The sequence below is a fragment of the Paroedura picta genome, chromosome 13 (genome assembly GCF_049243985.1).
Source record: "Paroedura picta isolate Pp20150507F chromosome 13, Ppicta_v3.0, whole genome shotgun sequence".
Taxonomy (NCBI): Eukaryota; Metazoa; Chordata; class Lepidosauria; order Squamata; family Gekkonidae; genus Paroedura; species Paroedura picta.
This window is the reverse complement of record NC_135381.1, coordinates 16,556,849-17,036,187: the sequence shown is the minus strand read 5'-3', so window position 1 is coordinate 17,036,187 and position 479,339 is coordinate 16,556,849. Positions and strand designations below refer to the sequence as shown.

General features: G+C 43.7%; 15 protein-coding genes and 2 long non-coding RNA genes across 72 annotated transcripts; 7 read left to right on the top strand and 10 right to left on the bottom strand.

Annotated features, from left to right (window-relative positions):
• Positions 1–1,017: 1,017 nt before the first annotated feature.
• DEPDC5 (DEP domain containing 5, GATOR1 subcomplex subunit) lies at positions 1,018–56,128 on the bottom strand. Of its 8 annotated transcripts, none has more exons than XM_077307835.1 (43): positions 55,996–56,128; positions 51,775–51,894; positions 51,257–51,344; positions 50,233–50,279; positions 48,490–48,575; positions 47,745–47,828; positions 47,269–47,318; positions 46,223–46,292; positions 44,787–44,865; positions 43,972–44,033; positions 43,592–43,661; positions 42,896–42,968; positions 41,999–42,102; positions 41,081–41,155; positions 39,358–39,492; positions 38,448–38,509; positions 36,831–36,904; positions 35,725–35,794; positions 35,294–35,330; positions 34,173–34,293; positions 33,211–33,431; positions 30,751–30,954; positions 30,065–30,200; positions 29,099–29,190; positions 28,117–28,182; positions 23,051–23,234; positions 21,974–22,134; positions 21,134–21,251; positions 20,694–20,861; positions 20,006–20,225; positions 18,477–18,610; positions 17,382–17,487; positions 15,310–15,372; positions 13,280–13,431; positions 12,579–12,656; positions 12,129–12,261; positions 11,237–11,345; positions 10,494–10,718; positions 8,859–9,028; positions 5,974–6,145; positions 3,884–3,944; positions 2,595–2,677; positions 1,018–1,646 (listed from the first exon to the last, which is right to left on the bottom strand). In XM_077307835.1, the coding sequence occupies exons 2-43, from the start codon at positions 51,830–51,832 to the stop codon at positions 1,354–1,356; spliced, it is 4,794 nt and encodes a 1,597-aa protein (XP_077163950.1). In that variant the 5' UTR covers positions 51,833–51,894; positions 55,996–56,128; the 3' UTR covers positions 1,018–1,353. The 8 variants fall into 8 exon arrangements, with proteins under 8 accessions (XP_077163950.1, XP_077163949.1, XP_077163951.1 ...); XM_077307834.1 differs by lacking the exon at positions 55,996–56,128 and adding an exon at positions 53,748–53,877; XM_077307836.1 differs by lacking the exon at positions 55,996–56,128 and adding an exon at positions 53,748–53,877 and having other exon boundaries at positions 23,051–23,207.
• LOC143822555 (uncharacterized) lies at positions 9,805–10,481 on the bottom strand. The gene is made up of 2 exons (XR_013226187.1): positions 10,358–10,481; positions 9,805–10,224 (listed from the first exon to the last, which is right to left on the bottom strand). It is a non-coding gene; the product is annotated as an uncharacterized LOC143822555 (long non-coding RNA).
• PRR14L (proline rich 14 like) lies at positions 53,895–77,892 on the top strand. Of its 4 annotated transcripts, XM_077307832.1 has the most exons (11): positions 53,895–54,139; positions 56,035–56,140; positions 57,937–58,038; positions 58,874–59,326; positions 60,394–60,478; positions 61,400–66,689; positions 69,795–69,863; positions 70,449–70,605; positions 71,193–71,299; positions 73,142–73,213; positions 74,421–77,892. In XM_077307832.1, exons 4-11 carry the CDS (start codon positions 58,919–58,921, stop codon positions 74,701–74,703), a joined length of 6,471 nt encoding a protein of 2,156 aa, XP_077163947.1. In that variant the 5' UTR covers positions 53,895–54,139; positions 56,035–56,140; positions 57,937–58,038; positions 58,874–58,918; the 3' UTR covers positions 74,704–77,892. The 4 variants fall into 4 exon arrangements, with proteins under 4 accessions (XP_077163947.1, XP_077163944.1, XP_077163948.1 ...); XM_077307829.1 differs by lacking the exon at positions 57,937–58,038; XM_077307833.1 differs by lacking the exon at positions 57,937–58,038 and having other exon boundaries at positions 53,896–54,139; positions 58,874–59,263.
• Positions 77,893–78,755: 863 nt separating this feature from the next.
• LOC143822551 (lactotransferrin-like) lies at positions 78,756–109,867 on the bottom strand. 8 transcript variants are annotated; one of them, XM_077307855.1, is made up of 19 exons: positions 109,742–109,867; positions 105,406–105,472; positions 104,516–104,662; positions 103,618–103,781; positions 100,832–100,931; positions 99,582–99,758; positions 98,431–98,593; positions 98,272–98,336; positions 97,709–97,866; positions 90,957–91,143; positions 90,700–90,848; positions 88,734–88,824; positions 87,356–87,415; positions 86,571–86,753; positions 86,096–86,252; positions 84,842–84,924; positions 82,205–82,389; positions 81,476–81,653; positions 78,756–79,813 (listed from the first exon to the last, which is right to left on the bottom strand). In XM_077307855.1, the coding sequence occupies exons 3-19, from the start codon at positions 104,571–104,573 to the stop codon at positions 79,761–79,763; spliced, it is 2,211 nt and encodes a 736-aa protein (XP_077163970.1). In that variant the 5' UTR covers positions 104,574–104,662; positions 105,406–105,472; positions 109,742–109,867; the 3' UTR covers positions 78,756–79,760. The 8 variants fall into 8 exon arrangements, 7 of the variants coding, with proteins under 7 accessions (XP_077163970.1, XP_077163973.1, XP_077163969.1 ...); XM_077307858.1 differs by lacking the exon at positions 109,742–109,867 and adding an exon at positions 107,212–107,271; XM_077307854.1 differs by lacking the exon at positions 109,742–109,867 and adding an exon at positions 107,006–107,022.
• On the top strand, positions 107,179–161,219 carry PISD (phosphatidylserine decarboxylase). 4 transcript variants are annotated; one of them, XM_077307862.1, is made up of 8 exons: positions 107,179–107,323; positions 115,746–115,840; positions 119,900–120,075; positions 151,787–152,023; positions 154,434–154,572; positions 157,047–157,193; positions 158,679–158,839; positions 160,391–161,219. In XM_077307862.1, the coding sequence occupies exons 1-8, from the start codon at positions 107,256–107,258 to the stop codon at positions 160,613–160,615; spliced, it is 1,248 nt and encodes a 415-aa protein (XP_077163977.1). In that variant the 5' UTR covers positions 107,179–107,255; the 3' UTR covers positions 160,616–161,219. The 4 variants fall into 4 exon arrangements, with proteins under 4 accessions (XP_077163977.1, XP_077163976.1, XP_077163978.1 ...); XM_077307861.1 differs by lacking the exons at positions 107,179–107,323; positions 115,746–115,840; positions 119,900–120,075 and adding exons at positions 128,218–128,476; positions 140,672–141,073; positions 143,152–143,317; XM_077307863.1 differs by lacking the exons at positions 107,179–107,323; positions 115,746–115,840; positions 119,900–120,075 and adding exons at positions 129,161–129,402; positions 140,672–140,879; positions 143,152–143,317.
• A 623-nt stretch (positions 161,220–161,842) lies between these two features.
• LOC143822549 (protein SFI1 homolog) lies at positions 161,843–189,677 on the bottom strand. Of its 6 annotated transcripts, none has more exons than XM_077307848.1 (23): positions 189,655–189,677; positions 187,378–187,470; positions 185,944–186,041; positions 185,369–185,435; positions 184,238–184,527; positions 181,499–181,580; positions 180,037–180,215; positions 179,193–179,268; positions 178,571–178,666; positions 177,282–177,358; positions 176,986–177,088; positions 176,579–176,675; positions 175,954–176,114; positions 173,575–173,649; positions 172,832–172,906; positions 170,661–170,846; positions 169,389–169,648; positions 168,414–168,509; positions 166,947–167,193; positions 166,078–166,225; positions 165,726–165,849; positions 164,585–164,687; positions 161,843–163,017 (listed from the first exon to the last, which is right to left on the bottom strand). In XM_077307848.1, exons 2-23 carry the CDS (start codon positions 187,435–187,437, stop codon positions 162,904–162,906), a joined length of 2,814 nt encoding a protein of 937 aa, XP_077163963.1. In that variant the 5' UTR covers positions 187,438–187,470; positions 189,655–189,677; the 3' UTR covers positions 161,843–162,903. The 6 variants fall into 6 exon arrangements, with proteins under 6 accessions (XP_077163963.1, XP_077163957.1, XP_077163958.1 ...); XM_077307842.1 differs by lacking the exon at positions 189,655–189,677 and adding an exon at positions 188,459–189,030; XM_077307843.1 differs by lacking the exon at positions 189,655–189,677 and adding an exon at positions 188,459–189,028 and having other exon boundaries at positions 170,670–170,846.
• LOC143822553 (protein SFI1 homolog) lies at positions 189,149–205,197 on the bottom strand. 4 transcript variants are annotated; one of them, XM_077307867.1, is made up of 10 exons: positions 204,983–205,197; positions 199,974–200,081; positions 198,681–198,842; positions 197,289–197,360; positions 195,328–195,438; positions 193,945–194,039; positions 192,095–192,212; positions 190,935–191,037; positions 190,151–190,307; positions 189,149–189,874 (listed from the first exon to the last, which is right to left on the bottom strand). In XM_077307867.1, the coding sequence occupies exons 2-10, from the start codon at positions 199,994–199,996 to the stop codon at positions 189,669–189,671; spliced, it is 1,047 nt and encodes a 348-aa protein (XP_077163982.1). In that variant the 5' UTR covers positions 199,997–200,081; positions 204,983–205,197; the 3' UTR covers positions 189,149–189,668. The 4 variants fall into 4 exon arrangements, with proteins under 4 accessions (XP_077163982.1, XP_077163981.1, XP_077163980.1 ...); XM_077307866.1 differs by lacking the exon at positions 204,983–205,197 and adding an exon at positions 202,372–202,623; XM_077307865.1 differs by lacking the exon at positions 204,983–205,197 and adding an exon at positions 202,098–202,360.
• Positions 205,198–205,352: 155 nt separating this feature from the next.
• On the top strand, positions 205,353–235,454 carry EIF4ENIF1 (eukaryotic translation initiation factor 4E nuclear import factor 1). 4 transcript variants are annotated; one of them, XM_077307850.1, is made up of 19 exons: positions 205,353–205,519; positions 207,473–207,598; positions 208,256–208,329; positions 210,765–210,892; positions 216,140–216,435; positions 217,503–217,704; positions 218,213–218,388; positions 219,495–219,630; positions 219,859–220,038; positions 222,748–222,962; positions 225,394–225,465; positions 226,263–226,443; positions 226,757–226,836; positions 227,879–228,018; positions 229,734–229,821; positions 230,718–230,847; positions 231,568–231,912; positions 233,598–233,762; positions 234,643–235,454. In XM_077307850.1, exons 2-19 carry the CDS (start codon positions 207,500–207,502, stop codon positions 234,867–234,869), a joined length of 2,934 nt encoding a protein of 977 aa, XP_077163965.1. In that variant the 5' UTR covers positions 205,353–205,519; positions 207,473–207,499; the 3' UTR covers positions 234,870–235,454. The 4 variants fall into 4 exon arrangements, with proteins under 4 accessions (XP_077163965.1, XP_077163964.1, XP_077163966.1 ...); XM_077307849.1 differs by having other exon boundaries at positions 205,372–205,608; XM_077307851.1 differs by lacking the exon at positions 219,859–220,038 and having other exon boundaries at positions 205,372–205,608.
• Positions 235,455–241,330: 5,876 nt separating this feature from the next.
• On the bottom strand, positions 241,331–248,606 carry DRG1 (developmentally regulated GTP binding protein 1). The gene is made up of 9 exons (XM_077308044.1): positions 248,438–248,606; positions 247,298–247,421; positions 246,239–246,414; positions 245,514–245,583; positions 244,567–244,736; positions 244,227–244,357; positions 243,471–243,638; positions 242,176–242,298; positions 241,331–241,583 (listed from the first exon to the last, which is right to left on the bottom strand). The coding sequence occupies exons 1-9, from the start codon at positions 248,477–248,479 to the stop codon at positions 241,484–241,486; spliced, it is 1,104 nt and encodes a 367-aa protein (XP_077164159.1). The 5' UTR covers positions 248,480–248,606; the 3' UTR covers positions 241,331–241,483.
• Positions 248,607–257,424: 8,818 nt separating this feature from the next.
• PATZ1 (POZ/BTB and AT hook containing zinc finger 1) lies at positions 257,425–296,692 on the top strand. Of its 7 annotated transcripts, none has more exons than XM_077308065.1 (6): positions 257,427–259,677; positions 265,927–265,990; positions 273,971–274,042; positions 280,312–280,483; positions 292,035–292,172; positions 295,041–296,692. In XM_077308065.1, the coding sequence occupies exons 1-6, from the start codon at positions 258,326–258,328 to the stop codon at positions 295,454–295,456; spliced, it is 2,214 nt and encodes a 737-aa protein (XP_077164180.1). In that variant the 5' UTR covers positions 257,427–258,325; the 3' UTR covers positions 295,457–296,692. The 7 variants fall into 7 exon arrangements, with proteins under 7 accessions (XP_077164184.1, XP_077164180.1, XP_077164182.1 ...); XM_077308064.1 differs by having other exon boundaries at positions 257,428–259,677; positions 273,974–274,042; positions 295,038–296,692; XM_077308063.1 differs by having other exon boundaries at positions 257,429–259,677; positions 295,038–296,692.
• A 5,210-nt stretch (positions 296,693–301,902) lies between these two features.
• Positions 301,903–309,078, top strand: PIK3IP1 (phosphoinositide-3-kinase interacting protein 1). Its single transcript, XM_077308070.1, has 4 exons — positions 301,903–302,175; positions 303,805–303,990; positions 304,591–304,669; positions 307,418–309,078. Exons 1-4 carry the CDS (start codon positions 302,103–302,105, stop codon positions 307,623–307,625), a joined length of 546 nt encoding a protein of 181 aa, XP_077164185.1. The 5' UTR covers positions 301,903–302,102; the 3' UTR covers positions 307,626–309,078.
• Positions 309,079–310,957: 1,879 nt separating this feature from the next.
• On the bottom strand, positions 310,958–350,982 carry LIMK2 (LIM domain kinase 2). 2 transcript variants are annotated; one of them, XM_077307803.1, is made up of 16 exons: positions 350,720–350,982; positions 344,440–344,539; positions 332,513–332,648; positions 331,627–331,736; positions 329,977–330,165; positions 328,670–328,775; positions 327,614–327,810; positions 325,964–326,150; positions 321,678–321,764; positions 321,064–321,195; positions 320,427–320,483; positions 318,603–318,668; positions 316,767–316,941; positions 316,117–316,172; positions 314,971–315,128; positions 310,958–313,297 (listed from the first exon to the last, which is right to left on the bottom strand). In XM_077307803.1, the coding sequence occupies exons 1-16, from the start codon at positions 350,769–350,771 to the stop codon at positions 313,141–313,143; spliced, it is 1,965 nt and encodes a 654-aa protein (XP_077163918.1). In that variant the 5' UTR covers positions 350,772–350,982; the 3' UTR covers positions 310,958–313,140. The 2 variants fall into 2 exon arrangements, with proteins under 2 accessions (XP_077163918.1, XP_077163919.1); XM_077307804.1 differs by lacking the exons at positions 344,440–344,539; positions 350,720–350,982 and adding an exon at positions 337,432–337,765.
• Positions 350,983–352,882: 1,900 nt separating this feature from the next.
• Positions 352,883–382,723, bottom strand: RNF185 (ring finger protein 185). Of its 7 annotated transcripts, none has more exons than XM_077309434.1 (7): positions 382,496–382,723; positions 369,173–369,375; positions 364,455–364,473; positions 362,862–362,974; positions 361,045–361,099; positions 356,921–357,038; positions 352,883–355,602 (listed from the first exon to the last, which is right to left on the bottom strand). In XM_077309434.1, exons 2-7 carry the CDS (start codon positions 369,343–369,345, stop codon positions 355,505–355,507), a joined length of 576 nt encoding a protein of 191 aa, XP_077165549.1. In that variant the 5' UTR covers positions 369,346–369,375; positions 382,496–382,723; the 3' UTR covers positions 352,883–355,504. The 7 variants fall into 7 exon arrangements, with proteins under 7 accessions (XP_077165549.1, XP_077165544.1, XP_077165546.1 ...); XM_077309429.1 differs by lacking the exon at positions 382,496–382,723 and adding an exon at positions 382,150–382,170; XM_077309431.1 differs by lacking the exon at positions 382,496–382,723 and adding an exon at positions 376,306–376,465.
• Positions 382,160–390,240, top strand: C13H12orf43 (chromosome 13 C12orf43 homolog). Its single transcript, XM_077309428.1, has 6 exons — positions 382,160–382,352; positions 384,153–384,198; positions 384,562–384,660; positions 385,336–385,409; positions 386,732–386,825; positions 389,336–390,240. The coding sequence occupies exons 1-6, from the start codon at positions 382,229–382,231 to the stop codon at positions 389,712–389,714; spliced, it is 816 nt and encodes a 271-aa protein (XP_077165543.1). The 5' UTR covers positions 382,160–382,228; the 3' UTR covers positions 389,715–390,240.
• A 983-nt stretch (positions 390,241–391,223) lies between these two features.
• HNF1A (HNF1 homeobox A) lies at positions 391,224–413,390 on the bottom strand. Its single transcript, XM_077307742.1, has 10 exons — positions 413,065–413,390; positions 403,594–403,793; positions 401,577–401,763; positions 399,522–399,760; positions 398,515–398,714; positions 397,572–397,773; positions 397,167–397,358; positions 396,152–396,273; positions 394,140–394,281; positions 391,224–392,964 (listed from the first exon to the last, which is right to left on the bottom strand). Exons 1-10 carry the CDS (start codon positions 413,388–413,390, stop codon positions 392,840–392,842), a joined length of 1,935 nt encoding a protein of 644 aa, XP_077163857.1. The 3' UTR covers positions 391,224–392,839.
• On the top strand, positions 407,741–473,283 carry SPPL3 (signal peptide peptidase like 3). Of its 10 annotated transcripts, none has more exons than XM_077307754.1 (14): positions 407,741–408,106; positions 417,514–417,565; positions 421,076–421,134; positions 422,404–422,948; positions 456,701–456,778; positions 459,409–459,497; positions 460,517–460,636; positions 461,871–461,949; positions 463,545–463,657; positions 467,048–467,154; positions 468,116–468,279; positions 468,563–468,762; positions 470,794–470,903; positions 471,832–473,283. In XM_077307754.1, the coding sequence occupies exons 6-14, from the start codon at positions 459,419–459,421 to the stop codon at positions 471,901–471,903; spliced, it is 1,044 nt and encodes a 347-aa protein (XP_077163869.1). In that variant the 5' UTR covers positions 407,741–408,106; positions 417,514–417,565; positions 421,076–421,134; positions 422,404–422,948; positions 456,701–456,778; positions 459,409–459,418; the 3' UTR covers positions 471,904–473,283. The 10 variants fall into 10 exon arrangements, with proteins under 10 accessions (XP_077163869.1, XP_077163866.1, XP_077163862.1 ...); XM_077307751.1 differs by having other exon boundaries at positions 422,401–422,948; XM_077307753.1 differs by lacking the exon at positions 407,741–408,106 and adding an exon at positions 408,144–411,450.
• Positions 446,612–470,912, bottom strand: LOC143822518 (uncharacterized). 3 transcript variants are annotated; one of them, XR_013226177.1, is made up of 7 exons: positions 470,777–470,912; positions 469,999–470,128; positions 467,477–469,895; positions 462,129–462,286; positions 453,836–453,940; positions 453,496–453,635; positions 446,612–447,688 (listed from the first exon to the last, which is right to left on the bottom strand). It is a non-coding gene; the product is annotated as an uncharacterized LOC143822518 (long non-coding RNA). The 3 variants fall into 3 exon arrangements; XR_013226178.1 differs by lacking the exon at positions 453,836–453,940; XR_013226179.1 differs by lacking the exons at positions 446,612–447,688; positions 453,496–453,635; positions 453,836–453,940; positions 462,129–462,286 and adding an exon at positions 466,193–466,365.
• Positions 473,284–479,339: the final 6,056 nt, after the last annotated feature.

The window sequence follows — 479,339 nt, the reverse complement described above, 5'->3', positions numbered from 1 at the left end:
TCAGCCTCACCTGCCTCACAAGGTGTCTGTTGTGGTGAGAGGAAAGAGAAGGCGATTGGAAGCCTCTTTGAGACTCCTAGTAGAGAAAAGTGGCATATAAGAACCAATTCTTCTTCGAAAGAAGGAGCAGACAGGTACACCTCCCTCTCTCTCACTCACACGCACAGAAAGAGAGACAGCAGCTGTAGTTCAGTTAATGCCAACAATGCTGGTGATAATGCTATTTCCCCACTGTCCAGACACAAAAATGAACATTGACACATTTAAATGGTGCAATTTCAAGCTCTGGTGGTTTATGAATCTTTAAAGATTTTAGACATCCACAGAATGTATTTGGGGTTCTCTGCATTTACCAGCAAATGTCAACATTCACAAAATTTCAATTGTACACATCTACAGCTGTCAAATAAATGGGTATTGAATATTAAAAAATATTGTAAGGGGCTATTAGGATGCCCTGCACTGTGAACTGTAAGTAACTAGTGAACTGCTTATTTTAATGCCACTCCCCAGTCTTGAAACTTAGAAGTATTTTTTTCATCTTTTTTTGGTGGGGCGGAAATCTGAGAGACATGCTTGTACATCAACTATTGGGGGAATTTTTTTTTGTACTTCCTGGCTGGAGCAACGAGTATGCATTGCTCCAGGCACTTTACTAAAGAAAAATAAAGCCCCATTGCCGGGAGGAGAGGGAAGTGGGAGGACACTTAACACGGAGGTCTCGCTACTTTGTTTGCTTTGGTTATGGCACAGCCATTTTTTGAGTGACTGCTGGTTGCTGTCCTGCTGCTCTCGCTACAAAGCTGGGGGAATTCAGTTTTCAGGATTCCCCAGCTAGTGCTTTAAATTGGAAAATGTAGCTGCCAGTTTTCTGCTGGGAAGCTGGATGCAGACGACGTTGTTTGGAACGGCAAAAATATGGCGTCTGCAAAAGGTAAGTGAATCACTATATTTTATGGGTGCACAATGGCCCCCAGTTACCACATATATAACTTTATTAATGAAACAGAAACCATATTTTATTTTGTATATTTTTATGTTGTGTATTTACATGTACAGAATGAATAGTATCTTACATATGCACACAAAACCATGAACACAGTAGAGGGTTGGAAAGTTTTTAACTCATGATTTAGTTTCCTTCTAGCCCAGTCTGATGCTTTTCTCCTTCTCTCCATTTGATGAGGAGTAATGTCAAGAAAGGAGCCTGTCTATGTATCATCTGTGATAGACACCAGCTCTACTGGTCACAGCATCTTGATATCACTTATTTCCAATACCCTGATCAGGCTTTTCAAGATGCTCTCCGATTTTTCACTACTCTTGATCCTAATTCAATTTTACTTCTGTTGTTCAGGGTGCACTTGCATGCATCTTCTCTAGGCAGCTTGTCCAAAAGGAGACAAGCCGGTTGTCCTTGTTTCCGCAGAATTCTGTGAAATCCTTCAGCAGGCGATCGGCAAATTTCTCATCCCCTGTCGCGCTGGACCTCCACGTCTTTGTCAGCATGGTATTGTAGGCCCAGTTGTAGCCAATGTGCTCTTCACAGAAGACGTTTTGATTGGTAGAGCTTGTAGAATTGCGCCGTCGTCTCTGCTGTCCGGAGAACTTCCTCTTGGAGTATGGCAATTGAAGAAACACAGTCCCTGAATGACATGGAACAAGGTTTTAATGAGCGAGTCATCTCACACTGCAGTTTAATTATGAATTTTGTTACAATTTAATAGGAAAAGAAAGGGAACATGCTTGCTAAGGTCTGTTCTTGATTTCCTGCAAAGCTTAACTTTGCAGAGGAGTTGAATTTCACCAGAGTTCTAATGTTACCCAGCAGTGCACTTCTGCACTATGTTGCTTGCTTCTCCTTAGTGCTGATTTACCCCCCGAAGCACAACAACAATAAATCTCCTTGCAATCTTTTGAATGAAACAGATCTGGCACAGTGAGTGAAGTCCACAGGAAACAGAGGGAAGTGGTTAAAATATAGCAGCCTTAGACATAGCCAAGGTGCTTCATTATCTGAACGTTGACATTATCAGAAACATTGGGGCATATACCCTCCAGAAGTTCAGGAAAAGAAGAGGGGGGAGGTGAGGAGAACAGTTGTGGGGAAAATGGCTGAAAGCTCTGCCTTAACTAAGGCCTTCACCATCTTTGGCCTTCCTCCTGATGGGGAACATAGTGGTAGCAACATAGATCTCTTACCTGGACCATAAAAGCATTGGCATTAGGCATGTACCAGTTTCACTCCTTCAGGTGACTCAGAGCCCAAAATGCACCAGCCCATATGGATACTAAGTTTCTACTGGCTGTTTACCAGTTCCTATTTGACTACCATATTTCCTGCCTCTTAGGTGTGCTTTTATCCTCCCCAGATAGAACGGGAGCGGTTAATACCACTCCCTAGGTGAAATTACTCAGACCAGTAGCCTATCTTAAATCCATCCCTCAAAATAGCAACATTATTGCTCTGTAACTAGCAGCTTGATTACTCTGCTTCCCTTGCTGCAGCTGCCTACCAGATGTGTCAGAGATTGGAGTAAGCCAGCTGTTCCCTAAACACAAAGCCACAAACAAACAAAAAAAAGCATGCTCACCAGTGACATGAATATATTGGGGCTTGTTTTCAGCAGGGAAGTTGAATGCCGAAGCAGAATATTTATCTTGTACAAATCCAAATCTACAGAGAGCAAAATATTTCAGAAGAATCAGAGGATCATGAGAACCCTAAAAGTTTTTCTTTTTTTTAAAGCAACAAAACAGACGATACATGGCTGAGCAAGATCATATATTTTAGGCATAGGAGTGCCCAAAGGCTGGCCAGAGAAAGGAATCTTTTAATTACAGGGAGAAAGCTGCTGACACTCAAAGGAAGACTGCTGCAATCCTCTCCATATGGGACTGCCCGTGAAGACTGGTCAAATATTTCAGCTGGTACAAAATGTATGGGTAACACTGCTGCCTGGCATAAGTTATAAGCATTTTAGGAAGTCCTAAACTGGCAACTTCTTTGCTTCTGGGCACTACTGAAATGCTGGTTATTATATTTAAAGTCCAGCATAACCCATAGTCAGATTACTTGGAAGACTGCCTGCTTCCACACACACCTGCCCACTTACTATGATAATTCTTCAGAGGCCCTTCTCTTTGTGCCCACACCCACTGAAGTCAGATGGGTTGTTACTACAGATAAGGCCTTTCTTTGTTGTTGCACTTCTGTTGGGTGAAAAGCCTATTACATTTTCAGCAACAGTTTTGTTTATTTAGGCTTATGTTAAGCTTGTTTTTTCTTTGGGGGGGAATGTCCATCTATTTTATTACCCTCTAAATTTTTAGACTGCGGTTGTTTACAGACTACCCATTATTTTCATTGGTACTGGTTAACACCGCTCTTTTAACAGGTTGTTTCTACAATGTATTATTAATGCTAGTAACTTCTGCTTTGATAATCTTCCTGGGTAATGCAAAGCTGCTCTGAAAACTAGCCAACTGAGTACGTGGGCCAAAAATAATTCAAATAAAGAGATGTTGTGGGACTGCTGTGGTTGGTCACCTGTCAGTCCACCTCCAGCTTGCTGTTCAGCTGTGGATCAATTATAAAACTGCTATGGATCAATTATAAAACAGAAGCTGAACCTGGTTTGGTCCCTCTTCTGAGGCAAAGATCAATTATCCCAAACACACCATTATGAGGAAGTCAGATAAATTGTCATCCAGGACACTGATTACGAATTGCTTTGAAAACAGCTCCCAGTTCCATCCCAAGATGTACTGTATAGCCTACTTCCTACGTGTTCTCACCATCCCTGAATTTTGAAGCAGTATCTCTAGATGTCTTCCCACCCCTCCCAGGGCTAAGTGGGTACTCCTCTCTGATTCTGCTTACCTGTATGCTATTGACTCCTGGAGAAGGTGCATTCGATCCCAGTAAGTCTCTGGTTCAAAGCCTGAAAGAGAATAATCAGGTGAAAGGAACATTTCCTAAACGGACTACATTTATTATTTTCTATTGTCATGTGATGGTGGTGTGAACAGAGTTGCATGTCTTTGTTATGAAGGCCTACTTGTAGCTGGCTCTACGTCCTTAGCCCATTCTGCTTTCCCACTCTGGCTTTGTCACGTCTTTCCCTGCTTGGCTCAGCCCCAGTGCAATTGGAGCTCACAGTCTGCATAGTCCTGCACAACATTCTGGGATTCCTGCTTAAGAGTGTTGCATAGGTACAATCGAACAGCAATACCAATTAAAGGAACCATTTACTGAATCCTTTTAATTACATATCCCTTGAAAAGAGCTTTCCCTGTGTACTTGTTGTGAGGAAATTTCATGATACCAAAAGAGCATCTTTGCAAAGTATGAAGCAGCTTCCACAGAAAAAGATGGCAATTCCCTTCTCATAATCTTGTGAGCTTGAAGGGTAACCTTAGCAACAGAGAATCCTATCTTAGAAGCATGGCAAACAGAATCCTGGACTGGAAGAAGGGATGAGGACAGCTGAATGCGACATACAACCAAATAGAAGCCAAAAGAAAAATCACAGGGGATGCCAGCTGGATTTTTAAAATGTTAACAAATTGTGGCAAGAAGGATATTGGTTTACACTGCTTACTGTGCACCTCAAAAATATTCTAGTGTAGCCCTACAGGGGAAAATCTACTGCATTTCAGCATCAGCTGTGATCAAATGAACTAACCATGCCCAATATAGAGCTGCAGCAGAATAACCCCATCTTAAGGGAGTTTCCCTGCACTGGGCTTGCTTGTTTCAGTTGGGAGATGTATCTGGATCAGTGACAGAGATAGTGCAGCCAAATAAATTTTACTTTTGCCTAGTGTAAAACGTAGGACTTTATGGCTGTAAGAGTAAACTGGGCATACAATTTTAATTCAGACAACAAAGGAAGAGGTACAGAGAAATGACACAACATTCCACCAGTTAAATCTGTGTAAAGCTTAGATGTCACTGCCGCCGCCTCAGCCCCTGATCCACTTGCTTTCCTGATGGCGCCCCTGACTTCTTGCCGCCCACTGGGGGGCGCTGCCAGCAGCAGCTGTGCAGTGCCACGCCAAGGGGGAGCCCCAGCCATGGCAGCTGCCGGAGAGCACCAAAGGTGAGCCAGTGGCAGAGTGGCAGGGCAGCCCCTGAGGCAGCAGCCAGGGAGGAGGATGAGGAGGAGCATTGGCCCGGTACTGACTGATCCACGGACCGGTACTGGTCCCCGGACTGGGGGTTGGGGACCGCTGCTCTAAAGTAGCATAATTTTAAGTTCTATTTTATGATCTGTTTTAAATTGCATTACATTAAATGACCATATTCTTTTGGTCTTTTATGTATTGACTTCATATAACTTGATCTAAACGACTGTAATAAAGTTTGATTGACTGATTGATTGATTGATTGAATGAAGCATGACCCACCCCCACACCCCACCTTTCTTACATTTAGGACAAACTGGTGAAGGTTGCCGGAAGGGCCGGTGGTTGTTTAATTGAAGATGTCTTCCAATCAGATCACAGGAGACAGGTTGGTTTCCAGAACTAACCTGACATTATATAAGCTTCTGGTCATGGCAAGTGATAAGGGACTGTTATTTCACCTGGGATGGTGTCAGAATGAAGCTGAAGAGGACCAACTTCTCATTAAGGTCAATAAATTGGGGAACTGGCCCAGTCCACACAGAACTTCCCACAGAACAGGGTCTTCCTTTGGAGAGAAATTCTACCAGAATGTCTAATCTTTGGCTTCCTCCCATTTTTCAAATCTGTGTCCAACTTCTCTGACAAAAGTCACTCCCTTACCGACTTGCTTTTTAATGCTTCCAATGGATAGGCAGTACATGTTTCTAATCTTTGCTTCTTCAGCACTGTGGCTGGCAACTCGTCTCTTTCAAACAATTCCAATTCTAGATTCTTCAGGACAGACGTACGCAGATGCAGGAGTGCCAACAAGATGCTCGACATCAAGGACAAGAACCTTACCGTCAAAGAGGTGCTCAGTGCCCTCCTTCAGCAAGGAGCTGATGTTGAGTGGGATGAACAGTTGTGCTCGAAGAGGGTCCCCATACAAGTAACTGGGCAGTGCAAATGGACCTTCCAGAACTGGAACCAGTAGGAAACCACAGGACGTGGCTTTGCGATGCCAGCCCTGAACCTGTGCAGAGATGGAGAAGATGAGCTATGGCCACACGGTGGGGTGGGGGGGAAAGAACACAAAAGGCAAAACTGGCTGAAGTCTGCATCATACTCTACTCATTAAATGAGGCGGCCTAGGCAGGCAATGCTCTCTCACTGAACAGCACAAAGCTGCCATGGAGATGGGGAAGAACAGCAGCCATGGCTGAGTCAGCAGATGGCTTGGGAGAAGATGAGAGCTGAATAGTTCAGGCTGGGAATAGGAGTGAAGAGGTTCCCTTTAATAATCTCTTCCCCATTTTCCCTGATCAGTACTTTCTTTTCAGCACAGGTGAAGCTTCTCTTCTTTCCAGAAGCAAATGCTGCTAGTAGATCCATAAGACTTCTGCAAACCGTTTCAACAGCAACAACTATTGCTCTTTATTTGAATTGTTACAGATTTTAATTGCAACCTACTTTGGTAGCCAACATGCCTGAATAAGGGCTGGGCTTAATAACTGCATCTAATCAATAAACAGGATTAAGGCATTTTTGACCAAGTCCTTCACGGCCCTGATCCCTTATATCTGCAAGACTGTCACTGGGCCACAACAGCTTCACTCATCCTTCAGACCCCATTCTGCAAATGGTAAAGATCAGCCACTGCGCTTGCATGGGATTTCTCTGTTGCGCCCCCACTTTAGGGAATGGCCTGCCTGAGGAAACCAAGGCTCACAAACTTCTGTCATTCTGCAAATTATACAAAACAGAATTGTTCAGGAGGGCGTTTTATATAGATGATAGGGTTATATTATAATAGGAAGTGAATGGGACTATGGACTACTTTAGGTTGCTTAGGGCTGATCCTGCGTTGAGCAGGGGGTTGGACTAGATGGCCTGTATGGCCCCTTCCAACTCTATGATTCTATGATTCTATGACTACGACTGTGCATGGTAAGAATGTGATTCTGTTTTCAGGAGGAATTATCTTGCTCTCTCTGCCTTGTTCCCTACTTATGTAATTCTATTTTCTGCCCTGTTTAATGTATCATGTCTAACATTTATGCTTTGTTTCAGATTTCTGCAATCCAACTCCTACTGAAATGCTTATTTGATGTCTCATCCTATTGATTGCATCGACTTACACGGTGTACTTTGCCTTGCGTCTCAGGGAAAAGGAGGCTATAAATAAATAATGCAAATAAATAACACTTCAAACTACTCTACAAGAGGGAAAGAAATCTAAAATGTCCTGCTTCGTGCGCTGAAAAGAGACACGCAGGTCTTTCTATCTATAACTAACCTGGATCTGCAGCTGATTTTAAGAAAAGGGATTTACTCAGAAAGATCAATTAAACAAGGCTACTAAGAGGGTACCCTTCCCTACCAATGGCAAAGGCTTTAATCAGCAAAGAACAACATGAAAACTAATAACCAAACTCTGGAAATCTGACCTTGGAGTCACCCAAAGCCAAGTGATGCAACGATAGCAGAGAAAGTACTGCTTCTCTACCATTTCACTGCCATCTAGACCTGGCCCTGGATTTGCTCACCCTGTATGAGCTGTACATGGCTACATCAGCCTGGCCAGGACATACCCCGAAACAAACAGGGCATGCAGACAGACTTTGGGTTAAATAACATAGTTTAGTAGCTGGGTAACTCCACCAAGGATGGTCCCAAGCCTGTCTGCAAAAGGAGAAGTCACACTGCCGAGGTAACCAGAACTGGGAAACCAGGGAGACCAGGCAAGAAATTCAAATAAATGAAATAAGTTCTGTATTAAAACCATGGAGCTGGGCTCCTACATAGGGACACCAGGTCCTGTCTAAAGCTCCAAGGAGTCTAGATTCTCAGAACATTACGGGATCCAATCAAAGCAATCCATCTCAAAATAATTAAAGAAATAAAATTGGTCTGCCACCATTGCATGAAACGCTGCACCACAACAGAATGTACCTTCAATGGACAATGTTCTAACTACGGCACCAGTTGAGTCACTTTCTTATGCTTCCTTTCCCAAAACGCTAAATCCAACACGTGACCCTTTTCATGTGTTTGGCTCCTGAGAACTGGGGTTAAGCTCATCATTGCCAGTGGTAGCCATAAACATCCTGATCTGGACCCCGCAAAGGAAGCCCCCAGATGAATATTGAAATCCCTCAAAAACTATTACACTGTGAGCATCCAAGACCAGGTTAGAAACTGCCTCTGCCAGCTTGGATGGGACATTCACTGAGATCGTTAGGAGATCGTTTTCTAGCAGAACAGTCAACATCTGGAACCGAACACAAATTGTACATAATAAACAATGGCAGGAATTTGCACCAAGAAGCCAACTTACAGAGAACAGTAACCCCTTGCCTGTACCCCCCCCAAGGGTATAATTTGAGACAGAATGACTTTGTCAGAATCATCCCAAGTTTTCATTACGGATGCAACAAGCCCTAAACAGTTCCCTCTCTTTTCTCCAGCAGAACACTCTCCCCAGCATCATACCCTTTCCTGCCCTGATTCCTCCTCCTTTCCATACCATTCATGCTCCCAGGCAGTCTAAATGGGTCTACCCCTTTCCCCCTGGCCTGCTGCACTCCCCCATCGTTACTACAGGTCACGTGAGATGCAAGATGAAACTCCCATATGCTGAAAATAAATCCCAGCCAAGCAAAAAGAAACAACAATGCTGTATCTCCAACCGATACCTGCCCCACAATGAAATACTTCTCAGACGCGCATCCCTGTTGAAATCTCACCATCTCAAAGAGAACTGCAGCTGTGACAGCCATCCAGTGCAGTTTGATCTCAAAGGCGGCGTTGGGGGAGAAACTGCCATGATAGTAGCAGCTGCACCACTCCAGTCGGTCCGTCCGGTTGTTGATGTCCACATCCAGTGTCACCGTCCGCTGTTCGGGCACTGTGGCAGCTGCCGTAGGCCAGGGAACCAGCACAAATAGGGTAAACGGGAAAGAAAAACTGCCTGGAAATTTACTGGCTACATGTGAGATCAAGGCAAGAATCTGCTAGCTTGAATATGCATTATTATAATAATGAATTCTCAATCCAAAGTAATCAGCAACCAAAGTAATCAGCAAATAAAAATTTAGCTAAAAGGGGAGGTAGTGTTAGAGCTAGATTGCTGCATATGAGTCTGACTGTAGCTAAATTGAACAAGGATTAAGAATATTTTTAAAAGGTATGAACGTGGAAGAACTTATCAACCACCTTCTTACCTGGTCTTGTTCACTCTGAGACAAGTCAATTAAATTCTGCTTTAGCTGCCTGCAGGTGTCTGTTTTCCAGGCACTGCAATCAGTTTTCTTTCATAAGATAGGAGTTGGCCTAACTTATGAAAGGAAACTACATTTTCCTAGTATGAAAAACTGCTTGCTCTCAGGAACAAGCTGAAGAACTTCTCCTGCCAGACTAACATTGGAGGCGGAGCAGATGCTGGGTTTCTTCTTGCTTGGCTCCCAAGACATTAAAGGCTTCCAGTCCTGGGGAGAGCGGACTGGAGTGTTTAGCATCCAAGTCGCCACCATTTATAGACACCAACAGGGATTGAGAATAGGGAGAAGCAGATGAAGATATAAATGTTGTATTGTAGAAATGTTGTGAATGCCTCTGAAAAATCTCTGGTCAAAACACTATACAATCAGATACTGTTGCTACAGAGATTTTTTTTTTTTTTTGCACACACCCTCTCCCAATTGCTAGGGGAGAAAAAAGGACAGGACAGGACAGGGAACAAGTTTCCCTTCTTCTGCAGAAATAAATGTCTGTGTTGCAAGACAACCACCTTCCCTGTGAAACCTGTCAGATTCCACTTGCTGGGCAGAGAGACGGCCTCATGAAAACCATGCTGGGGACAATCCCCACAAAATCTGCCATACGTTAAATCCACCAAAATAAAGAAATAAATTAAACATATTTAATGAAGATTTTAATCCAATGTGATTTTCACTGGGACTGAGGAATAATCAATTATTTTTCAGATGGCTGTTAAATTTGAGTCCAATTTCTCTATACACATTACAGAACATTCCTCTAAGCAGCAGAGGAGAAGGGAACAACCCAGGCACCAATAGGACTGCGGACTGATGTAGGACAGGGGTAGTCACCCTGTGGTCCTCTAGATGTTCATGGACCACAATTCCCATGAGCCCCTGCCAGCAAATGCTGGCAGGGGCTCATGGGAATTGTAGCCCATGAACATCTGGAGGACCACAGGTTGACTACCCCTGATGTAGGACACCTATTTAACTCTCCTCTCCTTCTTAGGCATATACAACGACAGCTCTGGGACATTTGTTTCTACGGGACTGGAGAAACCCATGCAGCCTCGGGCTCCTGCGAGCCTCCCTTCCACACACCCTCTCCGAGGCAGTTACCTAACAGTGCAGCTGCCTGGCTCCGCCCTCCGAAACTGCGGCTGAAGGAGCTGTGTCTGCTGGCATATGAGGCTGGGCGGCTGGGCAGCCAAGGGAGAAGGAAGGCTGGGATTTCTGAGTGCAAGTGTTCCTCAGTTACAAAAGCCACCTCAAACCATTTCCGCTGGAAAGCAGAGAAATCGTCCATTGCTGCCGTGTGCCACATGGTGGGCTGCTGCATTCCCACTGCAGAGACAGGACAAAAACAGAGAGAATGAAGCCCCTTGGAAGCACAAGTGGGAACTTTTTAGATATGTGAGGAATAGAGGTAAGGAGTTAACTACTATGGTCGCTCAGGACTTTTGGAAGATACGTCAGATGACACCTCCCCTCCTCCCGACTAAGGGACACAACCAAGAAGGATGTTCTTCTGTCAAACCTTGCCGTGTTCACCCTTGAAACAAACGGGAGCTGAACCTCAAACTGATACTGTGTTTTTGTGTAGTTGCTCTTTTTTTCAGTGCGTTTGCTGTGCTTCCTTCCCATTTGCCATTTGAAAAATTTCTGATGGAGGAGCTCATGAAATAAGGCTCACACATCTGGTAGATGGGGGTGGGTGGGTGGGTCATGATATAGAATGTAGCCCCTTCCTGGGCAGAGCCTCCATTTGAGCCTTGAGCTACAAATTGCAAAGGGAGCGTCCCAGAAAAAGGAGGTTGAATCCAAGTTCCTATTTATGTGTCTTTGGGTGCTCAGAGTCTGACCTCGTTCAGGTTCCTTGTCTGCTACAATCTTGTAGAAGTAAAACCCATAGATGAAGGTCCGCAGGGCCTCTCCAGAGGCATGTGTGATCAGTTGCTCATCCAGCATTTTCTAAAAAGAATTAAAGAATAAAAAGAGGTGGCATCATTTAAATAGAACAAGTGAGGACAGCATTCAACTTTTTTCCCCCAAGTGATGGTTAAATTGTCTGTGAAGAACCATTTACCCTACTTTCTTGCTAGATACAAGTCAGTTCCCTATATTTTGTCACACAACAACATGATTAAGTAACTGAATGCAGGAGGAACAATGCAGACAGGAGCAGCTCTGAGTTCTCTGTAGCCCCTAAGATGACATCTACCCCACCTATGGAGTCCTTAAGTCAGGGGTAGTCAAACTGTGGCCCTCCAGATGTCCATGGACTACAATTCCCAGAAGCCCCTGCCAGCATTCGCTGGCAGGGGCTTCTGGGAATTGTGGTCCATGGACATCTGGAGGGTCGCAGTTTGACTACCCCTGCCTTAAGTACTGTGTCCTGGAGATGCTGTTATGGGAAAGGCAAAAACTGAGTCCAATCTTTCTGTACATCCTACAGAATATTTCTCTAAGCAGCAGAGAAGGGAACAACCCAGGCACAAATAGGGCTGCGAATTGATGTAGGGTACCTATCTAACTCTCCTCTCCTTCTTAGGCATATACGACAACAGCTGATGGTGGCCTGGCACTCACCAGCAGGGATCTCTCCGTACAAACCTGCCCATCGGAACAATGTGCTTGTTAATGAACATGCTTGTCATTTGTAATGTAGGTGAGCATTCTGGCTGATGCTGGGACAAACTGCTTTAAGCAACAGCTACAGATGCAGACTTTCTTCTTGATGGACATAAAGATCACCTGCATGATGTCGATGGCCATGGCCTGAGTCTGCACCCCTTCCACTGTGTTCACCAGCCAGTGGACTGCCTCGGCACTGATGAAGCTATATGGCGAGAGACCTTTTTGTTCTGACAGCAGCTGGATCCCAGTGCTAAGGACCAGGAAGACAACGGACGGGTTAGTACAGACTTCAAAAACTCTCCCCTGTCCCCAAAAGAAGAATCCCCCCAATGTTCTTCCAGTCTCCCTGAATGAACAGGTTGTGCCAGATGCACCTAAACTCCAAGTCTTGCAAACTTCTCCAAATTTGGCAAGAAGCCAAAGAATGGTGTGCTAAGAGAAGCCTTGGTATTGCTTCTGAAAATGGAAAAAATTGCCATCTGCTGTACTCTGTTCCAGAAAAGGGACTGTTCAAGAGGCAAAGGAGGTGAGAGAGAGAGACAGAGACAGAGAGAATGCAGCACTCACGTGGGGTGTTTCATGGCTTCAAGGATCTCTATCAAAGTAGACGATGATGTTAGAGAGCCTGCATAAAACTGCTGAGAGCTGCAAAGTTAAAATAAAAATTATTTGCTGCAGGTTTGCTTAATTTTGGGGAAATGTTTCTTGCCCTTCAGTATATATTCAGTATAAATAATAGATTAACATCTTCTTAGCTCATCTATTCAAAAGTCAGAACTGTCTCCCTTCCCTGAGAAATGCATTTTCCATTCCCCCAGAACAGAAGATAGCAAAATCCTGAGTGGATCCATAGAAAGGGAGGGCTGCAGGCAGAGCCTTGAAACAGAGCCCTTCCTAACCCATCAAACTCCTGTAGCCCAATATTATTTATTTACTTCTTTTATACCCCGCCATTCCCTCCAAGCAGGACCACAAGTGGCTTACATCATTCTCCTTTCCTCCAATTTACTCTTGCGACAACCTTGTGAGGTTGGTTAGGCTAACAAAATGTGACTGGCCCATGGTCACTCAGCAAGTTTCCATGGCAAGAGTGGGGATTTGATCCAGATTCTATCATGCTTCTGCTCCCGCTACGGTGGTTTAGCAAACGCTGGCAGGGGCTCATGAGAATTGTAGTCCATGAACATCTGGAGGACCACAGGTTGACTTCCCCTGGTTTAGACATTGCCGCAAGACAGGAACAGCACGGTTCTCCCTCCTTCTTGTACCTGTTCTCAATGGAACCGGATGCAGAGGATCCCTGGTCTCCTATATTCTGAGAGCTGGCAAAGGCTTGAGTGTTGCTCCGGTCTGTGGACTGTCCTGAGTTGATCAACATGCTGCCTTCCAGGACTGGAGGAGCAGTCTGATCAATGGAGACCTTGAGGAGGCAAGACATTAATGCTGCCATGCAATTCATTACGATTTCCCCATCACCTCTAACTCACAGACTGACCTGGGAGTACATGTTATTACAGGCACCTATGTCCAAAGGTTAGCCGCCTAATCTGGTTTTATACCGAAAGTGTAGTTAACATGAGGGGGCTCGGAAATTTTCTGTGGATCCCTCATTCTCTGGGGGCACCTAACAGTTCCTTGGAAAAGAGGTGCTGACAGTTAAAGTAACTTATGGTTGTAGTCTAGACCATGGGTAGTCAACCTGTGGTCCTCCAGATGTTCATGGACTACAATTCCCATGAGCCCCTGCCAGCGTTTGCTGGAGGACCACAGGTTGCGGGAGGACCACAGGTTGACCCGTGGCTCATGGGAATTGTAGTCCATGAACATCTGGAGGACCACAGGTTGACTACCCCTGGTCTAGACCAGAGGTCACCAGCCTTGTTGAACCTAAGGAAAATTTTGGAATTGTGAAACAGGCAGTAACCTTCACCACAAAATGGCTGCTGGGGGGGGGGAGGGGGTTGGGCCCAATCACAAAACTTTTGGATGTTCACAAAATGGTAGTAAGTTCTAAGCCAAGCACTGCCTGTAGACAGAAATATAATTCCTATTAGGGTCTTCTGAAGCACCTCCTACTCTGGTGAAGCAGAAGAAAACAAGGATTTCCTCTTTGAGGATGAGATGCTTTGGGGAAGTGGGTGCCAGGAAACACACTGGCAGGTGCCATGGTGCCAACAGGCAATGCAGTGGGGATCACTGCTTCACACATCCCCTCGGACAGGGACCAGAGTACACCATGCAATCAGCATAGAGCATTTGCACAGCAGAAGCGTGGATTGCCTTGGAGAGCAAGGTAGTGTATGTGTGACTCTGCATATCCATGAGCCATTTGTATTTCATCAAAGCCAAGCCTGGAAAAACTCCAATTGCAAAATCACCACCAAACGGTCTCTTTGCTTTTAAGACACACACATTTCTCTTAAATGTTTTCAAAGCAACCACTGACAGTTTGACATCAACCTTCTCTTTCCCTGTCCGGCTCTGCCACTTCTATGATATATCACACAACGGCTTCCTCCCATATTGTGCAATGTTCTGTAGGAGACTCAGAAGCTGCAGCAGACGGAACAATAAAAGAAGCCTCCTGAAAAGAACATGAGCCCCTAAAGCCTCCGCATGAAAAAGAGACAGGTTGCAGTTGCCAGCTCCCATCCACCATCGGCAGCACATTATGTTGAAGCTTTGTGAGAGGAGGCGCGGAGGAGGGAAGGAACCAAGCCCAGCAGCTGCTCATGGGAATTGTAGTCCATGGACATCTGGAGGGCCGCAGTTTGACGACCCCTGGTGTAAACAAACAGCTACAGTATCGTAGTTTAATTTGATCTAACCAAAGTTAAAGAGATAAGATATAATCAAAATGATTACAGTGTGCCAAAATCCTACAAAATATCTGAATTACTTTGTACTTATTGGCCAGAACAGCAGAAGATAGAAGCAGTATTTTTTTTTTCTTACTAGGCAACTCTGTAAAATCCTGCCTGCCTGACTTAGCTGCAGGGCCAAAGATTTTTTCCTTTAAAAGATGGAAGGCAAACATTCATAAAACAGTCTTCATAGAATTAACTCACAATCAGACCTCAGAAAGTTGTTTCAGACTTTTAAACTCATTTTATGGCTTTGCCAGGCATAAAACAAAATTCTAGTGGCACCTTGAAGACTAACAATATTTATTTCAGCATGCATTTCTGTGAGTCAAAGTTCACTTCTTCAGATGCTGTAAAGAGGAAAATGCTATGGCAATTATTTTAAGGATTTTTATACAGGAGGGGAAAAGACATACCCTGATCTAAAAACTGACCTGAGGATGGAAGGCAGATGCTGTGCGTGGGCTTCGAACAAAATCCATAAAGAAGGTCCCATCCTGAAGGCATTGCAGGAAGCAGCAGCAGCAGGAACAAGAGGATAAAAGACACAAAGTTGTGCAGATCTGCTACCGCAAGGAAGGAGGAAGGACACAAGATACCCAAGACAGGGATTTCGATCCAAACAAGGCCCCCAGAATACAAAGTGCCTGTAACCACTGCCCTTCTGTTGGAGAGCTGCAAATAGAGAGCTTAAGGTTGTGCACCAAGAAAGGCAGAATTAGGCAAGAAATTATGAACAGAAGGGCACATTTTTGTCATGCCTCTTATTCTGCATGATTTATTATTGATTGCTAGGCACAGGAAGGACAAGAACATTGCTCCAACCCTACTGAAAAACCTCGTTGGCTACTTCTCTCCAACTTCTCCGAATGACAATGTCTTAATTCATTTGGCTTCGCTGTACTGGCAAAAACATTATTGTCAATTGTCTCAAGAAGCCTAACAAGTTAGTAGGCAAAGTCAAACTATTTTCAAAAAGCAAAGTATATTTCATAGGTGAGAATCTTGGGAAACCACGTTCGGTGCCCACTTCCACATTCTATTCTCACAGAATCATAGCCATGACCACAAAGTACATCCCAGGCCAAGATCTACTAGGAGCAATGTGAAGCCCTTCATGTTAAGAAAGCTGCATAGTGGCAGAGAGCCCTGCAAAACACCAGGACGAGGAATAGCTGTTCAAAGGCCAGAAAGCAGCTGCAGGAGTAAGGGAGCAAAACATCGCCATTTTGTTCAAACAGGCACAATAAGAATGAGAGATAGAATTCCTTTCCTGGGCTGTTATTTTTACATTGCTTTTGCTGTGTTTAAGGGAGCAATCTGTAATAGGCCTATTCAGAATCCTTCTTACTCAGAGAAATTTACTCCTAAGGAAAGTGTATTCATTCATTCATTCATTCATTCATTCATTCATTCGATTTCTATACCGTCCTCCCATATGGCTCAGGGCTGCACTATTCTTCTCTTAGAAGGCTTATGAACTTATATGAAAATGCCTTATGCTGAGACATGCTGTTGGTCGATTAAGGTTAGCCATGTCTACTCAGGCTGGCAATGACTCCCCAAGTTCCCAGATCAAGGTTCTTCACAGCACCTACCCACCTGATCTTTTTAATGAGACGCCATGTCATCAAATCTGGGACCCTCTACTCTCTAAGCACATATTCTGCCATGTAGCCACAGCCCCTTATTTATGTTCAAGACAACTTTGTGAGAGTCAAGTCTGTCTGATTTCCAGACCGGGAGCAGCTGGTGAGTCCTGTGTCTCAACCCCACATCCTAACAGCAGTCCAACTACTGGTATCCAAAACAAAGACCGTTGGCGATCTAATCGCTTGATGGGACAATGGAGCTTCCTGAGGTTTCCATTTCATTTATTCGTCACATGTCTCATTTCTTTCCTGGTGCAGCACCAAAGCGAACTGCAAAGTGTGTCAGTTGAGTACAGGGCTGCATAACATTAGGGGCTAAAACTGTGCACCGGACAGTTCCACGGTTTAAGTTGCTCATCTGCCACAAACTCAGATGCAGATTTTGTATTCCTGTACGTTTTTTATGTTTGTGGGCTGCCTTGAGCCCCCACTGTATCAGGAGCAAAGATGGGGCATACGGTCTTTAAATACACCAGTGCTGTATCAGTCTTTTTGGGCAACCTGAACTGGAAAAACACTGAGATGACTAAGCACAGAAGATGACAGGAGCTGCTACAGTCACAATGAACAGGCCACATGAAGGCTAAATAGTCCTGCAAACATTTTCCTAAAAGCCTGGCAAGATGGGTTCTCATTTATAAATTACTGCTCTTCTTGTTTCATCAGGAACGGTGCTGAGCCAGAATTCCAACGGCCCTGAAGTGTGGCGAACAAAACGGACAACACCCTGTCATGCCTGTTAGTGACGTCAGAAATATTCTGGAATGTTTATTTTATGGGTCCATGTTAGTCACATGCACCAGACCAACTATCTGTACCCTCCTCCCTCCCTCTTTAAGTGGTCCAGTAAGTACCTTGCGTGGGCTGTCCACATAGGTGGGTGTAATTGCAACACTGCCACTCTCTGATGGTTGGACACAGCCTTTTCCAGCTGCAGCTGCTGTCTGTTCCCCCAGAGTCCTGGAAAACAAGGGATGGGCAGGTCAGAACATAAAGACAGTCCTCTTTCTGGATCAGGGATGAACAAAACCCCTCATGTTAACCTACAATGTGAGCCTGCTGTTCGCATGTGAATTCCAATTACTGAATGATAAATGTGCAATACTGAATAATAAATGAAGTACATGAAGAATGGGCTCTAGAGGGCAAATGTGGAAAAAGTACGGAACACACAGACTCCAGAGCTTAACTGAAACAAATTAAGCCATTTATTAAAGCACTGTAAGAAAGAAAATATTACAAACAAAAATGAAGAGTAAAAAGGAACCAGAAGTACAACGGAGGGATGAACTGAACATACTGCTAGCACAGAAAGTGAAAAAAAGAACAGAAGCAGTAAAATAATAAATTCAAATGGCTATATGTTAATGAAATCTACAACAATGCAGCCTTCAGCTGCCTTACAAATGCACTCCTGCCCACTCTAAGTTAAAGCAAAGTTCCCTAATGAATTATTGGCTGCCTATAAAGCCACAGTTATCTATTCAGAGGTCCAGGACTCAGGATGATTCCAGAGTTGGGAAGCTGAGATGGGAATTCAAAGACTAGCAGCAGGAAAAACAAACCTTTCTGGAGTCAAAATATGACCCCTTTTACCTGAATGACCTTGTTCATACACTGCGTCTTTGTTTCTGTGAAATGATTCTTTAGAAGATCTGCACGGCGGCATCCCAAAGTTATTTCAACCGCTGGGAAAAACTAAGACCTAGCACAAATATGATATACTGCATTGTATACAAGTAAAAATAAATTAAACTCACAAGACAGAAATCAAATGGATGCAACCACAAAACACGATTGCTGAAAAGAACAATTACACGGTTTTCCCCAAAGGAATGCCATGGAACATGGAACAGAGAATAGGAAATATCAAGGAGAAACCTCTGCAGAGTTCATTTTCGTGTTTAAAAATAAAGCAGGTGTCACTGTCCTCGATTTATCCGACTCACTTCTGACTCGCTTCCATCTCCAAGAGAGCTGAAAGTGCAGAGGTCCCCTTCTTGCCCACAGGAGGAGGCCCAGATGGTTCCAGCGAATGAGTGGACAGTGGACCGACCATTTGTAAGCCTTTCACTGCATTTTTCTAACGGGAAAAAGGAGAGGAGAGGGGCAGAGCAATGAAATATTTAAGCAGCTAGCTCTTCATCAGGACAATATTTATTGATTTACCTGAATTATAAACCAGCTTTCTCATGCCTTCTCCAAAACACACACAAAAACACACCCCTAGGAATTGTAGGTGCTTTACACCAGTGGTCCCCAACCTTTCTGAGGCTGGGGACCGGCAGGGCATCGGGCCGCACCTGCGGGCCACGCCCGTGCATCGGGCCACGCCCGCACAGGCCGCGCATGCGCGATGTGCGGCCCGGCCCTGATTCCCTCTCCCCACCCTCCCGCAGTAAGAAGCTTCCCGGGCCGCAAGCTTGCGGCCTGGGAAGTTTTTTACTGCGGGGGGGCGGGGAGAGGGAGCCGCGGCCCGGCACCAGGCCGCAGCCCGCAGGTTGGGGACCACTGCTTTACACAAAGGTTTTCTAGTTTTGCCATTGATAGTGCATCTCTCTTCTCAGGCCCTGAACTCTAGTTCTCAGGTTTTCTTGGGAAGAATTATCAATTAAACAGGTAGCAAAGCTTCCAAAAGGAGGTGCATTTCTCTATTGCCACATCCCTGATAAAGAACAGTTTGGGCATGAAATAAACTGGAATGTATTTGCCAGGTGTATACTGCTACTGTCCTCCCAAGTAGTTTATGGTATGCCATAAATAATTCCATAAGCTCTCATCTGACATTAATCGGGGCCATGCACAGATTCTTCAGCTTCAGGAGTCAAACTTTATCATGAGGCTTATAAGCATTTTCTGCTTCATTATGATTTTAAAGAAAGACTTCCAGGATATGTATGAATCGTTGCGTGCTACGTTGGTGTTCATGGTGCCAGCTTCCTTTGTGACTTCCAGCCTTATATGCACAACAAAGGTGGTATGAATAACCAAGAGTAAGTTTACATGTTTTTATTCTAGCATAAATGTATATTATTGTTGTTTGATTCATTGCCTGCCACTCTCAGACACACCAGCTCATGGGAGGTTAACATTCAACATTTAAAACCCCCATTAAAATCCCCATAAAATTACAAAAATACAGACTGGCGCTCACTCTGTCACATGTAAGTATGGTTTGGTCAAAGGGAGGAAATAAGACAGACACGCATAGCACAGGAACAGCTATCAGAGAACCAGGGTTGGGTGGAGCTATTTGTAAAGGGTATAAGGTAAAGGTATCCCCTGTGCAAGCACCGGGTCATGTCTGACCCTTGGGGTGACGCCCTCTAGCGTTTTCATGGCAGACTCAATACAGGGTGGTTTGCCAGTGCTTTCCCCATTGTAAAGGGTATAGCCAGTGGCAAATCTGACGTTGTCCTGCATAACACGTGAAATGGCGCTGAAATTCACATAGCTTTGTCCAAAACGACTGGCTCACCCGGATCATCCTGTCTGACCGGTGACGCCTGCGAATACGGTTCAGTCCCTCCACGAAGCGGATGAAGCCATCCAAGAGCTGCCACTCCTCCTCGTCTGAGTGAGGCTTACCACCATACACATCACAATGTGCTTCGCCCTCCGTAATGCGCTTTGTGGCACTGACGCAGGCTGGCAGCAGAAGGAAGCGTGTACGCCAGAATTTCAGCGACTCAATGAGACTGCACAGAATTAAAAACAGAAGGACTAAGAAGGAAATGCATCAAGAAGAACACTTTATACCCTATACAATTTTAATGAGCACCTAATGGCTAAACACGAGCTTCTCCCAAGGTATTCAAATGCAATAACAAGGGGGAAAAAACAATGGCAAACAGGTGAACACCCTGACTAGCTCATAGAACATTATACTAGCTTGCTGGTTTAAAACTAAGAAACCATTTCTATAAACAAATGGATAAGCCTTAATTAAAGGCTGGAGTATCTGCTAAATAAGCTGGGATTTCAGATTTGAGTTTAGCAAAAAGGGATAAAGCTTGTTATCAGCAGCATCACCCAACACTACATTTTTTCTGTATTCAGTGGTTTTCCTATTGCCTTTCAAACAGCCACAAGCTCCTCAACTATTTATTAAGGACAATCTGCAGACATGCATGGAAAAACAGTGGGGGCACAGGACAGATGCCTACCTGAAGTCCTCTGAACCTGCAGAGCAGATATACTGGTCCAAGTAATTCCACTTATATTCTTCCAACCTCTCATGGGAGAACTCCACCCAACAGGAGACAAACTCTGAGTCAGAGTGGGAAGGGCACAAACTATAGGTGTAGTTGATCTGAGCAGATTCATATGGATACCTGAAAAGATCAGAATAAATTCTTGCCACTCTGGTAACTTTTTAATGTAAACTCGAAAATATATATGGGGTACTGTGGTTCCATCATCTAAGGTTCCTACTTCCTCTATATGCAAGAGAGAACGAAGCAGAGCTCTTTTAAACCCAAATTACTCCCACTCACTGATGGGTTTCTGCTGCTTCTCTATGGAATATAAAGCCATGAATCCCATGGGAAGGAGGATCAGTTCACAAGTGCTTGGAGAACAACCATTCCCCATGATGGATACTCACTTTGGTAGATAGCGAGTGACTGTAATGATTTTGTCCTTCAGGATCACTTTATGGAAGGTCCGGCCCATGCTCAGCCAGTACTGATCTTCCTCCTCGGGTCGATTTCGTGAGACAAGTCCTAGATGTGGACCACAGAGAGAAAGTGAGAGAGAGAGAGAAAAGAGAGAGAAAATATACCTATCTTCTGAGTCTGCCCAACAAAACTCCACCATATTCCCAACCAGTGAAGAATTTAAGAAGATATGGATTTTAATCCTCCCCTAAGCATCTTCTCTGAACTTGTTGGCAAGATCCTCAGTTTTTGCTAAACACCCTGAAGCAAGGGGACTGTGGCATAACAGGTGGGCGTTGGACAGATGAGTCTGATCCACAGGACACAAACCACCTGTCAGTCCTCCTACATAAGCCCCTCTGAAACTAGTTCCCAAAGAGCACATTGCACACTCAGTGCAACATCAGTACTGGGCCTCAGGATGTTTAAGGTATAACCTGCCTGTGTGATGATAGCAGCCACTACTTATCTCTAAAAGTTGGCCTAGTCTAAGCATGCAGTAGCAGGAGGGGACAGAATGGACTACAGAAATTAAGCAGGGGATGCCATTGTTAAATACATTAATAAATTTTAAAAAATACAGCAAGAAGAAATCTTGGTTTGGCTTTCTGCTGGCAGGAAAGGTTTGTTTCAACTCGTGGAGAATTCCAAAACACAGTCCCTCAGCCACATTCGGAAGTTCCGTAGCCCCTTCTAGCACCTCACTGTTCCTAGGCTGGAGAATGGAAATCAGCTCATGTTCCTTTCTGATCAAAGGGCGGGAGAACAAGGAAGGCAAAGTTGCTCACCCCTGCTGTACAAAGGGCTGCTGCTGAGAGGGGGCTGGACAGCTGCAGCTGGCTTCTGGGGCTTGCTTTGCACAATCAGTTGGTAACCCTGCATCAGACGCTGGCAGATGAATTCCTCAAATACCTGGTGGGCTGTCATCTGAACACCTTCCTCATCCCTCCTGCGTGGAAGAGATTCATCACAGGGGACCAGGCAATTAATCGTCTTGTTCTTGCACACAATAATCTAAAAGATGCTGCTGTAAAATCTGGATTGGGACAATCCTGCCTCCCCCAATTAAAAGCTGGACATGAAGCTGCTATGATCTTATGACTTAAGCATATGCAGAAGCATAATGCTTGTGAGCACCCCATATGTTTGTATGCCATTAAGTTGCAGCTGATTTATGGTGACCCCATAGGGTTCCAAGTTAAGAGCTGTTCAGAGGTGAGCCATTGACTGCTTCTGTGTAGCAACTTTTGACTTCCTGGATGGATTCCCATCCAAGTAACAACCATGGCTGACCCTGCTTGGCTTCCATAGATTAGGCTTGCTGGGGCCATCCAAGTCAGGGAACTCCCCCACAAAAGACCTGCCAAGAACAGGCATCGAAATTTCAGGCAGTGCCAAGCCAACTGTATGGTGGCTGCAGCACCAGCTCCCGACTTAGTTCACTACCTGTCCCAAAGATGGTTGGAACAGGATTTCAAATCCACACTCAATCGTGCAGGTGACCTAGAAGACCATAAATGTTTAAATGGAACAACTTGCAAACTAATACACTTAGATGAAATGCACGTATCTTTTTATATGCCACTTCTCAAAGTATATACAAGCATTAATAATAACCAAGTAGTATAAATTATAAAACTATTGTAAAAAAAAAAAAAGAAAAGAGCACTGACATCTTAATTGTTTTTAAGGGCTGAGAGAACACACATGGAGAGAGCAATCCTCAACTGACTGCTGCTGCTCTCTGCTCATAACACTTCCCGCCTCTCCAGCTCTAGAGACTTTAACTCTGACCTGGATGCCCCAAGAGGCAGGGCAGCTTTAATGGCATTGGCACACACCCCACCGGGCAAGGAGGCACATACCTGTCTAGGTCAGCCTCGGGGAGGAGGTCATAACAACCTTCGGTGTAGTCATTCTGTAGACTCTGACGATCTGGGAAGTAATCGGTGGTGAGGGGGAGGCATGCTGGAGTGGTGAGAGACTTCCAGTCCACCCCGACTGTACAACAGAAGCCTGGCACTACAGGGGGAGCAGACAGTGTCAGAACTGCCTCGTTTCGTCATATGGAGGAAGGCAATCGGGGCATCAATGGGGGGCAAGGATAGGAGCAAGAATCGGAAAGAGAAAAAGAGGAGGAAGGTGCCACAGAAGCAAGTGGGAGAGCATGAAAAGATGCACGTTGGGTGGGTGGGGCGATGAAAATCATCAAGGGGAGGGAGGGAGGGAGGGAGGGAGGGAGGGAAAGAAAGACAGAGATTGTTAAACAATGCAGCGCCCATGCCAATTCACTCCCATCATGCAACTGGGACTCAAAAGTTAATGAATTGTCTGTTGATTATATAACTCAAGCCAATACAGCTGCAGCAGAATTAACACCATTATTAAGCATACCAAGGAAAACAAAAACACAAGACAACACCAATATTTCAAGCCCAGACCAGAGAATTAAGACCGGGCCCTCCTCCTGAATGAGTGCCAGAGACACAGGGGAAGGGAGCAGACAACAAAAAAGGACCACATTTGGCAGGAGGGCACAGTGGCAACAGAGGAAAGAAACAGGGACATTGTTCAAGTTGTCAAAAAAAATAGCAGAAGAAGGGCAGAAATGAACAGAGAAATTAAAAGAAGTTCTTACCTGGTGAACTTCTAAATTCTTATGTTCATTTTCACTGCTTTCTAGGACCAGAAGGCAGGGCAAGGCAACTTTGTTTAGGAGGAGAGACCTCCCACAAGCTCCCAGACTTCAATGAAGCCCATGAACTAAACCTGAGTTATAACTATGTAAAGAAAAATTGAATATGAAAATAATCAGGGAACACCTTGTAGAGACGAGACAGAGCTCTCTCACAACGAAGCATCTGGCCTGCTCACACACTGAAATCATATTGAGAAAACAAGGTAACTCTCAGGAATTGAGCCAGTATGGTTGAATAAACTCTCATCAAAGAGAGGAGGCTCAGAAAGTGAGGGCTTACTTTTCTGTACCTGTAGACAGGTTTGTTTTTGTTTATAAAGCTAGAGCGCAATATATCCCTAGAGGGTAGAAAAAGCACTTCCTGCTGTCACCCAAATCCCCTGGCACCTGTCAACCATTCTTGGTTTAGAAACCCTCCATCCAAAGGTTGCCCGCACAGAGGTAAAAGTATTGTTTGTTTAGTGGTGAGCGAAGGAAAACTGTCCTTCATGGGGAAATGGAAGGCCACCGTCTTGTCCTTTCTCCACCAGCATTGCCTCCACAAGACTTCTGGCCCAAGAAAGTGACAGCAGTAAGGTTTGCTTTAGAACCTGGATCCACTGCTCAGTTGTTAACTCACAAGGAGCAACTTGTTTGTAGATCAGAGGCTGAGGAGCTAGATTCCATTTGCACAGCATCTAGCAAGGCAACTGCTAGGTAGGCAGCTTACTGAACAGTTTCTTTAAAGTGTCCTTTGCTGATCCCTGGGTGGTCTTTAGAAGAGATCAGATTGTTCAGCTGCACAAAAGGCCACTTTGATAAAGACAAGGGAAGATGGCGGAAGCATACGTAGCCACTGCTGACTCAAATCTCCTGAGTGCTCCTGTAGCGTTTGGGAAAAACAGCCTAACTTTTCCCAGGAGGGAAATGCTGAGAAAGTGCTCATCTTAGCCTGTGTACCCTCAAGCTCACACTTTTGACTCAAATGACGGCAGAAATGCAGGCACTGTGCAGGCACCTGCAGCCACTGGAGAGCATATCTTGTATTCCTCTCCTCATTGCCTTTCAGGTTTGCAATCTGTAAGGCTTTAAAGACCCTTCTCCCTTCTATACCTTGACTTGAGAGAAGACTGGAAGCTTGAAGAGAGTGCCCTCTTCCGAGGCAAAGTTGCCTTGTCCCATTTTTGGTCCCAGAAGGCTGGATGTATCCCAAACAAGAATAAACTCTTATCCTCAAGGAGGGAGAGGAAAAACAGAATCTTGCAAAAACGGTCCCTGTTTTGGTTAAGCCTTGTTTCTGAACACTGTAACAGGACTTTCAAACACATGTTCTGAGGCAGAGTCCCCATGTCACGTTGGTGTTCCAGGACATCAGGCTCCTATGGCTGCAATCTACTTTGACCTAGGCCACATTTTCCTTATGAGCTTTCTAAGATATTTCAGCAGTGAGGGCAAGAGAAAAGATCTGGTCTCCTTTAACAATCATGAGAGAAATGAGCAATGCTGGTTTCCTCTTCAGAAAGGAAACTTATTTATAGTTCTTCGATCTGTATTGATTTCTGGAGAGATATACCTGAAGTACAGGGAACACACATAGGATAGCCTTTAGTCATGCTGAAAGAGTATAATTCAAGGGGCAAAAGAGTCTCTGCTTCAAAAGGGGCAATTCTGTCTTTTTGCCTTTCCAAATTATGCATGACAGGCAAATCCCCATATGTGGAGAACAGTTGAAGAACTAAGTAAAAAAAAATGACAAGAAGTGATGCTCTATAGCTAATTGATAAACTACAATTTAATAAATTAGTAAGTCCAGATAATATATGCCTGAGAATTAAAAAAAACATACACGTGAAATTGTTGTTCTTCTAACAGTACAAATTTTCACTAAAATAAATTATCAGAGAAACTGAAGATAACTGATCTAAAGTTTTTTTTTAAAGGAGCCAGAGAAGAAGGGCAACAATAAATTACAAGGGCTAGTTTTAACCTTCTTCCAACTAAACAAGAAGACATTACTGAAGCTACAGTTATTGAAATATATATGCCTTCCAAATGAAGAAGCAGAATGGCTTCTGCTTCATCAGCTATTCAGAATTATCTAAGAGTGTCAAGAAACTTCTAAATATGGAAATCCAGTAGGCATTTATATATAGAGTTCCCATAAGCCTTCGTTAAAATTTCTCATCCAAGCTCCTGAGCATACTTATAAATTATGGGTTAAAAGAATGAGTCTTCTTGGGGACGTGTAAAACAGCAGGAAACAAAGAGTAGTAATAAACGGACAGTTCCTTTTCCAACTATTCTTCAACTAGGCCCTGCTTTTGTCCTTAGGCTCCATTTCTTAAGTTGTGACATAAGGTAAAGCTAAAGGTATCCCCTGTGCAAGCACCAGGTCATGTCTGACCCTTAGGGTGACGCCTTCTAGCGTTTTCTTGGCAGACTCAATACGGGGTGGTTTGCCAGTGCCTTCCCCAGTCATTACCGCTTACCCCCCAGCAAGCTGGGTACTCATTTTACCGACCTCGGAAGGATGGAAGGCTGAGTCAACCTTGAGCCGGCTGCTGGGATTGAACTCCCAGCCTCATGGGCAGAGCTTCAGACTGCATGCCTGCTGCCTTACCACTCTGAGCCACAAGAGGCTCTATGTTGTGACATAGTTAGTAGGTTATAGTGGGGCCACGGTAAAACTGTTTGCCAAAGTTAAGGCGAATGTAGAAAAATGGGGCAACAGGGACAAGACTCCATACAGAGAAACCCAAAGCTGACACAGAATGGAGGAAACTGCTGAGGCCATAGGTGCTTCCTTAGCTTTTTGCAGACACTTCTTCACAATCATGAGGCCCTTGCTTCTCTTAGCAGCTTCATACTAGGAATGTCAACCAATTAAAGACATCTTAGCCAATGAATTGAGATTTACAAGATCCATATTTTTGAATGGTTTTAATTGTTCAAGTTAGTGTTAATTAACTAACTGCCCAAATCTGCCTCAATGGGCATATTGCTTGGGGAAACAGCATGCACTGACCTTAGGAGATGCATGTTTGGAGCAGACACCATGTAAAAGGCATTCTGTCCTGAATGAAGGAGAAATGCCTCTTTTGAGATGGCTGTCTGTCCTCTGTGGTTTCAACTAATACTTACTTTTTAAAAACTCAGCTTTTTGAAAAAGCCTGTTCCTAAATGGCTTCCTTTGAAACTCACTATGAGTTCCTCCACATCCACACTACTGTTGATTTAAATCAACCCTCAGTCCTAGGCTATCTTAAAACCTGCATACAATATGCCTGCATTTTCATTGGCAACTGCTGACCTTTTCAGAAAGGGGAGGGGCTTTGTAAGGCAGAACTTAGCAAAGGGTTGTCCACAGATACAACAGTAGTAGCCTCTGGAGGATCACGAAGATTCACAAGCATCCACGTTTCTGGTTTCATTCGCCCTACACGCTTTCCTTCTTTTTAATTACACTTCTTTCTTCCTTCCTTTCCCCATGGACTTCCTTTGTTTCTTTTCACTCCCCTTTTGCATTTTTTTTTTTGCAAAGGGAGGAGGAAGGTAGTATTTTGTGTTTAGTTCCACCTCCTCCAAAATCCATGTTGGGTTGGTGCTTACTACCGCTTCTCAAGATTCCAAAGGTGCCTACAGGTTCAAAAAGGATGAGGACCCCCCTTCAACTACAATATACCTTATCAATTTTTTTTAATTTAAAGAATATAGTCTGATTTTTGCCTCCCCTTTTCCCTGCATCCTCTACAAATTCAGAACACAGTTTTTGAAAAGACAGAACCAAGTCAAGCACCTACTCTAACTCTTCATATGAACATTTTCTACTAACAAGAGCATTTAGTTAAATGGAGCTATTGGCATCAATTACTGAAGTACTGAAACTAGAAAAAGCACTTTAATGCATTAGGGGATTGTGTATATTCTGCAATTTTATGCTTTCTGGGAACCAAATAGCACTTCATTTTTAAAGGCAGTGGGTTCCACTTTGGCTACCATTGCTTACTCCCAGACAAACATTGCAGACAGGCAGAAATTTGTTGGCGGATATCCTTAACCCTTCTCATGGAACTGTATCAAATTGACTTTTACATAGGAAGCAGATATATAACATTAAAAATTGCCATCCCTGGGAGGAAGAAAGGAGACTTTTTACCCCTCAGCTCCTGAACATCTGACTTGATCTTTCATCTCCCTTTCCCCCTCATCTACACAAACCAACCTCCTCCTTGATCCCACCACCACTGTGCTTACTCGGATCAGCAGCATTAGGAACTGTGTCTTCCATAGAATCCTTGTTCTGGTTTCTAACACTCATTCCTGTAAGAAGTGGAAACAGACTTTTACTTTAAGGGAAGCAACAAGATCTTTCATGCCAACTTTAAAAAAGCCTTTTAGAATGGACGTTTTTGGATAACTTTATTGCATCAGAAGGCGTCTAACCACTGACAGGGCTCTCACCTAAGGAAAGGAACACTTCGGTGCCCAAAGGAGAAAATTCCCACAGTCTTCCCCAGTGATGAAACTGGAGCATGCAATCAATGGGAATGTGAATACTGGTGTAAAAATAGATATTGTAATATTTTATATCATAATATTATTTATTTGTTTGTTTGTTTGTTGAATTTATTTATTGAATTTATTTATTGAAATTATTTATTGAATTTCCCCTTGGGCTCACGGCAGTTTACAAAATAAATAAATTACAATAAAATCCCATATTTTATCCCAATAAAATCCCTCGATAAAACTATTAAAACCAATTAATATCAATTATTGTCTATAAAACAACGTTCAACGTCCTGCTTGACAGGCAGATTACAGATCTCGAATATATACTCTTGTCGCCCCATTGTCATGAATTGGAAATGTGCAAAAGAAGAATCTGACTGCATTAGGTACCATTTTCTAAAACCAAAGGTCAAATTTTTACAGAACAGCCAAAATGATTCACTTGGAGTCTGGAAACCGAGGAAGGAGCCCAGGCATAGTTTCACTTTGCAATCAACAATCCTAATACAATTTGCAATTAAATCTGGGATGCCCAAGAAAATCTCACTATCGGTACATGAAAGAGACCATAGAACCACCAAAAAAGTACAACTATCTACTATTGTAACATGCCAGAAGAAGCTTTCATATTTTGTGGATGAGGCCAGATCAGTTTGGAAAGAGACAGCCATCTTCACATACTCTGACAGTATTTCCCCTGCACCCGTGTTCCAGGTCGTGTTACCATTGCTGCTGATCAACTGGTTGGAATAATCTTCCATTCCACTGAAGCTCAGGAAAGAGTTGCTGTCATCTGGATGCCGAGAAACTACGTGCCTGGAGGGGAGGAAAGGAAGCCGTTACTAAGTGGCTTAAGGAAGACAGAACATTCTTCTGCCACAAGGGCTCTTAGCTCAAAGCAATAAAATAGAATACTGAGGCAGAAGCTCTTGCCAAGTATATGAAGAAAGAAGGAAATAATTTACTGGAAATGGCTTTCACAGTTAAAGAGCAGCTTCTAATGATCTGATCATGGGCTTTGCAAGGTTCACTCTGAGTATTTTCTCATTGCCGCAGCAGGATCCAGAATATGAGGCACAGAGCTTAGAGTGCCAGATGATGATGGAGACTTGAGTTCAAATCTCCACTCAGCCTTGATATTCAAGATCAATCATGAAGCTTCATCAGCTGTTTTACACTCAGCCTAACCCACTCAAAGAGTTGTTGTCAGGATAAAAGGAGGGGAGAAGCATGTACCTGCTCTGCAGAGGAGAGGCAAAATTAAAATATATAACCATGATTGCTCTTTTAATGGACCCTCAAGGATCGCAAGGTACTAACAAGAACTTCAGTGAGTGCCAATCTTTACAGAGGGGTAGTCAAACTGCAGCCCTCGAGATGTCCATGGACTACAATTCCCATGAGCCCCTGCCAGCATCCACGGTAGTCCATGGACATCTGCTGTAGTCCATGGACATCTGGAGGGCTGCAGTTTGACTACCCCTGCTTTACAGTATCAAAAGTCTAAGCCTATCGAGCAAACAATAAGTGGCTAGAAGAAACTCTGGAGTTTGTTTAGATTGTGATGTAGGAGATGGAGTCCCACACTCTTGCTGCTATGGGCAATAGGAGTTTCAGTGTGGGGTTTTTTTTGTTGTTGTTACGGTGAAATTAGGAAAACGTTCTGCATATTCCTTTTGGGTGGCTTCACCTTCCAGCTGCCTCGTGATAGGCTAGTTCCAACAGCTCAGCTGAAGAGTGGGTCCAATCTCTCTGCCCGCTGCCCTGCATCTCCGCCATGTTCTGTCGAGTCTGGTGATGAATCTGGATGGCTTCTCCAGAGGGACCTGCCCAATCACAAATTTTCATCATCCTTCACCCTTTCCCTCCTGCTCTCTCAGGTTGCTTCCCCCAATCACTGAGAAGACCCTCCCACACTAATTGTTGCATCGTAGCAGAGCTTTCAACCTGGCATTTTAGTATGATCTCAAGCTAAAAGCATGTAGGAGGTGCCGTGGTGCGCACTGCCTCCGCATATCAAACTCCCTACTGCTTCTGTCCAACATGCCACTACTAGACATTTCACATGAAGGTACACATCAAGCTTTTCCACTATCTTTCTGACCAAAATACTGTATCAGTCCCCTTTCCAGCATTTTTCCCTCACTCTTCTTCCCTCCTCATCAGCTAAAAATTATTCATTTGAACCATTGAACTCAAGATTACTTGGATGTTCCTTGCTAATTTCTTATATTAGTTTCTTCTAGCAGGACATTAGCATGGCTGCTTCACAATCCTATCTCAAGATTCCTTAGGGGAAATCTGATGAGAAATTATAGCTATGATATACTGAGAATCCTGGAGTCATCTGAAGACAAGAAAAAGCGAAGTTCTTACCCATAGGAAATGTATGCATCCAGCGCCTTCGATTGGATGTGAGCTTCATGGGCATGCGAGATGGGGCAAAGGGGTTTATGAGCGCCCGCTGTGGTGCATATCCGCCGGGACGGATGTGCAACATGGATTCAGCACTGCCAACATGGAACCTGCCAGGAGCACTGGAGTCACGTTGTTGAGCCTCCAGCATATTCTCCAGGGCATCTGTAATACAAAGCCGTGTGCTAACAGAAGATCCTTTAGGTGCACACAGATGCCACCAAGTCATGAGATAAAGGCAGAGAATTGTCTCAGGCATTAGCACGAAATTTATTTAGTTATCTACAAAGTATCACCCTGCTTTTCTGCTCATATCAGGGTCACCAAGGTGGCTAACAGATTCAAAACATGCATAATTAAAACACGTATTTAAAACCATTAGAACAATAACAACAAAAAATGAAACCAAGGCTAAAATAGGCATACCAAAACATAAGAACAATTATGACATTCCTTTCATTATTCCTTAGAGACAAAACAAAACAAAACACTCTAGCCTCACATTAATCAGAAGCTGGGAATCTGCCAGGTGAATTTTCTCCTCCAGCATCACAACCCATACCAAGGAGACAAATGGTCTGTCAAACACTGAAGCTTAAAATATAAATTCTTAGCACCCAAGCAAAAGATGGCAACTACAATGGCTATTAATGATAATTTTCATAAAGCACATTTAAGAACCTCATAGTCTTTTGTGCACGTTGTCCTCTGAACAATCCTGTAAGGACACCAGTAGTAACACAATAAAGAGCCTCGTCCACTGTAAAAATTAATAGGTTTGCTGAAGCATAAAGTTTCATGAGCCATGAAAAGGACAGGACATCATAACACATTAAGAAACCAATGGAGGATCATTTCAACTTCCTTGGGTATTCTATTATTACTTTAAATGTTGCAATACTTCAGCAAGTGAGTTTCAAAACTTGGCAGTTGTGAAACTCTGTTAAATTGGGATTCACATACATATTCAACACTATTAGGTTTGGGCTTCAAAGGGACAATGGATGGCTAACAGAAAGTAAGAGCCCTCCTTCCTGGTTTTAGTACAGTATTCACCTTGTCCTGCCCACTGATCAACAGTCTGAAGACTTTATTACCCCCTCTCACTGGACTCTTAGTATTTTTCTGAATCTTGTTTTCATCTGTAACATTACATAACATATCTGTGCCTTTGGAACGCTGGACTTCTGATCTCTCCATCTATCAGCATCCTTGCTTGTTTTTTTTGGGGGGGGGTTGGGTTTTTTGTGTGTTTTTTGGTACCCTTCTATATGTTTTTGTTCAATTAATTCAACTCTTCGTGGATCTTTCAAAATGAGCTCTGATCCACAAATGCTTCTGTACCAACATACTGGTGAAATCTGAAGGTGTCAACTTTTTGCTACAAGACTAAATAGAGTTATAACCTTAAAAGTCCACTGACTTCAGTGGACTCACAAGAGCATAGCAGCACTTAGGATTTCAGTGTGGTTTTGGATGCAGCAGACTCACATGGCTACCCTTTGGGTATTTGTCACAGTACTAAAACAGGCAAAAGAGCTAAGGCTGAGAAAAACATCCTGGACTAAGGCCCAATCCTCTGTTCCCAGAAGGTCCTCAAAAATATTTTTAAAAAGATTAACCGCAAAAGGCCATAAGAGAAACTATAAACACAGACCACTGAGGGATTCCCTGACAAAGCTGACTGCTTCAAGCAATAAACAGGGCAGGGAAGTTGGACAACAACAGTATTTAGAGATACTCAAAAGCGGGCAACGATACTGGTTATAAAGGGTAATTTGTAAAGAGCTGAGATAATGACTATATTGGCATCACAATACTTCTGTGGGGGGACACCATACAACATACTAAAAAGGTAAAGATAAAGGTATCCCCTGTGCAAGCACTGGGCCTTGTCTGACCCTTGGGGTGACGCCCTCCAGCGTTTTCATGGCAGACTCAATACAGGGTGGTTTGCCAGTGCCTTCCCCAGTCATTACCATTTACCCCCCCCCAGCAAGCTGGGTACTCATTTTACCGACCTCAGAAGGATGGAAGGCTGAGTCAACCTTGAGCCGGCTGTTGGGATTGAACTCCCAGCCCCCATGGGCAGAGCTTTCAGAGTGCATGTCTGCTACCTTACCACTCTGCGCCTCTATACAACGAACTGCAACAGGTCAAAAACTGAGAAGAAAGCCTATAATAAATGCAATTGCTGAGGGTGGTTTTTAAGGTGACCGTCAAAAGCGCAGGGAAGAGAATTGTCAAAGCAGGTGAGTGCAGAAGGAGGAAGAGAACACATGAAGAGCAACCCAGCTTACTGAGGCTATACAGCAGGAATAGAATGCCTCTTAGCACGTACAGGGTTCACAAATCACTCCCTGGAAACTCAACAGGCACCACTGCTATTGCTATCCCCACCCACCCCCACCTCAGTCTGACCTCGGGTGCTGGTGTAGCCCAAGGAGCTGCTGACTTCATACTGGTGCAGGTGAGGCCGTGGGATCATCAGGATGTTGGAAATCTTGCCCAGGGAGCTGTCATCAGAAGCCTGGCTCCTCACTTCTTCTGGGGGCAGGGGGCGGCTCTGAAGGGAAGGGCTGGACGAGACATCAAAGGAGCTGGAGCTTTTTCGGGTACGGCTCTCCCTCTCTCGGACAGATCTATAGGAGCACCAGCAGACAGAGGCTTACAGAGTGGTCTTGTGCCAAGAACCCCTTCTCAAATGGAAACAAAGACAGCTGCATTCCACTGCCCAGTTTCCCATGATAAAGGTACTCCATTAACCTGGGTCATATAAAGGTCATATAAGGTTGGCTAATCTGATCTGCAAAATGACTTCCAGAGACCAGATCCCCCTTCACGGAAAGGCTTCCTAGAACTTCTACCAGACATGCTGTTCCCATGAAGATCAAAAAGTTCCACTTGCTGATAATTAAAGAACAAACAATGCACTCTGCTAGTGTATTTTGAATGAACCCATGTGAATGAGTTAACAAATATAACATCCAACAGGGATCATGATCCAGTAGTTTGTGTGCATTGGTAGCCTTATCTGAAGTTCTATCAAGGCAGAGAAGGTTGTACCATACAGTATCTAGGCATCTGGAAGGCTAGAGAGGTGCCCAGCAGCCTCCTGAAACTAAGCTTTCTAGCCTTCATAGTTATAAAGAAAAGCAAGAGCCTCATGAACCCCACCATCCTTCTTGCCCATCATCCCAATTGCATTCTGCCCTCTTCCCCCCCCCCCCCCCATGGCTAATTTCGGCATGTGGAAGCATGCAAACAGGGTTAAGCTTGATATAAATATACTCACTGCCTTGCAAAAGCTACTCAGCATGGATGCCTGGGGGAACAAACCTGTCTCACAATGCCTGGCTTATTTCCTACACAAATTTGCTTACCTGAAGGTAGTACAACGCTGGGCTCTGGATGGGCCAGGGAGGCGGAAAACTTGAGCATCATAACCATCATAATCCACTTGAATGGGGAGAGCATTTTCTGTGTCTTTAGGTGCTCCTAAAGCTGGAAGAAAATGCCATGGAGCCTTTTATATTTGAGACCCAATCTCAAGATTGAAACTAAATTAGACATTTCCAGCTCTCACCTGCCACCAAACACTCAATTTGATGGCCAGGCCTCCCTTGCCCATGGACCTTCTGGTGGCCTTCAACCATAGGTGGCAGCTGCCTTGTGGGGGGGGGGGAGTGCTGGTGATTTCCAGTTATATTGGTTGTTGGGTGGCCTAGGGAATCCATCACAAGCATGGCCTTGTGCCAATTGTGGCTGTTCCACCATCAGATGGTCTTTTGACATTTTGCCTGAGGCAGATGCTGCCACATGAGGGTAGTGCAGCTTGCCATCAATCTTTGGTTTGATCCCCTGGTGACTTTAGTCAGAGGTGGCCGCTGCCACACTGACATCTCCTGCTTATTGGGTATTAGTTGGCCCGGGCCCTGCTATGTACATGGCCTTGGATATGGGCCACTGTCCTTCTCTTCTGCAGCTGGAGACGTTGGTTCAGCTTGTCTTCCCAGTCCCCTTCTATGGTGGCTCGGGGGCAGAGGGGAGCTCACAATGCTCAGATGCTTTGCATATTTACCCTGGGGCCTAGACTCAACACACTGAGGGCAGGAACAGGTTGGGGAAAGTGTTTATTCCCCTTCCAGGCAATGTGGGGCCATCTGACCAACGCTGCACAGCTGGCTCACCAATTAACCCATGTGGGTTTTCCTCTGCACCTCCCCCCAAGGTTGTGGGGTCCTGCAACAAAGACACAACAACTCTGAGCTTACCAGCTGTTGGCCTTTATAAAGTTTGTATCTCTGGTGCCTGACATTATGTTTTATGGCACACATGGCCTGGCCTGACAAAGTCTGTTCTGGCCCTCCTAGCAAATGAGTTTGACACCTCTGACCTACAGGGTCAGCTGCAACTTGATGGTACTTTCTACCATCACAAAACAATATCAACCCCTTCCCTCCCCCTGAGCCAGCAGAGTTAAAGATGTGGGATGATTACTCACAAGAATCCTTGCTGCTTTTCACCTTTTCAGTCTGTGGCTGGAATCGAACACAAAAATAGTGGCAAAAGAGAAAAGGCAACAAATTAATGTCAGATTGTTCCACAAACCATTATTCCATTGTGAATGACTGCATCAAGGGATCCAGCATGAATGACTTTGACAAATCATCCAGGAGTCCAGCTAGGACAGTTACAAATGGATGGGTTCTTATTAATTGAATGATGTTTTGATTACTCTAGTTTTATGAAGAAGCAGTACCCAAATAGCACAAACTATACCTATAATAATAAATAAATAAAAACTAATCCTTCTAGGATCCTTCATACCAAGTCTGAAGCAATAAAGCTGTCCATGATGACTACATGACTAAGGACAGATGAGGAGGGGCACAGAGGGAATTCAAGGAAAAGACTCTTCAGCAGGCAACTTACTTTCCTGGCTGCCAGTTTGATCCGTGGAGTGAAGCTGTTACACTGGAGTTGGCTTTTGGAGGTGTAGAAACTAAAAAGGAAGGAGGAATAAAAGCAAGACAGTATCTTTTAAAAGGAGGGCCTTCCATGGGTAGGTAGAAAAGCAGCATCTATCTAAAACCAAAGGTCATGGACTGAATTTGAAAGTGGGAGTATTTTGAGGAAGACTTCTAGTAGATGTTTAGAAGAGGAGTTGGTTCTCATATGCCACTTTTCTCTACCAGAAGGAGTCTCAAAGCGGCCTCCAATCGCCTTCCCTTCCTCTCCCCACAACAGATGCCCTGTGAGGGAGGTGAGGATGAGAGAGCCCGGATATTACTGTAGAAGAAAAAAAGTTGGTTCTTATATGCCACTTTTCTCTACCAGAAGGAGTCTCAAAAACCGTTTATGCACTGGGAACTTCACTGCCCCAGTTCCCATGCAGGAGCACAAATTGGGGGTGGATTAAGTGCACCAGGACAAATGCTTCCCCGTGTGGATGCAGGAAGAGGTGGGGCAACCTGCCACAACTAAAACTCCAGCATGCAGCCTGGCATGAAACCTCCAGTCCATAAACGGTCAAAGAAGCTACAATCGCCTTCCCTTTCCTCTGCCCACAGCAGACACCCTGTGAGGTAGGTGATGCTGAGAGAGCCCTGATATCACTGCTCAGTCAGAACAGCTGTATCAGTGCTGTGGCAAGCCCAAGGTCACCCAGCTGACTGCATGTGGGGGGGCAGGGAAGCAAACCCGTTTCACCAGATTAGAAGTTTGTGCTCCTATCCACTACACCAAGGTGGCTCAGAGAGCTGAGCTGTTCATTTTTTACTATCCCACAGTATTTCTGGAGGGCAAATATAAAAGAACTCCAACCTCAAACAGATTGTGCACCTGCCCACTAAGGGAGGTGGACACAACTGAACCCATAATGACAAGTCGTAGAGAATACCGCAAGGATTCTCCAGAGAGGGTTTTAACTCATTTTGTATGTTAGCAGCAAAGCTGAAAGGTGTATGCAAAATAAATCCCCAAATGAAGTATTTAATGCAAAGGCTTCAATTGCAACTATTTTCACTTTGCATCTGTACCTGTGATTTATCCAGTGTGGTATGTTATAGTCATCCCCCAAGCGAGAATCTCCAGGACTGCAGCGATTGTGCAGCTAAGGAAAAATGGAAAAGGGTGTAACTGTAAACAACAAGGCTGTGTTTTGGGAATGTATAGGTTATGTCTTAAAAGTGGGGCAATCTGGTGCCAAGCACCAAACTCAGAAACCTGAAGTAATGGCTAAGAGACTAAGCTATTCTCATTTTTAATATTATGGTCATTCACCAGCAAGAGACTAAGCTAAGAATCATGAGCTTCATTTCTGCAGTGAACTGACATGGCACACTCATTACAACCCTGGAGCTCCCATTTGCAAAATAGATATAATAATACAGGGCTGCTCTAAAGATTACAATGAGATTACAAATGTGAAGTAATATGAACACTCCATATGAATTTCAGATGCTATCTAGTCCTGTTGTTGTTGTTAGTTGCCAAGTTGTGTCCGACCCATCACAGCCATACATTGCAACTGGATACATAAAAAGTATCCTGGCTGCCAGGAAGGTGAGGGAGGCTGGCTGAGTGAGTTCCGCCAGAGCATGTGGTATTCCTTGCTTTCCTGGCTGCTGGGGAGGTCAGGGAGGATGGCTGGACGCATTCTGCGGTGCCACCCTAACCTCATTTTAAAATGCGTCTTGCACTTGTTAATAATAATCCTTAGATTCTCAAGTAGGGATGGGCACAAACCAAACTGCAAAGAAAAAATTATTACAAATTTTATTTTGTGATTCACGAACAGAAGCTCATGACAGCTCAAGCATCATTAACTTTTAAAGCAGTTTGTGGTGGTTTATGGAAAGAAAGCTGGGAGTCTTCTGGAGATATATACAACTTTAACGTTAATTATGAAGAAACTGAAATTTGTGCATGATTTTCTATGCCTTGGCTCCATCAAAAAACCAAAACTGAGACTGCGCCCAAGAAGTCCGAAGGAGATTGAAACTGGGGAAGGCTGTCATAAAGGAGCCAGAAAAGATGCTTCAGTGTAAAGATCTCTCGCTGGCAAACAAGATCAAGTTAATTCATGCCACAGTATTATTCCCCATTACTATGTATAGCTGTGAAAGTTGGATAATAAAGGAAGCTGATAGGAAGGAAGTAGATTCCTTTGAAAGGTGGGATTGGAAGAGAGTTTTACAGGTACCGTGGACTGCCAAAAAAACAGCTAAGTCCTAGACCAACTCAAGGCTGAACTCTCCGTAGAAGTTAAAATGGCTAAACTGAAGCTACTGCACTTTGCTCACATTATGAGAAAACAAGAGTCACTGGAAAAGACAATAACGATAGGAAAAGTTGAAAGTAGCAAGAAAAGAAGAAGCCCCAACATGAGATGGACTGACTCAGTTTGCAATACCTGCGAATGGCTGCCAAGGATAGGACATTTTGGAGAATGTTAATTCATACGGTCGACACAAATTGGAAGTGACTTAATGGTATTTCACCTGCGCATGCATACACACACACAGATGCAGATACTGGACTGGGACAAGGAGGTACCAAAAATACAAAGCCCTGTACTGAGCTTTGGCTGGTGAGTGTTTAAGGTAGATGTGAAGGTGGGCAGTGGGGAAGAGAACCAGAAAAATGTACCTTACCTTAAAGAGTGGCACAGCATGGAGTGGCTGTTCTCCCATGCATACCAGATCTACTCCAATTCCTACAAACAGCAGGAGGGTGGAAGACAAGTATTATCCACATGCAGTTCGGTTGCTAATTCTAGTTGCTTATTCTGATCCAGAATCCACAGAACATGCAGGACTTTGCAGAATACCCAGCATTTTTGTTCTAACAACTTAGAAACTATTAAATGCCAAAAACTGTAGGAGAGAATTTGAAGGAAAAAAATTGTTAGCTTATACAGTTAACAAAAAAAATGTTAACTTGTACAGTTTACTTCCATACACATAAGAATTTGAGTCATGTGTTATGTCTGAGAAATAGTCCTCAACACAGGCATGTCTGTGTGATTTCTAACTCTTTATTGGGATGTCATAGAGTCATGCTACTTAGGTTCTCTATGAAATTCCTTCCACCCACAAGATCTTGGAGAAGTCACAGAATCACAGAATCATAGAGTTGGAAGGGGCCATACAGGCCATCTAGTCCAACCCCCTGCTCAACGCAGGATCAGCCCTAAGCATCCTAAAGCATCCAAGAAAAGTGTGTATCCAACCTTTGCCTGAAGACTGCCAGTGAGGGGGAGCTCACCACCTCCTTAGGCAGCCTATTCCACTGCTGAACTACTCCGACTGTGGAAAATTTTTTCCTGCTATCTAGTCTATATCGTCGTAGTTTAAACCCATTACTGCGTGTCCTTTCCTCTGCAGGCAAGGATGCGCAGTCTTTACTTCTGTACTTTTGATAGTTGGGAAAAGCAGCAGCAGATGCTGGCTGTATCTCAGTCCAGTACAATGGGAGAGACAGGTAGAGAATAAGCAAAGTCTTAAAACATGTGAACTGGTCTTAGGTTCTGATTTACATAACACTGTTGCACAACCACCCTACCATTGTCTATCATGCGCTGCTTGGTCAAGATCATGAGGAGTCGGTCCACTTCAAAGACTGCCACTCCAGGCGTGATGACAACAGACATCTGCCCAGTTCGGTCAAAATTTCGGTTTATGTAATGTTTGTCAAAAACTATTTTAAAACAGAACAAAAGAACACACTGTTTTCAGAGATTGACTTTTGTTCAAAACAAGTATGGAAACAGTGCAATTACTCTAGTTTTAATGGATGATCATTTCCCCCAATAAGGCCTGCCACACTTATTTGTCTGCTTGATAAAATATTTACAATATAAAAGGAACTATATTACTGATAGCAGTTCCACATTCTGATCTACCCTCCACATTGTCTATTAATTGGATCTTACTGGTAGTGTTCCATATTCTTTTATACAATGCTGCTATTGCTGGAGCTCTTTTGTGCCACTGAGACCCATTCCAGGTAAATGTAATTGCCATCTCAGTTGCCGCAGAGGCATGCAATTTTTCCACTCTTAAAGCATGTGGAATGTAGGACTGAGAGATGACAACTGGTATGTCAGAAAGAGGCTTCATTATTCTGCTCAGAACATGAGATAGACAACTGGCTCACTGTAGTTTGTCTTTTTAAAACATTTCCTCAATGTAGCTGTATTCTGGGTAACCCAGGGGGTTCTCTGAAGTTCCCTGAAGACAAAAATCAGTAATGGTGGTCAGGCGTCACTGAAAGATGCTGGCACCACTTCTTGGCTTTTAGTTGTGATGTTCAGGAGCCAACTTAAGCTAACATAGGGCAAAAGGTGTGGCCAGAACCCCTCAACCACCAAGTGTGTGTACCCACACATGCAGCCAGCTGGGTGACCTTGAGCTCACCATGCCTTTGATAAAACTGTTCTGACCGGGCAGTGATATCAGGGCTCTCTCAGCCTCACCCACCCCACAGGGTGTCTGTTGTGGGGAGAGGAAAGGCGATTGGAAGCCCCTTTGAGACTCCTTCTGTAGAGCTGTTCTGACCGAGCAGTGATATCAGGGTTCTCTCAGCCTCACCCACCTCACAAGGTGTCTGTTGTGAGGAGAGGAAAGGGAAGGCGATTGGAAGCCACTTTGAGACTCCTTCTGGTATAGCTGTTCTGACTGAGCAAGAATATCTGGGCTCTCTCAGCTTCACCTACCTCACAGGGTGTCTGTTGTGGAGAGAGGAAAGGGGAGGCGACTGTAAGCCACTTTGAGCCTCCTTCGGGTAGAGAAAATCAGCATATAAGAACCAACTCTTTTTCTTCTACTAGAACATGCCTTCAAATTCTGTGTGCAATACAGAAGGTTTCGATGGCAAGTGTGGTACAGCCAGAGTATTGGTCAGTGCAAGACTAATTCCAGGATGATAAAGGTTCAAAACCTCAAATTGTGATATGGCTTCCTAAGAGATCTTGGGCCCAGTCATTATTTCTAAACCTAATCGACCCAACAGGGTTGTTATGAGGAGGGGAAAACTTTGTGCAAGAGGAAAATATAACACACATGCTTATGGGGCTCCTCAGCAGATAAATCAACACAATAGGACGATAGGAACACTTGAAAACTACTGAACTTTTTCATAAATTGGAGGTACGAGAATTCTCTCAAGTCTAACCTGTTATAAAAACAGACAACATACTGAGCAGGAAAGAAACTGTTGTAGGAGAATACAGCAAAGCAGGAATAGTCCCCTATGCTGCTGTATGTCATTTGGCCCCATTGCTTACCATTGAAAGAGATATTTATGGCCTCCAAATAATTTCCTTGAGCAGAGGTAGAATTATAGCCTGGAGGAAAGCCCTCTGGATGTTAATTACAAAGAAAGAGAAAGTTAACTATAACATTAAAATGCAAGAGTCTTCTGTTAGCATTGATCACTTCCACAAGAGATCATACATATCCCAAGACATTAAAACAAATTTTAATAAGTCACAATACAGTTTGAGCTGCGGCAAACTCTTCATCAAGCAGAGACAGAAACTGCACAGGAACTCACTAGCTCCATTGGCATGCAACCTTTCCCAATGAAACAATAAAATCAGAGTCCAGTAGCACCTTTAAGACCAACAAAGATTTATTCAAGGCATGAGCCTTGATACTTGAAAGCTCATGCCTTGAATAAACCTTTGTTGGTCTTAAAGGTGCTACTGGACACTGATTTTATTGTGCTACTTAAGACCAACACAGCTACCCATTTGAATCTAACCTTTCCCAATGTCAACAAGCACAAAACCCAGGAAGAAGTCCACTCTGTTTTCAGACAGAGATCTTACACCAAAGGGGGGGGGGGGAAGGCAATGATTCTGCTTTGGGAGGCTTTCAAAAGCAAAAGTGAGAAGATGTGACTCCTTCCAGTTGGGAAGTGGTATAAAACTCTCAAGTTGATTCAGCAGAGCTAATAGTAGATGGGCAGCCGTCTCCTTTCTGCAAGAACTGTGCTGACCCATGGAAGTTCTAAATATGTTGCAGACTAACCTGGCTGTGTATATTGTACACTGCCAAACATGCCTCTCCATTGGCACGCCTTGGAAACACATTGTTCGAAAGGCTTGCTGCTTAAGAGCAGAAAGAGAACTGAAGCACTGCTAAATAACACCTGATTTAATTATACTTCTACAGATTTTATAATGATAAAGCAGCCCTACCTGCCTGCTCTAACCGCACCAGGACAGGGTATTGAATGAAGAGTTTTTTAATGGTTACAAGCAATGATGTCCATTCCTCTCGTCTTTCATTCTGAACCACCACCCTGTTAAAAAAAAATGGCATACCTGGGTAACCCAGAAATGAAAACAGCATAGACCTTTACAGAGAAAAGGATGAGGAGGAAAGCCAGGGAAGCTGCAGCTATCACAAAACACTGTAAGAGGCAGCAATGATTTATACAAATATTGTTCCACTGGTAAAGCATTTAATAAGCAATCCAGTTGTCAAGACTTTAAAATATGGCAGCAGACAGAACAACCAGCTATCTCTTCTAGCATATGTCTCATGTTTTTAGACAGAAGCAATTCTCTAGCCCTGATGTTTATTAAATAGATGTTGACAATTTGCTAGCATTTCTACTGAATTTCAAAATCAAAAGGAATAGAAGTAGATCTTTCTGTAAGAGGATTTTTGTTCCTCATTTGGGCATCTAGCCATAGGCCTGGTGCCCAATCATTAATGCCTTCCCTCTAAACCACTCCCTGCAATACTCCAAAATTCTGCAAAATTATCACATTTCTATACAAAACTAAACTAATTTAATTTAATTTGCATAATCCAGATTTGTTTGTGCTTCTGCAGAATCACCAGTCCCAGTATACTTTAAAGGAAGGTGTGTCAGTTAATCCTTGTATACATTTAGACTGGATTTAAGAGTTTTAATTAGAGGAGGTTTTAATCCAGAATCCTGAGGACTAGAAAAGTGTTCATTTAAAACATTCATATCATTCTGTGGCAACTATTAGGTTCTGTACAGATTCCTGAATCCATAATTATATATGCATGGGGTGGGAAGCATGATTCCAGGGAAGACAGAAGAAACACATACAACCTACTTGTAAAAGTCTTCATAGAATCTTCCTTCATGATCCTCCCGAATTGAAGAACGCTGTGCCTCTGGAAAATCATCTAAAAAGAACAAAATCAAGACTTAAAAGAGCTCCTGTGCCCTCCAAAGCATGCAAACTTCTCCGTACAGCAAAGGTTGAGGCAACCTCTCCCTTTTCAAGCTCACAATTTCGCTATAGTGCTTTAAATTTTTAGTGGGTAGGTATTTAAGTGTCTTGTCGAGCACAAGCCTTGCACTGACAAGACAGACAGAATCACTCTTTCAAACGCTTGCTCACCTTTCTTCATTCTGGTACTTTCTTTCTAGAGCTTGCATTATCAGTGCAAGGGGATAGGGAATATCTTGATTTCACATGGCATGCTATGATAAAGGGAAGAACAGGGGGGACCGACTGGCATGCCTGTCAACTGGGTGTCTGAAGAGAAGGCTTTGTTGGGGAAGTTTAGTATCATCATGTAGTGTCTGGAAGAACAACAGAATAATTTTTTGTACTCCCTCACTCGTCTACTACCAGTTCACAGCATGAAATCCAAGATCACTGTCTTCCCCAAGTAATACAGAAAGGCAGCAAGAGAGAGTCAACATTAAGTCTATGAAATGCTCGGTATGGTAGATAAATTAAGCACAAATTTTAAATTAAGCACAAAGCTTACAAGGGGGGGCAGTGTTTGTGAGTACTTACTTATGGACTTGGCATCATAGAATGTTCTAGAAAAGAGAACTACTGTCACTTCATGGCTGCAGTTCTTCTCCTGCCCAACAGGAAGGAAAGCCAATCAGCCAGTGAACGTTGTGCAGTACTATGCCAATCTTCATATACAGCAGACACACATGCACACACACACAAAAACCTATTGACACAATTGGCTGTTTCCATTTAATGCACTTAAATGGAATTTTTCTCAACCTTCTCAGGTTCTCAACTCTATTCCAAGTTGGGTTTTTCCTCCCCTTTTTGTATGTTGGTAGGCTCACCGAGAAGCCATGCTCTACACAAAATGGCGCACAAGACACCCATACAAAGAAATGCCATGCTGTTTATTCAGTCATACACAAAGTTACCTTCCATTTGGTGAAGAGATCAGCAAGGAAGCCATTCACTGCTTTCTCAAAGTAAAGGTCCCCTGGAAAGGAAGGAATAGCAAAGAGGGACAACATGGGGTTTCTGTGATAGGAAGCTAACTTTCCAGGTTTGTTCCACAGGAGAAGGCACATAACTTAGCAGGACAGAGTTTAAGCTATAGGCTGACAAGCAAGGTAGGCACACAGAGTTTAAACAAAGAGGAGCTCTAAGCCCAGAAAGTTACCAGTAGGTGGCAAAACTGGGGCATGATGGTGTCAAGTCAACCATTTCCCTTATAACAGGAAAAATGAAAGGATTCCAGGACATCTATGTAGAAGCAATTATGTTATTTTTAGGACACGTACACCACCTTTTTGAAGAAGATCACTTAAGAAGGCTAATAATCTCCTCCCCATTATAAGCAAAAAAAAAAACCCTCCTCATCAATCCCTTCCTTTATATCAATGATACTCAGTGGCTGAAGAGTCAGATGTGCCTCTTCTGAGCACTGTTCCCCATCTGCCCCACATTTCAGGAAAGTGGGCAATACCCTTGCCCAGTAGGGCTTGTGTTTAGCAGGTGGTACCAACCAGACAATAGCCACTGCTAGAGAAATGGGCCAGCTGCATGAATCCTGGGATGCAGATCACATACTTAGAAATAAATGTGGCTCCGTGGGTTGATGATAGCTGTGAATGCAGCTCTATGTAAACTGCTCTAGATTATGAAAAGGTAGACTGTTGGTTTGCTTTACCAATCATGCAAGACAATACTAAAAAAGAGCAATGATGGGCAGTTGTTCCCTAATTCATACCATAGATGTCAAAATCCCACATTTCAGAGCTCATCTGGATTAAGATGTAAACCATGGCAGAGGTTGAACGGAATACCACCTGCAAAACAAAAACCCACCATTACAAGCTGGAAGGCAGGAACGGGAGGGGTCAGATCCTAATATTAGTTAGGATATCATCAGCTGATTCAGGATTGTTATTCTGAATCAGCCATCCTTGTTCACACAGGAAAGAGATTCTTAAGGAAGATACTTCAGCTAACTATGGTTACTGCATGCTAGCAACGAATCCATTGCTAGCATGTACCCACCCATACCAAGATAACAACTTGTCAAGATTTAATGGTGACGTGAAGCGTGTCAGGCAAGAATTCATCCTTCATGGTACTGCCCAGCTCAGACTGTAGGAGAATGTGTTTGGGAGGCCAGGCACCTCCTTGAATCAATAGGCTGTGGTAGGACAACCTGAACCCTCTCAAAGTTTCCCAATCAGGCTCAATTGCTATTCTCTGCTCTCAGAGCATCTACTCTTGTTGACTACAGACCACCACTCCTTGCCTTCCACTGCACAGGATCGGGGCCCAACACAACTGCATGATGACTTACATGAATAATGACTGCATATTCTTAATACAGTCTAGAAGGGCAGCAAATAAAGAAGAAATGGCTTGAAATTACACGTGTCAGGTGACTCCATGAAATAATTGAATAATCAGAACATACATATATTCTAATTAGATAGCAATAGACAACTCTATGAAGTGGGCTAGAATGAGAAAAGTTGGCCTAGTGTCACCAGAGCTGGGCTGAGGTAGGGATGCCAGGACACAGCCTGGCACTCTCATGAATTTTAGGAGGTAGTGCAAAGCACAGAAAGGATTCTGCAAAACATGTCACTGTCACTTCCTAGAGAAACCTCAGATGTAATGTCTGCCGAAATTCTGGGAAGTTTTGGAAGAAGTCAAGGTCTGAACTCACACCCATGGTTTCACCCAGAGGTAATGACAGCATGCTGTACAATATCTTTTCTGTACTCCCAATTTTGCCCATCAATTACGCAAAGGCAGATGGGATGACCCCAAAGAAGGCAAATGGTAAACCTACTGGGCAGAGATTTGGAGAGCCTTACATTCATATCCTGTGGTTTCCAAGCTACAACTTGGAAAATCCAATAATTTTCCAAAGGTCTACTGGGAGCTCCTCAATGAGAAGATGAGTAATGGCAGACAAACTTCTCCTGAGGACTTCCTTATCCTGCCAGCACTCAGGTCTAGCAGGACACTGGTGAGACTCAATAGGTCTAGTTGGCATTTTATTTTCAGATTCCTCTGCTATATGCAGATATTCCATAGTAAAGAGGTGGACAGGGAGAAAGATCTCTGCTGAAGCTCTTAATGGGTAGCAATTCAAAGGCCAAAAATTCGTGTTTGAAAATGAGAGAGAGGTTTTTCTTTTACCCGGGTGTCTTCGGTGATGTAGCCACATGTGACCTTCTCACTTTTAACCCACAGTTCACCTGCCTGAGCCCTAGGAAGGACATCAAGGAAAATAATTTGAAACACATGCAAATGTTATTTAGGATAGGCCAAAAAACTAGAATTCTGCTGGGTCACATGGAGGACAATGTAAACAGATCTAAGATGTGCCCAAAGTATATTTTAAGGGTGTGTGTGTAAAATGCTTGTCAGCATATCTCAAACCCTCTCTCAAAAGCATAATTCATTCATTCATTCATTCATTCTTGCTTTTTTAATGTTTTTGTTTTAACAGTACATTTCAGTAAGAGACAAAGTAGCTTCCATAAATAAATGGCTGTGTTTAGCTCTGGTTAATCATACTTCCTCTATGGCCCTAGACCAGTGATATTGACACTGTGGCTCTGCTCAGCCTATGTTCCCCCTATGCTGCACCTGCCCCATGGTTCAGGAAAGTGGGCAAGGGCCTTGATTGATAGAACTTACGACTGGTAGTTGGTTCCCACCTGAAACAGTCATTACTGGAGGAATTAGTAACATCTGAGCCTTCCTGTGGCTCAAGTCTCATGCCAGATATGAACCTTTCAGCTCAGGGTAATGGTAAATGTGGTTCTGCATGAGTTATGGAGTGAGTACCATTGTCCTAGACCCAATGAAACTCCCCCCAGACCTTACTCCACCTCAGGCTGCCAGTGGACTCTCAGTAGATCCTGGGTAGTGATTTCAGAGTTGCCATTAGGTGACACTTTAAAGCAGGGGTAGTTCGCTGGCATTTGCTGGCAGGGGCTCATGGGAATTGTAGTCCATGGACATCTGGAGGGCCGCAGTTTAACTACCCCTGCTTTAAAGGAAAGGTCTCTTCCTTCCATTCCTTCAGCAGAAGCACAGCTCTGGGCAGCTGACTAGTGGCAAAGCTAGTCACATATTATTTCCATAAAGGTAAACATATAAAAATTGGACATACTTTTACCTACAAAGTTCTTAATCTTAACAATACATAAGGACGGATGTTGTGGCTGGATACTTACCGAATGCCTGCAAATTCCACTTTCTGAGTAACATAAGCACATGTACCAACCTATAGAATATTCCATTTAAAAGACAAAAAAGGGGGAACAGTTAACACTTAAAGCAGTGAGAATCTGCAGGAGACTGGATCTTCTGACTTCAGCCTAAGCAGTTCAGATAAAGGAAGACATTTTCTACCTTCATGGCTAAATTTGAGGAAAATCTAACAATTTTTGTGGAAAGTCCAGAAACCAAGGCTTCCAGAAGGTAGATCCCAATCACAGTATAGAATGGCTCCTTCTATATGTGCCACTTAACCCAGTTCCTTTTTTGTAAAATTTCAAAATTTTAAAACTTCCTCAATGCCACATGAACGAACATATATTTTTCAAAATGTTGCTCGACTGCTAATTAAGATTTCCTGCAGAGAACTAAATAAACTCTCTGCTGTCCAACAGCAAGAAAAAATAAGGACCATTAGAAACAATGCACTCACCAAGCTCTTCTTTAGCCGCCACATATCCCCACGCCCAATGTATTGATCCTTAAATGTCAGCTCTACCAAATCAAGGGTCACATCCTAAACAGGGTGGGAAAGGGAAGAATGGTTTATGGGTGATTGCGTCGATGCAGAAAGTGCTTGTATTTGTTTCTTGCAGAAATCATTAATGCACACCCTAGACATCCACCAGCAAAAACAAACTTTGGTTTTATCTTTATTATCTAAAATTCCCTTTCAGAAGAAAACTTAAGAGATAAAGAGTGTACAAGTACAATTTGCATTTTAATCTTGCAAAAATGTTGTTTATTTCAGGTTAGAAGCAACAACCTTTACTTTCTTCAGCTGTTTTTACACTGAAGGAGATTTTTGCCAGCTTCTATAATGTAGCTAAATAATCTGATAAAAAAGAAATCAGAAGAAAATGAATATTGCCTCCTTTGATCCACTTGTCTAGGCCTTATGTCAGTGCTCACATCCCCTAGGAAAAGCCGGATATGTGGCATACCATTTAGGGAGCAATTCTAAGCAGGTCTGCTCAAGGTAAACCTCTTTTATTCAATGGGTTTTGCTACCAAGAACGCATCCTTAGGACTACATCCTGAAAGGAGTATAATTGCTGGCCTAAAGCAGAAGAAATTTTTGCAAACACCCTCAACACTAAAAAAATAAACAGGAAGAAATTATTTTCTCATCTTAGCAGTGGGCCCCCAATGAAAACTTTTCCAGCTGACATAAATACCTTTGGATCAACAACGTTCACATGGACATCCTGGTAGGGTCGTAGTCGGAACACCTGAGCAACAGTTTGATCAACACTTATAGTTTCTGCGAAAGTGGAGGAAAAAAGTTAATAAGGAAGGTGGTCATTCCCAATGGAGATTGTGGCAATTCTCTGGCAAAGGTCTGGTCAGAACTATTGATCTAGACAAGCTGCCATGGTGATAACATAGCTAATGAGTTTTAATGAGGTTTTATTCTGATTAGCTGCCACAAGATGGTCACGGGAATGGCAGGATTGAAGCTGAATTATAAAATTAAAAAATATTATTAATTGACAGACCAACTATATTTATCAGCTACCTCACTACAATAAAAGATCTAAGGCGGTGCAGAAAAGAAGCAGAAATGACAAGTTATCAATTAAAAGTCAGTCCCCACAAACCATATTGCAACATCTAAATTCATTATTTATTCGATTTTTATACTGCCTTCCTGGTGGCCTGGTTCAGGTTGGGGTACAATAACACACACACATACAGTTATATAATTAAAATTATGATTTAAATTTAAAATGAGTTGCAATTTAGGACAGTTAAAACAATTAACGGCATTCTAATATAAAAAGTGAGCCTCAGCAGCAATTTCCAGAACCCTTTCTGAATTTCACTTAAGTCAGACTGTAATCTGGATGTCTTATTACAGATAGTGGATGTCAGATGGAAAAACAGATAGGTGGGATGCACTAGGTGTTAATGTATCACTGCCCCAACCAGAAGCCTGGTGGAAGAACTTTGTCTTACAGCCCCTGTGGAATTGTGTTAACTCTGGCAGGGCCCAGATGTATTCCAGGATCCAGGTACAGGCAAGGATGGAAAATGTCCTGGCCCATGTTGGGGCCAGACGTATCTCACTGCGGCCAGGGACCACCAGTTGGTTAGTGTTAGCAGAGCACAATGCTCTTTGGGGGTTTAGATATAAAGGCAGTCTTTCAGATACACAGGACCCAGACTGTGAATGGCCTTTTGGGTAAGAACCAGTACCATAAACTTGATCCGGAATTCAACTGGGAACCAGTGCAACTGTTGGAACACAGGTCGAATGTGTGCCTTTCAGGGTGTTCTTGTGACAACCCTGGCTGACACATGTTGTTTCAGGAGCAGTGATAAATGTAAGCCCACATACAGTGAGTTACAGTAATCCAGTCTAGAGGTAACTGTCACATGGATAATTGTGGGTAGGTGTTCCAGGGTCAAGTAGGACGCTAGTAGTTTGGCTCAGCAGAGATGGAAGAATGCTAGCAGCATTAATCTTGAGAACCTGCACCTCCATAGATAAGGAGGCATCAAAGATCACACCCAGATTTCTGGCTGAGGTAAGAACAGACAATTGAACCTCATCCACATCTTCACTTGGTCCTTTCCTTCCCAGCCACAGGACCTCTGTCTTTGAATGGCTAAATTTCAGGCAACTCTGCTTGAGCCACCCCATCACTGCTTGCATACATCTGGTAAAGTTGTCTGGGTGTGTCTCCAAGCGGAGACATTTCAACATACTTAGTATTTCAACAAAATACTGAATATATCTAACGGGAAAGCATTTAACTGAATCTGGGCAGAAAAGAAGCTAGGAGAAGGTCTGTACATCATCAGAAGACTCATTAGCAGTGTGTCTGATAAAGGGTATCAAATTGATTGCTGCTGTTGATCTCACTATCTCTGCTACCAATCCATAAATTTTTAGAAAGCCAACAGCAGGCTCCTACCTTTCTGTAAATCCTCTTTTAGAGACTTGACTTGAAGAAGCAGAGGGCTGGAATGATAGAGAAGGAAGAGCTCAATAGTCACATTAATCATGCTCATATGGCATACACAGAAAGTATTAAAATTGTTAAGAAGCACAAGAAAAGTGTTAAAGCATTACTTTCTCCCTGAAAGGGTCACACATATATGCTTTTCAAAAACCACACTGTGTGACAAGTTACCGGGGGGGGGGGGGCACGACAATAAGCAGCAATTATGTCAAAGGCAGAACCTTTTCTTTTAACCCCTAAATGAGAAGTAGCACATTCCAGGGGCAGTCAACCATTGGTCCTCTAGGGCTAATGGGAATTGTAGTCCATGAACATCTGGAGGACCAGAGGTTGACTACCCCTGGCATATTCTATCATCACACAGCACAATGTGACACTCAGGAATTTTTTCCCCTGCCTACCCGCCCACTCGCCAAGCAGAAACCTGCAGTGCCTTTGTGAAATAGGTCATGATTCAAATTTCTGCCCTCTAGTTGGCTCTCAGGATTTGGAGATATGGTCCAATCCTACATGAGACTAACATGTCAAATGAGAAAAATATTCAAGTCAGAGTAGTTTAGCAGTGGAATCGACTGCCTAAGGAGGTAGTGAGCTCCCCCTCAATGGCAGTCTTCAAGCAGTGGCTGGACAGATACTAATCAAGGATGCTTTAAGTTGATCCTACATTAAGCAGGGAGTTGGACTAGATGGCCTGTATAGCCCCTTCCAACTCTATGATTCTATGACTCCCTCCAGGAGGTTACAAAAAATATTATCTTTTCGGTGTGTGTATAGTCCAGCTGACCAATCCAATGCAAACATGGCCAATGGGCCTACATTATCAGGCTGTTTTTCTGCCATTTCGTAAGGGCCAAAGCCAATATATCAGCCTGCCTGATTTTTTTTTAGTTACCTGTAAGATAACAGAGATATTTTTATCATGTGCTTGGGTTGAAAATCTTTAAAGAGATATTAGTCAAAGCATAATTGGATTCACCTGTATTCATCGTTCGGGTGTGCAATTTCCACAATATCTCCCAACTTGATCTGAAGGAACACTTTGGGATTAACCACAAGCTCATCATCTGAAAGGCAAATTTAATATGTGAGAGAAATATTTACTCTGCAGGATCTGCAATATTTTGAATTTCAGAGTAATTCTTGTGACAGCTTCATACTGTTTTAACAAAAGGAAAATTTCTATCTTGGCTACTGCAAAGATATACCTTTAAAGAAAAAGGCTGGAAGTACCTTTTTAGCAAGTAGAGAAAAAAGATAAATTCAAAGATCATCCAGCACAACAGTTGAGAGAGAGTTCCTGGTTAAAATATAGAAATATAATAAATATAAATAAACTCTTGTTTCAGTCCTGAACTCAGAACAATACAACTTTGTACAATTTTTTTCTTAAACCTGAAGTGCTTTGTTCCTAGAATTACAACAGTAGGGTTCTAGTTATAAGGCTATTTACTAACAACAGCCATTTTTGCCACATCCATCTCCATATCTACTAACCGCTATTTCCAAAGCCCTTCTTGTGTATTACAAGCTTGTAGACTTTGTTGGTTCTCATCTTGAATCTTGTTTTTTTCAGCTGCTAAAAATCAAATGAATAGCCAACATTTTGTTCTTTTGCTGTAGGAAAAAAGCACAAGAAAAAAATGAGACACCTCCACAGTTAAAACACATTTTCCATTCAGTGTTATAGAATAAAAAGTCAATTTTCTCAAAGTCATGCCTTGTCTCAGACATATATATCATCATCATCTGTAACATAAATAAGCTCGACTGGGGTAGTAGGAGGAGTTGGGCCTACCTGACTGGCTGTCCACCCAATGAACAGCCAATCAGATAGGCTGTTCCGCCCTTAGTCACCTCCCACTCCAACTTTTACATCGAAGAAGTGCCAGCCTACTCTACTGGACTGACTGCAAAAGGTAAGCCAGCCATCGGGTGGGACTGGGACTGCACGTCTAGGTCGGAGGAGGATGGGAATCCCCGCCAATGCTTGCCCGTCCTCATTCCAAGCAACCTCACTGCAGCCTTGCCATGCCTTGGGGGGGGGGGGTCTGCCGGGGTGGGGGAAGTATTTTTTTTACAATGAGCTTTTCTGCTAATATATACCTAATAATTACATTCTACATTTCATTTTCAATCCTTGAAGCTGGGTAAGGATTTTGACTGGTGAAGTTTGATGGGTAGGGAAGAGGAATGTGCTTCCCAAAAAGTTATTTTCTGGCATGCTTCTAAGATAATATTTAGGCAATGTTTTAAACACTCTATTTTTACTATCTGTTTTGAAAGCCAGCATGATATAGTGGTTACTGTGTCAAAGAAAGATTTGACCTCTACCACAAAGCTCACTACTGACCATGCTCCCTCAGCCTCCCAGGATTGTTCTGAGAATAAAATGCAGAAAAGAAATGCAGAAATGTATGCTGAGCTGAATTCCTTGAAGGAAAGGCAAGATTTTTTTTAAGCTATTTATTTGTTTAGGATACTTCTATACCACTTCTTCAGAGTCCTGATACAATTAAAACCACTTCACAATATGAAAAATAAACCAATAGACACAAACAGAAGAAAACTATAAAGCAGACAGGTAGATAAAGACCATATGATGTTGTACTAGGCATGGATTATTTATTTATTGGATTTCTATGCCACCCTCCCATTAGAAACTCTGATAGGGTCAAGTAGACCCAGGCAGCACGGTAGACCACCAGCATGTTTTAAATATTCAAGCTACATTTTATAACGTTGAAACTACTGGACTCATTCATTCATTGGATTTCTATACTGCCCTCCCATGAGGCTCAGGGCTGTTTACACAAAACGCCAAGGGTATACATTGTAATCATAATAACAAGTCATAACAGTGGGTTCCAAAATTGAACAAGATATTATAATAGATCATATTATAACAACATCTTCTAATATGAACCCATAGGGGGGTCAGTTAAGGTTCAGGTCATGGAGGGGGGGGCGTGTCTGGGGGACCCGATGTTGCTGCACCAGCCTGCCTCAACTAAATGCCTGGTGGAGGAGTTCCCTTTTACCAGCTAATTCGGGTTAAAATTTCTGCTTAGTCATAAAGTTCATCACCTTTCACAGCTGTAAAGGGTGAGGGGGGAGATTCCTCACCTCGCTACCAACTTTCTGGAGGAAGGGGACATGCCTAAGAGGCGACAGCAAGTGTTTGCTGTCCTTCCGCACTCATGCTCACAGTGATACAAGTGGGCAGTCGCTTCCCGCATCCCTAATCCTGGGATGACACACAGCGGAGGCCTGACAATAAATACCCGCCCAAGGCCCAAACGGCAGCCTTTAGGGCGCCAGCAGATTGCAAGGGGGAAAGGAGGTAATTAGTTGGCTCGTGAACGCTCAACGGGCAGGGGAGAAATTTCAAAATCCGAGGAGGGGGCACGCTTTGTGACCGACGTAGGACAAGGGAAAGGCACTCTGTACACCCGCAGGGGCACGCTCACCCTATCCAGGCAAAGTTTCTCCTGGTTGCCGCGAACACGCCTCCATAGAATCAGTCAGACACGCCTCCCTAGTTGACTTCCTCATCCGGGCCTCGCCGTCGGAAGCCCAGGCGCGTCGGTCAATCGTGGGTCCGCCCACCCCGTCGCCATGGAAACCAGAACCCGAACCGAGGCGAGCCTCCCCGGGGCAGCGCGTTTGACTGGCGTGAGGGAGGTCTGCAAGTTCTGCCTGGGGCTCGGACGAAAGCGATTCAGCTCACAGAGGACCTGGGGCCATGTTCAGCTTCTCTTGCAGCCCGTAAACTGATGCGCCCAGTCTCCCAGCATCGCCGGGCTATTGCCAGGATACATTAAAAGAGAGCTATTGTATGCCACGATGAGGATAGATTCAGGTGGGTAGCCGTGTTGGTCTGAAGCAGCAGAAGCAGAATGACGTTTGAGTCTAGGGGCACCTTTAAGACCAGCAAGGTTTTATTCAGGGTATATAAGCTTTCTTGTACAAGCGCATTTCTTTACTGTATCACAGGTGTGGTTGTGCACGAAAGCTTATATGCCTTGAATAAAACTTGGTGTTAAAGGTAGATTAAAATGAGTAGCCGTGTTGGTCTGAAGTAGCACGATAAAATCAGAGTCCAGTAGCACCTTTAAGACCAACCAAGATTTATTCAAGGCATGAGCTTTCGAGTGCAAGCAGCCTTTGTCAGACTATGATCTTCTTACGTGGTCTTAAAGGTGTCACTGGACTCGAATTGTGATCTATTGTATATCAATTAGAGAAAGGGTGAGATTAAAATGCTTCCCCAGACCTTGTGCTGGTGTTTTCCCCTTCTTTTCTGTACTGAACTTTTACCCACTTTTCCTTCAGAGAAGTCAGAGTTCATCAGTCTTGCTGTCATTTTCACAACAACCCTATGAGGTAGGTTAGGTTGAAGGTGACTGGCTCAAAGTCATTCAGCTTACTGTGTCCATTAAGCGGTCACATTGCAACCCAATGAGGTAATGACCTTCAAAATATCACACATTTGAACACAGGGCTCCTAAGCCTTAACACAGTAATTTGCTATGTCTAGGTTGGCTCCCACATACTTGATTTGAACAGCTATTTAATACATTTTGCTGTCCTTTCTGAAAGAGGAAAGAGAGAGAGTGGCTGATCACCCAGCTTCTTGGCAGAGTGGGGATTTAAACCCAGGCATCCCACAGCACAATCATCGACTCATTGCATTGTTTACATTGGGCTATCATTTACATTGTTAGCAGAGCAGAGAGCCATAGCTAAGCTTGATTTTAAAATTATTCTATCAGGTACAGAGATTGTGCAATTATTCATATATTAGGCATTTTGTTTAACTCAGGATTTCATCTTTACATGTAGCATGCTGTAGCCTGTGTGAGGATTGCACTAATGTGTTCACGCATAGCAGTACATAATTGCACAGGTATGACCTGCCCTTACATGTCAACTTAAATCAGGACCCAGGCATCTCAGCCTCATTCAAACTGTACTGGAGTCTGTGTAAAGCAGCTACATGGTCTTTGATATATATTTTGATCTTGGCCTTTCTTGCAGGAGCCAAGGTGGCATAGTTGGTCCTCCCTTCCCCCATTTCACCTTGACTACAATTCTGTGAAATACTCTAGACAAAAAATGTCTGCCCTAAAGTCACCCAGTAGAGTTGAATTTATTTACTAGCGAAACAGAGTTGTAAAAAAAACCCCTTATAAGTCTTTTTGGTTTGTGTATTTGGGAGAGGAGGGAATAACACCATGGGGCATCTTATCTCACATTTGACATACGTTTTGGCCTCATGAGCCCTGCCTATCTCCCAGCAACATTCACAGCAGACGCTGATTAGAGCCCGGATCTCCCTTGCCCTATTCCAGCAGTCCAACCACAGCTCTATTCCTGCTCCACTCTGGTTTATGACATTTTTCCATGTGCTCTCTCTCTCCCCCTGCTATCAAGGGAGAGTTGACGTTCCACCTCCTCCTGCTCTTTCCACAACGGCGAAAGCGTCTGCCATTAATCACTACCTTAACATTTTTATATCCCCCTATATTTTTGTGAATGACAACTGAACCCAAAGGGCAGATTTTGTTATTCTAGCAAAGAACCATCACGCTGTTTATTAATTGGCTACTAATTATCGCCTGATATACATAGTGAGTTTCATTTCCGTGTTTGAGGAACTGTGCCTGCACACGAAAGCTCACGTCTCGAATAAAACTTGGTGGGCCTGAAACGTACCGGTGACTCGCATTTTGTTCTCCTCTCTATGATGTACAGGTGATCCCCGGATGAGGAAGTGAGGCGACCATAGAGAAGAACTGTCAAGAGCGGCTTGATGGCGGCGGCGGCAGCAGCAGCAGCGGAGGCCCGGCGGTTCGCTAAGGTAAAAAAGCAACTAAGGCATGTCCACGGAAGGCCCCTTCTCTCGCGCCCAGCGCTCTCCCGTTTCTAGGCGCCCCGGGCGGAGAACTATCTGGCAGGGGGAGGGAGCCTGGCTACCCCTCCAGCCCCACCCTGAGAAACTGCCTTGGGGAGGGAGGGAAGGAGGGAGCGAGATCGGCAGCATCTTCCTGTTCGGAACTGGATGCGCGCGCCTGGCTTGCCCGGGGGGGGGGGGGCTGCTCTGAAATCCGCCTCCGTTAGCAAACCGAGCCCCTCTGATCACCCCCCCCCCAATGGGGATAATGCTTTCTGATCCCGCTCGGGCTTTGGCGAGTCTCCGGCTGGAGAAGGAAGGATTGCAAAGGGTCTGGTGAGGGATGCCAGGGACGGGCCTTCTGACATCTTAAATAAGAGGGTTTTTTTTATATGCCGCTTTTCTCTACGAGGCTTCCCATCACTTTCCCTTATGATCTCCCCACAGCAGACACCCTGTGAAGTAGGTGAGGCCGAGCGAGCCCTGATATTACTGCTTGGTCGGAACAGCTCTATCAGTGCTGTTCGAAAGCCCAAGGTCACCCAGCTGGCTGCATGTGGGGGAGCAGAGAATCGAACCTGGCTTGGCGCTCCTAACCACTACACAAAGCTGGTTGTGGGGGCACAAGCTGTACAGATTCAGAGCCTTGGTGAGGCTGAGAGAGCTTTGACAGGACTGCTGGGTCAAAACAGCACTATCAGGGGCTGTGACAACCTGAAGATCACCTAGTTGGCTGCGTGTGGAGGGCTGGGGAATCAAAACTGGCTCGCTAGACTAGACTAGAAGCCGCTGCTGTTAACCACTGCACCAAGCTGGTTGCAGGGGCTGGTACATGGGGACACAAGCTGTGCAGACCCAGAGCATTGAAATGAACCCAGAGAACCCATGCAGCTGCTGAAGAACTACTGCCTGGGCCCTGGTTTGTTACCTTCCCCATCCCCTTTTTAAGGGAAAGTATCCTGAGATGGGAGGGGGCGGGAAGGAGAGAAGGCTCATGAACTGAACTGGAAGGCAAACTGAACTGGATGTAATATTCTCGAAGGAAGCATGGAGTCAGTGTGTGGGGGTGGTCTTGATAGCCTATTTAAGATGTTCTGGTGGTGAGAGCTGAAGGTGCAATATACTAAACTTCACTGTGTATCTCTGAACTTTCCTACTCCTTTCAGTGATAAAATGATTTGTGTCCTTATATCATGTATTTGATTTGATATTTAGTCAAAAATGTTAGTCAAAAATCTGCACAATGGATAACTGCTGATTTGCAGAAACATGAAAAAAATGCAGTGGGAATTGGAGGCTAAAAAAACAACAACCCCCTCTCCACATACACAGAACCCATAATAGTGATGTTTACGTGTACACAGATGTCACATTTAAAGAATTTCACAGGTTGCCTGACCACCGCTACAAAAAAACAAGTGATAGGAGAGGGAAGTGAGGGAAAGTAATACTGATTGATCAGAAGGAGGGAAGACCACTTGGTGATCAGAATCGAGAAGGAAGCAGAGATAGTGTAAGTGAAGGTGGCTGGGTAAGTCAAGCCAAAGTTAGAGGGGAGAAAGTGGAGACTTGAGAGGGAGATCCTCCACCATGAATCCTTACAGTTCCCTCTCTTAATAGTATTTAATGTCTTTGGATCCAGTTTGTTTTCTAAGGATAATGTATGGGAGGACATCCTATTTTATCCTATGAAGTATATGAGGCTGACAGTGCAAGACCCATGGCCATTAAGTGAATTTTAAACCCAGGTTTTCTTAATCCAGGTTTATTGCCACAGTGACTGATCTGATGTGCATGGCTTCTCAATGTGACCTGAGTGGGGAATGCTGTGCTTGCTGAAGCTCTTGCAGATTTTTGGATCAGAGGTCTGAACAATTTTGCCCAAGTCCTTCTGTCTTTCCCAATTCTCTGTTGTCACAAGAGAGATAACTGAGTTGAGCTAAGTGAGCGAGAACTTGGGTAGGTCAGCAAGGAGGAAATAATAGGCAGGGGATAACAGAGATTGATTTTAGTAGTATGTCCAGAGAGGAAAGGATAAGTAGTGTCTATCTTAATAGTTCTCTGAGTGATCTTAGGCTAGTTGCTCTTTCTCAGCTTACTTTCCTGGAATATTGTTTGAATACAGTGGAGAATAAAGTCTTGAATAGACTGGAAACTATTCAAAACTATTAGGAAAATCTTGGGATTGCCTCAGAGAACACAGGCTGCTTTGCTAAGTTCTGAGGTCGGTATGATGTCTTTTGCTGCAAGGGCACGTCTAAAACATATTATATATATAAAACTAGCAAATTTACCTTCAACCCATTTAGTTAAGCTCAGTTTTCAATAATACTCAGAAAGGATTTGTTAGCGCAATTTGTTATCTTCCATCATATGTCCCTTATGCTTTACCATCACTTGACACAATCAAATCATGCGAGTTCGATAAAACCCAGGCCTGAGTCCAGGAGAAGGATGCTGCGTGTGATCATGAGTTGGCACAAAAATCAAAATTTTCAGTATGGTACCCATAAGGCTGCAATTATAAACTTGTTTACTTGGCAGTGGATGGGGCTCCTTGCAGCAAGGGCAGGGTAAAAATGGGACCAATTTAATAAAAGCTTTGACTGCTGGCAGAAATGGGAGCATTCAAGGTGTTTTTTTTTCCTTACCTTGTATGTTTCTTAATAATCAGATATTGACAAACTGTTTTGGTTTCAGGTGAATTCTAAAAGGTGAATCCAGCTGTCCTGATGCTCTCTTCTGATGGTAGCATTCCTGGAAAAAAAGCACCATTTTGACACTCTAAATTCCTCCATGTCTGCTGTGGTACAAGAACTGTATGCTGAGTTGCCGGTTGCTCTTTCTGCTGAACGTACTGCTTTGTCTGATCCAAAGATTGTACTAGATGCACACCCTAAAGCATCGGCATTTGTGCTGTCATGTAGTAGTGATTTGCCATCTGAGCACCAAAGAAGTTATGGGTTGAAAATCTGCTCCCAGGATTCTGATGAAAGGCTGGATTGTGCAGGCAAGATATCTTGCCCTGAAACAATGGAACTAATTGCCAAAGAGCCTACAGAAGCTGGAGATCTTGCAGAAGATGCTGAGGTACAATGCAGGAGTTTACTGAACAGAGATTCTCTTTGTAGAAAGCGAAGAGAAAGTGCCAAGGTAGCAAAAGGTATAAGGGATGTTGTTGAGGGAGGTGTTGTGCAGTGTTCTCTAACTCAGCAGGAAAACTGTTGTTCCAAATGGGTAAGAGTCAGAAAAACATCCCATCATATAGGGATCAGCTAAAATGAGAATATCCACACCTGCCTGCCACACCTCTGAAAATCACATTTTACCAGAAGTGACATCACCCAGATACTCCCACTGGCTGTGATGTCACCAGAGCACTCCCACAGCACAGGAAGTGACAGTTTTTTTCAGTAAACAGAACCATACCTGCACTCTGGGCTGGCTACCAGTTTGCTGTTCTTCACCAAAGGAAGCCTGCACTGGGAACCTGCAAAAACAGGGCTGGAGCTGGCCTGTGCCACTCCATTCCTCCCCCACCCCCACCCCAAGTTAAGTTAAAATGAGAGCACTTACCTCTCTGGACTCCAGATTCAGCCACCTGATAATTTTTTTAAAAAATTAAAAATATATATTAAGAATTAATTAATTCCCACTCAGTTGGCAAAACCCAGAACTGTTGCGAAACCCCACTTTCTTTGTTGAAACAGAAAAGAAATGAGCTAATTTTCCCCCTGCCAATTTATTCAAAGCAAGTTGGATTTGTGCGCGTTTCCTGATTTCGACTAGGACAACAATATGTTTCTAACTCACTGAGAAAGAAATTGGTGGGCCCTTGTGGTTGCAACTGCAGATCTGTGTAACATGGAGTTTGGTCTCAATGTCTACGCTGGGAATGGGTTTTGATATAGAATTTCAGTGTATTAATGCTTGCATACACAATGTGTTTAAGACAGGAATGAACATCGAAAATATCTGTGGTAAACTGCATTATGGACACCTCTTTCTTTGATGCAGAGATTCACCTTCGTTTTACAAGCGAATGGTTGCAATGGAATAATTTATATGTTTCAGAAATTACATAGCATGTCAATGTATTATGGCCTGCAGGCTGGACTTGAGATTAGGTGTATTTGCTGCTTGGAAAATTCTGATTATTTCACCCTCTGAAGTGGAGATGCTGCATCTATAATGCCATGTGTTGTATGCTTATATTTCAGACACAGTCTCATCTTAACCAAGAGGAAAAAGAATTTATTTCAAGGTCTCTCTGTGCTGAAATAGCAGGCTTGCTGCAGAATTTAGGTATGTCTGTGTGGTCGGATGTATTATCCAGAACAGCCCACTTTACCCATGTTATCAAGCATTAACGTTGGTTAGAATTTTGCAAGAAGGAACTGAAGGACTGGGGGGGGGGTACATATTCTTTACTAACATCTAAGTGCCCTGACTGCATATACATCTTATAAAATGTTATAAGCTCATCTATTTTTATTAAGTGATACAGCATACCTAGGAGCCTCTTGTGGCGCAGAGTGGTAAGGCAGCCATCTGAAAGCTTTGCCCATGAGGCTGGGAGTTCGATCCCAGCAGCCGGCTCAAGGTTGACTCAGCCTTCCATCCTTCCAAGGTCGGTAAAATGAGTACCCAGCTTGCTGGGGGGTAAAACGGTAATGACTGGGGAAGGCACTGGCAAACCACCCTGTATTGAGTCTGCCATGAAAACGCTGGAGGGCGTCACCCCAAGGGTCAGACATGACTCGGTGCTTGCACAGGGGAGACCTTTACCTTTACAGCATACCTGCTGTAATTTGACTTAGATATATGGGCAAGATAATGCCTGGGCAAATCTAGTTGTTAATGAAGGATGTTTCCCTTCAATTTTTCCATCTTTTGCCTTGTTTGTGTGCTATTTGGTTTCTTGATTTAGCAAGAAAAAACTCAAGCTGCTTGTGGAATGCATATATCTGAGCTATAAGTTTACCGTTCTGAGAAGTCTTATCAGTAGACAACAAACTTTTTGTTTTGTTCATCCATTTCTTGATTCCCAAGCTCATTGAAGTTCATCTCCACTGCTGCCTTTTCACATGCCTGTTTTTAAGTGTCTGCCAGAACTCTAGAACCTGATCAGAGCTCTTGTACTAACACAGATCACATTTCTGTGTCTAGGAATGTGGTAATCCATTACAGCATTTCCCCCCCCCCCTTTCTCTTTCTTTTGTGCAGATGAAAGCCCAGCAAATATGCAGGTGACAACTGAAAATCTGCCAAACTCCATGAAAGAAGCACAAGGTATGAAGGCTGATGGGACTAGGCTGTTTACAGAGAGCAATTCCAGAGTGAGTACAGGTGTTCCACCAGAGAGCAATGAGTGCTCAAATGTAGACAATGTCATGGCTAAGGTTGAGGTTTCAGAAACCAGCACCTTATTCTCTCACAAGCCTGTAAATGTTATGGACAATGCCACCTCAGAAGAACATCTGCAAAAAGAGAATGAACGTCAAGAGTCGACAGCCTGTACAGCCTTATCAGCAACTATAGGGCCCTGTGCCCTTTCTGACTCGGAGGCTGTTGATGCAATCCTTAATGACAATCTGCCTTTCCAGCTGAATGAAAAGAACTTTCATAATAATGTATCTGTTCCAGTATTGGAAAGCTTGGTTGCTGATGATGATCAGCTATCAGCTACGAATTTGGAAGCCTCCAGTCTTCACTTTAAAAGTTGCTTGGAATCTGGAAGTGTGCTTTGGGAAGAGAACATGAAGATCTCTGAAGTTATCTGTGGAATGCAGGAGCATTGCCCTCCTGGCAAGGAGAACAACTTGAAAAGCAACAGTGGTACTGAAACAATCGAACTCCTGGAAGAATGGGCCCCTGACATAAATATGAAGAAGATTGCATCACCTGTCCGGAGCAGTGACAACCTGTCTAGTGACGATGAACAAGAGATGGGTATTTGCATAGATCATTCCTATAGTAATATTTGTAAGGAAAATTTTGACTGTCAGGCATCCGAAGAGCATTTAGAAAACGACACAAGACCAGTCTTTTCAGAAACTGACAACACACAAAAAGAGGCAGATCAGCTATGTGCCTTTCTCAGTGATGGATGTATGTCCACAAAGGTGGAAGGAAAGAATCCTTTTTTATTGGAAATCAGCAAGGTCTACAGGCAAGAAACCTCTTGTGGCTATCAGAGCAGTTCCGTAGAAAGTGTTAATTCAGCTCCCTCCTCCCAGGACTCCTCATGTGATGACACTACATTGTGCCAAAAACGTTTACCAAAAATAGAATCCAGCAGCGGTACAAAGGAAGGAATCTTGAACAGTGCTTCAGCTACACATCTGCACATTACCAGTGCTACTTCTACAATAGACACTGACCTGGTTGTTGATGAAGAAAATAATGAAAGAAGTCAAGTCTCTGGCGAGCATTCATTTACCCATGTGACTTTAAGTAGCGCTGAGTTCCTAGATAGCCTTCCTGGAGAAGGATTCGCTGCACCCTGTGCAAAATTGCAGTCAGGAAGCACTGACTGTGAACTTCATCACAGGAGGAAGTTACCTTCAGAAAATCATAAATGTGGTAATTGCATCTTGCCAAGTGTGCCATGTATGCTGAATGATGAAGAGAAAAGAGCAACTAATGTAGCAGCCACAACAAATACTGAAGAAGTCAATGGACAGGAAATGAGCTGTGCTTTTGTGCCTATCAGGATACCTGGCCTTCTTGAGGAGTATGGTGTTAAGGGCTGTGACTCTCCTCCTAATGAAAGAAGCTTTGGCCCTTTGGATGGAACTGATGTCAGCTTATATTCTGTTTGTTCTATGGGTGTGTCTAGCCGTGGTCTCTCTCTTGCTAACTCCTTAGAGTCCAGTGCAGAAGCTGAGAAGCAGAGGGCTGATGATGGTGGTGGTGTAAATGCCAAAGAAATTCTGAATGTTAACATTCGCGTTTATCCTCCAGATACCAACCTAAAACAAGAACTGATTAAGGCTTCACTGGAGGTGAATAACAGAGTGAAAATGATGGAAAGAGTAAAAGTATACAAAAATGATCTTGGAAACAACATGAATGAAAAATCAACCAGTGGCAGTGGTTTGGATACAATTCGTTGTCCCCTTAAATCTCACCACTTTGCAAAAAAAGAGAGCCAGGAAGAACTAGAGAAATACCAAACTCACCCTTCCTCCTTTTCAGATGTTTCCAGTCTGATTTCTGACCACCTGGATTGCACAAAGCAGCAGAACTGGCCCATCATGGATAAAAATCCAAGTCGGCGTCGAATAAGCGATCAGGCCCTTGTGTGTCAAGATTATCATGTAAATAGCCTAGATACTTTTAATCGGGAAAACGTAACACCCCAAGAAATGAGAGTCCTCGCATGCCAGCGGTACAATTTAATTATGTCCAAAAAACAAATGGAAGATAATACAGTTCAGACTGTGAACCATTCACTTGAAGAGGCTCAAAGATCTGTCATCTATAGTCAAGATGAGTTTATATGTCCTAAAAGAGACAAAGATTTAATTCCACAGACTCATCCAGTGCTCTTAATAAAAAATGGGTTTCAAGGGACATTTCAACCAAGCATGCAAGGTAGTAGGTCATTCTCTAAAAAAACATTAGTATTAATTAGTAATCCATTGAAAGTAGGGTTAATAGAATTAAACCACGCTGGAATCTTTTTAGAATGTTTAGGACGTGCTTTTGAACGACTGAAGCCAAGTAGATTCATTCATAAACGGGGTCCTCATAAAACAACTGAATTCTGTTCTGTCCTGCAGTCAGTCAGGAGGAGATCTTTGAAAATGCGAAATAAATGCTTCCTAAAGTTCAGAAGTAAGCCTAAGTTACTTCCAGATCACATTTCTTTTCTTCTCAACTCAATGTTTACAACAGCTGGTGGTCAAAGAACTGTGGAGGGTGTTTGTTCAAAATTTTTCAAGGACAGTTTTATATGTATATCTTTAGGAGCGCAGCGTACTCGGAATTTAACAGCCTGTTTTCTTAGAAACAATGAATCATCGACTTCACTGTCTCTGAATGTTTTTGACCCTTCTGCAGCAGCAGCAGCAGCATTGGAAAGAAAAGCAGATGATCACATCCGCCTAAAGTTTTCAAAGGATGGTAAATTATGCTGTTCTATCAAAGGCGTTGTATGTGTGGACTCTTCTCCTGGAAGCAAAGAGATATGTGCAAGTGCAGTGCATAGCATGCCAGGCATTGAAGTAATAGGAGAGATTCTATCCATAGCGTCCTGTGTTCCTGAACCCTCAAAGAAAATCAAGCGGTCCTCTGACAATAACCAGAGTGAGTGTTGTTTAATAACTGAGAAAACGAAGATACCAATTCATTTGCTCAGTAACAGTTCTTCTGGAACTCTTTTGGACTTATTTTGTGTTGCGAAAGAAGATATCATAATTCCTTTCAAGTCTGAAATACACATAAGGCCTCCTTTTGACCCACTCGAATGCATTTCAGAGCTTAGTTTGAATGAAGGACACACATATGCCAAAGAACCCTCCAAAACAGCAGTTGTCAAACGGGATGCTTTGCTACTTAAAGATGTATTTCCATCTGTAACACCAAGAATCCTTTGCAGCACTGTGCCTTGCCCTTCTTTAAGTGACAGTCTGTTTGAAGCCTTGGCCAAATGGTTCAGTAGTAAAGAGAGAAATTTTCAGAGCCTAGAGAAGTTGGCCAGAGACCAAAGGAAGCCATTAGATTATTTGGTCAGTATAGGCAATGAAGTTCCTATTAACAAAAGAACTTCTGAAACAGGAAAATCTCCAGCATTTATGAAGAGAACTGTACAAGAGGAGATGGAGCAAAGTTCAGCTGTTCCCAGTACTTTCTCTGATGCAGTCAGTCATCAGTGGGGGGCAAAAGATAAGGGGGAGGCAGAGAACCTCCTCAGGCAGAGATCTATCGGAATTGAGTACCCTATAGCCAGCTCTTCTAATAAGGTAGTGACATATAATGCTGGGAAGCATAAAGATCCTACATGGACTCTGATGGTGGGCAATATTGTTGAAGACAGTGAGGACAAACATCCTTCTAGCACTTTAAGGGACTTGAAAAGGCTAAAGAAATCCAAAGACTTAATTGGGTTGGAATATATGGTGGCCAAAGGCTTTGAGGCCCAAAGTCCCAGCCTTTGCTTCAGGAACCGTAGTCAGCAGTCAACCAATACTGATATTCACGTTGCTCCACTCTTTTGCATGTTGCGACAAGCTTTCGGCTTTTGGCATGGTAGAAACCAAGTAACCTTTGAAAGCGCACATAAGATAAGGCAGTCCCTTCCATTATGCAGACTATCTGGGAACATATGTAAGAAGAATCGCATGCAAGGCCATTTCAAGGTTAGAAGGAAAAGGAACCAGATTAAGAGTTCTACTTTCCTAAAACATCTTTTAGAGATTGTTCCTAAGCATAATTGTAAGCTTATCAACTCTGTACATTTAGCCATTGAACCAACTGTCATGGAAAACAAAGTAGCTGTGATACGGGACCAAACACCAAAGCAAAGAGCCAATCTAACCAGCTTGCTAGACGTTTCTGGGGCTAGTGAACATACCAAAGACCCAGCTGTCTTGGAGAGGCTGTCTGCATTAGCCAGTAATTTGTTGGTCCCTTCAACAAACCCTCAGAAGTTCAAGCTGTCAGTGAATTCTACAGACCTTTTCTCCTTAACTGAAAAGAACAGCCAACTCAGAAGAAAGAAGCTACTGGACGTTTTTTCCTGGGTTAACGTGAAGTTAAATTCTCGGTGGGCTAAGGGCAACAAGTACTCTGCCAAGATGTTTAACTCTCAGTCCTTGGCACTTAATCCTGTGCAATCAACAAATTCTTCTGTCTTGGAACCAAGCAATGGAATTCCCCTCGCATTCTGTACTCCTAAATTCCCACTTGCTTTTAATATACAAATGTGTTCCAGTTCCTTGAGGAGCACTGTAGGGATTATGTCCTTGCACAGTGTCACTAATAGGGTGGCTTTGGGAGAGCCAGAAACTTTGCAGCCTGCAAAATGGACCTTTTCTTTCCTCCTGTCTCAAAGCAGCTTGGGTCAATCTCCAGTCCACGAAGGTTCATGTGTTCCTACTGAGTCCTGCACTGCATCAGCATCTCTCCATGCAGCAAAGGATAGTAGAAGATATGCTGTAGCTAAGAAGAGTTCAGGCTGCTCCATGTTTGGCCTGCAGACGGTACTAGCACTGTCTTCCCCTGGATGTTATAGGTTCTGGACAAGAGAAAGAAATCTAACCAGTCAAATCCCAACTGTCCAAAGGCTGACTGTGCTGCAATTTGCCCAGGGATTGAAAGGGTTAAAATGTTCCTCTTCTGTATCAGCTGACCTCTTCTCTTCCTTGCCCTATTTGCTGGGTAGGGTACTGTCCATATGGAGCCAGCATGGTCCTTCCACCTGTCCCTCCGAATTCACTCCTCTCCATTCCAATCACTGCAAGTGGCAGCCTGTCACTACCGCAACCACAAGTCTGGGCCTCGGGAACAGGTAAAACCCCATCCACCTTATTTCTGAAAATCAATCTGTGCAATTGTGTGCTGTCTCTTGGGAGGGAGAGGGAAAAGAGCTAGGTATTAAAGGAACAGGCTTGTGTTCCATCCTGTTTACCTTGTGTGTACTTCCTGCTGGATAAACTTCACACACAGAGATGGCTCCCTGCAGAACTCTGCTTTCTGGCAGCAGGTGTAGACTTAGGCTTTGTTGCTTTAATTTTTGACCAAACACTAACTCTGTTTTTCTCCCTCCCGGCCCTATATAACACATCTCGCGCCAGAATATTTATTGCGGAAAGGTGAGCTACCTCACTAATGCTTTTCAGAATCTGGCTGCGGAACTACAGGATTTTTGAGGTAGGAAAGATTTTGGAGATCTGAGCCACCGGGAGCATCTCTTGACCTTGCAAAATGGATTCTGAACCACAAGAATTGTGTTGCCCGGTTTTAGAACCACTCTGCTTTGTATAATGACAGCTGAGGTTTCAACACCCCCAGCTTTTAAGTATCTGATAAAGGGAGCTTTTGACTTCAAAAGCTTATACTCTCAAAACTTTATTGGTCTTTAAGGTACCTCTAGGTTTAAATTTTGCTATTATCCTCTGGGCCAACCTACCTGCAACTTTGAGCAAGATAATTTTTTGTTCTTGGTGGATTTATAAGATGTTGTTCTCTGGGCATCATCCAAGTTGTAGCTCAGCAAGGAGTTTTTGCCTGAAAGAGAACTGAAGGTGAGAGAAAGCTTAAATAGTGCATTCTCTTATGCTAAATACTGGAAAGGAAAGTTCTAGATCTTTCTAGTTCTTGAGGTGGAGGGTGACTGAACTTAAGTAGGATTTTTGCCCCTCTCCTCTAACAGCTTAAATAACTTGTTTTCTCTTTTATGGGTTTGTTACTTCTCTCAAATTGAGATACGATTTTCTGGAATATATATAAGTCTTTAATGTCGCATTTGTTATGACTATAATGAAAGAAGCTGATAAAGCGACCAGCTGTTTTTCCTAGAGCTGTTTCTTCCAGAATATCTATTGCACCTGACGTAGCTGCAATTTTATTCCAGCCAAACAAAACAAAGATTTGAAAGCTAATAAAAGTCTAAAATTACATTGTTTCTATGAGTGCTTTAAAAATTGCATTAGCTCAACATATATAAACATAAAACTGCCTTATATGGAACTGGAATACTGGTCCATCTAATCCAGAATTGTTCGCTGGGACTGGCAGTGGCTCTCCAAAGTCTTGGACAAAGAACCACCTGGGAGCTTCTGAACAGAAAGCTGGAGCTCTGCCAGTGAACTATGGATCTTCCCACAATTATTCAATCCTTTATGGTGATGAGGTGCTAGACTGCACTGTAAACCAATAAAGCACACATGAAACAAACTTCAAAATACATTTTAACTGTAACATCCTGTTTTAGAACACCCAAGCAATATTATAAAGAAATGTGTATAGGCTGGACTCTTCCTTTCAGGCAGTTTCTTCTGTGTCGTCATCTCTTCCACTCCAAACTTCCAAGGCTGTATATAGGCGGGAATCCTATTTTTTCAATGGGAGGCCGTCAAGATTTTGGTTTGGGAAACATCACTTCTGATGAGCAAATAATACTAGTCGGAAACCTCCTTCTTGACTTCTAGTGAAGTCAGTGGGCAGAGTGTTGCCTGAAATTTCTGTAAAGCCCACATAATTTTAGCAGCTTAGTTAGAAAAGCATTCTAATCACTCTTGAATGCTGAGAGGAGACCAACTGTCCTGTTTTATTTTATTGTGTGTCTCAAGCACGTTTTCTAGTAGCTGTGTGGAAGCTTAAGCCAAGGAAAGTTCCGTAGCCTTCTGCTTCTAATATATATTCAAGCGAGCTATGATTAAACTCTTGGGAAAGGAGCAAAGGATTCCAACCACAAGTGTCATTCTACGGTCACTCTTAAAAATTGACAAAGGAATAGAAGAATATTTGTCCAAATATATAATCTAAGGACCCCTTAGACGAAGTTGAGTGTCCCACCTCCCTCTGCATTCATTTGTACTGTGTAACATTTAAATAACTGTAGATTTGCAGGCGTGATGCTAATTCCCAAGGGTGGAGAGAATGGTCTGTTTTATATGTATTGCTCATTATAAGCACATAAGCTCAGATGCCGGCCCTACTGGATAGAAGGCCAGATGCTTAGATTATATATGAATAAAAAAGCTTTCTGATGGCCCGTTGACTAGACCTCAAAGACTTCTTCGATTTGTTTGCTTAATTCTGTGTTGCCTAGCTGATTCCTTGGCTGGGCAGGCTGTGCTAGTATGACTGTTACAATGTCATTTAGGTGTGAATCTCCATCTTCTTGTGATAAAGTTTCATTTGGAACAGATTGTGCGCTCTCCCAAAAGCAGCTCTGTTGGCATTAGGTTTTGTTGCTTGGCTCCTGCCTTTTGGCATCTCCAGCAGCTAATGATCACAAATGGGCCCCAGTCGGATGGCAGTAATTAAAATGCTGGCTTGTTTGGCCATCCTGTATGCCACTGATCAGAGTTTGAGCCCAGAGCTTTGAAAAGGGGGAAAATATTATTGTTTATTCTACAACTAAACCTCTTCTGGTTTCAGGCATTAGGAACTCTGGTCTGAACATGAGAATGGCTTGATCTTTACAGCTGCTTCCAACAAGCAGCTGATTGTCTAGTCTAGTGTTTTTTTTTTTTTTACAAGAGTTCTTCAGTTTATGTGGAGCAGTAAATAACAGCCTCTTAAGATGGGCCCTGCTCTTTCTTTGTGCAACCGGGCATGGATATAAAGAATGTTTGCAGTTTTCATCCACTAGAAAGCCTTCGGAAAGATTGAGAGGGAAGGAAGAGAGGTGGAAGTAGAAGAGCTGTGCAGTTCGTCAGTGTGGAAGGGTTGGAAACACCTATTGCTGCTAGACTTCCTAAGTTTAATTGTTTGGGCACTTTAAATTTGCCAGTTTTTTTAATAAAAGGGAAGCAAATATTTAAACCATTACTGGTAGGCCTGACTGTTCAAGAAATGTGGGGTACAGAGATGGGATCCCTCCTTTTGTACTGTATAGTTCTAACTTCTGCTTTTGTTTGTGGTTTCTTTTTCTTCTGTGCACCAGCTCTGCCATGTTGCCTCATGTGCCTGACCAGGCTGTTGACGTTCCCAGGATTGTGTGTGATGAGTTGAGGTAAATGCAATCATTGAGATTCTCCCACTTTGGATGCCCTTTCTCCTTGCCCATTAAGCCCCTTACACTAAACTTGAGGTAGCCCTAGGAGTGCTAGTGTTCTGTATGGGGCTGACTTCTCTCTTCCTCCGTCCTGCTGTCTGCCCAACCTTTGAAGAAGAAGAGTTGGTTTTTATATGCTGCTTTTCTCTATCAGAAGGAATCTCAAAGTGGCTTACAATCACCTTCCCTTTCCTCTCCTGACAACAGACACCCTGTGAGGTGGATGAAGCTGAGAGAGCCCTTCTTGATTAGAACAGCTCTATCAGTGCGTCATGAGCCCAAGGTCTCTTGTCACTGCTTGGCTTCCGCTCCACTGCCTTCCCTTTCTTACACCCCTCATCTATGCCCTTAGCTCAGTTGTGTTCCATTACACTGCTTGGTCTGTCATCTAACTTCACCTCCAGTCCTGGTGCCTGCATCTCATATCGCTACTGCTTTTGGTCCTGCTACTTGAACCATCAGGACCATGCCTTGATGCTGTTTCCACAGCTGCTTTATTGATGAGTGCCATTAATCAGCACTTTTTAAACCCTCCCCATCTAGGTTGGAACCATACTTCTCTGCATCCTTACCAACATCTTGCTCAATTCCAGAACCTGAGCACTCTCTTCTTGGAGACTTGGCATCTGAATTTCAGGTCCGGTCTTTAGATGATGTTTCTGTTCCTGCATTACCCACAAGTGGTGCTCAGCTGGAAAAAGTAAGTTTTTTTGCAAACAGGTGGGTAGCCCAGAGAGGTTACATAAGTTGGTAGCGTGAGGAGTGATTACTTTTACTTGGAGGCACACAACTTTACATGAAAAGTGAGGGAAGATTTTAGTGGGTACAGGAGTCAGTGCAAAATGGCATAAAACAGAACCACAGCTCTGCCCCACTCCCCAAATAATTTGCAGTGGAGAAGGCGGGGATTAGATGGTTTATGTAAGCTAGTCTCTTTCCTGCCATCCCCCCCCCAATTATTGGTTGTTTGTAATGACTAAGAGAATATATGTGAAGATCTTTGAATGCATAGAAAATGTCTCATGTAAGTACCAAGTAGTCTTACCATTGAGTACAGGGGCTGGTGTGATGGGTTTAGCCCTAGCTCAGATTCTACCTTGGCCATAAAACTTGCTTGAGCAAAGATTTTTGTGGCAGGGAGATCAAATTGGATAGTCTTGTGTATGTTATCCAGAGCATACTTGGGTGAGATAAAGATGTAATATGTGACTCTCCAGTTGTTCTATTTGCTTAAGGATTCTGCTGTTTCAGGGTCTGTTGTAGTTATATATCCCTCTTTTTCACAAGGCAAAATTGGAGAAGAGGCCAAAGAAGGTGTCTCAGATTCGGATTCGGAAGACTGTTCCTAAACCAGACCCCAACCTCACCCCCATGGGACTTCCTAGGCCAAAGAGGTAATGCATAATGTCTTGTGAGACATCTTGCTGATTTTAGACATATGCAAATATACTGAAGGCATTTGAAAGAGTACCAGGTCAGGGCTTGTGCTGAAGAACAGGAATAGAGCTAAGGCGAGACTCTCATGGTACTTTTAACAATATGCTTTAGTTTTTCACTTCACCCAAATCCAGGGTTTTAATTGTCATGAAATTCTGCTGTACTAATGGAAGCAAAGATTTGTTGGATCCTCTAAAGTCCATCCGCAGGGCTTAATGAGCAAAACTTTTCCACAGCCCATTAAGATTCTTGAATTTCTGTTTCTGGGGATCAGATACGTTCTTGAACAGCTCAGGGGCCAAAGTTGGAGTTGGCATTGGTGAGAATCCCCTTGTCCCTTCATTTCTTGGGTTTAAACTAAAAGTACAAAGATATAGGTTAGATATCAGGAAAAAAATTTTTCACAGTCAGAGTAGTTCAGCAGTGGAATAGGATGCCCAAGGAGGTGGTGAGCTCCCCCTCACTGGCAGTCTTCAAGCTAAGGTTGGATACACACTTTTCTTGGATGCTTTAGGATGCTTTGGGCTGATCCTGCGTTGAGCAGGGGGTTGGACTAGATGGCCTGTATGGCCCCTTCCAACTCTATGATTCTGTGATTCTGTGAGGACCCTTATAAGTGCTCCTCTGTATTAATCAGATTGAAGTCTGCCTGTATTTGCATGCATGTTCTTTCTGTCTTCAGAGATGACTCATAGACTAAGGCAGCCCTGAGTCGCCTGTACAGTGGCCATCCTTTCTTGAGGTAGAGCACAAGCATTTCTTTGCACCGCTGGTCAAGCTTACCTGTCAGGTTTAGCTTTTTCTGTTTTCACCAAATCCTTCCAGGAAATAAGTGACTAAATATGTTGGATGAAACCTTGGCTAAGCTTCGTCAGCACTCCCAGCATTGTGCTGCTTGTCCCTAGGGGAAACATGAAGAGTTAGCTTTAAAACCCTGATGACCGTAATCAACATAAGTCTGTCTGAGGGAGGATCCAAGGAAGCCCCTGTCTCTCCTCCTTTATCAGGCATGGAAACTGAAAGCTGATGCTCATGTGGCAACCCCTGGCTCTTCTATAGGTTAGACTCCACAGCCCATTCTCAATTAGGGACTGAGGCCAAAAGCTTTCTATTTCAGTGTTATGTGGTTAGGAAATTCGGAATGGCTTTTTTTTTGGGGGGGGGGGTCAGAAGAAGGTATAATGGGGTGCTGCTTATCCTTGAAACCTCCAGAATCAAAAAGCAGGGCTTTGGTGTCTATCACAGTCTATCTTCAGTGTCTATCTTCAGTGCAGTTTCAATAGCCATCAATTTAACCTGCTCAAAAAAGGTGCTATTCTTGGGGCCCATGAAAATACCAACTGATGAAAGGGAGATAACAAGTACTGAGCTTTGTGTTCCTTTAGCTGTTGTAGGGACCCTTCTCCTGCTGCTGTTCCGGTAGCTGAAGGCACTGGATCTTATTTATTTATTATTTGGAGTAAAAACATTCCCTAGTCCTCCTGACTGAATTAAATAGTCAATGAGAGGAAAATTTCAGTTAGTTGAATTGCTTGAGACCTCTGACCTATCAGTGGAGGCATGTCAAAAATGGAATGGTTACAATATTTTCCCTTCAGCTGAGGTCTGAAGCCTTTTACTGGAGGATGAGAGAAGTTGCTTGTTGCTACATATTCTTCTCCACATGAACTATCTCTGCATGAGATTTCCTTAGCAGGCCTTTGATCCATCAAAGTAGGCTTCAACCTGTGTTTGAATTATTGTTTGTGAGACAAGAGCAATGGATGGTCTTAAGTCTCTTGCTTTTTTTTTTCTTTCAGGTTAAAGAAGAAAGAATTCAGCTTAGAAGAAATATACACCAACAAGAACTACAAATCACCTCCTGCAACCAGGTGGGACAGACTGAGTAGTTGCACAGTGTAGCAATATTAGCTGGCTATATCAAGAATCGACATAGCACGGCCTGAATAAGCTGTCCGCTATACGTGTGCAGTAGTTAAGGTTGTTGCATTAACTGTGTAAGAGAAAATAATGCTAGTTTTCAGGTTGAAATGGAGCATCAGTGCCTAGGCTCACTTTTTACAACAACAACCTTTATTGGCATAAAAATTAGGCTCACTTGTTTGCATCCTCTTTCCCTCTGCTGTCTCCCGTTTCAACTTAGATTGGACTGTATCTTGTAGGATACAGGTCCTTAATCTATGCTTTTTGGAGCAAAGCACTGAGAGATTTCATCTTAGGTACCTTGGTACCAGCAAGAACATCCAGAAGATGACCATGATACTACTGATATGTTGGTGCCTGATTTTGTCTTCCCCAAGGCAGTCAGTTCTGGCTTTTCTCCATTCATTGGCACAGGAAGTGCTTCAGCATCGCCATTGTGTCTGCAGGAAGCCTTGCTGTCTCCATCATTTGACTGAATAGACTGAAACCTCTCATCATTTTATGATTAGTCACAGTATGCTATGACAGCCATTTTGTGGTACTGTCATTCAGTGTTCTCAAAATTATGAAAGTGCCTACAGGTTTAGTAAGGTTGTGGACCCCTGTCCCAAGGACTGGATAATGGATGAAAGTCTTTCTCTCTCTTTTTAAGTGGTTTTTGGCTTGGAAGTTGGAGGGATGAAGGGAACTGCTTGCCAAGATCTCAGATAATGCGTACCGCTAATACTTAACATTTGTATAGCATCAGTTTCGAAGTGCTTCACATATCAGTTGCTCCAATAATCCTCTCAACAACCCTGTAAATTAGGGCTGAGAGAGTGTGGCCTTACTTAGGGTCACTTAGTATGTGCCATGATGAGGTTTGGTCTGGTGACCTCCCAGATCACACTTGTTTTCTCAGCTGTTCTGCTAAAACCACCTTAGAATTCTAGAGCAGCCAATATTTAGTGCAGGGGTGGGCAAACTGTGGCCCTCCAGATGTCCATGGACTACAGTTCCCATGGCAGGGGCTCATGGGAATTGTAGTCCATGGACATCTGGAGGGCCACAGTTCACCCATCCTTATTTAGTGTGTCATCAGATCATTTTCTCTAAAATCACAGGACTGCTTATGATGATTCTTTGGTCCTTAAGAGTCCTTTGCATTATTCTCAGGTGCCTAGAAACTATCTTTGAGGAGCCAAAGGAGAAAAATGGATGCTTGATCTCTGTCAGCCACCAGAAGAGAAAGCGGATTTTGGAGTTTCAGGACTTCACCATTCCCCGGAAGAGAAAAGCTCGCAGCAGGGTCAAAGTGATGGGCAGTTTCACTCGGGCACAAAAAGCAGCCTTGGAGGGAAGAGAACTTGATGCCCTTCTGATTCAGAAACTAACAGACCTGGAAACTTTTTTCGCCATGGAGGAGGAGCAGGAGCAAGGGCATGCGCTGGGGAGTTGAGGATGAGCCATCAGCTGAAAATGGCTTAAGTGGTCTGATGTGATTGGAAAGACTCTTCTCCCATACCATCTGCTCAGCCCTGATGCTCACGATTAGCTGTGGGTTATGGACTTCGAGGTGCTTATATAGGGTTTTTCTTTTCTTTAATTGTTGGATCAGAGCCTCTAATTTCTGGTAGTGCATTCAGGTGACTAGAAATTATTGTTGATAACTTGTGGTTTAAAAAAAAAAATCAAAATCAGTGGGGCGTATTTAAGGCTGAACCAATGTATCCTCAAGCACGGTAGGATTCCAGTGATTTCTGAACTGTGGACATTTGTTTGCATCCGCTGCTTTTCTCCATAGTGACTCCTCTAAAAGGCTGAGACTGCAGCGTAGGGAACACGGATGCACAGGCACCTCTTGTTGAAGAAAAGCGCACACAAAAACGTGTGACATTTCCGTCCTTTTGCCCCAGTGGTGAGGGGCAGCAGGGACCGACCTGTGAGACCCAGAGTTTAGCAAGTTGCACTTTGTCTTTTGTTTGCTGCCTGAGGGTGCCTCATAATATGTGATATGTCATACATATTTTTAATCATGTATTACTGGGGTGCAGCAGTACAGATTTCAGGTCCACTCTGAGATTAGCTGTTTTTAATTTTTCTTCCAGATCTGAAGACAAGCAAGGAACATCTGGTAGCCTCAGTCTTGTTCTGGACTGTTTCTTGTTTGTAGATTTGGACTTGGGTGGTTAGCACTGGTAAGCTCCAGGATGGAAGATTCTAGTTTTTATTTAAGATTTAAGAAAGCTGAAGAGACCTCAGAAATGTATGTCTCTCTACCGCACTCATCTCCTTTCTGTGGTTAACTTGAAGAGTCCAGAACTGGAATGTTACCTAACTGGTTGGTCTCTTGATTATGGCTAGCCATGGCTAGCAATCTACTTGTCCATTATCTGACGCCATGCTTGAAAAACCGTAAACTTTCTTCCCTAAAGGGAATGCTGCTGCCCTCTTGCAGATTCTGTTAAGGTTCTCATATCTGACCATGTCACATTGTGAACAGCTGTGATCAGGTACCTTCTGTCTGCAGTGCCTATACATACAATTTGAGCCAGGCTTAATCGCTGACATGCTCAAAGATTGTCTCCCACTTTTGCATCTCAGATTTTGCACTTTGTGCCTCCGTACCCCATGGATACCTTCTTGTTACCTCTTGAATATATAAATCCAGTATCCAGTTTATAAGTCAGTTTATCTGAAGCCATGCTAGAAAAGGCTTAGCCCTTTTCCCCTAAAAGGACTGCCGATGCCCTCTTGGGATTAAAATGATGCACCATCTTCTCTTTCCTCTGTCATTCCTGTATTTAAGAGCAAGCAAGTAGCTGAAATATCAACCAATGTAGCCTGTGGAATCCTGGGCCTTAAAGCTGCAAGAAGTGGACGGGCAGTTAACGCCACACTGTGCCTGAAATGCTAAATGGATTTCTGCTCTATAGTCATCTGCATGGATACTTTGAAAATTTCATCCCCCAGTGATCAGTAGAATAACTTAGAATAATTATTTTACCAGCCAGTTTGTGACAAGATGCATTTGCTACTGCATGCAAATCAATGGGCTCTTAAAGGCTACCAAGTAATAGTTCATCATGGGTCAAGACTCCCCAGAATAGTTTTAAGCTTAATACTTTGGGAGCACTGATTGGAAATCATTGTTAGTAATTATTGTTTTAAAACTCTTTTTTGTCCCATAATGGGATTTTATAACACACTGGTGGAAAGCTAGGGTTGGGTGGTTCGGCGCCCGAAGCGCCCAATCCTAGTGGAAACTTTGTGAGGTTCTGTTGTGAAAATATGTAGCTGAACTGATGTTGTTAGAGCCAGGCAGGGAGAATGCCCTAGGCACGATTCTGCTTTCCACTGTGAGTTTTTAAAATGTTGGTTATTTTTCATAGTGTGCTCTCTTTGAAATTGTATTTTATAAAGCTGCAACAGGGAAACACTATGACTATTTTCAGCTTTGTTTTGCTGTCCAGAAACAGTGCTGAAGATTTTCTACACTGGGGTAGGATTGGTGGCAATTCCACCAATGGTGAGTCTTTGCCATTGCCGTGTTAAAAGGATTTCTCCTTTCCCTGGCTGCTTCATGGCTCTAAAACCTTTTGTTGGGTATGTGTGCTCAAAGTCCCCACAGCTTGTATTTTGGGATACTGAAGCTCCCTGTACTCCAAAGAGAAATTGAGGATATTCCCTTTGAAGGCTATCTTTTGAGGGAGCCCTTCAGAATTGTGGCTGATGCAAAGGGAAGAAGAAAAGGATTAGTTGGGTGATTATTTTGGTGTTCAGTTCAGTCATAAGTGGAGGAGGGAATTGAACCAGCACAACAGACAGAAAATTCTCCCTCGGGAAAGCCTCTCAGTAAAACATGGTATCATTCTTAGTGATAAGAACACGAAACAGGGGCTGTAGTCCAGATGGGAAGGGTTACGTGTGGGTCTGTCCAAAACTCAGAACAACCTTTTTATCTCTTGCCAGCAGAATTCATGCTGTGGGGCTCACTGGATCTCTCATCAGCAGAGGCCATGAGCATTTCATGGTTATCATATCAAGCGGTTTTGGTTTATGTTGGATTAAGAGCCGTGTGATGAAGCTTCAGCCACTTTGTAGTTGATGATCTAAGAACAGCTTGTGATAAATGCTTTTTTGAGTCCTTCATGTTAAGAAATAGTGAACTGAAATGTTGACACTTATCCTGTATCATGACATTATCATGTTTTTAAAGATATCAGTAGGCTTCAGATTTTAAATTTCACTTTTCTATGTGCTTAATTTTTTTAAAATCAAGCATACATCAAAAGTAATTCTGTGTTTAACTGTTGTCTGTGTTATGTACCAGCATGTGCACACATAATGCAGAAAGAAAACATGGGGTTGGCAGTTGGCCGGAATGCTATTTAGCCTCCCAGTTGCTATCCCAGACACATGGGTTGGGTTTTGAGTGAGCGGGGAGTCTGGTCATAGCACACACATGCCCCTTTTCCTATAATGCTGTTCAGAGTAAAGCTGGCTGTTAGCTTGAGAGGGATAATGAACAGTTTAGTCAATGCTCCGCTAGCCCTAAATTTCAGTGCAGGGAGACGTGTATTTCTCTTTCTCGTCTCATGCTGTGTTTGGGGTACATTCCGAGAATATTATAAACTGTTGTTTTGTATCCTTCGTATCCTTTGTATCCTTTGTTGCTGAAAAAAAATAGTCCTGAGGGAAAAATACTTTCCCCGATTCATGAAGACAGTTTCAAGATGGACTCGGTCCTTAAAATGTAGAGGAGGAGATATCTGGGCTGTGAAGTAGGCCTGGTTCTGTAACATAAGAGGATAATCAGGCCAATTTCTCCCCCAATCCTTGTTTTCCTCAGCACTTTCTGGCTTCTGAACAGCTGGTGCGCAATGAGGGTCACGAAAACAATCCACCCTCACAGTTCTTTTCTGGAAAAGCAAATGATTTCAGCCAAACACCGGGGAAAGGCACGTTGGAGAGGGTTTGGAGTAAGCGATGTGGTGAGAAACATGGTCACTATGAGGGACTGGATTTATTTCTTATTGGCGTGACATCTCCCTTTGAGGTTTTCCTCTGGATGGCTGGTGCTTGATGGGGATTGTGAAAACAATCCACGCTTGCAGTTTTTTCTGGAAAAGCAAACTTCAGCCAAACAACAGGAAAGAATGTTAACCATACTGGACTCCCTAGGTGACATTGTTGGAACAGACAGGGTACAGTGCTAGTGCAAGAAATTTACAAGACATGGGCCACGGGGAGGGTTGAAGACGTGAGTTTTGTGGTGGGTTCCAGAGAGATATTGGGTAGGTTGGGCTTCTTGGTGGCATGGGTGGTTTGGTGGGATCGTGCTCAAACATGTTTTGTTCCAGTGACATAATTAAGCATTTTACTTTGGAAAGGGTCATCCTAGCTGTAGCAGCAGTTGGAATAGACTCTCCAAGCTAATGATGTCTGAATATAGTATCATTATCTAAGTACAGAACAAGAAAGAGCAAAAAACAAACAAACTTGTGGAGCCAAGATTTAAAAATGCAATTTATTTATGTACTACAGAAGCTTTGGCATACCTGGGTCTACCTCATCAGCTATACCTGATACAATGGCCTCCAGCTGATTAAAACTTGTGCCTTAATAGATTTGGTGGAAGAAGAACTGTCTTTTGATACACTGCTTTTCACTACCTGAAGGAGTCTCAAAGCAACTCACAATCTCCCTCCTTTCTTTTCCTGACAGCAGACATCCTTTTAGGTGGGCAAGGCTGGATCAACTCTGTGGCTATCCAAATGTCACCCAGCTGGCTGCCTGTGGAGGAGTGGGGAATCAAACGCTGCTCCAGATTAGAGGCCATTGCTCTTAACACATACATCAAGTGGAGGTGGCAGGTTACAGTGGATGAGCGTTAGGGTTGTGAGTGTCCTGCATAGTGCAGGGGGTTGGCCTAGATGACCCATGAAGTCCCTTCCAACTCTATTATTCTACACACTTGATCTCATCCAAAAGGCCAAGAATTATTGTATTATTCTAAGTTGGCTTGTTTTAAGAGCCACAAGAGTCTTTTCATTCTAACTGTGGCAAGCTAACAGGACTATCTCTGGAATATGTGGTAGAAATGTTCCATTTGAGAGTCTTTACTCAGCACTGGATATAGTAGAATATAGGTAAGTTCCTGTGACCTAATATATCTTAATGATCAGTGAAGAATACCCATATATTCTAGCAGAAGGAGATATGATGACATTTCTTCCTTAATTTATGCACATAAGATGGTAAATGGCATGTTTCTTTGGCAGAACATGATGTACTCTCAGATTGCTTGCAAATACTTTTGTTAATTGATACAATTTTATTCCCTGGGCAAGTCACCTCATTTCCGTCAGGCAAAAAGTGGCCCATTTTGTATTTTTGAAAACATGAAAGTATCAAGTTACTCTAGGCCAGAAGTCCTCATGTAAATTAATGTAGTAGGCCTTACATTGCATTCCTAGTTCAGTGAGTCTAATCCAAGGAGTTGTCAGGAGATATTCAGTGTGGGGCTGCATAGGTACAAGTATCTTGTTTGCAGATGTCAAGGATGTCTGAAAACCAAAAGCGGATTATTTTAATTAATGATGCTACCAATTGCTCAAAGGTGAGTGCTATGATTCCCCCAAAGTACAGGAAAAAAATGTGAAAAAGTACACTTTGTCAGAGCTTCATTTAGGAAAAAAACAAGTTCTGTGAAGATACACAGATATTTGAAGGTATACAGATGCATCACAACAAAGGATCCAAATATATTCATATATCTTTTAAAAACAGTTAATTAGAAGAAGTCAACACTGAAAAAAGGGCCTTACTGATTTTTCCCCCTCTTTAAGTTGCAAATACATTTAGAAATGAAATTCAAAAAGGCTTCAACAGTTATATCAAATGTTTCTATCAATGCGTAAAAGTTTTTTGACAGCTTAAAAACTAAAATTTACTGTGGCATAAGTCTTAGCTCACTTTGTTAGATGCATGAAACTCAGGCACTCAGGTGGCAGAGAAAAATACGTACTCAAGGTTACAAATGGGGAAAAAAGGCAGAGAGGCCAGACAGCCCCATTTCCTAGGACAAAGATGCATTACATAATATTTCAGGGTAAACAAGAAAACAAAGCTCCCTTTAGCAGCAAACAAATCAGTCAGGTATGAAACATTGCCAACAATAAATTAGCAAAATAGAATAAGTCTGAATAGTACACATGAATGATTAGAATTAACTACTCCTAAAAAGGTAAAGGTAAAGGTATCCCCTGTGCAAGCACCGGGTCTTGTCTGACCCTTGGGGTGACACCCTCCAGCGTTTTCACGACAGACTCAATATGGGGTGGTTTGCCAGTGCCTTCCCCAGTCATTACCCTTTACCCCCCATCAAGCTGGGTACTCATTTTCCCATCTCGGGAGGATGGAAGGCTGAGTCAACCTTGAGCCGGCTGCTGGGATGAACTCCCAGCCTCAAGGGCAGAGCTTTCAACCTGCATGTCTGCTGCCTTACCACTCTGTGCCACAAGAGTCTCAAGTCCCTGCTAAAACAGTCAGGTATTTTCTTGGTCACTATCTGCTAGGATGTTTTCTTGCATAAGAGCTGCACATCAAGGAACTGGAAGGGCCAAGTGGCTAGGCAACTCCTGGATTTTTGGCAGCGGCTGCTACTACCTCCCACTCATCCTATAATACTAACACTGTATATTGAGATCCTCTGCTGGATTCTACATTGTAGGATTCTGCTTTAAACTTCGGCTGAAATAGCTGAGGATGGAATTTAAATTTTTTTGTTATTTAGCCGTTATGAGGATGAGCAGTATGACATGAAAGCAAAATTACTCCAGTGGATGGAATTATACAAAAAGGGATGTCTTCCAGTCATTTCCTTTTAAGAACACCGGGAAATTCTAGGATAAAAATACTTTCAGCAATCCTGCATTTTCTTAAACCAAAGTTGTTGGTTTTTTTTATCCTAGAATTAACCTCTGGCTTCAGGTGGTGCTAAAGATTCCCTACAGCATTTTGCCTATGGGACTTCCTGGCTTTCACTACAATACACTGGCTCTGAATAGCCTGGGTCAGCTGGAGGGTGCCAATCTAGGTTGCCAGGCCGGATTAGTTGAGCCTATGTCCATGGGAGTACACTGCTTTTCTCAGGTCAGTTACAATCTGTTCACAGTTAACCGATTAACAGTCCAGCCTGCTGTTTCTTTCAGAGCAGCCCCGCTTACCTGTAGATGTACAGTTGAAAACAGCTTCTACAAGCTGAAAGAAGGAAGTTCCAAGAATTGCCTCATAATCCAGGTGGATTGTGGGAACAAGATAATGAGTGGCATCTTTAAAGAGCAAGTCACTTTCTCCATACTGTTGTGACTGAAAGAGTTGAAATGTAGACCCCGGGCTTGGTTCCTAAAAGGAAATGAACAGAATTATGGTTTCAGCCTGGAGAGCTGACTCTTTTCTTAGCTCCCTCCCCCATACCTCTTAGTTGGACTTTTCAACATTGTTCAGATTCTTATTTAGCCTTCTGTGTAAATATATTCAAAAGACTGGCTCACTCAGGTTGAATGAGAGACAACCATCTCAAAAGGCAGATCTAAGGTATCATTAAGTCCAAGATAGTAAGTAGAAAACTGATTTTCTTGGGCCTTATCTGCTAGGAAGTTTTCTTGCATAAGAACTGCACAACAAAAAACTGGAAGGGCCCAACTGGCTAGGCAACTCCTTGATTTTTGGCAGTGGTTGCTACTACCTCCTACTCATCTAATATTGCTGTGGTGTATGCTGGAAAAATTACTATCTTTCATAAATCATGTTCATTTTAGTGGTGTCTGCACCATTTCTAGTCATTCGTGATCCCAGGTGAACTAGGGTAGGAGACATCAGTTTGATTCTTCCATCTCACATATTCTCAACCTCAAAACTCCTAAATCCCCAAAAGATTTGACTTCCAAACTGACCTGTGACTGCTGCAGGAAATTGTTGACCTTAGTAAAAGCCACTGAGCGTGTCACCACTATGTTAGGAGGAACAGGTCCCAGATTGCAGGCCTTCCAGTCCTCTATTGCAGCACGATGTCCATCCAGGCACAAGAGCTCAAAGTCACCCGGAGTGTTTCCTGTCCCCCAGCCTGAGCTCTCCAAGTCTGCAAAGGAATGGAAGTGAAGTTGTTACTAATTAGAGCTGGTTGTTATACCAGTCCATGTTGTAAACCGGATCCAAAGATCTGACATTGGCACTACAGATCCTAACAACTTGGCAATACTGGTATACACACCCAGATGTTTTATGTATGCCATTGGATATTTTACTATTTTAAATATATGAGCTCCAATAAAATGTTTCGATTTTTATAATTCCTTTAATCCCTAACCATTTTGGTTCTCGCCATTTTTCAGGTTGGGTTTTTTGATTCCCTTTATTGTACCTGTTACTAGAAAACTTATACAAATAAATCAAATGCCGGTTCTAGGACTGTATGAACCTGGAAAAAGCAGTTTGGTTCAGTTTGTGGTGTGCCGGTTCACAAACCACAAAATTCTAGACACTAAATCAACCCGTTCATTTTGTGAAGGTCGTGACATGGTAGAATGACACATACACACACACCAAAGTGCTAGAAAAGCCAAACTCACAGGGAATCTTTAGCTGATTCTCATACCTGTCCTTCAAGATTGGATTGGATTTATGGGGTCCAAGTTATTTCTCCCTAAAGAAGATGCCCCCAGGAAAGTGCTTTCTGGGGAAATGACAGGTACAGGTTCAGGAGTACACAGAATAGATCCCGTGGAAGCTAGAGATCTCTGCCTGCCCTCCTAGTCTGGTGAAGATGGGATTTATGAGATCTGAGGTATGGCCCCCCACAGAAAATGCCTCCAGTAACGTGCTTTAAAGAAATGACAGGTGGTGGTTCAGGTGTGCATACAACAGAGCCTGTGCAAGTTAGAGACATCAAAGTCAAAGGGGCCTTCCCTCAGATGCTCCTCTACATGCTCGCCCATGTTTCACCCCCACCATTGCTTTGAAGTTTGGTAAACATTTAGACTGTGCACAGACAAGTCTGCCTGGAAACTTATCCATTCATGAACCGCTTGAAAGTTCATGGAAAGTCTGTGCCCGTTGACCTGCCACAAACTTCACTTTGTGATCTGGCCCCTTTGTGCCCATCCCTAGTCAGTTCATTGTAAATGGCAAATCTGAGAATACTAAACATTTTTATCACAATATGTCCTTTGTGAAGGAACTTGCAAATGCAGAAGAGGGTTGATAAGGTTATAGTGATGTTACCACTCTAAAATTCTCTTTGCTCTGCATCTGTAATTGAATTGTTTGTGAGTATCCCTAACCCCCCAGAAGGTATTTACTCCACTGGCCATAAGATATTATACATTAGGCCAGGTAGTGTACTTAAGAAGCCCAATGTGCTTATGTTTTTGTTTCTCTTTGCCTTTGATTAGACCAGAGTCCCTTGGCACTTCAATTAGTCTTGTGCTTATTCCATATGCCTTCTTTGTTTTTAATCTAAATATATGCTGTTTTTTCCACCTGAAATAGAGTGCTACTATGCTTCCTAGAAAGGAGCTTCTTGTGGCGCAGAGTGGTAAGGCAGCAGACATGCAGTCTGAAGCTCTGCCCATGAGGCTGGGAGTTCGATCCCAGCAGCCAGCTCAAGGTTGACTCAGCCTTCCATCCTTCCAAGGTCGGTAAAATGAGTACCCAGCTTGCTGTGGGGTAAACGGTAATGATTGGGGAAGGCACTGGCAAACCACCCCGTATTGAGTCTGCCATGAAAACGCTAGAGGGCATCACCCCAAGGGTCAGGCATGACCCAGTGCTTGCACAGGGGATACCTTTACCTTTTATGCTTCCTAGAGTAACCAGACACACCTCTAAACCACTTAGGAACAATACCTCAAAGAAGGAAAGGGCTAACTTTTCTCAAAAGCTTTCTTTTTGTTCGTGAGCTGTTTTGCAAGTCCTCAGCTGTCAAAGGCTTGGCAGCCAATCACAAGGAATCCAGTAGCATCTTCTCAAAAAACAATCCACTGGTTGTGGCAGCAAAGTCCTTCTCTTTATTCCCACCCTGGGGTCTCCCAGCATTTTCCACCAAGGACGCTCCCCTTTGGGTCATCACAGTTGAGGGAATAATTCTGTAGCAATGTACCTCCTCTCAACTCTGCTGTAGAAGTTAAAAGAACTCTACTGGCACAGAGGTATAGATTGGGCAGGTTTACACCAGACTGATGACATTGCTGGAACAGACTAACCAGACTTGAAAACATTGTTTAAAAATTCCCTGCAGTGTAGTTTTAGCTGTTACGGAAAAGACAGATTTAAAATGGCCATGTAGTTTGTTATCTTGATCCTTATTTTTTAAAGTTATATGTATATACCCTTTTGTAAATTGTAACTGTTCCTCTTTCCTCAGTACCTTTACTGGCTGCAGTAAAAAGCTGGACAAGCTGGGCCGAGGAATACAAGAACTTTGCTGATTTGCAGGAAGCAAACAAAACAAACTTTGAGAACTTGTGAGGAAAATCTTGTTTGGGGAAGAAATTTTACAAATTATAAATATTATGAACAAAAGAGCACCTTACACTCAATATTTTGAAGCAGATTATGATGTTCCAAGAAAGCCACATCACCAAAGTTTCTCCCACTGTAGTCGCCAAGGAGACATCTAGAAGAAGACCAAATAGTTTCAAGATAGGAAAAGTTAGTCTCATTAAACCAACTGTATCACAAGCAACTGAAGACCCAATGTTTTTAGAAGAAGAAGAGTTGGTTCTTATATGCCGCTTTTCTCTACTCGCAGGTGTCTCATAGTGGCTTACAGTCACCTTCTTTTTCCTCTCCCCACAGCAGACACCCTGTGAGGTGGGTGAGGCTGAGAGAGCCCTGATATCACTGCTCAGTCAGAACAGCTTTATCAGTGCTGTAGCAAGCCCAAGGTCACCCAGCTGGCTGCATGTGGGGGAGCGCAGAATCGAACGCGGCATGCCAGATTAGAAGTCCACACTCCTAACCACTATACCAAGCTAGTGAGGTGATAAACTTTATTTGGGTCAGCATATCTAAACGAGCGCTTAGATCACTGAGACCACATATGATGGGGCTTTGGGTGATATGACAGTAATGTCCAAGGTTTGAAAATAGATTTTTTTGCAAAGTTCCAGACAATAAATAGAACAGTCCTCTTAAAACTTCCAGGTGTACGTTGCAGCAGATGACCAACATTTTATTACATAAATGCTGAAAGCCGTATTACTATAGGTTTGATTCAGCTCAAGGAATCTACTACAGTGAGGAGAAAGTAAACTGATAATCATAAAAAGCAATGCATTCATTGTAACCTAAGTTACATCAACAATCAGAAATTTACTGAACTAGAAATTTAATTCGCTAATATCTATGCTATGCCCTATCATAGCCCTATGATATGCCCTAGGATACAAACTTCTCATATTTCATGTAGTGACCCCTAAATTTTTAACACTTAACAGTAAATGTCAGTATTCACGATATCCAATGCTCAGAAGATGCATCTGTATCAGGAACCTGCATGTCTCTCCGGTGGAAGACATGCAAATGTTGATTTCTCTGACTTAATGATATTATGAAGACATAGGAGCAGGGAGAAGACTTCCATGTCATGTTCTTCTGCAACAGACATTTGAGGCTTCTCCCAGCCACAATTTTAATTAATTGTTTTTGTCCCTTTGTGGGTATTTTGTCGCCTGGAAGCTTCCACAACAATTTTAATATATATGTTGGATACAACCAATCTTTCAGTTGGCAAAACGGCTGCTAATATTAAAGACTAGTCCTTTCTTTCCAAACAATCTGCTTACCTGAGAGCGCCCATGTTTCCATAGTAGCGTTCGTTATGATTGGCAACACACCTGGCCAATCCCTTGCCTCCTTCCATCTCCTTTTGTCCAATGCAGACTTTGCAAAGGTTCCCATTGGCTCCTGGCATGCAACTCTTCCAAAAGTAATTCTGGTAAGCTTTGGAGAAGGAGTACCTGATATTATCCAGTGGAATAATAACAAACACTCTATTGAACTGGAAGGGGCTTCAAGATCAAACACCATGAAGATTAATACCAATCCCCTTAACCTGCGGCTTGCAGAGACTGTAGGGTTAAGATCACAGTTGAATCAAGAGCCAGGGTACAAGCTAGCAAACTATCCTGGATTAGGTATGTATTTGCTGTATTTTGATACTTTAAGCATTCCATATATACTTGATACAATCTTATCTCTGGATTTGCATGTTAACAATAACCCCAAGAGGCTCCCAAGGATTTTTGTGGATATTCTCACCAGAGCTGATGTTGCAGCTGAGGAACTCATTCTCTAGTGCCCCCACGGTGTACTGAGAAAGCAGCAGCCATCCTCCTGGACTGTAGACATGGCTGTGGCAGGAGCGCCTTCCCTCCAGATTGTGAATATTTATGTGTTTGTCATTCGTCTTTGCTAAGGCAACTGTGTAGATAGGCGGCAGTGTTGTATGACAACAGCAACCAGTTAGAAATGACTGTGGCACAGCAAGAGGAACTGGGAATTAAAAATGCCCCAGTGTTCACAGTGAACCAAGCCAGCCTTGACAAGCAAAGCACAGATGGTGGATTTCGGATGCCACTGAGATGTGTACAAGTCAGACAGCTATGACCCACAGGGCACCAACCCACCTAGAAGCTCAAAAGCCCCAACTAAATGAATTCATTAGCTTCTGAGCAGCTCCTATTCATTCCATGAGGTGGGTGCCAGATAACTTCCTGATTGTGCCCCATGCTAATTTGTGGCAGAGTCGGGGCTTTTTCTGTGGTACTCATGGTGCTGGCACATTACAGCATGGGTGCTCCTCCAAGTACTAAGATTAAAATTGGGGGAAACCAGTGCAACCTTACAAATGAATATTAGCACATTTACAAAATAATTTCTTAGCAAAAAAAGTACTGGGTAGAATGGAACTTCTGACCTTTTAAAAAGGGATATTTCCTTAATCCTCATCTTGCCTGGAGATTTGCAGAACTGAAGAAAAACAACTTTTTAAAGGTAAGTGTATTAGCTGTAGTAGTTCTCTCTACTCAGGCCCTTCCACTTACCTGTAAGGGGAGTGAGTGTCTCTTGTCCCTCTTCTCTTCTAGCTTCTGAGCATTCCTGCCCTATGTAACAGAGAAATTATGTAGAAGTGACGCTGGGAACCTAACTACACAATACATTTCTCCCAGAGACAACCTGTGGGGCCAGGTCAACTGAGTAGTCTGGGAGTTTTGTGCTCCTCATCCATGAGTGGGCCTAATTCAGATTGGTCCACACAAGTTGGAGAGAAGGATCTTAGGATATGACATTTTCCTAACCTAAACATAAAGCCCATCAGCTCACATTAAGTTGATGGGATTGAAAAAATAGCTGTTCCTTAGTTGGGAAAATGGCACATAAGAAAAGAGATTCCCTCTCCCTGCATGCTATAGTTGTAATCTAAATTTGGCCCATATACAACTTGGAAGCATGGAACATATTTATCAACTGAACTACGAACATACTTGGGAGAAATTTTTCTTTTTCTTTTTTACCCAAAAAAACTGAAGGCAGGAGAGGACATAGGATGGGGATGCCTTAGCAGCTGAACATCAAACCTCACCTTTAGCCCACTGAAGAAAGATGGTGTGACAAGGCAAACTAATTGCATCAGGTCATCCACAAGAATTATCTCAAACATGACAATACCAGATTCTTGTTATGGGGGAGTTCCATATCAACTTGCTTTAGAAGCCAGAATCTAATGGCGCAGTTTGGAATTCCGCATATAAAGCATACTAGATGGGCAGGCACAGGAAGGAAATTTAAGGCTATTCCCACTCTGACTAATGATAAAGTCACTGTGATCTCTAGAAGTATTTGCAGCAACAAGTCCAAGAAGACAGCTACACTGAAAGGCACTATGAGCTGCTTATTCAAGCATGCTTGTCATTCAATGGCTGGCAACTTCACGTGATTATCTACATGAGTGACTGATAAATCATATATGTAACAGCACAGGGTTACTGCAATACCAACCTCAAATACAGTTCATAATGTTGTAACACTGAGTCTAGCACAACCAAATGATACACCCACTGTCTCATGCCAACAAGATTTTCAGGATATAAGCTTTATATCTGTTATTCCTTACATGTCTCAAGCCTGTAGTGAACTCTCTTCTCAGCAGGAAGGTGAATACACATTCAACCACCATGCATAGGGTTAAGTATTTTGCGTGCCATTCCATGGCTGTGTTCTTGGCTTTTTGTGGAGACCAAGCATAGTTCAATGGATGATAGACAGGAATTTCAGGCAGCAAAGGTATTCTAAGCACAGCCTGAGGCATGGCAGAAGACGTCCTACGCTAGACCCTGGCAGCAGTTTTAATGAGGGTAATTTTGAACATGGCACTAAGCTCCCCATTTCCACAAATTGCATGAATAAGAGTAGCAAGCTCACCATAGCACTCTGCAGCAACAGGAACTAGTGCACACTTCTTGGCAAAATAGGCATGTGTGGCATCCAGGGTAACAGCATCTGCCCCATTGTTCTGTAACATAAGAAAGGCCTGTTTGGTGGGTTGCAGACTGCCTCCTTAAGAAAGTCAAGACTTCCTAGGAGTATTTGAGATGTTGCCTCCATCAACTGGCTTGGAACTAAGTATTTTCAACCCCTTTTCCCTTGTTTCCTATCCTTAGAGACCTAGCTTCAATTCCATCTCATCATTACAAAATCATTTCATACATTATATCAGTTTATATATTAATTTGCTTTCTTTCTTCTTCCCTTCATATCTTCTTTTCCCTTTGCATCATTTGAAATAAATCATAAACAGATCAGAATTATTGCCACCTTGGATGCTGTGGCAGAAAGCAATTATATCAAACAGATAATAACTTTGGGAGATGCCTACTGTTTTTAGGCCAAATCCAAGGGGCAGAACTTTGTCTTTAAAAGCCTCATGGTGCTATCATAAGTAGAGTTAGACACTCTTCTAAATCAGCTGAAGTTAAGCTTAGAGAGGTGTAGTGGTGAGCTTAGAGAGGTAATCTGGTGAGCCGGATTTGATTCTCCGATCCTCCATATGCAGCTAGGTAGGCGATCTTGGGGTCATCACAGCACGGATAAAGCTGTTCTGACCCAGCAGTCCCGGCAAAGCTCTCTCAACCTTACCTTCCTCACAGGGGTCTCTGTTGTGGGGAGAGGAAGAGAAGGCGATTGTAAGCCATTTTGAAACTCCTTCAGGCAGTGAAAAGCTTCATGGACATCATCTTGACTTTTGATAACAGCAATCAGTTTAAATTCTGCCTCAACATAATTCAGAATGTGGCTGTCATGTGCCCATGTCAATCTCTGCTAGTTTTCCAGGGCTGGAGGTGGAATCTTCCACCCCATCCCTCCCTTTCTGGTTCTTTCCTGTTTGTGCTTAGTTATGCCTGTTCAAGGAGAGCGGTATCCCTGTGTTCCGCTTTGAAATGCTAAACAACTCTTGTAGTGGCTAGCTGTAGAAGACTAGTTGGGGAGATGACCCAGCCTAGCTGGCGTCAGTTTTCATACCTCTTGAGTTCAAATGCTTTCTCTTGAGAACCTTGTTTCCTGCGTAGATCTTAGGGGGCTGAATTCAACCCCATATATACTACTGTAGGTGCTTCGTTAAATTGTCATTGTCAGTTTCCCTGCTGTGATGTTCCTTCACTGGAACCTGCTCCTGTATGTTTTCTTCTAATAAACCAAGTTTGATGAAGTATCCAAAGTCATGGAACTTTGTTCTGCTGGGCCAGAACGTGAACCTCTGGATGTGTTTCCTGTGAGTCATTACAATGGCTGGATAGAGGAATGAAATGAAATGTCTGAAGTCTTTTTTAATATTAAATGTCCTGCATAAGTATTTAATCATCAGACCTTGTTCCTCTGTGGAAGCTTTTCAGATGCTTACCTATATAATAAGAGGAATCCACCCTGAGTTCTCAAAGAAAGGGCAGAATATACATCCCAGAATAAATGAATAAATAAAATCGCCTGCAGTAAACAGATTTTTTTCATTTCATTATAGCCTGTTTAAACAGATCCGGTTGATTTCAGAAGCACTACAAAAACATATCATAGATCACAGAAAGATAAAGCAGTGATCATTGGATCCATTGTACTATCTTAAGTTCTCTTGAAAAAATGTAATGCAATTTTTTTTCCTCAAGTCACTGCTGACTTGGTGACTCCATAGGTTTACAAGGCAAGAGATGTTCAAAAATGGTTTGCATTGCCTGCCTCCATATCACAACCCTGGTGTTCCTTGGAGGCCTCCAGTGCAAATACTAATCAGGACTACCCCTGCTTAGCTTCTAAGATCTGACAAGATTGGCTAGCCTGGTCTAGCTAAGTCGTAACACAGACGCACAATTCCATTCTACAGATGATATGTGGTCACCTTGATCAGTTCAATACAGTTGATCATAGAGTCTGCTTGGACACAAACCAGAGGTTCTGACTGGACATTCAGAGCCCACTCCTCACACTTCTGAAGCTCAGCACTACTAATGCAGCACCAGCGCACCAGACTGTTGGACAGGGAACTACCTGAAGTAGTGAAAAGAAGGAAGAACAAGCTGCGTCATTCATTTATTGATCTATGATCTTTTAGGTTTTTCTCTGTTCCATTTCCCATGGGGGAGAGAGAATACTCACCTTCATGTCCCAAGCCCTGAAGGAGAGTAACATAATCCAAGCCAAGAACATGACTGAGTTCAGCTTCCTCTTCAACTACCTGCAAGTACTGGGTTGCATCATGGAATAGTAGGTTCTTTCCACTGAACGGTGCAGAAGTGAACAGCTCAAATCTGTTCTTTTCTTTTCCCTTCTTTCCAAATAGGTTCTAAAGGCAATAAACAAATTTACTGGCTACAACTCACACTGCTTAGCAGAGGCATCAACTGAAATGAGAGGAGCTGGCAGTTGCCTTACTCAGATTTGCAGTGCCATTAAGGGAAAGAGTGCCCAGTTGGCTTTGGAACTGGAGAGTCATCCTTAGGCACATTATCAGACAAAAAGTAGAACATTGCCTCTCGCCTAGAAGTCTCACCACATCTGCAAACACCCACAGAACCCCAGGAATAGAAATAGCAGCATATCAGATGGCATATCACATATGTTGCAGTCTACACCCTCACACACAACAATAACATGCTGGAAGACTACAAAGCTAGATAGAAAAACATTCAGTTACCAACTGCAAGCTGCTGGTACTGCACCTTTTCCTGATCTGCTCCTTGCATCCTGCCTCAAGGTATCTTGATGGACATTTCCACAATTTGGATTCTGCTCCTGGCCCTATTGGACAGCTATTTTGCCTTGCCAGTAGATGGGAAATCTAGCCATACATTCACATACATATGAAACTGCCCTACTACATTACATCTAAATCATTATTATGCGCACAGCAGCTTCCCAGAGCCTTAGATAGAGATCTTTCACATCACTTGATAAGCAGGTATTGTAATTGGAAACTTCTGCAGGCAAAACAGGTGTTTGCCAGTGAGCTATGGCCTACATGCACCATCCCCAAAATGGGATAGATTATTTAGTAGCTGAAAAGTAGGCAACCAAGCTCAGGCAATTCACCTTACTAGCTGAGTTGTTGCTCTCCAGGAAACTTTTTTCAATAGGGACCATAACCTTAGGTTCATATAAGGAGAAGTCTATCAGCACTGACAAACAATGCACTGCTAACGTCAAGTCCACTTCGAGAACAAGATTTTTTGGGATATATATATTTTTAGGAGTTAATACTTTCTACATCAGATATCTCCTGAAAATACATAGATCCTAAAGCTTGTTATTTATTTATCTACGAGGGGCAAAGCCCATTGCGATCAGGAATACAGTGGGCGCTAGATTGGGGGTGGTAGTGGAAGAACTCTGCGGATGGCTTCTCCCTCCCCCAGGACTTGGAAAGGCTGCAGGCTGGAGCCCCCTGAGCAGGGAACTCACTGACAGGAGCAGCTCTCACGCAGCAGGGATCTGCAGCCTCTGAGCCTAGGAGGGAAGTGGAAGGAGGAAGAGGAGGGGGTGTTAAGAGCTGAGTGACACTTAAGCCATGAGACCAGCTCCTCCTCCAAGCCCTTACAAGAAATATTAAGTGGAACAGATAATTCTTTTTCTTGGCTATTGCTCCTGGGCCTGCCAGCTCACGGTGGTTTATGACAGACATTAAAAATACAATAAAATATAAAAACTGAACCCAAAACCGTCCCCCCACACCAGTCCTCACCACTTCAACCCTACCGCACCCGGGACTGCCATATCTCCAGCGAGACTAGACACAGAGATATCTTTATTACAGTCATAGACCAGCAAAGTCAAAATTAGCAATTTTGAAGTTACAAAAGGTAAAATAGCCAAATACATGGATTTACTCATAAAATAACAATATATAAACCAGCTTAGACCATAGATCTGCTACAATATAATTTAAAACTGGTTGGAAATACAGGGAATCCTTCTAGTCAGAGCTCTCTGGGTCACTGAAGTTTTAGTCAACTTCCACCGACTTTTCATGGCTGCAGCACAGAACCTGGCAACACTATACGTGATAGAACAGTTTGTGTCTGTGAGGAGCAGGGAGGTATAAAATTGTCCTGAACGCCCTGGGACTCTATGTAACCATGGTGTAATAAAAACGGAACGTATATCATTATAAAACTGACAATGAAGAAGGATATGTTCCGTTGTTTCTATTTGACCAGAAACCACAGCAGCCCTTCCTTTCACCATAAGGAATGTTCTTGTATCTCCCTTCAAGTACAGCTGAGGAAAGGGCACTGCAGCGAGCTAAAGTCAAGTCCCTCCAGTGACTAGGTACCTCAAGATTTGCTAAATAAGCCAAGGGAGCTGTGACATACCTATTGTTTTCACTAACAATGAAGGCAGAGCTATTTGCTAACCAGCAAGACTATTCCAGTTGAACACTTGGAGGAAGGGAAATATCTTCTTCTTCCTCCTGGCCTCCTGTTGGAAGAGCTCCATCCTGCAGACCCTGTGGAACTTTGACAGCTCTGTCAGAGTCCTCAGCTCTCCCAGGAGTGCATTCCACCAGACAGGGTGGTCGAGGCCTGGCAAACATTCCATGGACCAGGGATCACTAGCCTATTAGCAGTTGCAGAGCATAAGGGGAACAGGGGGTTAGGGAGTATGGGGAACAGGGGGTTAGGAAGTCCCTCAAGTACACTGGGCCCCAGACAGCAGATGGCTTTGTTAGTCCTTAAGGTGTTACTGAACTAAAATGTATCTGTTTTACCACAGAACACCACAGCTACCCTCAGAAGCTATATACGACGCTTCAGTATTTGAGATGATTACTGGAAATCTTTTACTTTCAAAGTAGTGACACTGGCCCGTGAAAATATGATCCCAGAAGAAAGGCTGATTGCTTCAGCTTTGCCTCACACTCTATTTACGGCAAAGTAACTCACAGGGAAGGGAAGAGGTGGACGGAAAAGGAACTTACTGTGAAGAATCCTTTTCACTGGTGGATAAAGGGTGTCCTCTATATCAGAGATACTCAACGTGTGGTCCTCCAGATGTCCATGGACTACAATTCCCATGAGCCCCTGCCAGCAATTGCTGGGAATTGTAGTCCATGGACATCTGGAAGACCACACGTTGACTACCCCTGCTCTATATGGCTTGATATTCCAACTGAGCTGCTGTATTATCTCTGCTGTAGAATTAAGTCCCTCTGAGTTATCATGAAGTTGCACAGTTGAGACATAAGGTTAACCACAAAAAACCAATCATAGGCCAGACAAAAACCATAGAACCATTAGTCACTTGCATAGCAGCATAATTACATAAAATCTGAGAATGTAGCAACATCTTTCCTTTCCTAATAAGAAACCAGGAAGATTCTAATGCTCTGCGCATTAATTATCTTTCCAATCTGCTAGATTAATTATAATGTAACAAGAACACATTTAGAGTCCGGTGGCACCTTTAAGACCAACAAAGTTTTATCCAAGTTAAGAGCTTTCGTGTGCAAGCACACTTCCTCAGATACAATGTAATGAAAGCTCATTCCTTGAATAAAACTTTGTTGGTCTTAAAGGTGCCACTGGACTCTAAATTTGTTCTGCTGCTTCAGACTAACATGGCTGCCCAACTGAATCTATAATGTATCTAGGCAACTCTTTGCTGTGTTACTAGAAGCCAGTGAGTGTTGAAGCACTTCAGGGTCATCTGGATAGCCTTTGGTTACTGCTAAAAGGCAGGCCAGATAAGAAAATTGACTAAATACAGGTAAATACTGCTCTCCAGTGAGCCATTAACTGTTGACTCAAGTTCCTCAATGTGGGAGAAAGCTCGCATCACAGGTTGCCCCAGAAATTGCTTCTGAGGTATTTATGTTTCTCATATGTGGTAGATAAATTGGTAGTTTGCATCAATTGTGTCAGACCAAATAAAAGGTATTAAATTGCTTAAAAATTGTTTTGGACCGATGCAACCAGAAGTTATGAAGCTCCAAGTCATTTAAGGGAAAGCGTGAAGTCTGCTTATGTTTCTGGAAGGTTTTTTGGGGGGGGGAGGGGGAGATAAACTGCCTAGATGCAAAAGGCCCCAATACCCCACAGTATCTCACCAAATAAATTCAGCTATAACTAAGAACTCATCCCCATGATGAGGAAACAAATAGCTTTCCTGATACATAGGAGACATCTGCCCTCAAAGGGAGACATGCATCAATCATACCATTGTTGTTGTTGTAGTTGTTGTTATTTTTATATACCACCCAATGGCAGTTGCCTTATGTAAAGTTGGATTACTTTCTCAAAATATGTCTGTGTGTGTCAGAGGTATGGGTGGAGCTAACACTGTTTTCTAGCCTCAAAAGGAGAAGCAGTTTAAAATGGCTAATCAACATTCCAGAATTAGAAGAGAAAGCCCCTTAGCGTGGGAGAAATGCCTCAATATACAGTTCCTTCCCTGACATTTTGCTGTCCTCCCTTACCAGCTTTGTCTCTTCAGAGATAACACCTGTGCTAATGGTATCTCTTAGGTTTCGGTTAGGTGTGAGATTAAAATAATTTCCTCTTCTGAGGAAACCTGCTATACCTGATGGCAAATGGAAGGCATATCCTTCTCTTTTTTGTGCCAGGTTTGCCCTTGGCTTTCAGGGAATTATCATAAGTATAATCAAAATAATAATTACTTCAGATAATGTCTTTTCCCCTCAAAATAAATTTTTACCAAATACTTGAAGGCAAAAAAAATAGAAGTTGGGGTAAAGAAAAACCCCAGTCTGTAATGAAGGTGTGCAGAAGTAGACTCACTGCTGAATTCTGTTGTGCTAAATATGTTCTGAAACTAAAGAGGAATGGAACACACCATTCTCTGTCAGACCAGTTTGGCTTAGGCTTCTTGTCTACTATTTTGCATTTTAAGAATAGAAGAATGTTTTGAAAGGGAGAAGCCAGTGAGTGAAGAACAGCTTTTTAGTTTGTTTTTAGTTTAACAACACAAGAGGCTAAAAGTTGTTGCATGTGAGCTGCTGAGGAGGAGACTACCGTGAAGTACGGAGAAATAAACCTTAAGTCTTGTGTAAAGTACCCAAAATGTACTTAATTATAAGAAATGGCTCTATATCGAAAGAGCAAAGGAGAAGACTAGGACTTCGTAAAGTTGTGACATGACAGTGATGGGATTTTATTTCCATAAATTATTTTATAAGCCACAAAGTAAATAGGCAGGATTGTTGGAAGATTCATAGTTACTGTATGAGAAATGTTGCAGGGAATCCTCAAAGAAATGTAACAGAAAGTCACATTGGTCCAGAGCTAAATCCAAACAGGAAAGTCATGTAATACCTTTTATTGACACAAAGCGAAATTACACTAAACAGAGTGATAGGTTTAAACTTTTCCTGAGCTCAAAAGCTTGCACACACTGCTGAGTGTCATTTTGCTGGTGGAAAGTGCCGTCTACCTGCAGCAGACTTAGGACAACCCCACAGGGTTTTCAGAACAACCCTATTTTTTTTGAGATGGTAGCAATGTTGTAATTCTCTCCTTACCTCAGTCCTCCACATAGTCTCCGTACTAGTCAATTTCCAACTCTGAGGCAGAGTGTTCCTCAGTGGCAGGATGACAACCTGGAGCAGCTTATACCTAGAGCAGGGTTTATGCAGCAGCTCAGTTGGAATAACAAGCCCTGACAGTTGGAGCAGATGGAACTGACAACTCACAGAAAACAGCATCCTCCACCAATGGAGTAGTGCAAAATAGTGGGATGTGTATGGAACATGAGTTGTGGAGGTCACTTGGCTTTCTCTGCCTCCTCTTTTTTCCATTCTGCTGTTTCATACAGGTCTCCACTTTTAAAATCTTGCTCTTAAGAATCTTTAATTAGCTTGAAGAATCCCTAAGTTATATGCTGTGACTCACTTTCTCACAATACTGAGAACTTATTCACACCTGTTATTTCAGTACCTCTTTTGTAAACATGTAACTCATGTCAAGAGATGCCTAGAAGTAGACTTGACTGCAACAACAAAACCTATGCAAAGGAAGGAGAAAATGGATGGGCTGTGGAATACCCAGATGTGCTAATTCACTGTACTTTCAGAGAAAAGTGCTGCTGTTTCTTCAAGCAGAGTCGTCTGAAGCTCAACCCTGCAAAGACGGAGGTCCTGTGGCTCGGTAGGAAGGGACTATGTAAGGAAGTGTGTCTGTCCACCCTGGACGGTGTGCAGCTCTCAGTGACTCACTCCATCAGGAACCTGGGTGTGATCCTGGATGCTTCCCTGCCAATAGAAGCCCAGGTCACAAAGGTAGCGTGCCTGGCATTTTGCCACCTCTGCCAAGCTACTAGAGCCCTACTTGGTCCCAGAACACCTAGCCACAGTGATCCATGCGATGGTCACCTCTAGACTGGACTTCTGCAACTTGCCCTACGCAGGCCTACCTTTATCCTTGATCTGGAAACTACAACTGGTACAGAACACCACGGCCAGGCTTCTCACTAAAACATCATGGAGAACCCACATTGGTGGGGGGTGTCTTTCAAAGACCATTCTTATGAACGGGCTTTGCAGCTAGTAAATAAATAATTGGATGTCTTTTTTTCATATAGTAGATACATATAAGCCAAAATCTGGAGAAGACAAGACTATTCCTACACTAGCCCACTTTGAACTGCATAGTCAAATGTTACCAGGTGGAAAAAAATTACATTCACACACATACATAACTACTAGATCAGTGAAGGAATTGACACTTTTTTCCCTGCCATTTATGATTAGTGTAGGAAGTTTTTTAGATATGTGAAGAAGAAGAATTCCCAATTCAGCTGCACTTCATGTGAATTCAGCCTTAGGCAGGAACCCAAGAGTTCTCCTCATGCCCGTGTATCAGTATTTGCAGGTACTCAGTATATTGCCCAAAAAGTACCTGGATCAAAGTGAGAAATTTTCTGGTGATCTTCTGGAAATTATGGCGAGTAACAATAGCATGTCCTGGCCCATGGCCCAAGTTGCAGGTGGCATAGGCATTCAAATGTGCTGTGGACCCGTCAGGACACAGAAGCTCATATTCTTCTTGTTCCGACTCTTTAAAAAATAGAGACAAAACACAGGAATTCAGAGAAGCTGAGCAAACAGGCTACAACAGAGAAGGTTTTTTCAATGCTGTTGCTCATATTGGAACCCACAGACAGCCACTGGGGAATGTTCAGCAGTCTGCAAAGATAGGCAACTTGCCTGTTCGTTTTGGGCAATAAGGAAGGGGCACCACTCTACCTTTTTCAAGGATATCACTAAGCAAAGGCTTCTTTACTCACCCTGGCTTGCAGACCACAGCGCAGTCATTTTCAGGTATCTTTGGGCATTGGGGTAGGACAGTCAATGCCAAAAGGTTGTACTGATCTAATATTTGGGGGACTGCTTCACAATCTTATCAGGCAAGGATTATTGCTCAACGTGGAAAAGTCACAGACAGTGAGCGTCTCAGTTTACCTGTCACATTCCTTATTGTTAGGTGATCCAGGAAAGCCACATCTGCTACCCCACTCTTCAAACATCTGCATACAGATTTAGAAAGTATTAGCATAAAGAACACTGCTTCATCCCCTCTATTATCATCAAACAGCAGTGCAAGAACAAGTTCAAGGCCACCTGAAGGCTCCTTCTGAAGCATAGAAGGGCTCATCACCACTGGACTCACAGAAGTGGTTCTTCTCCCGGATGTAAGACTTCTGCCCTTGACAGAGAGCGCAAAGCTGCGGGGTGGTAACTCCAATGCCGGGGATGCAGCTGGCATTGAAATAACCACTGATCACTGAAGAAATAGAAGGATAAACAAATACAAAAGAACACAATGTCATAAAGCAAGGAAACAAAATGCTAAAAACCACCACATTAGTGTCTTCATAGTCACATATTAATAACTCTTAGTAAGGACATTGTTTCTAACAAGTATCTAAGATTATTATAAGTATTTTTATACAATAAGTAGTGTGTGTAGTCTGTATTTTATGTATTACACAATAATTTCATCATCTTTGGGATTTACTTTCAGCTGATGAAGAAAACCACTAAAACAGGACTAGTAGGGGATTCCTATTAAATGTTTGTATATATGTGAAAATAACTGTAAAAGCTATATCATATTTAATTTTTTAGAAATAAACAGAAGTTATGTAGCACACCTTAAAGATTAAAAACTCCATTCCTCCCCCCCCCCTGCCCCAGGAAGCACTGTCAGGGCCTGCCAAGGCCGTGCCTGGAGCTGCTTGGTGAGGCAGGAGTGCTGGCAGGGGCTCCCTCCCTCCTTCCCCCCACCACACCCCCCAGACCCTCAACCCTCCCTCCCAGCTCCTGCTTACTGGGCTGTCACTTCTTCCACATGGAAGATGATGGAGGGGGATGTGGCCTGGGCAGGACATTCTTCCTGATTGGCCATTTGTTGGATGGATACCGATCAGGGATGGGATAGCTGGGACAGCCTACATGATTGGTGGTTAGGCAATGATTCCCAACTCCTCTCAGCATCCTCTTACCTTTTTATTTATATGTTTAGATCAGATAGTAGGCATCTCATCAAAGTTAAGGATTTTTATGTCCTGTTGTTTCTAATGCTATATACTTAAATCTTCCTCACTTGAACCAGTAGGTTTTTAAAATGTTTCACTGGGGCTGGATTATACCTCATTTGGACAAAGAACTTTTAATGTGATACTTAGATTTTATGCATGTTCCCTTTTCCTTAAGTTCCAGTAGGCAAGCCCATGAGCCTGCAGAATTCTGATCTCTCACTGCTCACTTACCATGGCTTAGGGGCTGATTTTCATCCCACATCAGGTAATTTCTAGTTAGAAGGAAGCCCAGAGGGATATTCCAACCCGAAGTCCACCTGGCTCCATTATGGCAACTACGGGTACCTTTTAGCTTCTGAATATTCAGTTTTCCTTGTCTGGCAACAGCTACAGCAAACATGCAGTTGCCTAGAGATGTGGAAAGTAGAGATGCAGAAACTTCCTTAATAAATACTGATAGAGCTTCTCTGTGTGAATAGAACAAGTTGAACAGGCAAAGAAAAAAACATTATTATAATTCAGAACTGTCTTAGTATTTTCTATACCAAAGGCATAAAGAAATGGAAATACTTATTTATTCAACTGATATTAATTAGTACTAGTGAGCCAAGAGGTCCAGCCATATAAGAAGCCTAGCATCTGTCCCTGGCATTTCTGGGAAACAGGATCTGCTATACTTTTTCTTTGATGCCTCTACAAATTTTAATTGTAAAGATAGCATTTCAGAGTGAGGACGTTCATGATGATAGAAATAAAGGTATATTATACAATCTTCCTCAAATGTATGCTGGTGCTATTGTACTCCAAAACTTCATAGCATTTAGTGTGCTGCCCTTGCCACTTTTAAGGCTGAAGTAGTCGCTCAACTATTATATGCAGATCCAATTTGACCTGAAACAGTTAATGAAGAGTTGGAGAACCGATTGCTAAAATTTTTGAGATCACATTCCAGGATCCCCAAATTTGTGTTGGGAGTTGTATTACAGGCCAAATCCAGCCTGAAATCCCTCAGAACTCAAGATTAGCTCTCAGATATGGAAGCTCAAAACTTTAAGAGCTACTCCCTCTAAGAGACTGCAGTAACTGGGGAGAGAAAGCTTATGCTGCCTCTGGGAGATACAGCTGGACTCCAAACTACACTATCCCAAGATTCTCGATATGATCTCCCCACTGAGACATCAAAGAACTTTTCAACATAGTTAATGAATTAATTGAGAAGCTCAATTATTTAAGTACTGATCTAAGGTGTAGACATACATACTATTCAGCTGCGGTTGTGACAAAAGCCTTCAGACATGTCCATGATTGTCCATGCACAAGACATGTTCATTTACCCTCTCATTTCTCTTCCATGTGCTATAAACCCATCACATGTTCAGACAAGGCATTGTACTGATTTCCAGGCTTGGCTCAGTGGATTTTTAAAGTACCCATTGTTCTGAAAAGATACTGGTAACACCCATGTGATAATGATAACTGACCTTCCACATAGACTTCCTTTGCCACCACAGTCAGACCATAAAGCTTTACAGCAGAATAAACATCGCCGGCATCCAAAGAGACAGCATCTGCTTTATTCACCTTAATTTTTTTTAAGGGGGAAAGAAGAAAGCTATTTAAAGCAGCACTTGAATATTTTCAAGTCAAGTTCTTCAAGCTTGATAGGCTCCTCTGACCAACGTCTGGAATTTCTGGCTAATTCCACTTCCGATCACAACAGATTTTAATCTGAGGAGTGAGGCCTGACTAATATGCATTAGCACTTTATGTCTGTAATCTGTTGTGCATGAAGTGTGAAATCATCTTCAGTAATAATTGTCTTCCCAAAAACAGAACCAGGTCCTCCTGTAACAGCTATTTTGTATGCACAGTCACTCAAATAATGGTTGAATGTTTACACTCTGCATTCAGCCTTACACTGGCATTAATCCCAGTCTTTTGGCGGCTGCTGCTAGCTATTTGATAACTAAATTTCGCATCGTTCATAGCTTGAAAATAGCAGCCTTCTTCCTATGCAAAAAATGTAGGAAATTATTTATTCAATTTAATTAATTAAAAGAATTATTAGGTGCCTTTCTCCCTTATGGAACTTGGGGAAGTTACAATATTAATAAAACACATAAAGTAGATTCATACAAACATAAAACCAAGACATGCACCAGCAACACAGGCCTGTGCTACTTTTTAAGAGTATAAGGCTTCTAAATTCTTCACAGAAAGAGACCTAGAGTTGCCAGTTTCTAATCTGGTAGTTTATAGCAGTGGTCCCCAACCTTTTTATCACTGGGGACCACTCAACGCCGGGGACCACTCAACGCCTTTTACTGAGGCCCGGTGGGGGGGTAGTTTGCTCCTCTACTCTCAACCACTGCCCTAGCGCTCTCTGATCGCTATGGTAATGTTTAAACATCCCTTCAAAATAAGATACAGACACGCCACAACAATGAAGTGTGTTGTAAAGGGCTGGGGGGGATGAAGTAAAGGGCCAGGGGGGGGGGGAGAAGGCATCCTTCGGGGCTCACCTCCAATTAGTCGAAGGACCACATGTGGATCACTAGTTTATAGGCATGCTAAATATTAACTGCAGCAGTAGCGTGAAACATGTAAGGGGCAAGGGACATAGCGACCTCAATACAATTATGAATATTTAGTCACATTATTTTAGTTTTAATTGAGGGATCTGGGGGAAAAGCACAATTATACACTTTTAGAGAGTAAACATTATATGGGTTGTCTGCAAAGGTTAGGAAGGCTTCCACTCTCTGGGCTTTCCACATGTTATGCATAACTGAATGATTCAAGAAGGCTTTTTCTACACAGGCAATGGGTAACACTGTACAAAATTAATTATTCTCAAAGTTATTTGAATTATATGGGACTGTGCTCTGTACTACTATATCGTTTACCATAATCTGGATCCTTTTATGTAATTCTGCATAATTTAATGTGTCGTGTTCCCTTCTGTTTTTCAGATTTCTATTGGTTCTACAACACCAATCCTATTTCACTGTTAATTTAATATCCTATCTGTTGATTGACTTATTCTGTTAATCCACCTTGAGCTTCAGTGAGAAAGACAGAATATAAATAAACAAATAAATAAGTCCCATTTTATTCAATTGGGCTTACTCACAGGAAAGTGTTTTTTTAGGATTACAGCTGTAGTATTCCACATAGCAATCTACATTTCTAAAACAAGCTTGACAAGTAACAGCACCCTGCTCTTGGCTTCAGGTACATTTTTCTTTTTAAATCTGAAGACAAGCCTACTTGAAGCTTATTTAAAAGAAGCAGGCAATTTTTTTCTTTGAAAACAAAACAAAATACAAAGTTCTTGTACAGCTCCTAGTTTATTCAGTGGAAGTTGTGCAAGACAACCTTCCTGTAGCTTGTGCCCTCTGGCTAAAATAATCTCTCTGCCACTTTACTGATAAACAAAGTCTGCTGCCTGATGTCCCTACCTCACAGAAAATCTGAAAGGAAAGCCTCCACTTGATGTGGGGAAAATACCTAATAAAATAAGGACAGAGGCCAAATGAGAGGCCTTGGTAGACCTACTATAGCAGTAGGCCATTTACTAAGAAATGGGTTACTACAGGGTGAGTGCACATGTCAACACATTGTAAGTATATCCTTCTTTAAGTCTATTGTGCTAATCCAACTAGCCCAGAGAGCAAGAAGATCTGGTGTATAAGCTCCAAATGTTTATCACACACTGGCACAGGGAGAAGTTGAGCCAGTAAACAAATCAGGCAGCAGCCAGTATACTTGAATCCCCCAGAGCAGTGGTTCTTAACCTGGGGGTCGGGACCCCTTTGGGGGTCAAATGACCCTTTCACAGGGGTTGCAGCAGGGCAAACAGCTTGGCTGGGGGGGCACCATCTACACAACAGCCTTGTACGGTAGATTGAGATAGAGCGTTCATCTGTCTGGAGCAGCAGAAAAGAGCAAGATTGGCATGGTGGGACAAGAGGCAGAACTGAACTAGAAACCCCGGGGAAAAGCCCATCTTATATACAATCATGAGTAATGGATCTTCACACCATTGGTCAGTTTCAGTTTAATTTCTGTGAAAGAACACTTGCATAATTTTATGGCTGGGGGGGGGGGGGTCACCACAACATGAGGAACTGTATTAAAGGGCAGCGGCATTAGGAAGGCTGAGAACCACTGCCCCAGAGAATAATTTCTCTCCTTAAAGTATGCTCTACAAAATGGGTAGGATTTATGATGGGGAATAAAGTCTTAACATTTTCCAAGAAATTACCCTTATCTTTTCAATGCAATCATGGGTGTTATGAGCTCTGATGCAGGAAACTCTGGCAAAGGAACTGATTGTGGCAGGAGGCAACACATTCAGAAGCACTTTGGAAAGCTCTGCACACTTCCTCTGCTCCAAGTCAGAAAGGGTACACCATCGGAATTTCTTCCCTGCAAGAACAGAGAGCAGCATTTACTGCAAGTTGGTGAAGAATCTTCAAGTGGTTGGGGGGTGAGCAATGAAGAAAAAAACAAGACTTATCCAGATGATCACCGAATGTGTCTCCCAAACACATGCAACAAACTACTGTAATGCAACAAACTAATGAGAATGCAAATTCTCATTAAGAAATGACTACGCAGAGAATGATATTGCTGCTTGTTCCTCTGAACCATACATTATTATTTGAGAAATCAGTATCCCTCACTCGGCTCTGGTGCCATGTTTGTCTTCAAATAAAAATTGACCTTTTCTGTAAAGCCTTTAACATGAGACCTCTTATCTTCACTCTTGACTGAAATACTGTTTCAAATACATATTTATTATAACAACCTTTGTTCCTGTCTCTCTACTATGATTCTTGATTCTTTCATTCCTTCCCTCTGTCTCTTGCTAACTTGGCATTCTGTCTATTTTCCTCCAAGGTATTTGGAAATGTATAAACTTTCTGTGGCAGGGATGTGGCAAAGCACATTGTACATATAATATAAATAACAAAGTTAGATGATAATTTCAGCGCTGGGGAAGGGTGTTGCCTTAATGTAGCATTGTTTAGAAAAAGTAATCAGAAGGTTCACGGAGCTTTGCTGAGGGGAGAGGAGGTATGGTTGCTGATGTTCTCTTCTTAATAAACAGCACAATTAATAGGTTGCATAATCTATTCAGCATTACAGGCTATCCTTACCTGTAGACAGAAGAGTGATAGTGGTCAGAACAAGCATGGTGGCCATCACTGTTGTCATGATTGCTGATGTGCAACATAAAGCTGTCTCTTATCTACGTAGAAACCTTCCCTTGGCTTCATATCAGGATTCCAGAACCATGAGTGAAACTATGGGAAGAAAACAAGAGGCTAGGCACTGCCTCCTAATCCATGGAGGAAGGACAGAAAAGGAATGGCAAGAGTTCAGCTGCAAGAAACAACTAAACGAAAATGATAGGCGGGGTAAGGGGCCCCATTCCTGGGGACAGATGGAAAACATTAGGAATGTTTTGTCACAATCAGGCCTTGGCTGAATACTCAGAGTCTGTCTGCAACTGGAACATAACTGAATGGGAGACAACCCCATTTTAAACTATCATCACGGGATTTATACATTCCATATCCACATGGGCTGTTTAAGACAGAATTCTGTGGAACTTCAAAAGATCTGTGTTCTCTGTTTCCACACTAGAGGTTTTGTGCTGGGCTGCAGGCTGGAGTTTGAGCCAGGGCAGATTGCTCCACCTCTTCCTGCTCCCACATGGGGAAGCATTTGGCCCAGTGTACCTTGTCCACCACGGATTTGTGCTCCAGCATGGGAACTGGGACAGCAAAGTTTCCAGTGCAGAAACTGTACGAAACCTCACTATATTAGATTGTATACCTTCATTACTTGCACAGCAATTTGCATCCACTCCTATTATTACCTGATTTCTATGAACCTGAAAAAAGATGGAACAGAGCTGCCACAAGACATTTGAGTGTTTGAGGTAGAAAGTATATATCCCATCTAATTTAAAAATAAATTAAATAGCTGATAGCTGAGGCCTCTTAACTGATAGCTGATTAAAATATGAAACAGAACACCTCACCCAAGTGAATGTAATTCCTCTTTAGGGTTGATCCTACTATGACATTGGGTTGGGATTAGTCAGCATCCTGTCAAGTAATCAAAGAGGGAAAATATATAACTGCAATAACATAATAGTTAAGCCTCTACATTAACAAATCTGTTCATCTTTAAGGTACCATAAGAGTGTCATCTTGGCCACAGCTACCCCCTTAGAATTTAAAGTAAGTTTGTTTTCTTTCAAACAACACTGAGATGTGATAACCTTTCCATCTTCTCACATGCTAAGGTGTAGAAGTCCTTGAGAAGCAAGTTTTCCCAGATAGCTCTCTGCTAATTAAGTGGATTACAATCACCAACCAATGATTATAAAATCGCATTAATCATCAAATACAGGGTGGGGATTGTTGACCTAAACTGGCACAATGGGACATTGCAACACCTTCATAACACAATGTAGACTACATGCTGAAATATCAAATTTCCACTAAGTACCAAATAAACTGCTGAAAATGGCACAGAAAACTCTTCAGGTTACATTGGATTATTTGATCTAAAGTTATCGGGGTTCATCTGGTAGATGGGTAAAATCAAAACATGTCTTTGAGAATGGCTTCAGACATTCTGCCTGGTACAAAGGGAGCAGAATATGCAAAGCTCCTCTGCATCTTTGCAATGTTCAAATGAAGATCATCCAATATACAAGGACAATGCCCCCACAAGCCACTTACTATTTAGTGATACCCCAGAAGCTCTATAATACAATAAGGATTATTAAAGAGTTGGTGGCCAGCACAGTTGTTGAAGAATGGCCTGAATGTGGGACTTCCTGGCCGCATAATATGGGCACCCACCCACTACTTTTTCAGAATCCCTAAACTACCCACAAGATGTTAAAGTTTTCTACCAGAAGGCTAGTTCCTGAAGATGAAACTTAAATACTTTGGCCACCTCATGAGAAGGAAGGACTCCCTGGAGAAGAACCTAATGCTGGGAACGATTGAGGGCAAAAGAAGAAGGGGACGACAGAGAATGAGGTGGCTGGATGGAAGTCACTGATGCAGTCGGTGCAAAATTAAATGGACTCCGGGAAATGATAGAGGACAGAAAGGCCTGGAGGATCATTGTCCATGGGCTCGCGATGGGTCGGACACGACTTCGCACCTAACAACAAAGTTTTCTATTTCACCATTAAGAATTCAGCAAATATTTCAAATGACTTTGCCAGGACTTAGTGAGCCTAAAAGTCGATCTGTCATCTCTCAGATTGATTTGCAGCATTATAGGATGTTTAACCCTATACAAAATCTCAGTCAAGGGTTGGTACCATCTCTTTTCAGAAAAAGTGCGTAAGATTTTCCTCATGTTCCTCTGAGGAATGTGGAATGTACCCTGAACAGAAGGTAGAGTGAAATATGCTTGAGAACAGAATGGCTGAAATCTAAAAAAAAACAAAACCACCAGACCTTGACTTTTTGTCTTTTTTTATCGAGTAAGGGAAGAACTTTGAATCTCGTTCACTATGTTTAGCATGCTCTGGTCCTGCTTGCGTCAGAATGGTCGCTCTTAATAAAACTACCTTTGTTAACAACCCCCCCGTCCCCCCCCCAAAAAAAACCCACCCAGGCCGCGGGGCTTCAACAACCTCTTCTCCCCCCCCCCCCCCCCCCCGTGCAAAGCGCAGCCGAAGGCGGAGGCCGGTCTGAGAGGAGGTCGCTCAAATTGCTCCCGCCTCATTCTCGCCATGGGTCCGCCCGCTTTCTCTAAGAAAAGCCGGGAGGTAGGAGGAGGAGGTGGCGGCGGCGGCGGCGTGGTGTGGAGAGCGAACCAAGTAGCGGCGACGGGGGACTTAGCAGGAGCGAGAGCACCAAGATGGCGGCGGGGTTGTCCCTGAAGCTGCTGCTGCGCGGGGGGGTCGCGCTGCGGACGAGCGGCGGCAGGTACCACAACCCCTCCTTCAGTTGGGGGGGGGGGGAGAGAGGAGGAGGAAGGAGGCTGGGCCTGGGCCTGCTCCCGCCCGGCAGTGTAAGGAGGGGGGGAAACGGGGCGGAGACGTCTCTGGTGCTGGAGAGGGCAGCGAGTCTACCGCTAGCGAGGAGGAGGAGGTCGCCCTTTTGCCCTCAGGGATGTCTGCGTCCTTGCTGGGTCAGCCGTTGTCCCAGCACGGGGTCCCGGGGGGCGGGCCGGGGCTGAGCTCTGGCCTGACCCCCTAGCCATCGCCACAACTTCGGCTCAGCCCTTGCCCAGTGGAGAGGAGCCGTCGAGGGAGGAATTTCGCCCCCTTCTGAGATAGAAGCCTGGGGGGAAAGCAGGGAAGGGGCTCACGGTGTTGTGGTTGAATAAAATCAGAGTCCAGGGGCACCTTTAAGACAACAAAGATGTATTCAGGGCGTGAGCTTTCGAGTGCAAGCACTCTTCCTCGGACTATGATCTCCTTACATGACAGGGAATACATAGCAAAAATCAGTTCTGTTACATCAGTAGACTGTGTCACACAACCAAATACAGCCAAGGATAATTTGTGGTTCTGGTGTTTGTGGTTGGATAACTTTATTTTCCATTCCTGCTCCCATCTCTCAGTGCGTTGACAGCCTGAGGCATCCTTAAGTGGGAACCCCGTTGAACTTGGAGGATCTTCACGTATGAGTTCACGGCATAGGGTTTTTAAGAATAGAGGTTTGAGGTCTGTAGCACCTTAGAGACCAACAGGAATTTCAGGGTAAAATAGAAACCTGCCTAAGGACTCAAATCTCAGCTTCAACTGTATCTGACAAAAGAGACTTTGAAAAGTTTACACCCTGGTGTCTAAGGTGCTACTGGACTCTTTAAGTGGTCCAGTGCAGACCAATAAGGCTGAACATGCCTTCAAGCATAGGTTTGTTACTATAAGTGGCTGTATTTGTCTTTTGCAGCAAAATAGCACAGTGAATGTAAGCTCCGAGGTGTATAAACTTCATGGTGGAATACATTTTGTGAGTCATTAAGGTACCTACTGGACTCCTTTTTGATTCCACTTTTTAATACATTTTTATCTAGCCCTTTATGGTTCTCACTTTATTCTCAATATAACCTTGTGAGTTAGTTTAAATTAGGGGTCCAGTGGCACCTTAAAGACTAACACAGTTTTATTCCAGCATAAGTTTTTGTGGAATGGAATCAACTTCAGATGCTGAGTTGCCTTGAATAAAATTGTTAGTCTTTAAGGAAGGTGTCATAAGACTTTTAATTTCTGCAACAGACTAAGTAGTCTATAATTATTGCATATGAAGTAAGTGAGGGTTAGGTTGAGTGTGTGTGACTGGCCCATGATCACCAGGTTAGCTTCAAAGCAGAATGTGCATTTGAACCAGGACTTCTAAACCCTCCAGGGGTAGCCAAATTGTGGCTCTCAAGATGAGAGCCACAGTTTGGCCAACCCTGTGTCCAACACTGTAATGTTTCACTAGCTCTTGCTAACCAAGTCCGGAAACTGTGATCATTAGTTAAACAGAAATTTGAATGACCTAGTCAGAAATAGAGAGATTTGCTATTTGTAAGCACTTTTTATCACAGGGCAAACATATTTAAGGGGCAAAATTCCATTGCAGATATTTCACTGAGTAACTGCAGTGGAGTGTGAGGTTAGAAGTAAGGTCCCTGAACCACAAAAGTGTGACCTTTGGAATAAATAAAGTAGAATATAATAATAATAAAACATGTCAATCTTAATTCACAGGTATACATAACACTCAGTGAGATGAGTGAACCATAAATAAGCTTTCAGCTTTTCCAGGGCCTGTAAGACAGAGCTCTTCCACCAGGTCTATGGTTGAGGCCAGTGCGGAGAGATCTGTGGGCCCTCCAAAGGAAGGTATTCCACCACATTTTAACAGTGGTGGCCAGCAGTCCTCCCCTAGTCCCCAGTGGGGGTAGGTGGGAAACAAAACAGATATTGGAGTGGTTTGCTGCCATACTTGTTGGACTCTGTATTTCTGTTAATTGCTTTAATTTTAGCAGGGTTTTTAGGGGATTTTGTATTTTTATTTTTATCTTGTAACCCGCCATGAGCTGGCTTTGCCAAGAACGGCAGGAAATAAATAATAATTATTATTATTATGAATACAATTGATCAGTGAGATAAGAGGTTATATACAATAAGCTCAAATAGCAACAGGAGAATGATGTTCTAAGCCAGTGGTTCTCAACCACTCTAACTCCGTGACCCCAACTGGGATGGCAGTGGGGTTGGTGCGTGTGAGTGTGTGGGTGTGTACGCGTGCGCACAGGCACATAACAGGCAGAGTGGCATGGAGGCGGCCATCGCCATGGCTCCTCTGCTGCCACCTGCCTCCACTCGCTACCATCCCTGGCTCGCCTACCTCGAGGTGACAGCGGCTGGAAGTGGCAGTGGGCAGCGTCAGGCGATGGCCGCAGGTAGCGGTGGTGGACGGTGGAAGGCGGCAGCGACAGAGCCATGGTAATGGCTGCCTCTACACCGCCCCATCTGTTGTGCGCCTGTGATGAAGGGATGTATTGTGACATCTTTCTGCTATAAATTGTATTATATACTATACAATGTATGTATAACTCTGGTTGTACATAACCATAACAAAAAATTAACCTCTATCTCCAGCGTATTTCGCATAAATCCCCAATTTCTCGTAACTCCATTATTGCTATAAAATGCTTTGTTTGCATATTGCAGGCAGTATAGAAAGTATCTTGTTAAGAAATGAATTCATATACCACCACTAATTTCATTTGTTTTTGTGTCATACAACATATAAGAAAATATATGTCATACACCATATAAGAAAATATTCTGTTGGAGAATTATATGCTTTGTGCTTCTGCTGAGTTTTGTTGAGAGGCTTCAATAAAAGGCTTCAATAAAATTATTGATGATAGGTGCCACAGTAATAATTCTAGGCGCTATATAATCATTCTAGGCGCCTAGGAATTGACAAGTATAGGCTCATACTGAACCAGTCATGGCAAAAAAGTACCATACCCAAATGCAAGAAATTGCTACAGTGGATCCAGCAGGGCATTTTTCTTGGAACAAAGAAAATGCCCTCAGCATGCAACTTTTGCAGTTCCCCCTTCCCATAGCAGCTGTGATGAGGTATCTGATGAAGGGGGCATTTACTCCAGAAGCTTACACCTGATCTCTAAGGTGTTTTTGGATGAAAATCTGGTTCTTGATTATAATTTCTTACATCTCAGCAAAAAGTTCCATTTTGACATGTTTAGAATGATGGCAGCAGTGATGGTGAGTGAGTTTCTGCATCTTTGCGGGTATGCAAAAACTCACACCTTGCACTCTGAAGTCAAGTCACTGAGGGTAGAATAGTAAGGCTGGAAATTTGACCTGAATAGCCCTCTCTCACTTCACTCTCCTGTTAATTCGTTTCTCTTAATAGCACAGAATGCTGAACTCTGAAAAACTCCCCCCACCCCCAAACATGCACTGCAGTCAGGTCAGTGAGTTGATGCAGATAGACTCTGAATGGTTATATGTTTAGTTGGTTTCATGTACTCCCCACAGCATTACATGTAAACTGCCCTGAGCCGTATGGGAGGATAGCATAAAAATCTAAGAAATAAACAAATAAATAAATATGGGGCAGAGAGACTAAACTTAATCATTGTGTGCCTCCCGTGAACTCTTTTATCTCTGGTGACTGGTAACAGAGGGGATCAGGTTTTCAGTGGCTGTTTTTCGACATCCTTAAACTCTATTGAATTACTGTCAGTGCAGAATTATAAACTCCCCTGGCCTTCCTTTCACATCTTAGGAACAACTTGGAGGACGTAGAACTATGGTCAGCCACGTACTCAGAAGGACTGGTAGGTTATGTCTACTACCATGCCTTCTACCAAAAGCAGAATAAAAATTCTGCCCTTTGCAAAGACACATTGTTGACATGGAATATATAAAAGACAAAGTGTTTCTGAATTTTTATTTTATTTGTGCTTACTACAACTCTTCATTAGTATAGCTTGTTATAATTCCAGCTTCATGACAAGATACTGAAGTCAAAATACTGCAGTCATGAATGAGGTGTGCCCAACTTCAGTACCATTTGCAGAATTACACTTGTCAAGTTATTCAGAATATGATGTCAATCATTCCCCTTTTTTTGTATTTGTAAATTGACCCTAGACTCATACCAGTCTGGTTTCCATCCTGGCCACAGGTTAGAGACTGTGCTGGTTGCCCTAGTAGATGATGGCACTCCCATATGGGGTTAGGCAGGGAGCGATTCTCTCCCCCAACACCTCTCTACATCTATATGCACCCTCTAGCCCAGCTGGTCACCAATATGCATATGACACCCAACTCTATCTTCTGCTGGACGGCCGGCCAGACTCCCTCCCAGATACATTTGGCAGTTGTTTAGAAGCACTGGCTGGATGGCTCAGGCAGAGTTGCCTGTAACTCAACCCCTCCAAAATGGAGGTGAGGTCCTGTTGTTGGGTGGGAAGGGGCAGGAGCAGGCAGCGCGTCTCCCGTGCCTGGATGGGGTGCAATTGACACTTGCATCAGTGGCCAGGAACTTGGGCATGATCCTTGATGCTTCCCTTTCGATGGAGGCTCAGGTTATGAATGTAGCTCGGTCTGGTCCCAGCCTGGTGGAACAAGCTCATGGAAGTATTGAGGGCCCTGATGGAGCTATCAACGTTCTGCAGGGCCTGCAAGACAGAGCTCTTCCACCAGGCATTTGGTTGAGGCTGGAGGAGAAACCGGGGTTGTGTCAACTGCCGAGCTTAGATGGATGGCAAGTACATATGATAGCCTGTATACAACATCGTATGCCACTTTGTTGGTGGGATATGGGTAGTAGGGGGAGTTATGAGGAGGTATTTTGATTTTTGCCCACTATCTTGTTGCTTTTGTATTGTTTTATTGTTAATACTAGTAAGCAAGCCTGCTGCAGGGAAATGCAGCGGGCGCTAGGACTCACTGGCGGCGGGCTGGTCGGCGGCGTTGTCGGTGGTGGCGGCGGGAGCAGGCTTTTTTAGGCAGCAGACAGGCAGGATCCCTCGGGCGCAGCAGGCAGGCAGGACCCCTCGCCGCGTCAGTCCGCCAGGCAGGGAACCCCCGGCAGCCGCACTTCGCGCGACTGCCGGGGGCTCCCTGGGGCGTCAGGCCAGGAGCAACTGTGAGCCGCGCGCAGCGCGGCTTGCAGTTGCTCAGGCTGGGAATCGGAGGGACCAATCGGCAGGCGCTTCGATTGTCTGTCGTGAGGAAAGGTCCAACCCGGACCCTTCCTCATCACGGACAAAGCCCACCTCAAGGGGGCTTAACGAATTATTTAGTCCGTGGCGCCCATGGCGCCACGGGCTGTTTAAAGAAAGATATTAGGGGGGAATGTGTTGGTTTTATTGTTTATTGTACTGGGGCTTCCAGGCCCATTTTATTCTGTAAGCTGCCCTAAGCCAACTTGTTGGGAGGGGTGGGATATAATCCAAGATGTCTGTGCTCAGAGCCAAATTAAAGGTTATTTTGGTTCCATGAGGGATGATTTTCTAGAAACTCTTACTTACAGACGTCAGTCCAGTGGACCTTTAAATATAGGTTTGATCATGTGGGGATCATTTACTTTCTCAATGGGTGCCCATATTTCATACCAAAAGATGCTTCCAGAAATCATAGCAACAAGTTGTCAAAGCAGTGTCCCAGTGCAGAAGTGCTTAGAGAATAGGTCATTAGTGTTGAGAGGTCAGAAGCCTTCAAATCTAATTTCTATTGGTCAGGAATAGAAACATATAAATATTGGAATAAAAGTAATTATTCGAATTGTTAATCACTTGGTAGTTGTAAAACAAAAGCAGACAAATTACATGTGATTTATACCCAAATTAGTTGGGCTGTAACAGGGTTAGTCTAGGTCCAGGGCACTGATGGTACTCATCTTGTGGTTGAAATCAGACTTTATTGTCACTGTGACTGGAGCAGAAGAATCACAGATGGGATGCTGTCATGTTTAGCTTGTCCATCATGGTCATCAGGCTGCCAAAATGATAATGTGGCCTGCCATATGACATGCAGGAATCCAAATGATTTACCCCTCCCCCCCTGCAGCCTTCAACTCCAAACTAAAAGTAAAGTGTAAGAACTGTGAGAAAACCAGAACAATAATTAATTGAAATCAAACCAATATTGTATTTGTTGCCAAGTGACTCTCATAAATTGCAGAAGGGAAATTGTTCAAATAGGATTAGACATGGAGTCCATAGACATCAGTACCAACTGGGAATGCCTATCTGCCTTGCTATTCGCTTGATAGTTGCGTATGTTGTTGTTGTTAGGTGCGAAGTCATGTCCGACCCATCGTGACCCCATGGACAATGATCCTCCAGGCCTTATAGTTGCATATAGGTGGCCTAAATCACCAAAATTGTTTCACAAACAATGAACTGATCAAAATTTTTGACAAACATTCATTTGTGAGCCACTGTGTGCCCATGCCTAAATACAGCTCCCCCTTCTTGTCATAATGAAGAAAATTCTTTTGATAGTCATTTGCAGACTAGCTAATTCTTGAATACCTTCTTTTTGTCATACTATAGTATGACTAAGTGGCTAGGTGTAGAGCAGGGTATATGGATCTGATTTAGCTCACAGTGACCCCCATTTATAAAGTTAGTTGGATGCAATTTGGGAAATCTGGCAAGGCAAAATTAAACGTTAATTCTTTCCATTATTATTAGTTTCACCTGTAACTAGAAGCTCATTTTGCTTCATCTTTGAAGCAAAAATAAGGTAGGGAAGTTGACCAAGTGGTCAAAATGCAGAACAAGAGGGTGTTCCACTTGGTCTTGGCAGTTTTCCCCTTTAGGGTTTTTTTTTCCGCTTGAGAGTTGATGGGTTTAAAATGGAAATGAACTCTGCTCCTAAGTTCAAGAGGGAAGGGACTTAAAAGGTTGGGGTGTCAGGTGTTCCTGTTGGTACTTCATTCATGCTAAATTTGTCCCTAGTAAGAAACAAGGTGGCAGTGAGACCTTGGAAAATCTGTAGTCTGCGAAAACAAGAGAAGCCAGTTGTTTTTTTTTTCCTTTTGCAAACCTGGATTAAAAATACTTGACTAACAAAATTGTTAAAATTGGTTTAAAATAACAGAATGCAACTCTAATTCTGCCTGCCAAGTAGATTAAATTAGATTGCAAAAACATTTTTAAAAAGTAAACTTCAATAGATGATGCCTGAAGCCCCAGGCGGGGCCGTTCAGCTCATTAAGGAAGGTTGCACTTAAGCAAGGCTAAAATGGTGTTTCCTTGTGGGTGCAACTTGTGCATTGAGCCTACCCATCACCTTGCCTTTGGTTCCTGTCCTGTCCTTGCTTCACCAAAGCTCTGCTCAACTGACTCCCAGTTTCCTGACTCTTGGACTACGGTTTTGGTATTTTGGCTCTGACTTGGCTTTTGAACTCTGTTTCCCCAGTTCCTGACCTTGGCTTGCTGTAAGACCATTCCTCTTGGCTCACCTCTGGATTCAGACTTGCCTTGTTAGCGCTAAGATCCGAACTGGACTTTGACTTTGCTATTTGGCTGACAACTGGGGCTTGGCTTACTAACCAAGGGACTTCCATTGGGTGTGGCCGGCTTGGACAGCACACTATTATTGTTTTAGGTTACAAGTTGAAATTCGAAGTACTATCTGTCTGTTCTTTGGCAGCCTCTGCCCCAGACCACCCTTTTCCTGAGTTAACCGAACATCTTTTAGTTCTTATAGCTAAAGGGGCTGTGGAGTTGATTGCCAAGATTGTGTAAAGCCCCCTGCAAAATTCTAGTTTTGAACTTTTATGTTGGAATCTCCCTTTTAGTCCTTTTTACTGGAGAATGGTGATTTCTTATTTGCATTATCTTCCCACTGCTTTCTCAATATTGCCATTTAAACGGTAATGACTGGGGAAGGCACTGGCAAACCACCCCGTATTGAGTCTGCCATGAAAATACTAGAGGGTGTCAACCCAAGGGTCAGACATGACCCAGTGCTTGCACAGGGGATACCTTTACTTTTACCTTACTGTAAGGTTTGTTTCCATTTGTTCTTTTATGTAGAGACTGTTGCAGAGATTGACTAGTTTGTCCTATGTAAAGAGAAGGAGGGCATTGCGGACATGTTAACAACATAAATTAAAGTGGAGGATGAGCTAATAGATGAACCAAGGATGTTATAGGTGCTGGTGTTGGGCCTGTAAATGTTTTGCTTGAGTGTATATGGAGATCGATTTGGCATCTGGTTTGTTGGAGGATCTGGTCCCTGGCTCTCTTAATTGATCATAATTTGCATCTGAGTATTTTCAGTTATATCTATATGTTTGTGCAGATGTAGGTCCATATTTTTATGTATATTTCTTATTTTATATTTACCAGTGCTATTTGCAACAGTTGTTTCCTGAAGCAAGAGACCCATCCTGTGAAGACATTGTTACTCTGGAAGAAGCCACTTTCCCCCTTCTTCCATGCTGGTAAGATTCTTGATATATTTTTAATGAAATGTTTTCATTGAGAAGGTTGCAGTTGACCCTTAAGTAAACTAATTCCATTTCGTAGCTAGAATGAGAATGGGTGTTGTGTAGAGACTGCAGATTAGACAGAGTCTAGTTAGAAGGCTTAACGGGTGGTCAGCGGTGGGGGAAGAGCTCCATTTTGCAGGCCCTGCAGAACTGCGATAGGTCAGGCAGGCCCGTAATCACGTTGGGATTATAAGATTGCCTTGTATGCTTTCTACATAACCAGAGTCCACCAGTTCTTAACATGCTTAGATAATGTCTTCCTAAATCAGTTGCTATAACTAGAATAACTGGAGGACTGACTGCTCTTTTAATGTAAAGAATTCTAAAATTTTATGGATGTGATGTTGAAGTAGTTTATCCAAACAGAACTACATGTGCTAGGTAGGTAGGTGCTGCATCTCTCACTCATATAAAGATAGCTACAAAGCTCCATAGTTTAGGCTCCATAAACAATGGATGGTCCTTTTTATTAGGACCACCCAACAACTTATTTATCTGTTTATCTCAAGGCCAGTAGACCTTGTCTGAGGCACCAGAATTAAAAGAAGAGAGATGGAATTTATCTAACTCTGTCTTGCATTTAATGGGTGTTTTTCATTTCACAAGCTATTACAGGGACACTGATGCCTCTTTGTATCCAGCAGATGGCAGCAGGACAGTGTAAAATCTAAACTATGGGAGATGACAAATGATTAGACTAGCAAAAATCCAAAAAGTGCCTTAGACTAGCGAGCCCCAACCTGTGGGCCACGAACCACATGTGGTCCGTCGACTAATTGGAGGTGGGCCGCGAAGGATGCCTTCTCCCCCCCCCCCCGGCCCTTTACTTCATCCTCCCCGGCCCTTTACAACACACTTCGGGTGTCACTGTCTCCCATCACTCCCAGATGGGACTATCTCGTTGCAGAGAAACAAGCTCAGGGTTCCCATTGATTTGTCATTGTCATGAGTTAAAATTTCCATGAAAATAAAATGTTCCTTATGTTCATTGTTGTGGCGTGTCTGTATCTTATTTTGAAGGGATGTTTAAACATTACCATAGCGACCAGAGTCAGAGAGCATTAGGGCAGTGGTTGAGAGTAGAGGAGTAAACTACCCCCCCCCCCACCGGGCCTCAGTAAAACTGTCAAGCATTGAGTGGTCCCCGGTGATAAAAAGGTTGGGGACCACTGCCTTAGACAATTTGTTTCTGATATCACATTTCAAAATGAGGAATCTATGTGAGATCATTTTTGCATTAATGAATGAGACCCTTAAAAATTAATTTGAAGTTCAGTTCAATGTGTCACAAAATGGCATAAGTCAGATTGTTCTTAAGGAAACTCTTGCAATTCTGAAGATAATCCAATTTGCATATACCCCACATCAATATGAATATAAAGGAACTCGGGCATGATAGAAAGAAAAATACTGTAAAATTATTCCAAACATAGGGCTTCAGAATGCAATGTTGTTCTAAATGTTCTGTTCTGCTATTTTGGGGTTTTTGTATATTTGAAAGCCAAATAATATCCTTTTATTTATTAGAGACAGCTGCAGTCTTCATTATGGAATGCATCTGCAAGTCCCTTTTGCCCCTAGTTAATAGTACTGGCATCTGGGGTACCATTCATGCAGCATACAAATCACCTGACATCTGCAAAATACATTTTCATAGCAGTGACAAGATGTGGTTGTTCAAAAATATTTATTTATTTATTAGATTTTTATACTGCCCTCCCATACGGCTCACGGCAGTTCACATAAAACATTGCAGGGGTAATACATAGAACAGTCATAAATAATATATTAACAATCTAACAGGGGCTTAAATAAATTATAATTTAGACAAGCCCCCGGGGAGGCCAGGCTGCTTCAGGTCATGGAGAGGGTGTTTGAGGGGGGACCAGCAGATGTTGTTGGGTCGGTTGGATTCAAGCAAATGCCTGGTGGAGGAGCTTCCTTTTGCAGGCCCTGCGGAATTGTAGGAGTTCAGGCAGGGCCCTCATCTCTTCAGGAAGCTCGTTCCACCAGGTGGGGGCCAGGACAGAAAAAGCTTTGGCCCTTGTTGAGGACCGCTGTGTTTCTTTGGGGCCAGGAATCACCAGCTGGTTGGTGGTGGTGGAGCATTTTGCTCATTTGAGGGTGTAGACAGAGAGGTGGTCTCTCAGGTACAGCCCGTGTATGGCCTTGAAGGTAAGAACCAAAACATTAAGTCTGATCTGGAATTCAATTGGGAGCCAGCTGAGTTGTTGGAGTGCAGGCCGGATGTAATCTCCATGGTGTATTAGTGAGAATCCTGGCCACAGCATTCTGTGCCAGTTGTAGTTTCCGGATTAAGGATAAGGGTAGGCCTATGTAGAGCAAGTTGCAGAAGTCCAGTTTAGAGGTGACCATTACATGGATCACAGTGGCTAGGTGTTCTGGTGCCAAGTAGGATGCTAGTAGCTTGGCTTGGTGTAGGAGAGCATCCTGCTGCGCTACTCTCATGATCTGTGCCTCCATGGAGATCATGAAGGCGTATGAGAATGCAGTGAAAGTGGTGAAACAAGACTTGACCTACCTGCCACGATTGATATGGTTTGTGAACTGGAAGGTCCGTGGCCGTCGCTGTCATTAGTGTTTGATGGCTTCAGACGGCTCTCATTCAATAATATGGACAAGTTGCTGGGGTCAGTGAGAGTGACCACGTGCCCCCTGGATCCCTGTCCATCTTGGTTGCTCAAGTCGGGCAGCCAGCGGAACAAACAGTTTCGTAGGGCCTGCAAAAGGGAGCTCTTCCACCAGGCATTTGGTTGAGGACAAACGAAAATAAGCATCTACTGGGGCCCCGAACCTTCCTCCCTTGAACCCATGTAACAGATCTGACCAACCATGAGTCTGTTAGATTGTTCACTATGTTAGAATGTTATTTTCTCTGTTCACTGAGTTTGATGTATTGTTCTGTTTACATTCTGTGTGAACCACCCTAGGGGAGGGCAGTATACTAATAGAATTAACAAATAAATACTTTTGAGATCAGGAGGTACCACAGGCGAATCACAACATCTGTATCTACAGAAATGACTGCAGCGTATTCACAAACCTCTTTCACTTTTCACATAGCCTGGTGGTAGTGGGGAAGCCATGGTGGCGTAGCAGTTAGAGCTTTGGACCAGTCACATACTTTCAGCATAACCTACCTCACAGGGTTGTTATGAGGATAAAAAGAAGAAAAGAATGATGCAGCTGCTTTGGTCTCACTGTACAGAAAGGAGGAGTATATATGTAGTAAATGAAAGCTGAAAAGGGAGGCAAATAAAAGGTGGGTTGGCAAACAATTGAGAAGGCAGGAAAAGGGGACAGGATATGAAGAGACAGAGGAAGTATTGTAGGGCAGGGATTTAAGGGAAAGTGATTTGTTCCTTTGCTACTCTTTAAGGGTTCTCTGCTGTGCAGGTTACAAGTCTGACCCAGCAGCTGGCACCACAGAACTGTGCCATAGTTTTTCTAGGTGGAGGTTGCTGGGGTGGGGAGAGCTGAATAGAGAGGGGAGATAAAGATAGTTTGGCTGTTGGGTGAGAAGGAAGCAGGAAAAGAGAGAAGGTTATGAGGGCTTTGAGGGAAGAGAAAGGTGAAATACTGAGTGAAAGAGAAATAAACAGTTCCCAGTTTTATCTTAAAAGTCATCATTCCAAAATAGTTCATACACTGTTGAGGGACTATAGAGATTTGGAAAGGACTGACAATGTAAAAATAAGTTTATTCAGATGTGGCAGAGTTCCATATGTATGGCATTTGTGTGATATCTTCCAAAGGGCATTTATTAGAGGGTAAATTGTTCTGAGTTGTGTTTTTAGGTGTGCATTATATATTGTTTTTAACTTGCTGGATGCTTGTGATCTTTGTCCTTGTAGCTTTTGCTGCTTTGTCAGGCACTTTTGAATTTTCAAAGATAAGGCGGGGTATAAATAATTAAAATTACAACATGAGCTTCCTTTTCTCTGCTGCCTGCCTGCTTTTTCCCTAAAGATCTGGCTTCTTTTCTTGCAGGTCAGCGGCAACTCCATACTGCGCCAATAAGAGGAATATTGCGGTTGCGTCCACTGCATCTTTTAGTGGCTACAGGTGGAGGTTATGCAGGATACAGGCAATATGAGAAGTATAAGGAGAAGCAGGTAGAAAAATTGGGTCAAGTGGTACCACCCAAGATTGCAAGTGATTGGGAGGTAAGTAGTTGAAGCTTTATACCATATTCTTGTGCTTCACACTTATCTTATTCTTAACAGAGAAACCAAGATGAAGAGTGTTGTGATGCAGTGGCTAGAGTATCGGGTAAAACCGTGTTACAATCCCCATTTGATTTTCATTAAGCCTTGAGTAAGCTACTGTGTCCTGGCCAAGCTTCCTTTGCAGGGGTTGTGAGGGTCGAGCACCTCTCTGAGCTCCTTGAAGGACAGGACACCTTATTGAGTCTTCCGTTTGCTCCTTTGATGCACACCTCATGCCTTGCTTGCCTTGTTCTTATAGTTTCCCCTGCCTTTATCCTGTGTTTCTTTAAAAAGGTAGAGTAGAAAGAATTTCAGCCATTTTTTCTGGGCTAATGTAAGTAATGAAGAAAAATGTAAGGTCTAGCACATAATTTTCCAGTATTATTGAAGCAAATGTAGATGTTGTATTTGGCACTTTATAAACTCTCCTGGAATATCGGTGGTGAGCTATGTAGGACAGTGCAATATCTTATCTGATATAACACATGTTGGTGAATAAAAGGGAATTTAAGAAGCTTGGTGTTGCCTTAGCTTCAGTTGCTTGCATTACTTAAAGAACCACTGCTTTTTTGTGACAAGCAGTAAAAGATTAGTTTGAGCTCTGGACAGTAGCTTCAGGGATGCCATGCCAATAAAAGAAAAAAAATAAGACATATGATTTACCCAAAGTTTCTCTCATTTGCTATGATTCTATTGGCTGGATTCTAATTGCGGCTACGGTAGCTTAAGCTTTAAACGCCAATGAACTATTACATTATTATTTAAAATAATGGCTGCCAAGTTAGAAATAGATTTGGAAAAAGTTTGAGAAGTAGACTTGGAAAACTTTGTTTTTCATCTATCTGCAAAAAATGCATTAGAAGGAGGCTCCATAACAACTTGATTGTTCTTTTAATTAGAATTTGGCATCTCTGACTTGTACATTTGCAATGTTTTTCCTGTGTGGTTTTCCATATTCCAGGTTAAGAGCCGCTGAAAGTTCCCTTTTTAAATTAAAATTATGAGATGAGACTAACAGCATAGTTGGTGTGAGAAATATAGCTGTGTGTTACAAGGGCAAAAGTGGATCAGTGGATAAAACAAGCCCTCAGATAAACACCCCTCTAAGTTCAAGGACCAGCTCTTTTGTGAGGGGGTCCTTGCCTGTACATTGACACTTACCTTGTCATGTTTGTATGGATTGGGAGGCTTCAAAAAAAGGAGGAGGCTATCCTGTTCTTTCAAATTTCAGGGTCCTTTTACCTCTCTGATATACTTAATTTTAAAAAAGGCACAGGCTTACAACATACCTCAAAAAAACTTTATTCAGAAGTTAAAGAGAATGCTAGAGCATGCAAGGAAAACCCATAGCAGTCAGTCAGGCAAAAAAAGAAAAAAGGGGGGGAGGGGGAAATACATAACAAAGAGACCACTCCTCTGTTGCAATAAAAAAAAACTTACTCTCTAAAAGGGAATAGGCACACAGGCAGGCTGCATTCCTGGCTCCTACGGAGATGGCCTTGAGTCTGCTGGATTCTGGGAAGCTGACACCGCTGGTAAAAAAGATGGGAGTCCTGATGCTATGGAAGGGATTTCCTTTTCTAACACCCGCCTAATAGGCATCAGATGCGGGTACTGATCTTTACCTTCATCACCACCAGAAGTTTTTCTGTACAGGTGCCACCAATCAGCCTGAAAGAGCCCATCTTGCCAGGGATGGAATCCTTGCATAACTTTCAGATGCCACAATGCCCACTGCAGCCACTGTCAAGCCCTAAAGGAAGTTGTCAACTTCCTTGCAATGTTCAGTTTTGCTTTGATTAGATTATTTTCAGGAAACAATTTTTCCATTAGTCCCCTCATGGCTTTCTAATTTGTTTGAAGATAATTAATTGCTGATAGCTGATCTCAGAAGGCATCGTTATAGGGATGGGCACAAATTTGGAAAACCTGGTTCAGGTTCTTGAACCCAAACCCAGTTGTTCTACTGAACTGAACTAGTTTGGGAAGTTCAGAATGTAGGGGCAGCCCCCCCCCCCCTAGATACTCCAAAATCCTAGAGCATCTTCAGCTGACTCTCTTCTATCTGGCTACCAAGTGTATGGGGGGGGGGGGTCAGACTTATGGACACCCAAACAAGGTGTCCCAGGAAAGTGCATTTTGGGGAGATGTCAGGCACAGGATGTCAAGTCCTCCTGCATGCCTTACAGATTATGTAAGTTCAGGAGTTTATGGAATGGGCTCTGTGCTAGCTAGAGGCATCCAACTCATGCTGTACCTCCCTAGGATGCCCTTCTATATGCCCTGACTTGGGGTGTCCAAGTTTCAAAGAAGGCGCATCCAGGAAATGCTTTCTGAGCTAATTATGTCATGTGTGGGTTCTGGACCATGGAATGGACAGGGCAGACCCTACGCGACCTAGTAGAGGGAAAGCAAACTTGCAGCAGACCACTCTGGGATGAACACCTCTCTCTCTCCCATCCATCACTGTTATGGATGGATGTGCCCCTGTAGCAAGCAGCACCTTCACAGCAGAATGAGAGATAGGATGGCTGTAGTTGCCATGCCAGCAGGAAGGGTGAAAGGGGTTGGCCAGGACCCAGGGAATAAAGGTAAGGGCAAAAAGTAGAGCTACTGGGCACTGAAATAAGCACCATGTGTTGATGTGCTGCTCTGGAAACCCCAAGCTATTGCAGCACCCCACACCTGTGGATGTAATTGCTTGTGCTACTACAAGCACCACATCTCTTATATGTACCACATGTTCTTGCCAGAAGACTGGGGATGGCTGTGGCCGGGAGTTGCAAGCGGAGATGACTTGGAGTCAGTGCCCAAAAGGAGTAAAGGAATGAAGAGGGAAAGAAAGGAAAACAAAAAACACCCAAATTCCAAGTCAAGTCATTGAGGAAAGAGTCTGGCCATGCGGAAGTGGCAATCACCTTGACAGCAGGGTCAACCACAGTGCCGACACACACACACACTCTTCCTACACTTATATAGCTTTGAGTCCCATTGTGAAGAATGGGAACTCTTGTTATTGGCATACAGGAGTGCCTGTCAACCTTTGTGTTTCCAAGACTGGAAGATACCACCTGCTGTTGTCTAGCATTTTCATGCCAGAGTTTCTGAGTGATTCTCTTTTTCTGAGCTGCCTCAAATCATGCCCGAAAGCTTGGAGATTTCTTTGGAGACCACATATGTGCTGAACATCACCTCCTGAGCCCTGTTCTAGCCAGAATTTGGCATGAGTTTTGCCTATCCTTCCATCATTATGAATATAAGAGGTGATTAATGTTTTTTTAATTTGCTAAAAACAGATTAATTTGATGCATGGGATAGACATTTCACATAGGGACAGGTGATGCAAGGTCTGAGCTTTTCAAAGATCATTTCCACACCAGGGCCACTGACTGTGTACAAAGTACGAGAGATATCAGAGAAATGGTAGCTTTTCCTCCAGATAGGGCAGCATTCTTGCCACATTGATGTACATAAGAAAACCTTGACCAAAGAGTATACTTGTGTACACATTATATGACCTCTTGTCTTGAGCTATGTCTTGTCTTGAGTTTTGGAAGGGGAGATGGCAAACTGCTGGGCCTCTTAAGCTTTTATCCCCTTGTCTTCTCCGACATTTTTTCCCCTGTGTATGTTGCCTGTTTAGATGAATAACAGCTTCCAATTTACAAATGAGTACCATTTTGACTTTGTCTCCCAAAATAGCCATGACCTTAGATAATCATGATGCTTTTGCTTAAGGTACAGAGTAATCCTAAGTGTCAGCTAGTGCCTGTGTAATATCAAGTAAGGTGTACTTGGGATCCTGTGTACTACCAAGAGAGAACCTGGAAGAGACGTAAATATCCTTTTAAACAAAAGGGAGAACAGCAACAAACAGCAGTCCATGGGGATACTGCTGGTACTCATCAAAATGTATGATAGTGTGGCATGCACCATAGATACATTAGCCGTGTGTGGAAGGTGTCTATGGAATCTTTCCTTGACATCACCCTTTCCTTGTAACAACACATTTTATAACCTGGCAGACATATCATAGCACCCTCATTAGTATATTAAGATAATATTAGGATAATATCAGCTCTATAATGGATAAACTCCAGGGATACTTGCAAATGGGGCTTTGTACCACATACAAACAGACCTGCAAACCATCCTTTTTTGACAGGGAGACATACAAGGACGGGTGCGAATCAACAGTTATCTCCACAACTCACATGGTGGGGTGGAGAAAACATGGCTTCCTTGGTCAAAGGTTCAAGTCCTGCTGGAAAAAAAAACCTGTGAGGGAAGAATTGCTTTTTCTTTTCTCTTTCTTTTTTGCAAAGGAGGGGGAAGGGAGATGCTAGAACAAAGAGCAGTAGAAGACACATATATGTACAGATATTCATTCCCCAAATAGCTCAGTGGGGAAAGGCAAAGAGATAGGAATGAGGAAATGAGAGTTTTAGTCTCACCATGATGTTAACCATGTTGATGTCAACACTTTGCATTTCACCATTTGTAAGAGATGTGTACTCACTGAGATTAAGCTCACCCATCCTCTTTTGGGAGCTACAGGGGAACTCTTTGCAGATTCTATTTGTGCTGTGCCTCATTGCCATAATCTAATCCAGTAAGACAAAAGAGCTTGTGAATGACTGGCAGCAGTAGCAGTGACTGGTGTAGATATCCAGAAACTTATCCAGAATGATTTTGCATTCTGTGCTCTTTGCTATCTTTACCATAGTATCTGGGAAGTTCACTGGCATATACATTTTGTGGCCTCCCTTTCTGCATAGTGCATATTTTCTCTGTGCCCTCTGTATGAGAGAGGCTGCTGATTATAGTCAAAACACAGATAACACATGTTTCATTAGGAGGCGAAGAGAGATGTTTGCAGTTGTCAAATTTTGAGGCAGTGTACCATAGAGTTTATCAGTGGATTTAATCAAAAGTGCCTCACAGTCCAAAGCATCATTTGCACTACTTAATTTATATCGGGCTGGTGACTACAATATCCCTTCTTCTGTGTGAGAAGAATCGTAAGTAACACATGTCCTTTCTTCTCCCCACGAAAGACACTCTGTGAGGTAGGTGGAGTTAAGAGAGCTCTAACAGAACTGCTCTGATAATAGATCTAAAAGAACTGGTACTAGCCCAGGGTCACCCAACTGGCTGGGTGTAGGGCGAGTGGGTTATCAAACTCGGCTCTCCAGCTTGGAGATTGCATCTCTTAACCACTACAGCACGCTGGTTCACAACTTTGTTTTTAATTTAGATTGCTATATCTATTTGTAATTTATCCTCTACCCTCTATTGATAAATCAACAAAGCATACATGTACTTTCTTACACAACTGCTAGGGATAATCAGCTGAGAAGAATTACAATTTTAATGTTACCAAGCTTGCCCATTATTGTATCCACAGCAACATCCATTAATTATTAACATTATATGAAACAGTCTTTAGAAACAGATGTTCTGCAGGAAAATAAAGCCCTGGAAGACTTTGTTTCCTACTCCATATTGTTGAAGTCCTGAGAAACCTTGTAACGAAGAGTAGTTCACTGCTGTTCTCTGGGTTTTTTTTTTCTCCTGCTATGTTTTCATGTACATGTAGACTAAAAATAATATTGTGTAGTAGGGTTCAGAGTGGCTGACTAGACTAGCCTAGGTGAAGGAACAGCGTATATCCAAGAGGACTCAATGAACTTTGGAGATGCACCAGTTCAAAGTGACATCTGATACTGAGTGTGTGGTGTCCAGCATGCCGCTCCAGCTTAGCATAGGTCACCACATTAATAGAGGTATTCATTATGTCACAGACTGTATTTGGGCACCTGGCAGATCTCTGAGAAACACCAAATCCTTAGCAGCTTCAGCTTCATAGACCTGATTGGCTGATCCTCAGTCATCAGCTGAGGATAGCAGCATAATGTTGATGAATAATCTAGTCTGATGAAATAGCATTCTCAGCAAAGGAGGCACACAGAGTCCAGTTATACACACTGTGATATAATAACTTATCATGGGAGATCTTGATTCACAGATCTCGACAGCTCCAAAAAATAATCAATGGAAAACACCGGGGGGAAACTCCAAAATCCTAGTACATTGCCTATGCAGTCTATGAAATCTGATATTTCAGCCCATTTGGCATGCCTGTGTCTTGAATGGAGCCATGCTGATCTGGTTCCTCAGCTGCTTCTGAAGTATAGTTAAAATTGTTGAAGCATTTATTCATTTTATACAGAAGGAGGTGTGCTCTGGCCTGAAGGGGTTTTATTAAAGAATATTCTAAATTACATAGCTCCCTAATGCTGGCAGTTTGTTTTTTTTAATGAACAAATACTTCAGTGAGTAGGCTAAGATACTGTGTAGGCTAAGAATGTAAGCTTGTGACTCTTTACCTGGTTTATTCAAGAATTTGGAGCATAACCTGTAAAGGAGCTATTTCAAATGATGTGTTTGTAAGTGAAGCATAATAATTTCATTATAACAGCTAGCCACTGTACAGAATTTGGCTTTGATTAGTAGAAACAGGCTACATAAAAGAAATCAGTAAAATTCAGGAAATAAATTGAAATGTTCAGACCTGCTTTAAATGTTGGCTACAGTTATTCTATATGAGCCACATGTCTTTGACTTTGCACTTTGAGTCATATTTTGAACAAGCAGCTACTTGGCCTGATGGGAAGTATGTAAATCTTTTCTTTGGATGAAGAGCAACAAAGGTTTAAAATATAGTCAGCTCCTCTAAGACAAGATATTGGAAAAGACTTGTCATTTGTAATCTGGTATCTGCTTTTAAATCCGCTGTTTGCACAATAATGAGAACTAGAAGCACAAAATGCTGTAATTATGTAATGTGAGACTAAAAAATTCACTGACTGTTTTATGTATCTAAAATAATTTCATTGGTGGCTTGCATAAAATAGTATTAAAAAACCCGAAGCAGCTACCACATTAGTCCAACCTTCTTTGGAATAAATGGAGTTTGTACACCATCAGGAAGTGTGCATGCATACAAAAGCTTACACCTTCAATAAAACGTTGCTGGTCTTAAAGGTGCAACTGGGTTCCAACATTGTTCATCAGGAATACTGTGAGGGAAGAACAATCATGGACATTCTCAGGCATACAATTCTACAGCCTCAAGTTGCAGCAGATGCCCTGCTACTTACTCTTGGTATTAGCATGGCAAAGGAATGTGAAGCATGATATTTCCTGGAATGCAGATCTCATCAGGGTTCACTTTCTAGATGGCTAAATGTTAGTCTGAGACGTATGGGAGGGCGGTATAAAAATGAAATAAATAAATAAACGGGAAGTGGCAGAGAGCTGATGTGGAGGATTGTGGAAGATCACAATTTAGAAGGTTCCATTTTTAAATACCCCTAAAACTTATTGCACATATAAAAACCAGCATAGCAAGCAAAGGGGAACCATGCAAGTTTAATTTTGCATTCAGTTTTTCATTGGAAGGACCATTCAAAGATGAAATTCATAGTTTGTTGCCCAAAGTGGTATGATCCATTCTTCATTTCCACCTCAAAATTTCTGCCATAGACTTTTACAGTACAAGAGATTGCGTTATCACAAGATTACCACATTTATTATAGTAGAAGCTTTTACAAACTAGAGTATAAGGTGCTACTGGACTCCAATCTAAACCAATAAGATCGCTGACAGTTGTAAAACTAGAGTTTCAGGGTATAAGCTTTTGAGAGTCAAAGTACATGAGCAGAAAAGGAAATCTTGGAGTCTTTTCATTCCAATCAGAAGGCCGGAGGGATGTTGTAAGGAATGTTTGTAAAGGATGCAAAGATACAACACATTTTGTAATCAGCTTGATTGGAGCAGAGGGGAAATGCTTGGGAACAGAAAATTAACTTCTTTGTGAAAGAAGAACCCTACATCCCTATATCATAGCAAGTCTCTTAAAAGAATGAGATCTTATTATCAGCAAACAGATACTGCCAAATCTGCATCTTCGGGTGAGGAATGGAGAGACTTGTGAGCTGCTGCTTTAAATATATCTATTGGAAATATAGGGGTTAAGTTGAGGAGGAGGAGTGTGCAAGGTAGATTTCTGGAAAGTGGAAACTTTTTCTTCTGTTCTGAAGTAAGGATTGCTGCAGTCCAGCTGAGCAGGGAAACTTTTTAGGAAGAAGGAGGGGGCTCTCCCTCCCCTCCTTCAAGGGCTTATAAAAGCGCTCTGGATAACATCATGTCTGCAGTTGGAGATGTGCCTGGGCTTGACCGAAGGGGAGCAGGCAGTGAGGAGCTGATAAGGCTGGCTGGGCATCCAGGCTGAGACTGGATTCAAGAATTGCAAGAGCCAACAAAGTTATCAACCTAGGGGAATCTCTGGAGACAGGTATCTAAATATATTAGAATTTAGATCCTTTACATTTCTACTTTCTTGATACTGTCTTTCTGGAGTAGAACTCAATGTGTGTCTCTTTTGAGTCTTCTTTTATGGAGGAAGGGCAGGTCAGAAATACAATAACAAACACATCTTTTTAACCCGTCTTCCCTGAAGGCTGAAGGCAGGTAGCAACAGATAAATGCAATATATAGGGTGGATGCAGTATGTGCCCTTACAATGTTGTGGCCAAGCTATGAGTACTTAATCAAAATGGTCTGGGAAATGTTTCGTCACGTGCCATAATTTTCTTTGTTGGCTGTTAAATGATAACTGGTTCTATTGTTCAGGAAACAGAAAATGCTACCCCTGTTTGAACTCGTATATATAAAATGTATTTGAATATCCAAATTCATCTCCCAGGCTGAACAGTGTGTCATTCATGCTGTTATAAAGCAAGCTTCGTTTCTCAAAGTTCTTTCTGAGCAGCCCATGCTGATATGTCCGGAAGTTAGTTCTTCCATAGATGACTCATCAGCTCTCCTCAGCCTCCTGCCCGGATTCTGGTATCTTGTGATGCTGGCAGGCAGTCTGATAGAAGTGAGAGTGTTGCTATGGGGCTCCTGCCCCCTCCTTCGTTTCTTTTTCCTGTCTTGCCCCCTCCTCTTAAGGAAGCATTGTACTATCTAGCATCTAGGTAAAGGCAAGGTCTTTATTACTTGAGGCTAGAACGTCCTTAAGAGTTGTCATCTGAAGTCAGCATAGTTGAAACATGAGCTGGAAAGGGGCAGTCTCTGCTTTGTGGCCGCTTTCTTAAAACTAAGTACTGACTGGAACTAGTGTGCTCAGGCTGTAATTCAAGGAGTGGTGAATGTGTTTCATAGAATTGCCCTTCTGGATCTTACTTGGGTCACTATCATCATAATCATCAACATCAGGTGAAATGCAGATAATTAGTGAAGTACAGTCTTCCTGTTGAGACCAATCAGTCTCTGTTTCAATTGCTACATTATGTTTCAATTGCTATACTTCTACAGTATGTAATGTGGGCATTTTGAGAAGGAAGCAAAGTTTAATGCAGAAAATATAGTCTGTCTGTATTGAATAGGGGTTATAGAAGTAAACTGTAATGATTTATATGTCATTTGGAAGAATTGCAACAAAGGATCTTTTAAAACAAAACTGCTTTTGTTTTGATTCTGTAATGCCTGCTATGTGGGGGTTTGAATAGCTATGAGCGTTGGAAGGTGAGGAGCTGTTGAATGTGAATTGCCCTGGGCCTTAAATTGCCTGTCTGCAAGCAAAGATGGGATTTGTGGGGAAATTATCTCTTTGCTTGTTCTTCAAGAAACCGTAATTTTAATTTGCTTTCTACAATACTGATCAGAGAGAAGTATGTATTGAAAATTCAGTATGCTGATTTTGCTATTAGAATAAACTGTGCACATGGATATGCTCACATAGCTGTTTAATGTTGGGTGCTTTGTACTATGTGGGGAGGTAATGATTTCTCACATACCCATGTGGAAATAATTTTTGCATAGTTAGAAATACAAACAGCTAAAGTGCCAGAAATAATATTTGGAAATTCAAGTGATGGCATGAAAATATAATGCAGTGTTTATATCACTGATGAATGTTTAAAGGAAGATATTTTAAAAACATCTCCCTCGAACTGTGTTCAGCTATCACAAATTATAGACAAATCTTGACAACCCTGAATTTTTTTTTGTCACACCTCCTTCTCTTCTTGCTGTTAAATACTAACTCTGGTTGTCTTTGACATACATGTAGGACCTCTGATTAACTGGAATTGATTTTCCCCGGCCTCACTAACCAAGGTTCTAAACCTAGATTAAACTTTAGTTCAAAATCCTTGAGGAAAGGGCTAACTCCAGTGGCTTCATTTATACATTTATATGTGGCTTCATTTATACATTGTGTTTAACAATATTTTTTTGCGTAAGAAGGAAGAGACATGTGTACAAGCCCAATAATAATCTGAATTGATGCATTTCTTTTTCACCTGCAGTTACATGAGCCCTCATAGTTTTCAAAGGTATGGCAATAATTGAACCTCCCTATGACTAGTTTTGGAATCAAAATTTATAAAAATTTATAGAATTTTCTTTAAACCTATTTTGAAGCCACATTAGAAGTGATTTTGTGATATTGTATGAGTGAAAAATTAAACTGCTTATGTATGGAAATACTTTGGAGATGATCTGTAAACGGGATCCTAGAGTCGTCTTAGCCCCCCCCCTTTTATCTGTACCAAGTAATTGCTCTTATATTTGTGAAGAGCCCATATGGGAGGAGCGGTGTACAGGGCACGTCAAGATGTCCAGACTCTGCTTCCAGCCCCACGGGCCAATCTGGGTATGCCCAGATTTGGCTGGCCCCTGGAGCGCCCACCCCCAGAAGCCAGCCGTGAGGTGCTCACGCAGCCTTGCGGCTTGACACTGCCAACCTGCCAAGGAGGCTGCTCCTGCAGCACCCTGGCCCACCTGCAGCTTGAACCGCCTGCCAGCGTACACAGCAGGCTGGCTGGCTATGCAGCCGTTGGCCCACCTGCCATACTTGGGATGACCAAGTATGGCGGCAGCTGCACCGTCGGGGGGGGGCACTGGCCACCAGCACGCACAGCAGGCTGTCCGGCTGCGCAGCCATTGGCCCAGCCGCCAGTAGGATGACCAGGTATGGTGGCACTGTCACCTTTGGGGGGGGCTCACCCCTAGCGCACATTGCATTCCTGGGTGCAATGGGCTTTTGGGCTAGTATATATATACAAATATACAAATACTTTTATTATTTGTATAATCCCGGACATAGGAGGCTCGTGGCGGTTTATGGTTAAAACAATACCCCCATATAAACAACAAAGATAACAATCCTCATGGTGGACAAATTAAACTGTTTCCCTGTTTGATCTTTTAAAATTGTGTAGTATATCAGATTCATTGTATCTTTTCTGACTGTGATTCACTCCCAGAATCATTAATTCTTGCAGACTGATAATTCAGAATCTTCCAATAACTACAGGTTGGTTGTCCTGCCATATTAATAGTGATGGATTTTGGTAGTATTTGAACTTTATCCCCCCCCCCCGGATAAGGATACCTAACTTATTACTGAAATCTAGGTGCTTTCTACCTTGCATTCTGTGTGCAAATCAGAATTTCCTTTTTCTGTGATGAATTTATAACACATTTTCCAGCTAATTTGTATGGCTTCATGTGGCCTTTAGAAACATAAGAAACAGCATGTGTATGAAGTATCATGTCTGTTCACAGTGCATTCTTTAGTAAGGCAAATAAGATTATTTTCCCTGTCTTGTTTGGCTTTATTTCTCTCAGTAAAGTATGGCTACATTTTCTCCTTAAATGAACAGATTTCTAAATTGAGATAAAGGAAATTGTGGGAAACCATTGCTGTCAGAGGAAAACAGAAGATTGTCTAAATGCAGGGAGTGCAATTTTCTGCAAGAGCCAAAATCGCTTTTGGTCGTATACTTGTCATATTTTCACAGTGTTGTTTCAGAAAGCTCATGAGCTCTCCAGCAATCTTTCAGCAAGTCTTCGAGTGTTGAGGATTCCTAAAGAGCTCGTGAGAAAAATCTGTGAGGAAAGCTAGAAGGTGGTATACAACAAGTTAAAACACAAACATATCTAATATCTAAGTATGCCCCCCAACCCATTACAAAACCTTCAAGGGGAACATAAAATGCTGAGATGAATCCTGGTGAACACCCCATGTCTGCAGAAAAAAAGCAGTATTTTTTCATAGTACATCATTGGTGAGAGAACCTCAGGTGGTGTTTGGGTTACCTAAAATGATTCCCAACAAAGGAAATGCATATGAGGAAAGCAGGAATAAGGAAAGGAATGTGAAGGGGAGAAACCACAAGGTCCGTGGAGGGAAAGTAGAGTGACTGCAGGGAAGACTGAGTGAGAGACTGGGCAAGGGGAAGGGGAGAAAGATTAGGAGATTGAGTGATCCGGTGTGGAGAAAGCGGAGATAGTGCAGAAGAATATAGGGGGAAAGAAACTGGAATAAGATAATGGAAGCAGGAGACACCAGGGAAGGAAACAGAATTTTCTCTCCTATGCATGTCACCCTCTTGTCAATATAGAGCAGGGGTAGCCAAACTGCGGCCCTCCAGATGTCCATGGACTACAAATCTCATGCATTCACTGGCAGGGGCTCATGGGAATTGTAGTGCATGGGCATCTGGAGGGCCGCAGTTTGACTACCCCTGATTAGAGTAACAAAACTGTCTAAAAAGCACAGAGAAATAAACTTCAGGAGATGCTACATATATCTTCAGAGGAAAAGAAAGCACTTTAAATTAATGCTTATGCTCCAAGCATGTGATGGAGTGGGTTCTGACTAATGGAAGCTTAGAACAAAATTAATATGGTAATCTTTAAGGTGCAGCAACACTAATTTGTTTATAACTGCAGCAGACAGACATGGATACTGCTCTGGCATTAATGCTTATGGACTCATTCTATGAAATAGCTGATAAAATAGTAAACAGGCATTTGACTGTATGATTGAGATGCAGATTGAGAATCTGATGTAGTTCAGTTCTCCTTTCAAAGAAATTACCTGTTAATACAAACCGGGTATAAGGGAGAAGATGCCTAACCTAACTCTGTCCTTGATGTGCCAGATTCTTGGAGAGTAAGCCTGTTGCAAATTTATCAAGCATATTCCTATCATGTCTAATAACTAGTGTTTTGTTCCAGACTGCTGTAATTGTGGTTCTGTCCCATTGTTTATCAGATGTCTAATTTTGTTGTTGCGTTGATTTGTACCTTGTAATCTGCATTGAGTGAGACAGACTACAAAGTAATAATACATTTACATTTGCTTTCTCTTTCTTCTCCCCACAAGAGACACCCTGTGAGGGAGGTCAGGCTGAGAGAGCCCTGATATTACTGCTTGGTCAGAACAGCTTTGGTGTAGTGGTTAGGAGTGCAGACTTCTAACCTGGCGAGCCGGGTTTGACTCTCCGCTCCCCCACATGCAGCCAGCTGGGTAACCTTCCTCCTCCTCCTCCGATTAGAAACTGCCAATCTTAACCACTTCACCAAGCTGGCTCAAACAGAAAGAAACAACCCCTCATTCTAAAACAACAAGTTTGGTCCTAGTTCTAAATTTATAATCACCGCAATTAGTTCATGTCAGTGCTATTATTGCCAGTTTCATTTCTCTTTTCAGTTTCAAAGGCACAGTCTGAAAGGATGTGAATGGTCATGATTCAGCTTCTTATATTTTCCTTTTGAGTACAAGAAGGAGATGGCAGATGCTGTTCCTAAGAGCATGAGGTAGTTTTAGTGGTCACTCTTGCTCAGTAAGTTACTCTTGGCTCACGACTGGGCATGTCAGCGTACTCTGAGGGAGTCATTACACGCTTGGCTAAATCTCAATTCAGAATGAAACAGCAGCATAGTAGTTAACTAACTCCAGCCAGTCACACTTTAGCAATATTGGATCAACTGCACTGGTTAGTGGTTTGATTCTGGATTCAGGTTAGCAGCCTGTTAAGTGTTGGGACTCGCTTACTCGAAAGATCACCACTTCCAATATCAGCCTGGTGCAGATCCACTGAGGCCTTCTTTCAGTTTCTGGTCTGTACAGGAGCAAAGATAGCTTCAGCTGTTGCAGTTCTGTAGCAGCTCCAACTATAAAACAATGTGAGGTTGCTTTTTGCAGTTAAGGGAAAAGTGCAAGGCAGAGCTTTTTAGAAGATCCTCTGACAGAACTTTGGCTTCCCCTCCCACATATCTGGTGGTTTAATTCCTTGCTGTATATTGAATTTTTTTAATGACTAGAAATGGCTTTGAGCTTTTGAGGAAAATTAGTATAGAACTAATAAACTGCTGGTGATCCAGTGCTTTAAGTGGGACGGGGTGGGAGAACAGACTGATTATCAGAAACTGATGTTCTCTGAGTGGCCATCTGTGCATTACATTTAATGGTTCTGCACTGCACTATTTGAACATTCTGCAACTCTTGCCTGGGTGCTGGCATTCATGCTCTTTTTCTCAAAGGGGGTCCCCCCCTCCCCCCCCTTTGAGCATGTCTGAAAAGGCAGGGCAAGCTTCTACCTGGAGTTTTTTTTAATCTCTGTTGGAACCTCCCATATAAATTCCTAAGACAACAGCAGCAGGGAAGAGGATTGTGTGACTGCACAGATGGCTCCTCAAAAGAACGTCATTAGCAGGTAAACAACATGCTTTTGTTCTCTGTGATCTCTATTCAAATATACAGATGGGGGACTGGCAAACTGACAAAAACTGAAAGCAGACAATGCTATCCTTAATGGTCATAACATTTAGCATGCATCAGATCATGATCTAATGTTAATAGAGACTGGGGAATTAGATCACACCTTGGAAAAGGCAGACAAAGTAGCCGTGCTCCAAGTGCAAACAGCCACTCTGTTGAAGTAGAAGGCTAACATGTGTAAAGTACGCGGCCTTATCATTTTTGGGATTCAGAAACTCAACTGATAGAACAGTTAATGTTGTGCAGCACAGAACTATTCTAGGGAGAAAAGATGCATCCAAACAAAGGACTGCATTGTCCCAGTAAAGAGATTTGATACATTGGGAAACATATTACATAAACTTGCTGAGCTTTTTTGCAGTAGAGATATATTACAAGTAACCAGAGATTCAAAAAGTTTAGGCATTAGCTCAGAAAAGATTGTGATTAAGGTAGGCGCACTTTCCAGGGGCCAAACTACAGCTCCAGGAATTTGCATCTAAGTCTCTCAGTTCTTGCTTATACCCAGAATTAAACTTTGTTGGTCTTGGAAGTGTCATCGTACTCAAACTGAATTCTCACATTTGTTTGTAAACTCTTTTATGTGTTTGCTAAATTATTGCCATTCACAGATCTTATCAACTGCCTGAACCCAATCTTGGTTATAATCACCAGGTTACATGCATCATGACTTTAATGAGCCCTTCCAGGCAACTAATCCCCTTTCTTATATGTAATGGTTGAGGAAATCCTGTTTCACTGCCTCTGAAGATAGTTTGCCCATGAAAGCTTATATCTTGAATAAAACTTCATGAGTCTTAAAGGAACCAGTGGACTCACACTTCTCTTCTGCTGCTTCAGACCAATATGGCTATCCAACTGAAGGCACTCAATTGTCACTCAAGAGGAGGCTTAGCAAATTTGCATTTGAATTGCCCTACCTGAGTGACCAGAGATGAGACTTTGGCCCCACTGAATGAGAAGTACTGTTTGAGCTTATCTATTGCATAGAAAGTTAGTTTGCATCCCATTTTTTTTGAAATTCTGATTGTATTATCTAAACTAGAAACTCTGGACAACAAACCAATTCACCCTAGTCTTTATTACTTCTTTTGGGGGGAGCAGCACATGGTCACCCATTAAGGCCACTCAAAATAATTTGTATATGAATAGCCATACCTGAGCAAGCAGAGGCGTGACCTAACCATCTCCAGATGACTTTGTCCCACTGAAGAGAAGAAACCTTCAGGAAGACCAATGTTTCATTCCCTCCCCACCCCAGTCAGTAAAAAAAACAGTGTAATTAGAAAACCTTGAAAGGTGGTTGATTTAAAATATATTTGCTCACGAACTTTGGGTAGCCTTGATTATACAAAACAGGTCCTTGGTTTGCTCACTCTGTATTCTACTTTTTGAAAAATGTTGTTTTAAAAGGCATGATTGTTGTGCTCTAGGATGAAGTAGGTTTATGCTTAAAATGTATTTCAACACAAAGTATAACAAATTGTTAATCCCTGACTCTCATGTCTGCAAATATCAAATCTTAGTATTTTTTTGCAATCCTCAGGGAAAAGCTTGGGATCATAATGCATTGAGGAATAATTAAATAGGGTCACTGCACTTGATGCTTATGTGACCTGATAGTGCATAGTGGAATTGCAAATTAGCTGCCTGTTATTAGACAATAATCCCCCCTCTGGGGGTTTGTATTTAGATAGTTGCTGCTCTCTTTATTCTCTTAATTTGAATTCTTCGTGGATTCTGGGAGAAGCTTCCTAAGATAAGCCTCTTAATAAAACTGTTGTTCGCACATGTATCTAGTTAGTGATTCCAATAAGAAGAGCTCTGTAGGGCAATGCTTGAGCTCAGAAGAGAAATCCAGACATGAAACTACCATCTTAGGTGTCTGGAGATGGCGTTATTGTCTTCTGAGTTGTTCCATGTGCTCTGCTTTAGAACAGAGACAGCTTTGTCACAGGCAGTGAATTTTGAACACTATTAAGAGCAGCAGAGTAGAAGATACCACTAATCTTTTAGGCATAGTCAAGTGGAAAGTTCTCTTGCATAAACCCCAATCATTCATATCCTGCCTTTCATCTCTATGGAATATACATGGTGGTATATATACAGTAATAAAGATGCAAAACTGTATTACCATAGCTGTTGAACCAGCACAAAGCAATAAAAGGTATTTTCTGCAGCCAAGGACAGTACAAAATTCCAGGAGCATTCACACACTGCAATCTTATCCTTTGTGACGGAAAGACAATCCCATCCTGAACAAGTTATATACTTTTTCCTGAATCATCCTTTACTCCCAATCTTAGACTAATTTACCAGTTGGCTTGCTTGTACCCACCTCTTCATGGATTCCAGTCAGTGGGTTTAGAGTTTCTTCTGAATCCATGGAATTTGTTAGAAAGGTGAGAAAACTAGGTACTGCCAGCATATTGTAATTCTTATTCAGATCTCTGGGTGACTTGTCCCAGTAGTTTCAAGTAGCATGGGATACAAGATGGAATCATGTTTGATAGAAAAAATTTCAGTGCTATATTTTTCTGTGGGAAAAAAAAAATTCTACTTCAGTGGGGGAAGTCATCCAAGGCTGGTTAGGTCATACCTCCGTTTGCTCAGGTAAGGCTATTTAAATTAAAATGAATCTGTTGGCCTTATCTGGGTGACTGAGGTCTGGCCTGTCCAGTTTTTGGATAGCCCTTTCTCTCTATGCTGGAAGAGTGATTTCTCTCTGGGCTTTTCTTCATGGAAGGCAAATGTGGAGGAGGTTTCTGAAGAGAAGGCTAGAAGAAAAAGTGCTGAATAAATTCTTTGAGTGTGGGAACCTCTGCATGTCAGGAATGCAATGGAAAGAACATCAGACTGGGAGCCATTCTTCAAGCTTCTCTGGATCTGGCCTTCTCCACTAAGGGCTTGAAAGATCAGCCTGTTTTTCTTATGAGCCTGGTGTGAAAGAAGTCTTCCATGATTTAGTGAAGAATGATTGCAAACTTTGGATAAAACTACATGAAATGAGTATATCAATGTATATTGTATTCCCCTGTTCTTCCGTTCTCATGTAAAATGTGGGTTGGGGATCTGTTTTTAATAGAAAATTAGGTCTGGTGTTGAGGAGAGTTAAACTGTGCCCCTTCTCCTTAGCTTGTGGCACTCTATTGCCTGAAGCATTTCCCCCCTCCCTTTCCATATCAGACCTGGATTAAGAGAAAATACTTAAAACAACGAAGGATAGTGAGATAAGGAGGATACCTTTAAGTTTCTGCTAAAAATAGACCAATCCTTTCCCTATATTACATATGAATGGGAGATCACTTGCATTAATATGGGGCTTCTTCTGTCATGTCTGGCACCCTAAAGGTCCATCTGCAGACATTCCTAATGAACTGGCAGGAACTTCTCCTGCATTACCACAGACAAACAGTAGAGCTCAGTCATTCCTGGTTCAGCAAACTGTGCAGCCCAGTACCCAGCAGGGGTAATCAAACCGGCTTTCCAGATGTCCATGGACTACAATTCCCATGAACCCCTGCCAGTGCTGGCAGGGGCTCATGGAAATTGTAGTCCATGGACATCTGGAGGTCCGCAGTTTGACTACCCCTGCCTAGTGCTTCAGGCCCTAGTCAATATAAATTGTTCTGTGTAAATGTTCTAAAATGTTTTATGTAAACTGCCCAGAGCCGTAGGGAAGGGCAGTATAAAAATCTAAATTAAATAAATAAAAATAAACAAAATAATAGGGTGCCATAGGTTGCAGCTCATTACCAGGACGTTAAAAATAGATCTGATGAGACATACTATCACCAGTTATTTCATATCCACTGGGCTGTGCAATCTCTCAATCCTGGGCTTCGTTGGGATTGGGGACTCTGGTATATGTTTGTGTGTATATGTGATTTTGCTGATAGTTACTAATAAAACCATGTTTTTTTTAAATCAGTGCATTTGAAACAGCTTTATAGATTACTTTCCTTTGTTTAGTCTGATTCTCTTCTTTGGGTCTTTAAAACCACAGAAGAGAGAAGATGTTTGGGCTGTCCAAAGATTATGTGATGATATATTTACAAAAACTGTCCAGGTTGGAGGGGGAGGTGTGAACAGATATAGGCACAGCATATTCTATTATCTTAATACAGAATTAATATAAAGACTAAGTTTTGAATAATTGTTAGAATAATTCACTAAGAACTCATACTATGCAAGCCCCATTGAAATGAATGCTTCTGCACGATTATGGAACGACCTACCCAGAGAGGTGCGCCTGGGCCCTTCCATTTAAATCAAGTTTTGTTTTTGAAGATCTGCATTTGTTTAAGTTTACTGAGTTATAATTTTACATTTTTATATGTTTTATTTATTTTGTAAGCCGCTTTATGCTCCGTAAGGAAGAACGGCACATAATAAATGTTTTAAATTGATGACTGAATAAAAATCATTTCACTTCAGCATGGCTGTGCAGGAACAAGTGGGGTTCAATCAGTTTGAAAATGAGGAGGAGGGCATTTATGTGGAAGTAAGGTTCACTGCATGAGCCTCTTGTGGCGCAGAGTGGTAAGGCAGCCGACATGCTGTCTGAAGCTCTGACCATGAGGCTGGGAGTTCGAGCCCAGCAGCCGGCTCAAGGTTGACTCAGCCTTCCATCCTTGCGAGGTCGGTAAAATGAGTACCCAGCTTGCTGGGGGGTAAACGGTAATGACTGGGGAAGGCACTGGCAAGGCCACCCTGTATTGCCATGAAAACGCTAGAGGGCATCACCCCAAGGGTCAGACATGACTCTGTGCTTGCACGGGGGGTACCTTTACCTAAGGTTCACTGAGAGTGGGGTCCATTCACGTAGACATGCTGCATGAGTTTCTGGAGTTAGAACTATAGATAACCATAGAAAGCTTAGATTCTTTTACTAATTATTTTAAAAAGGTTTTGCTGAGAGAATTTAATTCCAGTCCAGTGTACTGTGTCCCATCCTTTCTTTCCAAAATAAGAAAGCACTTTAATATTGCTGGCCCTTGGGGCACCGCTAATTAAGCCAAGCTGCTTTTCCTAGGTCTTCGTCATCAAATACTCGTGCTTCACATTGGCTTACTGCTAGCTTCATAATGAGGACAAACATGAGCAGGTTTATTTTTTTTCTGCCTTGTGTCCTCTTCAATTGTACTCTCCTCTGTCTGTTACTATCTTGGTCCTGTGAACAGGAGAGCTTGAAGATTACCTGGACAAAGGATTTAATCTGCAGCCTTTCAAGAAGGAGAGGAAAAGCCTCCATGCTTTTGTGTTGCAAAATCGGTTCAGTATCAGTATTCTTAGAGATATTAATAACATATTGATCTTTTGCTTTCTCAGTCAATTTCTTAAACAGCTGCATGATCTGATTCTGAAATATATTTGCAGTCTCTTTTTGTTCCTAGCTATTCAGCAAACATCAGCTGGATGCCACAGGCTAGGACGCCACAGGCTTGTTGTCCACGGTGGGAAATGGGTTCCTTCCCCTTGTAGTACATGCATTAGCTGAGTAGTGTGGGAAGGAAATGCCTCTCTGGCTTAAGTGCTGCATGCAGACCAGATTGCACAGCAGCCCAGGGCTGATGGCGCTGTCGTTACTGCAGTGCAGAGTTGAAGCCGGGAATTACCTCGCTCCCTCCTTTCCTCCCTCCCTCCTTCCTTCCCTCCTCCCTCCCCTCTCAGCCTCGCTTGCATTCTGCCTGGCTCTTGGGCGAGATGTGCGAAGCTAAGGGGCTGAGTTTCTGACAATAGCACATCAGTACCCAGCAGCTCAAGATTCATTGGAGGGCCCCAGCTTTGATGGCAGCCCCTGGCTGAAGTGGTGCCACACAAAGCAGGGCTTGTGTGTGGGAAATGCTTGGTTTTTGTCTCTGCAGAAGGATGCTGAGCTATGACACAATGCCTGTTTGTTTGCAATAGCTGAGACCGTCATAAAGAGGGCAAGAGACAGGGGCAAGTCGGAGGAAAAGCCAGCGGGGGAAACTGGGAACGGTGACAACGCATCTTTCCTCTTTTGCCGGAGAGAGTGAGGGAAGGGAGGCAGACAAGAAGAGAGAGACTGAGACTTACAACCGACGATGTGTCAGTCAAACACCCTGCAGGGACCAGAGCTTCATTCAGGGAAATGGTGAGATGCTGCAAAGCTTTATCTAACCCTCCTCCCTCTTGCTGCAACCTCCACAAAGTTAAAATTCATGCCCGGAGGCTGCGTTCAGGGAATGGTGGCAGCGGCAGCTGTGCCGGGGAGCAGCACCCGCAGCTGGAAAATCCAGGCCCACCTGGCTCTGCTGGGGGCATCCCAAATAGGAGAGCCCGTTTCAGGTACTGTCTAGCCTATATTTTGCTTTGCAAAAATGTGGCAGCGGGAGGGGAGGGTAAAATGGGAGGGAAGGGTAAAATGGGCAGGAAGAAAGGCAGCTGTCTGCAAAGCCTTTGTTTGGCCTAATTACTGTAAAGCTCTTTATATACTTGACTCAGAAATGAGGAGGGGGAGTGTTGTATTATAGCCAAGAAGCCTTTTCTCGTTTGAATCTTATTTCAGCAGTGGGGAAAGAAGCAGGAGGTATTCTTAAGCAATAAAGCTATGCAGTGGGAAGCAAGGATGCTTTACAGCAAGCTGCCAGGCTGCAGCTTTATACGGATTGGCCCGTGATTGTCTGCAGTGAAAGGGGGGAGATGGAGACAAGAGTGGTACCGTGTCCTCTGAGCTTTTGGCAATGCCCTCTGCCAGTGGGGTTTGGCAGCAAGAAGAAGGTGAACTGTATGCCAGAGCTTCTGTTTAATACCAGTTTTTACTCTCTGCCCAAATCTTGCAGAACTATGTTGACTGTTCTGAAATATGGTTGTACAAATGAGTTGAGGCTTCAGGGGCTTCCTTATTTTTAAATATATATATGTGCCTTAGCTTCCATTCTACACCCATATCTGTATCAGAATGTGTTGGCAAAAGCTTCCCTAAGGTTCCTTTGCTCTTTCCTTGGAAGGAAGTGAGGAGATGGCTTCTACCAAATAAGTTATTTCTTTTTTGGGTTGGGTGATTCTTCCACAAGCAGAGCCACTCACCAACCATGTGCTGGCCAGAAACAACATTTCCAAGTGGGATCAAAGGGATTAAATGAAGTATTTTGGTCATGGACAGGTAGAGGTTTGTTTGTTTCTGGCTCCATAATGCTGATAATCAAACTGAAAATGTAGAGAAAAATTTGTCCCATAGAATAGAATAGAACAGAACTGGAATTTTTTTCTATTGCCATTTTCTTTTGTTTTAAGGAGCATGAGGTTAATCTATGTTCAGGCTCATAGCAAGGTATATGTTATTCCAAAACCTGCTACAGAGGCCTAAGGGAATGGAGTTGTCTTCTGGTGCATAGCAGCAGATGAGGTAATTTTAGGTGAGGGTCTTTCAGTCTCTCTGAATTGACCTTGATTTAGGATAGTTTCATTGCCTGGTAGTCATACATCATTGTTTTACGTCTGTGACTTATTATTGGGCTGCCTCTTTAGAGGGACATGCATTTTTGCTGCTGATGTTAATTATTTCGAAACATTATTTTCTGACGTTAATTTGTTAGCTGCTTTGGTGACCTTGTGAGGGCCGAAAGGCAGGATATAAATTTTGTGAAACAAATAAAAACAAAGGACAACTCAGTTGCTGCCTATTGAAAGCAAAGAAGTGTGTCAAACCTTTGGGTTTCTAGGAAGGTAGCAGTAGGATCCATTCCGGATCCACCTCAGTGCCTGATACAGCTTGGTTGCCTCCAGCTAAGTAGTTTTCTGGCATTATCAACTTCTGTAATCTATTCTGAGGATCAAAAAGAAAGTCTTCTCTTATTGTGTAGCCTTGGTTAGTGAGTTGTTGTCTCCAAGGTCTACAAATTGTCAAATAAGCAACAGAGGGTGGTGGTAGATTATTTAATTCCATTCTACCAAAAATATCTCTAGGGCCCTTGAAAGGCCATCACCTATATATATGAATAAGAACTTGTATCACCCTTACTTCCAAATCCCCTTTTACTGCAGACAAGTTCATGACCTCGTGATCTGTACTTTAAGAGGTTTCCTCCTGTTATTCTGAACCCGTTCTTGCTTACTGGTCTGTGGAATGCGAGAGAAGGCTTTCTTGAGTGGTTCTTAAAAATACATTGTGGACTATATAGACTTGTTCATGGTAAAGATGGTCTTGGTCCTGTTGAAAATAACAATAGCCTCCAGAGTTATGTGGCTTTTGTTTTGTGCCATGTCTAGTACTCACTTGTTTATGGTGTACACTAGCCTATTATTTGGGATGACAGCATAAGAATCAACTAGACCACAGATATAATTCAGATTGACCAAGCTGGTGATGCTTGAACTAGAGTTGGCTGACCATCTTGTGTGTGTATATGTATGTGATCCTACAGGTTGCAATTTCCCCAGCTGGCCCTGAGGCGGAGATTGGGCCAGCTGACCTGTATGTCTAGGCCTGCTCTGAAACTCCGTTCTTGGCCTCTGACTATTCTCTATTATCTTCTGCCTTTTGGTGCTCTTAAACCCTTGACCAGAGTGGGATGGAGGCCTATGAGCAGGGTAAGTGATTGAAGGTTTGTACTGGACTTTGTGATACCTTATTGTGAAGAAGGAGGGTGGCTGTTAGCTAAGGGGGGGGGGGAAACTGAAGCAGAACTGGTGTGTGAGAGATATAGAAGACAGGAAGAGGTTGTCCCTCTTCCCCAATATTTTGTGTGTTTCTGTCTGTAGCAAAGCTTCTTTGGCTGAGAAATTTTTCTTCCAGGGACAGGCAAGGTTTTAGTAGTGGAGAGTTTCACACGTTAGCTTCCACAGAGGGAATGGTGCATGGATTCAGATACCAGGGAGAACAAGCATCTGTAGAAGTCTGCTGTAGTTGTGTCTATATAAAAGTTATGCCTGAAAGACATATGTTAAAGCTTCCCAAACGCCAAAGCACTCAGCAAGGATGGTTGCCTTGACCTGTGAGCTCTGCAGTTGAATTCCAGCCATGTATGAATGTGGGAAGAAATCCCCATCCTCCTCCATACAAGAAATGCAGCTTGGCATTCCTGAGACTCCGTTCTGCATTACACTAAAGAACACAATCAACTTGAAAAGCAGTAGGCTTGTTTAAAAAAAAAATCTGTCAATGTTTGAGTCATCCTGGCTTGTGATGTTGTTTTGAATAGATTTTTGTAGGGCCAAAGACCTTTGAGGCAGGAGATGTACCATTGTCACTATCTATCTTTCTCCCTTTTCTTCATTGTAGACAAGGACTATAATGTGAATAGTGTGTGTGTGTGTGGGGGGGATAACTAGCTTGATCTTCACAATGCCCCAAGGCTGTTTGTTTTTATACAATGTCTCCTTTTTTTAAAAGTGTGCTTTCTTTGTTCCATCAAGTGACCAGCAAGAATACTGTCAGACAGAAATGAAACAGAGGATTTGATTGGGTGTGTCAGCTCCCCCCCCCCCAGGGTGGTACATGTGAAATTCTTTAATTGTATCATCATAATCATATTGCAAAGAAGAAGAATCATATTGAGAGAATTTCTGTCTCCATCTTCTTCCTTGCCCTTCAATAGTGCTGTCGTCTTTTCTTGGTTGACTGCATTTAGATCCTTTTTTTCCTTTTAGAATCTATAGAAGGTGCTATTTTAGTTGCTCTTGCCTCGATTTTTCAGAAATTGTGGAACACCACAATAAATATCATATCTCACTAGAGCATGTTCACTGCTGAGCAGAATGAAACTTTCACGGTCCTTTGGGTATATCTGTTTTCCTTGCATGCAACACTTTACTACACAGCACATTGAGTTTCTAAACAGAACTATAAAGGAAAGATGTTTTGCTTTTTGAAAATCAGTTTGCAAACAGTTCTTTGCACACTTGCAGCATATCAATTACTAAATGACATGCTTTGCTTTACAGTCCTGTATGTGACTTTTGATAAATGAAAGAACAGCTGCCCATCATTTGCAATTGATAAAGCAGAAGCTTAGCTGAAAAGAGAAGGTGATGCATAAAGTACTTAAAATAAGCTGAAGAACTGAGTTTTTGAGAAACTTGGATGTTTCTCCCTACCGTCTTATTTGATTGCAGCCCTTAAAGTGTATGCTGCGTTTGTTCACTCTTAGTATTAGATTTTTTTAAATTTAGAAGTAATTTTCTCTATTTGTATTTTTTAAAATCATATTTAAGAGAAAAATTCTAAATCCAGAAAGAATTGAGTGTCTTGTGCCTGGGAAGTAAACATATACTGCACCATAACCCCAGTTTTTTTTTTTTTACTCTGAGCTGGTCTTGAGGGCTAGGATGAACATCTTCCTGCTCAGGAAACTTTCCTGCAGGTTTAAAAATTTATTTGTCTCTGTGTCTGTTTATTTATTTATTTGAAATTCTAGACTGCCCTCTTCGCTGAAGCAGACTCAGCAGTTTTAAATACCTTTATATTTATTTACTTTACAAAGAGTCTCTTTCTTTGTCACTCACACACAATCTTTTAATTAGTTGAGCACCCCTCTTTCTTTGTTTCTCACAATGGGTGTGATTTTTCTAAGTAACCAAACAACATCCTTGTGGGGGGGAAAGCTTGTGGTCACAGTCCCATGGAGTCCCATGGAGTACTTTAGAGTACCATTGAACAAGTTTTGTTTGTTGTCAGTCCCTGCCATGCTTAAAGGCACTGAGAACCTCTTGCTGTATCAGTTAATCCAGCCGCTCCAATTTATTTATTTAAAATATTTATAACATGCCGTGCTCGCTTCAGTAGCACATACACTAAAATATAACATGCCTTTCCACTATAGACCATCATGGCTTACAATGTAACCACAAGACAAACAACACAAAATGTTAGTCGTATTGGTCTGAAGTAGCACAATAAAATCAGAGTCCAGTGGCACCTTTAAGACCAACAAACATTTATTCAAGGCATGAGCTTTCGAGCGCAAGCACCCTTCATCAAACTATGACAGGGAATAATGTCCATTATGTTCTTCTTACAAATCATGCAAGAAGATCATAGTCTGACGAAGGGTGCTTGCACTCAAAAGCTCACGCCTTGAATAAATCTTTGTTGGTCTTAAAGGTCCTACTGGACAATGATTTTATAACACAAAATGTATAAAACTGCAATATTGAAATTTACAAAGGAAGCAGCATCAGATTAATTGCCTGCCAGATAGACCTAGCTACTTAAAACTGAGCTTTAAAAACCTAGCCCACATGAGGCACCCTGCTAGTTTTACAGGCTTTATGAAAGACCATCTCTGTTTGGTTCTTTGCAAACTCTCTCTTGTTATCTGTTTCATAACAGAGGGATAGTTGGGTGAAAAGTCCTGGGGAACTGGCAGAGGTAGAACATGCCACAGAATTGGGGAAGGGGAGAGGAAAAACTTCATCAAGGAACACAATCAGAGTGCAAGCTACTGCAAGGAGTTACCAAATGGTTTGATGCAAGGAGATGCAGTCCAGATATTTGTTTAAATATCTGCTTTTCTCCCCACTGGGGATTCAAAAGTGGCTTACAAAAAAAGTCCTACAAATAAGACCAATAACCAGCAACAATATGGATTTGCACATGAGCATCTTGGGGACAGATTTCACCCCACATCTCAGCCAGAAAGGTAGGATTAAGCATGCTTCTCTAATTGACTCAGACAGGACACACCAGGCTTTTTCAGAGATTGCCATGGTAAAGCTGCTCAGAGCTCTGACCATCACCTTCTAGTCTATGGGAAAGGATACTGAAGAGGTGGACAGTTTTGTTGTCACCTTTATTGAGTTCAATTTCATCACAATGACAACTTGGTAGAACATTGCATCACTTTCATGACAAATTGCTTGTCGTTCTGGTCCAGGTTGGCTGTTGAAGGGGCATTGTCTTTCTAGACTCCTAACTTACATTCTCAGCCTTTCTGCAGCTTAGATTCTCAGTTTCTTGGGTACAGATTTTAATAGACTAGTCAACACGGTGAGCAAAGTTTCCTTCAGAACATCAGAAGTAACTCTGATGTTTCCATTTGGATGGAGGATGGTGCCCAGGATATTCTGGTTGTGGCATCTCTCCAGGTCTATTTGTCCATCTCTTTACAACAACCATAAGTTCATTAAGAGCTTTGTTACTGTCAAGAGTAGCTCTTACTATTCACTTTTGTATTGATGTTTAAGATGCCATAAGATTTCTTTTTATTTTTTGGTGTAAGGTAGCTACTCCTCTGGAATGAAAGTCTGGAGCAACTCTTCCCTCTCTCAAACACACCTTCCCAGGATCGAACTATTACTTTAGAATACAAAATTTTAAATGCTACCTCCTTTTCTGCTCTGCAGATACTGATTCTCTGAATGGTGAACTGCATCATCAGAAATATTTAGGCACGTTCCTAGGGCCAGGAATTTGTCACTCCTCCTTGTTGAGATTCACAGTGTTCTCTTCAAGAGCATTTGATACAGTCACGCTGCTCTCAACCAATGCATGAGGTATTGTTTCCCTCAAGGACAAAGTCAACAACAAGAACTGTTCCCCTCATCAGTTCCAGTAACAAAGGTAACATCTACAACCCCACACCAATTATAGGCCTTCAGAGGTTTTGCCAAGCCATATAGTTGGGTACAGTTTACTCTTCAGTGAATGAAGATCTTTGACTCTATGTTGAGCCAGATATGAGGATGGCTGTCTTGAGGCACAACTGCCAAGTGGCCTATTGACCTTCCCTAGCCCTACCAGTGCTCTTGGAGCTTTTTAAAGGCATGCATAGGGAAATACTTTCCCCGCTTACTGTACTGTACTGAAACATTCCAAGGAAAGAGATGCTAACACACAAATTAGATCCCAGTGAGTAACTTGACATTATTTAGCTGTTTTACTTTCCTACTGCATTATTCTGTGTCCCTTCCATTACCATTGGCCAGGTGACAATATTTTCTGTGGAAACATTTTGTTTCCTTTACCACCCTCTGCCCAAAATAAAAACTAATTAGCTTATATATTTTAAACTGTTGCGCCTTTACCTAATAAAGCAGCAAATGAATACTGAATGCCAGAATGCTGATATAGGACTAAAGGCAATAATAGGCTAGTCTGTTCTGTGCTGATATTTCTGGCTTCTCTCAGCTTTCTTTAGTTTCAGATCGCATAAAGAGGGTTTGTCATTTGAAAGAATTCGTCAGTAGCAAAACCGATCACACTTTTGAGAGCCTCAAAAAAGGTCTATTCTCTGTTTTTGTCTCTTGGAATTTCTTGATTGGCAAGCCAGCTTTGGTACTGTTGTTCCCAACTGCAGTGTTCTTCAAGTTCTGAGTAAAAAACTCTTGTTCTTACACAGCCTCAATCTTTTCAAGGCTAAGTGTTTTTTGACAAGGTGAAAAAATCTTGGGTTCTAAATGGAGTCTTTGAATTGCCCCTTATTTACCTTCTCCCAATAGGAGTGACCATACTAGTTAACCCTTCTGTCATCTGGGGTCCTATTATTGGTACTTCACAGAAACAAAACCAGAGTCCTTGAGTTGCCATGCCTAAGCATACCTTCCATATCATAAATGGACTCTGTTTAATCCTTGTTAATCCTGGGCAGCGATTGCCCTTTCAGTCTAAGATAGGCAGCACACTGCAACCTGTGTTGTTTTAGACTTTTAGCAGCAGCTGTGTTCATTTACTGTTTGATTATATTAGGATATATTAGGATGTGACCTCTTCTATTTTGGATTCTACAGACTCCAGAGACTTCCATTTAAACTATTGAATATTCTGTAGAACTATATTCTCTTAATTTATTGGGAGAAATTAGTTCTCTTAACTATCAATTGCTGGCCACTGTTCTCCCAGATTTATCTCGCTGGGGTTGTGGAGCCCACTCCAAATCTCTTTCTGTGACTGTGCCATTACCCCTCCCCCCCTTATGGAGGAGGTATGCACAGGAGGGTCTTCTACATATTTTGTCCACAGTGCAATTGTTATGCTGTTGAGAATCAGTTCGTTCTGCCCCATCCAGAAGGGAGTCCTGCTAGGAACATGGACCATTTTCTGCCTTGGCAAGGGGCAGATCCATTACTGACATGCAGAGTACGCTTTCTGAATTTGTTACATGTTGTGCGTTAGATGTGTGCTTGAGAGCTTATAAAGCTTTGGACAGAGCAGTTCTATATAACCTGTTTTACTCAGAACATCAGAACTCACCTCTAGATAAATCAGTTAACTGATCAACTGTATGTTGCACTACATGGATACCAAGAAGATGAAATATAGGTTGTATCATCATACATTTATCCTAGAAGATGGGACTTTCCACTGACAGCCCTCAGTGAGGTTAGTCTATCTTTGTTAGCAAACTGAGTCCCCAAATGTAAGGCAGCTACTCATCAGCAACAGACTTGCCTGCTCAGGATACAGAGACTATGGAGAACAAGCCCCAAACTGTGGCTCTTCAGATTTCTATGGACTACAATTATACCGTCAGTGGCTCATCCTCTGATACAATGGAGGTTTCCATACACTGGCAGTGCTCTTTTCCCATTTATATTGGCTCTGAATAGGACTGTGAAAGAAGACAAAAGAACATCATACAGTAAAAATGGAAGCATCTAAACTTTTTCTGGACATTCAACAGCAAATATTAAGGATTCTATATTTCAGCCTCCCAAAAGGTTTCCAAGGGTGATCTTAGCATGAAGCTCCTGATTTTACAGTATGTAGCTTCAGCTCAATAAAGAATAGAGATGACTAGCTCTGTAGAGAAAATATTTCTACACTTTCATTTGCCACTTCATCTTGCCATTCTGATTGTCTTCCAGTCTTGCTATTTGACCTTGTTTCTGTTGGTGTTCTGCAGTGTCATATAACCCATGTGTGGCTTGAAGTCTTCTGGCCTCTTTTTTGAAATAAACCTCTTAGCATTCTGTTTACAGCCTTGTGTTTATACATTTGCCAGGTAATGTAACATTTTAGGCATTTGACAAAGTAAGCTGTGATTCAGAAAACCTCTACCACAGTAAATTTGTTGGTTTTCAAGGTGACAGAAAACACTTTGTAGTTTCAGTTACAAGTGAGAAACCTGTATTTTTCTCCTTGTAGGTGATACTTTGCATTATCTGTATTTGATATAGTTCTAGCGTATCATAGTCTTTCAAATAAATTCAAAGAGGTGAATAGTGCATAACATTTTGTACTAGTCCTCATGACATTTCTGTCACTGGTGTGAATAAGAACCAGCTTGCATTCAGGTTAGTAAAGTTCTTCCTCTTGGTTTCCGGGAAGACATTCTTATTTGGCTCAGGCATTTGCCTGTTTGCAGACCTAATTGTGTGCTTTGTAGTGATCTTTCAAAGTGGTTCCCGGTTGGGTACCATATTTTTTATTAATCCATCTTGAAAAAACTCCAGATGCAGGGCTAGTTGCATATAAAAGGGTGCTGATCCTTTCCTCCCTCCCATTTCCAGGGCCCTTCTTAAAAGGAACTCTTCTGTCTGTGCCCCTCTAACTTGCTTCTGGGCATGGTTTCTAGAACTTTGCTCTGCAAGAAGGGACTGAAATTGGGATTATATTTTGCATGTGAATTTGGAATGGATCTGATAGACTCAAAATCCTTGTCAAAGGGGATAAAGCTGGGTTTCCAGAATTTGTTCTTGGTAAACCCCTCCTGATTTGTGAAGTCTGGCTTTTTGCTAAAGGCTTAGAAAAAGGTTTTGATTTGTTTCAGTGATTGGCTGTTTCAAAGTTTTCCGTATTCTTTTCCTGGAAACTTCTTTTATGTTCTATGCCCCCGAAAAGGAATGTCAAGGCTCAAGGATTAACCCCAGGGGATTTAAAGGAATTAGCTACAGCAGTTTCATCAGGCCTTGCTGACTACAGATTATCCCACAGTTCTTTAACTTGTTCCCACCCTGTTCTGACCTACATTTCATCCTGCTTCATCTTAGTAGTTCTGCTATAGCATAACCCTGTAGAATAGAGGATGACATTTTTCTTGCTATTTTTTTATGTTGTAGTGACACTGACTGAAGACAGCAGTTAATGTAAAATGCTTTGGTTGGAAATATATTTGAGAGTCTAATCCCCAGTGTATGGCATTTTAGCACTAACTTTTGGCAAATGTGCAAGAGAATTCTTTGGAGCCTCAACGATTGGGGATGTTGCATTAAATTCTTTGAGTTTAGCAGTGAGTGAGGCAGGATTGTTCAATTAGAGATGGGACTGCACTTCCCACTGGCAATACTCTGCAATATAATATGCATAATTTATGTGTTTCCATTAGCATGGGTTGTGATAGCTTGAGAGGGAAAGGCTTCCAATTAAACAGAAGGCTAGTCATCTAGTAGGCTGTGACTACCTTGTTGGCTTCTGCACATTTGAGTATGGTGATCTATTGTTATGGACAAACCTGAAAAGCACCACTTTTGTTCATTTACATTTTCTTTTAAAATAATTTGCCAAATATCTTAGCCATAGCTTTCAGGACTCTGCATTGGGTGGGTGAGTAGGAATCTCTTAACTGTAACGAACAAGATATTCTGTTCTGCATGTATTCCTACAAGTTGCAGATTAATTTCCTTTGCTAAAGTCAATCTAATTGAGGTTATAACATGCTCTCACAAACTGTTCTTGCTGATTGTTCCAAGCAGGAACACAGGTTGTTCCACAGAAAGGCAAGCCCATCGCTAAATACTGAAATGTCAGCAGGGAACATAAGCTTGGTCTTGTAGAATGGAATTTCTGCTCACTGCTTTCATTTGTTGGAATGTTTTTATACAATGAGCAGAAAAATGAGTCTTTAAGAAGTTTCATTGTTATAGCAAAAGAGCAAAGACTGTCAACTCAATCAAATGCCTCATGCTATAATCACCATTAATGTCAATGCTTTTCTATCCAGCTTTCCCACCCCTGCATATTAGTGGAGGGAGCCAGGGTGGGAGGTGAAACAATATTTTTTTTTAAGTGGTTTTTGATCCCTTGCATTTAAAAGCCATTGGTAATTATACTAGTTGCTCAGTTTTCATTTTGGTAGGGAGGTGGTTGTGCAATAGCTCCCATTTTCCCTCCCCTCTCTCTAGGTTTCCCTATACAAATCTGTGCCAACACGACTACTCTCACGAGCCTGGGGACGCTTGAACAGTGTAGAACTGCCCAACTGGCTCCGGAAACCTGTCCTTAGTCTCTACATCTGGACATTTGGTGTCAACATGAAGGAGGCAGCTGTGGAAGATCTTCATCACTACCGAAACCTTAGTGAATTTTTCCGACGGAAGCTGAAGCCACAGGCCCGGCCTGTTTGTGGTATCCATAGTGTGGTAAGTTGAGTGGAATGATAATTGTTTGTTGGTAATGAAAATAATATAATAAACTTTATTTTTGTTGCCCACCCTTCCTGAATAGCTCAGGGGGTAGAATTAAGATTTTTGGAGAGACAGATCTTCCCTCCATTTCAGCAGTGAGATCAGCCTTTTCTGTTTGGGGTTAACCATACGCTGGATGGAATAGCTGTGTCTTACAGGCCCAGCAGAACTGGTTAAAGTCCACAGGACCCTAATCACTTTGGGCAGAGCATTCCACCAGGCCGGGGCCAAGAACGAGAAGGCCCTGGCCGAGGACAACCTCACCTCTTTTGGGCTGAGGATCCTAAGCATTGGGTCAGATGATCTAAACCAGGGGTAGTCAAACTGCGGCCCTCCAGATGTCCATGGACTACAATTCCCAGGAGCCCCCTGCCAGCATTCGCTGGCAGGGGCTCCTGGGAATTGTAGTCCATGGACATCTGGAGGGCCGCAGTTTGACTACCCCTGATCTAAACGCTCTTTAGCTGCTGTATTGGAAAAGGCAGTCCCATAGATACACTGGTCCCAGACCATCTAGGGCTTTAAAGTACCAAAGCCTGGAGCTTGATCTGTCTCTAATCTGGAGCCAATGCAGTTTCTTTGTAGAAGCAGGCTTGATGAGATTGGTGCTGCAGATTTCCTACTCTTTGTTACTAATGTTGTATGTCCTCTTTCATGGAGTACATGAAGATACTGTCCCTGTCACGAACAGTTCAAAATCTAAATCTTAAGATGAGGAAGGGAACAACAGGAGAAGTGAACAGTGGAGAAGGACAAAGACAACTATGTATGAAATCCAGTTACTCTTTTGTAGGCTTAGTTTCAGTAGATAATGGGCACTAAGAAGCCTGCAGCAAAGGCTTCGTGGAGAAACTGTATTTGAAAGAGAAGCTTGAGGGAAGTGAGGGAGATGCCTTCATGTAAAAGTACTTAGCATAAAGGGAGCAGCATAGAAGAAAGAGCAGAGTTGTTTGATGATGGATGAGACCTTAAGATAGCAGAGGGATGGTTGAGATGCAAGAATTAAGGTCATGGGCAGGGATATATGTGAGCCTATAGATAAGGGTGGGTGTGGCCAAGGATGGTTCTGAAGATGAGAGCAGTGAATGATTTTGACAGCAGAGAGAAGTGTAGAGGCTGAGATTGAGGTGCATTTGTGGAAGACCAGGAGAAAGGAGATGGAGGTAGTTAAGGAGAGGGATAACCAGAGCTGATTTTTCATTCAGTTGGTAGAAAGGATTTTGTAATTTTGTAATAGACAGTTTTGTTGTGTTATAAAGGGAGGAGCCATAGGACTTGGCAGCAGACTGAATATATGAAGCAAAAGAGAGAGAAGGATCAAAGCTAAAGTCAAGGCTCCATGCTTGTTCTACATTGTGTTGGATGACGATGTTGTCAGTGAACCTGGAGCATCCATAAGGAGAGTAAGTAATGGGATGAAAGAAGAGAAATTCCATCTTGGACTTACTGAGTTTGAGACTTCCAGGCAGAAATATCAGACAGTTAACTGGATATGTGGAATTAGATGGAGAAAGTACAAGGATAGAGAAGTAGCGCTGGGTGTCATTATATAGGTGGTATTGTATTGCTTTGATGGGGTTACCCAAGGGCAGTGTGTCAAGAGAGAACAGAAGACAACCAAGGACAGATCTGTGGGGAGCAACAGCAGAGTGAAGTCAAGCTTCTGGGTCCAAGGGATTATCATCATGGATATTAAAATAATCTAGGAGCCAGGTGTTGTCAGAAGGTGAGTCAGTCCAAAGTTGAGGTTAAGAGAAACCTGGAAGGTGATACATGATTGCAATAAGATCGAGATGTACAGAATCTGCAGGTTAAGAAGCAGAAGCATGTGGGTATAGGTGAAGGCTTGAACTGTCAGAATTTGGAGAGCTGGGTGTCAGTAAGCGCAAATAGTTGGAGAGAGTTAAAGATCTCAGAGGATGGTTGCTTTCTGGATGATTTCAGAGGAGGAGAAGGAAAGCAGCTGGGAGAGTCTTCACACAGGGATGAGATTCAGAGAGAGAACAGGTGATAGACGTCAAAAGAGGAACAGGCAAATGGACTGACCTCATAAAAAGCCACTACCTCCTTCTGCTCACTTGGTAAATTAGGGCATAACTCCACTTAAACGACTATATTTTGCTCATTTATTTCTTAGGAGGGGAATATTTTGGGATTGGAGAAGAAACTGGCATGTGATTTCTGTCCTCCAGTAAGAATGAATGAAAGGTCCTTCCTGGGTCTTGGGTTTGTATCCTCTCTTGCCCAAGAGATTATAAGAAAATGTATGTGTGGCACTAGGATGGAGTAGAAAAGAATACCAGTGAATTGTTTCCTGCTATGAAAAATAGTACCATGAAGATTTCTGTTTGTTTTCTCCTTGTAGATCAGTCCATCTGATGGCAAGATCCTCAGTTTTGGACAAGTGAAGAACTGTGAAGTTGAGCAAGTGAAAGGCATCACTTACTCCCTGGAGTCATTTCTGGGCCCACATGCCAATACTGAGAATGCTAACGTCAAGCCAGGTAAATTACTCAAATAAATTCAGATGTCTTGTTTGGCTAGCTGTGTTGTATACAGAATAGTGCACCTTTCCTCTTCAGCTCCAGGTTTTCTTCTTTCTGGCCACAGAACTTGGGTATAATTCTTTTGAATTTCTTTCTTCAATGCTTCATTAGAGTTAGAGTTAACTGTGAATAATGGGAAAAAAGGGTTCCTTTTGCCTCTAACTGCTGTTCATCGAGTGGTCTTCTGTGTAGTCACACTTGGGATCTGCATCTTCACAGAGCCTGCCATGGAGAAGGAGCTATTAAACAAATTCTGGAAGCCCCTAAGAGTGCTCACCCCTTCCATCTTTCCTGACCAAAGTCACATAATGTGGGAGGGGTTAGCACTGTCCCCTCAGTTCTCCTTTTGGCTGCCAGAACAGGTAAGGCAATCTATCTCCAGTGGCCCACAGTGGGTAAGAAGGGAGGGGTTGTGTGACTGCACAGAAGACCATTTGATGAACAAAGGTTATAGGTAAGTGCAACCCTGTTTTAATCTTCATGGTTTCTGTTAGAAGAAACTAACCCCCAATAAACTTAAGAAGAAAAAAGTAATAGAAGAAATCTACAAGCAAAAGAAACATCAAAGAAAGGTAGACCTATTAGTCACAGCCAGGTACTGCGGAGACTCGTCCATCCCATCTCCAGCTCGCTGCCACCACATGGACCTTCTAGATCAAGCCTGTGAAGAGCCCCCCGGTACATTCCCAACTTGGGGGCGCCCAGGATGTGCCCTGCTGCCACCCCCCCTTGCCACCGTCCCACTCGCCTTATTGCTGCCTGAGATGCCTCAGCCCGCCGAATCCCTGCTGCAGACCAGGGGGGCCCCATCACCTGGATCCCCAGCCTGTCAGCACTGTATGGAGCTCCGTCCTTTATCACCTCTAAATGGGAACGATAAACAGGCTGATGCCCAACTTCTTCTTTCTCCCTTAGCAGTGGGCTAGGTGCAAGCCTAGACAGGGCATATTCCTCATCCAGTTAGGCACCACCGGGGCACTGAAGTCACCGAGGTGACTGTTGGCCATAAATCAAACACTTGGGCTTTCTCTCCTTTTCCCAGATACTTTCCATACAAACTGCTTTTACCTCCCTCGATTTCTGGGGTGGTTTTGCAGCAAGGTTAAGGTATTGTCAAGGTCTTTTGTCATAACAGAGGTGACAGACTTAAAGCTCTCCATTTGGGGCCATTTCCGCTTCCTTCCTTCCATTTATATATTTAAACAAGACCCTGCTCTACAACAGTGGCCAATGATATCAGATTTCTGAGTCGTTCTCCTCTCCTGAATCTAAGGTAAAAAATTCTCTTCAGCTTCCTGAATAGTCCTCTCTCCGGCAACAGAAAAATAACTGAGGGGAGAGTGCTAATCTCTCCCACGTTGCGTGACTTTGGGTGGGAAAGTCACCCTCCATGAGGGTAGGAGTGAGCACTCTTGGGAGCTTCTAGAATTCTTTTATATATATAGCTTGCTAGTTCCTTCTCCATGGCAGGCTCTATGAAGATGCAGATCCCAGATGTGAATGCACAGAAACACCAAAGATGAATTAACTGGCTCTCCACAAGCCCGTCTTCAAATCTTTTAGAATACAGGAACTGTGACCAGCATGCTGTTCCTCTGTGTATGAGATGAGATAACATTGAGTAGTAACGAGGTCACACAGCCTTAGGCAGGGACCAGACAATCCCCAGTGTGTACCATCTCCATGGAAACTAAAAGTCAAGGCTATTAACGTGGGTATGCGTGTGTGGTTTCTGTGGGGGGGAAGTATACTTGACGCTGTAGGAATTTTGGCTTTAATAGTATGAACTGCAGAAGGCTGTTTTATAAGCCTGGATGGTGGAGCCACACAATCTGTAACTCCTGCCTGTTTTTAAAATTGGGATAGTCCCTTATATTCTCAAGAATTTACAGTTCTTAATGCAACTCACTCTCAGATAACAGTGCCTAGAATTGTAAACTTCTCTAATCTCTGCTTCTCAGTCTTTATACTTTCTCAAGGTGGGATTTACCCATATGTTAATACTAACATTTTATTAAATAGAGCTGTGTATCTAACAGTTGTACATATCTCGATGATTGACCTACACAGAGCAGGATACTTCACATTTTCTGGCTGTCAAAATGTGCCTTTGAGAAGGACCAGGCTTCTGCGAAAATTTCTCAGCTGAAGTTTTGTGCTGATTCATTACTGCCTGCCTTTAAATGGGAGCTGTTTTGTGAAAGTAGTGCAAATTCTTGACATTGGAGACTTTCAGATAGTGAACTGTCTTTTTTGCGTTATTCTACACATTTGCAGTGGTTATACTGATGTGACATCAGAGAATCACTCTTTGTGTTTTTAAAATACCCACCACAAGCACCAAGCTTTACTGGAGGTCTGTGCTTCTAAGCCTCTCTTCTGGAAGTTGTGTTGAAATCCTTGAAAGCAAATGTTTTCTTGCTGTCTTCCAGCCTCCTGTCCCGACTCCTTCCAAAAGCAGCTGGTCACACAAGAAAACAACGAACTCTATCACTGTGTGATTTACCTGGCACCTGGAGATTACCACTGTTTCCACTCCCCTACGGACTGGACAGTATCTCATCGGCGACACTTCCCAGGTAGGCGTCATTTGCAAGCCAGTATGTCATTAAGAGAGTCTTTGGGGGCACTATAAAAAGTGTAGTAAAGACTCCTGCTTTATCACGTGGCTATCCCAAGTGTTGAATTGCTTGGAGAATGCTAAGGCTTCCCTGAATCTTGGAGACAAAGGTATTGCATGTGATGCAAAGGAGCTCTCCCAAAATATCTGGGTGACTCCAAAGCATCCAAAGTCTCCCCCTCTTCCTGCATTTAGAAGTGATGCTGTTAAGGAAGATCTTACCCCTGTAGCTTGTCACACATTGAACAACTTAGCTGCTTCTCATGCAACTTAGTACACCAGTGATGCGTATCTCCTGCATGCTGATGTATGTATAGCAGCCCAGTTTAAATGCTTCAGTGGGCATATGAAAGATCACAAGGGTGAGTTCTTGTGCCACTTTTAAACCAGGCTTGAATCCTGCCCGTTGCTGCCTTATTACAGCTTTGGCTTTGTCTCGAACCTTATTGGGACAAAGTCAATTACAACCTTGTTTGCCAGCTCTATACTCTTTTGGGAGTCAGGTGGGGATGCTAATCACACACTTTTTAGAGCTGAGTTCCCAAGTAGTTTATTTCCCTGGAAAGGAAAAACAGATGTGTTGGATTTTGAAACCGTATTTAGGCACAGGTGTTCCATCTGATTGGTATGCCAGCTGACATGGCTTGGGTAGGTATGTCTAAAGTAGACTCTGCCAGGGTGACCACCTCTGTTTTTTCACCAAATCAGAATGATTTGCTTGTAGGCTCACTGTGGAAGGGTGCCTAACCCATACTTGCCATCTTCCTCATTGCTTTCCACCATCCCAGAGACCACAAGGTGCTTCAGGCTACATCTTTGAAGGTTTATGCACATGGGAGGGGGGCAAAGGCCTCTCCTACTGCACCTGGTCTGACTGGGGCATCTCTTGCCTTTCACTTTCTTCTCATATTTCAAGGTGGCTTTGAACCCATGTGATTTCTAGCAGTTGTTTTAAGTTTTTTTTTGTTTCAGGAAGATAAGGGTGGGAGATACGGAAATGGCTGTTAAAGCCAAGCATCGTAGCACTTGCTAAAAATTGCCTTTAAGGCATAAAACAATGAAATGCTGTAACTATACATATTTCTTTCACCTGTTCTGAACATGGTGGAGGGAAGGCTAGACTAAAAGACACTGCAACTTCTGTCTCTCGTGCGGAACTGTCCATTGCTAGAAATAACACCAGCGTTCGTTGCTCCCAGCAAACTGGTTTGCTGTAGAATGACCTAGAATACAATAAATGCATCCCTCCCCCAAAAGAACTTGATGCCATTAGAGAATGTAACACGTTGATTTTCTCATTTTCCTTTTACTGCTGTTGATCTTGTCCTGCGGTGATCCTAACGACGCATCTTGTTTTGTCTCATGAATCTTTCTCGATCCTGTGTCCGCATACTTGCAATAGTTGGGTGAGTGAGCTTTCCCCCTTCTCTCCTTGTTCACGTAGGCTCCCTGATGTCTGTGAATCCTGGGGTTGCTCGCTGGATCAAGGAACTCTTCTGCCATAACGAACGAGTTGTCCTCAGTGGTTGCTGGAAACATGGCTTTTTTTCTTTGACAGCAGTCGGAGCGCAAAACGTTGGGTCTATCCGCATCTATTTTGACGGAGTGAGTAGAAGTCTTGTCTTAAGGGGAAGCAATGGCAGAGTTATGAGGGAGGTGCAGTGTCTGCCTCAAAATTCAGAGTAGAACAGTTATTTTAACAAAAGGTGAAAGAAGGCAAAGCTGCTGAATGCTCTTGTCAGTTTCCAAAGTGGGTTCAAGGCTTTTTTTTAAGTTATTTTTGAGTCAGAGCCATTCTTTGTTGTGTAGAAGAGGCCACAGTTTAGCAATATATGCATGTAGGTCCATAAAACCTCCAGGTAAACAAATCTTTGATAATAGGGCTGGGAGAGACCTTTACCTGAGACTTTGGAGTGGAACTGTCAGTCACAGTAGACAGCACTGGGGTAGCACAGGAACATTAAAAAAATGTTTGGGGACCTTAGCTCATCCAGATGTGGAGGACTTTATGAGTACATAGGGCAGGGGTAGTCAAACTGCGGCCCTCCAGATGTCCATGGACTACAATTCCCACGAGCCCCTGCCAGCGAATGCTGGCAGGGGCTCGTGGGAATTGTAGTCCATGGACATCTGGAGGGCCGCAGTTTGACTACCCCTGACATAGGGTGTGCACCAAACGGGTACCTAGGTTTCATACCACATTTTAAGACAGACTTCTTCTTCAATGGTGCTCCTGTATCATGACAATACGTATGTGTCAAAATCTCAGAATGTTACAGAATTATAAATAAATCCATTACACGAAAAACATACCTTTCCAACTCGAGTAATGCTACAATGGTAGTAATCAAACCTACAAATATCACCTAAGTAAAAATGCTCCAAAAAATTCAAAAGGATTTTTTCAAAAAACAAAACAAAAACACTCACCTTATCACATCACATTGGCAACAAGCTCAAATTTTCCCAAAGAGCCACATCACCATTCTAATGAACAATAAGGTGAGTGTTTTTTGGAAAAAAAATCCTTTTGAAGGAGTCTGTCCTAAAACGTGGTATGAATCCTAGGCGATCATTGTACAAGATATGACTTTCGTAAAATACATATATATATATATATCTCCCTTGGACACAACTTTATTAAATTTTTTATACTGAATAGCCGCATTTAATCCTCCTTTCGGCTTTCATTTTCTTCGGATAGACAGTCTCTCTTTGGCTTCATATGAGTACAAGCACTGACGCATTCAGTTATCTTTTCTTTAAAAAACCCAGCTCCTGTAGAAACTCCTGCTTGTTGCTGTTAATGCCACAAGGTTAATCCAAGTATCCACTTTCCTTCCTGGGGTAAAATTAATGAAACAGCTGCCTATTATTTTAGTAGTGGAGGGGTTGGGTAGAAATGGCTTGGCCATGAGTTTTGCTCACAAGTAACCACTTCCCTTGCAGCCCATGGCCAGCTGCTGCAGAAGTTGGCTCTTTTTCTTTAGCTTACAAAAGACTAAGCTGGCAGATTGACTAGTGGGGTGAATGGTGAGGAAAGTTAATCACAAAAAAGGTTAACTGCCTTAAGCAGACAGGGCATAATGGCAAGTTTTCTCCCTCCTTGAATAAGGAGGGTGCTAAGTGACATCCCTTTCTGTTCTTTGTGTGCAGGACCTGCGTACAAACAGCCCCCGATACAGCAAAGGCTCCTACAATGACTTCAGCTTTGTAACCAACAACAATAAAGAAGGCATCCCCATGAGAAAGGGAGAACATTTAGGAGAGTTCAACCTGGGATCAACCATCGTCTTGATTTTTGAGGCACCGAAGGACTTTATTTTCTACCTGAAGCCTGGCCAGAAAATCCGCTTTGGAGAGGCCCTGGGATCTCTTTAGAGCCTCCACTGCCAGGGGGGATTTTATATGCAATAGGGACTCAATTTTAAAAAGGAAAAGTTTCTCTAAGGTGGGAGTATTGCTCAGCAGGACCTGAGTGAGGACACTTGTTCTTAAACTGGGAGTGCACAAGTGCATACCCACTATGAGAGCTGCATACATATCAGGGATCGTGGCCTTTAAGAATGTTGACCAGGGTGGCTTTTCTTCTTCCCTGTGCCTGCAGTAACAATAGTTTCTCCCTTTATACTCCTTTATGCAGCCCACTTTTGCACAGATCCTCGAGGGCTGTGTTGAGCCAATATAAATTCTGCAGTCAGAGGGAGGAGAGGAAGCGGAGAGATTCCTCCTTTAAAGGGACACTAGCAGATTGACCTATGTGCCATATTGTTTTATTTGATAAACTTGCTTTCCAAATTCTCTTCATACAAGTCTGCTTCATTGTCAATTACAAAAATGTCCTATGCCAGCAGAATAAGTGAATTATCAAACATTCAAACACCATTATACTTATGTTTTTTTTTAAGTTAAATCTGTTACTCTCCCTTTAAAGCAGAAGTTTGCACTGTATTTTAAACCTCAAACACTGTGTCCACATTCCTTATTTGACTTGACTGTGTTTGTTTGATTTGTAGGCCTGTTTGATTTGTAGTTGTAGCTCACCCCAAACATAATATTTTGGCTTACTCTTCTGGGCCTTAAGTTTTCTGTTCTGTATGGGAGATTGAAATATTACAAACTACCCAGATTTAATTTCTATGTGCACAGCCAGTGGAAATCCTTTTGCTGCTGAAAGAAAGCACAGCCAGTTGCTATGACTGGGGGAAGGGAATAGGCAAACAGTGACAGTCGGCAAATATGCAGAAATCAAATAGTAATAGGATAGACTTTTTAAAAATTGAATCTTCTGAGTAATCCAATTCTTGTATACATTTGACTTTTCCCCACTCTTTGCTGAACTTGCTAATATTGATGTAGCTTTCTGCAGAAATTTGAATTTCCCCACGCAAGATCAGATATCAAGAATTCTGTTATGAAGCTTCATTGGGCAAGCATCTCAGAATTAATGCTCAGAAGGGGCTCCACTCTTTAACATCAAGCCTGTTTCTGGAAGGAGGCTCGTAGCAACTGGTGCCAAAAGGACAGGGAAAGAGAAGGGATTCCTTTATTTAGAATATACTGTGTGTTTAAATGAATTGTTTTTAATCCAAGAAACAAGCGGACATAAACATCAGGAGTGCCGAGTTTATTTAGCTTTAAATTGTGTCTTCCCTTTAAAAACACCTCTTGTGTATGTTTATCTTAAGCCTTATGTGTATTCTTGCCAGCACACACTCACACCCTAAACACGTGTGTTAAAAGAAAGCAACAGTCTTCTTTTAATATAAAAGGAGTATCCGGAAGAGAAAGCTAAGCCCCCTTCCCACACACCTAAGATACAGAGACGAAGGTGCCTGCTGTAGAAAAGAGTAGGTCTGGTTTTGATGACGTGTCTGCGTGTGTCCTGCTTGAGGCATGAATGCTTCTACTGATCCCCATCTTCCTCGTGGTGGGACTGACGTAGGGCAGAGACTTCATGATGCCTGGCCTGCTTCTCTATACAGGCCTTTAAAAAGCAGTTTCCTGCTCGTTTCTTCAACAGCAAGTCATCCTCTTCACCCTCTTTTAACCCTAGAATGTCATGATAGCTGACAGCTCCTGTATTAGTACATCACTCAAGAGGCAAAGCCAATTAAACAGGGACAGTTATAAAGCAGCTGACAACACACCACAGGCACCAGAGGGGTGGGCTTGTTCCAGCCAGTGGGGGAACAACCTGCTCTCCATGTGGCTTTGAGTCCTAATGTCTTATTCCTCACCCTGTCTAGCTGGATTGGACTGAACTCAAGGATGTTCTGCCTGTTCTGTTCAACGGGATTCTACTGGATGACCATTCGGTGCTGAACTAGGTCATGTGGCAGCCAGGGCTGAAATGGTCACATTGATCCTAAATAAGTGGGAATGAGTTTCTTGGTGATGCTGTGAATTTCTCCTACATGGAGAATCCATTTGATTTTCAACTGTATCAGTAGCACAGTATTTTTGTATGTCAAAATGTACAACTTATGGACATTAACTCATTAATTGCAAACATTTTTAAATAAAACAAATGACTTGCCCAGCTTGACTTATTAAAAAGACGAAGCACCTGGCCTTTTCACAGAGACACCAGTCCTTGCAAGAATTGATGGAGCTAGCAGACTGTCTCTGTCAAGGTTAGCTGTCCCATGGCACAAGCCACTTAGCTGTTAAGAGCAGCTGTTAAGAGCAGCTTGGATGTCCTGGATGCGTGTGCTGTAGGTCTGCATCTCTTCTCGCTCTTCCGCAAGTTTGCTTCTCAGGAACTGGATCTGTACTTTCAGCTGCAGAGAAACCAGAATGCAGAGCATTAGCAGTTGTATGACGGAGAGAAGTGGAAATCTCTGCCTCTGCGAAATAACTTTCAACCTCTTGCAGAGAACACTTATAAGTTAAAATAATACAATGTCTGATTCAGACATATCAGGAGTTAACACCACAGTCTCAAGCAGCTTTTGTAACAAGGCCTTCCAATAAGCTGCAAGAAAGGACGCTAACATACTAGGAACTCTTGTGTGCCATCTGCTCATAAATAAACTGGATTTCCCCCCCCCCTTCTTGTCCCCTTTTGCTACCTGTACTTCTGAAGGACAAATATAAAATTGAACCAAATGCAATAGGAGAGCTTGGATACAGAAACACTTCCTTTAAAAGAATTAATAAATGTACAGGCCTTTTCTTGACATGGGGGTAAAACATCTGCTGCCACCCGAATCATACACAAGTATTAGTCATCATCTCCAGCAGCGCACTGCAGTGCGGTAATTTGGATTGATGGAACAAATAAGCAAGGTCAGAAGACTGAATGTTACCAGATTTGAAATAAAACACCAAATGTGCCAAAAACCAAGCAGAATAAAGTATGGGTGTTTCACAGCAAAGAGACGGGCAAGAGGATTGTGCAGAATGTTAATATCCCTGAGCCCTGATCACAAAATGCCCCACTCAAGGCTTCTCTGCCTTCTCATTTAACACATTTATCATTATTACCCCCAGAGGCTACAAATGTCATTTAAAAAAATCAAGGCTGGTGAACTGCAGAAGCAGAAAAAAATATATATTCTTGAGTGTTTGTCTCACAATTGGTTGTGTGTCTGTTTTGAGACACAAGTCACACTTTTGATTAGCTTCCCTCCTCAGACCTAACTGTTTTTGTTTCCAATTAGGGCAGCCAAACTCCTACTAAAGTCCTGCAACAGATTTTTCCTGCAACAGATTTCAATATCCTAGCATCAACTTTTGCGGATCAGGTGCAGCGAATGGCTTCTCACTAGGCATGCCTTTTAATATACAAAGTTAATTCTACTGCCTTCAGTTCATGGATCCTTAAACCTGTATTTATTTTTAATCAATTCCTGTTTGTCTGCATAATGAAAATTTGCTGCATTCCATCTGAAGGAAGTGGGCTCTAGTCACAAAAGACTGCTGGAGTAGAATTTTGTCAGCCTTTAAAGATAGATCAATCCTGACTGCTCTTTAGAAGGCCAGATCCTGAAGATGAAACTCAAATACTTTGGCCACCTCATGAGAAGGAAGGACTCCCTAGAGAAGAGCCTAATGCTGGGAGCGATCGAGGGCAAAAGAAGAAGGGGACGACAGAGAATGAGGTGGCTGGATGGAGTCACTGAAGCAGTAGGAGCAAACTTAAATGGACTCCGGGGAATGGTAGAGGACAGGAAGGCCTGGAGGATCATTGTCCATGGGGTCGCGATGGGTCGGACACGACTTCGCACATAACAACAACAACAACAAAAGATAGCAGGTTCCATATTTGTTTTCTGTTCATTTTTTTGTCTCCTTTCACTGTTCTAATGTTCAAACCTAGCATACTTTCACACAGGCAATTTTTACCTGATCCAACTCTCCTTTTACTTGCTGCACAGATGCTTGCTCCTCAGTCCCCGTACTCATTTTTAGCCACTTGAGCAAAATGCGTTGCCTTCTCTGACATGATCTGAAAGAAAAAGAATTCCCAGTATTCCCTGTTTAGCTCTGTAGCAGCTGACAACCAAGAAGGCTAATTTTGTTGCTTCCCAATCAGGTCACTGCAAATTTGCAATAGTACAGTTTGTTTAGGGTGCTCAGACCTTCACAAATGTTTTCTTCACAGAATTACAGTGCAGGTCACTAATATTTCCATATAACAGATGGAAACTGAAGCTGGGAGATTACTGAGTCAGCCGTGGCCATCCTCAGAAAATTCACAAAATTCACCCCTCTCCAAAAAGAAACCCCAATCTTTTCTGCTTCATCCAATGGTGTATTAGCATCTGAAAACAATGAAGCCATTCCACCTCTTTTTCCTCTCAGCTCTAACTACATTCTAAATATTTATTTAATAAGTGGAGTGTACTGACAGAACGGGCCCATGCTTTTCCTTTAAGCGCTGGTACTCATATATAAGGTTGCACTGCTGCCACCAATTCCCCCCCCCCTCAAGACTTGGAAGAGCCACCCACAAAAAGTGCCAGAAACTTCACTGCTGACTGCAACATATAATCCCAGTTTGATGAGGAAATTGGAAATCACGCCCTTCCACTCTAGTCAGTACTTATTCTCCCAGGTCTTTGACCAAACTACAGCAAACAAAGAAAAATAAGTAACAGTAGACTCTTCTTTAATAAATAGCTGGGAACCTCTATGCAGAATAAGGGCGGAATAGCCGCAGTGCTTGCTGGGAGAGGATGACCTGTCACAGCAGCTCTCAGGCTGTAGGAGGTACATATGACAGTCACTGGCATGCAGCTCCTCACTGAGAGCAGCTGTGACCGTTCTGGCCAATTATACTAGTGGCTGGTGGTTGCTGCATGCTCATTGGGCCTGGAACCTGACTACAAGTTATAACTGGTGTCTGATGGGCAAAGATGCCATTGCTGAAGGACGACCACATCAGTGAAGCAGTCCAAAGAGAATCATAGAATCCCAATAAGATAGCCCCTAACAGTTGTGACAATTATGTCTAAGGCAAAGGAAAAGGTACATCACTACACACTTCAGTTCCTGCTGACTGCTGTGATAGCGTTGCATTTTCTGCCCAATCCGTCGGACCTCGGCCTCCAGCTGCTTATGAACTTCTGTCTGTCGTGTAGAACTGCCCATCTGATTTTCTTGTTGGCCTTCAAAACCAAGACAGGTTTACATCATTCCTGCAGCTTAGCTTCCAGATTCTGTACTGAATTCCATGTCAGGATGCAGGCTATTTCCCCCCTCTGCTTCATATCCTTTCCGCCAAGCGAATGCCTCCCCTCCTGACGCACAGATGATCGCTACATAGTTCAGAAGCCCCAATGTATGCTGACAAGACAAAGAATTTTGCTCCTTTGGCCAGCATGCCTAAGAGTTACCTGTCCTTCCATAAAGGGAGGAAGCGCCGTTGTTTTTGACAAAGTCTGCTGGCAAGAGCAGGTCTTCTCTTTGGCCTACCACCTTCTCCTTCCAGGGGACTGCAACTGGAAGGCTTGTAGAGTGAAAGCTCAAAGATTTCTCTTCACCCTGGAAAGGAGAGGAAAAAAGAACACGGAAATACTTAGCTAAAAGAAGATGTGCTTTGTGTTTTCCATTTGAACGAGTTATAAAGCTTGCAAAGCTAGTAGGTGGAGTTTTATGTATGTTAGCATCCAATTAGATTTTAAGACAAACTTTTTTACATGCAGAAAATCCACAAGCAGATTACTTTTTAAAAAACAAAAGAGAAAATTCCATGGGTGGTGGTGGTGGTGGGATGTACTGGTGCCATGGCATGGGGCACAGAGGATTCAACCATTCGCTGATGCACCATTTCCCAAAACGTCCTCTCTTCCTGGGCCAGCAATTAGCACTGGTAGGGAAAGGAAAGCTAGATGTTTGTCTTGTTTCCTTGCTAAGACTAGCACAGGGGGACAGCAGATTTCCATTTATTTATTTATTTAAATTTCTGGACCGCCCCTATCAAATCTGTCATCTCGGAGTGGTTTACAACATTCATAAAATACAATTAAAATTTAGAAAACGGTATGAGGAGGCAACAATTAACACCTTCCCCCTCGCCATGTGTTGCATGGCTTATTCCCCAGTTCCTTAAAAAAAAAAGGTTAAAAAAAATACATCAAAACATCATTTGACCTGCAGAAGGCCACTGTGCCAACTCTGCTTTTTAGAAGTGGCCAATTCTTTGGGCTTAGCAATGAGGTCAACTGCCCTTCATACGACCACTATCTTCTGCATGGAAACTCACCGTTTTCTCTCCATTTCTCAGCCGTGGCACAAAGGAGGAAGGGGGCAACAGCTCCAGCTTTGGACAGGCTGCGCTATGCGGCAGAGCAGATTTCAGAAGGGGAGGTGATGAACAGCTGAAGGTGCCTAAGTGGGATGAAGCAAGGCAACTACTTTGCTCTTTTAGGGATGATGGCAAAGAGGCACCAGCTGGAGGACACAGTTTGCTCAGAGCACTCTGCTGCAAAGGCCCACTGAGAGCTTCTAGTCTAGAAGGGAACAAGGAAGACAGGATTGTTTTCTCTTTTGAGAGAGTCCAGACACAGATATCCTTGACATGAAAGAGGAAGATGATGATAATGATAATTTGGATTTATAGCCCGCCACTCCCCTAAGGCTCATGGTGGGTAATAGCATGTAAAACCCCATAAAACCCCTAATTCATAAAAACACCCTAACACATCATATCATCCAACCCAACAACGGTGACATGCAGAAACCCTATACAGCCTTCTAAAGACATACAGTGGTTTTCAAGAAGGGAAGCAACTGTAGCTTCCAAAATGGTCTACAATGTAGTAAGTGATCACCATTAGACATTTCATGAACATCATTCTGATATATTCCTATTTAATGACTGGGAAACAGACCTATGATAGAAGTAAGGAACAAAACACGGATTGTAGAGAGCAACTGCATGGAATGAAGTACTGTGTCCTGTGCCTGACAAACCCAATCTGACCAACTGGTACAACTGCCACATGCGAAGCTTCTCTCTACAAGCACAGTGCCCAAGCTAGAATGTTTTTTGCCTTTATTTAAGCAAAAGATAGAGCCTCTTGTGCCGCAGGGTGGTAAGGCAGCAGACATGCAGTCTGAAGCTCTGCCCATGAGACTGGGAGTTAGATCCCAGCAGCCGGCTCAAGGTTGACTCGGCCTTCCATCCGAGGCCGGTAAAATGAGTATCCAGCTTGCTTGCTGGGGGTAAACGGTAATGACTGGGGAAGGCACTGGCAAACCACCCCGTATTGAGTCTGCCATGAAAACGCTAGAGGGCGTCACCCCAAGGGTCAGACATGACCAAGTGCTTGCACAGGGGATACCTTTACCTTTAAGCAAAAGATAAAGACTTTCAGCCTCCTAACATATCCTCTGTATTCCCTGAAGCCTTGCAACTCTTACCAGTTTCTCTTAGAGATATCATTCTTCCAGATTACTGTGTTTTGTCAAACCTAGAACTGTCACTGCAGAAAAAGAGTCCTGCTCTTCTTTAGGCCTCTACACATTTGGCAAGGAAACAACGGGAACTGCAAAACTCCAGCAGAATTTCATGGGAGGACTGGAATGCTTGCTCGGCATCTTGGATACATGTGACTAGATCACACTAGGCCCCACAAAAACGCACTACAGCAGCAAGGTGCAGCAGGAGTTCCTATACAAATATTGCCTAGGCTGCAGTTTGCCAGGCCTGAGAGTGCCGTGTCCTTACCCATTCCAGTTGGAGCCTGGCATTTCCATTCTCTCCAGAGACTGCAGCAGGAAGTCAGGCCTGCGTGGCTGCAGCCTTCTCTGCCGGGCTGAGTGCCTGTACAGAAGGAAGTCCAGTTAGTGGAGGCATGATGGAGCTTTTCATTCTGCACTTTAATTAGGATCTTTTAATGTTCCAGTTTTATTTTATTTTTCAAGAGGCAGCATAGAAATATTAAAAACAACCCAGAAATATAGCTAATCTATGCCAAGACTGGCAGGCCTGGTCTACATAGAGATGCTGTCCTCCAGCTCTCCCTCCTATGTCGCCATCCCCATGGTTAGCTTGCCTGTACATCCTAAGAAGTGCCGTCTTTGTTAATCAAAGCAGAACCTCTTTCTGAGTCCCTGTCTACTATATGCAGCCCTAAGCACTATAAAACCCCTTGACTGACTTACAAATTTCCAGATCTCCCAAAGACTTCCCTCCATAGTTTTCCATAAGGTTACATTACATGATATTTTCCAAAGAAAGGGGGAATGCTCTACCTTTCAAGGTATTGTTGCCAGGGCTGCCCCCCATTTTAGAAACATAGGACTGCATTGTTGTGTAGAGTTCTCTCCCACCATCACAAGCATTGGTTTCCCTGTGCTGTGACACCACTGTGTAGCACTGTGCTACCCCACTGGTAGCAGATAGCCAATTTGTGAAGCAGGTGTGGGAGACATCTACAATACCGCTATCACCAGCATCTATGTGTCACCCGTAACAGGCAGTTATGAGATCTGCTCCTACTCTTAAAATCCATGGTCTGAGAGAGAAGGGCTATGGCTGGTTTCAAAGATGGAGCTGCCCGGCATAAGGCACCCAAGAATATACAACCCTGCACAATTAAGGCAGCTGTGGGTACTTGGGATAGGCTGCATGTTAGAGAGAAGTCCAAGTTCAGAGATTCAAGAGTAAGCAACGAAAGCGAAATGATTTTCTTTAACTCACAACTCAGTGAGGATGGAGTCTCCAGCAGCCAAGTAGAGTGGTAGGTCTCCACTTTCAGCAGGCCTTAGCCCGGAGCACAGACTTGATGCTCTCCCACTATCTCCATCAGACGTAGAGGTTGCATCTGGCGCTGGCACCTTGAATGACACTCGCTTCTTGAGTGGGGCCCTTGGAAGAGAGAGGCCTGGTTTCTGGCAGAGAGCCTTCTGCTTCCAGAGCATGGCACAACGATAGACCAGGTGGTGGCAGTGGCTAGCCATCTGCAATTGGAAAACAGCAGTGCACTGTAGGAAGCATGGGAGACAGCACCACAAGAGAAGGAACAGGTGCTCATCGGTCCGCTCCAAGAAAGATGGGTGGGCAGGCCTAATGGGGATGGACTGGTCGTGAGTCTTTGGCCTGGATCACAGATGTCGAGCAGCACCAGAGTAAAGTCAGGCTAGCACCCGTTACCCCTCGCACTCCTTCAGGATGCAGCTCACTCGCTTTTGGCAATTGGTGATGGGACCACCCTACGGGTGACAGCCTGACTTTCTATCAAGGAGAAACGGCAGCTTCACTGGTGGCATTGAGCTTCCCAGCCATCCATCTTGTCCTGAAGCACAGCTGGGGATCTAATGATCCTTTCCAGCAAATACACTTGCATTAGTTCAGTAATCAGAGCAAGCCACATTCCCAGAGATAAGGCTGTGGGATTCTAAGGCATATTTATGCTGTCACAAGAGCACCGAGCTCAGCCTGTGTGAAACCTAGCCTGTGCTGCACAAGTCCTCTGGTCCTTGAAATGGATATGCCCTATCAATTGATGGAAGTCTTAACTGAAAAATTCTGCTGAGATCTAAGCTAAACCTCTGCGGCCTTGAAGGATCAATATGAAGCCCAAGTCCAGTGCAACAGGCAGCACGTGACGTTTGAAAATCAGAAATCCAGAATCAATTTTTGGCTGCAGAACCTACCTAGTGGACCTGAACAAACCACTGGTGTGCATCATACCAGTCTGTTCTGCAAACCTGGATGCCTTCCTCTAACCAAGGTAGACTTCCATCTTAAATAGCTCTTCTACCAGAGAAAGAGCTACTTAAGTTGGGGTTTCCCAATGCTGCTGAACAGAGTTCTAGCCATGGGTCACTGCTGTTCTCTCTTAGGTCTGTGCAATGTTTATTCAACATGGGATCTCCTGAAGAAAAACATGCTCATTCATTTGTCAAGACTGCATAAGCGCAATTCTGAGTGTTCTGGGAAGGCTCAGGACTGTCCTGAAGCCCATCTTACCCTTTTTACCTTCAGCTGGTGCTGGGCTTGCAGTTCCCCTCGGAATTGTTTCATGCCAGCCGCATATCTCAGGATGCGTGTCACACCCTCCTGCAACAAGGCAACCCGGTAAACCTCTGCAGCTTTCTCTATTCGGGCCTTTTTCCGTCGCCGTTCCAGGACAGCGCCTATCCAAGCATCAAATACCTGCAGTAAAGACACACAAGGGACTGGAATGGAACACTGCATTTAACCAGAGGATTTCTTTTGATTGGTGGGACACAAAGGTATCCCAAAGAGGACTACTCTGATCAGTCACTCAGTAGACAAGGACAAAGTCATTATGCAAAGCCTTCTTCCTGTCGGGTGAGAAGAGGCTCTCCCAGTTCTGATCATACAGAAGTGGAGGCAAAACATTCTAAGTTTTGCTAAAACAGAAAGGAAATAGAGACTTTGAAAAGAGGGATTTTTAAGGGTGCTGTTGTGTTCCGGCTGAATAAGCGAGATCACTTGGGAGTGTAACATCAATCTACCAGAGAGAATAAACCCTGGAGGAGAATGGTATTCTTGAGAGGGATGCTGATAAGCTGAGGGCATCCTGGGTAGCAATCTCACATGGTGAGACTCATTAGAGTTGGAGCCCCTGCCATCCAAGCAGTTCACTGGCTACACTAGGAACCCCCAACTCAGAGTTCTGATGCAGTGTGGTGGGTGTGGAAGTGGAGCCTGGCACTACATGACTGCAGCACCTTATTTTCAGCCACACAGTGAAGATCCCTGGCCTGTGACGGCAGCTGATCCCACAACAGTACATTTAAAAATCTGAACAGCCAACCACATATCCAATGGCCAAACTTAGTCTTGCCAGGCAAAAGCTCCACCAGGCCCTTGGCGAGCAACAGGAAAGGTTTTGGTGGGCAGTAGGGTACATGCAGACATCACATTAGGAACCCTTGGGCTATAGTATAGCTGATGTTGCTTTGAACCATGACAACCAAATCAGAGTGCAGAGAGGTAAGAAGGACGATGAGATGTTCCACTCCTTTTGAAGGTATCCTGCCTTGGGCAGCAGCTGTGAGATTCTTTGGACTTATACTTCTTAGTGCCACATAAAGAGTTGGAAAGAGATGGGGAAAGACATTACGGCCCTTTCCACTGGTGACTTCCCTAAGTTCCATGCTGCTGAGAATTTTTTTTCATGCCTCCCCACAGTATCAGTGCCACTGGGGGAGGGGCTGTGGCTCAGTGCTACACGGTCTGCCTTGCATGCAGAAGGCCTCAGGCTTAATCCCAAGCATCCCTATTTAACATAACCAAGGAGGAAATGACATGAAAGACCTCCACCAGAAAGAAACCTCAGACAGCTGCTGCCAGTCTGAATCAACAATACTTGATGGTCTGCGTCAGTAGAAGGCCATATCACGCGTATTCACCTGTATTTCCTGAGATCTTTCTCAACCCTGCCTTGTTCTGATGTTTTGGAAACCATTGTATTTTCCACGTCCTGCCCACACAGTCGTCCTTTTCCCTGCCCATGTCCCTACAGCAGCCATCCCCCCTCCCACCTGCACACTACAAGAGATACACTGTATTGAGTCAGAGTACCTTTATTGGCATAACAAACATTTCAAACAGTCCCAGATGTAGATTCCATCGTAGGAAGATTTTCATTTAAATATGCCAGCAAAAACTTAGCTACTTTTACCATCATTGCTGAGTCCCTCACAATTAGTATCCTTTTAATCCAATGTTACTCATCAACGCAGCTGAGTTTCAATTTCTTCAGATAATTAGCTAAAGGGCGATGACATAAATCAGACTTAGGACACACCAAAAGTATGTGGTACAACGTGTCGGGGACCTGTATTGCGTTCGTTTTTCCAGTCAGCAACTGGCATATCCGTATATCCATTACTGGTTGGGGGGGGGGGAAGAACTTGGAGAAAGTCTCCCCTTGTAGTGCAGGAGGGGGTGGGAAATGGTCACCACTTGGAAGCTGCCATCTGGAAGCCCCCTTGCATTGTGTTGCATCAGCAGCTGTAGCAACACGGGGGTTTCCATGCAGGAGGGTTGCCATGCGGGAGAGGGAGGCTTTCATGCTCTCACTGCTCCGCTGCCACCGAACCTCTGCCTTCTCTCCCAACTCTACAGCACTAACTAATTATTTATCGCTCGTGGATACCAAGTCTTACCTTCCCCTGCAGGGAGAAGGACCAGTGCCACAGCGCTCGCACGGTTTCCTGCTGTTCCCACCGCCTGTGTGCCAACTGTTGATAAGGGAAGGAAAAAAAAGAAAGCCCCACATAAGCCCATGTGGTTCTGGTTACCAAGTTGTTTTGTTTGTTTGCAGGCAACAAACAGCGTGATATGGAAGAAAGGGATAGTGACAGACGAGAGTAAGACACAAAGCTCCGTATCCTTCTAAAGGATCTTGCCTTGCTCTCTCTTTCCAGCTTTGGCTTGGAGATCAGCTGCCCAGTGCCAAGGCACTGGCAAGTATCACCCATTGTTTTGGGGGGATTTTTGCCATAAAGGGACAGCTGGCCTGTGGCAACCCTGTGGGGTTTTCAAGGTAAGAAACATTCAGAGGTGATTCGTCATTGCCTGCCTTTTCATCATGCTCCAGGTACTCCTCGGAGGTCTCTCATTTGGCCAGGGCTGATGCTGCCTAGCTTTTGAGATTGGACGAGATCAGGCTAGACTGGACTATCCAGGTCAGGACCATCATCCATGGTAGAGAGGAGCCATTAAAGCCAGCTATTCTGTCACCATGCTCAGCTTCAACTGAATTCCCTTCCTCCAGACACAGACACTCAGAAAACAATGGGACTTCACAAAGGTCCCATTGACCAAAGAAACGTCCCTTATAAACTCATCATTCCAACGTAAACTATTCCGACAGGAGGACTGAACGAGGTTTTGTGCCTGATCTCACCTGTATCTTCCACAACGAGAAGCAGGAAGAGAAAAGTCTTTGGGCCATCAACTGATCTCCTTGTCTCTTCAGGAGCTTTGGGAGAAAATAAGCACAAAGATTAGCAAGTCTATTGCCTGAGGATAGAGTTGCCAACTCTCACTAAGGAAATTCCTGAAGATTTGAGGGTAATACCTTGGGAGGGCAAAATCAGAGGTGGAGACTTTGGTTTCCCTTACTCTCTGTAATAGAGGTGGCCAAACTGGGGCTTCTCCAGATGTCCCTGGATTTCCCAGGATTAGCTGGCAGGGGCTCATGGGAATTGTAGTCATTGGCCATCTAGAGAGCCACAGTTTAGCCACCAGTGCTCTATGGTATGTCATACTGTTCACCCTCTGATGCTGCCATTTCCTCCAGAACTCTGCACTCTGGAGGTCAGTTGTAATGCCAGGAGGACTCCAGCCATATCCTTAGATTGGCAACTCTACCTTAGGGGTCTCTCAAGTAGTTCTCCTTGTGCTTCAGCATTGCAACACCACAGATCAGGACAGTCAAGGTTGCATCCACCAGGAAACTCTTAGTCCCTGCAGCAGAATTAGGTGGAGTCTAACTTACTTCTCCATGGCTAATTATACTGCTGCTATTAACGGGGAGAGGGGGTGGCCCACCACTGGCTCCTCCAAGCCTCATCAAGTGATTCTGGAAATAGAAAGAAGTCATTGGGCGCATTAAAACTAGGGAGAAAAATGTTCCCCACCCATCTAGGTTTTTGTCTTGGCTGGACGGGCCCCACCTCCCCTTATCCTAAGAGCCTCTTGTGGCGCAGGGTGGTAAAGCAGCAGAAATGCTGTCTGAAGCTGTCTGCCCATGAGGCTGGGAGTTCAATCCCAGCAGCCGGCTCAAGGTTGACTCAGCCTTCCATCATTCCGAGGGAGGTAAAATGAGTACCCAGCTTGCTGGGGGGTAAACGGTAATGAATGGGGAAGGCACTGGCAAACCACCCCGTATTGAGTCTGCCATGAAAACACTAGAGGGCGTCACCCCAAGGGTCAGACCTTTACCTTTTTACCCCTTATCCTATTATTACTGATTCGAGGCAGTGAGTCAGGATCTCCGCTGACACGTTTGGAGCAGTGCGCATTGCTCCTTGACCAGTGATTCATCCATCCATACAAGTTTGCACAGGAGCATGTATATACTGTGTCCAGGAAGAAGGAGTAACCGCTGCTGTGCCACTCCCCACTCCATCCCTCTGGTCTTTGCCCGCTCCTGTCCTCATAAACAATCAATTTATTGTTTCTTCCGGCAGCAGGTTCTCTCAGACTCGTAGCTGCCAGAGCCTACAATAAAGAGCTGCTTTGTGAACACAGCTGTAATGTATGTGGGGGGAAGCATTGTCTTCTGCTCTATTTTTATTGCAGAGATAGCCAAGGATTAGGAGGAGGGGGAAACAGAGTGGTTATTCCTCTTTTTCTCTATGGGACAAAATAAAAAACAACAATGTAAGCAAGCAGAAGCCTGATTAAACTGTGTGAGAGAGTTTGCCCATTAATGTGTTTGCAGTACCCAGCTGTTCTTCCCCCCCCCAAAACCTCTTCTTCAAAGCAAACTCTTCTTCCTGGCTTTCATGCACGTGACTGGAGAAGGAAGTGCTTCACAAGAGCTCAGGAGACATCACATTTGGGTCTGCGTGGAGCACCCATTGAGATACAGCTGCTACATCTCCCAGTGTACTGTAATAGCCTTCCATGGCAGCCGTTCTGTGACTCGTCCTGTCCCCACAGCAGCTATTCTGCAGAATCATCCATGACTATCTTTCAGAATTCCATTAGCGTCTGCAGGCCCAACAGGGTCAGAGACCTGTGACCAGACTTACTTCTCAGTAAACATGCACACAAACAGTGGAGGAGAACTTGCATTAGACACGGCCAAATTCTTCAAAAGTCATATGGAATTTATGCTCAGATTCAACTCTCTGGCCCCGGGACAATATAGCTGCCAGCTCAGCTTCTACTTGAAGGAATGTTTCACACTTGCATGGAGACAGATGGGGGCAGCAGCAAATGGTGGGGTGGGAGCTGTTTATCACTGGCATTGACAGTTTTATTTCTCCTATGTCTTTGTGAACTACAACTGAATTCGAGAGGTCTGACTTGCTGGTTTAGCAAAGAATTATCCTATGGCTGTATTCGGATACTGTGACAATTTACTAATGTAACAGGATTAACTTTTGCTTATATAGTCCCACTGTCATGATGGTCAGTTCACAATCTGAGGAAGAGTGCTTGCACTCGAAAGCTCACACCTTGAATTAATCTTTGTTGGTCTTAAAGGTGCCACCGGACTCTGATTTTATTGTGACACTACCTGTAAGAGAGAAGAATTCTCAGACCATCTCACCGTCTTTCTTATGCACCAAAGGTGATACTCCTTCCACCAGGCCACGCACTTGTTCAGCAGCTGACTCCTGTGGTGCTGCACTGCCAGGAGGATCAGTCCCCTCTCCCTCGAGGATCTGAGGTAGGATTCCTTCCAAAGGATAAATGCAGCCTGTAGTTTCACTGTCCAAACAGAAAGACAGAAACTAACATAGCAGCAAGGGGAGAAATAAAAGGGGGGCACATTCGCCAAAAATGAAGGGTAGCAGCCCCCATACTTAATCTATAAACAACAGAAGCATGACTCTGAATTTAAGAAAGAGTGCCAAAGATTGCCAGTGTAAGAAAACCATTACAACATAAAAGTCCTGAGCAGGAAGGTGCAACTCTCTCTCCCCCACCACATCAGCAGGCACATATAACTGATATAGAAGCTTCAATTCCCCCGGGAGGGGGGGAGTGAGGATCACTCTCTAATCCTGCCTCCACTACTGGATAGAAGGGGTCACCCATGTCTGAATCCAAGAGGGAAAAGGAGCTACCTGCAGAGAAGCATGTAATGGCTGAATACAGCAGCAAGGTTAGGAATTGGAATCTATGCCAAGCTCGAGCAGGCTGCATTTACCCAGGGGTACTCTTATGCTCACCAGTATGCAAATGTTTCCTGGCATCCATCACAGCCGCTGCTTTCTGCTGACGGCAGTATGCGCATAGTGAGGTTGTGTCCCTCCAATGGAGCACCACCTACGCAGAGAAAACAGCCTCCTTCTCAAAGTCAGTCCTGGTTCACCTTCTCCCCCCCCCCCCTCAGAACTGCCTCCAAGTGGCCTGTGAATGTTCCACTTCTTCTCTGCTGCCCCTTTTGCTACTCACAATCACTGCTGGTGCCCTACATATGCAACATTAACAAAAGAGGCTACAGGGTAGCCATAAAAGGTGCATAGGGAAGTGTGATTGACGTCCCCATCCCTCCAGTATGGTGGACTCACTCCTATAATTTAACCAAGTATCTGCCTCTCCCTGGAATAGAGATTTCCTTCATGCCAGATGTTACCCTGGAGAGAACTGTCCTTCTGAAATGCTGTTCTGCTAGTACAGCCTTCTTGGCTTCACTCTTGAGATATGCAGCTTTACCCTTCCAGGCATGCAGAACCTGCCTGAGGAGAGATATATGAAACTGAAAACCTGAAAATGAGAGAAATCTTTGCCAAGAACAATTCCTTTCCGTAGACAGGCTTGGAATGGGAGAACTGCAGTGGTGGGGCATCTCAAAGAATGAAAAAGTCTACGTAGTTCTATGACACCAGCAGACCATGTTGCCCAGAACTACAGATTTAAAAAAAGGTTTACCGTAACAACTCTTGATTATGCTTCTTTGCCTTTTCATCCACGTTGTGCAGAATGTGTTGTACATTAGCCTGGTAAGTCTGCAAAGGGAGAGCAGTGAATCCCCATCTTCTCCCAAACTTAGATAAGACTTCATTTAAATCATTTACTAGCATCACAACCATAATTTTATAGGCTACATTTAAATAAAGCCCTGAAATAGGCATGCATGACTCAGCATTCATCTCATCTTTCCTTTGTTTGAGAATAAAGATGACACTGACTTCATTCCAGGGCTGGGGATGATGGTACTATTTTTACTTCCTTTCTTATAGCTCAATATAATCAGAGTGCTTGCACTCGAAAGCTCACGCCTTGAATAAATCTTTGTTGGTCTTAAAGGTGCTACTCGACTCTTGATTTTATTGTGCTACTTCAGACCAACATGGCTATTCATTTGAATTTCTCATAGCTGTAACTGGTGCTAAGATTTCTTCAAGAAGTTTGCACCAGTGACCTGTGGAACCATCTGGCCTAGCAACCATGTTCCTTTTAGCAGCATTATTTTAATTGTATTTACAATAAAATTCCTATCTAACCATGCCTGGTGGAGGAGTTCCCTTTTGCAGGCCCTGCGGAACTGTTGAAGTTCCGTCAGGGCCCTGATCTCCTCTGGGAGCTTGTTTCACCAGGTGGGGGGCAGAATGGAAAAAACTCTGTGCAAGTCTCCTATATCAAGGAACTACAGACCTTCCTAAACTTAACTATGGACCTTCCTGTACTATTATTTGTTTCAAACAATACACAGTAAATAACTGTTTTTTGTGTCTTCTGTGCACCGGATGATTTTTTATACCCAACTCTGTTGGACCCTTCTCAAATACACAACAACTATCCCAGTGCAAGGATAATCAAGTCCTCTGCATTTGAGTAGCCCTACGTAGAAAACGACCACCACCACTTTCTATGGTATCTATTGCAGGGGCCCCTCACAGCCAAGCCAAACTGTGCTGTTTCAAGGCTATTATTTATTAGATTTGTTGCTCGCCTCTCCCTGGAGGCTCGAGGTGAGTTACAGCATAAAACCCCAATAAAACCCTACACTAAAATCCATAAAATAAAATATATTAAAATATACAATAAAACAGATGTGGTAAATAACTCCAGCCATTATCTATACTACCCCAAAATAACCCGTTCTAGAGGAGAGTGGGTGCTGCTTGGACTTTGCTACTGCTATTGCAGGAGCTACTGCTACAGCACCTGGTCACAGGAAATAACTTGGTATGTCACAAGTACAAACTTTAACATGCCTTCCACGCTGAAAGGATCCTGAGCAGTAAAACCCGCCGGTAATGTACATCTGCTTTCACAAGCTTCCTCCACTTCTCAGACTGGTGTCTCAAATACTGTAAGGGGAAAAGGCAAATGAAAATTGCTGGGAAGAGCCATTTCCATCCTTGGGTGTGACAGACAGCTTCCTGTAGCCTCAAGAGTTAGTGGGGTGGCTCAGGCAGGTTATTTTGAAGGGGAGCCACACACATATAGGCAGAGGTCTTTCACCTCTGCCTTCCTCTAAAAGATCCTGGACTTCAGTGATGCAATGAACCAGTCTCAGGCACTGCCTAAGTTCAACAGAGCGACTAAGCAGCAGTTTTAACAAAACAACTTGATTGCCGTGCAGGTTCTACAACCTGGATAACAGCAACTTTGACATCCCCCTCTTTGCACCCCAAAAATGGGAGCTGCAGGGTTACAGTTCTGCTTTGCATTGCTTTCAACCTGGCGTGGAGGTAGAGAAAGCAATGGGAAGAACAGATTAGGATGGGTTATGTCTGGACTTGAATCTAGCTCTAGGCCAAAGCAAGCCAGCTTGGTGTTGTGTTTAGGAGCATGAATGGAGAAGAGTGGATTTGATAATGCATAATTTCTCACCTGTTGCCACTTACTCCAGGACCCCTGCAGCAACTTCATGGAGTGGAACTTCAAAGCTTTTTCCTCCTTCTTTCTCCTAAGAGAAACCACAACTAACGCTCTTACTCTTCAAGTGGACACGAGCCTTTATTTTTTTGCTATTCCCTTAGATTGTACTCGACTTTTTTTAAAGCACCGTATGAGTATTATTATTTCTCTTGAACTAAATTTAGTAGCTGAAAGAAGGAAAAATACATGTGGTCATGGCAACATGCAGGGAAGTTACATAGCTAGCTATATTTTTAAAAAGCGAGGCTGTTCATTAGCATATTATCATCAAAGTTCAAAGTAAGTTTTAAGTCTGACAAGTGTCTTCCTCTAAAGTGTCAGGTAGGGATTCTATTGGTACATTTCCATTGAATTTTGACCAAAAGTAGGAAACCTCCAGAAAACCACCTAGACCCGCAAAGGACAATACACCAAAACAGAGCATGTGATAAGGGCATCTAATAACATCCTGATCACACTTCTCTCCCCAGCCAAGCAACATTTGATGCATCTGCTCCATGCTGCAGGCTTCACTTTGGCACCATGATGGTCTTGGCTCTTTTAGAACTTTGATCTCTGGATGAGGAAATAAATTATGTGCTGCACTCATGGGGTAGAGGCAAGCAATTTAGTCAACAGAAAATGGTCACAGGAGCAAAAGAAACTTCAGACGAAAAGGCAGAGATCAAGAGGACTGACTGAACAAGCTTAGTGAACCAGATGTGGCTCGTAGCTCAAAGATGCAAGATCTTTGATGTGACATTTATAGAAACAACAAAGGAAAGCAGACATTGTTATCCTCTTACAACTCTTTTACCCTTCTTTAATCTCCTGAACATTCTCCTTCCAGAGTTGAAATGTTGCCTGCAAGATTTGGTGACAGTAATGTTCCTGGGCCAGGATCTCTTCCTCTTGCTCTTCTATATGTGCATCAGTTCTTTTGCGCCAGAAATGCCAGAAGTGGGCCAGCAGCTGATGCTCAGAGTGTAGAACAGCCTGCCAAGAGAGGAGAGTACCTGGGAGAGCAGTCAATGTTGACAGTACTGGAGTCATCAGAGATGATCACAAGCATAGAAAAATCCCCCTTACAAGGCTGCTTATGCAACAGTGTGAAAATGAAACACTGGACTTACAGTTAGGGTTTATTTTCATAGATGGAGGGAGGATATCCAGGTGAGGATTCCTCTACCTACCCTATTTCAAAGACAGAATGAGGAATCCATGGACCCCTGGTTGGGAATCCCTGTTCTATGGTGACAATGATTTGAGTGACAAGCATGAAAAAGCAGCTGCCTGCTTTGACTTTGATTTATTGGCCAGCATTGTACCAGATCTCTTCCTGCAGTGCCTGAGCATGGAGGAAGTAAGCTGTAAAAGAAAGGATGGTCCAGCTGTTGAGTACAGAAATGGCTGAACAGTTGCTTTAACAGTGGGACAAATGAGGAGGAAAAGAGACTTGATCTGTTTTCCATAACCTTCTCTGTGCAGCAACTCTGACTGAACATGTGAAAAAGCCTGTACTGAGTAAGAGTATTGGTCCGTCAAGCTCAGTATTGTCTGCTACAGGGATTCCCATCCAGGAGTCCGCAGACCCCTAGGGGTCCATGGGAGATCCAGGGGAGTCAACGGCCTTTCTCCTCCCGCTTAAATGGGCTTGGCCATAAGCTAGGGAACTGTCCAGCTATGCCTGGAAGGCTCGATGGGTAGGCTGCGGGTGTAAAAATCCAAGTGGGGGAATTAGTTGTGACATGGTCTGGAGGGTGCAAGCTGTCTTCTCAGCTCCTGCCATTCTTTCTGGCCTAATAAGGTAGATCCAACAAAATAGAAGGTGGGAGAGGGAGCAAAAAAAGGGCAAAGGATGTGGGTGGTTATGCCATTTCTGGGCTGTTGGGGGTGTGGCAAGAATGTGTGGCCAGTTGACATCACTTCGGGCCATCCTCAAAGCCTGAAAATTTGTATCAGGGGCTCCTCCACAGTCAAAAGGTTGAAAAGTATTGGTCTACTATGATCAGCAACAGCCTTCCAGGGTCTTGGATAAATGTCATTCACATCATCCACTACCCATTCCATTTAACTGGAGATGCTGGAGACCTTCTGCACCCAAACCAAGTGTTCCTACCATCGTGCCAGTTTCATCCCTAAGCAAGCGACGTAACCCTTACTAGGCTATCCTCCTGTAGAGGAGGTGAAGTGTCATGCCTGCTCAAAAAACATTCATTCACAAATGTGTAAATGGCCTATAGTCTTGCGAGAAGTATGCGGGGGGAGACTAGAATTACCATTTTTTCTGCCATCTGGTTCTCTTGTTGCTGATGTGTTCTCTGCTGCCACCTGTCAAATAAATGCCTTGTCCATGTTTCCCTGCCAAGTAGCAAGAATGACCAATGAGCTCAAGGATCTCCAAGGAAAGATTTCTATGTCCAGGTAAATATCACAGTTTGAAAAGTCTCAGGACACAGCTGTTCTTATTAAGAGCCCAAAAGATTAGGCGTTAACTTGACTGATTTTTTTAAATTTTCTATTATGCTTTTGTTATGGACTTTAGAATTTTTTTCGATTGCAACTTTTACGGTTCTAAATGATTTCCTTTTTGCTGCTTTTATCATTTTTACTGTATTTTCTTGGTAAAGAGGTATATAAATTCTATTAGGTAAAGGTAAAGGTATCCCCTGTGCAAGCACCGAGTCATGTCTGACCCTTGGGGTGACGCCCTCCAGCGTTTTCATGGCAGACTCAATACAGGGTGGTTTGCCAGTGCCTTCCCCAGTCATTACCGTTTACCCCCCAGCAAGCTGGGTACTCATTTTACCAACCTCGGAAGGATGGAAGGCTGAGTCAACCTTGAGCCGGCTGCTGGGATTGAACTCTCAGCCTCATGGGCAAAGCTTTCAGGCGGCTGCCTTACCACTCTGCGCCACAAGAGGCTCTTGCTATAAATTCTATTAGGCATTTTATATGCAGAGATGGGATCTAAATATGAATTCGTGAAACTCCCCTGCACACAGAAAAAAAACAGAAGAACTAGCAAAACTGGGTAGAACATTTCTGTCCTACGTACTAGAACAGGGGGCCCAGACTTTTGATCCTGTGAGCATCCTTACAGTTCTGAAACAGGGTTTTGGGCTCAACCACAAAAGAACTGCAGTACGTTGGGGAGTGGGGAATGCATAATTCTAATAGGAAACATTCAACATTTCAGGCAAAAGCTCTGCTTCAAGATATGCCTTCTTATAAAAATGTATTGTTTTAAAGTGAAGATCCTTGTCTTCTGGTGGCAGCTGCCACTAAAGCAATATTTTTTAAAAAACCTGCATAGACAATCAGTTCTGCAGTGACCAGCTGATGCCCTGCTGGGCTAACGCCCCACCCACATTCTAAAAAGACTTGGCTGGGACCAAGAAAGGTGATGGTCAGTGCCAACTCACAACTCTTCTTTTTGATGGGGTGAGGTCATTACTAAAATATATTCAACTAGGGGCAAAGCCTGTTGTATTCTGGAATTTCAGGGATGGTGGGAGGTGGTGGCAGTGGCAGGCAGTTCTCCCTCTGCCCCTGCTACCCCTAAAAACCCCGCCAAGGGCCGTGCAGGCCACAGTAGGGCTTTCGGAGGGGGGTGACAGCCAGTCCCTCCTCCCTGCCCGCCAGCCCCAGAAGCCACACCGAGGGCCACACAGGCCGCAGCGAGGTTTTGGGGGGCAGGGGGGAGGCGGTGGCCAGTCCCTTTTCCCTCCCTGCCACCTGCAAGAGCCACACTGAGGGATGCAGCAAGGCATTCAGGGGTGGGGGGGAGACGCCGGCCAGTCCCTTCTCTGTCCCCATCACTGCAAGAGCCTTGTGGAGGTCCACGCAAGCTGCAACAGGGATTTGGGGGGTGAAGAGGAGGCAGCCAGGTCCTTCTCCCTGCCCACCGTCCCCAAGAGCCCCACCGAGGACCGTGCAGGCCTTGGTGGGCTTTCAGGGGCGGGAGGGTGGCGGCAGCGGCCAGTCCTTATGACTTTACTATAGTTACAGATATTCTAAAAGCAAAATTCAAAAACCCACCAAAAGGCATTTAAAAAGGAAGGAAAAGACAATGCATTGAACCGGGAGAGGGGGGGGGCGAAATAGCGATTCAAAAACAGTACCGGGGGGAGGTTTTGAAGAGTTTATGAGCTAAATCTCATATAGCATCTAGATACGGACCAGACAAGAGTGAAATTGGGAAGTCTAACCTCTCAACTGACTGGAATTAGCTTGCTGGGAAACGCAACTGCCTTGCTTTTACAACAATCAGGAAAAGTACCCTGGTCTGGAGTTTCTCCTCCACCAACAGAGAAGAGCTTTTCCCCTCTAAACTGCTAGGCTACCACAGTAGCATTGGGAAGAAAAACAGTAACACGCCCCCTCATAAGAACAGAGAAACGTTAAACTAGACCAGTCTTTCATCTTTCATCAAGGAGACAAAATTCCTTTCATAAGAATATGTACAAGAACCCTGTCTCCTTGTATAGTGTCAAATGAATGACTGATCTAGTTTAATGTTTCTATCTCTGTTAGAGACTGTGGAGCTATTTCTAGCTTTGCCACCAGAGATTTAAGAAAAGTTGATGTCAAGAAGTAGAAGAGTTGTTTTTTTATATTAGAAAATCTGAAAGTGGCTTACAATTGCCTTCCTGTCTCCATGAAGATCCATTGTTCATGATTGTATATAAATTGTTTTTTTCCAGGGTTTCTCAGTTCAGTTCTGCCTCTTGTCCCACCATGCCAATCTCACCTTTTTCTGCTGCTCCAGACAGACAAACGCTCTATCTCAATCTACCCCACAAGGCTGTTATGTGGATGGCACCTCCCCCCCCCAGCCAAGCAACTTGCCTTGCCATGACCCCTCTCAAAGGGTCATTCGACCCCCATATGGGTCCCGACCCCCAGGTTGAGAACCACTGCACTAGACCATGCCAAACGAGTTTCCTTGCATATGCAGTCCTTTAGCAGCATTCTCCTTTTAGTCAAAAACTGTTCATAAGAACAACCCATTGTACCTGTGAAAGCTCACAGCCATGCTTTTCGCCCCTCTCCACCAGCACTGATAAGCCCTGAATTGCTTCCAGGCTTGGAATGTGACAGGCAGAATTCTCTTCGCAAAGTGAGCGTCAGCTTCTGCATACTGCAACTGGAGGAAATTGGCAGCCTTAGTGCGGATTTCAGAGCAGGAAGTACAGCTATTACACTGTGGAAATGCTATAGTCTGAGGCATTCGCTGGCAGGGGCTCATGGGAATTGTAGTCCATGGACAACTGGAGGGCCGCACTTTGACTACCCCTGGAGGTAACTGAAAGACAGGCAAACAGACACAATATACCATGGCTAAAGTAGCTAGAGCAGGTATTCCCAGCCAGGGGTCCACAGCCCCTAGGGGTCCACAGGAGCTCCAGAGGAGGCCCACAGGATTTCCCCTCCTGTCTTAACAGACGCAGCCACAAGCTAGGAAACCAGACACTTCCCTTGACCCCCTTCCCGCTCTCAAGCATGAGTGGGTGCTCTCGTGGTTTCTGTTCCTGGAAGAGGGCAGAGACTGCACACCTACTCACTCCTTAAAATGCATCCTATCTCCTCCTCAAGAATGTCTTTTAATGCAGATGGTGATGCTACTTCTAGTGGCATGTAACTAATGGGGGTGTTGCAGGGAGGCGTGGCCAGCTGACATCACTTCTGGGGCTCCTCAAACGCTGAAAAATTATTTCAGGAGCTCCTCCAAGGTTAAATGGTTGAAAAAGTCTGAGCTAGAGATTTTGTTTCTGTTATTATGGTCTGCTGTATTTAAGAGGGAAAGAGCAGCAGTTTGTATTTCCTTTAAAAAGACCTTCTCACTTTGAAAATGAGTGCCTTAAAAACAAACAAACAGATTAGAAAGGATAGTGTGTTAACAAACCTATAGGAAGAATTTAAATATGTTCCAAAATTGGATGTTGGATTATCACCTACAACTGGATCACTACTTAAAAAAAGAAAACGGGCAATCATAGAGAAAGAGGAAGACACAGAGGAAAAGATAAAACTGGGTAAAATTAATGTGCATATATAAAAACAATTTGGATCCCATGTGAAGAAACTGAACTCTGTTCTGAAAAATTTGAAGGTAACTGAACTAATGGAATGACTTTACCCCTTACCTTTCGGTACCTTTTCCAACTTGCATGATGTAACCAGGTCCGGAAACATTTCTGCAGTAACACCTGGCTGGAATAGAGATAGCACAATAGAACACAGGTTACATAATTTCATTAAAAGTCTGGCACAGATACACAAACTCTCTGTAAAATGGCTAGCAGCTATGGCTGCTTAAACTGCATCAGCTTCTTAATTACACAGGAAGCTTCCGCCCCCCAGTGGCAATCTTATCTAAGTCAGATGTGAGCAATGCGCAAAGGATAGATTTATTGGTGAAGCCTCTTGTCGCCTTTATCCCATCCAAGGGCACTTGCTGTAGCTCTTTCTCCAACATGAGAAATCTGGCTACTACTGGGTAGGGGGGAAATTCAATATGCACCAAAAGGTCCTGGGAGGTAAAGTACGATATTAAGATTTAAAACAAAACAAAAAAGAATAAGCAGTAACAAGAACAAATTTATATATTCATAATAAAACTGGTTTCCAAGATTACGAGAGGCATTGCAACTTTCAAAAGAACTGTCACTAGCTCCAAAGTTTCATTTTTACAGCTGTATTTATTTATGCCCTACACCACCTGTAGTGAGAATGAGCTGCCATCGTCAGACACCAATGCTGTGCTTCCTCCTTCCTTTCCAAGGAAGATTTCCAATGATTCCAGAACCTCTGCAAAAGCTGGAAGGGGAGGGAGGGGAGGGGAGGGGAAGCAGAAGAGACTTAATATGCAGGATAATCAAATCAGTAGCCCTTCTATAACGAAAAAAGTAAATATCTTTTTAAAGCAAAAACATTAATTGCAACCATCAAGCTAGCATCTAACCTGAACAACGGTAAAAGAATACATTTTGACAACATTTGCCTAATTACATGTATTATCACCAAGTGATTTACAGTACACACATGGTCCAAATAAGCTATCTTTCATGGACTGAGGGAGGAATACTCATGAGGAGTATTCCTAACAGGATGCTGCCAGAATGGGTGTGTCTTGGGCATGGGCATCAGTCACTTAAGCATATTCTTTCTGAAGCATAGCTTTGGCCAAACTTTACAAGAGAGATGGTAGCAGTTAAGAGTATCCCAGTACCTGACTTCCTGGGGTATAAGGGGCTGGCCTCCACAGTGGTGATGTTGTTGCTATGGAACCAATTTACCTAAGATGACCCAAGAGGACAACAGGCTTATAGAGAGTAACCATGGCTGGCAGGTATAAGGGCCAGATCCATTAAAGCTAAAAATGACCCACTCAGGGATGCTCAAGGAATGCATTAAGAGAAACATGAGAAGGAGAGTGAGTCATAACCCCCCTTTGTCTTTTCTTGAGGAAGCTTTTGGGTTGAAGCAAAACTACACATAGCAGCAGCAGAAGAGTTGGTTCTTTTCTCTACCAGGAGACTCAAAGCGGCTTACATTCGCCTTCCTTTTCCTCTCCCCACAACAGGCGCCCTGTGAAGTAGGTGAGGTTGAGAGAGCCCTGATATTCCTGCTTGGTCAGAACAGCCTTATCAGTGCTGTGGCGAGCCCAAGGTCACCCAGCTGGCTGCATGTAGAGGAGTGGGGAATCAAACACAGATTGTCAGATTAGAAGTCAGCACTCCTAACCACTACACCAAGCTGCAGGGACCACACATGCTGTTACATAAAAGTTGTAATGACCCAGATTAATTGAGTATCTCCCCTTTTCAGCCCTAATTTTGAAAATGAAATATTCATAGTAGGGGTGTGCATTCAACAATTTATAGTTCAAGTACCTTTCAAAAAATACCCTATTGGTAATTTTCGGGTTTGTTCTGGAATCTAGATGGTATCTTGTAAATGGGTCCTGAAAAATTGTATAAACACTTAAGAGTAACAGGGGCAGGGAGAATGTTTTCTGTAGCTCAGCATTCTATTTGCAGGGAACAACTCAGTGATATGACATGACTCTTTTGCTGACAAAGTTGAAGTGAGAAAGTAGGAAGGCTCAGGCTTCAGTTTTTGGAGATACAAGATGAAACAAGGTCAGGCTCACCATAACTTGATGCTGCCGAAAAGCCAAATTTTTTCTCATTCGCTTGACGCTAGCTTCCATCACATTTTTTCGTAAGGCATTAAACCCACGATACTGTGAAAACCAGAAACAACAATAGCCTAAATTACAATGGTCATCAGATAAGACAATCCTGCTGAATAGGGCCAAGATGTTCTTATCCTAGATGCCTTTAAAAACAGAATATGCCTGTCAATAGCTCTTAACTTCACTGGATAATAGAAATAGCAGTATACCTGTAAATACCTATGATGGGTGGGGGGGACACTAGCGGAAAGACTTTTGCCTTCATGAAAGCCAGTGTACTATTTAGTAGATGTTAACATCAAAGTCTGAAGAAATCCAAGTCCAAATCTCTACTCACTTCAACACTTTCAGTGTTGGGAGAAGAAAAGGTAAGAAACCATATACAACACTCACATCCTTGAAAGAAAGATGGGAACATGCAGGCTTAGATAATCAGATTTCCACAAATGGAAGGGAAAGCATATTCACCAATTCCACCCTTCTTTTGCAGACCTCTGATTTCCCCTTCATGCTCTTCTGGGGGTGTGGTAGAAGGAGAGCAAAATGTGCTCGGAGAATGGAAATTCTTTCCATCCGTGGAAAATGCTGGTGGATCAGCTTTATGCAGGCATCTGGTTAGCCATTATGGAAACTATGATTGATAAGATGGTCCTTTTTGCTTTCAAGAGCCCATCTTATTTACCATCTTCAACTATCAGCTTTATACAGAGGTATAAGCAGCAGATTTTGGCTGCAACAAATGAGGGCAGACAAGGCACAGTCTACCAGGGTGTTTGACACAAGCCTTCTTGTATGAATGGAAAAGGCATATGAGAATCAACTCTAGAAATGTATCAAGTGCAGTAGAAGAAGCACATGTTTCCAGCCCTGTACCTCCTGAAGGTACACAGCTAGGACTGGCCAAGGCTTCCTGCTGCTTGTATACATGGAAGGGATTGCTACCATGTACTTAGCAAAGCTGCCCAATGTGAGGATCAAAAATGCAGGAAGCATCTTTCACTGGTCAAAAATCATTTTAAAGAAGCAAACCTCTTACCAGTAGGAGGCCTCTGTAATAGTGTTCAGCTTGCTCCTGATGTTCAGCTGCTTCAGTACACAGTGACACATCCATTGCATGGGTTAAAGAAAAAAAAAACCTGCATTTACTCTGCTGGATCATATCAGTGCTCTGTGGTTTATAACAGGCATTCATAACCTGAGTGGCACATAGCAGAATGCAAAATATAAATAGGAAGGAATCAACATGAGAATTATGGAAGTCTTAATTATTTGAAATCAATGCCGCTTGAGTTTTACTTTGTTTCATTTTATGAGGATTTGATTATAAGAAAATTGAATGCAGCCCCGCTAGTATTTATATATATATACTAGCGAAAAAGCCCATTGCATACAAAATGTAATGGGCACTAGTGGGAGCTGGGATGGAAAGGGGGAATGGGGGGGAGGCGAGGGACCTTGGCACACCATGGAGGCGCTCCTGCGAGCCGCCGAGTACACCCTGCCCCCCCAACCCGGCGAGCATGCGGCCTCCCCGCAGCCTGCCGAGCACACCCACCGCCTCACTGAGGCGGCTGGTGTATTCGGTGGCCCGCAGGGAAGGCCTCCCCTGCCCCCCCCACCCGGTGAACACATGGCCTTCCTGCGGCCCACCAACAACACCTGCTGCCTCGGCAAGGCGGCGGATGTACTTGGCGGCCCATAGGGAGGCTGCGAGCTCGCCGGGCGGGGGGGGGGGGGACAGGGAGGCCATGAGATAGATTGACGATCAAGAAGTTTGCAAGACCTGACAATGGCTATTAATAATTAAGATGTTTTGGCGGAGATTAATTCATAAGACTGCTGTGAGTTGGAAGTGACTTGATGGCACTTCACACACAGAATCCTTACAAACTTTTGCACATAGTATGGCCAAGTTAAAAAAACCACTATGCTGATATAGTTTCAAGTAGGTAACTACGTTCTGCAACAGAAGAGTAAGAGTAGATTCTTATAGTATCTTAAAAGACTAACAACATTTCAAGGATATATAAACTTTTGAGAACCAAAGTTCTCTTCTTCAGATACAGGTGGGAATGGCTTGTACTTCTTGTATCTAAAAAGGGAGCTTGGGTTCTTGAAAGCCTATACCCTAGAAATCTTGTGGGTTCTTAAGGTGCTACAAGACCCAAATCTTTCACTTATGCTGATCTAGTGGGTCAGGTTCTTTTCTGTACACATAATGCCTGAACCAACCTTTACTGTTCACTTTATCCCCCAAACCTCTGCAAAAGGACTATGAGAGAAAGGATACAGAATTTCCATTTCAAGAAAACTCTTCTCAAGGTAATCCTGGCTGCCATCTGAGCAATGCGTTCCTGGTGTGCATACAATTGTTGTTTGCGTTCCCAAGCCAGTTGCCATGACAAGAAAAACTGAAGGAGCACGCAGTTATAATGGTGTTCCAAAGCCAGTTCTGGAAAAAGACATACAATGATAGCCCCAACCGCTCTATTATCAGGGTCCTGATACAGTATGCAGGCATGAGGCTGAGAGAAGTTTTGATATTAAGCAGAACTGAGGATGAAAGTAATGTCTGGTATTTAAGCTATGGATCAAACTGTACGGTTATTTGGTGAATTATCCTTTTACTTGCATTAGCCAGGATCAAGACCATTTCAAATAGATGGCATTAGTGTATTGCACTAGAAATCAATCTCATTTTGTCCCATACTTTTATTTCCAAACTTACTGTGCTGATGCTTCTTCTCTCTTCGGAGATGCACATAGACACGCCAAGATTTCAAAGATTTCCTTATCTTCCTATGACGGTAATGCATCAATGCCCTGACTTCCTTTTCTTTCATATTCTGCATACATGAATAGACCTCCTTCCACCGCAACCAAGCCTGACATCAGAAGATCAACAGGAAAAATGAATGGACAAGGAAATTATAGGAAAGTGGAGCAAGGGAAACTATACAGCAGACAGAGAAGGAAAAATGCAAAATGTCATACTTCTCTCCCATTGAAGGTTGTGTTCTATTACTTGTTCCCATTAATATAGCCAAGAGATTTCTCTCCCTTCCAACACCCACATTTTGTTCTTTCACACAACAGAACTCATTCAATCATCTGGAAAATATGTAGCTCTCAGAATTTTTAAGGAAAAACAAAGTTCAGAGCTCACACTTCATAAACTGAAACCAGAGAATGGAGGGATAACCATCTGCCATGACAATTCTATGGAACTAGAAGTACAGAGGTAAGAAGCCTCTAGAATAGAGTAACATGGCTACCCCTTCAAGTAACTGATGCAAAGATGGATAACAAAGGTCAATCCCATTCAGGTATCCAAATGGCCAGTGTTTGAAATAAAATGGTATGATCCAACAAACTCACATTTTAAAAGAAGTGGCACCTATAATTATTAGTGTCAGCTGCTAATTTTTGTACCATTTTATAACAATTAGGTATATATTTGGTAATCTAATTGACAGGGTGCAAAATTTAAAAGACCTATTTCTGGCGCTCACCCGAAACTGCAAGCCCAGGGCCCATTGCTGTAGAGCTTGAGCGTCCATTTCACAGCTAACCTGGATTTGGCACCATCTCCTTCTCCACAGTCGCCATGACATTCTGTCAAAAACAAAAGTTTTAGGATAGTTTAAAAAATTCTATCTTTACAGTCTAGAGCAAGGAATCATGAAAGCAAGGAGTTCAAAACCAAATTTCAGTCTATACTTGGGTAAGTTCTGAGCTCAGGAACCAACATTTACTGGACTTCTGGTGTAGTTGTTAAGAACGGCGGCTTCTAATCTAGAGAGCCAGGTTTGATTCCCAGTTCCTCCTGATGTCCTGGGTGTCCAGGGGCTAGTCACAGTACTGTTAGAGCTGTTCTCACAGAGCAGTTTCTCTTGGAGCTCTCTCAGCCTCAGAAGAGTGTCGTTTGTGGGTAGAGGAAGGGAAGGCGATTGTAAGCCATTTTGAGAATTCTTCGGGTAGTGAAGAGTGGGGTATAAAACCGAACTCTTCTTCTTTAGACTAAGACAAAATATTTAATACCTCTGCTAGATCATTGAAGTTAATGGGAGAGAGACTGGTGCAGCCAAAAGGCTAGATAGTGTTTCTTCCTCTTGGGTCCGGAAGACGGTGACTGACCTCAGATGAGAACAAATTCCTAAAGGGACATTATAAATTCTCAGGGCACGAGGAAGATGCTGTCCCTTAGCTTCTACCCTGCCTCTTGACTCTAGTTATAAAGGACAATCTTTACATCAGGACTCCATCTTGACCACATTTGAGGAAAAATGAGTTGAAAATGAGTTGGAAAATGAGTTGAAGAGGACTGTGTGTTTTCACTGTTCCTTTCAATCCTTGTTCTGCCTGATGCTTTACAGGCCATGTGTACTCTTTTTGACTTTTAAAGTTTCTTATATTTTTAATGCTCAAAGACTGATCTCTATACACAACCGCATCCATTTGGTCCTGGGAGGAGTGGCCACTAAGCTTATATCACTAGGAAAATGCAAAATATGTAATAGATTTCTCTTGTGGTTACTACCCAGAGTAAGGGGAGAGTTTCCCGCACCAAGCGGTGACCCGGGATGGCCGTGAGACCTTTCAGAGTTCCTGGACACACAGGAACAGGATTGCAAGACAGATCCCTCATAACTGGCTCTAAATCCGTTCTTACCGCAGGGTGCTCACTTCCTTGAATTTGAATGCTTCTAAATGCATCCTATGCTTCATACGACGCATTTCCACGTAGCTCAGCCAGTGACACCATGCTTGAAGTGTTTTCTTCTTTGCTGCTTTAAGAATCCAAATGATATAAGGTTTTAAAAACATGTACAAATAAAAATACCCCATTATTGTTTTAAATACATTCTCAACTTCTTTACCTCTTCAGGCCTTTGGGACAGGCTTCTAGGAAAAAAGTATAGTGGGTCACCTAACTGATACCTGCCATATGTTAGTTGATGCTACAGAAACTTCTCAGCAGAAAGATTGCTAGGGAAGCCTTGTTATGTGTGCGTTAAAAATAGGAAAACATTAGAGTTTGAAATTTTTTTGTAGCTTTAAAACTAGTTACAGTCCTCATGTCTTGTTGTTGTTGTTAGGTGCGAAGTCATGTCCGACCCATCGCGACCCCGTGGACAACGATCCTCCAGGCCTTCCTGTCCTCTACCATTCCCTGGAGTCCACTGAAGTTCGCACCGACTGCTTCAGTGACTCTCCTCATGTCTAATAGACTAATTAAGTCATAGGGACCACACAATGGCATCACTAGGTTACAGATTTTTTTTAAATGATTTGAGGTTTAAAAAGTATCCCCCCAAAGAACAAGGCATCTGCACGTGCATAGATGTTTTTTAAACATGAGTATAAAAGGCACTTAGGATTTAACTTGGAAAAAGGGGTACAACAGGAATGTTTGCTGGCTTCTTCTTTATTCAATTTCTACCAGCCACCAAAACTGGCTGAGACTTGTGTCCCTGTCTTGTTTTTTGTCTCAAACCAAATTTGGTTTGCAAAAGGCCTTGTGGTCTTTCTCCAGTTACTGTTCCCAAGAAACCTGGATGATTAATTATATGAAACCAAAGATCACAGTATTTACGTAGACCCTGCCATACTAGCAATGGGGAACCACACAAGCCCTTTCCCAAGTGGAAATCACCTATTTTGTAACTAGTAGCAAATCATTCTACAGACTAATTTTAACAATGGCGACATGAACAAAATAAAGAGATCTAAACTAAACAACAATGACACAGAGACCTCAGAGTTAGTTGAATAGTATTTTAAATGTTTTCCTACTTGTGGCTCATTAGGGAAATGTTTTTTATTTATACTGTCTAGGATAAGCTTGCAGAGACTTGGAGGTGCAGGGCTCCATTAGCCACAGCTTCTCATCAAACTGATCAGACAAGTTTCACTTGCAAAATTATTTCCCTCCATCTTCTATTACTTCATGCATTCAAATGTTTTTTTTTCTGCTGAACCAATCAATAACACGATTTTGAAAGAATTAACATTGCTGATTTTTTGACAGAGTTACCAAAGGAAAAAAAAAGAAAAGATACAAAGAACAAAATGAAAGTTGATTCCGATAGTACCTTTAAGACCTACAAAGATTTATTCAAGGCTTTTGAGTGCATGCATTCTTCCTCAGACAAAATGGACCAAGGATCATAAGAGTACAGATATAAAGAAAAGGTAAGTTAGTGGCAAATTAGTAAACTGTGTAATAATATCCAATTAAATTATCTTAAAGATGCTTTTGGAATCAAATTTTGTTGTGCTACTTCGGAACAACAAAAGAACAAAATGGATAAACATGAACAGATGCAATCACATGAACTAGTCAGAATTGGTTTCAGCTGGGGATCTGGGTCCAAGAGAATCCAAAGCTGTGCCACTTATCTGTATGTGAGCATTACATTATCAGAGTATGTATATTTTTTCTATGGTCACTATATAACATGCACAGAATCAAACCTTTTATAATAGTCCAGTAATGTTCTTGCTCTACTTCTTTCTTACCATGAGCCTCTGCAACACAGTATTTCTTCGTCTTTTCTCGCTGCTGGAGTATGTAAGACTTCCAGGATTGAAAGACCAGATTGTACAGGAAATACCTGACCAACATAAGAGATGTTGCTTTGACACAGGCCTTAATTTAATGTAGCAACAGATCATTCATTCTGAACTGCTCTGGAGAAATGTTTCTGTATATTAAAGCTTTTCATCACATAACACCATACAGATTTAATCAGGAATAAAAGGTAATTAAATTGGGCTTGTAGATAGCCACTTACTCAGTTGCCTAAGGTGAGTAGCATTCACCCTCTCCTTCTAATAAATGTTGGGTAAAACCTGGCTAAACACAGAAACATGGAGGCAGGTGGGCTAGTAAATATTTGAGAGTGAGTAGCTTTTGTAAATGCTGACAATGCAGCTGTACTGACTAAACAAATTCTACTATCAAACACAGAGAATGGGTCAATTCAAATCCATAACATGGAAAATAACTGTTCAGTTCTGCATTTGTCAAAAGAATAGGATCAACTGCAAATATAATTCAGAATGAGAATGATTATCGCTTTTAAAATCAAAGCCACACTAAAATGAGAACTAGCACATAAGACTGGTTCAATTCAGACATCACACCAAATCATCATCCAGCAAATCAGAATTAGAAATCACGCTTTGAAGTGGGTATGCAATCTATTGTTTATGTACATTATGACTTGGCAAGAAGTACTTTTTGGGTGTATTTTGGCATCACAAAAGTATCTGGGCTTTCTCAGGAAAACCAGAAAAAAATCCCGAGAAAATCCCAGCTGTATTCAGGAATTACCAGTAGATCTGAAAATAGCCGAGAAGCAGGAGCAGATCACTCCTGCCACTCAGTTGTTTGTCAGGCTTCTACTGCAGTCCCTTTACACTGTTTAAAGGGACTTTAGGACAAAGCCCAAGGATCAGCTGTGCCAGGGGGAGTAGATTGTTCCCACTGGCTAAGCTCAGGGGGAGCAGAATATACCCACTGGCAAGACACAGATCTCGGGGCCAACTTCTCCTGCAGCATGGTTTAAACTGCACTGCAGGAGAAGCCAACGCATCTAGGATCTGTATATGTCAGAGAGACACCACTTCATGGCATGCAGATTCTGGGCCAACTTCTCCTGCAGCACAGTTTAAACTGCATCACAGAAGACAACCCAGTCAAGATTTGCATGTGGCAGGGAGAGACCTCCCCACAGTACACAGATCCTGGGGAGAAAATTTTAAAAAATGGTTGAAAATGCATCATGACTGATCATATTCTCTAGTCCTTTTTTTTTTCTCCTTTACAAACTTGGGAACTCCTCCACCCCTGCCAATATTAAGGCAATAACAGGAAAACAACAGGTTCATCTCACAAACCTATAATGACAGTCAGCCCTGATGGTAAGCTTCCATTCTTTGCAAACAATCCACCATTCTTCCTTCCACTCGCCAAAGGTTTTCTGCAGTATCTTCCAATCATAATAGCGCCTAAACAATTGAATTAACACAAGTACATGGGATGAAAATGGGACATTTTGACCACTACTTGCTACAATTTATTGGGAAATCATCCCAATGAAGACAACAAGTTGACTAAAACATGCTAAACTGTGCACTGTATCACACCTTCTATGAACATGTAGACGCTTCTAGAGACAACCACACTAATTAATCCCTGTGTAGATATAATTCATTATGGAACTCACAAAAAGGCAGATCTGTTCAGTGAGAGCTCATAATCAAGCATGCAGTGAAGAGAAGAATAAAATTTTGTGGGTCCCAACATCCTCGTGCTCCAATCATTAGGCAACAAGATGATCACTGAGATGGCTGAGATTCGTATCAGACATGACATGAAAAGAAGTTTGTTTGTGAACAAATCAGACTCTCGGGCTCTCATATTTCCTTCCCTTTATGGCATGCCAAGAGTGAAGGCAAACATTTCAATTTAGTTCTAATCAGTTGTGTATCTGAATGGGGCTGCATCCATTAACTGCAGCTTGCTCCTATCCTGGTCATATACTCACGCATATGTCTCCCTGCACAAGTTTTTGCCACATTTTACCTATTTCTGGCAGCCTGTAGGTGACAACCTTACCCAGCAAACCAGTAGAATACTATTACCAGAAGTAAAAAGACATTGCATTAACTAGAATATGGCTTTAGGCTGCATCCTTCAGGATGCCCTTTGGTCTCACACTCTTGGGCACGCCCAGGGCTCTTTCCTAATCTATATCTTGCAGATCGGAGCTTCGAAAACTTATATTCTGAAAATCTTGTTAGTCGCTAGCTCGCTTCCTCCCAGCTGCCACTGCTGAGGCCTGAAAAATAACAAGAAGCAGGCCAGCAGCCTTTCCATCAACTCTAACTTGCCTGGGTTTGGTCCTCACTAAGAACAGCTTCCCTGAGCAGCTCTTATCACATTTTAAAGAACGAAACACGAGGTGGCATTTGAACTACTGCAATAAGTGAATAACACAAAGTTATTCTGGTTGTGGATGGGGGGGCAGGGTTGCCAGATCCCATGTGGGGGCGGAGCCAGGGGATGACAGGGACCACAGTGGGATATAATGCCATAGAGTCTACCCTCCAAAGCATCACTTTTCTCCAGGTGAACTGATCTCTGTAGCCTAGAGCTGTAATTCTAGGGGATCCCCAGGTCCCACTTGGAGGCTGGCATCCAAAGAATAACATCTTGCTGAGTTTACATCACTCTTGATAATGTTTATTTTCCTCTGTGCATAGGCACTTAAAGCCTAAGCATGAACTGTCAAGGACCCTGCTAGCTAGCAGCCTAGAAGTGGCTGAAATAAATTCTTGCTAAATTTGTTCTCCTCTGTTCACAGGTACTTAAGGCCTGGGCATGCCCAAGGGTGTGAGACCGAAGGGAGGCCTGAAGGATGCTGCCTAGAGCTGGTGGAAGACTGGGTAGCAGAGAGAGAAGGCCTGCTTGGAACTTGGAAGTCTCTCCAGCCCTCCAATGTTTACTTCTGTTGTACCTTTTTCCGTACAATAACTCACTTTGAGTCTCCACTGGGAAGAAAGCAGAATATAAATAAACACATTACTAGCAAATTTCAAGTAATTTCAAAGCAATACCAAGGTCCTTAAGTCACATTGGTAGGATGGGATTCCAAGATTGGAGGTTACTTTCCACACATTTATAGGTCTAAATAGAATTATCCATCTAGGCAGAAGTCTGGGAACAAACAATTAATCCTTTTTCCAAATTTGTGCTCTATACAAAACATGCAGCATATTGCCACACACTAACACACAGGAAACTCTAATACAAAAATACAGTAAACCACTTTATGCATAAATCTTGTTCTGTCTACCTGGCAACTGATGGAAGGACTCTTCCAAAGGCTTTCCTTATCCATATGTAAAGGAATTTTCTGGCTAAGTGTCTGAAAAAAGCAAAATGTTAATTGGAGTTTTTAGTGTGTACTCATGCCCTACAAATTTAAGATGAAGGTCTTTAAGATGAACAGAAACTTCATATTTAAGTGCTATTCAGTTCAAGTTTATCACTGAAGATAATACATTTATTTTACAGAACTACATTTTTAAACCCGGTTTTCCTTGAGGGAACTTAAGAGCAGCATACCCCGGGTGTTCCATCCTCCCTGACCTCCTTTGCTCTGAGGAGGGTTAAGCCAAGGACATTCAGCAAACTTCACCAGTGAGGCCAGGACCCATTTCTCCCTGATTTTAGAATGCTGGATAATAATGAACAACATTAAATACACAGCAGCATTTGAGCAGCTTAAAGACTTAACAGATTTATTGAACCATAAGCTTTCATGGGTTAGAACATCCTTCAATGGATGCATGTTGGATATTATAGCACTGAAAATAAGTGCAGAAGGAAAAAAAAACAACCAAAGTGATCAAGAGGGCTAGTGACTTCCCTAGAAATAAAAGCTAAAGTGTGTAGGACTTCTTAGAGTAACGATTATTAATGGAGCACATGATAAAAACACATAAAATTATGAATGGAGTGGACAGAGTACTTTTTATCTACAATAAAATTACAATTCACAGGTACCCAGTGAAGTCAAACAAAAGGGCAGTACTCCTTCACTCAGTGAGTGGCTTATTTATTTATTTTTCAATTTTTATACCTCCACTCTTGGAAAGTCTCATGGCGGTTTATGGAATTAAATGCCAAGATGGAGCAATCATTACTAATTTAATTGGCTTTAAACATGGTCAATAAATTTATGTAGAACAGGTCCATCAGTGGTTATGTCATGATTACGAAATGCAATCTCTACATTCAGAAGCAGGATCCCCCTGAATACCTATGCTAGAGGGTAACAACAGGGGGTAACTTGGTTTACAGTTCCCACTTGTAGGCCCTTTGGGGAGCATCTGTTGGCCACTGTGTGAAACAGGATGCTGGACTCCATGGGCCCTTGCTCTTAACCAGCAACTCAACTCACTCCTCTCCATTACCCCAAACTCATCAGGCAGGCACCTGTCATGTTATACTCTGTGAATCACTTAAAGAAAGTAGTTGGGTATACATTGGTAATTAAAATAAATCTAACCTGCTGCTTCCATTAATAGGTCAGGGGTAGTCAAACTGCGGCCCTCCAGATGTCCAGCGAATGCTGGTGGGGGCTCATGGGAATTGTAGTCCATGGACATCTGGAGGGCCGCAATTTGACTACCCCTGGGTTAGATAGTACTGAGACTATGCAAAACACAGATGGCACCATTACCTAATACGAATTTCTTTTAACCTTCCACCTCGGTTCCAAGTGTATGCAACACGGTAAGAGAGCCGATGACTGCCCTTCCGACACCAAATTCCAATACGATGAGGAGAAACAAGTTGTCTAACTGCACCTTCCTTAGGTGTATGTAACTTTGTACACTTGAAACTGTAAAGGAAGAATAAATTATTGCTATTTTTAACCACTGGATTCAAATTTCAGATTTAGGAGACGGAATAAACTGATACATGCTAGAATTTAATATATTAATGCCTTGTTCTTATTATTTATATATTTTGTAAGTCATCTTGAGCAGATTCCTTGAGAGGCAGCATAAGCACTTACTAAGTAAACCGATACCGATACCATTACAAATTTAGGAAGAGACAGAATTGATCAAATGGGCACTTTTTCTTGGACTCGGTTTGTTTAAAATGCTGCTACAGATATTTTGTCAAACACCTAATAACAACGACTTTATTTTTATAGCCTGCCCTTCCCCAGTTGGTTCAGGGCGGGTAACACCTAAAGAAGGAAGCACTCCTGAACTGGACTGAACAGAACTGATATGCAAGAATAAATTTGCTGAGATGCCAGAGCTACAAAGCAACCTGTGACCACCATTACCATCTCCCTACAATGCTTTAATTTTAATTATACGAAATGGCAGTCTTTTAATTAGGTTGGACCATCAATGTGAGCCAACTGGAGGGCTCTTCTAGGAGACCTTTCTTAATTAAGTGGAAAGATTTAATGCCTAACACTATGCAGTCTGCATCTGAGGGCTGTAACTCAGTGATTTACAGTGGAATCCTAAGCAGAGTTAACACCCAGTCAGGACAAGAAAAACAAGTCAATAAAACAAGCCAAGACAAAAGCACATAAAACAAACTTTGCAGTCTAAAACGACATCGGTAAAACAGTCCTCAAGCTAGCATCAGACCATAAAACAGCTAAAAAAGATGGAACTCCTTAATTAACAACCTGAGTAAAGAGGAAAGTGAGGTGAGTCCCAGGTGGGCCTTAAGGGGGGGAGAGGGCATTCCAAAGATGAGGTACCACCACTTTAAAAAACCCTGCCTGTAGTTGCTACAGGTTTTACTTTTGCAGGCAGGAGCACATAAAGCAGGACTCAAGAAGAGGACCATGTGCATAGCAAGGGCAAGGAGGCTTGGCAAGCATAAATCGGGTCCAAGTTCTCATGAGGCCAATTATGCCTTGCAAGAAATTATTTTTTTCCCCTTGATGTATGCTCTCAAAACCTGTCTTTTTCATGCAGACCTTCTCAGCATTTCTCACCTTCCTTTAGCCTTTTTCTCCATCAGGTTAATAAAAGTACGTGTTCTGTTTTCCACTGCAGTCCAATGCTGTCTACGTAGCCTCTCACAAAGTGACAGATGAAAACACCTTTAGCCAAAACATATAATAATCTTCATATCAAAATCCACCAAACATACCATGGAAAACACTTTTCTGTGAACCATAACACCAAAAACTGTCATCGTCACTGCAAACACAACATAGGCAGAGTACCAGGGATGGAGCAGCAGTCATTGCTAAACAATATCCAAGTGCAAGGCAAGGGGTTAAGCTACATAATCAACTTTTCAAATCTATTATTTTCTTTATGGACATCTTTACCACCAAATGGAACACCAGTTGGATAACTGGCCATAGAAATAGGTCTAACTTGAATTTGTATTTATTCTGCTATATATTTCACTATAGTAGTAATTGGGTAATTAAAAAGGAGGTATGCCATGACATCTGCTCAACCTAAAACTCCAGGTTTTCTATATGGTACCCTCACTTTAAGCCAGCCAAATCTTTCTCAAGGTATCTGGCATATCTCCTTCAATGCCCCATTAAGGAGAGCATATACCAGGGGTAGTCAAACTGCGGCCCTCCAGATGTCCATGGACTACAATTCCCAGGAGCCCTTGCCAGCATTTGCTGGCGAATGCTGGCAAGTGCTCCTGGGAATTGTAGTCCATGGACATCTGGAGGGCCGCAGTTTGACTACCCCTGGCATATACAATGGTCTGTTTTCAAACAATGACCTCCACCTATTTCAGGGCAGATATAATAACATTCCCTTAGACCAGCTTTTCTGCCCATGTGCCTCCAATCATATTGAAGATTTCCCCCACTCTCTCTTTTACTGTCCACTATAGGATCCTATTCACACTAGATTATTTCAAGTCATACCACATTCCAACAGAACAGCAAAGGATTGTATTAGTTTTTTTACTGGCAGATACAAATCCATTTATAACATTTAAGGTCACCTCTTTTATGTTATTGTCGATTAAATTAAGGAAGCAATTTGTACAGCCAATCTCTAAACCAGGGACGTTGTATTTATTACTATTAACCCAACTCTGTATTTTACATTTTTTTAAAAAAAATTGCTCTTAATGTTGCTTTAGTTCATTTATTGCAAGACATTAAGGCCGGTAGCCACAACACTAAATAAATTGCTTCCTTACTCTATAATAATTTTAACATTAATTAGTTGATTTATGTTATGCCTTCTGAAATTCAACTGCTTTTATTTCCCCCTTAATATCCCGATTACATACTTCCCGCTAATAAAACCAGGCTATGACTACCCCACATTCGCTCACAACAAATATTCATCAGGAATGCTACCCCTGCAAAACTATTTGTTGTTCACAATGACAGATTTCAGACAAGCCACTGACACCACAGTGGCTTGCACATAGAAGTTTATATCCAGATTTAAAACTTTGTTGATCTTAAAGGAGCCACTGTGACTTCAGACTGAGATGGCTACCAACCTGAATCTAACAAACTACCTCATCTGTCGCCAAGGCAACCTGGCCCATGAAACTTACAAATATTATATACATACATATATATTCAAGAGAGCCTCTTGTGGTGCAGAGTGGTAAGGCAGCAGACATACAGTCTGGAAGCTCTGCCCATGAGGCTGGGAGTTCAATCCCAGCAGCCGGCTCAGGGTTGACTCAGCCTTCCATCCTTCCGAGGTCGGTAAAATGAGTACCCAGCTTGCTGGGGGGTAAACGGTAATGACTGGGGAAGGGAATAGCAAACCACCCCGTATTGAGTCTGCCATGAAAACGCTAGAGGGCGTCACCCCAAGGGTCAGACATGACTCGGTGCCTGCACAGGGGATACCTTTACCTTTACCTTACATATATATTCAGAGACATGAGGGGGCAGCCTATTTGCTGGGCTCGCGCTGCTGCTTCCCCCTCCCGAACAAAAGCTCCCTGACTCAGGAACTTTTCACTCAAACTCCGTGTATCCACCGAGAGTCCCTCGGAACGCAGGCGCCCACACACGCCAGGACTTCTTTGACCCCATAAACCTGGGCTCGGAAGGAGGCGCTGGTCGTTTGCTGCGTCCCCCCAACAATTTCTTGCCCACAAGCCTCACCTTTAAATCGGGCTTCCACCGCGCATCACACCACCATCGAAGTCCCCAAAAAAAGCCCCCCCCTCCAAAAAAAAATTCTTCCCTCAAAGAGGATCCAAGGAACCTGCCCAGATAACTTCAGAATACCCGGGCTTGCAGTCTTCTTTGGGGGTCTGAGGTGAGGGCAGAGAATGGCACCACGTTTACCCCACGGGTTTATAAGGCGCCATCCCGAGCTGCAAAAAAGGGCGGAACGGTCTACTTTGCCCTCCCCCGAGATCGCTCTTTCACTCGCCTGTTATTTCCCGCCGGCGGTACCGCTCATGCAAAGTCCCCAAAGCAGCCTTTCCCGCGGGGCGCTGCCCGCCAGGCTGTCGCTATGGCGACCGGCGCGAGAGGTTGCGGGCCTGCAACGGCCTCAGGCGCCCGGGAGGGGAATAGGTCCTGCGGTCTCCACCAGAGTAGGGCTTAGCAATAGACTGATGTTCAACCATGAATGTGTGAAGTGGGGGAAAGCCTCTGAACATGTGCAAAGCATCCTGTCTTAATCTCCGACTCACAGAGGTGTATGGGATGGGTGGTGCAGAGCTTCCAAAATAAAGGGTAGGGTCTTTAAATTGTCTAACCCAGGGGTAGTCAAATTGCGGCCCTACAGGTGTCCATGGACTACAATTCCCATGAGCCCCTGCCAGCGTTTGCTGGCAGGGGCTCATGGGAATTGTAGTCCATGGACATCTGGAGGGTCGCAATTTGACTACCCCTGGTCTAACCCCATAAAGTAGAGCCCCATAAATTACTCCTGGAATCCAGAGAATGCTTTCCTAATTGACGACCGGAAAGGGGTCTGGTTGTTCATAAGGACATCTTTAGGGCCTGTCTTCATATCACAGACCAAACTAAACCCATTCTTTCTGACGTTTGCAGCACACCAAATTTTTAGCCTGGAACATTGCCCGGATTGTGTGTTTGCATTTATAATCAATTATTGGTTATTGATGTTATAACCCCTACTGGAAAACATGGGTTGAAACGGTAGCCATCTCTTTACTGTTCTAGTATTCAGTACTGGCGCTGTAACATTCAGCTGTGTAAAACTCAACAACTTTGTCCAGGTTTTCTTGGAAACAGAATTTGCTCCTTTTAGTTAGATACTATGCAAATCCAATGTATAGATCCAAGTGGATCGCTGTGTTGGTCTGAAACAGAACAAATTTAGAATCCAATGGCATAAAATAATAAATTGTTGGTCTTAAAGGTGCCACTGGACTCTAAATTTGTTCTAATCCAATGCATGTTTACTAGGAATTACATCTCACTAATGTCTTCAAAATTTACACTCAGTGTGAGCTAAATTGCAACCCCAAGAACATCTCACCACTCCCTTCCCTATCAAATAATACAGAACCATTCAGGATAGTTCCATGCAACAAAGAAGTATCCAACTGAGTGGGAAAAGTCCTGTACTTTTTCCTTTCATTCCACTACTACAAGAATTTACTATAGTCTTATGATTCTATCAACTGGTAATTTTAATTCCTGAGACTACACACAGAACCTTCTAATAGTGCAATCCTAAATAGAATTACATCATTCTAAAGACACTGAAGTAAATGGATTTAGAATGAGTTCACTCTGCTTAGGACTGCACTATAAATCAATGGTTTACAACAATGTATGACAGCAGGTATGTTCTCCCTTTTAAAACTGGTTTAAAGGTGCATCTACAATGGCTACGTATTCCATGTATTTTAGGAGGTGAAGCTTGGCTCACAAATAGATTAAAGTGGGTAGCTGTGTTGGTCTGAAGCAGCAAAACAAAGTCTGACTCCTGTAGCACCTTTAAGACCATGACGTTTATTCAAGGTATGAGCTTTTTTTTGTACAAGCACACTTCTTCAGATACAGTGAAATAGAATTTCCTCAACCACTACATATAGGAAAGAGATGATTAGTTGCCAAGAAGGGCTAGTTAGAGTCAAGATTCATAGGTAACTGAGTGATTACAGGTGAGATTTAATTAAGGTGATTGATAAGACCTGTGCATGGCAATAAATTAGCATACAAATACAAGAGTCAACTAACATGTGAGAATGGTGTTTGAGTCCAGTGGAACTTCCAGGACCAACAAAGTTTAATTCTGGGTATAAGTGAAAATTAGCATATATAGATGCAGACTCCTATAATAGCTTGCAGTTTGGCAATTTCTCTTTCCAGTCTGTTCCTGAAGTTCCAGAAGGGCCATACATTCTCTTTATTTTATTTCTGAATTGGAATAATAGATTAGAATCGTAGAACTAAAACAATTCCACAGGGCTTGCAAAAGGGAGCTCTTCTGCCAGGCATTTTGTTGAGTTTGACCAGGACTAACAACATCCACTGGCCCATCAAACCTCCGTCCCTTGAATCCATAACGTGGGTCTGTTACTGTTATTCTGATAGAACGTTATCCTTTTTGTTTATTGCTACTATTATTACTTTTACTACGCATTCGACTTAGCTACTGAGTTTATGTATTGTTCTTGTTCCTCTACATTTCATGTGAAGCCATTCTGAGCCTCAGGGGAGGGTGGTATATAAATGTAATAAAATAAATAGAATAATGTAATTAGGAATGCTCAATTACTTATGCATCTTGACTCTAGTTGCGTCCTTCCTGGCAACTAACTCCCCTCCCATGTGTAATGTGTCTGAGTCATAATTCCTGTCAGATCCCATCATGTAGGGATCAGTACTAATGATTTTACTGCATACTGGATCCCCCGAAAATCTTGAGGTCATCTATCCCCCTCGGTAAACCCTCCAAAAACACGGTCCTATCAGATGTGTCCGTACACTATTAGATTATTAAACCGCAACCCTAAGCATGCTTTCTTCAGAACATGCTCTCCCAAATCTGTAGCACTTACTTCTGAGCAAGCCTGCACCTAGTCAAACTACACCGGTTTCCACTCCAAATAATTAACCACAGTCAGGACACCGAGTCCCACGATGAGGCTGTCCAGAAGAAACGCCTCAAGGGCCCCTTCTGCGCCTCGCTCATCCCTTCCCACCCATGGTTATACAGATTTAATTCACTTGAGCTGCGAACACAAGAATACGCGAACATTCTTTTACTCAGAAAGGAGACTAGGAGGCGTTTCAGAGATTTGTCCTCCGGGCAAGCGCCGCCCGTCGAGTCAGGCACATGCCGAGGACGACCCCATTCGGTTCAGCGGAAGAAAACTGTGCTGCGCGCGCACGCGGGCGGGAGGCGGCGAGAGAGGAAGCCGAGCCCGGCGCATGCGCCGTGCCCATTTAAGGGGGGAGGGGTGGGGAATGAAGGCCCCGGTTACGGCGGCTGAGAGTGCGAGGCGGCGGCGGCGGAGGAATGAGAAGAGGCGCGTGAGGGAGCCGCCCCAGGGGGACGACGGAGCGGGGCGAGCCTTGCCCAGCGTAGAGAGGAGGTAGTGGGGCTGGGGCAACGACAGGCCCCGTGGCTGGGAAGGGGCGGGAAGACCGGCGAGCGCTGCGGCGGGGACCCGCCTTCTCCACAGTGAGTCCCGGAGCGATCCTGGCGGGCGGAAGCGGCCGGGGTGGGGGGTGCGAGGCCTGGCCCAGGGGAGGGTTCCGCTGAGTCACCTGCGGGGTCCCTGCCTCGGGTGGGAGGGGGGTTGCGGCCTGGAAGTTCCCCCCTCTCTTTCCCCCCCCCCCGGAGTTGAAGGCTGCACCTTCCTTGCTTCCGCCTCCCGGGTGTAGTTGCTCCGTGTCCAGCCTCCGTGTAGCGCAGCGACAGGGGGCCGGCCGCGATCGAAGCGCGTCTCACCAACCCACCGGCCCGCCCCAGTCTTCGGTCCTGTCAGGCCCCTCGCAGAGTACGGAAGGCTTGCCCGCCTGGCCATCCCAAAGCTTCCTTTTCTCCTGCCTCTTTCCCTCTCTCGCCCGGGACGCTTGGCCGGAATGAAAGTGTAAACGAGACCTTCCAGGCCACGCTCCGAACTAGGGGGAACTTCTCAGGAAGTCCTGGTTTTTAGGCTGTTCGTGCGACGCAGGAGGAAGGAGTAGGTTACTTTACCTTTGTTGGGAGCCACGAGTTGCTTTTAAGTCAGGGGTAGTCAACCTGTGGTCCTCCAGATGCTCATGGACTACAATTCCCATGAGCCCCTGCCAGTGTTGCTGGCAGGAGCTCATGGGAATTGTAGTCCATGAACATCTGGAGGACCACAGGTTGGCTAAGCCTGCTTTTAAGTCATCCAAGGATCGGCTTTAGTCTTGCCAGCACAGTAAGGGGTGTGTCTGGCATGGGAAGGGGGGAGATGATGCTAGTTGTCAGACGTAGTTTGCACTGGTGGAAGGGTGTAGAAACTTGAGTAAAGCACCATGCTCACTAAGTGCTGTAGTGCAGACTGTGCTGTACTGGATCAACCTTGCTCTTTAGGTGGCATTCTGTCAGTGTTTAGACATGCAACTGTCTGGGTGTAGAAATGCTTTGCCCAAGAGTATTATACACACCATGTAAATATTCTTGTTTTAAATATACTGAAGCAAGTGAAGAATGTTAACAGGAGGAGTTTCTCATGTAACTGGTTGCTGGCTAAGTACAGTGTAAGAGACTTAATTGTTCATGTCAGTGCTTGTATCCCAGTTGCTCTAGTGGCAGATTATACACTGATGAATATAAGTAGTGTCTTGAGTGCAGACCCCAAATAAGAGTTTAAGAGCCTCCATAGATAAAAGGGAGGCAGCAAGATGTGTCACAAGCAAAGCAAGAAACTATTACAATAAGTTTGAATGAAATTAACTAGCCAACTACAAGCACAAAGCTGGCAGAATAAACAAGCTATAATCCAACTCACAATTTAACAAAAAGTTATGGGTTTTCCCAAATGCCTTTTATTTAATAATGCAACAGCATGAAGTCTGGCTCCAGATGACTGAGAGAAGGGTATTTAACAGTTGAGGTATAGTGATTGGGCCTGTGATCTTGAATGGTTTACAGGAATATGGGGAAGCAAGCAGTCTTTCAAATGTCCTGGTCCTATGTCATTTAGCTGTGTGAAGAAATTTCAGGCAAAGCTAGAAACTGGTGTAAAGAGGGCAGAGTTCTGTTTACAGCTTGAAAGGTACTAAAATTGGATACTTCATAATATGTTCAAATTCCTTTAATTTTTCTACTGCTAAATTGACCCCCATTTGCAAAAAAAAATTATCCATGATCTGTAGTATGGATATGAGTAACAAGAAACATGTATGGCGAAACTCTGTTGCACAGTTATAAGATATTATATTATATTTTTATATTTACATTTATAATCTGCTACTTCTACATAGTGATTCATGGTGGGTAACAACAATCCCCCATAAAGCCCTGAACAATCATAAAACATTAATGTTATGCTTCATTTACTTTCTTTGGACAGGCGCATATTCCGAGTCTTCAAACAATTATGGATAAGCGGAGTGCCTTGACAGAAGCTGTGAATGGTGATACTTTGCTTGATATTAGCAGAATTAGTGCAATGAAATTCCCTCATCGTTACACAAAAGTAAGCTGCTATCTCTTGCTTAGTTCAAATGATTTTTGTTGATTGAGGCTTGCTGCTAACATGTGTTCATCTGTTGGTAGCAATGTAACAGCTAATATTTAGTCATTTCTGCCTCCAAACCTGCCTGGCACTTTAATTGTAAATTCAGATGGCCAAAGGCCTCGTTAAAAACCATGGAGCTTGTCTCCACAAATGCAATGTATTGGACAACAAGATGTATGAAAATCTGAGTGGCTTTTAAGTAAGAATCTAGATTACAGTGTTGATGTAAATAATCAATCCAGAATACAGGACATAAAACGTACAGAAGAAATAAGACTGCAGGGAGGCTTATATGGATAATGAATTGAACATTGAGCGGTCTCCTGAAATTCTCAGTGGACCCATTTTACTACCCTGTAATATGTGTGTTCAGCAGTACGAATGTATTGAATGAAACCATATCCAATGCTCAAAAATTGATATTTTTAAGTTAATGTTTGCAGGATATTCTTGCCATATTCTTGAACCGTAAGGCTCCAGCAGAGGATATAAACCCATTGGAAGAGAAACAAACCATACTCCTGCTATTTACATTGGCTGAATAGAAATCTGATCTAGAGTTAAGTCTTGATTCCACAATTTGGAATGTGAGAATGTTTGTTCTCTTTTCTTTAGGAAGAACTCTTGGACATTAAAGAACGTCCCTATTCTAAACAGAGGCCATCATGTCTTTCTGAAAAATATGACAGGTATTTCTACTAAAGTAACTATGTGTAACTGCAATTGCTACAGGTCTGTAATGCTGCTAACATTAATCCTGTAGACATTTTGGAAGTTCTACTGAAGGCAGGTTTTGTGAGAATTTAATTCTTTTATCAATCTTGACTTTTAGTAAGATACCATAACTGTATCTACACTAATACATATGAACAGTGTTGTATAGTGTGTCTGGATGCCTACAGATCTGGAAATGTAAGCGTATTGAACACTTTTTGTCTTCCATCTAATGGCCATCAGAGATACAAATTGATTTAAAATATGCAAAACCTGAATTGCCATATTTCAGGATTATAGTAGGAGATACTTGTGGTTTAAGACTGGCTAGTCTCAATTGCTTTTTTATTAAGGAGATAAGACCTGATTGCTTGTGTGGCATCTACCACTGGGCAGCTTGCTTGATGGATAGAATCCATATTTTAAAGAACTTCACATTTGGTGTTAAATAATAATGTAATCTCGAGTACAGCTAAATAATAGTTAATAGTAAAGTGATCTGTGAAGGCTTGAGCAGTGAAGCTAATGCTAGAGTGAAAGATATTAGCCTTGCTTTGCCTAGAACAGGCTACCTCAACCAGGGTTTTGTGAAAAGCCCTGGAAGGGTTTCCTGTGTGTTTGTGAGGGTTTTCTTTTTCTTTTATTTTTTCATTTTTATCAGGTGATATGATCTGGGCCTGGAGTGGGGTGGTAAGGGAAGGGGCCCTGGGTGGGCATGTACACATCTATGCTTCCCAATTATATTCGGCATGATTGCACCTCTTCTGGGGATTCTCAAAGCCTGAAGAATGTTTCAGGTGTTTCTCAGTGGTTAAAAAGTTGAGAGAGGCTGGCCTAGAAGATCCAGCTATACCAGAACATGTTGAGAAAGCTATATTGGAGGAGGTAGTGACATCCCAAGATGAGGTTTTCTTGAATAAAAAGTGTTCCAAATGAGGCATTTTGTGTCTCAGAATTTAAGGAAATAGTGGGGACTAACTCCGATTCCTCTTGTCACTCTATATTTCTTATCTCAGGCTCATTTTCCAGTGAAACCTAGAGTAGCTTTGTCCATGGAAATGAAAAGTTGAGTTTGTCAAGTTTGACACAGTCCTGAAGTGGCAGAAGTTGTATTCGTTTTGCACAGTATAAATCTATTAGCTAGAAAATGAGCTGGAGGAACCTTTGTAGGTTGATGTATATAGCATTCTTCCAGTCAGGGCTAGCCGAAGTCTTGGGGTTCTGTGATAAGGTGTATCTTAAAGAGTTGTGGCTTAATATTCCCAAAGGACAAGCTCAAACGCAATCATTTGTTCTCATTAAACTAGGGTTCTTCTCTTCATACATAGTTATATCGCCCCAGTGTACTCATGGGAAAGGAATTCCCCAAAGTACATATCTAAGATAGACTGACAAGGGACTAAAGTTGTGATACCAGTTTGAGGGGGATTGTATTTCTATAGGTTTTCTGAATAGGTAGGCTACAGCAGCAGTCGCTACCACATGGATGTTCTCTACAGGCCATGCTGTTGGATACATGTACCATTTGGGTAGTGCTTTTATTGAGTACTGAAAGAAAGATTAGTAAGAAGATTAAATGCCTATGTGACTACCTAGGCTTCCTTGGGAGTGAAGAAATTTAGTTGAGCAAGCACTGGTGATGCAGTAATGAGATTGCTGGATCCCCTGTCTGCCACAAAGCTTGCAGGGGGACATTGAACAAGTACCCTTTAATGCTAGATTCATATCCTGTCCTTTCCCCAAGTAGCTTCTGGAAGCAGGATACCACTGTTGCACTTCGCATAGATGAGTATCTCTCTCTAGAAGAATGAAATACCAAAATACTCATAGTAAGTTCCATCTTGAAGTAGGATGTTTAGGCTTGCCTTTGTTGGTTCTCCTTAGGATTAGCAAGTTTTCCCCTTAGCTAAATGAGCTTCAGCCCAGAGATGGCCTAAATTTTGTGTATCTCTGATAGATTAGATTTATTTTAGTTGTATTTGGAAACTTCTGTACTTGTGTTTAGTGCATATCTCCAATGGAAGTTCAAGTGACTTTACAGTTGGCTTTCTGTTGACTAGGAGTTTCCCAGCTCTAGATATAGTTCTTCATTTGAGGAAGAGGAACATTCAAAAGTAGCCTAATATATTTCAAGTGTGGCATGATATGGTATGGTATGTATGTATTATCCTAAATTGAAGATTTAACTGACTAGTGGGAGCATCTTGTTTTGGAATACAAATTGTGTTAGGCTCAGAGCTGTCAACTCTAGTATAACTGCCCTGAGCCATATGGAAGGGCGGTATAAAAATCAAATCAATAGATATCACAGCAAGTATCCTTAAGGAAGATGAGGAAACAGTTGCATATTACAATGTTTAGGTAATATGTAGAGTTTTAAAATGATAAAGTTATATTTGCAACCCTGCAGTGATGGTGTCTGGGACCCTGAAAAATGGCATGCATCACTGTATCCAAATTCTGGGAGGACTTCACCAGTGGAAGGACTTAAAAAAGACTCTGATGCAGATCGGACTTCCCTTATGCGCAAGATAGTAGGTGAGTGTATCACAAATGCATTTGGATGCTATGAATCTACACTGCGACAATATTGATAGAAAACTTTCATGTCTTAAGGTGTACCAGGGCAGTACATCCAAATGTGTCCTATCTTATTATCTCAGATTAATAAGCCAGAATTAAATTACTTTTTAGTTCTGAACCAACTAGGTGAGACCTGGCTCTCTTTCTGGTAGCAGCACAAAGTCTATAGCTACATTCTTCATTGTTTCCATTTCCTGTTAAGTTGTTTCTACTTCTCCATGGCTACTAGGGGGGAGAAAGGCAGCAGATACATCCTTGATGGATGGGTTGCCGCTTACATGCAATCATACAGATTGGAGGACATCTCTATCAGCAGCATAAAAATACACAATAAGGATCTTTCAAGGGCACTGATTCTTTTATTTCTTCTCTGAAAGCAGCCTGGACTCAGGCCCTAGTTTGTCCCTTCATGTGTGAAGTAGAAGGTGGGGGATTTGTGTGATTTATATATTTATATACCGTCCTCCCTTAAGGCTCAGGGTGGTTTACATAAAACCTGGAACAGTATAGATATCTCAGTTGTTGTAACAATAATAATGCTGTGGCAACAATAGACAATATAATAGTACAGCACAACAATAGTACAGTAGAACTTTAAATCAACTATTGCATTTTGATGGCCCTGTGGGTTGGACGAATCAGCAGTGGTTCCCATAGGAGGGAGGCTGTGGAGGCCAATGGGAAGTGATTGGTTGAGGTCAACCTCAACCAAATACCTGGCAGAGGAGGTCCCTTTTGCAGGCCTTGCAGAACTGCTCTGGGAGCTTGTTCCACCCGGTGGGGGCCAGGATGGAGAAAGCTCTGGCCCTGGTTGAGGTCATGCGAGCTTCCTTGGGGCCAGGGGTCACCAAGTCGTTGAAGGTAGTGGAGCATAAGGCTTCTTGAGGGGTGTAGGCAGAAAGGTGATCCCTCAGGTACGCTAGGCCCAGACTTCATATGGCCTTAAAGGTGATAACCAGAACCTTAAGCTTGATCTGGGATTTGATCGAAAGCCAGCACAGCTGTAGGAGGATGGGCCGAATGTAGGACCTCCATGGTGGTGCTGTAAGTACCCTGGCCACTGCATTCTGGACTAGCTGTAGTTTCCGGATTAAGATTAAGGGCAGGCTTGAGTAGAGCGAGTTGCAGAAGTCCAGCCTAGAGGTAACCATCACATGGATCACTGTGGCGAGGTGTTCCTGGGCCAAGTGGGGCTCTAGTAGTTTGGCTTGGTGAAGGTGGCAAAATGCCAGCCGCGCTACTGTATTAATCTGAGGCTCCATTGAGAGGGAAGCATCGAGAATCAGAGTTTCTTGGCAGAGTGGGCCACTGATAGCTGCACTTGGTCCAAGTTGGCTAGGCATCCTTCGTCGCTTGGACCCTTCCTGCCAAGCCACAGGACCTCCATCTTTGAAGGGCTGAGCTTCAGGTGACTCTGCTTGAGCCACCTTGTCATTACTTCCAGGCAGTTGGCTAAAGGTTCTGGGGAGAATCAGGGAAGCTATCCATCAGGAGGAAGAGCTGATTGTCATCAGCATATTGGTGACAACCCAGCCCAAACTTCCATTCCGGTTGAGCAAGAGGGCGCATAAAAATATTAAATAGGATTGGAGAGAGAACTGCTCCCTGAGGGACTTCACATTTCAGCTGGTACGGCTTGATGAACTCTCTCTTATTGCTTCCCTCTCCGCAATCCCGGCGGAAGGAAAACAGCCACTGAAGGGCAGTCCCTCTAATCGGAGATGCGGTGAGCTAAAAGCTATGGTTGACTGTGTTGAATGCTTATGCAAGGTCTAATAAAACAAGCAGTACCAATCCACCCTGGTCTAACTGGTGATGGAGGTCATTCAGCAGGGCTACTAGCAATGTCTCTATCCCTAGACAGAGCCAGAAACCAGACTGGGATGGGCCTAAGACCGGAACTTCTTCCAAGTATGCTGACAGTTGGTCCACAACATCTCTGTCAAGCATATTCCCCAGAAACACTAAATGCGAGATGGGACGATAATTGATGGGTTGTCTCAGGTCCAGGGATGGTTTTTTGCGCAGCGGGCAAACCACTGCCTCTTTTAGCTCTTCCGGGAATTCTCCTGTTGAGAGGGTAGTGTAGTAGTTAAGTGGTTAAGAGTGATAGCTTCTAATCTGGAGAGTCGGGTTTCCTTGCTCCTCCATATGCAGTCAGTTGGGTGACCTTGCACTAATCACAGTCCTGATAGTGCTGTTCTCACAGCAGTAATGTCAGGGCTCTCACCCTATCTCACAGGGTGTCTGTTGTGGGGAGAAGAAGGGGAGGCAATGGTAAGCTGCTTTGAGACTCCTTGTAGTGAAAAGCGGGATATAAAAAACAACTCTTCTTCTGCTGTAGAACTAGAGTATGTGAAAGTGAGGACAGGCTGGTGTTTGGCACTTACAAATACAGCATTGGTCAGGAAAGGTGGCAATTTCTGGCAATATATCTTTAAGCCATCAGCCAAAGACTTCCCTGCCGGGATTTGCAATACATCAAGATTGCTTGGCCTCTTTGCACCTGAATGTTATTGGGACCAGCTGGTTCGCGTTGCCTCATTAGATCATCTTAATTGCCTCAGCCCAGCACATCAAAACCCTTGGCTAACTAAAACTGGAGGAGGTTTTTTTTTTTAATTGAGCAGCCTCATTGCGAGTCCTGGCTTCCATCCACAAGGACTCTGATCAGTTTAGACTCTGAAATGCACATATTGGGTAAAGTATTTCCTTAGAGGAGATAGACTTTCCTGGACTATGCTTGTCTCCCAGCTGTAGGGGAGACAAGATATAGTTAGGGTTTTTCCTTTGGACTCTGTCACATTGTTTTATTTGTAGTGCTACTGTGTTTTGTTGTAGCCTTAAAATATCTTTTAAAATACTTCTGTACAAACATTTGGCTGTGGTGTATTTTATTGGCTCTCAGTGTCCTGTGGGACCCGTGGAGGGGCAACCTAAATGTGGCATACCCCTCGGGTGCAAGAGGGAGATCCCAAAAGTCCCTCACAGTGGATGAAGGGTGATAGACTCTCTTGGTGTAGTGGTTAGGAGTGCAGACTTCTAATCTGCCGAGCCGGGGTTGATTCCATGCTCCTCCACATGCAGCCAGATGGGTGACCTTGGGCTCGCCACAGCACTGATAAAGTTGTTCTGACCGAGCAGTAATATCAGGGATCTCTCAGCCTCACCTCCCTCACAGGGTGTCTGCTGGGGGGAGAGAAAGGGAAGGCGATTGGAAGCCACTCTGAGACTTCTTCGGGTAGAAAAAAGTGGCATATAAGAATTTTAAAAATCTTTTTAACTAGTAAAGTCCATTGTGTGCTGTAATGCAACAGGCGTTAGCTCATGGTTTGGTGTCGGTTCTGTGCGTTGCTTGGAAGCTGGCAACCCTAACAGGAGGCCTCTCTGTGCATAACAGTCCTGAGCCAAGTCAGGTTCAAGCACACCTTGGAAGTGTTGAATTCCAGAACATTAACCTTCACCTATCAGGCAAGCTTACCTCCTCTCTGCAATGTTTTCTTGACCTGAAATAGGCCCGGGGCACTATGTGGCTGGTCAGGGGCTGTGGAGGCATTATACCTTTTGAGGTCCCACTTTCAAATCTCAAGGAATATTTCTAACCCGGGGTAGCCAACTTCCAGGTTGGGCTCTTCTGGCATTACAGCTCATCTCCATACTATAAAGATTAACTCTCCAGGTAGAAATGGCTGCTTTGGAGAGTGGACAGGGTAGTTGTGCAAAAGAAAAAGGTGAGGCCTCCCACACAGATTGTTGTGTAGATGAAATACTTGAGGCACAGGATTGTTGTGCAAATGAAACAGGAAGGAAAAGCACCCCCGCAACAGCATCCCGTTTCATCTGCACAACAATCTTGTGCGGCAGGCCTCAAATTTTGGCAGAGTGGCAGAGACATGCATAGCTTGGCTGCACCTTCCCTCAAGCAGCAAGGCCAACCACAGCAGTATTTTAAGTGAGTAGGGATTTTTCAGTGGTCTCCCTGTAAGCCAATGGTTAGGCAGAAGGGGGAAGCTTGCCCCCTCAAAAGAAAGGCACACACATGCCCACAGACTCCCTTGCATTGCCTACAGAAACACGTCTCTCTCCTCAATCAAGGGCTGTTAAGAGGCTCCCTTCACAGCAGGCCAGAAGGGAGGGGGGTGCAGAATCCTGAGCAAGAGCAGCAATTGGCCCTGTGGGGGATATTCCACCAATGGGACGCTTCAGTACCTTCAGCATTTGATCAGGGCATACGGTCACGATTTTATGTATGTGGATGTGCTGTTACTATGTGTTGGATGATTACAGAAAAGTACGTTGTTAGACGGGAACAGAAGGATGCAGAAGTGAATGGCCAGGGGGAATTTAACATCCCTTGAAATTTCTGTTTAAATAGGTCACACCTATATCAGAACACCTTATGGTGAGAAGGGGTGAGGAAGCATCACTATATGTTTCCATATGTCTGCTTTGCAAGGGAAATTCATAATGGCTTGAAAAAATGAACCCTTTCTCCTGTCTCCACTGTCTGAAATTTAGCAGGGAAGCTCTGTTGTGTAAAGTGTTCGCCCGCCACACCCATACGCACACTAGGTGGAAGAAATTATAGGCAGAAATGTTTTCATCTGAAACCCATGAAAACTACCACCTTATTTGAACTGACGTCATTATAAAGGTAAAGGTATCCCCTATGCAAGCACTGGGTCATGTCTGACCCTTGGGGTGACGCCCTCTAGCGTTTTCAAGGCAGACTCAATACGGGGTGGTTTGCCAGTGCCTTCCCCAGTCATTACCGTTTACCCCCCAGCAAGCTGGGTATTCATTTTACCGACCTCGGAAGGATGGAAGGCTGAGTCAACCTTGAGCCGGCTGCTGGGATCGAACTCCAAGCCTTACCACTGTGCCACAAGAGGCTCTCTAGATGTCATTATAAAGAATACAAATATGCAACAAAAAGCTGAAGAGAATAACATTTCCAAGCAGCAGTAAAAAAATTGATTAAGCAAGTTCTGGTAAATTCTCAAGTATCTAAATACTTGCTCTTGATGTATTAAACCTGTATCCAGTGTACTCCTATCTCTAACTCAGATTCATCTTTGAATTAGTATTAAATTATCCAAAGTGGCAAAATTTTGTACTTGAAAGAAGCAGTTTTTGTTTTATTGAGCTTATTAAACTATTGTTAGCATGCAAAATGGCTAAAACCCTATTCCAAATTTTTAGATCCTAGGGAGCGGGTAAAAGAAGATGACATGGATGTGGTGCTCAGTCCACAGAGGCGAAGCTTTGGAGGGGGCTGCCATGTGACTGCTGCTGTAGGCTCACGCCGAGCAGGGAGTCCACTGGAAAAGGACAATGACTGTGTTCGTGTCATTGGTGGCCGCAGGATTGGCAGTGGGAGAATAATTTCTGCTCGGAACTTTGATAAAGACCACCGAAATAGTGAGAAGGACTCAAGAGATGGAAGAGATGGAAGAGATAAAGATCGTGACAGGGAGTACAAAGAGAAGCGCTTCAGGGTCAGTATTTGATCTCAGCACAATGCTTGCTGGAGTTTGGTGTCTCTTTCCTATCAATAGTAGGCAGATTTCCTTCAGGCAGAGATGGCAAATTATCAGGCAGACACCTACAGTTGTGCAGGAAACTAATGTGGTTCATAAATGAGGTGGATCTTGTGCTGCATGAAAACTGCAGTACAGTTGAATTGACAGGTAAAGATCACTTTGCACTTTGTCAGATTCTCTCTTGGGATGAATGAAAATGTTCTAAATAACAACATGTAAGTTTAAAAATTTTCATTTACAAGGCAAAAATTGGTTACAAACATGTGTCTCATAGTCAGTGGTCCCCAACCTTTTTTGGGCCGGGGACCGGGGGGGGCAGGGAGGTGCGGGTGCCAGCGTGCTGGCGGGCACAAACACGCAGGTGCAGCAGCTGTGCGTTTGTGCCCGTGCCTTCCCCCGTGGGTTAGGGGGAGACTGGTGTAGGTGACTTCCTGTTGGCTTGATACCAACATCTTGCTCTGCTCATATATTGTTCAGGGGAGTTTAGATGGAGATAGAATACTGAATTAGACTTCTTGTCTGCATAGGTTATGAGAAATAGAGAATGGTTGTGGAAACATAATCAAATCACAGCACACTTATGGCAGCTTGATAGGATTTCAAGGCAAGAGATGAGCAGCAGTGGTTTTCCATTGCCTGCCTCTATGTAGTAATCCCAGATGTTCCTTGATGGGTCTCCCATCCAAATATTAACCAAGACTAAACCTGGTTAACTTCTGGGATCTGATGAGATCAGGCTAGCCTGGACCAACCAGTTCAGGGCAATATATAGAACTTTTAATGAAACTCACAGATGCTAACGTGAACATCTGACACTAAGATACTAGAAAAGGTAAATTAATTATATACCTCTGAGAGGTGTATATTCATTCTGGGAGGTACGTATATGCCTTTTGAGAGGTGTATATATGTTTTCTTCCCATTCTTTGAGGATTTTTAAACATTCTACCTCTTTGGGAATGTATCCCCCAGATGTTACAGAGAATCAAGAGTCTGTTCTTTCCTATTCTGTTTTTCCTTAGAGAGAATTTGGGGACAACAAGCGTGTCTTTGGGGAACGTCGAAGGAATGACTCTTACACAGAAGAGGAACCAGAATGGTTCTCTGCTGGCCCCACAAGTCAGTCAGAAACCATTGAGCTGACTGGCTTTGATGATAAAATTCTAGAAGAAGAACACAAAGGAAGAAAGCGAGCAAGGCGGCGCACAACCTCTCTGAAGGAAGGTATTTCACACACTGAAATGTAGATGGGCTGGAGCTAAGATGTCCAGCAAGAACAGTTACTGAATGTGAGTTAGTCACTAAACTTTACCAAATGCAGCGTTTCATGGTTGCATCTATAAGGTAGATCATCAGCATTGTAGGACTAGTCTGGCAATGGTCTTCTAAACACGTGTTCGGTATTTGGGGCTTGAATCTGTGCTCCACTTGGGTACACCGTAATGCTGTGTTTCCCACTCACTGAAAAGGAATTCTGTTTAGAGTTTTTTTTATTTAAGTTCATTATTTTTTCTTAGGGCATGATTGCAAGGTTATGGAAGAGAAGGTGTCATCAAGAGCTTCTGCTCTTCAAAATTTAGCACTAAACTAATGCAGTTTAACTCTCCTTTTGAAGGAACTTTCTGTGGACTAAATATACAGTACTTGTAAACATAACTGAGTTCCAGGAGGTGAAACGTAGTGGCTTGGGCTTCTTCTGGAAATTATTATGGCTGTGTTTTATTTTTCCAAGCTGTAGAATGCAATGGTGGAGTACCAGAAGAGGAAGAAACACGGGGTGTTCTGGGCCAGGAAATGGCAACAGACCAGGAAGGCCCAAGAGAAGAACCAGCTCCAGAACCGGCTCCAGGAGAGTTTGATTTCAATGAGTTCTTTAATCTGGATAAGAGTGTTCCAGGCTTGGCTTCAGTAAGTATCACAATAGTCTCCTAAAATGGGTGCCATTGTGTACTAAAGCATATACAGCTCATATAACAGTTCCATATCCATATGACACGCTTAGACTTGTTCTGACACTTACGTAGTCCACTTATGTGCATAGGGGAAAAGTTGTACTACTTCACACTCTCCTTGTGAAAACTGCACATGTCACTGAATCACACCTTCTAAAAAAACTTTGTGCTTTTCAAGCATGTGATTGAGGGAAAGGTTAGCAGAAATTTTCTGTACTCAGTACAAATAAAGGGAATTGCAGATGCTGTATGGAGGTGGGATTGCTTTAGAATAAAACAAGATGTGCAAAACTGTTCATTGGCATTCAAAATTTAATCTTCTTGCCCCAATTAAAGTAGTCACTGGGTTGATATTCTGGAATACCAGTATTGGTATGATTAAGATTAGTAAATAGTTGGGAATCCCCTATAGGGACCATTATAGTCAATGGGGTAAATGGAAAATCAATCCAGGGGTATCTCAGACTGGGGGGGGGGGGAGGTTGAGGTAGAAGCACCAAATTTGCACCATAGCTGCTGGTACCTCACTTACCCCTCCCCCCAAGTTTCAGAAAGCTTGGACTAAGGGGTCAAATGCTATAGGCCCCCAGAGAAGTTGCCCCTATCCTTCACTGTTTCAATAGAAGGCATAGAAGATATTTAAAGAGATTGCAGTCCGTTTAAATCCCTTCAGGTTGTGAGTTTACCCAGAAGACATTTAAAGGAACTGCAATCCTTTAAATGCCCTTAAACGTTGGCAATCCAGTAGTTCGGAAAAATTTTGGCGTTTTTCAGGCTTGGACATTTTGGATAGCTAAAATTCTGGCTGAAAGAGTAAACGGAAAATACTGATATGATTCTTGTCTGATTTTTTTTTTACTCAGTTTTAGCCAAATGTACACTCCTTACTGTATGCAAGTAGACTATTTACATTGTCTAAGCAGCCATTCAAATTTTGGGAAGGAAATTGATCTAAGCATTGCAGATTCTGGTCCAACAACTCTACTGAGATTTTGTGAATGTTGACTTGTTCATCAGATTTAATTTTGTCTGAAATGTTGCTCATTTCCCCTCATAATTCAGATGATAGAAGATGTCCTGGGGGAAGGCTCTGTCTCTGCCAGCAGGTTCAGTCGCTGGTTTTCTAACCCTAGTCGCTCCGGGAGCCGTTCGAGTAGCCTTAGATCTACACCTCATGAAGAACTGGAAAGACTGGCAGGTAACCCAGTGTTTTCAGGTATCATTTTCTTTCTATTAGAAGAAATTAGGATTGTAAACTCTTCCTCAGTGATTGCTGACTGTGTAAATTATGATGCTTCAGCTTCTGAAGCAAAGCTTGGACGACCATGTCAAACATCTTTACGAAGAAGAGGAGAAACTTCATTGTGTTTCGGGTTGCTTAGCAAAAAATCTCACAAGGCAGTCCTCCTGGTTTTTGCTGTTGCAGGTCTAGAACAAGGCATTCTGTCCCCTGGTCAGAACTCTGGAAACTACTTTGCTCCCATTCCTTTGGAAGACCATTCAGAAAACAAAGTGGACATCTTAGAAATGCTACAGAAAGCCAAAGTGGACTTAAAACCCCTCCTCTCAAGTCTCTCAGCCAACAAGGAGAAGCTTAGAGAGAGCAGTAAGTCTTCCCTTCTGCTGTTGTGATCCTATGATGCCTTAGGCAAAAACATGTTCAACTGCCAAGTTCTGGTTCTCAACCAGGAAGTACTAAATACTACTGGGATTCCCATGGATATCTGCATTGCCTTGGTATTGTCTGACCCTTATCCATAAGATGACAGCAGGATTATAAATGAAGCTCCAGTATCAACCATACCTGGCACCTGAATTTGTTTCCATATTGGAAGATGGTGAAAAAGTCAAGCACTGCTAAGCTTGAGAGTTGAGCAGCTCTTGCTATTTACACTTCCAAGTTAGCACCAAAAAACACCTGTTGCCTCAGTAACTTAAGCAACACGTTCAGCAGCTAATCCGAAGTCTGTGGCTTTTATTTGGGTTATCGCCCTTAAAACTGAATTAATAATTTGCTAGGACATGAAATGGCAGCCATACTCATGAGGAAAAAATGATGGGAAAAGAAAGTTTTAATAACGAATGCTCCTGCTGGAATGTCTATTGGTGGTTGGGGCCCCAAGTTTTTAAATTGCATGTTAACAGAAGACTTGCATGGATGATTTGAAATTGCATGCATGTGGTTTATGCATGTTCGAGAGGCTCTACATGAGCTTAAATTTCAAAATCTCTGGAAGTAAGCAGCAGTACAGGAGTACAAACAAAACTTCTAATGAGCTCAACAACTCTTCTGTGTGCCTTAATCAGCAGGAAGAATCAAATGTCCATGACCCCTCTAGAGATGCTGGACTAGTATGCATGCCAGGAAGAGAGTGATCCTTGGTACACCTTCTTCCCACATTATTGCCAAGTCTTATTCTCAACTTAAATGACTTTTCTGCTGCCACTTTGCCACATGCGCTTTTTAAAGAGGCATGTCAATCGAACATATGCCTTTGTTTGTGCAAATGGTGAAGCTTCTTAAAAGCCAAATGTGTGTGTGTTCTGCTTAGGTACGCAATTTCTAACGGAAACCAAAGACTGCTGCCTCCTCCTTGGTGCTTCTGTGGCACATCCTGTGATCATTGACTGGAAGCCTCTTGCCTAGATGGCTGGACATTGAAGCACAGAGCATGAGCTGTTTAGTGATGCTTTTGTGGTCTTGCATGACTAGTACGGGGAATCCTGACAGCCAGTCTCATGCAGCAGTGCATTCCCTGTCTTGATTGTCTGGGCTTTATGGTAGAAGTAGGCAACTTGCTGCTTGATTAGGCTCCTGAAAAAGCACAAATGCTACCACTTTGGTAAATCCGAGACAGTGTGTACAACAGACTACTGTGGTGCTGGTCATTTGGGTAGCTGCTTCTGAGATGAAGAAAGTAGTAGTTGTTGAGGTGGTGATGAAATTCCAAATCTTGCTAGAGTTCAATGACATACAATTTTGTATTTACGAAAATGGAATGATCTGTTAAGTTTATATAATCAATCATCTCCAGCTCTCCAGAGTAATCCTTGTGGCTCAGGATACAGAAGTATCAATAAATGGCCTAGTAGTACAGTCTTCTGTAAATAGAATACGTACTTCTATATGCTGCATACTGTTCATCTGCATACAAGCAAAGAGATGCTCTGGGTAGGCTACATGAAGTATCTGGCATTAACAAGAATCCTGTATTTAATTTTTTTGTCAAAAAAGCTTAAATCATGAAAGCCATCAAGGCCACTTTGTTTATTCATTGATTTAATTAGTTTTATCCCACCCTTCTCCCAGAATGTTACAGTTAAACTATCTCTAACTTGAGCTTTTGAGTGGAATGAATGGTTAAAATTCTTACTTGGTGCCTTGCTTTAGCTTTCAAATTGCATGTTGTCTCATTGCCTAGGAGCATCATTAGAGCAACTTTTTTACCATTGAGAACCTCCTGAAACATTCTTCAGGCATTGAGAAACCCCAGAAGTGGCGCAATTGTGCAGAATCTGGTTGGGGAGCATAGCTGTGTACATGCCCACCTGGGGCCCCTCCCCTTCCCACTTCCTCCAAGCCCATCATTGGCCATTTTAATGTATTAAATTAACTCCCACACATATGGGAAACCCTTCCAGGGCCATCAAGAAACCTTAAGGCAGGGGTAGTCAAACTGCGGCCCTCCAGATGTCCATGGACTACAATTCCCAGGAGCCCCTGCCAGCAAACTCTGTCGGGCTCATGGGAATCGTAGTCCATGAACATCTGGATGACCACAGGTTGACTACCCCTGCCTTAGAGCACAATTCACCAGGAAGTGTTGTGGTTCCAGTCCCATTCATTTAAATGGGGTTTGCATAGGAGCACTTCTCATTGGACTGTGCCTCATGCTTTTAATGTCAATGACTGTATTGTAGCATTGTGTAGTGCTGTATACTTTTTAAGAAGGACACAAGCCTATTTACTAGCTTGCAATTCTTGCATATTTACAAATGGGACTTATGCATTGACTTGGGTCACCAATATCTTTGAACTATTTCCTTATTTGATGTTGGAACGGTCTGAGAAAAGTAACCCCTCATTAAATGTTGATAAGCTTAAATTTTGCGTGACCTTAATATACCAGTCCGAACAGTGATCTGGAACAAAGCTGATGCTTATCTTCTCTATCGTTCCAATTTTAATATCTGTGCTGCCGGAGCAAGCGTTGAACAAAGCTGATGCTAACTTCCAGTTTTGATTTTGCTGGTACCACTGAGCCTCGCATTAAATGGCGCCACGTTTTTAACTCTTCCTCCTCCCCTTCCTCAGCACATTCAGGAGTTGTACTTTCAGTAGAAGAAGTAGAAGCTGGACTGAAAGGCCTGAAAATGGGGCAGGAGGGGACAGTGGCAGAACAGATGGAGGAGGCACTAAACATGACAAACTCCCAACAGCCTAAAAAGGATGGTGATATGTCTGCCTTCAACAAGCTAGTCAGTACTATGAAGGCAAGTGGAACGCTCCCTTCACAACCTAAAGTCAATGTAAGTAAATACCTCATGCCGCTAAATTCCATGCACTGCTCAGGTTTGGAGTGAACTGAAACTGCTTGCTTGGGTTGTATAACAAGTAGGCTATAAACACAGGTGTTCAATTTTGTTTTATTTTATTTATTGGTTTTAGTTTAATATACGTCCCCTCCCCACACGTAAGCTCAAGGCAGTTGAGTGACTTGCAGCCTCTGAAGACAAGCCAGTATGGTTGAGACTTTTCCTGATTGCAAGTGGAAGCTTTCAGGTTCAGCGCAACATTCCCCAGTATGGAGGTGGTGCAAGGAGTAATTCTTCTTCAATCACATAAAATTCAAGAAGCATTTGATTCAAATGAGCTGGCTGAGTCCTCTCTTCTCACGACCCAGAGACGTATCCAATTGAACACCGCCTTCTGTGACTCTTGTTGGGATGTTCCTTCAAGCCTCAGAAAAGGGAACAAGACTTTCCTACAAGCCTGGAGAAGCTTCTGCTTCCTGGGTAGAGAGCTTCCTGCAATCACAGTTCTCCTATCACTCTGCTTCCTCCAGAGCAGTGACTCTCAACCTTCCTAATGCCACGACCCCTTAATACAGTTCCTCATGTTGTAGTGACCCCCAAACATAAAATTATGCAGCTGTTCTTTTACAGAAATTAAACGGAAACTGACCAATGGCATGAAGATCCATTGTTCATGATTGGATATAAATTGGTATTTTCCCTGGATTTCTCAGTCCAGTTCTGCCTCTTGTCCCACTATGCCGATCTTGCTCTTTTCCACTGCTCAAGACCAGACGAACACTATCTCGATCTACCCCGCAAGGCTGTTGTGTGGATGGCGCCTCCCTGGCCAAGCTGCTTGCCCTGCCATGACCCCTGTGAAAGGTTCTTTCGACCCCCAAAGGGGCCCAAACCCCCAGATTGAGAACCACTGCTACAGAGCCTCCTTTATACCCGTTATCCCTTCTGATACCTCCTCTCCCTTGCTGTCCCTTTCCATTTGCTGTCTCCCTTGCCTATGTCCACTTTTCTTCTGTTCACTGCACCTGCCTGAAGCTTGTCTCGCCCTGCGAGTTCTGCTTGCTGTCAGCCTCTTGGCACCTGGTTAAACAACAGCTGTGAGTGTTAACTGCTGGCCAACATGCTGAGAACCAGCCCACTGACAGCTGCAATTTTCAAGAGCAAGTGGTGAAGTCCAGGGTCCATGCTGCCACTGCCAGGGTCTTATGACTGTGGTCTTTGACACATACGTAATCTTTCTGGCTGTGTCATGATACAGGAACTGTTCCTGGAATTACTTTGCAGATGTGAAGTAGTTTTGTGCAGTTCTATATGCTGTTTGTAAGCAGTAAACCAATGATACTCAGTGGCTCAGATGCCACATGTGACTGTTCAACATAACACCTATGTCTTTTTGTATTGTTCCTCATTGTGACTCCTGATTCAGGTACTCCTTTGTAGCAGCATCAGCTTGTCCTCTAGCTCAGCTGTCCCCAGCCCCAGGACCGGGACCGGTCCGTGGATCAGTCAGTACAGGGCCGCGGCTGCTCCTCATCCTCCTCCTTGGCTGCTGCCTCAGGGGCTGCCCTGCCACTCTGCCACTGGCTCACCTTTGGTGCTCTCCGGCGGCTGCCATGGCTGGGGCTCCCCCTCGGCATGGCACTGCGCAGCAACTGCTGGCAGTACCCCCAAGTGGGCTGCGGGAAGTCGGGGGCATCAGCGGGAAAGCAAGCAGAGCCGGGGCTCAGGCGGCGGCAACACTCCTCGGCAAAAGACTACCCCCCCCAGCCTCAGTAAAATTGTCAAGTGTTGACCGGTCCCCGGTGATAAAAAGGTTGGGGACCACTGCTCTAGCTGTCAGTTTTCTATATGTAGGCTAGTTTGCAAGACCACAGCTGCTTGGGAAGGGCAAGTAATTCTGTCTACAGTCAATTTCTGAACTAGTATGGTTAACCTCAGAGTGAATTGTTAAATAGTATTCCTGATCCAAAGGGTTTGACCACTATCGTATCCCAAGAGACAATCATCCGATCAGATGAGATCTGCTCTTCTGAGATATCTGAGCTGAAGAGAGCTATGCAAGCGACTGCACTATGCACTTCCCTTGATTGACAGCATGTTTCACTCAGATTACAGGTTTATTAGATAGGATTCTATATACCAAAGAATGGGTGAAGTAGAGGAACAAACTAACAACTTTATTGCTCCACATAAATACTACTGTCTCCTAAACACTGCTGTGCTGAATACCACGTTAAGGGCTCAATTGTACTAGTGTCAGTTAACTTCTGGTATGGTAAACAAGGTCTGAGGCCACATGTTAAGAACTGGCTGGCTGCTCTTTGGGAGCCTGGCACAACGCTCTCAATTGACACTTGTTGCTATGGATGGTTTTATAAGCATTGATCTGTGGAAATGATACGTAAAAATGTAACCTTCTTTCCAGCAAACCCTTGAAAGCCACTTGATAGCTCCTCCTGAGATGCCGGGCCAGCCAGCCAAAAAGAATATCTTACAGGTAGTGTGAAATATCTTTTACTTGTTAGGAGCCAATTGGGGGACCTGTTTTTATAGTCAAAGGCAAACTTAAAAATTGGAATCCTATTGTGTCCTTTGATGGAATGTTAATTTTAGAAAAGCAAGAGTTTATACTTTTATGCCGCTTTTCTCTCTCAGAGGAGTCTCTTAAGTGGCTTACAATTGCCTTCCCTTTCCGCTCCGCACAGCAGGCACCCTGTGAGGGAGGTTAGGCTGGGAGAACCCTAATATTAATGCTCTGTCAGAACAGCTTTATCAATGCTGTGGCGAGCTGAAGGTCACCCAGCTGGCTGCATGTGGGGGAGCGGGGAATCAAACCCGACTCGCCAGGTTGGAAGTTGGTGCTCCTAACCACTACGCCAAACTGGCTCTTTGGTGCACCACTACATTGGTGCATTGTATGGATTTGGGTGATTACAAATTTAATTTTGAAACTTTGCTGTGCAAAAGCATATTATAGCAGGAGTAGGGTTACGAACTTCACAGCTTAGCGAAGCAGATCTGGACTGGAAGTCAAGCTGTGTTGTAGCCTTTCAATTATTGCCCTGCCTGCCTTTAAACCTATATTAATTTGTTTTGGAAAGAATGACTTGCAAAAGTTTCCCTACCAGTTATCTGAAAGCACTTATTGAAACAGGCAGCTTAGAATGCCAGTTCTAGGACTAGGTTCTCAAGACTGCATCTGATTCCGATGTATGTTTTTGTGGAAGCCTTAGTCCTCAGAGAACACTTGCATGGAAAAGCAGTCATTAAATTGATGGGTTTTTTCCTTCAAAGGAGATCCTTGGGCCACCTGCTGGAAGATCAACGTCCACCAATGTCCTCAGTGGCTTGATGAGTGGCTTGGAACCTGTATCACTTCTTGGACAAAGAGTACCATCTCCTCCAATTTCACAGATGTTTCCCACTCGAGCTGCATCTGCTGACTATTTGAGACATCCAGTCCCCTCTCCAATAGGTAAATACTTCCCTTTAGAAACGTTTCTTCCTAAATGGCCTTTATTACATCTCATTCTATAGGTATCCAGTACAGCTGAGAGCTTCCAACCAAGACTATAGAGCTTTTGAATAATATTTTCATCAAAACTATCATGCTGGCCTAAGTCATCAAGTCAGTTCTCCTGTTTCAGAGAGCTTATAGCTTTGTTCTATTAAGTTTGTTTTGAGCTTGTAGTAGCACACAGTCCAAGAGATCTGGCCAAGAAAACCTTCTATATTCTGGGACAAAAGTACCAAAGGGACTTAATGTCAACTGCTCACTGTCTTTGTAGGCTTTGGACCAGGTTCTCAGCAGTTGCTTGGCGATCCATTTCAGGGAATGCGGAAATCAGCAAGCCCAGCTGCAGCACAGGTGAGTTTTGAACATCTGCTTTTCAGGGTCTCATCTGAAAACGTGAGTCAGAAGAGAGAGATCATCAAATAATATATTACAAAGTATTATGAGTATTACATGTAAAAAAATTTAGAGCCCAGTAGCACCTTTAAGCAGCAGTTTTATTCAAGGTACTAGTAATCAAGCCCGCTGTAATAAAAATACAGCGGGCGCTATGCAAGGGGTCCCCCGGCAGTCGCGCGCAGCTTAAGCTAGTATGGTTGGAATCCTAGAGCAGGATTTGGAAGGCCTGAATTCAAAATTAATTAAATAATCTTCTCTCCTTGCTGGGTGATCTTGGGCCATTCATTCTTTCCTGTGGCCTAACTTGCCATACAAGAGAAGGCACAACAATGTACATTCCCTGAGCTCTTTGGAAAAAGGAAAAATGTACTACATTAGAAAACCCAACCATATCTCAAAACTGGATTTATTGAAGCTTGTGTAGAATTGAGAAGCACAAGAAAATGCTTAACTTTTAAGCAATTGAATTTCTAGCTTGACTGAATAATTTGCCTCTTTGTAATTGCACTTCACAATCATCAGTGGTAATATGAAAATATTATTTTGTTAGTATGAACCTAAGGTAAAAGGTAAAGGTGTCCCCTGTGCAAGCACCGGGTCATGTCTGACCCTTGGGGTGATGCCTCTAGCTTTTTCATGGCAGACTCAATATGGCGTGGTTTGCCAGTGCCTTCCCCAGTCATTACCATTTTACCCCCCAGCAAGCTGGGTACTCATTTTACCATCCTCGGAAGGATGGAAGGCTGAGTCAACCTTGAGCTGGCTGCTGGGATCGAACTCCCAGCCTCATGGGCAGAGCTTTCAGACTGCATGTCTGCTGCCTTACCATTCTGTGCCACAAGAGGCTCTTAGTATGAACCTACGTCATGTTAAAAGTTTCACATTAAGTACTAAGTACTAGCATCCTGCAATATGCAATACCAACCAGTTTTTAATAGCACTTGATTACCTCAAGGCTTTGCTTTTAAATTATTCCATGTTATTTCCTTTAATTCAGGTGAGTCAACTTGAATTACAGCAAGCTGCATTGGAAGGGCACTCTGTACCACATGACTTAGCCATGCAAATGTCAAACTTCTACCAGCCAAGCTTTGGTAAACTACAAATGGACAAAAACAGAGATGGCTTCAGGAACAGGTAAGCCTAAACTAGATCTGCCATCGTAAACCAGTGCTTCTCCCTTTTTTTGCAGATGGTCCATAAGAGTGCACATTGAAATTCAGATCTAATATCTAGGAATAAGAAACTGTACTGGCTTCAAAAAATTGAAATTTGATTTCCATGTACTCAGTACTCATGGTATGATACCATGTACTTTGGAGTAGGAGTAGCATGCCTTTTGTCATCATTGTGTTCATTCTTTACAGATCTCAGATTGGTCAGTACGGTTTTCAGTGAAACTATTCCAGCAGAGTAGAGCCTGAAAGGACTTGATAAGTTATAGTAGCTTGTCTTTCACCTTCCCAGCCTAGCTATCCCTGTGCTTAGAGTAAAAGGTCCAGCTAATTTGTTCACAATGTCAGGGAGAAAGGCTTGATGTTTTGCCCAGGAAAATGAAACGTTGGACTTACCTGGAGTTTTATTCTTTCCAGTGGGGCAAAGTCATCCAGAGTGGTTAAGTCATGCCTCTGCTTGCCTAGGCAGGGTAATTGTAATGCAAATTTCTTGCAGCCACTTAGCTGGTGACCAGAGCCTGACCTTCCAGTTGTTCCCAAGCCCTGCTGCATTCTCATATAATGTCAGACTGTTGTTTGTTTGTTTATGTAATGTGTTTGTGTGTGTGTGAGTGTGCACTCTATCCCTTGGGTGGGATATGGATGACTTCACCCCACTGGAGAGTAGAAACCTTCAGTTGAGTCCAGTGTTTCGTTTTTACAGTGGGGCCGAAGTCATCCAGAGTGATTAGCAGTACCCAAGCTGTGCGCGGGGTGGGAGACTGTCACATTCACCTAGAGTTATTTGTTGCAAGACACAACAGCCAAAATCAGCCTCCAGAGAGACCAACTGGTGTCTGCGGTAGTATCTCATGAAGGTGGAAAAAAAATATCATGTAGCCATATGACAGATCTCCACCACCAGTGCACTGATAGAGAAGGCCATGGACAATGCTGTAGTGCAAGTGGAGTGCGCCATGATCCTCCCTGGAGCAATCTTGCCCTGGACTTAATAGGGCTTGATAAGGACCTATTTGACCCAAAGCCTGTTAAGGCCTGTTTGACCCAATAGGCAATGGTGGCCGAAGAAACTTTCTAATCACTGTTTGTCCTGCTGTGAGAGATGAACAGTGCCTCCAACGTGGGTCCATTGGATGAGTGGCGGTCTGGAGGTCCAGGCTGCTCCTCAGGGTCTTCGGCAGCCGCCTCTGACCCTTCTCACTGTTTGTCTCCTGCAGCGTGGTCGGTCCTGGCTCCAGCCACCTGTGGGTAAGTGGGAGCTGTGGAGAAAAAACTCTAGCAGTTTTTTGGGGAACTGCAGTTGCAGGAAGTTGCTTGTAGTAGAAAGATATCCTCTTTTCACAGCTGTTTTGTTGGTTTGTTTTTGTTTTGTAAATCCAATGGATTCTATTGATCAGAAGCAGAGCTCAGGATCTCCTACCTAGGCAGTAGAGCAATCTAAACTGGAAAGTCAGACTCTGGTCACCAGCTAAGGGGCTGCAAGAAATTTGCATTACAATCGCTGTACCTAGGCAAGCAGAGGTGTGACCTAACCACTCTGGATGATTTTAACCCCACTGTAGGAGAACTGAGTCAGTCCTATATATCATTACTGACTTTGATGTGAAACGTGGGTCCAGTGATTTTGTTGCTAATAGATCTGTAAGGAAGAGTGTCATTAACATGTCTTTTCTGTAGGCAGCAACGGATGACTAAATCTCCTGCTCCTCTTGGCCACAGAGGGAATGCATCTTCTCCAGCACCTGCTGCTTCAATAACCAGCATGGTTAGTGCCTCTATGCCCTTATAAAGATGTGCAGCCTAACACTTTTTAATTTCAAGTTATATGTATATAATGTAATGTATATAATGTAATGTTATACATTACCTAAGAAGGAATTTAATGTAATGAGTCTACTGATGGAATGTACAAAATGAAAGGCTTTGTTTTACTAGGTTGATCCTTTAAAAATATTATAAACATTTTCATTATTAAAAGTGAAACAAAGTCTTAGAAAAGAAAAAAATAACATAAGACAAAAATAGCATTGAAAGTAGAGCGTTATATCATAACTGTTTTCCACTTTTGCCTCTATCTACATATATAAAACGTGAAGGGTATGTCTCACAATATGCCAGCCCTCTGATTGGACCTAGGGGAGAGCCCCCCCCCCCCCAGGGCCACTCAGAGAAACTGGCATGCTGTCAGTAACCGCACCAGGGACTCTGCTCCTTGCTGGGAGTCTTTTATCGGAATTTGTGGGTCTTTCCATTTCTTCGCATTGGAACAGTGTTCTATATTGCTTGTCCATTTCTTCTTCCATTAATCCTAATAAGAAGGCCTCTGGTTTTAAACTGTAATCTTAGATTTAAAATAGTATGGATTCCGTTATATCTGTACCCGAAATATTTTAGCTTTGCCACTGGACCACCAAAGTTGGAAAAAAAGTACCGGGAACTTCTTTACACTTCCAGCAAATATTTGTCATTCCCTTATGGATTTTACTTAAAGTCACAGGTGTGAGTGTATTGGCTCATAAACTTTCAACTACAAAAACCATAGCACTTTCCCCTTGTGACTCTCCTTGGGTCTCCCTGGTCTCAGGTGCCCTTTAGGGATTTTACTGGTAGAGACTGGTTTATTATATTGGATATTCATTTCTGGTCTTTGGTTCTTTGCAGCTGTCTCCTTCCTTTACTCCTACCTCAGTAATACGCAAGATGTATGAAAGCAAAGATAAAAGCAAAGATGAACCCAATCCTGCAAAGCTGAAATCCAGTGAGAAAGATGATAGTCCAAGGGCGCATGAAGGTACTGTGTGTCATGATAGAAAAGGAGAGGCGAATAATGTGATTGGTGTAGGCATCTAAAAGCAAGTCAGAATGATGCCATGCTATACACTGAAGTCCTTGCCACTAAAACCAAAATTCTTACCTTGGAGTGCGGGCTTCCCCTACCCCCCACACACAGTATTTCTCACAGGTCATCCACTTGCATGTAGCCAAAGCTTGCTAGTGATTAGCTTTTGATGTAGTAAGATTCTGCTCCTAGTTAAAGTACCTCAGCAGACCTAGATTATGAGAGTATATAGAATTGTAGGTTTCTTCGGATGTCCATTAGGGAGTAAAGCATTTGGAAGAAGTCTCTGTAAGTCCTTGGGAGAGCACTATGCAAGAGCAGGGAATTGTACAAGCCATTGGGATTGTGCTTTTCTCAAAACCATGGACCCTGCATTCTTGCCTCCATATCCTTCATTGTTGTACCCACCATGAAATGGTCAGTATGTATCTTGACCTGGTGACAGCTGGGGCACCCATTCAGGCATCATCACTGTGACCTTGAGCTAATTTTTCCCCTTTTGTTCCTCCCCTGCCTGTGAAAGTAATTTTGGCTTATTTAAAACCCAATAAAGCAAGGTGAACATGGGAAGGGCACCTTGTAAGCTCTCCTGAGCTGTGTATATTTGAAGAAAACCTGTGATGGCCACATAGCTGTGGTGACTTGCATTCAAAAGATGTGTTTTCTTTACAGAGAGCCTCCTGCCATCTCGGTCTGTAGACCATGTAGATCAAGAGAATGCTCCCTCCATTGGCACCAAGCTAGCATCACTGCAGCGCACATCATGTTCAACTCCACTTTCTCAGACGAATCGTTGCACCAAAGAACAAGACTATAGGCCAAAGGTCACTGGAAGAAAGACACCTACCATGGCTTCCCCAGTGCCTGGAGCTCCTTTTCTCCGACCTGTCCACCAAGTCCCCCTGGTTCCTCATGTACCAATGGTACGACCTGCTCATCAACTGCCCCCAGGATTAGTTCAGAGGATGCTGGCACAAGGTGTTCATCCACAGCATCTTCCACCTCTTCTACAAGCAGGTATACTTTATTCATAGAATGGGAATTAATTGGTTATTGAACAATAACAAAGGATTTTTTTTAATTAACACATTGAACATGAGTCACCAGTGTGACTCGGTGGCTAAAAAGGCAAACGGGATTTGGGGCTGTATCAAACGGAGTATCATGTCCAGATCATGGGAGGTGATGGTACTGCTTTAATCTGCTCTGGTTTGGTCCCACTTGGAGCACTGTGTTCAGTTTTGGGCACCATAGTTGAAGAGGGATGTTGACAAACTGGAGCATGTACAGAGGAGAGCAACAAAGATGGTGAGGAGTTTGGTGACCAAGATGTATGAGGAAAGGCTGGGGGAGCTTGGTCTGTTTAGCCTGAAGAGGAGACGACTGAGAGGGGGGTCTGATAGTCATTTTCAAGTATTTAAAAGGGTGCCATATAGAGGACGGAGCAGAGTTGTTCTCCCTTGCCCTGGAGGGACGGACCAGATCCTATGGGATGAAATTAATTCAAAAGAAATCCCATCTAAACATCTGGAAGAAGTTCCTGACGGAGCAGTTTCTCAGTGGAACAGGCTTACTCGAGAGGTGGTAGGTTCTCTATAAAGTGTAGACTGATGTCAAAAGGCATTAATGGTAACAGGATCGATGTACGCTGGAAAAGAAAACTCAAAGTCCTCCTGGCTCGCTGTTCATAGGAATAAGTTCTCATCAGCACCACCAGACCATCATTTATATACCACCCTCCTTTGCGGCTCCTGGCAGTTTACAATGAAAATGGAGGTATAATATAAATTTTTGGTATAATACACAAATTCATGAACTTTTACATGTAACTTGTGACAACTTTTCTGACACTAAAGGGCATTTTAATTTTACAGATTCTGCACATGTGTAACTGTTAACTGCAATAATTGTGTCTTTGGGAGTATTTTCAGTTACCACTGAGCACAGTTTGGGGGGGGAGGGGGGCTTGGGTCTTTATTTTTGTTTTCATTTGCCCCGACTGAAGGCCCTACAGAATTGTTTCAGCTCTGGAAAGGCCCTGATCTCTTCTGGGAGCTCATCCCCACCTAGTGGGGCCTGCCTCTGGTCAAGGCCAGACGTACTTCTCTGGGGCCAGGGATCACCAGTTGATATTTGTGAAGCCCTCCCTGGGGGTTGTAGGCAGAGACGGTTCCTCAGGTATGGCCTTGAAGGTAATTACCAGAACTTTAAGCCTAATCCGGTATCCAACTGGTAACCAGTGCAGCTGTTTGAGCATGGGCCTGATGTGCACCCTCCAGGGTGTTTCCATGAAGACCCTGGCTACTGCATTCTGCATCAGTTGTAGCTTCCGGGTCTTTAATCACAAGGTTTGAAAGAATACACATAAGCAACTGCTTTTCTCCCAAGGGAAGCAACCGTTGACATGAAAGCTGGCATCTTCTCTTACTTGTAACTTAATGAATATCTCAGAATGGTTTTCAGCAACTCCGTTTAATGAAAAGCCACATATGTTTCGTTTCAGATTCAACATTCCATAGAAGTAACACATTAAAAACCTAACTGATAACGCAGTGGCATATCTCCTGGTAACTGGGGATTTTGTCTGGGAGGCTTAAAACACAAGCCATTGTTTTAAAATGCTGGTTGTGCCCTGAGTCTTTGTAATGGGTAGGCCAGAAATGCATTAAACTGATTTTCCCATTCTTGATTTTTTCTTTTAGGTGTGATCCCTCCTGGAGTAGACTTGGCTCACTTACAAGGGGTATCTGCCCCCATCCTTGGTCAGGCTTGCTATCCGCTGCCCACAGCTGGCCACCCTCTTTTGAACCCACGGTCTGGGACACCCCTGCAGCTGGCGATGATGCAACAGCAGCTACAGAGATCAGGTAGTGCTAGACTACAGAACCAAGATATTTGAAAGTGTGAATGATGTTCTCAAAAGGTAGATGCTGCAAGCTGTTTTAAGTTGCATGGGGAAAAGTAGAATGTAGTTCTCTAACACAGTGGTAGTCAACCTGTGGTCCTCCAGATGTCCATGGACTACAATTCCCATGAGTCGCTGGCAGGGGCTCATGGGAATTGTAGCCCATGGACATCTGGAGGACCACAGGTTTGACTACCTCTGCTCTAACAGATACCTTATATAGAATCTGCTGGTGGTAGGATTTTGGCAGAGTGCTGGATAAGGGCCCCTTTAGTCTGACGCATGAATTGAACCTCTTGTTGTAAGTCATCTTGCGCAAGTGTATTTGCATTATCAAGCTGACACTTGAGTCTTGCTTGCTCCCTCTCCTTCCCTCTGGTAGAATTAAAGCTAACCCAATTCCTGCACTTAACAGGCTCCAAATGGTTGTTTTTGAGTCCATAAATATATGGAAAAGGAGAGGTTGGTTTCAGTTGCTTAAATTGGAAGTTCTCAGCAGGAGCCAAGAAGGCTAGAGCTTCCTGTTGCTAATTTAGAAACTCAGGGCTTGGCAGCACTGCCGCCAATATATGTGTATAAAGTAGTTCTGCCCCAAATGGAAGTGGGTGTCAGAAAACACACCTACTCTAACCAGCACAGGGTAATCTATATCTACAGTAAGCACTGCTAGCCTTGAACAGGCGATCCAACTCCGACAATCTTTCTGATATGTATGCATGAAAGCGAAGAACTTCTGGCCAGGGGTTCAAAACGGATGCTCCACAAGTCTCTTTTGAACTCTCATTGGTATCACTGCTCACCTCAAAAGTTACATTCTCTCTCCCTCTTTCCTCCTCCCACAGGCTCAAGCACGCAGGGATCTGCTATGGGTATGCAGGCCACTCCTCAGAATGTGCCATCTCGGACTGGACTGTCTCACATACACTCACAGCTTGACCATCATGCTAGCCAGCGAAGTGGCTCCCCCGTTGGCCTTGCAAAATGGTTTGGCTCAGATGTCTTGCAGCAGCCTCTTCCCTCAATGCCATCCAAAGTAATCAGTGTAGATGAACTGGAGTATCGGCAATGAATAGCCAACAGGAAGAGAAAATACCTGTGCTGCTTTTGTCTGGACACCGATGTCCTTGGGAGTTTGCCCGTTTGTGCTTCACCGGTATTTGTTTGGGGGGCCCTTTTGGTTTTAGCACTTTGTGCAAACTTTATTTGGCTTTTTTTTTTCTGGAGTGACTAAAAGCACATGGCATTTGTCCCAGTTTCCATGTCTATATTGAGACTAAAGGGTCTATTATAGACTGAACAGTGAGCCCAGAAGAAATTCTGATGCAAGTCGGCGACAGTTTAATTCTGGAAGCACCTACTTTTTGTGTTTGGTTTTTTTTTGTAAGATATGTGAATGAAGTGCTGATATCCTCTTGGGGTAGAGGTAGCAGCTAAGGGTTCCTACAGGGAATTAAATGTATAGACCCTTGTGTACAGACCAATGTATAAATGACTTTTGTATATACTCACCAGATAGCTTTTTGAACCTATACAGCTGTATATAAGAGTAGCTGGTAAACTTAAGTTTTAGTTGGTGTGCCTATGGTTTGAATCTTTTCATTGTACATGTGGGACTTCTTTAAGATTAAAGGTGCATATGTCAAGTGTGAGTGAACAGGGTGAAGTTGCTTTGCCTCTTTGGTCTCCTCTGCAGTTTCTCCATTTCATCTCTTGTCATGTAATGCGGTAGCAATAACTAGTGGGGAAAATATGACCACTGTACTGCCTGCGTTTCGCTTATCAGAAGGAAATAGGCTCTTAACAGCGCTGAAGTTGGAACCTTCGGCATCCCCCAAACACTAAAGGTGGGCTGTTGCATACTTAACTCTTTTAGCTGCCTCCTCTAGAGCAGGGGGAGTCAACCTGTGGTTCTCCAGATGTCCATGGACTACAATTCCCATGAGAATTGTAGTCCATGGACATCTGGAGGACCACAGGTTGACTCCCCCTGCTCTAGACAACTCTGGTATAATGGGTCTTCACATCTGCTGGCGAAACTTTAAATTGTTTACACCTAGTTAAAGTTCAAAAGCAGATCCTCAGTTTCTTCTTGCTCCCATTGGTGCTTCATGAGCCGTAGCTACAGTAAACCTGGTCTGCATTAATTCCAGTTGTATACCAGAGAGGGGAGAGGTTTGAAAGTATCCTCGAGCTACTTCTTGGGTTTGTTTCATAGCAGCAAGTTATAAATGTACTAAGTATTTAATAATGGCCTTTTTACCATAAAGCAACTACTGAAGCATTGCCGAAGTCTTCTCCACATCTTACCCTCTTGGAGAGCAGTCTCTCCCTTTTCCCATGTCCCAAATAAAATAACAGCTTGAATTGAAGATTTAAGCTGTTGTCAGCCACACGGAAGTTCTTGTGATAGGATTGATGACCAGGAGATACTGTTGAGTAATTACTTGTCTGTTGCTCCAAAAATTATGGAGTCCACATAGGCCATCAATGAATGAATTCACTTTTTACAAAATACTCAAGTGTAAGTACAACTTACAGTCACTGCCTCATCCCTGTAAGATTGTTTCATAGTGACTTTTTCCGAAAACATGTTGTAAATAAAGTCGATTCTACAAGTTGTCTGTCTCTGCTGTGTAAAGGAACATTCAGGTATCTTGCCAGGTTCTGTAAGCTGCCTACGGGGCTACAGTGACAGGCATTTTAATAGAACTGCTTTTACATAGCAGCTGCTCTCATGAGACACACAATGGATATATAAAGCACTCAACTAAACCTTTGTGGTCACGACAACCATCTTCTATTGCTTGGCCAGTTGTGCCTACATCAGTGATAGGATCAGTGTGCTACACATTCTTGCAATAAAAGTGGTTTGTTTATCAGGCTTAAAAAACACATGTGTTGCTTTAACCCATTCTGAATAAGAATACCCAAAGTGGCTACTGTGATTAGCAAAAATGTGATGTAACCACATCGTATGACACTATAGGCTTGAAATAGTTCAGAAGACCTGTGAATTTTTTACTGTTGATCAAGTTGTGCCAGTAAATTATTCCTGCCACTCATTGAACAAATAGGATTATCATGCCTTCTGCTAAAAAGAAGCATCTCCAGTCCCAGACCTGCCTATTACTGAGCAACAGGCATCTCTCCCTGTTTTCTCCCCATAAACAATTTTGCAGCTACCAAAACGCTGAGGTGATAGGAGATGGGAAGATAAGTGTCTGAGAACTAAGCCCCACTGAGTCCTCTGGATCCTTTTTAGAATTTTATCTTCCTTCACACCGAACAAACAGATTGGATCAAAGACTTTCTCATGGGTGACAAGCTTCAAATGTCTACAGAAAGCAAAAACCTGACACCTTTAACCTTTTTTTACAATTACTAATTTTATTCTCCAGATCATGTCTAAGTTTTTATATCCTGGTATGTGACTATAAATGAATTTATTTTATCTTCCAACAAAAGGCAGGCAAGAAGGAAAAGGATGCCTTGGATCCCTTGCTGTTGCTGCTCTTCTCACTTGCCAAGTTCTGGTGGGGTAGTGAAAGAGCAGCTGCCCCTCCCTCACTCTGAGGCGTTGATGGTAGTTTCAAAGTAGGATCAGAAGTATATCTTTCTATTAGCCTCCCAGGCATGGAGAGCTACAGTTGGCAGCAAGACCATTCTCAGTATCAGTGTCTAAGGGTTTGTGGAGTCCTACAGTGTTCAATGAGAGCCTCTTGTGGCCAGGGTGGTAAGGCAGCCGACATGCTGTCTGAAGCTCTGACCATGAGGCTGGGAGTTCAAGATTCCATGTGTGCCCCAGCAAGTTCTTCCTGCATAGGTCGCAGCAGTGCAACTGCCTGCTCAACGTGTGGGTATAGCAGCTTAATATAATGATTTAAGTTACCCTCCTTTACTAGTGGACACATTTACTTAACATTGGTGGATAGAGGATATCCTGAAGCACCAGGGTTGTTTCAAGCTTCCTTGGATTTCTTTTTGCAATTCACCTTTCGCTTTTTAAAATAGGTCCTTCTTCAAACTGGACAAGGGCCTTCCCCCAACCAAACAGAAGACAAACCTGAGCAGTATTAGCCTTCCCTAGGATAGCCTCCATGGCTTCAAACAGAGAGAAAGCCCAATGTTCTTTTGTCGGACCACCTTTTTATCCTCAGTGTTATTAATTAGGACTCTTAACAATAATACTGTCAGAGAAAGGGAGGAGGACTAAGTAACCAGTTACTGTGTCATGAGCTTCTGACTCAAATAAATCACCCCCTCCTCCCATAATAGCATGGAACGCCTGAGCTTGCTTTCGGTGGTGATATGAGGCCACCCACAGAGGAGGTGGGAGTGTCTATTTGACAGCTCTCTTCAGTTACTCAGAAAGATATGAGTGTTAAGCTTGAAGAAAAAAAGAAAGCACCTGGTGAGAGTGGGCACACTTATTACTCTATACATCATGTGGTAACTGAGCATCAGTTGTGGGGTAAGGAAAGGAGTGACAGCTCTATAGGGCCTGGGCCGGGGGAGTTGGAATTAGTGGATTAATGCTGCAAGACACATATCCACCTTCAAAGTCTCCAAGTACCAGATTTACTAAAGTTGTGACTTGGCCACTTTCCCATTAAAACAATGTTTCCTTTAAACACACTCTGGCTCTGAATTGAACAGAGCCTCTTCAAGTTTAACAGTAGTCTGGGATGACTGCTCCCTGAACTGCTCAGATTCTGAGACAGAGTATGCACTTTCTCCAACCTCAGTCTTGTGAGACAATTGCGTGCTAGTACTGAAGAGAAGTAGTTAAAGATAAAAGCTGCTTCTATAACCCCAGAGCTCACCAGGCCCCCATACCCCTCCATTGGTGACTATATGCCAGGTGGTGAAATAGGGCCATCCTTGGACAAGGTAGGATTTCTGCAGAAATATGTTAGTTTACAGATTAAAAATACTATCACACAGCATGTTAAGAGCAATGGCACACTGTTATTGATCAGCTGAACATCGTTCAGAAATACAGGCACATAAACCTGCATACTACCTCATAGCTGACAGTACACCCAGAGGTCAGATTTTAAATGGAGGCAGCGTGCCATGAAACAAGCAGCTCCTGTTGCTTATGGTTTTGCAAGGCCATATAGACGGGGCAGATTTAAATCAGGCCTCCACCCAATAAATATATCAACCTGTGGTCCTCCAGATGTTCATGGACTACAATTCCCATGAGCCCCTGCCAGCAAACTACCCCTGTCTTAGAAGACTTAAAAGAATTTGATGATCATTGAATGAAAATATGCACATCACTGCTTTTTTGTTTTAAAAGGTGCTGGTACTCATATATAAGGTCACATGCACTGATTTCCACCAATTTCCCCCTCAGGATATAAGTATCACAACAAAAAAAGTCCTTTTATACAGGTGTGTAGACTTTTGTACAAAAGCAGCAAACTTGTGTAAATGAAGTGTTCAGGAGTATACTTACGCTATTAATGTAATTATGAGCAAAACACTACTTGTGGAAATAATATTGCCTCACTCTTGTTTTATTCTTAATGGGAGGCAACTCTGCCGGGAATCTTTCTTCTCTATTTCTTCTTGCTGTCCAACTTCAAAAACTTCGTTTATGGCCTTACCATTAACAGTCTGAAATTTCAGAGCTGGTCTTAAAATTTCTTACAGCTGTACCAAAATTTATTTCAATTCTGGTCCAGCTGTTCAATCTCTAGCTTAACTAAGGCCACTATTTGGAGAAAAGTGCAATGAGAGAATACCTGGCTTCATTAAGATCAGTCTTAATGGCACAGAACTTGTTGCCATCTAGCTTTCATATGATTTGGGGCACCTATTACAGACCCATGTGCAAAGTCCCATGAGAAAGTGCTCTAGACAGTGTCACATAAAAAGTAGACATCAGTTCCCTTTATTATTATTATTATTATTATTATTATTATTATTATTATTATTATTATTAGATTTATAGCCCGCCACTCCCTTGCGGCTCGTGGCGGGTAACAATATCGCAATTCCCCATTAAAATCCCATAAAACAATAATAACATTGCCAATATTGCCGGCATGGCAAGAATGGCAGCTCAACTCCCCCCCTCCCTCCCACTACTAGCGGGTGGAGAGGAGGTCCTGATGATGTTTTGCTTCGGGTCCAGAACCCGAGTCCCCGGGGGAGGCATAGATCTATTATCAGCCCCGGCCTCAACCATAAACCTGGCGGAAGAGCTCCGTCTTGCAGGCCCTGCGGAATGTTGAAAGATCCCGCAGGGCCCGCAGCTCTCCCGGGAGCTCATTCCACCAGGTCGGGGCCAGGACCGAAAAGGCCCTGGCCCTGGTCGAGGCCAGGCGTGCTTCCCTAGGGCCGGGAACGACCAACAGGTTTTCACCCGCAGAGCGCAAGGCCCTGCGAGGGGCATAGGGCGATAGGCGGTCCCTCAGGTATGTGGGTCCCAACTCGCGTAAAGCCTTGAAGGTTAGAACCAGAACCTTGAACCGGATCCGGGCAGCAATTGGCAACCAGTGCAGCTGCCTCAGCACTGGCTGGATGTGGGCCCTCCAAGATGTGCCAGTAAGGACCCTAGCAGCTGCGTTTTGCACTAACTGAAGTTTCCGGATCAAGGACAAGGGAAGGCCCGCGTAGAGCGAGTTACAGAAATCTATTCTGGAGGTGACCGTTGCATGGATCACTGTGGCTAAGTGTTCGGGGGACAGATAGGGCGCTAATAGTCGGGCCTGGCGAAGGTGGAAAAACGCCTGGCCCGCTACTTTTTTGACCTGCGCCTCCAAAGTCAGGGAGGCATCAATGGCCACACCCAAGTTCCTGGCCTGGGACGTGATGGTGAGTTGCGTCCCTGCCAGGGTGGGTAAGCGCGCTTCCTGGTCCTGCCCCCTACGTCCCAGCCACAGGACCTCCGTCTTGGAGGGGTTGAGTTTCAGGCGACTCTGCTCGAACCATTCTGTCACTGCTTCCAAACATCTGGCGAATGGTTCCGGGGGGGAGTCCGGGCGGCCGTCCATGAGGAGATAGAGCTGGGTGTCATCAGCGTACTGGTGGCAACCCAGTCCAAAACTCCGTACCAGCTGGGCCAGAGGGCGCATAAAGATGTTGAATAATGTGGGGGAGAGGACCGCACCCTGAGGGACCCCACAAGGGAGTCTATAGGAATGCGAGAACTCATCTCCCACTGCAACCCTCTGGGTCCGGTCCTGGAGAAAGGAGCGTATCCAGCGTAACGCTGTGCCCTGTATCCCCGTGCCGGCAAGGCGGTGGACCAACAGCTCGTGGTCCACGATGTCAAAAGCGGCCGACAGGTCCAGAAGAACCAGCACTGCCGACCCGCCCTTATCCAGCTGGCGACGGAGGTCATCCAACAGGGCGACCAGCACCGTCTCCACCCCGTGGCCAGGTCGAAAGCCAGACTGATATGGATCGAATGCCGAAGTTTCTTCCAAGAATGCCAGGAGCATTATGTGAATTTTACCAATTGCAATTTCATCTGTTCATTCACCAACAGTAACACAGACCAAAGCTGCAATACAATTATGTCATCTCCCAAGAAGAAACACTTTAATCAGGTGTAAATGTAGCACACCTAGGCTCGCACAGTACAGTTCAGGTAGGAGCACATGCCTGGACATGACGCTTGACAATAACCCTTCTTTCTGAAAGGTCATCCATGGATAGAAGACGGTTTTACTTCTTCACAATCTGAATGACATCTTCATCCTCCAGTGTATGATCTTTGCCAACTTTCTGTGGATTGTGTTTAACGGATGAGCCCCACACGAGTGCACTGAAACAGAATATTGACCAATTAATAACACACCAACTCAGGGGAGGTCAAACTGTGGCCCTCCAGATGTCCATGGACAACAATTTTAGTCCATGGACAACTGGAGGGCAGCAATTTGACCACCCCTGCCCATCATTAACGTGAATCCAAGAGATTATTACTGAAGTCTAGTTTTCCTTCACAATATCTAGGAAATTCTCAGCCGTGTCTTACAAGAAGCTGCCAGTGCTACCCTCCTTCCTCTCCACACTACTATTTTTCTTGCTTTTCTTGCTTTTCTCCTTTAATTAACATATTGCATTACATTATCAAATTTCCACATAATACCACCATTCCCCAAACATACTGCTGATCATGCAAAATGCACTTTTATGAGAACATGTTAATAAACAGCAAAGCACAGAGGAAATTTGTAGACTGTTATGAACTGCCAAATCAGTTATTGTGTTTGCTTTCTTTCAAATACAGAACAGGGGGAAATGCTGTCAATAAATTATCCAGGAGCGTCAAAAAGCTTGATCTGAAAATGCCAGCAGAAGATTAATCAGTATATACAGTGGTGGAGAAGCAGCAATTTGTAAACTGAACTTACTATTTAAACTCTTTGATAAGGTTTTTGTGAATCTTCATGCAGAAATCGTCCACTGTAGTCCTGGAGTATGGCAACACCACTGGAGATGTATAATCTGGGAGCTGTCCTTTGGGCTTTGTGTAACTGCAAATGCAAGTTAAAAACATTCACACACATCTTTCAATTTATTTTTTTAAGCAGAGGATCTTTAGGCATTATTTCCTTGTAATGAGGAACTCAGCTTCCTCTAAAGCCCAGTTATTATTATTAATGATTATTATATTTATTTATTTCTATTTATTGACCACCACTCTCAGCCCAGCTGGCTTGTGGCGGTTTACAAAAAAATATTAAAACCACAAAACCTCAATACAAAAAACCTCCAAGGATGCCAGGAGCTGGTCTGGGCAATAGCTGGTGGGGTCCCGCAGATCCATTTTTTTTCAGAAGAGGACGAACCACTGCCTCCTTTAGCCCTTCGGGGAACTCACCTGATGCTAGGGAGAGGTTGACAATCTCTCTCAAAGGGCCTGCTACACATCATTCGACTGATCTGAGCAGCCATGATGGACAGGGGTCCAGGTGGCAAGTGGTGGCCCTCACTGATCCCAGCAGCTTATCCACTTTGGTTAAAGAGAGCCATTTGAAGCCATCAAACATTATCCCCTGCAAGGGCCATGGAGCCCCCAGTTCACATTCTGTATTGTGGCCAGAAGGTCCCAGCAGAGCAACAAGACTTTGTCCACAAAAAGGTTCACTAATGCCTCACAGCTCAGATCCAATTTACTTCTATTTTGGCACCGGTCCTTGAGTTCTTGCAAACAGCAGATAAAGTTGTTTAATCTTAACTATGTCACTTCTGGCTGCAAGTAGGGAATCCAGGGAAGAAGCCAAAGTAGAACCCTTCTCATTAATTAGTTATTTGAGGAAGGACATAAATGTACGTTCAACCTCAAGCCCCATTACTTGTTTGAAGCCTGGGATTCATATTTGCGAGGCTGCAGAGCACAGCCTCCAAGTACTATTTTCACAACATTACCTCCACTATCCCAGAGGAAAAATTCAGGCTGTCCAAGATATCCTCCCCACTTTCTCACCCATCACAGGATAATGATGTGTACAACATTACATTGCAGGAGCCTTGGAGGGCTAGCCTACTGTGCTTTCAGGCAGACAGAGATCCAGAAGTGGGAAATTTAAACCAGAAGTGAAGGCCAACTACAAAGAGCAAACAGGGCAGGACAGAAGAATTATACAGCAGGAGGAATGAGATTCTGAGGTGTTTGCAGCTCTGACAATGCAGAATTCAGACTCACATTCGTACAAGTTTGAGGTAGTCCCAGATTTTCTCCAACAGGTCATCAAAGTTCCACCGGTGGTGAGCAGAGATTGGAACGCAGTGAGGCACTTTGTAAATGATGTCTAGCTCCTCAATGGAAATCTGATCGATTTTGTTCAGCACATAAATGCAAGGTATGTAGACTCTGAGAAGGAAAATAAATTATATACAAAACTGCAAGACAAAGCACATGGATTACTCCATACAACAGAAAACTTCTATTCCTGGAACAGGATGACAGGAAGCATTTTGAAGTGAGCCTATTAAATTAGATCTATCCATACTTAACAGCAAGGAGCCAAACCAAGCAAGGTACTCACTTCAGGTGCAGAACGGCAATGGACAGAAGCTTGGATAGGGGAAGAGGTCCCTTCCTCATACCCATTTCCCACATCCATGTTACCTTTTTATGCATACACCCACTTCTCTGGGAATAACATGTTGAGTTACTAAAAGCGCCAGAAGCAAAAAGCCTTTGCTACTGGGCCCATTTGAAAGCAGTCCACAGACTCTCACTTAACTCCTAACACTAACATTTCTTACTCCATTGGAGTATATCAATAAAAAAATCCACAAGGTGATATAGACCCCTCCATTAAAAATGTCAGTTTAATACTGTGCAAATATTTATTTTCATATGCATCATACACCCTAGATTTCCCGCCCCCAACAAAATCCACTAAGCTTACAGATTCAACTCAAACAGTTCAACTGATAGATCCTTTGGCCTTACCTGTTTCCTTCAACCACGTCTATGAGGTCATCTGCAGTAACATCACTGCGCAGTGTGACATCCGCATTGTGAATTTTATATTCCGCTAAGATGCTTTTCACTGTTTCAGTGTCCAACTCACTCTGCGGGCACTGATGGGAAGAACAAAGAGCAGTTAGATAGCCCAGCAATTGGAGAACACTTCCTGCCCCAATAACCTCACCTTCATAGTGGATGGGAAGCTTGATCTCTTTTGTTGCTTTGTAGGATGGGTCATAAGTCAATTGGCAGTGTAAGAACCCACCCTGTCCCTAACCCTATTAAAATTATGTAAAAGTAGATTGTATATTGCCATACTTACAGTGGCTGTGAGGTTGATGCCTCCTTTATCCTTTTTCTTAAAGCCTATATTAGGAGGTTTGCTATTTAATCGTATTCCAAAGCCCTCCAACTCATTCTCAATGATCTTCTTATGTCCCAGAGGCTTCAGAACATCCAGAACTATCAGGATAAGGTTGCAGGTTCGAGCAACTGTGGAGAAAGAAAAAGTTCCAAAACATCTGTTTTCTCAGTCCCTTCAGAAATGCTGGGAGTTTGACTAGTAAGTGTGATTTTCTATTTCAAGGCAAAGAAAGAACCAATCTGTCCTGGTTTTGCAATCTCCTGTTCCAGACAAGAATACAATTTATTTCATAATAATGGTGAAGTGCACCATTGGGAGGAGGGTGAGGACTGGGGATTATACCACTGCATAGTTCGTACTCTGTTTAAGCAGCCTCCTACTATGCAATTTTTGTTTCCATGTGTCATGTTAATATGCTGAGTTTTACCTCTGGTTGGTTCTCCAGATCTCTACAAGTCAAATGCCTATCGGATTAGCTCCTGCTTGTTCCACTCCATTGATGGTACTGGTTTATTCTACATAATCTGCCCTGAATCCCAGGGAGAATGGCAGACTATAAACAACATAAATAAATTAAGATACAAGCAAAGCCTCACTGCTGTTTTTTTCATTTATGTGGTGCATTTTTATTCCTCTCTCCCTCAAAGTCCGAGTGACACACGTGGTTCTTGCAACAGCAATACGAGTTAAGCTGGGTCAGTTATTTTCTCCCAGCCTAAACCTAACATCACCTATATGCTTTATGGTTGAACCAGGATGTAAACCTAGATCTCCCCAGCCTATGTAAACCTAGATTTCCCCAGCCTCCAACACTTCCCACACTACAAATATTACCAATGGCTAAGAAGACCATATTACCTATGGGACTGGAAAACTAGAGGAAGATTTCACAGACCAAGGCTCACCTGCAATGACTTGGCGACCCCTGCCTTTCCCATCTTTGGCACCCTCGATAATTCCTGGAAGGTCAAGAAGCTGTAGGCAGAAGAAAAGAAAATCCACTAGACAAAATTAAGAAGTCAGATTTCACACCCCTGCCTAGTTATGGAGAAATCAGATGTGACTCAACAGAAAGGTTACAGGCTCGTTACATGAAGACAAGAAGCTGCCTCATACAGTGTCATGTCCTTGGTCAATTGAATCCAATTTTGCCTACTCTAACTGGATGTCTATGCTAACTGGCAGTGGCTTTCCAAGCTCTAGCTTGGCTTTTCTTCTCAAGATCACTTCTTCTTCCCCTTGTTTGTAAGAATGCTTCTCAGCCTGTAGTAATTAACAAATGAGGCATCAACATGATCAGAACTATCTTAAATCCATTTGGATTATATTTCCAGGCAGTCCCTCCCCCCAAAAAACAAACAAGACTTCACTTTGGGAAAAGAAAACTCCTTAAAACCATAATATACGGTAGTCACCTACTGCTATTTCATTGAGTTACTGACATGAATGGATAGCAGCACTCTTCTTTGAGCCAACAGGGGAGCTTCTGTCCCCAGATAAGAGAAGCACTCAAAAATACTTGGCCTAACCCCAAGGAACCCATAATAGACGTCTCTAACATCAGCAGTTGTTCTTGAACAGCAAACTGCATCCTCAAACCTAACATTCTCCTCTACTCCAGAGTTCTCACCTGTATCTTTGCTCCTTTGTATCTAATTACTCCAGGCACAGTTGTCAACGTTGTAAACTCGTAGGCTGCCACTTCTGAATACACTCCAGCAAGGTTGCTCAGCAAAGTAGATTTGCCCACGGATGGGAAGCCAACAAATCCTATGCGAGCATCGCCAGTCTTCGCAACATCAAAACCTTCAAGAGAACAATTCGTATAATGCCACGGACAGATTGCAAAACAAGAGGACATCAACCTTCCCCTAAATTAGACAGATACTTAGAGATCTAAAAACACTCACCATGCTTTACAATGAAAGGTAACAAACACCATGTACAGAGAGGCCACAATAATGATGACAATCAACAAAAAGGAATGAATAATTCTCAAATATTGTAACTATGACCCTCAATGAGTGAGAGAGGTGCTGCCCCCAGAAGCCCTTTACTATTCAGGTTTCTACAAAAGTTCTCTTTAAATACATACACAGAATTTCAACTAAAAGGATGCTCAATGTTTCATTGCTGATACAAGAGATGCTATTTTATTAACAAGGCAATAAAGATGAAACATTCTGCAGCCTATATACATGGTTATTTGTTTATTTTATTCATATTTATTTTTTCTCTGCCATGGGGACAAGGTAGCTTATAACATTCTCCTCTCCCCCATTTTATCCTCACAACAAGCCTGTAAAGTAGGTTAGGCTGAGGTGTGTGACCAGCTCAAGGTCACCCAGCAAAGCACACTGGGGATTAGAAAAATGGGTCTTTCCAGATTCTAGTCCAGCACTCTCATCAGTACACTATGTTGGCTCTCTAGGATGTCCAGTATGATATGCTTGTTTCAGGATGAATAGACAGGCATTGCTTGCTTGGTACTTGTTTTTATTAAAATGTCTATATCACTCATAGGCTTTTAGACAAACAAAATAGCATCAAAATACATTATACACATATGGTGCTATATAGGGTACCATTTATTTCAGTTCTAATAGTCACAAGCACAGACAACTTAACTATATGCCCCCACCCACCCCAAGCCAATTATAGCTTCTCCTTCATTCTAAGAAATACGCACCTTCCCCTGGACCGCCCCCTCCACCTCCTTTTGGAGTGATGAGCTCTCGACGCAGCTTTGCCAGACGGGCCTTCAGCAGCCCCAGATGGTGAGCCGTGGCCTTGTTCTTTTGCGTGCGGGCCATCTGCACAACGGTGTAAGAATATACAGGCATTCAAAGGGTTGTGAGAAAGCTAGGAGCACAAAGCTAAGGTTACAGACACAGGGAAGCAACAAGAGTTTCCTGCCTTGTTCCATGGTTCCTCAGATCTTTATAGAAGGGCACTGGCATTTTTCTCATGGTTGGAAAGTATCTTATGGGAGTTTTACATGTGTGGCCCAGAGAAGCAGTACCTGGCCCCAACAGAAGAGAGATAGGATAGTTTTCACTGTCATCAAGCCAGTCAGAGCACTTTCTTCCAGGTTAACAAGGATCAGTGCTCAGCCACAGCATCTGTTCTCAACCTGGGGGTCGGGACCCCTTTGGGGGTTGAATGACCCTTTCACAGGGGTCGCAGCAGAGCAAGCAGCTTGGCCAGGGGGGGCACCATCTACACAACAGCCTTGCGGAGTAGATCGAGATAGAGTGTTTGTCTGGAGAAGCGGATAAGAGCAAGATCAGCATGGTGGGGACAAGAGGCAGAACTGAACCGAGAAACCCGGGGGGGGGGACCAATTTATATACAATCATGAACAATGGATCTTCACTCTATTGGTCAGTTTTGGTTTAATTTCTGTGAAAGAACACTTGCATAATTTTATGGTTGGGGATCACCATTCCATTTAGCCATTATAAATGATCCCTACTGGAAGACCCAGCCTCCGCTAATTTATTGACTCTTTAAAGCCATCTAAACCACCATAGGTCACCATATTTTGCAGCAAGTGAGTTCACAAGATAATCGTGCAAATTGCTTTCTTCCTACTGCGTTTAAACCCCGGCCAGTCAGCTTCAATGGTGAAATAGTTCCCTGCCTCCATATCATACGCCTCTACTCGTCAGGGAGCTTTCAACCTGATGCCCGAGATGAATGCAGAAGTGTAAACGTGGCGGCCATCGCTGTCCCTAGGGGTAGACTGCCACTATTCATGAAGGCTCTCCCCCACCCGCTCCCATAGAAAGGCTCCTTATCGGCTCCTGCTCTCTTTCCTCCCAGTTACCTCAGCCTCTATTTCGGCGATCTTCGCTAACGTCGTACTCATGATGGTATCGGTGGGAGCGACAGTGCAACCTCACGCTCTTTTTCTTCAGCACTGTGCCCGCGCAGGCGCAGAGCCCAACTCTCGCGATACTTCCGACAAAGATGGCCGATCTAAACGAGAATTAATTCGACCTTCTTTACACGCCACTCTATGGTCCTCCGCTAGCTACGGAAGGGAGGGGTGACATAGAGGGGAGGAGCTAGAGTGGAACACGGTAGTTGGCCGTCGACCGGTGAGGTCACCTAAGCAACGCACACCCTTCTCCGTCCTGCGGGGGATTGGAGGAAGGTTTCTTGCCTTTCCTCCATTGACTGTGGAATATTAAACTCTTAAGAAAGTGACTGCCTCTGGGCATGTGCAAAGTTCCCTCCTCTTCAGTTACCGCAAGCGCATTTAGAAGGGAGGTGACGCAGAGTAATAGTGACGAGCGTCAGATTTATCTATGACTTTACCCTCAGAGAGGGTGTCGTGCTTGACCTCTTGTTATTCCTGGTACATACAGGAGGAAAGATGAGTGGGCTGAATAGAAACGTTTCCTGTACATTTACCTTGAATATTTTCTTTTTCCCCTTTAACTGACATGGGATTGCCTGGAATATCTCACTCCTTAATAATGTCTATCAAGTTATCCCTCCTCCACACAGACACTGGTAAATTAAAAACACAAGTTGAGTTTGAAAAGTTCTGTGTTTTAATTTACAAATGATACTGTCCTCCATACCTGTGAAGTCCCCAAGTAGGCAGAAATCTCAGCCATACCTGTACAGTTGCCCTATCAAACTTGCTATTAGAATTGCCTTGCTGAGTCAGGACAAAGATCCATCCTGGCCAGGAGACGCAGACAGATACCAAAAGGCAGAAGGGCAAGATCTCAGCTAATTGCTGTCAGCAATTGACTATCTCATCACCCATTATTCTCTTAATGGAGGCATATTTATTGAACCCAATATGTTTCTCATGTAATTCAATCCAAAGTGAACACAAACAAAATCTAAATTGCTGTTTCCCCCATTTATCTCTGTTATCTGTTAACCATTTTAATTACACTATGTTAATTTATCCTCACACTTGCCTGTAAGTCCTCTCTGCCCTCTACTCAAACAAGGCCCCTGGTATACTGGGGTGCTCTAGGAGAAGAAGACGGAAGTGAGACGACTAGAGCGAGTGTGGTTGAAAACTCATGATGAAATGGCAAGAACATCTTATCGCACGCTTATGAGGGCGTATGAGATGGCAGTGAAAGTGGCAACATTTTATTTTTTTTTTGCTAAAGAAATTGCACATGCCCAGAGGCAGTCGCTAAAGAAAGCTCTCACCTGGCTCAATTGTTTAGGGGAATTCGGTCTCTTACCACCCTGGAGGAGGGGCACCAAAATATTAGTCAATTGATTCTTGGCTGTGAGGCATTAGCAAGCTTTTTTGCAGATAAAGTCGCTCCACCATGACCTGTCCTCTGAACACCTGGCCATGCATCGGTCACCTCCAGAATAGATTCCTGTAACTCACTCTACGTGGGCCTGCCCTTGTCCTTGATCCAGAAATTACAGATGGTACAAAATGCTGCTGCTAGGATCCTCACAGGAACATCTTGGAGGGCCCGTGTCGAGCCTGTGGTTAGGAAGCTGCGTTGGTTGCTGGTTGCTGCCTGGATCCGGTTAAAGGTTTTGGTTTTGACCTTTAAGACCTTTTGCAGTCTGGGACCCACATACTTGAGGGACCGCCTGTTGCCCTATGCCCCCTGCAGAGTCTTACATTCTGTGGGCACCGAATTGTTGGTAATTCCCAGCCCCAGAGAAGCATGCCTGGCCTTTTTGGTTCTGGCCCCTACCTGGTGGAATGAGCTGCGGGCCCTGCAGGAGCTTTCAGCCTCCCACAGGGCCTGCAAAATTGAGCTCTTCTGCTGGGTTCATGGTTGAGGCTGGCGCAGTGAGGAAGATCTGATTGGGGCTCCCCTAGTGTTAGGAAGCATTTAGGCCATGTGTTATCTATGGCGTCCTCTTCCCACTCCCTTTATTAGTGTTTTACTGGGGCAATGGGGGATTGGTGCTATCGCCATGTATTGCTTTGGTTTTGTTCTGGGTTCTTTTGTTGTACAATTTTTATGTCCCTTTATTGTTTTAGTGGAGTTTTATTGGGGTTTTAAAAGAGACAACGTGTAACCCGCCACAAGCTGGTCTCGGGAGTGGTGGGAAATACATTTAAATAATAAGTATGAACTGAATTACTTCAATTTCATCATATTCTCTGAGGAAATGTGTGTGCACATGAAAGCTCATACCTTGAATAAAACATTTTTGGTCTTAAAGTTGCCACTGGACACTAAACTTGTTACACTGAGAAAGATTTAGAGAGGGAGAGTACTTACACTGGGAAACAAAAACTACTGAAGAGGCAATGGTATTGAATCTCACGCATTTTGTATGCTATTGTGAAAATTTTCCTGTACATTTATCTTGAATAGCTGAGTGTTATCATGTAATTGCCCTATTTTATTATATGGAGCTATATATAAAGATACCAGTATTACAACTAGCATGGTGCAGTGGTTAAGAGCAGCATGCTCTTAACCACTCCTCCATATGTAGCCAGCTGGGTGACCTTGTGCCAGTTTCAATTATCTCAGAGCTCTCTCAGCACAACCTACCTCACAGGGTGTCTGTTGTAGGGAGTAAGCGAATGAAAGCTGATTTGAGGATTTCTCCGGGTAATGAAAAGCGAGGTATAAAAACCAACTCTTCATTTTCTATCGTCAAAAGCATTCCATACGGCTTCTAATTATAAACAATATATGAACAACAATCACATATGAAAATCACATTTTAAAGGAACCATAATCAACAGCCAATCATCTTCAGCTAGCACGGAAAAGTTGTGGGCAGGGTGTTCAAGAATTATGGCACCACCACAGAGGAAGCTCAAATTAGCATGGGAATACTCAAATTAATATGGGAACACTTGTTAGCCTTTCAGCTATCAGGATTCCAGAATTGTAGGGCTTTAAATGTCAGCTAGCACCAAATTAAGTGTCTGCCAAGCTAAATTTTCTCTGCGCGGTTTAAATATGCACTCTACAGTTCACACCAGATACTAATCTTTGTGATTCATTTCGCATTAGCTGAAGCTTCTCAACTGAAAGTGCATTACAGCTAGTCTACCTTGGACATGATTACAGCATGGATATCTAATCAAACCTCTATCTATAGTGAGACTTCTGAGGTTTGGAGGTAGGTGTGGCCTTGAAAGCAGGGGAAAAGTGATACCTTTTTTCCTAGAAGGGAGAGTTGGATGATGAGGGATTTATTTTACCACATTTCCATTATAGCATAACAGAATCTGACCCTAGAACTTTTAAGTTATGGTAAAAGTGCAACTAATAAGAACCAGAACAAATACTTTTCTTTCTATCCTAATTTGTTGCCACACCGATGTTTCATATTGGGCATGTGCATTTCACAGACAGCCAGCTTGGTGTAGTGGTTAGGAATGTGGACTTCTAATCTGGTAAGCCCTGTTTGATTCCATGCTCCCCCACATGCAGCCAGCTGGGTGACCTTGGGCTCCCCACAGCACTGATAAAGCTGTTCTGACTGAGTAGCAATATTAGGACGCTCAGCTTCACCTACCTCACAGGGTGTCCATTGCGGGGAGGGGAAAGGGAAGGTGATTGTAAATTACTTTGAGACTACTGGTAGAGAAAAGTGGTATATAAGAACCGAGTCTTCTTCATATACACCAATGCAATTTGTTACTACGAAATGATAGGCCCAATGTTTTTATCACACTATTCTCTCCTGCCCTTTAGCTTATCTGTAATATCTAATTCTTTCTGAAGTCAAGTTACCACTCCTCCAGACACAGGTAGGCTAAACTCTTCAACTGGCGCAGAGTGGTAAGGCAGTGACATGCTGTCTGAAGCTGTCTGCCCATGAGGTTGGGAGTTCGATCCCAGCAGCCGGCTCAAGGTTGACTCAGCCTTCCATCCTCCCCAGGTCAGTAAAATGAGTACCCAGCTTGCTGGGAGGTAAATGGTAATGATTGGGGAAGGGAATGGCAAATCACCCCGTATTGAGTCTGCCATGAAAACGCTAGAGGGCGTCACCCCAAGGGTCAGACATGACTCGGTGCTTGCACAGGGGATTCCTTTACCTTTACCTTAAGTAAAGTTGGGGTTGAAAACTTATTTATTTTTATTTACAAATTATGCTCTCCTCCATACTCCCCAATTAGGCAGAAATTTCAGCCATATTTGTGCAGTCGCCCTATTTCATAATCTCTCCATATATTTATGGTAAGGTGAGTGTGACTCATAGCTTAAGTGCCACTCAGCACTTAACAACCCACTCAGGGCAGTTGTCTGTCCAGCGGCCAGCCAATCGCCTTCCGTCCCCCACCCCTGACCACCCCCTCCTTCTTCCATTTCTCTCCAAGGCCCAGAGGCTACAGATCCCTGCTGCCTGAGAGCTGCCCCTGCCAGTGAGTTCCCTAACAGCTGCCTGCAGCCTTTCCAGGTCCTACAGCGAGGGGGAGGCTGTCTGCAGAGTTCTTCCACTCCATCCCACCCCCCAATCTAGTGCCCCTTGTATTCCCGAATGCAATGGGCTTGGCCCCTAGTCTACTGATAAGATAGACTAGTGATACTGATAAGATCAAACTTACTATTAAAATTCCTTTCCTGAGTCAGAACAAAGATCCATCACCATTCAGTTGGTTGTATCTTTCTCTTTCTCCCTTGCCTTTCACTTCCCTTCTCCCCTCAGCTATTTGTAAAGCTTCCTCAGACAACCATTTTGCTTTCTTGCATTTCTTTTTATTTGGGATGGTTTTAGTAGCTACCTCTTCTACAATGTTGCGAACCTCCGTCCATAGTTCTTCAGGCACTCTGCCTATCAGATCTAATTCCTTAAATCTATGTCACTTCTACTGTATATTCGTCAGGGATATGATTTAGTTCATACCTGAGTGGCCAAGTGCTTTTCCCTACTTTCTTCAATATAGAGATAACAGAGAAAGATTTAGAGAGGGAGACAGTACTTCCATCTGGATATATTAACTACTGAAGAATCAACAGAATTCAATCTCATGTATTTTGTATTTCACTGAAGTAAAATTGTTTTCCCAGCATTCAAAGACAAGTAATACAGAAATGTCCCTTCAGACTTTTCTAGCAATCACTGATTTGAATTCCATGTGTTCTAATTTTCAGCTTTCTACCTAGCATGAACCATTTTGGGGGGTATTCCAAAATGTGTTCCCCATTTTGTGGGAATATATAAATATTCAATTTTAATTTTTCTAGTAATAGCCATGCCTAAGTCATCCAGACCAAATTTTAAGGCATTTGGCTCAAAAGAGTAGTAGTCAACCTGTGGTCCTCCAGATGTCCATGAACTACAATTCCCATGAGCCCCTGCCAGCATTTGCTGGCAGGGGCTTATGGGAATTGTAGTCCATGGGTATCTGGAGGACCACAGGTTGACTACCCCTGCACTAAGGTACCTAGCAGCTGCTGATAGAGCCATGAAGAAATACCTTTTCATATTGCAGGTGTGCAAAGAGAGGCAAGCCTTCCAGGTATTAATTTAAATACACAAAAATCTCAACCAGTGGTCTCTGCATCCCACTTTGAAGATCTCATTACAAGTTGAAACCTACTGATTTTTTAAAAATGTTATTTCTAGTTCACCTTTCTCAATGATTCCCAAAGTAGATTGTTGTGTGAATCATTGTAATCAATAGAACAAGCCTTTGCAAATTTTCTCCAGCCCTAGAAATCAGCCCCAAAGTTTAGGAGCCAGACTCGTTTTTCAGTCTTCAGAGCGTAATTTATTAATTACCTAATTTTCTAATTATTATTACTATACAAAAGCTAATTCTTACATCTTCAGTTTATCATCATTTTATTAAATCTATAATAAAAGTTCTTCTCTAATTCTGATAATTTCATTTTCTTCTAAATTCCACTTAAAAGTTGCATTGTTGCTTTAGAAGTTCCACTTTATTGGGACCAGTATAGAAAGCAAATGGTTAAGAAATGAATTCATCTACTGCTACTGAATGTTGAGCATATAAACAAGCAATTACAAAAAACTTCATGCAAGTATATTTTAATGTCATACAACAAAACATATTCTGGTGTGAAATGCTTAGTAATTTTCATGGAGACACAATAAAATAATTGACACAGCAACCTGGCTCCTGGGATTTGTCAAGATCAGCAATAGTATGATATACAGCTTTTTTTTTGTCATGGTGGTGGGGACTCTCCCCAGTCCTGAGGTGGGAATTGGTGGAAATCAGCCTTATATGATACCAGCACTTTAATAAAAATAGGTCTTGGATTGCAGACATTTGAAACAAAGCTATCCACTGAACAAAACATACATATTATACTAATATACATATTATAAACTAATCCAGTAAGAAAAGAAGAAGAAGAGTTGGTTCTTATATGCCGCTTTTTTCTACCCGAAGGAGGCTCAAAGCGGCTTACAATCACCTTCCCATTCCTCTCCCCACAACAGACACCCTGTGGGGTGGGTGAGGCTGAGAGAGCGCTCATATCACTGTCTGGTCAGAACAGTTTTATCAGTGCCGTGGTGAGCCCAAGGTTACCCAGCTGGCTGCATGTGGGGAAGTGCAGAATCGAACCCGGCATGCCAGATTAGAAGTCCACACTCCTAACCACTACACCAAAATACCTTGGAAGAGAAGCTTAGAAGAATAGTGGTGGAAAGAGAAAGTGGGATGGGGCGGATTGGAAACACAGGAGAAAAAGGATGTAGGGCAGGGGCTCATGGGAACTGTAGTCCATGAACATCTGGAGGACCACAGGTTGACAACCCCTGCTCTAGGCCATATATTTTGGACATTTTTAGTCCAACCTTTCTCCAATGAGCTCAGGGCAGCATACACCCCAGACTCAATTTCCTTCTCACAACCCGCCTGTCACACTGGCCCCAGATCACCCAGCCTGTTTAATGGCTGGGTGGGGATTTGAACAGGGCTCTCCAACTGGAGTCTAACACTCTCACAAGTAAGACCCACCCTCCTGCACAGCCCAGTTATTCAAATCAGAGAAATTGCAAAATATGGACAAAGCATCACGAGCATAGGTAATCAAACAGTTACTGCAGGGGCAAAAGATAAAGGAGTGAATGACTTGTATAAGCCAGCAAAAGGAGGGGGGCTCCCCTCATTACATGTCTTGACTTACAACACCTGAAGTATCAGTGAGAAAGCTGGGCTATAAATTAAGTAAATAAATATACAGACAAGCAGACAGAATGTTGGAGACACAATTGTACCATGCAAGCATGTTTAAAGAAAGCATCATCCTTTTTCAAGATCAGTTAATGAAGAAAACAGAACAACTGAATAAAGTAAGCAAATCCAAGCTTTAAGCCAGGAATGGTTTAGGAAAAGAACAAGAGGATATGCGCTCCAAAAGAGCAGTGCCGCTTAATCTATTTCAGTTTTTAGAAGCGTGTGAAATACCACCTGTTTATATATGAACATCACTTGCGTCAAGCCGATTTTTACTTCTGTGACAGTAATTGCTTCTGGCAATGAGAAAGCAGATTTAAAGGACAGCATTGCTAGTTCTGCCACAGAGGATTTGATCTGAGGTATTATTGTTTTTTGCCATCAGCATCTCTGGAATAAAAGGACTCAGCAAGCCATACATCATTCACACATACACATGCCTTATGCTCTAAAAGCCAGCCCCCCTTCACATGGGAGTCAAAATATTCTGGAGCCTTAAGCAGATGTTAGGATACTGCATGGGGGGGAGGGTTGTTGTTGTTGAAGGCCTGTTGCTCCTTTGCACACCAATCCCCAAAACAGTTATACATTTTATGAATAGTCAAACAAATAATTCCTTGCTAAGATTCCAGGACTGGAAGTTCTCCCTGCAATCTAAAAACCTTCTGTTGCTTGGTCAAAAATGCACCCATAAACAAAATGAGGCCTGAATGGGGAAAAAGGGGACAGTGATAAGGAAGACATGTCCAAAAATGCAGCACTTCTCTGGTTTTAAAGAGGGTCCTTGTGACAGACATTGGGTAGCGGGTCCTTAAGAGAGACCAGAATCCCGTGCCTTATTTTTCAGGTCCAAAAGCAATTTATGGGCAACTCATTCCAAAGTACAAGCCGGAAAAAGCATGCAGACCAATTTCAGAACACTCACAAAGGTAAGGCGAAGGAAGGCCCTATCCTATCAACAATTATTTGTTGGTATCAGAATCCAATGGAGACTGCCTTGAGCAGGGCCTTATTAACTTCTTGGTATCTAAATCAGGGTTTTGAACTGGACTGTCCTACTCAACCCATGCACAAAATTGGGGAGTGGGGGAGAGTTCCTTTCGCAGTCCACAAACGGCAGGCCCATGGAGGGCATCGAATTAGTGGGGGAGGGTTCAGCCATGTTCCTCCCCCCATCCCTCCTTTGCAAGCCTCTGCCTTATACTGGCCCAAGCCTAGGGATCGCTTTCCCGTGTTGGGTGGGGGCAGCTTTCTCTGAAGCTCTACGGGGGCAGAGTTCTTGAATTGCACCATCTCCATTTATCTGGGAGGAGGGGGGGGAGGAAGATTAAAGTCTACCCCCCCCTTAGGGCCTACAGATTATTTTTGTGCATATGTTGGCCGGGGGTGGATGGGGGCGCATATTTGCAAGCCAGTCCCACCCGCCACCCTCATCAGCCTGGGGCGGGGGCCTTTGCCGCTGCTTGCTCGGCATTGGCAGATCTCTTCTGGGGAGGGGGAGGGCTACTGCAGCAGCCCCCAACCCCCGTGGCCGGGAAGGGAGGGAGGGAGGGGGGGTTGGTGGTGGCGTGGGGTGGGGGCCGGCCTGCCGCCTCTGGCTGCTTTTGCATTGGCGGATGCGGGGAGGGAGGGGGGCAGGAAGCGAGGGAGGGGGGAAGAGCTTCAGTGGCTGGAGAGAAACGGCGGGGGGGGGTCCTTTTATCCATAGGGTGGGGGCGCCGAAGCCGCAGAAGACCGAGCAAAGTTTGCAGCGCGACCGCCTGGGCGGCCCACCAGCGGAGGCCGAAGCGGCGAGCGGAGCCCCGCGGAAGACGGCGCGCGCGAGAGATTTTTTTCTTCTTCAACGGGGGGGGGGGGCTTTGTACTATCCGCCCCCCCTCTCTTCCTCCCCCCCAGGGGTGAAAGTGCAAGAGGAAGTGCAGCCGCTGCCATCTTTCCTCCTCTCCAAACACACACACATACACACACACACCGAGGGAGGGGGACGAACAGATAGACAAGACAGAGCGCCGCCAGTCCCCGAAAACTTCCAGGCTTTCGACGGCGAAGAACAGGAGCCGCCGCCGCCGCCGCCGCCTCCTCCGCCTCCGATCCCGGTTGCCTTCGCCGGTCCGTCGCAGCGCCTCGTGGCGGCCGTAAGGAGCTTGCAGGGAAGCCCCCCTCCCCCTCTTCTCCGGCGGGGGCCTCGCTGTTGCTGCAGTTGCTGGTCCGTGCGCGCGCGCCCCCCTCCGCCCGAGCCTTTTGTTCCTCCCTCCCTGCCTCTCCGTCTCCGCTTCCCTCCGCGCCGCCGCCTCGCCTCGCCGCCCCCCGCGCGCCCTTCGCCCAGCACAGCGTTGCGCGCTCGCGCACAGCGCCGCTGGGGCCTGGGGAATTTTCTGCGAGGCGCGAGGCGGAGCGCGTGCGCCATTCCTCCTTGTCTCTTTTCTTTCCCCCCGCCCCGTCTCTCTCTCTCTCTCTCTTTTCGGCGGGCGCGCGCGCTCCCGGGCACCTTCGACGGGAGCGGCGGAGCGGCGGGACAGCGCGCCCCCTGCTGGCCGCAGCCGGGGAAGGCAAGCGGGCAGGGCCGGCCGGTCGCCAGCCTCGATGGAGCGGGTGAGTGAGGCGGCCGTCGCTGCAGCCGCCGCCGCCGCTGCAGCCGCCGCCGCCGCCAATTCCTGCGGCCCGTCCCCGCCGGGCTGCTACACGTACCAGGTGAGCCGCCACAGCGCAGACCTGCTGCACAGCCTCAACCAGCAGCGCAAGAACGGCGGGCGCTTCTGCGACGTGCTGCTGCGGGTGGGCGACGAGAGCTTCCCTGCGCACCGGGCGGTGCTGGCCGCCTGCAGCGAGTACTTCGAGTCTGTCTTCAGCGCCCAGGGGCTGAGCGGAGGGGCCGACGGAGGAGGCGCGGGAGGGCCCGGGGCGCAGGACGGGGGCGCCGCTGAGGCAGCTGGGGGCGGCGGCACAGGCGGTGCCCCCGGGGGCGGCCGGGAGCTGGAGATGCACACCATCAGCTCCAAGGTGTTCGGGGACATCCTGGACTTCGCCTACACGTCCCGCATCGTGGTGCGCCTGGAGAGCTTCCCCGAGCTCATGACTGCGGCCAAGTTCCTCCTCATGCGCTCCGTCATTGACATCTGCCAAGAGGTCATCAAGCAGTCCAACGTGCAGATCCTAGTCCCGCCGGCCGCTCGCCCTGACATCATGCTTTTCCGCCCCGGTGGGGCCACCACTGACCTCGGCTTCCCCCTGGACATGACCAACGGGGCTGGGCTCGCCCCCAACGGCAATGGGATCGCCGGGATGCCTGAGGACGAGGCCACCAGGGCTGCGCTCTCAGCCGCTGCCCAGACCTCCTTGCCCGTCCTGCAGGGCGTAGACCGCCTGCCCATGGTGGCGGGCCCGCTGTCCCCGCCCCTGCTGGCTTCCCCTTTCCAGAATGTCAGCCCTGCCGCTCCCTCCTTAAACAGCAAAAGGGGACGGGGGCGGCCCCGCAAAGCCAACCTCTTGGACTCCATGATGTTCAGTGCTCCGGGGGGCTTGAGGGATGCTGGTATTCTTCCTTGCGGCCTGTGTGGGAAAGTATTTACAGACGCCAACCGCCTCCGGCAGCACGAAGCTCAGCATGGGGTCACCAGCTTACAGTTGGGCTACATAGACATCCCTCCGCCAAGGCTTGGTGAAAATGGGGTGCCGGGTCTGGATGACCCCGAGGCCCCCCGCAAGAGAAGCCGGACAAGAAAACAGGTGGCTTGTGAGATCTGTGGGAAGATTTTTCGGGATGTGTACCACTTGAACCGGCACAAGCTGTCACATTCTGGCGAGAAGCCTTACTCCTGTCCGGTGTGCGGGTTGCGGTTCAAGAGGAAAGACAGAATGTCCTATCATGTTCGGTCTCACGACGGGTCTGTGGGCAAGCCTTACATTTGTCAGAGCTGCGGAAAAGGTTTCTCTAGGTAAGATGATGGGTTCAAAGCCGAAAGCAAAGTCTCTCATTGGATCCTTTAACTCCCCTTTTAGTGGCCAACATAACGAGAGTCTATTCTCTCAAAGACCGTTTATGCACTGGGAACTTCACTCCCCCAGCTCCCGTGCAGGAGCACAAATCGGGGGTGGATGAAGTGCACCAGGCCAAATGCTCCCCCATGTGGGTACAGGAAGAGGTGGGGCAACCAGCCACGACTAAAACTCCAGCCTGCAGCCCGGCATGAAACCTCCAGTGCATAAACGGTCAAAGACCTGCATGGAGGCCGGCCTCACTGCCCCACAGGTTGAAGTGGAACTTTGTAAGAGCTACGCTAGACTGAAGGAATACTCTCCTCCAAGGCCACAGGCAAGGAGCAGCCTTGCGCTTTGCATCTCAGCTGAGTTGTGCCAGTCTTCCACAATGTTTATTTTAGTAAACATGTAACATGCAGAAGGGAAGATCCATAATTCCAAGCACATGTGCTTGGCAAAGTGTGCTTGGAAGGGGATGGCTCCTTTGTAACTAATGTTTGTTGTGGCAGATGATGTATTCAGGCTGTCACAGGCAAAGGGACTCTTTAACAGCCTAATCCTGTTAATGTGTATTCAGAAAAAAGTCTAGCTGGATTGAATATGGGTTGCTCCCAGGAAACTGTTTTAGCCTCATTAAACTCCATGGAATTTGGTTCTGAGTAAAGACATTCAAAATTACACTGCAAGAAATCAGCCATTTAGTGGGCATGTATTTACAGGGAGCAGAATCCTCAGAGGTAGGACTGCTAGGTGTGGAAATTAGGTGCCAGATCTGGTCTAAAAAAAAGTTTGCTTGGCGTTCCATAGAATTAGTGGGTTGCTCTGGTCATGTAGCCATGTAAATCTTATCCGTGTTCATTTACTTGCTGCTTTTATAAACCACTTTACTCCTCAATTGGGACCCAATGTGGATTACAACCTTTCCTCTATTTTATCCTGACAACCACCCTGTGAAGTAAGTTACACTGTGTGTGGGACAGGCCCAAGGTCACCAGGCAGAGTGGAGATTTGAACCAGATTCTTTCAGATCCTAGCCTGAAACGAACCACGAAGCTTCTCATGAAGAGAATCGTTTGAAATGAAGAGTCTTTTTTCTAGCATTTTGCCTTTTTCCCAAATTGGGTGTTTTGCAAGATTATCATGGGGAAGATTAGTTCTGCTTTTGTTCTACAGTATGTAGATATAGAGCCTCTTGTGGTGCAGGGTGGTAAGGCAGCAGAAATGCTGTCTGGAGCTGTCTGCCCATGAGGCTGGGAGTTCAATCCCAGCAGCCGGCTCAAGGTTGACTCAGCCTTCCATCCTTCCGAGGTTGGTAAAATGAGTACCCAGCTTGCTGGGGGGTAAACAGTAATAAGTGGGGAAGGCACTGGCAAACCACCCCATATTGAGTCTGCTATGAAAACGCTAGAGGGCGTCACCCCAAGGGTCAGATATGACCCGTGCTTGCACAGGGGATACCTTTACCTTTTGATGTAGATATAAGTAGCATGGAATAAAACCTGAATTCTTTCTCCAATTTTGTCAAACCGAGCCAGTCCCCCCCCCCCCCCACACACCTTCCTTCTTAGAGGTAGATGAAAATGTTTGATATCTGATTACTTTGATCATGTCCAATTCATGGACTGGGGGCTGATTCATATGACTTTGCTTTTATAAAATACAGAGGAGTAGTCTCTGTCACTTTTGTGGTGATGACCATGTTAAACCAGGGGTTCAACCTGGCTTCCTCAACTACTGCTTTAAAAAAAACAATTTTTTTCAAGAGATGACACCAGATGCTTATGGTGTCCCAGTTCTTTGTGGGTCTCTCTGTGAGGCTGATGTAAAAGAGAAAAGCAGATAGTAGCAAGAGAGAAATAAGGGTACAAATCCTGCCTTGGTTTGTCCATCAGTCTAGTGGGTTTTATTCATTTCCTACATTTGCTTATTTTATTATACATTACTCTGATTTCAACCAAGCACTACTGGCTCAATTTGCATCATTGAGGATGTAGTCCTATGTACATTTACTGGGTGGGGGGGGGGGTGAGACAGTCTCACTGAAGATAATCAAAACTGTGTGTACACATAGGGTTGGGCTGTAAAAGGCCATCTTGTAGGTCCTGTTCTAAACCTTTCCAGATGGCCCTCTGTGCCACCTCCAACACTCCTGTATATTTGTGCCAGCTGCCAGTTTTCAGTGATTCCGACATACATATGCACATTATAAAGAAACATAGCAACGGTTGTGCCAGCAGCCACTGGGATGCAGGCTCTTCCCTCACTGAAGAGAGGATTTAGTGTTTTGACTAAAGCATCTCTGACATATACCCATGTCTAAACCCTATATCCTGCCAAGACAAGTGTATCTTCATTTGTGCTTGTAGGAACTTGAAATATACTGATTTGAATGTTGGTAATTTGTCAACGCCTTATGAAAACAATGATCATGGAAAGTTTTTCATGAAACTTTTTATTTTAAGATTTGTTTAGTTCTCCCCAACACTTGTGTGATCACAGGAACCTGCAGATTTGCCTAATTTATTTATTTTATTTATTTATTTGGATTGTTATACCACCCATTCTTTACAGCTCTGGGCAGAACCAGTCTCTTGGTCTGTCTTGCACAGTACACTTTTTTCTGGCTCACCAAGGTCTCAGACATCCTTCTTGCTTGAGATCCTTTTAGCTAGAATTGCAGAGATTGAACCTGGAGACATCAACATGCAAGGCATGTGATCTACCTCTGAGCTGGAGGCCCTTTAGGCTCCAAGCCCTTTGGAATTCTTCTGAAGTGAATCTAGGATGAAGGTTTCAGTGATCACACACGCCTATGAAGTTGCAGCCACTTGTCTGTGTAATCTCACATTTATCTCTGTGATGATATTTCTTTTTTTCTGTGCAAACCTAAATGAAGTGATCAGTAGCTGCGCACTTGTGGGTTGGAGATGTGGCCTTAGAATGGCTGTATTTTACTTTCCAGTTAATACAAAATACAAGCTGCTTCCCTGGGAGTAAATTCCTGCTTGGGGCGGCACTGTGTCTGTGAAACAACTGATGGAGCTCTGGAAGCAATCTGGTGGTGGGGGACTTTATAAAAGACATATGACATTTTGCCATTCCAGGTGACTTTTGAGAGGAATATGGGAGTTACACTGCAAGATCGTTGTAGTTTTGCAAGAGATTCTTTGCATGCACATGCTGAATCCCTGCACTGTTCTAAGTATCTTTACTCAAAACATGAACTTGTCTTGTTTGTTCAGTTGGCCAATCCTGGTTCAAGAAGAATGAGCACTGTTATGGGCAACAGAGTCCATTTAGCATTTTGTTTTTGGTTTGTTGTTTTGATAGCCCCATCTGTGACTAGACCTGAATTGTTGGCAGCAAGAAATTAATAGTAAACTGTAAGATTCTTCCTGAGATAAACTGTAACTGTTATGACAGTTGCTGAGAATTTTCTGCAGCAAAAATCAAAACCCTCTGCTTTTTGCAGAGAGAGAAAAAAGGAGCAAAGGTTTGACTTTTTCCACTTTGAATGTATTGAAATTAATCTTGTATGGCTGCTTGCTGAACAAGGTAACAGTCGCTTTTTTGGAGCTACATACATGGCTTCAGAGTCTGAATAACTGAAATCCCAAATTTAAATACATTTACTGTGAAATAAACGCCATGACTTTCAAGGGAAGAAATGACCAACCAAGGCTTCTTGGTATTGGTTCATTGGACAAGTCCCATTGACACAAATGGGATTTCTGAGTAAGCACAGTTAAGATTTGACCATTATGCTCCAATTGTAATAACATTTACTTGAAAGAAAGTACATTCATAGTAGAGGCATTACAGACAAAACATAGACATTCTTGCATGGAAATAGCAAATCCTAGAGCAGGGGTAGTCAAACTGCGGCCCTCCAGATGTCCATGGTCTACAATTCCCATGAGCATTTGCTGGCAGGGGCTCTTGGGAATTGTAGTCCATGGACATCTGGAGGGCAGCAGGTTGACTACCCCTGTCCTAGAGGGACAGTGAAGGAGCCTTGTTCAAACTCTGTTAATGAGAGCCCCTGCATTCTTTAAACTTGAGGGACTTATTTCTGTCAAGATTACTGAACTTTTAGTTTAAACTGGAGGTGTGACATTTAATTGTTTGGGGAGTGACCATGGCTCATGAATTTATTAATTCCAGTAGGTAGCCGTGCTGGTCTGTCTGAAGCAGCACAACAAAATCAGAGTCCAGTGGCACCTTTAAGACCAACAAAGATTTATTCCAGGCGTGAGCTTTCAAACGCAAGCACAACAAGTCTGAGGAAGAGTGCTTGCGCTTGAAAGCTCACGCCTGGAATAAATTTTTGTTGGTCTTAAAGGTGCCACTGGACTCTGATTTTGTTGTGCTGGATCTGTTAATTGATTTCTTTCGCTTTAGAATCCCAAGAAGAGCTCTAGAAATCTCTGTTAATGTTTGCAACAACCGTTACAGTTGAAAATTGATTCATGGGGCATTGTTGCCATGAAGCTGGAGATGTCTCTGAGCATACAAGTGTCTTTTAAGTCCGAACCAGATTATCCAGTTGGTCAGGTTCAGCCCACCTGCCTTTTGCACCAGATTTAACAACTGAAGAGCTGTTTTATCTCCCGTCTCTCCAGATTCCATTGAGCCCTATGTAATTGGCTGAAGACAGGAAAACCGGGGGAGGAGGGGGGGATAATTAGTTTCCAAGCAGCTTTTGGGTTTCAGACAATGCAAGGCTTTCTTCCCACCAGGGGGGAAAAAACTCCTCCCGCTAAGAAAATCAGCAGCTTTTCAGGCTCCCTGTATTCAAAACAAAACTGGAAAAACAGACCTAACACCACAATAATGTTCAGTTTTTCTTGCATTCTCTAATGGAGATTTTCAGAATTAGTAGAATTAATGTTACAGTCTTAACAAACACAATAGTCTGGGAAGCCCTCTTCCTGAACCCTGTGGGTTCCCTTCGAAAGCACTCAGTCCAACAAATGTTAGCTGTGGGTAAGGACTCTTGAAATCCAAGAAATATGAGCATGAAGCCCAATTCTTCACATGCTTGCTTGGAAGTAAGTCCTATTGAGTCCAGACCCTGTTATTCCTAAGTAAAGGTCCATGGGTTTGTACTGCAGACTAAGAAGGAGGTAAGTGACTGCTAGGGCAAGGATGTTTTCTGTGCTGACCTCATCTTTAGAATGGGCAGCTTTTTTCAGTTCAGAAGCAGTGTAAAGCTGCTTTGTTTAGATGGGTCTTTCTTGACTATTCCAGTGCTGTTTAGTTGTGTTATTGTTTGTAATATGTCAGGTTTCTGGTCAATTTATTATAAACTGCTTTGTATAGCAAGGAAAAGCAGTATAAAAACAAAGTAAGTAAACAACTTAAATCCTTTTGTTTTAAAACATCTCAGTAGGCTTGACTTGCTGAAAATCTAGATTTTTTTTCTGTGGGTCACCTGTTGTGGGGTTCCCCCCCCCCTTTTTCGAGAGAGAAAGATTCCAGGATGAGCCACCAGCTTTAAAATGTTTTGGATAGCTTACATTTTTTTCTTTGAAACTTTAGTACCCTGGCATTGTATGTGTTGCCTTAATTATCCAAGCTTCCATTTTGTTTGAAAGCATTTTGCAATCTTGAGAATGTGTATTTACTTACATTTACAATTTAGACACCCACATTTCAGACACAGCATGCAGGGATCGTATAAAACAAAACATTAAACTATATGTAAATAAAACTTTTATTTACAAAGTTTTCAGACAAGCGTGTGTGAAAGACAGCTTTTAGATCTCAAACTTCAGTAGAAATAGCAGTTGTCCAGATGTTCACCACTTACTATGAATCGAGTAAAAGCTGTTGTAACTGGCTCATATCCTCCTCTCAGAAGAAATACCTGGTATTGTAAATTTCATACATTATGCAGGGGATTGGACTATATGACTCTGGCAGTCCCTTCCAACTCTATGGCTCGGTCCATTACCCAGGACACTTACTTTCTATGGAAATTGGTGAGTCTTATGCTGATTGAGTTGCACAAGACTGCAACGGTTGTATTCACAGGAAATTCGAGGAATAAGGTCTTGGTACAGAGCATAAAATACTGGTGAGCCACATGGATACAATGATTGTGTAAATGAATTGCATAGCTTAGCTAATGTGTTAGCTGGAAATCTTCGTCGGTTTAGATGAAAAATAATTGTAGATTTATTTTTGTACGTTTTCTTTTTAAGGCCTGACCACTTGAATGGGCACATCAAACAGGTGCACACGTCAGAGAGACCTCACAAGTGTCAGGTAGGAATGGCGGGGGGAAAGGAGGGTATGAACTCATAAATGAAGGCTTGAGCATGCAAAGACTGGAAATGTATTTTATGATAGAAGGGGCGGCCATTCCTTGCAAATGTCCCCAGGAGACTTCCCGCTCCTTCTCTTTCGCATCTCTGTCTCCACCAACCCCACCCTCATCCTGATGTCATCACTTTTGTCTCTGGCTCTTCTGCATCCCCTCCCCCTTCCCAGATGTTCCTTCCTGCGTCTCAAGCCAAGCCCCTACCCTGAATCTCTTCCTTTGCAGCTTTGTCTCTGTCAGTATTGCAGGAGGTTTCTCTCTTCTCTTCTGTGTGCCCACAAACAGGTGGCTCATGTATCATCTTTTAATTTTAGGGAAATTCTAGTTATTAATTGTGCATTAACCTGTTACAGCTCACCCTGCCCCCACTTTGCACAGCCTTCAGAACATTGCACTGAGCAAAATTGGAAGCTTTTTCTCTTTTGTTTTTGTTTTTCCCAGTGAGGAGCAATGTGTAGTATTCGCTCAGTATTGTGACATGATGTATATGTGTATTTTCAGGCACACATATGTCTATGCTTTAATATGAAGAAAAACTTGGTTAGATCGTTTTACATTTAAGCTGAAATGACAGATTTGCATTCATTATTATATTAATGGGGATTTCTGTTTTTTGAACTAGATAGCTTGTAGACACCAGGACTTTATGCAGATGTCGTGTTTCCCAGATCACTGCAGCATTCCCTTCCTGTTCATGCACAGATTCCCCCCACCCTTCCTCTTGTCAGGTTCATTATTAAATATAACCATTGTTAAGCTTTGATAAAGTGAACCAGGGCCGATTTGAGGAAGTGAGCAGTGATGAAATCTTATACCTTGCCCCCAAATTTTGTTAGTCTTTAATGTGCTGCTGTACTCTTGCCCCTTTTTTACTGATTAATTCAATTATTCTTGGATGTTCTGTGCACAGAATGTTAGCTCTGTTAGTGCTGAAGACCTTTGGTCTTGGGGCCTTGAGAAATACCTGTCCTTGCTGTCCTCTGGAGCCAACTCTCTTGTGTTGAAGACCATCATATTTGCCACCTTAGGTTTAAGATAACGTAAAGTAAAAAAAAATTAAGACAATCCTTTCTAGAGAGACTGGGCAAATGGGCTTGTACAGGAAGAGGTGCACCCTGGCATGTTGGCTTCAGACATTTGAGATTTTAGAAGTTACTCTTGGGCACAGTGGATAACAGTGAAGATCCTACAGATATGGGCCTGACGTGGTTAGTACGCAGGTGCCTGAATTCTGTCCTGCCTGCCACTTCCAAACACCTTACAAAGGTAAGCCCATCTTGAACAGGTTTCATGTTTGGCCGAAATTCAGGAAAATTTAGTGAAATCTGCTGGACAAACTCATTTAAAAATTTTCATTAACATTTGCTTATGCAACAACGTTTCTTTTTTGCTTAATTACCTTTCCAGCTGAAATTTTGTTTTCATTTTGGGGGAGAGGAGTAACTCCTGAAGAAATTTAGAGTAAAATCCATATTTTTCCTTTTCCCTGGGAGGGGTTTGCGTAAGGAATTCTATGTCAATTTTGGCCAACCTAGACCATGCCTTGGGTGACTGCTGATTCTGAACTTGGAGATTTCTGTAGTGCCTTCAAAATACATTTAGACATGAATAAGGCCCCTGACTCTATTACACATCCTGCAAATCAGGTTACTCAGGAGCTGGCTGAGATGGTCTGTTAGTTGTCTTTCCCACTCCAACATGATCTTTTCCATGTTGAGGAATACAAAAAGGCATTCGAAGACTCAGCAAAACTCATTGGCCTCCAGGCTTTTACTTTTGGGGATTGTGGGGATTCTATTTTGATTTTTGTGCAATGAGACATTTTTCAGTCATTGCCCCAGCAGCAAACCTTCCCATAGGGAGTGGGAAACTCACAGATGCAAAGCTTGGGTGTGGCCATTTTGGCACAGTACAGTTCATTTCTGCATAGTTGCAGGCTTTACCTCGTTCTGGCAGGAATAAAAAAGACCAGGCTTTGAAGAAAGAGAAAAGGCAAATAGAGCACTTCAGGCCAGGATTGTGTTGTGGGCAGCTATCCCATAACCATATAGACCACCTAGAAAAACCTACAATTAAGAAGAGCAAATTTTATACATGTTCTTTTCAACAAAGTGCAGAAGATAGGAGACTAAAGACAGCTGGTTTTCTGCTACCTTTCTTATTTTCCAGCTTGTTTCAGAGGTAGAAGCCTAAACTGTGATGTGGATATTGGGAAGTCTTGGCAGTCCTAAAGCAGCAGCCTGATATTTATGGGTCCAGAATACAGAATGACTTCTGTGGAAGTTGGGAAGAGCTCATTACTTTCAGACATGAGCTGCAGGCTTTTGGAGTCAATTAAGCAGCTTAATGCAGCTCAAGCCTCAAACTTGCTTAAGCTCTGTGACCATAAATTTATTTGAACCAGTAAAATCAAATCCATTCTTCAGATTATTGGGGAAATTAAGGGTGTCCAGCATGGTGTGCTAAGAATGCCCTGTAGGATTTTAGGAATACACCTTTTGTACCTGGATTTAGGAATATATTTATAGGTCAATTCATGGAACTAAATTCTGGAATCAGAAGTGCCCATTGAATTAGCCTCCCCCTTCAGTTTTGGTACTGAAGCAAATTAAAGAGAGTATGAAGCCCACAGTGTAGTGGTGTTTGCAAACTCATAAGCTATATTAGACTAGTTGCCCAGCTTTTCAATTAGCCTATGTAATTGTGCCTTTACAAGGATCGTTGCACAGACATTAGGAAGTGCTACTGTTCATCTGCATGCTCCGAAAGGCTTCCTCTGCTAATATCTGCAGTCAGACTGTAGCAGAAGAACACCACAACAGGGCCATCTGAATTTTGAAAACGGTTATAAACCAGACAGGTCTCTTCTGTTCTTCCTTGCACACGCCTTATCCTGGTGATGGCGAAGTGTCCAAATGGCAACCCAAAATCCACTTATCGCAAATTTATTAACCTTACTGAAGTTTTAGTTGAGAAAAAACAACTCACACATTAACAATTTTTGGCTTAAAAGAAAAACGCAATAAAAGAGCCCTTTATTGTTTGGCCATTTATTTTTAGGCCCTCGCCTTTTTCCCCCTGCACCTTTCCCTTCCCTCCTGTCCTTTTTCACCTTCACTCCATTGAGGGGAGGCGATGAGGCTGGGCGTGCATGGGTGCAGCACTGTGTGGTGTCTCTGGTGATATGTGGCCCAGCTCTGCTCTCCCCGGGTTCCACTTGGTGCAGCCTTCCTGTTCCCGCCAACGCTTTCAAACGCCAGCCCAGCTGAACAACCTGAGCCAGCCAATTGCTTCCCGGGCCAGGGAACATGTGGGAAGAGTCCTCCCCATCCTCTGAGTGTGTGGAAGCCAGACCTCATGCAGGCTGACTCAGCAAACTCCCTGGTGGGGATGATGGTGCATATATCCCCAGAAATGGCTCTGAGTGCCTCCAGCACGTGTGCCATAGGTTGGCCACCACGGCCTTCCCCACTTGTTAAATTGCATCAGAAACCAAGCTGTCTGTTGGTTGGCCAGCCGGAATGTTGAATTAATTGAAAGCATGCTGAATTCCAGCAGTGCTCCTAAGCACAAATTGTGTTTTTCCCCCTCCTCACCGTTTCTTATAAGCCCCCTTCTGACCTGTACATGACTCCTGCTCTCAGTGCACAGGGAATTTGAGACAGGTACTGTTTTCTGCTGCTGCCATATTGTAGTAGTCTAGCCCTCCACTACTCACCCTAGCCAGCCCTGTCCCTAACACCCACCTGTAGTCCAGCTCACTTCAGAAGGCTTGGGGCTATAGCAGGAGGCATTGTGCGTGCAGACGATTTCCCCCCCCTTTTCTTGTGTTCATAAAAGATAAGTGCATCCTTAAAAATAAGTCTAGAAAAGCTGTTGACCAACGTAAGTGTTAGTAATGTGCGCACACATGCACATGTTTCTGATATTTATTTACTTCATTTATCTTTGTCCCCAATGGGGACCCAAAGCACCTTACATCATTCTCTCTTCCACTGTCCTCACAAAAACCCCGTAAGGTAGGTTAGTCAGAGAGAGTGTAATTGGCCCAAAGTTACCCAGTGAGCTTCCATGGCAGAGAAGGGATTGAAATTTGGGTCTCCCAGATAATGGCTCTGGTGTACTTTACTTAACTGTAACCTAAAATGTGGGGTGGGGAAAACTTTTGTAAAACTTCCTTTATGGTGGCCGAGTGGCACCAAGCCTGGCTCATAAGAGGTAAGGAGAGGTGGCAGCTGTTCCTAAGCCTGGATATTGACTAATATGAATAAACAAGCAGGGGACCACTTGTGGGAGAAATCGCTCTTTCCCCTCCCCCACTATTCCCTCTTTCCCTTCGGCCCTTCATAGCCTCTCCCCATTTCCCTGTTTCCAACCACTAGCCAGCCTACCTTTATCTGCTCCTCCCACCCCATCTGCTCCCCCCACCTCCCACCCCTTTATCTGCTCCTCCCACCCCAGCTCTCCCTTCTTCCCTCAAAATGGCAGCCTCTCCTAGGAAAACCAAGTTACTTAGAGCTGGCTGCATAGTGAGAATAGGGTACCTGCAAGGACTACATCAGGGGTAGTCAACCTGTGGTCCTCCAGATGTGCATGGACTACAATTCCCATGAGAATTGTAGTCCATGCACATCTGGAGGACCACAGGTTGACTACCCCTGGACTACATCACTTTCCATTATATCTCCTCCCCACATAATTTCCTTTTTCCCTTCTGGCAGCTACCATAGCCTCTTCCCTTTGCCTTCTTCCTTTCCAGCCCCCCCCCCCCCAACCCAATTGCCTTTGATCTGTCCTCCCATCTTCAGCTATGTTTATTATTTCTTTACTTCATTTATATCCTGCCTTTTTTCCTAATGGAGGCCCAAAACAACTTACATCAGTCTCTCCACACAACAATCCTGTGAGGTAGGTTAGGTGGAGGATATGTGACTGGCCCAAAGTTACTCAGTGTGCTTCCTCTGTAACATGGGAATTTGAACCTGGGTCTCCCCAATCCTAGTCTAACCACTACACCACACTGGCTTTCATGGAGTGGCTGCTGCTGAATGGTAGCAAGGATCTAGGTTTGGGTGAGTCACGGATGTCATAGGATAGCACATCAGCTGGTGGTTGCTGCCACTGAATCCTCCCTCCAAGACCAAAATAGCTCTGATAAATACCCTGCCCCATACCCCTATGTTTATTGATTGATACCAAGGCTTGAAAGCTGACAGTACTGTTGTGGTAGCCTAGCAATGTCCCCTGGTGGAATTTGCTAAAGGCACAGCTACTACCTCTCTTATTTTGTAGATTTTTATCCCCAAATGTATTTTTAAAGTAAGTAAAATCTCATATTTATCTGCAAGCCTTGGGCTTTCTCAGCTTTGTAGAAAGACCTGTCTCGTATGTTCATGGCTTCAGTTATCTGGATATAAACGTGCACAGATTTGGTTATGTTGCGAATTAAGTATATTGATGCTGCTGCTATTGTAACAGCTGCGATCCTTAACTGGCTTATGAGCCAAAGACACAAGCCATCAGAAATTCTCTTGCAGAAATCCCCAGTTGGATTTAATTGAAATGGTGAGCTGTGAAGGAGGCCAACCCAGTGAGCTGTGTTTTAAAGCTTCAGTTGGTCAATTGTTGAGGGATGTTTTTTAAAGAAACAAGACTGCAAATTAAAGACAAACTTCATTGTATTTCCTACCAACAAGCAATAGCATGTTGTGAACAATAAATAACTTAAATCCTATTGTCGTACACATCCGTTTGACACCTCAAAAAGGTCCCTCTACTGTGCTTTTGATAACATGTAACTTTATGTCAGTTTCATTTACTACTGGATCTGTTTGTTTTAACAATTAAGTATATTCTGCCTTTCTAATAAAGAATAGTGCACAGAGTGGCTTGCAAATCCAGAATCCAGGGGCCAGTCAGCAGCCAGATGCTGTGTTCTGAACCAGCTGAAGTTTTCAAACATTCTTCAAATTCCCAAGACTGGCAGCTCGAATAATGATAATAATGAAAATTTATTTGTGGCCTGCCCTTCCCTGAGTGTAGCTTTATGATGACACACCGCTTTTTTCCTCTCCCATTTTGCTTTGCTGCTGCTTGGAAGTCAATTGTAGAAAGCTGAACTTAGCTCCCTCTAGTTTCTATCTAAGGCAACATGCATCGTATGTGTAAATACCACAATGATTTACTTAGAAGTGGTGATAATTTTCTTCAGATCAATATATAGATATATATATATTGTCTTTTAAAAATAACTTTTTAATTTATTCGATCTGCTTTTTATTCCTTGCTAATTTGTGGCATTCCAAGGTATTCTAGGAAGTCCAGTCAAAGTTTATCAGGAAGTCCCTCTTTGAGACAGCCAGTAATAGAAGATAAGCTGCTTCTCTATCATGCACAGCCAAGCTGGTGTTTCTAAGGGGTTCATGGAGGGTAGTGGCTAAGCAGAAAAGGCCTGGCCTTGAACCTTGGGTGAGGGGATGTGAGTTGAAGTGAGCCGAATGTACACTCTCGAGCATACACCGGAATCCTTGGCGAAACAACTGGGCAAAAGTTTCCTCAGCATACATGTTGTCATGAAAAGAAGTTTGAAAAACACTGGCTCTCATGATGTTACTGCTGTGGTTCTCAAAACAGTGGGGCAAATCCCCTGGAATTCCAGGGGAGAGAGAAGATCCTGTAGGCACCATAACCAAGAGCACCTGGTCATGTCATTTCTCCCCCATGCCTGACTATGACCGTTTATGCACTGGGAACTTCACTGCCTCAGCTGCTGTGCAGGAGCACAAACTGGGGGTGGATGAGGTGCACCGGGCCAAATGCTCCCCCGTGTGGGTGCAGGAAGAGGTGGGGCAACCCGCCACAACTAAAACTCCAGCCTGCAATCTGGCATGAAACCTCCAGTTCATAACTGGTCTATGTTAACCTTTTAAGGTCAACCCAGCATTTTAAAAGACACTTTGCATGCAATCACAGAAGGTAGAGAATGGATCTCAGTAGGTACTCTTGGTGCTTACAGAAGAAAGGTATCCTAATGACAATTACTCTAGTCCTCTTTGCTGGGGATGGTGGATGGGACACACAAATGGCCTGTCAGAAAAGTGGTATATGTGAGGAAATTGAAGTTTTCATAAGATGCCACCTTTTTGCCCTACTGCGACATATAAATTTTAAAGTTTTTTAATAGAGGAAAATTCCAACATGCTGATAATTCTTCTGGGGCAGATATTACTGATGCATTGTTCTCTCCTAGCTGACTTGCCAAATGGAGAACCAAATTGAGAATGTAACGTAAGATGATGTTGTGCTTCAGGCTATATATTTGGTAGCCCTCTTGCAAGACTCCTGCAGAGGCATGATTTAGATGACCTGGTACATCCACCTGGGACCTATCTAAGTAGCACTATGGCTACTGTGGTTATGTGACCTTGTTGTGGTTCAAGTTCTGTCTCCTGAATGCATCCCCACCACTCCCGCTTACGTGAAAGCAATAGCATAGGGATTGTTGGGCTGTTGACAAGACATTCACTTCTAGGGAATCATTTCCCACAGAGTACTTTGATAGCATGATGTCCCTATTAGGCATAGAGAGAACATCGTGACTAGCTCATCCTGACATGGGACCAGTCCTTGAAGTTCACGGTGTCTATTGGAATTTGGGGGGTGGGGGGAAGAGAAAAATATCTTGTTTCCATCCTAATTGGGAAGCCGTTCTTGGGTACTTCTTTACCTGGTGCTTGTCAATCACATATGACAATCCTAAAATTAGGGGGGAAATCTGACTCTCAGGAAGCTAAATTTGTATTGCCTGAAAAATAAAAGTTTAAGGATTCACAAACCCAAAAAGTTTAAGGATTCACAAACCCAAATTATTACAATGCCGAATGAGTTTCTTCCTTTTCTAATCTTTCTTACTTCCTGCCTATTAGCAGGAAATTGCAAGCCTCCATGGAATAAGTTCAGAGACATCTACATCCATAGAACAGTTGAAACTTCAAGAGGTATTTCTTAAACACTGTTACTTTTTTTTGAAAAAAACTTCTTTAATTATGGTATATATATTTATCTGTCTTTGCAATGTTTGACAGGAAAGCACTGGCGTTTTTGTTTAGAAATACTAACACCACTCTGATAACATTTGACTGTATTCTTAAAGACATTAACATCTTACATCTTTCAATGTTTAGTTAACTTCAGACCTGGTTTTGTGTCTGTCTATTAAGTTCTGATAAACTGATTTTTCATTTCCAAACTGGAGTGTTACATTTTTGAATCTTTTTAAAAACAAGTTTATACTTGCTAATCCAGTCAATAACTAACTTTGACAAAGTATTGGCTCTGTAATACTTGGCAGCCACAGAAAGGCACTATTTTGTCTCTAATATTTTCATTATAAATTATTAGTAGCATGAAACTTACAAGAGGAGACAATCCTCTACGAATCTGTCCTGAACAAGTCACATTGAAATACACAATTCCTACTGGGCTGTTTGATTCTACACTGAAATTAATTGAAGCCATACACACAAGAACATTTCATTGATGTCTATGAAGGAGAATTTCCCAGTGGATTTTCTTTACAATAATTTTCTGAGATTTATGGGGATTGCTGGGTTTTGTTGTTACGGTTCTGAGTATTGGGTCATTTTTAAACTGCAACTCATGTTCGTTCTAGCAGCTAAATAGATATATATCTTTATATATAGATAGAAGATATATATTTCGGTCTGAATCATATCCAGATTTCACTGGCAAAATTTCCCTGGTTCTTATTATCTTACTTACTCTGGCTGATGAGGTTTTTCTTCTTGTTCATTGATTAGGAAACAGTACTTTGAAATTATATATTGTGTTAATACGATCTAAAGCCTTTCTTTCCAAATAATATTTTTTAATTAAATGAAAAATGCACCTATTTTGCTCAGCGCTATGTCACTAGAGGTTATATTAGAAGCTTATGTTTTCATGTTTTTTATTTCATTGTTTTTAATGCCTAACAAGGTTAATTTATTATCATTTTGATTTTGTCTTGGATCTGGAAGCAGATAGAATCTACTGCTTAATGTTCTCGCAGAACTTGATCCAAAGTCTGTTGAAACCCAACATGCTTTAGACTGTTGCATATAACACAACCTGTACTGGCCAATAGCGATGAGGTCAGGCAATACTAATAAATGGTTTAGCCTGGTATCCTTGTACAGGATAGGCAGGACACTTACCACAAGAGTGGGAATATCCCTTAACTTGCATGCAAGATGAGAACTCTTCAACAGATACATTCCTTGCAGAGGTGGATTCTTCAGTCTGCATATTCAGGCCATGATTTCTCATAATATGTCTCTTACTCTTCCATTATGTACTACTTTGCATAATTTAGTCTGGCGGTGCTAGTCTTGGGAAGAGAAAGGAACCACAGGGTTCCTTATGCAGCCAGTTTGGTGGTTTCAGCAGGCATGGTTCACATGCTGTGCTGAAACTTCTGGCAAAACTGAATTGGGTATGTCTTCACAACACACACAGCCCTGGTTTTCCTCACACATCCCTTTTCCTTAACTTCTCTGATAAGCCGTGTCTCCTTGTTTCTTTCCTTGCTCTTCCTTCTCCAGAAATGTTAGCTGTCTTCCTCCCCTTTAGTTTTTTTCTGTCTTCTCTGCGCCTCAAAGAGCTGCCCTTTCTGTGTCTGGCAAACCACCTCCCATTTGTTCCTCCCCTCCCTTCTGTGCTGCCTGCTCCAGTTGATCCTTTCCTACCGCATCTTCATTGTTCCCTTTCCTTTCATCTGTGTCCATCTTACTTGGATATAAGGTCTTCTGGCTGGACTCCTGGCACATTCTTTTCAGAGTGAAATTCAGTTCAGACATCAAGCAAAACCACAGTTTATTTTAACGATGGTCAAGGCTATGGTCTTCCCAGTTGCAATGTGTGGCTGTGAAAGTTGAACCATAAGGAAGGCCGAGCGTCAAAGAACTGAGGCTTTTGAACTCTGGTGCTGGAGAAGACTCTTGCGAGTCCCTTGGACTGCAAGGCGAACAAACCGGTCAGTCCTAGAGTAGATCAGTCCTGACTGCTCCTTAGAAGGCCAGATCCTGAAGAAATACTTTGGCCACCTTATGAGAAGGAAGGACTCCCTGGAGAAGAGCCTAATAGTGGGAGCGATCGAGGGCAAAGAAGAAGGGGACGACAGAGAATGTGGCTGGATGGAGTCACTGAAGCAGTAGGTGCAAACTTAAATGGACTTCGAGGAATGGTAGAGGACAGGGAGGCCTGGAGGATCGTTGTCCATGGGGTCACGATGGGTCGGACACAACTTCGCACCTAACAACAACAAAGTTTGTAAAAACAGAATTCGCTCACTGATGGTCAAAACCTGGTTTGCCTCAACAGCTGTTGAGCATTTCATTTTCTCTCTACTTTGCAAACATTGCTGGGGAGCAAGCCAGGATCATGGCAGGAGGTCAACATCTGTCTGTCAAGTAAAGCCATAATTATGGCTAATTGTGATTAATTAATCAGTCTAAGATCCTGCCTTTCGTTCCTGATTTGACGGATCAAAGCTAACCATAATTTGTTTAATTAAACCCTGGTTTTGCATGATATCTGAACTGAGCCAAAGTGCTAATGACTTGTAATAGTAGCAAATTGAATGGAGCTGCGTGGAAAGACAGAAGAGAACCCCTAACTTCTAGGCAGAAGGTGCTGTGCATAAAGTAAAACATGATCTCTTAACAAGACCTATAATATAAGCCAGGGGTAATCAACCTGTGGTCCTCCAGATGTTCATGGTGCCATGCTGGCAGGGGCTCATGGGAATTGTAGTCCAAGAACATCTGGAGGACCACAGGTTGACTATCGCTGATATAACTGAATCCCAGTGGAGGTTTTGTGTTTTGGGCTTGATCAGAGGTCTCAGATTTAAACAACTCTTGCTTCTGTAAGCCTCTGATTAATATATTCATACTGCTGTTCTGCCCAATTGAAACAGCATGACATTCTGACAGCTTTTTATTTTATGTGGATATCAATTTTCCAGTCCCTTTTTAAAATCCTGTCATTTATTACATTCAGTTAAAATTCTATTTTGGAGCACTCTGTCATTCTAAGAGAGGCATGAAGTTTTTCCAGCCACTGACACCAGATAATGTAATTTTCATTGGTGTAATTCACAGGGCTATCCTAAGCAGAGTTATGCCTTGCTAAGATTTCACTGGACTTAGAAAGCTGTAATTACCCTTAGGATTGCACTATCCTTCCATTAATAATTCCGCCATGGTTCTAGCTCTGATTACTTGAGGACAAGCAACCCTGTCCCCCTCTTCCTCCAGGTTTGCTTTCGGGCCAAGTAGCTGGAGCAGCAAGACAGTCCAACTTGACAGGGCCTTGGGACCTCCGAAATGGCACTACCGTTTGCTGTCCCCACTCTCTTCCTTTTCTACTTCCAAGCCAGTAAAATGTCTGCTTTCTTAGGGCTTGTCTCCTGCTGAGTTTCAAAACCAGCTTTCAACACATGAGATGGGGTGGAGTGGTTGTGGAATTTGCTGTGCCCTGTAGCCCTGTTACCTGCATGCAGCTGTTGTACGCCTGCCATACCACTGCCAGCCTTCCAGTACAGTCCTGTGCAGAGTTACTGCAGTCTGAACACTGATTTCAAGCAAACTAGACTGGACTAATTCTTCATAGGATTACACTCTATGTAGCAAGGTGTGCAGCAATGGAGTCGGGAGACTCTCTGCTTGGAGGAAGCCTATGCTTGGGGAAAAAAACTCCCTTTGCAAACTTGGGAAACAGGCTGTGTCAAGAAGCTTTTGGAGTGCTAGGACTTTGCCTTCCCAGGTTAAAGTAGGTCTTCCGCCAGACTTCTCCATTATGGACAAAGGAGAGCCTGGTGGGATGGAGTAAGACTAGTGAGAAGTACACCTGGGGCATGAGGGCATGTCTTCATCCTCCCTGTCCTGAATTTGTTGATTCCCCACCTCTGGTGGGTTTAGCATAGTTCCATATGGTCCTGCATCATGTGCAGTGCAGGGAGGAATTGAGGAATCCCGTCCCTCTTCCCGGGAGTCCTGACCATGCCACAGCAATGAAATATGGTGGATCATTTCCCAACCCGCTCATGCTCCCACACTGGTTTGCTGCCTCCCATTGTGGAATATTCTGTCTGTATGGCAAGACCCAGCTCTTAACCCTCTGGGAATGTCTTTGCAAAGTCTGTTTCCTGGCTCTAGAGCAGAACCTCTCCCCTCAGGTTGACTGCCCTGCTTCCTTTGAGAAGTTCACAAGTAAAAGGGAGGCTTCCCTTTGCACTGAAACACAAACAGGTTCTGAGTTGGATCCAGAGCAAAAGTGTTGCATGGCAGTTCTTGAGCTACTTTTGCATGTCTTGGACAGCTGTGAGAAGTAAAGGTGCAGTTTAGTTTATTCTCTCCAGCATGTCTCCCCAGGAATACAGGCTTTTCTATAATTGCCAGCCCCACATCTAGAATCTAATGTTCTGTCCCCCAAAGTAGCTGCCCAGATGTCTTGGGGAAGCCCAGTCTCAGTGCATTTTGATTATTCTCATCTCACTCGTTCTCAGGACAAAATCTGTGCCCCTTATTGAAACAACGCTGTGAGATAACATAAGCTCAATGAGAACACTGTCCTTAGGTGACCCATTGAGTTTCTCCTAGTGGAGATTTGAGCCTTGGTCTCACTCTGACTGCTATACCATTCTGACTTTCTGAAAGTGATGGCTGCTTCCTGGCTTTAAAAATGTATTTATTTACTTCATTTATACCCACCTTTCTCTGCAAAGTGGCTTACAGCATTCTCCGCTTTTCATTTTTATTCTCGCAGCAAACTTTGCGGTAGGTTGGGCTGAGTCTGGGAGTGTGACCTGGACCAACCAAGTTCACCCACCACGCTTCCATGGCAGGATGGGGATAAAAACCTGAATCTCTCAGATCCTTGAACTACTATACTGTATTGGCTCTATCTTCTCCTTAGTCTCTGGAATTGAGAATCATTCTGCCTTTGGACCTGGAAAGTCCATTTAACTAGCACAGCTAACTTCTGCCTCTGTGTTTCTTTCTTTTCTGTTTTTGCACTCAGGCTTTGGTGTGTCTGAGCTAGTGGCCATCACCACATCCTGTGGAGGGGAATTCCATAGGTTAATTATGGATTACAGTGTTTTCAAAATTACCACTTTTGTGTTTGTATGTGGCCAGAGAGGAGAAAATTCTCACACATACAGGATGGTTGCTGGGCATTCTCAGGATTCACACTATTAACTCCAGCAGTTCACAGAAAGCAGCTTCTACGGGGTCTTGGGGCTGAGTTTTCTTGCAGAGAGAGGGTGCTGGGGCTCCTTCTTCTCCATCACGGCCTGCTTCTGCTCTGCTCCTTTTGCACTTCCACACACCTGCAGTTCTTCCAAAGGTGCCACCTTTCTTCGCCTTCCTTTCTGCTTTCAGATGGACAAGGAGCTCTATGCAGTCATTCCACCTGCTCCATTGACTTTGGTACTTCCACAGGGGCTCTGACACATGCATGGCGTTCCATGTGAGATGAAGCTTCTGTTGATGCTTTGGGCACATTTGGAGAATTTTCCCCCATGTGGAAAGGAATGGAGGGTCGTGCGGATATCAGATCTCAGCAGAGCTTTGCACGGTAGCCATTCATGCGCCACATGGAGCTATTTCCAAAAGTACATAGGGAGTATGATAGGAAATGCAGCGTATCATTGAGGGTCACTTGTTTCCAGTAGGAACTCGTGGGGCTTTGAAAAATGTAGGTGAACGTCTGTCCTTGCAGATCAGCTCACAAAAGTAATTAGCCGACAGCCTTATTTATTGTGCCTTCGCCATTTGGGTCTAAAAAGGAAAACAAGTTTTCTTGTCCAGTCAGCCGGAGTCCACATATACCATGAGCAGCCAGGTGACAGATCCTTCAGAACCACATGTTGTTGCTGCATCAACGTGGAGAACAAGAAGAGTTAGCCTAAAACGGCACCCAGCCTTCCTCTTGGAACAGCCTCCATCCACTCGGTGTTCACTTTCTTTTCAGCAGTATTCTCAACTCATTCAGAGCATTGTTGCCTTTCCTTTCCTCATTCATCCAACAGAATGAATTCCCTTTTCTCGTGTCACTTGAATGTGTCTGCGGAATTTGAAACTACTGTGTTAGGGATTTTGCCTAGAGCAGATGAGTTACTTTTTGTAGCATTGTGTATGTGTGTGTGTGGGAGAGAGAAAGAGAGAGAGAGAAGTTAACATGGGTCTGCTGCTGTCCACAGACTTGCAATGCTTCCTTTGCTACCCGCGACCGGCTGCGCTCTCACCTTGCGTGCCACGAAGACAAGGTTCCTTGCCAGGTCTGCGGGAAGTATTTGCGGGCAGCATACATGGCTGATCATTTGAAGAAACACAGTGAAGGACCAAGCAACTTTTGTACCATCTGCAACAGAGGTAATTAATTGATGACTTCCAGTGAACAGAATATAACTTTAGGCTGGCTCGCACTTGTTATCCCCAGTATCTAGTGATGACTTCCATGTATGAATGAGCCACCATAGATAATGGTTTAGAGCAGGGGTGGTCAACCTGTGGTCCTCCAGATGTCCACGGACTACCATTCCCATGAGCCCCTGCCAGCATTTGCTGGCAGGGGCTCATGGGAATGGTAGTCCGTGGACATCTGGAGGACTACAGGTTGACTACTCCTGGTTTAGAGCAATATAATGGTTCCACCACCACCTTTTCAGTCAGTTTATATGTGCAGCTACCATTTGTTGTGAAAAATACAAGCATGTAAATACGTGTGCGAAGCAGCCTTCAATGACATGATTACTAGTTTTGTGGGATTTTTCATGAGAATGGGTCATCTGTAAGGATTTTGCTCTGCTCGTAGAATTGGCACGTTGTGCACAAAGTCAGTACACGTTTCCATCCCAGCCTTTTTGCTTCTGTTTTCAAGTCTTGCATATGCATGAAATTGAATTTTCTGATGCTCTCCCTTGCAAATAGTTAACTTCTCGATTTTCGTGTGCTTGGGGATTTTGTTTTGTTTTTCATCGCTATTTGGGAAGCCTGCAGATTTGGGAGCTTTTAAACTGTAAGATGTGGAGACACATCGAAGAGGATGAAATTTAAAAGTAAATGGAATCTCTTCCGGGTTGCTGATTCTTGCCCAGTACAAAATACCTGCAGAACCCATCTAGTGCAAAGAACACTGGAGTACTAGAACAGTCCTTTCCCGGACAACATTTTAACCCTTTCCTTTGGATTTAATAGGGGCTCAATGTATGTGTTTTGTGCTCAGTTTCGCCAAAGGTAGGCCTTGAGTTACAACTCTTTTGAACTTGCACTCCAGTCTGAAACCCGTTAAGTGCAAGCAGGTTCCGCTTGGGAAGAAAAGTTTTAAATAAATGAAATTTATTTCCGCAATTAACGATGGCTGTACCGAACTAAGCTGTACTGTACTGAGTACTTAGTGTCTTTTCTCAGAAGTGCATCCTTATGGATGCAGAACTTACCTCCTAGTAGTTTGCTTAGGAAGGTAGCCTCAGGCTCTGAGAAATGTTAATGCAATACTGAGACATTGCCATAAACCAGCAGTCCCCAACCTTTTTCAGGCTGGGGACCATGGGGGGGGGGGACCAGCAGGCACGTCTCCCCCCCATGCAGCAGTACTGGGCCACCGCCATAAAGGACTCATTCAGAGTTAAGTGAATTATTGATAGGCTTGTTTCAGATATTCCAAGTCAGGGGTAGTCAAACTGCGGCCCTCCAGATGTCCATGGACTACAATTCCCAGAAGCCCCTGCCAGCATTTGCTGGCAGGGGCTTCTGGGAATTGTAGTCCATGGACATCTGGAGGGCCGCAGTTTGACTACCCCTGTTCCAAGTAGACCATTAAGAACCGTGTAGTGTAAATAGGACACAGATGTTTTTGTCGTCGTCCGGTACAAAATGATCCAAGAAGACTACTTTTCCCCCATTTGCATGAGATTGTTATATGAGCTTGGGTGGATAATACAAATCCTGCAAGAAGACTACTTTTCGGTTCCCATTTGCATGAGATTGGGTAGATAATGCAAATAAAATAATTGCTGTCCTGGGGGAGCCACTGCTGGGTAGGATAGACAGCATTGGGCTACTGATTTGATTCCATACAAAGAAATTTTCCTGCGATCACATGAGCAAGCAAAAAGCTGGCTACTCTGGGCCTCTAGATCCTTTCCAGTTCACTGCTTAAATTTATTTCCTTATTTAAGCAGATTCCAACAGGATTAAAGTTTTAAAAAATGGTTCTGCTGGTAACAGATGGAACTGGTGGTGCTGGTGGGACTGGGATGAATGTTGGGGGCACATCTTGGAGTTCTAAATGAAGAGGCTGAAAAATGGGGAAAGGCTGTCAAAATGAACAAGGACAACTTTGAAATGTTTTTTTTAAGCAGCTGGAGCTCGCTGCTGAAAACATTGACTCCCAGCCTTGTCTTACACGCATTTACTTTGAAAGTATGTCTTATTAGATTCAGTGAGGTTTGCATCTGAGTAGCTTTGCATAGGATTAAGTCTCAAATATTGATGGTAGTGACCCAAATTGCTCCGTTTAAACGTATTATGAGTTGGCATTGCAAATTCTAATGGGCTAGGACAGGGGTAGTCAACTTGTGGTCCTCCAGATGTCCATGGACTACAGTTCCCGTGAGCCCCTGCCAGCAAATGCTTGCAGGGGCTCATGGGAATTGTAGTCCATGGACATCTGGAGGACCACAGGTTGACTACCCCTAGGCTAGGAGATCTGTGGAACTTTTGAAATGGAAAATAAACTTTGGGTTTTGAAGATCAGAATCTAAGGCTCTCCCAGTAAGTCATCTCAGGATACAAACATATTGTTCATAATCTTTTTTTTGGAACGGAGGGTGGATGGCTGAAAATTCATTCTCTTGAACCAGAAACTGGAATATTCCCAGCACATTTTGCAAAGCTAGGGTTAATCATAACAACCTATTGATTCCTTGATGTTTCTCAGAAATGTTACCTTAAAAAAGTTATTCTCACTATCAGATAAGAAAATGATTGATAGCTTTCCCAATGTGTCTCTCTCTACCAATTTCTTAAGTTTGCAGGGTGGGGAAGAGACTGTTTTGATTTCCATCCTTCTGCATAGCACTTTCTGTTTATTGACATATGTCCATGATTTAAGATTAAATTATGCTCTAACTGCAAACTGGATTAATGAGCAAGTTGGATCTGTTATTGTATCCAACTACCTCATGCTACGAGGATGCCAGAAAAGATGCTATCAGAAGCTCCATTCTTAGTACTGGCGTAGTTATGCCTAAATTATTTGGAGAGGCAGTCTTAAATAGAATTTGGCGGATGGTAAACAGGCCTGCCCAGCACTATATTTCTTATTGCTGAAGCATCAAACCATAGGGATATGCATATCAACAGTGTAATTCTAGACAAAATTAACTCTTCCAAGGACGGGGAAAATGATAGCTGTAATCTCCACAAATAACAATTATTCGAGCATCTTTTCTGCATTTTACATCTGTAGGAAGAACAGCATGAGGAGAGAGTGTCTCCAAACATAAGTGAGAGGAATGTCTTACAACCAGAAGTTCTCATAAAAATAACAGCATGCAGTGTTTCTGCCTTCATTACACTGTCTCCACTGGCACAGACAGGGCATCCCTGATTGTACAACAAAAGCAGAAGTGTGACCTGTTCTCTGCTCAGATGTTGAATCTACAGGAACTTTACCTATTAGTGGAGTAAGCATGTAGAATATGCTTCTCTTTCCCCATCAGCATCAGCAGTTTATATATTTCTTTTATTCTTCTCCCTGCAGCAGACAGCTTGTCTGCAAGAAAGACAACTAAATGTTTTTCTTGTATCCTGTGAGATATAGGTGCTGCAGGGCCAAATCAGAAGAAACAGGAGACATTTGTGATAAGAACAGATCTGTCAACATCTTTAATTGCATTTTAAAAACAGCTGGGGAGGGGCTACCCAGCAAGAAGCCTGCTGTTTTGGGGAATAAGGGAAGCAGATGTAAAGAAGGGAAGGTATTTTAAAAAACGTGTTAGTTGGGGGCTGCTGGCTTCTCTAGGCAGCAAGTTGGTGATACTGAGGCAGTACAGCAGAAGGCCCTAGTGGAGGTACTGATACTTTCTTGACGCCTCCTTATATATGGAGGTGCAGGTCAACAGAGTAGCCCAATCAGCGGTTTTCCACCTATGCCAAACTTGGTGTAGTTCAGAGTGCAGACATCTAATCTGGTGAGCCAGGTTTCATTCCGCGCTCCCCCCACATGCAACCAGGTGACCGTCTGCTCGCCACAGCACTGATAAAGCTGTTCTGACTGAGCGGTAATATCAGGGCTCTCTCAGCCTCACCTACCTCACAGGGTGCCTGTTGTGGGGAGAGAAAAAGGAAGGCGAATGCAAGCCGCTTTGAGAATCCTTCGGGTAGAGCAGTGGTTCTCAACCTAGGGATTGTGACCCCACTTGGGGTCACCTGGCCCCTTCTGTGGTGTCCCCAGGTTGGTTGCCGTGGCGGGTGGTAGCAGCAGAGCCATTGCAATGGCCACCTCCACGCTGCCCCAACTGTTGTGCGCCTGCGTGAATGCATGTGCACGCCAACTGCAGTTGGGGTCACGGTGACAGAGTGGTTGAGAACCGCTGGGGTAGAGAAAAGCGACATATAAGAACCAACTCTTCTTCTTCTTCTATGGCCCCAACTGGCCACAGTGATTATATTTTATTATTTATTATTATTTTTATTAATTAGCTTTTTATATCACTGCTCCCAGCAAGCTGGCTTGTGGCGGTTCACAATCATAACATAAAACAGTATCTAATTCCATAAAACCACATATAATATACTCGAGTAACCTAAAACAATTCCCCAAATCTAGGGTCTATAACTCTGTAGTATGGCCTTAAAAACACTAAAAACTCCTCTCCTTGCAGCGGAGCCATTGGAATTGGTTCAGATGACAACATTGGTGATGGTGAAAACAAGGGGGTAGATCATCTGATGGTTCCGGGCACAGCCTAATACTATGCGACAGTCACCTCTAGGCTGGACTGTATGTGGGCCTGTCCCTGAGCTTAATCAGGAAGCTGCAGCTGGTACAAAATATAGGAACATCTTTGAGGGCCCATATTCAGCCAGTGCTGAGGCAGCTGCATGGGTTGCCAGTTGGATCAAGTTCAAGGTTTTAGTATTGACCTTTAAGGCCTTACATGGACTAGGCGCTACAGTTTGTGGGATTGCTTATCTCCCTATGCTCCCTGCAGGGTGCTTTGCTCTGTGGGTACCAATAGACAGACGGTCCCTGGACCTGATAAGGTTCGCCTTGTTAGATTATTGTATTTTACTACATTTGTAAGCTGCCACGAGCTGACCTGGCCAAAAGTGGTGGCCACATTATAAATAAAATTCAGGAAGGCTGCCTGGATTGGTTCCAGGGAGTAGTGAACTTTGAAAGACAGGGGCACAATACAATAGAAGCTGATCAGTTCTGTTGCATCTTTGCTGAGGAGTCCTATTGGGTCCCACCCTTTCTCCCAACTACAGAAACTGCTACGGAAATAGTTGGAGATCTGTAATTCTTGTTCTCCTCATCCCACAGTCCAGTGGCCAGCAAATGTTCTGAATATTAATGTTCTAAACATTAACCCAGACAAGCTTGAGGTGGTGTTGGTCCATGCTGTAGTTAAGTAGTGGTGAAGGCATCATTCTCCCAAAGAAGTATAGGTTAAGAGAACGCTTCAAACCCATGCTTCAGTTTATTCTCTTTTCACCAGCTTTGGTTGGTTCACATGTTACAGTCTTGAGAAGTCAGATCTGGCCATGATTAACCATGCACTGTCAAAATCCAGGTTAGCTTAATGATGAAATATGTTGCGTATAGGCTGCCCTTGAAGACAGCCTGAAAGCTTCAATGATGCAGAATGCAGGGGTGAAATTGCTGATTGATGTAGTACAAGTGTGGAACCATGAGAGTCATGGGGGCATCCTATCTCCCCTTCTTGTTTCTCCTTCTGTTTGGGTCTCTGTTGCTTCCCCTTCCTGCAGATCCAAGGCTCTGTCGCCCTCCTTACCACTTTGCATGCCAGCCAGAATACCCATCACCTTGCCTACATTCTGAGTAGCCCACCTGTGCCCTCTTTTCCTTGTATACTAGCTGGCCAGGCCACCTGCAGCACCTCCACCTGCTTGGCTTGCAAGATGGCTCTTGTTCCCCCGACCCTTTTCTTCTGTTTACACTTGCTGGACAGAAGATTAGGCTATCTGCTTTTCTTAAGTTGCTTCTCCATATTGTTAGTTTTAAAACAAAGAAACCCTGTGCTTTTTAAAAAGTTTTTGTATATTTGTATTTTTGCTCCCTACCCCAGGTTCATAGAAAATTCTTTATCATATAAAACTTCAATTTATGGATTTAAGAATCCACAGCTGGAGCCATGTTGAGAATTAGATATAACAAGTAGGGATCTGCAATACTCATGGAGGGGGATCTCCACATCACTGCCATTACATCACCACACATGATTCTCTCCTTATGGCTCAGGGGGCGGGAGAGACTCACAGAGAGGAGAGATGGTTGTTATGGCTTCAGCTTTGACAATACATTCAAATCCCATATCTGCCTCATCATCTACTATTGGGCTGAGCATACTCCTGACATTTTTTATTTCAGATTTTTCTGCAAACCTGGGGAGTCCCCCAAATTTGAATAAAATCAATCTAGCTCTGTAATGGCCTTGATCCACAGATTTAGCTATCCGCAGATGGGGGATGCACGTTTCTATTAATATATAGCATATATATTTTTAAAAACCTACATTAGCTGCCAATTCGTTTCTATGGCAAAGTTTAAAATGCTGATTCAAAGGAATTCATATTCCTGAATTGACCAAGGCCAGAATAGCTAGATTTACCTTCAGTATAACCCTGCATAAATTAAGGTTCACTCCTGAGGCCCTGTACTTTATGTCCCTCTTTTTTGAACCAAAGACAGCCTTTCTCTGTAGTGATGCCCTAGCTGTGTGATACTCTCCCTCTACCCTTGTGCCTTGTTTTATTTCATTTTAGATGCCAAGTAAACATTCATTTGTTATGGCATTTGGTTCATTTTGTTGTATTCCTTGTGCCCTCTCTTTTACTGGACTTCCTAAGTATTTTATTATGTTTTTTATCAGTAGAATAGACTAAGAGTCCAGGAGCAACTTAAGGATTAATAAAATTTGTGGCAGGGTATAAGCTTTCGTGAGTTACTGCTGACTTCTTATGGCACTGTTTTTATTTTACTGCTTTTAGTGACTATATAGATATTTTTAGTGGGTTTTATAATGCATTTTTATCTTTTATTAAGTCTGGTAAAGTGTCCTAAATTAATAGATATACATTTTTTTGTTTTGCATTATTTCAGAGTTGTTTGACTGGTCCTCCAGAAACCTCCATAATCTCTTGTGCTGGAATTATTCCTACTTTTTAAATCTTCAGCTTAGTGGAGATCTTGGTTATTAATCAACTGCTGAGGATTAATGCTCCCCCACCTCTTTCTTACACTTAGGAACATGGTATTTGCATTTCTTTCTCCTAGCAGAGAAGCACAAACTTAGCGGGAAGAGGCTGGAGTGTTTTACAGATTACACTGATGTTGCATCTCAAACCAGAGTGATGGTATAGTGATTAGTGTCTTGGCCAAGGTCTGGACCTGTGTTCAGACCTCAGTGGATGATTAGTCTCTTTCTCAGCCTTAATCTGTTTCACAGGGTAGACCTTTGTAGCCATAGAGGAAAGATGGGGGCAGAAAGCCACTATTATAGGTACTTCTCTATATATCCAACCAAACATCTGTGGATCTCACAAAGCAGGGAATTTCCATAGAATCATAGAATTATAGAGTTGGAAGGGACCTATTGGGTCATCTAGTCCAATCCCCTGCACTATGCAGGACACTCACATCCCAATTGCTCATCTACTGTAACCTGCCACCCACTTGAGCCTTCACAGAATCAGCCTCTCCGTCAGATAGCTATCCAGCCCCTGTTTATAAATTTCCAAAGATGGAGAATCCACCATCTCCCACTTTTAATGTTGCCCACTGGGCTACATTAAAGTCCCTTTTATTCCTGGGTTGAGATGACTCAGGGACAGGATGGAGGCAATGGGAGGACGGAATCTATAGAAATCGCCACCCCTGTTCTGGAAATGTCACCACTTGAGAGAATTGTATGGTTGGGATACATGCCACCGTTCATCGGAGGAGGAGGAGAGAGAGAAGCCAAGAGAATTTTGAAGCAGTGTTGTTGCTTTTGGCCCTTGCCACCATACCTGAGGTGCAGGGAATTGGGTTTGTGTACTTCATTCAAGTTCTAGGGATGCCACACATGGAGATTGACCCAGGGTCACCCAGCAAGCTCCCCCTGATTCTAGTTCATATGCACTCCCACACCACTGCCGAGGCGACAAATAGATTTACCTTGCCGACCCCAGCCTCAACCATAGACCTGGTAGAAGAGCTCCATCTTGCAGGCCCTGCAGAATGTTGCCAGATCCTGCAGGGCCTGCAGCTCACCCAGGAGCTCATTCCACCAGGTAGGGGCGAGGAGAGAGAAAGGTTTGTCAAGAGGGGCATTTAAACCAAACCCAGAACCAAGAAAGAGCCATTCCTGTGGGAATGAGCAAATATGCAGAGCAGTGGAAAGAAGAGGAGGCAAATGATGAGAAGGGAAGAGTAGGGGCAAGTAGCTGCTGATTTCAGAGCACCTTGGCAAGCTCCCAAGCTCTGTTCTGTGTCTTGTTTCTAAGTCTGATTTTGCTGAAATGCATTTGTGGTTTCCCTACCAGATGTTATTTGCTGCCCTCTAGAATAGGCCTTCTCTCCCTTTTTGTTTTTTTCTTTCCATCCAGTGAGCTGTTGTAGACCAGTAGCTAAGAGATTGTGCTGTGGACCAGGAAATCGCCAAATACCCTTAGGCAAGCCATATAAATAGATTCAAGTGGGTAGCCATGTTGGTCTGAAATATCTAAATTATCCTCCCCCCCCCACACACTCATTAACCTGCTTTCCATTGGTTTTGATAGTATGTGTGAGACCCTTTGAACATTATAAGGCATCCCAAGTGTCCCTCCTAAAGAGTTCTTGCAGTTTTCAGGATATATTGCTGACTATGTGATTCACACTTTCTCAACCAGGGTTTCTTGAAACCCTGGGTTTTCTTGATGGCCCTGTAAGAGACTTCTGAATGGGTAGGAGTTAATTTTAAATTTTTTAAAAAAATGTTTAAATGTTTATCAGGTGATATGACCATATATGGCCTTCCAAAATGGCCAATGATGGGCTTGGAGGAAGTAGGAAAAGGAAGGGCCCCACGTAGCCATGCTTCTCAACTATATTCTGCACGATCACACCACTTCTGGCGTTCCTCTTAAGCCAGGGGTAGTCAAACTGCGGCCCTCCAGATGCCCATGGACTACAATTCCCATGAGCCCCTGCCAGCAAACGCTGGCAGCGGCTCATGGGAATTGTAGTCCATGGACATCTGGAGGGCCGCAGTTTGACTACCCCTGCTCTAAGCCTGGAGATTGTTTTGGGTTTCTCAACAGTAAAAAAGTTGAGAAAATCTGTGCTGTGTCTGGCATAGAGTTTCTAAAGTGTTTGTGTGTGGGGGTGTGTGTGTGTCTGGGGGGGAATCTAGAGATTTGCTAAAGAATGTGAAAGTAGACAGAACAGTAGCTGCTACTGTAAATATGTGGCTTAATAAAAGTGTGACTGGGCTGCCTGCTTAAGTTTTTTTAGCTAAGATAATTATACTCCATTGTTACTTTTCTTTCTTATTTATATACATTGCATTTGAACCGTGCATTCTGTTTTATAACCCTCTTTCCTTTGCACAATTATCCTTCTGAACTGGATCCGGGGTTCCCACCCTTTTACCGTGGATTCCCTGAAGCTGTCACAGCGCCTTGCTCTAAGCTAGAGATTTCCTCTTTACAGCTACCAGCTTCCAAGAGGACAGTAAACTCACAAAAGGGATATATGTCTACTTTTCTCAGCCCCCTTTCTACCCAGGAGTGCTCAGTGTGTGAAACAGAAGAGAAATAATGCAATATTAAAATGTACCCCCCCCCCCGAAACCCAGTGAGTTCACTCCGCTAAAAGCAAAACAGTAGCAAGAACTTTAAAATGAATAAATATATAAAATAACTAAGCTGGGCATGTATGTTGTTGCTTACACCAACCCAACTACAAAGCCCACCCAAGCGTTCTTGTTTTCCAAAACACCAACCACAGAGTCAGAGAATTTCAGGGAAACAAGCCAGCAAAACAAGCCAAAAAAAAAAAAAAAAAAAAAACCAGAAAAGCTGCTGCCTGTGTGGTGCATCTTGGAAATGCAGTTTTTGGCTAGCAGTGACAGCGGAAACAACAAATAAATTGATTACAGCTACATTAGTTGCTGATGCTCTTAAATTAACATGGTAGGATGGATGCATAAGATTTTGCCTTTCTCTTTATAGAAAAGGGGATCCAGCAGAGAAGCTGTGGTTTTTCTGCTGAAAAGAAGACTATACTAATACAAGGAGCAGGGAAGCTCAAATGATTTATGGCAATATTTTAGTACATAGAAGGAGAAGCTGAATGTCAGGGATAGTGGATTCGGTGTGTGCACAGAAGGCCACAGGTTCATCTCTGGAATCCCTGGGTGAAAAAGCTGTTTGGGATCAGTGTAGGGCAGGGGTAGTCAAACTGCGGCCCTGCAGATGTCCATGGACTACAATTCCCATGAGCCCCTGCCAGCATTCGCTGGCAGGGGCTCGTGGGAATTGTAGTCCATGGACATCTGCAGGGCCGCAGTTTGACTACCCCTGGTGTAGGGAGTGACCTCTTTCTAGCTTCTTGGAGAGTCAGTCTGTACTAGTCATGTCAGCTGTGTTGAGCTGACCATTCAACTTCGTGGCATAAAGCAACTTTGTATGACCCTTTGAGGTTGCAGAAGAAACGTCCAGTTTTTAGGATTTTTTGTTGGTTTGTTTTAAAGAAAGCAGTTGATGCCGTTGAAGAAATAGGACAATGTGCCTTGTCTGACAAGGTTAGGTCTTTGTGTCTGCTAGGGTTGGTCGTCTAGAAATCTGCAATGATCTTCCTTCTCCCAAAGGTCTAGCCAGGAGTATTGCCGTTTCCTATTTTTGAGCTAGTCCTAGTCTAGCGGAGCACACCGTGTTCCCAACGCTGGTAATGCCTAAACAGTTTTTAAAATCCAGTTTGCCAAACCAGCCAACTTGGTGTAGTGTTTAAGAGCAGGAGTCTCTAACCTGGAGAACCAGGTTTGATTCTCCTCTGCTCTGCTTGCAGCCAGCTAGTCCAGGGCCTTGGACTAGTCTTTTAGGGTTCTTGCAGAGCAGTTCTCGCAGAGCTCTCTCAGCCCCACCTATCTCACCAGATATCTGTTGTGGGGAGAGGAAGGGAAAAGTTGTTTGCAAGCTGTTTAGAGACTGTTACAGATAGTGAAAAGCAGGTAGTGAAAAGCAGGTTATAAAAAACCTCCTCCTCCTCCTGTTTAAAAACACAATGATTTGCTTTCTCCTGGCCAGTTCGGCAAATTGTATTTAGTTGATTACAGGCTATTTTAGGAATTGGCCAGGCTTAATAATACGGAAACCTATTTAGCAATTGATTACCTACAAGAGAGAATTTTTCAAACCTCAGTCTTGTAGATCTGATATGGATTCCGGCATTTCTCACCTTCATTGTAATACATTTTCTTGCAAAGGCACTCATGCATAGACTTGCTCCCTATAATTTCTAGGTTTTTTTATTTGTAAGGGCACACTGCCCATTATGATGTCTCCTTCAAAAGCGGCCAGATTGCACTTATTTTGGCTCATGCACAAGTTCTTTAGAGGACCCAAGAAGATCTGGAAGCAGATAAGGGGAAAGGCAGAGGTGTGTCTGTACTGGTGGCAGGATCTCATCTCCTTTTATCTTGTTTAGGTTTCTCCTCTGCCTCCTACTTAAAGGTCCATGTTAAAACCCACCACGGTGTTCCCCTTCCCCAGGTCTCCAGGCACCCGGAGCCCATCCCGAATGGGGGAGCAGCGTTCCACAGCATCAGGACCTATGGCATCAAAGGCAAGCGACACCCTGCTCTGCACTTTCCGTCTCTCGGCGTAGGACTTTGTGTTGTTGGATGCTGGGCATGGGAAGGAGGGGAAGAGGGAAACGGTTTGGAGAAAGCAAGTGTGAGGGTCAGCAGAGTGGAATGGTGACACTTCTCTTGGACTGCAAGTAGAAGGTTGCATGTCTGAATGCTCTTTCATAGAGCAGGGAAGATTCCTCATTGAATGGCGAATATTAGCATCTAAGAAGACAACACAAGCCCAGCTGGATCCCAGCACTCAGTCATTTATAGCCCTGAACATGGAAGCTCCATATTTCTGCTTATGGCTGTTGACAGACCTCTTCTCTTCTTCCTCATTGACATTTCCCCCCAGTCCGCAGAGCCATATATCGAGTCAAGGAATTTAATGAGTTCAATATCCATTATGGGAAGGAGTTTCCATTAAATATTTGGGTGTTCCTTATTCATTTAGTGATGGGGGTTGCCCCTCATGAAGGAACATTCAGACACACGATTGCCCCACTTTCAGCTTGAAGTCCAGGAAGAACCGTATCATTTTATGGTATGAATTAGATACAAATAAAGCCATGTTCTGTTTTGCAAGCCATAGTTTACAGTATCCCTGAGTGGACGATTTACATCCCCCATGCTTTATAGAATCAGGGCGGGGGATCCACATTGCCTTTGAAACAGGTGAAAGCCTTGAAGTCACAAGGCTGAACACACAGTTGACTCCCTTGTTAGACTCCCTTGCCTGTGAGATGCCTTTTTGTAGTTCGTCTCCAACTTTAGCAAGTCTCAAACCAGGTTTTTAGAGGTCAGCGTCAGACTCACATGGCTGAGACCACATTTATCACATGTTTGCACAAAGAAAACAAACTTGTCAGAAAAAAGGGTAGGCTAGGACCATTTCCTTAACATTTTGGGGGGAGGGATTGCATCTAGTTTTCTATGGAAGAGTTCTTTAAGCACCTACATGCAGTCTGAAGTGGTACTTCCTAGATACAGATTTAAATCTTCAGTGGTAGCATTAAGCCTAAGACTCCCAGTCAACTTAAGAGAACCTTTGCAGGGTAAATATGTTGTATATTCAGGCTTCTGTTCCAATAGTCTGCTCTGCTAAGGGCTGCCAGTTGTATGTCCTGTTCAGGTGGCAGATTCTGTGTGCTGCAAAGGGAAGAGGATGGAGAGACAGATGTGAGCCCCAGGGCAAAAGCTCACAGTGAAGTTCTCTGCAAGCCTTATTGAAGGGAGCTGGATCTGTGGAGGGCCATAGCAAGGCTCAGTGCTGTGCAGTGCAGGAATTATTCCTAATACACTGTGCCCTGACTGTAGAAAGGGGGTGACATCCCATTTGCACTTTCCTCTTCAGATCTCAAAACATGTCTAGCTAAATTTTGATTTTATTGCAGTTGTACTGGTTCGAGCTGAATTGATTGAAGGTTTGCAGTTTGTGTACAATAGTCCATCAGACTCTGTTTGCCACTGTCTGCCCTGCCTGGTTGCCCCCTCTGGTACTATGTTAGGACTTTGCCACTCCTGTAGGAAAGCAGTGGATATTGTTATAGGATTATCTCCTTAAAAGCTCTTTATATTCTTTGCAGTGTGCCGTGCTGATGGCGGGAGGCTTCCTCCAGTATGTTGTTTCCCAGAGCAACATTGCAAGAGTAGTACCATAACCTCTAGGTTCCAAGTTGTATGGCTGTGAAAAAAACAATCATAAAGATCAGCGTGGCTCTTTGTGTCTCTAGAGTCCTTGTTTGTGCTTTTCAAATATGGCAACAATTCTAACTTGAGAGTGGAAATGGAATTAGGTTTTGTATTCAGATCGCTGTGAGGGGTGCATAGGCAAAGGGAAAGTGGTGGGAGGGTGAGTAAATGGGGATCCCAAATGAAGGACACCAGCTACTCTGGCTGGACAATGTCACTTGGTAATTAGGGATAGTCCCTCTGTGCATGACCTCTAAATGGGAGAGTCCCTCTGTGCATGACACTCTTGCAGATCTTAATAGTATTATTTAATACAGGTTACAAAAAGTACTTTTGCATTCCGATTACCAATTGGAGCAGGGGTAGTCAAACTGCGGCCCTCCAGATGTCCATGGACTACAATTCCCAGGAGCCCCCTGCCAGCATTCGCTGGCAGGGGGCTCCTGGGAATTGTAGTCCATGGACATCTGGAGGGCCGCAGTTTGACTACCCCTGAATTGGAGCTTCACCACTGAAGAAGCCCGCCTCAAGGCAGGAAGCAGCTGTTGATTTCATGATGGGAGGCTTACTGGACTCCTCTCTTGTCAACTGGTTGTGCTTTAGTTGTGTCCTGTGATTCTTCTACAATTTACTGGCCGTTCTTTCACCCAGCAGTCATCGGCACTTCGGTGCAGGGAGAAGAGTCTTTCATGTGCGGCTCTGCCATAATGAGGGACCTTTTATACACAGTATTTGGTGAACCTGAGATGTGCACATATATAGGGGCATGGATAAGGCATTTTATACAAATGTTGCAGGTACCTTCATTGGCATTGCAGTTCAAAGTTAAGAGCCAACTGCGTGTGAATTTTGATGGAGATTATGACGTGGCTTGGAAATAGCTACTAATCTGCTCACCTGTGCAAGTCAAAATATCCAGGCAGGGAAGCTGGGTCTAAAACAGGCCACGTGGTTCAGCCAGTGGCTAGTAACAAAATTATGTGGACTGTTGACTATTATAAACTCATTTGTGCAAGATCAGGGTAGGCTATGTGTAGGCTATGATGCCTCCCATTGCATGCTAAAAAAGAAGTGTAGAGTTGTCATCAAGGGGAAACTGGTGGTGACCTCCAATGTACTTATTATTTGCAAGGGTCTAAAAACTTGCCTTTTCTTTCTCTCCCTAGAAGGCCAGAAATGCTCACATTCGGACCAGATTGAGAGTTCAGATTCCTATGGCGATCTTTCCGATGCCAGCGACCTCAAGACCCCTGAGAAACAAAACGCCAATGGTTCCTTCTCCTGCGACATGGTGGTCACCAAAAATAAATTGGAGTCAGAGGGAGATAAGAAGTACCCCTGTCCTGAATGTGGAAGCTTTTTCAGATCCAAGTCCTATCTCAACAAACATATACAGAAAGTTCATGTTCGCTCCCTGGGGGCCCCATTAGGGGACTTGGGCCCTGCCCTGGGGTCCCCCTTTTCACCCCAACAGAACATGTCTCTTCTGGAATCATTTGGGTTTCAAATTGTCCAGTCTGCATTTGCATCCTCCCTAGTGGATCCAGAGGTCGACCAGCAACCAATGGGGCCGGATGGAAAATGAAGGCGAGCTTTAACCTTAAAAAAGCAGCAGTCTGTTTTATGTATAATTATAAAATGGCTGTGAACAAGGGGGGAGGGAACAGAATCCAGTTTTGTAGCGGAGGCATTTTTTAATACCCTTTAGGTTCCCTCCTTTACTTGTTCTCCTCTCCTCTAAATCTTCTCTGGATGGAGAATATTGGTCACCTGACGATTTTCAGGGTGTCTGCATGACAATGAATTGATGATGACTTTTGGGGCTGCGATGCAGGCAGAATTTGTGCAAACCATCCAGAAAGGTCTGTGGATGGCCCAGCTTGGAACCAGGAAAGAATGAAAAGGCACACACACGTTTGAGAATTTTAAAGAACCCAAGTTGATCCGGCAGAAAGAGCTAGCCTTCTTGATTCCCTTGGTCTTCAATTTCTCTCTGGCCCATAACCCTTTCCTGAGATTCTCTTATTAGCATCATTGTCTGCTCATACAAACACACCCTGTGGTATATAGTAGGTAAAAGTGCCGTTGTTCTTTTTACAAAACAGCAATCGAGTTTTCTTTTTTTTAAGTTATTTTTGTTTTCAAAGGATGTAGATTCACATCAAAAGGGGTGCCACAGGATTGACAAGCAATGCCACCACCATCTGGCTGTCAGCAAATCCAGAACAAGTTCTTGGGACAATCCAGTGGGAAATTTTCCTGCACGATCTCCATATATGGGGATTCTATTCATTTCAGTGGGCCTTGGTAGGAGAATTTCCAACAGATGGTGCCCCGTGTTTGTTTCTCTAATCTTCACAAACTTTCTATTGGTTTTCTGGATCTCTTTTGTTATTATTACCTTTATGATTTTAGGACCTGTTATAGTGATTTGCCACTGAAATGCCCTTTCAAGGCAATTATACAGAGAGCTCTTAAAGCAGCAGTCATATTAGGGTTAGTATTAATTTTTTTAGATGTATCATAATTAATAACTTGGCTAGTTGATTGTTTTTTAAGTCTATGGAATAAAATAGTTATGCAAAATGGAAGAAAGTAAAAATGAATAGAAGAGGTTATGAATTAAAAAATAACTGCACACTTGGTTGGTTGATGCTGGTTTGATGCATAAAAGACCCCAGAGGATTAAATTGATCAGTGATAGGATACATTTTTCTGTACCACCAACATGTTTAGTGCAATTAAATATATAGGGTTCACAGAGTGATTTTTTTTAAATAACTGGATTGGACTGCATTAAAGAAGTTAGAATGTTACTTTACACCTCTTCTTTTTGTCTGGTTTATAATTTGGAAAGGTATGAGGGTTTAAAAAAAAAAACAGTTTGTTACCATCCTGAAATAGTTGCATCTGAGAATTGGGAAACAAGAAGACATTTTATCACATCAACAATCTGGAATGTTGACTTTGACAGGTCTTAAATAAGAGCTGTTGACCGAATATATTCACGAGATTTCTAAAGCATGTTCATGAGATCAGAAGCACCCCTTAGGCTTGCTGTGATACATTTTGTCACTGTTCAAAAGCTGGAGACTGCTTTTGTGAGACCCTACATGCTTGCAAAACACACATATACCCTAACGATAAATTAAAATTGCTGTTTTGAAGCAGAGGCGAAAAACATGAAAGGACACAAACTGTTCCAAATCAGCCTGGGAAACAAGGACTGAACCAAAAATATCTCTTAGTAGTCAAGGTCTTGTGCCCTAATCACAAGACAAGCTTCTACTTCAAACATTCACAAAGATTCTCTGCTGTGCACAACAGAAGGGCAACCAGGTCTTTGCTTGCCTAAAATAGAAATCAATGGTAAAAAGTGGTGCGCTTTCCACACCACAAATGGTGCATGTGTCTGTGTAAACCGTACTTTACAGAGGAAGAAAAGCAAAAGCAGAGGTCCTCAGCATTAAGGAGTTTGCAATCTATACTTATTTATGATTCAATTTATATCCCACCACTCCCACATAGTGGCTTGTAGGGGTTACCAATAGTCTCTTACAAAACCCCATAAAAACACAAGCCATAAGCAACCATTAAAACATCATTTTACCCACCCACCCCATGGCAACCAGAACTCCTTGCTCACAGACTTAACAACCACCTCAGAAAGGCTGCCTCGATGTTCCAGCTAACTTGGGAAGGGGCTCAGATTTTACTCACCTTTGGCATCAGCCAAGGACCTGGCAGAAGAGCTCAATTTTGCAGGCCCTGCGGATCAGACACTTTTGTCAGGGCCTGCAGCCCTCCCAGGAGCTCATTCCACCAGGTTGGGGCCAGGAGCAAAAGGCCTTGGCCCCGGTTGAGGCCAGGCTTGCCTCCCTTGGGCCAGGGATCTCCAACAAATTTGTACCCGCTGAGCACAAAGCATAAGGAAGTAGGTGGTCCTGTAGATCTGTGGAGCCCAGGGGGCCCAGACCTCAGATAGCGCAGGTTAACACCAAAACCTTGAACCTGATCTGGGCTGCAACTGGCAACCAACGCAGCTGACTGCAGCACAGTCTGGATATGGGCCTTCCAAGATTTTCCAGTGAAGACCCCATCAGTCACATTTTGCACCAGCTGCACTTTCCGGGTCAGGGACAAGGGCAGACCCGCATAGAACGAGTTACAGGAGTGCAATCTGGAGGTGACCGTTGCATGAATGACTGTGGCTAAACAAACTCAGTATAGGGCACTAGTAACCTCTCTTGACGTAGATGGAAGAATGCCACGCAAGCTACTCCTGTGACTTGTTTACATAGAAAGGGAGGCATCCAGAATCACACCCGAGTTTCTGGCTGAGGGCAAGATGCTGAGTTGCACCCCAGCCAGTGTGGGTAGGCTGTTCCATCACCTTCCTGCCCAGCCACAGGACCTCCATCTTGGAGGAGCCAAGGATCAAGCAGCTCTGCTCTAACCATCCAGCTACAGCTTCCAAACATCTGGCAAAGGTATCGGGGAAGGCGGGGAAGTCTAGGCTGCCATCCATTATAAGGCTTTGGTTGCAAAGGGAATGGCACTCTGTACATGACCAGTGGTATGTTACAACTGCAGATGTTCTTTTAAAGAAGTAGGAGCTGGGGATAGTGGTTGAAGCAAATAAAGGGGGAAATGGGATCGTGAGGCCAAGTAAACCTGCTACAAAGAGGATGCTTGCCAATGAGAGGAGGGTCACAGACTCAGATGTGGAGCCTGACAGCAGAGGAAAGAATATGGAGTGTTTTTTTTTTAAAGAGAGCCACTTTCTGATCTTGAGGTAAAGTAGTTTATTGTAATCAACAAATTGCACCAATTGTTTAGGCAGTTTTTGCATTTGAATTCTTTCAGTTCTTGGGTGTTTGCTGTCATTTATTTTTGTCAATAAGCCCTAGATCTTCATCTGTTGCCAGCTGTTTGCCTCAGTTCTTCAAATGCCTTCTAAAAAGTTCCACGGTGCCGGTAACTATCCAGAATCCTCCACAATATAGTGTAACTAAAATAATTAAGGAAGCTTCTTTGCAATTTCCTAAATTTCTTCCGTGCCCCTTTACTCCTTGGTTCCCCAAGAACCCAGCCACCTCCCTAACCTAATTTCCTGCTCCAATCAAATGCAGTGTTACTGGCTATCTTGTAGTATCCATCGAAATGAAAGAGCTTAGAAGACTGTGACCCTGCTTAGAAGGACACTGTTATTGTATTATCACTATGCTCTTGTAATTTTTTTTGACAACTCCCATTGGTTTTGGCATGTGCTCCTTTTTGTTCTGGCTCCATCTATTTGTTATTTATAGTCTATCTTTCTCACAAGGACTCAAGGCGGGTTATACATAGTGAGTCAATACAATGAACAAAATGTGACTTTCAGTAACTAATGCATGAGAATATTAGAAGTCTGGAACCACCAGAATATAACAGAAGCATAGGTTACATATTAATGCCATATTAAGCAGCATAGAAATCACATAAGAGGATCCTACTTACAATATCCCATAAATGTGTACAGTATAGGTTGCAAGTCCCAATTATTATTCCAAGTATATGAACCATTTTGTACTGTGCAATCTTATTATCTAAGCAGAAACCCCCTCTTGAATAGTTCAGTTTTGCATAGTTAAGAGTTGTTTTTAAAAACTGCATCCTTGACTCTAGTATGCTTAGTCTATAGTAGAACAACAAAATCCTAGTCCAGTAGCTCCTTAAAACCTAACATGCTTTTGAGAGTCAAAGCTCTATCTGATAAAGCTCACTTTGTGGATCAGATAGATAAAATGAGCTTTGACTCATGAAAGCTGATACCCTGGGGGAATTTTTTAAAATTATCTTTAAGAGACTACTGTACTAGAATTCTGACTCCAGTAATCATGAATGTGCACCTGCTTGGGCAGTTCTTAATTTGTGGTATACATTACGGTGATTATGAAGACTTTTCAAGCATCCGGACTGTAGAGCTTTTACTTTCTGTAGAGCTTTTACTTTCTTTTTACTTTCTCCCTGTCCATTTCCTTCCAACTAGATCTCTTATATATTAGAAGCTTCTTCTTTGGAAACTGATGCATCAGTCTATGCACTTCCTACACCTAACATTCACCTTCAGACACATTTTGTTTTGGGTCCTGAACTAAGTTCCCTACTCGGAATGCCTTTTCCACACAGCAGCTGGTTCAAGTGTACGGTGGTTGCATTGTGCCCCCATATCAAAATAGCCTTTTCTCCTTTTTTTGGGGAGGGCATTTGTGCCTAACAACTCCAACAACCGTAACCAAGTGAAGATCAAGGATGGCACCACTTAGGCCCATTATGCACGGAGTGGAAAGTCCACATTTGGGGTGGAATGGTGGCGGCTAAAATCACCAATTATGCACACTGCGGGCGGCAACCGGGCGCAGAGTCAATGTATGCCGCCGAAAAAGCTACGTTAGCGAGATGTGGAAGAAAGTGGAGCTTCCTGGGACAAGGGCGCAACCAGAAGTGGCTCCGGAGTATCCGCGTGCATAATCGGATACTCTGGGTTTTGCCGCCGTTGTGTTCCGTCCTGTGTGTAATCGGTTTGCTTCACTTCTTCCTCCTCCTCGTTCTCCATGCCGCCGTTTCAGCGGCCGTGCATAATAGTCCTTAAAGGAAAGGAAACCTAGCCTTGGTGGAAAAGTAGCCCAGCTGGGAGTCCTGTCTTGTTGCTGTGAAATGGGATAAAGTGAAACTAGCATCTGCAGACAAAAGCTTTTTGCTGGCTGAGCTAGAGACATCCAGCCCCTCCCTTGTTTTTTTGAGTTCTAGAATAGTTGGCATTCATTTCGGTGAGGCTAGTGCCAGTCAAATTCCTAGTCATCTAGTTCTGCCAGGCTCCCAGGCAGCCACACTGAATAGCACCCTGAAACTGCCAGCTGAAACACGTTATCATGCCTCGTTGCAGGGCTGTCTCAATTTATAGGCATACTTCCAATCACTGCAAAATATGTACTTTAGAAAAGATCCCTAGTTTATTAAGGGAAAAGAACTAATGTTCAATGATCCAGCCTGGCACATTTGGAGGTACGTAAATATTTAGTGCAGCACACAGTTAAAACAGGAGACTTTTAAAAAATGTTGTTCTTGAGAAAGTGCCTTCATTGTAGGGTGCTGGACCAATCACTTTCAGGAATGGTAAGCAAGGTCAGACATAAACACCTCTAGAAACTTGGCAGCTGAGCTTTGTTTTCATTACCAAAATCCACTTAACCTCCATAAAAGTTGCAGCCACAGCCAATGAGCAGGCTGTCATTCCATAGGCTGCCCCAACATGTTCTTTTGTCAACTTCTTTCAAGGAAAACAAAGACTTATCTCTGTAGATATTTACCTTGCTGTGTGAAGAGCTAGGTGTTTTCCACCTGTGTTATATATGAGGTTACATAAAAAATGCATGATTTTGTCTGGGCCATTTCCAACCACGCCTGCCAACAGAGGTAACCTCCAATCCTGAGGCATATGCGCCTTTAAAGAGGGCTCCTCTTTGAGACTCCACATCCTTTCAACGAGAAAAAGGGTTAAATGTGAGTGAAAGAATAACCATCTCTGAACCCGAGATTGTCCTGTTGAGGATTCAGTAGGGAGTACCTATAATTTCACTGTTGAGTTCCTTTGGGGTTTTGAAAAACATCTCAAGTGAAGCCTTTGGTTTCCCACCGCACCTCTCAGTGGAATAAAGTGACCACATTGTCCCACTTTTGGAGGGACATCTGGGGGCACCTGGCAAATTGTACTTATGTTGAAATTAAAAAACATATATTACAATACTATTTTTGCGTTCTATGAAAAGTTTTGTTGCTCCATATAGACCAAATTTTAATCAAGGACTCACCCCCAATGGTGTCCCGCTTTACCAATGTTAAAATCTGGTCACCTTACAGTGGAACAGGGCTTGCACCAATGAAAGAATATGCCCTGTCTCCTCGGGTCCAGCAGAGCAATTGCTTCTGGAAAACCACGCCCGAATGTCCAGCGTCCCACACCTGTGATAGACTGCGCCTGACCGCGGAGGCTCCCTGCAGTAGGCCGGCGTCTGCCTTCCCTGCTTAGGACCCAGCAGGCGTCGGCGAAGGCGTCTTGGCTCCATCCGCAGCACCTCCGGGCTGAGGAGGAGGCGGCGCTGCAGTTCTTTAAAAAGACCAGCCTTGTTTACTGCAAACGAGAAACGAGCCGCACAGAGCCGGGGCCGCGGCGTCGCGCTGCTCTGGCCATGGAGCCCGGCCGGGCTCGGGCGTTACTCGTGGGCTGCTGGGCGCTGCTCGCCTTGGCCTCCGCCGCCGAAGGTGAGCCCCGCAACGCCCCCCCCCCTCACCTCAGTCGGGCACGTGCGCCCCCCTCTCCCTTCCCCCCCCCCCCGCGGCTCCATCTTGGCTGCAGTGAACAAAGGCGAGCCTCGGTCCGGCGCCCCTTCCCTTGACCCCCCCCCACACACACACAGCCTCGGCTCCGGCCAAGGGGCAGCTGCCCCGGTGCGCCTCTCCCCGCGGCGTCGCTGGCACCATTTGTGGCTTGGCAGGCCGCTTGCTTGCAGCCGTCTTTTCGCTTTGAGGGTCCCTGCGGATGCTTTTTATTTTTTTGCAAGACGGGGGCCGCTCCTCCAAGCCCCCCCCAACCCCACACTGCGGGAGCGGGAGCGGCAGGGCGGCTCCGAGCGGTGTTTTGCAGGCGCTTCTGGCTGCTCGGCCAGGCTCCCGCCGAGGAGCGATGGTGCAGAGGGGACGCAGAGGACCCCGCGGGCAGGGGCAGCTGCCGGGTTGAGGCGGGCCTGCGTAGGCGAGGGCCCCCCCGACCCGCCACCCCCTTCCTGGGCTTGCCCGAGTTGGTTGGCAAGCGCCTCCTGTCTCCCCGTCAGTGAACCAGTGGCCGAACACGTGAGCGGGGCGGTGTGCCTAATATGCATACAGCGGAGGGCCGCCTTCAGACGCGCGTGAGGCTCCTGCACGTGTCGAAATGCCCCGGGAGCCCGCGGAAAGGATGCCTCTGCCCGCCACCGGCAGACCTGGTTCCCGAGCGTGAGCGATGGGCGAGGCTGGCAGCGAGCCCCGAAGCAGGGCAGTCGTGCAACTTCAGGCTCGCTGTCCTTTGCGGACGCTCGCGCACTCTGCACGCGCTCAGAGGCGCCGCGCGCGGCTTCCTGCATTGCGCAAGTAGCGCAGCCCAAAAAGCCCATCCTGTGGCCGCTTCGCGATTGGTTGACACTGTTTCCAGGCCTCGAGCCACACTGCCATTGGATGCGGTTTTGGGGTGATGTCATTCTTCCAGCTGCCTCGCCGAGGCATGTAAACAACCTGGTCGCGCCCCCAGCACGTGGGCGGCCGCGGATGGGGCTCGGGCTCCGTCGGAGCGGCTGGCCCGGCTGCTTGCAAGGGCGGAAGGAGGCGTCCGTCAAGGGGTGGGGTGCTGTTTGCCCGCTAGAGTCAACCTGTGGTCCTCCAGATGTCCATGGACTACAATTCCCATGAGCCCCTGCGAGAAAACGCCGGCAGGGGCTCATGGGAATTGTAGTTCATGAACAGGTTGACTACCCCTGCATCTTTCCCTGTGAGTTTAAGGCCATACAATGGCTAATGTTTGCTGCCTTCCCCGGACTGACCTTGGGGCTGGGATTTTCAGTGCCTCCTTTGCACAATTACACTGGCAGCATCTATTCAGGGGTAATTCCAGATACTAGTGCACATATTTAGACTGGAGGTCCTCATTGCAAACAGTAGATAAAGGATGCGGGGGGAGGGATGGGACAGGAGGGTAAATGCATCAGCTAAACATGCTGAATGGGTTATGCAACCTTTATCAGCATAGGGGCTTTTCCACGGGCAGCACTATTTGCAATCTGCCCTCTGTCACTGTTACATTCAAGAAGTGCATTTCTTGGAGTAATCTGGATACCAATTCCCCCTCCCCCTTTCTGACAGATGCTACTTCTAGTGTGCTGCCTGCTGTTACTGCCAAAACGGTGGATGCTGCAGAAGACGACCGTGTTTTTGAATCTGCTAACAGTTTACCGTCCCGGAGCGAGGCAGCTGCTGTTCAGCCAGTCGTTGGGATTAGCCAGCGGGTCAAAATGCGATCAAATGAGAAAAAAGATTTGGGCACTCTAGGTATGATGGGGCTCCTAAAAATATCCTGAAATAATGCCAGATACTCAAGTTGGATTTGTTTGAGAATCTGCATGGTAGAGTTGGTTAGAGGTGGACTAGGATTGATAAATCCTTACTCTTGTGTAGGAGTGTGACTTCTGATTAATCACACTCAGTTTGGCCTACCTTACAGGATTGGTGTTGGAAGGATAAACTAGAAGAAAGGAGAATGGTACGTTAGGGTTCCCCGAAAATGTGCTGGAAAAAAGCACATAAATATATAAACAAAGAAACTCCATACTAGCTGTCTGCACTTCCTAGTTCTTTCTGTGTTCTCTGGTTACTGTTCCTTGATGGCACTCCCTTGGCCATAGGAGCTATGGAATTTCAAAATTCCTCACCTGTCCTTTTTCCAGTCATCTTGCTGCATTCCAAACTCAGTTCCATATTTTATTTAGAACCTGAATTTTAGAAGCTAGAAATACAGAATGTTATATGCATGATTTCCATAGCTCCACTGTGGACTTTGGATTGAGGGGTACGCACACATGTGACTGGTTGTTTAATTGCTGCTGCATCATTAAAGCTCACTTCCTTCTCCCCCTCCTTCCCCCCAAACAGGCTATGTGATGGGGCTTATCATGATGGTCATCATTATAGCCATTGGAACAGGAATTGTTGTGGGCTACATCTACAAAAGGCAAGTATCACCGAAAGTTCCTTCCCCCTGAGGAACCTAAGCATCTGAGGTTCTACCTCAGATGAAGCCTACCCATTCATCCACTCTCTCCTCCTTGGTCTTAGAGGTGGTTCAACCATTGCATTGCTAAGATCATAATTCTGCTTCACTGCTACTAGGTCAATCTCTGGGTTTCGAGCAGTTCCCTCGCCCCTCTGGGTAGATTATTGCCAAAGATGCCACTGCAGCATACAACTGCACAGTCAATCTTGCCCTCTCAAACCAGTGCCTCAGCGGGTCCTCCCAGGGGCTTCACCCCAAGCCCAATGTAACCTGAGCAGGGTCCACTATTGAAGTGCCTTCAGGCGTAATCTGTCTTTGCTGCTTTCCTCTCCATTGGAGCCTTGGAGTGATCACTCCCAGAGGGAGAAAGCAATCCGCCTTATTTGGTATTGTAGGAGATGCTATTTACTTTTGAGGCGGTGCCCTTTTGTGACGAAGGTTTACAGCTGAAGTTGAAGGAATGAGTGTTCAAACAAAAGGGAAGCGTTGATAAACATTTGCTTGGAAGCACTAATTGGATTAAGGAATTGGAATGGGGGGGGGGGTCCCTTAGCCAAATTTCTTTCATTACCGTGTTCAGATCCATTTAGAGGTGGGATGGAAAAATTACTCACTGCCTCATTTCCATCTTGATCTGGGTAGCCTGAGCGAACCTGATCTCGGAACCTAAGAAGGACCAACCCTGGCTAGCATTTGGAAAGGAGACCAAGGATTTGGGGAATAGCTCCTCCCAGAAACACCAGGGGTCATCACACAGAGGCAGGAAAGGGCAAACCACTTCCAAACATTGCTTGCCCATAGCTCTCCTGGATACACATCCCATATATATGATAAATAATAGCCTAATTTCCGTTCATTGCTAAGGCCTGTATCCTGAGGGACAGAGCCGAGAGAACACTCTCATCCCATAGAGCTGGAAGTACACTTCAGGCAGAGAAACAGTAACAGTGAGAATGGTCATAAAGAGGGAATGGTTTATGGTCTGTCATTAGGACTCATTTTGCTGGAAAGACTTCAAAAGGCCACATTCCCTCCTGGCCCTTGTATTTGCAAGCAGTTGCTAGAAGGGAATAGCTGGCCACAACACCTGACAGTTAAACTTTGACTATTTCCTATGTCTCAACTTCCTTTCTTCATGTGAAGTGCAATGTTTAAATCAGGTCTCACAGAAAGTCAGGCCAAGGCTTCCAAAGGAGAACAAGGTCTAATTTTTTCTGAAGAACAGCACTGATGGAAGTTCTGATAGATATACAGTCTAATCTGAATATCTAACATTTCCAGAAATTGGGGAAGGGGCAGTTTTTCTCCAGGTTATTTGGGAGGTGGGGGGGGGGAGAGGGTTGACAGAAGGAAATTTCAGATAGGTATGATACTTGGTTTTCCTTTTTAATAGTGCACTGCATCGTCTAACTTGCAGGTAGCATATAACATTGTATTATTTGGCATATTTATGGAATTTAAAAGGAAAGTGTTGAAAATCAAAATTGTACATTCATCCAACCCATGAAAAAGTGCTGCACATGGTTGCAAAGCTATGCTACCCAAGTGCATGCATCATAATTTTTGCTGCATGCCAAAATATAAATGTATATGTATGAGGTCTACAGGAGTTACCATTACCATGTAGCTTCTTACTTGAAACTTTATGCAATATGAGTAAATTCTCGCCCTAAAATGCATTTTACTCATTTCAAAGGGGGGGACCCTTAAAGTAGCACAGTTTCCCTTGATCCAGTTTTTTAAAAACAAAGAATATACCAACAAACGAGCTTTATAGTATTTGTGTGTGTGTGTGCTACAAGGGTCAGATGACTTCTACTTTCCCTGGTTAGAAATAGTGCTGAGTATTAGTGAATAACCCCTCTCTCAGCCTTGCATAACTACTGAGGGGAGGACTGCCTCACTCAGATGCATTCCTCTGTCCCACCTCCTGATCGCTTAAATAGTAAACGAACAACCTTTGTGCTCAGCTTGAGGCGGTAGGAGGTTTCTCTGTTGAAGAAACTTCTGTTGAGGCAGACCTGCAGAAGCCATGGTGTGTGTGTGTGTGGGGGAGGGTGCTCTGTTGTTAAAAAAGGAAAAAGAATCTTGTGGTTACTCTACAATCATACTTGTATTACTCTACAACTGCCTACAAAGCAGGGCTAGATAGACCTAATAGGCCTGATCTCCACAGGACTGTGCTTATATTTTGTTAGGGTCGCCGTCTCCCTAATTTTGTTGGTATAGCAGAGTACAGCTGACCACAGGACAGCCACTGTGGAGCTTGGGGTCAATCACAAAACATAAGGGGGCACCCAGCCAAACATCCTTCTATACTGGAGGGAGCGGTTTCCAAACTGGTGCTCTGTACAGACACAAAGTTAATTCTTCATAGTTGATCCTGGGGTATTTGTGGATTATAAGCTAAATATGAGCAAATGTGGTGGTAAAGAAGGCAAAATTTTGATGTAGACTTTTTCTTAGAAGTTAAAGACACACATGTCTCTGCTGCATTATTCCACTGTGTGTAATTTACTCTGCCAAATAAAGCTCTCTCAGCCTCACCTCCCTCACAGGGGGTGTGTTGTGGGGAGAGGAAAGGAAAAGTGGTTGTAAGCCGCTTTGAGACTCCCTTCTGGTAGAGAAAAGCGGCATATAAGAACGAACTCTTCTTCCTAAACACAACAGAATCAATAATCTTTTGTCATCTCTCCCTTTCTGCAGGGGGAAAGATCTCAAGCATCAACAGGAACAGAAAGCCTATGAGCGCGAAATGCAGAGGATCACGCTGCCACTCTCCGCTTTTACCAACCAGGCCTGTGAGCTGGTGGATGAGAACACAGTTGTGGTACACACCACTCAGACCCCTGTGGAGGAAACGCACAATGGCGATGCACCCTTGATGGGCCAGGCAGGCACACCTGGAGCCTGATTACGGAGCATTAGGAGACCGCCCTGTTTCGACCACCACAGACCCCTCTCCTCTCATCCTTGATAATGGGAGTTCATTTCCTTTTTTCTGTTAAGGGAGGGAAAAGATGCCCACACAGACAGAAAAGATTTGCAAAGGGTGTCAGAACTGGCTCATTCATGGTCACCTGCTGATGCGGAGCAGATTCCTGGACTGTAGGATTCCTGGAATACTGGCCTGAGGCCACGATTCCTCCTGTCTCTCTAGAGTGCTGCAAGAGAAGTAGCACCATGATTCCTGCAATAGAGTGCAGCAAACCAGCTGCTAAGAAGACCACTGCCCTCTCCCTTCAATTCTCCTTCCAGTGTGGATGGTGTTTACAATTCTTGGTACCTATAAGCTCTTTTAAGTGGGGGGGAGGGGCTTTGAGCTGAGTCCCCCCCCTTTTTTTAAAAGAGATGTTCAAATATTTGAATGCATATTTTATTTGTGTGTGTGTGTGTGACAGCTGCCAAAAGAGCAGCATTGCCGCCACCCAGATCCTGGCACTTACCTGCGTCTAGTGATGGAAGAATTTTATCTGGCAGTGAATACTTACTTCTGTTTTTTTAAAAATCCAGGTAGCGCATTGAAAGCTTCCCAACGTACTAAAGGTTCAGCTGTAGGGGAGGATGGCTTTCTTGGCACTGGGCCAAAGGAGGATGGGAAGAAACAGAAAAAAGAAAACCCCAAAAGAAAATCCATTCCCCCCCCCCCAAAGCTTTTAAGAACGATCCAGGTCTTCCACGACCCAATCCTGACCTACCTGAAATTAGAACATGGCTGTCTGTGCGTGTTCCTGCAATTTGCTTGGATCCTCTTACAGCTGAGGAAGGGATTCCTCCTCCTGCACCCAGCCGGGTAGGTTTAGCAGGAATTACGAATTTTGCCTCCTTCAGAATTATTCCCACATTCTTTTCCCCAGAGGTTCACTTCCAGGGAGGAAAAGAAGTGCTTTAAAAAAGTGTTTGCTAGGCTGGTCCTGACCAAAAAGATGTCACTAAAAGGAAAGTGCCAGTGAGTGGCAGAGGGATGGCCCTGCTGTTTCCAGAGTGGGACGTTCAGGGCCTTTTCCTGAAAAGTAGCCCGTTTGCGTGAAGACTATTTAAGCAGCTGTATTAAGAGTTGAAACGCTTGTGGGGCAGGCTTTGACCAGAGGGGAGGGGAGGCAGGAAGAGAAGGCATGGAAGAGAAACCCAAGATAGGATGTCCCTTGTAGAACTGAACGTGTCGGCAAAGGGCTGATTCCACCCACCGTTCTTCACTCAAGGGCCTCTAAGCTGCCGAGAATAAAGATTTCTTGCCAATTACGTCTAGGAGCAAGAACAAGAGGAAGCATTTTTTTAAAAAAATTAGATGCCTTTGAATACCATTTCTTTGTAAGCATCTTAAAATACCTCATGATTATAAAATAAACTATTCAGGTTGTAATTAAGGCCTTGCGTTGTGAGTCATATCCAGCCGGGTTCTGTGAAAAACACCTTGGCGGTGGTCATGGATTTCAGTGCCTGATTGGCAGCCAGTGCTTTTCTCCATCAGCAGAAGAAATACCCTTGCACGGGTTTGTGTCTCCCCCTTGCTCCACGGGCAAGGCCTATGCAAATTCTCCGCAACACCATCCGCTGTCCTGAGGAGGCATTCCCACCTTCCCGGTCCATGCGCTGCATACTCCAAGAATGGATGTGTGCGTCCGCAACTCTCCCACCTCGCTTCTTAAAAACAGGCAAAAATATATTTAAAAAATGCTCGTCTTCACCTATCTGAACCAGCAGTGGTGGAAAGCAGGCAAAGTTCTCCTAGATCAGGGGTAGTCAAACTGCGGCCCTCCGGATGTCCATGGACTACAATTCCCATGAGCCCCTGCCAGCATTCGCTGGCAGGGGCTCATGGGAATTGTAGTCCATGGACATCCGGAGAGCCGCAGTTTGACTACCCCTGCCCTAGATGGACGGGCAGTTTCGGAGTTGAGCTGCCGCAAGAGGCCTGGCTGCTCATCCTCCTAGAACTCTACTGCTAGCCTGGGCAGCCCCTGATGTCTGCTCTCCTCTCCCCTGCTAAAGCACTGCCAGGGACAGCGAGTGGATAGCCAGGCCTCTCCCACTCCTGTGCCTTAGCCACCTACAGCTCTTCTGGAATTACCAGTGCCTGTCACCTACATGCGGCCAAGAGGCCCCAAATACTGGCACTGAAAGGGGCTCTCTCCCCACTCTCTTGGCTACAGGAAGGGATTCCCAAAGCAAGCAGAGGGAAAGCAGGTATTTATCTACCGCTCCAGGAGGGCCACTTCTTTAAGCTCCCCCTCCAGTGTCCTTAACAGGCTTCACTTATCCAGCCCTTGGTCCTTACATTCTGCCTGAGCATTTATTTATTATTACATATGCATGAAGGACATTGTGCAATTTGAAGAGGTGCAGAGACGGTAGATTGGATCCTAGCAGGTTTCTGTTGTCTCGCCCCATTCCAGTATTCACGGCAGCTCTTGTCACGGGGCTTTTGTCAACAGGTCCCGTGACCTCCAGGGTCAAGCCCGTTGTGCCTCTTCCTTTTTTGCCAGTGGAAAATTTGATAGTTTCTAAGGCTGTAAACTAGACTTGGCCAAGAAATACAAGGCTTATTCCTCAAAAGCAGCTGAACTCTTTCTGATGAAAAGACAAAGAGTTGGCCTTTATACCCCACTTTTCACTGCCTGGAGGAATCTCAAAGCAGCTTCCAATCGCCTTCCCTTCCTCTCCCTACAACAGATACCCTGTGAAGTAGCTGAGCAGAGAGAGCCCTGAGAGAAACTACTGTGTGGGAATAGCTGTAGCAGGACTACAAGTAGTCCAAGCTGGCTGCACGTGGAGGAGCAGTGAACCAAGCCTGGCTCACCGGATTAGAGGTCACCACTTTTAACCACTTCACCAAACTGGCTCTGTTTCCTGAGGTCCATCAGCATCAGCCAAAACATGAATCCACCTGTTTCCCATTAGTCACCAAGATTGAACACAATTTATTAGCACAAGATCTGCCAAGTAAAACCCCATTATTTCCAAAATGCACTGTGGATATCAGTTCCTCTCTTGGAAGTGCAAAGCCCTTGGTGAGAAAAGCACTCCCTTTTCCATCAAGAGCTGAATTCAAATACCCACAGCTCATCTATGTTCACTGCCCATTACATCAGCCCGCACAGAATTCCTCATCCCATCTTTAAAACGATGAGAGCCAGAAGGCTGCTGTCCTAAGAAGAAGGACACAGCCTAGTCCAGACACTACTGGGGTCTCTTGAAGATGCAGATCGTTACCTCTTCAACACAAAATGCCTACCAACCAGCTAAGCATTCTTAGGATAAAGTTTATTATTGCTCTTAATTTAGTCATAGAACATTTTGCTGTGCAATCACAAGAGCCCAGAATTTCCTGAACATGTGATCCAAGTTTCTCCCAAGATGGACAGAGTCTCCATTTTATGAAGGTAAGTGGGTGGGAGCAAAATCCAGCATCAACTCACTGGGCCCGGCCATCTCCCTCCACTGTCCCACCACAGCGAGAGGGCCACTGGCTGTTAAAAACACAGATTAAACATGAAGTTTGGAGCTCTAGAGACAGGCAGCTTCATGAGTTTTGAGCACTCTGAACAGCAAGCTCTGGCCAAGCCCCATACTCCACAGCAAGACCCATTAGGTAAGAATCTGCAGATATTCAGCTGGGTTTCCCCAAGAGCTCTAATGCTGTCTCACAACTGGGGGGGTGGGGGTGTCTAGCAAGATCGACAATGTAGTGCAGGGGTAGTCAAACTGCGGCCCTCCAGATATCCATGGACTACAATTCCCAGGAGCCCCTGCCAGCTGGCAGGAGCTCCTGGGAATTGTGGTCCATGGACATCTGGAGGGCCGCAGTTTGACTACCCCTGATGTAGTGTATGAGCCACCTTCCCAAGGAGGACTACCAGAAATGGGTCCTGCTTTTTTGAAAACTGGCGTACGAAGACGGAGCCCAATCCCAGCGAGGAAAAAGCAGCAGCGTTCAAAGGGTACAGTTTCGGCCTGAAGGGGAAGGGTGGGGATGATTGCCGAGGCCTGAAATGGAGGACAGAGGTAGTCACTATTGCCATACACAGTAACTTCAAAACTAGTGGTTCCACATAAGAGAAGTATCTCATTCCCAAGGCAGGTACAAGCCCGGGATTGTCATAGTGAGGGGCGGTATAGAAATTGAATTAATGAATGAATGGTCAAGATCAGGGGTAGTCAAACTGCGGCTCTCCAGATGTCCATGGACTACAATTCCCATGAGCCCCTGCCAGCAACCGTTGGTAGGGGCTCATGGGAATTGTAGTCCATGGACATCTGGAGGGCTGCAGTTTGACTACCCCTGGTCAAGATGCTCAAATGCAGCACACCAGGCTCTCGCTTGGATCACTGCCATTTCCACACCCTTTAGACCAGTGGTCCCCAACCACCGGGTCACGGCCCGGCACCAGGCCGCGGCTCCCCCCCGCCCCGCCCCCCACAGTGAGAATCTTCCCAGGCCGCAAGCAAATTGGTCACCAAAGCGGCCAATTAGCTTGCAGCCCAGCAAGCTTCTTTTTGTGGGGGGGGGAGAGGGAAGCAGGGCCACTGGCACAAACGCGCATGCGTAGCAGGTCCGGCATGCGTGGCCTCTGTATCGCCTTCCCCCCCCCCCGGTCCGCAGCCTTAGAAAGGTTGCGGACCACTGCTTTAGACCACAAAGGAAATGTCCAAACGGGATGCACTTGGGGGCACTGTTGGAGTGCAAGCTGGGAGATGACCTCACCTGTTCCCCAGAGGGTATACAGGGTCATTCCCCATGATGAATGCAGCTCCTGAGGATCTCTGCAGCTGCTACGACAGTAGAGCAAGCTGCTAGGGATCTGGTCCTCTGCAGTCTGTAATGCTTTACAATGTCTCTTTGGCAGGTGTAGTGTGAACAGACGTCAAGGAGGGGAGGGGCCAATGTGCTCAGGGGAGGAGTTCTGTTTGAGGAGGCATTTCCTGATTCCAAGAACTCCAACCGGAAGACTAAAACTCCTGAAAAGTTTCTTTCGGAATGTCTGGGGCTTTAATTCCTGCCCCGTTGGATCAGGGAAGCAGCAGTTGTCTGGAAGAAGAGTTTCTTGGCTCCCGGCGGTTCTACCACTTCCAGCATGGTGCTTTCTTGGGCAAACACCCACGCTTCTTCACAACTTGTAGTCTATCCAAAGTTCTAAGGCACCACAGTAATAAGTTGACCTCCCCCAAAAAAGGAGGCCTTCAAGGGTAGCGTTTCCAATCAGTTCCAGTCGGTTACTGAAACCACTGGCAGGGCAAAACCCCTTCTATAACCAGGATGTGCCACTAGTCCACAGGAGAGAGTGGAAAAAGCCGAAGTTGAGAGGAAGAGGCCAAAAAAAAACCCAACCAAACAAGCCCTGGGCCTGCCTTATTAATGCCCTTGCGGGAGGGGCAGTTCTTGCCTCGAAAGCTGCCATCAATGGAAAGGATGCAGAAAGTCACAAGGACTAAGTGAGGCTGCTTGGTAGCTTGTCCCGGATCAGCCCGTACTGCGTGCCGATATTGTGGTCCAGTTCCTCCAGTTCTGAGGGAAGGGGGATTCCCAGTTCTCCCAGATAAAGAGAGAGAGCTTCAAAAGAATCCTCCAGTTTTGAAAACGGGGGCCTGGAGAGAAAGACAAGGAGAAGTTAAGAGAAGTCTGGAAATGGACAGAAGGAGCCCAAGCTGCCTATGGCAAGGTGGAAATGGAAGCTCTTCTAAAGCAAAGTGAAAGCTTAGTTTACCTGTGCAAGAAACAGTCAAAAACAGAGTCAAGCAGTACTGGGTGCTGGCAGTCATACAAGGCATATGGACCCTCGGCTGCTGCCAAACCCAGCAACAAAATTCCTGGCCCCCAAAAGTAAACTTTGCAAGGACTGGAGCAAGCTGAGCTTTAGTGACTCTGGGTGCCGCACAAATGTCACCTGCCGGGTCTTCTACAATCTCCGCCAGGTGTGACAAAGCTCCTTATCTGCCAGCATCTGACCTAGCCGCTGTGATCCATGCAAAGGTCACCTCCAGGCTAGATTCTGTAACTCCCTCTGTACAGGGCTATCCTTGAAGCTTCCCTGGAAACTTCAACTGTTCCAGAACGCAGCTCAAGGGTCCTTACTGGGACTCATACATGACCTGTCCTCTCCCAGCTGCAACGGCTTCAGATTGATGATTAGATTCAAGGGACTGGTTCTCATCTTCAAAGCCCTAAACAGTCTGGGTCCTTCATATCCTCAGGACCTCCTCCTCCACTACACCCCCCCGCCCCAATGGGCATTAAGATCCAGCAAGCAAAACTTGCTAAGGATACCTGGCACTAAGGAAATTAAATTGGCCTCAACCAGGCCCCGGGGTTTTTCAGTGTTGGCCCCAGCCTGTTGGAATGCTCTGCCAAATGGGATCACAGCCCAGCGGGACCTCAGACAGTTCCACAAGGCTTGAAGACAGAATTGTTTCACCAGGTCTGCGGTTGAGGTCTGAAGTGACATCTGAATCTGCTGGCCTTTCTGTCAAAAGCTAACAAATAAAACATCACCAATGTGGATTATTGTAGGACACCCACCTCCTTTTCCCTTATGAAGGGCAATTTTGGTATTTAATTCTTAATTTTAAAGTTTTTGAACTTAATCGACATTTCTATTTTTGCATTCTGAAATGTTATATATGTTAATTTTATGTATATTGGGATCTGTCCTGCGTCTGTGGCAATAAGTTCAAATTTAAATTTGCAAAATGAAATGCAGAAGACGATTCCGCTCAGAAATAAATCAATATTGTGAAAATGCCATTTAATTGGTTATACTGCTTTTCATTTTTAAGCTCTCCTGTGGCAGTGAAATGTTTTATGAATACTGTCAGATGTTGACAACTACCTTCCCTTTCTTAGAAGATGGGGAAGAAAGGTGGGGTAGGAGGGATGAACGGACCAGCGCGTGGCCTGAACCAAGCAAGAAGGATCAAGGCTTTGGAGCTATTAGAAACCTCTCACTCAGGATCTTATTTTGCAGAGCTTCCTCGCTCTCCACTGAAAGCTGCCATTGCAAGAATGAATTATGCCAGAGCCCAAAGCAGCAGACTGCAGCCAAACAAGAAGCCAGGACTCCATTAGGAGACTCCATTCCGGCAATGCAGTTGCGAGACAAAAATGCCTTCATCAATTGCCATGCAGCCCTTGGAGCATTATAAGGTTATTTAAAAAAGGAAACTGTGTACAAATTAAAAAGCACTCAGACTCCCCTTGTCAAAGGCATTTGCACACACACACACACACACACACACCCGTAACAGGGAGAGCGAAGTCTTACCTACTCTCTGGCTCGAGCCTGCAGCAGATGGCTGCCAGAGGGAAGAAAGCCGGAGGGCAGTCTGCAGGGACAAACTTCTCCCAAAAGAGCTTCACATTGAGTCCAAAATCCAGTGTGCGGGGGAGGCAATCTGGATCCGCATACACCTGTCCTATGATCTAGAAAGGCAAAAGAAGAAGTGGTTCATGGGTCTTTACCAAGCCCTGGCAGAACTGGGATGTGGCAGTGCTGCGATATGATGGCAGGAGGAACTGGATCAACTCACCTAAAGAACAAGTCATCTCAGTACGAGTAAACTATGCAAAACCTGATTGGGTCATCACAGCAAGCAGAGCACTCGAAGGTTCACGCCTTGAATAAATCTTTGTTGGTCTTAAAGGTGCTACTGGACTCTGATTTTATTGTCCAGTCTGTGAAGGCTTTCAAAAACTAGTACCCTTATTGTAGTAGCCAACAGGACAATGCAAAGACTTGTCTAGCAATGGACATGTGAGAAATGTAGCAGGTAACCTGGCTTCTTTTGGGATGGGCGTGGGGACAGAGAGTCAGAAATCTCTGCCTGAATGTAGAGAACTAAGCAAGACCTCAGGAATTGTTCCGCAGCCTTATGTTCTCGTTCTTTCAGGCAGAACAATGAAGTTTCATTACTGGTAGCAGCACAGTTCAGTGGGGTCATAGGAGGGATAAGCCAGTTTCAATCTTGCCCTTCCTTGAGAAGGGGACTCACTGCATTATTTACCTCCCCCCCCTTCAGGAATGTTTGCCAGGTTTTGTATCAAAGAAAAACTTTTCCAGGTTCACCTCTAACAATGTCTACTTAGTATCTTAACCAGGTTAGCAAGTCCTGGATTGGGAAATTCTTGGAGATTTGGTGGATGGAGACTGAGAAGGGAAGGGCTGGTGGAGGGGAAAGATTTCAGTGGGATATAATGCCTAAACAATATTTCAGGGGTTTCTCAATGGTAAAATGTTGAGAAAGGCTGATCTATGTCTTCAGAGGACTCTGCCTCTCTCCTAGGCCAGGGCCCAGAAGGGGCCAAATTAAACTTGGATGAAAAGATTGATGTCTTGGAGTGAACTGTGTTTCTCACTCTTCATGGAGAAAGGGACGGGGGGGCTGTTAGTTCCAATATAGCTAGGACTTACCTCGCAGAGTACAATGCCAAAAGAAAAGATATCCACTGTTTCATCATAGCTCTGCCCTGTATAAACACAGAAAAGATTAATTAAAAATGGAGGCAAATCATGGAGGAACAACAGAAAAGAACCAAACTGCATGGATGTGGGAGCAGCTGTGTATGTGTGTGTGTGTATACATACACACACACACACACACACACACACATAATATAATTATTATTCATTATTAATAATAATTATTATTATTGGTGTTCTACGTTTCCTCTGTGTAGCTCAGGAACAGCACAGAAGACAGGAAAAGAGATCTGAGCCTCCCATTGTATACACCTGAAGCCTTCTACTGTGCCAAGCTATTGGCCCATCTCACCAAGTGTTTTCTGCTCTGGCCACAGCAGGTCTCCAGGGTCATGCACAGAAAAAGATCTTCCCAAAGCTTTCAGAGGTGATTCAGATGCAGATGTTAGGCACTAAAAACAGGCTGCACACAACACAAGACGAGTTTTGCCTAAACTGTTACTGAAGCTTCTGGGAGTTGAAACAGACCAACAAGCTGCTATATAAAGCAGGGATATACCAGAGAATCCAGAGGTCTGAAGTTCCAAGCAGTCGTCTAGAAACATCCAGTAACGGCACTTGCCGCAAATCAAAACTCTTACCGTTCAACATTTCTGGTGCCATCCAGTAGGGGTTCCCAACGACAGTGTAGCGCTTTTTCCTGTCACCCTTGCGCAAAGTTCGCTTCTTGGCTGACGGCTTTTCCAGGATCGGCTTCTTCTTCTCTTCCACAATTAGCCTGGACAGACCAAAGTCAGCGACGACAACTGTTTTGTCCTGGAGCCAGAAAAGAGCATCAAAAGTTAGTCTGACTCTTACTGAGGCATGATCTGTTGTCCCCCACACAATTCAAAGAACATCAGAAGTTATTCTGACTCTCCCGAGATATGATCTACATCCCCCCTCATAGTAAAAAGCATGTGATTTTTAAAAAAAATCTTCACTCTCCTCTTCCTCTAAAATATTCAGGGCAGCAAACATGAATCCCCTCCTCTCATTTTATCACCACAACTCTGAAGAAGGTTAGACCGACCACAGGTCACTCCAGTAGGTCCAGAATATTAACTTGTCTTCCTAGCCCTTTAGCTCTAACCTCTACAACCACACTAACTTTACCTAACTGTGAAGTGCCTTCAAGATGAGAGAACAATTCATGAGCCCCACAGGCTGCTGGAGAGGAGAGACTTAGTAGGGATTTTTGGGGGTGAGTTGGAGGAGGAGACAAATTACTTCAAGGCCTTCAGGGCAAATAATATTGAACATGGCACCACGAGGACAAGGCTGAAAGAAACCCCAAAATGTGAACAGCATGCATTCTTCTGTACTACTAAAGTATTTTCACTGCAATACGTACAACTCCCTCACACCAAACCAGGCTAACAGGCCGTCTAATCCAGGCAATGGCTGGTAGCAACGCTCCAGTGCAGGGGTAGTCAAACTGCGGCCCTCCAGATGTCCATGGACTACAATTCCCAGAAGCCCCTGCCAGCATTTGCTGGCAGGGGTTTCTGGGAATTGTAGTCCATGGACATCTGGAGGACTACAGTTTGACTACCCCTGCTCCAGTGGCTGGGGAAAGGGGATTCTCTATTCAAAATCTTTCTTTTCTTCCCCAACAAACCAGGGATATGAACTCAGAGGCTTGGATGTACAGAGCCCATGCTCTACTCCTGAACAAGATCCTCCACCTCTTGCAAACAGCCTATAAACTGTGATGGCAGGAAATCTGTCTCTTCAAAGGAGGGAGAGTTGACTGGTCCCACCAAGTCACAGACCCTTTCACAGTCTGCAGGTGAGATAAACATGGCAATGGATCCTCTCAAGCAGGGATTCAGATGTGGTCCTCCAGATGTTCATGGACGACAATTCCCATGAGCCCCTGCCAGCAAATGCTCATGGGAATTGTAGTCCATGGACATCTGGAGGACCACAGGTTGATTACCCCTGCTCTCAAGCACTGATTCTAGGTAACCTCTGACATCACCCAACTGGCTGGTAAGCAGGTGGCCACCAATGCTTATCTGCAGCATCTTCCTACAGAAAATTATAGCGTGTTTAAAAGTTCTCAATTTGATTCTCTGATGCTGGTCTGATGCTCGAAGAGAGAGATTTCCCTGGATATTTCCCTTGTGCGTTCATCCAAGATGACAGCACTGAGATACAGGAAGAGGATGAATTATGTGAGGAATGAGAGGGCAAGGCAGACCTGCCAAAACAAATTAAGGGAACCCAAACCAAGCACCTACAGTCATGCCCTTTGCTGCCCAGTCCTTATGACTGATTTCCACATAAACAATCTCATTATGTTCAACTGGCTTACCCTCAGGTCCGCTGACTGCAGACTAGGGAATTGCAGCCAGCAGTTCAAGAAGCAAGTCTCGATACAACACCAACAATTAACCGGAGAATGGTGACAAGCAGCAGCAATAGGGGCTTACCAGTTTGATCAGGCAGTTATGAGAATTCAGGTCTCGGTGAATGATGCGCATCGAATGCAAATAAGCCTGCAAACACACACACACACACGAGAGAGACAGACAGAGAGAGACAGAGAGAGACAGAGAGAGACAGAGAGAGACAGAGACAGAGAGACAGACAGAGAGAGACAGAGACACAGAGAGACAGAGAGACAGAGACAGAGAGACAGAGACAGAGAGAGACAGACATAGAGAGAGAGACAGAGAGAGAGACAGAGAGACAGAGACAGAGAGAGACAGAGAGAGAGACAGAGAGAGAGAGAGAGACAGAGAGAGAGAGAGACAGAGAGAGAGAGAGAGACAGAGACAGAGAGAGAGAGAGAGACAGAGACAGAGAGAGAGAAAATGCATTTAGAACACTCTATTTTATCAAATGAGATCTGCCTGCTTTATAAGCTCCCAGTGGGCTAATTATAGAGACTTTCTAGTTCTGCCATTCTCCTAGGTGAATGTGGTGGCTGAGAATGAAGTCCTGGAGACCAGTGAAAAGCTCCCTGAGTGCAAAAGACAGGTAATGACTCCCTAGACAGGCACAGATGAATACCTTGACTTACTGAATGAGAAGACCTCTGCCCCCACCTTGTGGGATCCAGGAAGGCAGCACCTGCTTATCTTGAGCACAGCAACAGTCCCGTACAATCCTGTCTTTCTACCGTTTCAGGGCAGGCTCTGGTGCTGCACACAAGAGGCAGCCTAAGCACCAAGTTTCAATGCTGGAAATTGTTCCCTAGGCCAGCCCAGGCCTTCCTGAGCCAGTGGGGCTGCTACTGGAACATCGCAAAATGCAAGCATGCATTTCTTATATTTATATACCACCGTCCCCTGCAGCACCTGCAAAGAATTACTGGGCAAGATTGGGATCTGCCTTATAATTAAACTTGCCAAAAAACTTGTACCAAACCATCAGCCCTACTCAACCATAATAGCCCTAGTCAATTATATCTGATGATGATGTGGGGCAGGTATCCCAGCCACGGATCTGGCCAACCTAGGGCAAGGGCCCTGCCAGGAGCCACCATTTGCAGGTAAAGTTGAGGTGACCCAATAGTGACTGCATTTCCTTCAGGGTACCTTTTGTTTGCCCAACATAACTTTGAGCAGCAGTAGTCAAACTGTGGCCCTCCAGATGTCCATGGATTACATTCGCTGGCAGAGGCTCCTGGGAATTGTAGTCCATGGACATCTGGAGGGCTGCAGTTTGACTACCCCTGATTAAGCAGAGCTAACTTGTCCAGCATCAGCTATGAAAGCCCTGCCTCTGAATCCAGCAGAACCCCACTGAGGTTCAGGGGTGCCATTCTCCAGGTGGGACCTGGGGATTCCCTAGAATTGCAGGTCATCTCCAGACTAAAGAAACCAGTCCCCCTGCAGAAATTGGCAGCTCTGGACAGGGGACTCCAGGGGACTATACTCCATCGAAATCCCTCGCCCCTCAAAATCCCACCCACTCCCAGCTGAACTGCCAAAGTCTACAGGTATGAATCATAGAATCATAGAGTTGGAAGGGGCCATACAGGCCATCTAGTCCAACCCCCTGCTCAACGCAGGATCAGCCCAAAGGATCCTAAAGCATTCAAGAAAAGTGTGTATCCAACCTTTGCGTGAAGACTGCCAGTGAGGGGGAGCTCACCACCTCCTTAGGCAGCCTATTCATTGCATGAAATTTTAGGGAGGGGAGAAAGTGTAAGTCTCCCACGCTACCTTGCATCTCCCTGGCCTCCAAGGTAGAGCGGGGCTGTTAAACTAATCAGGTTTATGGTGGACAGTCTAGGAGAGGTGACTCACCATTCCAGAGGCAATTCCTTTGGCAAAGCTGACCTTCTGCTCCCAGGCCATTGGATCCTACAAAGCAAAAGACCGCCTCCAATAGCTTGCTCTTTGCACACATAAGTAAAAATGTGACTACCTAAAGAAGCCCTGGGCAGGATTTGGATGGGAGACCTCCAAGGGACACTGCTAGGGTTGTGACGCAGAGGCAGGCAAAGTCAAACCACCTCCGAACATTTCTGGCCTTGAAAACCTTACAGGATCCCCATAAGTCAGTTGTGACTTGATGGCAAAAACCACAAAAAGAAGCATAACAGCCTACCAGTTATTGGTGGAGAGCTGCTAAAAGTTCAGTTCACGGGAGATGTGCCACCCTAAGTCACTGCAAGAGATGTGCCAAGTATCACGCCAGTTATGCAGCATAATTGCAGGCATGCTGTGAGCAACTCCTACACCGTGACAGACATCTCTCCCGCTTCCCCAATGCTGGGTTATCTAAAAAAAACCCACTCCTTTATATAAAATAAAGGCTTTAATAGCCAGATAACTGTTTGCTTGCCTTTTCTCCAAAAGCCACCCACCCCCCCCCCCCCCCCCCCAAGGCTGCCTCTTCCCAAGTCAGCTGCCTGTTCAGTTCCTGGAAAGCTTAACTCACCACATTCCGGAGAAAGTCCTTCAGGGTCCCTCCTTCGATGTACTCAGTCAGAAGATTCAATTTCTTGTCCTTGTATAGCACACCAATGAATTTCAGCACATTCGGGTGGTCTAAGCTGCGCATTACCTTCACCTGAGAAGACACACGACACGTTCAAGATCACACCAGGAGAACTTGGAATGTATTCTGGCCTCTGAAAGTAGATACACTGGCCTGGTTACAGTCCTGTTGGCAGTTCTCACAGAGCAGAGCTCTCTCAGCCCCACTGACCTCACAGGGTGCCCGATGTGGAGAGAGGAAGGGAAGGCGATCGGAAGCCTCCTTGAGACTCCTTTGGGTAGTCAAAAGCGGGGTATGGAAACCAACTCTTCTACTATTTCACGACTCTGTTCTGCTTCAGATGGAAATGCTAACTACCACAGCATCTAAGTAAGGTTGCACAAGACCAGACAAGAACCCATCCAGGTTTGCTAAGCTAACTATGAGCATCCTCTTTCGGTGGACTCCAATGGGACATAATTTCTTAGTAGGATGCATGCGTCCCATTCTGGACAAAAAGTGCCACAGAAGCAGCACCAGAAGCAGCCTATGCTTCTGCTATGGGTTGCGCCTACCTCTGTCAAGAAGGTCTTTTGTGTCTCCTCGTCACAGCGGATCAGCTCCTTCATCACCATCACTTGTCCCGTGGCTTTGTGAGTCACCTGAATCGTAACAAAGGACAAAAACAACATTTAAGGCACGTGTATAGATCCTTCCAAGGCCTGAACACTGTGGAGGGAGGCCGGCCAGACTACAACACACTTTGCAGAGAGGGTGCTGAGGAGCAAAAGAGGAAAGTGTGTCCAAGACCACTGTGTGCAATTCACGGCAGAAGCGAGATATGAAGTGGCTTCATAGCCTATGCTCCTCTAGGGTTGGGGTAGTCAACCTGTGGTCCTCCAGATGTTCATGGACTACAATTCCCATGAGCCCCCTGCCAGCAAACGCTGGCAGGGGGCTCATGGGAATTGTAGTTCATGAACATCTGGAGGACCACAGGTTGACTACCCCTGCTCTAGGGTGCTACACCCTCTATTGAAGACAGACATGCAGGAAAATTACAAATATTGCCCAAACCGAGCGATGTGGCCCAGGGTTGGATTCTGCAGAGGTTTCATTTATTTATTATGTCTATGTATTTATTTTATACTCTGCCCTTCCGAGGGGGGCTCAGGGCAGTTTACATCAGGAAAATACATAAAACGTTCCAATCATTTCAAGCAATACAAATTCATTACAATTAAATTTAAATTAGCTAAAATGCTTAGAAAATCATTAAGCAGCATGGGGCATTCTGCTCCGTGATGGGGAATAAAATGTTCGGGCAAGATGTCTCTTAAGTTAGATTGGTTTTATATGCTGAGGCCATTTGAGCTCATTTAAAAACCAAGCCTAAGGCTGGCTTCACTCTTTGGGGTCTGCTAATTCCAGGCCGCCCACCCTGGACAACTGGCTGCCATGCAAGATCTTCAAGGACTCAAAAAGAAACGGCATTATGAGAAATGAGGTACCAGAAGGAATGATGAGCCTTCAATAGCGCATACATCAGTATGTACATTTTGCCATGAGCATGCAACAGTTCATCCTTGCTGAGCCCACAAAACCCAAAGTGTAGTTCATGAACGCAGGCCCACCAGAATGCCAACCTGTGGCTTGCAAGACTCAAGAATAAGGTTGCATTCATGCACAGTTTGCACAAGACAGGAAACTCACCTCTCCGTCCTCAAAGTTGAACCCCATCCCCCAACCCCAAAATATATGTGCATGCACACCCCCATGTGGCTATGATGTACCCATGAATACCAGGCTGGCGTGGATGACACTGAGTTTACAGGTCTTTCCTACCTACCCCACTTTGGTTCTTCCTTCCCAGCCAGGGAGCTACAGGTGTACAAAAGGAGTTTAATTGTGAGAACAAGCTGAATAATTTTTTGAAACTGTAACTTAGATTTCCACAGACGGAGGGCAGGATAACCCTCAGCAATTTTATTCTGTATTTTAAACAAGCAAAAGCCTGACACTTTGGGGGAAATACAATAGTTTCTCACAAGAACTGCTACAAGCAGCAAGGATACCCTTTAGATCCCTGGATTATGCAAGGACAAGAGGTTCTTGAACAGGGGCTGCTCCCCTAAAAATCCAGCCTTAGTGTTTTGCAGAGCCCCTGGAGCAGGGACAGTCAAACTGCGGCCCTCCAGATGTCCATGGACTACAATTCCCAGAAGCCCCTGCCAGCATTCGCTGGCAGGGGCTCCTGGGAATTGTAGTCCATGGACATCTGGAGGGCCGCAGTTTGACTACCCCTGCCCTGGAGGCACCTTCAATGAAAGCTCACCCGGGTGGCACTAGTAATGGAATACAGCAGCACTGGTGCATATCTGAGTATCCAGACAGAACTTTGCAAAATGGTGGTGGTGGTGGGGAGGTGGCTCCACATTCACAGTGCCTCACTTTTGGTGAGGAGCTACTACTATTGATGGAGAGAGGGTTGCCAAGAATACAAAACCAGTTCTCACCCTGAGAGATTTACAGTCACAAATCTGACATAAGAGAAGCAGATGCCAAGATGCATGGGGAGGACATGCACCCAGTCCCACATACATGCACTTAGCTTTAGTCAAGGGAGTAGGGCGCATCCAAAAAAAAAACACATAGCAATAATATGTACATGGGGAAACGAGTGTTACAATTTTGCTTTGAAAAAGGAAGAGGAGCAAGCTTATAAACTCTTCTCACCCAACCTCAATACATTCACGATGGGTTGATTTCCCCAGAGTGTGTGTGTGTGTGGGGGGAGTGGGGGTGGGGGGGGAGACACCTGCTTAGAAATTCTTGAGCCCTTGCTCAACCCAATACATTTCAGAGACTAATCACACAATGCTTTTGTTGTCGGGGGTTTCTCATTACTACCTGTCACCCACCACTCCCACACACTACATAGCTTTGCAAAGATCTGGAGGAGGGGTAGTCAAACTGCAGCCCTCCAGATGTCCATGGACTACCATTCCCATGAGCCCCTGCCAGCAAAAGCTAGCAGGGGCTCATGGCAATTGTAGTCCATGGACATCTGGAGGGCTGTAGTTCGACTACCCCTGATCTAGAGTCTCAAGCTCCAACTCATTGTGCTTCTGTAAAAGGAGGGTGGGAGAAGGTGGGTCTTCACCTCCCTTCCTCAGCAATGCAGGGAATTTTTCCTCCTCTCCTTTTGGCCCTGCTGGTAAAATGCTTACTGAAGACTGGGACGGGGGTATGCGCAATCAGTGCGTCTGTATTTTTCTGTATTTGTTTCTTCACTGGGACCCACCCCTCCCAGTTCATTATTTTTGGAAATGAGGAGGGACAAGGGGGAATGAATTGCTCACCAGGCTGTCAGAATTCCACATGAGACCAGGTTAAAACCATCCCACGTTATCATGCACACCTCAAGTTCTCACTGTATTAATTTCTCTTTTGTCTTTTTGACACACTGGGCATGGGGATTCTGTTGCAAGGCATCCACAAGCATGAGACTGCAATTTGTCAAAGGACTTTTAACCCAGCCAGAATGCACAGGACAAGACATGCTGCAGACAGAGGAGGAGGAGAAGATCCAGCTTACCTGGGCCTGTTATTTGCCTACCCAGAGAAGAGGAGGAAACAAGCTTGTTAGTGAAGAAAGACGCCCAAAGCTGGAATGCAGCTATAGGCAGTCAGACCAGACCCCATTTATCAGAAGGATACAGCTAGAGGAAGTTGGGGATTTCCCCCGATCCCTTGTGCTGGATTCAGAGCACAGGACAACCTGCTCCCTTGCTCTTTTGGCTTTCAGTAGAATCCAGCAACTCTCCTTACAGCAATCCTCAAAAGTATGAAAAGCAGAAGAGTGGTGCAGGGGGAGGGGGCTGGTGAATTCAGGCTGGAAAAGTTCAGGCTTGCCACTTTGAAAGACTCATTCAAGAAGCAGACTTGTCACCTGACCTGCAGTTTCTATCATTCCAGAAAACAGGCTATTCGGTACACAGGAACCATGACTATTCACTAGAGCAGTGGGCCTGTACCTTTTAAGGCCTGTGGGCACCTTTAGAATTCTGAGACAGGATGATGGGGACAACCACAAATGGCTTCTGAGGGAGGCAGAGTCCCCCGTCCCCCCCCAGACCGACAAGAGAGAAGACGAGCAATTTTTTAAAGAGTACAGTTCTTCCGTGTGAGCTGCCCTGCACCTGTACAAACAAAGTAAAAAAGGGCAATCTGGCCCCATTCAGTGTGTGGGAAGCTGGAACTACTTCCTTCCAGCAAAGAGGAAGGTCAGCCTTGCCTCTTCTTTCTGGCCTTCTCAAACTGGCCTCTGTCCTGCACTTCTTTCCTTTCACTCCCTTGGCATCATTATTCTCCTCAACTAAAATGATGCAAGAGGCTGAATCTTATTTCATCGCAGTAAGCTTCCAAACAGAGTGCAGATCAAGAACAACATTTTAATCTATGGTAGATCTGACTCAAAGTAGGAATTCTGAAAGCAGGTCACGCTGATCACTTGCCAATCGAGTTCCTGTAAGCTGCAGATTTTCAGCTTTAAAAAAAAATGTCATCTTAAATGGAATTCAATATTCACACCACTGTACTAAATACAGCCAGCCATGTAGGTTCTTCTCACCCACTCCGTTTAACTAGACTGACATACAGAAAGCCAGATGTACCATAGAAAGAGCAGAAGGAAACCTGATCATCAGTACCAGCTGCCTCACCCATTTGGAGAATATAAGGAAAGTGAACAAAGCAACACCAAAATTGCTCTGGAGAAAGCAAAATGGCCAGTTTGTGTTGGGGTGCAGATACCCAAAGGCTGGTATGCCAGCATTTACAAGTTTCTTCACCAACTCACCTTGATAGCTTGGCCAAAGAAGCCTTTCCCCAACACCTCGCCATGGATGAGATCACAAGGCCGGAAGATTTGCTGGGAGCAGCTGGTTGAAGAGCGGAGGGACTCAGAACGACTGATGTCACGGCTGAGGAGGAGCGGTTCCTTTGGGGAGCTGGGGCCAGGCGACTTTGAAATGCTGTTGCTTCGCCTTAAGCACAACACAAAACCATGACTGGTGGTAAATTCAAGAAGCAGTTAGTACCTGAGCTACCTGAGTGAGAGGGGAAAGGAGACCAGGACTGCCCAGGCTGATTGACTTCAACTCCCTTCTCCCAGTTTTCAGTTCTGTATTAAAAATTCTATTTTATTCTATTTCATTCATTCATTCTATTTCATTCATTCATTCTATTTCTTTCATTCATTCTATTTCTTTCATTCATTCATTCATTCATTCATTCATTCATTCATTCGAAGACGGAAGATTTTTAGACCGCCCTCCCATCAAGCTGGCTCACGGCAACATACAAAAATATATACAATACAAAATTAAAACAGATTCAAGTGGATAGCTGTGTTGGTCTGTCTGAATCAGAGTCCAGTGGCACTTTTAAGACCAACAAAGATTTATTCCAGTCTGAGGAAGAGTGCTTGCACTCGAAAGCTCACACCTGGAATAAATCTTTGTTGGTCTTAAAGGTGCCACTGGACTCTGATAAAGTTAAAACAGATAAAAATTAAGTTTTAAAATTAATTAAAATAAATAATGCCAGGTTAAAACAGCAGCAGATACTTCCACCGAGCATCTATGGATGGATGGGGCCATAAATAGGTAGATAGGTGTTAACTTCATCCCTAGCCAAAAGTCTGGCAGAACAGCTCTGTCTTACAGACCCTGCAGAACTGTGCTAGCTCAGGCAGGGCCCTGATGTACTCTGGGAGACCATCCCACCAGGTAGGAGCCAGGGTAGAAAATGTCCTGGCCCTGGTTGAGGCTGGATGTACCACCTTGAAGCCCAGGACCACCAACTGGGTGGTATTTGAAGAACAATGTGTTCTTCAGGAGTTATAGAGAGATGGTCTTTCAGATACACAGGACTGTTTTACTTATCCTTCATTTAAGACAAGCTCAAACTCAAGACAATAAACGTTAGGTTGTTAGGTTAGATTATCCCAGTAAGACACCAAGTAGACCATAACAGATGTTTCATTTTCCCCCCAATTGTCCACAGCAAAGTTAAACCCACAAAACTGTAAAATATCCCTTGTGGAAAATGCCAACCATGGTGTCCATCTAGCCCAGGAGACTATTCTGTAGAAGAATGGATGCCTTGTCAAGAAGGCCCACAACTGACCAAAAATAACCTGAAGTGAGGACCTAAGTTGCCACACAGGTTCACACCAGGAGTCCTTTAGGTATGTGGCTCTCTAATGTTCTGCAGGGTTTTAAAAAGCAATAACCAGCCCTTTAAATGGATCTTGGAAGCTAACAGGGATTCTACCTCTCACCCAAGGATCTTCCCTGTCAAACCTCAGAAAGGCAGAAGAAAAGGTTCCAGTTTGATACCTCACCTAACTGACCATACTCCAGTTCACCAAAAACCATACAATTAACAACCAAAGCTATCTGGAGATGAACAACAAAGGCTGGGAAGCTTAATGGTGACTCAGTACCTGAGAGAGCGACGGCGCAATGTTCCTTGCAGATTCTCTTTCAGATCCAGAGGGGAAATAGGACAGGGAGAGGAGGGCTTTTTGATACGTGGGGGCAGACGGGAATCGAGGCGCAGACTACCCAAGCGCTGAGAGACAGGGTCATGCTCAATCAGAAGCTGAAGAGTTTGGCTCGTCTTGCGAATCAAGTCCTCCACCTGAAGAGCAAAGACAGGGTTAAGGAAAGAATTCAGTGGATGGTGCTGGGGGAAAACCCAAGATACCCATCTGGATATCAAATGCCTGATCACTGCAAAGCCAAAAATTATTACAGCCATCACCATTAGCTGACACCAGCTTAGCAATATGACTTCCTAGCCTTCTGTAGTGACCTCCATTCTAGAAGAAGAGTTAGTCTTTATACCCCACTTTTCCCTACCCAAAGGAGTCTCGAAGCGGCTTACAATCACCTTCCCTTTCCTCTCCCCACAACAGGCACCCTGTGAGGGAGGCGGGGCTGTGAGAGCTCTGAGAGAAATTGCCCTGTGAGAACAGCTCTGACAGGACTGTGACTGGGTCACCTAACTGGCTGCATGTGGAAGAGTGAGGAATCAAACCTGGCTTACCAGATTAGAAGCCACTACACTTAACCATTACACTATGCTGGCTCCTACATGTAGAACTTATTCTACTTGTACAACTTAATGAAATTAATCCAGCTTTAAGAGATGGAAGTCAGCATTGTCCCAGATGCACACAACAATGTGATATTGAGAGTCAGCTGACAAACACAGAATTCCACAAGACAAACACAGAGTACTTTTGAGTTCAATAAGGAAACTGAGCTTAAATGGACTCCAGGGAATGGTAGAGGAAAGGAAGGCCTGGAGGATCATTGTCCATGGGGTCGCGATGGGTCGGACATGACTTTGCAACTAACAACAACAAAGGAAATTGAAGCCTTCCCAAGAATCAGAACAAAGATCCTAGTTCTACTCCAGGCCTGAAAAAATGATCCAAGAACAGAGGAGAAAGTCAGATGGAGACACTTTCTCATGAAAGAAGACGAAAACATACCTCTTCTGTTCGTAGTGTGCGAATCGGGGTTCCATTTATTTCTAAGATCCTGTCTCCGGGATGAATAGCATTCTGGACATCGGGACTAATATGCATCCGGTTGACTCTAAATAGAGAAGACAGCGTAGGCAAGAGATCCTGATCAGAAAAAAGAATCGTTCTGGCTGTTCGGCAAGCAACACACAGGCAGGTGAAAAACAAAACAACTTTAAAAGCAAGAAAAACAGAAGCCTTATTTGTAGGATGCAATCGCCATGGTTTTCTGATGTGCCAAGATACTAGGCAAGCAGAAAGGCTGTTTTATTTAAATTACTGGTTAATCACAACATTTATACCCCACTTTTATCCCACTTCATTTATACCCCCGGTTTTATCAGCTTACATTGTTCTCCTTGCCTCCATTCATCCTCACAAGTATCCAGTGAGGCAGGTTAAGCTGAAAGTGCGACTGGCCTAAAGTCACCCATCTAGCTTTCATGGGAGAGTGAGGATCTGAACCTGGGTCTCCTAGATTCTGGTCCGATACTCTACCCATTATACCCCAATTGTTCTCCGCCCTGCATATGACCAAGGCAGTTCACATACAATTCACCAGGAAAAAGGATGGAATGCAGGAGAGCAATAAGCATGGAAGGATGGTAAGTGAAGATCATAAACAAGAAGGGAACAACCGAAAACTCCAGAGCACAATATAATGTTGCTTCATCAGCATCCCATGATTTCCTACACTCCTCCCGCTACTCCAATTCTTCCCTCCCTGGTTTCGGTTAACTGTGGTACCCTTCTGCATTGTAACTCTTGTCAGTAACAATTGTTAACTCTTGTTTCAACTTCTGAGTATGCTCATGAGGATGCAACATATCCTTGGTTCACGCCAGTCAGGGGGGGACTTGCCTGGACCAGGTACGGGAGAACCATGACAGCCTACAGGCCATTCTCAGGCATGGTTAGGAGATGGAGTGTCATGTCTCAACCAGATCACAGTGTACTGCCCTGCCTTTAACCCCTGAACACAAAATAACCCCATAAACACTGGAGCTTTAGTCATAACATCAAGGAATAGAAAACTCAGTCTTCAAAAACAGTGTACAGGAAACTCAACCAGCTATTGTGACAAAAGCCAGAAATCCAGGAGTTGGGAATCTTTCACTTTTCCACCGTAATGCTCAGGTTACAGAACAATATGTGTATAGGGCTTTATAGATTCAGTAGCAGAAGCAGCAACTTCCTGATGCTCAAAATTCCTTGGCAAAGGCACTCTCTGGCATCCAGCAGCCTCACAGACATTTGGCTGAGTTCATACTTACTCTTTCACCTGGACGCTGGTGGCGTGGTTGGAACAGCCCCCTTCAACGGCCACGGACAACCCTCTCTTGCCATCAGTAGCTGCCGGCATGGAGATGAGCGTCAGCGTGTAGGGCAGCTGTTCACATAGCGACTCGGTGGACAGCCTTTCTATCATCGGCGTCAGCACAATCTGGTTATGACATTTGCCACTGGACAAGAGAGCAGAGGAAGTGACTTTAGTGACATTCTTCCTGCTGTTACTTCATGCAGAAAAAAATGTGGAAAAAGTTATTGTTCCCCAGTGACTAGACCAGGGGTTGTCAAACTGCGGCCCTCCAGATGTCCATGGACTGCAATTCCCATGAGCCCCTGCCAGCAAATGCTGGCAGGGCCTCATGGGAATTGTAGTCCATGGACATCTGGAGGGCCGCAGTTTGACTACCCCTGGACTAGACTGTGAGCTGGAGAAGCCCAAACAAGGCTCTGCGCCTTTTTCCCTGCAGATCTCTGCAATAAGTTCAATGGCTGTTGACAGCCTGTCCTAGTCCAAACGCTTCTGCAAAATCCTGTAAAGCATTTGCTGCAGTACATGTACATGTACATTCCAGCATAGTGTAGCAGTTGAGACTCTAATCTGGAGAACTGGGTTTCATTCCCCACTCTTCCACATGAAACATGCTCGTTGACTTTGGGCCAGTCACAGTTCTCTCTGAACTCTCAGCCTCACAAGTGCTTGCTATGGGGAAAAGAAGGGAATGTGATTCTAAGCTACTTTGTGGTTCCTTGAGGTAGAGAAAAATTGGGTATAAAAGCTTACTCTTCTTCACTGGCCAAAACCTCACTCCTCATCCACGGAAGAGAAGCGTCATAGAGGATGGAAGCAAAGACGCAGGAGAAAAAATTTAAAAGCAGCTCTGATTAATCCCACTGATGTATACTACCATGGCTTCAGCCATATTCCAGGGGGATCCAGTGTTGCTCAAATATCAATCGGGACTTCCTCAGTGTAAAGATCCACATTGGCAGGCCAAGATCTCTGAAAGGCAGCAGACTGACCCTCCCTTGCCCACAACACAGCTTCAGGCAAGTATTAAGTATGCTCTATGTTCATGCAAGGTACTGGCAAGTGAACCAAGCACATCCCCTCAAATGTTCCCTATGAACACATGCACTCATGAAGCTGCCCTACTGCTGAATCAGACCATTGGTCCCTCAGTCAATATTGTTTAAGACTGGCTGCAGCTCTCTGGACTCTCGAGCCGAAGTCTTTCACATCAACTCCTACCTAATTCTTTAACAGAAAATGCTCGAGATTGAACCCGGGATCTTCTATATGCTGAGGAGATGCTCTACCACTGAGCCTCAGCTCCTCTCCCTTGCACAAAATCCTCCACAATACTTTGGGGTTCCCTGCCAAGCGAATTCCTCTTTGAAGGTACCAAGTTTTCAAACTTGCTACCTTCAGGAAACAGTTTTGTATTGTATACTGGCATATACCATCGACTAAGGTCACAAGCAGGGTCTTCTGCCACAGTCCTTTCCGTACATATAAAAGGCAGTCAGGTCCCACCAGGAACTCAAATGTCAGTTCATTAGATAGATGGAGAAAACATGGCATCAGTTGTTACCCAAGCCTATTCCAATAGCAAGTGCTACACACTTCACCTTACCAGTAGAGAACGGAGTGTCGCACCAAAGCATACGTATCGCCATCTTCAATGATCACCTTGCAGCTCATACAGGCAAAGCATTCTGGGTGGTACTTGTATTCACCAGCCACCTGCAGAGAAGCGGTCCAAGCAGAAAGTAAGGAATAGCACAGAGGCTAGAATTGAAATAAGTGAAGTGCTTCTTAAGGCATGTATAGCATGAATAAAATCTGGAAAGACTCCAAAATGTTGGTGAACCCAATTTTGGAATGAGTGAAATGAAAGCCAGAGTTTATTGAAAGATACGTAGTATGAGAATGCTTGTGCTTGACAACCTACAACAGTAAAGGTAAAGGTATCCCCCTGTGTAAGCACCGAGTTATGTCTGACCCTTGGGGTGACGCCCTCCAGCTTTTTCATGGCAGATTCAATACGTGGTGGTTTGCCAGTGCCTTCCCCAGTCATTACCGTTTACCCCCCCAGCAGCAAGCTGGGTACTCATTTTACCGACCTCGGAAGGATGGAAGGCTGAGTCAGCCTTGAGCCGGCTGCTGGGATTGAACTCCCAGCCTCATGGGCAAAGCTTTCAGATGGCTGCCTTACCACTCTGCGCCACAAGAGTCTCTTTTTTCCTACAACAGTAGCTAATGATAATTCCTGTGTATGGGCTGCCGTTACGGGGAACACTGTTCTGTTAAGAACTCACACTAACACTTGTCTGCAGTGTCCAAGGAGCATGCAAGGGCAATGCAACCTTCACAGGTAAGCAAGAGAGGGGGATCCCCCACACTTCAAAGTTGGGCTACTGCAAATCTCTCCAGCGGTACCATTCCCTTCCATTGGCTCAACAGCCCTTCCTCCATCAATAGTTACTGGTAGTGCCTTGAAGGGAACAGAGCAGCTTTACCATCACGGGTCCAGTCATCAGCAAAGAGCAGCCATGGCAAGATTCTCCAAACTTCCTCCAGTAGTCCTTGTGGCAATACAGTTTCCCATCCTTCTCGTAGTACCAGTTTGTAAGAAGGTCCTGGCATTCTGAGCAGCTAGAGGACAAAGTGTAATAATGTAAACATCCACATAAACATCTATATTTTATTAATACACATATGATAAGTAAGTTTAAACTTGGCAGTGAATTTGTACATTCAGAATATTTTTTGTTGCTTCCCCTCTCTCCTTCCCTGCCAAGAAGAATCTGAGGAGGCAAAAAACAGACAGGAGAGGAAAGCTACCCAGATTTCCCCAAGCGTGATCAGCATGGACACTGAACATACTAAATCAGTGGTTCTCAACCTAGGGGTCGGGACCCCTTTGGGGATTGAATGACCCTTTCATGGGGGTAGCGGCAGGGCAAGCAGCTTGGCCAGGGGGGGTACACCATCCACACAACAGCTTTGTGGGGTAGATCGAGACACAGCGTTTGTCTGTCTGGAGCAGTGGAAAAGAGTGAGATCAGCATGGTGGGACAAGAGGCAGAACTGAGAAACCCCGGGGGGGGGGGAACAATTTTTATACAATCATGAACAATAGCTTTACGCTAGTGGCCTGTTTCGGTTTAATTTCTGTGAAAGAACACTTGTAGAATTTTATGTTTGGGGGTCACTGCAACATGAGGAACTGTATTAAAGGGTCACGGCATTAGGAAGGTTGAGAACCACTGTACTAAATGGTCTCCTTAAGGGAGAGGTGGATTAAAGGAAGAGATGTGCTCAAAAGAAAAGAGAAAGCAATTACTAAAGGACAAAAGTCAATCAGAAGACTGACAGGCACATTAATTTGGCTGTGCCCTCATACACCATATGTTCCGGACACACATTTTGACAGCTGATGTGGAACCACACACACACACACACACACCCCTTTGTAAGGCTGGGGACCACCTGCAAAGGTGGGGGACGATGGTGGCCCAGGTGCTGCGCATGTGCGGCCGCTCCATGCAAACACGCATGCGTTGAGCTGCTGCGCACACACATTTGTGTCCGCCGAGTGCAAACACGCATGCATTTCAGCTCCACGCATGCGCGTTTGTGCCTGCCATCGTGCCAGTGGACACGTCTCCCTCTTCCCCCACCCTCGCAGTGAGAAACTCGCCAGGCCGCGAGCGAAGCGGCTGCCAAAGCGGCCACATCGCTCACGGTCTGCCTAGCTTCTCACTGCAGGGGTGAGAGAGAGGCAGGCGTGGCCGCTGGCAGACGCAAACGCACATGCACAGAGCTGCCGCACATGCGCATTTGTGCCCCTGGCTGGCACAAACATGCATGCGCGACAGCTCTGCGCATGCACATTTGTGCGGCAGCACACGCGCGTGTTTGTGCCCGCTGGTGAGGTGCAAATGCGCATGTGTGGCAGCTCCGCGCATGCATGTTTGCGCAGAGCTGCCGGCTCTCCCCCACCCCCGGAGGCTGTCCTCAACCGTAAAACGGTTGGGGACCGCTGCTCTAGAACACGGGGGTCCAAACTGTGGCTCTCCATGGATTGACATGGGCTCATGGGAATTGCAATCCTTGGACATCTGGAGAGCCACAGTTTGGCCACCCCTGCTCTAGAAGAAGAGCTCTTTTTTAATATCCCACTTTTTACTATCTGAAGGATCCCCACAGTGTCTTACAAACACCTTTCCTTTCCTTCCTCTCCCTGTGAGCTAGGTGGGTTCGAGACAGCTGTAACAGAACTACTCTGTGAGAACAGCCCTAAGAGAACTGTGACTGGCCCAAGGTCACCCAGGTGGCTGACTATGGAGCAGCAGGAAATCAAACCCAGTTCTCCACATTACAGTTTCTCTCTTAACCACTACACCACACGGGATCCGCTAAAGGCACCAGCAACTGAACAGGAATTTCTGAAGCAGCTCCTGTTCATTCAACGGAATTCTGGGCAGTGCTGCTGCTGCTTCTTTGTGCTGACTTAGGATAATCGGCCTCCGCATACTTCTTATCCTGATTGCTTTATCTAGAGTCGCACCTCCCAGGACCTAGCAAGCCGGAGAACTGAAGGAGAAAAGGTGGCAACTGCAACACCTACTGGGGAAAAGGTGAGAGGGGCTGAGACGTTTAAGCAACTAGTCCTTTGCTACATCATTAAACAAATCAGGGCAGGACGAGAAACCCGCCCAAACCTGCAGAAGTACTATTCGCAACGAATGCTTCCAGTGGGGCAAAAATTACAACCCAGAAAAGCACTTCCTCATGTGCAAGGTGCCTGGAGACAGCTTGCAGAGTTGACCCGGGCACTTTGGTGGATGTAGTAATTAATATGATTCTTTTGGAATGCTCAAAGCACTTGTCATTTTTTGATGACGTCGGAGGAGACCATATTAGAGACATGTTAGAATGCGGAGAGCATGACTTTCTTAAGCCCTAAAATCACAGTGTGAGATGGGTGGCTGCATCAAGAGCAACCTGGATTGCAGCTCATTACCAAGTTACTAGTCTGTATGGAGTACAATCATTCTAGATTTTGTGCTCCACAATACTAATCTTACAAGACCTTCAACTGCCGTGACAATCTTCACTGCATCAAAGAGGTCCATACCACTTGAAGGCCTGTGTTGTGGCAGGCTGAGCTTTCATGAGCCAGAATCCACCAGCTGCACGAAATACTTTCTTAAGGAGGCAAAGAGAAAGAGAGAGACAGAAGAGGAAAAAAACGTATTCTGCAAAGCTGGGCCTAGAGGCCAAGAAAATGTAAGAGAACAGTAGGTGTGCCACAGAGTTCTATAGAGAACACAAACGAGGACAGGAGCCAAATGGGTTGGGTATGAACCGCTCCCAACCGGAGGCCTCTGGTGATAAATGATAGTATCTTTCCTGTTACGTTAAACACCTAAAGTGGAACAATTACTTTCTGCTGCAAGAAAGCCACGTTGCTCAGTGCTTTTTGTGCAGTTTGCACTCATTTCCCAACAGTTTGTGCAGAAGCCGTGTCCACTGTGCTACGTCTCCGAACTTGACTCAGAATCCACCCCTGACACTTTCTAGGTCAGTTAAACAGACAGGAGGGAAAAGTCTGGCATAGCAGAGGTGGTCTTCTCAGAAGCCATTACTCACACGCCCATCCATTACTCACACACACATATACAACAGTTTTGTCCCAGAGTATTTCATTTAGGTATATGCAACACCTTACTTTTCAAAGAAGGCTTTTAGCTCTTTTGTCATTTGTGCCCACTTGTAGAGGAAAGGCACCAACGTTGAACTGACAAAGTCCGGACAATGAATATTTCAAGCCACAATATATTTGTTAGTCTCAAAGATGCTACAAGCTTTGTTAGGAGTTTCATCAGTCTAAGAACCAAAAAGAGGCCACTGTGATGCCCATTACAGTGCCACTTCTCATCTTGAGCAAGCCTTGTTCTACTTGACCATACATTATGACAGAGGACTAGGGCATAAACACGTACTAACCACCCCTCTACTTTAATGCTGCATGACTTTAATTGTGCAAAATGGGCTTTACACCTGAAAATCAATTTTGAAAGGATTGTATTTAGTTCCAAAATGCCTTTTGCTTCCTAGTAGGGGGGAAAAATTCTAGCAAACAAGTGCTCTGCTTTTCACCTGCCAGCCTCTACAGTATAAAGTACATGGACGGAGATGCTAGGGCAAGCCAAATACATCTGGAGCAGAGCACAATCAGGTATGTTTATACACACGTGCCTCAAAAATGCTCATCTACAATAGGGGACGTGTGGAATAAGTCAGATATCCAACCTCTACTGTACAGTTCACCAATCTGTATATTACTGCACACACATCTGGGTCCAGTTGATGGCAGATGTGAACTTGAGTCCAAACCGCACAGCAGCCACACTCACTAGGTATCACTGGCCAAATCCCTCAGCCAAGCTACAGGGCTCTCACTCAGGTGTGAAAGCAAACAGATGGCAAAAGCACTTTGCACATGAATTCAATAGGTTGGAGCCCCCATCCCTCAGCACTGCTGTATGCCACTAATTTTACTGAGACCTGTTTTGTCACAAATTCTGTAGCATATACGAATTAAGATTTAGTTATTCTCAGTTTCAAACTGGGTAAAGGAATAGGAGTTCATCTGAAAGGGTGTGAATTCCTTCTTCTGACAACAATCACCTTTGCTGTGGTCTTTAAGTTACTTAACAGGTGTTTTTTGCACAAAGCACTCAGAAATATCCATGTGTAGCAAATGCTACCTCCTCTTTACTAATAACCTTAACAATATCTCATACAAGCACCTCTGATTTACTACATTCTGGTCCTTCAAGGAGCTCATGCGGGCATAAATAGAGTCTGAATCCGGGTCTCTCCTCTACAAATCCATCCCTTTGTCCTCATATGGGATAAATTACAGTGGCCAGCCTCCAAGTGGTGGCTGAATTACAACAGATCTCCAGAAATTACAAACGATCTCCAGGTGACAAAAATCAGTTTCCCCGGATAAAATGCAAAGTGAATCCTATGGCATTATATCGCACTCAAGTCTCTCCCCCAAAAAACCCTTCCCAGCCTCCATACACCAAATCTCCAGGAATTCCTCAAACCAGGACTTGCCAACCTAGTTAAAATACTTTCTTAGAGGGGAACTGGGAAGAAAAATTGCCTTGATACAAAACCCAGCACACACTCCTGTGGGAGGTAAATGCAATTGTGGCCTGACTTGGGAAGACCTTACAAATCCCATCTCCAGATGGATTTGAGGCTGTCCTCCCATGCTTCAGCAGAACTCCAAAGGTCTAGCAATATTGGCCTCGCGCATTTTGCACGCAAAACCTGTTCCCCCTCTCCCCTTCCTCCAGCATTTACCCTGAAGATGCCACAGCACACAGAGGCCCAGAGGCCATGCATCTCTTACCAAAAAGGTTCCTTAGGAATGCAGTAAGCTGGGGCAGACAAGTAGCTTCCCATCTCCGGGCAGTGGCTCAATGGCAAACCTGTCTGACTGCTTTGGCTGACATGACAACAGCCAGGGCTCGCTTCACCTCCCTCCGATTCAGCTGCCTCAAAACAAGTCAAGCGTAGGATTGCCAGATCCCAAGCCGTGTGCGGATCTTGAGACTCTCCCCAGCTCAGGTGGCTGCACACTGCTGCTCTTGGGCTCCTCTCGTGAGCATGAACTTCGTGGGAGGACCATCACACCTTCAAGCGGAGGCTGAGAAGAGGACTCAAGACCAGCTGCTGTCAAGTTTCTTCTTCCTCCTCTGGTTCCACCCCAAGGGTGGAGGGAGAGGAGGAGTTCTTTTCAGAAGGGAGGGGAGAGATTGTAGTTGAAATAGATTGGGGAGGAGAACAGATATGCAAAGGATGGAACCTGCAGACAATGAACCGTATGGAAAGGGAGGATGGAAAGGGAGGTATAAAAGCCTAATAAAACAGCAGAAGGCACAAGACTCTTTTTTAAAAAAGAAAATAAACTGGGGGTACAGAATCACGTCAAGAGTGCTTGATAATCCAGACAACTATGACCCAGCTGGGGACACATCCACCAGGGAGCACTGTTGTCTACAGCTTCTGTTTGCAAGCTCTCCCCCATCCCCACTCCGCTGGCCACAAGTAAAAAAAGACAATTCCTAGCTTGTTGTATAGCACTGCCTCCCTGCCAGCTCAGTTTGACATCCACCAGCAGCAGCAGGGTATGTGTGTGGCTGGCTGTGTTTTTAACTTTTGCACGTCACCCTGGGCAACATGCTCAAGAGGTGACAACATCTGCTCTTAAAAATAAAGGGAGAGGTCAAGTTCTCACCTGAAGTAGAACACCTGGCAATAAATAACTTCCCAGTCAGGAGTCTGAATGGAGGACTGCCATTCCCGGGTCCGTTTGCAGAGTCTGGAAACGTCATTGGCACAAGTCCTGAACTTAAAACTTCAGGCATAAGAACTGTTCTGATGGCAAAGGATCTGCTGTCTGGGGTAGCACAAGCTATTAACCCAGGGGTAGTCAAACTGCAGCCCTCCAGATGTCCATGGACTACAATTCCCAGGAGCCCCTGCCAGCATTCGCTGGCAGGGGCTCCTGGGAATTGTAGTCCATGGACATCTGGAGGGCCGCAGTTTGACTACCCCTGTATTAACCCATCCAGCAGGCTGAGCAAGGAAGTCTGGCAGCTTCTTCAATAATTCTACTCTCATCTACAGATTTCAGTACAGCATTTATGAGGAAGACCTCTTGGGCGTGCTTCTCTCATTAAATTTCCTGGACTGCAATCTTTTCCACCACTAATTAACACCGGAATATAAGCTGGAAGGAAGCTTTTGTGCAAAAACTTCACTACCATAAGGATAGATTCAAATGGGTGGCCGTGTTGGTCCGAAGTAACACAATAAAATCAGAGTCCAGCAGCACCTTTAAGACCAACAAAGATTTATTCAAGGCGTGAGTTTTCGAGTGCAAGCACTCTTCGTCGGACTATGAACTGGCCAGTTCATAGTCTGACAAAGTCTGCACTCGAAAGTTCACGCCTTGAATAAATCTTTGTTGGTCTTAAATTCACTACCATGAGAATGGCTCGCACCCAGTTCCCAATCTTTTGAACAGGTCTTGTTGAGAAGGGCTGTCTAGTGGACCAGAACTGCATCTGCCTATACCACTAAGCACCAGTAGGGCAAGGTGAAGCAGCTGCTTCAGCAGGGCATGTGTAGAGGCAATGAAGGTCTGTTTCCAGAGGTGTGCTGCAAGGCTTCCATTTAAGGAAAAATAGACGTTACAGGTAGCTGCTCTGGTCCAGCCAGCTCCTAATGAATTGCTTTTTATTAAGAACAACCAAAATGACACAGAACAAGCAAGTTTTTGAGTTCTCCAGAACACTTCATCAGGCTGCATGGATAAAAACCAAAAGTAGTCTGATGAAGAGTTTTGGGGGGCTTGTACACTGTTATTTTGGTAGGTCTCAAGGCAAACCTTTATGTGGACGTTTCCATATTTAGGGTTATGAGGAAAGCAGAAGCATGTGGCACAGATTGTTATAGCTTTATAGAAACTGTAGAACAACAGCAGAACTTGTTTTTGAAGTATACATGTGTGGAGCAGGGGCATAGATCTGCCTCTGATGCATTTGAACAACTCTCCCTCCCTCACACACAACATAACCCATATCTTCAATTCTCATGACATATTTCAATGATGACGATGATGATGTCATCCATTCAGTCATGTTCGACCCTTGGCGATTCTATAGGAAAGTTTCCGCCATGTGTCTCCTCTGTCAATGACCGCCTCTTACATTTCAATACTGGGAGATAAATGTTTACAAAAGAGATGGCATGGTTTTCATTTGTTTTAAATATCTGCCAGTTGCTGCTATTCACCCCTCACTACCATGAGGACACCAAGGGACTCAAGGTCTGGGGCCTGTGGTGCATGCAGGCCTATATTTCTCAGCATGTTTAAGTGACCTTGGGTTTCCGCTGAAGCCAGTTTTTCCAATCAAGGGCAGACGTTAAACTTTCTGCCTAACTTTCCTCTCGATAAAGACATTTTTCCCTTTCCCTGAAAATCTGAAAGTGATGACAAGTTGTTCTTACTTCTCTGCACCTCTCCCACATGGTGGGGGAGGACAGACATGGGGCGGGAGAGCCTCCTGCAACAGCCAGGGTGCTCCACTTAGCCGGGCTTTTACAGACTGGCTGTAAAATGCAAAGCCAGGAGAGAGCAGTAATAAACCCTGATGCAGCCCATTGGTTTCAGGGAAAGGGTGCAATTCCTTCTGACAATTTATCCAGCTGCACTGGAAACAGCAGCAGTGTGATGAGTCTGCGTCTAGGAATGCACTTTTTCAAGTCTTCTGCACTGCTGCTTAGGAAGAGTGCTCACATCCCAGACTCTTCTGGATTATTAGTTCCATACCATGAAGGGGGGGAGGGAGAGAAGAGAACTGGCAAAAGATTTGCTTCACATCACTGGCAGGAGAAGGAAGACCGTTTCTTCAGTGCTGCTGTCGGAGACAGAAACCCCATCACCATCACATAATCTCAAGCTTGCATCTTTGAGGACTTTACCTTAGATCAGTGGTTCCCAACCCCCGGTCCGCGGCCCGTTGCCAGGTCGCAAAGGCCTCGGTACTGGGCCGGCGGCGGCCATGCCTGCCTCTCCCTCCCTCACAGCAAGAAGCTAGCCAGGCCGCGAGCGAAGCGGCCACTTTGGCGGCTGCTTTGCTCACGGCCTGGCGAGCTTCTCACTGTGGGGGGGAGGCAGGCGCAGCTGCCAGCATGCCGGTGGACGCAAATGTGCATGTGCAGAGCTGCCGCGCATGCGCTTTTGCGTCCGTCGGCATACTGGCGGATGCGCCTGCCTCTCCCCCCCCCTCCTGCAGTGAGAAGCTTGCCAGGCCGCCGGCTCTCTCCCACCCCCGGAAGTGGTCCTCAACCTGGAAATGGTTGGGGACCGCTGCCTTAGATGCAGTTATGCGTTAGGTATGGAATGGATGCGAGGCCGCAGGGAGTTGCGGAGGCATAGGAGGACATCCTGGAAAGTAAGACATGCTGCGGGGGCCAACTGGCCCAGAGGCTATTGGAGTGGGAGCTGCTGTGACTGCAGCTCCAGCCATCATATCGAGAGAGGTGCTGAGATGAAAAACCAGTTCTGCTGCAGGCAAAGTGGGTGCCGGAGATGTAGAGGCCCCAGCTGGACATGGCCCAGCCAGCCTGAGTTGACTGGAGCTGCTGGCAGGGACTCAGAATCTTCCTTCCTCCGCTTTTTCGGTGCTGCCAAGCCAGATGCAACCTCCATGTTCTTCTCTGGAGCGAAGGAGCTAGCCACGAGCCTAACTACCTGAGCAAAGGGGCTATCCAAAACTGGAGAGGCCAGGCCTCATTCTCCCAGTAAAACCACCCAATAAATTTGAATAGCCCTACCTGAGTGAGCAGAGGTGTGACCTAACCAGCCTTCAATGACTTCATTCCACTGAAGTGAAGAAACCTTCAGGTTAAGACCAATGTTTTGCTTGCAAGAGAAATCTGCTGCAGAAGAGCTAAGCATGAAAAATACATGGCAGCCCGACAAACTACTGCAAATGAATCTTATTTGGTATGCTCTGGCTGAAATCCGAGGTACAGATTCAAGAAATGCCCTTTTCACAGGAAATCTCTTTTCTTCTACAGTAAATTCTGGGAAGGAGGCACTAAAGATCTGCTTTCTTGCACTGCAGAAACTGAAGGATATAATCCGGATTGCCCATTACCCATTAACAAGCACAGCCGTTCTTATAAAGCTAATGCAAGAAAAGCTATTTATTCTGCTTCATATAGAACTTAACATGTTATCGGACCACTTCCAAGCAATTACATTTTCCGGCTTCAGAGAAGACTCCAAGGTATTGTGTCCAGGTTACCTTCACCATCCTCAGTGCTTCGTCTCTGAGGTTTCATTAAGGTTTCAGGACTGCTTGTTAACCTCACACGCAAAAAATCTGTAGCAGTTCTGCACAAACAGAACCTCTAAATAAACCCCAGGGGAGCTGATCTCTCTTTGGGCTAATTTGCGTTGGCAAAGGAGTAAGCAGTCTTGTAAATGCCACAAGAACCCCTGTCCAGAACACTTCCATTACGAATCTGGGCAGAAGTTTTAAAACATTCTCTTACTTGGAAGGCAGCTGCTTGTCTGCTTCAGATTCCCTACAGCAGAAAACAACATTTCAGAATGTCTGTTGGGAACTAATTCCCTTGGGAAGACTTGATGACCGGATTCCACATCTCTGCTCTAAAGACCATTAAAGCCACAAAGCCCCAAGAGATTTGATGTGCACGGTCTGCACATCTTCTTTCCACGCTGCACATCTGTTGTGGGGAACCGCCCTTTTCTCAGCAAGACACTCCTCTCACAGAGTGCATCTGTTGCTGTCCCAATTACTGGGATTGGGCTAGAGCTGCTGAAGTGCTTTTTCTTGTTTACAACCACTCACCTGCCTGCATCTATTCAACAGAAATTTAAGTTGGACTTCCTCCTGCTGCATGACCACAACCTGGGAATCCTATTTCTCTACATTTTTAAGGGCTAATAAAGTAACCGCAAACTTCCATAACTGCTTCTTTCCTGCCCTGCCATTCTGTGATCCTTTAGGCAGCACTTTCAAGAAGGTCACCCAGTATGATACAGCTGGAGCTTGTTTAGGGAATGCTCAGCCCACCTTCTAGTCAAAAAAGAACTTTCACAGAGGCTTCCAATATTAACGGTAGAGCAAATATATTAATTAGGATTTTTTAAAAATAGCATTTTAACTTTTTTTTTTTTTTTTACTCTTTCTCTAGCCAGCTAAACGCAGAAGCCAGAAAACGCAAGAAAAATCTCAGCCCAAACGTCATAATAGAAAGAGAGGGCTTGGGCAGGACCAACTATAGCTGCGAAAAGTGTGCTTGGTGAGCAAGCCATTCTGCAGACCTAGGAAAGGGGCCAATCGTGTATTAGAGCAATTACATGCCAGGCCAAGAAGCCAGCAAAATCCACAGGAAGCCTCCACACCGCCTCCGCAAGAGTTGCCAGAACTCACAGTTACCAGTTGCCAAAAGTCTTTCTACCAGCAGCAGCCTCTTAAAGGTCTGGCACAGGAACATTCGAAGCTAGCAACAAAGCCAGCAATGGAAGAGGGAACAAAGGAATCAGCACTAGGCCCTCTCCAGCTAGCAGAAAGCAGGGCGGGGCAAGGGAACATTTCCCTATTGCACCTTTTAGCACCACGGTTAATGACACAGACTATATACTGTCCTGCGTTCAGCACTTAGGACCAGAAGGGAAGCACAGGATACAGGTGGAGGTTCTTAACTGCAGGGTGCACCTTCCTGGACACAAGCATTCAGTGATTTTTTTTGGCTGGCACTTCCAGGTCGGGCTGTCGTCTACATCAGCACATACAGAACTTCAGGCTACCATCTCACAATCATGCAGTCCTGGTGAACTCAACGAGAGGTGGAATTTGAGACTTTTTTCCATCTTCCTAAAACAGTATGGCAGGAACAATGCGGCTGCTAGAGCCTTGAAGGTGCTAAGTCCACCCAGACTACAGATGTGAAGACTTCATGATGGCGGGAGAGAAGACATGGGGGGGCTTGCTCCCTCCCCCCCAATTGACAAGTAGGAAATTGTAAGGAGCACTCAAAACTTTTAAAATAATTGAAATACTTTCCTGGAAGAGATTTTAGTCACTCAAGGAGTAGAACGAAAGTTTTTATGCAGGCCGGCGCCCTTGGGTAAATTTTGCAATAATTCTACATTTCCTGGGAAGCTTGCAACCTTTAGGACTGAACTAGAGTAAAATGGAGGGAAGACAGATACCAACCACTATTAAAGAACCCAACATAGAGTATATAAGGCCCTGCGCAGAGAAGGGTAGAGTTCTTACCCTGAAACTGGGCAGCAGTGAGTCTGCTTTTAGAGGGAGTTGATCCCTCATCCATGGAACGGGGAGTGAGACTTGGCTGCTTTCTGAAGCAACCGAAGCATCAGGATTCTTCAACGGTAACCCCATGTTATCTAATCTAGAGGTGATAGGCTGTGATCAACCTGTGCTTCTCAAAGAAAAGTGGCCAAAAGTGAAACAAATGAAGCTGGCTAAAGGAATTGTATATACCAAAGAAGATCCAAGACTCCAACTGTTGACACAGGCCTAAAAGCACCAACCTGCATACCTGCTCCTTTAGGGAATAGTCTTATGCAAAACTGGTGGATTCCAGGATGACAAGGATAAGAACAAAGAACACAACGACCACCACCACATTAGCCTCCAGCTCACTGTTATCAAACACATATCACCAAAACCCAAAGATACTGTCAGGTGACCACTAACCACCCGCCCCTCCTTATCACCAAGGCCCGTAATGTGGTCTTATCAACAATACATACACACAGCAAGAAAACTGCACTTATGTTACTCACCGGAAGCAGGTGATGTGCCAAGCTTCATTGACAGTCCTGTAGAGTCTCTGACCAGTGGCAATGCTGTCTCCACATCCCAGGCATCTCCAGTCCTCTTCCACTGCACACAAGGGCAAAGATCTGTCACTTCGGCACAGGCCTCAGAACAGCGCAAGGGCTCCCTTCTGTTGGCAACTGAAGTCTCCCCCGCATCCTGTGATTACAGCTGCAGCATCGATCGGTTCATTCACTAATATTCACCACCATTATCTCTCACTCAAAGCATGAAAGAAGGCCTGGGATTCGTCCGAGCAGCCAAGCCAGGCTTCTACAGTTGCCAGAATGCGTTCCAAATGGGAAATTCAAATAATCTCAAGGGACAGGACTGTCTCCTTCCCCTGACTGGGGTCAAAAGGTCACCAACACCATATTTCAGCAAGCCTCAGTTCTGGCCAACTACCAAGGCCAGTCAAGCATAGGTGCTCATTAAGTGAAATTCCACCCCTAAGCTCAGCAAAGTCTCATGGTGTTTGGCCTTCTATTGTGCACATCAAGCAGTCCCTCTTGGCCACCCTCCATCATAGCACTGGAACACCAGGGCAAGGGTGTTCAGCACTTTCTAGGTCTTAACACAGAAGCAGCGGGGGAAAGCTAAGCTGGCATTTGCCCCACAGTGCTGACTCAGTGCTGAACGGATTACACTGCTGTCACTAGCCAGATTTCCCAGAAGAGAGGCAAATTAAACAAAGAGGGTTGGGTTGTTTTTTTTTTGTTAATTTATTTTTGCAGAAAAAGGACTTCTGACTGGCAGCCTTCCCATCAATACTGGATATTTGTTTAACTTTCTTTCCAGTAATAAAGGCTCCACCAATTTTACAGATGGAAGTACACAAGATTGTGGAGGAACACACTTCCGAAAGACGAGGTCAGGGCATTAAGGTTTCCAAAGAAATTTCCGTTTTGACGCTCTGCTTCCATGCCAAGAGATTAACTGCTGAACCTATGGGTCTAAGAAGTCATACTTTTCTTACCTGAAAAAGGTAGTTCAAGATGGCTACTTACACTCTTGCTGCTGTCATTTAACATGTATATATTTGTTGCAATTAAACCTTGCCCTTTCCCAAAACATTAGGCTTAAATATTGTACTAGGCAGAAAGCATGCCTCACCTACAGCTGCCTTGGCTCAGTGGAACTCTGGAACAGTTGATTATGTCCAAACAGTTGATTATGTCCAAGCTGCTCTGGCACAAGGCGAGGTCAAACTTCACTGCTCACCCCCAAATTTATGTAAAGTCCAATAAAAGCTCTCAAAGGCACAGAGGGCCAGCATGCAAGACAAATCCACATTAGACAGATAGATTAATGCGGCCAGAGCCAGCATGGTATGGAGATCAGAGTGTCCAACTAAGGGTTCAGCTTCCAGCTCAGCCATGGATATATCTTGGGCTAGTCATTTTCTAAGGACAGCCAATTTCACAGGTTTGTTGTATAGATGGGGCAAAATATCTACTGTCCTGAGCTCATGAGCGGAAGGACCAGATACTGGACAGAAAAAGCATTCTAAGGCATCTATATTGAGGGTTGGACCCCTGCAGAGCTAAGGTTCACAAGTCTTTCCCACATTCCCTTCCTCCAACCGGGAATGCTCACTTATGACATCACAGGACCTGCATAGATTGACAGCCATGTGGGTCAAAAGGAGGTTTTGAACTCTCAGGAAGGGGCAGGTAGCCCTGGTAACTCTTTGCAGAAAGATAAGCAGGCATCTGTGCTAACAATACATTGTTTTTTTCCATTGAAAACAGCTCCTGTCATCATTTAGTTATGGCTTTGAACCAAGAACTTCTGCACTGTCTTAAAGATATTTGGATGCAAATACCTACAAAAAGACAGCCAAAATAATCTTCTCCTTATCTTCAATCTTCACATTAGTAGGAGGCCTTATCTCCTCATTCAACAAAACGTTTCAAGATTCCCACCCTCAGGGAAATTACTCTGCCATGACTTATCGTTCTAGGTTATGTACATGGTTCCCTGAGTCAAAGAGAAGACTACAAAGGCAAGGGAGTACCCAAGGAGAGACCAAACATTCCCCATGGCTATACATCCCAAGAATCCCTAAGGAGGAGTAGGCAAGTTATCCAGAGCATCTGTCCCCACCTCCCAGCTATAATTTCTACAAGACAGCTGGGCTATCGTAAGTCTCATAAGGGAGGGGTAGTCAACCTGTGGTCCTCCAGATGTTCATGGACTATAATTCCCATGAGCTCCTGCCAGCATTTGCTGGCAGGGGCTCATGGGAATTGTAGTCCATGAACATCTGGAGGACCACAGGTTAACTACCCCTGTCATAAGGGACATACATAGGATGTACTCCTGCTCCGGGAACAAGCTCTTGAAAAAGCTGTTTTTCAGGCATGTCTGCTAAAAATCTACAACTTGCTGGAATAAAAACAGTCCTGCAAATCTACATTATGCTTTGGATAGTACTCCCACACAATGTTCTTAAATGTAGCCTTAAGAAGCCTTTGAACTGAGTCCAGATAGGGCCTGAATGCTCCAACATACTCAGTGAGATTTGATACCTGGGACTTAGCAACACAATATCTACATGCATTCCAAGAGGTCAAACCTACAATACAGGTGCTTTGTGCTGGGTAAGTTAGCAAGGGCTCTGTTTCGGACTGAGAAAACACAGGTCCTGTAAGGGTTTTTAATTATTTATTCTTTGATTTCTAGCCTGCCACTGAAATACAGACAAACTCCAGCAGTGATCTAAAAAATCCCCCCCCATAGTCCCAAACAGACTCAACCTTGGGAATGTGAGGAGCAGCCCAATGTCTCAGCTTGGCCGGGAGGGGGGGGGAGAGCATGATCTTACTCGCTACTGAAGAGGCCAACAACACAGCCCACAACAGGAGTTTTGCCAGAACAATTTTAATCTACATGATGGATCAATGTTTAGTATCACCCATTAGATATCACCTACAAACCACCTAAGTACCAGCTTGTAAACATCCCGCCTTCATATAGAAGAATCTGTTCCACAGTAAGTGAAACGGTGAGGACACCATGCCCTTCGGAGAGGACTCTGACAGTGTCACCCTATACACAGTTATACCTTTCTAACTCATAGAATCATAGATTTGAAGGGGACATACAGGTAATCTAGTCCAACTCCCTGCTCAGTGCAGGATCAACCTAAAGCAGTGGTTCTCAACCTGGAGGTCGGAAGCACTGTGGGGGTCAAACAACCCTTTCACAGGGATCATGGCAGGGTGAGCAGCTTGGTGGCGGCGGTGGGGGACACACACTGCCACTGCTCCTCCTGCAGGTGCTTGCGCTCGGCTGCCAGCCACTCCAGCAGTGCCTCTGAGAAGAGTCAGAACGGAACTGAGAAACCCCAGGGGAAAAAGAAAACAATGTATATACAATCATGAACAATGGATCTTCACGCCGTTGGTCAGTTTCAGTTTAATTTCTGTGAAGGAATGCTTGCATAATTTTATGGTTAGGGGTCACCACAACATGAGGAACTGTATTAAAGGATCGCTGCATTAGGAAGATTGAGAACCACTGGCCTAAGGATCCAGGATAAGTATCTGTCCAGCTGCTGCTTGAAGACTACCACTGAGGGGGAGCTCACCACCTCCTTAGGCAGCTGATTCCACTGCTGAACTATTCTGAAAAAAAATTCCCCTGATATCTAGCCGGTACCATACTATATGCAGTTTAAAGCCTTTCTTGTAGATTCTATCCTCTGCCGCAAACAGGAACTGCTCCCTGCACTCCTCCAAGTGATAACCTTTCAGATTCTTAAAAGCAACAATCATGTCCACCAAAGTCAGTGGGCTGAAGACGATGCAACTCTGTTGAGGCCTGAACAATTAGTTAGTAGAATGCACTGTCAGTAATCCAAGCCTATTGAAGCTGTCACCCTACTACAGAACCTAAAACTCTGCAATACAGAGAACAGCTACAACATGAATGCCTTTTACCCAGTCTGATTCAATAAGGATATATTCAAGGTATAAGGTGATAAAGTATGCATGCACATGAAAACTTATACCTTTAATAAAACTTTGTTGGTCTTAAAAGTGCCACTGGATTCAAACTTTGTTTTACTTAGTTTGTCCACCATTAATCATCATCTTGTAACTCTTGATACACTGCCTAGAAAGCCTAGACAACCTCCACAGTTGGGGGGGGGGGGAATCACTGAAGTTTTTTTTAGGCACACCAGTCTTTTAATGCTCTAAACCAGGGGTAGTCAAACTGCGGCCCTCCAGATGTCCATGGACTACAATTCCCAGAAGCCCCTGCCAGCATTCGCTGGCAGGGGCTTCTGGGAATTGTAGTCCATGGACATCTGGAGGGCCGCAGTTTGACTACCCCTGCTCTAAACCACCATTTCATCACAGCAGTCGGTACCGATACTATATCAGGCGAGTTAACAAATAATCTTAAATTCTAAAAAAGAAACACATCAAGCTGAAAAACTACATGCTCACTGCTCGGAAGGAGAAGAAAATGTTATGAGTTCATTTCGGGCATGCCAACAAACACATTCCTGCATGATCGGGTTGACAAGGAAGAGTCACAGCAGGTATGCACGCCCAGGACAGAATTACAGTGGCTTGGAGATTCAAGAAGGGAGGAGGGCTAACATTTGTCGATTTTAAAATGAGATTAACTCAGCCTGCTCTCCACAGATAGTTGTAGCTAGAAGGAGGAAGTTTAAAGTGCAATCCAACTCTTACTGAAATCAGTGGCAGAATTCCAAGTAGTTTGAATAAAGCAGGATTACAGTATTAGATTTAGAAGCTTAACATTCAAACACTGCAGCAGCTTTACTCGTATACAGGTCAACTGTAAGTGAGCAAGAGATGCATTCAAGATCATTTAGACAGACTTCAATGCATATCTCACTGGTACAATATACCTGAATTAAAGGTAAAGGTCTCCCCTGTGCAAGCACCGAGTCATGTCTGACCCTTGGGGTGACGCCCTCTAGCATTTTCATAGCAGACTCAATACAGGGTGGTTTGCCATTCCCTTCCCCAGTCATTACCGTTTACCCCCCAGCAAGCTGGGTACTCATTTTACCGACCTCGGAAGAGGGAAAGCCTGAGTCCACCCTGAGCTGGCTGCTGGGATCAAACTCCCAGCCTCATGGGCAGAGCTTTCAGACTGCATGACTGCTGCCTTATTATTCTGCGCCACAAGAGATACCTGAATTATCTAATTGTAATTTTCCCCCATAAAATATACCCAAATCAAGCATTTCTGAGCCCATCGCAACGACCTACAATGAGTGCTTAAATTTGTACCATTTTACCCCCTCTGCCTCAATTAAATCACAGCGGTTTAATGCAATAAAGCTCTTCAGCTTACTCGACCTCTTTCTGCTGCAAAAGGCCATCACTAACCCCTAAACTGATGCAATAGGTACAAACCCCACAAGAAGAAGAGTCAGAAAGAGGCAAGAGCCAAGCTTGCAACTTTTGGCAATCCAAGCTCAGCAAGAACACCCGATTTAACAAGGCTCAGCCCTATCATCTAAGCAAAGCAATAAGAAACAGGCAGCAGTTTGAGCACTTACGGAGCACACATCCACCTGAACTAACCTCTACAGAACCGCCAGTAAAGGTACATTTCCAGTTAGACAGCACGATTACCGTGCAAGCTTCAGCCCTGTTCAGTTTTCTGTCAAGGAAGCGCACCACGGAGAATGAGAAACTAGTGCCCGGGGAAGGGAAGTTTAGCAGCATCATGGCTAAAGGCTAGAGACAAAGGAGCCACCACCCTCCCAGGCACATCTAACTGTGCCCTGGAAACAGGATGCTCAGCAGAGACATGGAAAGTGGGAGGCGGGCATTTTCTCCCTCTCCACTGGGATTCAGAGCCCTCTAGTGCAGGGGTAGTCAACCTGTGGTCCTCCAGATGTCCATGGACTACAATTCCCATGAGCCCCTGCCAGCGAACGCTGGCAGGGGCCCATGGGAATTGTAGTCCATGGACATCTGGAGGACCACAGGTTGACTACCCTTGCTCTAGATGCGGCGCAGGCAAGCGATCTTGCAAAGGGAGCCTTCCCTCATCCAAAGGCAATGTGTGCCGGAGAAGGAAACAATAGGAGCGGCGCTCCGCCGGGTCTGCGGACGGCGGGACACCTGGCCGGGCACCCTCGCACCAGCCCCGCCCCTGCACCCAACACTGCATCCCGCGCCCCAGCACCCGAGGCAGGCCGCGAAGGGCCAGTGCTTCGCCACGGGGAGAGCCCGAGCGGCCGCGTCTTACCCCCGGCTGGCCCCGCCGCTGCTGCTGCTGCAGCCGCCACTCCTCCATCCATCGCCCGACCGGGCTGAGATCTCTCTTCAGCGCCGCAGCAAAGCCTACCCGGGGGTGACGTCACCCGGCCTCTACGGAACGCGAGGGAGGCCACATCTCCTCCCCCTCCCCTCTCTCTCACACACAAGCCCAAGGCACCGACGACGGCGCCGCGGCACCTGAACCTTCAGGGGGGCTCCTCCATCAGGGCCTCTCCCCCCCCTCCCAGACGCCATCGGCCAATCACAGCTGCCCGGCCTGTAGAGAAAGATTCCACACCCAAGGGCGCCAGCCAATCAAGCGCCAGTTTGAACCAATGCCACCCGCCTCCCCCTCTCTGGTTTTCTTTCTTCCTCGCGGTCCGCACCCGCCCCTTTAGCCTGCCAGGAGCCAATCACAGCGCTCTAGACCCGCACAGTTCGGGAATGCACGTGCAACTGGAGCCGCGGGATGAGGTCACCGCCGGGCAGAGCGGCATTTGCAAGCTCGCGCTGCCGCGGGGCGCTATTACTGATATTTCTTTTCTCATGCCCACTTAGTAAAATCAACAATTAAGACTTTATAATATAGCTGATCCATATGCAATTATCTCAGAATGCAGGGGGCGTTTTACCAACGTCCTCGGTTACGCTGAATCATATTTAATATTGGTAGGAACTGCAACGGGTAGGGAGACGAGGCTGCGCGGGCCATCCCCTCCGATGCCTCCCGAAGGTAGTGGGCGAGCGAGTAAAGAACCTGGCGCTCTCTTGCGGGCTCTCTGGTCTTAAAGGTGCCACTGGACTCTGATTTTGTTTTGTTGTGCTGCTTCAGACCAACAGGGCTACCCACTTGAATCTATTACAAACATAAATGACATAATGAGCTGATATTTGCAGTAACCAAGAGGATCAAAGAAGGGCTTCTTCGGGAATGGTGTCAGCCCTCTCTTTAAAGGTGACTGTGACCATTCCCTCTCTCAGTGAGGAATTTACAACATCCCTTTTCAGATACAATAAACCAAGAAGGGCAAGAGCCAAGCAGGCACATAGTAGGTCAGAATGTTCTCTCTGTGTTGTGCGTATCCTTTAACTGCAACAATTAAACATTCAAGCAATCGTGTCCAGACGCTGACATAACACAAAATGACTTTCAATGGGAGTATCTCAAACAATGTGACTCTTTTGCCCTTGCAGTCAAATTGCAGCAATCTGTTGAGATCTATGGGGTCATTATGCCAGCCAACCTGGAGGAAGCAGCTTTCTTATGCACTGAAATCGTTCCACTGGACATCTGTGTGAGGGTGTCAGATGAGGAATTTTCCCATTTGGCCATCACCCAGTAGGCTCCAGGATTCTACCATGTTAATCCCAACACTTTCTTTGTCTGTGTTCTTGCCATTTTATATGCTGGTGCCATTTTCTTATGCTCTGTTGTATACCAAAGGAGTGAATTAACTCAGATCAGAGAAAGAGAACATCTGGGAACAACCCTGTCTATCACCCATGCCACCTCCTCTGCACTGGCAGAGGTAACTGGACCCCTGCTCTGGAAGACATAGAAAGCCCCCATGACGTTCTGCCTTACCATACAGTGAGTGTTCTATCATGAACAAAAGAGGATGGTTTATCCCTGTCCTCAGATCACACCTATAAAAGTGTGATCAAAAGCTGATGCTTCAGGGCACCACAAGATTGTCTATAGTAGCTGCAAAAGACTAAGCCACATAACTTAAATTTTTGCTCCCTATTTTATTCCCATGATAACCCTGTGAGTTTGAGAAGAAAAAATTAGTCCAAGGTCACCTAAGAAGTTTCATGAAAGAATGGGTTTGAACTTATATTTCCTTGCTCCAAACATACTCAATCACAACCATCTATGGTTACGTGTGCCCAGAATCATGATGGAAGAGTAGAGAGTAACATTCCCTTTTTGGAAGTGTTTTTTTTTTGGGGGGGGGGGGGCAAACACTCTGTTGTCATTCATATCATCAGTTTATAGATGGTCCCTAGGAGCAGATACAAGGCATATACTAGTAATACAGACACAAAATATTACCCTTTTTAGTATGCACAGCTGCAGCCTGCCTAAAGATCCTCTGCATTCACACTAATGGCCAGAGATCTGGGGAAGAAACTTCACTTACACATGAGATAATGTAAAAATGTTTTTATTCTAAATTACTTTCACAACAGTGAAAATTAGTGAATAACAATGGTGCCATCGTTTGCCAGCCAGAGGCTATGTGCAATCTGAATACATGATTTGGAGTGAGGTGGAAGAAAACCAAGAGAGGGCTAATAAAAAGAAAAGCAAAAAGCAAGAGAAAGTATAAATTCAAAGACTGATCCAAATCACCAGTAAAGCATGATAAATGTCATAACAGTTGGCTTGCTTTGATGAGAACAGCAGACTTTGGTGCTGTTTTAAATGTGCCAGTAGCGCCTTCATGGCCTAGATCTCAGTTTGTCAGAAACAGCCTAAAAAGGGGTTCAAGTCCATGAAAGCTTACAGAACTATTTCTCTGTCAACCTTTCAAGGGACTACATGATGCTTGGGTTATACATAAAATATGGAGACCAATGATAGCCTGATCTGACCAGCATCACAACCACACTGTGAGGGTCAGGCTCTCTTCAGTTTATCTATACATCCCTGTCTGCAGAAATAGCAGCACTACATTTGAATCCCAAGCCACTTATACCTGCTTTAATACCATTTAAATCCACAACAACTGAACCTTTTACATTCCTTTTTTTTTTTACAATATATTTAAATTTTTGATCATGACCTTTGTGAAACCATTTTACAAGACTACTTTTGGAAATAGTTTAATTTCCACCGTGTTCAATTCCCTCAAGCCGTAAAAGGAGAAAGGAAATATCAGAAATCCCCTTGGGACGCAGCAATACAACTTAACTTTCCCTTCTTAACAATAGGTGGCGGTGTTGTCTGCCCTAGGAAAATTAATCCCAGCGGTATACAGAATATGTGAGGCCAACTGTCAATAGCAGTTTAGTTTGGAAGAATCTCAGGTTTAGAAAAACATCCTTTTGGGGGAGTTATAGTAGAAGACTTTTTAATATAAAAGGAGGGGAAAGCTCCTAGCATGACTACCTCTTCAGAGTGTCATACAAACTGCTTATATTGCACATGAGGATACCCGAAGGATTATCTAATGCTCAGATGAAGTTCTACAGGTCATGCTTTCAAGGTTTCTGCAGGGGAGGTATTTCAACCCCCTTCCCTTTGTATAATTTTGGGAAAGGGTGGACTGAGATATGATATTTCCATAATATTTCCAAATGCATCCAATATTTCCAAGCTCATCCTCCCAGGCACAGCATTAAACCTGAGAATAACACCCCCCACATACACACAGTAATTTATTCCATCCAATGTTATAATCACAATTTGTTATGGAAATCCTTAATAATTGCCACTAGTCTCTGCTTGTAAGCAAACAGGAAAAATCAAAAGCAATGCAGAATTTAAAAAACTAACTCCTTTAGAGACATCCTTCTATTTACAAGAAAGTCAGAGGTCACCAAATTGAGGAATCCCTTATATGTTTCGGTCTCATAGATCCAAAGTTTCAGCAGCAAAAGTCTGTAAAGCTTGATATACTCTCCCTCTTCCCCCCCACCCCAAATCCTTCTGTATACAGCCCTCTCTCATGCACTATCCAGCAGAAAACCTTCCCCTCCATTTCATCAGGACATGCACAGGAAAGCATCCTGTTGGATTGTGTCTAACCTTCAAAGGAACACCTTTGGCGGTTTGGAAATCCTGTGTGCTAAGAGCCATCAGCTAGGAATTTCTATACACAAATGATAGAGAACAATGCTGCATCTTGTACTACCAAAACATAATCATTTTAGTGGTAGGCCCGGGAAGGGTGGGGTAAAAGATTGTCTTCCACTTCTCCTAACTTGACTGCATCAAAATGTGGAAAAAAAACTCTGGATACATCTCAGAAAGGTGGAATAAGCATAATAAACTACAGTAGCCAGAATTGCTCCAGTCCCAAATAAAGAGTGATAGACCGTTATATAAACTTTAGAAAAACAACACTGCTTTTCTGATAAGGAAATCTGCTGAGTGACAACCACTGAGTGGCCCCTCTAGTGTTCAATAGTTCCACCCAAACCCTGAGATGAGAGAATATGTCCCACCTGGCTCCAGAAAATGAAGGTATTCCAGTTTTATGGTTGAAAAAAATTCTGATCCTCTTGGCTTTAAAGTCATCTTCAAGAGGGATGGTAACAGTAGGAATATAATATCTCTAAGGTGATACTATCTTCTGCCAGATGTTCACCAATCCATTTATGATGAGAGGTTTGATGAATGCATGGAACTGGGTCCCAGTGCACTAGTCTCTCCCTTCCATGGCATACACTGCAAAAGTTTCCATGCAATGCCTGCCACCCGCTCTCCCTGCTGGGTCAGCACCAGCTCTAGTTGATTGGCACACAAATTTAAAAGAATACTCTCTTCTCAGGAGTATGGAAGTTCAAAGCTGGGTTCACTGTTGCAGCCAGGTACTGTCTGTGTGAGACATGGTAGAACCTGAGAATGCTTTCAAACAGATCTTTAATTTCATTGGTTCAATAAGCAAGAATCCTTCCTCATGCTGCAACACCATGGCTACTGGGATCCCGCCATTATCTATGGAACCAGATACCAAGAGGTTTACAGTTGGCCCAGGGGAGGCAGCAGTCTGTAACTAGCTCAGAGCCCCTCCAACCATTGTACAATACAGAGCACGGAGCAAATTTAAGCGATCAGAAGCCAGAACATGATCACCAGGGCCACAAACAGGAAAAGGCGGGACAGGAACTGTTCATCCACGTACTGGGGAGTCCCTGGAGCAGCTGGAAAATTGGAAAGAAACAGCCGTTATCCTCTCATCTCTAGCAAAGCCTGAATGCAACTGATTTCCCAGGATCAGAGGCAAAAGCATAGAACCAATCGACGTACTTTTTTTCATTAGCAAAGACTCACCTAATGCCTCAAGAGATAAAAATTCTGACTTTCAGTTAAGATGGCAGAGTAATCAGGGGGAAAAAAGCAAAGCATCTATCTAAAAAAAATTAGATCAAATGTTTTGGATAAAGGTAAGCACTCCCACTATTCTTTTGAGCAAAACTCAGAAAACAAACAAACCTTGATCTAGGTGAACAGTCAAAAAGATTTTAATTTTAAAAGATCTTTCACTTGAAATAGCCACATGACAGACAGTAAAATGAATCCAAGGAGATACAATCCCAGAGGATTTGGCAGTATACTTTGAACGCAAACATATATGCCATATATTGTGTAAGACCTTAGGTCTATCTTGCTCAGTACTATCTAGTGCAGGGGTAGTCAAACTGCGGCCCTCCAGATGTCCATGGACTACAATTCCTAGGAGCCCCTGCCAGCGAATGCTGTCAGGGGCTCATGGGAATTGTAGTCCATGGACATCTGTAGGGCCGCAGTTTGACTACCCCTGATCTAGTGTGACGAGAAGCAGCTTTCAGAACATCAGGCAGAGAAAGGTTTTCCCCCAGCATCTCCTACCCAATATGCTTTACCTGAAGGTGCCAGGTACTGAATCTGCATGAAAACCTGCATTCTAGCACTCTGCCACAGCTGCTCCCCAATATCAGACAGTGAAGATTTCAGAAAACTTATTCAGGGGCATCCAACTCTTATTCTATCAGTCCACTGAGCAAAGTTTGAAGCCTTTCTCCAGTTTAAGTGGCTCTTCCTTAGGCTGCTAGATGATAGGATCCCCAATAAACAACACGTTAAAGGCCGTGGAAATCTTCCCAAGTAAAGATTCTGTCACATACATAAGGAGGCAGAGCTCTCTAAAATGTTCTCAGAATTCTTCAGGATGGGGCCACGATGGAATACTGAAATCAATCCACCAGGAGATGAATGACAAATCTACAGCTGAAGGTTACAGCATAGGTGAACTGAAAGTTTGGTTCTCAGTTCACACTTTTACATTCCAAAGGTTCCAAAATATTAAGTCAAGAAGATACAAGAGGCAAAGTTAGCAGAACCGAAACCATTTTTTTTTTTGAGATACTCCTTCCTTGTCTTATTTTGGACAAAGAAATTATCTCAGAAATCATAGTTGGGAGGAGGGGATGAAGTGTTTTTCTCTTGTCAGATCTTCTGAAATGTTAAGATGTTCTGTACCTGGGGGAGGCCGACCGTCATTTATGTTGAACGCTGTAGCAAATATTCCAAAAGGAAATGCCCCAATTCCGAACGACATTTGGAAACCTCCATCACCAAATCCAAATCCCTGGAAACCCTAGAAAGAAAACAGAACGGGGGGGGGGGAGATAAATGTTTAATGCACTCACGCTGACAATGCAAGACTTGATCCTATTTCAAGTCAATGATACCGCCTCCAGAAAGATGTAAGAATAATCATTAGACTCCTGTGAGCCTCCATTTCCCATTCACAGAAAATGCTGAATACTGTGGCTCTACAGTTCACTGCTGTGGCCTTATCTCATTCCAATCATACTCCATTAAGCATGTGTAATACCCAGCAATAAATCATAGTACTTTTGCCAAAGAGGATGTAAAAATGTAGAGATGGGTGAGCTGAACAACTGTGCAAGAAGATAAGTAGTAAACCAAGTGCCAAACCAAGCTATATCAAGAGTAACAGACAATGGGAAATCTGGGCTAAAAAGAATTCTTGTAGCAACTTGAACAACCCCTCAATTCCGCTGTAGCAGTTTAAACAAATTAGTAGCAGATTAACTTGGATCTAAGACAGACTTGTAAGAATTAACTTGAAAACTGCACAGTAGATTCAACCTATCTTGAAAGCGTTAACTTTTCATTATAAAGCTATAAGACAGATCCATCTCAGCTCCCTGAAGAGAGTGAGAAAGAGAATATACGGCCAAGTTGAACACCTGTATGAGCTGAAAAACAGGGCAAGGAAGCCAGGGCACTCTTTCCATGAAATAAAACTTTAGATAGGATTCAGGGTTCTAAACCTTAAAGGCATAGCTATATTTTGAAGGGAAGAGATAGAAAGCCAACAGGGAGGGGGCATCTAGCCAATGTACTAAAGAGCATACAATCATCTCCCCAAAAGGCAGAGGTTGTAGGGGAATGCTCAGCGTAACAAGCTCCTAGCTCCAGGGGAACAAATTGATTCTCTTGAGACCAAGGCAGCTGATCTGGAGAAGTTGAAAGAGGAAGAGAGGGTGTAGACAGGGCTTGCAAAGGTCTGCTGTAATCTCATGAGTAAGAATTCCACACCTGGAATTCCGCACCTGAAACATAACTGCCCTGTCATAAACTGGGAGCTTCTTCTTGCTTCCCACCCTATGGAAAGAGGGGGAGGGGAAGGAAGCCCTGAAGCCTGTTAGCCATTTAAACTGAACAGCCCAAGTAGCCCACCAACTGGCCAGCAGCCATTTAAACCCTCATTTTCCTGTATACATCCCTGATTTGGGCCTGGTACAATTACAAGCCAATTAGCACTACATATGTTTCAGATAACTTGGCAGAAACCATTACTAAAATGTGTAGAAAACCATGTTCTATTAGGAGAGAAGAGTATGGAACCAGCATAGCTTCAGAGAAGGGAAGTCCTGCCTCAACCAGTCTCTCTGAGTCTTTGGAAAAGGCCCTCCTTCACGAAATGTGCTATTCAAAAGTTCATCAACTGATTTAATAAACCACCAACTCTCCAGGGAGAATGAACTGCTGAGTGCTTTCAGCTATCCAACAGAGAAATGCTCTTTAATCACACTCAGCAGAGCTGTTTGTCTGGAGCAATAAGGACAGGCAGCAGCCTCTGGGGGTTCCAAGTCAACTTACATGGAAATATGCAACTGTTTCATCAGGTCATGCATGTACTTCATCTGTACCTTAATAAATTATTCTGCAGGCGGTACCAGCCCTCCCAACCATGCAGAGTTTACCATTCCTAACTGCTGTGCCTACATGTTTTATGTTTGCATACATTCTAGTACACTAGCAACACATTGGCAAGATGCCAACACATGCCCAGAGACTTTAGAAACCTATATTCTGAAGTTCCACCCACAGAAACCAAACTGTTGCCACAAGCATGTTTGTCAAATAGGCAGATGTACATATAGTATACTTCATTTGTACAATACAATCTCTCTGGTGTGTAAAGAGAGACAGAAAAAAAAGAGGTTTTAAGTTATTTTTAATGGGACTAAAGGGAATCAACCGAAGCACAGGGAAAGAGAAGAGGAAAAGGTCTCAGGATCAGGAGGGATGGAAGGAATTGATAGCTGTTCTAATATTCCATTGTCTAACGCAGGCTTTGTCAACCAAGGTTTCATGAAACCCCCGGGTTTCTTAATGGCCCTGGAAGTGTTTCCCAAATGGGTGGGAGCTAATTCATTTTAATTTTTGAAAAATTTGTTAAACATTTATTGGGTGATATAACCATATATGGCCATGTAGACCCCCCTCTTCCCAAAATGGTCACTGAGGACCTGGACAGGGTGCAAAGGGGAGGGGCCCCGGGTGGGCGTATGCACAGTTATCCTACCTAACCATATTCTGTATAATTGTGTCATCGCTGGAGTTTCTTAAAGCCTGAGGAATGTTTCAGGAGTTTCTCCATGGTAAAAGGGCTGAGAAAGGCTGGTCTAGTGCTTTGGTTTAAATTTCCCAGCCATGTTGGTTTGCAGCAGGAAAAGCACAATCCTGTGGCAAGAGTAACTTTCTTTCTGATTTGGGGCTACCTGTCCTGGTATGGTGTAATTCATCTTATCTACACCCAGGAGTCCCTATTCTCTGCTACTGCAGTTTGCTCACCTGACCTTTATTAGAGGGCCAGGCCACATGCTGCCTCAGCCCTTAGAATAGCTCCACCTGTAGTTATGTGACAAGCTCAATGTTACCTTTTAGGAGAAATTACGAGATTTCTCATTTTCAAAATGCTTTTTATAGATGCTGGCAGAAGTATAACATCTTTCCTACTGGATTATTGTGAAGAGAATAGCAATGGGAGAAATTTAGTTGGAGGTGGGTTTTTAAATTTTTATACCAGTTTTTAATTATTCATTTGATTATTCTGGTTAGCAGCTTTGAGTCTTGGAAGAGGTTTAGAAAAGGTTACTTCTTTTCAGCTGTGACTGCATTTGAACAGCATTCACCCGCTGTTTCATATGGTCAGGAGGCCAAATCCACTGGGAGCTATAATAGGGAATTGATGGTGCAGTGTGACCAGTTTGCTGGACTTTTTGTTGTTGAAAGTATGCACATTGGTTCTGACTTAAATAGCTCATTATCGATAAAGAAGGCTTTGTATCCCTGGTTTATGAAGGTATCAATGTTTTGGGGGATTTCTGGCTGTCCGCCCATCAGGAGACAGAGCTGGGTGTCATCCGCATACTGGTGATATCCCAGCCCGTAACTCCGGACCAACTGAGCAAGAGGGCAACTTTTGCCAATTTCTGCCAAGCTTTATTTTGTTGTATCTAAGTATTATTAATCTAGCTTTATTAGCCCTTTTGTGGACTGTACTAGTCAAAATGGGGAATATAAATATTTTAATAAATATTTTAGTGGACTGGACCTGGGCAGGCTAGCCTAGTTTCATCAGATGTTGGAAGCCAAGCAGGGTCAGTGCTGGTTAGTATTTTGATGTCAGATCAAGGAGAAAGACAATGGTCACTACACAGGGAATGGCAAGCCATCTGTCTCTTTCCTTGTAAACCTCACAGGATTACCATAAATCATAATTGCCCTTTCGACCACTAGAATTCATGTTGCTCTAGATGCACCTAACCAAGTGGGCTTTGTGTCTGGCCAACAAAAGATACTGTCAAAATATGATTAAAATCAAGGAGTGATTAAAATGTGGCAGTAAAATGTGGAACTTGCTGCACAGAGGTTGTAGTGATGGTCATAGGCACTGACTGTTTTAAAAGAGGATTCAATGGCTTGATGGAGGATAGGCCTATCAGTGACTACTAGCCATGGTGACAAAACGGAACCCCCACATTTAGAGGCAAGTAAACCTTTGTATACTAGTGCCAAAAGGCAAAATGAGGGAAAGGGTGTTGGCCTCTATGCCCTGTTGTTGGCCCTCTAGAGGAACTGGTTGGCCAATGCATGAAGCCAGACACTAGACAAGATGGACCACTTAAGTCTCATCTAGCAATCTTATATTTAATGCTTTTTAAAATGCCACAGGATTCCTTGCAGATTTTTCTTCATAACAACGACCAACAAAATGCTTTTTTGTTGTGTATTTCTGAAAAAAATTGAAAGCTATCTCCAGGAGCCTACAAATAACTACTCACCCCTCTATTTTCTGGTTCAGGTCTCTGCCCTTGAGGTCGTGGTGGTGTTTTTTCTCTGTAAGACATAATTAATTCAGCAGAGTTAAGAATTAGTTAATTTAGAACTTGCTACTACCTGGGCTACCTGGCCATTTAACTAGAACATTCCAGTCATCTCACCTTCAAGTGATGGGAAGGCGTTCACTAGCTTTCCCCTCCCATAACACCCTTTGAGTTAACCCTGAGGTAGTCAAACTGCGGCTCTCCAGATGTCCATGCACTCCAGATGTCCATGTGCATGGACATCTGGAGGGCCGCATTTTGACTATCCCTGAGTTAACCTCTTGCAGATCAACCTACAGGCTTAAACCAACCCTGAGGCGGAGGAAAAGGCTCATCTAGGGATCTTTGTTAATGATGGATCCATAAGTAGCTGGCTAGAAACACTTGACCACTAGTGCAGTACAAGTCACTTTTTAAGGCAGAACAATCTAAATGGCATCATTTCCTTTGGCAATCTGGTGAATAATCCACAAGACCCTTCCCCATTGAAACCAACAGGAGATAGGCAAAAGCAGACAGCGTACTCAGAATACATAAGTCCCACTGACAGAGCAGTTCCTAAGTGGAACAGGCTTCATCAGTTCGCCTTCTTTGGAAGTTTTTAAGCAGAGATTAGATAGCCATCTGACAGAAATGCTGATTTGTAAACTTAGGCAGAGTGTGAGTGGATGGGCAGGAAGGGCTGTGTCAGTGCTTGGCCCTTGCAGCCCTTTCTTGCATGCCCAGGGAAATGCTGATCACTACTTTGGAGTCCGGAGGAGAATTTCCTCCAGGCCCGACAGGCCAGGGATTCTGGTTTTTGGAGGCTGGGGGGCATCATCTAGGCATGTAATTAGGGTCACTGTGGGTGGGCAGACAGTTTTAAGTTTCATGCATTGTTCAGGGTGTTAGACTAGATGACCCTGGAGGTGCCTTTCAACTCCATGATTCTAATCCAACTCTCAGCCTGCTACCCATAGTGAAACTCAGTATCTTGCCTGAAGCAGCTCCTTCCTGTCTCCCAGCATAAAGATCAACACATTAAACCACTTAGAGTCTACCCAGGATGGTCAAGTAATATTCACTGTTGTAACTCAGGACTTTTCTAACTGCCTCCTTTTAGGAAAGCTTTTCCACAAGTCATCTGGAGGCCTGAATTTTGCAATGGGTGTTCTAGGGCATGTCCTAGGACTCAATTCATACCTACTATGGCCAGGATTGGCGGTCCTCATCTTCATTCATAAAATACGTCCAAGAACACATCCAACATATTCCTGTGACTACGTATTGCAAGGGAAGCTTACCATTGGTGGACAAGCAAGCTGCCCATCAGTGAAACTTGCCTGCCATTTCTGGCCACTTCATTAAGGAACCCCCAAAGAGCTTCTCAGGTGCTCCAGACCTCCCTAGCATGCAACCGTAAAACCAGTGGCCTAACAGGCAGTTAAGTGCAGAGCAAAGCCATGCAGACATAACAGCATCCAAATCTCTTGTGCCAGATTAAGGTTTTCCCATTGCTTACACTTCATTGTGTAAAACCACTTGTATTTCCACTGAAGCTGTTCTGACAGGTGAGTGCCTTGTAATTAATCTACAAATAGTAATGAGAATTTATTCTAGCAGGAAGATTTTCAAATAAACAAGAAATATGTAAAGGTATCTGAAGATGTCACAAATACATCATTGAAACAACTCATTCCACATGTTTTAATTATTTCAGCAAATGCCATTCACTGCGCTCCATTGTAAGTGAGTGAAACCATGTTTCTAGGAGTGATAACTTTGACGGTCCTCACCTGGGGTCCTGTTGTCCAGTACTGCCCCTTCCGTAAAGTGGAATAACTTTATCTCGGCTGATTCCTGCTTTACATACAGGACACACTTGTCTGTTTGGCCTGGTCTCTAACCACTGAAAGATACAAAAGGAGAACAATATTGAGTAATACAGATATGTAAAACAAAACTATGGCTCACAGACTGGAAATGCTCAACCTGCATTCCTATTCCAAAAAAAAGGGGGCATCAGACTGTAGCAATTATTGGAGTGGAGCATATGAGAGAATTTGAGATGAAAATCAACTTGTGTTTTGTAGATTGCAGCAAAGCTTTTGATGGGTCTGCTACAATATTTGATTGTTCTGGTTCACAATCTGTATTCTAGACAAGAGGCTACTATGGAGAAATGGAAAGTTTTTCAATTGGCAAAGATTTCAGGCTAGGAAGCATTTTATTTCTGAATCTCTTCAATCTATATGAAGTAACTAAAAAAGTATGCAGTGACACTTGGAAGCTCACAGCCTGTCACAAACTTTGTTATTCTTTAAGGTGCTACTGGACTTTTGCTCTTTTCTACTGCTACATGCAGACTAATATGGCTACCCTTCTGGATCTATCTCCAAGAAAGAAAGTTGACTCATTTAAAATGCAATGTCAGAAGAGAGTTTTATGGATAATATAGACCACCAAAAAGACAAATCAGTGGGTTCTGGTCTTCAGACCCAAACTTCAGAATCGGTCCTAAATAGAGAGACTTAAGACAAATAAAAGGAATATGATCTTCAGTTAGCCTTCAGATTATAAATCGTGATCAACTGGACGCAGGGGTTGTCAAACTGCGGCCCTCCAATGACCATGGACTACAATTCTCAGGAGCCCCTGCCATCTGGAGGAACACAGGTTGACTGACTACCCCTGCTGTAGGTGATGCAAAAGACTATGACCTCGGAGAGCGGCTGCCAGTCACAACAGACCATATTGACCTGGCTCAGTATAAGAAGAGTTGGTTCTTATATACTACTTTTCTCTATCCGAAGGAGGCTCAAAGTGGCTTCCAATCGACTTCCCTTCCCTTTCCCCACAACAGACACTCTGTGAGGGAGGGGAGGCTGAGAGAGCCCTGATATTACTGCTCAGTCAGAACAGCTTTATCAGTGCTATGACAAGCCCAAGGTCACCCAGCTGGCTGCATGTGGCGGAAGAGCATGGAATCAAACCTGGCTCACCAGGTTAGAAGTCGGTGTTCCTAACCACTACACCAAGCAGTCTTATGCATTCAACTTCTGAATCACAGGGACAGTAATACTGACCTACCTTACAAGGTAGCTGTAGGGATTACTGAACTAATATGAAGTCTTCTGAGCTCATTAATATTGTGCCACCTTATAGAAACGTACACAGAAAAGCTAAGAAGCTCCCACTCCAAAGCAAATTGCAAACGATTGCATGTTAACTCCCATTAGCAAATTGAGTGGCTCTTGAGGGATTTTAAACACAGTTCATTTAGGAATGGAAGGGATATTGCAGCTTCTGACAGAATCCCTCAGAGGGCTGAGGAAGTGATTGTGCAAGAACAGCTGATGAAAGACAAAGTAAAAGAAAACCAGCCTTACCTGGTGTAAACACGGCCAGCTGTTTGCATTTCCAGAGTGATTTGATTGCAAAGCAGTAGGGAAAGGGGAGAAAAAAATAATCAGTCAATGCACACATGAAACTGCATGAGAACAAACAGAAAAGTGGACTCTAGCAGCACTGGTTCTACACCAATACAGTAAAATAAACTGAACATTTCAAAGAGGCAGCAGAAGAAGCAGGATATTTTCAACTCTACCAGGGTGCACAATCTGACATGGAGATGACACAGCTGAAAGGTACAAAGGGATCAGCACAGTTAACTCTCCTTTTTCAAAAAAAGATCTTCCACAATAGTAGATAATCTTTTATAATCCTCCCAGTTCACAGCCTGCAGCAAGAATGCAAAAGGTGCACCGTGAGGGCTGCTGAACAGACAGTTTCCAACAACCAGGGCAGCTGACCGATTCTGCCAGAGCCAAACCAAAATGTTTCCCCACCCGAGGGCTGCACTTCACAATCCAAGACAGATGCCCCAGGTAAAAACCTCAGAGGATAGTGCAATTCCTGGATCACCATTGCAACACTGCCCAGAATCCCATGGCTGTCTTTGATGACACTGAAAATACTCCTGTCCCAAATGACCACATGGGCTGCTATGCAGTTGGCCTAACCCTGGATTCTACTGCAAAGAAAACCCTGTACTGACTTCCCTCATTTGTTGCAGCATCTCAGTAAGAAACAAAACAAGTACAGGGCCACAGACCGAAACAGCAATACTATTGACAGCCACACTTCAATTACTTCTGCCTACACAACTCATTACATTGAAGTTCTGCCAATTAGGCACTTGACCTACCTTCTTCACTTTTAGCTGACAAGCTCATACCTCCCAAACAGTGGGAGTAGCTGACACTTATGGCAATTATATATAGGGAGGGAAAAGGAGAAACGCTAATGTATACAACCAGGCTCTACACTCTGAAATGGCCACAAATCAGGAAATGATTAATTCCAGTTTGACTTAGGCTACAAAGCCCTACATTCAAGCAGTCATCTGGGAGATTATCAACCTCTTCCTTTCAACATGGGAATTTCAACATGGGCTGTGAGGACAGCCAGAGTCCTCACAGGAATTCCTCAGAGTGCTCACATTCGACCTGTGCTCTGGCAACTGCATTGGCTCCCAGTTGAGTTCCAGATCAAGTTTAAGGTATTGGTAGAACCCATAGGGTCATTTGCAGTCCAAGCTCTTTATATGTGAGAGACCGCCTCCCAATCTATACCCCATGAACAGTGCTCTGCAAACACCAACCAATTGGTGATCCCTGGCCCCAAGGAAGGATGTCTGGCCTCAACCAGGGTCAGGGCTTTCTCAGTCCTGGCCCCCACCTGGAATGCACTCTTGGCGCAGATCTGGGCCCTGATGAAGTTCACACAGTTCTGCAGGGCCTGCAAGGTACAGCTCTTCCACCAGACTTTTGGTTGGGGCCAATAAGCCAAATAATATTTACTGGGTTCACCCCATTAAAGCTCGCTTGACTGTAGCCTGGTTCTGGATGAACTTGTTGTTGTTGTTGTTAGGTGTGAAGTCGTGTCTGACCCATCGCGACCCCATGGACAATGATCCTCCAGGCCTTCATGTCCTCTACCATTCCCCGGAGTCCATTTAAGTTTGTACTGGATGAACTGCAAACACTCAAAAAGCTGGAGATGTGGATATTATTTTAAATGGCTGATTCATTTAATTTTAAATCTAAATTTATTTTTTTTAATTATATTATCTGATGCCTCTGTGGCTTGATGCACACTGCCCTGAGCCAGCTTGCTGGGAGGGCGATATAAAAATCACCAATTAAATAAATCGTGCACAAGTAAGCTAAAGTAAAAGATCAAACACAGCTACAGGAACACAACTGCCCTCAAGACCCACTTGTTCACAGCTGGGGCTCTGAATAGCTGCAGCAACACTTAGAAGTAGTTTTTCACCCGAGTGTTCTTAGAGAATGAAACTTCCGTGATCTCCATGAAAATGTACATGGAGAAATAGGTCAATTATTAATCAAATTAAGACTCATTTAAAGAGAGCCCACACTCAGGTGTAGGTCACGTGCTCTGCCTGCAGAAGTCCCAGGGGTGGATTCAAACTTATTTTTCCATTACTGTCTGCACCCTCCCACATACACACACAGTGCAACCTACTTATCTCCATGAAATGCTGTTCTTGGTGGGATAAGGTACCCTGAGGAAAATGAGGGGTCCTGGAGCAGGAAAGAGACATCAGAAGAAATTGCCAATTAAGTTTGGATCCAAACCACCCCGAGGTTCTGTCCTCCACATCTACAAAATCACAAGCAGTACAGCTGAGAAAGATCTCTTGGCCTGAGACATTGATGGAGCAGAAATTATTGGCTAGGTCAGCCTTCCTCAACTTTTTTTACCAGTCAGAAACCTGAAAGATTTTTCAAACTTCAAGAAACCCAAGAAGTGGGGCAACCACCATGCAGAATATGGTTGGGAAGCATAGCTATGTACACGCCCATGCAAGGCCTCTCCCCTTCCCACCCCCTCCAGACCCATCATTGGTCATTGAGGGGTGGAATAAGTCAACATGACCTCATATGGTCATATCACCCAATACATTTTAAGAAATATATCTATAAATAATTAACTCCCATCCATTCAGGAAATCCTTCCAGGGCTGTCAAGAAACCCCCACTGTTTATTTTATTTATTTTTATTCCCACAACCGGCTTGTGGTAGATTACAATGGTCCATAATTTCAAAACCCCAATAAAACCCCATTAAAATATCAAAACTAGGACATAAAATTACAAAAAAAACCCAAGAAAACATGGTGGTATAAATCACTCATAACAACTACCCATCCTGGCCCATAACACCAGTGGAGGAAGTAGGAGGAGGGAAACCCTGGTTGAGAAAGCCTGGGCTAGGTGGATCAATGGCCAATAAGTTTGTAAGCTGTGCAATGAGACCAGATTGCTTCAAAGGCAATTAACACACCCATCCTGTTGCTTTGCTTTAAGGTCACTCCCAGGTTCAGTCGTAATTTCCTCACAGTGGCAAAGATACACTTGAAGAGCATCTTTCTGCCATTCAGCTAGTATATAAAAAACTAATTCCTGGATTCTATCACATTTTACTGTGACCAAAAAAAACCCAGAACACACAGTATGGTTATCTAGATGCTGACATGACTGGCTTAGTTCTCAATCAATTCTCACCAAGTCTTATGGACAAAGTCACAATCTCTTGGGAATAACAAAGCCTGTCCTGCTCCAACTCAGATACTGAGCTCAGGTGAGGCAAGGGGTGAGCCTAGCTCCCACTACAACTGCATTTCCAAAGAGTGTTGCTGTATCTGCCATTAACAGCTGGCTGACACTGACCATAAACTTGAGCACAAAGTGGAGAGATACATGGGTCCCCCCAGTTTTCCCTGTCATATACCGAACTATGCCTACCATGTCATAACTCCAGTCACGCAAATGAGTCTGCCTTCTACTGATTCAGACCATTGATCTATCAGAGTCAGCATTTTCTACACCTGAGAACCTGGAGAGCTGCCATCATTAACTTTTAGTTGGACACGCCAGGACTTAACCCTCAGCTTTCAGAATAGGCTCGCCAACTTAGTATGAATAGCAGCCTCCAAAATCATTTTTTTCAAGACTGATAATGCAAAATCATGAGCTAAGCTCATGACAGTCAACAGCATCTTCAGAACACAATTTTATCCCATTGGGAATTTAGCCAGTGCTGTAATTCCTCATTTGAAACCTAGTAATCCACAGAATTCAGTTGTTCAGAATTAAAGCACATTTCTATCTTAAGCATCCAATTCAACTCCAATGGCAAATTCTTTGCCTACCACTTTCTCCAATTCAAATGTTCAGCTCATCACACACTGAGAATCAGTGCTCCAATTAGGTTCTCTCCCTTCCTGAAAGAATGATGTAGTAAGTCAATTGCCCTGTGGCAACAGAGGCAAGAGGGCAGTGGCAGGCTAAGCTATTATAGTCACCTCCCAGCCAAAATATGCAATACACAAATGCTGTTCCAAGAATCATTGCTGTACACTAAGAACTAGTTTGGAGGTGATAAGGAAAGGTTTAGGAAAAACTCAGTTTTGTTGTGATTCCCACCATTCTGTTTAATTTAATTCCCACCATTTATTTTAAATTATTGTAATTTAACTTTTATACTTGTATAGGGGCCAAGCCCATTGAATTCAGGAATACAACAGATTGGGGTGGGGTAGAAGAACTCTATAGATGGCTTCTCCCTCCCCACAGGACCTGGAAAAGCTGCAGGCTGGAGGCCCCAAGGTAGGGGCAGCAGGGGCAGCTCTCACACAGCAGGGAACTACAACCTCTGAGGAAAGTGGAAGGAAAAGGGGGTGGTCAGGATGGAGGACGGAAGGTGATTGGCTGGCTGCTGGACAGACGGGCAAGCCAATTGGAGGAAGAGGCACTCAGGGGTGGGAGAGCCACCCTGAGTAGATGTTAAGTGCTGAGGGGCACATGCCATGAGACACGCTTCTCCTCCAAGGCTTTACCAGAAATATATGATGCGGAATAGATATGCGTATTTTAAACCTGCACGCTGCCGTAAGCCATAGGGAATGGCAACATATAAATTAAATTAATAATAAAGGACAGTTTTAATAATTATGTACCCCACTCTAAACCTTCCAGAGAGTATAGGACATTAACTGAATGGATGAATGGACACTAACCAGAAGAGGTGTCCACACAGACTGATCACAGCATCCTTAGCAGTGTCCAGACAGATGTTGCATTCAAATGTGCTATCCTGACTGGCACTGTCCCCATTACTGCTGTTTCCACTGGTCCCACCAGTACTAGAGTTCTCCATGGAGGCTGAAGCGGCTGCTCCTTTGCTGGCCATTCTTGGATCCTGATCAAGCCCAGCCAAGACCTAAGGATAAAGAAGAACAATTCATTCAAAATAGGCAATCATATTATTATGCTTAGAATGAGACAATAACGAAGGCTGTTTTCATACAACTAAAGCATTTGAGTCTTGCATCTGTTTCACTTTCCTTGCAACCAACAGGAGAAATTGTCTGCTGAAAAAGGGTGGAATAAAAGTTCAAATAATAAATAAATAAATATTGCACACCCTGATCTTAACACCTAGCCATACAATCAACAACAGTGGGATCACATAAATATCTGTCTTTCTTGTGGCGTTCCTGAGCATGCCTTTTAACCAAGCCTTGCTTGCTCTGTCACAAATATTAATCATTGCAGATTGCGAGTGCGCTCTAAAATTCACAGTGGAACATTATTATACTTCACCTTACCCAGTGAGATCAGGATAGTTTGCTTCTACCAGATACAAGCCCAATGAAGATTCAATAAAGAATCAGGGTAGATAGGCCAGTCAGCTATGCCTTTTAGCACAGAATGTCTCTGCAACCCCCCCAAAAAAAAAAATTAAAAAGAGGTTCTTTGCTTGTCAGACTGAACATTCCAAGATTGTGGGTTCAGTGCTCTGTCCAGCAAGCTGCAAGCAAAGTTTCATAGAGTCCTGGCAATAGAAGACTTATGGAACAGGCTTCCTCGGGAGGTGGTGGGTTCTCCATCTTTGGAAATTTTTAAACAGAGGCTGAATAGCAATCTGATGGAGAGGCTGATTCTGTGAGGGCTTAAAGGGGTGGCAGGTTACAATGGATGAGCGATTGGGATGTGAGTCTCCTGCATAGTGCAGGGAGTTGGACTAGATGACCCAGGAGGTCCCTTCCAACTCTATGATTCTATGGATGGGCATCTCAGATGATAGTGCTGGGCATCAGAGTCTGGCTATGAGTTAAAGCTACCCTTATGGGAAGAAATTCTGTTCAGAATCTCACAGGTCACCCCCTTCCTAACTGGCAAGTAGATTGAAGCCCACCTCACCTTCCCCTGCCATCCCAGGAATATAAGCTCTGGCAGAAGGTTATTGGGGGTAGGAGAGTAGAGATAATTTCCTATTTGAAAGTTAATTGTCCAAAAAACTGTAATAAATTCTGCCTGCAGTGAGTGGAAGCCTCAACTTCTTCCCTTAAAACAAACAGGTAAACCTCTAACTCTCTGGAGCTCTCTCCCCTTCTTGGGCCAGCAGGAGAGGGAGGCAAGCTGTCAAGGCAACCCCTTAGAGCCCTCTTTCCCTGCGGGGATAGTTGCATGACAGAATTTTAGGGTTCAAAATGAAAGCAACCCTAACACAATGACAGATGACTCCGCTCAGGCAATGAGCTACAAAACTGAGTGAGCCAAGTTTCTCTTCTAGATCGCGAGCTGGAACTTCCCTTACAAAAATAGCAGCCAAAGAACAGTGTGGGAAGAGCTGGTATTAACCTGACTAATCTGAAGTGCTCTAGGTCAGTTCTACACTACAGGATAGATAAGGATAAGTTTATTAGGCTAGAAAACATGAAGCTTGTTTTTTCCATGCTCTTTTACTATTTAGTATTTCTAAACATTTTTATTTCCTAATCCATCTTTACATTAGCACACTGATGGCAGAAATGTGAGGAAAGGACTTAAAATACCAGTTATAAATCACTTATGTAAATGTGATAAAATTTTACTCTGCTCTGGTTCGGCCTCACTTGGAGTACTGTGTTCAGTTTTGGGCACCCCAGTTGAAGAGGGATGTTGACAAACTGGAACATGTCCAGAGGAGGGCAACAAAGATGGTGGTGGGGGGGGGGGGTTGGAGACCAAGACATATGAAGAAAAAGTTGGGGGAGCTTCGTCTGTTTAGCCTAGAGAGGAGATGACTGAGAGGGGATCTGATAACCATCTTCAAGTATTTAAAAGGGTGCCATATGGAGGATGGAGCAAAATTGTTCTCTCTTGCCCTGGAGGGACAGACCAGAACCAATGGGATGAAATTAATTCAACAGAAATTCCCTCTAGACATCCAGAAGAGGTTCCTGACAGTTCGGGCAGTTTCTCAGTGGGGGTTGGACTAGATCAGGGGTAGTCAACCTGTGGTCCTCCAGATGTCCATGGACTACAATTCCCATGAGCCCCAGCATTCGCTGGCAGGGGCTCATGGAAATTGTAGTCCATGGATATCTGGAGGACCACAGGTTAACTACCTGTGGACTAGATGACCCATGAAGTCCCTTACAACTCTATGATTCTATGAAAAATGAGGTAGAGTCATTAGTTTATGTAATGTTACTCTGCCTTCTGTACATTAAATTGAGAGAGAAATATATCATCTCTTGGATAAAAAATTAAACGAAACATATGAGATCCAAAGGATACAATTACTTTTAAATGGTTCATAACGAAAGTTAACAAACATTCTTTCAGCAGCGTTTTTTTTATAAAGGAGAAAAACTTCTTAAAGATAGTGCGTGGCCTTTTGACGTGATCCCGATTGATTGATTGACTGACTGATTTCCCACCACTCTCAACATGTGGCTCGTGGCGGGTTACAAAACTGATCCCTGATTACATTAAAAACCCCAATAAAATACCATTTTACAACAATATATAAATCTTGGCGGTAAAAAATCAACTCTCACCCCACCAGGGCTGACTGCCAGCCAGGCGTCAAGGGGAACACGAAACAAAGGTACCTCTTGAACAAAGCTAAAACTTTGGAAGGAGTTTAATGGGTAATGGATGAACGCTACTTAATGGGCTATCATTGCCTAAGGAAGGCAAATGCGTTGAAGCAGCCCCTTATTTTCAGTAACTGAACAGCCAGAAAAGGAGACATGGTAGAAAGCTACCAGGGCATTACACACATGTTATTTATTGACATATGCCAGAAGTAACCAAGAGCCTTTAAGTATTCAACATTCACATTATTTTTCCTCTTAGAATGACAGAAATGTTGGTCTGCAGAATCCTAGTACAGCAGCAGCAGTTTCAGCTGGACAACACTGCTCCCTATTTGCCTCTGATTTTTATAAGTGCAATATTACAAAAGCTTCTGTTCTAACTTCAGTGAAGTGAACGGGAGTTGAACAACTTTTGTTTTAATTAGTATCCATCCTCTTTTGCCAACCAAAGCAGATCTAACAGGATACTTGCAGGCCTATTTTATACACCTGTTCCACTGGCTTCCATCTCTTTTTTCATTTAACCAGGTCCTGAAATGCACATCTGACAATATTAGAGCCAAACAAAAGACTTTAACTCAATTATCAATACAGTGTATTCATACACTAATTGTAACAACAGTCACCTTATGTTTTAATTTTAAAGTCAAGAGCAATGATTGGCAGTTTCTCTCTTGGCCTATATCAGTTTTCAGGAGTAAAACACAAGGCTACCAACTTGAGTAAAGATACAAGAAGTACTCTACCTTTTAATCAACTAGCCAAATATAAATAAATCAACCCATCACAAAAACATTAATAAAAAACAACCACAAATATAATGCAGAAAAGTGTTAGACTGTGAATGAGACCTAAGAACTCCAAAGCCCATTTACAATCTATTTCTTCACTGATACTCAACCTGGATTATGCAGCATAAGTCATAAGTGGATGCATGCAATTGGTACAATAAAATTAGAGTCCAGTGGCACCTTTATGACCAACAAAGATTTATTCAAGGCATGAGCTTTCGAGTGCAAACACAGACAAGGCTTGCACTCGAAAGCTCACGCTTGCACTCAACAGCTCCAGGTGCTACTGGACTCTAATTTTATTGTGCTACTTCAGACCAACACGGCTACTCATTTGAATCTGCAATTGGTACAGTGAGACATCTAATAAGCAATGTAACTGGACTAAGTTTACAGTAATATTTAACAATAGTAGCTCAAGGGAATTGAAAATCTTTTTTAAAAAGTGTTCTGAACATTCAAGATCACAAATTAAATTCTGTCCCATCAAAGCTCATGAAACTGCCCATAGCAATTAAAGCTTTCCCCCTATACAATGCCAAGACACAACATGATGCATAAGAAAGAACACCTGATACAGCTATGCTTCCACAACAGTAAACAGCAGATCCTAGCCTTGCAAGACTGCCTCATCATCTAACTCACCTCAAGAGGACTGAGCACGACCCCTCACTTCTTTTACAAGAAGCAGCACTAGCAGCACACAAAAACTTCAGGGTCTCTGCGCAACTCTTGGAAATGGCACTTCCCGCAGGCAGCAACACCATCCCACTGTGGATCTAGAGAAGAGTCATACCCACACCGAGTTTAAGTACCAAATCACCATAACACAGCAAGTGGGAAAAGGAGAGAACTCTGTTTCAACAGCTCTTTTTCATTCAGTTACATCATTTTGCAGGGTGTCCCCAAAGGGCAGCTGTGCAATCAGCTAACCGGCCTTAATGGACGAAGTCTGAAGCCTTGCACATTTTCAGTAGTTCATCCATTCCTAGTGAAGCTACCACATTAAGACAAAAAAAAAAGACTAGTTTGAATCTAACAGCAATTATTTACACCATTTCCGATCCAGTAATACCCCTTGCTCTATCTTCATCAACTCTCTGCGCCCTGCTTTCTGGATATATTTCTGCCAGTGGTTTTTTTCTTCTCCTCCAGTTCTGCCACTTTCAGCTTTCTTAATAGCTGAAGCCACTTTGTTTATTTTTGAAAGCAGGATAGAAAAATTAAATGTATTTTTCCTTAATTAAATATTTAGCTCAGACTGCCTGTGGTAAGGAGGAATTCCCTCAAGATGACTAGATTTATCATTTTAAGCAAACTCTCAGAAGAAAACACCAGAGTGTGCTATACTGGTTCCACCCCTGGAATTCCACACTGCAACTGTTGTGGGCAGAAAACTGCTTGGAGTGTACTCTTTATTGCTCAGTGGGAGACCCAGGCAACATTTTCAAATTCCTCCTGATCAGGGCTCATACAGCTGCTCTTGTTATTCATGACTTTCAGATATCTGTTTGCAGGACCAACTCTTAGGAGTCTGGCATATTTCCCCAGCCATGCTCACCAAGAGCCCTGAGGAAGCATCTAGCATTGAGGAAGGGGAGGTAATGGAATTCTACAAACCTTAACACAGTGGTCGCCAACCCCCGGTCTGTGGACCGGTATCGGTCCGTAGATCAGGGTACCGGGCCGCAGCTCGTCCTCCTCCCCGGTTGCTGCCTTGGGGGCTGCCCTGCCACTCTGCCGCCAGCTCACTTTTGGTGCTCTCCAGCGGCTGCCATAGCTGGGGCTCCCCCTTGGCGTGGCACTGCGCAGCTGCTGCTGGCAGTGCCCTCCAGTGGGCAGCGGAAAGTCAGAGGATTAGGCAGCGGTAGCAACGTCCCTTGGCAAAGGACTACCCCCCCCTCCCGGGCCTCAGTAAAATTGTCAAGCGTTGACTGGTCCCCGGTGATAAAAAGGTTGGGGACCACTGCCTTAACAGGAATATGATCATCTATCAAAAGATACATATTACTACTACTCTCCTCTAGAAAGCCAATTTTTGACACCAGCAAAACATTTAACATTCTTGCTTTACTAAAAAGAAAAAAAGGCTACTATAATAAGTTATATAAAGCTTCTGGGTTGGTTTTCCTGATCTAGAACTATTATGCAATAATGCATTTATAGTAAGCTGAGTTTGAAATGGAAGAACTGGAGGTGGATCTCTATGGTATTTCAAGACACAAAAACATAATAAATCTATTTTTATTTTTGCACCATTTAATATGGACATGCAGAGACTATTTTAGAAGATTACAAAGCAACACCACAATGTCTTAAGATACCAGATATCAACAGCAGCTTCTACTGACAGTCAATGCAAAATGTTGCATTTTGGGGTGGGTGTAATGCAGAAGCATTCCAGGATTATAAACAGAAAGTTAATAACTTTAAAAAAATGGATTTTTAAAAAATACCAATATTTTTTTCCTAGTTTACCTGTGAATAAACCTGAGCCATCTTCAAGTATCTGCAAGCATACAGATATATGAAGGCCGATTATTTTATTATTAATAATAATAAAAAGACAGACATGGGGTGAAGGCGGAGGCCCCCTTCCTCCAAACACCAGATATAGAAACTCTGGGAAAAACTGAGAAACAAAAGCTCTAACACTTACCTGTGTATGGTGATGCTATGCTATTAAAGAGCCTGGTAGTATTATTTGCTACATATCCAAATGTATCACTGGTAATTTGTTTCCTTTTTCATATTACAGCTGTTTCCTGAGCTGTTTCTATAGAAACAAAAATCCCTGCTGTATCTACATACTGTAACTCAGGCCAAGTAACACTGCCGCTCTTTTTGTTACCTCTTGCTGTTTCTTGCTGTTTTATTCCAACACAGGGCTGGGGGGGGGGAATACACAGCTGCCTGGATTGTATTGTTGGTTCTATCCTCCATCACCTCCTTCCCTCTCTTCACCCCCCCCCAACAGGCCCTCCCCAGCTTCACCTGTTTCTAAGCCACTTTAAAAATCCATGTTTGGCCTCTAAAGGTAGACCATTCCAGACACGCAGCCTCGTTAGTCTGAAGCCGCCACATGAAATAGGGACCCTGTGTCCCCTTACAGTTCGGCAGGCAATAAGGCGCCACTGGACCCCTCTTTTAAGATAAAACTCCTCCGCATACGCTTAAAGAGAAAATAAGCGCTGCTGTATGACGGCCAAGGCCCACCGAGTCCATCATCCTGCTTCGAAGCCGTGGTCAGACAGTTGTCCTTCGGAGCCCACAAACAACCCAGAAACTTTCCCCGGCTGCTTGTAGCCAGTAGCTAATCTTCCTGGTCCGGTCCTCCACTACGGAAGGCGTTGAGCTCCTCCAGCACCTCTCAACAGACGGGCCCCATTCCTTCCTTCCTTCCTTCCTTCCAACTGTCTGACCCATCCCGACCGAGGCGCCTCCCCCACCTCTTGGCAGCCATGACTGGCCTAGGCAGGGGTCTCTCACCAGGAAAGGGGCCACCGCCGCGACTCAGCGCCCCTCTCACGGAAGAGATCTCGGGCCCAGCTCCGCTGTTTTACTCCGCCTCCCGAGCTTACAATTGTCACCTTTTTTTTTTTTTTTTTTTTAGCCCTCAACCGGAAGTCGGGCGGGGAGTCGGAAGGGACCGCTTTCAGATTCGGACAAGGTGTCCTCCGCAAGGAATGGTACGCCCGGTGGCGGCAGCAACTAAAGTTCCGCCTGCTAAAGGGACCGCCTGCGAGGGGTGAGAGCAACATTGCGGAGCGGTTCGTTCGTTTAGAAAGGTCGGGTTTTGCAGGTGGACTTTTTGTTCTGAATTAACTTCATATATTCGAATGCTCGTGCAAATGGGCAGAGCTTATCTATTTATCGCCTTCTGATTTTTTTTTTAAATAATTCTCTTTACTATTGGCTAGTCAGCAGTATTTGAGTTATAGTTTCTTGGCCGAGGGCTATCTCCTTGCTGTGAAACTGTTTGCCTCAACTATGTTTCGGCTACTGTAATTTACTGTATCGTGAGACTACAATGCTCTCCAGAAAGAACTCTGGATTCCCTAAATACTTGTGTGTGAGTCCTCAAAATCACATTAATTTCAAATACTTAATAGATAAATCACTGGCATCAGTTCTCAGTCAGTTGTTGATCTCTAGTTTTCTTCCCAATGTTCAAAGTACTAGCGCTCATTTTAAAAGCCATTTGGGGGCTTTGTCCAAGATATTTGAAAAGTGTGCTTTGTCTCACATGTTTTTGCAACAGCAATGTTCATTTATTTGCTGGTGTGATTACATCTCACATCAAGTGGCTGGCGACTTCAAACTGGTCTTAAGGTTACAGAGCTCAAAGGGATTTTGAAGTATTTCACTGTTTTTCTGAGTGTACAGGATTTATTGCTGGGGTCAGATATAGCTAGATATATGTTGATTGCTAATAATAATTTGCTGGCTAGGGCTTTGGTTGTATCTTCTATTTACTAAAGGTAAAGGTATCCCCTGTGCAAGCACTGGGTCATGTCTGACCCTTGGGGTGACGCCCTCTAGTGTTTTCATGGCAGACTCAATACGGGGTGGTTTGCCAGTGCCTTCCCCAGTCATTACTGTTTACCCCCCAGCAGCAAGCTGGGTACTCATTTTACCGACCTCGGAAGGATGGAAGGCTGAGTCAGCCTTCAGCCGGCTGCTGGGATTGAACTCCCAGCCTCATGGGCAGAGCTTTCAGACTGCATGTCTGCTGCCTTACCACTCTGCGCCACAAGAGGCTCATCTTCTATTTACTACTGTATATGTAATTGATGGTGAAAAGACTGAATGCGTTCAAAAATTAACTTTTCTTGGAGCACAAACTGATGAGAGTGGTGATTGCAGTATGGAAATAAAATATCAAATTGCCTTCAGTCCTTCAGCTATAAGCTTGAACTGAACATAGAAAAGCAAGGACAACAACCTACCAGATGTAGATTAGTTTGAGCTGTCATATTTCCAGTAGCCAGTTGGACAATGAAAAAAATGTACAAGAGGAGAATTGTTTGACCTGTGGTCTTGGAGAAGGTTTCTGAGGGTTCCATGAACTGCAAAAGTCACAAACAAGGAAGTACTGCAGCACATAAAGCCTGATCTAAGACTGGTAGGCCAAATCACGAAGCTCTGGCTCACTTACTTCAGACTTTTCATGAGGTACAATGGAGAAAGTAATTATGCTAGGATTGGTCAGTGGAAAAAATAAACCAGGCCGACAAGGAGCGCAGTGAATAGGCACAATCAAAATGGACACTGGCTAGAATATTACACAACAAAAAGAAGTGGTGCAAGATCAGAGATCGTGGAGACAGTTTATGGGATTGCCAAGAGTTGGACTCGACTGAATAACTAACATTGCATCATGTAATTGTTTGTTTTATTATGTTTTTGTACTTTACTCTGAGAAAATTTTTTTAATTAAAATTAAGAGTAATAAATTATTTAAACCTGTAAAATACAAATATTATCCCATAGCTTTCCCTGTGGCTCAAAAGGAAATTTCTAAGCGTGTGTATGTATACACCCTTAGCAAGTTGCCAGAGTTTGCTTGCTTGCTTCTTAGATCTGATTCCTCTTCCATTTCTATGGTAGAAATCCAGAAGGGGAAGGTTTCCCCATTACACATGCCTGGAAAACCCTTTGCCTTCTGGTTGTGCAGGCGTTAAAGCCACCTATGAGCCAGCCTTATCAGGGAAATAAAACTCATTATTTCCTCTCCCCATCCCCCTTGTGAATTTGCAATTTAGTTATTCCAAAATGTGTCTTTGAGCCTTAACTTCATGTGCATCTTGTTGAAAAGCTCATCCCTTGAATAAAACCTTGTTGGTCTTAAAGGTGCCACTGGACTCCAAATTTGTTGCTAGACATTGATGTCCCCCTTCAAGGATCGCTGCCTTGTTGTGGCAAGGGGGCTTGCGTAGTTCAGTGAAGCTATGAGCTATACCGTGCAGGGCCACCCAAGACGGACAGGTCATAGCTGAGAGCTCTGACAAAAGGTGATCCACTGGAGAAGGAAATGGCAAACCACTCCAGTATTTTTGCCATGAAAACTCTATGGACAGTTCCAATAGGCATAACGATATGACGCCGGAAGATGAGCCCCTCAGGTCGGAAGGTGTCCAATATGCTACTGGGGATGAGCAGATGGCTAGTACGAGTAGCGCCAGAATGAATGAAGCGGCTGGGCCAAAGCCGAAAGGACGCTCAGTTGTGGAAATAACTGGTGGCGAAAAGACAGTCCGATGCTGTAAAGATTTTTATTCCATAGGAACCTGGAACGTCAGATCCATGAATCAAGGTAAGCTGGATGTGGTCAAACAAGAAATGACAAGACTGAACATCGACATTTTAGGAATCAGTGAACTAAAATGGACAGGAATGGGTGAATTTAATTCAGATGACCATCAGGTATACTACTGTGGACAAGAATCTCGCAGAAGAAATGGAGTAGCCTTCATAATCAATAAGAGAGTAGGAAAAGCAGTCTTGGGATACAATCCCCAAAATGACAGAATGATCTCAGTTCGAATCCAAGGCAAACCATTCAACATCACAGTGATCCAGGTCTATGCCCCAACCACTGCTGCTGAAGAGGATGAAGTTGATCAGTTCTATGAAGCCCTACAACACCTTCTAGAAGCAACGCCAAAAAATGATGTGCTTATCATCATGGGGGATTGGAATGCTAAAGTAGGAAGCCAAAAGATAACCGGGATAACAGGCAAGTTTGGCCTTGGAGTACAAAATGAAGCAGGGCACAGGCTGGTAGAATTTTGTCAAGAGAATACAATGGTCATAGCAAACACTCTTTTCCAACAACCCAAGAGACGACTCTACACATGGACATCACCAGACGGTCAACACAGAAATCAGATTGACTATGTCCTCTGTAGCCAAAGATGGAAAAGTTCTATCCAGTCAATAAAAACAAGACCAGGAGCTGATTGTGGTTCAGATCATGAGCTTCTTGTTGCAAAATTTAGGCTTAAATTGAAGAAAGTAGGGAAAAGCACTAGGCCACTCAGGTATGAACTAAATCATATCCCCGACGAATACACAGTAGAGGTGACAAATAGATTTAAGGAATTAGATCTGATAGACAGAGTGCCTGAAGAACTATGGACGGAGGTTCGCAACATTGTACAAGAGGTAGCAACTAAAACCATCCCAAAGAAAAAGAAATGCAAGAAATCAAAATGGCTGTCTGAGGAAGCTTTACAAATAGCTAAGGAGAGAAGGGAAGTGAAAGGCAAGGGAGAAAGAGAAAGATACACCCAATTGAATGCAGAATTCCAGAGAAAAGCTAGAAGAGATAAGAATGCCTTCTTAAATGAACAGTGCAAACAAATAGAAGAAAACAATAGAATGGGGAGGACCAGAGATCTTTTCAAGAAAATTGGAGATATGAAGAGAACGTTTCATGCAAAGTTGGGTATGATAAGGGACCAAAATGGTAGAGACCTCACAGAAGCAGAAGAGATTAAACAAAGGTGGCAAAATTATACAGAACAACTATACAAGAGCGAGCTTAACATCCCTGATGACCACAGTGGGGTAGTTACTGACCTGGAGCCAGACATCCTGGAATGTGAAGTCAAATGGGCCTTAGGAAGTCTGAGCAACAATAAAGCTAGTGGTGGTGACAGCATTCCAGTTGAACTATTCAAAATCTTAAAGGACGATGCAGTAAAAGTACTACACTCAATATGCCAGCAAATTTGGAAAACTCAACAATGGCCACAGGATTGGAAAAGGTCAGTTTACATTCCAATACCAAAGAAGGGCAATGCCAAAGAATGTTCAAACTACCGCACCATTGCACTAATTTCTCATGCTAGCAAAGTTATGCTCAAAATCCTACAAGCTAGGCTCCAGCAATATGTGGACCGAGAACTTCCAGAAGTACAGGCAGGATTTCGAAGAGGCAGAGGAACTAGAGATCAAATTGCCAACATACGCTGGATCATGGAGAAAGCTAGGGAGTACCAGAAGAACGTCTACTTCTGCTTCATTGACTATGCTAAAGCCTTTGATTGTGTGGAGCACAACAAATTGTGGCAAGTTCTTAAAGAGATGGGAATACCAGAGCATCTTATTTGTCTCTTGAGAAATTTATATGCAGGTCAAGAAGCAACAGTGAGAATTGAACATGGAATCACTGACTGGTTCAAAATTGAGAAAGGAGTTCGGCAAGGCTGTATACTGTCGCCTTGCCTATTTAACTTGTATGCAGAGCACATCATGAGAAATGCGGGATTAGAGGAGTCACAAATTGGGATCAAGATTGCAGGGAGAAATATCAACAACCTCAGATATGCAGATGATACCACTCTAATGGCAGAAAGTGAAGAGGAACTAAAGAGCCTGTTGATGCGGGTGAAGGAGGAGAGTGCAAAAGTTGGCTTGAAACTCAACATCAAGAAAACAAAGATCATGGCATCCGGCCCTCTCAATTCCTGGCAAATAGATGGGGAAGAAATGGAGATAGTGACAGATTTTATTTTCCTGGGATCCAAGATCACTGCAGATGGGGACTGCAGCAAAGAAATTAAAAGACGCTTGCTCCTGGGGAGGAAAGCTATGGCAAATCTAGACAGCATCCTAAAAAGCAGAGACATCACCCTGCCAACAAAAGTGCGTTTAGTCAAGGCTATGGTATTTCCAGTTACAATGTATGGCTGTGAAAGTTGGACCATAAGGAAGGCCGAGCGTCAAAGAATTGAGGCTTTTGAACTCTGGTGCTGGAGAAGACTCTTGCGAGTCCCTTGGACTGCAAGGCGAACAAACCGGTCAGTCCTAGAGGAGATCAACCCTGACTGCTCTTTAGAAGGCCAGATCCTGAAGATGAAACTCAGATACTTTGGCCACCTTATGAGAAGGAAGGACACCCTGGAGAAGAGCCTAATGCTGGGAGCGATCGAGGGCAAAAGAAGAAGGGGACGACAGAGAATGAGGTGGCTGGATGGAGTCACTGAAGCAGTAGATGCAAACTTAAATGGACTCCGGGGAATGGTAGAGGACAGGAAGGCCTGGAGGATCATTGTCCATGGGGTCGCGATGGGTCGGACACGACTTCGCACATAACAACAACAACAAAGACATTGATGTACTCGGGAATAAAACGGAGTAGGGCAGGGGTAGTCAACCTGTGGTCCTCCAGATGTCCATGGACTACAATTCCCATGAGCCCCTGCCAGCAAATGCTGGCAGGGGCTCATGGGAATTGTAGTCCATGGACATCTGGAGGACCACAGGTTGACTACCCCTGGTGTAGGGCACGTCCTGCTACATTTAGCTCCGGGGCACCGACCATACCTTCAAAGGCCAGGAGGGAGCGCAGCAAGCTCGGCCTGAACGACAGCCCCCAGCATACTCCGGCCAGGATATTTTCAGCATGGCGGCGGCCGTCGGCTCTTCCGACTCTGAAAGCACCGACGACGAAGCGCGGGAGCGGCTTCGAGAAGCAGTCTGGCACTCAGGGCCCCAGCGAGCGGCGGCTTCTCGGGAGCCTTCAGACGGTAGGGAAGGCAGGCAGGCAAGCAAGCAGGCCGGTCCTCGGTGCGGCGGCGGAAATAGCCGCGTGCTCCTTGTTGCGGCCCATTCATGTCCCTCCGTAACTAAAGCATTTGGCGCCCGTGAATAAATGCATGAAATAACTCACTTTTCAAGGTTTGTAGCCTTTTCAAAATGGGCTGGCTGGACACGCCGAATTTATCCACCGCCTTTTTGCCCAAATACATTACTGCTTTGAGAGACAAACCCCGAAAGGAAAACAAAAATAAGATTCAACAGCAGACAGGCGAGACGGGAAAACAAGAGCACAGGTTGGGGTAGGGAGGGATGACAATTGTATTCCTATCCGTCTCTAGTAGGGAGGACTAAATTCAGTGGGACGCCTCCCGAGTCATGGGATTGCAGCCTTAAAATGCATGGGGATGTATACAATTTCCAGGGGCCAACATAGAACTAAGCAATGAGGTGGTCACTGCCTGTTGAAAGAATGTACCCAAAGCAAAATCTCTCTAGGATATCTTCAAGACTATGCAAAATCTCTTGGAAATCTTAAAGACTATGGCGTTTTAGTTTATTGTTAGGAAACCTAGAACTGCATGGTATTACAAAAGGATTGCAAATGTATTTATTGATTAGATTTTTAACCCCCCCTCCCACTTTGACAATAGTCTTGGGGCAGGTAACATCATTTAAAACCCATATACAAAGTGCATAAATGTGTTAGAAACATTTACAATTCATATAAAAATTCCTAGTTGAATGCTCCACGGCTAACTCCTGGAAACTGGGGGCAGGATAGTTCGAATTTAATTTATTTCCCCAGATTCAAGTGGAGAGTGGTAAGGGGGGCCATTGTGATGTCATAGAGTGCTAATGTTGGTATCAGCTGATGGAAGATGTCCATTTTACAGGCTCTTTGGCAGCTCTGAAAGGGCCTGGATCTCTGCTGGCCACTCATTCCACCAGTCTGGAGCCAGGACCAAAAAGGCCCTGGGTCTGATTGAGGCTAGTCATACTTCCTTGGGGCCAGGGACCACCAGCAAGTTGGAATTAGCTGTGGAGTGTTTTTCAGGAGACATACTTGGAGATGCAGTCCCTCAGGTTCACAGGATCCAGACCATTTAGGGCCTCAAAGATTAAAACCAATCCCCTAAACTTGATCCCTGAAGACAGGGGCAGATTATTTCCCCAAGGGGCCTCCAGATCCTCTTTTTAGTAGCCACAAGGGACAGGGGTCAAGGGGCAAGTGGTCAGCCTCATCCAAGCTAACAACCTATCTACCTCGTTTGAGTAAGCGCCCTGAAAGTTTCGGAGGCTTCCTCTGAAGTTGGCCAAGGGGCCTCCATTTCTCATACTCTATTAACGTTTGGGAGAAGGTTGTGGCAGAGTGACATATTTTATCCACAAAAAAGCTTGCAGAATGCCTCAGTGCTAATGGCAAATTGTGTATTATTTGGGCCCTTCTAGAGCAGTAAGAGATCAAATTACTCTAAACAGTTGAGCTGGGCGTGAGCTTCAATTCTCTATTGAATCTCTCGTTATACTTTTTGGTGAGGGTGAGTGAGTGAACCACTGGGTGAAAACAGCCACTCTAGGATTTGGGGCTGAATTATTACCTTTATTTTGTTTATTTATTTATTTTGTTTGAGATTTGTGGATCACCCTGTCTTTGGAGTTCCCTTGGCAGAAGTTGTGTTTATGTTCAAGAGCAGTTCATTAATGAAGAATACATTGTTTAAAATGAAGTATTTCCTTATTCAGGGGACTGTTTCTGACTTTGCTTTTTTGTACCTTTTTTGCATCAGGTAACATCTCAAAGAGCAAGCTTCCATCAGCTGTATCTAGTATCAGGTACCTTTTATATTGAACAGTTGACTAAACATCCAGATTCTAACCATATCTATTAGAAGTTAAAAATTGTACTTTCATTAGAAACACCAGTGTACAGGCCTGTTTACTACCTCTATCTCATACACTGGAATTGGTGACAAATGAATATATATATATATAAGAATGCTTCCTGTCTGTCCTTAAGGAAATTATATTAAGGCTATCACCAAGCCAGTTCCTTTTTTTCCCCTTTAAAATTCTGGATGGCTCATTCCAGAATTTTCAGAACATATTCCAGTTTATCTCGCTTTTAAAAACAAGGGCCACTGTTTTCTACCAGGCTCCAAGTAAATTAGCATATGTTTGTGTCTTCTCGTTAAACAGACATAAAGTCAGTGATTGTGGGCCGGATCAGAATGAACTGCAGACCACTCCAGAATTCCGAGCACACGTTGCAAAGAAACTGGGATCCATCTTGGACAGGTATCTGCAGCTACTGCCAAAATTACAGCTCTTTGTTGTGAGATCAGAGTGCTTTCCCCAGATGCAACAGAACAAAACTTTTGTCAGAAATTGTCTTTTCATAAGAAATGTTAAGGCTGCTGCAGCATACACTTTGTGCAGAAAGAACATAAAGAGAAGTGAGAAAGGACTTGAGTGCAATACCCATGCCCTTCTTCAAGACGCCTTGTTTATAGCAAAGTTATGGAAGTGCTGTTGAGTTTGTAGCTCTTCTCTTGGTGTTAGTTTTGTGCACATTGTGGTTTATCATGCATGGAATTACTTGCCAAAAGAGACCTTTTAAAAAAAAATGAGAAGTTAGGATTCAAAAGCTTGATCATTTTGTTCCCTACCAGACCCCTCTTTTAAGACTACCTTGTCTTGTTGTAGTACAGTGGAAGTAGGGCAGAACTTCTCAGCAAATTGTGCCCTGTAGGTCACATCTGTATTTTTAGCTGTTCCTCTTACACTCAAAATCTGCTGTTTGAAGTGGCCCTCTACCTACCTCTGCATGAACTGAGCATTAGTTATCCATTATATCTCCCAAGGAAGGATTGCTGGAAGAAGAGTATTGGGTGTGTTATAGATGTGTTGTTTAGTACAAGTATTAACCTAAACCTTCACAATATTATATTGAAATAATGCTCTTCCATTAAGCTCTATCACCATCTTGGAGCATGTGTCAGGACATGTGAAGACTTGCACAAAAGCCTTGGAGACCGACGATGATGGTGAGTTCTCTACTAGATTTGATTTAGCTTTATGCCAGTCCCATTATTATCCTGCTTCTCCCTGCATCCTGAATATCTGTACGTCAGGAACTCTGGGGAAAATCTGCACTGGGGCTGTAGAATAATCAGTGAATGATCTGGGGCTGCATATGCTGAGGCCTCAGGAACATCCAGCATCCAGCATGCTGTAATGGTTAAGAGCAGCAGCTTCTAATCTGACAAGCTGGGTTAGATTCCCTACTCCTCACATGCAGCCACCTGGGCAACCTTAGGCTAGTCACAGCCCTGATAGTGCTGTTCTGAATGAGCAGTTCTGTCACAAGCTCTCTCAGCCTTACCTACCTCACAGGGTATCTGTTGTGGGGAGAGGAAGGGAAGGCAATGGTAAGTCACTTTGAGACTCCTTCAAGAAGTGAAAAGCAAGGTATAAAAACCAGCTCTTCTACATACAACATCTGTGTCTGGCCAGAGCAGGTATCAGTATCAGGAACCAGCATTCTGCCCCTGGCAGTGTCTTCTACAGCTGGAGTGACTTATTTATTATTACATTTATATTCCGCTGCTTCCAGCACAGCTGGCTCACGGTAGATTACAGCATATGTGTAAAACCAATCTAACAATAAAAAATCCTCCCCCCCTTAAACCCCTCCCTACACCAGCCTTCAGCTTACCCCCCACCCTTGCACCATATATGAATATGTTATTAATGTTGTGTTGTGAATTGTTACTTGATAGATTGTTGTGATGTTCTATTGGAATTTGTATAATGTTATAGATTGTTATAATGTTCCATGTAAATTTATGTAACGTTCCATGTAAACCGCCCAGAGCCATAAAGAATGGATGGTATAAAAATCCAAATAAATAAATACATACGTTCGTACCTAAGTAATTACGTACGTACGTACATACATACATACCCGGGAAGATGGCAATGCATCATTCCAGAGGAGGGCTAGATTGTCTTTCACTCTGCCTCACCCAATCTCAATTTGGCAGAAGAGTTCCATCTTACAGGCCCTGCGCAACTTAGTCAGCTCCTGCACGGCCCTCAGCTGTTCCATGAGATCATTCCACCAGGCTGGGGCCAGGCTGAAAAGGTCCTGGCTGAAGCCAGATGGACTTTGCATGGCCCAGGTATCTCCAGTCTATTTGCTGCTGCAGAATGCAGTAACCTACATGGGGCAATAGCAGTTAGATGGTCCCTCCCTCAGGTTCACTGGAGACCCACCCCCCATTTGACTACAGTAGTTCTTGGTCTGGGCCTGATTTATTGGTTGCATTAATTTCTCCTCCTTTCCCCCCTCTTTTTAATGGGTTAGGTTTTCGTTTCTTCTCCTCATCTATCCCAGGAGCTATTGAGAAGCCAGAACCTTCAGCCTTAAAAAGGAGGCAACTGCAGCATTCCAGCTCTAGGTGAGATGTCACTGTGCTTTGTTTGTCCTTCAGAAACTGTTGTAGAGAGAGTGAGTATAATTGTAAAAACTCTAGTAGACAAGTCAGATTGGAGGCTGCCATGGATGATGCGCCTTGCCTTCTAAGGGTGGGCCACCATTCTGTGCCCTTCATAGATATGTCTCTGTACTGGCTTTAAGGATTTCCTGGGCTCATCAGAATACCATTTTTGACCTTTAAAACGCTGGATGGGCCCCGTATTGCAAGGAGATCGTCTCGTGTTGTGGCCCAACTAAGAATACCCTCCCCATTCATATCCTAAGTTTAGACAATGAAGGTATCGGGGAAATGCTTCATAGCTTTCCCCCCCCCCTCTTTCCTCAGAGTACCCTTTCTCAGACTGGGCTCTGCAAAGTTATCCAGAGGGTCCATGAGCCATTTATAAGGACAGCAAGTAGGCCGTTTTTGGACCTGTCAGATGACCATGAAAACCGAAGCCTGTCAGTTTTCTGCTAATGGGGGCAAAGAACATCCCACTTCAGAGGAGGAGATAAAATTGGCTTTCCTCTCTTTTTGAATGTTGAATGTTCACAGAGCTGCTGCTGGCCACAAAAACAATGCCGCGAGATAACTTCAGAGCACTACTACAAACATGTAGTATAACGGGTGGTATAACAATCCAAATAAATAAATAAATGGTCGGTTGCTAGGAGCTGATACCTCAATTCAAAGAACTTCAAAATGGGTTGAGTGGTACCAAGGAGGTAGAGTTTTAATGCAGTCACCATTACTTAAGTAAAAAAATTCAACTGTTTTCCGGTGCAAAGAATTTCAGCATATAGATAAATGATGCCAATTTGTGTCAATAGATAATAACAACCAGTCTTGATTTTCAGCTGAATTTCAAAAGTTCATGTTTTGTGTGGTCAGTCTTTTTCTATTTCTGTAAGCTACTCTGCAGATTTTTACAGGTACTTGCTGCCTCTCTTCAGCTGAATGCTGGCTAGAAGTTATTAATCAGCTAGGATTTCTTTTGCTAGCTCCAGCACAAAGTTCCTTCCAATCATGGAGTGAGTTTGATTATAGTTTGGGTCACAACTTTTGGAATTGGGGTTATATTGAATCATCCACCCTGTTAGACTTGACCTTGCAGGCCATGTGCAGACTGTACAATACTTTTTACTTAAAATTGCAGGGGTCACACTATTATTTTGGAGATGCAAGGGGACAGATGCTTTCCTGCTACATGAAGACTTGCTCCATAGACTTTGAAAAGGAGCTGGCAGCAGTGAGGAAGGGAAGGATTTGGGAGCCTGATAAAAATATTACAACGAAATCAGAGTCTTCAAGTTGAGAACTGCTCTCTTGTAGCATCTCCAGATAAAAACCCTGAACTCTATTGGTTATAGCCTTGCAATGGAGTTTACATCATTTGCTTATCAGTTTCAAATTGTGCTTGGGTTTTGTAACTTTTATATGACATACCTTAAGGATGTTGTTTTTGATCTTTTGGGTTTTATTATCTAAAGACATACTTGTAGCTAGCTAGATGTTTTAATTTAAGTTTGTTCCTAGAAGTGAGTAAAGTGCCAGATTGTCTGCGGAACTACACAAGTAAAAAAGTGCTCCCTAGAATCTTTTACAGTGATGGAAGCTCCTGTGTGAGATATGTCAAGGCATTCCAATCAGGGCTATCAAGAGCCACCCCAGACAGAATCCTTTTCTGGTCCAATTCATATCACCTGCACTCAGCTCAGCTATCTTATGGAAACGAATGACATCATGTGACTCCAGCATAATTAGGGTCCCTTGAATTTTGTTCCTCTAGTTTCCCCTCCCACACAAATTTCTCTTCCCTCAAGTCTTCTCTTGATTGCCTCATTGTTTCATTAGTCACCTGTAAAACACAGCTGCCCGTGACAGTCACCCATCTTGTTTATGCAGTTGGCTTGACTTGAAATATAAGCTTTTCTAGCTTATAAAGCTTGGCAAACTGGTGTTACATACTGATATACGCCACCCCGAGACCAATTTTGGAGAGGAGTGTGTTAGAAATATATCTACCTTCCTACCTACCAGCCATAAGAATATTTCTACCCATAGTCTAGGACAGAGGTAGTCAAACTGCGGCCCTCCAGATGTCCAAGGACTACAATTCCCATGAGCCCCTGCCAGCGCTGGCAGGGGCTCATGGGAATTATAGTCCATGGACATCTGGAGGACCGCAGTTTTGACTACCCCTGGTCTAGGAGTCTGGAACCCCCAAGGAATTTTATTCTTGTAGTTGAATTTCACAGCTATGCCTTCCCAAGAGGTCTTATCAAAACCTGGGAATGTTTTGAAAGTGCAGAGTGCATTTTCCTTGGAAAGGAGATGCAATATGGCAAGAACATCCTTGGAAAGGAGATGCAATATGACGAGAAACTTTGCAGCCCATAATTGCTCCTTCCCCTGGTTAGACTGCTCATACATGTTTGGTGAATGTTAAAGGAACAGATTTCACTCCACAATTTGCTTGTTAATTCTTCCAGTGAAACGGATGAGGACCAAGAGCAGAGATGCCAAGAGGTTGCTGTGTCAGCAGCAGACATCCTAAAACACAGTGGTCTGCAGGCACCTCTCCTGGAGCTCAGCAATGGCCACAGGTATGGAACCACAGAATCGTGCCAGAAGAAGAAGAAGAAGAGAAGGAAGAAGGCCAAAGTGAAAGGAGAGAGTGACAGCGAGCAGGCCATTATAGAAAAGCCATGTAAGAACAAGGTCAATGTGTGGACTGAGAAGCCCTTGTACCACAGTGGGGTACACAAAAGGGAAGAACATGTCACTACAGAGGACAGTGGATTTTCTAAAGAGGTCAGAGTGATCAAGAAAAAGAAGAAAAGAAAGAAGATTGAAGCAAGGACAGAATGAGAGACTTATCTGTGGTTCTCTGGCAGAACATGACTCTTAGTGGTATGTTCCATGGACATAGGAAAAGCAGTCATCAATTGTATTTTATACCTTCAAAAAGACGAGTCTGCCCCAACTGCATGGGGCATTTATATTATGATAAGAGCTTCAGTAGATGTTTTGACGTTGAAGGAACCTGCATTCCAATCAAGCTTTGTGTAATATATCAAGACATCCAGAAAGAATTGTTCTTAGCACCATCATTTTATCCTGGGATGGAAATCCCCAGGACCCAGTGCAGCCTGCCCAAGCTATAACCCACCTTGCTGAATTTAGCCTCTCCATGAGTACTGGGTTTACTGGATACCTGTTTTGGCATTCCTAAGAGGCAGACGTCTGAAGAATGCTTGCACTCGAAAGCTCACGCCCTGAATAAATCTTTGTTGGTCTTAAAGGTGCTACTGGATTCTGATTTTATTGTGCTACTTCAGACCAACACGGCTACCCATTTGTAACTGGTCCTGTGAGGAAAGAATAGGTCCCAATAGAACCATCAATTCCTTGTATGTCAAATATGATTCCAAATGGAATTCCACAGGCATGTAAAGTCAAATCAAATATTCATTTATTCTTCTAGTAATCAATTCTCCTTTGAACACAATCAGAACAGGTTCCCAGGTAGTAACCCAGGAACCCGTTCTGATTGTGTTCAAAGGAGAATTGGCTACTAGAAGAATTATTTGACTTTACATGCCTGTGGAATTCCATTTGGAATCACATTTAATGAAAGAATAGGTGTCATGGTTAACAGCACATATGTTCAGGTATGGCCAACCTGTGGTATACAAAATGTATAAGGAGATGCATTGTCAACATGTAGATTAGTTCTGTGTCTTTTTACCCAGTGGTTAAAAATTGATAGGGCCATTAGAGGCAAGATTAAATTAATTTGGGGCAGGATCCCCCCCCCCCTTGTGGAGCTTCCAGGCATCCATGCCTATTTTATAAGATTTTCCTGTCTACAGGAACAAATTCCATTCCTGACTGTAGTCTCACAAACACTGCCCAAATATAACTGCATTTTCTTGGGGACATTTTCAAGACCACCATAATTTGACAGCACGGGAAAGGCAGAAGAGAGCTTGTTAAAACCTTGCACGGGCAATCAACAAAAAGCACAGGGCATTATTACCTTTTGTATTGGCAGTGATTGATAGATATGTAATTCTTATTAATCTGCCAATCAGACACACTGAAGGAAGCCTCTGATTTCCTTGGCAACTGTTTGTGCCTCCCTAAGGAGATGATGTGCATTTAGTGCAGAAGGGGGGGGGGGAGGCTAGAAGGGAGCACACAGGAAAGAAAATCCCAGCTTCCTTGCTTCCTCCCTGCCACTTGTTCTTCATGATCATCCACTTCCCCAACCTCCCAATTGCCTCTTCCCATCCCATCAGCCATTGTGCAGTTTTATTTCTTTAACATCTGTACCTGTGCAAATGTAGGTGGGGGTTGAGAAATAACCTCAAAAGCTTAGATTTTGTTATTTTATAAACAAGCAAAATACACAATGGACTAAATACACAATGGTCTTGTTGACAGAATTTCCCCCCTCTTGATTTTCTGAAAATTAAATATATTTACAGGATAAAGCAGAACAGGCAATTCTGGTGTTTGCAGAGGGCTGGCTCCATTGGTTGTAAGAAACCTCTGGCGATTCAGGAGACCGCACTGCAATTTGAAACATTCTGGAAACTGATTTTCACTTATAGGCACTTGAAATAGGCAGAGACTACTATTTGCAGAGTATTGCTTTTTAATTAATTTGCTCCCTTTTTCCTTTGTGCTTGTAGGATTTGGTATTTCCCCCCTCTTGATTTTTTTAACTTCTTTTCAGTGCTATGGATGTGAGGAGGTTTGTTTTCATTTCAGTAGCAAAATGGTCTTGGCTTTTCTTCCTGTGACATCACGTCACCGAGGTCAAGAGTTAGGTTGATGTGTTGTCCCTACCCAAAACAATTAGATGAAATGGAAATGCACAGTCTATAATCTGGAGGTGACATAATTCTGCTCTAAGACTCAGAAGTTAGTGCTGCTTTAGATGGAAACTGTACACTAAGTTTTCCATTTTCTTTCTCCTTGCCTGCCCTGCGGATGCACCTTTCTAAGAAATTGGGGTGGGAGGTGTAATTGTGCACTGCAAAATATTCCTAATACTGCATTTGTTACAAATTTAGCATATATGCATACTCTTCTTTAGGCTGTCGCTCTGTTGGATTATTCTGCAGGATTTGAAGAGTATTTGATGCAGACTGGAGGAGGCAGTTTGTGGTTCATACAACTCTGGGAGTAATACAGAGGAATACATGTTGCACGTAGCCTCACCCAAGCCTCCTACTTGCTCACTTGGCATTCCTGACTTGGAAGCACTTATAAGGGATATAACTTTATACCTGCTCTGACCTATTACTTCTTGTCTGTCGTTCTCATAGTTCCCTCCCTAGTTGGTACCGCTTTACCTCAAGTTACTCTGGGATTGAGGCCTGACAAAAAGAATTAGCAGGAGTGTCTTCCATGTCTTTAGGCCTGTGACTGAAACTGTCACACGCACAGCCCGGACATATGCTGTATTCTGCCACAACTCAGAATAGGGAGTTGTTTTGCTGTGCCTACCCAAAGGAGAAGACACATGGCATGCTAAGAGCATTAATGTGTATGAAGGAGGACCTCCTTTTTCTGCCACTGTATGCCAGCTTTAATCTTTTTCTGCAGCAACCGCTGTAAGGCTGACTGCCTTCTCTTTGCCCTATTGAAACCGTGAAAACTGATCTCCGCTCTTTCCTTAGTCCTGTCTTGTGGAGAGCTTTGCTGTAGAGCGAAGAATATCCACCCGCATTTTCTGTTTGCAAAGACTCATGGAAGAATATGCGTCAGCTCCTTATACATATGCCTGCATCTGGCTCAAGTCTCTTCCAGGGCTTGGGCAGTGGAATGGGCCGCTGTATGATGCAAGTGGAGGAAAGGGAAGAAATATCTGCTCAGACGGGTGTTGGCTGGTCCTCCCTTCTCCGTGGGAAGCATCGTAGGGTGAGGCCTGGAGCTCCATGCACTTTACTCTTTAAGCTTAACTATCCATGTGGTCACCGTGGTTACTGAGTGGAGGATGCCATCTGTGTCGAGATGAAAGTCTCTATAACACCGTGGGCTGATGGTAGCAAGTGGCTGTGATTGTTGGAGTCAGAGGTCTGGTAAAGTATCAGGTTGCTGGAGGAGACTTATGGGGGAGGGGAAGGGGAAGAAACACACGATGTGAATTTACCCACAGGTACTTTTCCACTAAAGACCTTCGTTTTCTCCCAAAAAGGATTAGGTAATGCCCCTCCCCAAACTGAAACTAGTTTCATATGAAGTTAATCATTACGGCTGTCACCTCCAGAAAAGAATTGCTATATGAAAGTGATAGAATTTTCCATTGGAGAAATCTGCCTGTGGATTTCCCATGGTGTCTAATAAGCTACCCAAGGCAAGGTGATTCTTAGGGAACGAGGAAAGTAGTGTTTTGTAAGTTTTAGGAAGATCAAAATATCAATGTGGGTCCCTCCTTTTGGCTATGAAAGTGAATGACAGGCAAGGTAAGTGTGGGGTAACAAAGAGAGGAAGCAATCCTAACCAGGTATACTTGGAAGTAAGTCCCATTTTATTTAATGTGGCTCACTCCCATTAAAGTGCTCTTAGGATTGCTGCCATAGTCTGCATTGGGACTTTAGTGGACTGAGTTCAAATCCTCACACAACCATGATAATCCCTAGGATTCATTGATCAGTCCTTACCTCTATCCATCCAATCTGTCTAGCATGTTTTTATCCCTCCAAGGAGCTTAGAGTAGTGAAAAGTTTTGTCTCCCCCCATTTTATCCTCACAACATCCCTCTGAGGTAGATTTGGCTGCAGGAAAGGGACTGGCCCAAGGTCACTCAGAAAGCTTCACAGTAAAATAGGGTTAGAATTAGGGACTGCAAGGTCCTTGTCAAATCACTACACCAGACTGGCTCATTGTGGCCATGACAATAAAGTGGGATCATCTTCTGGACCCCACTCTCTGTTTCTTGAAACTTATGGCTATGTATATCTAGTTTGAGGACAGTTTGGAAGCAGGGGTTGATAGTTTTAGAGAGTGAAGCTTTAGAAAACCTCATAGTAAGGACTCTTGAACACAGAACTGACAAAAGTATTTCGTGCTTTTGGACAATACTTGGAAACACTGATTTTGACACTGGTTTCTGTAGTGAGGATTAGGCATAACATGTAATGTCAAAACATGGAGAATGCAATATTAAGGACACTGATTGGAACAGAGAAACGAACAGAAAGCTCACCATGCTATTAGTTGGAGGAGACGTTATTTGGAGGGAAGCTTCAAATGTATGGTCTGAGACATTAGCACTCTTACCTGCAGGACTAGAGGAGAGACGGTGGCTTGGCGGAAGGTGCTGGATGGCAGCCTCTTGGTTTTGCAAGTGGATGGTTGAAGCCTCTGATGGCGGTGTGTGCATGCCAGTCTCTGCATGGGCCTCAGAGTCTGACGTAAACACCTGGGGGAAATTTACAGAAGGTTTGGGCTGTGCTAGACTTGGGAATTGTTTCTGACCCTCCCAGTATGGATTTCAGCATGTTGGGTGTAGTATCCTCTCCATCCTCACAATACTACCAGGAGGTAAGTTAAGAAGAGAGAAAGTGATTGGCTAAAGTCACCCAGAAGGTTCATGGCCAATGGAGTTCTCCCTGACCAAGGCCATTATGCTAATTGCCCTGCCACCATTGGCTGTCTTAGGCATGCTGTTTCAGATAAAGTCTTATCTAATACATTAGCTTTGTCTTTATCTGCAGATTGATGGGATAGGGAGCATCATAATACTAAAAGATGCCTAGTAATATATTAAATGTATGGCCCTTAAACTGAGTTATATAACAACAATCTGTAATTTGTAACTATTAATAAACTCGGTAAGGGATGCTGGGAGGAGCTGGGACTCACCTAACCACCAATTAGGTCAGCTGTTCCAGCTGCCCCATTCCACCAGTGAGCAGCCAATCAGGAAGGATGTTCTGCCCTTGGTCGCATCCCCCTCCAACGTCTTCCATTTGGAAGAAGTTTCAGCCCGGTAAGCAGGAGCTGGGAGGGAAGGTGGAGGACCTGGAACTGTGGGCCAGTGGAGGGAGGTTGCCCCTGTCATCACTCCCGCTGCCCTTAGCCACTTCAGCCGTGGCCTTGCTAGGCCTTGGTAGCGCTGCCAGGGTGGTAGAAGAAGGAATGGACTGCCCCCCAGCACTTATCCCCACCACCACCCTGAAAAGGACCTCCAAGACTTCTCCAGCCCTTGGGTGGCCTGCCCGGGCAAGGTGGGGGGGTGAGGTGGTCTAGTGCCCATTGTATTCAGAGATACAATGGGTTTTTCTGCTAGTTTCTTATATAAACCACATAACCACCAGTAATTCCATTCCAATCTAATTGGCTTCCCCATTAGAAGGAATTCCTCAGCAAGGGTGCCTCCACTGAAAAGGTCCCACTTCTTATAACTGTCCATCTTATTTCAATGGGTATAACCAAACGTTCTAGCAGCCTATTTGTGTTGCTTCCCTGGCTCAATGAGGTGATAAGAGTAGAATGGACTGTACTGTTAATTGCAAGTGGCTGCATTTTTCTGAAGTTCTGCTATATGCACAATTCCTTGCAAATACAGGATTAGCACAGCATGTCAAAAACCATGCTAGAACTGTTCCCATGTGCTTGTTTAAAATTACATTAGTTTTCACACTGACTCCATTTTTTTCCAGCTGCAGTCTGAAGGGGAGTAGTCTATTCTAATACCTCATTCTGCTGTATGTGTGGACCAGGTCTTGATAACTAGTATGATGTAATAGTCTTCCTAAGATCTCAGAAGCCCAGTTTGAAATCTCCACTCTGCCATGGAACCATGCTGGGTGACCTTTGGCTTGTCCCACACTTTCAGCCTAACCTACCTCAAAGGGTGGTTATTTTGAGGATAAAACAGAGGAGGAGGAGAACAATTTTGTAAGCTGCTTTGGGTCCCTGGAGAACTGCAGGCCATACGCATTTCAGTAAGAAAATCCAGTTCTAACAAAAGTTAAAGCAGCCTTTCCAGATTCCTCTTGATACTCTCCCATAGAAAAATCTACCCGTTTTTCAATTGACTAGTCATTCCTGCTTAATTTATCTTCCACTGCTGAGCCATCAGTTTGAATCAGCAGCTTCACCACTGAGTCTTTACTGGAAATACTTGATAACCTACATATAGAGCAACTTGATTAAGGGTTGCACCCAAGAGATACCTGTACACCTCAGCATGCAGACTAAGTTCTTTTTTTAACCCTACACAGCTATGGACTTCAAATTATTTCTAAACTCTCTGCTTTTGTGGCCTTTCCACAAATCCCTGTTACCTGTTTGGTTGGTGTCAAGCTGGTCAGCGCACTGAGATTGGCTGTATCCGTTATCACCATGGTCTGTGGCAAAAGGCCAGTGTGGGTATACTGGGTCACCTCAGGCTTGTGGCTGTACAGAGCTAGGCATAACAGATCAAGAAATTGTGAACTGCAGAGATTTTGAGAAGTGGGAAGAATTTCTGCTTTCCTTTGTCTTTTGACGTCATTATTACTTAATAGCAGAGGAGGGCTGTGGCTCTGAGGTAGAGCCTTTGCATGCAGAAGGTTTCTAGGGCTCATCTCCAACATCTCCAGTTTAAAAAAATCAGATAAGTGATAGGAAAGGACTTCGACCTGAGACCCTGAAATACTGTCTGCCAGTCAGACTAATTAACAGTGGCTCTCACTAACCAAACGGACTGACTTCATCCATGGCAGCTTCTGTCAGAATCTGCCTGTCTCACCGTACTGTCATCTGTGAACAAAGATAACAGTTCAGTAAGACAGGCAGATCCTGACAGCTTCATGTTTTTCCCCAATCAGTTCAGGGCAGCATCTACAGTGGTAGTGCATTTTGTCTTAATCGACAAGCAATGTGCCATGCCACTATGTATTTTGCTGCCAGTTTCTTTCTTCATCTTGTCATGTATTCAAATGTACACTGCCTTTGCATATGGAGGTTCCATTGCTGTATCATGTCCTCTCTAAAAATGTCCGATCCTTTCTCAATACCACTTAGTCCAGTGGAACAAAGTTTGAGGCCAGTGGCATCTTCAAAGCCAACAAAGTTTTATTCAAGGTATAAGCTTTCGTATACATTCACATGAAAGCTTATGCTTTGAATAAGACTTTGTTTGTCTTAAAGGTGCTAAACTCAAACTTTGTTCTGCTGCTTCAGACCAACACAGCTACCCAACCTGAAACCATCTAGTGGCCACTGCGTCTTGTGGGTGATGAATTCCACAAGTTCCTCATGCATTTTTGAAGGACAGCCTGGAATTCTCACTCTTGCTTTACTGACTTGCAAACCTACCATGAGGAGCCTGGATCTGGGCCATGGTGGCCATGAATGGGTTCTGGTTGAGATGGCTTTGGACTTGTTGCATAATTGGTTGCTGGTAAGATGGGTGCAGCTGCTGGGAGAACTGGACGGGCTGAAGGGTGGTGAGGCTGCTCCCCATGTTGTTGATCACAGGGACGCTCTGAGCTTGGGTAGAGGCCAGGCCTAGAAGACAGAAAGCTCAATAAAAGCCTATTTCTAGCAACCCAACAAATGCCATGTTGCAAGTCTATGCATTTCCTCTTTATAGGCTGGGCTGAGGGATTTGGGTGCCTAAGGCAGAAACACCAAAATGGAACACCCGTTCATTCTACAAACTTTTCAATATGGGGCACAATCCATCAGGATGTTCTCCATGTTAAGATAAAGAGATCTTACCGATGACCAATGTGGAGGTTCCTGTATTAGAGAATGCTGGCGCTAATGAAGATGTGTCTCCTGGTCCAATTGCCATCACTCCAGGAAGCGATGCCATGATGAGATTCTGGGTTTGTTGGCTCAACGCATGGGGGTTTTGCTCCAGGCTGTGCAGGGCTGTCAAGGTACTAACAGGAGGAAGAGACCCTCCTGGAATGGAGATCTGTGCACGGACAGGAAAAAGGTGTAAACATGGCGCATGTGAAGAGGACAAGTAAGTGCAGTCCTTGAACTAACACCAAGGTTTAAGATGATCATATTTCTGTAGCGTATTTGTTTCAGAATCCTTGCAACGCCCCTATAAAGTAGATTGATGTGATAATGATCCTTTTTACGGATGGGACCTGAGTTCATGGCTGGAGTAAGATTCCAGGATTATTGCTCACACTCTGCCAAACCAATGTATCAAACCTGAACTCAGAAAAATCTGACTCCAGTGGCACCTTTAAGACCAACAAAGATTTATTCAAGGCGTGAGCTTTCAAGTGCAAGCACTCTTCCTCAGACTGTGTCACAACGTCCAAATATAGCCAATCAGTCCCCTTGAATTCAGTTGTAGGCTGTTTTAGCAAATAATTATCATATGGCTGTATTGGATGTTGTGACACATCTGCCCTGTAAACCGCCCTGAGCCTTCAGGGGAGGGTGGTGTATAAATGTAAATGTAAATATAAATATGTAGTAATTAATGGCAGATGCTTTCCCAGTTCTAAAAAGAAGAATTGTGGGGAGAAGAAGGGAAGGTGATTGCAAGCCGCTTTGAGACTCCTTTGGGTACTGAAAAGCGGTGTATAGAAATCAACTCTTCTTCTTGTGTGTGTGTGTGTGTGTGTGTGTGTGTGTGTAGCTTGAGGGAGTCCTCTGTTGGTTGTGTGCCCTCCAGAATGCACCAAGACCAACTCACCAGTTTAGTGTCAGAAGCTGAGCCGGCTGAACACAGACCAGGGGAAGAGGCCTGATGCAGGATGGTCTGAGTGGTCACAATGGAATTGCTCCCCCCATGCTGGTTGCCATTAGATGAATCCGTTTCACTGACAGACTGCTGACTGTACCTCATGCCAGAATCAGAAAAGGAGAGGCTTTGTTGCTGCAAGGAAGCTTGATCTAAAAACAAAAATACATAAAAAGAGTTCAGGGAGTATTTTTTAACCATTTGTGTTTCTGGGGGCGACCTTGGATTTCTGTCGTAGAGATCCCTGCTGTGATCTTGGGGGCAGCTGCTTTTCACTGGTGATCTGCCAAAGTCCAAGATTTCAAAAGCATCACTACCTGATGCTTTTAGCTGGGGATTGATCCTTTTAGCCAGTGACTGAACATGGGACATGCTGCATGCCAAGCAGATACTCCACCGCTGAGCCATAACCACAACCTCAGAGCAAGTATGTGGAACTAACAGTGAATTTCCCCACCCCCAGAGAAAGATAACTTTTGGCAGTGAGGACAATTGGCACTGTAATTGGTGGACTGCTAAGGTTCAGGGCTAGGTAAACAGGAAACTACCCATCCAGCCAGCCCTGGAGTTGAGCAACGCCTTGTTATCATGCAGTTGAGGGCGATCCTCTTTGTGTAGCCTTCCTTTGATTGCAGAGAAGCCAAGAGGCCTGCCCAAGCCCGCAAAGTCTGAGAGGCAATGTGACTTCAAACTAGGAGTAAAAAGCTCAAGGTTCAAATCTTCATACAGCCATGAATTTCACAGGGTGAACATGGACCAGCCAAGCCCACCTGAGTTGTGAGAGATGTGAGAATCATGTATGTAAAGTTATGAAAGTGGTAGAATCAGCATTTCTTGATACAGAATATTCTGACACAGCACTCTTTTTGGTTTATTATTTTTCCCTGTCCCTTCCATTCATTGTATTAAAAACAGTCTCAGGACCTCCAGTTCCAATTTCCTCCATACCAGGTGCTCACCGTGAACCTTGTTTGGAGAGAGAGATGCAGCTGGCTGGAGGGAAGATGAGCTGTGCACAGTCAATGTGGGAGCAGAGTTAGGCTGTGGGCCGCTGTAGCTGTCCATGGCTAACTTGTGTCGGAAAGCCTCCTCCTTCCGTCTGTTGGCAAACCAATTGTAAACTCTCACTTCAGTCACCAGGTTTGAGCCCAGCCCTTGGGCCTGGGAAGGGGAGACGCCTCGCTGAATGCACTCTGCCCTGCCAAGAAAGGCCATGGATGGGTCATTTTAGCAGTGTGTGAGGAAAAAAAACATTTCATCTGTAATAGACCCAGTCAAATCTAGGGGGATGTAATCACTGTTGAAGGTGATGGAGCTATTATATACTTTTGTCACTACACCTTTCTTTCCAAATCCTACAACTGAGGAATGCGAGGTGATCTCTTGAACGCTCATCGGGGGCTCCTGGTAAAAGACAGCAGAGAAGCTTCTAATCTGGCATGCCAGGTTCGATTCTGCGCTCCCCCACATGCAACCAGCTGGGTGACCTTGGGCTCGCCATGACGCTGATAAAACTTCTGACCAGGCAGTGATATCAGGGCTCTCTCAGCCTCGCCCACCTCACAGGGTGTCTGTTGTGGGGAGAGGAATGGGAAGGCGACTGTAAGCCGCTTTGAGCCTCCTTTGGGTAGGGAAAAGTGGCATGTAAGAACCAACTCTTCTTCTTCTTCAAAAACCCACAATAACTTGTGGCAAGCTAAAAACCCTGACCTCCCGCCCCACCCGCCCACCCAGTGCCTCAGGGGTCTGGGTGACTGCTGTGTGGATGTAGCTAAATATGGAGGGGCCCCAAGATCTTCCTTGCTCTGGCCTCAACCAAAGACCTGGAGGAAGAGCTCCATCTTGCAGGCCCTGTGGAACCTAGAAAATTCCTGCAGGGCCCTCAGCTGTTTTGAGAGCTCATTCCACCAGGTCAGGGACAGGACCTAAAAAGGCCCTTGCTCTGGTTGCCCTTACCCAAACTCTGAAGGCAGCTTATAAACTACTGCTAGATTTTTAATGAAAAAGGCAGTATTTCAGAAAGAGAATAATTGGCACAGATGGCTAATAGCCTCCATTCCCTCAAATGGAAGTGGAACTCTACAGTGGAAGGTACCCATTAGTCTTAAACTCTATCAGCATAATCTGAACATTCAGAATGAAACTGGCTAAAAAAATTGCATAGTGGAATTCTCAGTGGGTTCCAGAAGTAATACTTCTGAACAAATATGGCTACATGAAAATGGACCTCTCCTTGTGACTAGTATATTGTTTAGACTAGCTTTCTATGTGACCTACAGCTCTCTATAATATGCAGAAATACCAGTGTGGAAATAAGTAGACAGTCTGCAAATGATTACAATATGAGTTCTGCTAGTCTTTCCTTCTGTTGTCCCTTCCCTCTCTTATCATCATTCATTTACACATTCCTGAACACATTAATATTTTTCTGAACAGGTTCTGAACTAGTGAGAACTTCATGGGAACTCAGCAACATGAAAAGTGTCTCTCAGACTGTGACAGCTGGTGCCTCCATTGGTTGAATTATAGACTAATAATAAGTGGCTTGATTGCTATGAAATTAAAGTTCTAGCTCTTAATCTGGGCCTCATTGCTAATTATGTGCTTAGGCCTAAATGAGTGCAGAGTTGTTTTGAGAAAGAAATTGGCCCGACTTCACTCAAAACCAGGACTGTACTTTCTTAACATACATTATGTAGGCAGGGTTAGCCCAACAAACTTTGATGTGTAAAATCCACTCTGCATACCTTTCTCCACTAATTAGCACTGAGTACTAATGTAGCAATAAGTTGTAGACTCCCTGTTGGGCAAGAACAAAGTTCCTTCTAGCCCAGCATCATGGTTCTGCAGGGCAGATGCCAACTGGGAAGCCCACAAATAAGGCATGAGAACAATAGCTCCCTCTACTTGTTTATCTCTGGTGTCTGACATTCAGAGGTCATGGAGATCACATTCCACTATGATGCATAATTGCTGTTTTTCCTCTTTGCCTTGTTGCATTATCCCCCAATCACCTATTGCACTCCTCCACCAATGCTTCTCGTTCCTCCTTGCTAGGATTCTTCTGTCTTTCATAGGCTTGAAAGAGGATTTGCTGTGAAGCTGGGCCCCACTTGAAGCGATTCCTTCTCCCTTTCTTGGTTGGGAGGTCATCTCCCATGGAGTCTTCCACCATCATACCTTGGCCTGCATGTGTAAATTCTGGAACCACAAAGGAAAAGGGTTTTTTTTTTAATGTTCTTTCATCTCCTGGAAGTCAAGTCTTCCATAGAATCCAGAGGGAAGGAAGTTAAACTATAATTTCATATACATTAATTAGATATTTTACATGTTATGGTTCCCAGAATAATTTCCTCCTGAAAAGGAAAACAAACTGGACAAACAAGAAACAGCCTCGCCTTCTTACACACAGTTTGTCTTGCATCTCAAAAAACTATTACATAGTGCCTTCTTGGGGCTTTATTGCCTGTCCTCTGCTGTTTATACATAGTGTGCTGTTCATGCTGTGTTCCTTCTTATTGGAAGGAGATGAATCCTGATCAGAGGACTGATGCAGAAATTTGGTAGGCAGCTTCATTGATGAGTTAGTGCCTCTGCTCTGTCTTTGTCTCAGGAATAAATGCGTGATCTTCAATGAAAGCTGATTGAAAGGAGGCAAAGCCAGAGTAGGAAATCAGCCCAGCTGATAAGGAGGTTCAGACTGGGATATTATCAGTACGCCAATGACACCCAGCTTTTCCTCATGATGGATGGCCATCCTGACTCACCACCAGACTCATTAGCCAGATGTCTGGAAGCAATGATGAGCTGGCTCAAGCAAAGCCGTCTGAAGCTACATTCCTCAAAAACGCAGGTCCTGTGGTTTGGTTGGAAAGGACCAAGAGAGGAAGAGTAACTGCCCGACCTGGATGGTTGCACACTCAACCAGGAACCTGGGTATGATCTTTGACACCTCCCCCTCCATGGAGGAACAGATCACAAGAGTGGCTCAGCTGGTATTTTTCCATCTACATTAAGCTAAGTTATTAGCACCCTACCTGGCCCCAGAACTCCTAGCCACAGTGATCCAGGTGACGGCCACCTCTAGGCTACATTTTTGCAATTCGCTCTATGCAGGCCTACCCTTATCCATAATCCTGAAACTCCAATTGGTGCAGAATGCAGCAGCCAGGATTCTTGCAGGAACACCTAGAGTGTGGGCATCTGGCCCACACTCCAACAGCTGTACTGGCTACCAGTTGACTAGGGGTTTCTTGGTCTTGGCCCCCACCTGGTGGAATGAGCTCTCAGATGACATCAGGGCCCTGCTGGAGCCAAAACAATTCAGCAGGGCCTGCAAAAGCGTGCTCTTTCATCAGGCTTTTTTGTCACGACAAATGAACAAGCCACCAACCACCAACCAAAGCCCAGGTGGTCCCCACCACCCACTGCACTAACAGAAGAAAAAAAAAACAGTGCAGAAAAGCTGAGTAACCAATTGTTGAATGTTAAACGTTAAACGTTAAATTATAAACTCTGATCCAATAACATTTCCTATTGTTAAAGATGTTATTATATATTTAAGTCAAGATGTTTTATCGTATTACATTGTATTATGAAAGCGTCTAATGTGAACCGCCCTGAGCTAAAAGGAAGGACGGTATATAAATGCAATTGATAAATGGATGGATGGCTAGAATAATAGAAAGATACAGAGATGCAGTGGGCAACCTCCTTGGGAGACTTACAGATGTGTTCCCTTATTTGATTGCTCATAGCAGAGTAGCAGCACTCTCACAGCATGTTTGTATGCCCCAGTACACAGTTCTGGCACTACTAGCTTAGAGCAACTTTGAGGACATATTTCCCCCCATACAACCACAGCTATCTGCTCTGCTCTGAGGCATGTTCCTAAATCCCTTGGGATGGGACAAAGAATACTGGGCCGTAGCTGCTGATTTGTCTCCTGCACTTGCTTGGACAGCAAATAGTCTTGGGTTGGCATTGCTCTGTTATATTTTGGGGGGTAGAGTTGCTGTTTACTGTACTTACGCTGGGCCACCTCTCGCTGCTTGCGGACGTACCAGGTGTAGAGGGCAGCTCTCTTCTGAGTCTTCATGGGAGTGCCCTTGTTGAGATGCTGTGAGAGGTGGGATTGATTCAAGCCCGTGGTGTCAACTACCTCTCGTTGGGGGATGTTGTGCTGCTGTAGGTAGGACTTCACCATCTTAGCTACTCTCCAGGGATCCTCTCTGGAAAGAACAGAGAATGCATTACATTACATTGGTGATTTTTAAAAATCAAAACAGACGTACAAAATACCAACCAATAACATTTTCTTGTACATACTCAGTACAAGAAAAAGAAAAGATGAGTAAAGATGGACAGTAAAAATGGTTCACTACTTCATCTTTAGTTGCCCTGCTGAGTGGTAAAGATATACTAAAGACAAGCATTTAAAACATTAGAAGAAAAAATGAGGCTACATTTGCAAAATAATCAAAATATGCTTTATTAGGCATGGTCCCCAGAATCTGGAAACTAGAAAGAAAGAAATTGGTGAGAAATTCGCTCGTTGCTGTATTAAACTGGGGAGAAAAATTAAGTTTCCTGATTCAAATGCTGAAATTCGTAAAGCATGGTTCACCCTTCTAATGGACTAAAGGTAAAGGTATCCCCTGTGCAAGCACCGAGTCATGTCTGACCCTTGGGGTGATGCCCTCTAGCATTTTCATGGCAGACTCAATACGGGGTGGTTTGCCAGTGCCTTCCCCAGTCATTACCGTTTACCCCCCAGCAAGTTGGGTACTCATTTTACCTCCCTCGGAAGGATGGAAGGTCTGAGTCAACCTTGAGCCAGCTGCTGGGATTGAACTCCCAGCCTCATGGGCAAAGCTTTCAGATGGCTGCCTTACCACTCTGCGCCATAAGAGGCTAATGGACTAGATAGTGACAATTAAAGCATCATGGATGGGCAGAGGAAAGCACCAGAAGAATTTGTTAAAATTTGGCAGCCATTGATTATTTACAGGAATAAAATTGTTGTACTGTTATTGTTATTCTGTTTACTATACTGTTATTCTGCTACAACCACTGTTATTACTGTATGATTATTAATGAAGACTGTTTCATGTATTGTTTATAAGTTTAATGTAAACCGCCCTGAGCCTCCGGGGAGGGCAGTATAGAAATATAATAAATAAATAAAATTGAGACAGATGAAACAAATTTATGAGCTTGAAAGTGGGGGATGGAAAGAACTGAAACAAACTGCTGCTCTGGGAGGGTTAGGCAACAACCAAGATAGCCATTAATGAGGGCAAAGTCCACACCTGTTAGCTCTGATCAAACACCTTTATCTCTCTTACTCATGCAGCCAGGGTTTTTCCATAGTTGCTAACCAGCTCTACTGGGTTCTACTTTTCATTATCTTGTTGTTTTGTAAAGTCCTTCCCAGATCATACTAGACTTGAAGTGATGCTTTTTCTCCGTCTCTGTTTTTTTAACCTACTAGAATATATTATAATGTATTCTTTTGAAATTTTTAAACCTCCATTTTTAGAGTGAATGACTTGTTTTCTTGGGGTACGTATCACTCATAGTCCCTGTAGTAGTGTATATTCAAGATGCTCTATTTAGCACATCAATAAAAGATTTAAAAACGGGCCTTTCCCACCACCTCAACGCACATTTATCTATCAGGTGAGCATCAAACCCATCAGTATAATATCCAGGGGTGGGACTTAGCTTGAATGAACTAATGCAGAATACAAAGGCAGCATTAGCTTACTAGAGTTGCATGGGAGGGCACTACATTAAACTAACCAACAAACAATTGAGCCCTCATAAAAAAGAATAGACAAGACATGCTGATTTGGGCCACCTGGGGTGCTCTGTGCAAAGTGAAATTGGTGATTCTTAAATCGTCTTGGGGGCCAAACCTTGCCACATTTTGAAACTAATCCCAAGCTACTGTATAAGACTTCCCCTTTGCAGGAACAAAAAGCTATTTTTGCCATGTGAGAAATCTCACAGGTAAAAATTGTAGTGTGAAGGCTCCATGAATTATGTTACCCTGCATGCTTGTACTGTTGAACATGCAGAGAATTGTTGTTTCAGACCCCTACCAGTTGGCTTCTCAATTTTCTCAAAGGGCAAAGCAGCAATCACAAGCACCTCATCCAAGGTCTGGGAACAACTGAAAGTACACCTGCTGGATAGGAACTAAAGCTCAAGGAGGTAGGGCCAGAAGGGGAGAATGAAAGAACCCTATTATAGACAGATGACCAGGGAATTGGAAGTATTTCCACGGAATGCAGAAAGGACAAAGGAAAACATGCTTGGAAGACCAGTGTTGGAGGCAGCTGATATAAGTCTCCTCTAATGAGTACAGAGAGAGATGGGGACCCAGTCAAGTAACTTAAGCCTGATGACATTCTTGTTCTTGGACTATAGAGGTAACTCAGTTGCATAGAGACATCATCACGCTGCACTGGGGTCACACTGGAGTCTGTACAGTGGTAGTGTGGTTCCACTGAGACATGTCCATGTAATAGTAGCAGGTTATCCAACCCTCTTGGTCCCTTGACAGTCTCTGCATCAACCTGATTTAACTGCCTGGAAGGTTGGATATAGGGAGGTTAGCAGCTTGGAAGTGAGCCCTCGTATCTTAATGGACATCCTGACTTAGCCCATAACCAAGCTATTTGCAGTGGTAATATTTTAGGTGATGACCTGAAGCAGCCATGCACTCACTCCTGGATGTGCACATTGGATTTCCTTGGAATATTATAGCAGGTTCAAGATTAGGTAGTGCAGTGGTTAGGACCAGCCCTGATTTAAAGATGCAGCAATATTGGGGGAAAGGAAACAGGTAGATTCATTGGAATACTAATTACTCAAATAACGAGATAGAGGCAGGTTGGCAATGTTGTTACACCGAGCATTAACTTTAAAACTGCCATCTGTTAATATTAGGATATCTTTGTTGTAATACACCTTGCACAGAGTTCAGAGATCAGAGGAAGAAGTAACGTAACTACTTTGCACACATACTTGCCTGTTGCCCTGTTTGGGGTTGGTCAAGCCAAGCCAGGAGAAAGACTGGTATTGATCAAGAATAAGGTGACCAGATTGTCCCACTTTTGGAAGGACATCTGGGGGCACCTGGCAAACTGTACTTATGTTGAAATTAAAATATATATATTACAATACTATTTTTGCGTTCTATGAAATTTTTTGTTGCTCCATATAGACCGAATTTTTAATCAAGAACCCCCCCCCCCTTCAATGGTGTCCCACTTTACCAGTGTTAAAATCTGGTCACCTTAATCAAGAGCCTTGTTACTTCCTCCCCTCCCCTGGGGCCTTGATTGTTTTTTGTCAAGCATCTGAGTGCAGCCTAGAAATATAGCCTAAGGTCTAAAAGTATGAACAAAATCTTGAATGCTTCCAGAAGGGCAGGAAGGAAGAAAAGTTCCATGTGAGAGATTCTTAGCATATGTTAACCCTCTGCCTGGTTTGGTTGAGGAAATGGCCCAGGCACAAGCCTTGGCAGTGAGGGGGGGGAAACACCCCAAGATAAAAGAAACTAAGGATTCATTTAAAACATGGAACCAAAAACAAAGTTTTTGAATGGAAACAAAACAAAAACATTTTTGTATACCAACAGCAGATAATAGGAGTGAAATGTGAATCTAAATTAGGGGTAGTCAAACTGCGGCCCTCTAGATGTCCATAGAATGCTGGCAGGGGCTCATGGGAATTGTAGTCTATGGACATCTGGAGGGCCGCAGTTTGACTACCCCTGATCTAAATGTTACAAATTGCATTATCAGTTTACATTTTGCACTTAAGGTTTGTGAAGCTAGGAAATTAAGCTTGTGCTGAAGCCCAACTTTTTGCTATCAGAGTAAAGAATCACCTAAACTAGTAGCACCTTCCTACCCATCCCTGTCCTGGGTCTACTGTCTTCAGCTCCCCAAAGCAATTATCTTAGGGGCATCAATTTTCAGGCTTCCCTCTTTGCTGTGTTCCACAGTTGCTTTTTAAGGTCTTTCTCACCTCCCTTTTGTTACCTGAACAATAAGTAACCCAGGTAGTTAGTTATAAACTCAAAGGGAACAAGAGCCTGGTTGATAATTTATAGCAGCATCTCAAATTTAAATGGAAAGTAAATATCAAGTTGTTAGCATTAAAAGAAAGCCCAATCCTGAGAACTGGGAAGGCAACATTGGGGTGGGGTCCTTCTCAGTCTTCCATCAGTAATGATCTCTCTTTTTTCTTTTTGCCTAAATATCCTCCTTTGTCTTCATTCTCCACGCTCCCTTTCCCCCACCATTTCTTTTCTCTCATGGGGCGATATGGTAATGCTTAAAATCCCTTTCTTGGTACAAAAAGGACCTTTGATCCCTTTTAAAACTTATTTGGAATTCCTGCATTGGACCAAAACTGGACCTGGAATCTTAGGACCATGACTTCCACTACTCCTGATCTTTGATCTTTGAAGCCATATCTATTGTAAATTTCACTGAATAAATGGAACCTGGAAAGGACAGAAAGAAAGGTAAGAATCGCCCCCAGCAATGTTTGACTCTGTTGAATTTGTCCCTATTTGGCTCAGGTTGGCCTAGGTGCCCACTGAAGCAATAGAAGTGATGTTGCAATGCCATTTCAGGGACCCAAAAAGTAAAGCAGAGTAAAAGAGCGGGGGCATTTCAGCTGTAAATTGTTCCTCCTTGCCCCCCTCCCTTCAATCCTGCCTCCCGGAACAAAGTAATTTGTTTTAACTTTAATTTCTCTCTTGAAATCCTCTGTCAACTCTTGAAAGAATGCTGGACATTTCCTTCAGGGAATAACAATGTTAATGCTGAATTTTCATTGGAGATGTTAAAATCTATTTGAATTCCACATAACTAGAAATGTAACCACACAACGAATTAGTGATTTGGAAATGTGTGCAAGGTTAAAATGGCTGGGTTTTATTTCACAGTGGATTTCAGAGTTCCTGCTCTTAAAACCCACCCCCAAAACGTTTGATATTGGTCCTCTCTAATATTGAAACCCTGCACATGAGGGCTTCACTCCAATGCTCCCTTGCGGAAACACATTACAAAGAAGATCAGAAATGGACAAGTAATTCTTGTCCACTGTTACTGATCTTCTGGTGACCTTCTCATATATTTTGGAGGAAGACCATTTGGAAACGACTTCCAAATCCGATTAGCAACATTCACAGGGGGCATGTTCATCCCGCCCCCCATTGGAGACTGAAGTCCTTTTTAGTTGTGACAGTGCTTTAATGCCACATCAGAGGTTAGCTTTATGCCCCTCACCAATGAAATGCTGTCTTTACTCCTTACTCAATAACCTCCTGAGAAGCAAAAAGTTTGATTGCTGCTCCCTGGTCCTCCCCGTGAAGGGAATGGCACTGCTTTGCTACACCCAGATGGGACTAGCTTTCCTTTCTTTTGTGGGGCAAAGCACTGGTATTCTTCGGGTGGGGGAACAAGTGAGGAGAGAAGCTTCTCAGCTGCAAAGCGTACTTTGATCCTTTCAGCATTATCAGTAGTTTTTCTAGGCCAAAGTCTGAACTCATTTTGCAGGTGGAGTGAGCAAATGGGTATGGAATTGAGCATGTTTACTCTCTTCCTGTCTGTGGGGTCCAATATGGTGAGGTACAGAATATAAAAGCTCCTAGTTGTGATCCTGATGTAGCAAGGACAGGAAAATGACAAGGGGAGTTGAGAATGCTTCTGTCCTCTTTTGTTTATTTCAGTGGTCCTTGTGCACAAGACATTTCTGTTTTGGACTGTCATTCGAAGACCTGTGAAACATCTAATATGTTCCCACCAATTTGTGGGAATATAATGCCAGCATTCTCCAGTGTGACTGGTTCTCACATTCCATGTGTCACAGTGGTGGTGGTGGTGGTTTGTATTTTGACATAGGCCATTTCCACACGGACGATTAGTCCTGGATTTCGTGCAATTTTCTGGGTCTTTCTCCAATTTCATGCAATTTTCTGGGTCTTTCTCTTTTTCGCAAACCTACTTCCCTGCAACATTTTGAAAAAGTTAACAGCAAAGCTTGGATGGCTGCTATCTGGGTGGGTAGTTTCTGATTTTTCCCACCCACATAGCCATTTTTCTTGTCCCTGCAACAGCTATTTCTTCACCCTACCACCTGGGGAGTGGTGATTGTTGTTGTTTTGAAATTAGCTGCTGAATATTGTTGTATTGGTATGTTACAAAGTTTTGGGTACCAGGATTTGTGAACTCCTGGCTTTCTTTTAAAAGATTTAAGAACCCCTGAGTATCTGATATATAGGCTGTTATAGCATTCTATTACCATTATGGTACTTAATAATTTAATAGCTGTTTTTTAAAACCAATTGAGGGACACCTAGGGCCAAGAAACTGCAGGGAAACCTGCCATGTGGAAGACCTATCGATGCTGTGCTATATAGGTACAGTAGCAACAGGGAAACTACATAAGATTGTCTCCGTATGGAAACTATCATAGTCCCTATACTCTGTGGTATTTCTGTTAAAAAGAAAAACATCCAAGTTGGGGGGAAAAAACTGTAGATAACATGGGAAGACTGAACTGACCACTGTGTCTTGCATTTTTTGAACATGTAGCTCTTAAAGATTTGACTATTTTCCTGTTTGTGAATTAATGCGCTCAGCTGACACATTAAAGTACATACAATGTACAATGTACAAAGTACAATGTTGCCAATTTTGTAGGTTCTGCTGGGTTTCTTTTTTTTTTTTTTACACATTAGTGGAACAGGCTTCCTCGGGAGGTGGTGGGTTCTCCATCTTTGGAAATTTCTAAACAGAGGCTGGATAGCCATCTGACGGGGAGGCTGATCCCTGAAGGCTTAAGGGGGTGGCAAATTACAGTGGATGAGCGATAGGGTTGTGAGTGTCCTGCATAGTGCAGGGGGTTGGACTAGATGACCCAGGAGGTCCCTTCCAACTCTATGATTCCATGAGTGCTGAAGCAGTCAGGGAAGAAATAAGAATTAAAAAGTGTAAATCTAGTCTGGTGTAACGGCTAAAGAGAGTGAGTGAGTTGAGAACGGCTCAAATGGTTAATCGTGTTGATCTGAAGTTGGTCTTAAAGGTGCTACTGGACTCTGATTGAGTTGAGAGCTGGTTAATACTGGTCCAGATCTCATATTGTGTCAGGAATTCAATAACACAGGCACACAGCCCAACATTGGGATAATAATACTGACCTATCTTAAAAGGATTATATTTGAAGCACTTTGAACTCTCAAAAAGCACTATATTAATACTATGTAATGCTTGTATGTGTCTTCCAGAATGAGTTAATATGACTTTTCTGTGCATAGTGGAAACCCATCCAGGCTTAGGATCCCGCCTAGATTTAAAAAAAGAATAAAACAGGCCACCGGGGTCCCTTTTCCAAAACCCATATTGCTTCTCCCTGTTTCCTTTTCCATCCAAATCCATTTCAAGAAAGAAAAGCTGAATTAGGTGTTCCCCTGACTCCTGTGGCTTCCTCTGAGAAGAGAGACCTGATAAATTGTCAGAAGTTAATGATCAAAAAGCTTATCAGAGCCTTTTCAAATATAAATTTATAAGGTAAAAGAGAAATAATAAAGCCACTGGATAATTAGTAACTAGACAGGTCTTGAGGCTATAGAACACAAACTGACCCCAAGAGCTCAACACAGAGTTGGGGAGATGCTGAGTGGGATATGGGATAATGATTGCATCAAGAGGAAGAATGTTCATACAAAGAAGAAACTTTGAAGACGAATATTAACAGAGAGAAAGGAGCAAAAGAAGATGATCCGTGGGAGAAGAGGTCGAAAAGGAGGCAACGAAGACAGGAAAGTACTGGCGGACAGTTAAAATCTCTCTCCTTCCTCAGGTAAGATTGTTTCTAGTGCATCTTCGGCTGTGACCTGGCTCTGAAACTTTAACCAGTACAGCTGGTTTATACCGCTGGCAGGTGTTTAGATGGTGGAATATGGGATTTATTAGTGGAGAGAGGAAGAGGGCATCAGGCTAGCTGCAGTTATCTGTCCCACTCCTGAACGTTTGTTGAGTTTATTTTGTTTAGTTTAGTTTTGTTCAATTTATTTTCATTTAGGACAGGGATTACATTAAGGAGGACTTGCTTTGCTGATGATTTATGGTTGAATATGGATTTATAGATGCTGTTATGTTTGGTTTAATTTTATAGAACATTTCCTCAGCATTAACGTACCATGGCTGCTGACTTGTTTTTAATTTTCTTCCCAAGTGAGGCTGTTGCCTCCAAGATCTGTGAGTGAGCTTCCAGGAAGCATCAAATTGGTTGTTGTTGGGTACCAGACTAATAGCGCCTTCTTAAATGCAGCTTTAACCTTCTGAAGTCCATTTTGGTAATCAGGATTGGCTGTTTAGCCTCATACCCGGGAGCATTTCTTATGCTCATGTTTCTCCCTTTTCAGAGAATTAAATACCATGTAAATTCTCACCTAATTCTACAGAGACCCACCAATAGGGACTATAATGTCCTGAAATTTGAAAGAATTTAAAATCTTTAAATTTAAAAGAATTTAAAAAGAATGTAAAAATCTGACTTGTATCTGGGGGCTAATTTTTAAATGCATTACAGCTCGTAAGAGCAATGAGAGGAGAGGAGAAAGAATGAAAATATACGACAATGAAAATACATGCCTGAAATCCCAGGTGTTTGCTAATGATCAAAGGGTTCAGTACAGAAATCTTTAGGAAACCTAACAGGAAAGATTTTTATCCGCCACTACATATCAACTTGAAAAAGGTGATCATTACAATCATGCCAAGCTAAAGTAAAAAATCAAGTTGAATCTATCTGTCATTTCCAAATATATGAAAGAATGGTGAAAAAGAGGCAATAAAACGTGCTGTGAAATTTGCATGAATTTTCAGAGATTCAAAATACTGGAGTGGTTAACCATGAGGTTTTTAATGCGTATCTCTTAGCAGTAACAGGAAGATAGCTTAGGAGTCATTCAAGATGGTGGGCAAAGGTTGTGTGTTTCTATATAACCCCTTGAGCGGTGAAAGTGCTTCGTCTTGCAGTGAATGCTGTGGGTTTCCTTTTCAGCCAAAATATTTTTATTTTTGATGATTGGGAGGGGTGTTTTCTTGCATTCTGTGATTTTATAAACTATCTGAAAATAACTCAGAAAGCTTCTTGGTTCTATATGGCTTCTCTCCCACACCCATTCCCGTACATTTTTGGAAAGGCAGCCAAAAGAGGGAGATGTTTGCAGAGAAAGAAGCACTTATTTTCTGAATTAGACCTTTTAGCATGGACCTCATATGTAATTTGTCAGCCAAGATTATCATTATTATGTTTAAATAATATCAAATAGATACAGTATCTTATAAGTTGGGTGCTGTTAATACCATCTCAAACTCTTAGCTCAGCTGTGAAACCCAAGAGCTTAGATGAAGGGCTGAAACCAGACAGAAAGCATAGAAGAAAATAAAAGGCTGGAGGTGTCCTTACTGTAATAATCTCTCCACCACCGCTTTTTGGTGTGCAGCCTCCTCTGGGTTCAAATTTTCGAGTTCCTTCATTATTGGAGGAGTGAAGTCTTCTCCATCGTCAGATGTTTCATCTTCGGACATCCTAGATTCCCCCATTCCATTGGTAAGAACTGGGATTTCTGCACAGGTTTCCTGTTTGTCTGCTTGGGCCGTGTTGGTGAGCCCTTGGCTCTCGCTGTAGGGGTCTACCTCACTCAGAGCTTTAATAAGAGTCTCCTTGCTTAGCCCTGATTCCAGCAGTGCTCCCAACAGTTCCACCTGAAGATGAGTAAGTTTTGAGACCATGGTCTTTCCCCTCCTTTCTCTTTCTTCTGATGTGCAAGCTGTACCTTCTCTGCTGTAACCTCCTTTTTTTTTTTTTTGCTACACCATGATTCTGAAGTCGCAGAGCCAATGGTCAGTGGATCCCGCCTTTACACCCCCCCTCAATCCAAGACACAGAAATTAGCTGCTTCAGACCCCCCACAACTGTCCTGAGTCAGAACTGATAAAGGGACCCTCGCCTATCTATTTACATTGGAGCAATGCAAATTCTCCAAGGTTCATATTTATCTGTGTGCTTAGGCAAGTTACTGAACTTTGGACTTCGGCACTGCAGCAGCAGTTCACAAAGTACGCAGAGAGAGAGGGAGGGAGAAAAGCAGGGGGAGGAAGGATTAGGTAAAAGATGAGAAAGGAATAGAGAAAAGACAGCTAGAGGAGACTAGCAAGTGCCAAAGTAGCACTGGTCATCTTGCATGCATTGAAGGTGACTTTAAGATGCCCAAAGGTGCTTGTGGTTTGGTGAGAAGCTTAATGGCCTCTCCAAGAAACATGAGTCATATTTCCTTTAGGAATGTGGGTTGATGAAATAGACAGGGCTGATCCAAAATCTCTCAAGATGGGACATTCGGATGTCATCCTCCTTTCCCCACTAGTTGGGCAGGGGATGTAGCTCAGAGGTAAAGCATCAGCTTGGCATGCCAAAAGTCCCAGATTCAATCCCTGGCATCTCAGGCTAAAAGTACCAGTTAGTAGGCAAAATTGAAGACTTCTGCCTAAGATCCTACAGAGCAGCTTCACATTTGAGTAGTAGACAGTTATTAGACTGAACGTAGTTGACTACAGAGGATGTCATTAGCTAGCACCTCCAATATCTATTGATTTATTTACTTCAATTGTACCCCATCTTTCTGCCCAACACAGACCCAGAGAAGCTTATATTATTTGTTTTGTCCTCACAACAACCCTGTAAAGTGGGTTAGTCTGAGAGCATGACTGGTCCAAGGTCACCTAGCTAACTTCTTCAAGTATTTAAAAAGCTGCCATATAGAGGACGGAGCAGAGTTGTTCTCTCTTGCCACAGAGGGACAGACCAGAACCAATGGGATTAAATTAATTCAAAAGAAATTCCGTCTCAACGTCCGAAAGATGTTCCTGACAGAGCAGTTTCTCAGTGGAAAAGGCTTCCTCAGGTGGTGGTGGGTTCCCCATCTTTGAAATTTTTTAAACAGAGCCTGGATAGCCATCTGATAGAGAGGCTGATTCTGTGAAGGCTTAAGGGGGTGGCAGGTTACAGTGGATGAGCGATAGGGTTGTGAGTGTCCTGCATGGGCAGGCGGTTGGACTAGATGACCGATGATGTCCCTTCCAACTCAATGACCCTTCCAAGTCCCTTCTATGATTACATGGCAATGGGGATTCGAACAAGGGTCTCCCAGATCCTAGCCTCTCTCTAATCACTACACAGTACTGGCTCAATATTAGCAGCACACAATACACCTGTTCCAAGAGCAATTCTGAAGATTTTTACATTTTCTTAAATAAAATGAAGCATGTAGTATTAAAGGCATATTTAAAATGATTTTAAAAGGTAGATAGCAAGCTGGAAACATTGGAGAAGGAATAAAATTGATGTCTTTTTGAGAATGTATATTCATGTACATGCCGAACAAACTTGCAAGTTGCAAAACAATCGGGAGACAGAGCATTTTTTTTCAGCCATATTTCTTAACTAGTATGTTTTTCCTATTGACAAGAATCAAGAAGAGCATACAAAGTCATTTCCACAGGGAAGGGACAACATGCAGGCAGAATGTGGATGAAGAATAGGAAAGAGGGAAGATGAGAACCAAAAAGAAAAGTGAGGAATTAAGAGATGAGCAGGGGGAAGATGGAGCTGCAGAACAGGGTTAGGTTAGGCACCCTTGAAATAGTCATGTGTCTGTACATATGTCTTTGTTTGTCTTGTCCTTTCCCCCCCTAGGAGACATCTGTCTTTGCTGTAGCTGTATCAGTCAGATGTCTCTGCATATGGTCTCCCAATGGTAATGTTGTTCCTATAAAAATTACCAGCATTTTCAAAGCATCTGCTTCTATCTAGAACAGTCTCAGACCATATAGACCTCTCAGACCATATAAACCAAATGCCTGCACCTCTATGGCTGAGGTTTCAGCTCCCCCTATATAATCTAATTGAGAAATACTTAAGTCCCAAGAGAGGGAAATTGTTTACAGCATTTATTGACCTTAAGTCAGCCTTTGATTTGATCCCGAGAGAAAAACTGTGGCAGAAATTGGCGGATTTAAACATCGAGGACCACCTATTACTTTTATTAAAACAACTACATTGTAATAATTTCTGTCAAGTAAAGTACTCAAAAGAGGGGAATCTAACTGATAAAATACCCATTAATATGGGAGTGAAGCAGGGATACGTTCTTGCTCCTCATTTATTTAATCTTTCTTTTAGCGATCTCCCTGCTCTTTTTGGGAGAACCAATGGTCACCCCCTCCCTTGGTAGGTAATAGATCTACACCTCTGTTACTGTATGCAGATGATACAATAATCCTTTCAAGAACCCGAATAGGCCTAACAAGATATCTTAGAACTTTTATAGATTACTGTACCGAAAACCATCTCACGATTAATTATGAGAAAACTAAGATCTTAGTCTTGGCCAAAGCTAGACATAAATGCCAGTGGAAGGTGAGAAGCAATCGAATTGAGCAAGTATATCACTTCAAATATCTTGGTATGAATTTCAGCTATAACAATAAGTGGACCTACCATATAGAGAAGTTTGTCAAATCCTCTAAGGGGCAACTGGCTTTACTGGCAAAATTTTTCCATCAGAAGGGTAATAGGAATTTCTCAGCCGCAATTAAAATCTATGCAGCTAAAATAATCCCCCAACTGCTTTTTGGAAGCCCGCTTTGGATCGGTGCATTCAGCAACAAAGTTGAAAAATGTCAATCTACCTTTTTTAGGCAATTGTTGGATGTACCAAATTGTGTCACAAACCATACACTCTTAGCCGAGCTTGGTCAACAGACCCTAGAAACCAGAGCCTGGCTTTGTACATTCAAATACTGGTTAAAAATCCACTTCCATTCTTTTCCACTATCTCTTCTTTCTAACACTTTAGGAGATCCCTATTTTATTAAAGGGTTTTAACGAAGTAATTTTTCATAAACTTTGTTGCTTAGGATTAGATCTATCTACTCTAGTTAATTATGATGAGAGCACAGTCCTGAAGCTGATCACTAAAAGACTAGGACCAAGATATTCAGATAATAGGCACATCAACCCACAGGATCTATTCACCAGGTCATTGGGACATCCCCTGGTCTTATAAATCAATTCCCCTATATCTGCAAGTGTTAGATGACTATTCCCTTAAAAGGGCCTTTCTCCTTGCGCGCCTAAACATCTTCCCTTTAAACCTATCAAGAGGACGCTTCCTTCAAATCCCTCAAAATGAGAGAAGCTGTCTGCACAGGTGCAATGTACCAGATTTCCTTAGCCACCTATTATTCAACTGCCCCAAATTTCAGATGTTCCATCATTATCTGGGGGGTTTATGGGAAAACTGAAGTATCTGTGCAGCAATGAGAAACATCTAGTGAAGACCGTATTACTGTTGTCCATGTGTCTATGTCCGGAATTTGTTTCTGTTTTAAATTTTGTTAAAATTTAAGATCAGTAAGTGGTACTGCTTTTGTGTGACATCTTGTGTGAAAACCTCTGCTAGAAGCAAGGCCTTGAACTTTTGAACTCCCTACCTGCAGAAAATTATTGGGTACCATCCCTGCCGACGTTCCATTACTTTTAACCAAGCTTAGTATTTCACATGGATATTCTGTATCCCTGTTACAGATAGTAATGTAAGGTTTGTTTCAGTGTTGGATATGAGTAGGTAGGATATGGTTTGATCATTTTGTATTTTTGGAATATGGTTTGATCATTTGAATGCTGGAATTTTATGTCAACCTATCAGAGCAGAGTCTGTCATGCAAATGGCATAGTTGGAAGGAGGCCAAGTTTATACCTGGCATGAGGAATCTGCTGTTCTAGAAATGTCTTGTCTGTCTTCACTCTTGTTCTTTCTTTTAACCACCTCCAGGGTAACTTTTATTTGAATTGCAGCAAGAACATGTGGAAGTTCTAATGGGACCTGCACGAGAAGGCTCTAAAACAGGTGAGTAATAATGTATGAATGATTGTTGCGTCAAGTATGCAATGCCAAAGAATACTGCCAGATCCAACCTTGCCTCTTCTCTTTGTTAAACAGGGCATGTAATAAAGGTAAAGGTATCCCCTGTGCAAGCACCGGGTCATGTCTGACCCTTGGGGTCACGCCCTCTAGCGTTTTCATGGCAGACTCAATACGGGGTGGTTTGCCAGTAATTACTTACTCCATTGTAAAAGGCAGCTTAGGTTCCACTTGTTTTCCCTCTAACCCCACCTTAGGTTTCCACTCCCACCTGTTGACTGGAATTGGCTCATTTAGATTCCAGTTGGTTATACAATCAGTTTTCAGAAGAAACAGCTTGCAATGTCTAGTGCTTAGTTTTCAACCAAGGATGAGCACCAGGGAGCATTCAAACTGCCTTAATTCCTGGTGCAAGATGATTGCTTGTGAAGTGGGCTTTTGGGGGCTGCCAAACTCCAGTTCTCCAGAATCTGCAACTGATCTCTAGATCATTTCCACTGGAAGAAATTGTTAGTGTTAAGAAATGTTGAAGGATGAGCTGTATGGCACCACATCCCCATTGAATTCCTTCCCCTCCCCAAACTCTGCCTTCCCCACGCACTGCCCTTAAATATCCAGGAATTTCCCAAGTTTCCAAAGCTGACAGCCCTCGCTCATTTCGATTCTGCATAGCACTGTAGTGTGTTAGTGCATGCGCATGCATGCGGACACACACACACAAAAATGTTTCCCTGGCCTTTCTGAAATCTGCCTTGGTCCAAAGTGCTGGGAAAGGTTACATCAAGGCCTAGGTGGATGCCATATAGCTGGGCAGCTATGGATTTTCCCACTCCCACCCATATGGCACATATTTATATTGCCCTTGTGGCTGTAATTTCCTCACTTCTGGGAGGAGCTTCTTGTTTTCTCAATCAGCAACTGAATATTATTATAGTAAGCTAACCATTTAGCTTCTCTGAATTCCCATCTTGACTTTAAAAAAATCTCTAGACCCTTTCATTGTGGAGATATAAGGGGGAAGGCATATCACTGCAACCAAAGGGGCTTAAAATGCTTTAAAATTAAATGTGAGAATTCAGAGATCTTGACAGTTAAAACAATGTTCAATTGCCAATAAAACAAACAAACAGGAGATTAGGAAAAGAACAGAGAAACCTATCTTATGGAAGCTTCATTGCTGCTATGCTGTATTGGCAGTTAAAGCAGCAATGGGGAAACTAAGCAAGCATATCCCCGTGGACTCCAAAGAAGGAGAGGGAGCTCAGCAAGGATGTGATGCCCTAGAATCCACTCCCAGAATCTTCAGTTTCTTCTAGGGAAAACGTTCTGTAGCCTGGGGGTCAAATTTTAATTCCAGGAGAATGCCAGGCCCCACCTGAAGGCTAGCTACCCTAAGTGCGTAGGACTCTGATGATGGCTGGTAATGACACACTGATGAGGTCAGAAGAACCTGAATGAAGCCTTTGTACAAAGGATGGACACTTACAAGACAAAAACCTTTCTGCATGTGTGACTGATCCTTTACAACAGAGAATGCTTCAGCTGCCCTTTAGTTATGTAATCAATAGATGGAAAGTGTGACATCTTTTTGGAAAGCATATGGCTTGGCTTGCTTGTGTGAGTCAGCTGGCAGAGGCCTCTTGAGTGTCCTCTTATGTTTGCAAGTCTTGCTCCCATTGACCCTTGGTGCTTATGTTGGTGCACTGATGTGCTCTTGCCCCGAGTCCTAAAGGCAGCTTGCCTGATGATGCAGTTCGGTGCTTATTGCTTCACCTCCATCGAGGATGAAGTGAGATTCAAGTGACATTGCCTGGCCTGATGAAAGAGGAAAAGATTTCCAGCAGATGGAGGAAAGCTCTGTGCAGACAATGTGTCATTGGATTGCTCTTAGCCAGCCTGTTCTCTCCCACGCTGGCTGCCTTTGCTTTGCCCCAGGGCTGCTTATCGAGCCAGAAAGAAAGCAGAATCTGATTCTATTTGCAGCCAGGATTGAAATGTCACTGATGGTCCCAAGCACAGAAGCAGCAGTGTGTTTTTAAGAACCACACTAGTGCTAGTCTTAATGTACTTTACACAGTTATAATTTGATTTATATGCTTTAACTGAGCCTCTTGTGGCGCAGAGTGGTAAGGCAGCAGACATGCAGCCTGAAGCTCTGCCCATGAGGCTGGGAGTTCAGTCCCAGCAGCCGGCTCAAGGTTGACTCAGCCTTCCATCCTTCCGAGGTCGGTAAAACGAGTACCCAGCTTGCTGGGGGGTAAAGGATAATGACTGGGGAAGGCACTGGCAAACCACCCCATATTGAGTCTGCCATGAAAACGCAAGAGGGCGTCACCCCAAGCGTCAGACATGACCCGGTGCCTGCACAGGGGATACCTTTATCTTTACCTTTTATGCTTTAACTAGGAGCAAGGGAAGCCCACCGATATTCCCATTGGCTGCAGAGGAAAGGACACGCAGTAATGGGTTTAAACTTCAAGTACAACGATATAGGCTAGATATCAGGAAAAAAATGTTCACAGTCAGAGTAGTTCAGCAGCGGAATAGGCTGCCTAAGGAGGTGGTGAGCTCCCCCTCACCGGCAGTCTTCAAGCAAAGGTTGGATACACACTTTTCTTGGATGCTTTAGGATGCTTTGGGCTGATCCTGCGTTGAACAGGCGGTTGGACTAAATGGCCTGTATGACCCCTTCCAACTCTATGATTCTATATTTTAGACGGGTTAGTGATTACTGTGTTTTAATTGAATATCAATCAGGCTTAAGGTTTTGGTAATCACCCTCAAGGCCATAGCTGCCTGGGCCATGAGTATCTGAGGGACCGCCTCTCCACCTATGCCCCCCCCCCCAAGAGCACTACTCTTTGCAGGCACCGACAGACAGGCTCGTTTGGCCTCAACCAGGGCCAGGCCTTTTTCTGTCCTGGCCCCCACCTGGTGGAATGAGCTCCCAGAACCAATCAGTGCCCTCCCAGACCTAAAGCAATTCTGCAGGACCTGCAAAATGGAGCTCTTGCACCAGGCTTTCACACGGGGCCAATGAAGAAATTCCACCAATCAGAGCCCAGAGACCCCTCTTGTCACAAACATACATCTTGCAGACAGGCGTGTTATAAGTAATGCTGTATATTAAGGCTGTATATTTAGGGATAAGGCAGTGGCTTCAGTGAAATGTCTGTATTTTATCATATCCTCAGATATATTAACTAATTTTATCTGGCCAAAGTGCTTTACTGAATAAACTGGGGGGGGGGGGGGGAGGAAATGAGTTGGTCTTAAATGTGTCATTGGATTCCAACTTTGTTTATAGTCTGTTTGCGTTGCTGATTGGTGATAGTTGGAACAGAAATTGCCGACATAGGTTTTAGTCTAAAGGGGTTACAACCTTTGTTGATGATGGGGGGAAAAACTTTTTATTAGGTAAAATAGCAAGTAATTAATCAGCTGTACATGTTTTTGATTTCGTTATTCATCAAGTCTATTTAATCTCTTTTCCAGGAGGAGCTGTTAGTCCTTTTGAATCTGACCCAACACTGAGCTGGACCTTTGGGAGAAAAGTAGGTTGTGGTGAGATTGCTGACTGACTGCTATGAATTTGGACTTAAGGTGGTTGAGTGTGCTGGTTGTCCATGGAAGCTGGGCATTTGAACTGTTTTGAACTTTGGAGCAAGTTAAAATCTCTTTTAGGTTACCTGGTTGTTGTTAGGTGCGAAGTCATGTCCGACCCATCGTGACCCCATGGACAATGATCCTCCAGGCCTTCCTGTCCTCTACCATTCCCGTCCAGGTTACCTGGTAGGAAAGTTTCCTTGTTTCTGATTTAGACTATTAACAGCTCACAACAGATAGCACAGGTGGAATTAATAAAACGAGTGGTCTGGAAACTTATTTGTATAATTGGGGCCAACAGTGATGATCCCTTGCTCGCAAGGAGTAGTGATTTTTGGAGCCAGGTTAGGGTCAGCAATTGGGCTTCCTTAGAAATGGCATTGGCACCGAATGTGGCTGACTCCATTTGGCCATGGATATATCATTATGTACTTTGGCCACCTGGAGAAGAGCCTAATGCTGGGAGCGATTGAGGGCAAAAGAAGAAGGGGACGACAGAGAATGAGGTGGGTGGATGGAGTCACTGAAGCAGTCGGTGCAAACTTAAATGGACTCCAGGGAATGGTAGCGGACAGGAAGGCCTGGAGGATCATTGTCCATGGGGTCGCGATGGGTCAGACACGACTTCACACCTAACACCAACACCACCACCACCAACAACAACATCATACAATTATGTAGAGATCTGGTGTTGCCATGTTTGTTCTCTGGCTAGTATACAGCAAACAATCATATGGAAAATGGTATCTGGCAGACACCTGTTACTATGTGTTAATTGTACATTTTCCTGTTTTCTGTAAACCGCCCTGAGCCCTTGGGGAGGGCGGTATATAAATATAATAAACAAACAAACAAACAAATAAATATTGCCCTACCACCCCAATAAGGTGATGATGCATTCCCCACTGAAGCCCTTCAGGCTTTTGCAAAAGCTTAGAGAAGGAGATACAGACAGGGCCCATTCCAGGTTTGAGGGGTGCAGGATAGAGTGTTCCCAGGGCCTCCCTCCCCTCTTCTACCTACCACTAGGTCACCACACAGCCTCATCTCCCCACTAAGCAACCTGTGTGTCCTTTTCCTGCCCTTTTGTGAGCTCTCCAAGTGCTCATGCTTATCACTGCATGCAGCCTTTTTCCTAGTGACCCTGGCCTGTGCATGTAGATGGGAGCATGGTAAAGTGCTAGCAAATGAATGGTGTTTTTGTTTTCTGTCAGCAGTGGGCCCTGCCAGAAGCACTGGGCCATGACAACTGCCCCACTTCAAGGTTTGCTTTCTGACTAGGATGTGGATATCTACCATTACTCCTGTGCCACACTGTTCTGCTGCTTGCATTTATTAAGAAGATAAACCTTCTAATCTCTTAGCCTTGTGCGATGCCTGAGGGACTTTAATTAGACTACTTCAGAGTAAGTGGTTTGAAAATTGCAGCCTGTGACCACTGTATTGTTATGATGCGTATGCATTATAGAACTTGTCAGCTCTCTAGGGAAAGTTGTGAATAAGGTTAATGCTATAATTACTATTATTATCATAACGATAATGAGGGGAATTACTTTTTCTATTTTAAAGACTGTAAAAGACTTGTCAGTTCCTCAATTGACTTTTCCAGTTGAAAAAACACATGTACTATAGTTGTTTTCTTTGGAATGGGATGAATTTATTTTTTTCTTCCACACTAAAGGGGTCGATGAAAAAAAATAGTAGAGAACTGGCCTGAAATCCAAGGTTCAGATTGTACACATCTCAGCTTCTGCAAAAACAGGTATTTATACCAACTATCAAGAAACAGTGCTGAAGGTTTTAATTTTGTATAGCTAATGCATACATTTATTTGGTAGCGCTGAGAGTAAAGGGAGCAATGACTTTTTGAAATGCTGTTTTGCTATGTTACTGTCATAGGAAATTAAAATTATTAAATTAAAAACATGACAGATTGCCATTTCTTCTACCAATTATTGTGCTTATCAAATTATATATTCATCTAAATTTTCTCCAGCATCTCAGAGTGCTTATCTATATTGAGGTTTTAGTGCTACATACTAAAGTGTAATTGATTAATCTTCTACATGTAACTGATTAATTAATCAAAAATTCCTAATTGTTTACAGCCCTGCTGGGTTTAACCAGCAGTTAAAGCTGAGCACATCAGATTTCCATTCTCTGCAAAATATATAATTTAAAACCGTCTAGCTGTTCATTACAAGCTAATCTAATAGTTAGTCAAAAGCTAACAATTTTAAGATTCCAAGCTGACCACAGGCAGTTTTTAAAGTTAAGGAAAGTGTTTCAACTGTTGTTCCCAGAACTTTTTCAGTAATGCTCAAGCGAAATTACTAGATTTCAAGGTGAAAGAATGTTTCAGAGGAGTGAAAATATGTAATCAATACGTCAGTGGAAGAGTTACCCCGGAGTTTGTGGCTCAACAGGTTACGAACCCAATGACATAATAAATATCCTAACGGATTTGACCAACTTATTATCTCATCCTGCCTTACGTAATCTATAGTAGCCAACCAGATGTTTCTAAGAAAAGCAATAGTGCTCCCCTACAGTTACCTTCAAGCACCTGGTGTTCTCCCCTGAAAGTGAACTCCCTCATAGCTAATGGATTAATATTAATATTTAGGTGTGATGTTTCTTAACCCCATTCTTCTTAAAAAATAACATTTGCTGTTAACAAGAAGAAAAATAATAAAATACACTATTGCATAAAACATCCTTCTGGTATAATTATTCTGTTTACATGTAATTGCACTAGTGGGACAAAATTGAAATATGAAACCATTCTTTATATGGGCTTAGGTGCAAAGGTAGCTAGCACTTTTGAGTGATAGTTTTAGATACAATGTATGCCAGCAGCTGGACAGGTACTTATCCTGGATGCTTTAGCCTGATCCTGCATTGAGCAGGGGTCTGGACTAGATAGCCTATATGGCCCCTTCCAACTCTATGATTCTTTATTAAAGACGAGAAACCCCTTATCTCTTTGTTTCCATCAAGAAGACAAATATTTCCATTATGCAAAGTATACTGGAGGGTTGAGGGTCCCCCCCCTCTATAGTGCCATATGTGTAATCTTGGAATATGAGAAGTGGTCATATGTAGACAGATACCCTGTGTAGGATTAGGAACATTTTCGTGAAACCAACTGACTTAGATGCACCAGTCTGCTCAGAATCTGTTTTTGTGGAAACCAGGAAAACAAGAAGGCTCTCAGCAGAGATATAACCAACCAGAATGGGGTGATAGGTACTCCTGCCTTGCATGCAACATGGATAAATACAGATCAAGAGGTAGAAGAGAAGGCAGTTACCATCTTGCTCAAAGGCTTAATGAGGGCAGCATGCCAGGCAGCTGTGGCATTGTTGCTGCTTCTCACTGACTTTTATGCAAGCAGCCTAACAAGGCATAGTACTTGGCATCACGTCATACTGATGATTGTGAAGACAAAGATGGAGGTGACTAGAGAGTAACACCTACCAGGTGCCTGTGGAGCAGCAGCAGCAGGAGCAAGAATTTGGCATCTGACTTGTAAAGATCCTCTAAAATTCTTGTTACTCTAATTTTTAGTGTGTGCATGTGAGAGGGAAAAATGTTGAATTTGGAAGCTGCCCAGGGCTCACATCCGATGATGCAAACTCCCAGGCCTGGAATGGGGCTCTCACCATGAAAAGAGGCCTCCACAAAAGTGCTAGGGAACCCTAGTTCCTTCTCATACTACAAGCAGCAAAGTCACACTGAATCTTATCCCAAGATATTTTTGATGATAATATAATGAGATGCACAGACTGCAGGAATGGTACATCCATTTTGTATGCCAGCAGCATCTTCTAATATAGCAAATTCAGCACTTACAAGGTTATCTGTTTTTTTTTTGAGGGGGGTATGCAGTTTATTAGTCTTCTGTATCTAATCCTTCCTTTCCCCTTTGGTTGAAGAATGTGGAATAAGATGCGGAACTCCAATTTACACTTTCATTTGCAGGCTTTAAATATTAGATCTTATAAACCTCTCTAAAGCTGCAGCCTTTTGACTGAGTTGATGCTGTTTAGCAAAATTACACTTAGTTGGCCCAAGTGTGACTTGGTGGTTGGGTGGTATTTTTAAGGTGCTAATGTAAACAAGAAAACTTTCCTATAGAATCACTGAGGGTCGGACATGACTGAATGGATGACATCATCATCAATGTAAACAAGAAGGGTATATCCAAGGATTCTTTGCAGGAGCACAACTCAGGAGCATGCATAATGAAATAATGTGGTGCAGCTACCTGCAATGGCAAAGGTCTTGGTCTGAGCTTGGAATCCTTTGAAAAATTAATGTGCTACTGTGAGAATCAGTTCACAAGGCTGCAGTTTATATAGCTGGTCATATTTGCAGAATAGGACCACAGAACTGGGCTCTTTCCAAATGCCAGCTTGAAGTTGAACTGCCCGGCATGGGCTAAACAATGACAAGTTATTGCTATATCTACCCTTGACAGTTCCAACTATTTTTGACTTATGGCTCTCCATGACTAGTTTAATCTGGACTGAATAATACTCTTAGTTGCTGGCTGCCTACACAGTGGTTGAACAAACTGATCCTGAAAGAAAGTCTACATGAGGGTCTGAGAAAGTGTAATGCACTAGGATCAGTATTGTTTGTTTTAGTTATGAATCGTAAAGTTTGGAAACAATACCTAATTTATCTTCTGTATAGCAATTTTGACTTTCAAGTACGGTGTGGTAAGGCATCATCACTAGGGATACTATTGGCTGACAAACAACAGACTTATTAATACAGTAGTAACAAGCATGAGAACAATACAGTGCTTCTTTGGTACTTAGTTTCCTCCAGGAGCCTCCCATCTTAAGTATTTTCCTGGTTCAGAAAGAAATCTTCCCTTGACTCAAATTAATTGGACTAATTTGGCTTAATTTGACATGCTCTTGATCATTGGCAGCTGATGACCTGTGCTTGGAGACAAATGCCGGAATTATGATCCTGCTAAACTTCTTAGACTTTTGGGTGGCTTTTAACATAATCAACCAAGGTATCTTCTGTACTACTGGGGGTGTCAATTTCTGATTCTTACTTGGCAGCAGTTTCCAGGCATACTAGGGGATGCTGGGAGATTTCTGCCATGTTCCCTACATATAGGTGAAAAGGTGGCTATATTCCACTAGGGCAGGGGAAGTCAATCTGTGGTCCTCCAGATGTTCATGGACTACAATTCCCATGAGCCCCTGCCAGCAAACGACCTTAGTGTAATGTACTGAGTTCTAGCGATGTTTCTAGACACAATTCAAAGTGCTGGTTTCAACCTACAAAGTTCTATACAGTCCAATGGCAGGCTGGCAAAACACAAAAAAAACTGTGAAAACATCCCTGTCGAGCATCCATGTCTGGTACTTGAGGCACTGTTGGTCTCAGAGATGTTGTCAGGAAAGGCTTTTTTTTCCAGTGGGCTCCTGCTTGGAATGATCTACTGAGAAAAATCTACCTGCTTTTATCACCTAGGATTCAAAGCTCTTATTTTAATGTTCACATTATATATTGGTTTTATTTTAATTGTTGTGATCCTGAGTCTCTCCTTACTGCAAAAAAAAGTAAGTTTATAATAAACAGTTTAAATATATTATCTACTTCAATTTTATTTGGCTGTTCTTATTATTTCGATTTATTTCCTGCCACTCCCAAACTGGCTCGTGGCGGGGTACAATTATCCACAATGAAAGCCCCAATAAAACCCCATTAAAACCAATCAGGACAGTAAAAGACATACAACAAAACAACAATCCCAGGATTTTTTGCAGCTCCCATTTGTTACCCTAATTTAATTTACATTTATTTCAGTGTCTGAGTTATAAATGTAGTTTGTAATGTTTCCGCAATACTGAATAAAGGAATATTCTTTCTTTCATATATTTATACACACACACTCTGTGCTAGACTGGGGATATGGAACGACTGCAGGCTGGAGGAGGAGGCAGGGGCAGGGAACTCACCAGCAGGGGCAGCTCTCAAACAGCAGCCTCTGAGACTCAGAGGGAAGTGGAAGGAAGGGGTGGTCAGAGGTGGGGGATGGAAGCAAGCTGGTTGGAGGAGGAGGCACTCAGGGGTGGGACTGCCGCCCTGAGTGGGTGTTAAGCGTTGAGTGGCACGTAAGCCATGATAAAATCAGAGTCCACTAGCACCTTTAAGACCAACAAAGATTTAATCAGGGCGTAAGCTTTTGAGTGCAAGCACTCTTTGTCAGACTATGATCTCCTTACATGACATGGAATATATAGCAAAAATCAGTTTTGTTACATCAGTAGACCATGTCACAACCAAATACAGCCAATCAATCCCCTAGAATTCAGTGTACTTTACAAAAACACAAGGAGAGACCAAACTGCCTTTTATCAGTGATCAAAGGCTCTCACCTCCCCATATGCTGCTTTCTCCATCTGTCTCCATACAACTGTGAAACATGCCTCCCAGGGAATTGCTGGTAACTATCTATCCCAAGGCCAGGGAATCAGACCAAATGTCATTACTATCATGTAAGGAGATCATAGTCTGAGGAAGAGTGCTTGCACTCGAAAGCTCACGCCTTGAATAAATCTTCGTTGGTCTTAAAGGTGCTACTGGACTCTGATTTTATTGTGCTACTTCAGACCAACACGACTACCTGTATGTATGTATGTATATATGTATGTATGTATTTATGTATGCATGCATGTATGTAGGCAGGCTCTGGTGGATTACACTGTAACTCTCATAAAGCAATATACAGTATAATAAACATCTTGATTTAAATATAAACATATTTAACAGTGGAACTTGTATCGGACAATGTAATTAAGCAATCAGTACCCAACAATCAACAATTCAATTTGTTTGCACGGTGGTTCCGTTTTTCTGTGGGTGCCGTTGATGGGGGCTTCTGGTCCATGGTTTACTTGTCTTGTCTGGAAGAGCGCCTTTTCGCAGGCCTCCAACCAGACTTCTACTAATTCGCCCATCTCATCTCAAATGGCCCCTTTTCTGATTATGAATCAGCGACGCCCTCCCTTTCCAGGTGCGTCTTTCCAAGAGAGAGAGAGAGAAACCTCAGCCGCTCAGAACAAAGGCGGGAAGAAAAGGCCATAAAGCGAACGGGGAGCCACAGCCGGACAGCGACGTCCTGCAAAAGCGCTCCCCCCACCCCGCACCCCGGGCGCAGGCGCGCTGCCACTCGCAGAAGCCGCCTCCATTTTCGCGTTCACCTTCAGCGCAACTTCAGCGCCCGTGCGGGCGGGCCCTCGAAACGGCAGAGGCACTAGCCGCGCACAAAACCCTCTCTCCTTTCCCTCCCTCCTTCCTTTTCTTCCCACGGCTGCCCAATGCGGCTGCGTCTAGCACGTGAGCCTGTTGTGGACACGTGACGCGGCGTCCGCAGGCTTGCGCGTGCGCGAGCTGGGGAGAGACGCTCGGCGGCAGGCCCCGCCTCCGCGCGTCCTCTCCCCCCGCCCTCCTCCTCCTCCGTCCGCCCGCCCGCCCGCCCGGGATCCCACGAAGGGCCAGCCGGAGAGCGAGCGGCCTCGGCTTCCGAGTTCGCCGCCCGCCTGCCCGCTCCTCTCCTCTCCCTGCAGCCTGTCGCCGCTGCCCCTCGGTCATGAGGCCCGCCCGGCGCTGGCGTGCGGCCCTGCGGTGCGGCTGCCACTGCTGAGCCTCCGCCTTCTCCTTCGTCGTCCGGGCGGGGATCCCCCCCTTCCTCACGGCCGCCGCCATGTTGGGCCGGGAGCCACAACGGGGCCGTTGCTGAGCCCCGACGGACGAGGCGGCCGAGCCGAGGGAGCGAGATCGACGCCCGGGACGAGGACGCCGCGGAGGGGGAGCGGCTGCCGCCGGCGCCATGGCGGAGCAGACCTACTCCTGGTGAGCCGCTCGGCCATCGTGGGCCTCCCGCAGGCAGGCGGGCGGGTGGGATGGGCCGGAGCCGGGGCCGGGGTCGGGACGGTCTCTCGGGCGGAGTTCTCGGCCGCTGCGGGCACGCGTGGCCAACTGACCGGCGAGCACGCCACCGCGGGATTCGGGAGGGTGCTGGCCGGCCGCCCTGGCCGGAGCGGGGGTCGCCCCCGTGGGGCAGGGGGCGAACCCGAGGGGCTTACCGCTGGCGGCGGCTCAAGGATCTCTTATTGATGCAACAAGGTGACCTGGAGGAAAACGGGTAACTCCAGTTGCCAACTCCTGAGAACTGCCCTGACCTGCTGCCGGGCCTTCTCCAGCGGCATGATCGGCAGGAGAGGGAAGGTCTCTCTCCAAGCTGCGAAAGGGCTGCCTACACCTGCTGGTTTCTGCAGAGTCGGCTGCATTTCTTTCCGCGCAGCAGGCTTGTTCGTCTTTTCTCAAAGGGCCAACGCTAAGCTCCTGAGATGTATTTTGCTACTTCAGCTGAGTAGCGCTTTTGTCTCCGTGACGTCTCTCGTGTTACTCTGATGTCAAGTTGTACATTTCAGGTTTTTTTCTATAGGGAAGGAGCAAGTGGTTAGAATTGATGGCTTGGGTTGGAGAGAAGAGGATTCACAACACTGAGCCTTGAAACTCACTGGACAGGCTTGGAACCCTCCCTGTCTCTCAGTCTCCTAGGGGTGTTTGCAGTGGAGCTGTCATTATTAATGTTTTTAATATTTGTTACCTGCCTTTTCTCTTAGGGCAGGATACATCATCATAGTAAAACACACACAATAATAATAAATTATATATAAGTGAAATATACAATAATTAAAAAAAACATTGTAAAATAGTTCCATCCTTAATTGCCTATTCTAACTTTGAGTGGCAGGGAAGGAGAGAGGAGGCAGAGAAGTCGTACCAGCCCCAGAGGATGTGCATTTGGGGTCAGCTCCCTTCGTGTTTTAGGCCTCAACCATAGGCCTGGTAAATGTGTAGCCATTAGCTCAGGAAATGTAAAAATTCTGTTTTTCCAGATGGAAAAAAACTCTAGGGACATGGAAAAATTCTCCCCATGAGACTACTTCACCTCTAGTTTAAAGAAAGATGGGGACTTTAAGGCCCCTTACAAGTTACTACAGGTCTTCCCACATTGTTGTGATATCTTGGCTGTCCATAATTTGCTGGGTTAAAAGGTGGAAAGTCTACTTAGAATTATACTTGTGATGAAGATGTGGTGTGAGAGGACAGGGTGAGCATCAAGATGCTCTAGCTCTTTACATACACACCCATTGAAGACATCTCTCAATGGTGTCTGCCAGTGCCTCATGAGAAACCAAAATATTTGGAGAAGGAGAACCCAGATGTTTTTGAAAAATGGTCCCAATCCCATCCGGGGATCTGAAATGTGTATAGGGGGATGGGGAATGCGTTTAGAAAAATGAGAAAGAATTGAGCACAAATTATTGCATGTTAATTCAGATGTGGGTTCTGCCAGATTCAATGATGCTTTGCATGTAGTGCCCAGCAGGCAGTCCGGAATCAGTCAATATAGGTACATACAAACACATGCACCTCTGTCCTTTTGGATAAATAACTCTATATTTGTAAAGTATTTTTGAGTGGTCATAGGGTACATTAATTTTGCAACAATCCATGAAAGTATTTATTAAATTTCCGTCCAACGATAAGCCATAACCAAGTTGGTTTCCAATTCTAGTGGAGACCAAGTCTGGATCTGCTTAGCTTTAGCAGGACTGCTATATTTTGTCTTGCAAATCTACCTTGGAATCTAAATGTTTTTTTATCCTAAATAAAATGGTAAGAATACAGTCAGTGTTCCTTATTTCAGGGGCCTCTGAGTCTTGTTGAACAGGCAACATGGCTTTATACACACACACACACACACTCTATAATCATGTTTTATTCTTTGGATTGGATGTTTTTGCCAAGAAAAGTGATCAGTAATAGCATTTTAAGGGCCAGGACTAGCCAGTGTGTTCTGATTTTGAAAGGATGTCATCAGTTCCAGGTCCCATGCAGATGCCATTTAAGCTGGCAGAGATCCTAGCACGTATAGCATTCCATAGAATAAAAGACAGAATGTGAGAACATCAATTACTATAGAGCAGTCTTTCTCAACCTTTTTATCATTGAGAAACCCCTGAAACATTCTTCAGGCTTCGAGTAATCCCAGAAGTGGCACAATGGTGCAGAATATGGTTGGGAAGCAGAGCTGTGGACATGCCCAACGGGGCCCCTCCATTCCAGTCCCATCATTGGCCATGGGTTTTTTTTTGGGGGGGGGGATATGACCATATACAGTCATATTACCCGATAACTGTGTAGCACAGGGGTAGTCAAACTGCGGCCCTCCAGATGTCCATGGACTACAATTTCCATGAGCGTTTGCTGGCAGGAGCTCATGGGAATTGTAGTCCATGGACATCTGGAGAGCCTCAGTTTGACTACCCCTGTAGCACATTTAAAAATGTATTTAAAATGAATTAATTCCCACCCATTTGTGAAACCCTTCCAGAGCTATTGAGAAACTCCAAGGTTTCGCAAAACCTTGATTGGGTTAGAGTGGCGAACTGCAGGTGACAGTGCAAAGTACCGTTTTGAGTCTTAGGATGCCATAGGTTTTACTTAATGACCACATCTCTGTGGCAAAAACACTGCTTTTGAAAATTTGACATGTTCCATATGCAGTGTATTATATCTGTGCAGCAGTGCTGGGTGGAGGAGAATATGATGTGGCAAGAAGAATTAATTTAAGGGAAGTTATCCTTATTACCTTTTGGAAGAATGGTGTCCAGAGATGTGGGGTAGAAAATTTTCCAGAGCTCTGTTTTTCAAGAGAAATGTTACCATTTCATTCCCCCTACCCTTTTCAGTGGAAAATTTTAATTTTCTAAAGATTTAATTTTAAATAAGATTAGTAACTGTGTATGGATATTATTGTCAATACAGCATCAAGGAAGCATGGCAGTTTCAAAATTGTAATTAATATTTTTTTTTCAGATGATGATTCCCAGGAATTGCATAGTGCATGGATTTCTTATTGATTTGTCAGCGTGGGGGAATTAAAGCATAAGTACGCTTTAAAAATCAAGTTACTACTTCAGTAGTCAAAGCAAAAATTATTTCCTCCTCTTATGATATGGAAGGTATACTGTAATTGCCAATCTGATAGGGAACTAACAAGTAAATTTGAATGATGCCATAGACCAGGGGTGGGCAAACTGTGGTTCTCCAGACCTCCATGGACTACAATTCCCATGATCATGCTGGCATGGCCTCATGGGAACTGTAGTCTATGGACATCTGGAGAGCCACAGTTCGGTCACCCCTGCCATAGAGTTACTGAGGTGCCCCATTGACCTCCTTGGAAGAGAGTGAAATGCTGTTGAAATAGATAGGCAACTTATGTCATCTCATTCAGGCTTTTGGATATATTGGAATAAGAGTGTTAACATTTTAATTGGCTTGATTTTTTTTTTATTTTTTAAACAAGATAGCCCAGGCTAGCCCAATCTAGTCAGACAGAGGAAGCTAAGTGGGGTTGGTCCTGGCTAGTTTTTTAATAGGTGACCTCCAAGGAATACCAGGATCATGGCGCAGAGGCAGGCAGTGACAAACCACCTCTGAATGCCACTTGCCTTGAAAACCCCATGGAGTTGTGATGAATCAGGTGTGACTTGATGGCACTTTCCATTAGCAAGAGAATTATTTATGTGTGTGCTTGTTTTAGTATACCACTCTTCCCTGCATGCAGGCTCAGGGCAGCTTAAAACATCTATTACAGGTACATTGTTTATAAAATCATAGTTAAATGCGTTATTAAAAATTTGTGCTCTGTTACTTTTGCTCATCAATTCATCAATCTGCCTCCTGGCTATATTGTCTTTACAAATACAATTCTAACAATGATTCCCACATAAAGCTTTTAGCTTGGATATAACATTTAAACCAGATATTTCAGACCAAGTATCGGGTTGGTGCTGAATAAAACTAACTTTGGATTTGTTTACTAAATAGAAGTCAAAATAAATATGCTAAATCAGTTCACAGTTCCAAGGGAAGGATTTATTTTCTGCAGAGCCAGAGGAAAAGATTTCCAAGCCAAGTATGAGAAAGTGTATGATTTTTGCCAAGTTAAGAGCATGTGGTTGTGACGGGCCTGGCTGGGACGGCATCTGCGCTTTGCTAGGTAGTTAGCAGATAGCAACTTAAAGCTCTCTGCTTGTTTCTGTTGCATTCAAGTTTCCTAAGATTTTATCCCTGAGACTTAACAAACAAGCAAGTGCAATGAGTCTTCTTGGTGGGTGCCATGTTGGAGCTACTGTACTAGTCCCTTCCAGTGCCCGTGTGCTTTTTCACCCACTTTTTGAGATTTAAACCCCCTGATTTATTCTCTTGTCCCAATTACAGCAGCTGGCCATTTCATATGTTATAGTAAGGGAGGGGGGACGTGCTTTTATTTGAATCATTGGATGATATTTCAGTGGATTTTTTAAAGTTACCTTTGGAGCTTTTGGAGTGATAATGCCTCCTTGAAATGTTAAATGTATACATGAACTAGTCCCAGCTCTCTGTTGTATCTATATGTGGAAAATAAGTATTTAATCACTTCCTTTATAATGTGTGTACTGCATATTCACAAGGTGTGTACTCTTATCTCTGTGACTGAATTAGTGCTTAGCTGACTACAATGATGAAATAACTGCCTTTGCACTAGTTTGGTGTAGTGCCAGTTTGGTGTAGTGGTTAGGAGTGCAGACTTCTAATCTGGCCTGCCGGGTTCGATTCTGCGCTCCCCCACATGCAGCCAGCTGGGTGACCTTGGGCTCGCCACGGCACTGATAAAACTGTTCTGACCGAGCAGTGATATCAGGGCTCTCTCAGCCTCACCCACCCCACAGGGTGTCTGTTGTGGGGAGAGGAATGGGAAGGCGACTGTAAGCCGCTTTGAGCCTCCTTCGGGTAGGGAAAAGCAGCATATAAGAACCAACTCTTCTTCTCCTTCTCCTTCTCCTTCTAGGTGACATTAAATTCAATGAATTTATGCTTTACTGGTTTTTTGTTTGTTTGTTTTAGTATAGTTCTACTAATGTTTTTGTATTCCTTTATTTGTTGGGCTTTTCAGTGAGTAATCAATTCTATTGAATAGAGTTGTTGAATTTTATCAGATATTTCTCTACTCTAATTAGTTCTTTTACAGTGCAGTTCTGAGCAGCAGCATCATCACACCCTTATAAATCTGTTGAAGTCAGTGGGTATAACTCTGCTTAGGATGGTGCTGCTGTTGTATTTTAAAGTCATGTCAAATGTTTTGAAGATTTTTTTTTTAAAAACAGGGATTAATAGGAAGTTTTGGGTTCTAGCTAAAGTGAGTCATGATTTTTAAAATCCCTGGTGGATTAATTCTTACCTGATCTCTGCGTGTTGAGAGAAGTAGAAGGTTAGCTCAGATTTACATTGCTTCTAAATACATTGTAGATTAATAGAGCCTTAATTTTTTTGTATTGATGAGACTGTAGGAAAAACATGTCTCAGAAGAAACTGAGCTTCATTTTCACTAATATTTTCATGTCTGTGTTTTCTATGCAACAATGTATAAATGATTCAAGATTTCAATTCCATACACTGTGGCAAATGAGGTAAACATGTTATCAGCCTACTTTTAAAGTTGACCACTTTGCTTTTTTTTTTTGCTTTAAATGTCTCTTTGCTTCCAAAAACGTATAATTACTTCCGTGCATTTATTCAACTGTGAGAATTTCTGTTCGGCATAATCAGTACTTGTTAAAGCAAGTGTGTTAGGGGTGTGTGTGTACTGGGGTATGCATGTGTCCCTCCCCCTCCATATGGACAGTTGGGTTGTTCCTTTCTTCCATTTGCTACGCATAAATAACTCTTTCTTATAAAGAAAAGGTCTTTAGTATCTTCAGAGATATGCAGTCATAATATGGCAGTTTTTAAAGAAAACTGATGTAATCAGTGTTTTTGGGGTTATGGCTGACATAGATGAAACTTTGCAGGTAACAATTGATGGGATTTTCTGTTGTCCCGAAATAAAGAGTTATTGAATGTTAGGAGAAAGAATAGTTAAAGTATATTAAATGCCCTTGAATTCTTTTCCTTAGGGGGTCCCAAAGTGGATGGTATGCCCTCTTGGGGTGCTGAAAGGATTCGGGGTGTGTGTGAGGAATTCAAGGCAGCAGGGGAGCAGCAGTCTGACTCTTCCTGCTGCAATTGCATTTTCCGTGTAAGAGATGTTCTAAGGTGGCTTGCAGTGGCCTGCCTCAGGATAGTGGGGATCCTGCCCTTCCTTAACGATCTTCCAGCCAAGGGCTGACCAGGGCCAACCTTGCTTAGCTTCCTTAAGAAAAACGACAGCTTAAAAAGATGGGCTGCATGGGATCATATTTCTGCTGAGCTCCTTTCCCTCCTCAGACTCTGTCCTTCTCAGGCTCCACCCCATATCTCTGGGAATTTCTTAACCTACAGTTGGCAACCCATCCCTAAAAGACTCCATCTTTGAGAGGTTGGAAAAGCCTTCTCCTCTCTGCTCCTAGCCATGGGATTTTTCATTACTTGCTTCTCTCATTCACTCTCTCTTTTCCCATCTGTCTTTCTCCCTAATGAGGACCCAAAGTGGGTTTTGAAAAGAATGTATATATGTTTTTTTTCAAGACTAAAATATGGTCACTGCACAACAACCAAAAAAAGAAGTGCTGGCAATATAATGTGCTTTGAATTTGCAGGAAACCTAACACCAGGAAAGAGTGTGTGTTTGTATGCTGGGGGGGGGGGCATTAGAGATGTGGCTTGAGAGCCAAGGGTAGTGGCAGCCTGAAAAAGTTTAGAAACCACTGCTCTAGTTCAATAACATCAACAAACCTGACATAGTTTTTGAGCTTATTTTAAAGATCTCCTTAAGATAACTGCTTTTTTTTACAATTAAAACTTGGACAACAGTAGTGTCAGTAGTGTTCCATCCCTAATTTTGGTCATTAGCCTCAGCAAAGCTGAAAAGTGAAACTATTAAATTGATAAATCAGCCAAAGAAAGTGTTCTTAAGCAGAAACTTTAAAGGCATTTCTGAAAAAGCTCTCAAACTCCTGAAGAATCAAAGGGAAACAGTGGTCAAGAGAAAAATAATATGGAGGGCAATACCACAGTTGGTCTGTAGCCAATGCCAATCACTGAAGAGGAGCTGCAAAACCTCTTGGAAGGATTATAAAGAGCACCAGACTGAGCTCTGGATTAAATTAGATCAGAAAATCTACTTTCAGGAAAGGTGGAGGATTTTCATGCAACCTTGATGAGATGGTAAAAACTGCACAGGCAGCAGTAGAGCTGAGTTCACCCTTCAGAGTGAGATTTGATAATTGCAGAAAGCGCTTTATGGGTTAGAGTACATCAAAGGAGTGGCAATTGAACAACTAAATGTTTGGATAATCAGTCTCAGTGGAACAACCTGCATTTCTGGGGCCTAGTGATGGTGCAATTGGAATATGGAAAATTTCCTGGTAGACTGGCTGAATCGGTTAATGGAGTTGAAGGATGATTAGTACCGGTGATGGGAAACAATCTGTTCAATCTGATCACTCCTAAGCAAGCCGTTGGCACATCCCGGAGATATTCGTGAAACCTTCTGCATCACTGAAACAGAGTTAATTTCGATACAAGTGTGAAATTAAAGGTTTCTTTTGATCCAGAATATAAAATAAATGATTTTTGCAGAATCTGTTTGCTAACATAGAGATAAGCAAGCTCCTCATCTGTTTGTGCTGAGTTATCTATGGCTTTTTTTGAGTGCAGCTGAGTAGGGTGTGCATACAGCATTCTCATTTGGCCTCCGGATGGGAGGGATAAAGCTCTTTAGAGTTTCTCCTGGGCTCAACTACACCCTGTAATTGGACCTGCTGTTTTTTAATTGGGCAAGGGAAGGAGATGAGACGTGGGCTGGTTGAGAGTCGTATATAAATTGTTAAGACATGTTATGTTCTTCATTGTTTGTGGTTGAATATGTAGGAGCTTGCTACAGAGGGAAAGATAAGCCTGTTTATATAGAATATATGTTGACCATAAGCTCGGACTATTTGTACATGACACCCCTTGACTTCAGGGTATTATCTGTACATGGCCAAATTGCCTGCTCATATAAAAAAATTAAACTGCCCTGATATTAGGGGTTTAACCAGCAATTTTTTTTTAGTGAGAAGGTCCTTACACAGCCATTGAGCATTTTTTCTAGGAACAAGTCCGATCAAGTGTAACAGCATCTATAAAGATGAAAGTCCTTGTTCCTGAAAGGAAATTTGTGACCTCAAAGTATGTTATGCTCTCATTGTTGGCTAAACCATTTTGACAAAGTTCTGTGTAATTTACAAAGTGGGAATAGGTCTTCTGGACAATGATTTTAATTGTACTCTTAACCAACAGATGGACTACTCTAAATAGGAACTAGGAAAATAGCCAGGGCTCTATCGTAGATTATTGTTTAGTCAGTTTTGCTGTTCTTCCTTTAATTACTGACTTTTGGATTGGTGAGTTCTTGGGAGGAGATTATTTGTTCCTGATAACTGCTCTCTATGCATCACAACTACCTTCCCATCCATAGTGACTCCAATTTCATGCCCGGATGGTCCTTCCACCAAATATCTCCAGAATCCAGCCTGGCCTGGAAGAAATTCTGCCTAAGTTTCTAAAATCAGCATTTCTGTCAGCTATCTAGTCTCTGCTTAAAAACTTCCAAAGAGGGAGAACTTACCACCTCTTAAGGAAAACTGTTCCACTAAGAAACTGCTCTAACTATAACAGTGGTTCTCAACCTGGGGGTCAAACAACCCTTTCACAGGGGTTGCGGCAGGGTAAGCGGCTTGGCTGGGGGGGGTGTCATCCACACAAAGCCTTGTGGGGTAGATTGAGATAGAGCAGTTCTTCTGGAGCAGTGGAAAAGACCAAGATTGGTTGGGTGGAACAAGAGGCAGAACTGAACTGAGAAACCCCCCGGGGAGGGGGAATATATACAATCATGAAGAATGGATCTTCATGCCATTGGTCAGTTTCAGTTTAATTTATGTGAAAGAACACTGGCATAATTTTATGGTTGGGGCTGACCACAACTTGAGGAACTATATTAAAGGGGCGTGGCTTTAGGAAGGTTGAGAACCACTGAACTATAAGAAACGTATGGATGTTGAGTTGAAAATTCTTTTGAATTAATTTCAACCCATTGGTTCTGGTCTACCCCTCTGGGGCAACAGAAAACAACTCTGCTCCATCTTCTATGTGACAGCCCCTCAAGTATTTGAAGATGGTTATCAAATCACCTCTTAGTCATCTTCTCTTCAGGCTAAATAGACCAAGCTCCCTCAACCTTTCCTCATACAACTTGGTCTCCAAACCCTGGACATGCTCCAGTTACTCTACATCTTCCTTCAGTTGTGGCGCCTAAAACTGAACACAGTACTCCAAGAGAGGTCTTACCAGAGAGGAGTGAAGTGGTAGCATCAGCTTGTGTGATCTATACTTCTTTTAATACAGCCGAAAATTCGATTTGCCTTTTTAGCCACCGAGTCATGCTGCTGACTCATGTTTAGTGCATGGTCTACTACGACCCCCAGATCCTTTTCACATGTACTACTGCCAAGACAAGTCTCACCCATCCTATAGTGATACATTTGATTTTTCCTACCTAAATGCAAAGCTTTACATTTTTCACTATTAAAATGTATTTTAGCCCAGTTTCCCAGCCTGTCATGATAATCCTGAATCCTTATTTGTCTTATGGTGTGTTTGCTACCCCCCCCCCAATTTAATAAGCACCCTCTCTATTCTTTCATCCAAGTCATTAATCAATATGTTGAACAACACAGGGCCCAGGACAGATTCCTGAGGCACTCCACTCAGATTTTCCCCTAGGTTCATGTTTGAAAGTAGATTTGGACTCAAAAGAATGTCAGACTTATTATACATTGATAATGTATAATTATTATACATTGATAATGAGAGTCAGCTTGGTGTAGTGGTTAGGAGTTTGGATTTATAATCTGGTGAGCTGGGTTTGATTCCCTGCACTCCCACATGCAGCCAGCTGGGTGACCCTGGGCTAGCCACAGCACTGATAAAGCTGTTCTGACTGCGCAGTAATATCAGGGCTCTCTTAGCCTCAGCTACCTCACAGGGTGTCCGTTGTGGGGAGATGAAGGGGAAGGCAATTGTAAACTGCATTGAGACTCCTGATAGAGAAAAGTGGCATATAAAAACCAACTTTTCTTCTTTTTCATTGACCATAGAAAGGGGATTGGTCTCTTTGCTAGATTGATGGAAATTTTCTATCTGTTTTTACTTAAGCCATCTGTTTATAAAGCAGTTCCAAGAAATAATTGCTTTAACAGAGCTTGTAGGGCTGCTAGACGTCTGTTATCCCATAAACTGAGACTTATGAGACAGCTTCAGACCAATAGTTTGGTGAAAGAGCTCCTGGCTGCTAAGGGTGCTTATAAGCAAATTGTGAAGGAAAGTCAGGGTTGCTGACAAAGAATTAAAAAGGAAATGTAGAGAAAGTGAAAAGGGATGAAATAAGCTCCATTGACCTCAATGAGTTTAACATCTTCATTATTCCCTTTCAACATGTTTAACTAGGAGGACATGCTCCAACCTTTAAGGAACAGAACAAGATGTTTCGAACTTTAATCCTTTGTTATGATTTTACCTTATGTAAAGGTTTAAGTTAAGTTGTGTACATTCTAGCTGTTGCCCGGATTATACTTCATGCTGTATGCGGATATGTTACTCTCCTGTACATAGATAATACTCAGACACAATTCCAATACCTTACTCTCCTAGAAAGTGGGTCGTTTGACAGAATCCAGTTCTGGGTAGATAGTTTTGCTTGGAATTATATATTCACAAGAAAGGAATTGGATGCTTAGGGTGACTTAATAAGTAGCAAATGTTTAATCACAGGCTCTCTGAAGAGATTTGCAAAGGAGCCTGCCCGACCTGGATAGCCCAGGCAATCCCATCAGATCTCAAACACTAAATCAGGGTTGGTCCTGTCTAGCACTTGAAAGGGGACTTCCAAGAATACCAGGATTGTGATGCAGTGGGAGGCAAGACAAGCTGCCTCTGAATGTCTCTTGCCTGGCTGCTAGACAATGTTAGGATCTCCTGACTGCATTACAGACATACAGTATATGATTAAATAAAAGAAAGTGATTCAGAGGTACACTGGACCCCTTTTTGCAGTTGTCTTGGATACATTTAAGATAACAGGAGCCCTGCTGGATTGGACAAGTGGTCTATTAGTGCCAGCACACTACTTTACCTCAGTGGTCATCTTGGTGGGTGACTTACATGAGGAGATGAATAGAAGGTGTGTGACTCTTAATTCTCCTGGTCCTCTCATTGGCTTTCAGAGCTATCAATGATGGTATCTTTCTGGACTGCTTGCGTGGATTGACTTTAGGAGGCACTATTGTGAGGTGGTTCTAGTCATACCTTGAGGATAGCTTTCAGAAAGTGGTGCTGGGGTTGCTGTTCAGCTCTTTGGCCTATGTGGTTCCATGAGGTTCCGTCTTGCTCCCTTGCTCTGTATGAAACTGCTAGGTGAGGATATCTGGGGCTTTGGGCTGGGTTAGCTCTGTCTCGCACTTCTGGCTGATTTGAGAGAGGACCGGTATCTGGAGGCAGTTTTGGAATGGATGAAAGCTGACAAACAAATGTAATCCCAACAAGACAGAAGTGTCACTTCTTAAAACCCAAAATCTGACCTGGGATTTGATGTACCTGTTTGCAATGAGATTGCACTTCACTTGAAAGAACAGGTCTGTTGTTTGGGGCTGTTCATGTACCCAGATCTACTGAGTGGCTTTTATCAGTTTTGACTGGTTAGCCAGCTGTGACATTTCCTGGGCAGAAAAGATCTGGTAACTGTGGTACGTGCCCTAGTTACATGTAGATTGGATTACGGCAATGTGCTCTGTGTGAGTCTATCTTTGAAAAAATGTTCAGAAACTTCAATTGGTACAGAACACTGCAGCAGGATGTTGACTAGAGTGGGTCATAAGAACCATATCACTCTAGTCTTGCCCATTTACACTGGCATACAGTTTGTGGGCACAATTCAAAGTGCTTGTCTTGACCTTCAAAGCCCTGTATGGCTTGGGACCAGTATACCTGAAGGACTTCCTAATCCCTTATAAACCTGCCCCAGACCCTGTCATCTTTTCTAGGCTCTGCTTTAGATACCCCCTGTCATTTGAGAATAGGCAAATGGCATCCTGGAAGAGGGCCATCTCATATGCAGCACCAAAGCTCTGGAGGTCTCTCCCCAGAGAGATTTGCGTCCTTCATCCTCTCTTTGTCATCGGCCAGTGAGGAAAGTCTATTTTTGTTCAATTGGGCATCCTTTCAGTTATTCCTCCTTCCTAGCCAGTGTTTTACATTTTGTATGTATTTTCACTGTTTTATATGTATTTGAAGACTTTTACAATTTATTTTAATCTATGTTTGGAGGGGTATTTTAATGGTTTTATAAGGAAATTTTGTCATGTTTTAAAATGTTTAATACCTTGGCAGCCCTTGTAAGGACAGAAAGGTGGGATATTCATTTTGTAAATAAATATATAAGAGGGAAAAAACTAAGATAAATACTAGTACCCATCAGGTAGTTTTGAACTGTAGATAAAGGTATTGAACATGAGAGATATGGAAGAATTTCTTTGACTTCGCACATCACAGTAGCTAAATAAAACCCATTTATTGATAAGCTATACTTGATATGTGGCAAATAAAGGATAAAATTGTGCCCCCTCAAATTGCTAGTCAGCGATTTCATATCCCACTCCTTAATCCTTAGAAAGCTCATTTAAAATATGGAAGAAATCTGTTTTAATCTAAATTATTTTTTTATATATTAGAAGACTTTTCTTAAGTAATGAAACCATATGCAATAAATTTCAAGACTGTTCCATACCATTGTCCATAGATGTTCAAATCCAATATTTTGTATGTTCAAAAAAAATCAGTACTTAAGGTAACTGAGAGGAAAATTTAGGAATAATCATTTCTTTCAAAGGAAGTTTACCTAAATTATTGGGGGCTCTAACTTGGATTCAAACATTTCCTTCAATCTTTCTAACACTTTGGTCTGTGTTCTCTTCTAAGTCTTTCTGTAATAAAAGGAAGGAAGCTTTTAAGTTAATGAGCAGATAGTATCTTAGCCCAGTAAGTCTTAAACACATAATAAGCTCAGTTTCAGATAACTTGGGAGAAATATAATGGGAAAGGGGCCTTGTTTCATCAATGGTGGTCGAGCTGTACAATCCGGAGATTTTGGTTGAGAGTGTTGTCTTATGGAAAAGGACCTACATTGTACTAGCTAATCCATATATTTAACTCTTTGGAAAACATTGGGGTTTCCCAGCTCACATGGAAAACTCCCCACCACCACCACTTTTGAACTACACAGATAGGTGCACAACAATATAAATGTAAATGCTTTTCTTGCTATAGAATTCATTTATGGGATATGGGATAAAATGTTAGCAGACAAGTTTGCTTCACAAATCTGTGCCTCTCAGATACTAGCCTGACACTCTGTTCGGGTCTCCAACCAACCTTTATGACATGTGGGCATTTCTGGAATTTTGAGTGGGCCCCACCCCAAAATGGCTGCTAAAGGAAACAGTGCTGAATCCAAAATAGCTGCCAGAGGAAGCACGGCCAGATGCAGTCCCTCCCCCCTCACTTTGCAAAGGAATCTCAGAAAGGGGATAAAAAGAAATGAAGATGGGGATGAGGGGGGAAAGGATGATCCATTATAAGGATGTTTTTTTTTCCTTCAAGGGAAGGGATGTCATGTAGAAATGACAGTTACCTGCAGTCAGGTAAAGAATGGTGGTTGAAGCTCATTCAGTGAACTTCATGGCAGAGAGAAGCCTCGAACCCAGGTCTTCTAGATCCTAGTGCAGCTTTCCAGCCTCTGTACCCTACTGAGTCTCATGAGTTGTCCAAGGAGAATGGTTAGGCATAGATTAGGTAATATCAACAGTTTCCACTGCAAAAGTGCAAACTTGTTTTATGTATCTGTTCCAGCTTCTACAAATGTGGTCACTGCAGTAGCCACAAATCATTCTGGAGTCCAGCTTTTGTGTTATCTATGCCCTGCGAGGAATTCAGAGAAACTCTGATTTGCTGTCAACTTGCCTAGTCATGCACACAGAACGTAGGGGAAAGGGAGATCTTTGAATTCAGTGAGGGAGATTATCACTCCTTCAGAATATCTTCCATTGTCTGGTGTCAAGAGAGCTACCAAGCTCTCTCTGTGTTCATGCTATCTGTATGAACTGAGCAAGAAGAAGAGTTGGGGCCAGTGGTGACCATGACCAGTCAAAAATTGTGCATCTCATTTTATTGGTTGGGTTTTCCATACAGCTGCCTTGCAATCTCTAGATTTAGAGATTGACATAATGCAAATGGAAGGGGATAAAACGTTAGACATTCTGTCTCCAACTGTGCCTATGTATATACTTGTCTCCCTCTGGAAAACTTTCTGCCTTTTGCTGGAACTTGTCTTGAGCATGAGCTTTTGCCCTTCTTATAAGAAAAGGAAAACTGTCATCCTGTATTGAAGTGAGTTGTAAATTGCAAAAAAAGTTATATCAAACAGTAATAGGAAGTTGGGTATTTGCTATGTGATCGGCAGATTGAACTGATTTGAGTTGTGTTCCCTCTGCAATCCACAGATTTAGAAAGATTTAGAATGAGAGACTAAACATATAAAATGGAAACTATAAGTGTATTAGGCAAAGTTCATGAATAGAAAGCAAGAGGAAGTAGTGGATACACAAGCAACCTTCAACCTTGGATTGGCATTGCTTACAAAGAATTTTGGAGGTTGTATAATCATAGAATCATAGAGTTGGAAGGGGCCATACAGGCCCTCTAGTCCCCTGCTCAACGCAGGATCAGCCCTAATACACTATCTCTTCCAACTCTATGATTCTATGATTCTTTGATTCTTTGAGCTGGTAGTCAACATTGATATGAGTATCCTTTGAAATCTGGAAAACACAGAATTGATGGTAAATCTTCTTTGCCATGGACATAAAGTACTGAAAGATTGGGATGTGAGATGGAGATTCTAACAGCTGTGGATCACAGAATACTGTTGAATCTGCCATGAAATAGGCTGTTGAAATGCTGATAAATTCTGCCTGTTTTTGCCTCTGATATAATTGCTGTATGCTTTTGGGTGGGATGTCTCAATTTCATTTTCTGCAAGCTTGATAAGGATGTGGATGTTAGCAGCACCATCAGACTTCGTTAGCTGTATTGAAAGATTTCTTACTCAAAAGAGCAATGATTAAATTGCCATAGGTTAGAATCGGATGTTTTGACAAGGCACAGCAACTGTATTGCCACATTCAGCTTTCTCAAAATCATTTTACTTTAAGGCTGTTTAGACATAATGGCAACTCACGTTTGGATGAGTCTTGGGCTTGCACATTCTGCTCTCCTGTCACAAACCTTTCAATTAATGTGATTTTGCACAAACCGTAGTTTGGTCTTGTGTTCATAGCTGACAATGTTATGCACTTTCCCTTAGATTGAAGATTGCAAAACGGATTCAAAACAGTGTCTTAAAATCCTGGGTTAGAGGGGGAGTATCAACCATAGTTTGCTATTTTCAAATGCACTAACATCTGTGGTTTGCTGTGTACTGTCTTCAACCATGTAAGGAAAAGAGGGGAGTGTGCAAGCACAAGGCTTTTCATGTAGTGATATAGGACTATATTTTTCATGAATATTTTTTCATTTCTAAAAATCAACTATTTTTGGCAAATCGAAACATTGAAAGATTCATACATTATATTTGAACCATTTCAGTTAGGTCAGGGATTCGCAACCAGGGATCTATGAAAGGAGTCCTCAGGAGCTCTGAAGTGACATGGTATAGGAGAGAGAGTCTGGGCTGTCTTCTCAGCTCGTGAGACAGAGTCACCATAGCAGTACTAAAGGTGGTGGTGGGGAACAAAAGGAGGCCTAAGACTGTGGGTAGTGATGCCACTTCTGGGGGTGTGGCAGGCGTGTGTGTGGCCAGTTGCCATCACATCTGGAGCTCCTTGAAATCTGAAAAATTATTTCAGGGGCTCTTTCATGGTCCAAAGGTTGAAAAAGGCTGAATTAGGTAACATAGTTAAATGTCAATTCCTGTCTTTTTGTCTGGCCGTTCTCACTTGCGTTCACTTACTTTTTAGTCTCCCAGTGAGTTACTAAAATCATACTTAATTAAACACTGTGTAAGGTTTTATACAGTCTGAAAGGTTAAGCAAATGTTTTTGTTTTATAAAATTAACTATTTGGTGCAAAGTGTGAATAATTTAAACTAGCAACTGGAATTTTAGTGACAGATGGATTATTGTTGATGTTATTTTTGACTATATTCTGTGCTTAGGTTGTTCCATGTGTCACCCCACAACGTTGTATGTAAACCACCCTGAGCTGTATGGGAGGGCGGCATAAAATATAATTAATAAATAAAAACAGTGTCTGTTCTGCCATTTATTTGTGCATTTTGGACTTTGGTTTTGAATTTTAAATATTTATATTTATATATCCTAGTAAAAATAATATTTTGAGTGCTAAGATGATGATTGGAGAGGCAAGATAAAAATCTGATATTTGCCATTTAGATTGCTTAGGCAGCAGAAGCTCATTTTATAACCCATTCTTACTATAAAACAAATGAATAATACGTTTCCTTGGCCTTAAAGAAATGTTTTAAATTACCAGTTGTCAACTCTGTCAGAATCAGGATCCATTCTGGATCTGGCCAGTGATCCATCCAATCTGGCATCCTGTTTCACACAGTTAGTGTACCAGGTGCCCTTGGAAGGTTTGTAGATGGGGCCCAGAGGACCAAGCCCCTCCTTTCATTGTTGCATGATGTGTAGTACTGCCTACTCTGCCTTCTCTACTACTTCTCTACATTGCCCAACATCCACTGAGAAGGATTTTGTTCTGGAGAAGACAACTGAAGGAAAAGTAGCAAAAACTTCCAAGGCATTTTGAACTGCTACGAACAGACATTCAGGATTGTGTGTGTATTATTCAGAGCTTTATCTTGTAACTGTACCCTTGGATTGTAGAAGAAGTCAGCTTAAACACTGGAGAAAATGAAGAGTACATATATATGTGTCAAGAAACTTCTTTTTATTTTAAATGGTATAGGAATTATTTCCTAATGCTGTAGCTTTTTACATAAAAATCTTTATGCTACATGTTTGCAGAGCCAGAGTGTTGTGTTGCTTAGAGTGTCAGTCTGAGATCTTGGATTCCCCTGGCTGTTCTAGAAGCTAGTTGGCAACCTTGGCCAGTCACGTAGGGCAGGGGTAGTCAACCTGTGGTCCTCCAGATGTTCATGGCAGGAGCTCATGGGAATTGTAGTCCATGAACATCTGGAGGACCGCAGGTTGACTACCCCTGACATAGGGGGTGGGAATCTTTGAGAAAAATATATTTTGCCAGTTTTTTTCAAACCCTTGGGCCTTCATATCTTTAGGTGTTACAAAGGAGTGATGAATTGGGAGCGTTTGACGCTGAAGCTGTTCTTTATAGATTTAATCATTTATCATCTTACTTTATCTCCAATGGGGACCCCAAATGGATGAGATCATTCCCTTCACCTCCATTTATCCCGGTAACAGGCACCCCATAAGAGAGGTTAGGCAGAAAGGGAATCGTTGGCCCAAGGCAGCCCAGCAAAGTTTCCATGGCCGAATGGGGAGATGAACCTTGGCCTCCCAAATATCTAGTGCAACATTCTATAGCCACACTGGCTCCTCCTAGTGCCTGCAGTTATGTATACGGTGTAATGCATTTTTATTTTGTCTCCAAACAAATAATTCCTGAAACAGCTTACAGTAAAACACAACAATTACAAACGTAGTTTAAAAATTACATCAGTATGGTCAAGGAAGTGACTAAACTATCCAAATCAAATACTCTTTATTATGGTACTAGACCAGTAGTCAAATTACAAAGTAAATAAAAGAATCATTGATAATTAAAATAGTATAAAATTTGAAAGTTTGAAATAAATGGAGCTTTTCTCACCGGGGGCCAACCCTCTGCTTAGAACTGTGTCCATAGTCCAGTTAGGATCATGAAAAAACATTTCAGAAAAGATGAAATACATTTGACTGTTCATCGCTAGGAGTCTGAGAACAAGGCACCTATCAAAGGGTGCTGTGTTGATGCTGTTAAGTAATGCAGCTAAGAAAAGAAGCATTGCTCAGATTAAAACTGCATTGTGCACCACAAATCCCTTTGTAGTAGTTACTCAGCTTCCCAAATACTGTAAGTCTGGGTAGCAACTTGTTTGGAGGGTGTGTATGTGTCACACTGGATGTTGAGGTTGCTGCCTTCTAGCCCATCTGCAGGCAAGACATTGTCACGATTTCTTCTCTGTGTCTGCCCCCTCTTTTCTCCCTCTTCTCCTATGCTGTACTACTGGTTCAGATGGTATGTGCTGCTGCTTCTGGAAAACTTGAAACTGATTAATTTGAGAGTTGTTTTCTGTGGAGTAGGAAAGAAAGGTGCAAAGGGATTTAAGAAAACTCTGTAAATCTGTTCAAAAGAGTAATTCATCTATCTTTAAGCCAAATTTAAATTTGCAAAGACTCAGTACAGAAGTTGCTTTTGAAATAACGTAATAATTTAATCGAGCCATTGTAATTCCTGTTTTAGGGGGAATATTTTCTTTTTCTTTTTGCATTGGGTATGCTGCAGGGGGTTCATGATATATTTAAAGACGAAACGTCGCCCGTTAACTAATTATCTGAAGAAATTGAAATTCAGCTATGTTAATGAGAAACATTGGATTAAAATGATACTAAATGTGAGGGACTCAGCAACTATTATAAAAATAGCAAAGGTTTTACTGGCAATTTTAAATGAAAATCTTTTACGATAGATTTTACATCTGGAACTGTTTAAAATTTTTGTTTTCTGCATTGCAATTTTATGCCAATAAAGGTACTCTGATATATTTAAAGAAGGGAGACTTGGGTTCTAATCCCTGCTTAGCTCTGATGTTTAAAGTGACACCCAAGGACTCCCAGTCATTTAGGCCAGGCTTGTCAATTAACCAGTTGTCTGATCACCATGGCAAGTAAGAACCCAGTTTCAGGTTACCGGAGTGTGTGTGTGTATAATATAAATTAGTTCCTTATTCCTCCTAGCACAGATTACGTAAAGGAAGGCTGCTTAAAATTGTTTTGGGATAGTGACGTGTGGATTTATTTCTTATCTCAGCCTACCTCATAGGATTCTTGCAAGAATAAAATGGGATAAGCTATCAATGATGCCTGGAACTACTCTGAAGAAACGGGATTAAAAAACCAATGAACTAGTAAACTCCACCAATTAAAACTGGTCCTCACAGATCTTTTAGCTAGCTCTTTATTTGATCATGACAACTACTGGCAGTAGCACCAAAGTCTTGATTGTCAATGAGAACACTGAATGTATTGATGATTTCATCTTTCTTGGCTCTGTGTTCAATTAAAGTGAAATCAAACAGTGGATAACACTGGGCTGGAATGCAGTGTTAGGCATGAACCGAATATGGAAGAGTAAGGATATCAGCCTTCATACAAAGTGCTGGCTAGTCAATGCCGTTGTCTTCCCTAACAACCTATGGATGTGAAAGCTGGACCCTGAAGAAGGAAGACAGGAGGAGAATAGATGCTTTCGAATTATGGTGTTGGAGACGGATGCTGTGAATACCATGGACAGCCAAAGTTACCAATAAGAGCAAACCAACTATGTCATTAGAAGGGAAGATATTACGGCTAAAGCTCACTTACTTTGGACACATCATGCGATCAAACTCGCTAGAAAAGTAATTAATGCTCGGCATGGTCGGCAGCAAAAGGAAACGTGGTTGCCAAAGGATGCGCTGGCTCGACACGATCAAAGCCGATACAGGGATGACCAGGAACCAACTAAAAGAAGCAGTCAGAGATGCATGGCGTGCATGGCGAAGACTTTCCTATAGAATCGCCGAGAGTTGGACACGACTCAACGGATGACATCATCATTATTATTTGATCAGTATGCAGGTTTAGAAGCAATTGTCAAGCTAGTCTTGCTACAGTTGGAGGCAAAGTACAGGTCTTGTAGCCACAGTTGTGGTCATAGTCATTGGTGCAAACTAGATGTGTGCACTAAATATTCCTGGCCATGGCAAACACCAACACTTGCAGCTAAAAACACTTAAATGCTGAGTGATGGGCAGATCAGCTTTTCTTCTTCCTTTGCACATTTCCTATTTTACCTTTTAGGATTGGGAAATGGGGGTTGGGATTGATACTTATATGGACAAGAGTTGGCTCAGGACTGCTGCTTGCTGTCCCTGTCTGCATAAAGACCTCAGTTTTGATGCCAACAGAGGCAGGGACCTGAAGAACCACATTACGTTCTGTATACTCCTTCCTCAACAGCAACTTCCCATGTTGCTGACATGGTGGAAAGGAGTAAAAATAGTTTGGCACAACACAGGAGGTAGGGGGGCTAGGCCCTCAGAGAAGAACTTACATGTGCAAGCCCTTAGTTATGCCAAAACATGTACTTGGATTCCTGGTGATAACTTGAAGGCAGAGCAAATTGGCACAACAACACCCCCTCCCTTTAAAGTCTTGCCTCTATGCAAGTGAAGGAACGCATTTATAAATTGGGGAAGTGTTCGTTCAGGCCTACACTGTGCCTCAGATGGCTTACTGATGTTAAGCTATGATTTGATTTAATTCTGAACTCCCCCCCCCCCCGTTGAAAAGTACTTGATTTAGCAAAGTATTTTCTCTTCTTCCTATTAGAGATAGTGAAATTAATCATTTCTTCTGAGACAGGCCGGAATGCCTTGAAGGACATATTTTCTCTGCTTAATGTTAGGAGCTATGTATAGAGTATGAGCAGCAGAGTCATTCCTGGAATTATTCTGTAGGTAAGAATTTGTGGAGCTGCCTGTGACAGGCTAGAAAGCTGACTGTTGGCTTGTTGTGTAGACAAGAATGCAGTCATTGTAAAAGAAGGAAGGCTGACACTCAAAGCTGTTACAGAACAGTGCTTGTTGTGTGTCCCTGGGTATGCCCTTAGTGGGGGCTGCATGCCTGGTTCCCCTCTGTCATTAGCAAACAACCATTCACCCAGTCGTCTCCTCAGGGGATACAACATCACATTGTGAACTACCCTTGTAGTTGCTGAACTATTCTATGTTCGGACACAGACATGTGGCACATTTTATAGGCAAATGTTTACAAGTTAAGGGGGATGGAGTGCCCTGCATTAGAAGTCTGTTAATATTACAGAACAGTTTAGACAGAGTGGTTGAACATAATACTGTAATATGAGTGGCAGGCTGGTTTCAATCTTGCTTAATGTTTTCCCCTGGAATTCCCTGTTGTCTTACCAATATATGTTAGATTTCTAGATATATACATGCTCAAGATCACATAACACACAAAGCAGAACTAATTTGTGTTAGGTGATTTTGAGTGGAACTCTTGCTTGAGAACCCTAAATAGTGCCTTGTTGAATCAGACCAAGACTTCCAGCCACCAGCAATGGATAGTAGAGCTTAGCTAAAAGGTTCTCCCTGAAATATTTTCAGCTTGAAACTGGGTGTAGGGGCTCATAAGGTTTCACAAAACTGTGCCCAACTGTCCCCTAGAAAAAACAGCCTGCAACTAGAGATGCTAACTACAGATTCCTTTGGCTTGGAATGCAACCTCCAACAGCTTAGAAAAGTCCGCTTTCAAAATGTGGTGAGCCTCACAGCTGTCTGAATTTGAGAGGAGAGGAAATACCTGCAGTCTCCCCCTTTTCACTCCCTGCCCCGCCTCAAGGATTTATAATTCCCAGCATGACTGGCAACATCGATTTGTTTGTGTGCTACCATGCTCCCTCTGAGGGGGCGAGGACATCCTCTGGGTGAATTCCACCGTTCCACCAGGGAGGCAGGACTTATTCAAATTCTTCTTCCAGTTTATGCTTGGTGGGAGTTACCCAAGCTCAGTTCGTTTCCTAAACTATAAGCGATCGACTGCTTAAAGTTCTATCTATTGGAATAGTCCAGAGCAGCAACAGCAAAAAGAGGAGAAAAGTTGGTAGAGGCACAGTCTCCAAAACTGAAAGCAGACGGCTGTCAGGATCCTAAGAAGCTACTCTCTGAAGACTCCCCATTTGAGACAGATCCGAGACCATGCCATGAGGTCCAAAATAGATTCAGTCTTTATTGAGGATTACAGCAGAGTAGGCACAATAAGGAGACACACAGTACAGAGATATTTGTGAAGACGGGCTTATATTTACTTGGGGTCCCACCCCGAACTAAACATGGGAAAACTAGTTCTCACAAACTGTCCCTTTGATCTATAAGGGTACGAAACCCAGAAACTAGATGTCTAGTTCTCAGGTTCTTACACAGCTGGGAGATTGCTTGGAACTGTGAGCATTCACTGTCTTCACGGTAAAACTGGTTGGTGAGGAGTTTCAAAGGAATGCCTAGAGGCACTGACCGAAAACAGGAATCAAAGGACTGGGTTAGAAGGAGGGGCGAGCGTGCTTTGGTGCCCAAAGAGAAGGAAGTCTCCCCCTGCTGTCGCCGCTTCCTTCTGGGCCGCAAAAGGAAGGGAATCTTCCCCCCCCCCCAGTCCCCTGCTGAGCGGGCAAGGAGGGAGGGTGAGAGGTGGAGAGGGAGAGCTGGCTGCACCCTGATTGGCCCTATTCCATCTCGGACAGCCAGGACATTCTCCACCCCCTGAGCTGTTTCACAAATATATAGGAGGAACAATGGATAAGGATTATAACCAATTTATATGCATTCATGAGTTTATATGCAATTCACGTCATTGATCAGTTCCCGTTTAATTTCTGTGATTAATTTCTGTAATTTCTTGCATAATTTTATGGTTGGGGGTCACCACAACATGAGGAACTGTATTAAAGGGTTGCGGCATTAGGAAGGTTGAGAACCACTGCAATAGTCGTTCCCAGAGAGCACTGTGTAGGAAGGAAGAGAGAGGAATAGAAGGTGATGCTTAAGTATCTTCCATCCTCTTTGGTGCCTCTTCCCATTGTTCCCTGCTAAAAGGACATGTAAGTTGGGGTGGAAGAGGAGGGAGAATTTGAGTGTGACTTGAAGTCCTTGTCACTTCTGATGAGATCTTGTGTGCCATTATAGCTCAGTTTGTTCAATGTGATTCCAACTCACCTGCTTGGCAGCAAGGAGAAAGTGCAGTCATACTGGCAGGTAAATCTACAAACGATTGCTACTGTTTATACTAGCTTTCAAAATTGCCAAAACACCTCTTTCACCCTGCAGCCTACAAGTACAGTGGTGAAGCTATCGTAAACAAAAAGGAAATGTTGATCTGGACATGGCACCACTACCATGAAAATACTAAAGTCTTCATTGCAGCATATTCACTGTGGACAGAATCAGTCACTTTTGTACAGGAAACAAATCCTTAATCATGCATGATTATGTGCATACATGAATTATGCCTAATGCTTTTGACTGTTTTGGAACCTCTATCAATAAACGTATTGTGTTACCAAATTCTGCTTAATATCTGAGCTGTCTTGCAAAGCTTAGAAAGCAAGTGATAGCCAAAAGACAGCCCCATGTAGACGGTCCCTTTCAGGACTGAGGTGAGATTTGAACCTGGGTGAGGCATGCTTCAGTGTTCAATTAAAATGTTAGTTGGAGGCGCTAGTGTCATAGCTATACATGCTGTGTCTCCACAGGAATGCAGTATCCTAATGATCTTGTCTATGTATCTGTTTTGCTGACATTGCTTCTGTCTTACAGAGATCCCATGAATTAATAATCTCTTTAATGTCCTGTCATTTACAGCCTTGCTCAAGTCTTGCAAACTAAAGGCTGTGGCTTCCTTTATTTAATTAATCATACTGGGTCTTCCTGATTTCCTCCTGTCTTCGGCTCATTATGTGACCAAAAGCCTCAGTTTGATCATTTTAGCTTCTAGGGAGAGAGAATTCAGACTTGATTTGAACTGGAACCCACTTACTGGCTTTCCTTGGCAGTCTACAGCAGGGGTAGTCAACCTGCGGTCCTCCAGATATTCATGGACTACAATCCCCATGAGCCCCTGCCAGCAAACGCTGGCAGGGGCTCATGGGAATTGTAGTCCATGAACATCTGGAGGACCGCAGGTTGGCTACTCCTGGTCTACAGTATCTGTAAAACTCTCCTCCAACACCATATTTTCAAATTAATCCATTTGCTTCCTGTCAGCTTTCTTAACTGTCCAACTTTCTCATCTACACATAAAACTGGGGAATACCACAGTATGAATTACCTTGAACTTGGTCTATACTTTAGGTATACACTTCAGGATCTTTTCTAGTTCCTTCATTACTGCCCTTCCAAGTCTCTTCAACTTCAGATTTCTTGGTTGCAGTCTCCCTCTTGATTGATGTTTGAGTCAAGGAATCAGCCCTGGATTAACCACGAAGCAAAATACGCAAGTGTTTAGAACACCATGGGAAAAGGCATGTCACAGAGAAGTTTTAGCTTATATTTCATACTGCTATTTAGTGTTAAATAAAACATTTTAAAAGTTTATATTTAATATAGCTGTGGCGTCTGGCTTGGGGAATGGCCTGGAAGAAAACTACATTTTTAATTTCTTATTTCACTTTTAGCACTTATTGAGTCTTCTTTAGCACTTTTTCTTTTCTTCTCCTTCTCCTTCTCCTTCTCCCTCTTCTTCTAAATAGAATCCAGTCTTCCTTACGATATATCTTGCATGATGATTGAATAGAAAGAAAGATAATATAAATCCTTGTCTGATATATCGCCAATTGATAAATCATTCTATTTCAAGTTTTGCAAAAGTCTCAGACACTTGACAAAATTTCCGGTGTTCAAATGTGTCAGTACCCCAGCAAAGCTCTTTGATTAGCTGATGCAAGGTAGTAAAAACAGCAGAATAATTGAGAGAAATACTGCATATTAGCTTAATTTATGTAATGGATCTGGACCACATGATTGAGTGTTCCTGGAGGCTTCTTGACACAGGCAGTCCTATCATTTTTCCAGGTTTGTCATGATTGTGATCTTCCTCGTCTACCTTTGAAGGAAGCTAAAATGTTTTCTTGTCCTGCTCTCGCAGGCATCTAACCAGCTCTTTCAGTTTGTGAACAGCCCAAGTCCCCTCGGTCATTAGCATTGATTGAGCTAGTTCTTACCCTGTTTACTGGTAGCTGTGCCTTCCCCCTGGTGACAGGCAGAACCTGACTATTTACCCTTTTCTATTTAAAGTGAAAAGAAAGTTATTAGGCTGTTCCCCTGTGCTTTCTAAGCCAAATGTCTTAGCACATATTTTTCCAGATACTTGAGGGTCTGTTCATTGCTTTTTCCCTTAATGCCTAAATATACAGTAAATTGCTGCATTTTTACCACTTTCATAGAATCAAAGAGGTGGAGGGGTCCATACCCTCCTGCTCAATGCATGATCAGTCTAAAGCAGGTAGTCCATGGACTACAATTTCCATAAGCCCCTGCCAGCGAATGCTGGTAGGGGCTCATGGGAATTGTAGTCCATAGACATCTGGAGGGCTGCAGTTTGACTGCCCCTGGTCTAAAGTAGCGATCCCCAACCTGTGGGCTGCGGACCACATGCTGTCCTTCGACTAATTGGAGGTGGGTCACAAAGGACGCCTTCTCCCCCCCCCCCAGCCCTTTACAACACACTTCGGTTGTCATTGTCTCTCATCACTCCCAGATGGGACTATCTCGTTGCAGAGAAACAAGCTCAGGGTTCCCATTGATTTGTCATTGTCATGAGTTAAAATTTCCATGAAAATAAAATGTTCCTTATGTTCATTGTTGTGGCGTGTCTGTATCTTATTTTGAAGGGATGTTTAAACATTACCATAGTGATCAGAGAGCGTTAGGGCAGTGGTTGAGAGTAGAGGAGTAAACTACCCCCCCCCCCGGGCCTTAGTAAAAGGCGTTGAGTGGTCCCTGGTGTTGAGTGGTCCCCGGTGATAAAAAGGTTGGGGACCACTGGTCTAAAGCATCCAGTTTTGCTGTATGCATATATATGACTTCAAGAGCAAGACATGCAATTTATTTATTTGCTGTTAGCTTGTTTGGAACCCACCTGCCACTGAATGAACAAGCCTTAGCATTGTCAGTTCAGTCAGAAGACCTTTAAAACTGAAACACTTTTTCCACATTGTATTGTGCAAAAGAAGCTTAGTCTTCACACTGAGCTCATCTGGGCCATGGGGATATCTTAGTGTATTATGCATGTGAAAGAAGGTTAATCCATGTAACCTAAGTCCTAGATACCTTGATTTAACTGGCAGGCAATATTGTGTCAGAAACTCTGCTGATGTGATTTTATAAGTCTCCATGTTAGGAATGTTTATATAAAGCTGTGCTAGGGACCAAGTCTTTTTGCTGTATGTGGGGAGAAATAGTCCTGTCTAGGAACTTGTGCTTTAAAAAAGTTGCAGAAGCAGAGTTCAGATTCCCAGCAGTGGTTTGTTCTTAAACACAATCAGCCTGTCTAGTGATTTACACAGTAATGCGAGTGGAAGAAAGATCTTTGCTCCCAGAGGCATTTAGTGTATAGGCATTGCTGTTGGGGGTGGGTTGAAGAAGATGAGGGGCCTGGGCAACAAGGCTCACAGTCTGGATAGGTAAACAATGAAGGTATGTTTTGGTAGCTGGGGCTATAAATTACGAGCATAGTTTTTGGAGAGACTCTTGGTTCTGGTGTGTTACTTCTACAAGGAGTGGAAAACCCATTCCTTTCAAGAAGCAGCGTTAGCGTATTGTTGCAAGGCAATAACTTCTTGCATTTCCTTCAACATCTGAACAAAATACATATTCAAGTTTCTGTGATAAGTAGGTTTCCTATTCTATTAAAATCTGTGCGGCTGATCAATTTAATTCAGATGGGATGGGATGATAGACTTTAGGCTTATTGCTTAGGGCAGGGGTAGTCAAACTGCAACCCTCCAGATGACACAACCCTATCGCTCATCCACTGTAACCTGCCACCCCTTTGTCTTCACAGAATCAGCCTCTCCGTCAGATGGCTATCCAGCCTCTGTTTAAAAATTTCTAAAGATTGAGAACCCACCACCTCCCGAGGAAGGCTGTTCCATTGAGAAACCACTCTGTCAGGAACTTCTTCCGGATGTTTAGATGGAATTTCTTTTGAATTAATTTCATCCCATAGGTTCTGGTCTGTCCCTCTGGGGCAAGAGAGAACAATTCTGCTCCATCTTCCATATGGCACCCTTTTAAATACTTGAAGATGGTTATCAGATCCCCTCTCAGTCGTCTCCTCTCTAGGCTAAAATGAAGCCGTGTAGCATGGTGATCAATGTTATGCTTTGCTAATTTCTAAAAGAGTAGGAAGAGCTACTCTATTAGTTGTTGTTGGGTTTTTTTTGGATAATTGTAGAACTGGCCAGAGATTTATGATTGGGATTTAATGGAAGGCTGTTCTATAATATTTTGTATCTCTTTTCTCTCCCATTCAGGGCTTATTCCCTTGTGGATTCCAGCCAAGTGTCTACGTTTCTAATTTCTATTCTCCTCATAGTTTATGGCAGCTTCAGGTAAGAATATTTAGTTCTGTTTGTCATCTGTCTCTTCATTTTTTATCCAACCTTTTCTCCAAGGAACTAAGGGCAGTATGCTTGGCTTTTTTTGTTTGTTTGTTTTTATTTCATCCTAACAATGGCTTTATAAATTAGGATTTTGTCTCCCAAAATACTAGAACTTGAGGGTATTCAGTGAAGGTGATGGTCAGTAGATTCAGGATGTACAACAGGAAATACCATGTACAGTGAGTGATTAAAATGTGGAATTCTCTGCCAGAAGATGTAGTGATGGCCACAGGCATAGACAGGGGATTGGACAGATTGGTGGAGGATAGGATCTTTGACAGGTAATCTTGAAAAGAAAGTATAGAACAAAGTTGTAGATCCACAAGCTTAGCAGAGTGTGCACAAGCAAGATCAATTTGGGGAATAAGATGGAAATGATAATCTTAGCATTCGTTGGGACTTCCTGGAATCCAACTAACACTGGACTGACATAGCAGGGCAAAATCCTAGGCTGTGAGATTCAGTGTTAGTGTCTGAATGAAGAATTCTTGTCTATGACCGTTTATGCACTGGAGGTTTTATGCCGGGCTGCAGGCAGTCATGGCAGGTTGCCCCACCTCTTCCTGCTCCCACATGGGGGAGCATTTGGCCTGGTGCACCTCATCCGGCCTGGATTTGTGCTCCTGCATGGGAGCTGGGGCAGTGAAGTTCCCAGTGCATAAACGGTCTATGTGTAGTATTTATTAAGCAGCTCATAACAGCTTCTTATTCACCAATGTTCTTGCGTAAAGAGGTTTCTTAGAGCAATGGACTAAAACATTCACTGCTCTGAATGAAACTCTGTTTGCTTGTATGAAGTTGCTTCATAGAGATGTTTTAATATGAGGAGACAGTTCTAGCTCTATTAGAGCTTGTTTAACAACTGTTCTGGCAGTTGTAGCAAATGGCATAGTAGCAAATACCAAGCAGCAAATGGGCATAGGCTGTAAGGAACAGCAGAAATCCAGAGAGCAGGTTTACCCCATTAGAAACAATTGCCTTTTAAAATTTAGAAGGCCCAGATGCTGCTTGCCAGATAATGAACTGTAGTCCTGGCTGCCAGAGTTTTGATTTATGCAGTTAGAGACTAACCTTGGATTTGTTCAGCTTCGGCTCAACACCCCCTGCCATCTGTCTGCTCTTACTTGAAAGACCCCTTGTTTCCTGGACTATAATGTTGATGATTTAGTTGTTTGCATGTGGGAATTAAAGGCATCAAACTGACATCCAGGATGGCAATCCATCTTGCCTTTGGATGTGCAGAAGTCACATCTAGTGATTTTTACCTGTTGTTCAAGTCCCAGCATGAAAGTCTATTTGCAAGATCTAGGGAAGGCTACAACCATAATGAACTCCTTGAAACCAAACCAATGTTTCATTTGTGGTCTGACATCACTCTTAGATCCTGCAAACAGGGAGTTTTCCAGGTTTGGCTTGGTCTGGAAGTGGGGTCAGTACTCATCTGTGCCTGCTAAGGTGAAGGTTCTGCCTGCACATGCATATGCCCTGCTGTGTTCTCTTGTATGTTGAATGTGTTTTATCTAACGCCCCCCCCCCTTTAAAAACAACTCCCCATGAAAACACCTTAATCTGGAAGACCTACTGACAGGGATGGCACTAGAAATAATAGCTATAATCAACATTCTCGTTGTTATTTATTGTTATTTATTATTATTTATCAAATCTGCTCAGGGCAGTGAGCATCATAATCAATTCAACATACAACAGTAATAAAACTTTCTCTCTTAAAAATTATAACAAATAACTATAAACATTATTAAAACACTAGGGGCCAAGCCCATTGCATTCAAGAATACAATGGATGCTAGATTGGGGGAGTGGGGGTGGAAAAACTCTGTGGATGGCCTCTCCCTCCACCCAGGACCTGGAAAGGCTGCAGGCTGGAGGCCCCTGGGAACGGAAATCACCGGCAGGGGCAGCTCTCATGCAGCAGGGATCTGCAGCCTCTGTGCCTCAGAGGGAAGTGGAAGGAGGAGGGGGTGGTCAGAGGTGGGGGACAGAAGGTGATTGGCTGGCTGCTGGACAGACAGGCAAGCTGGTTGGAGGAGGAGGCACTCAGGGGTGGGACAGCCGCCCTGAGTAAGTGTTAAGCTATGAGTGGCACTTAAGCCATGAGACTAGCTCCTCCTCCGAGGCCTTACCAGAAATATATCATGTGGAACAGATTTAAACTGTAGTTAAGCAGCTGTCTGGTTGGGATTATTCAGGTTATTTCCAGCTCATCTCACATGGTCTACTTGTGCATTTATGATGGGGTTCTAATGGGGGCCTAATAGGCGGCATACAAACTGAATTAATAATGATGATGATGATGATGATGATGATGATGATAGTGATAATAATAATATTGCTTAAATGTTCAATTCTTTCATTTGTTCTCCCAGTCTTTTTACATATCCAAGTATCTAATCTGTACCATGCGGACTCAGTTCTTTCTCTCTGGGTGGAAATGTTGATCTGTAGGCTCTGCTTCTGTAATTCTGCTCTCTTTTTCCACGCAGTTTTAATGGTTGATGGAAAATTATGTTTAAATGAAATAAGAGATTGCAGTATTTTGTTGTTGTTGTTGCTGTACCCAGATCCCTTAATATGGACTTTGAGAATCAAGACAAAGAAAAAGACAGCAGCAGCTCAGCTGGGTCTTTCAATGGCAACAGCACAAATAACAGTAAGTCTAAGAGAAACATTTGGATAGTCAAGAGGTATGCAGTACTTGGGATTCTCCTGTCTTGCAGACTTGTTACCATGGTTGGTCTGTCCCTCCATTACACTGAACATGGTTCTCCTGCACAAATCCCATTGAAATGTAACTGCGAAATCAGGACACACTTGTGCCTCTTCTTTAAACCAGAAGAAGGAAGCTAATTTGTATTCTTTACTGCAAAACTGATCATTCTTTTTGCCTTACCCTTTAAAAAGGCTGTTCTGAAATTAAGCACAGCAGTGTGTATGCTCATAAAAACGATTTAACTTCATTGGCTATAAATAATAGGCAACATTTTCGAGAGAAATTATTCTGCCATTGGTGCCTGCAGTCTGAAGTTTGTTTGAAAGTGGCTTAAGAATCAACTGTTAACAGGAATAAACATTTACTTAACTTTGTAGCCCACCCTGCAGGCATGTTTATTTTTTTTAAAGAAAGAAAGAGAACGTTCCTTAACAGATAAAAATGAAAAACCAACTTGAACACAAACATTTTACACTTCTGCTGAAAGATACTCAAACTTTCTTGGATTTCTATCGAAAGCAGAAATGAAAGTGAAGGGCTGAACTAAACTTAAGAATCCAAATCATAGACAGCTTTGAAAAACAACTGTGGTTATTGGGACTCCCATGCTATATTAAACCCACTCCACCCTGAGCTGTAGTTAAGACCAGAAGACAGTCAAAGGCGGGTTGCTCGTTGTTTTTCCAAAATGCAGCCAATTGCAGGTGGTTGGTGACTTTGATCAGGGGGAGCAGTGTTTGGAAGAGAGGGACGTAACTCCCCCGTTGCCCTGCCTTGCTCTGAATCCATTCTCTTGTCCCTATCTTTTAGGGTTAAAAAATTGTCAGATCTGATCTCCAGTGTGGTGCTTTATCTTAAGCTTCTGTTGCAAGAATAAAAAAAACACGAAGAAAGAAAAGAATGTGCCTGTCTGCTACATAATGCCAAAAAAGAGATTTTTTTTTGTTTACATTCTGCAGGTATCCAGACTATTGATTCAACACAGGCGCTGTTCCTTCCAATTGGTGCATCTGTTTCTCTCCTAGTAATGTTCTTCTTCTTTGACTCAGTTCAGGTTGTCTTTACCATATGCACAGCAGGTAACTGTCTTCCCTTAACACTTTAAGGCGTCTTGGTATAAGGACTAGGATTGTTGTAAATTGAGTTGCAAATATAATTTTTTAAATTCTGTAATGCTCCCCTGGCGATACCAGATAAAGTTATACAGATGGCAAAAACAGTTTTAGATGTTACATTAAAAAAAAAATAACATGTGCGGAAAGCCTTCTTTATCAAGTCATCTGACAGCATGGTCATTTCTTTACAATTGCTCAGTGCTGGGGGCTCCCACAGGTGGACCAGCTGGGCCAGCTCATAATTTGTACTCATGAATTCCTCAGTATCTGCAGTTATCTCTAAGCACTCATTATAAACACTTGCGTCTACCTATCCAGCCAAGAATCTGAACATTTACCTTTCCTGGGAAACTGCAGACTGTCTTTCTGATTGAAATGATTTTCTTTTGGGGGACTGGGTGTATGTCTAAACCAGGGCAGGTAATCTGGGTGAGGAAGAGGGAGTACTTATAAGAGACAGTCACTTAGTAGAATAAGGTGGTGGTAGAATATACTGCATCCCTCAAGGATCCAGGGTTTGAATGCCAGTTATCAGTGTCCCCTTTGTATTAGAACTCTCTATGTAAATAGAAATCAAGAACAGCAGGGAGAAAGATTTCGCTGGCAGAGGCTCATGGGAATTGTAGTCCATGCACATCTGGAGGGCCGCAGTTTGACTACCCCTGCTCTTAAACATAGGTAGTCCATGTAAAACAGGGACAGGTGGCCCAAATAAGGAGCAGAGTCCTTCAGGAAACTTTCCTGCATGAATTGCACTTAAATGAACAGGAGTCACACAGGAATGCAGAGGTTTGCACCCAGTGGGTTGCTGTATTTAAGCTTCTGTTTCAAAAAAATATTTCCAAGCATTAAAACTGTGTGCATGGAAATGAAAGTCCCTCCAACTTGGCGTACTGTGTGTTTTTGGCTGTGTTGCAAAAATTTGGCATTTCAGAACCGCTTCATAGCTAGACTTACATGTTGTGCGGTATTTGGTCTGTCTTAAATGTTCCATGTATTTCTAATTCAATCCATGATTGTGATTTAGCAGTGACGATTCATGTGAACTCCAGATGTTCCTCAATAAGGTTCATAAAGCAAAAGTTTGCCAAAGGTTTCAGAACTAATGTTAATATTTTAATTTTCTCTGGTATACTTGCAACAGTGAAAGTGGATCTTTACTAATTCTGGTTTTTTTCCCTCCTCTCCACTTCTCTAGTCCTTGCAACAATAGCCTTTGCTTTCCTTCTGCTCCCAATGTGCCAGTATTTAACACGACCCTGTTCACCTCAAAACAAGTAAGGAGTTTCTTTTCATCTGTGTACTGCAAAGACTCTCTTATTTCAGAAAGCCAGGGCTGTGGTGATTGTACAGTTTTGGCTCTGAAAGCAGTTCAGGCAGAGGAAGCCTAAGTGAGGCAGGCCTTTGCTTTCTGTGTTTCTGTTTTACTATGCAAAGCAGGACCTGTGGAACTTACTTTTGCTTACATCCGTGAGCTTTAGTTAAGGCTGGCTGAGACATTCTGGATGTCTGTAGAGTCAGAATACTCTGGCTGATCTCCAGGGACACAATCATCTGACACAACCACCACTGAAGGAAGTACACAAGGGATGATAGTGGCCTCGTCCAGTTCCTCTGTGAAGAAGAAGAAGAAGAGTTGGTTCTTATATGCTGCTTTTCCCTACCCGAAGGAGGCTCAAAGTGGCTTACAGTCGTCTTCCCATTCCTCTCCCCACAACAGACACCCTGTGGGGTGGTTGAGGCTGAGAGAGCGCTGATATCACTGCTTGTTCAGAACAGCTTTATCAGTGCTGTGGCGAGCCCAAGGTCACCCAGATGGTTGCATGTGGGGGAACGCAGATTCGAACCTGGCATCCCAGATTAGAAGTCTGCACTCCTAACCACTACACCAAACTGGCTCTCTGTGTTTCAGAAGCATTGTTGCTTCCCAGCTGATGTTGCCGTGTGGGTTGTCTGTTTCCCCATGTGTTGCCTTTAGTGATGTGCAGAATCTAATGCCTGGGACAGCTGCTTCCCCTTGTCTCATGGTAGGCAATCCGCTGGAGAGCCATGATTTCCCGTATGCATAGTATCACAGAAGAAGGGGGGAGAGCAGCTCACTTCTTTTTCATGCGTTGTAACATTACAGCTGCTAGAATTTCTTTAAAGGTGAACACAGGTTACCTGTTTTGGCCCGGGGAACATATTACTTATTTATTTATATTGGGATTTTATACCACTCCTTCATGACTAGTCACCCCAGGTCAGTTTACAACAAGTTTATGACAATAAATATAACCAGGCATAACTTGTCAATAAAAATTAAAATATTAAAATAAATGACAATTAAAATTCTATTACTCCTTAAAACTGCTAGCCCCATGGGGGCAAGAGGGTGGGTGGAGGGAGGCCTGGATAAGATGTTTGGTCAGTTTCTCCCCTGGCTTCAACCACACGCCTGGCAGAAGAGCTCTGTCTTGCAGGCCTGCAGAACTCTATGATTTTCAACAGGCCCCTGATCTCACCTGGGGGCTTTTACCAAAATGCCCAAGGACAGTCAAACTGAACTCAACCTTTAAAACCTTGGCAGATCTGTAAGAACTGAGCAGAACCTGGAGTGTTAGTATTTTTCCAGTAACAAAGATCTTGTCACTTCTGCATTATGTTCTCTAAAGCAGGGGTAGTCAACCTGTGGTCCTCCAGATGTTCATTTGCTGGGAATTGTAGTCCATGAACATCTGGAGGACCACAGGTTGACTACCCCTGCTCTAAAGTTTTTGAATCTTTTCCAAATAAGATTAGAAGATGCTTTGTCTCCCTTCCCCCTTCATTTAATGGAACTCTTTAAAACTTCTAGCTAACATTGTGTGATTTTTTTCTTCTTCTTCCCCAGGATTTCCTTTGGCTGCTGTGGACGTTTCACTGCTGCTGAGCTGCTCTCCTTCTCTCTCTCAGTTATGCTTGTCCTTATCTGGGTCTTAACTGGTCATTGGCTTCTCATGGATGGTAAGTGGCAGATGTGTGAATTGCAGTGGTTGGTCATATGACTGGCCAGGGGAAAATGGGTTGTTAAAACTGCTCAAAATGGGCTCTACATTTCCCGTAGCAGAGCATATTGCATAATTACAAGTGTCTTGAATCCATACTTCCTCTGCCCCCCGTTTGTTTCTTCAGTTTGTATTTGAATGTGTGCATGAACTCGAAAGCTTATACCTTGAATCAAACTTTATTGGTCTTAAAGGTGCCCCTGGACTTAAACTTTGTTTCCTCTAGGCCTATCTGTGGGCAGGTACAATATATGTGAGAGTTTTAAGAGCTCCTTGTACTGTTTCTGGCTATATGCAAGAGGACAGGATATCCTCTGGAGTAGAAACTCTGGGTAGTCTGTGATCTAGGCTTTAATTCTGCTTCTCTTCAATCACTGGCAGGTCCCCCCCCCAAAAAAAGTACTGGGGGGGGCAGGGATGGTTACTTGTCTGTGGAGGAGGGTTTATGCTTCAGTGTGGAATTCTGCTTGAGCTGTTTGGGGGGGGAAAGGCTAATGAACCAGTTTTGTCAGTCATAGTAGGTACAATCTGTCAACCAGCTATTCTAGGCTGTTGATTTACTTTCCATGAGTGGGAAAATATATGGCTGCCCAGTTCTTACCAGTTTCAAGGTATAGACTTATCATATGCTGAGCCCTTCATGGCCTTGGCCCACCTCATATCTGCCGATGCTCATGGCCTTGGCCCACCTCTCTCCCATACCAACTTGGCTCATCACAGCAAGGCCTTGTGGATTACCTTCCTTCAAACAGGCAAAATTGGTAACCATCTACGTTTGTGTATTCTCTGTTGTGGTCCCAACCTTATGGAATGACCTACCTGATGAGGCTGGGATGGTCCCACTCTCCTGGCTGACTCCAAACTGGGCAAAATGGAATTATTCAAAAGGGCTTTTTGCCCAGGGAGCTAGAACCATACAGTAGTGGAATGGTCAGAAAGTTTGGTCTGTGTCCTAAACCAATGTATTGCTACCTTATTCTGTAAGTATGCTACAGACTGGCTTATTTTTATACCACTTAATGTATCATGTTTAAAAGCTCATGCTTTTCTCTGCTCTAAGTTATAATAATATAGCCCTTGTCAGCAGTGAAGGGTTTTGCAGGGACACTTTAATTATGGAATTGTTGGTGACAGCTAAGGGTCCCCCCCCTGTGTATTGTCTCAGGGGAAACTAGTGTGACTTTATGAAATGAAGTATTAATCTCCAGAAAAAAAGTGAATTGTCCCAGGCTTGTGATAAAACTGAATCCACTTTCAAGACAAACAGATCTGAGCTAATATTAGTACAGTTATTTGAATTTATGCTCTTGAAAGGACAGAATTTTCTCATCTGTTTGCTGTTCTGCTTCATTGAAGGACAATGAAGTTTGTGCAGTAAGTGGCAAAGGCCACACCTTTTTCTCTAGTGCTTCTATATCAGGTGATTTGGCCTTCACTGTATACAGTAGCATTTCAGTATTCTCCAGGATGAAATCAGTTGCCTAAGGAGGAGGTGAGCTCCCTCTCTCTGGGGGTCTTCAAGCAGCGGCTGGACAAATCCTTCTCCTGGATGCTTTAGGCTGATCCTGCACTGAACAGGGGGTTGGACTAGGTGGCCTGTGTGGCCCCTTCCAACTCTAGGATCCTTTGATTCTGTTTGCCTGTCCTATTTGAACCTCGAGTAATTCTCATAGGCAAGGCTGACTGAGCTAATCATCTTTGAATGAAAGCTAACGGCCCCACACAGTAACATTTGTGTAATTGGGTATTTCTACGCCAGCATGTTGAAAGAGAGCAAAGAGGCGGAATGAAAGCAAATCAATAACTCCCAAGAGGAAGGGGACTGAGAATGCCAGTATTTTGGCTTACCTCCAGGCATCCTTGACTGTTTGACTTGGTACCACTTTGATCCATGTGGATGAATCTGTATTGCAGTGGTTCCCAACCTTCCTAATGCCACGACCCTTTAATACGCTTCCTCGTGTGGTCGTGACCCCCAACCCTAAAATTATGCAAGTGTTCTTTCACAGAAATTAAACTGAAACTGACCAATGGCGTGAAGATCCATTGTTTGCATATAAATTGTTTTTTTTTTCCCCCGGGGTTTCTCAGTTCAGTTCTGCCTCTTGTCCCACCATGCCAATCTTGTTCTTTTCCACCGCTCCACACAGACAAATGCTCTATCTCGATCTACCCCGCAAGGCTGTTGTGTGGATGGCGCCCTCCCTTGCCGTGCCGCGACCCCTGTGAAAGGGTCGTTCGACCCCCAAATGGTCCTGACCCCTAGGTGGAGAGCCACTGCTGTATGGCGAAACTATATACTTTGGAATGTGGGAATTTCAGAATCTCCTCTGAAACTGGCCCTCTGAGTTGTTTCTTCTAATGTGCATTTGTGGTTAAGTTTTGTGTGCAACAAAACTTTAGCAGTTAATCATAAGATTTTATAGAGAGGTTTAGTGCGTTCATAGTATTTCATATATAAACAATACAAACCACCATCCTGTAAGAGGTCATATTTACTGCAGTCCCACTGCAAGTTTTGGAGTTGAATTTGAGAGAATTTGGCATGCTTTAGGCCAAGAGGAAACTTGAACCAAGATGCCTTATTTTCTGAGTTTTTGCTTGTTCACAGCTTGCTCTTCAGTCTCAGCTTCTGATTTACTTTTTGTGTTACCAATGCATTGTTTCCTGTCAATTGAAAGGATGGGAAAACAGTGACTTTCTACCCCACCTCCTCCCTCAAATGTTTAATTTAGGGTTAAGGTGGTTTACAGTTTGTGAGCAGCTAGTTTTTTTGGCCTTGCTGTCCATCATCAACATCCTCCATGTCTCTGTTAGAATTCCTCGTGCAATCTTATCAAAAGGCTGTTGTAGTTACTCTTGATACATCAGTAAAGTTTCACTCCTGACTCTCGTGGCATTGTCTGTGTTCCATACAGCTGCAATTTAATTGAGCGAGCGTGGGTTTTCTCTGTTGTTGAACTGGACATTGGCCGAGACAGGGCAGAATAAAATTCCAAAGAAAAAATAAATCTTGGCCATGTGTCACTTTTCAAACACTGAGAAAACCCCTCATGGTTCAGAGAGAAACCCTCCTTAGGACTTCTGTGCTGGTTCTTTGCTCCACCCCCACCCCCCAATCTAGGATTTAGAGAAATAAATTAAACTATAAAAGCAAATTGAGTGCATGCCCATAGCTGATTAATCCCATCTATTCTGAATGCAGGAATTGTGCTGTTTTGATACCAAACACCTACAGCCTTAGACACATAGGACTATAACACAGTTATGATGGCACAGTGGCTTTGCTAATAACTGAATTATTTAATAGTGATGATGATGATGGAACACTTACATTTCTGTTTTGTAGCTCTGGCTATGGGCCTGTGTGTTGCCATGATTGCCTTTGTCCGGTTGCCGAGCCTCAAAGTTTCCTGTCTGCTGCTCTCAGGACTATTAATTTATGATGTCTTTTGGGTGAGTGTCCAATTGTTTAAATATTCCTCTTATCAGATGTAAAATATTCAGAACTTATTTATTTATTATATTTATACGCTTCCCTCCCCGGAGGCTCAGGGCAGTTTAAATAAAACGTAGAAAACAATACTTGGAGCTTGGTTTGTAGTTTCCATCACCTGCAGCCTCCTGAAATGCTGCCTTTGGTCACGTAATGAATATGCAAGTATTGTTGGTGTGTTTTCATAACTTTTAAAAAAAGTTTTATTTCCCCTCATGAAGTTTACTTGCACCCTTCCCCCCATGCTTTCTGCATTATTTTCTGACTTTCCCAATTTCCTACCTGTCATCTGGGATACCAGCTTCGGCTTCTGAGGTGTTCCTCTATTCCAGGTAAGGGTAAGCCGGATCATGCCTCAAAAGGTACCATCTCAGTCTGATCCAATAACTCAAAGGCAGAGCAGTAAACATAGGTCTCATCACTGGTATGGCCACTGCGGTTGCTGGCAAAACCCTGGAGTTAAACTGAAATCATTCAAGGGTGGGGACACTCCTATGCCAGAGTTTCTCTGGGAGTTGAGGGAGGGTGGAAGGGCTGCTTTAGTCAGCCTCTTCCCACTTGCTGTAGGTGTCTCTCTGCTTGTTCTGTTTTTCTTTCTCTCCGCCTAAACATCCCCTAGAGATTCTTGGAGATGCCGCAGGATCCACATCTGGGCAGCGTCTTTCTTACAGGCAGATATCTTTGTCTTCCCTGCTGGAATCAGTGTTGTGACTAATGTGTTGTCAGACACTGGCAAAATCTGATAAAGCAAATAGACTTTGCCAGTCTGCTGTCATATCAGTTGACTGGGGTAATGTCACATTGCCTTCTATGCTTTCCTGACTTTTGTGATCCCACAATATGTGTACTAGTCATGGTGTCCCCAAACTGAGTAATGAGGAGAGAATATCGAAGACGCCCTTACCATGTCCTCTTTTCCAGGTTTTCTTCTCTGCCTACATCTTCAACAGCAACGTCATGGTGAAAGTGGCCACACAACCCGCTGATAACCCTCTAGATGTCTTATCCCGGAAGCTGCACCTTGGACCAAATGTAGGTCGAGATGTCCCTCGCTTGTCACTGCCCGGCAAACTTGTCTTTCCAAGGTATGACTGTATTTATGTTTCTTGACATAGTCCTTTGTTGAGAATTCCTTCCCTTTTTATCTTCTGTGGCAACCACTCTCATTTAAAATAGAGCACAAGGCACTGCAGGGGGCACAGCTATAGGATTCCCATCTTTACCATCTTAAAATGTGCTTTGGGCTCATTGATTAGCCCTTACAGTTCAAAGGATGTGAACGTTGGTGTTGGGGGGACGAGAGAGCTGTCAGGGCCTGTGCAGCATCCAGGGTTGTACTCTCTGTAATTGTGGATCCTTGTTTTCCAGTTCCACAGGCAGCCACTTCTCCATGCTGGGAATAGGTGATATTGTGATGCCGGGTCTGCTGCTGTGCTTTGTTCTGCGCTATGACAACTACAAGAAACAAGCCAACAGTGACTCCTGTGGTACCCCAGGACCGGGCAACATCTCTGGTCGCATGCAAAAAGTCTCCTATTTTCACTGCACGCTCATTGGATACTTTGTAGGTAAGGGAGGAAGGTCCTGGATCTGACCCAAGCTAGGACTCTGTGGTTGCTATGGCAACCGTGGAGCCGGCAGATGGAAAAGCCGCATACTAGGTGTCATTTTCTGTAACGAGTGAGAAATTGGTGATCTGGTCGGGGATTTTTGAGATGTGGCCATTGATGAAGGTGGATTAATGTCTGCTGAAGAAACATCTGAATGTAGTTGTCCTTCTCTGCAGAGGTATGAACCAGTTAACATGGTCTCTTCCCCAAGACTTTAGAGCTCATCAGGATTCTGGAATTCTTTGAAAGATTGCTTGGGGAACCGTAGCAATGACTCTGTTGATTCCGCTTGTCAGAATATGACATGTTAGCAGAGGCAGTTGAGTAAGTTGATCCCTCTCTGTCAGTTTTGTGGCGCCTTGGCCCTGAGGTTCAATAAAAAGCTGAGGAACTTAAACATGATAAACATCCAAATCTGTCAACTGTGGCAGAAATTTGTGAACAAACCTATGAGGTGGCAGCGATGGTGGCGAAGGGGTTTTTCTTTTACTAACACAATTGTGTCAGCTGAATCACATCCAGCCAAGCTGCTCTGTGTGTGTGTGTGAGAGAGAGAGAGCCTTGGGTCAACAGAGGGTGAGCCATCTGCTGCTTGCTCTTTTGCTCAGTTCTTTGCCCTCAAAACCACTTGTGTCTGGCCCGGCATACTTGCCACGTTAGAGGCAGCGGCAATATTGCCAGCTTGTCACAGTTCCTTAACTTCATTCAGGTTGCTCACTCTGACATATGTTGACAAGATGCTTGTAGTTAAAGAGGCAGTTTTAGGCACAGGTGAGCTTTGCAGTTACGTCCCATGAAGTCCCATCAACAAAAGCTTACTAGACTTCTGGCTGAAATGCCTCTTTGGGTCTTTGGATAGGGAAGAATCCCTTTAGGTACTGGAAAGAGACATCTCTGAATAATGACACGGGTCAGTTTGAGATCAATTTCAGGCCCCTTGGCTGACAGAGATGGGGGAGGCTGGGTCATGGTTGTGTAGAAAACATAAACCCTTCTTCATCAGTCACTCGAGCTTTTGTTGAGGACTTTGAGCGTGGCTGTGATGGTTGATACTTTGACTGTGGTATTGTACATTTTAATTTGCAAGACAGCTTTGAGGGTAGAATGAAGTGTAAAATGTTTTCAATAAATTAAGTGGAATTGTGTACATACATAATTGGACAGAATGTTGATGAAAATAATGAATGGTTTTACCTGAGTCCGGATGAGGTTTGTTGCTATTGGAAACATGCCCTGAGGTTGGTCACTGAACAGTTTCTTTTATCAGATGTGGGTGATTAGCATAAAACTTTGATCAGAGCTGGCAGATGTGGCAGAAGCAGATCTGAAAATGCAGCACAAAGAGAGAATACTTCATTATTCTCCTCCTCCATTCTGCCGTTGATAGGATGATTTTATGAAGTGTAGGTTACATTTTTCAGGTATTACTGTAACAGAGTAGCTTAAGATGCATGAGTAGTAGAATTAACCTCCTTGATATTGGGAGAACAGAAGTGAGTTTGTGGAAAATTGAAACAGAGAGGGTCTAGACCAGGGTTAGTCAACCTGCGGTCCTCCAAATGTTCATGGACTACAATTCCCATGAGCCCCTGCCATCAAACGCTGGCAGGGGCTCATGGGAACTGTAGTCCATGAGCATCTGGAGGACCACAGGTTGACTAATTCTGGTCTAGACCAGGAGTAGGTAAACTGTGGCCCTCCAGATGTCCATGGACTACAATTCCCAAAATGCTGGCAGGGGCTCATGGGAATTGTAGTCCATGGACATCTGGAGGGCCACAGTTTGCCTACCCCTGGTCAAGAAGCTTCTCTTGATCTTGGCAACTTAGCTTGTGAAATCTTCTTCTCCTCACTTCAGTCTCTTAAATTCTTGGAGGGGGATGGGCTTGAAAAAATATGTAAATAAATAATAAAACCCAATGCTCGATACCACTGGTGCCATCACTCCTGGAGGCTCTAACAATATCCTGACCTTTTTCTGTCTTGTAGGTCTTTTAACAGCAACAGTTGCTTCTCGCATTCACCGGGCAGCCCAGCCTGCACTGCTCTACTTGGTACCCTTCACCTTATTGCCACTTCTCACCATGGCCTACTTAAAGGTGAGGGGAACAGCAGATACTCTCCCCCCGCCCGGGCAGGGTCAGGACCTGCCTGGTTGTCAGTCTCCTGCCATAATCATTTGGCATTGTCATTTGATGTTTTGTCATCTGTCAGTGTCCTGGGAAAGTCAACTGATTGTAACTGTAATCGTGATGTAATGTGCACCTGGGTGCAGGACTAGTTTGCATGCTTTCCCTGGGGAGTGGGTGGGTAGCACTCTTTTCATTGGAACAGGGGAACCCTACCCGCTGTTGTCCGGGGCTGGGGTTTCGGGAGGTTATATTGATCAGTGTATTGCCTATCAAATCAGTTTTAGCAAGAATAATCATGAGCTATGTATTGCTACCTTGATAAACTGCTTTTGCTGCTAATGCCAAGCGTGTTCTTTGAGAAAGACAACAGTATTTGGGGGGGGGAGAGGAGCCACAAAATTGAAGCTTTATCCCAGCATCCTTTGGCACAGCAAGGAATTCTGGGTGCACTTTTTTGGATTGTGTGCTGCACCCAAAGTCTTGGATTGACGCTGCCCTTAGGGCAATGTAGCAGCAGGCACCTTGCTTTCAGTTTGAATTTAGCCATCTCCATAGCCTTGGCTTTCTTTCTGATTGCCATGTGTATTGCAATCAGTGTATTGTTGGCAGATTTCCTGTCCATTGAGCATGAACTGGGGGAAAAGGGATTTTCAATACATTGGGAGGGGGGAAAGAACTTTGAGGAAAGGCCCCCTCATTCTTCTTTCCCAGTAGCTGGTGCTTGGTTTCAGGTGGGGAAAGGGTAGATTTTGTCACTCCTGCTTGAAAAGCAAATGATTTTTCTTATATTCTGGATATTTTTGCAGCAGATAGTAGTAACGTCCTATGAGATTAGAGAATGAATTGTTCTGAGGCCTCATAGTTGAACATGCTCTTTGTTTTTTTTCATCTGCAGGGTGATCTGCGCCGTATGTGGTCTGAACCATTCCACTCCAAGTCTAGCAGTTCACGTTTCTTGGAGGTATGATGGAACAGATAGAAAGTGACCAGAACTTCTGCCTTTGGTCCTTTTTCTGACTTCCAGATCGGTCATCTCCTGAAGCTGAGCTGGCATTTGGGAGAATTGCGCATTGGTGGAACTTGTACAAATGGACATGCTGACTCAAAAGGAGATGAGAATGAGGGATCTGGAGGGGGGAACCCCCCTGCCTGTCTGGAAATGGGGACTCTTCTTTGCAACCTCAACCAACCACCTTCATCTTCCTCCTCCCTCCTCTTTTATGGATTTGCAGCTGACCCTCCTTGGAGAGGAGAAAAACTTTACAGTGAAAATGGTGCAGAATCATTAAGGAACTTGTGAAAACTGAAAGGAATATGGTCATAGAAACCGGAGTTTGTTGGAGAACCCTCCCCCCTCCCCCAACTACCTTGGGACCAGTTTTCTCTCTGACATCAGTTTCTAAGAGAACTGAGACAGAAGTTTTACTGTCACCATAACTTTTTTTTTTGATTTATTAAATATTTTCTGTGGTGTGAGGTGACTTATTAAATCCACAGACATTGAGTGACTTCTTGCGGTAAACAACATCAAGACTTTGTTGTAACGAGTTACATTTCCACCCAGACGTCATATTGCAGTGAACAAGGGCACGACTTTTATACCCACAGATACACACATGCACACACGCACACACACACACACAATCTCTCTCTCTCTCACACACACACACAAACACGTTATAGACCTATATATATATGAATTAAATGCAAAGGAAAAACCTGCTAGGATCATGCTTTGTAGCAGACAGGGGCTTGCTGTAATTTTTAGCATGTAGAGCAGTTTACTATGGCTTTCTTGTATATGGATCTGCAAATACGCTGCTGTCTCCCCCCCTTCCATGAGTGAACCTTCAGTTAAAAACCAGTGTAGTATTTTGTACTGAATGTACTCCTGGAACTTTGGGGATTATTTGATTTCAATCAATGTAGCAAACTTAGGGGAGGGGGGACAACAAAAAAAAAGCTAAAGCAGTTTACCTCCTCTCCCCACGCCTGCCCCCCTTTTGTTTGTGGGTATTTTTACAACTTCTCCATTACAGGTTTTTAGTAAGTCCCTTCTTGACCCAGTGCATGTATTATAGCAGCTGTTGTCTTTGTGCGTTCGGATCATAGTAATGTATGACTTGTAAATACATTTTTTTTCTATTTTCTATTTTTTGTAATTTTTTTTTTTGCATTTTATTTCATTAGTGTGCTGTATTTCCCCCCTCCCCCAATTCCCTGCCCCTTTAAAAAAAAAAGAGAGACAAAAAAAACCCTGTCCTCTGCTGTTGTGATTGGTCAAAGTTTGTGCTGACTGCTTTGTACCTGGGAGTCTGTTAAAACGTGGACTTTTTTAAAAAAACAAGCTGTCCTGGTTATGTTATTTTAACTGTGAAATATTAGTTCTTCTTAGGGTCGTCTTCTGCCTGCCAAAATGAAAGCTTGGAGGTTTGTTTACTTTTCTGCAGCATGACCTGAAGGCCTGTGCTTTTGAACCCCGTTTTACAAAAATGCTGTTCCTTTAAATTCAACCTGCCTTCTCTTGACATTACAATTTCACAGGCCTTGTCATCTAGAGATTGGTTATCCCCTTAAATATAGCACTTCTTTCTTTTCCTTTGTTTCCTGTATGCTTTTGGGGGAAGGCTGTAGCCTTTCCATTCGCTCCTGAGTTTTCCCTCAGCCACTGTTGGAAACAGGATATGTGGCAAGATGGATCTGTGATCTGTTCTAGCAGGATAGTTTCAGTGTTTCTGTGGATTAGAACCCTGATGAGTGACAAAGCCAGCAAGTGTAAACAGCCTTCTCCAAGATCCTCCTTGGAAGAGTAAGCCAAAATATCCATTTCTTAAGATGCTGGGGATTTTTTTTTTGTTAAATATGCACCTCTATAAATTGAGAAGTTGGCACTCTGATTTGGCTGACTGAGTTAAGCTGATTTGTATAGATTTCTTCAGAACACTCCATACTAAATTAAATCAGAAAAGCATTGCTTTTTTTCCTGACCATTGTTCCTGTTAAAAAAGCATGATTTTTAAAAAGGTGTGTTTTTCACTTGCTAGAAAAATGCCATTCAAACAGACTGGAGCTCTTGAGTATGTTACTTAAGAGGAAGTGCCAGAATTAAATTAATAATTGTGTTAGATTTGTTCAATTGACATGAGTTAAATTTGACACCCCCCTCCCCCCAAAAAAAGGAAAGCTTTCCTTCAAAGGTTCTTCTATGATATGATAAGGTGCATTTCAAAGTAGGCCCATGTGATGAACTTTTATGAAAGAATAGCAACATATTCAGCTTCTCTGCAGCTTGATCCCATAAGATTGACACTGTTGTCAATCTTCTCTCTGGCGATCCTGGAAGCCATTTTCTACTGCTGGGCTCACTTCCTCAGTTGTTCGCTCTTCCAGAAGACCTAGGGTTTGCAAGGAGCCTTTGTGCGAGTAAAAGTGCTAAAGGCACAGGAAATGGGCACCAAAGCAAAGGTACGGTGCTCAATGCAGCAGCCAGAGAGAAGCATAAGATAGCATGGTCATAATATCCAGTCACCCACATCCAAGTCTTTAAAGCTTGAGTTTTGTGCTCTGTAACTTGAACAACTCTGATTTAGTTAATTTTTCTGTTACAAATGGATCCTGAGATCTTGGACCTTTTTTGGCGAGGGTTGTGGGCTAGCAGTGGGTTAAGAGGTAGATGAAATAAAGCTTGCTTCAAGGGCAAGGCAGAACATCATAGCCACTGCTAGAAGCCTTTAGCAGTCTGATTCTCCTGTGGTCAAGTTGTCTTTTGCTGTCATGAAAGCTGCGCCGTATTGGAAAGAGGAAAAATAGCAAGAGCGTTTATTTAAAATTCACTGTAGCCAGATGGGATGTTGGTGTGATTTTAACTGCTGCTCACCTAAAGACTAATAGCAAACAAATAGTATTTCTGAGGATGACGGACGTGCTTTAAATCTAGTTTGAGTAGCAGGGAGCTTTTGAGGCTGATTATTGCAGTATGGGGTGCCTTCACCCCCATTCCCCCACGATCTGCAGGAACCTGATACCTGAAGACAAGTGTGGAATGCAATGGACGCATCTGAATATGGCTGAGTCCTTTGAGGCAAAAGGAACTTTTATGACTTCTGTAAACTGTACTGGAAGCTGATGAAGCCCCCATGTGCGCACACACATCCGCTTGATGCTGAATCAGACTCATTTGTAATCATTACAGAAACCAGCAGTCGCCAAGTGGATTATATAGGCTTGGAACTGGATCTGCTTGGTCCATAATAATTAACGCCACGGCAGCTTTCCAGCTACTTATTTGCCACTTGTCGTTCGGGTTTTTTTTCAATCAGAGCCAACAGGGTGGAAATTACAGGTAACCGACACTCAGAATTTCTTTTAATGCTTTGTGCCACTTCACCACGCTCTCCCAGCAGTGACTAAAAGGAAAACGACAGGAGGGACAAAACAGACTCAACAAATTCTTACTAAATTGCATGGATTTGTAAACTAGCGTTTCCTTCTTAACTGCTTAAATTGGTAGCTAGCATCTTCTGCTTTTGTTTTGGCTTTGCCTTGCAGGAACAAGCAGTTTTAGTCCATGTTCTCCAGACTATAAGTCTAAGCAGAAAAATCAGGATAGACTTGAAGCGTTGTATGTTGTGGACTGAGCTTTCTGAATAATGCACATTTATTTGGTGATTGCAAAGGATTAGCTGTATTCATCTGTTGTAGCAAAATAAAACAAGCCCAGGGACCCCGTAATGATGAACAACACTTATTTTAATAGGAGCTTTTGTGAGTCACAGTTCACCTCTTCAGATCTGCAGATATCCTACTTGAGTAGAAGATTACAAGGAGGGCAAATATGAGTTAAGGCAGATTGTGCATTTAGTCCTGAATTTTTCATGCGTAAATGCAGGGAGGTAGAAAGCTTAGATGTGAATCCAGTCATAAAACAAGTGTTAGCAACAATAAGTAATAAGAATTAGCAATTATAAGTAATGGATGATGAGATAGGTCAGAGGTTTGAATGGGTAAGCAAAGTGACAAGTGTTAAGTAAATATTTACAGATACTGGTGTAATGTTTATAGTCTGATAAAACAAGAGCAGCCTATCACAAATCTTTAGAGCTGTTAGAGATTTTAGTGAGTAAAAAATTCAAAGCCTCGCTTTAAGCCAGATTCAACTGGGTAGCTGTGTTGGTCTGAGGCAGCAGAACAAATTTAGAGTCTAGTGGCACCTTTAAGACCAACAAAGTTGGTATGAATAAAAGGTATCAATAAAATTTTGTTTGTCTTAAAGGTGCCACTGGACTGTTTAAGCCAGAACAACAAATAATTTCTTGATGAATTGTGAATTCAGCACACTCATATTCCCACTGAAGTTTACGCGTAGAGCAGTGACTTTCAGGTCTGTAATAGTATGTCAAGGTAAATTAAAATGCTGTCCCTCTGGTTTCTTTGTTTTCATTTGTTCTCTCATGTTTGTTTAATGCAGAAAGGGGGCAGTGCTGGCCCAGGGTAGCCTATATTACATTAGATGTTCAAGGTAATGAGCCCAGGATGGTGGAGCTGATCTTACTTAGTCCCATAACAGTACTGCCCAAGTATGCATAGGGACAAAGGTGGCATCACGGTCAGTCTGGATTTGTGTGATGGTTGGGTGGTCCAGTTGTTGGTGAGAAGCTATTAAATTTGGAAACAGTAAGCATTTATAGAGCGATTCTGCATGTTCAGTACTGTTTATATCCATTAGTCAGATCTATTATTACCCTTATAGTGTACTAGAAACCAGTGAGTTGATAGTAGTTTCCCAAAGACACTTGAATCAGAATTTCTGGTTCCAATTCAGTCACTCACTACAGCAGGTGTTACTGTGTTCCATAAACCTTTTTCTCCAAACGCCTTTGTTAGCTGTAGAGGTGTTGCCACTTGTGGAGGCGGCCTGAAGTCATGCTTAATGCCTTTGAATCCACTGGTGTACCACAGCTGGACCCTGCTGCCCATGCCCCATCCCCAGTCAGTGGATCATGGATCACAGAGAGCCCTGTAGTGTCATGTTAAAGCCACTGAGCAATCCTATTCTTCATTGCCCTTTTTGTCTTTTTCCCACTGGCCATCTCCGTTAAGAGGTTTGTAGACGCAACTGTTAAAATGGCCTATAATAAAAATTTGCCTCCAAGGGGAGTCATCCATTCTAAACCGTATGGCTGCAGCACTGGCCACAGCAGGAATGGCTGGAAGACACTCACATTTTAACCCCATTGCAAGATGATTGCCTTTTCCTGTCGCTGCTCCACTCTATCTCATACAGGTAAACAGCACTGTGTGACTTATATGTCTTTCCTGTTGCCGTAAAGCTGTTATTCATTGTTGTTGCCAGCCATTCAGTCACGTCCGACTCTTGGCAGTCCCATGGCTCAGTTGCCACCAAGATCTCTGATCCCGCACTGCCTCCCTCAGCCAAGTAGTGTTCTGGCCGGTGTCCATTTTGATCCCGTCTAACCACCATGTTCTTTGTTGGCCTGGTTTCCTTTTTCCACTGACCAATCCTGGCATATTTCATTAGCTACATCAAAAACACTCACTGGTGTATGTGGTGCAGGTTATCCATTGGCTTAGAGCAGGGGTAGTCAAACTGCGGCCCTCCAGATGTCCATGGACTACAATTCCCAGGAGCCCCTGCCAGCGTTTGCTGGCAGGGGCTCCTGGGAATTGTAGTCCATGGACATCTGGAGGGCCACAGTTTGACTACCCCTGGCTTAGAGGATATTTTCTTCCCTTTCTTGATGTCGCTTTAACTGTGTGTAGTTGTTTTAAGGTGCCACAAGCCAAATCTAATGGAAAGAAATTGGGCTAACCAGATTGTGTCTATACTGGCAAATTTAGCTATCGTGTGTAGCTAGCTTGCCTACCTCTTTGCTAATGCTAAAAGTAATACTAAGCAAAGGATGGGGGGGTCACTAAAAATGCATCAAAACTAATTTCCATTAGGCTTGCTCTGAGCTAGATTATATTGATCACTAAATGTAAAAATGATGGTTTGATCTAAGACACTCTTCTCTGAGGAATGTTCATTAGGAGGCTAGCCATACATCAGCTAAGTGGCCACAAAATCATGCAATGGGAAGGATGAATGAGGTTTTTAGGGCAGCAGTAGGAATTTTGGGGGCATAGTGGTACAGGGACTGGTGCTCATACATGAGGTCTTGGCTCATGTTACATGTAAGACACACCCTTTTCCCAGTGAACTGTTATCTGCATCTGCAAGGCCTTGAACTGTCTTCTTTTTTAAAATTACAGGTACTAGACTCTGCTTGAATCCACATTTCATGGTTTCAGTGACCCTAGAATCCTTGCATAACTGAGGAAGCTGTTTATTGATTTAGTGCAAGGGCTATAGAAAGTATATCTTTAAGTTTGGACGGGGCCATAAAGAATAGCTATTGAGAATACTTTTTATTGGAAAAAGATAATAGATTGTGATAATTTGATCCATTCTTCTTATGTAAATTTTGTTGCCAATGCAGGTATAGCATTCCCTCCCCTCCCCCCAGCAAGCTCACAAGTGGGGCAAAAGACAACATGTTCCTCCTGCTTTGATTATGTCTGAGAAGCCAGCTTGGTGGTGTGGTTGAGACCAATGGCCTCTAGTCTGGAGAACCGGGTTTGATTCCCTGTTCCTCCACATGCACTCAGCTGGATGACCTTGGGCCAGTCACAGTTCTTAGAAGTCTCGCAGCCTCACCTACCTCACAGGGTGGCCTTTGCAGGAAGAGAGAGGGTGGGTGATTATAAGCCACTTTGGGGCTCCTTTGGATACTGAAAAAATTCTTCTCTGAATGCCTCATCTTCATTTGCCACAGGCCCATTCTGCAAATGTTGGGTAATGCACTTGTAATGTGCTTTTGCAGCAGGGTTATCCTGTGCAAAACAGGATAACTTCTAAAGTGCATTGAAGATTTATTATCCATGTGTCGATAGCTGTGCTTTGGCCACCATGGTTGATGGCTACAACTGGTGGATGAGCTATATATGTCCTATATTCTGTTGCCATTATTATATTTTCCCTGAGGGCAATGGTGGAATTTCTTGACATTTTCAAAAAGGAGGCTGGTTGGTGGCTTACCTCTTTTCTTGAGAGGCTGAAGGCCTTGGGCCAATGTAGATTCAGAAGTTCAGCCACTGCCCTTGGAGAGCTTTGCCTGAGCTGCTCCAGAGATGATTACAACCCATCTAGGTTGCATGCATGTGAGTGCATTCTTCTGCTCTTATGGTCTTGTTACTTTGGCCAATCCAACAATCCCCTTGAAATCCAGTCTTTTCAAGGTGTGCTCATTGCTCTGTGAACTACTAGAACAATCCTCATTCTAGCAGTAAAAGTCTACAAAGTAACTAATCAGAGCTTGGAACCATCAACCGACAACAAATTGT

Coding starts and splice junctions, on each gene's coding strand:
- HNF1A (XM_077307742.1), bottom strand. CDS start 413,390: ATGGTCTCAAAACTTACTCATCTTCAGGTGGAACTGTTGGGAGCACTG. Junction 397,774..398,514: donor CAGCTTCTGACACTAAACTG/GTGAGTTGGTCT, acceptor GTCCGTGCACAG/ATCTCCATTCCAGGAGGGTC. Junction 396,274..397,166: donor CCAGATCCAGGCTCCTCATG/GTAGGTTTGCAA, acceptor TGTTATGCCTAG/CTCTGTACAGCCACAAGCCT.
- EIF4ENIF1 (XM_077307850.1), top strand. CDS start 207,500: ATGGATAAGCGGAGTGCCTTGACAGAAGCTGTGAATGGTGATACTTTG. Junction 226,444..226,756: donor TCCAGTCCCCTCTCCAATAG/GTAAATACTTCC, acceptor CTGTCTTTGTAG/GCTTTGGACCAGGTTCTCAG. Junction 229,822..230,717: donor CTGCTTCAATAACCAGCATG/GTTAGTGCCTCT, acceptor GGTTCTTTGCAG/CTGTCTCCTTCCTTTACTCC.
- DRG1 (XM_077308044.1), bottom strand. CDS start 248,479: ATGAGTACGACGTTAGCGAAGATCGCCGAAATAGAGGCTGAG. Junction 247,422..248,437: donor TCGCCGAAATAGAGGCTGAG/GTAACTGGGAGG, acceptor ACCGTTGTGCAG/ATGGCCCGCACGCAAAAGAA. Junction 245,584..246,238: donor ACAAAGGAGCAAAGATACAG/GTGAGAACTCTG, acceptor TTCTGCCTACAG/CTTCTTGACCTTCCAGGAAT.
- C13H12orf43 (XM_077309428.1), top strand. CDS start 382,229: ATGGCGGCGGCCGTCGGCTCTTCCGACTCTGAAAGCACCGACGACGAA. Junction 384,199..384,561: donor TCAGCTGTATCTAGTATCAG/GTACCTTTTATA, acceptor CTCGTTAAACAG/ACATAAAGTCAGTGATTGTG. Junction 385,410..386,731: donor CTTGGAGACCGACGATGATG/GTGAGTTCTCTA, acceptor TTAATGGGTTAG/GTTTTCGTTTCTTCTCCTCA.
- LIMK2 (XM_077307803.1), bottom strand. CDS start 350,771: ATGGATGGAGGAGTGGCGGCTGCAGCAGCAGCAGCGGCGGGGCCAGCC. Junction 321,196..321,677: donor AAAAGACCTTCTTGACAGAG/GTAGGCGCAACC, acceptor GTGTCTTCTCAG/GTGAAGGTAATGCGCAGCTT. Junction 316,942..318,602: donor ATAACTGCCTGATCAAACTG/GTAAGCCCCTAT, acceptor TTCTGGCTCCAG/GACAAAACAGTTGTCGTCGC.
- PATZ1 (XM_077308063.1), top strand. CDS start 258,326: ATGGAGCGGGTGAGTGAGGCGGCCGTCGCTGCAGCCGCCGCCGCCGCT. Junction 280,484..292,034: donor TTGTACCATCTGCAACAGAG/GTAATTAATTGA, acceptor TATCTTGTTTAG/GTTTCTCCTCTGCCTCCTAC. Junction 292,173..295,037: donor CAGGACCTATGGCATCAAAG/GCAAGCGACACC, acceptor TTCTCTCCCTAG/AAGGCCAGAAATGCTCACAT.
- LOC143822551 (XM_077307855.1), bottom strand. CDS start 104,573: ATGACAACAGTGATGGCCACCATGCTTGTTCTGACCACTATCACTCTT. Junction 88,825..90,699: donor ACTGTATTGAACTGATCAAG/GTGACCACATAT, acceptor CTTATGTTACAG/AACAATGGGGCAGATGCTGT. Junction 86,754..87,355: donor GACACTCACTCCCCTTACAG/GTAAGTGGAAGG, acceptor GTTGTCATACAA/CACTGCCGCCTATCTACACA.
- DEPDC5 (XM_077307835.1), bottom strand. CDS start 51,832: ATGAGAACCAACAAAGTCTACAAGCTTGTAATACACAAGAAGGGCTTT. Junction 41,156..41,998: donor GGTGCGGTTAGAGCAGGCAG/GTAGGGCTGCTT, acceptor ATTAACATCCAG/AGGGCTTTCCTCCAGGCTAT. Junction 9,029..10,493: donor CCAGGCAGCTGCACTGTTAG/GTAACTGCCTCG, acceptor GGCCTACGGCAG/CTGCCACAGTGCCCGAACAG.
- PIK3IP1 (XM_077308070.1), top strand. CDS start 302,103: ATGGAGCCCGGCCGGGCTCGGGCGTTACTCGTGGGCTGCTGGGCGCTG. Junction 302,176..303,804: donor CTTGGCCTCCGCCGCCGAAG/GTGAGCCCCGCA, acceptor CCTTTCTGACAG/ATGCTACTTCTAGTGTGCTG. Junction 304,670..307,417: donor GTGGGCTACATCTACAAAAG/GCAAGTATCACC, acceptor CCCTTTCTGCAG/GGGGAAAGATCTCAAGCATC.
- LOC143822549 (XM_077307842.1), bottom strand. CDS start 188,614: ATGAATGCCTGTTATAAACCACAGAGCACTGATATGATCCAGCAGAGT. Junction 185,436..185,943: donor GCAGCTCATTCTCACTACAG/GTGGTGTAGGGC, acceptor TCTCTATTCCAG/CCAGGTGTTACTGCAGAAAT. Junction 168,510..169,388: donor GACTCCATCCTCACTGAGTT/GTGAGTTAAAGA, acceptor CCTTCTGTACAG/GCACTCAGCCCGGCAGAGAA.
- RNF185 (XM_077309430.1), bottom strand. Junction 361,100..362,861: donor ACTGGACAACAGGACCCCAG/GTGAGGACCGTC, acceptor TATGTCTTACAG/AGAAAAAACACCACCACGAC. Junction 355,603..356,920: donor TGACGGTCGGCCTCCCCCAG/GTACAGAACATC, acceptor CCAATTTTCCAG/CTGCTCCAGGGACTCCCCAG.
- PRR14L (XM_077307829.1), top strand. CDS start 58,919: ATGGTAGCATTCCTGGAAAAAAAGCACCATTTTGACACTCTAAATTCC. Junction 59,327..60,393: donor AGCGAAGAGAAAGTGCCAAG/GTAGCAAAAGGT, acceptor CTTATATTTCAG/ACACAGTCTCATCTTAACCA. Junction 60,479..61,399: donor AGGCTTGCTGCAGAATTTAG/GTATGTCTGTGT, acceptor TCTTTTGTGCAG/ATGAAAGCCCAGCAAATATG.
- PISD (XM_077307861.1), top strand. CDS start 140,877: ATGGTGAGATGCTGCAAAGCTTTATCTAACCCTCCTCCCTCTTGCTGC. Junction 141,074..143,151: donor AATAGGAGAGCCCGTTTCAG/GTACTGTCTAGC, acceptor GTGATCCTACAG/GTTGCAATTTCCCCAGCTGG. Junction 157,194..158,678: donor TCATCGGCGACACTTCCCAG/GTAGGCGTCATT, acceptor TTGTTCACGTAG/GCTCCCTGATGTCTGTGAAT.
- LOC143822553 (XM_077307867.1), bottom strand. CDS start 199,996: ATGGAGAAAAAGGCTAAAGGAAG. Junction 198,843..199,973: donor GAGAAAAAGGCTAAAGGAAG/GTGAGAAATGCT, acceptor CTTCCTTTACAG/TTTCAAGTGTACAAAGTTAC. Junction 195,439..197,288: donor GTCCTTCCATCAGTTGCCAG/GTAGACAGAACA, acceptor TCAATTGTTTAG/GCGCTATTATGATTGGAAGA.
- SPPL3 (XM_077307744.1), top strand. CDS start 429,051: ATGGCGGAGCAGACCTACTCCTG. Junction 429,074..456,700: donor GCGGAGCAGACCTACTCCTG/GTGAGCCGCTCG, acceptor TCTCCCATTCAG/GGCTTATTCCCTTGTGGATT. Junction 467,155..468,115: donor TAATTTATGATGTCTTTTGG/GTGAGTGTCCAA, acceptor CCTCTTTTCCAG/GTTTTCTTCTCTGCCTACAT.